This window comes from the organism of the source record quoted next, unplaced genomic scaffold, assembly GCF_019419815.1.
Source record: "Pyrus x bretschneideri cultivar Hongxiangsu unplaced genomic scaffold, Pyrus_bretschneideri_v1 Contig33, whole genome shotgun sequence".
Taxonomy (NCBI): Eukaryota; Viridiplantae; Streptophyta; class Magnoliopsida; order Rosales; family Rosaceae; genus Pyrus; species Pyrus x bretschneideri.
In genome coordinates, this window is record NW_025999646.1 from 1,997,082 (window position 1) to 2,550,665 (window position 553,584).

At 37.7% G+C, this 553,584-nt stretch overlaps 66 protein-coding genes, 4 long non-coding RNA genes, 2 other non-coding genes and 11 pseudogenes across 120 annotated transcripts; 39 read left to right on the top strand and 44 right to left on the bottom strand.

Annotated features, from left to right (window-relative positions):
* Window positions 1-3,354: 3,354 nt before the first annotated feature.
* LOC103944269 lies at window positions 3,355-4,232 on the bottom strand (annotated as a pseudogene).
* Window positions 4,233-7,520: 3,288 nt separating this feature from the next.
* On the bottom strand, window positions 7,521-9,525 carry LOC103944271 (late embryogenesis abundant protein 1-like). The gene is made up of 2 exons (XM_048591325.1): window positions 9,373-9,525; window positions 7,521-8,500 (listed from the first exon to the last, which is right to left on the bottom strand). The coding sequence occupies exons 1-2, from the start codon at window positions 9,523-9,525 to the stop codon at window positions 7,811-7,813; spliced, it is 843 nt and encodes a 280-aa protein (XP_048447282.1). The 3' UTR covers window positions 7,521-7,810.
* Window positions 9,526-14,714: 5,189 nt separating this feature from the next.
* LOC103944192 (B3 domain-containing transcription factor LEC2) lies at window positions 14,715-21,773 on the top strand. Of its 5 annotated transcripts, none has more exons than XM_048591069.1 (8): window positions 14,715-17,418; window positions 17,933-18,071; window positions 18,416-19,647; window positions 19,734-19,808; window positions 20,057-20,157; window positions 20,271-20,317; window positions 20,413-20,486; window positions 20,929-21,773. In XM_048591069.1, the coding sequence occupies exons 3-8, from the start codon at window positions 19,108-19,110 to the stop codon at window positions 21,553-21,555; spliced, it is 1,464 nt and encodes a 487-aa protein (XP_048447026.1). In that variant the 5' UTR covers window positions 14,715-17,418; window positions 17,933-18,071; window positions 18,416-19,107; the 3' UTR covers window positions 21,556-21,773. The 5 variants fall into 5 exon arrangements, with proteins under 5 accessions (XP_048447026.1, XP_048447022.1, XP_048447023.1 ...); XM_048591065.1 differs by having other exon boundaries at window positions 14,715-16,996; window positions 17,320-17,418; window positions 17,933-19,647; XM_048591066.1 differs by having other exon boundaries at window positions 14,715-14,914; window positions 15,596-17,418; window positions 17,933-19,647.
* Window positions 21,774-21,957: 184 nt separating this feature from the next.
* On the top strand, window positions 21,958-24,518 carry LOC103944191 (30S ribosomal protein S5, chloroplastic-like). Its single transcript, XM_048591070.1, has 2 exons — window positions 21,958-22,652; window positions 24,010-24,518. Exons 1-2 carry the CDS (start codon window positions 21,973-21,975, stop codon window positions 24,257-24,259), a joined length of 930 nt encoding a protein of 309 aa, XP_048447027.1. The 5' UTR covers window positions 21,958-21,972; the 3' UTR covers window positions 24,260-24,518.
* A 1,232-nt stretch (window positions 24,519-25,750) lies between these two features.
* LOC103944193 lies at window positions 25,751-28,056 on the bottom strand. Its single transcript, XM_009354618.3, has 3 exons — window positions 27,827-28,056; window positions 27,540-27,697; window positions 25,751-26,463 (listed from the first exon to the last, which is right to left on the bottom strand). The coding sequence occupies exons 1-3, from the start codon at window positions 27,905-27,907 to the stop codon at window positions 26,343-26,345; spliced, it is 360 nt and encodes a 119-aa protein (XP_009352893.1). The 5' UTR covers window positions 27,908-28,056; the 3' UTR covers window positions 25,751-26,342.
* Window positions 28,057-28,748: 692 nt separating this feature from the next.
* Window positions 28,749-34,045, bottom strand: LOC103944194 (nonsense-mediated mRNA decay factor SMG7-like). Of its 4 annotated transcripts, XM_009354623.3 has the most exons (7): window positions 33,446-34,045; window positions 33,273-33,313; window positions 32,533-32,671; window positions 31,835-32,419; window positions 31,598-31,720; window positions 31,330-31,490; window positions 28,749-30,908 (listed from the first exon to the last, which is right to left on the bottom strand). In XM_009354623.3, the coding sequence occupies exons 3-7, from the start codon at window positions 32,593-32,595 to the stop codon at window positions 28,901-28,903; spliced, it is 2,940 nt and encodes a 979-aa protein (XP_009352898.2). In that variant the 5' UTR covers window positions 32,596-32,671; window positions 33,273-33,313; window positions 33,446-34,045; the 3' UTR covers window positions 28,749-28,900. The 4 variants fall into 4 exon arrangements, with proteins under 4 accessions (XP_009352898.2, XP_009352897.2, XP_009352896.2 ...); XM_009354622.3 differs by lacking the exon at window positions 33,273-33,313; XM_009354621.3 differs by lacking the exon at window positions 33,273-33,313 and having other exon boundaries at window positions 33,378-34,045.
* A 10,310-nt stretch (window positions 34,046-44,355) lies between these two features.
* On the top strand, window positions 44,356-45,153 carry LOC103944195 (protein RALF-like 19). The gene has a single exon (XM_009354625.3). It carries the CDS (start codon window positions 44,438-44,440, stop codon window positions 44,801-44,803), a length of 366 nt encoding a protein of 121 aa, XP_009352900.1. The 5' UTR covers window positions 44,356-44,437; the 3' UTR covers window positions 44,804-45,153.
* Window positions 45,154-46,911: 1,758 nt separating this feature from the next.
* LOC103944196 (protein RALF-like 19) lies at window positions 46,912-49,139 on the top strand. Its single transcript, XM_009354626.3, has 2 exons — window positions 46,912-47,133; window positions 48,801-49,139. Exons 1-2 carry the CDS (start codon window positions 46,912-46,914, stop codon window positions 48,957-48,959), a joined length of 381 nt encoding a protein of 126 aa, XP_009352901.2. The 3' UTR covers window positions 48,960-49,139.
* Window positions 49,140-53,755: 4,616 nt separating this feature from the next.
* LOC103944197 (VQ motif-containing protein 4-like) lies at window positions 53,756-56,062 on the bottom strand. Of its 2 annotated transcripts, none has more exons than XM_048590926.1 (2): window positions 55,201-56,062; window positions 53,756-53,867 (listed from the first exon to the last, which is right to left on the bottom strand). In XM_048590926.1, the coding sequence occupies exons 1-2, from the start codon at window positions 55,934-55,936 to the stop codon at window positions 53,818-53,820; spliced, it is 786 nt and encodes a 261-aa protein (XP_048446883.1). In that variant the 5' UTR covers window positions 55,937-56,062; the 3' UTR covers window positions 53,756-53,817. The 2 variants fall into 2 exon arrangements, with proteins under 2 accessions (XP_048446883.1, XP_048446884.1); XM_048590927.1 differs by lacking the exon at window positions 53,756-53,867 and adding an exon at window positions 53,983-54,008 and having other exon boundaries at window positions 55,201-56,061.
* Window positions 56,063-65,373: 9,311 nt separating this feature from the next.
* LOC103944199 (non-classical arabinogalactan protein 30) lies at window positions 65,374-66,546 on the top strand. The gene is made up of 2 exons (XM_009354630.3): window positions 65,374-65,938; window positions 66,058-66,546. The coding sequence occupies exons 1-2, from the start codon at window positions 65,374-65,376 to the stop codon at window positions 66,354-66,356; spliced, it is 864 nt and encodes a 287-aa protein (XP_009352905.1). The 3' UTR covers window positions 66,357-66,546.
* A 4,666-nt stretch (window positions 66,547-71,212) lies between these two features.
* LOC103944200 (eukaryotic translation initiation factor 3 subunit D) lies at window positions 71,213-74,219 on the bottom strand. Its single transcript, XM_009354631.3, has 2 exons — window positions 72,314-74,219; window positions 71,213-71,660 (listed from the first exon to the last, which is right to left on the bottom strand). Exon 1 carries the CDS (start codon window positions 74,015-74,017, stop codon window positions 72,317-72,319), a length of 1,701 nt encoding a protein of 566 aa, XP_009352906.2. The 5' UTR covers window positions 74,018-74,219; the 3' UTR covers window positions 71,213-71,660; window positions 72,314-72,316.
* A 3,351-nt stretch (window positions 74,220-77,570) lies between these two features.
* LOC103944201 (transcription factor bHLH162-like) lies at window positions 77,571-80,353 on the bottom strand. 2 transcript variants are annotated; one of them, XM_009354634.3, is made up of 3 exons: window positions 79,971-80,353; window positions 79,402-79,755; window positions 77,571-79,311 (listed from the first exon to the last, which is right to left on the bottom strand). In XM_009354634.3, the coding sequence occupies exons 1-3, from the start codon at window positions 80,088-80,090 to the stop codon at window positions 79,222-79,224; spliced, it is 564 nt and encodes a 187-aa protein (XP_009352909.1). In that variant the 5' UTR covers window positions 80,091-80,353; the 3' UTR covers window positions 77,571-79,221. The 2 variants fall into 2 exon arrangements, with proteins under 2 accessions (XP_009352909.1, XP_009352908.1); XM_009354633.2 differs by having other exon boundaries at window positions 79,938-80,353.
* A 5,890-nt stretch (window positions 80,354-86,243) lies between these two features.
* On the bottom strand, window positions 86,244-89,750 carry LOC103944202 (serine/threonine/tyrosine-protein kinase HT1). Its single transcript, XM_009354635.3, has 4 exons — window positions 89,261-89,750; window positions 87,706-88,922; window positions 87,041-87,496; window positions 86,244-86,700 (listed from the first exon to the last, which is right to left on the bottom strand). Exons 2-4 carry the CDS (start codon window positions 88,459-88,461, stop codon window positions 86,425-86,427), a joined length of 1,488 nt encoding a protein of 495 aa, XP_009352910.2. The 5' UTR covers window positions 88,462-88,922; window positions 89,261-89,750; the 3' UTR covers window positions 86,244-86,424.
* Window positions 89,751-94,756: 5,006 nt separating this feature from the next.
* Window positions 94,757-97,251, bottom strand: LOC103944203. The gene is made up of 3 exons (XM_009354636.3): window positions 96,961-97,251; window positions 96,610-96,835; window positions 94,757-95,340 (listed from the first exon to the last, which is right to left on the bottom strand). Exons 1-3 carry the CDS (start codon window positions 97,180-97,182, stop codon window positions 94,910-94,912), a joined length of 879 nt encoding a protein of 292 aa, XP_009352911.2. The 5' UTR covers window positions 97,183-97,251; the 3' UTR covers window positions 94,757-94,909.
* A 16,201-nt stretch (window positions 97,252-113,452) lies between these two features.
* Window positions 113,453-115,963, bottom strand: LOC103944204 (L-type lectin-domain containing receptor kinase VII.1). Its single transcript, XM_009354637.3, has one exon. It carries the CDS (start codon window positions 115,740-115,742, stop codon window positions 113,646-113,648), a length of 2,097 nt encoding a protein of 698 aa, XP_009352912.2. The 5' UTR covers window positions 115,743-115,963; the 3' UTR covers window positions 113,453-113,645.
* Window positions 115,964-125,743: 9,780 nt separating this feature from the next.
* Window positions 125,744-130,780, top strand: LOC103944205 (probable hexosyltransferase MUCI70). 2 transcript variants are annotated; one of them, XM_009354638.3, is made up of 10 exons: window positions 125,744-125,885; window positions 126,184-126,798; window positions 127,199-127,438; window positions 127,602-127,815; window positions 127,986-128,095; window positions 128,178-128,377; window positions 128,720-128,823; window positions 129,551-129,738; window positions 129,818-130,017; window positions 130,157-130,780. In XM_009354638.3, exons 2-10 carry the CDS (start codon window positions 126,549-126,551, stop codon window positions 130,412-130,414), a joined length of 1,764 nt encoding a protein of 587 aa, XP_009352913.2. In that variant the 5' UTR covers window positions 125,744-125,885; window positions 126,184-126,548; the 3' UTR covers window positions 130,415-130,780. The 2 variants fall into 2 exon arrangements, with proteins under 2 accessions (XP_009352913.2, XP_048447143.1); XM_048591186.1 differs by lacking the exon at window positions 125,744-125,885 and having other exon boundaries at window positions 125,892-126,798.
* An 822-nt stretch (window positions 130,781-131,602) lies between these two features.
* On the top strand, window positions 131,603-132,297 carry LOC103944209. The gene has a single exon (XM_009354641.3). The coding sequence runs from the start codon at window positions 131,691-131,693 to the stop codon at window positions 132,135-132,137; it is 447 nt and encodes a 148-aa protein (XP_009352916.1). The 5' UTR covers window positions 131,603-131,690; the 3' UTR covers window positions 132,138-132,297.
* Window positions 132,298-132,681: 384 nt separating this feature from the next.
* Window positions 132,682-137,089, bottom strand: LOC103944208 (annotated as a pseudogene).
* Window positions 137,090-138,131: 1,042 nt separating this feature from the next.
* LOC103944206 (vesicle-fusing ATPase) lies at window positions 138,132-145,020 on the bottom strand. Of its 4 annotated transcripts, none has more exons than XR_007260849.1 (22): window positions 144,726-145,020; window positions 144,404-144,499; window positions 144,222-144,303; window positions 144,074-144,124; window positions 143,431-143,604; window positions 142,849-143,003; window positions 142,655-142,763; window positions 142,068-142,167; window positions 141,908-141,963; window positions 141,664-141,729; window positions 141,458-141,540; window positions 141,251-141,384; window positions 140,686-140,896; window positions 140,309-140,440; window positions 140,162-140,222; window positions 139,979-140,038; window positions 139,707-139,765; window positions 139,504-139,591; window positions 139,212-139,334; window positions 138,935-139,000; window positions 138,515-138,826; window positions 138,132-138,284 (listed from the first exon to the last, which is right to left on the bottom strand). XR_007260849.1 is itself a non-coding variant. In XM_048591425.1 (22 exons), the coding sequence occupies exons 1-22, from the start codon at window positions 144,911-144,913 to the stop codon at window positions 138,592-138,594; spliced, it is 2,235 nt and encodes a 744-aa protein (XP_048447382.1). In that variant the 5' UTR covers window positions 144,914-145,019; the 3' UTR covers window positions 138,371-138,591. The 4 variants fall into 4 exon arrangements, 3 of the variants coding, with proteins under 3 accessions (XP_048447382.1, XP_009352914.1, XP_048447383.1); XM_048591425.1 differs by lacking the exon at window positions 138,132-138,284 and having other exon boundaries at window positions 138,371-138,595; window positions 138,690-138,826; window positions 144,726-145,019; XM_009354639.3 differs by lacking the exon at window positions 138,132-138,284 and having other exon boundaries at window positions 138,371-138,826.
* A 923-nt stretch (window positions 145,021-145,943) lies between these two features.
* On the top strand, window positions 145,944-148,589 carry LOC103944210 (50S ribosomal protein L21, mitochondrial). Its single transcript, XM_009354642.3, is given in 6 exon segments — window positions 145,944-146,090; window positions 146,093-146,526; window positions 146,621-146,701; window positions 147,236-147,337; window positions 147,797-147,871; window positions 147,961-148,589. Coding segments are annotated over 6 exon segments (828 nt in total). The 5' UTR covers window positions 145,944-146,074; the 3' UTR covers window positions 148,081-148,589.
* Window positions 148,590-155,508: 6,919 nt separating this feature from the next.
* LOC103944211 (probable ubiquitin-conjugating enzyme E2 24) lies at window positions 155,509-185,281 on the top strand. Of its 3 annotated transcripts, XR_007260804.1 has the most exons (11): window positions 155,509-155,871; window positions 159,927-160,981; window positions 161,158-161,224; window positions 161,410-162,878; window positions 163,016-163,147; window positions 163,369-163,758; window positions 163,854-163,917; window positions 164,049-164,188; window positions 164,284-164,595; window positions 164,701-165,065; window positions 185,096-185,281. XR_007260804.1 is itself a non-coding variant. In XM_009354643.3 (10 exons), the coding sequence occupies exons 4-10, from the start codon at window positions 161,421-161,423 to the stop codon at window positions 164,968-164,970; spliced, it is 2,766 nt and encodes a 921-aa protein (XP_009352918.2). In that variant the 5' UTR covers window positions 155,509-155,871; window positions 159,927-160,981; window positions 161,158-161,224; window positions 161,410-161,420; the 3' UTR covers window positions 164,971-165,220. The 3 variants fall into 3 exon arrangements, 2 of the variants coding, with proteins under 2 accessions (XP_009352918.2, XP_048447138.1); XM_009354643.3 differs by lacking the exon at window positions 185,096-185,281 and having other exon boundaries at window positions 164,701-165,220; XM_048591181.1 differs by lacking the exons at window positions 155,509-155,871; window positions 185,096-185,281 and having other exon boundaries at window positions 159,846-160,981; window positions 164,701-165,220.
* On the bottom strand, window positions 173,825-175,517 carry LOC103944272 (acyltransferase Pun1). Its single transcript, XM_018646723.2, has one exon. It carries the CDS (start codon window positions 175,431-175,433, stop codon window positions 174,111-174,113), a length of 1,323 nt encoding a protein of 440 aa, XP_018502239.2. The 5' UTR covers window positions 175,434-175,517; the 3' UTR covers window positions 173,825-174,110.
* A 4,319-nt stretch (window positions 185,282-189,600) lies between the features above and the next one.
* LOC125480325 (acyltransferase Pun1-like) lies at window positions 189,601-191,267 on the bottom strand. The gene has a single exon (XM_048590998.1). The coding sequence runs from the start codon at window positions 191,202-191,204 to the stop codon at window positions 189,882-189,884; it is 1,323 nt and encodes a 440-aa protein (XP_048446955.1). The 5' UTR covers window positions 191,205-191,267; the 3' UTR covers window positions 189,601-189,881.
* A 3,313-nt stretch (window positions 191,268-194,580) lies between these two features.
* On the top strand, window positions 194,581-197,188 carry LOC103944273 (annotated as a pseudogene).
* A 4,875-nt stretch (window positions 197,189-202,063) lies between these two features.
* On the top strand, window positions 202,064-203,600 carry LOC103944212 (clavaminate synthase-like protein At3g21360). Its single transcript, XM_009354644.3, is given in 4 exon segments — window positions 202,064-202,464; window positions 202,709-202,962; window positions 203,041-203,221; window positions 203,223-203,600. Coding segments are annotated over 4 exon segments (978 nt in total). The 5' UTR covers window positions 202,064-202,110; the 3' UTR covers window positions 203,412-203,600.
* A 986-nt stretch (window positions 203,601-204,586) lies between these two features.
* LOC125480320 lies at window positions 204,587-206,063 on the bottom strand. The gene is made up of 2 exons (XR_007260706.1): window positions 205,050-206,063; window positions 204,587-204,901 (listed from the first exon to the last, which is right to left on the bottom strand). It is a non-coding gene; the product is annotated as an uncharacterized LOC125480320 (long non-coding RNA).
* A 739-nt stretch (window positions 206,064-206,802) lies between these two features.
* Window positions 206,803-209,981, top strand: LOC103944213. The gene has a single exon (XM_009354645.3). The coding sequence runs from the start codon at window positions 206,902-206,904 to the stop codon at window positions 209,770-209,772; it is 2,871 nt and encodes a 956-aa protein (XP_009352920.2). The 5' UTR covers window positions 206,803-206,901; the 3' UTR covers window positions 209,773-209,981.
* A 302-nt stretch (window positions 209,982-210,283) lies between these two features.
* Window positions 210,284-216,153, bottom strand: LOC103944274 (callose synthase 11). Its single transcript, XM_048591139.1, has 2 exons — window positions 210,651-216,153; window positions 210,284-210,546 (listed from the first exon to the last, which is right to left on the bottom strand). Exon 1 carries the CDS (start codon window positions 215,977-215,979, stop codon window positions 210,664-210,666), a length of 5,316 nt encoding a protein of 1,771 aa, XP_048447096.1. The 5' UTR covers window positions 215,980-216,153; the 3' UTR covers window positions 210,284-210,546; window positions 210,651-210,663.
* Window positions 212,928-213,008, bottom strand: LOC125480508. The gene has a single exon (XR_007260867.1). It is a non-coding gene; the product is annotated as a small nucleolar RNA J33 (small nucleolar RNA).
* Window positions 216,154-219,426: 3,273 nt separating the features above from the next.
* On the bottom strand, window positions 219,427-221,951 carry LOC103944275 (pentatricopeptide repeat-containing protein At2g33760). Its single transcript, XM_048590960.1, is given in 2 exon segments — window positions 219,427-221,393; window positions 221,395-221,951. Coding segments are annotated over 2 exon segments (1,776 nt in total). The 5' UTR covers window positions 221,722-221,951; the 3' UTR covers window positions 219,427-219,944.
* Window positions 221,952-223,408: 1,457 nt separating this feature from the next.
* On the bottom strand, window positions 223,409-224,790 carry LOC103944214 (CASP-like protein 1C2). The gene is made up of 3 exons (XM_048591420.1): window positions 224,457-224,790; window positions 224,129-224,231; window positions 223,409-223,785 (listed from the first exon to the last, which is right to left on the bottom strand). Exons 1-3 carry the CDS (start codon window positions 224,609-224,611, stop codon window positions 223,549-223,551), a joined length of 495 nt encoding a protein of 164 aa, XP_048447377.1. The 5' UTR covers window positions 224,612-224,790; the 3' UTR covers window positions 223,409-223,548.
* Window positions 224,791-227,161: 2,371 nt separating this feature from the next.
* Window positions 227,162-234,250, top strand: LOC103944215 (DNA-directed RNA polymerase II subunit RPB2). Its single transcript, XM_009354647.3, is given in 24 exon segments — window positions 227,162-227,589; window positions 228,129-228,350; window positions 228,441-228,731; window positions 228,827-229,024; window positions 229,111-229,262; window positions 229,340-229,460; window positions 229,544-229,588; window positions 229,667-229,877; window positions 230,309-230,385; window positions 230,486-230,593; window positions 230,677-230,793; window positions 231,070-231,225; window positions 231,304-231,408; window positions 231,516-231,641; window positions 231,729-231,806; window positions 231,906-232,001; window positions 232,100-232,215; window positions 232,298-232,367; window positions 232,451-232,504; window positions 232,597-232,743; window positions 232,832-233,038; window positions 233,040-233,132; window positions 233,226-233,648; window positions 233,769-234,250. Coding segments are annotated over 24 exon segments (3,582 nt in total). The 5' UTR covers window positions 227,162-227,340; the 3' UTR covers window positions 233,889-234,250.
* Window positions 234,251-234,795: 545 nt separating this feature from the next.
* LOC103944216 (protein LOL2) lies at window positions 234,796-237,200 on the top strand. Its single transcript, XM_009354648.3, is given in 5 exon segments — window positions 234,796-234,842; window positions 234,844-234,959; window positions 235,513-235,620; window positions 236,255-236,364; window positions 236,806-237,200. Coding segments are annotated over 5 exon segments (438 nt in total). The 5' UTR covers window positions 234,796-234,810; the 3' UTR covers window positions 236,878-237,200.
* Window positions 237,201-237,475: 275 nt separating this feature from the next.
* Window positions 237,476-239,130, bottom strand: LOC125480436 (annotated as a pseudogene).
* Window positions 239,131-250,335: 11,205 nt separating this feature from the next.
* On the top strand, window positions 250,336-252,846 carry LOC103944218 (E3 ubiquitin-protein ligase RMA1H1-like). Of its 4 annotated transcripts, none has more exons than XM_048591309.1 (3): window positions 250,346-250,552; window positions 251,877-251,909; window positions 252,005-252,846. In XM_048591309.1, the coding sequence occupies exons 2-3, from the start codon at window positions 251,907-251,909 to the stop codon at window positions 252,719-252,721; spliced, it is 720 nt and encodes a 239-aa protein (XP_048447266.1). In that variant the 5' UTR covers window positions 250,346-250,552; window positions 251,877-251,906; the 3' UTR covers window positions 252,722-252,846. The 4 variants fall into 4 exon arrangements, with proteins under 4 accessions (XP_048447265.1, XP_048447266.1, XP_048447267.1 ...); XM_048591310.1 differs by having other exon boundaries at window positions 251,885-251,909; XM_048591308.1 differs by having other exon boundaries at window positions 250,336-250,552; window positions 251,877-252,846.
* Window positions 252,847-262,363: 9,517 nt separating this feature from the next.
* On the top strand, window positions 262,364-264,710 carry LOC103944219 (heat stress transcription factor B-2a-like). The gene is made up of 2 exons (XM_009354651.3): window positions 262,364-262,748; window positions 264,163-264,710. The coding sequence occupies exons 1-2, from the start codon at window positions 262,515-262,517 to the stop codon at window positions 264,496-264,498; spliced, it is 570 nt and encodes a 189-aa protein (XP_009352926.2). The 5' UTR covers window positions 262,364-262,514; the 3' UTR covers window positions 264,499-264,710.
* A 257-nt stretch (window positions 264,711-264,967) lies between these two features.
* Window positions 264,968-266,393, top strand: LOC103944220 (annotated as a pseudogene).
* Window positions 266,394-266,915: 522 nt separating this feature from the next.
* On the bottom strand, window positions 266,916-269,731 carry LOC103944221 (monothiol glutaredoxin-S17). Its single transcript, XM_009354653.2, has 3 exons — window positions 269,320-269,731; window positions 269,135-269,209; window positions 266,916-268,354 (listed from the first exon to the last, which is right to left on the bottom strand). Exons 1-3 carry the CDS (start codon window positions 269,488-269,490, stop codon window positions 267,122-267,124), a joined length of 1,479 nt encoding a protein of 492 aa, XP_009352928.2. The 5' UTR covers window positions 269,491-269,731; the 3' UTR covers window positions 266,916-267,121.
* Window positions 269,732-270,869: 1,138 nt separating this feature from the next.
* Window positions 270,870-275,284, bottom strand: LOC103944222 (putative nuclear RNA export factor SDE5). Of its 2 annotated transcripts, none has more exons than XM_048590946.1 (12): window positions 275,184-275,284; window positions 274,189-274,782; window positions 273,578-273,603; window positions 273,358-273,435; window positions 272,873-272,937; window positions 272,521-272,783; window positions 272,211-272,293; window positions 272,029-272,085; window positions 271,679-271,746; window positions 271,467-271,573; window positions 271,312-271,385; window positions 270,870-271,230 (listed from the first exon to the last, which is right to left on the bottom strand). In XM_048590946.1, exons 2-12 carry the CDS (start codon window positions 274,745-274,747, stop codon window positions 271,111-271,113), a joined length of 1,500 nt encoding a protein of 499 aa, XP_048446903.1. In that variant the 5' UTR covers window positions 274,748-274,782; window positions 275,184-275,284; the 3' UTR covers window positions 270,870-271,110. The 2 variants fall into 2 exon arrangements, with proteins under 2 accessions (XP_048446903.1, XP_048446902.1); XM_048590945.1 differs by lacking the exon at window positions 275,184-275,284 and adding an exon at window positions 274,958-275,163.
* Window positions 275,285-277,044: 1,760 nt separating this feature from the next.
* On the top strand, window positions 277,045-278,052 carry LOC103944276 (glycine-rich cell wall structural protein-like). Its single transcript, XM_009354699.2, has one exon. The coding sequence runs from the start codon at window positions 277,045-277,047 to the stop codon at window positions 278,050-278,052; it is 1,008 nt and encodes a 335-aa protein (XP_009352974.1).
* A 1,639-nt stretch (window positions 278,053-279,691) lies between these two features.
* On the bottom strand, window positions 279,692-281,220 carry LOC103944223 (stem-specific protein TSJT1). Its single transcript, XM_009354655.3, has 4 exons — window positions 280,899-281,220; window positions 280,413-280,653; window positions 280,181-280,301; window positions 279,692-280,077 (listed from the first exon to the last, which is right to left on the bottom strand). Exons 1-4 carry the CDS (start codon window positions 281,099-281,101, stop codon window positions 279,863-279,865), a joined length of 780 nt encoding a protein of 259 aa, XP_009352930.1. The 5' UTR covers window positions 281,102-281,220; the 3' UTR covers window positions 279,692-279,862.
* Window positions 281,221-281,747: 527 nt separating this feature from the next.
* On the bottom strand, window positions 281,748-285,618 carry LOC103944224 (endonuclease MutS2). The gene is made up of 5 exons (XM_009354656.3): window positions 284,983-285,618; window positions 283,829-284,777; window positions 283,222-283,746; window positions 282,637-283,098; window positions 281,748-282,361 (listed from the first exon to the last, which is right to left on the bottom strand). Exons 1-5 carry the CDS (start codon window positions 285,516-285,518, stop codon window positions 282,065-282,067), a joined length of 2,769 nt encoding a protein of 922 aa, XP_009352931.2. The 5' UTR covers window positions 285,519-285,618; the 3' UTR covers window positions 281,748-282,064.
* Window positions 285,619-287,548: 1,930 nt separating this feature from the next.
* LOC103944277 lies at window positions 287,549-289,830 on the bottom strand. Its single transcript, XM_048591278.1, has one exon. The coding sequence runs from the start codon at window positions 289,679-289,681 to the stop codon at window positions 287,855-287,857; it is 1,827 nt and encodes a 608-aa protein (XP_048447235.1). The 5' UTR covers window positions 289,682-289,830; the 3' UTR covers window positions 287,549-287,854.
* A 354-nt stretch (window positions 289,831-290,184) lies between these two features.
* LOC103944278 (allantoinase-like) lies at window positions 290,185-296,393 on the bottom strand. 2 transcript variants are annotated; one of them, XM_048591083.1, is made up of 14 exons: window positions 296,179-296,392; window positions 293,434-293,527; window positions 293,195-293,315; window positions 293,012-293,085; window positions 292,824-292,937; window positions 292,654-292,739; window positions 292,345-292,404; window positions 291,996-292,144; window positions 291,762-291,888; window positions 291,520-291,675; window positions 291,283-291,393; window positions 291,091-291,201; window positions 290,814-290,912; window positions 290,185-290,673 (listed from the first exon to the last, which is right to left on the bottom strand). In XM_048591083.1, exons 1-14 carry the CDS (start codon window positions 296,263-296,265, stop codon window positions 290,545-290,547), a joined length of 1,518 nt encoding a protein of 505 aa, XP_048447040.1. In that variant the 5' UTR covers window positions 296,266-296,392; the 3' UTR covers window positions 290,185-290,544. The 2 variants fall into 2 exon arrangements, with proteins under 2 accessions (XP_048447040.1, XP_048447041.1); XM_048591084.1 differs by lacking the exon at window positions 291,520-291,675 and having other exon boundaries at window positions 296,179-296,393.
* Window positions 296,394-299,170: 2,777 nt separating this feature from the next.
* Window positions 299,171-301,587, top strand: LOC103944225. Its single transcript, XM_009354657.3, has 5 exons — window positions 299,171-299,327; window positions 299,928-299,981; window positions 300,350-300,453; window positions 300,889-300,927; window positions 301,016-301,587. The coding sequence occupies exons 1-5, from the start codon at window positions 299,252-299,254 to the stop codon at window positions 301,166-301,168; spliced, it is 426 nt and encodes a 141-aa protein (XP_009352932.2). The 5' UTR covers window positions 299,171-299,251; the 3' UTR covers window positions 301,169-301,587.
* A 143-nt stretch (window positions 301,588-301,730) lies between these two features.
* LOC125480363 (general transcription and DNA repair factor IIH subunit TFB2-like) lies at window positions 301,731-307,791 on the top strand. The gene is made up of 15 exons (XM_048591113.1): window positions 301,731-302,569; window positions 303,038-303,205; window positions 303,302-303,370; window positions 303,597-303,690; window positions 303,876-303,976; window positions 304,098-304,143; window positions 304,237-304,296; window positions 304,767-304,835; window positions 305,083-305,166; window positions 305,284-305,367; window positions 305,496-305,581; window positions 306,101-306,191; window positions 306,731-306,811; window positions 307,032-307,106; window positions 307,197-307,791. The coding sequence occupies exons 1-15, from the start codon at window positions 302,457-302,459 to the stop codon at window positions 307,338-307,340; spliced, it is 1,365 nt and encodes a 454-aa protein (XP_048447070.1). The 5' UTR covers window positions 301,731-302,456; the 3' UTR covers window positions 307,341-307,791.
* A 436-nt stretch (window positions 307,792-308,227) lies between these two features.
* On the bottom strand, window positions 308,228-308,300 carry TRNAV-UAC. The gene has a single exon. It is a non-coding gene; the product is annotated as a tRNA-Val (tRNA).
* Window positions 308,301-308,870: 570 nt separating this feature from the next.
* Window positions 308,871-310,805, top strand: LOC125480365 (tetraspanin-19-like). Of its 2 annotated transcripts, none has more exons than XM_048591116.1 (6): window positions 308,871-309,233; window positions 309,432-309,531; window positions 309,730-309,810; window positions 309,981-310,085; window positions 310,290-310,440; window positions 310,546-310,805. In XM_048591116.1, the coding sequence occupies exons 1-6, from the start codon at window positions 309,064-309,066 to the stop codon at window positions 310,560-310,562; spliced, it is 624 nt and encodes a 207-aa protein (XP_048447073.1). In that variant the 5' UTR covers window positions 308,871-309,063; the 3' UTR covers window positions 310,563-310,805. The 2 variants fall into 2 exon arrangements, with proteins under 2 accessions (XP_048447073.1, XP_048447072.1); XM_048591115.1 differs by having other exon boundaries at window positions 308,872-309,233; window positions 310,290-310,451.
* A 427-nt stretch (window positions 310,806-311,232) lies between these two features.
* LOC125480364 (sphingolipid delta(4)-desaturase DES1-like) lies at window positions 311,233-313,306 on the bottom strand. Its single transcript, XM_048591114.1, has 2 exons — window positions 313,034-313,306; window positions 311,233-312,245 (listed from the first exon to the last, which is right to left on the bottom strand). Exons 1-2 carry the CDS (start codon window positions 313,199-313,201, stop codon window positions 311,427-311,429), a joined length of 987 nt encoding a protein of 328 aa, XP_048447071.1. The 5' UTR covers window positions 313,202-313,306; the 3' UTR covers window positions 311,233-311,426.
* Window positions 313,307-314,737: 1,431 nt separating this feature from the next.
* LOC125480490 (E3 ubiquitin-protein ligase AIRP2-like) lies at window positions 314,738-318,662 on the bottom strand. Of its 2 annotated transcripts, none has more exons than XM_048591422.1 (5): window positions 318,283-318,662; window positions 316,833-316,983; window positions 316,674-316,740; window positions 316,348-316,549; window positions 314,738-315,624 (listed from the first exon to the last, which is right to left on the bottom strand). In XM_048591422.1, the coding sequence occupies exons 1-5, from the start codon at window positions 318,360-318,362 to the stop codon at window positions 315,414-315,416; spliced, it is 711 nt and encodes a 236-aa protein (XP_048447379.1). In that variant the 5' UTR covers window positions 318,363-318,662; the 3' UTR covers window positions 314,738-315,413. The 2 variants fall into 2 exon arrangements, with proteins under 2 accessions (XP_048447379.1, XP_048447378.1); XM_048591421.1 differs by having other exon boundaries at window positions 316,348-316,582; window positions 318,283-318,650.
* A 3,442-nt stretch (window positions 318,663-322,104) lies between these two features.
* Window positions 322,105-324,108, top strand: LOC125480437. The gene is made up of 3 exons (XM_048591327.1): window positions 322,105-322,532; window positions 322,725-324,058; window positions 324,103-324,108. Exons 1-3 carry the CDS (start codon window positions 322,307-322,309, stop codon window positions 324,106-324,108), a joined length of 1,566 nt encoding a protein of 521 aa, XP_048447284.1. The 5' UTR covers window positions 322,105-322,306.
* On the top strand, window positions 324,071-325,029 carry LOC125480324. The gene is made up of 3 exons (XM_048590995.1): window positions 324,071-324,205; window positions 324,359-324,449; window positions 324,548-325,029. The coding sequence occupies exons 1-3, from the start codon at window positions 324,110-324,112 to the stop codon at window positions 324,742-324,744; spliced, it is 384 nt and encodes a 127-aa protein (XP_048446952.1). The 5' UTR covers window positions 324,071-324,109; the 3' UTR covers window positions 324,745-325,029.
* Window positions 325,030-326,439: 1,410 nt separating this feature from the next.
* Window positions 326,440-328,085, bottom strand: LOC125480323 (CBS domain-containing protein CBSX5-like). The gene is made up of 2 exons (XM_048590994.1): window positions 327,551-328,085; window positions 326,440-327,394 (listed from the first exon to the last, which is right to left on the bottom strand). Exons 1-2 carry the CDS (start codon window positions 327,907-327,909, stop codon window positions 326,569-326,571), a joined length of 1,185 nt encoding a protein of 394 aa, XP_048446951.1. The 5' UTR covers window positions 327,910-328,085; the 3' UTR covers window positions 326,440-326,568.
* A 4,177-nt stretch (window positions 328,086-332,262) lies between these two features.
* LOC125480438 (splicing factor U2af large subunit B-like) lies at window positions 332,263-335,922 on the top strand. The gene is made up of 12 exons (XM_048591328.1): window positions 332,263-332,451; window positions 332,861-333,023; window positions 333,335-333,393; window positions 333,489-333,530; window positions 334,008-334,068; window positions 334,174-334,266; window positions 334,367-334,391; window positions 334,942-335,040; window positions 335,171-335,206; window positions 335,336-335,467; window positions 335,561-335,627; window positions 335,701-335,922. The coding sequence occupies exons 1-12, from the start codon at window positions 332,263-332,265 to the stop codon at window positions 335,920-335,922; spliced, it is 1,188 nt and encodes a 395-aa protein (XP_048447285.1).
* On the top strand, window positions 332,329-366,806 carry LOC125480337 (polyphenol oxidase, chloroplastic-like). Its single transcript, XM_048591029.1, has 17 exons — window positions 332,329-332,451; window positions 351,930-352,111; window positions 352,243-352,350; window positions 352,609-352,676; window positions 353,001-353,051; window positions 353,204-353,274; window positions 353,369-353,410; window positions 353,530-353,589; window positions 358,644-358,704; window positions 358,826-358,938; window positions 359,246-359,361; window positions 359,489-359,587; window positions 359,677-359,752; window positions 359,924-360,012; window positions 360,106-360,172; window positions 360,246-360,309; window positions 364,858-366,806. Exons 3-17 carry the CDS (start codon window positions 352,274-352,276, stop codon window positions 366,606-366,608), a joined length of 2,805 nt encoding a protein of 934 aa, XP_048446986.1. The 5' UTR covers window positions 332,329-332,451; window positions 351,930-352,111; window positions 352,243-352,273; the 3' UTR covers window positions 366,609-366,806.
* Window positions 335,222-338,914, top strand: LOC125480335 (polyphenol oxidase, chloroplastic-like). 2 transcript variants are annotated; one of them, XM_048591018.1, is made up of 4 exons: window positions 335,222-335,467; window positions 335,561-335,627; window positions 335,701-335,799; window positions 336,974-338,914. In XM_048591018.1, exon 4 carries the CDS (start codon window positions 337,150-337,152, stop codon window positions 338,722-338,724), a length of 1,575 nt encoding a protein of 524 aa, XP_048446975.1. In that variant the 5' UTR covers window positions 335,222-335,467; window positions 335,561-335,627; window positions 335,701-335,799; window positions 336,974-337,149; the 3' UTR covers window positions 338,725-338,914. The 2 variants fall into 2 exon arrangements, with proteins under 2 accessions (XP_048446975.1, XP_048446974.1); XM_048591017.1 differs by lacking the exons at window positions 335,222-335,467; window positions 335,561-335,627; window positions 335,701-335,799 and having other exon boundaries at window positions 336,768-338,914.
* On the bottom strand, window positions 360,619-363,822 carry LOC125480339. The gene is made up of 2 exons (XR_007260725.1): window positions 362,135-363,822; window positions 360,619-360,858 (listed from the first exon to the last, which is right to left on the bottom strand). It is a non-coding gene; the product is annotated as an uncharacterized LOC125480339 (long non-coding RNA).
* Window positions 366,807-367,770: 964 nt separating the features above from the next.
* LOC125480338 lies at window positions 367,771-371,898 on the top strand. Of its 12 annotated transcripts, XR_007260721.1 has the most exons (7): window positions 367,771-368,150; window positions 368,230-368,334; window positions 368,875-368,937; window positions 369,770-369,856; window positions 370,312-370,413; window positions 370,556-370,656; window positions 370,746-371,898. It is a non-coding gene; the product is annotated as an uncharacterized LOC125480338 (long non-coding RNA). The 12 variants fall into 12 exon arrangements; XR_007260715.1 differs by lacking the exon at window positions 369,770-369,856 and having other exon boundaries at window positions 367,772-368,150; XR_007260724.1 differs by lacking the exon at window positions 369,770-369,856 and having other exon boundaries at window positions 367,772-368,150; window positions 370,596-370,656.
* Window positions 371,899-380,470: 8,572 nt separating this feature from the next.
* LOC125480336 (splicing factor U2af large subunit B-like) lies at window positions 380,471-385,857 on the top strand. Of its 10 annotated transcripts, none has more exons than XM_048591019.1 (19): window positions 380,471-380,629; window positions 381,026-381,207; window positions 381,338-381,445; window positions 381,704-381,771; window positions 382,103-382,153; window positions 382,303-382,376; window positions 382,471-382,512; window positions 382,632-382,691; window positions 383,007-383,067; window positions 383,173-383,300; window positions 383,716-383,831; window positions 383,959-384,057; window positions 384,147-384,222; window positions 384,394-384,482; window positions 384,583-384,649; window positions 384,723-384,821; window positions 384,979-385,060; window positions 385,266-385,333; window positions 385,442-385,857. In XM_048591019.1, exons 1-19 carry the CDS (start codon window positions 380,603-380,605, stop codon window positions 385,577-385,579), a joined length of 1,635 nt encoding a protein of 544 aa, XP_048446976.1. In that variant the 5' UTR covers window positions 380,471-380,602; the 3' UTR covers window positions 385,580-385,857. The 10 variants fall into 10 exon arrangements, with proteins under 10 accessions (XP_048446976.1, XP_048446977.1, XP_048446978.1 ...); XM_048591020.1 differs by having other exon boundaries at window positions 383,188-383,300; XM_048591024.1 differs by having other exon boundaries at window positions 380,479-380,629; window positions 381,031-381,207.
* Window positions 385,858-387,731: 1,874 nt separating this feature from the next.
* On the top strand, window positions 387,732-389,320 carry LOC125480388 (stem-specific protein TSJT1-like). Its single transcript, XM_048591191.1, has 4 exons — window positions 387,732-387,943; window positions 388,266-388,506; window positions 388,717-388,837; window positions 388,956-389,320. Exons 1-4 carry the CDS (start codon window positions 387,732-387,734, stop codon window positions 389,147-389,149), a joined length of 768 nt encoding a protein of 255 aa, XP_048447148.1. The 3' UTR covers window positions 389,150-389,320.
* Window positions 389,321-389,494: 174 nt separating this feature from the next.
* Window positions 389,495-393,697, bottom strand: LOC125480389 (trafficking protein particle complex subunit 13-like). Its single transcript, XM_048591192.1, is given in 12 exon segments — window positions 389,495-389,904; window positions 390,046-390,144; window positions 390,422-390,466; window positions 390,843-390,959; window positions 391,184-391,258; window positions 391,766-391,951; window positions 392,080-392,226; window positions 392,563-392,577; window positions 392,701-392,803; window positions 392,886-393,016; window positions 393,125-393,209; window positions 393,286-393,697. Coding segments are annotated over 12 exon segments (1,323 nt in total). The 5' UTR covers window positions 393,585-393,697; the 3' UTR covers window positions 389,495-389,883.
* An 809-nt stretch (window positions 393,698-394,506) lies between these two features.
* LOC125468166 (mediator of RNA polymerase II transcription subunit 16-like) lies at window positions 394,507-403,825 on the bottom strand. Its single transcript, XM_048591074.1, is given in 21 exon segments — window positions 394,507-394,816; window positions 394,971-395,027; window positions 395,121-395,296; window positions 395,385-395,762; window positions 395,993-396,169; window positions 396,416-396,933; window positions 397,289-397,460; window positions 397,822-398,058; window positions 398,856-398,938; window positions 399,119-399,198; window positions 399,285-399,397; window positions 399,399-399,904; window positions 400,143-400,221; window positions 400,223-400,740; window positions 400,870-400,960; window positions 401,167-401,238; window positions 401,240-401,269; window positions 401,440-401,552; window positions 402,013-402,101; window positions 402,490-402,558; window positions 403,274-403,825. Coding segments are annotated over 19 exon segments (3,720 nt in total). The 5' UTR covers window positions 403,522-403,825; the 3' UTR covers window positions 394,507-394,816; window positions 394,971-395,027; window positions 395,121-395,149.
* A 4,218-nt stretch (window positions 403,826-408,043) lies between these two features.
* On the top strand, window positions 408,044-411,620 carry LOC125480334 (putative serine/threonine-protein kinase). The gene is made up of 7 exons (XM_048591016.1): window positions 408,044-408,474; window positions 408,598-408,802; window positions 408,939-409,051; window positions 409,972-410,182; window positions 410,279-410,516; window positions 410,703-410,853; window positions 411,083-411,620. The coding sequence occupies exons 2-7, from the start codon at window positions 408,721-408,723 to the stop codon at window positions 411,404-411,406; spliced, it is 1,119 nt and encodes a 372-aa protein (XP_048446973.1). The 5' UTR covers window positions 408,044-408,474; window positions 408,598-408,720; the 3' UTR covers window positions 411,407-411,620.
* A 397-nt stretch (window positions 411,621-412,017) lies between these two features.
* Window positions 412,018-414,288, bottom strand: LOC125480430 (clathrin light chain 1-like). The gene is made up of 3 exons (XM_048591317.1): window positions 413,874-414,288; window positions 412,749-412,902; window positions 412,018-412,652 (listed from the first exon to the last, which is right to left on the bottom strand). The coding sequence occupies exons 1-3, from the start codon at window positions 414,218-414,220 to the stop codon at window positions 412,197-412,199; spliced, it is 957 nt and encodes a 318-aa protein (XP_048447274.1). The 5' UTR covers window positions 414,221-414,288; the 3' UTR covers window positions 412,018-412,196.
* A 1,906-nt stretch (window positions 414,289-416,194) lies between these two features.
* On the bottom strand, window positions 416,195-424,120 carry LOC125480375 (RNA polymerase II C-terminal domain phosphatase-like 1). Of its 2 annotated transcripts, XM_048591145.1 has the most exons (17): window positions 423,452-424,120; window positions 422,277-422,753; window positions 421,956-422,166; window positions 421,700-421,857; window positions 421,499-421,569; window positions 421,286-421,388; window positions 421,090-421,173; window positions 420,336-420,920; window positions 420,159-420,222; window positions 419,636-419,766; window positions 419,460-419,513; window positions 418,667-418,763; window positions 417,634-417,863; window positions 417,433-417,522; window positions 416,784-416,849; window positions 416,620-416,687; window positions 416,195-416,378 (listed from the first exon to the last, which is right to left on the bottom strand). In XM_048591145.1, exons 1-17 carry the CDS (start codon window positions 423,719-423,721, stop codon window positions 416,270-416,272), a joined length of 2,868 nt encoding a protein of 955 aa, XP_048447102.1. In that variant the 5' UTR covers window positions 423,722-424,120; the 3' UTR covers window positions 416,195-416,269. The 2 variants fall into 2 exon arrangements, with proteins under 2 accessions (XP_048447102.1, XP_048447103.1); XM_048591146.1 differs by lacking the exons at window positions 416,195-416,378; window positions 416,620-416,687; window positions 416,784-416,849; window positions 417,433-417,522; window positions 417,634-417,863 and adding an exon at window positions 417,870-418,270.
* A 4,211-nt stretch (window positions 424,121-428,331) lies between these two features.
* Window positions 428,332-435,179, top strand: LOC103929154 (wings apart-like protein 2). The gene is made up of 12 exons (XM_048590923.1): window positions 428,332-429,156; window positions 429,702-429,801; window positions 429,993-430,332; window positions 430,732-430,844; window positions 431,570-431,695; window positions 431,866-431,959; window positions 432,037-432,758; window positions 433,162-433,427; window positions 433,995-434,142; window positions 434,357-434,454; window positions 434,535-434,616; window positions 434,800-435,179. Exons 1-12 carry the CDS (start codon window positions 428,627-428,629, stop codon window positions 434,881-434,883), a joined length of 2,703 nt encoding a protein of 900 aa, XP_048446880.1. The 5' UTR covers window positions 428,332-428,626; the 3' UTR covers window positions 434,884-435,179.
* A 345-nt stretch (window positions 435,180-435,524) lies between these two features.
* LOC125480297 (epoxide hydrolase A-like) lies at window positions 435,525-437,650 on the bottom strand. Its single transcript, XM_048590924.1, has 5 exons — window positions 437,544-437,650; window positions 437,219-437,433; window positions 436,719-436,886; window positions 436,396-436,631; window positions 435,525-436,248 (listed from the first exon to the last, which is right to left on the bottom strand). Exons 1-5 carry the CDS (start codon window positions 437,611-437,613, stop codon window positions 436,002-436,004), a joined length of 936 nt encoding a protein of 311 aa, XP_048446881.1. The 5' UTR covers window positions 437,614-437,650; the 3' UTR covers window positions 435,525-436,001.
* A 7,209-nt stretch (window positions 437,651-444,859) lies between these two features.
* Window positions 444,860-450,255, bottom strand: LOC103929066 (disease resistance protein RPV1-like). Its single transcript, XM_048590922.1, has 5 exons — window positions 449,241-450,255; window positions 447,155-448,241; window positions 446,744-447,025; window positions 445,769-446,611; window positions 444,860-445,690 (listed from the first exon to the last, which is right to left on the bottom strand). Exons 1-5 carry the CDS (start codon window positions 449,933-449,935, stop codon window positions 445,163-445,165), a joined length of 3,435 nt encoding a protein of 1,144 aa, XP_048446879.1. The 5' UTR covers window positions 449,936-450,255; the 3' UTR covers window positions 444,860-445,162.
* A 2,398-nt stretch (window positions 450,256-452,653) lies between these two features.
* Window positions 452,654-454,532, bottom strand: LOC125480480 (epoxide hydrolase A-like). Its single transcript, XM_048591376.1, has 5 exons — window positions 454,366-454,532; window positions 454,057-454,271; window positions 453,555-453,722; window positions 453,232-453,467; window positions 452,654-453,145 (listed from the first exon to the last, which is right to left on the bottom strand). Exons 1-5 carry the CDS (start codon window positions 454,433-454,435, stop codon window positions 453,118-453,120), a joined length of 717 nt encoding a protein of 238 aa, XP_048447333.1. The 5' UTR covers window positions 454,436-454,532; the 3' UTR covers window positions 452,654-453,117.
* A 7,766-nt stretch (window positions 454,533-462,298) lies between these two features.
* LOC103928191 lies at window positions 462,299-466,457 on the bottom strand (annotated as a pseudogene).
* Window positions 466,458-466,817: 360 nt separating this feature from the next.
* On the top strand, window positions 466,818-469,080 carry LOC125480439 (annotated as a pseudogene).
* A 1,185-nt stretch (window positions 469,081-470,265) lies between these two features.
* On the bottom strand, window positions 470,266-475,771 carry LOC125480377 (disease resistance protein RPV1-like). The gene is made up of 5 exons (XM_048591151.1): window positions 474,744-475,771; window positions 472,680-473,766; window positions 472,265-472,546; window positions 471,291-472,133; window positions 470,266-471,190 (listed from the first exon to the last, which is right to left on the bottom strand). Exons 1-5 carry the CDS (start codon window positions 475,250-475,252, stop codon window positions 470,633-470,635), a joined length of 3,279 nt encoding a protein of 1,092 aa, XP_048447108.1. The 5' UTR covers window positions 475,253-475,771; the 3' UTR covers window positions 470,266-470,632.
* A 568-nt stretch (window positions 475,772-476,339) lies between these two features.
* Window positions 476,340-478,553, top strand: LOC125480441 (annotated as a pseudogene).
* Window positions 478,554-479,643: 1,090 nt separating this feature from the next.
* On the bottom strand, window positions 479,644-487,314 carry LOC125480376 (disease resistance protein RUN1-like). The gene is made up of 6 exons (XM_048591150.1): window positions 486,273-487,314; window positions 483,896-484,606; window positions 482,073-483,165; window positions 481,660-481,941; window positions 480,684-481,526; window positions 479,644-480,603 (listed from the first exon to the last, which is right to left on the bottom strand). The coding sequence occupies exons 1-6, from the start codon at window positions 487,034-487,036 to the stop codon at window positions 480,094-480,096; spliced, it is 4,203 nt and encodes a 1,400-aa protein (XP_048447107.1). The 5' UTR covers window positions 487,037-487,314; the 3' UTR covers window positions 479,644-480,093.
* LOC125480442 (leucine-rich repeat protein 1-like) lies at window positions 487,086-489,003 on the bottom strand. Its single transcript, XM_048591329.1, has 2 exons — window positions 488,167-489,003; window positions 487,086-487,145 (listed from the first exon to the last, which is right to left on the bottom strand). The coding sequence occupies exons 1-2, from the start codon at window positions 489,001-489,003 to the stop codon at window positions 487,086-487,088; spliced, it is 897 nt and encodes a 298-aa protein (XP_048447286.1).
* A 454-nt stretch (window positions 489,004-489,457) lies between these two features.
* LOC125480378 (probable polyol transporter 4) lies at window positions 489,458-492,097 on the bottom strand. Its single transcript, XM_048591152.1, has 2 exons — window positions 491,881-492,097; window positions 489,458-491,107 (listed from the first exon to the last, which is right to left on the bottom strand). The coding sequence occupies exons 1-2, from the start codon at window positions 492,095-492,097 to the stop codon at window positions 489,705-489,707; spliced, it is 1,620 nt and encodes a 539-aa protein (XP_048447109.1). The 3' UTR covers window positions 489,458-489,704.
* A 5,344-nt stretch (window positions 492,098-497,441) lies between these two features.
* LOC103927916 (splicing factor 3B subunit 2) lies at window positions 497,442-502,591 on the top strand. The gene is made up of 18 exons (XM_048591302.1): window positions 497,442-497,663; window positions 498,300-498,419; window positions 498,513-498,629; window positions 498,740-498,802; window positions 498,913-499,020; window positions 499,517-499,594; window positions 499,855-499,947; window positions 500,063-500,149; window positions 500,277-500,378; window positions 500,483-500,602; window positions 500,757-500,819; window positions 501,010-501,152; window positions 501,325-501,406; window positions 501,497-501,555; window positions 501,650-501,692; window positions 501,847-501,938; window positions 502,028-502,097; window positions 502,188-502,591. The coding sequence occupies exons 1-18, from the start codon at window positions 497,442-497,444 to the stop codon at window positions 502,257-502,259; spliced, it is 1,734 nt and encodes a 577-aa protein (XP_048447259.1). The 3' UTR covers window positions 502,260-502,591.
* A 4,404-nt stretch (window positions 502,592-506,995) lies between these two features.
* Window positions 506,996-509,267, top strand: LOC125480354 (annotated as a pseudogene).
* Window positions 509,268-510,400: 1,133 nt separating this feature from the next.
* On the bottom strand, window positions 510,401-513,417 carry LOC125480340. 5 transcript variants are annotated; one of them, XR_007260729.1, is made up of 4 exons: window positions 513,266-513,417; window positions 511,725-513,108; window positions 511,001-511,156; window positions 510,401-510,810 (listed from the first exon to the last, which is right to left on the bottom strand). It is a non-coding gene; the product is annotated as an uncharacterized LOC125480340 (long non-coding RNA). The 5 variants fall into 5 exon arrangements; XR_007260728.1 differs by having other exon boundaries at window positions 510,401-510,832; XR_007260730.1 differs by having other exon boundaries at window positions 510,401-510,868.
* A 1,262-nt stretch (window positions 513,418-514,679) lies between these two features.
* Window positions 514,680-515,800, top strand: LOC125480420 (polyphenol oxidase latent form, chloroplastic-like). Its single transcript, XM_048591270.1, has 2 exons — window positions 514,680-514,979; window positions 515,125-515,800. The coding sequence occupies exons 1-2, from the start codon at window positions 514,695-514,697 to the stop codon at window positions 515,530-515,532; spliced, it is 693 nt and encodes a 230-aa protein (XP_048447227.1). The 5' UTR covers window positions 514,680-514,694; the 3' UTR covers window positions 515,533-515,800.
* A 16,766-nt stretch (window positions 515,801-532,566) lies between these two features.
* LOC125480443 lies at window positions 532,567-535,073 on the top strand (annotated as a pseudogene).
* A 5,387-nt stretch (window positions 535,074-540,460) lies between these two features.
* Window positions 540,461-541,312, top strand: LOC125480444 (polyphenol oxidase latent form, chloroplastic-like). The gene is made up of 2 exons (XM_048591331.1): window positions 540,461-540,715; window positions 541,160-541,312. The coding sequence occupies exons 1-2, from the start codon at window positions 540,461-540,463 to the stop codon at window positions 541,310-541,312; spliced, it is 408 nt and encodes a 135-aa protein (XP_048447288.1).
* Window positions 541,313-546,746: 5,434 nt separating this feature from the next.
* Window positions 546,747-549,010, top strand: LOC125480417 (annotated as a pseudogene).
* Window positions 549,011-553,584: the final 4,574 nt, after the last annotated feature.

The following is a 553,584-nucleotide window of genomic DNA, read 5'->3' on the forward strand; positions in this document are numbered from 1 at the left end:
ATACCATTTTAGCAATCTCCTTGACATTCTATTGATGTTGGAGACAAAATAACTCTAGTTAATGTAACAAAAATTTAACCGGGGACTTAACGGATGTGACATTTTCAATAGTTTGAGTACTTGTGGGGAATGTTTAAAAAAGTTGAGACCAATTTGGAATGACACTAAAAGGTTGAGAGGTTTTAGGAACTTAATCCTTTAATTAATTAAATAAAATAATTTTCTATTTATTGAAAAAAAATTAATCATTAAAGCGCGACATTGAAAATAAATTTCAGAATTATCATGAAACATTACAAACTGGGAAGTCAAGCCGAAAGAGATAACAAGAATGTTCAAATAAGAAGATCGCTGACATATTGTTGAAATCTAACTCATGCAGTTTACTAATTGTCGTAATTTTTGAACCCAACCCGAGTTGACTACGTCATTACGACAATTAAATTTGGGAGTTTTAATGAAACATTCCTAGTACTATTCACTTTTAACAAAAATGACATTTTTATTCTAAAAAGTCACTCTTGATACTATTCACTTACAATACTTTTTGTCATTTTGATTAAAACTCAAAGTTTTTAAATCATTTTCGTTAGTTTTCCTTTAAAATTTATGAACTAAATGAAGTAATCACCATGATCATGCTTTCACCTTCTACAGTTACATCAAAATGTTGAAATTAAACTTGACGACGTTAAATTAAGAACCTAAATTCAGTTGAGGAGGATTCAGCACAGCAGGATGTATAGTTTACCAACAGCATCATCCATCTCCTCAACTCAGCCAGTATCCTCCTATGTATCTCAAAGTGGGCCCAATTTTGAAGGTTGTGGGGGTTTACAAGGAAAGAACTTGGTCAGTAGCCGGTCCTGCTTACACCCAATCACGGGTGGACATGTGTTCAAGTTTTGATTTTTTTAATCAAAACTTGGACACATGTATATCCGTGATTGAGTGTAAGCAGGATTGGCTGCTGAATTTTCAGCAGCCAAGTAGTGTTCGATTTACAATATCATGGTGGGTCGTTGACCCGTTCACTGTTGGACTTGGTTCAATCTGGGCCTGGCTGTTAATTTCTCCTGGGTCGAGGACTGCACTAATTAATTCATCCCAAGCCCATTTGTTTGGCTCTACAACCTCTTATCAACCCTTCAAAAAAGAAGTTTGTTTCCGCTATCTAGAGGGGTGCTATGTTTACTTCTCACACACAAACTTAATTTATGTATTTTGATTTGACGGTCAAAAAGTTGGAAATCAAGAGGGAGACAAGTTATTCACCGATATTATGTTATCCGCACATTTCTTTTAACTTTCATACACCCATATTAATTTATATTATCTAATCTGAGGAGTTGATTTCTTCCCTTTGCTCCAAAGCCCGAAAATTTTAAAAAGTGTGTGAAAAGTAAAAAAGATGAGGAGAACACCACTTTATATGAAATTCATAGTTGTATACCACTAAATTTTTATGAAAATTTAAAACTATGCGGGTGCGGAGAACACCACTTTATATAAAATCCATAGTTATATATACAAAATATATTCTCAAAATACTATCTGATGAGTCCATATTATACCATATATTTTACCCTAATCTTAGTTTTAATTTATTGATTATTTTGGTAGAACTTTGATACTTTGTTATATATTTTCAATGTAGGACATTCGAGTTCCTGTGAGCAAAACGTGACCAAATGGATGAATTTTGGAGTGATTCCAATTGGAGGATGTTTGTGAATCTTTCCAGATGATTGTAGCAAAATTCCAGATTTTTCTACCAAGTTTGTTTACAGTGGCTAAGAAAAGAAGGCCGCGCAGTTTTCCCAGATTGACGTTTCTAGACGGTTTGGGTATTTTGGAGGTCAAGATGGCATATTTTGAGGAATATTCATTTTGAGGATTTGTAGGGGACATCTTCATCTTTCAAAAGAGACCTTTTGAGACCAAATTGGAGTTGGTCGGTCAAAAGTGTGATTTTCTGAGAAGTTCGAATTTTAGTTTAAATAGGAAACTTTTTATTTTCTGTTTTATTATTTTATTATGTTCACTAGTTTTATTCTAAGACCTTTTCTAAGAAGGATTTTATTTTGTAGTAGTATAAATAAGGTTTTTTAGCCATTAGGTTGAGGGGGACGCACGCATCAATTGGGAGGAAACGCACGCACTACTCTAGAGAGTTTTTGAAGTTTATTTTCCATCATTTTTATATTTCAATAAATTCCTTTTGTTTTATGGTTGTTCGTTACATTTGTTAGGACGATGTCTTGAGCCTTAGCATGAATATATAGTTTTTATTTAATTGCTTATGATATCATGCATGCCTACTTTGAATTATGAATCATTGTGCTTTAAATTGTCTCTATATCTTAATGCTTAGCTACCATTAAGATGTTTAGATAAGTAATTGGATGCAATTCGGTCGGAATATCACCGGAGAATTGAGTATCGTTTCTTGTGATTAATAGTTGTAATTTCACCTAGGATGAATACCACGTCTTAGGGGTTGCATGGTTTTTCAAATGGTTTTCACAAAGCATAATGAGTCATGCATGTTTATATTTGATTTGAATACCACAGACAGATTGCATGTTTGATATACGTTCTAGCTTTAATACCACGAGTAGAATATGCATTAGGAAAACCTAACATTTAAAGTTGCATGGGTAATTCATAAGTAATTAGTAAATCTACATAAGATTGTTAAGGGGATGGCGGAACCCTAGGCTTTTACAATTTGGTTTTCAAAACTATTTTCTTTTGTTTTCTTTACTTTGTCAATTTATTTAGTTGTTTTTAATTAAATTCGTTTTCAATATTTTAGGTCATTAAATCAACCTCTTCTAAACTTTGTTTTCAAATATTTAATTAAGAATTAGTTTAAATACAAATTATTCATTCAATCCCTGCGGAAAACGACCTTACTTGAGCCGTTTATACTACAACTACGTTGTTCCCTTGCAATTATTTTTAAGTGTTTTTATCCCTACTTTTGTAGGTGGTAAAAATCTTATCACTATCCTTCGACCCGTAGATGTTATCCATAAATACTGTAAATTGAATCATCGTTATTTTCTGATTGAATGCACCCAAATTTCTACATTCGTCCTCTTTGATATTAAGAAACTAAAGTAGAGTTGTAAAATATACATTTCAAAAGCCAAAGAAAAAAGAAAGATCAAAACCCTAATGCTACTTAAAATATGTCATCCCTGATTTATTAACTACAAGTAAACATTAACCTTCCAACTCCTTCCATCATATCCAGCAAAGTTCCATTCATCCAAATATCAATGTTTCTTCACGTCATCTTTAGTAGGCCTCCGAATCCGCTTCCTAACTTCCACAACATTCGCCTCCTCATCCACCACCTCCACAACAACCCCTATCCACCGCCACCTCATTTTCGGAATCCGATGAAGTCCCCACCACCGTCTCCTTGATCTTATGCCCTGTCTCCTTCACTGCCCCCACGCCCCCTTCACTGTGTCCTTCGCCGTCTCTGCCACCTTGGTCGTCCCTTCCTTCACCTTCTCTGCAATCGTTTCCACCACATCCTCTGTTTTCTCCTTCATACTCCAAACATTCTCTTTTGTCTTCTCCTTCGCATGCTCTGTTGTCTCTGCGGCCTTATGAGTCTCTTCTTTTGCCTTCTCGGCTGCAGTGCCCGCCATGTCTTTGGTTTTCTCCTTCATCTCCTGAACATTTTCTTTCGTCTTCTCCTTTGCATGCTCCGCCATCTTTGTCGCCTTACGAGTCTCATCTTTTGCCTTCTCAGCTACAGTGTCAGCCATGTCTCTGGTTTTCTCCTTTGTTTTGTAACCGTACTGTTTAGCTTTCTCCTTTGCACTTTTGGTCTTCTCTGTTTCATGTGCGTAATCCTCAAGTTTATCTGCTGGATCCTTTCCTCTATAATTCACGTCCTCATTCCTCCGCTTCTTGTCATAAAATTCCCAGTCAGACTTCGAATCTCTTTTCTTTTCCGATGCATTTAGACCCTAAATTTCAAAGACATAATGGATCAAATTAAATTTTCGATGTCGGATTCGTACATTCTTCACCAAGTATTACTGTTAATCACGTACTTAAGCAATTACCTCGGAGAATTTGGAGGCGGAGACGAAGCAGACTCTTGAGAATTTGTGAGATGAATTTGTGAGAGAGAGTGATGAAGGGGTTTGAGGAAAAGACTTGGAGAGGTTGAAGATGACAATTTTTTCCATGGAAATTACTACCATATTTGCTGCTCTGTTTGTTCTCTGTTTCTGTTCTTTTTCTTTTTTGATTTTGTTTTCTGTTTGTGAAATCATGTTATATCACCATTTTCTGGGGTTGCATGTTGTAAGGATTTTGGGGAGGTTAGGTGGCAACCTTGTTACTCGACACGTGTACTGGTCAATGGGTGGGGTTTTTCGAAAAAAAACTTCATGTACCAAATGTTGAAAACCACGAAACTTGAGAGTATTAACTAATATTTACCCTTGATTCATTAAAGAAGATTTTGATGCATATGCAAAAAGACTTCAACACGCTTATACTGCATAAATTATTATTGTATTGTCAACATAGCAAATTATGTTGGAGATTACTTTAAAACTATATTTAAACGTGATTTATAAAACTGATTTCCGTAATATTTTTCCTTCAATTTTCAACTTCACACAAGTAAATAGCCGATTTTTTTATCCTGTCAATGCCTAAAACAGTAATTTATGATATGCCTAATAATCCGCATATAGTATTATATATGGAGTAATGCTATTCATACTATGTTTTTGTACCGCATTTCTATACCACCTTAGGTGACATCTGATGTGGACAACTAAATCATTTGAAAATTTTGCAAAATCTAAGGAAATGAAGGAGAAAGACTCATCGTATACCACACTCATCATTTAATTAAATAGTTTATCTTAATTATTAGTTTATTAAATAATGAACTAAATTTAAAATTCTGATTACCACATCAAATGTCATCTAAGATGATATGAAAATGTGGTACAAAACATAGTATGAATAACATTACTCCAGATATAATACAGTATGCGGATTATTAGGCATATCATAAATTATTGTTTTAGGCATTGATAGGATAAAAAAATCGGCTATTTACTTGCCTGAAGTTGAAAATTGAAAGAAAAATATTACGGATATCAGTTTTATAAATCACGTTTAAATATAGTTTTAAAGTAATCTCCAACATAATTCGCTATGTTGATAATACAATAATAATTTATGCAGTATAAGCGTGTTGAAATCTTTTCGCATATGCATCAAAATCTCTTTTAATGAATCAAGGGTAAATATCAGTTTAATATCCTCAAGTTTCGTGGTTTTCAACATTTGGTACATGAAGTTTTTTTCGTCCTAGAGTCATACCTAAAGTGTTAATTTTGGGACAGTCTCATACATCGGTTAGTCTGCTTCCATTAACTGATAATGTGGCACCCATGTTGACAATGACTGGGCACCACATGTCATTAAAGAGTCCACATGGAAATTAAAAATTAAAAAAATAATTATTTAAAGAAAAGTTTTTTTTTTAAAAAAAGCAAAACCCAAATCCCCCCTCCCGTGCCCACCCTCCCACCCTCTTCACCTGCAACCACTTCCCTCCCCACTGCGCCTCTATCCTATCTTCTCCCATCCCCCATCATCCCTCCCAAAAATCCCACCGTCGTCTCCTAAGCCCACCCCCTTCTCCCATCCCAAAAATCATGTCGTCGCCCTCCTCCTCCAACTCCACCACCCCCTGTGATCCCCTCATCTCCTGAACTCCCACATCAGAACCCTCGGCCTTTTCTTGATCTGCCTAATCTCCGCTGTAACCCTTTGTTGTAGCCTTGCAGTCGATACTATGAACGATTCGATTGAGACCTTTTCGTCAAATTTGAGTGACAGCGATTGGATTCTCGTCTCCATCAGCCCCCTGTTTTGTTAAGTGGGGAGGGAAGTGGTTGCGAGTGATAGGGTTGGAAGGGTGGAGGGGGAGGGGGAGGGGGATTTGGGGAAGACGATCTGGTTTTGTTTTGTTTTGTTTTTTTTTTTTTATTAACTTTTCTTTAAATAATTATTTTTTTACGTTTTAATTTGCACGTGGACCCCTTAACACGTGGCGCCCAGTCATTGTCCACATGGACGCCACATCATCATTTAATGGAAGACTTAACAGGCAAACTAACGGATGTATGAGACTGTCCTAAAATTAACACTTTAAGTATGACTCTGGGACGAAAAAAATTTCATGTATCAAATGTTGAAAACCACAAAACTTGAGGTTAGTAAACTGATATTTACCCATGAATCAATTATGTTTTGTTTACATCTTTAAAAGCTCGACAACAACTTGAACTAAGAACTCTTAATTCATCAGAAGGATCTATTTTCGCAAGACATTCATGTGCACCATCACTCTCAACATTAACCCTTTTAGCTCTATAATAGCATAACTATTAATGCTTTCAGTAGAAGCGATCGAACATTTGAATCACATATTGGTATGTGCATGCTAAACGTTTGAATCACTAAGTGTTGGGTTTTATGTTGGAAATGTCATCGTGTTTTTCGAGAGTTAAGTTGAAAACTAAGTTGGTCAGACTGTCAACAATTGCAGACGTTGAAGAGAAGCCCAGTAGAGTTAGTATGGTAGACCCGACGAGCAAGCTGTGCGTTCCAAGTATCATTCAAGACCCTTTCCCCTTAAGCTTGTAGTGGATCGTAGGCTGGTGGAGATCTCGAGATCTCAGACAACAAGATGATGGGAGTAAGGCGTGCCATATCAAAGCTGGCGATTGTTGATGATTTAGAGGTTGTGGGTTTGGTGGAGTCAGATTTTGTGAGCAATCATCGAGTCATGCATGAAGGCTAAGAAGGAACTGACGATCTGAATACTGCTACACGCGCATAGGAAATCTAATCATAATCGGATTGAAGTATAGAAAGAGTATGAATTTCTCTATTGGCTATGGCAAGCTGACAATGTGAGGGAGTTCAACCTACACATGCGTTTATCCCGTTAACCTTGTAGGACAACAAGATTTAGTTCTCACCAATATCCCAAACTATTTCATAAATAACCTCTATATTTTTTGGGTCTTCGTGGAGGAATAAATTCTAGCAGCCCCATTCTCTGTCACCGAGGATCGATTCAAGCAAGAACAAGTCGTCAAGAACCAACCATTTCAAATAATCATTGTGTCAGTTGGTCTTCCACCACATCCACCAATTATCCCAGGAGAGTAGTGCATATTTTAGATATAGCTCATATAAATAGCATGATATTTGTCACCTCCTTTGGGTGACACTAGAAACATATTCATAACAATTGTGCCCATTCATCTACCCTTGCACTTATCATATTCTAATGAATTGGTATTGATCCTTTTGAATAATTTCACACCCGATCATCTATGTGGAGATCATGTCAACTCCTAGGCGCTTCTCCATTTATATTTCTTTTTTTCTCTACCATCAAAGAAAATTATAGGGCCTAATTAGATGACCCAAATGATAAAAACGCTCTGAAAAATGTTATTTCTTGTTACGTGCCATTATTTGACAAAAAAGTAGATTTAAGTTGCATAATTGTTAAATTATAAGGCAATACAAAGCTTTCGGTGACTAATTCGAACTGTGAATAGCAATATTATGTGACAGATGATTGTGGAAGTTAATTTGTTCATCATATTTCACCGATTTTTGATTTTTCTAAAATAACCACAAAAGTAAAGTATGTTTATTAGAATGGACATTTTGAAAAACAAGTAAAAATCAATCAAAAGAGCTGCAAATTAAACAAAAAAGTAAAAAAAAAATCTCAATATTTCTTCCCGTGTCCCTCGCCGGCAGGCGGCCTTAGTTCCCCAATATCCGCTTCCATCACCTTTCCTTCTGCCACGCCATCGCCGTCCACATCAACACCAACTTCCACATCACTCTGACTAGTAGCATCATCATCAATGACCGCCACTCCCACTTCCTCATCAGGAGCTCCAACCACCGTCTCCTTAATCTTCTGCCCCGTCTCCTTCACCGCCCCCCCCCACCTCCCCTTCACCGTGTCCTTCGCCGTCTCCGCCGCCTTGCTCGTCCCCTCCTTCACCTTCTCCGCCGCCGTCCCGGCGACATCCTCTGTTTTCTCCTTCAAACCCCACATACTCTCTTTCGCTTTGTCCTTCACGCTCTCCGCAGTCTCGGCTGCTTTAAAAGTCCCTTCCTTCGCCTTCCCGGCCGCAGCATCTGCCATTTCTTTGGTCTTCTCCTTCGTCTCGAAAGCGTATTCTTTTGCCTTTTCCTTGGCGCTCTCCGCCGTCTTCGCTGCTCTATTCGTTCCCTGTTTCGCTTTCTCCGCAATTGTCTGGGCTGCGCTCTTCGCCTTCTCCTTTGCTTCCTGCTCGTACTCCATGTTTTTTATAGCATGGCTGCTCACGTGCGCCGACCCGTACTCTCGGTCCTTGTCTATCCAGTTCTTGTTGTCATATCTGTTCTCTTCCGCCGCATGTTTACCCTGAAATTAATTCAGAACAAATTTGATCAATACATTTTTGACAATGAGAATTCGACTCGAGAGCACATTGGCTTGACTAACTAGCCTAATCCACATCTGTAAATGTTACCTCAGAGAATTTGGAGGCGAAGCAGACGCGGGAGACTTTCGGAGATAAATATCGAAGAGAGAGTGACTGAGAGGATGGAGGAAAAGATCTGGAGAGGTTGAACATAACATTTTTTTTATATGGAAAATACTGCCATGTTTGCTTCCTCTGTTTTTCTTTCGTTCTCCACAAAATTTGGTCCGGATATCCTATCACCACTTACTAGGGTTTGCATGTTATGACGAGATTAAGGAGAGTAGGTGGCAGCTTTATGGCTTGACACGTGTGACTGTCAATTGTGGCTTCACACGTGTGACTGTCAATTGGGGAGAGCTGCAATCCAATCCGTCGCGGAATGGTAAAACAAATGAAGAAAACAAATGGAGTGAACATAATCTTATAGGGGGTGTTTGTTTGGCCTCCTTAAGTTTCACTGGATTGGCTAGGATTAATAGTGAGTGAAATACCATGTTTGTTAGCAGCCGGGATTATCTTTAATGAGACTAAAGGGACTCGCCTAGACTAAATGCCTCACTAGGCGATCTTAGCGAGACCCCCCCGAAATTGGGCAGATTGCTAAGACCAGCTCTCCTTCGCCCCTTTCCGCTTCACTCTTCGTCAGTTCTCTACCTTTCCCATCCCGACTGCTATTTTTTTCCCGTAAGACTCCTCTTCCAGCGAAGCCACCATGGATCTGTGGTTAGAAACTCTTCTTTGAGAAACCCATTTCATGGAGTTTTTGTAAATTCATTTCGTGGATCTGCAGCCCTTCCCTTTTCAATACCAAATCCAACTCCCAAAATTTCAACCCAGAAAACCAAAAAATCCAAAAAGCCAAAAACCCAAAAAACTGAGAAACCGAAAGCAGATTCAACCCCATCTCCCCACCTTCGAGCCACTCACGCATGCATCCCGCCTCCAACTCCCAAATTTTCATTTTCGTTCTTGCTCTTGGGTTTGATTTTAAGATTTGCAAGGGATTTTGTGAGAGGAATAGAAGAGGCAGACAGAGATTTGCAGTGAAGAGGAAGAGAGAGATTTGTAAAATCTTCGAATAAAAGAGGCAGAGAAAGATTTGAAGTGCCACAGATAAAATGGCAGAGAAATGGGAGAGGGGAGGGATGCAGTGGGCGGACAAAAAAAATGAGAGAGGAACATGAATCAGAGCTTGATCAAAATAAAAAGAAGGAAGATAGTTCTAGAAAGGAAAATGATAATTTAATAATAAAATATTAGTATATATAGATTAAATTAATAATAAAATATTGTAAATATAAATTTAATAATATAATATATGAGTCCTGTTTTTAGTCCGATACAACATCAAACGCTTTACTAAATTAGTCCACCTTAGTCTATTCTAAGCCAATCTAGCTTAGTCCCTAAGAGCAACTCCACCCCTATCCACTTTGCGCCAGCACCCAGCCCATTTATCCACTTAATTGAACAGTAACAGACTCAATGAACAGTAATAGGCCAAAGCATCTCCACCCAAAAAAAAAATGTGCTGGCACCTAGTCTAAAAATGCGCTGGCACAAACGATCTCCACCCCTACAAAATGCGCTGGCACCCAGTCCATTTAAAATATTAAATAATTTTTTTATAAAATAATAAAAAAAAAATAGTTTTAATTTCGGATATGATTTTTAACCAATCTCGTCACGCCACGTGTCATTATCCGAACGTACTATTTTTTTAATAGATTTCCGCTAAGATTTTCAACCAATCCCGACAACCCACGTGTCACTTCCTGTTTACAATAATTTAGGCAAGATTTCGATAAGATTTTTAACCAATCTCGTCACGCCACGTGTCATTATCCGAACGTACTATTTTTTGAATAGATTTCCGCTAAGATTTTCAACCAATCACGTAGTGCCACGTGGCATTGTTCAGAACCTCATCTTCTTCTTTTTTGTCCATATAAACCCTACATCCCTACATCCATCCTCACACTAAACTCAATCCTTTTTTTTAGCTCAGAATTCTTCTTTATCGTTTTCAAATCTTGAGTTCTTACAATGTCTTCTTCAAGGAGAGCGTATAAACAGTTGCAAGAGCAGCAGAAAAGGTTGTTGGCACAACAGGAAGAATTGGTCAATCTTGACCAAGATGGAGGTGGAGATGAGGTCTTCGCAATGGAGGAGGATGAGGATGATCACCATAGAAGGCGGAGGGCCTCACATTCCCGCCGTATCATGCAAGCTATGGGTCAGATAGCCAAACCCGGACGTGCGGCAAACATCGATAGAAGAAGGGAAAGACGAGGTAAAGATCTCTTGGAATATTATTTTATTCCCAACAGCGTTTACCCTGATCATGTTTTTAGACGTCGTTTTAGAATGCAACGAAGTTTGTTCGCTAAAATCATGAGTGATGTTTGCAACCATGATCCATATTTTGTGCAAAAAGAGGATGCTTTTCATGTGCTAGGTCTTCTTCCTGAGCAAAAAATTACGGCTGCCTTGCGAATGCTTGCATATGGAGCATCTGCAGATCAAGTGGATGAGATCGCAAGGATGGGAAAAACAACAGTTCTGGAGTCCCTGATGCGGTTTTGCTCTGCAATTGAAGCCCTCTACACCAATGAGTACCTTCGGCAACCCACGCCAAGGGACATGCGAAGGCTTCTGAGGAAGGGTGAGATGCGAGGCTTCCCTGGCATGATTGGAAGCATCGACTGCATGCACTGGACATGGAAAAACTGTCCAAGTGCGTGGCAAGGAGCTTATGGCGACATAAAAGGAGCCAAAAGCATCATTTTGGAAGCGGTGGCTTCTTTTGATACATGGATTTGGCATGCTTTTTTTGGTGTTCCAGGAGTTCAGAATGACCTAAATGTCCTTACCCAATCTCCAGTGTTTGACGAACTGCTACAAGGGCGTGGGCCGAGATGCACATATTGGGTTAATGGTACTAAATACGAGGGACCATACTACCTTGCAGATGGTATTTACCCAAGGTGGTCAACATTTGTCAAAACAGTGTCACACCCGCAGAGTGAAAAAGATAAACACTTCGCAAAGTGTCAAGAAGGGTGTAGGAAGGATGTCGAGCGTTGTTTTGGTATCCTGCAAGCTCGTTGGGCCATTGTCAGGGGTGCAACTAGAATGTTTGATGTCGAGGCTCTTCGATCCATCATGATGACGTGTATTATTCTCCACAACATGATTGTTGAAGACGAGTATGATTATGATGCCGTCGATGAATACGAGCCAGATCCGATGAACAACTTAAGAATACAAATCTACTATGCTCATGACCGGACCGAAGATCCCGTGCAACACGAGCCGTTGGAACGGGATGGACGTTACAATGAATTGATCGTTCAACGATACACTTCATTGCAAGAGCCATACTGGCACATAGCCCGCCAGAATGACTTGATTGACCATCAGTGGAGATTGCACGAAGGCGAAGATAATTAAAATAAGGCTTGTGGTTGAAGAATAAAGTGTATTGTTTTTTAAGTAATCTTATTTAGTGTGTTTGCTTTTTTTTTTAAGTTTAAATGGTGAGGTTATGTAATTTTATTTGGTGTTTTAAGTTTAAATGGTGAGGTTATGTAATTTTAAGTTTAAATGGTGTTTTAAGTTTAAATGGTGTTTTATGTAATTTTATTTGGTGTTTTAAGTTTAAATGGTTTTTTTTTTTAAGTTTAAATGGTGAGGTTATGTAATTTTAAGTTTAAATTAAATAAAGTTCTAAAAGTAAATAAGAAATTACATAAGAAATCTTATAAAGTTCTAAAAATAAATAAGAAATTACATAAGAAATTAAATAAAGTTCTAAAAGTAAATAAGAAATTACATAAGAAATTAAATAAAGTTCTAAAAATAAATAAGAAATTACATAAGAAATTAAATAAAGTAGTACAAATAAATGCGAAATTATACAAAGTCTGTGGAGTTAGGATATGTGGTGCTAGGATCTTGGTTGCTAGGATTTCTGTAGCTGGAACCCCCTTGACTTGTTTCGGCATCTCTTGCACGCCTCATTCACACGACATCTCTTTTTTCTGATGTCCAAAAATATTTTGAATTCGGAGACAGTCCTACTAGAGACTTGTTCATAGTGTCACGATCTGTTTGAGCCATCCTTTCTTCTCTAAGCATCTCATTCTCTCGATGAAGTGCTTCTCTAATCATCTCGTTCTCTCGATTAACTATTTCTCTTTGTCTCTCAGACGCCGCATCACGAGCCTCAGTAGCTGCAATAATTGCTGCCACAGCAGCAGCTTTTTCCTCATCTCTAGCCTTTTCCCATGCCATGTTCATTTCACCTTGACGAGTAAGTTCCTCCATATATTTAGTGTAGTCATTTTTGGAAGAACTACCTTTTTTCTTTGATGCCTTTTTACCTTGAGGTCTGAGGGACTGACGAGTCGGTTGGGTCTCTGGCACTTGTTCAGGCATCCCTTCCGTGTCTTCAAATGTGTTGGCTTCTTGTTCGGCTGTGTCTGCTTCTGGCGAACTGTGTAGACCCATACCGTGCATGACAACTTCTGGACCGGTTGCCACAATTTTGTATCTAGGGCAATCTTTGACAATTTGCCAACATTCCCATTTGTTGAATGATTTGTTATGGTTCTTTGCATTGTAGAATGCTTGTGCTTGTAGTGTCTATAAAAATTACATAAAAATTACATAAGAATTGTGGAATGCATAAAAATTATATAAAAATTACATAAAAATTACATAAGTATTTGGAATGCATATTACATAAAAATTACATAAGAAATTAAATAAGAATTGTGGAATGCATAAAAATTACATAAAAATTACATAAGTATTTGGAATGCATATTACATAAAAATTACATAAGAAATTAAATAAATTAAAATATTGATGTGGGTGGAATGCATATAAATAAATAAAAATATTGTTACCTCATCCGCTAAACTTGTCCCACTACGCAAATTACCAGAAGCATGAGAGAGGGCGTTTTTCCAACAAGTAAAGGATGCGTTGAGTTTTTTCCAACGACCTTGAAGACCTTGACTAGATCTGGCATCTTTTCCATGTACATCTTTTCCATGTACATCGTTGAACGATTTCGTAATTTTACTCCACATTTCTCGCTTATCCATCTCATTACCCGTAATCGGGTCATGAGTAGTGCGAACCCAACATTCACACAACGTAACATCTTCACTGAGCTTCCACGAAGTCATTTTTTTCTCTCAAAGTGTACAAAATATTCAAATGTAGAAAGTGTAGAAAATATTGAAATGTGGTGTAAGGTGGAAGATGAGGGTTAGGTATTTATAGGAAAAAAAAATTAATTTTTTACAATTTTTTTGTATTTTTTAAATTTTTTTTGACATTTTTTAATTAATTTTTAATAAATTTTAATGTTGTAATTAATCTGGACCGTTGGATTTGAAAAATAATCAAATCCAACAGCCAACACGCTACCACGTGGCCAACGGTCAAATTTCTGACCGTTGGGCCTTTTTTTTTTTTTTTTTTTTAAATTTTTGGTCAAATAAACGTGGACCGTTGATCTTTGATCGGACGGTCCAATTTAAAATTTAAATTTAAATTTTTTTTACCGTTGGAAATCCAACGGCCTACAAAAACTAGCCGTTGGAAATCCAACGGCTTTGAGGAGGGCCACGTAGCCCTCACCCGGATGACTGCAAGTTGCCCTGCACGCGGGCCCCACCGCCTGCGACACTGTCGGCTACTCGCGCCCAGTCGCGAGTGTCGTGCACGCGCCAGCCATTTGGACCGGCTTCTGGGTCTGTCCGAAATGGGCTGGCCTGCTGCCTGGCTTGGGCTGGGTGCCGGGCTGTGTTGCGGGCTGGAGCAAATGGACTGGGTGCCTGGCTGTTATTTGGACTTGGTGCTGGGCAAAAAAAGCTCCGGTGGAGCTGCTCTAAAGCTAGTCCAGTTCGAGATAGTTCGGTGCAACAAACGCACCCATAATATACTAACAATAATATGATTCAAATTTATTTTTATTGAAAATCGAACATAAAATTTCTGTCACGAGACCATATTAAGTGGTAATGGAGTGAGCATTTTAGCGGATGATTAACTGAATGAAATACCATAATAACACGGTAAAATTGAAAACAGTAAAATAAAAACAGTTGAAAAAAGAATACAGCTTTGGAGTTGCAGATTAGAAGAGTTCGGAAATAGTCATAAATTCACAACCCAATTTTATTCACTGTATCAGAGCAAGAATGGTAATAAATGGTGGAGGGATTTTACTGCTCCGACGGTTCAGTCAGGCAAAAATGCCAATCGGGGCACATTCCTCCGGAGCTCCGGTACGACTGCCTTCGAGGCTAGTTCCGGAAGTCCACCGTTTTCAGGTACTGACAAAAGTTCTTCTCTTTGCTTACTTTTACTCACATATCCCTCTCAATTAACAAGTTCGTATTTAAATCCCTAGAATTTGATTGAATTGGGAATTGAGGGGTCCCGCTAAAGATTTGTTCTTTACGCTTTATGAGTTGATGGGTCTTTTTATTATTTAATCACATAAAAGTAGCTTCATTTGGTTGATTTGATTTTGGAAGCTTATACTCTTTTGAGGTTTGTTGTTAATTGGTGTCTCTCTTCCATGTTTAGCTTTGTATGTGCAAATCTATGCGGCTTTGAAGCTTCAATGCATTAGATTTCTTCAGATAAATAGTTGGCGGAAGCTGTTATTTGCACTTCAAAAAAGTCATTCTGCACTTTTCTTGGAAAAGTCATATTTTTGGTTGCTAGCAGCCAACGGTTTAAACTTTCTATTAGTTTTGGTAAACCATGGTTACATTATAAAGTAGAGCATTGTCATGTAATTTGACAAACAAGTATCTTTTGTTAATGTTGCATTACTGAAACAAAAGTATGAATACAGGCTGCTCGTGCGAGTGACTATAAATTCGAGTATTTTTAGGACACTTGAAGAGCAATAATGCTTAGTTCTAATTGTACTATCATTAAAAAGAACAATTGAAATTCTGTAAAACAAGTAAATGTGGCTGGAAGTTATGCATGCATTGCAGTTGCAGATACAAGCAATACAGATATCTAGGAGGAGAAGCTATCTTCCGCCATTCAAATTGTTCACATTGTTTGTGATAAGTTGGTTTGGTGCTTACCCCTGACTCATTTATATGTTCATTAGTTCCACATTGGTTTTGCTTAGCTTTCATGTAATCTCCTGCGAGTATCATATCTACGTATCTATCTGTACAAGGCATGACTACCTTAGTTTTGTAAAGGGAACTTATATTTGTGAAGGATTCCCTTGCCCATGTGTTTGAATTAAATTTTTTTAATTTGAAAGTTCAAACAAGAATATTTAATGTTTATGTTTTCAGTTTTCAGTTGCTCAAATTGGATTGACTGCTAATGATATATTTAGGTTCTCGTATAGTTGTGTGCGTAAACATTTCTAGCATTATACTTTTGGGACCGTCTTCTGAGAAAATTAACCAACAAAAGCTTCATTGCTCCAAAATTCTATAAATCACGTCATTTATGCACCTGCTCTTGGCCTTTATCATTTTCTTCAAATTTCATGAATATGTTCTACATATATTTCCAGACTTTCTATAGATTTGGTGATAGCTAATACTTTGTCGTGGTTGCGTTAACAGTATTTGTCCACTGAATGTGGTAGGACTACATAGTATCTATTTGCAGGAGGATCAGTTATAGGTAGTCTTGTAATGGGTTAGATCTCTCAATATGACCCCATTTGCTTCTTTGGCGTTTCCGATCCTATTGTCCCTGGAGCTTTTTACAAAATTGTCATGTTGGTCTAGATTTCTGTCTTTTGAAGATTTAATGTATTATTGTTGAATACTGTGTTATGCTTGAATTCAAGATCTAGAGCAAACAAAATATAGCATTGCACCGAATTAGCACACTCACCTATATTAGAATTTTGTCCAAAAATTACATCATGATTAGAAAAATATTGAATCCTTCTTTATTGCTCCTCCTCCCTAAAAGGAATTAAACCTCACTTCGTTCATACCTTATAAGAACTAATCTCTAACAGATAGTCTAAAACCTAATGATATCCTTCCTGTTAATTCACTTACTTGAAATAAATTAAGAGGAGCGGACATAAATGATAACGGAGCTGTTCACACCCTTTTTAGCATCTCTCACACCCTTCTTTATTACTGGCCATCAGATTAGATAAATCAAATGGAAACAATGGACAAGAATAAACAGGGGTTGTAGGAGGAGAAAAATTGTGTGTATTTATCATTTCCCATGATAAACTGATTTACTTACCAATCTGTCTTTTCGACCATCAGTTCTTTCCACGTTGAACAGGTTAAGCGTTTTTCTCCGTGATTGACATCTATATAACCGCCTGGGGCAGGTGTTGGCTTGCATGCAGCTTCTCAAATTACTTTCTCACCTTGATATGAATCCACGTTGAATAGGTTGAGCGTTTTTCTCCGTGATCAACATGATAACATCTATAAAACTGTCTAGGGCAGGTGTTGGTTTGCATGCACCTTGTTGAATCTCTATGCATCCACATTCCACAAGTCGAGCATTTTTCTGCATGATCAACATCTATACAACCATCTGGGGCAGGTGTAATCACCTAAGCATGTTTGGTTTGCATGCATTTTTGTCGAGCCTCTTTATTACTTCTATAAAAATCCTAGTTATCCTACGGTCTTATCACAATTCAGTGTTCAAGTTTTTTCTTCCTCGTTATTGATATAAATCTGCTAAAGCTTCTTTCTTGTGGAAGCAGTTGAAGTTTTCACTATCCTGGTGATGAATATACGAGCAAATTGTTGTCATGGAGTTTCCTAGTCGATGTGATTTCCACAGTTATTCTGTGGCCAACTCTGTAAGTACTAGGCAGCAATACAGCATTCATATGGCTTTTTTATGATACGGTTTCTAATTTTCCGCTTTGATATGATATATACATGAATTTCTTTTTTCAGCAGGTACCATGTGTGAATTTGTATAAATGGCTTAAGTTAGCAGGCCTCTGTTAGGATCTCCAGCATGCTTATGTGCTGTTTGGATTACCTTCTATGCTTAAATTTTGTCAGTGATCCTGTTCAAAGTTTCCTTTCTATTACCTTATGGAGGGAGTCGGAGGATATCAAAATCGTACTCTAAAAAGGAAGCTCATGAAATAGCAAAATCTTAAGTTTAATTCGCTTCTAATTTTGTTCAAAAGCAAAGATAGTAGCCTCGTTAGTGGATACAGATGGCAAACGCATGGGAATAGAGAAGAAAAATAATAATGCAAGGCACTATATAATTCAATAGTTTTCTGTTGTCAAACAGATTATGTTTATGCAACCACGAAATTGCTAAGGAGATTTTTTTTTTTTTTTTTTTGGATGTAGGATGGACTCAAAAGCAGCTTTGATTCTCGCCTTGTGATTGAAGAAATGACAAGCAAGCAAGACATGGAATCCAACCATGAAGTTGAAGTGGTTCAGTGGACGACGAAAATGAAAACACAAGTTCCATTGAGCTCATCAGGTTGTGCTACCCCTTTTACTCACATTCCCAACATTATGACAATCGTTTACTCACATCCCTAACATTACGACCTCTAACCCTCTAACTAAAAAAAATATTAATATAAAATTTTAAATACAACAACTTAAGAGGGGAAGTTCTGGGTTTGCTATTTCAGGGGAGGCCTTAATTTGCAATGTTGGGCTTCAGTCTGTCTCGTATGGCGTTTGTGGTACTTGTTGTACTACTCGCTGTGGGGTTCGGTTGCAAAGAGAGGAAATCATCTCTGGAGATAGCAGTCCCTTTACTTCTTCCTTTTATAACGTTTATAAGCTAACACTGACAGGCCAATCCACCTCCACCAGTTGCTCTTGGGATGCTGGCTTTAGAGAGAGAAAGGGTGTGAGTCTTGAGAGTGAGAGAGGCAAAGGAGCTAGAAAATGTGGTTTGGCAGAAGGCAATGACTGTATGTGGTAGCCCTGGTTTTCCATGGCGTTCTGTGCGAGAAAAGGATGGAGGAGTATGGCTCCACATATGTCCATACAGTCGTAGCCCTAGTCTGCCAGATTTGAACTAAAAGAGGCGCCAGAATATGTCACTCTCTTCTGCATCCTCTCTAACTCTCCCTTCTCTCTTCCTTTCTCTGATTCTGTTCTCTTTTTACACACTGGTCAGATGGCTATTCCAAAACCACCAGCCTCCGGCCACTTGTCATTCATTCCTCACCTCGTCAAACTTTCCACAACACTGCCAATGTACTCTCTCTTTCTTTCAACCCAATATCTTCACTCTCTGGCATTCCTCCTCAGCCTTTTCTTTAAATTCTTTTATCCTCTTTTTGTTCCCTCACGTTCTTTACCCCACTCCTCTGCACCCCCTTACGTGTTCTTCTCGCTTTGGCCACACCTGTGCTCTCTCCACTGGCAGCATCACAAGTTTACAAACTAGACCACGGCCTGCGGCTTATACAACCCCACCCTCACCAACACAAAGATTTAACCAGCCCCTACCTCTCTGAAGATCATCGCTATCAACAAACGCTCTGTGTTCATAGACAATGGAAAACTTCCATCCACCTTCTGTCCCCTCTACAACGACCGTAACCTCTACTCACCAGACAAATAATTCGCAGTCCTCCACTTGTGAACCAATGAGCTGTTTGCCTTCAACTACTTATAGTCCTTCAGCCACTCAGTACAGGTATTACCCGGCACTCCTGTACGCAAGAAATTATTACCCGAACCATCAGGCGGGTCTCCCCATGTATCCATTCCTGGGCGGCGCCCAACCGAATATGGTTCTATCCAGAGAACAGGCCAGCCTAGACCGATCCAGATGGATATTGGATGCCCTTATGTCTAAGTCTGCAAGAAACGAGAGAAAGATGGCAAGACAGAGGAGTCTCAGTTTGAGCAGAAACGCAGCCAATACTGCTGTTTCCTCTACTTGTTCTCCCCCAGTGAGCAGGCATCCTCCATTTCATGGGAATCATGATGATGATACTTGTGGAATCATTTCCACTTCATCATCTGGTAATGGTGCTGATTTGCAGAACCCCAAAGAACAGCTCTACCCGTTCTGCACGCCGGATAACAAGGTATGGATTGATCTTTTGTCTTCTCAAATCTGAATTTCAAATGAGTTTTTCTTTAAACTATTATTTCTGTGTATTCTTATTTACAGAAACTGAGACCGCTGTTTAACAAGGAGTTGAAGAATAGTGATGTTGGACCTTTGGGCAGGATTATAGTACCGAAGGTGAGGTCTTTGTTTGTTTTGGTACTTTCTGTTCCTTTTACGTCTTTTTGTTTTTCCTTTTCTGAGAAACGATGACGGAAGAGAAGAACTAAAAAGGCGGACCAACCAACTTCTTACTTTGATGTCTTTCACTTTTATTGACTACTGCAAAATGTTTCTGATTTAGACTGCCTAGTAAAAAATCCCTTCCTCCTTTCTAAGTTTTTGCACCAACATTTACTCTTTACATGTTTTCTCCTCATTCACAGAAAGAAGCCGAAAATAACCTTCCAATGCTCTCCGACAAAGAAGGCATCCAGCTGACTGTCAGAGATGTACATTCCGACCAGCATTGGGAGTTCAAATACAAGTAAGCGTATAGACAATACTATTAATTTTATATTTTAATGCCAAACCATCTGTGCAAGAGTTTTCTGCCAATTAATTAAAGCCATTTTTTTCTGCTTGGTTAATTTTACACAGGTACTGGTCAAATAACAGAAGCAGAATGTATGTGTTCGAATATACAGGTAAAAAGTAAAAATCGATGGCATTGCTCTTAATGTTCATTGACAAACACACGATATGTCATGTTTACTGAGTATCCTTATTTTCAATGTAACAGGCGCTTTTGTTAGGCAAAAAAGGCTGGAGGCGGGAGATTGCATTTATCTTTACGAGGATGAATGCAAGAACATTGTGAGTCCTCTTTTCGTCCTTAATTAATACAGAATCTGTTGCAAATTAAAGTAGGATTTCGAAAGTTGAATACAAATTGAAGGGTCTGAACTGCATGCCTTGTGACAATAACTTTTTACGTTATGATGACGATATCCTCTGGAGGATAGTGTGAAGGTACATAATATATGGATAGAATAGGATGACCATTGATCAGCGCCTAGTAGATTATGCGTTGTAAAGCACTGGTGTAGCACGAGTATGTTGCACATTGAACCAAGCGTTCAGAAACGGCTCTAATTAGTTGGCAGGAAGACTGAAACAGGAGTTTTAGGCTTGGATTATGTGTAGAATTCAGTTCAGTGGGCCATAATCCCCTGAAAATAATAATTAGACTGTTTTGCTTCTCTTAATATGATGTTATCTTAACTAAGCTGCTTTTTTCGTCCATGCGAGGAAACAGTACATCTACGTAGAAAAGGTGCCAAGGCCAGTGCGTGTAGCTGAGCCCTCCTCTTCTCAACAGCGTAATACTACGACTAACCATACAGACCAAGCCGCCAACATCAACACTAGCCTCGAGGCCAACGATACCGACAACAGAAAAACTAACACCAATCTCAAGGCCGACAACACCAATGACAAAACTCCCAACACCGATGCTAAAACCCATAGAAGTAACCCCTATGTGGCCTCAAACTTGTTTTCACCTTCACCTTCCCCTTCACCATTTACCTATGTAGCTGGCTACGAAGAAGACGAATTATCTCTAGAACTACTTATGGAACAACTTAAGCAAGAGCAAGAAGCTAACGTTTTCGCGGATGCTTTGTCTGTGATCTCTGCTTCTTCATCAGCCTATATGGAACATGAGGAAGCTACTACTTTGTCCAACAACATCGCTGATTGCCATATGGAGACATCTACCAAACCACCGTCCACATTGTCTGCAGGAATCGATCCTTCATCGTTATCATCTTCACAGAGTAGAGCAATGGTGAGGATGGTAAATGATGATCAGCCTGAGTTCGATGACTGCTACAAAGGCCTTGGGACGCTCCCAGAAGTCGACCACTACAAGTATATGTGACTATCGCCTCTTCGATCGCAACGGGGCCGCAGCTGACGACAAGAGAACTGAATGGTTGAGTTCTTTTTCTCTGGCACAGGATATTGTCAATTGTTTCATGTGCTTCAGAAGATATAGGAAAAAAAAAAATATTGATGTGATGTTAATTTTTATGTTCTGATGTCAATTTCATTCCCAATGAAATCAAATTTAGTTTTACTTGCTTAACACTTCAAAAATCTCATTTTAGCATTCAAAATTTTTTATATTTAGAAAGAAAAATTTACTTACGAAGTGATTTTTAGAATGCCGATAACAATTTCATTAAACTAATCTAAATTATTGAGACGAAAATTCAAGCTTCTACCTTTCGGGGGATAAGTCTCTCTGATCCAAAATCCCCACACTGTACTCCAACCCCTCACTTCTCCTCCCGCCATGGCCATTTCCACAACCTCCTCCTCTCTCTCCACTCTCTCTTCCCTCTCTCTCCACCCCTCTCCCCGCCTCTCCCTCCTCCCATTCACCGCCGCAGCCACCCCCGCAACCAAACCCAGGAAACCCATTTCCCTCTTCCTCTCCTCTTCCCGACCCACCACCGTTATCTTCAATGCCGCCGCTTCCGACGTCGAGACCTCCTTCTTTGACAACGAGGACCCCGAATTCGACGGCGTGTTCGAGCCCCCGGAGGTCCCCGAAGACTTCGTCCCCCCGCCTTCCTTCGATGAGGATTCGACCGAGACCGAGGACGAAATCGCCGCCGCGTACGAGGTGCTGTACGGCCCGGCGTACAGCGGCGTGACCATGCTGGGGAACGACATTTACGTGATGGACTCGAAGGTGAAAAAGCTTGGGGCTTTTGGGAAGCTGAAGAAGGAGAAGATTAGAGATGGGTTCGAGGAGAGGGTGGTGCAGGTGAGGAGGGTGACGAAGGTGGTGAAAGGAGGGAAGCAGCTGCATTTTCGGGCGATTGTGGTGGTTGGCGACAAGCAGGGCAATGTGGGTGTTGGCGTCGGGAAGGCCAAGGAGGTTATCGGGGCGGTGCAGAAGTCTGCGGTGAATGCTAGAAGGAACATTATCAGTGTGCCCATGACCAAGTACCTGACTTTTCCTCACAGGTATTGCCATTTCGATTTATTTTTGTTTGAATTGTTTGTGTTCGATCTTTTGGTTGTGTGGGAAATACTGCATTTTATGTGGAATTGAATGTCATTGCATTTCGGGCTATATTTGGCTATCTGCGTATTTGTGGTCAATTCTGTATTTCAGTTGGGTTTATTTCAATGACATTGTGTCAGAATTGTGTGAAAAATGATACTTTTGGTCATTTGATGGTGTGGAAAGTTCTACATATAGGAATTAATAGGAACTGAAATCGAATGTAACTGCAAATTCTTAGAATTGAGTATAGACTGCATATCAGTGTGAGAAATATTTGAGACAGGATGGTGATTGGTTAAACTTGGAGTCTGAGGTCTGAGACAATATGGGGAGTTGAAATTGGTTGTGTATGTGGTTTGATCACATTGCATGCACGCTAAACGTGAAGTAGTATGTATTCTCCGAGTCTTATGGTTGATATTTGGTGAGTCAGTTAAGTGTCATTTACACTTGAAGTCGTCTGTTCACCATACATTTTCTTGTGGAAGTGTCTTCTAATATTGACAAGCACAATTTGGGATGGATGAAGTACATATTTATCAATAACCAGTGAATCAGTAGGTTGTTGCAGTTATATGGGAAGGACCATACACGTACAGTGTCTCGTGCTTGAGAGCATTGACGTGTAGCCTAGGAAGTGAGTTGATAAATGACACCAGAAGGTGTAAACCATGAATGAAATTATGTGGATTCTCATTCGATCTGACAGATTGGTCTTCTGGTGCAAACAATACACGATTTTAAATGGGTTCATAAGAATTGAAAGTTTAGTTAAATATGACGTTGCACTATTGAACTTTTGAGTGTAATCTTTAATTATTCGGGAAGTGGAAATTCGTTTTCAGGAGTATCGAAGTAGGTGTCATTGTGAGGTTAATTTAGACTACTAGCAATATTGTCATTATACTGGGCGAGTCCGAATTAAATGTGCATAACTTTGTTCAATTCAAACAGAAGTTGATCCAGTGTTTTTGAGAGCAAGGATAATATATATTGTTTGGCTTGTGTGGTTCCGAGAAGAAGCATTATATGATTCAGCCCAAAAGGGTTTCACTCATCTTGTTTTTGGTCTTAACAATATAAGTAAGCTCTCTCCGATTGAGAGAAACAAACTATAATGAGCTTTGTGTGATTGTTGATGGAACACGTTAGGGAGCAAAAGGTTGTTTTCATTCTTTTCTTTGATAGGGACTGTTTATATTCTTATCATGGTCCCAAAATTGAATGCAGTTATTGATGATCGGACAGAAGCGATTGCCTTCCTATTCTTCAAATTTTTGCATCTCCTATTTTGTTGACTCTAATAAATCGCAGATCCGAGGGAGATTATGGAGCAGCAAAGGTGATGCTTAGGCCTGCTTCGCCTGGTACTGGAGTCATTGCCGGAGGGTCAGTGAGAATAGTTCTCGAAATGGCAGGTGTCGAAAATGCTCTTGGGAAGCAACTTGGAAGTAAGAATGCTCTCAACAATGCTAGAGCCACTGTGGTTGCAGTACAGAAAATGAGGCAGTTCCGTGATGTCGCTCGTGAGCGTGGTATCCCGATGGAAGAGCTTTGGAAGTGATTGAACAGAACTAAGCAAAAGCAGTTGTTCTGTCTTGTAGATTTTTTACATCAAAATTCTTGTAGTGCAGGCCTCGTGTCGTAAACTTATAAGAGCCAAGCCGCCGCCGCGCCCCCCCCCCCCCCCCCCTTTCCCCTATTTTTTTCGTTTTCAATGAAGCTTTTGATGTAGAAACTTGGTGTAGGCTTATCATGTTTCCGGAGAATCTCCTGAAATGAACGGGTGAGATTAAAGAAATTGATAATTATACCTTCATATAGAGATGCGACTAGAGAAAGATTCATACCCCAAGGCTTGCATATTATTAACGTGTTGTGGCGAATTGCTTAAAAATAAATTTTATGAAGGTTTTTGTAGAAATTTATAAAATTGATTGAATACCTTTGACTACTGTTTTTCAATAGAGGTGTTAGTGGGTTAAATAATTAGTTGTTAGGAGAAGGAGAACCAAGTGGGGGAGTCGATCCGGTAGTAGAATACGTAGGCATGATTTCTTTCCAATGAGGTAAGTCGTCATCTAAAAGAAAATTTAGCACGACATTAACATGCGCCACTTAGCAATCCGTTGCCTTGATTGCCCCTCCAAATTACTTGTTCGATGAGACCAAAAAGAGAAATTTTGGGGTCCAAACGTTAGACCCCGTCAGCAATACAACACCACACCCAAGAAACCAACTGTGCCCACCCAAACCACCACCACCCCCTCCCTGCCCAATTTCAAGGCCCACCAAACTCCTCTGGTCTCACTACTCTCCCTTTGGTCGCTGTCCAACCATTGGACAAAGAATTGCTCGACCAAGAGGGGCTGAGTGAGGCCAATATGCAAGAGGGATTAGCGAGATTGTTTGATGGTAGAGTAAGGTGGCACAACTAGCCGCACCCAGAATTTCCCCCTTTTTGCCGTACACTATTCGTTTAGTGCAAATATTGTGCTAGCCAATTGGATTGGTAAGTGTAAGTAAAAGCTCCATAGTTATTTGAGGTATGTCTTCCTCTTTTAGCAAGTTTACCTAACATGGAAAATTCAAAATTGTACGGATTCCGGGACAAACCTGCATCCTATTCAAAATCAAGTTTTGCCAACCTAAGCCAATCCGTTACTAAATGAATCATAAAATAAAAAACTAGGACACTATGCCAAAACTAAAGCAATAAAATGGACGTCTTCCACCACCAAACATTGTGAAGCGTTCAGTGGTGCTAAACCTAGTTATTCACAATTATGAGAATAGTCGTTTCCCTGTTGAGCCCACGGAATAGGCTTATTCAATGGGCTCAACACTAGGAAAAATAACTCGATAAACTTTTTTTTTTTTTTCCTAAAACAAAGGAAACAAAATCAATATCTTTTGGTAAAAGCTCGTAAAATTGTTTTCACAATTCTAAGAATGGTCGTTTCCCTGTTGAGCCCACGGAGTAGGCTTATTCAATGGGCTCAACACTAGGAAAAATAACTCGGTAAACTTTTGTTTTTTTTTTACTAAAACAAAGGAAAGAAAATCAATATCTTTTGGTAAAAGCTCGTAACATTGTAACACCACGTGGCAGTCTACATAAATTTCTCCAAGAAAGCCACCAGAAAGATCAACCTACTATGTTAAATCCCACTATATATTCGTTGCCTTTATGCCTCACATAGTCTATTCCTTTCCTTACATAAAGATAATGATGACACAAATGGAGAAGCAACGCTAGGCATCTCTTAATCTTAAAAGAATAAAAACAGAAAGTAAAGGGAAAGCATCCTTATCGGAATAAACGAAAGCCAATGCTGGAGGACGGTATATATACCGATCTCTAGACATTGTGATCCCAACACCATCAGAGAGATGAGGTTCTTGTTCCAGTTCCCGTGTTGCTCGTGTTTCTGCTTCGTCAAGCCCAAAACAAGCAAACACAAGGAGAAAGAGGCCAAGACTGACTGAAAGATGCAACTCCTCCCGTCGATATCTCTCGTGAAACAGTGCAGAACTCTTCAGCAACCTGCTTGCTGTTTTGACAACCTTGTCGTTGTCTTCTCATGCCTCTCGAAATGATTGTATCACAACTGTAATTGTCTTTGAATGAAGTATAAGATGCCCTTTTAAAGGGATTTCTCCTCGTTTTTCACAACGCCCTCTCTATTCTCCTTTTTATCATATGGCGCTAAGCCCATCTCACGGATTTGATGTTCAACAGAAACCAAACCAGTCTGCGCAAGAAACCTGCAGCATAAAATCAATCCACAATTCAAGAAGGATCCATGAAATAATAAATTCTAGCAAGTCATGCAAATTTTAACCTCCACACTAATGCATTTCAAATAAAATGACAAAATCAAACATGCCTCAAATGAGAAAAAGTGTACCAAACACCATCACCTCAGAAACATTGAAACACAACTTAATAAAATGTAAAGACTCATCAAATCTATCTTATATCGTAGAATATATAAAATAATGTCTGCAAAGTTTAGCCCTGTGCTGGCTTGTACAGAGTACCCTTAGTTTTGCCCCTAATTCCATCGGGATATGTATAACAAGTGCCCATAGTTCCAACCCATGCTCCAAAAATATGATTTAGCCCTCTCAAACCTCCCTCAAAACAATCTTTCTGTCGGTTGTATCAAAAACATTGAAAATTAAGGACCTGCCTCGAGTAGAAAAAAAGGTTGGACACGCTAACTGATACTACAAGTATAAACTATAAGGGCTAAAAAAGATGAGAGAGTAGCAGCTCATATATCAAGCAAGTTTTCCCCCTCCGTGTATTACAACAACTTACTATGCCTTAAAATCAAGGCACGCAATCTAATAACATGACAAAGTAACCACTATTGTTGACCGATTAGCAAGCACAAATCCATTTCTGGGGCATTCACAAAGTAACTTAATATGTTCAAACACCAGCACAACTCATCAAACAGGAAGTATAGGTTGCAATGAGAGCTATAGCATACACATAAGGTAGCAATTGGAGTTAAAAATACGCTGATGAAATTGGTAAGATTCGAAATCACGGTGACTAAATGTGATTTTGAGCCAAAACACAGCGACCAAAACCGTGTTGTACACTTACAAACAGTTATCAACAACACACACTAATTCCATTACATACCCAATAACACAAAGGCAAAAAATTACTCAAAAAATAAAGCACATTGATCCAAAAAAAGCATAAAAATTAAACAAAAGAGGAACCACATTCATTCACCCACATCCAGATTTACCAAACTGCTAAACTTAAAGGGAAAAAGTAAATTGTGGGTAATTTACTCGAGATACATATTCAATGAACTAACCAGCTAAGAAGCAGGAAGAGGGTCGCAGTGATAAGAACAAGGAACGCAACGTGAAAAACCAACCAAGAGTCACTGGAAGAGAATGCCAAACCCAGCATCACAGTAAGGCACACACCCAGCATCACAAACGCAAATCTCAGCGTCGTCCATGTCGGGCCCTGCAAAATTCAATCACCCCCGAAAAAAAGAAGCAAACTTTCGATTACCCCTTTTCATTTTTGGCAAGAACTGTTCGTAATCGTAGTAAATACGGAAGCGCACAGAAAGAAGGGGGAAAGTGCGCGTACGTTAACGCCGGGAGCTAGAGCGCCGAGAAAGACTGCGTTCGCCGACGATATTGGTTCGGGTTCTGGTTGCCTTTCGGCCATCGGGGTTTGGATCTGCGACTGCCGACTGGCGAGCTGAGAGGATCTGAGTGCAGGGTAGGTGTGGGAAAGCTGGAGCGGTGACTTTTAAATGGTGGGAGAAAAAGAAAACTTTTTATTATTTGTGCTTGGATTGAAGTGGAAGGATGCATCCGTGGTGTGACCGTCTTATGATTGAAGCTCAAGAAATTTTTTTGTAAGACTGCAATAAGGCCAATAATACTTTATGGCACGGAATGTTGAGTAATAAAGCATTAATATGTATATAAAATGGGTTTAGCAGAGATGAAAATGTTTCATTGGATGTGTGGGCACACGAAAAATGATAAGATTAGGAACAAGGATATCTGAGGTAAAGTAGAAGTAGCCGAAATTGAGGGGCAGATGAGAGAAAATCAGTTACGGTGGCTTGGACATGTGAAACGAATGCCTACTGACGCTCCAATTAGAAGATGCAATTACGGGACAGAGGTTCAGGGCCGAAGGGGTAGAGGAAGACGTATGAAGACTTTGAAAGAGACTAAGAAATGACTTAAGAGTACTTGAATCTAACGGAAGACGTGACACAAAACCGAGTGCAATGACATTTTAAGATTCATATAACCGACCCCACTTAATAAGAAAAGGCTTTATTGTTGTTGTTTGGATTGAACGGCATTTTCCTGGAAAGTTTTAAGAGACAAATGGTAGATATCCAAGTTCTTAGGTATAAAATTTTAAAAGACAAATGACGTTATACCGCACTGACAGAAAGTAATAATACTTATGCATAAGTTTGATCCCTTCTTATCCCCTTCCTCTTAGCATTTAACAATTTAATCCACTAACGCTATTTGTCAAAAAATAAAAAAGTGAGTTTTTAGATATACAGAAGTTAGTCTTCATCACATTGTGGACTGCAGGAGGATTTCACAATTTCATTTGCTTACGTATATACAAAAATGCAGACATGGATATTTCAAGACTATCGTATCAACTTTTACGTGTTAAAATCTCTCAATTGTCCATATAACTAGGACCTCTGGCAGCAGGATCATGCTGCAGTTTCCTTTCTTTCTCCTTAAGGTACTGCAGAAGCGGCTGCTGCTCGTTTCTTACATCCGTCACAGCGCCACACCCGTAGGGGATTGGTCTTTGGTAGCCAGGAAAAGGCGGATTCAATGGCAGGTTGTTCATCTGCATTGGCGGATTAGAAGCCGCGTGATGTCCCCATCGGTTGAAATGATTTAACCTGGAAGCATCATAATCATATAAGTTTCCGGGGTTACTGGGCGGATACAGAGAATTTGGCCATGCATGGTGGCCAAGGTTGAGACTCTCTCTGTACTGACGGAGCCATTCTGATGAAGTCATTCGATGCCAAGGTGGGTACTTATCCATGAAATTTAGAATGCCGGAACTGTAATCAGGTAGCGCTTGAGTTGCAGTCCAGTTTGCATAGCTGCCTGCCTGTGAATGTGACGCGTTAGCGTCACAGAGATTATCTGTCATGCTGATCCCCGCAGAGCTTTTGCAGTCGCTGAAACTAGATTCGGTTCCACCATCAAACCAAACAGCATCATCTGGCAATAGAGGAGCAGAAGGCACAGGAGTTGTATAAGTAGAGGAAGAGGAATGAGTGCTCGAAATTTCGTGACTACTGATAGAATATTCATTCTCATTGATGGACAGAACATCCAAATATTCCGAAGCTAATTCCTCAATGGGGCTCAAGCTCGAGCCACATTTACTCATTTTGCTTGTGCTTTTCTCAGTATTACTGTTCAAATTTCCTATATCCAGGACCCAAGCATTAAGAGAGGGAGGCCCGGCTGTGATTGGAGTTTCCAAAAATGGCTGTTCCTTCACAGAAGGCTCCTGCTGTTTAAATGGCATGTTGCGCCGAAAATTAGTGATATCAGCATGAAAAGACAAGGGATCAGTCTTGGCCTGGTTTTGCGCTATAAGAAGTGATGTGGCACGGCGCAAGCACTCATCAGAAGGTACACTTTGATCCGCCATATCTTTCGTAGGGTATGGATCCTTTAAAGTAGAGGAAATCTTGAGTGGTGCTGAGTTGTGTCTTGTAAGAGGCCTGAAGAGAATAACTTCTTCCTCTTCCGTGTCAACAGATTGTCCGTTAGAACTCAGATTTTCCCCAGCAATCATCTGTTTCCCGCATTCTTTCAGCGGTTCGTGGATATGAAGACTAGGCATTTTCAGTTTACCATCAGAGTTGCTGGACTCGAATCCTCCCGGTTCTTTCCCGTCTGCATACTCATTTGACTCTGCCATATAGACTTTGGAAAATTTTCTTCGAGATTTGTCATAGACAATCCACTTTTGAGAACCAGTTGATCTGTCTGCAATTTTAATTGCAGCCTTGATGATTCTCTGAGCACGACAATCATTTCCGCTGTCATAATTGTCAATATGTTCCAGATGATATGAGAAATCTAGTGATGCATGAACACAATCTACCGGTGCAAATCCCCTCAGCTCATAGTCTTCCCACAGAGGAGTACCTTCTGGATACTTGGCCTCATCCTCATTGAGGTTGAATTGCTTCAGAAGATCAATGAATGCACCAAAAAAGTAAGACATCGCACTTCTGCATTTTTCATCGACCCCATACATTTCTGCTCCATCAAGCATGACGACTAGCCACTCCACAAAAACAAGCACAGCTGGTAGAAGGGGGCAAGTCTCTACTGCACCAGCCTCTGAACATCTTTCAACGAACCGCCCCATGAAAATGAATGCTGCAGTCAGTGCCAATTGTGTCAGCTCCTTCTGCTGGATATCGATTTTGTCAGTTGATCCTTTAATTTCCGGGGTCTTGATTAGATTCTGTACAGTAAAGACTAGTACAGAAACAACTTGGAGTGCTCGAAAAGGGCCTCTTCTAACTGAATCCATACGGTGATATGGCTCCAATGCAACTTTTAGCTCTGTATCTTCTAGTGCCATCAGTGCATCAAACTCTCTCATAGTAGACGCAAAAGCACAGGGGAATTCATCCACACTGCCCACATACAAAATTCCATAGAGAACGTCAGAACATAAGCAACAAAGAATTTGATATGTAAATAAAGAATTGGAAACACAAGCATAAATCAAATGCAAGTAGTTCCAATGATCCAACATTAAATGGCCTTGATTACAATCTTCGTCGAAACATCACTTTGCTCAAGCAATGTGAAGCAAGTTAACAACCTAAGTAACAATGTAAGCTCAAGTTAAAGATCTATTCGGTTTTACAATCTTAGCTGCTATGGATTGTGAAACCGAATAGAATTAAATGAAGACGATCACAATGACAAGATAAGCGATTACACAATGACATTGTAACAACAAAATGAGGACGATCACAACTCTAACAAAAGATGCACCATCCAAATTCAACAGTTACATGTAGCAACACTCCATAGTGGTTAAGTGAGTACCTTGATTTAATGTGAAAGAAACTTAACATTCCAATAATAAGAGACCATAACTTTGTATCATCGCTCGACTGTGAAATAGTCTGAACACCGGTTCTTTCAGACGGGTTTAAGAAATTAAAGTGGGCCTCGCTTGAAAGAGAATATACATGAGATGACCTGCTCTGCAAGATCATAAAAAGAAAATGAGAACTGTGAAGTATGAATATCAGAAGGATATGACATTAGTGACTAAAAACAATAGATGTTTCTGTAATTTGTCAGATTTTACCCTTTCAAACAGTAGGATAAGGTTACCCCGGGCATCAGGGAAAGGTTCTTTAACAGCTAAACTTCTTATACAGTGGTACAAAGCGAGGAACTCGTCACCAATATACGTTGCCAATACAGCCAACTGCAAACAAACCCACATGTAACTTTTAACTGAGTATTGTTTAAATAACACATGCAGATATCATAAAGAAATTTAGGTCTTGTAACCAAAATCTTCAGGGAAATAATAATCTACCTGATTGTGGGGGTTTCCACTATCTGACCAAGTTGCTGCCGCTTCCAAGTAGTGAGTGGCCGCAACTGACCAATTTCGGGTTTGCACATCAGGCTTTTCATATTGTTCTCTGTATCTAGCCAGATCCCCGAGACACACCAAAAAGCGATGGCACAAAAATTGGCACTTCTGCATCTTTTTCTGCTCTGCGAAAGTAAGGTCGCCACCTCCCTTTCTATTTATCACAGACTCTTCTGGGAGCCTCTTACGTTTACTTATCTTCCCAATCATATTCTGGTAGAATTCAATTGCTTCTGATAGAAAGAGTTTAAACCCTTCTGTATGAATATCATTTCGTAGCACCACCATATTTTTGCTTTCTGCATTCACTGAGCTTCCTTTTATTCTTTTGCGAAACTCATCAATATGCTTGTAGTGAAGCTTCCACAAAGAATATTCAATGTCTTGAAATTCCAACTGCTCGTGATCACTCAATATGAGATTCTCATAACTAGATCGCACTTCGCAGTACAAGTCCTGGACCTCAGAGTTCAAGAGTCCTCTGGAATGGACCACACCCCACAACTGGTTTTCTTTGGTTGCAACCTGAAAGGTGAAAAGTTTCAACATTTTAGAGACTCACAGAGAAAAGTCGAACTACAATCATCTCTGAACTTTGAGTCAGTATTAAGTAGTACCAAATGTGGCTGCAGAATTACCTCAATCAAAAACTTGGGTCTATCTCTCTGATCTTTGAGGGGCAAAGGTGAAATCGCCTTCATGTTTAACGGGAAAAACTTCTTCAGCAGTTCTTTATCTCCTTTGTGCACGCTGCAATATGCTTATGGCATAACACATCTGTTGGTGAACATCACAAATTAGTGCCCTTTGCAGTTGCAAAACAATGGAAAATCACTTGATTCATGCAAAAGGCAAGAAAAAAAATCAAAGTATGAGGAGCATTTGCCACAGGAAGTACCAGATTACAAGAAAATCGTGTTTACAACTATATCTTGAGCATAATTGGACAACTAAAGGTGGGAACAAAAACCCTAAACTGAGCCGAAATCGAAAACCACTAACCAATTGCATGGAAATTTAGGGAGGGATAGATTCCTAATCTGGTAAGTAATCAAAAGTTGAAGTGAAATCCACTAAATTTCCAAAATATCAATTCCCAAAAGATTAAAAAAGGAAAGAAAGTAGACCTGCTATTGACTTTTAGGGTTTTAGCCACCCAGAAGATAATGATCATCATCATGCAACCAATGAACGTGGAAACTGGCCTCAAAGCAACAATTTGTCCAACCCTAACTCTATTCTAACTTCTTTAATCATGTTCAATTAACTGATAATTAAATATCAAATTCAGAGCAGAAAACAGCAAATGTAAAACAAAAACAGAAATTATGCAATAAATCCATGTAAAATTCAGCAAAACAAAGTTCAAGAAACAAACTCTTCAACTTAAAATGTTGAATAGGAAGAGAATTGCTCCTCCTGAGAAAACAAACAAACAAACTCTGCAGTTAATAAACCAGCAGCCAAAGTTTGAGTCTTTAACTGATGCTGCAGAACCCACCAAACAGAAAAGCTAACAAATGGAAGGGGAGAGAGTGAGAGAGAGAGAACCAAAGTTTGTCTTTAACTGATGCTGCAGAACCCACCAAGCAGAAAAGCTCACAAATGGAAGGAGAGAGAGAGGGAGGGAGAGAGCCAAAGTTTGAGTCTTTAACCGACGCTGCAAAACCCACCAAGCAGAAAAGCTCACAAATGGAAGGAGAGAGAGAGAGGGAGAGAGAGAGCCAAAGTTTGAGTCTTTAACCGACGCTGCAAAACCCACCAAGCAGAAAAGCTCACAAAAGGAAGGGGAGAGAGAGAGAGAGAGAGAGAGAGCCAAAGTTTGAGTCTTTAACCGACGCTGCAAAACCCACCAAGCAGAAAAGCTCACAAATGGAAGGGGGGAGAGAGGGAGAGAGAGAGAGAGAGAGAGAGAGAGAGAGGAGAGGAGAATTAGGGGCTTCCAACTGTAGAGACGAGAGGTTCAGTTTGGAAGAGAGAGGGGAATTGGGGGCTTCCAACTGTAGAGACTAGGCTCAGTTTGTAAGGGGGGGAAGAGAGAGAGAGAGAGAGAGGAGAATTGGGGGCTTCCAACTGTAGAGACTAGGTTCAGTTTGTAAGGGGGAAGAGAGAGAGAGAGAGAGAGAGAGAGGAGAATTTGGCTTCCAACTGTAGAGACTAGGTTTCAGTTTGTAAGGGGAGAGAGAGAGAGAGAGAGAGAGATAGAGAGAAGAGGAGAATTGGGGGCTTCCAACTGTAGAGACTAGGTTCAGTCTGGAAGGGGAGAGAGAGAGACAGAGAGGAGACTTGGGGGATTCCAATCCAATTGTAGAGACAAGAGGTTCAGTTGTGAAACAGACAAAGTAAAAGGTGGCTGATGATGATGAGACTCATCAGAACAAGTCTGCTGTCCGTTATCAGCTATCTTACCCAATTTTAACTTATTTTATTTTTCATTTTCCAAATTCTTTAGTCTTTAATTTGTAATAAAATAATTGATTATCCAATATTAGAATGTGGAAAATAAGATAAAGTGGCTTATCATCATGTGACTCATGTCCAAGCATCAACTTTCACCGGACTAAATTTAGAGAGGATGACTTGTAGTTCAAGCCAAGGTAGTAAAAGTCCAACTTGTTCATATGATTAATATGGTACATTGTTGTGAAACTGTTGACTCTAAAAATTACAAAACCTACGTGGCGCGCAGGCCGAGTAATTAATAAGCTAACTACGTCCTTCGGTTGAATGCAGGGCGTGCCAACTCGTCGGCCGAGCTCGGCCGAGGAGTAAAATTTGCTGATGTCGCGTTGAGCGCGCTGTTGACTTCTGTATCTTGCGATTGCGACCGAGGAAGGAACGCTCTCGGTCTCTGGGTTCTATAGCCTGAAGACAAGGCTACTAATTCTACGGAGTTCACAAATCGTCGGAGCCTGATTCGGTCACTGTGATTATATTCGTAAGAGTATAAGCACGCCGAATCGAGACCAAACTATATAGGCATAGGTACTCAAATGTGATATATGTCTTGATGGTAAACGTAGTTCGGCCGTCGGAATGCCGAACCCTGAAACTTACTTGCGAGTATCCAATCATAAAATCACTCGGCGTCCAATACGCCAAGCAATGCAATTCGTAACACCCAACTATGCCGAGAAGGCTAGTAAGATGACCCCTACCAACAAGGGTTTGAAAAACCCTTCTTCGACTGAGACTTAGATAGGTAATCGGTCGGCTTCGAGGCAGTGCTGTTTATCCAAACTGAAGGTGCTTCTCGGTCGGCTGATTCTACGGCGGCAGTGCTGTTTATCCAAACTGAAGATGCTCGCCGGGTGCCTCCACAGTGCTGTTTATCCAAACTGAAGGTATGTCGGCGGAAAAGAAAAGGAAAAATCTCAAGATGTTTGAGAGGTTTTACGCAGGGCAATTGTATGCTGGATTGAAGACCCTTTTCTGTTGCATGATTTCTTGTATTTATAGCACCCCATTCCTTGAGACCAATTCGCATTCTAACTCGGATTGGGAGTCCTTGTCCCATTTCAACTCTAACTCGAACAAACCTACTCTTACTGGGATTCTGAATTTTCCTTCCTTTCGAGGTTTTATTCTTAGCCGGTCGGGAATCCTGGTCGCACCAGGACTTCCTCGACCTTTTCTGTCTATCCGGACTACTTAGGATAGGATTTGGCCGACCCTGCCAACTGGCTCGGGATTTATTATTCGGCCCATAGTATTTGTCATCACCTTAGGCCAAGCACATCCCGCTGCTCGGCCTAACAATAATATTTTGGGCCCAAACATTGCCCCCTCGCTTCTGAGGTCGCCGACTGTTAACTCTTGGTCGGGCCTCGGCCTTGAAGAAGCGGAAACGCCTATTGCTTTTTGGACTTTGCTTCCTTAATGACCATTACTCCTGCACATTTATGAGACATGATTGCACTCTCCTCGTTGCCCCCAACGTACAGCCACGTGTCGATTCTCCGCCGCTCTTAAAAGCTTTCAATCATGGCCCTCGAGATCGTGCACTTACTGAAGCGTCTTATCATAATTAATGCATTAAAACCGTCGCCACACGCAATCGTGTGTCCTGGATTTTCGACCCCTCGTTCCTATCTTCGCAGGTTCCCAAAATATCCGAAATGATTGGAACCTTTCCCGGTTAAATTTCCCCCCAATTTAAACCAGTGCTTTTCGAATTCCAGACGTTTGATCTTCATTCTGAAAAGCCTATAAATACCCACATTTCTGTCATTCGCATCTCACGCCTTCATAAATTCCAAAATCTCAATTTTATCATTCCTGTTCGTTCAAACAAAGCCTTCCAGTTCTTCTTCCTGCAACCTCATTTTTTAACTCCAAATCATTTCTTCCATCAATGGCCTCCTTTATCTCAAAGCTTTCTAACGAGTGCAGCAAATGTAAGGATTTCATTGATCGGAGCGCCGTCAAGACGCTGCGATTTGAAAATGACATGGCCACTACCCACCAGATTCTGGGTCCCCTTTTCAGAGACGCAGTGCCGTCGTCTATCACTACTCTTCAAGGAGCAGTGTTTAATACCCCTGCTGCAGGGGTTCGACTGGTCGAAGTGGATTCTGGCGCGGCCTCAGGGAGCCTGGCCCTCGACCACCACGGCCTGGGCCGCCTGGGTTGACCGAATGAGCACATTCTTTGGCAAGGAGTAGAAGGCTCTTGGTATCTACGATGCCATTATTCTGTCAACCATGGAGATTGCCATGGATAAGGAGCTGCTCATAGCGGCCCTGAGTTTATGGTGTTCGGCCACCCACACCATGATCCTGCCTTTCGGCCCTCTCGGCCCCACAGTCCTCGACATTTCGGCCATCCTTGAGACTTCTCCAACTGGCCTTTCCATTGATGCCGCCCTTTCCGGATGCCCCTCTCATCTCGACCTGAAGGCATTATTCGACGATGGGCCGTCGAGACGCTAAGCCGTGGTGATCGAGAGCCCTCAAGGGAAGAAGTTCAGAAGCTCCACAAGAACTTCTTCAACTACAACACTTTCATCATTCACTTCACCGGCCGAGGCAAGGAAGGCTTTAGGAAGGGAGAACACGAGGCCTTCCTCTTCTACTTGTACAACAAATTCATCTGTTGTACCAGGTCAAACAAATGCCTGGTCGAGAACATGCCGGTGGCCCAAGCACTGGCTAGTGGTCGCTCCTTGGTGCTCAGCCCGGCTATACTCACCAACCTCTACCGTTGCTTGGCTGAGGTGACTATTAGCAAGATTGACCCGCACAAGAATGGACCCCTCTGGGTGTTCCAACTTTGGTTGCAGGTTTACTTTTCCACCCTTCGGCTGGAGGTTCCTGCCTTTCAACGATCGGCCGCCCTTGGCCTTCAACTGGCCTCTCGACCGGCACCACCTCACCGAGCCAATGAGGTCTTTAAACACTTCCTCGGCCTCGACGTTCTTTCGGATGACGAGTTCCTGGTATGCCGGCGCCAGGAGTACCCTGCCTCGATCAGGCTTCCTACGGTCGCGTGGGCCGAGTCCGAGGATGCTGACATCCGTCAATGCTGGGGGTCTTTCGTTTTGGCTCGCGATCTTCCTCTTGGTTGCGACGCCCGCCGAGCCAGCTGGGAGGTCTATCATTCCCATTTTGTCGCCCGACAGCTCAGCTACCTTCAAGGTTGCCCCATTCCCCTGCTTGCCTCTCGGTCTCTCCTGAGTCGAGGGCGTCTTTCCGGTTCCTCTGAAAGGGAATGCAAGACGTCGGAGCAGGAGTTTCAGGAGAAGTGCAAGAAATTCCGGCTCCGGCCGACGGTTCCTGAATCTTTGGGAACCGACACCTTCGGGGACTGGTGGGAGGAGTACACCAGTGACTTCTTTGGCGTCCCGGCCGAAGACATGGTGAACAAAATCTTCGGCGACCGTCCCAGACCAGCGCCCTCGGCCCAACCTAAGGAGTCGACCCAAGGTATAGTCTTTTCCGCTGTTTTTTTTTTTTTATATCACTTGTCCTTGTTATTAATTACTTTGCTATTTCAGGGGGTCGCGTGTCGAGGAAGGTTGAAGTGGTCGTCGCGGTGGCGAGAGCGAAGAAGTTGGTCTCCATGAAGAGGATCATCGCCACCGAGCGAACAGCCCCCGCCAAACGCCCTCATCGAGAGGCTGAGCCTGTCAGTGAAAAGTTAAACAGCCGTAATTTATAGAAGTCGCTATTGACGTCCCCACACTGCGCTGTGAACCGAGCCACATGTTCTAATGAGGATAAAGACGATTCCCCGGCGAAGAGGCTGAAATCAGGGATCTTAAAACCTCGTGGGTATTCAAACCTTTCTACATAAGCCGGGTATGGATAGATGAATTTTGGAAACTTCGGCCCCTTCTTCAGGGCCGAGTCAATCATTCTCTAGACTTCGGTCATGTTTACGGAAGCGGCTTCTTCTCCTTGGCTTGGTCCCTCGGATCTATTTCCCGGTCCACCTCTTTTTTCTAAGGTGATTGGTTGCGGTCGGGCGGACCTTCTCTCGGCTGGTATTGGCACGTTCATAGAAAGCTGCCGAGGTTGGCCGACCTGGCCATCTTCGAAGGCTTTACTAACCAATATTTCAAGCATTCTGGTCTATGTATCGTTGTTACTTCGTATTGCTTCTAGTAAATCATTCATCTTTTGACCAATCGACTACTCAACCTGACAATACTGTTCATCAAGTCGTCTCCGAAGAAACGACCTAGTTGGTGGATCAGAGCCTTCCCTACCATCGTCGTCGCAATCTTCCACTATCGCCTCTACAAACATGCCCGTCGTTTGATTCGGGACCGCTGGGTTGTGAGGTTGCCCGCCGAGACAGATTTCATTTTCTCGACGTGTCACACTTGTGGCCTCAGGCGGCGCAACAATGATCGGATTTTTTGCAGGGTGCAACTCCTACCCATGGTTGTTCTCTTCTTTGTAGACCGTGTCTCAACGGTCATGAACTCCGAAGGTTTAGCACAAAGGTCCCACTGGGCGTGCCAAAATGTTGACTCTAAAAATTACAAAACCCACATGGCGCGCAGGCCGAGTAATTAATAAGCTAACTACGTCCTTCGGTTGAATGCGGGGCGTGCCAACTCGTCGGCCAAGCTCGGCCGAGGAGTAAAATTTGCTGATGTCGCGTTGAGCGCGCTGTTGACTTCTGTATCTTGCGATTGCGACCGAGAAAGGAACGCTCTCGGTCTCTGGGTTCTATAGCCTGAAGATAAGGCTACTAATTCTACGGAGTTCAAAAATCGTCGAAGCCTGATTCGATCACTGTGATTATGTGACATCCCACATCGCCCAGGGGAGTGATCCTTATATGTATATTCTCATCCCTACTTAGCTCGAGGCCTTTTGGGAACTCACTGGCTTCGGGTTCCATGGGAACTCCGAAGTTAAGCGAGTGGCGCGCGAGAGCACTCCCAGATGGGTGACCCATCGGGAAGTTCTCGTGTGAGTTCCCAGAAACAAAACCGTGAGGGCGTGGTCGGGGCCCAAAGCGGACAATATCGTGCTATGGTGGTGGAGGGGGCCCGGGAAGTGGTCCCGCCCGGGCCGGGATGTGACAATTTGGCATCAGAGCCTAACCCTGGTCGTGGTGTGCCGACGAGGACGTCGGGCCCCTAAGGGGGGTGGATTGTGACATCCCACATCGCCCAGGGGAGTGATCCTTATATGTATATTCCCATCCCTACCTTGCACGAGGCCTTTTGGGAGCTCACTGGCTTCGGGTTTTGTAGGAACTCCGAAGTTAAGCGAGAGGGGGCTTGAGCAATCCCATGATGGGTGACCCACTGGGAAGTTGCTCGTGAGTTCCCAAAAACAAAACCGTGAGGGAATGGTAAGCCCAAAGCGGACAATATCGTGCTACGGTAGTGGAGCGGGCCCGAGAAGTGGTTCGTCCCGGGCCGGGATGTGACAGATTATATTCGTAAGAGTATAAGCACGCCGAATCGAGACCAAACTATATGGGCATAGGTACTCAAATGTGATATATGTCTTGATGGTAAACGTAGTTCGGCCGTCAGAATGCCGAACCCTGAAACTTACTTGCGAGTATCCAATCATAAAATCACTTGGCGTCCAATGCTCCGAGCAATGCAATTCGTAACACCCAACTATGCCGAGAAGGCTAGTAAGATGACCCCTACCAACAAGGGTTTGAAAAACCCTTCTTCGGCCGAGACTTAGATAGGTAATCGGTCGACTTCGAGGCAGTGCTGTTTATCCAAACTGAAGGTGCTTCTCAGTCAGCTGATTCTACGGCGGCAGTGTTGTTTATCCAAACTGAAGATGCTCGCCGGGTGCCTCCACAGTGCTGTTTATCCAAACTGAAGGTATGTCGGCGGAAAAGAAAAGGAAAACTCTCAAGGTATTTGAGAGGTTTTGCGCAGGGCAATTGTATGCTGGATTGAAGACCCTTTTCTGTTGCATGATTTCTTGTATTTATAGCACCCCATTCCTTGAGACCAATTCACATTCTGACTCGGATTGGGAGTCTTTGTCCCATTTCAACTCTAACTCGAACAAACCTACTCCTACTGGGATTCTGAATTTTCCTTCCTTTCGAGGCTTTATTCTTAGCCGATCGGGAATCCTGGTCGCACCAGGACTTCCTCGACCTTTTCTGTCTATCCGAACTACTTAGGATAGGATTTGGCCGACCCTGCCAACTGGCCCGGGATTTATTATTCGGCCCATAGTATTTGTCATCACCTTGGCCCGAGCACATCCCGCTGCTCGGCCTAACAATAATATTTTGGGCCCAAACAGAAACACCATCTTTTTTATATCAAGACATAATTGCATTTGCATTCATAATTTAGGGAGTACATCTAATATCAAGAAAGTAATGTATAATTTTTTTTAAGGAACCGTTTAATTAAGAAAAGTGCTTAAAAGATTGATATCGAATTTTTTGCGATGAATCCTTTGATGAATATTATTTTCTTTGGGAATGATAGTAACCTTCTCGTTTTATCTTCTCGATTCTCCTTCTCATCCTACAATGTGAAATGATAATTTGAACCGTCTACTATTTAGGTCATTTTTTAAAGATCACTCCTGCAAAAAATTAGCTAACTCTAAAATTGTTTAGTCATTTAATAGTTGTACACTTGATACACGAATCATATTTCTCACTTAAACACTAAAATTTTGTCGAGGCTAATTGAACGGTTAAACGATTTCTTTTCTTTTTTTTTTTTTTTTTTTTTAGCAAAGTTGATCTTTAAAGTGTGATCTAGAAATTAAACAATTCAGATCATAAAGTAACGTAGTAGAATGATAAGAAAAGCCAAGAAGGTAAAACGAAAAAGTTCAAGCAAGATGGTTCTTAGTATCTCCTAATTTTTTTCTTTAATCCATCAACATATTTAATGTTTTTTCATACACTAATCATTTGAGTTATGGGTTAGTGGCACACGTGTACGCAATGAAGTGGCTGTAGTGTCCCTGGTAGATAGGGTAGTTTGGGGCTAGTGTGTTTTTGTCTTGTGCCAATCACAAATGCTTGCATGAGCTTAGTCATAGATTCATAAATAGACCCCAACTCAAATTGAGACGAAAATACCTTTGTAAATTTTTTCGATTTCAAAAATGTGAACTGTCTTGACAAATTTACTATTATTTTATAAAAAATCTTTTCAATTGACGTTCATTCTCTATTTTGTTAGAGAAGATTTTAAGTTAGAACTCACGACAAACAACAATTGTTAAATAGATGCACTAGTTTCGCACATTCGTCATCGTTTAATTAAGTTTATGACTTGAGTTTTCACTTGTACAATAAGAAAAACCAGTGCACTCGTTCATCGTTATTTGTATGATTGCTTCAAACGTGATGAATGGGTGCACTTGCTTTGATGCTGTACAAATGGCACGTGATGCACACCAAGAGAAGCTTCCGTCCGCAAAGAGTCGTATACGCATGGAGAACACAGGGCAACATGACTAATGGCTCCCACAGGTAAGACCATTTTATGACGTTAAGATCATAGTGATAAGGCGATCTTAGCCGTCAATTTAATAAACATTATTCTGTTTGACTTTGGAAAATAAAAACAAGCAATATGATGAGTGTATATGGCCACGTCATCAACGTGGGTCTACGTGGTTGTTGTTAGGTTGCTGATTAGGACCCCCTTAAGCCAAATTTTCAACCTTGATCAATTAGCATTATATGAATTTTGTGAGCTGCAAAACCTGGAAGCAATGAATGTAGATCTTCATTCTCCGAGACATCGATGGAAACCTTGAGTGGCAGTTGCAAACAACAGTTTTTTTTCTTCTTTTCTATTTTTATATCAAATGTCGTCCACAAGACTTAGCCAAACGTAAATAATACTTACGCGAAAGTTGTACGCGTTATTGCATGACTATGCTTTTCAGCAATTGGGATACAAATATGGAAGACGAATGGGTTTGGGTTTCAACTGTTCAAACAACCCAAGTATAAATGTTAAAAAAGAGAATATTAATGGTTTCAAACGACACCAAAAGTTGTGTTTGTACTTTCATTAAAATCAACCTAAAATGTTTGATGAAATGTCTTTTCATTGCGAATAATGTTACAAAAAGGAAGTTAAGTTCGACCAAAAAAATAAGAGAAGGTTAAGAATTGTGAGGTATATAGTAGGTGGAGGTTATGGGGTTGTAACCTTCTTTAGTTATCGTGCACTATTTTAACAAGTGAAATGTTAATTAAGCGGACTCTCTGATAATTTATGTTTTTGTCATAATATTTTATAATGTTGGAATAGAAATTGACATTAAAATATGAGGTGACAGAGAGTTCATGAAGATTCTTACTTTATGAGAATCTACCTAACATTTCTTTTTACGAACTCATTTTGACAAAATTTTAACTGCACCATCTATCATATCCACGCTCTACCAATATTAAATCTCTGTAATGATTATTTATTTAATAGAAAATAATAGAAATTAAACTCATGGCTTAATTTTGGAGCTATTCTTGTGTAGATTTTTGGGTGACGGTACTCATTTGATGGAAAATAATGGAGAGCTCTTGCTTCAAGCTCAGGGCTTTGCTGATTTAATATATTTAGTTAGTGTCTACATCACTGGACCCTAAATATGAGCTTCTAAAGTTTTCTGATAAGTTCTGGTTTGTGCCACTTTGGTTTGCACTGTACTCCACGGGGTCCACACTCCACTCCCATGATATATCAAGATCTTCCTCTCTTGGCTTGAAATCCTTTGAAATCTTCAAGTCAGTAATTTGCAGTTTGTATGCATATCTTAATGAGGTACCATCATTTTATCCCTGTCTGACGATGGAGAGAAATTTACCTGTAACATGGCGTATATTTTTCTGTCACGAAAAAAATAAGTACAATTGAATAAACACTACGTTGCAACTAAGTTTTAATTCTCTTTATTGAGAATAGATCTGATAGAAGTGTATGACCAAGTCATCCTTCGACCACCTCTAACATCAGCATAAGGCTCTCGTATTTTAGTTTCTCTTGAACTTATGTTAATTCTACGTAGTGTGAGAATCATTATATTCATACGGTGTGAGAGCTGCTTTAATATATATGTGCCTATCTTGAGCCAATCCTAGCATATACAATAGGACTCGTGCAAAACGAAGTACAAACTCTGATATGGCTACGAATATGTAAGCCCATTCTTACATTAAAGCTCAAATCCAGTTTTGCCCTTTCGAAGGTGCAAACTTCAAAGACAGATTATGGGCCACCATAAACCCAATGTGCAATGTTTCATAAAAATATGTCAAAATGCTGCCAATGCAAAAAAACTTTCAGAAGAGATTAACCATATCAGTCAACCACAGAAAATAGTTCAGGTTCATATTTCACGTCTTGATTTCGATTTTTGGCACTAGTGAATTAAACGATGGTGACCATGAGGAGGTTAAAATGCATCTATGAATCTTCACAACTTAAGAAAAAAATGAAATGTCGTGGTGAAGTTACCAACTGATTATTTTTATTAATTAAAAAAAACCACAGAAAATAGCAATAAAATTCATAAAAACGTGACCTTAGAGAAAAGGTTGAATTTACATTCCAATTCAGCAATCGGCAGTTAGAGAAAAAGTTGTCCCATAGGTTCAAACAATATTCACATGCAACACAAAAACAACCACCATCTACAAAATGCTACTATCAAGCGTGCGTTAGTATTTAGAGCATTTTCAGCCGTTTGTGAATGTCACCACATTTATCAACGGTTGAAATTAAAGATCATTCACTCATCTGTGTGTGACTGATGGTTAGCATTCATTCCTCTACATTAACACGTGAAAGAAAAACGAGGAGAAAGCTGCGGGCAAAGGACGTTCAAAATTTGCGTTCTATCACCAAAAACACACCAACAAAATAAATTTTACCCTATTTTTTATCCCAACGAATCATCTGCACAATTTCCTCTAGACCCTTCATTCTCTCTCCTTTCTTTTACCACAAAGGGCAGAGACAGGGGCCAATAAAAGCCCTCTCTTTTCTTCTCCTCACAGAAACAAATTAAAAACACAATTTTTGTGTACGTACGTTCCCTAACCCTAATTCAACAAACACCAACGATGGGATTCAAGCTCTACCTGATCGCCTTCATGGTGGTATTGGCCATGGTGGCTAGGTCATCAGCCAAGGTCCACGATGCCTCGTGGGGTGTCAGCCACTTCGTGGCTCATGATGATGAATCCTTGATCGACAGCACCAACAGCAAAATTGGCGATGTCGGAGAGGAGAATGAGTTGTTGATGGATTCAAACAGCGGTCGTAGGACACTCCAAGGCACCACCAGGTATATTGGCTATGGTGCCCTGAGGCGCAATGCTGTTCCATGCGGACGCCGCGGCCAGTCCTACTACAACTGCCAAAGAAAGGAGGGAGCTAACCCTTACAAGCGCGGTTGTGAGTACATCACCCGCTGCTCCAGACGCTAAATCTGATCGAGGATCGATTCTATCCAGTTAATTAACATGGCAAATAAAAAGTACGTACTTAACAAGGATATATGGCGAAGAAAGAATGAAAGTGGGATCACTCAGCGATCACCATCAACATTCATGCTTGCACGAGTTATATAATTTCCTCGTTTTTGTGTTTTAATTTAAAAGAAAAAAATAATAGGATGAATGTGTTTGTTTAATATTGTGTTTTTTTGTATTCACATTTTTGTGTATGTGTCTATTATTATGTATTATTAAGGAGGAAATGAAAATAAGATATATGTACTTGGGTACGTATGAATTAAATAAAATGAGGAATCAGGAGTTTTCTTCTTCTTTTTGTCTTCAGCAGCTTAATAATTTTCTATATGCTTGCTTGTGAATATCATGCATGCAAATTACGACGAACCATTAAGGCCAATTGCCTTTGATAATTATGGGTGGTGTTATTCACAAACTCATTTTTACTTCCCTCATACTTTTTATTAATTTTTGTCCTTTGATTTTCTTCAATTCATTCTATCCAACGGCCAAAAATTGAGAATAATGTATAAGAGATAAAAAGAGGTGTGTGATAGCACATCCCATAATTAATTGTTTTGCATCCTTTTCCATATTGGCTTATTTCTCCTCTACTTGCATCTAGAAATAGCATTTGGTTGCAGTTGTACAAAGAAAATGAATTTAGCACTTCTTTTTTTTCTCTTCCTGCATTTTCTTTTTTCATTTTTTGTCTTTAGATTGAATAAATCGAATGAGAATCAAAGGACATAAAGGCGAGGAGATGAGTGGAGATAAAGAAAATGAAAGAGGGGAAATCAGTTTTGTATAATAGATATATCTCTAGAGAAATGACAAGGAGACTCTTTCAAAGTGTGGCTCTTTATGAACTTTCCACCACTTCATATTTTTAGCACAATATTTTAAGATGTTGGCACATAAATTGTGCCAAAAACATGAGGTAGCGGAGAGTACATGAAAAATCTCATTTTTCAGAGAGTCAAGCATTTCTCGTATCTCTATTACCCCATAGAAAACAATACAGTGGGATTAATTAATGAGACACACATACACCCAAAATTCTTATCTTTTCGTTTAGTAAAATAAAATTTGAAGTTGGTAAATTACGCAAAATCACACACAGAAATCTCTATATAGCTTTACTTGCAATTTGCTATGCAATAAGCTGTCAATTAGTTATGTTTATTTTTTAATAATGACACATCACGTGTTTTGTAAATGTGGTCCAAAAAATTGGTCTATATAGCATTACTAAAAAGTTACTGAAATCGAGTGCATGGTGATGTCATCATGCTACAAAGATTCGGCTAGGTGGCCTAAGGTTTTAGGGGTGCTTGGCTCGATCCCAATCCCAATATAACTAATTACTCTTGTAGTGGTAATGCTGGGAACTAAATGTGATGATTAAATTTTGTAAACTAAAATGCATAAAAGTTAATAATTAGATTATTACTTAAGTGTTAATTAACGTGCTATTTCTTAACGGTGACGTATTATTTAATTTGCAAATTTAATCTACAAATTTAGTCTACTTAGCATTACTCTTGTAGTATAATTTACAAGGAGGAGAAATAAACGGCTAGGTGGCTTAACATGAGAGATAAACGAGGAGAAAGAAACGGGCCGAGGGCATTCAAAATTTGCGTTCAATCACCAAAAACACACACCAACAAACTAAATCTAAGAGTGCATTTTTGCTCACCATCATTGAGTGTAGTGTATGTACATCATCCTATTTATCAATGTTAGATGAGTTTGAATTTTGAGATTTGTGCTTATCCACTACACGAATCTCGAAATTCAAACTCATTTAACGGTGATAAATAGGATGGTGAAGATACACCACACTAAATTGTAGGGAGCAAAAATGCTCCCTTAAATCTAGCCCTCTTTTTTTTATCCCAACGAATCATTTGCACAATTTCCTCTATATCCTTCATTCTCTCTCCTTCCTTTTACCACGAAGGACAGAGACAGAGGCCTATAAAGCCCTCTCTTTTCTTCTCCCCACACAAACAAATTTAAAACACAATTTATTTGTGTGCGTACGTACTCTAACCCTAATACAACAGACACCAACGATGGGATTCAAGCTGAACCTGATCGCCCTCATGTTGGTATTGGCCATGGTAGCTAGGACATCAGCCAAGGTCCACGATGCCTCGTGGGGGTTCAGCCGCTTCGGCGATCACGATGATGAGTCCTTGATCGATAACGCCAACTTTGTCGGAGACGAGAATGAGATGACGATGGAGTCAGAGAGCACTCGTAGGACACTCAGACCTCGTTTGACAGCTCGGACTGTACTGACTATTTCAGTCGGATATGATAAATAATCATTGGATAGTACAGACTAAATTAGTCGGGCGTTTGGTGAATGTCAGACTAATGAGACCGTATTGTTTTTTTTATGTTTGGTACTTGTTAATAATATTTTTAAATTGATAATTCAAAAAAAAAAATATTACAAATGCGTTTTTAAAAATAAAATTTCACAATCCAAAAAAATAAAAAAAAACGAAAAGCAAATAAAAAACCATCAATTCTTTCGTCACCATCATCGTCTTCCTTTTCTTTCATCCACCAACCAATCAAATTTGCAAAAGCAAATCTCCAAATTATTGATCGGAGATTGCTCACCCAACAAGCAGAAAGTCCATGTCCATGCTTTACAAGGGAGTCAGTGCAGCCAAAAACGCAGGTGAAAAAAAAAACCCAGTTTTGAGTTTTTAATCCATTGAAACCAAAACCCAGATGAAATCTTTTCTAGTTTTGAGTTTAATCACCGAACAACATCAAAATCAAATAACAATTAAACCAAAAACTCAGATAATGTCTCTCCACAACGGGAACGGCGTGACTTGGATTCGATCTGCCACCTCTGGTTTTCCGTTCAAAATCTGCTTGATGCTAATCAGAGGTGGGGATGGAGAAAGAGGGAGAGAAGGAATACCTTAGTTGAGGAGTTCCTGATGTGTAGAAGCAGATCGCAAGATGGTTGGAGCAGTTATTTTTGCTTTAGCGTGAAGTTCATGAACCCGACTAAATAATACCAAGGTATTGGACGGGATAAGCAAGCGAGCGTAAGGGGTATAAAAAAGGGGCTTTTGGATCTAGGTCCAAAAACATAGATAGTTTTTGGGACCGAGTCCAGTTATCCAATTACATATTTTGATATCAATTTTACCCTTTCAGATAAAAATATTTAAATTCTTTAATTTTTTTTATCATTTATTCAGTTTTTAAATTTTGAATATTTAAATACTCAAACTAAAATATTATCTAGTAACTACCTACTATTTATGAAGAAAACAAGACCGATATAATCTAGTAACTACCTACCTATTGTATAGGAAGAAAATGTTTTATACCTACAAAGCAGATATAATCTACCTGCAAAACAAAAATAAACTACCTATTGTATTGGAAGAAAAATGCTGGCAACCTACATGGCGGAACATAAAAATATAAATATGATATAATATACCTCCATTAAAGGAACGGATTTGGAGGGAATAACACAAAAATATCACCCATGAAAAGAAGAGACAAAAAAGAGGAGGATTGATAGAGGGAATTGTTTGGAAGAAGGAAAAAAGGAGGGATGAAACAGACTGGGGGTTGAGGTGATTATACGGCTATAACTAATCCTACAATTAAGGGATTAGTTAAACCACAAATTATCTCATAATTAAGAAATTTTGTGTATTTACTACAATTCGTAAGCCTAAGGGGTAAATATGGTACAAACCATAAATAAACATACATGGAATCTCAATTATTGGACCTATTTCAATGAAGTGGACTAATTCTACTAATAGCTCACAAAATTGGATCTATATCAAGTTATCCCTATAAAAAATGGTGGGGCTGGATTAATAATCCGGTGCTTATTTAGTCCAAAACTCACCAAACATCTATTTCATATTATATAGTACAATTCGGTGTCTTATACGATGTGCCAAACAAGGCCTTAGGCAACAGCAAGTTTATTGGTTATATTGCCCTAAGGGAAAATGCTGCTCCATGCGGACGCTGCGGCCAGTCCTACTACGACTGTCAAAAAAGAGAGCGGGCTAACCCTTACAAACGGAATTGCGAGTACATCACCCGCTGCACCAAACGCTGAATCTGATCGAGGGTCGATCTATCTTGTTAATTAACATGGCAAAAAAGAGAGAGTACGTACGTACAAGGATATATAGCGAAGAGGGAGAATGAAGGTGGGATCACTCATCGATCATCACCATCAACATTCATACTTGCAAGATTTATACAATTTCCTCATTTTTGTGTTTTGATATTAAGAAAAAAAAAAAAAAAAAAAAAAAAAAAAAGATGAATGTGTGTTGTTGAATCTTGTGTTTTGTTTTATTTTCTTTTTTGTGCATATGCCTATATTAAGGAGGAAATGAACGTACGAACATATGCCTTTTTTGTTTAATCAGGAGTTTTCTTTTTCTTTTTCTCTTCTGGAGCTTAATAATTTGCTGCATTCTTGGGAATATCATGCATGCAAATTACGAAGAACGAATTAGACCAATTGCCTTTGATAATTAAGTGTGGTATTCTTCACACAACATTTTTCACTTCTCACACATTACTTGTTAATTTATATTTTTTGATCTTCTTTAATTCATTCAATTTGCACAACATTACTTGTTAATTTATGTTATTTAATCTTCTTCAATTCATCCAATTACCTTTGATAATTAAGTGTGGTGTTATTCACACAACATTTTTCACTTCCCACACATTCACACAACATTTTTCACTTCCCATACATTACTTGTTAATTTATGTTCTTTCATATTCTTCAATTCATTCAATTCGACAACAAGAAATTGAGAGAGGTTTGTGAGAAATAAAAAACGGTAATTGATGAAAATGAATTATGCACTTCTTTTTTTTCTCTTCCTACATTTTCCTTTTTCGTTTCTTGCCTTTTTTGAATAAATAAAATGAGAATGAAAAGACAGAAAGATGAGAAGACGAGTGCAGAAAAAAGAAAATAAAAGAGCGGAAATCAATTCCCTACTATAAATATATCTCTATTAATTACCTCCTAGAAAACAGTACAGTGGGATTAATTGATGGAACACACATGCACCTACAAAATTCTTATCTTTTCGTTTAGTAAATAAAAATTTTAAGTTGGTAAATTAAGGGAAATCACACACATAATCTGTAGTTTTAATCTGCAATTTGTTGTGCAATAAGCTGTCAATTAACATGTTTATTTTCTATTACTAACATATTATATTTACAAATGTGGTTTAAAAAATTAGTTTACCTAGTGTTACTAAAAGAATAGTGAGATCGAGAGTGCATGGTGATATCATGATGCAACTAAGAGTCGGCTAGGTTGCCTAACGCTTTAGTAGTGCTTGACTCGACCCCAATCCCAATCTAACCAATTAATCTTGTAGTATATACAATACACGTCAATGTTACAACATATACGAGTGAGAGTTATGTTGTTAATTGCTTTAGAAGCTAATCATATATAAATTAGATCTAAAGACAGATTAGGTTGAATCTAATATGATGAATTGACCCAATGGATGAAGATGACCCTATCTTTAGATTGAACCACACTCTACTCGTTGACCATCCAATCTATTGATCCAAGCTTGATTCTAGGTCAAATATTGGACTAGGTAGACTCGTTTGGACATTTAGTGTACCGGATCGTATTTCCAACACATTAAAAAATTTCTCCCAAGCTTGATTCTAGGTCAAAGTATTGGACAAAGTTGAACCCTCCTAAGAACTCGTTTAGAAATGTTTTTATCATAATAAGTACTTATGGAACGTTATATACTATAAGTGCTTTTACATAAAACTATCAAACTTTTATTGGGCGTTATCCTAGAGAGACATTTGAAAGTGCTTCTTGAAAATGCACTTGAAATTCTTCCTAAAAACATCTAGATTCTAGTTGAAGCCATTTAATATTTAGTCAAACGTACGCAAAAAGCTCTTCTAGTTTAGAAAGCACTTTTAACCTTCTCATAACCATTTCCCGTGTTAAAAACATTGGTGGCATGACATAGTTGATGTTTGATAGACCTTAGGGTTGGTTTGGTATTGCTATGCTTTGAAAAAAAGCTGTTTCTAATGTGCTGTAAGAATAAGCAGCTGTGAAATAAAGCAACAGAGTGTTTGGTAAACTTTTTTGTAAAAGTGCTTTTGAAAAAAAAAAAAAAAAGCAGTATTATAGTGTTTGGTAAACTTTAATGTAAAACGGATGTGAAAAAAAAGCTGGGTTTTGCAGCTTCTTGTTTTTGGCTTTTTTTCATCCAAAACTATGAAAAAAAGCTGAAGCTAAATGTTTACCAAACACAAAAACAGCTCCCAGCTTTTTCTTATACCATTTTTTTTGAATCACCTCAGTACTAAACCAGATCTTAATACAGTATTAATGAATAAATACACGTATTTTTTACCAAAATTGATCCACAAGTAGGTGATGGATGTTGATTGGAGAGAGGAAAGGCCAAATGGGTGTCCAAACAGTGCACATGGAAAGTTTCAATTCGCAATCAATCCTCAACGGCCATGCTAGCATGGTGCAAAACAAGCAAAGCAAACAAAAAGCACAAGAAGCCAAGCAGTCTCTTGTTAACCTGCACTACACTTGCCATGTTTTCTGGCTTTCCCGTTTTGATTTTTCATCACTCTTTCTTTCACTCGGTCTCTTTTTCCTCTTCTTTCATCATCACAAGTCCCACATTCCTCCTCCTCCTCCTCCACTTTCACTATCTCATGTCCCCCATCACACGCTGTTTTTTTTGGTCTTTTTTTTTTTTTTTTTTTTTTAAAGTCAAAAAGTAGACTTGAAAATAATGTTAGATTTCAACTAAAGAGGCTTGGGAACCGCCTCGGTCGGAGGCGGAGAATGTCATTATCATCTCCACCCCGACAGAGTCATCACCCCTTTGGTAGGAGACTCTGTCAGAGATTCGGGGTCTAATAAGTTTTCTTATTAAATTTCTCACAATTAGAATTTTTTTTAAAAAAAAAAATTCATTATCTTTGTTTATATAATACAACATAGAATGAAACAATTACATGGTACAACAAAAACACAAATTAATGTTTTTTGAATTGTAAATCAAATAGAGAAATGTAACTTCTTTTTTTATGAAATTCGGGATTGTTTTGTGAGTAAAAAGAGAATGGATAGGGTAACTCATAAAATCTAAGTAGATGATGGCATGCTTTAAATCCAAGGTACACAGAATAAGATTGGACACAATTTTTCATTTTTAACTTCGACATACTTTGAATATGGTCGATTATCCAGTTCAATCAAATTTAAGAAACCAAATGTGATGAATTTGAACCACGTTATTATTAGCCTATTGTGAGGCTTAGTTCACTCTTTCACCCCTTAGTATACATAATATCGTCTGTTAGACAAAAAACATATGGCCTTAAAAAGAGACTCGGGGCGGAGACCGCGACCAGCTAGCAATCCCATTCCGGCTCAATACGGCGGGCACCGCGGAATAGCGGTGTTGGGGGAAAAATTGCCGTGTCCGTCTACTCTGGTTTGCATGATTGCTTATACACCAATTCAAACCTCCAACAAGAAAACTCAAACGAGTAGAAGATACCAGAATTCAATTGGGACCCGATAAATCGACATCTCGAGCCTCCTAACATAAACTAATCAGCAGCAGATCAGCTGAAGATTTTTGTACACTTGGGAAGTTTTCTGAGGCCGATCACCTCAAAAGCCAGATTGAAACTGAAGTCAAGATGATGCAACATAGGACAATTCAAATGGGTCCCGTGCCATATTCCATATCTATAGGTCACTTTCTCACCTATTATGATCTATAATATTATAGATCTACCATGCTTAGACTATGAATTAGTGCTTCCTTCCAAATTTCGAGAGAGGATTCTTACTGGATTCTTTTTGTGACAATTTCGGACAACAACTGCATGACGTGTAGTGCGTGTGGCCGTTTGGCTTTACACAAGGACAACCTGCTTTGATATAATGATGAAATTGAGGTTCCACCATAAAACTAATTGGCAATATGAGGAGTAGCCCAAGACCATATAAGCACATAACAAACCTTGTCCGTCACTAATGTAGGACAACTCTCAACAACGTGAGAAATATTTCCACACAATTTCTTGTTACGTACACTAATATTTATTTATGTTTCTTAATGTTCTTTTAATTTCTTCAATACGAAAAGCTAAAAATCAACGAGAAGAGATCCTCTCCAGATCTCTAATTGGGTTAAAGTTGAGAAATCATTTCTCAAGTTGGATTAAAGTGGAGAGACAATTGGTAATTGATTTTTAGTTGATGGACTATAGTTACACGTTTTGATGAGTTAAGGTACCAATGATAATAGATTTTTAGTTAAGGGATCATTGCTCCAATTGAATTAAAATTGAAGGACCATTGATACAATTTAAGGTTGATTTGATATTGTTGTACTTTGAAAAAAAAACTGCTTCTGCTGTACTGTGAGAATAAGCAGCTGTGAAATAAAACAGTAGAGTGTTTGATAAACTTTTTTGTAAAAGTGCTTTTGAAAAGAAAAAAAAAAAGCAATATTATAGTGTTTGGTAAACTTTTGTGTAAAACAAATATGAAAAAAGCTGGTTTTTCAAAGCTGGGTTTTGCAACTTCTTGTTTTTGGCTTTTTTTCACTCAAAATTATGAAAAAAAACAGAAGCTGAATGTTTATCAAACACAAAAAGAGTTCCCAACTTTTATTTATACCAGCTTTTTTCAGAATCACCTCAGTACCAAACCAGGTCTTACTCATTATCTCATTCGTTGATGACAAATCTTTTTATGCGAGCAATTTTCAATAAATATGATACAAGTAGCATTATTTTCTGAACAATCATGAAATATAAAATCATATCAACCCTAGGTGAAAAAAAAAATGAATGATTAATCTCATTTTATTTTATTTTATTGCGAAAAGACCCATGTAATAAATACAGCACTATCCACAAAGAATCCAGTCTGCTCTAGTTTGCTTGCCATCTTTACTCACTGAAAAATACAGCACAAGAGTCAAGATTCCTTGCCCATTCTTATACTCTTTCTTTGACAGCTATCCCTATGCTCTTTTTCCCCTTTCACTCAATCAATCCTCCTAAAGAAATGCTAAAGTGACTTGGACTTATGGATTCTCTATCATTTTACAATGTAATATTAATTTTCATATAAACGTCATAATACATTACATAAAAATTAAAGTGATAGAAAGTGGGCGAAGAGTTTTCTTAAGAGAGTCCCTTTTCTCATCGCCTATTCATCTCCACTACTCACACGGTCACAATTAATGTCAAAAAGTTTTGGAAGTAAAATTAGATATTGCTATTTACTTCCTCCATTTATTGAAAATAAAAAATAAAAAAATAGTTGGCAGAGACCATATGGAATTGGATCCCCTCCGAGATAATGTCTCAGGATTCTTCTGATTGGACAACACAGACCGTTAAATTTTGATCTAACGATCACAAACAGAAAATTCTTCTAAAATTATAATAATTGTAATCGTTAGATCAAAATCCAACGACTCGTGTTATCCGGTCAGGAGGATCCCGAGACATTGTCTCGGAGAGAATCCAATTTCAGACCATATCAGAATTCAGAACAGTAATTGACCCCCTCGTGCTGTGTATGGTGATTCATAATTACATTAAAATGAATTCACCCCCCACCACCACCCAAATTTGACTTATTAACTCCCAATTCAATTTATAGATTTATTTTCTTCCTCGTAAATAGTTAAACCAGTTGGTTAAGATATCCTTATCTATCGCTGCAATTTCAAATTCTCTTCACTTACTCATTTAAGAATGCAAAATTTCAATGCAACGATGTTTAAAAAAAATCATGCAATTAAAAGGTAAAACACATACGGGCACTTCATATGTTCGTTACACTACCACCTTCGCGTCTCCCTTTCATGTAAATCTTTATTGTATATTATAATATTTTAGAACATATATCACTTAAAATAATGTCTAGTTTTTTTTTTCACCCAATTGGCCTTTCCATATAAAATTAGTAACACAAAACTAAAAATTGAAATTTTATTCAATTTTCCACCTGTCCCTCCATTTTCTCATCAACCAAACAAGCATACGAAATAAGTTAAAATCAAAATAAAAAAATAAAAGAAAAAGGAGAGTCGTACATGAAATTTTAGAATTGCTTAAAGGCTCTCTCATTTCTCTGCAAATATTCCATTACAATTTACCCTCCCTCATCATCATAATAATCAATGTCAACATTAATAACACATTAAAATTACACAAAACTAAAAATTAAAAAAAAATAATCGAAAATTCATTTTTAATTCAAGAAGAAGATGAACCTGAAGCAGCTCTCGGCGACGTCGTCGGGAACAGAGGCAGCAACCGGGGCTCCGATTCCCGCGGCGTCGTGCTCGGGGACGGGTGCAAGTAAAAACCCTTTTCTTTAATCGCCTTCTCCTCCGCCTCCCTGTTCAAACTCGAGCACCCATTTGGATTCGGGCCGTAATTCGCCGTCCCGGACCGGTCAAACGGGTCGGATATCAGCGGGGTGACAGGGCTGAGAACCAAAGCAGGAAAGTCGAGAATGCTCGGAGATAAAATCTCGGGATTTCGCGGCGAGAATCCGGAAGCTGCGGAGCTAAAGACGGGGATTAGAGGGTTAATCCGGAGGTTCTTGAGGGAGTTCCGGCGCTCGTAGAGCTTGAACCCTGACCCGGATTGTTGTTTTGTGTGCGTGGATTTGATGGGCGGGATGTGTGTTTTCGCGTGCGGGTCGGATGTGGGTTTCGAAGAGGCTTGCTTAGCGGTTTCGGTGGAGCCGGTGAGCATTTGAACGACTTGTTTGAAGGAGGAGGTGTCAGCTTGGACGAAGGTGGTCGGGTACGGGTTGGTGGGTTCGGATCTGGTGTAGGGTTTAGGGGGCTGGGGAGTTGGGGTTGTTGGGGGAGCTCCGCCGTTGAGGTGGTGGTTGCTGTTGGAGCTGCTTGTGCTGCTGTTGGAGCTGTGGCTGTTTGGGGAGGGAAGCAAAGAAGGAGTTGGGTTATCCGGTTGGTGGTGCCTGGGTGAGGATTCCATTGATGGGTTCTCTGATTTATTTTCTGTTTGGTTGCTGAGAAAGTGCGAGAAAGTGAGAAAATTGAGAGAGAGGGAGCGGGAGGGAGGAAGAGAGCGAGTGAGTTTTTTATGAGATGAGACTTTCTTTTTGTTTGGTAAGAAATGTTTTGGTGAGTAGAGTTCGGGTTCTACTGTTGTGGGAGTCTCCTCACGCGCTTGGGAGGAGTGTGGTGCGTACATGTTCGATATCATGATGAGACAATGGAGGAGAGAGTTTTAATTTCTTAATTCATTTCACTAATTCTACTAATTAAACCAATAAATTGAGTTAATTGTAAAAATTAAAAGTAATAAACCAAATGTTACAGAATTATTATGAGTACTTCAAAATAATCATTTTCTTCAATTTTTTTTAAATCACATAATATATGTATCTACAACACTCATCACGTGATTGACGAATTAACAATTATCTTAAGCCCTGACACTTGATTGCAAACAAAGTTTTTGACCTTTGGAGTGAGAATTTACCTTGAGGGTACTATCCTTGGATCTACTTTGCAAATTGATCTTATGGTACAAATCATCCATCTCATAAGTTCGTTTTTAGGATTATAAAATTACAACGTACAAGCTCAAATATGATACTTTATTTTTCCCACTCACAACACTAGAATAAGGGAGAAAATAATTAAATCACCAATAAAAATCATTAGTATTATGTTTATGTGCAACAAAGTTGGCTTCGTGATGAACAAGCTTAGCTTTGTGATGAACATGATTTTTAACTTGCAACTAAGATAACATCGAAATAGAATACGAGACTACAATGTAGAGGAGCGCGTGGGCGTGAGTAAAAGGGAAGAAGACCAGCTGGTAAAATGGCATTGGTGGTCTTCGGAATTTTGGAAGACATGGGTGGAGAGGTGGGGCTTGTGAATCATTTTATAAAGAAAAAAAAAGAAAAAAAAGAAAAAAGCAAAAGAAAAAAACGTCAAAAGAGCTTCAAAGTTGTCATTGACTTTTAGAGAGAGTGGATTAAAGTCTTAACTACGCTACTTGACATTAAACAAATTATTTAATTAGTCAAATACCATGACCATGCATAGTGCACTTAATCTGCAGATTCCCCCACAGCACAAAACCAACTCATTTGTTATAAACAAGGATTAAACTCTAACTAAAATATCTTTAGATTTAGATGCAAACCAACTCCTATAGAATATCGCTATTTGCTTAATTAGTTAGAAGCATGTATTTTGGAGAATTTTAACGAAAAGTTTTCAGTACTGTTCACTTTAACGAAAAATCACATTTTTACACTAAAAAGTCAATCATAATACTATTCACTTTACTCTTTATTTCAAAATTTTCAAACCATTTTCATTCATTTTTCTTTTATTTTTCACCAGAAAATGGAGATACGTGTTCAACTTTGATAGGAACATTAAAATTTTAAATCATTAATAAGAAATAAACACGTTAATTGACACTTAGTTAATAATTCAATTATCTACAATCATATCATCTGCTTTAAAAAATTTGATCTCTCTAACATTCCCTTTTCAGTCTCACCAACTAAAAAATCTAGCACTTTTTTTGGTAAAATAAGAGAGTGGATCACCTAAAAAACTAGCTTAAAGAGTTATTACAGATAATCCAACGTAAATACAACTTTGATTGAGCAAGTCAACTATTTATGAGAGTTAACCGACCAACTAAGTATTTTTCTGGTTCGACTCTCCTTCCCCAATATCGTTTTATAAAAAAAAATAAAAAAAAATAAAAGTCGAACCGCTCAACCTTGTAAAATTACTAGTTTACCCACAACATTTACATTAAGCCAAGTTTAAACCTTGCAGGTTCATGACCTGTGGACAGCGTCAACATCTGCAGAATTTGCTGCATAATGCGTTTGTCATATGCCAATTATTCAGTGCAAGCATGATGGTACACGTAACAGTACCTCGACCACCCCTTCATTTTCTTGCGCGTATTTTTCGGGTTTTCCCCCATAAATCTCTTCTTTTTACTGGTTTCACAAGATTTTTTATGATATTCTTCTCGCGATGTGGTTAAATTTCTGAAAATTCAATTATGCTTCAATGTATAGAATGGATCAAATGAATGAAGCTTTGGATGTACGAATCCAACAATTAAAGATCATATGGTCACAAATGTTAAACATCAACAAGGCTTGACTTTCTTACAAGCTGGTTTGGTGATTCGAGACACAATTACGCAAATTAAACTTGCACTAGTGTCCTCGCTTGTATTTTCGAGCAACGTGCATCAATCACAACTATGGTTGTGGGTTGGTTTATGATGTCGGACTATATTTTGGCATAATTAGATTCACCTGTTTCTAGTTGAAAAGAGAAACTTCGATAGAGTTGTTTCTCAACACTGAGTAGATCAAATTAGAACAAAATATAAGGGGTCACGTGTTTTTATGAAATGGATATACAGACAACGTGGTCGGACATCCTACCCAAACTTTTTCTCGTAAGTCTCGTCCGAGTGAGGTCAATTTGACAATTGGTACATGTCCAATGTTGTCAATGCAAGACACCAAACAAAGCGCTAGTATTAGGCATATTATACAGTGATCAATAGACGGAAAGAACCATACTTCTAATCTAATTGAAGTTAGAAACTAATCAAGATTTGGAATCCGAATTTCGAAACTCCTATAATTCAGGCGGATGAGAATTTTCAAAATTTGGAGAAATGTATGTAGCCTTTGCCTTTACTACAAAGTCAGACAGAGTGATGGCCACATTGAAGTTGGCACTTAAATGCCGGATCCTAAAGTGAAAAGGAGAGGTGAATCCAATTCTCATTTATATTATGAACTAAAAGCGACGGGGAAATTTTATTTAAATTCATGCAACATTTTTTTACATTTAACTTAAAATTTTAAATGTTAAATGTCTATTTTATCATATTGTATAATTATTATTAAGTACAAAATGAAATTAATGATAAAACTCAAATTTATCAATATACCCAAACACTATAATTAAACCCTACGATCACTCTTTGTTTATCCTACGTTCATTCCGACTAAAACCCTAATAGCTGTCATAGAGAAAAATAAGTTTTTCTATTAATGGATGGTGATTTTGAAGTTTTGAATGCTCCAACCAAGGTATGACTCAATTTATGAATTTTTTGTTCGTTTGATTTCAATTTTTTAGAGTTTAGAAGATGAGTGTTCTGGTTTTAATTTTTTTTTTTCAATCAATCCTGCATAGTTTGATTATCTTTCTGTAACAGCAAATTACTGCAATCAATCTTTCACTGTCCATCTGCACCCCAAAAAATCAAAAAGACTTGCAGATAGTGCAAGGACCTTGGATTCCGTTTGCTTCTTGTATTTTTATATTATTATTATTTTCTTCTCTGTCGATGTAGTCTGACTACACCCCAATATCATGGCATCAATGTAGCTATTGGTGCAAATAGTATTGCTTAAAAGTTCTAATACAAAGTCTACACCCCAAAAAATCATAGCACCAATTTAGCTATTGGTGCAAATAGTATTGCCTAAAAGTCCTAGTACAAAGTCTACACCCCAAAAAAACAAGAAGACTTGCAAATATCTACCTAAGTTAGTTTCTTTAAAAAGAGTAAGTGTTATGGCTTTTTAGCGTAGTAAAAGCTTACTGGAATTTGGTAGAGATGGATGTGTTTATAGGGGAGTGGCCTGCCATGGTGTTAGGGTTTTACCTACAAATGGCGGCATCCTATTGGCCAAGATTTATGGTGAGAGTATTCTCAAAATATTAAATATGAAATAAAATCTTGAGATAATGTTGTAAATATCTCTAATTGATTTAAATAGGGATTACTTACTTGAATGAAGTCAATCTTCAATTGGGAATGTATTAAAGATGAGATTTGGGTAATTAATCATTATCTTTAATGCTTTGACTTTCCCTTGCCATGGGCAGGTGAGCTATGATCAATCGTATTCAGTTGCATGGACCTTTATGGGTGTTGAGCTATGCGTGAAAGTATCTGAGGAGCCTGCCCATTTAATGAGGGCAATCTTGTATTTCTTGAGCAAAAGTTCACGTTTCACCTCTAGAATTTTTGAGATCATTTTGGGCTCCACAGTAGTATCTCAAATTAATCTCGCACTTATTGATTTGAGATGTTGCATGAATAACATTGTTGGTTAATCGCACACTAATTGACTTAGGTATTGTTGTGATGGCATCCCAAGTGACACGAAAATTTTCCCTTCTAAAGGAGAAAAACTTACAAAAAAAACGTACATAAAATGGATTTGTCCACGTGACAATGTCTCAAACTTATCACACGCTGTCACGTATTTTAACTTTATCACATAAAATCATAATAATTGAGAAACTACTGCCACTTTTACATCCTCGTTTCATGTAAGTCTCTCTTTTTAAGAGCAGAGATGGATGAAGATTTCGATCTTTATCCTGAATTGGCCTATTAGACATGTCCATTTATGAGTGAAAATTGTAGACGCACTCATTGTGCACGTTAGGAATTGAATTAGTTGTGAAGACGACCTTTGTTTTTTGAAATCACAACATTTCTGCATATAGCACAACGTGGGGGAGCTTGATTTGAATGTCGTTACACTAAAGCCACACATTTAATTGGGACAGAAGAAAATCCAGGGCGTAATGCACATGCATGAAAAGGGCACTCGTTAAACTTGCTTTCCTTGCTCAATTTACATGAACTGGCGTTCGGGTGCATACGTGACTTCGACTTAGGCACACCACGGATGGCCCTTGATGAGTTGGGTTTTGGGCTTCATATAATTTGTTTGAGAAGCTTTGGTGTACCGCGGGCTTAACAGTTTCTGGTTTTTTAATTTAACTTCTTGGGCACGAGAGACTCTGCATGTTGCTTCCGCACGGGTAGAAGCTCGTGTTCAAGAATGTCTACGGGTCGGATTGAGTAGGATAACTCTAATGTTTAGTGGATCTTAAATCTGTATCCAAAATTGGGGAGATTTTGAACCTAAGCTCACCAAACACGTAGTAAGCATTTGAGTTCCGTAAAACTTATTAGCAAAATGGAGAGTAATACACTACTTATAAACACATGTAAGGTCTCTTCTCTCATTAATGTAGGATTCATTCTCAACATACCCTCTCATGTGTAGCGAATTTCAAGCCTAATATGTGGAGAACGCAACTCAGGTGATGTGGAGCACGTGTGACCGTTGGACTTTACATGTGGGACAACCTACTCTGATCCATTAAAGAAGGTTGAGGTTCCATTATAAAATCAATAGAATTCATTCTCAACATATATCACAACCCGCACAATTGTGCTAGCAGCATTGGAAAATATCAACAAAATTTGTTGATTATGTCCCCTAATGCTTCTACGAATATTATTCATGTTTATCTGTAAATGAGAGATCATAGATTCAACTTCGACTTCCATAAATAACGAGTTTGATCCCAAAATTATTATTGGCTCATTGAGTGATTTAGCTTTAACCTCACCCCAATATATATAAAATAATGGTTCAATCTCAAAACAAAATAACTTTTTTGGGTATCACCAACCACTCTTAAAGTCTATAGGTCAAAACTATTTGAGAGAACTATCAGTGTGAAATATATAGAATATGAGCAGGAGCAACGCAGTCACGAAATTAGTTTAGGATCCAAAGGACAAGCTTGGAATAATCAAGATCTATAGCGCTGGATTGTGGGGCACTAAGCAGAATTTTTAGAATCAAGAGCTCTGTCCGTATGAATCTATAAATCATTCATTACTCTTTAAACAAACGCATTGACATCGCCCAGGTAAACTATATATCGGACATGTTGGTTGATATATAATATCCGAACCAAAAATGCATACGGGTGTAGTAGGGTTTAGGGCATTTACATAGATTGGGAAGGAAGTTGAAGTTTTACCACACATTATTTATTAGAAGAACAATCGTTTACATATCTTTGCACGTTTTTGTATGTGACGTCCTCAAGACAAATACATGAACCACAAATATCGAGTAATATGAAGCATATGTACTTGTTTTCACAAGTGAGCCAACTATGCTCTAATATTATAAAGAAAGTTAAAGTTCTACTAACTAATTGGTAATGTAAAGAATAACTCTACTTCTTTATAATAACATGAGAAATGCTAAAGAAACTCCCGCTCTCCCGCTATCTCATGTTTTTTACATAATATTTTATAATATTGACACATAAATTGTGCCAAAAACATGACCCACTTTTGAAAGAGTTTCCTTAGCATTTCTAATCATATAAGGTTTTTAGCTTCCCATTGTAGGGCAACATTTCCTATCTTCACAAATTGAACATTTACGACAACTCTTACAATGCATTCATCGTGCCACAACGAAGCCAAAACAGAATTAACCACAACTAAAAGTATGAAAGGACTTTCACAACATACATGATCGTCATCCATATGAATCGAATTGTTTGTTTAAATTAAGACAGGAAGCAAGTTTAGTAAATGCCACATTGGACTCAACTAAAACTATTGGGCTATGGACAGGGATCATTTCCGGATCCCTTCCACCAAATCTACTCATCCGAATCCTTGAAATTTGATCAAATCGCTAAAAATAGAGAGCCTCTTTAAAAGTTGTAATAATTTTAACCGTTTTATCAAATTTCAAATGCCCGAATTGATAGATTTGATGGAAATGATCTAGAGAGAATACATTTCATTGGGCTATGGCCTATGAAGTCAGTGCATGATGCCCCAAAAGTCGAGAAAAATTATGGGGCACGATAATATCGAATATTACCATTAATTAATATTTATGATCGAGTAAATTATAAGTCTATGCCACTTGTTCACTTGCTTCATGTGCCATATTTAATTTGTGAAAAATCGGGTCAAATATGAAATAGAGGGATCCAAGGTCGGCCATTATACACTCTAACCAGTGGCCACCATAATCAAGAAGAACGGCATGGTGTTTTGTTAGATGTCACCCCAAACACCACCTCCCACAACGAGTTTGCCATTGAGACTGGGAATGTGAGTATTCTCACAATGGGGCAGTGGTTCCTTCTAGTCTCGCTCTTTTTCGTATTCACACGAATCGACTCGTTTGGTTAATTTAACATCATTCGTGTCAATGTGACAATGTCTATTAACTTGTTCTACATTTTTTACCATATGAAATCTATACTGAATAGTTTGTTCATCAAATTAATAATCGTTTGAGACTTAACTTTTCTTGTTGAACTTAAGATGAATACTCTAGTTCCCGCTCGGCATGCAAATTATAAAAGAGAGGGAATTAGACAATGTCAAGATATAATGGATCAAATTTTAACATTAGGAATCGTTTTTGCATGTCGCTATTATATAATCATTATGTAGTTATTATGTTATCGTTGTATCGTTGATATATAATCAATATATCGTTGTTACTAAAAATAATCAAATCTACAATTAAATATAAAAAAAAACTAATCATTCTAGTTAATTATCTTTAAATTTAACATAACGTTCGAATTAAGATAAATTCTAATAACGCAAAAAGTCAGACCTAAATACAAAAATCTCAATCTTTTTTCTCTTACCCAAAACTTTTTCCCTTGGTAGAAGCCAACTGACATCTTGTAACGTACAATATTCCCTCGTGGATCAAGGCTTTAGTCCTGTCATTGCCTCCACTTTTTCCTTTGCCCCATCCTGGTCTCAGTCTACTCATTTCTTCTTTAATGAATAATGTTAAAAAAATTAAATTTGTAAATTAAATGATGTATCATCAATAAGAATAAGCACGTTTATCAATATTTAAATAATAAACTAATTATCAACTTACGTATCCTTTAATTTTTAAAATTTTATCTTCAAATTTAATCTCGCTAGCATTAACTAAGTTCAGTATATTCTTTTGTTTTAAGTATTTAAACCAAGATTATCCGTGCAGCATCGCTAATTAACTCGAAAACCAAGACCGAAAGTGCCATTTAATTACCAAGATAATACAGGGTTTGATTCAACCCTCGGAGGCCTTGGAAACTTCTACATTTGTCTTGCTGCATGCAAAAGTATTCCAAATATATTGGCCACTCGTTGCTGGGCACGTGACCCTCTGTGCAGCTTGTCCACAATTTCTCCTACATTTGAATATTATAGTAATTAGAATGCATTTAAATTCAAACCCTACTTATTTAAATCTAAATAAAAACTTATATTTTGGCCAATAAAAACCCTAGTTGGCCTTGCCTGTTAAACATGAGATCTCGTTAAACATGAAGTGCGTGTTAACGTAATGTTTCCAATTAACTAGTCTTTGGAAAAGGCCTAGCAATTACATGTGGTACATTTACTGAGAAACGTGAGTTTGGATAGTAATTTAAATAGAAGCATTTAAAAACACTGTATATACACATCAAACAACAATTTTATATCTTTGACCTAAAGCCAATTCCAAACCATGACCTAAAACCTTTTTTTTTTTTTTTTTATTTCCTTCTGTTCCCCCTCCCCAATCCATTCTAACTCAAGTTCTAATTTGGACCTAAAATCTAAAACCTTAAAAAAAGCCAGAAACAGCTCAGGATTTAGCCCAAAAAATGGTGTGGGCCTCATCAGTGAGAGTGAAAAAAATTGATGTGAAGCACAAATGCCCAAACCCACTCTCTGGACGCGCCCAACGCACTAGGCCCAAAATTAGCAGGACCCCACCAACATGGGCATGTCCCCCGCATGTCAGTTTTCAAAGATAGCCTAATGGCTAGTTTTTGTGATCCAACGGTCCACATTCAAATTTTTTTTATATTTATATATTTATTAAATCTAATGACTGAAATAGAATATAATCAAATCTAATGGTAAAAAAAAAAAAAAAAGATCTAATGACCCAAATTTAAATCCAACAGCTAAAATAATTAAAATAATTATTTAACTCAAAATTCACCTAAATTTAGTAATTTTTTAATATTTATCGGAATGTAAATATTTTTAGGTTAAAATGTTAATAAAATTAAATTAGGATAGTGTACATAATTTTTTTTTTAAATTTACTTAAAAGAAAAAATTAGCCTAAATTTATTCTTTAATAATCTCGGGCTAAAATTTAGGCCATAAATGTTGAATCAGAAAAACTATTTCTGGATGAAAACCTAAATTTTCTAGGCTAAAAATTTTAGGTTTTAAGCTTAAAATTGAAGATGGTCTAAGAAGCTAAATATTTTCGTCCACAAATAACATTTTCATTCTTTTTCTTGTTGTTTTCCAGTTTTCACATTTCTAAGGTCCATCGTATCTCTTGCAAATACCAGCCCAGCCCAATCCATAATTTGAAATAAATTTACCAAGAAATTCCGCAGGGAATCCTGGCTTAAATTCCTATAAATCTCACTCTCTTGAGCTCCTCACTCCATATCTCTAGTCTCTCTCTCTCCTCTCTCTCTCTCTCTCTAGAAAAAAAAGAATAGAGAAAGAAACAAAATATGGGTTCTCCTGCAGTGTTTGTGCAGCTCTCAGTCCTCCTACTGAGCTGCTTCGCTGTCTTCGGTGACGTAATTACCACTTTACCCGCCATTCCTCCACACCACAGCATTCACTATTCTCACCCAGTAGCTTCCCCAACCCACCCACCGGCACACCCGCCTACTCACGGCCACCACCACCACCGCCCACGCCCACACGCTCCCACTGCCTCCCCGGTTCACCCACCAGCTCACTCTCCGGTTCACCCACCAGCCCACTCTCCGGTTCACCCACCAGCCCACTCTCCGGTTCACCCACCAAACCCCCACCACCACCACCACGGCCACCCACCGGCCCACGCTCCCACCCACGTTCCGGTTCAGCCTCCGAGCCACCCGCCAACCCACCATGCACCACCGCCTCACCCTCCGGCTCACAGCCCGGTCCACCCACCGGTTCACCCACCTATGTACCCACCTAAGAAACCTTTCCCAAGGAGCTTTGTAGCGGTTCAAGGCGTCGTTTACTGCAAGTCTTGCAACTACTCCGGCGTCGACACCCTTAACGGCGCCAAGCCAGTTCTTGGTAAGTCCATGAATGTGGTCATTTTATAAATATTATTACATACGTCACATGGTTTGAGTTTACCCATTTTTCTAACAATGTGTTTGAATTAATTTTTTTTCTTTCGTTTTTCTGGGCAGGTGCTACAGTAAAGCTCCAGTGTAACAACACAAAGTACCCATTGGTTGTGAAAAAAACCACGGATAAGAATGGCTACTTTTTTATCACGGCACCAAAGACCGTCACCACCTTTGGAGCTCACAAGTGCAAGGTGTCGCTCGTCTCAGCACCCTCCACCGCCTGCTCCAAGCCGTCCGATCTGCATGGTGGACTGAGCGGTGCACTCCTGAGGCCTGTGAAGCCATTTGTCTCCCAGAAGCTCCCATTCCTTCTCTACAATGTTGGTCCATTTGCCTTCGAGCCAAAATGTCCTCGTTAATTTAATTAAAAGTTCAGTAAAGCTTGTCTTAATTAATGGTGCTTTGTACTTAAATAGTAATCCTAGATTAATGTGCTATTGTTAGGGTTTCCGGTTTCCCCCTGCATGGTTTGAATGAATGCCTGTTTGGAAATAAGGCTTTGTTATATGGGTTACAATAATGAATGGTAATTGATCTGGATTTTGGTTTCGTCCATATAATCTTGAATTAATTATATGTTAAAGTGTTTTTAGTAAGACGATATTTTAATGTGAACTTGAATTTAAATACAAAAAGAAGACAACATCGTTAGGATTTTAACCCAAGGTGCATATACTGACACACTGTGTTAGTTTAACTTGTAGTGAAAAACGATAAATCTTCAACGGTCGGATACGTTCAGCTTGTCCTGTGGCAGACATGATCGTAGCTTTCGTTTCGGATAAATAAATAAACAAATTAAATAAAGAAAGAAAGCAATAAAGTTGAGCCTCGGCATGCATGCATGCAGTGTCTGCTGCACTGAGCTTGAGCCATTGGATTCTTTGAAAGGTCCGTAAAATCACGTCGAAGAACCCTGAAAAGGAGCCGCAGTGGGGGCCGTTTTGGTCTTTGAAAAATTGGCCTTTTTTACCAAACAGAGGTGTTTCAAATTTTGGATATGTAAAACGTTAAAAGTTACATCAGATCATGGGTGTAGTGGGGCCTGGTCAAGAAAAGTTGTGTGGAGTAGAAGACTTGGGGTTGAAAGCTGAGAAAATGTTACGTGGTTGGTTAACTTGGTTTCGTCCATTTTATTTATTACCGCTGGTAAATTTAAATTTTGAGATTATGTGATCATAAAGCATAATAAATAGTGTGATTGGAGATAAAAAAAATTTAAACTTCTCCTTATATTTTGTCTAAGCATTCATTTAGGGAGCCAATTAGATGCTCTAATTTCCTGGATTATACAGATAGAAGTTGGCGGATGTGTGGATTTAATTTGATGAAGGTCATTTTTTTTTGACAAGATAACTGCGGCTTCTGTGGTCGTCTATTGGCTGTGAACTATGTGCATGCATAATCAAGTAAGGGTTCGTGATGGGTCATGCATGCCTGGGGCAAAATCTTGTGTCAAACGCGTAATAGAGTGTTTGTAAGTTTACGTTTCTCTATCCGCATTCAAGTGCATGTTAAATTTGAGGAGACTCCCACGCATATATAAAATATATGTAAGTTGTAACAATATACATAGGGTTAACATTATGAAGGTTGATAGAGAACAATTAATTATTCTTCGATAATACATAGCATTAGGTGATACAAAAAATAAATGGTTGAGATTGAAAATAAAATATTTAATAGTTGTATAGATCAAATTTAACGGGTAAGACACCAGTAATCACTAAGTGCTATGTACTATTAAAGCTACACTTTTTTTTTTTTAAAAAAAGATGACAATTGGTGATTTTACCACGACGGTCCGTTCTTCTCTAAAGGCCAAAAAGACTCATAGAGGCATTTCCACGTCCTCGGCCTTTGTCATAATCGTATAATTCACCAACACTAGGGATCCTCTCCGGATCCCTTCCTCTTAATCCACCATGTCCGGAGATCTGGGCTGTTGAAATTTGATCAAATGGCTAAAGTTATTATAACTTTTAAAATGGGCCCTGGTTTGTAGCCGTAAAATCAAATTTCAACGGTCCAAATTTCTGAACTTGAAGAATTAGAAGGAAGAGATCCAGAGAGGATCCCTTTCCGCTAAGCTCCTAACATTTTAATTCCAAATGGCATGCGTGATGATTGGGTACGTTATCTATTGCCTTGTATTCATGTTGTTCAACATATACACTCGATAACTGCATCTACATAAGACTTATAGTGATGATTTGGTTCCTTTTTCAGGTAAAAGTAGTCTCTCGCAACCACGCTTTTCCTACATTTCCCCGATTGCATTAAACCGACATCAAAATCTAAAACAGTGTTTTTTCTTTTCATTAAAAACACCAAAAAAGCAGAGACTCGATTTTCCGCTTTACTCCTATCATCTCCTTATATATATGGGTCTCAATCACTAGTTTCGCCACGTATAGCTCAAACTCCATTATATGTTTACATGGCACTCGTTGTCGATGGGTCGAGCTTCCGAGAGCCTGTTGGGCGGCCTATTCTTAGACACATGCCACCTTTGATTTTTAGAATTTAAAATTGATAGAAGTAGTTCATGAGATTTGAAATCGATAGAAGTAATCTCTGAGTTTGTTTAACATCAATCATTTTGATCGTTTCGTGAAATTTTATGTTAAATAAGGATCCAAATGATAAAAATACACTCAATTTAATAAACAAAGGTCTAAAATGATTTGACAAAATTGAGGATATTTTATCATTTTATCCTTACTTAATGGAGATTTTTCACAAGAGGACCAAAATGAGTGATAGTGAACGAACTCAGGGACCACTTATATCGATTTCAAACCTCAGGGACCAAAATAAAGAATTATGTCAATCTCATGAACCATTTTAGGTAAAAAAACATATATTTTATAATGTAATTAGAACAAAATATGGTACATCTTCTGTCGTAATATAAAGACAGAGACTTCGAAAACTATATTATCATTTGATTTATATTTGAAACTTGGTGACCACCTTATAATGCAAGGACAAAAAGTGTTAAAAACTTTTGCATTTTGATCTTCTCATTTTATCAAATGCTATTTTAAACATAAAAACGAGACATTTTAATATTTTTGGCTTGAGATTGAAGATTAAAAACAAGAAGTCTAATTTCAAAAGCATTAAATGTATTTTTTTGAAAAAAAATAACACGTTCCTTTTGCTGAAAAAAGAAAAAGAAAAAAAGAAAAAAAAGGATCCAACACCGAAACTAGTGTTAATGTTGCTAACATTTCTTCCAATGACAATGAATATTTTCATAAGCTCAATTATGGAAAGAGGATCTGGTGTTATTGAAATTGTCATTTTTTCTTTCCGCATTCCTCTTTTTGTTCTCACTCGTTGGTTTTCTTTGATTTATTCAATCATATTGCTATAAAAAAGTGCATCAAAAAATAAAAATACAAAAATCATTTCACTAAATAATAAGTCCCACACACACAAGTAATTATATATCGAAATTTAAACAGAATGAACAAGAAATAGGATGAATGCTCGCATGGTACACGGTAGAGTTGCAGAACACAAATATATAGGATGAATGAATGCCCAGCAGCTCAGCATAAAATATTAATAATTGATCTCTTTTTTTTTCAATATATTTTGGCGGAAATTTGGAAGGATCTGTATTGTCTGCTCTCACCATTTTGTACTCTTCTCATCCCCTCTTATTGGTTAACTTACGTTAATATTTTTTATTCTCATTATTTTTTATCTTATTATTTCTATAAAAAAATCAATATAAAATATTGACGTGGTTTAACCGTGATCACAAAATATAAGAGAGCAGACAATCCAGGTCTAATTTGGAAATGTAAATTCCAAAATGACAGTCGCAGTCGCGGACCAATGATGGCTTCCGGACAGCCCTTTGCCGTTTCCCAAACGCCAAAGTTTAAAGAGAAAATTAAATAATATATAATGATGAACACAATCTGATCCGGACCTCCAATTATCAAACATTTTCATAATTAAAGTGCAATGAGATTATTTTTCGAGTGCCTACATGCCAAGTATTTCTGAATCGGGATTCTTTTTGCGAGAGGATTTCAAGAATTCGTGAATTTTATAAGTTTATCGTACATTGTACGGTAAAAAATTACTTAAATTTTTTTTATTTAAAATTAAATATAAACAGTACATAACATAAATTGACCGTACGATGTACGATAAACCGACAAGATTCACAGATCCCCGAATTCTCACAAAAAGAAACAGAAAAGAAACCTGTTGAAGTATTTTTACCTTTCTATCTCGTAACTTAAATAAAATGAATTTGTCGTTATTGTAAAATTCTATGTAATATGTAAGACATTATGCTGGGAGAACCGTCATGTTCGGTGAAATGTTCCATGAAAATCCGTTTCCTATGTAGCTCCCATTGATTCAGCAGCGACGCTAGTGGTCTTGTTTATAAATACATTATTATTAGTACTAATTCATGCCAATTATCTTGTGTCTTTCTCGATGGACATGTATAAGTGGAAGATTTTATCATAAAAAATTTTGGTGCGATTATTACATGTTATATTTTGTCTATCTTTCTGATGCATAGTTCTTGCATTATTTCAAATGAAAACTAACGAAAAATCCAAAAAACCTTTAGTTTTAATGAAAAATGACAAATAAAATTGTAGTGAATAGTACTATGAAAAGGTAAAAATGTGATTTTTCGTTAAAAGTGAACAATACCAAAAGTGTTTCGTTAAAACTACCTTCTTTCAATAGAAACGTGTGTTACGATTCAAATTAATCTGAAGTCAATTTGCTATTCTTTCCCTGCTATGTAACCAATGAGAAATGGTGAAAAAATGAGTTGTTTGGGTTCGAATCCCTCCAATGTAACCAGCATACATGATCATGTCGATCTTCGAGATTGGTAAACGATGGCCCAGGAAACAGTTGGGTTACAACCGTATCATAACGGGCTATGGTACTGTAATCATATGGTGTAACTACAAGCCATGCCCAAACTTTTTCAACCCAATCTGGTTGTTGCATGTTCTTCTTGTTGTCCATTTTTCGATAGCAACGAAGGATGAAGCGCAGAAACTCACTTTATCAACGTGGCATTGCATTATTCAATCAAAACGCCCAAGTAGCAGTGAACTCGCTTCATGTAAATTGCTATCGTTTGGCTGGGCTGACGAGTTGGAATTATTGAGAAACAAGAGCTACTCTACAGCTGGTAAAAACGAGCAATCTACTAACATGACAATCAACACGCAAATGTATTTACAGGAAACAAAACATCTGAAGTTCCAAATACAGTGGCCAAGAAACCAAACCAGACAGTCAAGTAAATATGCCACTTCGTCTTGTTCATTAGGCAGAGTGATATCGAAAAAATGAGGAAGGTAAACGACTTCAATACAAAATAGCAAGACAAAACTGAAGTACCATAAAATAGCATAACATATCACTAAACTCAAGGTTAAAAAAAGGGAAACAAAACCATTCCTATGATCTGATAGTTTCCTCTAGCCGGTTTAAAAAATGGCGCAGCTACAAAATGCTCGTAAGAACTTTATGCCAACGAAGCAATAAAAGTTAGCTTAACTTCAAATCTGAGTTGATAGCCTTATAATCTCTCGCATTGCAACCATTAGAGACGTAGCCAGGTCTTCCCGTTGTTAGCAATTGTGAAAATCGATTTCAATCTGCAGTCACCAATCAATGATGAATAAATCAGTAACATAAGGGTAAGAGATATCCGACGTTATTATGACCAAAAGTCAGACCGCATCATACAACAGGCAATACATGTGAAATATCAATTAGTGACCTCAAGAAGTAAACACATTCATCACAGAACCCACGATTTCAATTCAAGATCAGTAACGAGAAGAGTTCAGAGTGACTCAGGAAATACACGAGTATCCTAACAGAAAGATATATTCTAACATTGTCCAGCTTGAGTCTCTACTACAATAAAAACTCCTCTAACATAACACAAGAATGAGTCGAGACTGAATAAACAAAGTGCGGTTCTCATACATTGATCCCCTCTCTCTCAGTTTAATCCAATAATCCATGATAGAAAAACAATGGAATCTAAATCTGAAGAAGAAAGGACTAGAGTTACTCGCCAAGAATTTTTCCTGCAAACTTGCACTGTCTTGTTTGGGTTTAAGTTTAATGACTAAAGAAACCATTACGTTAATCATCAGGAACCTTCAACATATTAAAATGTAGACATGATTCGATGAGATTATTAAAATGCTTAAGCCCATAATTATTCAAAATAAGGAAAACTAAAATGATAAGGAACACAAATGAGACACTACAGTACACAATGCAGATAGAAAATTACCCTTCAAGCGGCAACAGCATCAGCCGGCTTATCCTCAACATCATTAGCAGCAACATTCGGCTCAGCACCTTGGCCTTCCTCCGTGGGTGGCTGAACTTGCTCATCCTCGGGCAGTGGTTCCTCCACATAATCATTCTCAAAAGCATCTGGAGGCACCTCATAGATTCTAACTTGGGGCTTCGACGGGTCCTTAACAAGCACATACTTGCCCTCATTTAACTTCATACACAAGTCCACAATCGACTTCACAATCCCCCACATACTGTTTTGGTTGAGATTAATCTGCGAGGCAAACTCCTTGGGCTTGTATCCTACCACAGCCAAAATCACATGGTTAAAGTGATCACGAGGATGAACCCTCGAAACGTAACCCAACTTCATCAAATCAGCACTGGCCAAGAGGGCTTGGGCAGTCCATTTAGCCAACTTGTTGGCATTGTTCTTAAGCTCAGTTGCCAATACAGCACCCCTCTGAGTCTCCAATTTCTGCCTCCAATCGACACCCGAATACTTGGGATCAAACTCATTAAGCGCATTCAGGGTCAAAAACGACCTCTGATTATTCACCTCCATAACACTTTGCACCTCACACCTCGCAACCAGATACATTCCCTCCTCAAGCTTCCACCTTCGGTAGCGATAAGCAACGGAAGCAACCTCCTCTCCTTCGTTTGCAAACGGGTTAGGCTCATCGAATGTGACCTTATTCCCATCCCTAACCAAAACCTGCTGTGAAAAGTTCTGATTGATATAAGCAGCCTCGACACTCAACGAATAAGCTGAATTGATATCATCCTTAGCTTCAGGCAATGGCTCCTGAGATGTCTCGTGAACCGAAAGCAAATCCAATTGCGACCCATCACGTTTATCAAAGAATAATTTGTTCCCAACTTTCTGAACAACAATATCCCAAGAGTAAACTGACCTGGGTGCGCACATAAGAGTCGAGAGAATGGTGTCTGTGGCAAAGACTGTGGCTTTATCCTCGTTTGCGAGGCGGCGGATGACGGGATCGTCAGTGGTGGTGACCTTGAAGAAGTTCCTGTTCTTGAACCGCTCGAGCCGCCTCTCGTTCTTGGGGGTGATTCGATCGACGGAGCGATCGTAGAACTCGAGTCCGCCGCAGAAGAGGAGATCCTCCGGCTCCGGAACCGAAAACGAGAGCTTCGAGAATGTGGAGAAGGGGATCTGTTCGAGCATGTTCCACTCAGGTTGGATATCGACGGAAGATTTGAAAACCGCAGCTTCTCGGCGCGGGGCATTGACGTTGGACCGGTTCATGTTGTACTGGCGGTCACGGCGGGCTCGCTCCTTCTCGGCCTCGCGCTTCTTGGCCTCGACCTCCTCGTCGCGGCGGTGGGGGAGCTGTCGCTGCTGCTGGAACCGCCACTTGGGACCGAATCTGGGGCGCGGCGGGGGCTTTCCATCGACGAGACGGAACGACGCGTCGTCATCGGCGGAGCCGGGGAACGACTCACCGTTGGAGAAGTCGAAGACGGCGTCGGATGGGTTCTTGGAGCGGGCAGGATTGTTGAAGGTGCGGGTCCAGTCGGCGATCCGGCCGAGCTTCTCGGAGCGGGAGAAGGGGGCGAAGGGGACGTTTTGGGGCAAATTGGAGGTGGTGGTTGGGGTGGTGGCGCTCTCAGGTGGGCCCCACCCGTCGGGGTTGAAAGGGACGCCGCCGACTTCGAAACCTTCGACCATAATTGCTGGATTTGTGAGATTCAGAGGAAGACAGTGGAAGTCGGAAGCTTTACTCCCGATTGGGTTTGGGCTTAAAACCCTAGTGTACGCACGGTTTTTATGCCATGTGAATTTACTGTTCTGCCACCGGCCGTTATGAATTGTTGGTGTTTCTGGGTCTTGAATCTCGACTAAGGTAGGGGTTTTTCCTAGTCCAATAATATTTTATTGGGCCTCGCAAAGTTTCCGAATATTAAGGGCAGTATGGAAGTGGCTAGGGTTTTCTCCTAAACCTAAAAGTACCATTTTTTTTTCTATTTTTTGAACAAACGATATCTACTAAGAGAAATGAGTAGACTAAACCTCATAACGGACTAATAATAATGTGGTTCAAATTTACCTTTTACGAGAATTAAACCTAAGACCTATCACTTACAAGCGAAAATGAATACCATTAAACCGAAGTACTAAAGCCATCTTCAACCAAAGAAGGGCCAGAGGGCTCGTTTTAGCCCTCTGGCTTTCCAAGAAATTAATATTTTAATGGACAGTGCAGGACCATATCGCTTAGGCTATCTCTAACCGAAGGCTGGCCAGATGGCTCGTTTTAGCCCTCTGGCCATCCAAGAAATTAATATTTTAATGAACAGTGCAGGATCATATTTCTTACCATCTCCAACCGAGGGCCATAGGGCTCGTTTTAGCCCTGTCACAAAAAACCATCTCCAACCAAGAGTCAAAGGGCCATAGGGCCAAACATAATTTAGAATTTAAAAACTACAACTTAAATTCAAATCCAACGGCTAAGTGATGTAAGCATAACGTTAGCTAGCTGATGGATTTGAAATTTTTTGGGCTATAAATAGGGTGGATATTGGGCTATAATTCACACACATTTGAATTCAATCTTTTTCAATTCAAGTTTGCAATGAATTCCAACTTTGGATCCTCTTCGAATTCCAACTGAGGGTCCTCATCCAATTCCAAATTGGAAGAAAAATGGGCGCAGATGAGACAAGAAGATGAGGAGTCTGGTGAAGAAGATGAAGCATGGCGCAACACACAATATGTGGCAACCATGATGTGTTAGCCAATTGAGGAACAACCTCAATGGGATGGCTCCGTTGCTGGTCATTCTTACAAACCATGAAACAGAGCAATGACGCATGCCAATCTGATGAACAACTAGTTCAACCCTAACTCGGTGTACACAGAAGATGATTTTAGATGTCGCTTCCGGATAAGGCGTCATGTCTTCGAGCGTTTACTTTGTGATGTTCAGCAGGTCAATCCATACTGTCAACAGAAGCGGGGCAGAGCATGCCACCTTGGTTTCTCACCTCATCAGAAGGTTACTATTACACTCCGAATGATGGCCTATGGTTCCCCAACTGATTCGATGGATCAAACCTATAGTATTTCTGAGTCTACATGCCTTGATACTCTTGCTGAATTCTGTGACACAATTGTTTAGCTTTACAAAGACAAGTACCTCCGTGAGCCAAATCAAGAAGATCTGGATCGGCTCATTCGCAAAGCTAAAGACCGTGGGTTTCCAGGCATGATAGGATCATCAGCGAACCGGCAAAAAGGTGGAGTCAAGAAAAGTTGGACTCCATCATGATGTCTTGCATCATATTACACAACATGATTGTGGAGGATGAGCAAGATGGGTAGATTGATGGAGAGTCCGATGATGACCAAGACGATCCAAATAGGTCAAGAAGAGCTCGTGCAAAAATATATGATGGGCCTAATTTGCCTGTCAATCGAAGAACTGGTATTATCTTTTTAAATAAGTACATGAGGCGCTATAGAATGATACGTTCCCGTGCCACAAACAAATACCTACAACAGAATCTTGTTGCACATCTTTGGGCCAAAAGAAGCATGGAGTAGGTGTTTAAGTTTTATGTTGGTAAATATTTTTAAAAATGTTGTTTAAGTTTCATGTTAAATGTTTTATTTTTATGTTGTTTAATGTTATTTAATGTTGTTTAATATTGTTTAATGTTGTTTCATGTCACTTAATGTTATGTAATGTTTAATGGTTTAGGAAGTTATAGGAAGAAAAAAAAGAATTTTTACAATTTTAAAAAAAAATTTGTAAAAAGAAAAAAGAAAAAAAAATTCAAAAATAACGGCTAGCTGACATCAGCTAGTTATTGTTGGTTTTCAAATTCTGGCCTGGCTGGCTCCTTTGGGCTGATCGGTTGGCCCTTTGGCCCTTTTTTGTCCAGTGGGGCCTATTAGCCATTTAGCCTAGCCCTCGATTAGAGTTGGTTTTTAGGATATTTTCGGCCATCTAGACCTTTCGGTTGGAGATGGCCTTACCATCTCCAACCGAGGGCCAAACATAGCCCTGTGGCAAAAAACCATCTCCAACCGAGGGCCATAAGGCCAAACATAATTTATTAATTAAATTTAAAAACTACAACTAGGTCAAGAAGGGCTGATGACGACCAAGAGGATCCAAATAGGTCAAGAAGGGCCCGTACAAAAATATATGATGGGCCTAATTTGCCTTTGAATCCAAGGACTGATAGTATCTCTTTAAATGAGTACATGAGGCGCTATATGATGATATGTTCTTGTGCCACAAACAAATACCTACAACATGATCTTGTTGCACATCTTTGGGCCAAAAGAAGCATGGAGCAGGCGTTTAAGTTTTATGTTGTTAAATGTTTTTAAAAATGTTTTTTAAGTTTCATGTTGTTAAATGTTTTTTTTATGTTGTTTAATGTTATTTAATGTTGTTTAATATTGTTTAATGTTGTTTCATGTTACTTAATGTTATTTAATGTTGTTTAAGGGCTTAGGAAGTTATAGGAAAAAAAATAGAATTTTAATTTTTTTTTTTTTTAATTTTGTAAAAAAAAGAATCAAATATAACTGACGTTAGTTAGCCGTTACATTCAAATTTGTGGCCCCACCAGGGGCTGGTTGGGTTGGGCTAGCTGGTTGGCCCTTTGACTCTTTTTTGTCCCATGGGACCCATGAGCCCATTAGCCTGGCCCTTGGTTGGAGACTGGTTTTCGGCCTATTTTCGGCCCTCTGGACCCTTCAGTTGGAGATGACCTAAGTGGCTCCTCGAAGTACTTTTAAAATAACTGAAATTGTTTTTGTTGAAAATATTTTTGGAACCAATTCTTAGTAAAATGCATCTGAATCCTGATAAAGCACTTCAAGTACTTTTGGAATTCAAAAATATTTTATCTAAAACACTTGTAGTCATTTTAAAAATACTTTCAAACGAGCCCTAAGTAATTACACAACGTTTGATGCCAAAAACAAAAATAGTGAAAAAACAATAATTGAGAAAACTCTCATGGTTTAATTGGCATCAAGTAAAGTACGAAAATAAAAATTAAATTCACAATTAAAATTATACTGGAAAATCTAATTAACAATTAAAATTCTATTAGAAATTGAAATTTAACAAACAATTAAACGTAAGTAAAATCCTAAACAACTAGGTAGATGTTGGTTACTAGACCAGTTGCCCAAGTTAGTGTTCCCACTTATTAACACGAGCTTCAATCATCTGCCATGTACATTTTCTCACAATACATTAGATGGTTGAGTGTTAATTTCATTAATTTTGTAGTTTCTTTCTTATTCTGAATCACATTAATCAACTTTAATTTTAATTGCGATATTGTAGTGTAGTCTTGTGGATATAAACATAGTCATCAACCTGAAGAGCAATTTTGGTGAGACGATGGGCAACTCCATTAGCTTGTAGATATAAACATAGTCATCAACCTGAAGAGCAATTGACGAGATGATGGGCAACTCCATTAGCTTGGCGGCGAATGTGGGAAAGTGTGACTCCAGTGCCCGACCTAAGCAAGGCCTTAGCATCTTCTACAATTGGACCAACCATTGTCGAATTAAGAGAAGGCTCCAGCAGCGCCGAAGTGATTTGGAGAGAATCATTCTCAAGAATAAATTTTGAGACCCCTTTCCGTCGTCCAAGCTAACCCCGCACGAACCGGCATAGCTTCAGCCTGCGTAGGGGAGAAAACATTGTCCGACTTTCTGACGAACGCAGCCACAAAGACACCGTATGAGTCTCTGACCACTATTCTTGCACCACAAACTTTAAGGATTCATTCCAGGCTCCATTAAGTTTACTCTGAGACGACCGCTCGGAGGACAGGACCATTTGGCAAGTAGATTAGATATGTTTTAATTTTTGTGAAGCTAGCTGCTGGATTGTTATAGTTTTGACGGCCATCAATCCATTTGAGTTATGTCTTCATAAGACAATACTAATTAAGCTAATTCTGAACCCTAAACCCTAGAATCAAAGACTTTTCATCACCACTGAATCTTAATTAATCAACATTGCTCTAGCTGCTCCATATCGTATCAGAACTATTAATCAAGAATACTAAGGGCTTTCCCACATACACCAGCTGCTCCATAACGTATTAGAATACTGTTTCTGCAAATTTCATTCCTGTACAGCCAAACGATGCTCATACTGTCCACACACACACACACATATAGCAAAATATATTCAGTCAAGAAATAATTAGATTCATGAGGTGTGACTTGCTACAGTACAACTGGGAGAGAGTTTTAACTCGGAACTCAAACACAATAAATATCTATGGTGCTTAATTCTTCAACCTTTTAATTGATGTTTTGATGTAGGAGAGAAATTAGTTCCTTCACATGCAATAAAATCAAAAGAACGGAGCGATGAGCAATCAGGAAATGTGATTGGAGAATTTGTAATTCAAATATCCCTTGTTTTGCAAGTAAGGAATCGATGGTCTAGCATTTTTCATTTTTTTTCCGATCCCAATAGCATTGTGATTTTCTTTGTTGTCTACCTGACTATATCTCCTATATATATTTCCACAGATTCAAATAATTTCTGTCATTAAACTGTACGTAGTAAAAATGGTAACTAAGAAGAAATTATATACATAGAATGCTAAAATATATATATATATATATATGTGTGTGTGTGTGTGTGTGTGTGTGTAGCTCTCATTTGGTGAGTACTCATGCTAACTGAACTTTAATATATGTAAACATATATATAGAGGCCATAGGATTTGAAAATAAAATCTTCAGATCAACAAACGACATTAGGACTTGTAATTTTGATAAGCTTCAGGCTCATAATTAATTAAGAAGGCCAAATTCAGATCAACAACCGACATTAGGACTTGTACTTCAATGAAACAGATCATATATTTATAGGTTCAAAATGCACCATCTTGATCGTTCACAAACTTTTTTAGTCTCTTCGATATCCTTGCAGCTACTGAGCCTGGTGCTGCAGACTCTCTAACCTACAGTATATGCGCAGACTATAAAAATGTGTATAATTACAGTACAGTCTAAAAAATTACGATTAATTGTGTGGTTGTTTGCTTAGTTACCTTGGAATGTATTGTGTGAAAAATAGTATCTTCGACAACTGAGAAACTGGCATTAACAATGTCGGCTCCCTCTTCTTGAAGCACTCGAATCGACTCATTGAACATGAACTGGTAATCCAGCCCGGTTATCATCAGAACCTCTAGAGCTGAACCCATTTCATGAATCTCAACCAATGGTGATGAATTTAATCCCTCGGTTATTGGTCCACCACTGCGGCCAAACCCTGCATTACAATGACTGCTCTTCTCGATTCCCATTAGCCTGTCTTTCTTCTCCCTCAACTTCTCCAAGTTTGTCCGTAATTTTTTAATGTAGTTTACAGCATCATCTAGTTGGTCCGGCAGCGACGCTTCCTGCAACAATAATCCCATGAACAAAAACACATTTCTTTTAGCACGCCTGTATTAGCATACAAATGTTGTGTCGTTAGATTGTGAGTCTGAATATCTAATCTTAACAATTACATAAACAGACACGCAGTCTGACAAGAAAACATGATCTTAACAATTACAGTCTAATCTTAACAATTACACACCCACAAAGAAGATTCAGAGAGTGAGAGAGAGACCCTTGATCGTCGGTGGGGAACAAGAGAATTGAGCTTGGAGAATAGTGCTTTCATTTGATTTCTTCTGTTTTTTTCTATAGTTTTCCTATCAGTTCTAGATGAACTAGGGCACTTCTCCATCAATTTATTCCAAACTAGAAAGATGTCAAACAATATCCACCTGCAAATTGAAATACTTGATGATGATGTACAAATAAAAACAAATATTGGTCTTCAATTTGTGGTATATTGCGCGCCTTTATAATTGAGACGCTCAGCAAGAGGAGAGAAAGAAAGCCAAAGGTGAAAAGCAGTACTCTATCACAAGATGCTACTGGAAAAAGTTTACAGATTTCAGAAGGCAGTAGGACCCTTCCCTCTCGTTTTGTTAGAAGAAAATCTGTCTTATAACCGATTGTTTATAATTTTAAATCTATTTCTCTCATTATATGACAGACATATAATTGTATATATAAATGACCGTATCTATCATTTAACAAGGTCCCACAAACCCACCATTGTTCTTGACCGGTCATTTGACAAAGGAAAACACATTTACTACTGTGCAATTTTCGGCTTTCACAGTAGTAGAGATGTTTACGAATCAATTAAAAGCTTGATGAAAACGAAATTTAGCAGATTAACTGTTCTTGTAAAAATTCCTTCGTGTTATTGGCAGATTTTACGTGAAACCTAGACCATTTATTTTAAGTTCAAATTGTGCCGATTTTAGTAGTGTGAAAATGATGAGCTGGCATGTCACATTGCACCCTACAACCTAAAGAAAGCGAAATTCCAACGAGTCAATTTCTGCCATACAAACCTTGAACACATGCAAGGGACCCATCTTAAATCATGTAACGTAATGTAGTACATAAATATATAATGCCTCATTCATTTTCTATTCAAAACCTAGTAATTTTAACACTTACTCTTTAACTGCCACCTCTCGTGAGTACAACAACAAAAAACAAGGGTAAAACATTCAATTTGGAGGATATATGATCAAACAAAGAAACCCGAAATCGCCAATCTTAAGAAACAACAAACAGCGAAAATAAATTAAACAAAACGAGATGAACTATATGAGCCAGAAACTTCTATTACAGTGTTAATTTTCTTTCAAGGGTTTTATTAATCTTATGAAGTAGCTAGTTAACTAAACTGAGCTTAATTGTTCCTTTTCGTTTTCTCATATTTGAGTTTGCATTCTAAAATTCATAGATAGTCCGTACTCCTCATCAACCTTATCGAACTCATATTTGGGTTGGCTATATTCCACTTATCTCTACACGTGCTCGAAGAGGGTCGATCAGGCCAAAGGGATACTATTTCCCTTTTCAATTAGGCATATAAATGTTATACATGTGATGAGGAAACCAATAATTAAAGATGATATCCTGCTGCAACTTTAATCTGCATTCACATATAAAAAATGGTGTTTTCCCTTTTTTTTTCCTTCTTTTCCGACAGAAAACTTCAGGAGCACTATATGATTATCAGGAAACAGTATAACAAAGAAATATTATTCAAAGCAGCTTTAGGTGTAACTACCACATCCACGTATAAGTGGTTGCTGTTTCTTGAGATTTATGAAACTAAAGTTACCGATATCTGTTTACTTTATATTAAATCTGAAAGGAACAAATGAGATGCATAGTCTCTCTAATTCCCATACCACCTGGCCATCGTTGCTTTCTCCATGCACAAAAGGTGAGACACATAGTCTCTCTTGATCATCTTGTTGTTCGATTTGATCCTTTGAGTGTTCAAATCTTTCTTGCTACGTCGTTTCATTTCTCACCACATATTCGTAACTAGCTATCATATTCTTAACTAAATTATCATAGGGATGATCTTTTTGAAATGCGAATGCCAAGAAGTATCTAGGCTTCACAGTTGATTTTCCTGTAGTAATCATTACAAAACCGAAATGATAGATAAATAACATAAGATTTCTTCACACAATTTACTCGATATGTACGTAATACAATTAAACACACTTTGTGATGTGAACAAGTTTCTTTTTTACACTTTCAGTGGTTAGATTTATGGTGCCAAAACTAGGAAAAGGAAACTCGTCGGATCATTTTTTAGGGATCCCGTGATCTTCTCTGTTCATTGTATACCATACGGTCAATTTTTATTATATACTATTCATATTTAATTTTAAATTTTAAAATTTGAAATGATTTCTAACTGCACGATGTACATTAAACGACTGAGATCACGAAATCCCAAGAATCCCTAGCAAAAAATCATTGCCGGATCCTTTTTTCCAAAACTATGTATCATCACTCAGCATTTTTTTTTTTCGCCCTGAACCCTAACCCTAGTTTTAGAACCAAAATTCCGACCTTTGTAGTCGATAATTTGATCGATTCCATGCATAGTAACCAGATTGTTCCACTATAACAAAACCTGTCAATTTCATTGCCAGTGCTTGTAGACATATTCATTACAATTAAGCATTATCTTATCTATCCCCACATCCAAATCAAAATGTTGGCGTAGAACGGCAGAAGATTACACAAAGAGCAAAGAAAAAGCGGTGAATAGTAATTTACCTTCAAAAATATATATTCACTTCCAATACTCAATTTCATTCCAATGTTCTTCATTAACCCATCTCATTAGCGCACTTCACAAAAATTCCCAAACTCGAACGGCTCTAGTCTCTTTTTCTTCAACAGCTCAGATCTCTTGATCCCCAAACTCCAGAGAGTTCTGAAGTGGATCTCATTCTGTTTTGGTAAGTTTGGAGTAGTGCAAAAGGAACAAAAAGGGTCCCCATCCTCGTGGCATCTGCCATGAACTAAAGTTGATTGAATTGGCCGGTCTGCCACTAAAAATAATGACCAAGACTCGTACATAAGCACTTCCACAAAAATATGAAATATAATTAAAACTTTCATATCGGATGTCTATTTTTGCATCACAATTAAGTATTATTCTTTTGATTGGTAGTGACTTTCCAACTTGCCACAAGACTTCATATATCATATGGTAAAAGTCGCTACTGCAGTTCTCCAACCAAGACAATTCATTGGATCAAATATTTGACCATAACTTGGAGGAGCCAATTAGCTGGGTGTTAATGGTCTAGATTCCTCTTTCTTTCCTATGGGTCCTTTCCTTTGGTACATGTTATGTGTTGGGATTAGGGTGGGAGAAATTTTAGGGTAGTGCTATCTACACATCTATTTTTACTTCATTCACACACCTATTTTTACTTCTTATACATCGTTTTTTTTTTTTTTTTTTTTTTTGCCGTGGATCGAATGAATTGACAAAGATTAATGATAAAAAAGAGTTAACAAGGGTGTGTGAAAAATGTTAACCATAGTACCGAAGCCTTTTAACACGTACAGAAGAACAGAGGCTTGAGAGAGAGGAAGGAGAGACTTAGAGAGGCAGTAATCACTATTTCATTTAACTTTCTTAATGAATCATTACACACAATCTTCAAACTAATATAAATGAATGTAAAAATGAATGTGTATCGAAAATCTGTTGTCACTAACAATCTATTATTTTGTATTTGCAACACATATTACGTGACTTAAGTTATAAAATATATTTTATCGTTCATGTTTGATTGAAGTATTCGTATATCAAATTTATTTTCATTTCATAAACGATGGAAGTTTTCCTCAATATTCTTCTCTCTCTTCTTTTGTTTCCAAGTTAATCAAGCGGAAATAATATTTGAACTTTATACCTCTTTTAAAAATATACTTAACCAATTTTGTAGTTTACTTTTGTCTTCTTATTGAACTTGAATTCATCAAACTAGTCTGCCATTTGCTAACGGGAATTTGCTTGCTTTCTCATTGGTTATTCTGGTCAAAAAGGAAAGAATCAAGCATTTAAATCACGTCAGTTGGTACTTTATTGGCAAATTACGTCACTTAGATTACGTCACTTAATTTATGGACCACAACTTTCACACTTGCGTTTAGGTAGTTCAAAACGCTAAAAAGATATTTCTCAAAGTAAAACTCTTCATGAATTTTTTATCACGTTTTTTAAATTATACGTTTTCTCATGTTTTTGTTACAATATTTTACTGTTGGCATGAAATTTATGTTGAATTGTGAGGTAGCATTCATAGAGAGGCATTTTGAAAGAGCATTGTACCTCCAAACATGCAGGACACGGCAGCAGGCCTTGTTAAATGTCACAATTGAAAAAAATTAATAAGTCAAGTTTAGGAGAAACACACATAAATGATTTACCGTCTTGTAATTTTCGGGTCTAATAATATATTACCAGGTATAAGTTTTATTTTAAATAATAATATATAATTAGTTAGAACATCACAAAAAAATATGTTCCATGCAAGTTACGTTAAAAAGACATTTTTAAGAGACAAATATGTTTCATGTAAGTTACTCTAAAATTTTAGACTTCGAGTGGTTAGATTTTTATTCAATTGACAAGTCCACTGCATGTGAAAAACTACAAATCATGGCAAGAGATGGGATATTTTTGCTGGTTTGTGCTAAAGTTGCTTGTAGCAATTGGCTTTTATGTTTTTGCAGAAGAGAAAACGTCGAAGGCATGAGAAATTTAAAGTATCACGGATTTAAGCTGAAAGTTATAGGTGGTAAAAATTATAAATAAGAAAGGCCATTCCATGCAATGCATCTAATAAATTTCTGCAATCGAATTTGGTAGCGAAATGTGATTGCTATAAGCGTTTTTGCTTTAAGCACTTTTATTAGAAGCATAACAAATTTTATTGATTAAAAGTGCTTTTAAGATAAGCACAAGAGAAACAATCTAACAATATATCACGTAGTATCATAAAGGGTCTAAGAAAATACTCATGCTCATAGTGTTTTGCTTAGATTCACTTTTGTTACAAGGGAAGTCATTTTTACACATTCCAGTGCTTCTTTTAAAAAATACTTAAATATGCTTTTTGAACCTAAAATTAATTTCACCAAAAGCGCTTTCAATCATTTCTAAAGCACTTTCAAATGAGTCCTTCAAATTTTCCAGCCAAACGTTGTTAGAAACACATATGGTTAACCTAAAGCACTACGAACATGCCCCAACAGTCTTGCTACACAAGGACAATGTGGTTCTCTCTTTAATTGTCCAAGTTGAGTCCTTGACAATAAAACACACAAGAACATTGTGAGAATTAATGTGAACATGTCCTCTACCGACCCATTTAAAGATCAAAGGGTTCTTTTGCACCAGCCTTTCCATACAAGTAACGAAACATAATGCAAAGATGGTAGGCCACGCATCCATGTCTGGTTCAGAAAGACTATCTATGTTCTGCATCAAGAGTTCCCAAAGCGTGTATGGCAGCAGGGAAGGAGACGATTAGACAAAGGGGTGGATGACTAGGTGGTTTAAACAACAAACCGGAGGAGTTGGGGGTTGGGGTTGTAAGGTAATTGCCTAATTGAAGGAGTCACTTTTTAACATTGATGGAGAATTATTTTAAGAAAACTTTAACGAAAAGTTCCCGATACTGTTCACTTTAATGAAAAACCACATTTTTACACTAAAAAATCAATCATGATACTATTCACTTTATCCTTTATTTTGTCCTTATCATTAAAACTCAAAGTTTCAAGCATTTTTCATTAGTTTTCCTTTTTAAATGCTTGAGAAGATGATGGGGAAAAAAAAATAAAGAGCACCAACCATTCTGGTTGTGAAAATGACCTGTGAAAAGGAAAATCCAATTCTTAATTGGGTGGTGTATCCATCTTCTTGAACATTCCTTTGAATTTTCGGTTGTCAGATAGAAAAAACTTAAAATGATCAATGAACAAAAATTAACAAGAGTGTAAAAGGTAAAAAGAGGTGTGTGAGTAGCACTACCCTTCTTGATTTCATAAAATGTGAATCTCTCACTTCTGAATTCTAAATGGCTTGAAGAATTCGGTAAGGCAGCATGATCACATAACCGGTAAAACCACCCTCACAAAAGCATTACACCCCCTATATTTTGGTCCTTGAAAAGTTTTTATAGGACATTATGATCAAGTGATTGGTAAGTATGATCACGGGACTAATAACATCACTCACAAAAGCATATACCTCCTCTGTTTTGGCACGACCCAAAACTACGCACGCTCTGTGTGAGAACTACTCTAATTAGAAACTCTACCCAAGTTCTTTTTCAATCAAATTAAACTTTGCAAAGAAAAAGGAGTTATAACTGTCACCATATAGCATTTTCCACCCCTCAAATTCTATAATTTATAGACAGTGAGTGAGAGATTAAAAAATGCAAAATTGATAAGCATTTGTGGTGTACGTGTACGCTATAGAAAATATATACTTGCCTATCAATCTACGAGTTCACTTCCACTTGTTCCACGTGAATGTAACATCACAGAAGATTACAAATCAAAAGGCTTAAAGAAAACGAACCCTTTTCTTTAATTACAATTTTGACCTGGTAACACTACAAAAGCCAGGAGGTCTCACAAGAAAGATGATGGATTCAAGAGAACTTGGGTTTAGGCGTTGGTGTACTGTGAGGATGCACAGGACCAAGCTTCTGAATCCGGTGAAGGAGCTTCCCTTTCTTGTGATCTTGGCAGATTGGACTTGTTACATGATTCAAGGTTCCGTCACGGGCGAGGGAAGCCTCGAATTGCTCCAATGCCTTTACAACCTGCGGAAACTCGGGCCTTTTCTCCGGATGCAAGGACCAGCATTGCTCGATCAACGCTCGCATTGCAGATGGGCAACACTTCGGGATAACAGGCCTCAAATTCTGAAAAAGCAACCCACAATTTGTTAGAATGTGGTTAACATGCAACCTTAACTAAGAGCTGTTCTTTTTGATAAGTAACTTTCATTCAGAGATCTGCACACAGAGCTTCGCGAGAAAGAGTAAATGGCGGAAATATTAGTTCAGCGCAACAATTTTCAAACAAAACACCCAAATCTTTTGCAAACTCGTTTCATTGTGATCGTCATTGGCTACTCCTCGAAGACTAGACTTTGTAGTGAAGACAAAAGCTAGAACTAAGGAACTAACAAAAGTTAGGATGAAGGAGCCTAACATGCACACTTCTAACCGTAGGCAAGGGAAACAAAAGTTATGAACGTACCTTGTTCACAACAGCAAAAGCAGCCTGAATGGGATTCATATCCTCGTAGGGGATTGCTCCGGCTACCATTTCCCACAGGACAAGTCCAAAGCCGTACACGTCAACCTTCCGTCCATAGGATTTACGCTTGATCATCTCTGGGGCCATCCAACGGTATGTCCCAGGGTCGTCGGCCAATGAATCACAGTACGCCTCCTCACAGGCTATGCCAAAATCAGCAATTTTCAGGTGGAATTCTTCATCAATAAGAACATTTTCGGGCTTAAGGTCCCGATGAGTGACTCCTTGCGAGTGGATGTATTCCATTCCCCGAGCAATGTCCAAGGCAATAGCAACCAGTTTCTCCAGAGGAAGAGATTTTTCCTCAAGTTTGTGCAGATATGCCCTCAAGGAACCCTCTGATAGATATTCCGTGACTACACAATAAACCGGTGGCTTTCTGCACGCTGCAATGAACTGTTTCAAGGAAACAAAATATCAGTAACAAAGGATACACCATTCTGCAACCTCAAGCTCACGATTTGCAATTACGAAAGTTCTAAACATGGTTAAATCATATCTGATGTTTAAAATCTTCAAACTAGGATACATAATTCGTTCACCAGCATAAGAAAATGTAACAATCCAAATGCATACAAGGTGGAAAAGAGGAAGAGATTACATACCTTTATGACATTCGAATGGTGGAGACGAGATAGAAGAGTGACTTCTCTGTTAAACTGTTTCTCCAATCGAGCTGCCAAGACCCCGCTTTCGTCATCCTCCGGCACCCTGATAATCTTAACAGCAACAGCTTCGTCATTGTAGATACCATGGTAAAGCCTGCTATGCGCCCCATGAGCAAATTTAAGCCCAAGAAACAGCTTCGACAAATCAACGCAAAATTCATCGGCAGCGTCCACGGCATTAACTCTCCCGCCGGCATGATCAAAGTACTTGGCCCAAGGTGACTCCTTCCCGCTCTTGGTCTTGTCATTGACTTTCATAGAAGCCAAGTGCCTGAGGGGACTCGTATTCATCGAATTCGATGACTTACTCTGCCAATCCTTACTGAACAACCTTCCCAACGCCTTTCTCTTAGGATGTGGTGTCGAAAACCTCTTTGTATCAGACTTGGCTTCTTTAAACGCATCGGAGATGCGGATCTGATGCACAGGGGACAAGGATCTCTGCTTGTTGGTAAGAAGATTACGCCTAGCTGACGTATGAACAGAATTCCTCTGAATCTTTGAATTACTGGGACTCGATTTCTGCTTCGAAGGAGCTGCTTCCGCTTCTGCCACCGCTGCTGGTGCAGGCCTTGACTTTAATCCGGCAATCCGGACGTCCTGCAGGGCTAACGGAAGGGCGGCCAATCTTGAAGAATCAAACCGATGAGCATATTTCGTTCTCCGAATCCAAGAATACGCCTCTTCCTCCATCCTCCCCAGTAATTCTACCAAATCCCAACCCAGCTTTACACCCACAAAACCACCCTAATCACCTCCTCCTCGTCCTGGAGCAGAGAAGAAGGCCTAAATCCAACTGGGAAATCCTCAAACAATCTGAATTCAGCTACAAACAAGCTCGAAAATCCGAAGTTCTTCAAGCCCATCAACAACGACCTCTAACTTTATCAAACTAGTTGAAGAAAAAGAATCAAACTTTTTGCATCACTGAATGTAAGGAAGTATTGAAACCCATACGGAAGAATGAGGCCGCATCAAATCCTCAAACCCACCAAATCTCATCAATCTGCACACCCTTCCAATCAAATAGTTTGGACACCCTCCTAAGCACCACCAAACCCTCTTAGGCTCTCTAAATAAATATAAAAATTAATAAATCAAACAAAAACAAACTTGTTTTTGTTTCAAAGTCAAACACCACCTTCCGTAAAAGCCTGGAAATTCATACAAAAACAACCCAATAAGCCAGTCAATAAAAAATAAAATTAAAGCCCCGAAAAACAAAAGTGTATTCAATTATATTGAAAGGGTATCGAAGAAACACCCATGATTACAAACCATCAAGCTCGGAAGAAAAAGCTAAAAAAATAATCATTGGGTCAAAACAATCATAACTCCACTAAAATAATGCAGAATAAAAAAATCCCCAGATACAAAAACCTAAATAATAATTAATAAATCACACGTAATATAACCAGAAAAAGTCAAAAAAAAAATCATATTTTCAAAAAAAGGTAGCCAAGTAAAATGCCTGAGCTGATGAGGAGCCTACCATAAAGGGCATGGCTTCTACATCATGGCGACAAACCACCATAAGCTTCAAGGGTATTTCACCATTTCACCAGTTGATATGGGCGACGAGGAGGTGAGGTCAGGGAGGCGAGAGGGAGAGGGCAGAGAGAGAGGGAGAGAAAGAGGAAGAGGAAGAAGGAAGAGATAGAGAGAGAGAGAGAGAGAGAGAGAGGAGGAACTGTTTGATTAAAATAATGAGTAATTTGGGATTCCATGTGTCGTTATCGGAGAGAATGAGGTACGGATACGACTTCTCAAAAAGCCAAACCAAACCAAACGCCAGCCCAAGAGACAACCAACGAGGCTATCGGCGGTTCCTGGTACGGTTCGCACGGACGCGCTCTCTCTGTACGTGTGAGCTGAGACATGTTTCTTGAATTTACTAATTACGCCTTTGTTTTTGGTGTGTGTGATACTTGTTGGGTTATGGAGGTTAGAGGCTAATCTTGGTATTATCGGATATCACATTCGAACTTTCATCCTGAATGCGAGGGACAAATAGGCTGTATGTTTGTCGGGAGGTTGTAGGATAACGCCATAGAGAGCTATACATGTATGTTAGTGTAGGAGAATTCGGTTAGTATTATGTTGGAGTTGGCCTTGTAAATTTTTTTTTTGGGTTTAGGTTTATTTGTACTTCAAGTTATAGATTAGCATATATTCGTACGTTGTGTTATCAATACAATTACAATTCTAAAATATATGACAGTGTATGCATTGTTTATACATGATTCATGCACAATTTTAAAAGAATAATAATATCCATGCTCACAGTTTTAAAAATTTCCGTCTATGCACTAGGGCACTAGTCATTGCCTAGAGTTTGAAAATTAAGAAAGGGCAGCTAGACCTGGTTAGGCGCATGCCTAGATCTACTTAAGCACTTCCTATGTCGCGACTATTACTTAGACAAAAAATATGTAACTTTCATTTTGCATTATGTTTTAGAGGTATTTATCAATTTCCCCCCTGAACTTGTGACCATTGGCCAATTTTCCCCCTCAACTTTAATTTTGGCCAATTTCCCCCCTCAACTCTCATAATTAGTCAATTTCCCCCTCAACTTTAATTTGGCCAATTTCCCTCCTCAACTCTCAAAATTAGTCAATTTGCACCCTATTGTTAATTTTTTTTATTTTTGATTTTCCATCTATTCTTTTCTTAATTTTCAATCTTTCTAATAACTTCCAACAAAGTACTAAAATTAATATAAACTCACCTGCATAATATAGGGTAAAATGTACAAAAACATAATACAATTAGTATGTGATATGGGTTGATTATAAGAAAAAGTTATGAATTGGGTTTAAAGCATGTAGAAGAAGAAATAATAATCCTAAACTCATGGATCAGACCTATTTCAATAAAATGGGTTATTCTTAATAAGGAGTCGAAAATTATGAATGGACTAGCCATTTTTTCACTAAAGCTCGATTCTCCGCAATTTACTTGAACTTAGCTTTCACTTTTATAAAGAAAATTGTATTCACATACAAAAATTTACACATCAATCATTTTCGTTATCAATTTTGTATAGTCAAAAATCAAATAAAATTACTCCATACTGATTTATCATGACTAATAATACTATCTATGATAAATTGTAAAATTCTAAATTTTAATCCATTTGTTATAGGATAAAGATATAGGAACATGATTAACATACATCTTATTTAGTTTCTTACACACACTTGTTTAATTATGATCAAATTAAAAAATTAACAGTAGGGTGCAAATTGACTAATTATAAGAGTTGAGGGGGGAAATTGGCTAATGGTCACAAGTTTAGGGGGAAATTGATGAATACCTCTATGTTTTAATACTTTATAATCTATTGGATTCTATTTTGCATTTTAGGTCCCCTCCTAGCATCCTAGGTGTTAGGCCCCAGCTCACTGTCAAACTAGCACCTAACGTCTTTTAGAATTTTGTATACTTCTCACACAACTCAATTTTTGAATGTTGGTTCTAATGGATTGAAGAAGATTAATAGTAAAAAAATAAACAAAGTTGCGTAAAAATAGATGTGAAATAGCGTTATTCTTTTTAAGGTAGTTGGAGTTGGAAAATAAATTGAAAGGGGAGACAAGAGTTTTTCTTGCTTTTACGAAAAGAAAAGAAAAGTCAAAATAAAGAACAAAAATATATAAGATAAAGAAAAAGGCCCAACTGCCCAAATAATCAAACCCAACCGGTTCAGCTGGATTTAGACCAACTCTTAGGAGCGGCCCAATTAGTTCCAACCCAATGGACATACCAAGCGTGAGCTGGACGGGGTCGATGGGCGTGTTAAAACAAACTTTATGGCGCGTGTTTTAGCTGGACTAATCAGAGACTAATGTAATTTACTGGTACGTGCTTTATATGGTAAATAAAAAATTAGGTAAAAAAGAAGGAAAAATAGAAGGAACAAAAGAAAAGGAAAGGTGAGAATCCACGATCTTATATAAAGCACTATGTGAGTGTGTAATTCTAAAGCAGAGTTGTTTCCTGTCTCTTTTAATCCCGAATTATTGATCTTTTAAGTGTGCGTTTTATTTCATCTTTAATTTGTTTTTGTGATTTGAATTTGTGCGCATTAGGGCAAGCAGACGATTTTATTCAATTTGTGTAATCTAGGTTTGCACCTCCTTAATGTATTTCAAATTTGTGCTTATTTTCATGTGAAGTTCTTAGATCATCTCCAATTGAGAGAGTTCAACAGCTATTTACACTCTAGAATTTATGATTTATACTTAAAAGTAGCTTTTTTTTTTCATCCATCCTCCAATATAAATTTAGGCTCCTAATTGGTCGAATAATGGTTTTTCCCCATTATACTTTTGTTTAAACAATACTTTTTGTGTTATCTTAATTTATTTTTATAAATGTTTTAACTTTAGAATATTCAAATTGTGACCAAGTATGAAAAATTACACAACCAATCATTCCGACACACACTAACCACACTTCAATATGTTGTTAAACACACTAAATATTTTTATTTGGGCGGAATATGAGTTAACTATTTTTAAAAATTATTTTAACTATTGGATTTAAATTTGAGTTGTTAGATTCAATACCAAAAAATTAACTCATAGGAAAAAGAAATTCAAACCATGACTAATCATCCAACACTCACTAAATTGAGCGAGTCCACATGCACTACCATGCCTCTGATTCTCACCGGATTTAGGTTGACCTAAATTCTTGTGTAAATTTGGTTTGGGTTTGGGTTTTAGGCTTGTGTTGGGGACATTTTTAGAATTTAAACCTCTACATTTAGGGTTTGGGTTAATAAAACTCTGGTGTTTCTTTGAGGTCAATCTTCAATTTGTAAAGAATTTTTTTTAAGTATCTGCGTTGTGTCCGAAATTATGTGTTTTTTTTTAGAAGCGAAATTGGATAGTGAATTCGAGCTCGTACTTTGGATGCAGAGTATACGTTAGTAATATTGGTATATGTTTTTGTTTCCAAACAGATATTGAGTATATGTAATGGAGGGTTCACCAGATATATTGTGGTGTGCGCATTGTAGAGATCTTATTCCTCCGACACAAGATAACTACTTTACGTAAGAAATTAAACACCTTATTATTATGCTAATTACATAATCAATTAGTTGAATCAGTTCAAAGAATTAGCAGAATATTGGATACTTCTTGTATTAATCACTTCTTAATTAACTGTGTTCTCTTGACCAGATCTTGTAGTGCTTGTGGAAAAGTTCTATATCAAAGTGTCATTACTACCGAGCCTGCCCTTGTCAAAAACCGCGGAACAAAGGTAACATGCATTGCATATTCCGCTTGTTGGCGTGAGATTCTTACATACAACTGAGAACACATTCTTGTAATCATACGATACTCATTATGTGACGAATGTATGACTCGTCATATAGGGCAATTGTAAAACTCTTAGCATTCCTGATTCTTTTACTGCTACTGAGATTTGTTTCTAAACAATCTGTTAAATTTGTAATTTGCAGAAGACGAGGGCAGGTTCTTCTGTAATTGTGAAATCCATCTCCAGTGACCATTCACAATCATCTAAAAGGACTTTAAATAAAGGTATGCGGTTGTTATTTCTTTTTACTTTTTATCTGATTTGTTGACTTGCCTTATCATACAAAATATAATTTAGATCTCTCCTTTTTCTATTTCTACAGTGTTGGTTTTAATCTATCAAAAACTATTCACAAATTTCTCTCTCTCTCTCTTGAAATTAGGGTTCATGTCAAAATCATCTGCAGAAGCAGCCCACAAAATACTCAAGAAGGTTAGTGTCTGACATAGCTGAAAGCTCGAAGTCTTATATATGTGACACTGGCATCTTGTTTTTCTCTCTTCTTGACAATAGTTGACATGCATAGTGGAGAAATTCTTAGGTGCGGTGCCCGTACAACGTGGTTGTCTGACCACACATACAAAGCACCACATCCTACCCTATATTTAGCCCGTCTAACCCCTTTGCGTCTTGTACCCTATACAAAGTTCAAGAAACAATAGTCTATTGTGTAGGAGTGGAAAAAAAAAAAACCAAGGAACTGAGAAAACCGATTCAACTAGCCTGATTAGTGGATTTGGTTAGAGCATAACCAAGCCAACTAGGTGAGAGTGATTCAACCGACAATCAAGGGGCAAACGTGGACCGAATTGAACCATGCCCACTCATTTTGTTATAGGCCGGGCCTCATGATTTTCAAATTGAGATTGCGTTAAACACTTTAATTTCCTATTTGTACATAATTATATTTTGCCTTGCACCAAACATATAAGGTAATGTGGCAAAACCGTACTCCTAATCCAAAGCAAAAGTCCAAGGGCACAATAATTCGTGACTTTGAAATGATGCAGGAGCATGGAAATGTTGGAGGAGCTGCAGATTGCAAACCCCACGTTGAAAATCAAGAGAATGTTTATGACTGTAGCTATGATGGTGATGATGAGGATGATCACAATTGATGTTTTGGGTGTTTAATGTGTCCTTGTTTGCATTTGTAGTAGCCTCATCCGTCTGATAACCATGTCCCATCTACCAATCAAGTTTTTGCGGTGGATCCCTTCATATCACGTCTTCTAACACACAAGATTTATACGAGTTTTAGAGTCCGAGTTTGTTTTTCGTTGTAAATGACAAACTCAATAATACGTTTAATTAGTATAGAAAATTAATGTCGCATAGACTTGTGTAGGTCTAACAAAATGCAGTTTGGGCTCGTTTAGAAATGTGTTTAAAATGACTGAAAGTGCTTTTGGTGAAATTATTTTTGAAACCAATCCTTAGCAAAAATCCAAGTGGATCTTGAAAATGCACTTGAAATGCTTCCTACAAGAAGTACATATTTGATACTTCTTCCAAAAGGTACTTAATCAATTTCACCAAAAATGTTTTTAGTCATTATAAAAGTACTTCCAAACGAGCCTTCATTGTCTACAAAGCACAATTTTGGAGCACGAATAGCAGGTAATTGGATGTTATTGTTGATTTATTACCGTTTCTCTTGAAACTTAATGGTTTGTTATTTCATAACCAATACTAATTAGATGATTTTTCTCGTTTACATATATACACATACCCTAACTTGCAAATTAAGTAGGAAATTATTCTTAGTATCAAAGCAAGAACACGAACAAAAACTTGCTTAAAATCACACAACTTGAACTGCTGTCATGCAATGCCTGTTATGCATCATCTCTAGCAAATCTACGGTCAGCATCGACTCCTTAGGCTTCGGTCGCAGCCTGGCGGAGTCTCCCACGGCCAGAAGTGGCGTCGATGTTGTTCTTTTGCAGGGGCCGAGCCACTTTGCTTGCATGTACTTCTGCTTCCTCCATGGCCCCATGTGCATTTTCTTTTCCTGCATGCATTTCTTGGCGGCAGAACATAAAATTTTTATCAGGCTTTGCAGTCTCTCAACTTTGCCGACAAAAACTTCAGGGAGTTTTTGAACCAGATCGTTGTATTCGTCGCTCGCTCGAGCCATCTCGAATTCGTCTCTGAAGTTCAGCTCTATGATCACCCTCACCTCCCCCTTCTTTAGACTTGAATTGTTCACCACATCCAAAAATGAGTGCTCTCCTGAAGAACATAGAAAATAATCAATGAGATGTTTGCTTACTTCATAATTTAAAAAAAAATTAGGTTCACATTCGTCTTTTTGTTACTCCATTGATTAAAATCCTATTCATTTTCAATTTTTGATCAAGGTCCTTGGGTATTAATAACATCATTAATTATTTGAATAATAAAATATTTTTATTTTTAAATATATTCCTTTAGTGTTAAAAATGTTACAATTAGTATATTTATATTTATGGCTAAATTTTTTATGATATATTTTTATTTTTAGTTTGTACCTATTTTTAATTTGCAAATATTTTTTAATTTGTACCCATATATTAGTTTCTTTTTGTGCCCATATTTTTTTAAAGTTTTATTTGTGTTTCTATCCATGTGTATACCGTCACGTGACATTATATATTTAATCAATGATAGAAAAATTACATATGGTATATTTATGCTTTATGCCTAAACTTTGTATCATATATTTATATTTTTAGTTTGTGCCCACTTTTAATTTGCAACATTTTTTTTTTTAAATTTGTAATATTTTCTTTTTAGTTTTATTTTGTACCCATGTATTAATTTCTTTTAGTGCCTATATTTTTTAAAAATTCATTTGTACTCATAAGTTTCTAATCTTTTATTTGTACCTTAATTTATTTATAATGTACTCATTCTTCTTTATTAATATACCACTTTGTTATATGTGAAATGTATCATTTTTTTCGTAAAATGTACCAATTTTTTTAACACTATAGATACATTCTTTTGCCATTTATTATTTCTTATTTTTACATAGTTTTTATCCATTTATTCAATTAAAATGTTTGAATTTTTTTATTGCAACCGTTTCTATTAGTATTATAATGAGGGATTTTAAATTTATAAGATTATAAATCTCATAAAATATCAAACAATTAATGTCAAAACTATAAAAATATAAATATAAATAGTAATATAATAAGGTGTACAAAGTCAAGAACTTTGATCAAACTTTGAATACTATTAAGGTTTTAATCAAAGAATGTTAAGGACTAAAGATCGCATCTAAAGTATCCTTTAAAATATCAATCATTTGACAAAAAAAAAAAAAATTACCCGACGACAACGATCGTCGCGCAAAACCACGAGTCTTTATCTTAATATATATATGGTAGGTCAAAAAAGAGGTATGTGATGGGAAATATATGAATTAATAATCTAATCCGATTCCATTTAACACAAAATTAATCTGATTCATTAATTATATATTTTCACAAATAATGATCCAGTATATGTTTTAACCTGAAGGAATGTCCGGTGAACTCCTCCACTTAGACTTGCACATGGCACTGTTGTAACCAGCATTGCTAAGTCTGCCGGAAACTTCTCTCATGAGGCAGCTCCGGCAACCGCTCGCCATCGGTTTCCGGCAACCACACTCCGTCTCTGACCGCTGTATCTCCTTCACCGCCTCCCTTGTCAAACTTCTAATCCTCGTCTCTAGAGAACTAGTCCTGTATAAGGTAGCCTGCAGAACATATTTGTGTAACCATTAATATCGTGCTCGTATAATAAACAAATGCTTATGTTGTTAGACTATAAATTAAAATTCATCGTCGGATACCATAACATACTATAAGTAAGATCAATTACTTGTAAAAGTTGGTGCTGTTTTTCCCAAAACCTCTTGTCCTCCTCCTCCTGATCTCCGGCTTCCTCTTCTTCATCTAACAAAAAGGCGTCATTTTCTTGGCTTCCGTCGCTGCTGCCGTAACTTTCCGGAAACTCGTGGCCGTCTTCGAGGAACCCGAAAACCATGCCGGAAAAACTCGCCGCTAATAACACTCGAGCGGTGGCCGGAGCTGCTCTTGCCATTCACGTTAATTGCTACTGAATATTTCTAGCTGCTCCACAAATGGTGTGACTCGATTGGCATGAACCATGTGAGAGATGAGATCGGATTTATATACAAAACCCAAAGTTTGGATCAAGGTGGGGCCCACCAAGCCAACGTGGACAAACGAGCCGCGGCGCACATGATGCGGGAGGTCTGGTATTCTTACGTGGATGGATATGATTCGGGGATGCAAATCGAACCGGTTTCTTAGTAATTTTTGTGAAGATTGGACCGGACAGCAAGATCCACGTCAGTTTTCTCCAATTATTGCAACAGGGTCTATCAGGATATCCTCGAATATTATCTACACTAATTAAGATAAGAGTGAACTTAATCTCATAATAGATTTGTAATAAGATTGTTCAAATTCGCATTTTGCGATGATCGAACTTAAAACCTTTCACTTACAAGTGAAGAAAAATACCGATATTCTAAATGTTTTATTTATAATTGCTAATTGTTTGATAAACATAAATAGCTAAATCGTTTTCAAATTCAGTAAATTTTCTAAAAATAATTATTATATAGCAATAAGGAAAATGAACTATTCTTACAAAAGAAGAGTGAATCGAAACTCTCTTTGTCAACTAAAAAAGGATGAAAAGATAACTTAGTATTCTATCACACACGAAAAATGATGGGGCAATAATATAATTTCACAGGTTTAAATTTTATTGTTTTTTTATTGCAACCTCACATGCAGATGATATTAAAATATCTCTAATATTTAAAAAAAAAATAAAATAAAAAAAAACCTGTCACTCCCACATTATCTCTCTCTCTCTCTCTCCCCCTTCTCATTTTCTAAAAAAATGTGTAAGCAAATGCAAGTTGTTGATAGATATTGTTATTCACATACCCATTTTTATATTTTACACGTCTTTGTTAATTTTAGCCTTTCAGCCACTTCAATTCATTAGATCAAAAAGCCAAAAATTAAAAATGTGTGAAAAATAAAAGAGTAATGTTAAAGATACTAAATTTGTAGACTAAATTTTGTAAATTAAATAGTATGAAAGTTGATGATTTAATTATTACTTAAATGTTGATAAGTGTGATCATTTTTTATTAATGATACATCATTTAGTTTACAAATTTATTCTCTCTAGCATTACCCAAAATAAAATAGAACTGTGACAGCAATATAGAGTCTATTAATAATATAACTTAAAAGTGATGCATCTCTATCATGACCACGTGGGTGGTGGGTGCACCAGGGATGAATGATTAAGATGACTTTTAGTTGAACGTCTCAGATTTTACAATGTGGATAGATCTAAGCCGTCGATGATCGAGCTTTATCCAAATAAGGGGTCCACATGTCACCCCACTAACCAACGCATTATTTCGCACATTGTTGTTAATAGCGAAAAAGAATAGGATTATGTTCAAAACTGTCACACATACGCGGCGTCGCGACGTCGCCAATCATCCGGTTTTCCGCATAAGGACAAGGAATTGTTTGGCGACGGTGGGGAGGAGAACTTAAGGGTGTTTTTGTCATTTTGATGGCCCAATAATCTTGTAGCATGCCTATAAACGCGTCTACGTGCGTTCAATTTGTCTCTTCAGAAAAGATTAGTTGGTGGATTGATTATGATAAATCATTTTTTTTGAGGCATGTCAGCATTCTTTGATCATCATCGTTTTATTTACCAGCTACAGAAACCGTAACTTAAAACATCTCATATAAAATACGAGTATGTGATTTGTGCCTAGTTATTAGACCATCTCATTACGATTCTGTCACATGTAGAAACAATGATAAAATAAATTATTTCACTGTTTGGCTATGTGACATTTGAGAATGGATGATGTGACTGAATTCTTATTTAAGTTTGGTGTTTTACATGGCTAGATTTTGAAATTTATCTTCTTGGAGTCAAGATGAAGCATGATTTCGACTTTTTGCCAACCGCATTTATTTTGTCAAACATTTTGTATGCGTTGCATATTTACAGTCATGTTCATGAATATAGGTTGCATTTTTTTGAGTACTCCTATACGAGTATAAAATTTAAAACACACCTAATATTTTAAACAATTTTTTTGGGTTTTTCTTTCTAGCATATACCTACTTATACTATGTATAAAAAATTAATTGTCCACATTGTATTAGCTAGGCATACGTATCTTTCTTTTTTTAAAAATGATCAGCTGGTGGTTTCGTTACGACAGTCTATCATTTTGAAGGTTGAAAAGATTCATAGAGACATTTCAGCCTCCTCAACCATCGTGCTGCTACTAGAAATCAAATCTAAGATATACCGTGTGAAATATGAATCTAAAATTCGTTATCAACTATTGAGCTACCTATTGGTGGTTGCAAGGCATAACCGCATAAGTATCTGCAGGTTGGTTAATTAGGTCTTTCACTATAATATTAACGGCGCGACACGTTTACGCCCAAATGTACAAATGATTATAATCCTTCCATAATTCAATTAAAATATCCTCCACGTAGTAGCTTTGTGTTTTGCCTTTTCATGTTCATATACACCCCGCTATATTATATTTATTATTTTCGTCTGGTCCCCCTAATTATTTTACTATCGGGGCTCAAATTAAATTTATCTTCTTTATTAGTTGTCTATTAATTTATGGTAATACCATCTTATAGTTAATTAATCAAACCTTGATTCCCATCACACTTACAGTTGGCTACCATTTTTTTTTTAACTTTTTAAAATGATTATTATTAAGAGAATCTGGAGAACCCAAAACTATGACAATAATTAGACGAAGGAAATGTTTCGAACCTGGAACACATAAGTACAAATCTAACATCTAAAATTTATTAAGATATTGGACCACATGCAAAGTTGGCTACCTCAAACTCACAACAAAAGAACAACATGAGAATCAAATTTCACTGAATGCAGATACCTAACCGACATTGTTTAATAATTTAGTCGACATTGAGATCTTGTAATGATCTCCCAAACCCATAGTTTTTTGTATACCTTGATAGTTACTGTTTTCCTAAATATATAGGTTGGTGCTTTGTTTTGAGTCAAATTTGAACAGATTTATTCTACCTTCGATGATAGCAAGTTTGACCAGTTCAAAATTGGATGACAAAATCAAGGTTGTTGGGCTGGTACATAGACAACAACATTCAACCACTTCGTATAGGAAAAGATATATTTACTGACGGAGTCAGGAATTTTATGTGTGAGGGGGTCCTTTACATACATACGTAATTTTGAACTTACGTGAAAGATTGGAGTAATTTGCATAAAAAAATTAAATGACCCTAAATTCAATAGAGAGAACTAAAAACATTTCACAAACCCAGAAACCCAAATATAAGGTAAAGAGTAAGCACAATTTAAAAAAAAAAAAGTTAAAGCCAATGAAAAGTTGAAACAATAAGGAGGGGAAGTGAAGACTGCATTGCAAAGAGATGGAAAGAAAAATGAGGCCTAGCTTGGAACAAAAAAACATTTGAATTTAGAACACACTTGAAATTTCAGGTTATTAGACTGATATGCAGCATCATCTATTATAGTGGCAAGAAGAAAAAAAAAGGCAGGATGGGCTAAGGACCATTCTGGTCCCATAGTGGTTTCACCATTGGATATATACACTAGAGTTGCATGAAGATGACGGCTCTCACATTGGATATGATCGCATTGGATTGAGTGAGACAAAAATACCGCGAGAGTTTCATATTATTGCAAGAGGTGTCACATTAATGATTGCTTAGTCGATACATGATACCTAAAATATGATTTGTTCTCAAACAAGTTACAATTTATTTATGAGTAAAATGTTGATTTTTCCCTGAACTTTTATTTAACTGTCGACAATTGGAAAATTGAGGACTTAAACTAATTTTTTTGGCCGATTTCCCCCTAATGTTAGTTTTCACTCATTCCATCAAAATTTTTGTTAAATAGAAGTACATGCACAACATGTGAGGGTAGTTCGGTCACTTTGTTCGTTAAAATAATTGAAAACCCTAGATTTTTAGAATGTCAAACTATGCAAATCTATGTGATTCTATAGCTTTTGTGTTTGAAGGTTTAGCGAAGTGACACTTTTGTCCTCAAAGTAGAGGTACGTGGTGTGCATGTGATAAGATTTAACATTAATTTGGATGGAATCTATGGAAAACTAACTATAGGGGGAAAATTGGCCAAAAAAATTAGTTTAAGTTCTTGATTTTCCATTTAAAAAGTTTAGGGAAAATCGAAAGTTAAGTTAAAGTTCAGGGAGAAAGTCTGCAATTTACTCTTTATTTATTATTTGAATCTTGATTATAATAATAAATTGAACACGCATATGGAAATGTCTGGATAAAAAGCTTGCTCTAAAAGGGATAAGAACAATATTAGAATATGACAGAAAGGGATTTTGGTAAGCTTGTATTGGAAATAATTATTATTGCTTTTACTTAGTAAATTAATAATTTGATCACATACACTACATGTGTTCAACATGCTTTTGTGAACATGCATGTATGTCCCATATCGATCTGTATTGACTATAAAAAACATTCAGGTGTGGTGTTTATCTGAATCCTTTACTGTCATGATTAGGGTTTATGATTTGACCAGATTTGATGATTAGCTTAGGTAGCTAGATAAGATCGTTATCTTCTCTTCCAGCCTTGTTCAAATCAGATACGTATACGATGGTGGGAAAGACCTATTCCGATTTGGTATACAACTGGATAGCAGCTTAATTAAGAGAGAAAAATAAGGATGGATTTGGTTTTCACTTAATTATATGTATGAGTCGTTACTGATACGGTATACTTGTATAAGTGACGTTATATCTGTATGCTGATTCTTTGTGGTTTTTGTTTGCCTACTTCTACATGATCTTTGTTGGCTGTCCGTTTGGACTTCCTTGAATGAATGAATCGCCAACTGACCAAATAAAAAAAACTATATTTTGAAACGTAATTAGTTACAATTTTATAACGTCGAAGTTTGATTAATTAAACGCAAAGCAAAACTTAGAAATATCCTAGATAATATGCTTTGATCAAAGGATCAGCACTACAAACGATGAAGGTTCTAGCGAGAAGTACGTAGCACCAATTATGTGTCTGCATCTTTGTTTTTCCTTTCCAGCAATATTTGAGTCATTTGACAGAGAATTATCAGCATTAGTTATCAGCAACATGCATGATGGCTTGCCAATAAATTCCAGACACTGAATTTACTTTTTATTTCTTCCTTTTACGTACGCCAGCAAAACCCTAGTGATGGAGGAGTTCGAAGTAATACGACAAATCATAGTTGCCGGATTCGGTGAAATGGTGTCCGAATCCCGTATCGGTACGTGTACCAGTACTTTTTGGATTCGGTGGTCAATTCGGTGGTTCATCCAATAATCTCTAATAATTTTTAATCAGAATACAGAAAAGAAAAAACACCTGTAATTTTTGGGAAGAGAGGATGGAAACAACTGGAATTTTGGGAAGCTCTGTGCTTCTAGTTTTCATCAGGTAGAGGGCAGCCGAAGAGGGAGAGGAAGAGAGATAAAATGTATAGTTTAATTGTAATTTTTAACTTTTTTATTGTGTTAGTTGGGAGAAATTTTTAGTTGTGACGGAAATACGGGTGGTACACCACGTATTTTTATGTAAGTGGTGAAAAATTTTCTTTTTTAAGTTACTAACATTTTAACACACATATCTCACCATTTATATAGCGACACATGATGTACCATCCCGTGTCACAGTCACATTGAAAGATCTCTCCTTAATTAGTTGGGAGTTGGGAGACCCATCTGGAGTGTTGATTTTTTTGAGAAGTAAGGACAAGGATTGTTTGCCCTCCCACTTTCGGTGCCCTCCCGTGTCCTCCTGTTTTGTGTAGTCACGGTTAAGCCACGTCAATATTTTATAATACTATTTATTTTTGTCTTATTATTTCTATAAAAAAAACAATATAAAATGTTGACGTGGCTTAACCGTGATCACATAAACAAGAGAGTACGGAAGGGCACTGGAATTGGGAAGGCAGACAATCCTTGTTCGAGAAGTAAAGAGTAGGAGGCTGATACCATTTCCCAAGTTCCATATTAATTTAATATTTATATTATTCTGATTAGACAATTAAGTGAATTAAGTGAATTAATTGTTTTTTATTTGTAAATAAATAGTTGCTTACAAAATAATCAACTTAAACAAAAACAATTGTTTACAATAACTATAAATATTAATGTACAATGTATATTATAAATATTTTTAATTTATATTTTTAACGAATTAAGAACGAATTGAACTGAATATCGTACTGTTTATGTGTACTCTCCAACGAATGATACTTTAAGTTACCACCGAATTCCTTACGTGAACCGAATCACGAACTCGAACAGTATTCATATCTGGCAACCATGCGACAAATTAAAGCAATTTTGTGGTGCACGTATAAGCTATCCAGAAATTATGAGAAGATGATACGACCAGCTGAGCTGCATGTCATATGTCTCATACTCCACGTTGATAAATAGTTAAATTTCCCGACCAAAACCTAATATAAAGGCAATACTTCATTGTCTGTTTGTAATAATTTGCAGATCGATAGCATTGTCACACTCAATCTCACAGGTCTCTTCCTTTGTCTGTTTTTCAATTAAATTATCCTTATGTCGTGGCCAGTGCTGAGACAGTGAAACTCAACTTGCATTGGAGAACAGTCAAACGTATCAATTGTCTGCCTTACAAGAGCGGGATTTTAGAGGAGTGAGACTCAAAGTCGCTTGTTAGTTAGTGAACATCAAGATAAATATTGAGATAATATATTAAATGCATATCAGTGAAACTGAAACAGCTAGCTAGAGATAGTAGAAATGCTTGTGAAAATGCAGAATCAGGAGCCTTGGGCAACGACAACACTACTTGTGGACGTAATGAGTGCCAATCCAATATCAATATTGTAAGTTTGTAACCAATCATATACTATCTTTAACTCCAAAATCCCCCCATCCCTCAGGAAAAAAGGAAGATTCAGAGTTTGTGCTGTCGCACATGTACTGTCCATTCTAAATATATAAGTGTAACTGAGATAAAATGCACACATGCATGTAAATTAAGATTAAATATAGCATATGATCATGCTAATGTCCATAGCATATGCCATACTGCCACCCAACCCAATGTTGTAGGCACATCAATGATCCTTGACTCGTTCTCGGATATCTCTGCCTTTGATTTAGGTGACTATGAAATTTGGTATGTGTGGAACCTGGACTTGCACTCACAGCAAGTCGAACAATATGGAGATTGATGCAGCCTACGATATGTCGTGAAAATTCTTCAGGTGATTGTCTCTCAAATTTTGATCTTCCTCTCGAGTTTAATTGTTATTCATATGGTACTTATCACGTCTGCTATTAAAGTTCTTGTGTGGTTCAACAAAATGTTGATATGGAATCTTGTCTAATTATTAAAAATGTTGATTACAAAGAATTTTTAGAGTTGAAGTTTCATGATTTAATGAGTTCATTGTAAACTTCTGGATATGTTGATTTAATTGGGGTTGATGTCTTCTACTTCAGAATTTCCAAAGTTTTGGCTGATATTATAAATCGAATGAAGAAAGAGAATGTCAAGGTTGCACGTTATGCTATTAAGGGTGCTTTTCATGCTTGAACAATTGCAAGGTATGCTATTAAGGGTGCTTTTCATGCTTCAACAATCAAATATGAAATGCTCCCAATATCTATTTGTTTGGACCAACAGAGTTCAATTTTATCGCTTCAAATCAGATGATGATCCAAATTCGATGATGAATTCTCTCCAACCCGGCGAGAATGATGCAGGCCAAGGACTAAAGGCATTTATTACATAAAAGGGTAAATATCAGTTTATTAAGTTTCATGGTTTTCAACATTTAGTACATGAAGTTTTTTCGTCCCAAAGTCATACCTAAAGTGTTAATTTTGGGACAGTCTCGTACATCCGTTAGTGTTGCTGTTAAGTCTTCCGTTAACTGATAATGTGATGCCCATATGGACAATGATTGAGCGCCACGTGTCATTAAGGGATCCACGTGAAAATTAATAATTGAAAAAAAGTTTTCCCGCCCAAATTTAAAATATTAAAATAATTAATTTAAAAAAAACAAAAACAACCCAGACCTTTCGTCTTCCTCACCCTCCATCCCTCCATCCCCTCCATGGCTCCACCCCTCCACCTCACCCAAGCTCTCCTCTCCTCTCTGGCCACGTATCCTTTCTCCCGACACTCTCGTATTCTCTCGAGCTCTCTTCCCCTCAGCTCCCTCTTTTCTCTCGGCTCTTTCTCACCTCTAACTCTCTCCCTCTCTGCTTCAGTACACTGTGAGCACCACCATCCCCTTCCGCCACCAATTTTCACGGCGAACAACCTCGGCCACCTCAAATTATGAAAACCCAGATAAAACCCATGCTTGAACCCAAGCCGAGGTTTCTTTTCCCTCTCTATCTACACCTTCAATGTCTGCTCTAGGAAAATTAGGTGAGGAGCACAAAGTGTCGAGATGAGAGAGTGAAGAAACTGGGTAGCAGCCATGGTGTTGGTGTCGGCGAGGTCGTGTGGCCGGCCCTGGAGAGACAATAGAATCTGGAAATCAGAAGGGGAAACAACTGCGAGGTTGTAGGGGGCGATCAGGAAACTAGCCTGGACCTGGCGCTCGAGCGGCTGGCCGGAGAGAGGCGAAGAGGGGTCACGAAGAAGGCTGAGGGCATAGCAGACCCAAGGGAAGTGGGAGGAGGAGAGAGCGGTGGAGAGGCAATTGGGGCCGCAGAAGACATGGTGTGAACACAGTGGACATACTTGGGGTTGGGGTTTTTGTAAGGTTTTGAATTGGCAGTAAGGTTGGGTAGAATGAGCAATCAGAGGAAGAGCGGACTAAAGGAGGATCTGGGTTGTTGTTGTGTGTGTGTGTGTGTGTGTTTTTTTTTTTTAAATATTTATTTTAATTAATTAATTATTTTAATATTTTAAATTTGGGTGGGAAATTTTTTTTTTTTTTAATTTTGAATTTTCACGTGGATCCCTTAATGACACGTAACATCCAGTCATTATCCACATAAGCACCACATCATCAGTTAACGGAAAACTTAACAGTAAGACTAACTGATGTATGAAACTCTCCCAAAATTAACATTTTAGGTATGACTCTGGGACGAAAAGAACTTCATAACTAAATGTTGAAAACCATGAAACTTGAGGGTGGTAAACTGATATTTACCCTGTATAAAATTACTGGCAGTTGAGGAGTATGTTTTATAATAATATATGCATTTTTGGAGTTAAAATGCATGTACCTAGCTTTAAATTTGTGGCTTATGGAATTCCTATGTTAATTGTTAAGGAAAGTATCTCCACAGATTAGTCAATATTATTAATTGATATTGTTGTTATTTACTTACTTGTTTAGTCCTTGACGTTCCTTGTGTCTAGGCTTTAGTTTAGGATCTTGTTTACTGTATTCTTGTATAAAAGGTGTAAACCTAGTTGGAGATACATATAATGAAAACTATATTCCATTATACGTTTTCTATGATGGTACCAGAGTGATTGATATCTGGGCAAACAAAAAGCAAACACACAAACAAACCCTAGCAAAACGCAGCCATGGGTGATAGCGAAAAGAAGTCAACCTCCTCAGGCATGACCTCGCATTCGAAGTGGGAGAATCCTAATCACCCACTTTATCTCCATCATTCGGACCAACCTGGTGCAGTGCTTGTGCCTCAGCCACTGGTGGAAGACAATTACAGTACATGGGTTCAATCCATGACCATGGCTTTAACAGTCAAAAATAAACTAGGGCTTGTCGATGGAACAGTCGAGAAGCCTACTGAAGACAAACATGAAGAATTGCAGCAGTGGAATAGGTGTAATAATCTGGTTAAGACGTGGCTCCTAGGATCTATGTCCAAAGAAATCTCAAGTAGTGTCATCCACTGTAAAGATGCAAGGCAGATGTGGCTTGATTTGCAAGAAAGGTTTTCCCATGTGAACATTGTTCAATTGTTTCACATAGAAAATGAGATCCATGGCTGTGTACAAGGCAACATGACGGTGAGTTCGTACTTCACTAAATTAAAAGGGCTTTGGGACGAACGTGATGTACTGTGTTCTATCCCTGCATGTAGTTGCGACACGAAGAAGGAGATTATTTCCTATGTTGAAACCCAGAAAACCATGAAGTTTCTCATGGGTTTAAACGATTCCTATTCCACCGTTCGAAGTAATACTCTCCTCCTTGAGCCTTTACCAACAGTGAACAAGGCCTATTCCCTTGTTCTTCGTCATGAGAGGCAGGCAGAAGTCTCAACTGGAAAGCATCCCTCTCAACCTGAAGCGGCAGTCTTTGCCGTGAAAACTGGTGGCCGAGAAAATGAACAAGAAGACGGAAATCTTCGTTGCGGGAAGTGTAACAAGACGAACCATACTACCAAGCACTGCCGAGCACACATCAAGTGTACTTTTTGTGGATGGAAAGGCCATTCATTCGAATATTGTCGCAAGCGCAAAGCGGCTGCTGAACCTGAACAAAATCGCCCACCTTCTGCTAAGGGTAATCACGTTGCAGTGCATGACAAGAAAGATGGGATGCCCAATTTTCCCTTTTCTCAGGAGGATTGCAAGCAGATACTTGCGATGTTAAACAAGAACAAGTCATCCTTTGCGAATCACGTTGGTAATTCATCAAACAATGAAGAACTCTCAGGTAAAGCTTTTTCATGCATGCATAATGGTATTACAACTGTTTGGATCTTGGATAGTGGTGCAACGGACCACATCGTTTGCAGCCCTAATTCTCTCACATCCTCGAGGCCTGTTTCTAACCATACTGTTGCACTACCCACTGGTTCTCTTGCCACGGTCACCCACATTGGACAAGTCGTTTTCTCACCCACATTGGTGCTTGATCATGTTTTGTGTGTACCATTTTTCACGTTAAACCTAATATCCATTAGTAAGCTCGCCCATGATTCTTTCTATATTACCATTTTTCTCAGAAAAATTTGTGTTATACAGGACCTACGCTCGGGGAAGATGATTGGGATGGGATTTGAGCGAGAGGGGCTATACTACCTCGATCCACCACAGAAAAGAACATGCAATGTCATTCAAGCTTCCAACCCTTCTCTTTGGCATCAACGTCTAGGCCATCCATCCCAAACTGTTTCCATGTTATTTCCCTTCTTGAATAATAAATCTTGTGATTCTAATAAGTGCTTTATTTGTCCATTAGCCAAACAAACCAGAGCACCATTTTCATTAAGTTCTATATCCACTAAATCCTGTTTTGAACTGATTCATATTGACATTTGGGGGGGGTATCACGTTCCTTCTCTTTCTGGTGCACGATACTTTCTCACCATTGTTGATGACTACACTCGAAGCACATGGATTTACTTGATGAAACATAAATCTGATACACGGGATCTCCTTGTGCAATTTATTCATTTGGTTGAAACACAATTCACCACCAAGGTCAAAATGATTAGAAGTGATAATGGGCCCGAATTTCGTCTTGACAATTTTTATGCTCAGAATGGCATCGTCCATCAAACGAGTTGCGTCAACACACCACAACAAAATGGTGTTGCTGAACGTAAGCATTGTCACTTATTAAATGTTGCCCGAGCCCTCCTTTTTCAAGCCAAAATGCCAAAACGTTTTTAGGGGGACGCCATCCTTGCCGCAGCCTACCTTATCAATCGCACCCCCACACCAGTTCTTAAAGGCAAGACACCTTATGAAAAACTATTTAACAAAATTCCCCACTATTCACACTTACGCGTCTTTGGTTGTTTGTGTTTTGCTTCCACTCATCCAAATAAACCTTCCAAATTTGATCCCCGTGCCCGTCGCTGTGTTTTTCTGGGATATCCCTATGGGCAAAAAGGCTATCGTTTACTTGATCTTCAACTTAATACAGTTTTTGTCTCCCGTGATGTCATTTTCTTTGAAGATCAGTTTCCCTTTCCCTTAAACACTTCCGATGCCCATGACAACTCACCCACCACATCCCACCCACTTTTTCATTTTGACATGGCTTCTTTTTCTGACGCATCACCCATGCCTTCCGCACCCTCTGACCCTACCTCACCTCCATTATCCTCATCTGACCCTACACCACTTGCCTTATCTTCACATGACTCTCCTACCAACCCTGCACCGTCCCCCACTACACTCCTCTCTTCCCCATCTTCAGATCCTCCATCTTCCTCACTTCCAGATACTTTACCTTCCCCCATTCAACCTGCTCCGCCCACCCCTCCACCCCGACGTGGAACTCGTCCTACTAAACCTTCCATTTTTTTGCAGGATTTTCATATCGAGGTTCCCCTCCCGTCTCGGCCTGATCCTACGTCTTCTCTGAACGTCATCCAGTCATCGTCAGGTACTTCTCATCCTCTCTCCCATTACTTAACATATGATCGTCTCTCACCTCACCATAAAGCTTACACTACCACACTCACCCTCATCAAAGAACCCACCAGCTTTTCCCAAGCTGTCCGAGATCCACACTGGCATGATGCCATGCAGCGTGAAATCGCTGCTCTTCAAGCAAACCATACTTGGACACTTGTGCCTTTGCCGTTGCATAAACGTCCCATTGGCTGTAAATGGGTTTACAAGATTAAGCTCAAACCTGATGGCACAATCGAACGGTACAAGGCGCGCCTCGTTGCCAAGGGCTACAGTCAAATTGAAGGTGTTGATTATCGAGAAACATTTGCTCCAGTTGCTAAATTAACCACAGTTCGCGTGCTTCTTAGTGTTGCGGCTGTGCAAGGTTGGCATCTCCATCAACTAGACGTGAACAATGCGTTCTTACATGGTGATCTCGACGAAGATGTTTACATGCATTTACCTCCTGGTTTCGGACGAAAGGGGGAGAATCGAGTATGTAAGTTGAATAAATCTTTATACGGTTTAAAGCAAGCTTCCAGGCAGTGGTTCATTAAGCTATCCAATGCCCTCAAGGCTGCTGGGTTCCATCAATCACGGTCTGATTATTCACTATTCGTCCGAAGTCGTCATGGTAACTTTGTTGCTTTATTAGTCTATGTTGACGATGTGATATTGGCAGGGAATAATCTGCATGAAATTGAAGAGACTAAGCAGTTCCTCTCTCGACAGTTCAAGCTGAAAGACTTGGGACAACTCAAGTATTTCTTGGGAATAGAAGTTGCACGCTCAAAACGTGGAATCACTCTATGCCAGCGCAAATACGCACTAGAGATATTGGATGATGCTGGTTTTCTAGGAGTTAAGCCTTCCAGGTTTCCTATGGATCAAAATTTGTCTCTCACACAAATGGAAGGAAAGGAGTTAAAAGATCCTTCATCATATAGGCGACTTGTGGGCAGGTTAATTTACTTGACCATAACAAGACCTGATTTAGCATATGTCGTCCACATACTAAGTCAATTCATGGAGAAACCACGGCAACCACATCTTGAGGCAGCACATAAAGTCCTCAAGTACATCAAACAAGCACCAGGACAAGGAATCTTTCTTCCTTCCACAGGCTCACTGGAATTACAAGCATTTTGTGATGCTGATTGGGCTAGATGTAGAGATACTCGAAGGTCGATAACTGGCTACTGTATTTTGCTTGGTCAAGCACCCATTTCCTGGAAGACTAAGAAACAAACAACTATATCTCGTTCTAGTGCAGAGGCTGAATACCGTTCCATGGCCACCACATGTTGTGAAATCATATGGTTGAAGAATATTTTGAAAGATCTGAAAGTGAGTGATTCGCAACCTGCCAAGTTGTTTTGTGACAATCAAGCAGCATTACACATTGCCTCCAATCCCGTTTTCCATGAGCGACGAAGCATATGAGATTGAGTCTAGTACGGGAAAATTAAAGGATATACACGGGTACGTGAGGACAGTGATAACCGGCCGATATATTCACCAGCCATGATTAACATTGAGTATTCTAGCAAGTTGGGGTATTAACTCCCTCCAACTGAGGGGGAGTGTTAAGGAAAGTATCTCCAAGATTAGTCATATTAAATGATATTGTTGTATTTCTACTGTTAGTCTGACTTCTTGTGTCTAGCTTAGTTTAGATCTTGTTACTGTATTCTTGTATAGGTGTAAACCTTTGAGTACTATAATGAAAACTTATTCCTTATACGTTTTCTTAATGGCATTTTATGAAATCATTTAGTTTTTTAGGAATTATATTGTAAGCCTTTATTTTTTGTCTTTTCATATTTTTCACATTAAGTTGTAAGCTTATAAATACTTGTATTTATAAAGAAGAGGAGGAGAAGTTGTTTGAATTATCATATTGATATTTGAGTTGCAAACTCGTTTTTACATGCCTTTCTCTTATTTAAGAGTCTGCATCTTTATTCTTCTAGTTGTCTACATTGTAGGCTGGTACTAGAACCAAACTTTATATGATTTTCGTGCCTCTCCTCGCACTAGAAGATAATGGACCTTACCTATCCATCATTTCTATCATTTTGTTCCGTTTCTATCCACTACGCCCTGCATCAGAGATCCACATGCTTTACAAATTCTTATAAATTATAGATACCTACATTAAAATTACCTCAAACATAAGTTCAAAGAACCTGCTCAATTCCTGTTAAAGATAGCAGTGAAAGCACTAACTACATAAATCCTTCTACTACGAGTCTTGCCGGATAACTTGATTTCAGGGAAAACATATCTGACAAGAAAAGGAAGCCTACAGATTCATATTCTGGACTCTCTATCTCTGCAATGCGGGTTTGTCTCCTCCAACAATCATGTATAGTACTGCAAATATGAAAACAAACTGAAGCTCAAGGTAGAAATAACGATCTATTCCATCGTAATGCAGCTTTTTGAAATGTAGAATAAATGTGTGATTAACTTGCAATGGAAAATCTGAAGTATGAACTGGCCTTTCAACTAGGAATTTTTACTTGCACTTTAGGTGAAAAGGTAGGGAAAGCTTGAATTTTTTGTTGAGGAAATTGGAAGATCGGTCCCTTGTTTTGGCCCACTGTAGCTTTGGTTTTTATTGGAATAAGACCGTTAGAACTTCTGTCCAAAATATAGATTTTTTAGCAAAAAATATGAGACAAAAATTGTAACTTAGTTACAAAGTTATCAAAAACATTATTGTTTCACATTGTAACAAGTACAGTGACCAATACTCATAGTACTATAATTCAATACTCCAATTTTCTACATTTGTTTGTGTAGTTTGTTCTTTAAGAAAAGAAGACATTTTTTCTTCAAGTCATGTTTTTACTATGATGGAGAAAGTTTAGCAAGGGAGCTATTGAGTATTGACAAGAAAATTATGCTCTGTCCGGCTTCGCAACTGCGAATTTCTCATATCTAGTTGTTAAGACAATAACAAAGAAAGAAATGAAACTGAAAGAGAATTGTTATTAGCACTCCAAAAATCTCATTCTACACTCCAAACTTTCTATATTAGGAAAGAAAAATACATTTGTGAGGAATGTAGAATGAGATTTTTGAAGTGTCAATAACAGTTTCCAACTAAAATTGTTGTCAATTTATCATAAAACTAACATTTCGTGTGCGAGAAGCCTTCTTTTTAATCAAATGCGACTTATAAGTCTTTCGGAATGATTGTAAATTGTTCCATTTCAGTGTTGGTATAATTTTATGTCACTTCACAGGTAGTTTGTTTTGGGTCTGCCTCCATGTTGCAGGTTTAAAGCTGTCGACAAATTTTGGTGATCACACTCTGAGATGGTAAGTAAGCGTACTTACATCGCCAAGATCTCTGACGGGGTTAAAGCAAGCAGCAGCCACTAGTATCCTTTCTAGGCGATGGAAGTGTGTGTGGGCGTCTACCATGACTCCCAACTTCGATGCAGTTACAGGGAAAACTATATGCAGTTTGTATGGCTTCGAGATTAAAGAAGAATTAGATTTGGAAATTCGTAGGTACCTCGATGGTGGAACAACATCGAAGCCCATCCCCTCGAGCAATATATTTTTAGGTATCAAAAGATGTTCTGGTTTTCCAAGTTTACACCCTTGTGTAAACATTGGCTTTAAGTCCCATAACTTTTACATTGGCTTTAAGTCCCATAAGTTTCTTAATTTCAAATCTGTTCGTGTGGCTGGAGAAGTTCTTGAGTACTTCTCGTACAATACCTCAAGAAAATGTAGACCGATAAGGTTCAAATGAAAACGTTGCAAGCATTCACCTTTTATAATAGGTCAAAAACTCGTCAAATTTAATGAGTTTAGTCTCGTCATTGATAAATTTAAGCACACGAAAGGAGGCCTTAGGTCGAAGATTGTAAATAGATTGCAATGGATCTTTATGCTACAACTCATACATACATATTATGTGGTAAAGTGAGCTATACTACATGTGTAATCAATCCAAAGAAAATGAATGGATATGTCAGAAAAAAAAAAAGCAATAGCAAAACCTCAAAGCTCAAACTCCCTTCCCATTTGGTGCACGATGGAGATTCATCTACCTTCCAGTATGCTAGTATTGGACCAAGAAAGAGACATTGAAGTGGATATGGTTTGCTTTATTTCTTCAAAAGTTGGGTGTGAATGTGATCCATACCCAAAAGTTTGTGAAAAATTCGACCACATATCCTTGGATTGCAACTTTCGGAGCAAATATGCATCCATGTCCTCAGTTTCTGACTCATCCTGCTGATCGTTGTTCTTCCCCTCCAACACTTCAACCACTCGTCTCATCGACAGTCTAGCATTTGGGTCAGGATATGCACACAACAATCCCAAATGCAAAAGCTTTTCCACTTCCTCCTCATCAAACTCTCCCCTAGCTCTTAGCCTCTCATCAAAGGCTTGTAACAAGTTTCCTTGCACCATAAGTTTCCACACCCATTCCACCAAAGGTGGCATCCCACCCTCTAGAGGCCTCCTCCCACACATCACTTCCAAAATCAAGATCCCGAATCCAAACACATCAGTTTTCTCTGATGCTCGCCCCATCCGAATCACTTCCGGGGCCAAGTAACCTACGGTTCCGACAACCTTAGTTGTGCCAGGCACTTCACCGTGTCCATGCATCCTTGCCAACCCAAAATCCCCAAGCCTTCCATTCATTTCCTTATCAAGTAACACATTGCTTGCCTTAATGTCCCTATGTAGGACTTTGGACTCCCAACCCTCATGTAAGTACAACAGCCCTGAAGCCACATCTTTCAAAACCCTAATTCTGTCTTCAAAATTCAACATCTTACTCTCATCACAATCAAAAACCCTTTTGTCCAAACTCCCATTTTCCATGTAATCATACACCAACATGAAGCTACCTTTCTCTCTCTTGCACCAACCTCTCAACCCTACCAAATTTCTGTGCTTCAACCTCCCAATGCTTGAAATCTCAGCCAAGAACTCCCTCATCCCATCATTTTCGTGCGAAATGCGCTTCACCGCGACCTCCCCCCCTCCTGCTAATACACCCTTGTAAACCTTCCCATTGCCTCCAACTCCAATCACATTCTCTTCATCGAAACCCTTCGTCGCGGCCTCAATTTCCTGATAGGTAATTCTATGTGGCCAGTACTCCAATTCCCAATCTTCCATTTCCTCTCTCTCCCTTGCCAGTCTCCTATGCCTCTTGACCAAAAACAGAGCAAACAGAGCAATCAGACCAATCACAAAAAATCCACCCACTGTGATCCCTGCAATGAAACCTTTCGACACGAAAATCGACCTCTTTGGAAGCACAAAAGAAGGCAAACCAGAAGTGATCAGGCTCTCACTCAACGAAAAGTTGGAATTGCTAAAACTCCATGCCAAAATCTTGTGGCTCTCAACTAACTGCCCTGTTGAACTTGTGAACCCAACAAACATTTCATCCCTAAAAACACCAGACAAATTGTAGCCAAAACTCAACAACGGGGTTTTCGGCCTTTTCTCGCCGGCCCGAACCATTGTAACGTTGATAAGCAGATCCTTGTAATCAATCCAAACCTGGTAATTTTCCCCACTATTAAGCTTCAATTTCTTGAAACTTTTTTCATCACTTCCATCACTATTTTCCGGCCAAAAACCTGCCTCGTGTGCCTCAACAGATTTAAGTGAATTCACATCAACGCCGACATGGTTGTCATTAATATCTCCAAATTCCTCATTCTTAAACACATCAAATTCGACACCGAAAACATGGTTGTCGGACTTACCGTCGTTGGTGCGATTGAAGAGTCCTAGATGCTGGCTGGAGCTCGTCCCCTTGATGCCGGTTTCCGGCACAAAAATGAAGACCAAGCCGTGGCCGGGAAGCGTGTTCTTGTAAGGGGCAATGGAGAAAATGAAAGAAGTTGAGAAAGGGTATACGTACGATGAGCTTGGTTCTTTGGTGGGGATCTTGGACTTGTAGAGCGCTCGGCCGATGGAGAAGTTGTTGTTGTTTGTTAGCGTTAGGGTTCGAGATTCGACGGTGGCGTTGCTGTAGAGGAGCAACATGTCGGAGGAGTTGAAGCCATTGAAGACAAAGTCGACGGCGAAAGCTGGTTGGAAGGATAGGATCGAAGGAAGTAGAATCAGGAGGATGAGAGGTTTGTGATTTGGGTTTGACTTGTTCATTGCAGAAAAAATCAGAAACCTCCGGACGTGAGTTAAGTCAGTTGGTGAAACAGTGCGGCGCTCGACTACAGCTGATGATGAATCTGTGAATATTAAAGTAGTTTAGAATATCGAAATGTAAAACGGAGGAAGCTGAAGATAGTGGAGGAGGTAAGGGGCCACTGATGGACATCGGGAAATGAATGAAACAGGAGAATTGTTGGTGATGCAGATAACGGTCTTTGTCTTTCTTCACTTAGGCTGATAAGGTGGGCGTGTACGGTCAATGACTCAGGGTCAGGTGATGTGTCATTTCTGCCCTTGGAGATGGGTTTAATTACAAAAATGGTAGGGTTTCGTGGTGGGATTTGCTGTCTGGCTGAAGGCAGACTACACGTGGATAGGACCACGAACAAGCAAAATGCAGCATTCTTTCTCGAAAGTTGAAATTTAAAAGTCCTCTAATCTTAACATTTTATGGCCAAATTTTAATTTTATTAAGTCAATTTGATGGTCTTATTTGTTCTGAGAATCTGAGAAATTAGTGGTTGGGATTTGGTCTTTTTGTTTATTCGAATTCTAATGACGTACTAGTGTTGCTTAATATTCTTGCATTCCTTTCACCTCTTGATTTGTTGAAGTGTTTCTTTTTCTTGCTCATAAGATTGTCAATGCTCAATTTAAATTGGTTGTTTTTCTTTTTTACTATCACTATTTAATTTAAAATTTAGTATGGTTAATATTAAACAAAGTTATGGGCGAAAGATGAGAATCTTCGGCTCGAAAATGATTTTCAATAGATAAATCAACATTTCATAATTAAATACGAAGAATTATAGCTAAATCAACGATCAAAAAGCAAAATTTTGCTCAGCAAGTGGACTATTGAGCATTTGTACTTGGAATTGAAGAATAAACCCTAATCATCAGGGACGTCACCACTTATCAGATGTCAGTATGATTCCATGTTATGCATTAGGTTTTTTATTTTTTTCGTGGTGTCAAAGACCCAAATCACCTTAGCCTTTCCACTTATGAGAAATTGATTAAAATGTTAATTATATTTTAGGGTCCCTTAGATATAAGTCCATGCAACACTTATTTCCTTGACAAAAACCCATATCATTTTAAACATCCAAAATAAAACCAAATTGAAGTAGACGCCCTGTAAACAATTAAATAACTTTATTTTCAAACTATTTACAATTGTGCCACAACACTCTAAATATATTAATGAATTTAATTATCACCATAATTGTGGGAAATAAGTGCCTTATTATTATAAAATTATCTACTTTATACTTCTCTTACCATCATATGTTTCATTTCTTTTATTTGTTTGACAATCATTGTAGGTAAATTATTTTGCATGTATGTATTAGGTACTTTGTTAAAATTATATATATGCGTGCAAATAATTTATCTATATTTTTATGTAAAATAATATGTAATTAATTAATTTTGAATCAATTGGCTAAAAACATTTATTTATTTTGTAGGTAAATTATTTTTCATGTGATAATACATATATACTAGCCACATTTTGTTATTATTATATAGAGTGTGCAATCAATCTACATTCTTTTATTTTGTAGGTAAATTATTTTGCATGTAGGTAAATTGTTATATATATATATATATTTGCAAAATATTGGTATTTAATTAATTTTGAATAAAAAATATTTATTTATTTTGTAGGTAAATTATTTTGCATGTATCATTACATAATTTACTAGGAACTTATATTGTTATTATATATATGTTGTGCAAAATAATTTACCTATTTTATATTTAAAATATTGATAATTTTGAATAAAATAACTTTTTGATATTTGTAGGATACTAATTTACTTGTTAGCATCATGTGAAAACAAATATATAAGGAACATTGGTATCATGTAAATTTTTGTTATTAAATGCATATGAATCATGACATTTAACTTTTTTTCCAAATCTCCATAAGGTATTTGAAGACATTTAATTGAATGAAATAATGTAAAATAAAATGTAGATAATAAGTGAGAGACCCAAAGTAAGTGTTATTAAGGGTAATTTAGACATCAACAAATACAAATTTTGCCAAGTCAAACTTAATTATGGATATTACTTAGTTGGAGCCTAGTCATTGGGTTTTTGTTAGAGAAACTTACCATGATGGGTTTTAGTTAAAGAAAATTGAATTCTAAGGGGTGTGCTCATATTTTCAGTATATTTTATATATTTGGTCAACCAGTGTGAACAATATGGCATGTTGGTTATTTTGATTGAAACGTTGGCCGATTTCCAATAGAAACCAGGTTAATATCCAAAACTGAGGTTGAAGAGTCAAATGCGATGGGTGCATCTTTCGTACGAACCACCACCAAAAAAATTAAAAATAAATAAAGTATAACGTACACAACGTCAACATATTCAAATGGCAGCTGCCGTTGGAATATCCCCATCAGGAAATGACTGCAAAAATTTTTAATTTTTATTTGACCGATCAGTATTGTTTACATTAACAGATAGAAAGTGAGTATAGTTTTACAATGAATTAGTAATAATATAGTTTAAATTTATTATTGGCGATAATTGAATTTAAAACTAAACGAAGAGAAATATCATTAAACTGTAGTACTCAGTAACAAGAGATGACTAAATAAAAAAATTTAAATGTTGACATAATTTATATGTAGAAAATGACTGCAATATAACCACTCTAGAAAAATCCATCTGCTACCGTACAGTGAGAATAGGTACGAGATGTTTTGACTTTGGGACAAATACTTTTAGTTGGTCAGATATTTGACTATTATTATAAATTATTACTTCTCAAGCAAACACGGATTCAAACTTTCAAATGTGGAGCATTCTACTGGTCTAAATTTTTTATATGTTTACAATATTTATATGTATTTAATATTTACTATTTAGATGATCAAAATAATAATTATATTAAATATATGTAATCACATAAATTATATCAAATTATCACACATTATATGGTGTCTCATTTCAAATATTAGTGAACGATAGGATTGATGTCGCATTTATAAGATATACAATATATTAATAAAAGAAATTGTTATTAGCACTTTAAAAATTTCATTCTACACTCCTCACAAGTGTATTTTTCTTTCTATTTATAGAAAGTTTGAAATGCCAAATGAGATTTTTGGAGTGTTAATAACAATTTCCTTAATAGAAACACACATATAATGTTTTGGGTGAAATAATAACATTACATAGTAGTGTCTCGAGTGCACCAAAAAATTGCTGGTTAACGTGGGCTATGTTTGAATGGCATGTTAAGTTGAGGAAGATTAAAAATTATGTACCGTTAAGATAATATGGTAACGCAACTTAGTTGCTAACCACTATTATCATAACGACTAAGCTTCATTCTATAAATTACTTATGCCAAATAATTACCTATTTTTTTCCAGGTAGATTATGAATAAGTATATAATTAGTGATATAAGCCATTAAGAGTTATAAGATGTGAATATAAATACATAAGAAAAATATTAAATATAAGAGAAATTGTAAAATTATGTAGGTAGAGTCTTAAGCCACCTTAAAAAGAAGAGAGACGGTGACTTTAACACGCTGGGTGGCCTAGGCCTATCATAATCATTAATCGGTGACCGATTAAATAATTAAATGGCCATGATTTAAGACTAATCTTTGTTAATTGATATTTATCATAAGTTCACATGGCACATGATTACAATTTGACAATCATGAGCAGAAGGCGTCATTTTGGGGAAATGTTGCTGCCGAGGTCAATGGGTTGGTTGAAGGGCAATGACAATCCCAACCGAATTAATTTCACACATGTTGTTCTCATTTCAAAAGTTCCAAACTCGGATGTTGTCTCTCAATTCCGACCTATTAGTCCTCTATAACTATTCTTACAAGATACTGTACTAAGGTCATGGCGAATCGTATAAGGCCATTGTTGCTAGAGCTAATTTCCCTTCGCATAACGCCTTCATAGCAGGAAGATAGATCTAGGATAATATTGGCATTGCACATAAGCTTTTCCATTTCCTCAAAACGCGAAGAACAAGGTGAAAATTTGAACTTGGTGTCAAATTACATATGCATAAGGCTTATGATAGGGTGGAATAGGATTTTCTAATAGTAGTCATGGAGAAGATGGGGTTTGATCAGAAATGACGTAATCTAGTCTTCAGATGCATATCTTCCGTAAAATTTACTATCATTCTAAACGGACAACCCGGACCGAAGTTTGCCCCCTCACGTGGCCTCCGTCAAGGTGATCCATTATTCCCATATCTATTTCTTTTCGTAAGTGAGGTCATTTCCCTGCTCATCATGCGGGCTAGTGAAAAAAGGATGATTACAGGGGTTCGAATTAATCCTCAGGGGCATGTTATTTCCCACATCTTCTTCGCAGATGATACCCTATTTTTCATGAAAGCTGAAAAGGAGAATTGCATCAGCCTAGTAAATTTAATCAATGAGTATTGTGCGGCTTCTGGGCAGCAGGTAAACCTCTAGAAGTCTAGTGTGTTCTTCGGTGCTAATATCTTTACAAAAGCCCTATCAGAGAAGCTTGGTGGTATTCTTAGGATGCCAATAGTTGACGACCTTGGGACTTACCTTGGGGTGTCATCTATGTAGAGGAGGTCCAAAAGAAAGGGGCTTGCATATGTTAAGGAAAGGATCTTGGGAAAAATTCAGGGGTGGAAACAATTAACCTTGTCGCAGGTGGGAATAGGGGTTTTGATCAAGGCTTATGGTTTGGGCTATTCCAGCCTATCCGATGAACCTATTCAAATTCTTCGCCACCATTTGCAAAGAAATGGGCTATCTTATTTCTAACTTATGGTGGGGTCATAATGGGGATGAACGACACATACATTGGGTCTCTAAGGATACTCTCGGGCTCCCAAAGGCTATGGGGGGCTTGGGTTCAAAAGCTTTATGGACTTAATGATGTATTTCTGGCGAAACAATGTTGGCGTTTAATCCAAGAACCTGACTCACTGTGGGCGATTGTTCTGCACAATACTTCTCACACTATTCTGTTCTTAATGCCAAGTGTGGAGGGCGAGCATCCCGGAAGGGACCTACTGCTTAAAGGGACCCATTGGCAGGTCATGAATGGAAAAGAGATTCAAGTGTAGAGTGATAGATGGATACCCTCCCTTCTGGTAGGACACCCCCTCCCAATCGAGACTATGCAGGTCAGTCGCAACACCACGGTAAAGTCCTTAATTAACCAAGCAAGTAGGGATTAGGATATTGATTTTTTAAAACCGTTCATTTCGACGGTAGAATATAACGCAATCCTGGAAACTCATATTGGTGACCCCATGCTCTGGGATAGGTTGGTGTGGCCACTAGATAAAAGAGGGCTCTACTCAGTTAAAACGGGATATCATTGGGGTCATTCTCCGGTAATTCCAAGGGTAAACCCCAGATTTTCATCATCAATGCTCATCATGGGTTCGATTTGGAAAGCGGTATGGAAGCTTAAAATCCCTTTAAAAAAATCAGGTGCTTCATGTGGAAGACGATGCATAATGCACTGGCTACAATGGTGGCTCTCACAAAGTCAGAGATATATTAATTCATAAAGTTTTTCATAAACATATTACAATATCTCTTGACACTTTTTTATGCTTTGAAAGCGTTACATGACAATCTCATTAACAATACAATCAAATATATATATATATATATATCTCTATAAAAATAATCATGTTATCATTTATATCCATTGATCTCTCATCCATCGATCTTAAAAAATTTCATGATAAAAAATGTTCTTTCAACGATAGCAGTAACACATAAAAGAATTAATATTAATGTAACGAACAACTGAAATTTTTTTTTGTTTCACCAAACAATTGAGTGGGGGCATCCGCTCCTGGCCCTAAGGTTGTTCTGTACATATGTAACTATCACTTGTATTACTGAATTAATTCAATTACACCTTACTTTAAATACTTGAATTTTCCTTGCCTTTATCTGGCGACAAGTCAACCATTCATGCACCTAGCAATATGTAGCATGCATGCAAGTAAACAGATTCGATCATGGAATGACCTTGAAGTGAAAGAGTAAAAGGTCAATAGTCAATCATACGTGCTGATTAGTCAGCAAGTAAGCGTTCCAGGTGTTCATGCAACATACGGTATAAGAGTGGTATGTAGGAAATGCATGGCAACCTACACATAAAAATGCGAAGGCACTATCGATTTGTACCATAAACAGTGTAGTGGAATCCCTGTTAAGAAGACGGAGGAGGTAATGTTACCAGCATGCACGTCTGATAACTTTTTTGTACCGCCCGTTGATCGACACGAAACGATATGAAAATAACAGTTTTTGAGTCAATCTATTAACGAGTCGAGCCGTTATCAGGTTATTCGTTAAAAACGTATTAACAAGTCGGGTCGTTATCAAGTCATTATTAGTTCACTTTTTAAAAACTGATACGATAACGTTTGTTAGATTTAGACGTTAGATATGACAGTTTATTGCATGATCCGTTAACTCAACACGATCCGTTAATTAATCAGATCGTTATCTAGTTACCTGTTAAAAAACCAGTTAAGATAATAAATTTGACGTGAGATGATCCATTAAAATAAAAAGTATAATACGAACACAATAAATACGATCCGTTTACCAGATTAGTAGTAAATTGGTTTAATGAACTTTTGAAAAGTAGTCCAATGGGGGAAGATGATTTCTCCCGGTAGATATGGAAGATGCAACCACCAAGTTATACAAGAAATTCAGGAAAAAGTTACAGAGAATTGTATCGTCATTGACTGTCAACATAAATCATGATAATTTAGTTTCATTACCTGCATAATTAAATATGATAAATACTTGGGCACATTTATTTCGTATATCGACAAATTGAAAAAATGAGCAATTTTGATTACAATACGTGCACAATAAAAAGGTTGGACAAGGCGGTGCACCCTAGTGTGAGTTTAAGTATTGTTCGTTTAATAGATTTTTGGTCACAACGTACGTAATCGCACATATTAATTTAGATTTATAGACACATAATCAGTTGATCTAATGATACTTAATCTCTACTTTATTTGAAGAATGTTTCAAATTTAACTCACAAGCATGCGACCACGTTACATAATAATAGTAAAGTCGATACTAAGTTGTTGTATTTTATAGTATGTTGTAAGCGTATACTTGGAAGTTGCAACTCCATTCTATTTTTTCAATGAAGGGAAAAAATTAAAAATCCATTTTGTCTGTCCCTCTCCTCCCAAAAAAAAAAAAAAAACACAGATAAAAACACACTTTAAGCCACTGTTGGGCCATAGGCCCATTTACACAATAATCGGGGCTTAATGTTGAGAAGAGTTTCTCAATTTTGGAGACTCAAATTGCACAAGTCAATCCATGTATGGGGCCAACGTTGATCGATCCAATCTGTTATATAATTTTTTTTTTTTTTATCAAACGATAGATTTTGTTAGAATAACCACCAATGGAATTCATACACACGTCGTTATGCAAGGCCACTTGAATTCTGCTATATAATTTCGATACTCTATATTTATTATTGTGTGTGTGTGTGTGTGTGTGTGTGTGTGTGTATTTTTTTTTTTTTTTTTTATAATCATAGGACTGAATAAATCACTGATAAATAAAAATAAATAAAAATAGATAAGGGAGCTCGGGAGAACAAAAAAATTATAAAAATCATTTTTTACTTGTAAGTAAGAGATCTTAGATTTGATTATTGCCAAAAATGAGTTTGAACCATATTATTGTTAGCACATTGTGAAGCTAAACCCACCTATTTTCCCTTAATGTAGATAATATCGTTTGTTTAAATCAAAAATAAAAAATTAAAAAAAATGAGCTCCAGATAAAACGAGACTCCATAGGGTTTCATGGGTCATAGCCATGCGTATGACAATATCTAGCACCACCAAGCAAGTGGTCCACTCCACTGCCACCGTTGGCGTGGTGGTTCAGCCGCACGGGGAGGAGTAGCATTGATTAAAGGTGGCGAAGTCGTGGTGTCTAGCCTGGTCCATAATTGCCTATTGGGAAGCACATTGGAAAGTTTTGGCACATGATTTTCAATTATTTAACAATACAAGCCACGTTTGAAATTTCTTCGTTGATATTTCTGTGGAAGTATCGGAAAAATCAAAGAAATATTAGAAAGGGGAGCGAAGTCTTCACAAGATATTGGAAAAACTCTTAAATTTTAACTAAAATTGACAAATTTCATCAATATTTCGACATATAGATTAAATATTGACAAATTGACGTATGACATTCCTAAACTTTCATTTTAAAAGTCCACATTTTTTAGCAAATTTCCATTGAAAGCAACCAATATCAACATAGCTATCGATATGTTCACACAATTGTACGTCGATATTTTCACAGATAGTTATATATTAAGCACTGCTTGTACGTAAAAGGTCTTAAATTTGAACGTCACCAAAGATGAACTTAAACCAAATTAATATAGTTATTGATTATGAGATTTAGCTCACTCTCTCACCTGTTAGTGTAGATAATATCGAATGTGTATAAAAAAACAATACAAAGCACTTACATGTGTCGTAAAGAGATTGAACGATTTAGATGTGTTTTAATTTTAAAACCAACCATTATTTATTGCATATTAATATAGATAATTAGTGATTAGTGGTGGCCCTTTTTCTAATTAATTCATGTCACTATTAACTTTCTATGATTGGAAGCAATGAATTTGACGAATGTTTTAAACCTTGACTACCGTGCTTATCCATGTTGCATCAAATTAATCAATTTGCAACTCGGACTTTTTCATTTGAATTGATTTTTTTTTTTTTTTGAAAAACTTATTTATGAGCATTGAAACTCCAAATCTAACGAAAATAAATAAGAGGAGAGATTGCATCAAATGAAAGTTATGCTCCTTTGAGTACTAGCATGACAAGTGGCTTGAAAAGCTGAACAAAAATCGAATCCGACTGTCCTTATTAGCTTATCCAGCTAGCCCATTTTAAATAAATCAAGAGTTCTGATTTTTCTTTGCACAAACTAAGGTCCTAGATTTCTTTGTCTTTAAGGTCTAGAGAGGTTCCAAATTCATGCATGGCGATCTTATTCATTTTTTTTTTTTAAACTAACAATACCGGAGAAAGGACGAACCAAACACAGTACTTTGAATGTAAAAGTAAACACTCTATGCTAACTAGAAGAGTCTTGCACTTTGTCCACTTTTCAAAAGAGTAATGGATCGAGAAACGTATTGCCTAGCACATATACTTCTATTATCGATAGATAGTTGTATGAGATAACGTATTAATTGAAAACATTACAGATATGAACGTTCATACACACAAAAACAGAAAAAGACGCATCTGATTTTGTATGTTGAATACTTTTTATCTTACGGTCAAGATTTCATCACCTATTACATAATTGAGGAAGGATTTTCCAACTTTCCCAGAAACGTCATAGTGCACTCTAGCCAAACCAAGTAGGAAGAAACAACCTTGTTAGAACAACCCCATGCCACCAAGAAGGACAGTTTTGACGTTCCGATTTCGACAAGTATTTTGCTGTTTTTCCGGTGGAAAAGTTTGTACTTGGTACTCAACCATTAAACTGCGCGCAAGTAAATAATTGTGCTGTTACTAACATGTCAATGTGATACATAATTACATAAACTTTGCAATATATTCAAGGACGCATGATCGTTAGGCGTTGTAGAAGTTTTCGGACCAGCTGGTGGTTTCACTACAACATTTTACTTTTTTGGTGGCAGCTCAGAAGACTCATAGAGGCATTGAAGCTTCATTTTGACTATCATCGAGTAATTCACTAACGTTAGGAATCGAACACAGAACATGTTACGTGAAATACGAGTCTAAAATCATCCTTCTAACCCAGTGGTGGTTAAGGTGTTGTAGAAGTTGGCATGTTGGCTTATTATCTTCTTCCTAACCCAATGGTGGTTGAGGTGTTGTAGTTGTATCAAATACATATATACATATAATTGTAGTTGATCATCGATAATAACGGTATTAAATACATATAAATATCATCCCAAATTGCAAAACGTCTCGATTTGAGCTTTAGGCCAGCCCGAAAGATAAATAGGGCATGAGTGAGACAAGGAGACCGCGTCTGGATGTTAACAGCGGGCACATGGCGCAGGTTAGGCAATCATAAATTCCCATGCTTTCATTTAAAATATTTCCACAAATGTGGACAATATACAAATAAATCCCAAGAATTTTTTTGAGAAAATCATCCCCTCAAAATTAGCATAATAAAAAGGAAGGGGAAAAGAACTTTGATTTGTATGTAAATTGTGATCCCAGATTCCTTTACACAAGAAAACTAGATTTCATAAAAACCTAGATTTATGCTATAAAGTATAAACCCTACAAACCGAATGCACCAATCCCTGATTTTCCACCCCTTCACAGAGTTCAAATTTCATTGATTTCAGTGATTGGAGCAAAATTTTGTTCGTTTCCTGCAATACTCGATTCCCAGAAGCATATTTTTTCTTGCTCGTCACTTCCCAACTTGGAATTTTGGTTTTTGGATTCGAGAAAAAAAAAAAAAACGGAGTTTTTGGAAACGCTGAGTTCTGAGTGTTGTTTGAGTGCAATTGGGCAGCAGGGGAGCTTGCGATTCAGTGAAATTTGGGAGTGGCCCTTGATTCTGGGGCCGATTTGGTGAGTTGAGTTGTTGAAGTTTTGGGTTTCCGATCGAGAAAAAAATCTGGGTTTTTGGGAGATTTTTGAAAGATTGGGTTGGGATTGGGAGGACGAGGGAGATGAGAGGGGCACGTGAAGGTTTGGATCAACAATGACTGGAGGGTCATTGGGGATTCGATCAGGGAGTTATGGTTCTTTGGATAAACAGCTACACAACAACATCAACAGCATCAACGGAGTGTTGCCAATCCAATCTGCGCGTAAGCCTTCGAAAATGCTCAAGGAGAAGGAGAGGTTGTTCCACTGGATCTGCAAGTTTGCCGGCCGGAAGAAGGTTGGAATGCTGCTGCTCTGCCTCATCTCCGCCGCGGTTTTTGTCTGGGTTTTGTACGTTGGAAAAGGTTCGGCATTCGGTTTCCTGTGCATGCTTGATTCTTTTTATAAGTTAATTTGGTTCTGTTTGAGTTGTATCTATTGATGAGGGTATTGGGTTGTTTGAGTTGATCCTAGTTGATTTGGATATAATTATTCTTCTGTGTTAGTTGATTGAGTTCGAATTTGAAGCTGGGGAAGTGATTGGGTCGAATGCTAGTTATCAATTGAGAGCAAAAGATTAGTCTTAGCAAATTGATTAAGCTAGTATGACAGTGTGGAATGAATTTTTATCTGCATTAGTATTGGCTTCCTTATCTGGTAGTAAAAAAATCTTCTTTTAGTTGAAATTCCTCATACTAAGTTCATTTCTTAGACTAAAAGATGTTTCCTTGAGTAAGTAATATACGCTTATCTGCTCATACATAGGTGAAGACGGACAAGATGTTGTCAATGTCGGAAACATTAGTGTTAACAACAGCATCACTTCAAGTTTTTCTGAATCCTCGCGAAAACATGGACCTCAAAGTAACAACATGACTTTTTTGCTGGCGTTGCCTCCTCCTCCTCCTGCTGTTTTTCTGGGTTACACTCTTCCTCCTGGACATCCATGTAATACATTCACTTTGCCTCCCCCACCAGCAGATAAAAAAAGAACTGGACCACGACGTAAGTTTCTACATTTTCTTTGTTTTTGGTTATGCTAGATTTTCCTCTTCTCTGGAGTAAACTATTTTGCATTACTTAAACTTAAGATGGCAGGAATATTTGGCACTGAGATAGGTTAACAACTCGTGATGTTGCTGAGTTTTATTCCTTCTTTACTTTTCAGCTTGTCCAGTATGTTACCTTCCTGTGGAAGAAGCCATAGCCTTGATGCCCAAGGTCCCTTCATATTCTCCAGTTCTGAAGAATTTAACATACATTTATGAAGAAAATTTATCTAGAAAAACAGAATTTGGAGGCTCAGAGTTTGGTGGATATCCTACATTGAAGCAAAGGAGTGATTCGTATGATATAAGAGAGTCAATGAGTGTGCACTGTGGGTATGTGTTTCTCCCTTTTTGCTTTACCTTGGTCAAGTTTTCTGTTTTTATTTTTCATACCTGATTTTTGTTTTTTGAATTAGTTAGTCTTATATTAATGAGCTTCCATTGGCCTTTCACTCATTTAAGTTTATTGTGCATTTTGCTTGACGGATTTGAGCATCAATCAGATTTGTTAGAGGAAGTAAACCTGGCCGGAATACTGGATATGATCTGGATGAGATTGACCTAAATGATATGGAGCAGTGTAATGGAGTGGTTGTTGCATCAGCTATATTTGGTAATATGCAGTATAATGTGAATTAAACTTTCTGTTACATATATATGGTGGATTCCTTATCAGTTGAATTTGTTTTCATCAGGAAATTTTGATGAGATAAACCAGCCAAGGAAGATTAGTGATTATTCCAAGGAGACCGTTTGCTTCTACATGTTTATAGATGATGTGACAGAAACTTACTTGAGAACATCTGGGAAAATGGGCAGCGATAGGAAAGTTGGTATATGGAGAACTGTGGTTGTGCATAACCCTCCTTACACGGATGGAAGGCGCACTGGGAAGGTAAGATTTCTAATTTTTTGCAAGCAAATTTTATCAACTCTAGAGCAGAGTTGTCTTGGGAATGGTTGCCTGAATTGGCTCTTTGGTTATGAATTATCTGTAGACAGGTGTTTATCATGTTGTGCAAGATTTTGATCTTAAGTGGACATTAAAATTATTTGGGAACATGTAAGATATCATTAAGCTTCTCTTAAAGGAACAAATGAGTACAGTGTGAATGGTTGTGTTTCTGTGCATTTAAATGTGTCACTAAGATAATGGGGCTTTCTTTGCAGAATGCTCTGTTTTGTGTACATTTATAGTACCTTGACATAACTTTGACGCAGATTACATCTTTTGCAGATTCCTAAGCTTTTAGTGCATAGGATGTTTCCTAATGCACGCTTTTCCTTATGGATCGATGGGAAACTTGAACTTGTCGTGGATCCATATCAAATTCTTGAAAGGTATATCTGATTGAAAGTTTCACAAATATCTAGCCTTCTTAATTTATTTATAGGTTATTTTTTTCACCCAAAAAAAAATATTACAGCTTAGTCTTTCACTTTCTATCATGATAAATAGGTCTTCGTAATTTTTGTTTTTCGAAAATTACCCTTGAGTATGGAATATCATCAGTGTAACATTTTGGCAAGTCTGCTTTGAAGAAACATCCAAATGCCCAGATGCAAAATACCACCATCATAGTAATGTTGTCAAACAAGTTCATTTGTAATATGATATCTTTTGTTCAATTTCCTGGTTACCTCTTTCAGATGCAATTTAGCAGCTTACAACCATGTCTAACTGTGGCACATTGATATATTATCATATGCTTTGCTTAACTTACAAAATCGCTTTCCAGTTAGTGCTTTGAGTCCTGAAAGCTGCTTTCCCCTATTTGACTGTCCCTTACGTTTGCCCCACCATTCACATTTGTGCGAATAAAATCAAAATGATTCTCCGGTATGGATGAAACCCGCTCAAACATGACAAGATATTTGAGTCTTACTAAACTTATGTTAGATCCTGTCCATTTATGTACTCCTATCATTTGGATACGAAACATCAGATTGAAAAGCAATTGTGTACCCAGTACACGGAAGGGGCTTTGCTCTTTTACGCAAGCCTTATTCAGCCTGCTTTTACAAGCATTCATGCTGATACATCCCTTAAATTTAACCTATATTTCAGGTTCTTGTGGAGAAAGAATGCAACTTTTGCAATTTCTAGACATTATAAACGCTTTGACGTGTTTACTGAAGCTGAGGCAAATAAAGCTGCTGGAAAATACGACAATGCCTCTATTGACTTTCAGGTTGAATTTTACAAAAAGGAAGGTTTGACCCCATATTCTGAGGAAAAGCTTCCCATTACAAGTGGTAGGTGGACCTTCACTCTGTTAAAACATTTCGTGTATGTTTCGCTTTACTAGGTTTTCTTGTTTTGGTCTTGCTGCAGACGTTCCTGAAGGATGTGTTATAATAAGGGAGCATGTCCCTATCAGCAACCTTGCCGCTTGTCTTTGGTTCCATGAAGTTGATCGTTTTACTTCCAGGGATCAGATTAGTTTTTCCACAGTGAGAGACCACATTCGGGAAAAGACAAACTGGACTATCAATATGTTCTACGACTGTGAAAGGCGCAATTTTGTTGTTCAGGTACGCATGTATATGTTTTGGAAGTACGGGTTTTTTTTCCTTGGGAGGGATGCATGGGGGTTTCTGGGTGCTATTGCATTTCGATTCTCTCTTTCTCATGTTCCTCGATGCATTTATGTGTGTTTTTCACTGTCTACAGAAATATCATAGAGATGTATTGGAACACATGGCTCCTCCTCTTCCTAAGGCTGTTCCTCCACCACCGCTATTACCACCACCACCGTCACCCCCAGCTTTAAGTAACGAACCACCAGTTAAACCATCAACCGAAACTTCACCCGAGAGCATTGTAAAAGCCCCAGGTAAGAGGCCTCCAAGGCGTGGGAGAGATAGAAGGTCGGGCTCTAGACGTCACCGCAAAATCGTTGCCGGTGCTAGAGACATTGATTCAAGTTAAAAGTTTTGTTCAAGAAAGTTACATCATTCTTTAGACCTCCCCCTTCCGGCGGCGGGGCGGCGGTTACGGAGGATTTGTGCAAGATGAGAGTGTCCTAGCTCTGCTTCAACATGGAGCGGCTTTCTCCTCATTCTTTCTACCTTTTGGAATATTGTCTCAGTTTTTTTACTCAATTTTTTGTTGTATATATAAAAGTATAATTTTTCCAAATAAATTATGAAAAATATGGGTTGCTACCAAAATCTCCCTCATATGTAGTGCCCCATTTTGTTCCTTAATTACCATTGTACCCCCAGCCAAAATTATATACTCGTCGATGTCTCTTAATTTGAAAAATCAATAAAGTTAAGAAAGTTACAGAATTAATCTACTTTCCTCCTCCCCTTTATTTTTTTGCCTTTAATTCTTAATCTGAAAAGGTAAAGATAAACAACATTTGTGTTTTTCTATTGTCAATCAAACATGTGGACACCAGTTAGTAAGTTAAGACGACGCACATCGTGTTCTTGAGCTCGTTTTACAATTTTATATTTGAAATTTTATTTCTATCAATGGTGGGGGTTTGGTTTCGAACAGTTAAAAAACAGAGATTCTTCAAGAAAACAAAAGCCCATATCAAATTATCAATGTTGCAGCTCCAATTGGCTGACAGTCTGTAACAGAATTATTCTCTCTGTAACTATGCTTGAGCTGAGAATATTCAAATTGGTTCAAAATCTCAAGAAAATTACGCAAAAGAGAAGCAAGAGGATGATTCTTCAAAAATATCTTCCGACCCGTTTTTACCTTTTACACTTTCCTCTCAATTTTATCGAAACAAAAGAATTGAAAAAAAATCAAAAACAAAAAGTTAGCGATAAAAATGAATGTAAGGATATACCACCCAATCTTCAAACCGAAAAGTGTTCTTATTTGTTATATGGTCAGTAAGTAGACAAGATGTTCTTATAATCTTTAGCTCAACCGAATTGAATCAGTAGGTCCCAGTTGGAATCTGTCGGCACCGCTAGGATCTCGCCACGTTTCCATCCCAAGACAAAATGGACCCCATCCGGGTCCCACCGGACCCTTATCCAACAACAAAAGCAAGAACACATTTCTTTTCTCTCCTGAATTAAAAATTAAACCCAAAAAAGAAAATAAAATTTGAAAAACGTTATCAATTAATTATTTTTCTCCTTCACCTTCTTCCCAATTTCTCAGAAACCAAGGGTTGATCAATGTCATCGCCGGCCCCGACACCTCGATAACTCGATCCCAGCCGTCCGATTGATCGATGTCATCGCCGGCGCCGTCGTCGGCCTTCTTCGTCATCTGCCTCCTCCACTCCCTAATCGCCATATCCTGCGGAGCCCTCATGATGTTCTACATGACGGAGGTCTACACCTTCGGGCACGGGACCGAGACCGCCCAGAAGCTGATGGGGTCCACCCCCCACGACCAGCTCCTGATTCGGACCTGCGACTCCTTCTCCGGCCTCCTCCTCTTCGCGATCGGCTTCCTGCTGCTCATGGTCTCCTTCGTGAAGGATCGCGAGTTCCAGAGCTTCTTCGCCAAGGGGTGCACGGTGCTCCACGTTTCCATGGCGCTGTGGCGGTGCTACTTCGAGCGGCGGGTGGAGGACCTTGCCTGGGACTGGCTGAGGCAGACGGTCGGAGACGTCTTGCTGGCTGCGTCTTGGGTTTTCTTCCTTGTTTTCTCCTGGAGAGAAAAGTACGACTAAGCCCCTCTTCTTCCTTGTTATTTACGGCTTCTTGTTTTGTTATATGTTGTTAATTTGCTTTTTGGTTCTGTTACATGTTAGTGGAATATTGGTCATCTTTGTTGTACATATTTACTTTTGTGGATAATCAAAGTTGAAACACATCATCCCTTGGTGGTCATTTTTGTTCATATGCCATGCAATTTTTGTTTATTCGAGCGATATTCTAATCTAAACGAAGCTGAAACTGCGGGAGGAAAATCAAGGAAAATCCGGACTCTTGTGTAGTGGGGTGAGTACATTGCTCTAGCTAACTTGGCTATGTCCAGGTGTGTCGTTTTTGTTTATATTAAAGCATATGACTTGGTGACTGATAAAACATTGCCTTGAAGGCTCGAACTTATCAGCTGATGATCGTAAGCGTGTGTGTCTTGAATCTTGAAGGCAGTTAAAATGTGTGGAATGGGAATTTGGATTTACAGGAAGTTAAAGGGGTTTTAAGTTTTTCGTCTCTGGCCGGTATCTCTAGCCGTGATTGTATCTGCATACTCCTGATGCATTATGGTTTTTGTTGGAATTGTGCTATTTGGGATTGCAAATCTGCTTCTTCTCATGAACTGGATTACTGAACTGCTAGAAATCTAGTTGAGGAAGTACTGTTTGTTTCATTAGCCTCAGATTGATATACTATTCGGCACTCCTCTGCACGTAATCCCTGGTTCTGAGCTTGGCATGAGCAGCTGGTATGGAGATACTCCAGCCCCACATCTGTTCCGAAGGTTTAAGTCGGCATTTCTTTGTTCAATCTCTTTCTCAATCTGCTTCATCTCCATTGAAAATCTGTAGAATGCCTCGGTGATCACCATGTCAGCTGACCAGGTTGACAAGTCTTTTCTCCCCCCGATATATACCTCATCCGGTGAGTGCGTTGAAAGGATATCTATTATAGCCATGTACTTCGTTGCTTCAAATAAACCTCGCAGGGATGATGGAAAGTATTTCTGTGGATCTCTAATGAAAGCAGCATACTCTGGATCATGCTCCTGCGGCAATAGTCTCCGCATGTGTGGTGGGCGGTTCGGGACATACCCACCATATGGATATTGCCCATAGTTTAGTGCTGCGTGCTGTGCTGATGAGACCCAAATCATGGTGGTGAGGATGGAGATAAGATCATCTGGAGTTGAGAGTTTCGGCCACCAGCTAGCATGGTGAAGATCGCCATGGCCTACATTGATTGACTCGTTGTACCACGCCTGGAGTTCTGTATCACAATGAACCACACTTGCATCAGGATAGTAGTAATCGACATATGTCCGAACCAATGTCTCCATTGCCGACCATATAAGGAGTCCATCTGTTGCATAAGGGTAATCTTCGACCAGTAGACGTATCCCGTGGACTTGGGTAGAGTCCGGTATTGCCATTCCTCTATGCAGAAATGATGATAAAGTTAGTAAGCTGTCCACTGCTGGAGATGAAGAATTTACAGTTCAGTGATGATAGATATATAAATTGAGAGAACTTCAATCAAACTTGAGAGAACTTCAATCAAACCTTCTGATGAGATCTGCAGGAAGGCCCTGAAGGTCAAAGTGCCATCAATCTCGATAAGCAGCACAACTAATCTCCATGCTATCCCTCCGGCATTGATGAGAAACTGACGGGCCATTGCATTTATCTTCAAGGTGTACCGCATGTGAGGACTGAGAAGCTTGTAAATTGGATGCATCACACTCAGCTGCCGGTGGGCTGCTATTATGAATGGCTCCATGCAGGCGTGAGTGCGTAACCTGGTTCAGTCATCAAGTTTCAGGTTGTGGCATGTTTGCATATTATCAAAAATTAAGGTAATCGGTGTGCATACCAGTGGTGAACCAGTTGATGAACGCAGGCGTCGTTGGAGCATACATGGACTTTACCGAGCTGCCAAAGCCAATTTGTTGTAGCATCAACTGGAGGAGTGAGAACCTGCTTAGATGGTGAAACTGAATTGGTTGCAGAAGAGCTGAGTTCTATAGCAATAGGCTTTAACGTTCCCATTGACGTCAAGAACAAAATTGTACGCGTTCCATAAGCTTTTTGATCATCGAAAGCGTTTATTTGGTCTAGAAATGGAAGGAAAATGTCATGATAGTCTAGTATGAACAGTTTGTTTTCTTCTAATGCCTGCGACACACAACCATGTATGCACTTTGGTGAACCTTTCCTGTGTTTTATATGAAGTAATCCATGTCTTTCAACTATTTTTTCCTTCGTCGTCGTACCTGTTGTACGGACATGCCGTTGAGATGGCCTGTTATATGTTCCTCCTTGAGTGCCGATTCTTGTGAACCATAAATGGAGGGGTTCAATTTGCTTACAGGTGGGGAAAACCGTAAGCCTTTCGATGCTCAGAGGGTTTATGCCGGCAATACTTGATGTCCAAATTCGTCGTCTTCCAACCAAGAAGATGTTGCTCCTGAAATTGGAGTGAGATTTTAGAAACATTCATGGCTTCATGATCATGTTCACTCAAATAAAATGATGCTTACGACATAACAATTTTGGACGTCCAAATCTGAGGAATTCTTGAACTTTGTTCAAAGGCTCTGGTGAAGACGTGTCTTTAAACAAACCAATTTTGTCTGAGGACCACTCGAAAACTTTGTTGTCGCCGGAAATGGTTGTAAGGGTAGGAATTATATGCCGGAGAATTCCCTTCAACTTCCCTAGCTCGAGAGCTTGCGTTTTGGACTCTTCAAACTCTCCGTCTTTCGGCACGTAAAATGCCGTCGATTCGTTTAACGAGGACTCTATTTTCTCATCTGTTGCATAGACATGTATATCAAAACTAATCGTATAAGGTTGAATACCCTTTTTCGGCCCAAAACAATTGAATTACCCTTTTATTGTTTCAATAGGGAAATCAGTCTATGGTACTTGTGACATTGTCGAGATTTCGTTTTGATGCTCTATCATGTAGGTCGATATTTGGTAATCATGATAAAATATTGACAATGTACCATATACGTGCATTGGTATCAAGTACCAGTCAATCACTCTCCGTACCTGTACTGGTTGGAGGGCGTCCAGTTCGACAACGTCTAGGATACGGATTCTTGTGGCCTCCAAGAATTGGTCGGGAGAATTCAACTCCCTCATCTGGATTTCCAATGTCATTGTAGATGTCAGTCGTATATTCTATCAAATGGCATTCTAAGTCCTTTCCCATCACCCCTCAGCTGTTCTAGCTCCATCTCTCTCGGCTCTTTTAGCCCTGCTGGTGTCTCACTTGGTAGGTAAGCCTGCAAAATTACATTTACATATATCATACAAAGTCACATGACCTTGAGTTATACATGAATTTTTTGTGAAGAACATCTGCTCTTTAAACAGACACATAATGTATCGATACTATATAGCATGTTGGCTATAATGATATTGACACATTACCGGTAACATATATTGACATAAAGAACGGGTGTAAGTCGGACTAATGAGTATATGATCTATATATAAATATAATATATATCTTGGTATTGTAATGTGTGTCTCTGTGTATATTTATGTATGTATGTGCCTTAGTAGAGAAGAAGATTCTTTTGGGGACCCATCAGCTTGTTGAACCTAAGAGTTGCAGTTGCAGGCAATATGCACACCACCTTCAATGTTGACGCTATACAAATAAAACTCCTCCTCATATCTGTTACTCACCGTGATGGCTCCTGGCATCCCAAATTTTGAATCCACCATAAATTTAACTTGATAAGTGCTTTTCTGATCAGCACTTCTCTCTCAGTTTTAGATCCTTGGACCAATCTAGTACAGCTTCGTAGCTCAGTTTTGGCTTCGTTGATTCTTTGTTTGAAACAAGTACGGGAAAAAGCCAAAATGATGTTTCAACAAAAACAAACACATAAGAGAAAGAAAAGAAAATCCAAAATCCAAAATCCAAAATCCGCATCCCCAACAGATGCAATAGTAATTATTAATATGTTAATCTCTGTTTGATCTCATATATCATCTTAAATAGCATTGCGTACGTTTGTTCTTAATTTAACCACTTGTATTCATTCAGGTGTGAGGCTTTATTTCAAAAGACGTATAAAACTAGTGAGGCTCACACATGAGATCAAGTAATAAGCTTCTTTACCTGGTTCAGTTTCAGTACTGACAAGCTGTAAAACAACACCCCGGTTGGAATGGTCATGGTTGCCGCCAAACCAGTGACGTATCATGTGTTGGATATTTGACTTCAGAGGTCTCCTTACAGTCACCAGCGCAGAGAGGTCCAAAGCCATCACGGGCTTTTCTGCTTCATCAGCAACAACAGATGAGGAGGACATTGACATTGTTACCATTTTATTGTCCCATTGCCGTGCAACACCACGACGACCAGCCGCCTTATCAACAGCAAGTCGGGCTGCGACAGCATCCTCCGTTTTGATTGTCTTCCTTTCTTGGAATCTCATTCTCTTTGTTGAAGGAAAGAGATTAATGGCAGAATAAGTATAATCCAGTGGACTTGAAATATTGTGAACATTGGGATTAAACATGCCCATGGTAATTGACATAACTATATATATAAATTTGGCCTGGTATATATAGGGTTTTGATTTTTAGGATTTCAAATATTTTCAGTTACTATAAATTTTGATCAGCCTACCACATCCAATAACTATATATAGACCTAGCTAGCTAGCTTGGAAGTTATGTTGGAGAATATGATTTCATATCGGGCATGACCTAATCTCAATTTATGTATATGTGTGGATATTACCTTGTCGACCTCAATTTTTCTTCGTTTATTAGTTGGAATTTGTTTTTTTGTTGAAGAAAAAGAAAACAATGGCGAAGAACAAAAGCTTGTTGTGTTCTCCTTAATTTGCCAAATTACATAGCACTATACATTGAGAACGGAGATGTTTAAGTTGGATCAATTTTATCTTTGTTTAAGCAAAAAAATGATAAGAGAGATTAGAGATGCGGGAAACAAAATAAGATGAAAAATACCTAACATTTATGTACGATTGGTCTAGGCACTAGTCTTCTCATGTGTGGTGGGCGAGTTGGGACGTAACCACCGTATACGGCCAAAGTTTAGGGCAGCATGTTGGGCGGATGTGATCCAAATTATGGTAGTGAGAATTGAGATTAGGTCATTTGGGGTTGAGAGTTTTGTCCATCAGCTTGCATGGGAAAGATCTGCATGCCCTAACTTGATCGACTCGTTGTACCATGCATGGGAAAGATCTGCATGCCCTAATTTGATCAACTCGTTGTACCATGCAAGAGAATGTGACATATTAAGTTATCAGATTGTCAGACTGAATAATTAATTTGATGAAATTTGTTCATGTAGTTAGAGTTTGGTCTGATAACGTAAAAGACGTACATGTTTGGCAATAAAAAGACATAGTTTCCGAACCTTCTAATGAGATCTACCGAAAGGCCTTCAAGGTCAAAGCGCAACAATCTCGATAAGCATCACAAACTCCATGCAACATATTTGCCAGGAAGTGAAATTAGACTCGAGTGTGGCTCCAGCGTTAATGAGCTCCTGACGCCAATGCATTTACCTTCAAGGTGTATCGCATGTGAGGTTTGAGAAGCTTGTAGATTGGGTACACTACACTCAAATGGTAATGAGCATAATTTTTTTTTTTTTTTGAACAAACGATATTATTTACATTAAAGGGATGAAGGGGAGCTTATTCTCACAATGAGTTAGCAATAATGTGGTTCAAATTCGTCTTTGACGAAAATCGAACGTAAAATCTCTCACTTATAAGTAAAGAGAAATACAATTAGACCGTAATACTAAGTGACATGAGCATAATTAGATGTAAAGATTATAACTAGATTTATGTTAAAACTATGAGCCTATATATAGAGTAGGATGGGCAAGGGGCATTGGTTAGATTCTTCCTTCTATCAGTATCGCTTGTGTCGAGAAAATAAATAGTAGTATGGTCTAGAATTAGAAGACAAGATAACCATGTAACACGTTTAGCATATTCTCAACAGTGGCCGTAGAGAACAGTACTCGATTTAAATCTTACCGTATATCATGCATGTTCTTAGTATAGTAACTTGTCTCCCTCTGTTTTCAGCAAAGAAACAAAGAATAACTTACATGAAACAGGTTCACCGCCATCTTGACATCCCAATCTAATAGCGCTGTATCTGTGGAGATAAATTTATGCACGGCAGTGTATTATTCTCCATGTAAGTTGTCATAGAACGAATAACAAAAATCAAGCACGACCAAATAATAATCATGGCGTTGTATAATCCTCCATGTTTTCTTCAAACTATAAAATACGACTACACTCATAATTATAAGGCCTGAAGACCTTTTTTCAGTATACAACTCAATGCAACCAAGAACTGATCCCAACAGGGAAGGCACTAACCTTGTGAAAAAAGAAAGCTCTTCATTCCTCAAGAACAAAAACCCGAAACAAAAACAAAAATTGAAATGTTGGAGGGATTATCTAAAACATAAGAATGAGAATGGTTAATCGAACTATCAAAGTATTAGAATTCTGTGGTTTTCATATCATAGAACAATGCAATATAAACTAATACCGAACAATGTCCTGAAGGCAATCGAAAAAGTGAGTGATGTTTATCTTCTCTTTTCCGGAATAGATAGCCTCGGCAGAGCCTCCTTGGTCACCCTGGGCTGCCATCTCAATTAACATGTAGAGCTTCTTGATGGGCATCTAGAGAGTGACATAGATGAAAGTCGGATATTAACAGCGGAAAACTAGAAAAAAAAAAAAAAAAAAAAAAATGAAGGGATGAAGAAAATTAAGGATGTCAAAGTTTACATCATTCAGGGCCTCTGCAGCCGCATCGATGTCTTCATCAGCAAAAACATTCAACTGGGCTAGCACCTACAATTAGAAAAATGCCAGGAAATTAGGATATACGTACGAAGTTCAAAGTTTAACAGTTTACAACATATTTGCTCTAACATCATGATAGGCATTCACTGAATCATATTTGGAAAGCGAGGACATTCACTTACCAACAACGTTAAAACAAAAAAAGCTGAAAATGTAAAGCTGAAAAAATAACCAAAATGGAAACAAAAAGTATCGTTACCTTCTTTGCATCCTCCGTCTTTAGTGTGGGTACATTGTAAGTGACTGAAAAGGTATCACAAAAGCCGATTGAATCTAAGAAACCCAATTCACTTGTTGTTCCAAATACCAGAAGTTTTTTCCCCTGAAGATGAGAGGTTAAAAACAAATATTATGGGCATCCAAACTCCATAATCTTCAGAGATGCAAAAAAAATGTAATCACGTTCCAAAAAGTATGGCATTGTATAGACTCAGCTAACAGATATCCTAACAGGTCTTTAATATTCAATAAGTCGAGGATTAATGATGAACCTTTGGAGGGAGGCGCTTAAGTAGGACCAACAGTGTTTGAGATATTAAATTGGAAAACCTTGGACCAATAGGAACATACTCCAGTAACCTGCAACGCAAATTAAAAATAACAATTTATTCAAGATAAATGGTTGTTAAAGATTTTCGGAGACAAGCCACGATGAGTCACAAAAGTCAATTAAACTTAAAGCAGCAGTAATTACCTTTCAATATCATCTAGGATAATGATGCTCAATGGTGACTTGTATGCATCCTCGAAAACCTATTCAGGAAATAACAGAAATTTAAAAAAAAAAAAAAAAGAGATAACTATATCGATAAGGCTACATTCATCCATAGGCGTGTGTATACACGAGGATTTTCAGTAAACAAACAGATCATCCCAGAATACTGAATAATTTACAATAGTTGGGAAGTTGAATATTTGAGACATGAAAGTGACATCTCTATAAGCGATCAAGAAGACAAAACAAACCTTTACAATTTGTGCGCATTTGGTGCTCTCATGAAGACCAATCATTGTCTCAGCCGAGACCTATCCAATTAAAAATTAAAAAAAATTGTAACAGGAATAAAAAGAATATTGATTATTTGAAGACTGCAAATTCTTCAAAAGCATATAAATATGTAAAGTGAAACAAATAATAAGAGAGCTTACAATCTTGACGTAGGGAAAATCACTGTCGATGCCAACAGTAGCCGCTAGTGCAGATTTACCACTGTCCAAGATGGGTAAAGTTCAGAATGCTCAAAGTAAACAAAAAGCAAATGAAAATAGGATAAAAACGCACACAACCATGTATACCTGCCACTCGGGCCTTCCAGAAGGCATGTAACAAGTGGGCTTCCTTTGCTCAATTTAACTTGCTCCACTAATAATATAGCTCTTTGATAAATGTGCTTATGTCGATCACCACAATCCACCATGCCATTAAGTCTAGAAATCAAGCGACAAAACCATGAGAAAATAAAATATAAATAAAAATTTTAATAGGTTCCAGATTGGCTGCAGACTTCCAAAAAACGCATGACTTCATTTTAAAACCTGAGTCAAGATTTCTGTACTTTTACCAGGGCCAGTGCTTGCTAGCTTGGTGTAATTTAATACAATGACGAAACTAGATAAATAGCCACCACATTTCCTATTACTCCATAGTTCTGAAGTATAATCTGAAGCCATACCTGCATCTTTGAAGGTCATCAGTGGAGGCTCCAAATGCAGGTACAATTTCTTGAAGTGCATGTAGAAAATCATCCATAGTAACCTTAATACTCTCTTCATCCACTGGTTTGGTAAGATCATCCAAACTTAGTTGTCTATTCAGAGCAAATGATACTGCACTTTTAACAACACCTTCAAGTTCTGCACCACTGTAGTTTTTCGTACGAGCAGCCGCAAACATGAAAGATATAAGAAAAGCCCTTCATCTCCTTCAAGGATACGTAGGTATGGTTCAAATTATTGTCAGGATTCTTAAAGTTTCATGCATTAACAATTTGGAACATTAAACTATCAAAGAAGATTCCAATCTCAAGGTCATTGATTTTTCAAAACATTATACCCCTACTCAGCCTAAGTAAAAAAGTCTTACTGATGTTACAACTTTTAAGAAACAGAGGAATTGAATAAAAGGTGAAAGAGTAGGAAACTTTTTATATGTAGTGATGTAATCTTATGCATATGCCAAGACTACATCCAAGTAACAGATTAATAAGGATCTGGCAACCATGTCAGTTATGCACATACCAAGCTCTTGGAGGTTTACATCCGGGGAAAGAAAAGAGCTCTCCTTCATCTTGTTTGTATGAATATGAAGAATCTGTACACGACCATTTTCATCAGGAAGGCTTATCTCAATTTGAACTTCCAGACGTCCTGGCCTACAAACAAGAAAAAGACAAAAATTAGATGTTTACTAAACATGTTGTGAAAAGGGTTTAGAGAGAGGAGCACCTCAAAAGGGCTTCATCAAGCAAATCCTTTCTGTTAGTCATCCCAATAAGCAAAACATTATTGAGAGACTCCACGCCATCAATCTGAAAAACAAGCAGTTTCAGACATATTGATGAGATCGCTTAGGAACACAAATACAATACTGGCCTAGAAAAGTTTGTTAGTTTTTGCACGACTTAATAATCACAATTGTAAATTTCACTAACCTTCGTGAGTAACTGGTTCACAATACTGTCATGAACCCCGGTACCATCTCTAGTTGATCCTCTTGACTGTATTGCAGAATAAAGCATGCGTTATTGTAAATAGCATAAAGTATGAAACCTTTTGATCCAACTGAAGCTATGCAACTGTGATAATGAAGGATTTGGAGGTTATACAATACAGAAGAAACAAAAGTAGGTGAACAAGGAATCTTAGTAAATAGCATATAGTAAGAAATCATTATACCTTACAAATAGCATCAATTTCATCAAAGATTATCACATGCAAATCACTCTGGTCTCCTGGGGAATTAAGGACATAATGACATTAGAAATTATTGAAAAACCAACCTAAGTGCACTTGACACACACACACACACACACACACACACACGCACATCCCTTACCGCGTGCCCTTTGATCATTCTCGGCATCAGCAAATAGATCCCTAACATTTTTCTCAGTTTCACCAACGAACTTGCTCAAAACTTCAGGGCCATTAACAATCTAGCACAGTTCACAAAAATATAAATATCATCAATTACCCTGCAGTAATATTAATAACTAACCTATATAAGGATAAGTTGCATATCCAAAATCATTCAGACATGCTCAAACAGCTTTGGAACTTTAAAATAATGTGCTAGCATCAAAATAATGTGTTAAATCATGATTCGGCATGGTTAAATGTTTACAGCTGGCAGAACTTAATCGATTCATTACCTAAGCCTGTTATGAAAAATGAGAATACACGATTGTTACAATAAGTACCTAGTTCTTAATTTCGTCTCAGTTTCAACTTTCACATGTCATCAATTGGTAATATTTATTTGAAATTACAGCTGAAACTTAGAAAAGTAATCATTCAAACATTCATAAATTCTCAACTGTCCAGACCAATGAACAGAACAAATTCTTAGTCCTAAGAGAATTGAGTCAATTGACAACTCTCAGAAATTTGATTATTGAAAAAAAGGTGTATCAAGCTCCAAACCTTTGGTTCTTTCCCGTTCAACATCTTTCCAATTTGACGAGCCATGAGAGTTTTTCCAGTGCCAGGTGGCCCATAAAGCAGCATACCCTTTACATGCTTGATCCCTAATCTGGAACATCAAAGTCCTTCCATTAAGGAGCGCGGTAGATATACCAAAAAGATATCAGTGCAGTTTGAAGAATTAGTTATCTTACTTATTTGTCACGTGAGGAGGGAATACACGGGATGCAAAAGCTCTTCGAAATATATCTGCAAACTCAGCACTTAAGCCACCAATTCCAAGTGTTTCAAGATTAAACTCCTTGTGCCTGAAAATGTTGCTACTTGCAGCTTCACGCTGATTTACGATCTGGAGAATACAATTTAGAATATCAAATTTCAATATTTACTATTTAAAATGTTCTCCTGAAAATGGCCATCATATTGTGACTCTGATATATGCGGCTAAAAAAAGTGATCAAAGGTACAAGCACAAAACTCATTCGTCATTGCAAGACCTTCTCGACCAAGTATGACGTGAGTCAACCAATTTAATATATGATTTTGTTTTTTCCTATTGTAAACACATGGTCATGAAAAACCTATAATGATAAGTTGATAACTATTACCAAATACATGAAGTTACTTTTTCTGAACATAAAATAAGGATCTATTTAGCCTGCCTAGACAGTGATACTAAAATATGTCAAACAGTCCTTTCCAACAGTTAAAACTAATTGGTCTGACATAATTTGACAATTTATAGGAATAAGTAAAGATTAATATCAAAATCTCACCTTTATTCCACTTGCATTTGATGTCTCGAAGATGAAATATGTATCATTGACAATCATCCCTCTTTCAATACCATTGTTGGACTTTTCTTGTCCCTCTACTGCTGCTCGATTGACAGTAAAAATGTAGTTAATCCCGTGAAACTCAAATGATACTCTTTGTCCAGCCGTCATGACCTGCACATAATAAGGCCCAATCTTTCAAAAACTCATGACCTTCAGTATAAGTAATATATACTGATAGGAAAGGGGGAGAGGGGGGGGGGGGGGTGGGGAGGAACTGAATGAGAGAGGATCAAACAAACAAATCAGGAAATAAGAACACAGCTGATTTTTCAAGCAAAATATAGCTGAAGTTTGCATCTATTTTAATTGAATTAGTACTTGACCACTACGGCCTAACCAAAACAATTTAGCATGAGTTGGTTTTATTCTTTCCTTAATTTAATACTAAAATTCATACACGCATTCAACCGATAAGCAATCTTCATTTAATAATATACGTAATCAATTCGGTAACCTGCCTTCAGAAGATCATGTTAGAAATTAGAACAACATTGGTTTCATTATTTGGTCAGTGGGTGTGCATATAAGCATATGCATACGATCCACAATAAAGCCATAACAAGCATGAAGAACAAGTTACCTGGTTGATAAATCTTTTTTTAAGTTGGTCCGACAGACGAACAGCATCAACCTACAACACAATGCGGAAGCTCTTCAGAATTCCAATGCTTTGAATGGCATTTGTATTTCTAAACAATAAAGTAAAATTCAAATCAATATGCAAATACCTGTTCACTCTTAGTGCCCTTTTTCACAAACTCCAAATCCAGCGTGAGCAGCGCCAGATTGAAATCCTCCGGCGGGACAAACCTAAATTAGGGATTTCAAAAACACAATTAGAAACCTGAAAAAAGATCGAAACCTCAGCTCCGAGCCAGTGATCCTTTAATTGATTGAGGGCCTGACTAACCTGCTAACGGAGACTGAATCGCCAGTAGAAACCCTAGCATGCCGCCGTTGGATTGCGTTTAGCGCAATGTGGCCGCTCTGTATGCTTGGATGACCAGTTTCTTTCAATTAAGGCCACCAAAAACACAATATAAAATTCACACCAACTCCAAGCAATTTAATTTTCAAAAATTCGAACAAAATTGTAACAATTTCACAATTAATTATAATCAAATTAAAGAAAAATCGAACAAAAACGGTGTGATCGAGTATTGACGGATTGCAGGGAAAAATTGTATGAAAACTGTAAAGATAATCAGAAATCGTGAAGATCAAAAGGATATGAGACGGTGAGGACGAAGGATTCGCCGACGGAGGCTAGGTTGAGCTTGGTGCCGGGGATGGCGAAGTTCTGGAGATCGGCGGGGGAGCAGTAGGCGAGATTGGTGAGAGCGAGTTCTGCAGCGGGGGTGTTGGTGACGGTCATCATCACCCCTGGAGGAGAGGAGGAGAAGCCGAACCGGCCGGCCATTTTTTGATCGGAGACGGAGAGAGATCTTGGTGGAGGTTTCTGGTTCCTTTGGTTGTAAGAAATGGAGAGGATGAAGTTTCTTTGAATTTTTTTTTGCTTAGATTGGAAGGAGACGATGAACTTTGAATTTGTGGACTTTTGTGTTTCTGGTGGCCCAAATAAAAGCCCAAAACGACAGCTGGATTTGATCGAACTTTGTCGGTCCGTTTAATAAGCCTGTAGACGAATCCCAAATATTAGGGACCAATTGTGTGCCATTAAAAATAGAATTTGAGATCCTCTCCACATTTCGCAATCCGAATCCGACATATTGAACAATTTAGATATCGGATTACTCATTTTAAATTTTACGATCCTTATTAGTTCATTTTTGGCCCACCTTACAAAATACAAGTGATTGTATCTCTCTCCCTCTCTCGAACTGTGTATGTCAGTTTCGGACTGCAAGATTCTGAGATGATCTGAATTTAAAAATGAGTAACAGAGGACTGATGACACATTTGAACCAATTATGTGCTTTTAAATGAGTAATGCTAGGTAAAGCATAACTTATAAAATTCGGTCTAAATAATTGATTTCTAAAATAATGTTAAAGAGATTAAAAATTTTAATCAAATTTTAATGCGTTTTTAATAACTCTTCTAATAAAACTGCTCCTTATAAAAGCAATGAAAAATGTTAAGGAAACTCTCTCAAAATGATACTCTTCTTGAATTTTTCGTTACTTTATTTTTTTAGCACAATATGTTATAACGATAGAATAAAAATCATGTAAAAAAATATGAGGTGACGGGGGATCTTCCGCTTTTGGAGAAATTTTCAATTGTGACGGGAATACAAATGGTACACCACGTGTTTTAATACCGATGGAGGGAAATTTTATTTTTTAGGTTATTAACTTTTTAGTATACATACTCCATCATTTATTTAGTGACATGTGACGATCAGACTGAAAAATCTCTCCCACTCTTGAGGGATTCTCTTACCAAATCCCTCGAAGCAATTCGCAAATTCCAAACAAAACCCCCAATGACCAACCTGAATATCGGCCACCTCAAAAACCCCAAACTGAAACGAAAGCTTAAACCCTAGCCCCGAAAGGCCGAAGCCAAGATAAAAAACGCCCAAAATTCAAAAACCAAGGCCAGCATAACGACGTTCATGGCGACCCGACGGCCCCCCAAGCTCTGACCCGCCACGCCTCCGCCCTCTTCTCCAAAAACCCTTCATTCCACTCCCTCCCAACCCCACCTCCCCTCCCCATCTACCAACCCCTCAAAACCCTTACCTCCAATTTCTCTCTCATTTTCTCCAACCCCGATCCCACTCGCTCGCTTACCCGCCATTTCTCTTCGAAACCCCGAATCGGCGACGTAAATGAAGACAATGAGCACAGTGACGATGATGAAGATGAAGATGAAGATGACGATGAAAGTGAAGGAGTTGGGGACAGTGAGGACGAGAGTGCGTACCGCTGCAGCGGTTCGAAAGGAGAGTATACTCCAGAGGAGAAAGAGGTGGAGGCTGCCGCCATTGGGTACCAAGTGATTGGGCCGCTTCAGAGGTCTGATCGGGTTTTCAAGCCCTATGAGCCGGTTTTTGCCGTCGTTCAGGTTCGTGTGTAGTGGATTATTATCTTTCGGCGTTGAATGAGACTGTTGGATTTGTAGAAGTGGGTTTTGATCAACGTGATTTTGTGTGTTGTAGGTGGGTTCACATCAGTTCAAGGTTAGCAATGGGGACTGCATTTTTACCGAAAAATTGAAATTCTGCGAAGTGAATGATAAGGTCGGTACAGATAAATTGTTGTGGGTGTGTATTTCGGTGTCACGATGACATTGTTTGTTGTAGACATGTGTGAACTTATGAATTGATCTGGTATGTTATGGGCTTACAAGTGGAAATGAATACTTTGGTGAGATCTTAGACTAGGAAGATGAAAACTTTGCACCGGTTTTGGTAAATATACTAGACTAGGAAGATGGTTTTGTGATCAGCATTGAGGGCTACCTTAGTTCGAAGTACTAAAATTTTGATGTTATTTCTTTTCCATTGGTGTTCGATTTATATCCATGCCCTCAAGAGGGCAAGTCAAACTAGCAAACTTACATTTGGTTTTTGTTATCTTTTGATTCTATCCTTTCCGGGTTGTTTTGTAATAGGTCTCGGGATGTCTATTTCAGAACTTAGCTAAGTATACGAAATGAGGGCCTTTTTGAAGATCAAAGTCTTGTATTATTTCATAAATTTTTGGTAGATGCAGTCTTTTAATTTCATATATGAACTCAATTGTTTGTTCTTTTGAATGGTTGTCTATTGCAGTTAGTATTGAACAAGGTTCTCATGCTGGGTTCAAGCAGTCAGACAATAATCGGTAGGCCCATATTACCAGACGCAGCAGTTCATGCCGTTGTTGAGGAGCATGTAAGTGTGACACCACAGCATTGTTTCTCTATTCTTACTCTGTGTATGTGAGTGTCGGTGCGTATGACCTGGGTTTCAATGGAAGATTTCCTTTTTCTTGAGAGGTTTTTCCCCATAGGCTGAGGGTGGGAAAAAACCTATGTTGTCTAAAGAAACTAAATTTTGAAAGAAAAAGGGTTTAGGGGTTTAGAAAGCAAACTATAACTTTTCAAATTTTTTTTTAGAAACTCTGCTTCTTAAACTTGTAATGCGGAAGAAGAAAAAGGTCATTGTTGTAATCAAGCTTCATAACTTGTATACCATGCGCTAATGTAGCATATCACATATTGTTAATTTCACCAAATTCTTTATAGCCGAAAATAGTGGGATAAGAATTTGACTCGCACTTTACAATATATATACTTTGTTTCTCTTCAAATTTGGAGTTTATATTTGTATTGTTCCTTTTTCTCATCTCAGGCATTAGATGCAAAGGTAATTATATTTAAGAAAAAAAGGAGGAAGAATTACCGTCGAACCAAAGGACATCGCCAGGTAGTTATTTTCAGAAATCCTTTGTCCGAACAGTCACAATTTCTTGTCTTAGTACAATGATTATCATTTTTCTTGGCGTCTCTTTTCAGGAATTGACTAAGTTGAGGATAGTTGATGTTCAAGGGATTGAGAAACCAGAGCCTGTAGTCACTGAAAAGCCTTCAAAGGCACCTGGAAAGAAAACGGAAAAGGTTGCAGTCGCTGCTTAGGATAGACGTTCACTATCGCTGAACATTAGCAATAATGGCACTCCGTTCATAATGCTGTGCTTTTACGGTGAGCACGATCAGATTCCTCTGTTCCTCCATGCACATTTTTGGATGTCATTCAAAATAGAAAATTTAGAACCGAACCCGGGGGTAGTTGTTGCAGGATTTGTGTCACAAATCTTTGCCATTCTGTATTTAGAAGTGCAAAGTATGAAAAACCCTGAGCTGATTGAATCAGTTTTGTTCCTCATGGTCTTAAGTAATCTTTCCTTTGTGCTCGATCTTGACTCTTGTAACACGTGAACGATGATGCAACTCGTGCATGAACCACGAGAGCGTTTCTTGCACAATTCCTTGTACGGAATGTCGCTGTTTTGTTCTCGTGTCATATATGGATGTTGGTCGAAACTTAGATTGAATCGAAAGTTGTAAGTTTTATTGGTGGAAATTAAGATTGAAGTTGTATCCTTTTTTCAGTTGAATGAAGAGTATGTGAAACACTAAGCTAACACCTTTTTGCAGCGTTCACTTTTGTTAATGTGTGATTTGTTTTTGGTCAACCTGCGAACCTTGATAGTGGTTTCTAATTTGGACTAGTACATCCATGATCCACCAACATTAAAATAAAAAATAAATAAAAAAATAAAAAAATCACTAAGGTTAAACTAACTTAGACCACTAATTTTCGAGCTACGTGGCACTTTCGGACCTTTTCGGACTAATAGATATGTACATCATTTTTTTACTTTTCACACATTTTTAATTTCCGACCATCAGATTAAATAAATTGAAAAATATTGAATGACAAAAATTAATAAGCGGTGTGTGAGAAGTAAAAAAGAGGTATGTGGATATCATACCCTAATAGGTTTTATGTTACATCAATTCAAACTTTGTCGATCTCTTCAGTTGTGACCTTATGATGTAATCAGATTCTTCAGTCTAATTGTTGTATATTTCTATGTTGAAGCTAAATATATGGCAACCAAATTGGGAAAGGATTGTCTTTTGATTTCTGTTTTAAATTAATCTAGACCGCGGGAAATGAATTTGAATTCAGGTATATAGGGTGAGTTCATCCGTTGTAGCCAATGTAGTTAAACCAACATCTGAAGAGGAAGGATTGGCTTTAAATTCATTTTACATAAGCTTATATAATCCATGGATGGAGAGAGAAGGCCGAGACTCCAATCCTTCTCATTACTCAAATAATGGTGTAAAATTTCGTTGCGAATAATGGTGTAAATGGACTAAGCAAACTGCAGCACATGTTGTCTACTACTTTCTTTACCTAATTTTTTACAGATGTTTTTATAGGGTTTACTTCAACGATTCAAACCGTTTATTTTTTAGGTATTTCCTCAAAAATCATATCTACCAAAAATCTCAAAATCTAAAACCATATGATTATTGGGTTAAGTGTTTAGGGTTTCTTTGTAGAACCATATTCGTCTATTTTCTTCACTACAAATGAATGTCTTAATGGTTTTAGATTTCTCTAATTTTTTTCCAATGATGATATATGAATCATGTTCTAAAAAACAGACAGTTCAGATCGTTAAAATATATTATAGGGCAAGTCTCACAAAAACACACACACATACACATACCAAATCGTTAAAATACATTATAAGACGAGTCTCACAAAAACACACGCACATTTACACACACACACATAAACATATACATATCTGTTTCGTTGACCCAAAACTTGATCAGGATGAAACCTATTCACTTTTGGTCATTATACCACTTCTTTGTCTAGGGTCCCACGATTCTTTTCATTTCAAGAAATGCATTCCTGTGCATGCCAGTTACGTTAATCCCCACCACCATATTAGTTTGTAGCCTGTAAGAATTTGGTTTTCTTTCGCTTTTCCGGTTTTCCCTTCTGTTTATGAGATGTAAACTTGTGATCTGTCGTTATCAATGAAATATGATCTCATAATTTGTCGTAATTTATGAGATTGTAACTCATAATTTGTCATCTACGAAATTTCTCATATTATTTTGCACGTTTACTTAAATTTAAATCTTATCTATACGAGAGAACATCTCAATTTATAACCCATGATTCGAATTGATAATTGAGATCTAATTTTAAGTAAGCACTTAGCAATTGTAAACGTGTTCAGTAAGAGGGAGTGGAAGAAGCAATAGCGCCTAAGGGGGACAGCTGGAGATTGTTTGTAATAGGTCATTTGGGTAACTAACCCCGCATTGAGATTCTTTTTTGATCTCGAGTCCGAAGCTGATGAACCAAGTAAATTCGACCACTTATTTTAAGTATCATTGGCTTCATTAATCAATCTAACTGGCCCATCTTACAAAAATCAAAGGTCTAGATTTCACTTTTGAACGATCTAAGGTACGCAGTTATTCAGTCTCAGACTGTGAGATCCTGAGAGTCCCAACTAAATCTACTTCTATGATTTATTTTTCTGTGAAGTCTAATCTTTTGTATTGCTGTTGGTCCGGATGGTAGAAGAACCAGCTAAAGAGGTATACAGTAATATGAGAATATCCCCCTTCCATGAATAAAAGTGCTTTTTTAAGTGGATTAATCACTTTCTGTTTGCCACCTATAAATCCTCTTTCAACTACGTACTATATTTGTATACAGAGTTGGCCATTTTCCCTAAAGCACTTTTGTAACCCACTTTTTAATTTAATATGATTATGTTAATGGAAATCTTTGTCACTTTAATAGTTTCCCCACTTCATCTCATTCATAAGAGATTCTCCAAATAAATCTCCACTAATACCATCTTAAATTAACGTACACATGTCATTAGTTAATTAATTCTCTCTGTCTTTGTACTATAACAGAATATGATCCGAGAGCCGACGATGATTAGCTTAATATATTTCCTAAACTTTAATTTCTTAATGATTGTCTTGGACTAATAATGACCACTAATTATAATATCAAGTTTCTGTTCATGATAAACTAAGTTAATTTATCTCCTCGATCGCTTCTCATCCATGTTAGTCGAATCAAAATGTTCAAGATTAAACACCATTAGATATAAAATTCACGATGAATATCATCAGATTATAGACTAGATAAATACTTGCTAATTGCATGTTGACCCCCAAGAGGTTGCTTTATGCAAGTCCTACTGCTTTGTTCATGTGGAGCTGTGAGTTTCGATTTGGATAATATCAATTGTAGCGCTAGGGGACGGTATAATATATAGAGGGGGTATGTGTTTGCATATCTATAACCAAAATGAAGAAATCATGCATGGTGTCATAATATGAGTATACGTAATTGCTCTCTATATGGTCAATTAGTTTTACAATGAATTTTAACCTTCTTTATAAGGTCAGAGAAAGGTTGCTCACATGTGAAGCTAAACACCTACATGTGCTTTACGTCACTCAATTCGTGTTGTCTACATGTGTGGTTTGAAAATTCGACACACGTGTAGAGTATGTGAGAATGTGAAAGTAAAAGAATCTCAAATCGGTGAAAGAAACAATCTTATAACAGCTTATAAGAAGTTGAATTACTCCTATATAATTAATTAATTTTATGATAAAACTTCAGCTCATTTTATGTAGTTTGATTATTATTTGTGTTTCCTATATATATATATATATATATATATATATTTTTTTTTTATAATGAAACGCACATTCAGTGAATGGAAGAACGTGATCCTTGCACCACCGCTTTTGTCTCTGAAGGCTTAAAATATTTAAAAGATGGAAATTATGTTGTATGCACCTTCAACGGTATAGATACAGTACTGCTGGACCAACTTTATTCCAAAACCATCACCCTCGAATAATCAAGGTTTGAAAACTAAAATCGTCTCCTAGATCCGTCTTCTCCTCGTGTAAACTTGTATTGTTTTGCTATAACAATATATTTTATATTAAGAATGAATTATTTGAGCTAAATCATAGTCCGTCGTCTCCTCTTCTTTAAGTACTATAAGAAGAACTTGTATGACATAAGTACATCATTATGGTGACGATCTGTGCTAGCAAAATAAAAACTTGTAATGATATAATTTTGTATTATTTACTTGAGACGCTACTGAGACGGTGTAACTTATTATACAAGTTAGCTCTTTAGAGTTGTTGATCTCTTGGGGTACTACTACACTTCCTGCGCATATACTACTAGGGTTTTTAAACTATCAAAGCTTTGAGATGCGCAACATACAAATTAAAACCATCAATGCATTTCCAGATGATCCACCATATATGTCTATATTATAAGATGATTACGTACTAACTGGATTTTTTCACATCATTTTGCTAAAAAATATGAACTCTTGTAAATTTTGAATTTTTGGATTGAATAAAATAAATGAAAATTAAATGATAGAATTAAGAGTGTACAAAAATTATTTTCATATATATACTAGTCAGTAAGTTAATATGGGGCTTATAATTGCTCGTTTGGGTCTACTTTCCAACAAAATATCATGATATGAGATTTTAAAGACCATTATTTGAAAACAATTACTGCAAAAGATTACTCAAGTCGTCAATTTGTTTGATTTGACTAACTTTTTGCACTTTAAAATAAACATCAGTTCGGATTATAAAATTTTGTTATGAAGTGGGCCCGACGAGCTATTAACGTTATATTAACTTACTAACCCATTATTGCTTGAGCATTCATGTATGTATGTATATATATATTAACTTGCTAATCCAACAAGCTATTAACGTCATATTAACTTACTAACCCATTATTGCTTGAGCGTTCATGTATGTGTGTATGTATGTGTATGTATACTTTAAATGGTTACCTACGATAAAGGGACCAATGAATGCAAATCTTTATACCTCGAAAGAACATGGATGGTCCCTTACGAGCCGCCGAGGACACCAGGATGAATCGGAAGTAATATCTAGGGCAGATACATAACAACCAAAAGACAAATTCCATGCAAGTATGCAACTATAATTTCTCCATAAAAAACAAAAAAAAAAAAAACAAAAAAACAAAAAGCACAAGAAGGATTTGACAGTTTGAAATAATTCACCCAAAAAGATTAGAGAAAGTAGCAGCAGAGAAAGCAAATATATAAAAAATTATATGTGGTTATCTATGTAGAGGACGTAAAGGTCTGGTAGTTAGGAATTAGTCATTTTCCATTGCCTATATTCTTTTAGCATTCTGAATGTCTAATTTCAAGTGCTGTTAGGGCAAGGCATTAAAAGTTTACTCATCTTTTCGAGACTTTGCCTAAAAGAGGACCGAACCATGTTCGTAGCCTTTTTGTTTTGTACTCTCATCTTTCTTAAATGCTTCATCTTTGGTTATTACGTGAATTGACGAATTCACGTGATATGCTATGAGTGAACGACTACGTTAGAGTATAATATTAACAATCGTGAATCAGTTACACGTACCATGCATGATGCATGCACGTGAGGTATTTTGATACTACACATTTCTCAGCAAACAATAAAACATCACACTTGATATTAATCATGCAACAAAAGTTCGACTCTCACCCCCTTTTTTCATTCTTCAAGCCCTTATTAGCCCTAATATATCGAATATCATCTTCTTTTTTCTCTACAAAATATTCCAAAAACATGGGCTGCTGCCACAGTATATTATATTCTCTTAAAAAATAAACCAAAAACAAGTGCTTTGCATCATCTAAAAGTACTTCTGATGTTTATTACATTTGTGTATCTCCCTTTATAAAATCAACAATAAAATTTATTTTAGAGAAGGATTTTTCTCTATAATTTAATTCTCTAAGTGTTTTAACTAATGTTTGTAACTATTATGTGAACCGCACTACTTATTTATAATCTAAACTATAGAAGTAGAGGGATTGAACTTGGGCATATGGGGGGAGCCTAGCCAATCTGGCTGCACCCTCGTCTGCAATGAATGTAGGGCTTACATGAGAACAAAGCTTGGTTGCTGAACAATTACCATAAGTTCCTGCTTAAAGCCAATGTCGCTCCTTAACTTGACACCTGTTGTTGACCTTAAAAACTACCAAACTTACGTGGCGTGCATGCCGAGTAATTAATAAGCTAATTACGTCATTCGGTTGATGCAAGGTGTGCCAACTCGTCGGCCGAAGAGTAAAATGTGTTGATGTTGCATTGAGCGTTACTGACTTCTTGATCTTGCAACTGCGGCCGAGGAAGGAACACGTCTCGACCTTCGGGTTCTAGAGCCTGAAGACAAGGCTACTAGTCTTGTGAAGTTCACGGATTGTCGGTGCCGAGTTCGGTTACGGTGATTATATTCGTAAGAGTATAAGCACGCCGAACTGGTACCAAACTATATGGACACAAGTACTCAAAAGAGATGTATATCTTAATGGTAAACGTGGTTCGGCCGTTAGAATGCCGAACTCTAAAACTTACTTGTGAGTATCTAATCATAAAACAACTCGGCATTCAATGTGCCGAGTTTAGTAATCTGTAACACCTCACTTCGCCAAGAAGGCTAATGAGACGACCTCTGCCAACAAGGCTAATGAGACGACCTCTGCCAACAAGAACTTGAAGGTCCTTCTTGGCCGAGACTTGGGTAGATAACCAGTCGACCTCGACACAGTGCTGTTTATCCAAACTAAAGGTGCTCCGGGGTAGGCTGATTCTACGGCAACAATGCTGTTTATCCAAACTGAAGATGTCACTGGTTGCCTTCACAGTGTTGTTTATCTAAACTGAAGATGTGTTGGTAGAAAAAGAAAATAAAAATCTCAAGGTTGTTGAGAGGTTTCGTGTAAAGCAAGAGTTTGCGCGGGCCAGTTTGTGTGTTGAATTGGAGGAGCTTAGAATGATGCACCCCCTTCTTATTTATAGCAGCCAATCTCATCATGGCCGAACCAAAACTACACTCGGATTAGGATTCTTTAACCTAATCTAACTAAGTCTCGGTCAATCCTACCTCCATTAGGACTTCGAACCAACCTCTTTATCCGGCCACATTCACTTCTCGAATCTTAGCATCCTCATTCCATTGAGACTCCTTGTTATACTAGGATTCGACTTACCCCATCAATCCGCCTCATGCTAGGACTCAGCCCAAGCGACCCATAATAACTAGAATTCGCAATGGTTCTAGAAACATACTGCTGAGTCGAGAACAACTCCTAACTCGGTCCACAACAATATTTTTGGCCCAAACACCTGTCCAATTAGCTTTTCAAGCTCGATAATTCTGTACCAAAAAAAAAAAACAAAAAAAAAAGAATTAAACATGTGTCAAAGAAAGGAGAAGCCACATTGGCTTTCAACAGCCAAGCTTTGTTCCATTAATCATTCTTAGCAAATAAAAAAGGGCAAAATGGTTATTTGATAGAAAAAGGTTCCATGAGTTAGTTGTACTGTCAACACTATTTGTGTCCGATACTGTTGGTATATTCTTTCGCCGTATGTCTTATAATCCAACTGGCTGCCACCCGCACTCCAACCTCCAAATTAGTGAGCCATCACCAAAATCCAAATTTCAGAAGAAAAAAAAGCTCTCTGTCTCTGCATGCGCGCCAATCCACCGTGCCCATCAATGGTTTCGAGGTTCGGCGACGCCGCGAGGGATGTGTCCGAACCGGGCAGCAGCAGCATCTCCGTATCTGGAATCCCATCTCTTCCTAGCTAAAACGTGGGAAAGATAGTGCTAGAAAGTGACGGAAAATGAGACGGCTGATATTCTTCCGAGGGATTGTGTCCTGGGTCGACTTTCTCTTGTCAGCTTTTGATGGCTTTCTGATGTTTTCTCAGTATTACTGGCTGTATTCGTAACTTTTTCTTGCCATGGTTTCCCCTGCTTTTCAGAGGCTCCTAATGGTACGTGCACCGCACACACTTGTTTTTGTTGATTATATGATTGTTTTTTTGGTATATTTAGAAAGTTTTAGACTTTTAAGTTCATTGGGTATTGAAAATTTCTGGGTTGGAAGTTCTTGAAGTGATTAGTGTACCAATTTAGTTTTTTTCATGATTTCTTTTGGTGATTTTTTTTGGAAGAAATGGTTAATGGGATGGAAGGAATTTAATATGTGAACAGTTGTATACAGAAATTAATGGGTTCCTCTGGAAATTTAATACTTTTTGGGTTGCATGTGGAATTGTGGATACGTGAGGTTTGGAAGAAATAGTATGGATGTCAATTTGAAGTCCCACTTATAGAAAGTATGGTTTTTTTTTTTGGTAGTTACTATAATTTATAAATGGCTTGCATCCTCTTTTTATTTCGTACTAGAATTTGAAATTATTGGTTGGAAGATGTTTATCGATGAAACGTTGGAAGATGTTTGATTCTTGTCACAAATGATTTAGTTGGAGTAAGAGCTTCTTTCTGGTTTTAATTTTTACTCTCCCTTAGGCCTTCCACAGTAATTTGAGTGTGATACCTATATGTAGGAATCAAACAACTTGCTTGATACCTATAACACTACTGTTACACTAGTGTGAGTTCAATATATTGATTGCAGTATCACACTCTAAATTTTCCCGTGCACTGTAGGAGTGTGATTCCTATATGAGTACAATATATTGGTATCACACTCATTTTTTTCAGCCTTAACCTGCTTGTGTTTCCAAAATTCTCCTCAAATGTATTTTGGATACTGAAAATCCAACTCTTTTTTCAAATCCTCAATTGGTATGCAAATCTCAAGCAGCTACTCTCTCAATTATTGTTTCTAAAGTTTGCTGGTTTTTGTTAATTGAAAATATGACTTTAGTCTCTAAAACTTATTTTTTTCCACATAAAACCCGACATAAGTTTTTTACTGGAATAAAACTCATTGACTAGATTCCACATCAGCAAATTCATTAATTATATTTGAATTTACACATTTAAAAAATTTCGATGCCCAAAACACCCCTATTTGAATGTTTGATTTACACAATTAATTCCATACAAATTATAAGGGAGAATTAATGATTTTACCAAAATAAAAAAATAATACATTCATTGCATAATATATAATAACCATAAAACATGCCTAATAAATGTAGTAATACATGCTTAGTTAAGTCAATAAAATTATATTTTACATATAAATGTAGGTAAATTATTTCACACACACACATAACAACAAAAAAAACATGCATGATATACATAAAAATTCATGCAAAATAATTTACCTACATAATAAAGCAAACCCAAATATATGCAAATTAATATACCTACATAAAAAAAATGTTATTATTGACACCCCCGATCCAAATATTGGGGCGTGCTGGCCGTCACGTGAAGGTGACGTAGCCAAGTGCGCAGTGCGGAAGTACTAGAGTGAAAATACGAGGAAATAAAGCCAAACAAGATAATTTACAATAAAAATATCAGTGAATGATAGTGATGAAAACGGAAGGAAAAAAAAACGCAAAGTAGAAGTTCAAGTATCCTAGGTGCAGTCCAGAATAAACAAGTACTACATAAGCGATAACCAGAAAATCCTACATGGAGGGTGCTCTGTCAGAACTGCCCCGATGCCTTGTTCGCCACCAACATTACCGCAACCTAAAATCTGGAGGGGCGCAAAACAGAAAACGTGAGTGGGCAAAAACAAAGTTTTTGTTTTTCAAACCATTTCAATATCAAGTAATAACCCCTCTTTGTAAAACCCGTATACTTTCCCAGAAAATACTATACGTACTCATATATCAAATCATGCAAAAAAAAATGATAAAGCTCAAATATGCCATGCCAAAATATGCCATGTTAAAATATCCAATCAAACAGTATAAGCATCAAGCAGGTGAGATAAAACAAATCATAATATGCCGGTAATATCAATACGTCAGCCGGAGTCACCTAAAGTGATCTGTACGGTTGAATCTATAGCTCATCAACCACTATCCGGCACACGAGTCGGAACCACCTATAGTGGTCTGTACGACAGGCTGGTGTATATAAATACGCTTAGTGCTACGATCACGTGAAGATTGTGCGATGTATCGCAAGTCACTTACGAGTCAGAACCACCTATAGTGGTCTGTACGACAGGCTAACACCTGCCTTGGATCCAAGGTGAGTGTACGGTGCAGGAGGTGAACGATCACGTGAAAGCTAGGCCCTACTCTGGCGGAGCACAAACACCGAGGTGCAGGAATATGAGCTATAACTCAATCTCATCATCATCACAATTATCACTAACAAACATACTCACCTGACTTACCTGAGCGTCCGCGGTACCAAAGCATAACCAACACAATCACAATAATAATATCAACGATATTCGACATGGCATTTCAATTATAAAACCATTAAAACGTAATTTTTGGAAAAATACCAGTCATAATATATATATTGAAAACAAAAACCCACTCACTAATACGTAGAAGGGTCATAGCCCTCGAACCTCGCATGGCTGCGCTCATCCTCAGGATAGTCCTCACCACTTTGAAGCACCAAAAATGCCGGAATCTTGCCGAACTTTAGAACTTGCTATCCCGACGTTCGAAATCCTTCAAACTTGCTCTTCGAGCTTCGTGAGAAAGTTCTAAGACTCCCTGTGATCTTAAAACTCGATAAAACCTCCACGATCACGAGCATGTGAATAGTACCATCGACGGAGTCCACGGATTCATAGGGTTTTCGAGGGTTCCAAGCCAAACCAAGGGTATGAGCGTGTTGGTTAGGTCACAAGGAACACGAAGAGGGTATTTGGAACCTCGATCCATGCCAAAATTGTGAGGTGTGATGTTGTCCATACAAATATGGTGAAAATGGAAGAAGTGTCGAGAAGGATAAAAGAGACATAACCAGGAAAGGAAAAAAAGAGTACACGTGTGCATGTGTGGATGTGTGTGTGTATGTTTTAACCAATCACCAAAGCCAAAGCCAAACTCTCATTGGGTCCAAATATGTGGGAAGAAACCCAATTGATCCAAAACGTAGCCCAATCACACACACACACAATCACTAATGAGTAAGGGCAAAAACGTCATTCCCACGCTATCGGTAAATTATTTCGGAACGGGCTATCACAATTATTTTATTCAATACTAGTTTACCTATTATTTGTACATGTAATAATAAAATGTGCCCAATATATATGATGATACATACAAAATAAAATACCTACACAATGAAAAAATGTTATTTGATTCAAAATTAATGTACTTGCAAAATAAAGCATTGTATTTTATTCAAGATTAATTTACCTATTATTTGTACATATATCTTATAATAATAAAATGTGCCAAATATATGTAATAATACATGGAAAATAAATTACCTACAAAATAAAAGAATGTTATTTGATTCAATATTAATTTACCTACAGAATATATGTTATTTGCTCACCATAAATTTAAATATAGGTATATGTTATTTGAGCTTATGGTAGTAATATATACATTTGAAGTATATATGTGTGCGTTAGGGGTGATAATATGTGCAATAATTATATTTTTTTATTGTAATTAAGGGGAGTAATAACATTTATTGATTTTATTTTGAATGTCATGTGGCACAAATTGTAAATATTTTGTAATAATAAGTCAATTACTTCTATACTTAAAATTTAGGTTTTGTTTGGATGTTTATAATTAGGTGGGTTTTTGTTTAGGAAATAAAAGTTGCAATGGTCTATATCTAGAGAACCGTTTTGTTAATGGTTACAGAAGATAGCAAAAAACAAAATAGTAACAATACGCATCCAGAAAAAGAGCACATGCTAAAGATGCAAAATTTCCATAAGATACTAAAGTACTTTGGTTTGGTTGTTTCACAAAGATGCTAAATCTTTAACAATTTGAGGCATCCTTTCACGCACGGGGAACTAAAGCGATTAGTAAAAAGTAACATATTCTGTTTTCTGCATCTACTCGTATTCTCGAACCTTTTCCCCTCTAACTTTCACACTAAAAAAGAAAGGTGACTCTTGCAGGTTCACAGAAGCTCTTATCACTGTTGGCCTTGAAAAGTGGCTATTTTGTATATTTCTTAGAGTTTTTGCAGATATTAAGGTAGTGTTGTTGCTGAAGTATCATACTGTTTATAGAAGCTCTCAAGATCTTATACTGTTTATAGAAGCTCTCAAGATCTTTCTCGGTGAAGGTTGTTCTACCTGTCTGAGAGATGATGCAGTCTTTGGCTGAACTGCAGTAAACCAAGCGTAAAGACATACTTCTGTTAGGTGGATTGAACTTTGTTGGTCTCATTTCTGCATTCTATTGGTTAGTTCAGCTCGGCTAACCTCCTTTGGCAGTAGATAATTCCTGACAGAAACTTCGGCTTCCTTTTGGGGCACATCTCCTGTGTGCATGTCTCTATATATATTATATCAACTAGTTCAGCTCTCTTGAGCAGATCTCCTTTGGCAAAAGTTACTGAAGTTCCCTTTCGTTGGCTGACTTCCTATCGTAGTGGATTAGAAGAGTGCTTCTTTTGTTGACTTGTCATCAATTTATCTCAAACTCCAGTGTTTCTTTAGGGCCGATCTCCTTTGGCATTCTCCTCGCTATTTCGGCAAGCTTCACCTCAACCTCTGAGAAAGATCTCATCTGCCAGTTGCAATCCATTGATAATTCTGCAGTTGGGAAAATCTCCCTTTTGAAGTTCTTCTGGGTAATTGGTTGTAGTCAAAAGTTCACCCCTCCGATCGGGCAAATCTTCTTTGGTACTCGGAGTCCTTTGTTGACTCATGCTACCCTTGTAGGGCAAATCTCCTTTGGCATTTGGAGTCCTCGTAGCGTCCTGTTATCCCTCCCTCTATAGGGCAAATCTCCTTTGGCATTAGATCTCCAGTTTTAGTGGTCAAAGTACCCTACTGGAGATATCCCTATCAAATATCAACTGGAAAAGTGTACGGCAAATCTGTTTATCACAGAGGATGTTGTGGCAATAATCATCATTTCATCCTTTGGAGACTACACACATCCCTGTCGGAGTTCAAGATAAGCTCAGATTGTCACGGTGTTAAGATTCATTCTGCCCCAGAAGGTATGTAGTCGACATTACTACTGTACTATCTATTTACATTTATTGTTTGTTTCCAACATATTTCTAATTTGTGTTAGACTTCAAATAAATCCTAAGTTGCAGAAATAAAATGTACTTAGTTCTGATTTGTGTGCTTTCTATGGCAATTGATTTTAAAAAGATCCTTTGTTTTGCAGTTCAGTGAAGATTAACCAAGTTTCTCAGACGGCTTGTAATTTAATCTGTTCCCATTTTGCAGTTGAGGTGAGAAATCCTGCACCGCGGACTCTTTACTCTTTTCATTCATTTGATTTTGGATTTATTTTGTGTTATCTTGTAATCATGTTTTATATGTACATGTATACATGCATCAACGTAAATAGATTTGCAAACATACTTCTATTCATATTTTTGACATCGAACTGAGATGTATGGTTATCTTCCCATAGGCATCTGAACGATGAATGCAATCCTCAGTGACTCGGATTGGGAGAGTTTTAGTGAGAGTGGTAGTAGTATGGATCAATATGAAAATGAATCTTTCTATGGCGGGCATGCGAGCAGCATCTTGTCCAGCCTGGAGGCTTCCATTGGGAAAATTGATGATTTTCTCTCGTTTGAGAGGGGATTCATATATGGAGACATGGTATGCTCCGTAAGAGATCCATCTGGGCAGATGGGCAGAGTAGTTGGGATTAATATGTTCGTTGATTTGGAGAGTGTTAAGGGACACATAATAAAAGATGTCAACTCCAATAACCTATCAAAGATCCGCTCCATTTCGGTGGGGGATTATGTTGTTTGTGGTCCATGGCTTGGAAGGGTGCATAGAGTGGTTGACCATGTTATGGTTGTATTTGATGATGGAACAGAGTATGAGGTCACTGCTGTGGATCAAGAGAAGCTCTTGCCCATTTCTCCAAACCTACTTGAAGATCCACAGTACCCATATTATCCAGGACAGAAAGTGCAGGTCAGACTCTCAACCGCTTCCAAATCAACTAGATGGTTATGCAGTAACTGGAGGGAAAATCAAGTCGAGGGAACCGTTTGTTCTGTGGAAGGAGGTTTGGTGTATGTTGATTGGCTTGCCTCTGTTCTCATGGGTTGTGATTTGAAATTGCCTGCTCCTCCACGTGTGCTGGATCCGAAAAAGTTGAATGTGTTGTCATGTTTCTCTCATGTAAACTGGCAGCTTGGTGACTGGTGTATGCTTCAAGTTGCTGACGATAAAGCTGTCATGGAGCAGGATTTTCATAATGCATCTACTTGTGAGATGAATAACAAGCCCAAGATATCAGGAAGAGGATTTAGGAGAAGAACCACAGATTCAAAATTCGAAGAAATCTTTGTCATCATAAAGACAAGGACCAAGGTTGACGTGGCGTGGCAAGATGGAAGCCACTCTTTGGGATTAGATTCACAGACACTAGTTCCAGTCAGCGTTGTAAATGATCATGAATTTTGGCCTGAACAGTTTGTCCTGGAAAAGGGCACTGGCGATGATCCACACATGTCTAGCAGCCAAAAATGGGGTGTCGTGAAGGGTGTGGATGCAAACGAGCATACAGTAAAGGTGCAATGGAAAACTATCCCTGCACCTAAAGAAAATTACTCTGAGGGAAAACAGATGGAGGAAATTGTGAGCGCTTATGAACTAGTTGAGCACCCAGATTACTCCTACTCTTTTGGAGATTATGTGTTCAGGTTGGTCCAGAATCAGTTTGATGAACAAGCGAATAAAAACTATCTGCTCACAAAGATTGACATGAGCGAGGAAGCTGCTTCTGAAAAAAAGGACTGCGGTGGGGATCAAGAGGATTACACTGATAAATGTTACCTATCTCACATTGGAAATGTTATGGGCTTCAAGGATGGAGCTGTGGAAGTGAGATGGGCTACTGGTATTACAGGCAAGGTATAAATTAAGCCGTCCTTACTGGTTTTTTGTTTATTCATCATTCTGTGTGTAAGATGATTTCCTGCTGACTCTGGTTTCCCCTTAAATTTTGATAGTCATGTCATGTTTAAGTTTTCTGTTGGTCATTGTTACAGGTGGCCCCTAATGAAATTTTCCGGTTTGACAAACATGAAGGTTCAGCTGCAATTCCTACAGAAGATGACATCGAAGACTTGTACCGAGAGATGATTCAAAATGCAAAGCAACCTTCTAACCAGAAGGGAAAGGTAGAGCTCTCTCTCTCTTTTTTCTTTTTTCGGTTTTCAATTCATTGGGTGCCAAGTGTTTTTGAAACATTAGGTGTATATGAAGTTTATGGAATGTTTGATTTTTTGGGTTTTCAATAAACTAGACATTATTGCTTCCCATAAACTCTGAAATTCCATGGAGGAAGCCTGTATTTTCTGCATTTTCCTTGCAACAAGCTAAACGACATTTTTATGTTCAGGATTCATTGAATTTGGATGATGGTGGCAAAGATTACACAAGGGAGTCTAGTTCCTCTTTCCTTCCTCAAGCTGCCATTGGAGTTTTCAAAAGCATAGCTGCGAGTCTTTTTGGATCCCATGAGTCTGCACCACTTTCAGGTCCTTCGTCATCAGCCTGTATTTCTGAAATTGGAAATCAATCTGAGATTTCCCATGAGAAAGGAATAGCGGAAACTTGTGACCTCTTTGCTGAGCAACAGTCAACGACTGAGCTGGAGAGGTTTGAGGAGAAGAGCTTTCCACATTCAAAAGCTAATGAGAGTGCTGATCAGTTTAGGCAGTTTGACATAGTTGCTGATTGCACCGACCACCATTTTCATGGTGCTAACAAGGAGTTGGCATTATCTCAGGTTAGAAACATGATAATATTTCCCATAAACATACCATTTCATATATTCGTATAGCAGAGTTAGTCGTGATTTTTATCTGTTCGGTTCCGTAATAGGTGAAAAGAGGCTGGATGAAAAAGGTTCAACAAGAGTGGAGCATCTTCGAGAAAGATCTGCCTGGTTAGCACTTCATCTGTTTTTAAAGTTTAATTTGTAATAGTTTTCATTGGTAACACAAGAGATATTCTTATGCAAAGTGCTTTTGAACATCTTTAGAAGAACAACACTAACTTAACTTCACCCATCAACAGAACAAATCTATGTCCGCGCCTTCGAGGAAAGGATGGATCTACTGCGATCAGCCATTGTTGGTGCACCTGGAACTCCATATCATGATGGGCTTTTCTTCTTTGATATTTATCTTCCACCCGAGTATCCTCATGAACCGCCTGTAAGTACTTGCATGTGTTTGTGCAGTTCTAAAATTTTACATTGATGCTTATCATCGTGAGTGCTAATGCATGTCAATCTTGAAATTTTATGTAGATGGTACACTATAGTTCTGGTGGGCTACGTGTCAACCCTAACTTGTACGAGTCCGGAAAGGTCTGTCTCAGTCTCCTTAATACATGGATGGGCACAGGCACTGAAGTTTGGAATCCAGGGAGCTCCACCATTCTTCAAGTTCTTCTCTCCCTTCAAGCCCTCGTGCTTAACGACAAGCCATATTTCAATGAAGCTGGGTATGATCAACAGATGGGAAGAACCCAAGGAGAGAAAAACTCCGTAAGCTACAACGAAAATGCATTCCTGATGACATGCAAGTCCATGCTGTATACACTCCAAAAGCCACCTAAGGTACAGTGCTTGATTCTGGATTCTCATTAGGTTTTCCTTTCTGTTTTAATTAGTAGTGCAATATGTTTGTTTGGTATACATGGTAACTTAGTAATGTTGATGCAGCATTTTGAGGAGCTTGTTATCGAACACTTCACTCGGCGCTCCCAAAATATTCTAACGGCGTGTAAGGAGTATATGGACGGGGCTCCAGTAGGGTGTGCTATTGATTTCCAGAAAACTGAAGATAAACACAGTAAGGGAAGCTCTACCGGGTTCAAAATCATGCTCTCTAAGCTATTTCCAAAATTGGTTGAGGCACTTTCCAGCAAGGGAATTGACTGCAACCGGTTCATGGGGCCGGAGAAATGCACATGGTGCAAAATTGTAATTTAAAGGTACCCAGCGAAGGTATTCCTGTCATGTGTGTAAATAAGTCCATATGCTTTCAATGTGTGCTTGCTGTAAGATTGCTCATGTAAATTAGTCTGGTTGTTTACCCAAAAAGAAAATTGGGGTGGGGAGAGAGAGAGAGAGAATCCATGGTGGTTTGCATGTGTATAAAAAATGGGTTTCTGATGAATCAGTAATATAGTATGCCGTGCTTACAGAATTTGTGAAATAAAAAGCAAGAGTTGTGTTGGAAGTTAGTTGCCAAGAAAAAGAAGTACCATTTTTCTCTCCGCATTTTACAGGTTTGAGGTGATTTTTAAAGGGTGGTGTTAACCAGACATCCATTTTTACTTCTCACATATTCCATTTAATCTGGCAACAGATCGAATGAAAGATTAATGGGTAAAAATTAATAAGTGTATGTGAGAAGTAAAAAGGGGTGTGTGAACAACACTACCCTTTTTTTTTTAAATGGACCATGAGGTTTCAATTTTCTCAAGTTGTACCAAGACGTTTGAGATTGTATCAATTTACACATTTTGTTTATTTGAACATCAATCCTCCATTAAATTGATAAGCTATTGAGTCAATGTATTACAAATGTGGCTTACAAGTCAACTCAATTACAAGTTTTATACTCATCAAGTCATCAATTTAATGAATATTAAAATAATTGATTAAACAAAAATGCATAAATCATTATAATTTCAAAACTTTTTAAGTTGCAATATAAGAAAATTAAAATCTCATGGCTCTGTGGGATTAGATTCACATGCATTAGTTTAGTAAACGTTGTAGATGATCATGAATTTTGGCCCCAACAGTTTGTCCTGGAAAAGGGTACTTGTGATGAAAAAAATCACATGGGAAATTCTTGCACTAGGAAGAAAAGGCCACACATGCTAAAAGAAACACTACAATTCTACAATTATAGACTTATCGTAAATAATATACAATTCATTAGTCACAGAGAACTCACATTGAACCAATACGAAAGATAAAAATAACACTCATGAAGACTAAACCTTGCAAGCCAAAGAACTATCGTAAAGTTACCACAAGGAAGGCACCAATCACCTTCTGGTGATCTTACCATCCTCAACAAAGAAGTCTTGCTATGAGCCACCTAACAAACATTGACAGATGCCAACAAATGTTGCTCTCGTCGTCTACAGAGCAAGATAGCGATCACTATACCAAATAGGATCTCTTCGAGAGAGTGAAAGAACCACAACCAGTCGATGAAGGATTGTCGAAGATAAGGTAGGGGACAAAGGATGTTTCTCTCTTGGCCTCCAGACAAACCAATGATTATATGTCCTCGTTCGTAAGACACTGTAATGTGCAAAACCAATCAACCATTAGGAGTTGATGATGGAATTAAGGTCTAACTAATTGGTTGTTACCTTCTTTGTCTCAGCCAATGCCTTGAAATGTCTAAGCACCTCGCCAAATTTGTTTTCGTCCAGATCATGACCAAGCTGAATAATAATACCAAAAAACCAATTAATTAGTATTACTAATGAGAAAAAGATTTACCAATAATTTTAGACAACAAAAATAAAAATAAAAACCTGCAAGAGGCGAGACTTCAAACCATGACGATCACTGTAACAAAAAGGAGAGAGAAAAAAAATATTTTTTAAGTTTCCAATCAATTGTTTTATTCAACTTGGTGTACCAGATCATGTTCTCATCAAAATCTGATGGACGCAAGTATTGTATTGGATATATATGCCAGGTGTATTGAATGTATGCTAGGTCAATTAAAGATTGCCACATAAGCAGCAGCTTAAGACATAGACCATTGGTTGGTGAACTGTATATATAGAGTAATAGTTACTTGTATTAGATAAGTTTTTCAGTTGTAATAACAGTTTTTGAGATATCAGAAATATATCTTTCTTCTTCTCTAAGTTTCTTCGTGCTCTTCAATTCTACAATCCTTTCATGAAGGTTAAGATGGTATCAGAGCTTGAATCGCTTGCTCGCTCTTGGTGCTGGGTTAATTTTCCGCTGCTCACTTGAAGTTTGATGGTGATTTCGTTCCCTTTTCCTCTGTTATTTGGTGCGATATAGCTGTACAGTCTTGCAGTTCTTGATGTTTGTAAATTTTTTTTTTCTGAAATTGATGAATGTTTGCAAGGTGTTGCACAAGGCTTGCAATCATCCATCCCAGCCTTATGTATAAGATCCGTGACATACTTGGCTTGGTTAACAAAAATATCACCATTAGGCTTGTATTCCACTTGAAGTCCCAAAAAATAGGCCAATTTTCCCATGTCTTTGAGATCAAAGACTGCACCTAAAGTGTCTATCACAGATTGAACCAGGATAGAGCTAGATCCTGTGATGATTATATCATCATTGTACAACAACAGAATGACCACATCATCACGACTCTGCTTCACAAACAAACTGGAATCTGAGAGTGATGCTTGAAACCCCACTGCTTGCAAGTAACTGGTGAATTTATCATTCCAAGCCCTAGGGGCTTGTTTAAGCCCATGTAAAGACTTGACTAACTTACAAACATGTGTAGGGTAATCAGGATGCACAAAACCTCTAGGCTGTGTCATATAAACCTCCTCTTGCAAATCACCATGAAGGAATGCATTTTTGACATCCAGCTGCCTAAGCTCCCATTTATGTGTTGCAGCTAAAGCTAAGACCAAACGCACAGTGGTATGCCTAACCACTGGACTAAAAGTCTCTTTGTAGTCCAAACCTTTCTGTTGACTAAAACCTTGAGCAACAAGCCTAGCCTTGTATCTAGATATTGTACCATCAGAGTTCCTTTTAATTTTATAGACCCACTTACTGCCTATAACATTTTTTTCAGACGAAGAAAGGACAAGAACCCAAGTACCTTGAGTTTGGAGTGCGTCAAATTCTTCCTGCATGGCAACCTGCCATTGAGGAATCTGAGAAGCTTGTTTAAATGTAGTAGGTTCTGAAGCATCAACAATATCAGCAACAAATGTAAACCCTCCAGAAAAGGGACTATCTTCACTTAAAATTAAGGACTGCACTTCAGGAAAATTGGCAGTGAGAGCGGAATAATCCTGTCTTGAAATAGTACCAGTTTTCAATCTAGTTTGAATGCCCTGTGGTAGAGAATCAGATTGTGAAGAAATAGCAATTGGAGAAGCAAGACTTGGTAAAACAACCTGAAGCTGACTGGATTGGAGGACAGGCAACATTGGGGTAGAATTGGAAAGAGTAGCATTTGAACTATTTGTAGCACTGGAGGCAAAGTCCTGAGATGATGATGATAACCTGTGAGAACTATCAGTAGCTGAAGTTGATGTAGATGAGTGATTGAACTGATGGGAAGACTCAGTGTGAGGTATAGATGCTGGAGAAGGCAGTGTAACAATTATAGGCCTTGAACTCTGTAGGGCAGGAGATTGAGATTGAATAGAACTCTGGATAGGCTCTAAATCCTTATAAGGAAAACAATTTTCATCATATAATACATGCCTTGAAATAATCACCTTGCCAGTCACTATATTATAGCAAAGAGCACCCTTATATCCAGAAGAATAACCTAGAAATACACATTGTGTGGACCTAGGTTGTAACTTATGAATATTATAGGGCCTCAAGTAAGGATAAATGGCAGATCCGAATACTCTCAATGATCCCAACTCAGGTTGCTGACCAAACAACTTACTAAACGGAGAGTCCATCTTGAGTATCTTACATGGCATTCGATTGATGAGAAAGACAGCATGTGCAACCTCATAAAACCAAAACGTGTGTGGAAGCTTAGCAACAGATAAAAGAGTAATTGCTGTTTCAATGAGATGCCTGTGTTTCCTTTCGCCAATCCATTCTGCTGAGGTGTGTAGGGACAAGATATATGATGCAATATTCCATTATTATCCAGATAAGTCTTAAAGACAGTGCTCATAAACTCACCACCACCATCAGTTTGTAAGATCTTAATTCTAGCATGAAACTGATTGTCAACATACGCACAAAATTTGAGAAACGTACCAAAAACTTCAGCTTTATTCATTAACGGGAATATCCATACAAACCTAGTGGCTTCATCTATAAAGGACACATAGTATCGATAGCCTTCCAGAGAAATAGTAGGAGATGGTCCCCAAACATCACTATGAATTTTGTAAAATGGGATATCAACTTTATCTATCCTGTCTAAGAAAGGTAATCTGCTCATTTTCCCACTTATACAATGTGAACAGATACTAGCATTATCATCAGTAGTACAAGAAACATTAGACTGCTTAAGCATAGTAGCTAAAATGTCATTGGATGGATGACCCAATCTCTGATGCCACACACTATAGGAGTTTGGTTGGAGCATTGCAATATCTAACCTTCACTAGGCCAGATATTGCTTTTGCTGTTAATACTGTCTGTCAATACATGAACTCACCAACAGATGTTCATTTTGGTATGGTTAAACGTATTTTACGATTTCTGCAAGGGACTCTCCGTTGTGGTCTTACATATACATCAGGGACTTCCATGGCATTGTCTGCATTCAGTGATTTAGACTGGGCTGCCGATCTCAACACTCGACGGTCTATCACAGGTTATGTTGTTTATTTGGGGGAAAATCCAATATCTTGGCAATCAAAGAAGCAAGCTTCTGTGTCAAGGAGTTCTACAGAGGCAGAGTATAGGGCTCTTGCACATACAGCTGCTGATATAGCATGGATCAGGCTTATTCTTCGAGATGTCCACCAGTTCCTGTCCTCACCTCCCTTAATTCATTGTGATAATCAGTCGGCCATAGCACTTAGCTTGAATCCAGTTCAGCATTCTCGGATCAAACATTTGGAAACTGACTTTCATTTTGTTCGTGAGAGGGTACAGAAGGGTGACTTGGTGATTCAGTATGTTTCAACAAAAGATCAGGTGGCTGATGTTCTCACGAAAGGTCTTCATGGTCCTGATTTCCTTCACCACTGTTTCAATCTTAAGCTTGCTTATCCCAGCTAAGATTGAGGGGGGGTATTGGATATATATGCCAGGTGTATTGAATGTATGCTAGGTCAATTAAAGATTGCCACATAAGCAACAGCTTAAGACATAGACCATTGGTTGGTGAACTGTATATATAGAGTAATAGTTACTTGTATTAGATAAGTTTTTCAGTTGTAATAACAGTTTTTGAGATATCAGAAATATATCTTTCTTCTTCTCTAAGTTTCTTCGTGCTCTTCAATTCTACAATCCTTTCATGAAGGTTAAGATATTGAACGATGGCAGTTTCATTAGAATGGACAAAGCCAATATCTTCTGCCGAAATAATCTCGTAGGTACTCTTATTTTTAAGAACTCCATCCTAAAAACACACACAAACACACACGAGATTTCTCTTTATATATACGTATATTTATGAAATAATTCATTGTATATAACTGTTATATCTTTTACTACAAATTAAAATTAACCTGGTGAACTCTACTAGCATGCGAGAAGACGTTGGCTCTCCAACTATAGCCTTATGTAGTTGTATAGAAAGTTCACTGTACTCTTCCACCTAATTATTATTGCTTGTAAAAAGTTTTACCTTACGGAAATTGAATTAGTGAGGAGAATGCCATGGTGTATTCAGAACCAAAGCCAGCTCTCTGTGTGTGTTACACAGCTTGAACTTTGCCCATTTTAAAGGAATAATGTGATCATATCATAATTATACCTGGCAAATATTCAGTAAATTAACAAAAAATAATGCAGAGACTATAGACAGTAGTTATTTTCTGATGTAAAAGTAAAACCGTCAACCATATTTTACCCTAAAGATGGTGGACCTGCTCCAAAAAGCTACCGGAGATCCATAGCGGATCCTGAGGACCTGATTCATCCCTCCCCAGTCGCCTGTCCTACCAGTGAATGATACTTTGCATGGATAGATACAAGGGTGCTTAATGATTTTACTGCCAACAAGTGAAAGAGGAGCCGGAGAGCCTATGTAATTGTAGTTTTCAACTTTATATATCATACTATTCAATTGAAGATGTTCTAAAATTCTATCCAATGATGACCGTTTATGACTTTTTTCATCTATAACTTTCGTTGTATCAGTTGACATGGGAGTCGGAGAGCCTAGTTTCCTGGAAACCAACGGCAAAGTTAATTTTTCAATCCCCTCGTAAGTTTTACTTATGCAAGCGAGAAATTTGTGGCCATGGAAGAACACATCAACAGTACGGTGCATATTTCCGTTGAAGAACTTCATTTCATAATCACTTATTTTAATGGTCTTGCATCCATTGGAGCACTACTCTTTATTGTCATAGCATGGATTAGGAGTGCAAGCTTTGACTGTGATTGTTCTTGCCACATCACACGATATTAAAATGTAATCTCACTAACATTATTTCACATTACGCTTTTCATTATAGAGGTTATAAAAAATACAAAATGGTGGTTTCAAATAATTTAACATTTGCTTGTTAGGACTCTATGCTGAAGACATAGTATAAACTCCAACATATCATACATTTATTATATGCATACATTTTTTTTAAGACAACCTCAACCTCGATGGTAAGTATTATATACATACATACTTTTCACTTTTTTCATTTAAATAAACGATAGGATAATCTAATTTAAACAATGGGAAGGAGATTCGAACATGAACCTCGTGTGCAGATATGAACGCTCTTAACCAGCTGAATTACAATTTGCAAGTGCGTTTGTAAGTTGACGGAGGTCTAACATAGGTGTGGGCCCCACCTCTCCCCCGTATGCTTCTTTGGAGAGCATTTCTTGCCTAGCTCTGTGCTATGCTGTGTCATTCCATAGTTTTCGAGGGTCGTCCTACCAGAATGAGGATCCTCTTCGTGAGGACTCTATGGATCCTTGAGAACGGGCACGATATACGATGAATGGACACGATTAGAATATCCCCGGGATCCTCACAAAGAGAATCCGAAGAAGATCCTCATTCGTCCTACCAATCTTTGGACCAGATTTTGAGTCATCTTTTGCAGATGTGTTCATGTTTTAGTTAAATAAAAAATATATATTAAAATTCGATATTTTACCCTAAAGGAATAAAGTGATCATATCATAATTATACCTGGCAAATATTCAGTAAATTAACAAAAAATAATGCAGAGACTATAGACAGTAGTTATTTTCTGATGTAAAAGTAAAACCGTCAACCATATTTTACCCTAAAGATGGTGGACCTGATCCAAAAAGCTACCGGAGATCCAGAGCGGATCCTGAGGACCTGATCCATCCCTCCCCAGTCGCCTGTCCTACCAGTGAATGATACTTTGCATGGACAGATACAAGGGTACTTAATGATTTTACCGCCAACAAGTGAAGAGGACTCGGAGAGCACTACTCTTTATTGTCATAGCATGGATTTGGGGTGCAAGCTTTGACTGTGATTGTTCTTGCCACATCACACGATATTAAAATGTAATCTCACCAGCATTGTTTCACATTACGCTTTTCATTATAGAGGTTACAAAAAATACAAAATGGTGGTTTCAAATAATTTAACATTTGCTTGTTAGGATTCTATGCTGAAAACATAGTATAAACTCCAACATACCATACATTTATTATATACATACATTTTTTTTAAAGAAAACCTCGACCTCGATGGTAAGTATTATATACATACATACATACTTTTCACTTTTTTCATTTAAATAAATGATAGGATAATCTAATTTAAACAATGGGGAGGAGATTCGAACATGAACCTCGGGTGCAGAGATGAATGCTCTTAACCAACTAAGTTACAATTTGCAAGTGCGTTTGTAAGTTGACGGAGGTCTAACATAGGTGTGGGCCCCACCTCTCCCCCGTATGCTTCTTTGGAGAGCATTTCTTGCCTAGCTCTTGTTGGAGAACAATTTAGAAACAATAAAATAACAAAAATACAGAACCGAAATACTTATACTTTATTATTCAAAAATACTTGCAATACAGAATGCAATAACACAATAATTACAAAAAATTAAAATGGTACTAACTTGAATGAATTGAAGGTAGAAGCTAGCGCAAACGCTATGTCCTTCGAACAGTATTTCCGTCTCACTCGTGTGCTTGTGGTTCTACAACGTCTGCTTGACCAGGATACAACTACCTAATTCTACAACCCGCACTGGATTATAGAACTCTAGCGAATTGCTTTGTGTGTTTACTCTCTGGAAATTTTGTACGGAAGACAAGGGGGAAGAAAAAAGATGATGTCTGATGGAACTAAGGACTCCAGTTATATAGGCTTTTTCATACCTTTTCAAACACCTTTTGGATGTATCTGAAGCTATACAACTCTTTCCAAAGAGATACACCTCTTTCCAAAAAATTGTGTCTATTAATCAAAACGTTTTTAATTAATTTAATTAAAAACTTTATTCGAAATTAAAACTAATTGATCAGATTAATTTTAATTCCTTGGCCCCAAGTGCCCTAAGGGCCCAGCCCTTGTCTTGATTAATTAATATTAATATTATAGTACAATCATCAAGCCTGATCCACACAACCATAAGGCACAAGTCTTCAATCCATTTCCAAATGGTCCAAGTTCTAATTACTAAGAAAAAGGAATAAGCCTATATAAAGGCTAGTGAAAAAATATTGTTTAACCAATGTGGGACAAAAGGGTCTCAAACTCCTACAGCTCTGTGCTAGGCTGTGTCGTTCCATAGTTTTCTAGGGTCGTCCTATCGGAATGAGGATCCTCTTTGTAAGGATTATGTGGATCCTTGAGAACGGACACGATATACGATGAACGGATACAAGTAGAAGATCCCCGAGATCCTTACAAAGAGAAGCCGAAGAGGATCCTCATTCGTCCTACCAGTCTTTGGACCAGATTTTGAGTCATCTTCTGCAGATGTGTTCATGTTTTAATTAAATAAAAATATATATATTAAAATTCAATAATTACACATAAATTATTGTTCACTGTTCACATAGGGGTCGAAATTATGGAATCAAAAGCAACGAAAGAAACCAACAAAAGGTTACAACATCTCATCTAAACGAATTCTAAATACTCAACAAATACAAAACTAGCTCTTAGTCTAGTTGCAATTTTCTTCCTAACATTCGGAAGATGTTTATTTATTTTTATTTTTTAAATAAACCTAGAGAAGGATAAGGCGTCGTTGCGTTACCTCTATGGCCGTCTATTGCAGAGAAGCATATGTAAGCAGGTCCTGGTTGGTTTCAAACATGACCATATCTTCTTCTTTCATTGACAAGTATGCTTCGATGCCATTGCCATCGGTTGCATCGCTCAATAAGAACATATTTTTGAAAACTTCAGTGCGAGGGAAACGTGTGCATGATGGCTTTCCCCATCCAAAATTGGCTGAGCAGAAAGGAAACCTACAAAGACTGGAGCAAGTATAGTTGTCCATATCATCCTTTTCAATGAGCTCGCCATACTCTTTGAAGAATTGAACTACATCCTCCGCTCTAATTTCATTAGTATGCTTTACCTTAAGTTCCTCAACGCTCTTCCTCAATTTTGCAACCAAGATTTGAAGATCATTTGCTTCGTTTTCTTCAACCTTTGATATAGCATAGAACGAAAAATTTCCCAGTAAGTTTTCTGCGAAGGGCTGAGCCAATATTTTCCTCATGTTCACAGCATGACGCCACGTGGATGACCTTACAAAACCCAAGTTCGATCTTGATGCTTCCATTGCGCATTTCCAAATGAGCGCGGATGCTGCTTCAACTCGCGTAGGACTTGGCACTGTGGCACTGGCAGCTTTGACCTTGAGAGCAGCAATCTTTGAGGCATCAAACACAAATCTCCTCCTCCTTACCATATAATTTTCAGTCAAAGGTAGCATGAGTTTCTTCGGTGAGTTAAAATATTCTTGAGGTGGGAACAAAGTAGCTGCAACACAGAATTCTGTAGGAAGTACTACATGGTGATCAGTAGTGCTGGCAGAGCAGCGGGCAATTTCAGCCCAGCTTTCCATGAATTTGCTGATGGATAAGGCATCGACGACCTTATGAAAAAAGCTGGCAGCAATTGCCAATCCACCACATTCAAATACGTTGGCCTGGACTAGTAGAAGATGCCCCCCTTGTGCGTGTTTGGAACGAACAGGAGTTGGAATCAATTTTCCCATGTTCTCTAAACCGTGTTTGTCGTCCAAGATCTTGGACATGGGACAGTTGACTTGGGCTTCAAGAAATACAGCTCCACGATCATCGCAATTGATGGAATCATTATATTTGAATTCCCCTGCAAACGGGTAGAATTGAGTGAGGGCCTCAGATAATGATTTCTTTAGAAGCTCGGATTTTTCAGCAACCAGAGAATGCTCCTCACTGCTGCTGGGATAGAAGACAACATGTGGCAAATAAATTTCATATTTAAACTGGTCAAAAACGGAGAGGGACAAATATCTAAGGTGGTGAGGAGTTGGAGAGGATGGTTTAATTATTTCCTTGTGAATTACTTCAACATTGATCATCTCTGAACCCCCCATCTTCTAATTTGCTCCAATCTCCAGACTTTGATCGAGTTTGATCATAACAAAGACCAGCTGGCCTCCTATATATAATAACACGCAGGGGTTGGGCTTTTATATTGCCTACTGTAATTATTATTATTATTAATATGCTATATAAATGTGAAATTCCAAGGGAAACTACTTTATTTTTTATTTTTTATCTGAATGGAAAGTGACACTTGATTCATTTAAATAAATATTAGATATGTGGGAGCTAATTCGTCTATAATTCAATTAACTGTTTCTATAGATAAGGCAAAAAGTATACAACCATGATCAGTTAAAAGAAGAATTTTTAGTTATGATAGAAACACAAGTGGTACACTACGTGTTTTAATAGGAATAGAGGGAAATTTTATTTTTTAAGTTATTAAATTTTTAACACACATATCTCATCATTTGTTTAGGGACACGTGATGTACCATCCTGTGTACCGATCACACTGAAAACAATCATCACATCAAATTATTCGAACTGTCGGCAGGCAGAGAAATAAAATCATGACTCTCACGTACGTCCCTTGGAGTTCTTGGACCACGTAGTCACACAAGAAAAGTAAAAGGAATCTTGAAGCAGTAGGGTTCATCTCTAACCTATAGCTAAATGGTCATATGACTCGTTTTAGTTCTACCACAAAAACTTGTTTTCAACCGAGAGCCAAACATAATTTATTATTTAAATTTAATGTTGTATAATGGCTTAGGAAATTATAGGAAAAAAAATAGAATTTAAAAAAAAAATTAAAAAAATTAAAAATTTTGTAAATAAAAAAATTAAAAAAAAGCCTACCATTCCTGTTGGATATAATTGACAAGAATAATGAAAATTCTGGCCAGCCCGATGGCTGATTTGGGCCAGCCGGTTGGCCCTTTGGCCTTTTTTTGTCCAATATGGCCCTATTGACCCTAAAAACTATCAAGCCTACGTGGTGCGCAGGCCGAGTAATTAATAAGCTAACTACATCTTTCGATTGTGTGCGGGGCGTGCCAACTCGTCCGCCGAGTTCGGTCGAGGATTAAAATGTGTTGACGTCGCGTTAAGCTCGATGCTGACTTCTTGATCTTGCGACTGCGGTCAAGGAAGGAACACATCTTGGCCTTCGGGTTCTAGAGCTTGAAGACAAGGCTGCTAGTTCTACGAAGTTCAATATTAAATTCGGCTTTCAATGTGCCAAATGTGGTAACCTGTACCACCTCACTTCACCGAGAAGGCTAATGAGATGACATTTGCCAATAAGGATTCGAAAATCCCTCTCGACCGAGACTTGGATAGATAATCAATCGGCCTCGATGCTGTGCTGTTTATCCCAACTGAAAGTGCTCCGTGGACGGCTAATTCTACGGCAACAGTGCTGTTTATCCAAACTTAAGATGTCACATGTTGCCTCCACAGTGTTGTTTATCCAAACTGAAGATGTGTTGGCGGAAAAAATCTCAAGGTTGTTGAGAGGTTTCGCGTAAAGCGAGAGTTTGAGCAGGGCAGTTTTGTGTGTTGAATTGGAGGGAGTCTTCTCGTTACCACTGCCTCTGTATTTATAGGGACGCGCCGACTTAGTCCTTGAATATTGCACGAGATTTTTGGCGTGGATCAGACTCAACCAAATGCATGGAGTTATCATGCAATTATCCAACCAATTTAAAATCTCCATCATTATCTCCTTTTCTCCTTATTTTGTCCATCATTATCCAAGTATTTGATGATCTCCACATGCTGGAACTAAGGCATGCAAATAATTAACATGCAAGTTTATCTCTGAGCCATGCATTTCAAACTGAAGCATCACGGCAATCCATTCATCTTTCCACCAAATTTGACCAGGTGCAATCATGCACTAACAAAAAGTTCAAACTTGATCCCATCTTTCCCATCCTTTCAAAGTCCACGAGTTCCAATCTAATGCAATTTGTCCGACTAGATTCTTGGCATCCTACAAAGGATATTCGGAGGTGCTCTTTATTGCACCATCACTTTATAATTTTATCCATGCATGCATAATAACCTTCAACCGTCTCAGTGAACTCCAAATTCATTTGCTTATTAATTATCACCATACTTTAAATGGATAATAATCAATTTGCAGCATACCACTTGAATCTGTTAGTCAACCAAACTGATCACACCCACACATTCACACGCCAAACATCCAAAATCAACTTGAATTGTGCTACCGTGTTTCCAGCTTGGAAATACATATCCCATCTTAATTATCATTAAAAGATAATTATGATAAAAATCATAATATTATCCTTCAATAATAACAAAACTATCTTTACTCTTCGATCCAACGGTTGGGAGCTATGCTTACTCAACGGCCTTCATTGCACAGGCCGATGATGTAATTTTGGGTCCACATAGACCCACGAGTCATTTGGCCTAGCCTTCCGTTAGAGACGGTTTTCGGACTATTTTCGGCCTTCTGGCGCTCTTTGGTTGAAGATGGTCTAAATAGTCAAATTCAAAGCCTTAAGTATCATTATTCATTGTCAATTAGAGTACAACAACGTAAAGCAATGTTTTTATCATTGAACTAGTAGGGTTGGAGCCGTTTTGCCAATTTGATTAAAAAAAGCAACGATCATTTCTAGATCTGAATTTTAACCTTCTTTATAAGGTCAGAGAAAGGTTGCTCACATGTGAAGCTAAACGGCTACATGTGCTTTACGTCACTCAATTCGTGTTGTCTACGTGTGTGATTTGAAAATTCGACACACGTGTAGAGCATGTGAGAATGTGAAAGTAAAAGAATCTCAAATCGGTGAAAGAAACAATCTTATAACGGCTTATAAGAAGTTGAATTACTCCTATATAATTAATTAATTTTATGATAAAACTTCAGCTCATTTTATGTAGTTTGATTATTATTTGTGTTTCCTTTTTTTTTTTTTTTTTTTTTTAATTTTATTTATAATGAAACGCACATTCAGTGAATGGAAGAACGTGATCCTTGCACCACCGCTTTTGTCTCTGAAGGCTTAAAATATTTAAAAGATGGAAATTATGTTGTATGCACCTTCAACGGTATAGATACACTACTGCTGGACCAACTTTATTCCAAAACCATCACCCTCGAATAATCAAGGTTTGAAAACTAAAATCGTCTCCTAGATCCCTCTTCTCCTCGTCTAAACTTGTATTGTTTTGCTATAACAATATATTTTATATTAAGAATGAATTATTTGAGCTAAATCATAGTCCGTCGTCTCCTCTTCTTTAAGTACTATAAGAAGAACTTGTATGACATAAGTACATCATTATGGTGACGATATGTGCTAGTAATATAAAAACTTGTAATGATATGATTTTGTATTATTTGCTTGAGACGCTACTGAGACGGTGTAACTTATTATACAAGTTAGGTCTTTAGAGTTGTTGATCTCGTGGGGTACTACTACACTTCCTGCGCATACACTACTAGGGTTTTTAAACTATCAAAGCTTTGAGATGCGCAACATACAAATTAAAACCATCAATGCATTTCCAGATGATCCACCATATATGTCTATATTATAAGATGATTACGTACTAACTGGATTTTTTCACATCATTTTGCTAAAAAATATGAACTCTTGTAAATTTTGAATTTTTGAATTGAATAAAATAAATGAAAATTAAATGATAGAATTAAGAGTGTACAAAAATTATTTTCATATATATACTAGTCAGTAAGTTAATATGGGGCTTATAATTGCTCGTTTGGGTCTACTTTCCAACAAAATATCATGATATGAGATTTTAAAGACCATTATTTGAAAACAATTACTGCAAAAGATTACTCAAGTCGTCAATTTGTTTGATTTGACTAACTTTTTGCACTTTAAAATAAACAGTTCGGATTATAAAATTTTGTTATGAAGTGGGCCCGACGAGCTATTAACGTTATATTAACTTACTCACCCATTATTGCTTGAGCATTCATACATGTATGTATATATATATTAACTTGCTAATCCAACAAGCTATTAACGTCATATTAACTTACTAACCCATTATTGCTTGAGCGTTCATGTATGTGTGTATGTATGTGTATGTATACTTTAAATGGTTACCTACGATAAAGGGACCAATGAATGCAAATCTTTATACCTCGAAAGAACATGGATGGTCCCTTACGAGCCGCCGAGGACACCAGGATGAATCGGAAGTAATATCTAGGGCAGATACATAACAACCAAAAGACAAATTCCATGCAAGTATGCAACTATAATTTCTCCAAAAAAATCAAAAAAAAAAAACAAAAAAACAAAAAGCACAAGAAGGATTTGACAGTTTGAAATAATTCACCCAAAAAGATTAGAGAAAGTAGCAGCAGAGAAAGCAAATATATAAAAAATTATATGTGGTTATCTATGTAGAGGACGTAAAGGTCTGGTAGTTAGGAATTAGTCATTTTCCATTGCCTATATTCTTTTAGCATTCTGAATGTCTAATTTCTAGTGCTGTTAGGGCAAGGCATTAAAAGTTTACTCATCTTTTCGAGACTTTGCCTAAAAGAGGACCGAACCATGTTCGTAGCCTTTTTGTTTTGTACTCTCATCTTTCTTAAATGCTTCATCTTTGGTTATTATGTGAATTGATGAATTCACGTGATATGTTATGAGTGAACGACTACGTTAGAGTATAATATTAACAATCGTGAATCAGTTATACGTACCATGCATGATGCATGCACGTGAGGTATTCTGATACTACACATTTCTCAGCAAACAATAAAACATCACACTTGATATTAATCATGCAACAAAAATTCGATTCTCACCCCCTTTTTCATTCTTCAAGCCCTTATTAGCCCTAATATATCGAATATCATCTTCTTTTTTCTCTACAAAATATTCCAAAAACATGGGCTGCTGCCACAGTATATTATCTTCTCTTAAAAAATAAACCAAAAACAAGTGCTTTGCATCATCTAAAAGTACTTCTGATGTTTATTACATTTGTGTATCTCCCTTTATAAAATCAACAATAAAATTTATTTTAGAGAAGGATTTTTCTCTATAATTTAATTCTCTAAGGGGGCGTTTGTTGCGCCGGACTATCTCGGACTGGATTAGCTTCAAGGACTAAGCTGGACTGGCTTAGACTAGACTAAACTGGACTAACTTAGTGAAGCGTTTGGTGCAATATTGGACTAAGAAGCTGGTTAATAACAAATTATAATATTATATTATTTAATATATAAATTATTAATATTTTATTATGATCTTATCTTTTTCTTCATTTTTTCCTACCATTTCCTCGTTAAATTGGATGAAGTTAGCACCGCCGAAAAATTCATCACCATCCCTAGACCGAGATCTTAGCTTTGAATGCTCAAATCTGCCATGGATTTGAAGAAGCCCAAACAGGCCGAGACTTCCAGGCCATTTTCCAGCCACATTCGACCACATTTTGGCCTCGATTCAGGTAAAATCGTAATCTTGTCACTCCCAGCTTCAATTTGGTATATTTTGTATGAAAGTTGGTTGTGAAATGGATCTGAAAGAGAGTCGGAAAGTTAATAATTGATTTAGGTGACCGGAGATGACGAGAAGTCTATCGAGAGTGGTCGTTGAGCATGACAAAGACGAGAAAGAGAAGATAGTCTTAGCTAGTCCCATGGTTATTGGGGGGTCTCGCTAAGACCTCTTAATGAAGGGTTTTGTCCATGCTAGTCCCCTTTAGTCTCATTAATGTTAGTCCCAGCATGGAACAAACACAGTATTGGACTAATAGCTAGTCCAGTCCAGTCCAGTCCAACTTATGGAAATTTTGCATCTTTAGCATGTGCTCTTTTTCTGGATGCGTATTGTTACTATTTTGTTTTTTGCTATCTTCTATAACCATTAACAAAAGGGTTCTTTAGATATAGACCATTGCAACTTTTATTTCCTAGACAAAAACCCACCTAGTTATAAACATCCAAACAAAACCCAAATTTAAGTATAGAAGTAATTGACTTATTATTACAAAATATTTACAATTTGTACTACATGACATTCAAAATAAAATAAATAAATGTTATTACTCCCCTTAATTACAATAAAAAATATATATTGGTATCACACTCACTTTTTTCAGCCTTAACCTGCTTGTGTTTCCAAAATTCTCCTCAAATGTATTTTGGATACTGAAAATCCAACTCTTTTTTCAAATCCTCAATTGGTATGCAAATCTCAAGCAGCTACTCTCTCAATTATTGTTTCTAAAGTTTGCTGGTTTTTGTTAACTGAAAATATGACTTTAGTCTCTAAAACTTATTTTTTTCCACATAAAACCCGACATAAGTTTTTTACTGGAATAAAACTCATTGACTAGATTCCACATCAGCAAATTCATTAATTATATTTGAATTTACACATTTAAAAAATTTCGATGCCCAAAACACCCCTATTTGAATGTTTGATTTACACAATTAATTCCATACAAATTATAAGGGAGAATTAATGATTTTACCAAAATAAAAAAATAATACATTCATTGCATAATATATAATAACCATAAAACATGCCTAATAAATGTAGTAATACATGCTTAGTTAAGTTAATAAAATTATATTTTACATATAAATGTAGGTAAATTATTTCACACACACATAACAACAACAAAAAACATGCATGATATACATAAAAATTCATACAAAATAATTTACCTACATAATAAAGCAAACCCAAATATATGCAAATTAATATACCTACATAAAAAAAATGTTATTATTGACACCCCCGATCCAAATATTGGGGCGTGCTGGCCGTCACGTGAAGGTGACGTAGCCAAGTGCGCAGTGCGGAAGTACTAGAGTGAAAATACGAGGAAATAAAGCCAAACAAGATAATTTACAATAAAAAGATCAGTGAATGATAGTGATGAAAACGGAAGGAAAAAAAAACGCAAAGTAGAAGTTCAAGTATCCTAGGTGCAGTCCAGAATAAACAAGTACTACATAAGCGATAACCAGAAAATCCTACATGGAGGGTGCTCTGTCAGAACTGCCCCAATGCCTCGTTCGCCACCAACGTCACCGCAACCTAAAATCTGGAGGGGCGCAAAACAGAAAACGTGAGTGGGCAAAAACAAAGTTTTTGTTTTTCAAACCATTTCAATATCAAGTAATAACCCCTCTTTGTAAAACCCGTATACTTTTCCAGAAAATACTATACGTACTCGTATATTAAATCATGCAAAAAAAACGATAAAGCTCAAATATGCCATGCCAGAATATTCCATGTTAAAATATCCAATCAAACAGTATAAGCATCAAGCAAGTGAGATAAAACAAATCATAATATGCCGGTAATATCAATACGTCAGCCAGAGTCACCTAAAGTGACCTGTACGGTTGAATATATAACTCATCAACCACTATCCGGCACACGAGTTGGAACCACCTATAGTGGTCTGTACGACAGGCTGGTGTATATAAATACGCTTAGTGCTACGATCACGTGAAGACTGTGCGATTTATCGCAAGTCACTTACAAGTCAGAACCACCTATAGTGGTCTGTACGACAGGCTAACACCTGCCTTAGATCCAAGGTGAGCGTACGGTGCAGGAGGTGAACGATCACGTGAAGGCTAGGCCCTACTCTGGTGGAGCACAAACACCGAGGTGCAGAAATATGAGCTATAACTCAATCTCATCATCATCACAACTATCACTAACAAACATACTCACATGACTTACCTGAGCGTCTGCGGTACCAAAGCATAACCAACACAATCACAATAATAATATCAAAGATATTCGACATGGCATTTCAATTATAAAACCATTAAAACGTAATTTCTGGAAAAATACCAGTCATAATATATATATTGAAAACAAAAACCCACTCACTGATACGTAGAAGGGTCATAGCCCTCGAACCTCGCATGGCTGCGCTCATCCTCAGGATAGTCCTCACCACTTTGAAGCTCCAAAAATGCCAGAATCTTGCCGAACTTTAGAACTTGCTATCTCGACGTCCGAAATCCTTCAAACTTGCTTTTCGAGCTTCGTGAGAAAGTTTTAAGACTCCCGGTGATCTTAAAACTCGATAAAACCTCCACGATCACGAGCATGTGAATAGTACCATTGACGGAGTCCACGGATTCATAGGGTTTTCAAGGGTTCCAAGCCAAACCAAGGGTATGAGCGTGTTGGTTAGGTCACAAGGAACACGAAGAGGGTATTTGGAACCTCGATCCATGCCAAAATTGTGAGGTGTGATGTTGTCCGTACAAATATGGTGAAAATGGAAGAAGTGTCGAGAAGGATAAGAGAGACATAACCAGGAAAGGAAAAAAAGGGTACACGTGTGCATGTGTGGATGTGTGTGTGTATGTTTTAACCAATCACCAAAGCCAAAGCCAAACTCTCATTGGGTCCAAATATGTGGGAAGAAACCCAATTGATCCAAAACGTAGCCCAATCACACACACACGCAATCACTAATGAGTAAAGGCAAAAACGTCATTCCCACGCTATCGGTAAATTATTTCGGAACGGGCTATCACAATTATTTTATTCAATACTAGTTTACCTATTATTTGTACATGTAATAATAAAATGTGCCCAATATATATGATGATACATACAAAATAAAATACCTACACAATGAAAAAATGTTATTTGATTCAAAATTAATGTACTTGCAAAATAAAGCAATTGTATTTTATTCAAGATTAATTTACCTATTATTTGTACATATATCTTATAATAATAAAATGTGCCAAATATATGTAATAATACATGGAAAATAAATTACCTACAAAATAAAAGAATGTTATTTGATTCAATATTAATTTACCTACAGAATAAATGTTATTTGCTCACCATAAATTTAAATATAGGTATATGTTATTTGAGCTTATGGTAGTAATATATACATTTGAAGAATATATATGTGTGTGTTAGGGGTGATAATATGTGCAATAATTATATTTTTTTATTGTAATTAAGGGGAGTAATAACATTTATTGATTTTATTTTGAATGTCATGTAGTACAAATTGTAAATATTTTGTAATAATAAGTCAATTACTTCTATACTTAAATTTGGGTTTTGTTTAGATGTTTATAACTAGGTGGGTTTTTGTCTAGGAAATAAAAGTTGCAATGGTCTATATCTAAATAACCCTTTTGTTAATGGTTATAGAAGATAGCAAAAAACAAAATAGTAACAATACGCATCCAGAAAAAGAGCACATGCTAAAGATGCAAAATTTCCATAAGATACTATTAAAGTGCTTTGGTTTGGTTGTTTCACAAAGATGCTAAATCTTTAACAATTCGAGGCATCCTTTCACGCACGGGGAACTAAAGCGATTAGTAAAAAGTAACATATTCTGTTTTCTGCATCTACTCGTATTCTCGAACCTTTTCCCCTCTAACTTTCACACTAAAAAAGAAAGGTGACTCTTGCAGGTTCACAGAAGCTCTTATCACTGTTGGCCTTGAAAAGTGGCTATTTTGTATATTTCTTAGAGTTTTTGCAGATATTAAGGTAGTGTTGTTGCTGAAGTATCATACTGTTTATAGAAGCTCTCAAGATCTTATACTGTTTATAGAAGCTCTCAAGATCTTTCTCGGTGAAGGTTGTTCTACCTGTCTGAGAGATGAAAATAAGTCCATATGCTTTCAATGTGTGCTTGCTGTAAGATTGCTCATGTAAATTAGTCTGGTTGTTTACCCAAAAAGAAAATTGGGGTGGGGAGAGAGAGAGAGAGAGAGAGAGAGAGAGAGAGAGAGAGAGAGAATCCATGGTGGTTTGCATGTGTATAAAAAATGGGTTTCTGATGAATCAGTAATATAGTATGCCGTGCTTACAGAATTTGTGAAATAAAAAGCAGTTGCCAAGAAAAAGAAGTACCATTTCTCTCTGCATTTTACAGGTTTGAGGTGATTTTTAAAGGGTGGCGTTAGCCAGACATCCATTTTTTACTTTTCACATACCCTTTTAATTTGGCAACGGATCAAATGAAAGATCAATGGGTAAAAATTAATAGGTGTATGTGAGAAGTAAAAAGGGGTGTGTGAACAACACTACCCTTTTTTTTTTAAATGGACCATGAGGTTTCAATTTTCTCAAGTTCTACCATGACGTTTGAGATTGTATCAATTTACGCATTTTGTTTATTTGAACATCAATCCTCCATTAAATTGATAAGCAATTGAGTCAATGTATTGCAAATGTGGCTTACAAGTCAACTCAATTACAGGTCTTATACTCATCAAGTCATCAATTTAATGAATATTAAAATAATTGATTAAACAAAAATGCATAAATCGTTATAATTTCAAAACTTTTAAGTTGCAATATAAGAAAATTATAATCTCATGGCTCTGTGGGATTAGATTCACACGCATTAGTTTAGTAAACGTTGTAGATGATCATGAATTTTGGCCCCAACAGTTTGTCCTGGAAAAGGGTACTTGTGATGAAAAAAACCACATGGGAAATTCTAGCACTAGGAAGAAAAGGCCACACATGCTAAAAGAAACACTACAATTCTACAATTATAGACTTATCATAAACAATATACAATTCATTAGTCACAGAGAACTCACATTGAACTAATACGAAAGATAAAAATAACACTCATGAAGACTAAACCCTGCAAACCAAAGAACTATCGTAAAGTTACCACAAGGAAAGCACCAATGACCTTCTGGTGATCTTACCATCCTCAATAAAAAAGTCTTGCTATAAGCCACCTAACAAACATTGACAGATGCCAACAAATGTTGCTCTCGTGGTCCACAGAGCAAGATAGCGATCACTATACCAAATAGGATCTCTTCGAGAAAGTGAAAGAACCACAACCAGTCGATGAAGGATTGTCGAAGATAAGGTAGGGAACAAAGGATTTTTCTCTCTAGCAGCTAGGCATTTAGATGGCCTCCAGACAAACCAATGATTCTATGTCCTCGTTCGTAAGACACTGTAATGTGCAAAACCAATCAACCATTAGGAGTTGATGATGGAATTAAGGTCTAACTAATTGGTTGTTACCTTCTTTGTCTCAGCCAATGCCTTGAAATGTCTAAGCACCTCGCCAAATTTGTTTTCGTCCATCATGACCAGGCTGAATAATAATACCAAAAAACCAATTAATTAGTATTACTAATGAGAAAAAGATTTACCAATAATTTTAGACAACAAAAATAAAAATAAAAACATGCAAGAGGCGAGACTTCAAAGCATGACGATCACTGTAACAAAAAGGAGAGAAAAAAAATATTTTTTAAGTTTCCAATCAATTGTTTTATTCAACTTGGTGTACCAGATCATGTTCTCGTTAAAATCTGATGGACGCAAGTATTGAACGATGCCGGTTTCATTAGAATGGACAAAGCCAATATCTTCTGCCGAAATAATATCGTAGGTACTCTTATTTTTAAGAACTCCATCCTAAAAACACACACAAACACACACGTGATTTCTCTTTATATATACGTATATTTATGAAATAATTCATTGTATATAACTGTTATATCTTTTACTACAAATTAAAATTAACCTGGTGAACTCTACTAGCATGCGAGAAGACGTTGGCTCTCCAATTATAGCCTTATGTAGTTGTATAGAAAGTTCACTGTACTCTTCCACCTAATTATTATTGCTTGTAAAAAGTTTTACCTTACGGAAATTGAATTAGTGAGGAGAATGCCATGGTGTATTCAGAACCAAAGCCAGCTCTTCGTGTGTGTTACACAGCTTGCACTTTGCCCATTTTAAAGGAATAATGTGATCATATCATAATTATACCTGGCAAATATTCAGTAAATTAACAAAAAATAATGCAGAGACTATAGACAGTAGTTATTTTCTGATGTAAAAGTAAAACCGTCAACCATATTTTACCCTAAAGATGGTGGACCTGCTCCAAAAAGCTACCGGAGATCCATAGCGGATCCTGAGGACCTGATTCATCCGTCCCCAGTCGCCTGTCATACCAGTGAATGATACTTTGCATGGATAGATACAAGGGTGCTTAATGATTTTACTGCCAACAAGTGAAAGAGGAGCCGGAGAGCCTATGTAATTGTAGTTTTCAACTTTATATATCATACTATTCAATTGAAGATGTTCTAAAATTCTATCCAATGATGACCGTTTATGACTTTTTTCATCTATAACTTTCGTTGTATCAGTTGACATGGGAGTCGGAGAGCCTAGTTTCCTGGAAACCAACGGCAAAGTTAATTTTTCAATCCCCTCGTAAGTTTTACTTATGCAAGCGAGAAATTTGTGGCCATGGAAGAACACATCAACAGTACGGTGCATATTTCCGTTGAAGAACTTCATTTCATAATCACTTATTTTAATGGTCTTGCATCCATTGGAGCACTACTCTTTATTGTCATAGCATGGATTAGGAGTGCAAGCTTTGACTGTGATTGTTCTTGCCACATCACACGATATTAAAATGTAATCTCACTAACATTATTTCACATTACGCTTTTCATTATAGAGGTTATAAAAAATACAAAATGGTGGTTTCAAATAATTTAACATTTGCTTGTTAGGACTCTATGCTGAAGACATAGTATAAACTCCAACATATCATACATTTATTATATGCATACATTTTTTTTAAGACAACCTCAACCTCGATGGTAAGTATTATATACATACATACTTTTCACTTTTTTCATTTAAATAAACGATAGGATAATCTAATTTAAACAATGGGAAGGAGATTCGAACATGAACCTCGGGTGCAGAGATGAATGCTCTTAACCAGCTGAATTACAATTTGCAAGTGCGTTTGTAAGTTGACGGAGGTCTAACATAGGTGTGGGCCCCACCTCTCCCCCGTATGCTTCTTTGGAGAGCATTTCTTGCCTAGCTCTGTGCTATGCTGTGTCATTCCATAGTTTTCTAGGGTCGTCCTACCAGAATGAGGATCCTCTTCGTGAGGATTTTGTGGATCCTTGAGAATGGGCACGATATACGATGAACGGACGATTAGAAGATCTCCGGGATCCTCACAAAGAGAATCCGAAGAGGATCCTCGTTCTTCCTACCAGTCTTTGAACCAGATTTTGAGTCATCTTTTGCAGATGTGTTCATGTTTTAATTAAATAAAAAAATATATATTAAAATTCGATATTTTACCCTAAAGGAATAAAGTGATCATATCATAATTATACCTGGCAAATATTCAGTAAATTAACAAAAAATAATGCAGAGACTATAGACAGTAGTTATTTGCTGATGTAAAAGTAAAACCGTCAACCATATTTTACCCTAAAGATGGTGGACCTGCTCCAAAAAGCTACCGGAGATCCAGAGCGGATCCTGATGACCTGATCCATCCGTCCCCAGTCGCCTGTCCTACCAGTGAATGATACTTTGCATGGACAGATACAAGGGTACTTAATGATTTTACCGCCAACAAGTGAAAGAGGAGTCGGAGAGCACTACTCTTTATTGTCATAGCATGGATTTGGAGTGCAAGCTTTGACTGTGATTGTTCTTGCCACATCACACGATATTAAAATGTAATCTCACCAGCATTGTTTCACATTACGCTTTTCATTATAGAGGTTACAAAAAATACAAAATGGTGGTTTCAAATAATTTAACATTTGCTTGTTAGGATTCTATGCTGAAAACATAGTATAAACTCCAACATACCATACATTTATTATATACATAGATTTTTTTTAAAGAAAACCTCGACCTCGATGGTAAGTATTATATACATACATATGTACATACATACATATTTTTCACTTTTTTCATTTAAATAAATGATAGGATAATCTAATTTAAACAATGGGGAGGAGATTCGAACATGAACCTCAGGTCAGAGATGAATGCTCTTAATCAGTTGAATTATAATTTGCAAGTGCGTTTGTAAGTTGACGGAGGTCTAATATAGGTGTGGGCCCCACCTCTCCCTATATGCTTCTTTGGAGAGCATTTCTTGCCTAGCTCTGTGCTAGGCTGTGTCGTTCCATAGTTTTCTAGGGTCGTCCTATCGGAATGAGGATTCTCTTTGTGAGGATTCTGTGGATCCTTGAGAACGGACACGACATACGATGAACGGATACAAGTAGAATATCCCCGAGATCCTTACAAAGAGAAGCCGAAGAGGATCCTCATTCGTCCTACCAGTCTTTGGACCAGATTTTGAGTCATCTTTTGCAGATGTGTTCATGTTTTAATTAAATAATAATATATATATATATATATATATTAAAATTCGATAATTACACATAAATTATTGTTCACTGTTCACATAGGGGTCGAAATTATGGAATCAAAAGCAACGAAAGAAACCAACAAAAGGTTACAACATCTCATCTAAACGAATTCTAAATACTCAACAAATACAAAACTAGCTCTTTGTCTAGTTGCAATTTTCTTCCTAACATTCGGAAGATGTTTATTTATTTTTATTTTTTAAATAAACCTAGAGAAGGATAAGGCGTCGTTGCGTTACCTCTATGGCCGTCTATTGCAGAGAAGCATATGTAAGCAGGTCCTGGTTGGTTTCAAACATGACCATATCTTCTTCTTTCATTGACAAGTATGCTTCGATGCCATTGCCATCGGTTGCATCGCTCAATAAGAACATATTTTTGAAAACTTCAGTGAGAGGGAAACGTGTGCATGATGGCTTTCTCCATCCAAAATTGGCTGAGCAGAAAGGAAACCTACAAAGACTGGAGCAAGTATAGTTGTCCATATCATCCTTTTCAATGAGCTCGCCATACTCCTTGAAGAATTGAACTACATCCTCCGCTCTAATTTCATTAGTATGCTTTACCTTAAGTTCCTCAACGCTCTTCCTCAATTTTGCAACCAAGATTTGAAGATCATTTGCTTCGTTTTCTTCAACCTTTGATATAGCATAGAACGAAAAATTTCCCAGTAAGTTTTCTGCGAAGGGCTGAGCCAATATTTTCCTCATGTTCACAGCATGACGCCACGTGGATGACCTTACAAAACCCAAGTTCGATCTTGATGCTTCCATTGCGCATTTCCAAATGAGCACGGATACTGCTTCAACTCGCGTAGGACTTGGCACTGTGGCACTGGCAGCTTTGACCTTGAGAGCAGCAATCTTTGAGGCATCAAACACAAATCTCCTCCTCCTTACCATATAATTTTCAGTCAAAGGTAGCATGAGTTTCTTCGGTGAGTTAAAATATTCTTGAGGTGGGAACAAAGTAGCTGCAACACAGAATTCTGTAGGAAGTACTACATGGTGATCAGTAGTGCTGGCAGAGCAGCGGGCAATTTCAGCCCAGCTTTCCATGAATTTGCTGATGGATAAGGCATCGACGACCTTATGAAAAAAGCTGGCAGCAATTGCCAATCCACCACATTCAAATACGTTGGCCTGGACTAGTAGAAGATGCCCCCCTTGTGCGTGTTTGGAACGAACAGGAGTTGGAATCAATTTTCCCATGTTCTCTAAACCGTGTTTGTCGTCCAAGATCTTGGACATGGGACAGTTGACTTGGGCTTCAAGAAATACAGCTCCACGATCATCGCAATTGATGGAATCATTATATTTGAATTCCCCTGCAAACGGGTAGAATTGAGTGAGGGCCTCAGATAATGATTTCTTTAGAAGCTCGGATTTTTCAGCAACCAGAGAATGCTCCTCACTGCTGCTGGGATAGAAGACAACATGTGGCAAATAAATTTCATATTTAAACTGGTCAAAAACGGAGAGGGGCAAATATCTAAGGTGGTGAGGAGTTGGAGAGGATGGTTTAATTATTTCCTTGTGAATTACTTCAACATTGATCATCTCTGAACCCCCCATCTTCTAATTTGCTCCAAGCTCCAGACTTTGATCGAGTTTGATCATAACAAAGACCAGCTGGCCTCCTATATATAATAACACGCAGGGGTTGGGCTTTTATATTGCCTACTGTAATTATTATTATTAATATGCTATATAAATGTGAAATTCCAAGGGAAACTACTTTCTTTCTTTTTTTTATCTGAATGGAAAGTGACACTTGATTCATTTAAATAAATATTAGATATGTGGGAGTTAATTCGTTCATAATTCAATTAACTGTTTCCATAGATAAGGCAAAAAGTATACCACCATGATCAATTAAACAAGGAATTTTTAGTTGTAACGGGAACACAAGTAGTACATCACGTGTTTTAATAGGAATAGAGGGAAATTTTATTTTTTAAGTTATTAACTTTTTAACACAAATATCGCACTATTTGTTTAGAGACACGTGGTGTACCATCCCGTGTACCGGTCACACTGAAAAATCATTTCAATCAAACAAGGATGGCTGACTACAATTATTGGGAATTGGATCCCATTCGGATTCATTTTAACCATTGATCATGTATCGTGTATCATTCATCTTAATCATTCATCGTGTATCATACGGTCAGAAATCATTTGATTTTTTTTATTTAAAATTAAATACAAATAGTATCTGACGAAAACTGACCGTACGATATACGAAAAATAGTTAGAATGTAGGATTCCTAAGAATTCCCATAAAATGTATCCAGAAATGATCTTTTTCCCAACTATTGGTCAGTAGTAATTGTGTATGGTTTTTCACTTTAATTTGGCTGTCCCTTGCAGTCCCTGCAAACCCAACCTCTCAGTACATTATTGAAATCCGTCGGCTCGTAGGGCAGATTAAAACAATCATCAGATCAAATTATTGAGAACTGTCAGCTGGCAGAGAAATAAAATCATGACTCTCACGTACGTCCCTTGGAGTTCTTGGACCATGTAGTCACACAAGAAAAGTAAAAGGAATCTTGAAGCAGCAGGGTTCATCTCTAACCTATGGCTAAATGGTCATATGAATCGTTTTAGTCCTATTATAAAAAATTGTTTTCAACCGAGGGTCAAACATAATTTATTATTTAAATTTAATGTTGTTTCATATTGTTTAATGTTGTTTCATGTTACTTAATTTAATTTAATGTTGTATAATGGCTTAGGAAGTTATAGGGAAAAAATAGAATTTAAAAAAAAATTAAAAATTTTGTAAATAAAAAAATAAAAAAAAAGTCTACCATTCCTGTTGGATATAATTGACAGGAATAATGAAAATTTTGGCCAGCCCGATGGCTGAGTTGGGCCAGCCGGTTGGCCCTTTAGCCCTTTTTTGTCCAGTGTGGCCTTATTGACCCTAAAAACTACCAAGCCTACGTGGCGCGCAGGCCGAGTAATTAATAAGCTAACTACATCTTTCGATTGTGTGCGGGGCGTGCCAACTCGTCCGCCGAGGAGTAAAATGTGTTGACGTCGCGTTAAGCACGCTGCTGACTTCTTGATCTTGCGACTGCGGTCGAGGAAGGAACACATCTCGGCCTTCGGGTTCAAGAGCTTGAAGACAAGGATGCTAGTTCTACGAAGTTCAATATTAAATTCGGCTTTCAAGGTGCCAAATGTGGTAACCTGTAACACCTCACTTCGCCGAGAAGGCTAATGAGATGACCTTTGCCAATAAGGATTCGAAAATCCCTCTCGACCGAGACTTGGATAGATAATCAGTCGGGCTCGACGCTGTGCTGTTTATCCAAACTGAAGGTGCTCCGTGGACGGCTGATTCTACGGCAACAGTGTTATTTATCCAAATTGAAGATGTCACCGGTTGCCTCCACAGTGCTGTTTATCCAAACTGAAGATGTGTTGGCAGAAAAAATCTCAAGGTTGTTGAGAGGTTTCGCGTAAAGCGAGAGTTTGTGCAGGGCAGTTTTGTGTGTTAAATTGGAGGGAGTCTTCTCGTTGCCACTGCCTTTGTATTTATAGGGACACACCAACTTAGTCCTTGAATATTGCACGAGATTTTTGGCGTGGATCAGACTCAACCAAATGCATGGAGTTATCAGGCAATTATCCAAACAATTTAAAATCTCCATCATTATCTCCTTTTCTCCTTATTTTGTCCATCATTATCCAAGTATTTGATGATCTCCACGTGCTGGAACTAAGGCATGCAAATAATTAGCATGCAAGTTTATCTCTTAGCCATGCATTTCAAACTGAAGCATCACGGCAATCCATTCATCTTTCCACCAAATTTGACCAGGTGCAATCATGCGCTATCAAAAAGTTCAAACTTGATCCCATCCTTTCAAAGCCCATGAGTTCCAATCTTTATCCGACTAGATTCTTGGCATCCTGCAAAGGATATTCGGAGGTGCTCTTTATTGCACCATCACTTTATAATTTTATCCATGCATGCATAATAACCTTCAACCGTCTAAGTGAACTCCAAATTCATTTGTTTATTAATTATCACCATACTGTAAATGGATAATAATCAATTTGCAGCATACCACTTGAATATGTTAGTCAACCAAACTGATTACACCCACACATTCACACGCCAAACATCCAAAATCAACTTGAATTGTGCTACCATGTTTCCAGCTTGGAAATACATATCCCATCTTAATTATCATTAAAAGATAATTATGATAAAAATCATAATATTATCCTTCAATAATAACAAAACTATCTTTACTCTTCAATCCTACGGTTGGGAGCTATACTTACTCAACGGCCTTGATTGCACGGGCCAATGATGTAATTTTTGGTCCAAATAGACCCACGAGCCATTTGGCCTAGCCTTCCGTTAGAGACGGTTTTCGGACTATTTTCAGCCCTCTGACCCTCTTTAGTTGGAGATGGTCTAAATAGTCAAATTCGAAGCCTTACGTATCATTATTCATTGTCAATTAGAGTACAACAACGTAAAGCAATGTTTTTATCATTGAACTAGTAGGGTTGGAGCCGTTGTGCCAATTTGATTCAAAAAAGCTACGGTCATTTATAGATCTGAATCTTAAGCCGAGTGAGAGATGAGGCTTCGGCTGTGGGCCGGCGACAAGTAAAGCAGGGGTTGCTGGCTTTTAGGGCTGAGTAGTGGGGAATGAGGAGTTTTTTTCTGCTGGTTTTTTTTTTTTTTTTTTAATTTTTATTATTTATTATTTATTTTTTCAATTATAATTAAATGGTGTGACACATGTCAAAAAAATGAAGGAGACATTTAGGAGACACTATTATAGGGACAGCAGACCAGCAGCCTGTTGTGTCACCTTTTAAAAGATGCAATTGTTATCTAAATTACATTAATAAAAAAAAATTTGTCAATAAAAAAAGGGTAAAAAATTAATTTTATCTTCTACCATAAAACAAAATCATGGATAGTAAGGTAAATTTACACAAATTAAATTTTACAGTTTTTTTTTTCAAAACCTCACTCAAGGGTGATCCTAACATCCTCTAATTTTGAAAAATAAAATATAAAAAAGAAAACTTCTCTCTCTAATCCACATTCCTTTTTTCTCTCTTTCTCCTTCCCATTTTAAAATAAAAATAAAAATTATTTTCACACACAAAGTGTGGGACATATGCTAGTACCTATAAAAATATGCAACTATTGTATTACTATAGAAAGCGACTGCAGCTCCCCAATAAACAAAAAATGTGAGAGGTTCCGGGTTCGATGCTCCAAGTTAATGAGTTTGATTGACTGTGGACACGGACAGGATGAAATTCTCTATTTATAAATGGATTGGATTGTCCTAGGATACTCGGTGACAATTTTGTTAATTAAAACAAGGAATACAAGTCCAACCTTGCATTTTATTAATGAGAATAAAATGCCCAACAAAACTTATGGACTTAGAAAATGATACAAAACTAACAATTATTTATTGTTTATTTTATACCATATAATGAATTTAATTATTTTATATGATATATAATAAAATTATATAAATCCGCCTAGCTAGTCCGCCTAGGCACCCGTCTAGGCGTTTAGGTGCTAGGCCTCAACTTGCCGCACGACTAGCATCTATCATCTTTTAGAACCTTGGGCGCTACTAAATCTCCAAAATCTCAACTATATTCGTAAACCCGCAAGGAAATATCATTATACGCTATCTGCACTAAAATATCAATAACGTTTTCTAGAAAAATTGGAATCACGAACCGTAAAATTTTTCCAGAACTAAGGAGCCAAACCTTTCCAAGCATATAAGGCTCAATATCTGGTTCACCTAAGGAAGCACAATTTAATCTTCGAACTTGATTGATCTGCACATCAAATCTTTGATTTTTGAAATTTTATTTTCTAAATGAGTGTAAAGATAGATTTATATATTGAATTGGGTTTGTGAGGGTAGTTTAAGTAGTAAATTTGAGTTTGAATAGATACTGATTCTTTAATTAAAAATAATATGGATGTAGAGAGTAAAATGAGTGTAGAAAGATGTTATATATTTTTTTTTTCGGACAAAAAAAATGTTATATAGGTTCAAATAAAAATTTTCAAAAATTATTGTAGTTTCCCTGTGTGCATATTTCCAACAAAAAAAAATGTTATATAGGTTCAAATAAAAATTTTCAAAAATTATTGTAATTTCCCTGTGTGCATATTGTTGCATCGCCCTTGAAATAGTGTTCGAATCTCAACTAAACATATATATTTGTTGACAATGAACTATATCTGATTTTTTCCAGCTATATAGACATAATAATTGAGTTCGTTCTTCCTCACCCTCCAACTCTATTATGGTATTAACCCTTCTCCAGAACCATAGTTCGACTATATGCATTTAATTAAATTTTATGAAAAGAAAATTAATTAAATAACATTTACTCTTTTCTTAGTATGCTATCATTATATCCGCAAAAAACTTGTAGCTTAGTTGATTAGTCTCTCATATTATTGGTGCTTTTGAAGTATTCCATATGCTAAAATTCAAGCCACCCACGATCAAAAAGAAAATTTGTTCTACGCTCATGATGGATTTCACATGATTCTCACAAGATCAAACTCTAATGTTGTTAGATTATTGATTACTATGTGGAAGTAGCAAGGGAGAAATAGCACACCAAAGAGAAGAAGAGAATGTGTTTCACGTTGAATGATTTGTCTAGAGGAATGAATCCTCCTTTTATAGACTTCCTTGTACTTTTTCCATCGTGTTATGAGACTTTTCTGAATAGTCTTATTCTTTCATGATAAGACACATCACTTATAAAAGTTCAAATAAAACTCCCCTTGTTTTTATTTGTTTTTCTAGTGTGATGCTTACAACGTGTCGTTTCAGTATCCAAACTACCCATCCAAAATGTTATTCTCTACATTATAGCCTGTAAGCCGGGGAGGAACTCCCATTGTTCTGAGCCACATTGTGTACGAGAGGACGAAAAACAATCACCCACAATTTGTTCAAAAATTGGAGGACCATGGATTGATATAAACCAAGATTATAGACGAAGACTCCAATAGGCCGTGGCTGGAAGGCCACATTTGCACCGAAGATAAGAACATAGCTGAACAAAGGTATTTATTTGTACTACTACAAACAAAACTAAATGCTGAAAAGATGACTATGCTAAGACGGTTACATAGGACTATACATTGGCAGGGTTGCTAAGGAGGGGTTTAGGTTGGAATAGTTGGAGGGTGGAGGTGTTAAATCAATCAAGGGACCAATCCTGGGCATCAAATGTGACAGCAGCACAGGGAAGCCCAAGACTTGGTTTAACAGCATCGTGATGGCACATCCAGGGTGGAAAGAAGATGCAAGAAATGACCCTGAGAATGTTGTCACATTCGGGGATGGCAGCCCGTTGGCAGCGGATATCATCTACGAGTGCCAGAAAATTCTTGACAACGAAAGTGTGGCCATCCCTTGGCGCAAAGGTGATGTTTTACTGCTGGATAATTTGGCCGTTCTTCACTCCCGGAATCCATGTGCCAACCTCGCAGAGTCCTAGCCGCCCTCTGCAAGTAGACTAGTTAAATTAGCTGTATCAAACAACTTATCATATGTATCTGTATTATAGTATGTCGTGCTTACAAAATTTATAAAATAAAAAGCAAGACTGTTTTTGGAGGAAAAAAAAAAAGTAAGACTGTTTTTGGAGGAAAAAAAAAGAAGCAAGAGTGTTAGAACTTGGACTTGTTTGGTTGCCAAGAAAAAGACAGAAGTAAAGAAGAATCCTATATGCTTGCTTTGTGTATCTTTCTTTTTTGCCCTTTTTAATTGCAAATCGTTTTTTTTTTTATATCAAAGTTTGATTTTTTTTTTTTTTTTCAAACGATAAATTTGTTAGGTTAAATGTTAGATTAGGGAGCTGACATGTTGAGGAAAGATTAGAGTTCACAACTCTTAACACAAGTGTTGGAGAGACAACACAAGTAAATAAATTATTTGTATTACACACACAAAATATTACAACACTCACAAGGACACAACTTTAGAAGCTACAGACACTCACTCACTTTTAGAGACACACTCTAGACCACTCACACTCTTCACAAGACTACTCCTACTTCTCACTCTCACTTCGTTGCCTACTTGCTTCCTACTTGGCTACTTTCTTCTTGATTGGTTGATACAAATGGTGTGGTTGCCTTCTCCTTTTATAGGCATGGATGGAACCTTGGAGAAGCATGTAAACATCATGCTAGAGATATCTAGATAATTTCACTAACTTCCTAAGCTAGAATTATCTACACTGATCTTGCATGTTGATGGAAACCTCACCATTCTTCTAAACTCTTCCACCAACTTAAGAAACAACCTTCTAGTCCTTTCTTCAAAGGACTACTTTAACTTGGATAATTTAACTAACCAACTTTAGTGAATGTTCTAGAATTCTTTATTCTAGATTTGTGTAGGTCTTTCAATGAGATGGGGTTGATTTCTTTAACATGACATGATTCGAACCCATGCCGTAGTGCAAGGGCAAAGTTTGATTTGTATGCATAGAGAAATGAATGAGAAAAGTCTGTATTTTTTTTTATTATGTTTTTCCAAGTGAAGGGAAAACTTGAGTGGATGTGCCAAATGTATATGTATCAGATAAACTGAGGTGTCCTGAACCTGAGGAATAAAAAAATACTTGTAAGATGTTGCAATAGACCGGCAGAGTAGAATCTTGTTGCTACTTGTTTTTGGAGGCCTTGCCTTCGATCTTCTTGGATTTATTGCAATCTTATACATAGCCAGATGCATGGGTTGGCGGAGGATGTGGCAACGCTTTTGACACTAGGATTCTGATGGTTGTAGAACCTCATAAACTTGGAAACTAAGGGATGGTTTGGTATTACTGTGCTTTGAAAAAAAATTGCTTCTGCTGTGCTGGGAGAATAAACTCATTTTTGCTGCTTCACGTTTTCAATTTTTTTTTCACCAAAAACTATGAAAATAAGTTGTTTTTAAGTGTTTACCAAACACTTTTTTGAGCTCAATTTTTTTTATACCCACTTTTTATAAAAGCACATCAGTACCAAACCAGTATACTAAGAGTTGTGGGAGAGCGAGAGCATTCTGGGATCCTCAGAAACTTGCACGACTCTAACTCTGAAGTTTTCGTCTTCACTTTCGCCGGTATTACTTTTGCCCCTGAGAAACCGCCACCCACCATCAGCGATCGGCTTGCCCTAGGCTCCTAGCGGCTTCTCTACCACCATCGAAACTCACTCTACGTAAACTGCTGCGCTGCTGCTTTATCAAACCCTATAGATCGATCTATGCTGCTTCTCTCTCTCTCTCTCTCTCTTTTTTTATGCGATGCGTATTTCATTGGATAGGGGAAAGGTGGAAAAATATGACAGTGAGGTAAATTTAGCAGCACTTTTTTTTTTTTTTTGGTCCTTAAATTTCATTTTTCAAGAGGATAGAATTGGTATCAAAATTCTAATTGAGAAATGGGTGTGAAGATAGGACACTGGGATGAGTTTATCAGTCCTCTAAATGAATGTCTTACTTTACCTCAAAAAAAAATTTGCTTGTAATGCATATTTTTAATAGGCTTAATTGTTGTTATAATCCCAGTTCTATACACCTGAATACATTTTTGACCCTTGAAATTTAAAATTAGAACTGTGATCTTCCAATTAAGTTATGTATCGTTTCACTCTTGGTTCTTTCTATTTTTAAGTTAAATTTAAGGGTGAGCTCGGGATCACATAATACTACGGTCTATGAGTATTCTTCTTCATTGGTAAGTAAGAAGTCTTAGGTTTGATTCTCACCAAATGCAAATTAGAACAACATTATTGCAGCTTATTGTAAGGCTTAGCCCACTCTCACACCCTATTATTGTAGATAATATCATTTGTTCAAAATACAAATAAAAAAGATAGCTCAGGAATTCAATCCAAATCATTATAAAATAAATAAAACTAAGAAACTATAGTAAAATACAAATGAAAAAGGCTTTTTTTTATTAGCACCCCACATAATATTGAATATACCCCACATTAAAAATTAATAAATGATTTATATACCCTATTATGCAATGACAATTTCAACCTTATAAGGTTTAAAAAAAAATTAAAAATACTAAATACACCCCAAATCACTTTTAACATGTATATCACAAGATTATTTATCTTCTTCAACTCTCTAGACCACTCTCACTCTCCATTGTAGAACAAAAGCCTAACCGATAAAACTACAAACACATTGATTGAGAAAAATTATTTTTGACGAACTGAACATAAAATTGACGTTTCGGAAGCTTCACCTTGTTCAAAATGTACTGTTACAGGTGGATTAAGTTTAAACTTCATTGGTGTCAAATTACTGTCTTCCCCTTCTTTCGCAAAGAAGATAATGGTGATGCTGTTTCACAAAAGCCATGTTCTAAAAATAATCTAATGATCAGATAATACTAAATTGCATTTGTGCCTTCAAGAGAGACATTTTTGTATTTACAGCATGGTGTTCGCGTATGATATGTGATGCATAAAATATCATTTAGTGTGCATCTCAACCAACGCCAATACTTTACATTGCCGAATTTAACTACCAAATGGACATAGAGAGCCTAAGCTCCTCACATCATCATCTTATTTCCTAAATTATCATTTTTGAGATGCACCCCCTTCGTAGATCAATGGTGATTAGATGGAAAAAGGTTAAGGAAAAAAATTCAAATAGATTGCTCTCACCATTTATGCTCTTAACCCTCTTTATCGTGTCGAAACTTTTGCCCTTTCACTTTTGTAAGGTTCCCCAAAGTAGCTTCTACTTTCCTCTATTTGAATCCTCTGTAGTAGCAAGAAAATACTTGTATGACATGAATGATTTTGTATCAAATGGTACATGGCACAAAAAAAAAAAAAAAAAAAAAAAGAACGAAATCATTGTGAAGAGTGTGGGGTGTATGAAGAAAAGTGGGGTGAACGGAGAAAATGTAAGGTTTATGTTGAGTGTGGAGTGTGAGGGTATTTATGGAAAAGTATGTGGGGTGTATTAAGAAAAATTTTAATTGAAAAAGCAAATGTGCGGTTTATTAAGTATGTGAGGTGTATTCAGCAACGTGTGAGGTGTTAATATAATAAGCCATGAAAAATGAAATAGAATTCAGCGTTGTTGTTGCCTTCAATCTATCGCACCTGAAATTTATTTTCAGTTTTATTTCTTCCATTATTAGTTTATTTTATCAGTTGTGATTTGAAATGAATTTATGAGTTTACCCTGAATTTAACGGAGAAATTGACGTAATTAAGAAACGACCAAAATTGTAATACAACACTTAATTGAAGGACTATAGCTGCTAATTTTGAAGTTTAGGACTAAAATGTGATTAGGAGTATAATTCAGGGGTCATAACAATAGATAAACATCTTTTAAATAATATGGCTTAAATCCGTAGTTACTTTGAAATTCTTTATCCAAACACATCCTATATGAATACAATGTTCTTTCAAGTTGCAAAACATGTCATTTTTAATTGCTTTATTGTCATGGTGTCTTACAACGGGTTGTTTCAGTATCCAGAGTACCCATCCAAGATGTTTTTCTTATGTGAAATAGAGCGTGTACGTGGGGGAAAAATTCCCATTGTTCTAAACCACATTGTGTACGAGAGGATGAAAGACAAGCACCCCAAAAATTGGAGGACCATGGCTTGATGTTGATGTATACCAAGGTTATGGGCCAAGATTACGACCCTTCTTTTACCATAGGCCGTGGCTGGAAGTTCACATTTGGGACCGAAAACACTAATTACTCTTTCTTACTCGCCACTTTCCTTTTCAAAAGAGTAATGTTAGAAAAATTAAATTGGCAAACTAAATAATGAGTCATCACTAAAAAATGAGCACGGTTTACAATGTATAAGTAATAATCCATATCATATATTTTCAAAATTTAGTCAACAAATTTAATCTTCCTAATATTACTCTTTTCAAAAATACCCAAATCAAATTTCATCGAAATGATATTATTTCCATAGTTGACCATCATTAGAAAGACGATGCACCAAGTAGTCAAGAAGAACAAGAGAAACATCGCAGCGGAGGGAGAGTAAGGGCTGTGGATGAGATCATGAAAAGCACGGCTACTATTTTTTTTAGGGTTTTAACTCAAGGGTAGCCTTGAACTTTCACACAGACTTTCGGTTAAGATTTATGAGAATTGAAAATTGTTGGCTAAGAAGAAGGGAAATTTTAACGAAAAGCTTCCGGTACAGTTTATTTTAATAAAAAATCATATTTTTACATTAAAAAATCAATCATAATACTATTCATTTTACCTTTTATTTTATCCTTATCGTTAAAATTCAAAATTTTCAAATTTTTTTCATTAGTTTTCCTTAAGAATAGATTATATTGGTGGAAAAAGTGGCTATTTATCTAAATATCTCAGGGGATAATTATAATTTGAATCGAATCTGTCGGCAGAGTGAAGCGCACAGCATGGCATTGACAATGGTGGAGATCCCAGAGCAAAAGCTTTACGACGGAAATCGATTCCCGGCAGTTATATCTCCGACTCCGACTCCAGCAGCAGCTGCTACTCCTGGTCTCACAGAAACCATCCAAGCGAACAAACAGTATATACAGGATCAGCTCCGAAAATCCGGGGCCGTATTCTTCAGGGGGTTTCCTGTAAATACAGCCTCAGACTTCAACGACGCCGTGGAGGCCTTCGGCTACGAAGAGAATCCTTATGTTGGAACTGCTCCTCGGACCAAGATCGTGGGTCGGGTTTTTACCGCCAACGAGGCCCCACCCGATGTCAAAATTCCGTTTCACCACGAAATGGCTCTGGTAAGTGACAACTATATAGTGCATTTCAATACTTTTCTATTGCTAACCAGGGAGCGAAGAGTCCTAAATTATTAAAATAATTTAAGGATGGGAGAGCTTCGAGCCGGAATAATAGTTGGAAACTCAAAACCCTATTCACTAGGATATTGAATCACATATAAGATATGTATAATGTTCTTTCAAGTTGCGGAACGTGTCGTTTTCATTTGTTTTCCTTGTGTGATGCTTATGACGCGTCGTTCAGTATCCAGAGTACCCATCCAAACTGTTATTCTTTTGTGAAGTAGAGCCTGTAAGTGGGGGTGAAACTCCCATTGTTCTAAGCCACATTGTGTACGAGAGGATGAAAAACAAACACCCGCAATTTGTTCAAAAATTGGAGGACCATGGATTGATATATACCAAGATTATAGGCCAAGACGACGACCCTTCTTCTGCGATAGGCCGTGGCTGGAAGACCACATTTGCGACCGAAGATAAGAACATGGTTGAACAAAGGTATTTATTTGTACTACTACATACTGAAAAATGACTATGAAAAGACGGTTACATAACGATAGGACTACATATTGGCAGGGTTTCTAAGGAGGGGTTTAGGTTGGAATGGTTGGAGGATGGAGGAGTGAAAACAATCAAGGGACCGATCCTGGGCATCAAATGTGACAGCAGCACAGGGCAGCGCAAGACTTGGTTTAACAGCATCGTGATAGCATATACAGAGTGGAAAGGAGATGCAAGAAATGAACCTGAGAAGGCTTGTCACATTCGGGGATGGCAGCCCGTTGGCAGCAGATATCATCTACGACTGTCAGAAAATTCTTGAAGTTGAAAGTGTGGCCATCCCTTGGCGCAAAGGTGATGTTTTGCTGCTGGATAATTTGGCCGTTCTTCACTCCCGGAATCCATGTGCTACACCTCGCAGAGTCCTTGCCGCCCTCTGCAAGTAGACTAGCTAACCAGCTGTATCAAACAACTTATCATATGTGTCTTCGTATGTATCTGTATAATAGTATGTCATGCTTACAAAATTTGTGAAATAAAAAGCAAGAGTTGAGTTGTTGTGTTAGAACTTGGACTTGTTTGGTTGCCAAGAAAAAGACAGAAGTAAGAAGAATCCTATATGCTTGCTTTGTGTATCTTTCTTTTCTGCCCCATTTAACCTTTTTTCTGGTGGTGTAAGATAATCCCACAAGTTGAACCCCTCATTCCTCTTTTAATTGCAAATCGTTTTTCTATCAAAGTTTGATTTGTATGAGAGATTTATTTCGAATAAGGGTAATATGGAAGTATGAGGACATGAACGGAATTTCCAAAAAAGGGGTTGTCTTCTCCAAGGTAACTAGGGTTGCTATTTACGGAAATGGATCATCTCCGATGCTTTCCATCAAGTTCATCAAGGTTACAAATTCAGGTTTTTGAAATTTGATCCAATAGCTACAAATAAAAACTTATTTTAAAAGTTATAATAACTTTAGCCGTTAAATCAAATTTTAAAAATCTAAATTTATGACTTTGATGAACTTGATAGAAGGGATCTGGGGAGAATCCTTTCCACTGTTTACATAATATTTTATCTGATAACTTGGGAGAATATGAAGAATTAATCCAAAAAAGATTGCAAACGAAGCCAAGAGAGAAATTTAAGGTACATCAGAGAAAGCAAATAAGCTTGCAATCAATTAAAATTGCATGGCATGTATAATTAGTATATTCAATGTCTGATCAAGACTAACAAACATGTTCAAAGAACCGGGGCGAGGAAAGGGGGAGAGTGGTAGAATAGCATTTGATTTGGTTTCAGAAGAGAGAGAGAGATAGAAACAGAGACGAAAAAAGAGAAAATTCAAACGAGTTGGATACAAATTTGACATTCGCAAGGACACACTCTCTCTCCCCCTTCTATTTGGTTGTCTACAACTCTCTAATCTCCCTCTGTAAACTGAAAATCAGTTTGGAGAAAGAGGAATCCGTACCAGTTTGAGATGATTTTGGACGACAGGAGCAATTTGACAGAAATTCGGAAAAAACTACGAAAAAACACATGGAGGAGATTGGTCAGTGTAGGAGAAGAAAGTGAGTTCGTGTCCCTTTTTTGTATGCGTTGCGGGGGAGGAGTGATCCGTTGCTCACTTTAAACGTGCGGTATGAATAAAACACAGACATTAATAACTGAGAAATTAGAATTATGGAGGAGGAATAAAACTCAATTAACCACAACAGAAATTGTGTTACCGACTTTGTCAAGGGACCAGTTCTTGTTGGTTTTTTGCCAATTTCATCTTCTCCCCAAGGCTCCAGCAAAACAATTCAATTTGTTCTCTTCAGATTCTTTTATTTTGTGTTTTATTCACATCTCCTCCCGCAAAACTGCTTCATATCCCACGTTTGCTTTTATTTTCATGCACGTCTGCTCTCATTACACGGTTCAAGCCTTCAACTGCAGAATAGCAATTTTAAATGTAAACATATTAGGTTTCTTTTTTATTTTTTACTCAATTACTGAAAGCAGTTTGAAAACTGCAGCGGAAGCAAAATTGAGAAAGTAAACGAAATAATTTAAACTGAAACGATAAAGAAGAACTTACAAACCAAAATGTATGGACGATTTCTTGCCGCTAGATATCCAAGGAAGCAAAATCTTCAGCTGATGCAAAACCTATGTCATTTGGCTGGTTTTAATGAAACTGTCCTTGAATATAAATAAATAAATAAATAAAAACTGAAGTGGAGCGGTTGTAGTGAGGAAAACATGGGAGCAATTGTGTATGTAGAGAGACGAAGAGGGAGAAGAAGGGGGTCATGGGCTTTTATCTTCTCTTTTCTTTTTCTTTTTTTCTAATTTTTAATTATCTTTTTGTTTAACATATTTTTCTTTTTTGTTTTTGACAAAAGTATTCATGCTATTTTGTTTCTATTATTTTCAGCTAGTTGTGGATTTTGTTGTTTGAGGGGCTTTATAGTTCAATTTTTTTTTTTTTTGTAAAGTTATGAGACACTAAACTCTTATTCTAACTTTCTAATATTAAAAATTAAAGATATTATTAATACAAATGTGAGTACTTTCTTTAAAAAAAATACTTGAAATGTTGTTTGATGGAAGCACATGGAAATGATTTTTTATTACTTAACAACACTTTTAACTTTTTTTATTATCAAACAATGTCAAAAATAATTTGTCTTAATGATCTAACAATGCTTTTAGTTATTTCCAAACATGTCTAGTTAATTATCGGTAAGTGAATGTGAACCCGAGTGTTAAAGAGCAAATACACTCTTTCGACCACAATTAAACCGTAGCTTTTAAAAATCATTATTAAAATTAGATAGTAAAAACAGAAGTGTCGATAACACCACTCTTATTATAAAAAATATAAAATAAAAAAAATTCATAATCCGACAAGGAAGAAAAGAACTATGAAATTTAAAAATTAAAAAAAAAAATCTTTTGATATGGGCGTCTCAGTTTTAAATTTTCTCAATCAAACATGATTTGATTAAACTTTTTTTTTTGTCATAATTTTGGTGTTATATGCATATTATATTGTAACAAATTTTCTATAATCTAGCCTTTTGATTACTCTCCTCCATTAGAGATAATTGTAAAAAAAAAAAAAGTTGGTTAGATTCAATTTATTTTCACAATAATGCTACAATTTAGCAATAATTATCTACAATTTAAGATATTTTCTTTCCAAAATAGTTTAAAATATTTGTAAATCCCCCAAAATCAAACGTACTGAAATAAAATTTTCTTTCAGTACGTTAAGAGAAAATAAGATTGAGAATAATATAAATGTACCAATACACAATGCGTACAAAATAAAACGTACCAAAATAAAAATAATGTACCAATATTAATAATATGTGTCAAATCAAACGTATCAAGATTGCAAATAAACGTACCAATTAATGATTTTTGTAAATTCAAACATACCTGCAGATAATATATACGTATTATACCTAATAATAATTTGTCAACAAATATACTTAAAAAACAATAAAAAAAATATAATTTCATAAAAAAAATTGAAAAAAATTATACAGAACTTTTATGTTGATCACCAACTATTTGAAAAAGAAAAAAAAAACCATTTGGAAAAAGAAATAATATTAAATGTTTGCCTAACCTAAAAAAAAAAACTTTGATCGAAAAAAAACATATTTGAAAGAAAAGAAAATATAGTTGAATTACTAATATCTCCCCTAAATAAGAAAGTGCATTATGCTGATAAACGAATAAATTCAAAAATTATTTTTATTTTAAAAAATAAAAAAAATTATTAATCAAAGCATTTTAATCAAATTTTATAAAAGTACCCGATAAATAGAAAAACTATAGGAATCTAATTTCCCTAAAAAAGAAATAAAGTGAGAACGAAAAGTACATAAATTGCAACTTTCTTCTCAGCTGCTTCTTCTTCTTCAGCTCTCTCAGCGATGGAGTCCAATTTCTCACCACAATCTTCGGCTCCGTTGCCCAAATCTAGGGTTAGGGTTCTTCCAATTATGCCATTCTCCTTGTTCTTCCTATTCTTTCTCAATTTCGCCGCCACAGCTTCCTCCTCTGTACCCCAAATCCCAAAATTCGATGCCCTATACTCCAAGCACTGCAATTCCATTGTCCCCAAATCGGACACCGATCCCTCCACATGGTTCGTCACCAACCTCTCCATCGCCGACATTGGCTTCGGGAACGGCTACTTCTCCGGCGGCGATCAGCTTTTCGGTAACCTGAACGGCTTCAATTACCTGAGGACTCTCTCCTTTTTTGCCAACGAGGTGCGTAAAACCCTAACCGAAGGGATTTTCGAAGTCCGGGCAGTCCTGCGGCTTCGCGACTTCTACAGGGTAGGCGACGGCAACTCTACGCGCCGTAATCTGCGGTTGGTTTATCATCCGAGAAACGCGTATCGGAAGGGAATGATGAGCTTTAGGCTCAGTGGGTACTACTCAGAATCTTCAAGGAAGCTTTGTATGGTTGGAGAAGGTATGCCACAATTTTTTGGGAATCGTTTTGTTGCTGTTCTTAAGCTTAATTATCCAAAAAGTTCGAGTATTTATGATAGTTTAATCACTGGGATTTTAGAGAGTTTGGATGAGAAGAAGGATCCGAATTATTTCGAAGCTCTTAACATGTTGGCTTTATATCAGAGAACTAGCTATGAATATAAGTTAGCTGGGAAAGATAGTGAGAATGGTTGTTTGCAGGGTGGTGATGATGGCGGAGAGAATTTGAGTCTGAGAAATCCGAAGCGGGGTGTGTGTATGTTGATTGGTAATTTTCGCGAAACGTTTGAATTGGAATATGGGAGTGAATGTGGGGGTGTGAATTGTGATCCTGTTGGTGGGGATGCTGGAATTGCATCTTCCTTGGTTTATCATGTAACTCGGTGTACAGATGAGAGGAATATGCAGATGTTGTTGGGTTTTTCGAACACTAGCGGTCATAATATCAAATTTCCCTTTGATCCCAAAACAACTTTCATTGCTGAAGGGGCATGGAATGAAAAGGAGAATCGTCTTTGTGTTGTTGCGTGCCGGATATTGAATTTTACAGAGTCTTTGACTAATGCATTTGTTGGAGATTGCTCGACTAAATTGACTTTGAGATTCCCAGCAAGATTGTCTTTAAGAAATAGGTCTACTGTTGTGGGGCAAATTTGGAGCAACAAAGAAGTGAATGACTCGGGCTACTTTGGTAAAATTGGGTTTCGCAGTTTGTCGGGATATTTGATGAAACTGTTGGATTACAAATATGACTATTCTGAGAACAAGTCTGTCAGAAAAACATGTGCAGAAAAGAAGGCTGGGAGAGGCAAGGGAAAGAAATACCCTGCAGAGTTTTCATTGGACATGAAATTTGGCATGACAGTGAGAAACAGTGATGGACGCCAAGCATATGGTTATTCATCCCCTTTATTTGTGGACGATGAGCGAACTTTTGGACGCCGGTTTTGGGATAACTTGCCACAAACAGACTCACCATTGCAGCAGAAGAAAAAACATACCCATAGCAGTCCAATGAACGTCAGCTATAGGTTGTGGTTCGCTGATTTTGATTTTCGTCATGATGTTTTCCCATCTAAAGCAGAACTATCTGCTGAAGGAATATATGATAGGGATTATGGTAACCTATGCATGATAGGATGCAGGCGCGTACCATTGAAAAATCAGACATCGATTCAAAAGGACATGTTAGACTGTGATATTAGAATTAATGTACAGTTTTCTCCGTTGGATACAAAGAATCGTGAAAATGTCAAGGGAAGTATTGAAAGCACAAGGGGAAAGTTAGACCCTCTTTTTTTTGAACCTATTCAATTTTCATCGAACTCAATGTACTACAACCAAGCTGCAGCATCCATTTCAAGAATCGACTTGGAAATCATTATGGTTCTCATTTCCAACACCCTCGCATGTGTCCTTATCGGATTGCAGCTCCTGCACGTGAAGAAGCACCCAGATGTTCTCCCATTCATCTCAATTGTGATGCTTATTGTTCTTACTCTGGGATATGTGATTCCGCTTCTGGTCAACTTTGAAGCAATGTTTGTGCCAAGCCACGGCATCATCCAGCGGGATACTTTTCTTGGCACTGGTGGATGGCTTCAAGTGAATGAAGTAATAGTCAGGATGTTAATGATGGTAGCTCTTCTTTTGCTGCTACGTCTTCTCCAACTGACGTGGTCCGCAAGACAAGGCGATGGAAACCAGAAGAGCTTGAGAGATTCTGAGAGGAAAGTTCTTTATGCAACTCTACCATTGTATATAGCTGGTGGACTGATAGTTTGGTTTGTGTACACCTACCTGAAATCACACAGGCCTTTTCTAAGAGTCCACAATCCCCGGCACCACCACAGGATGGCTTACCGAGTGTCTAGTCTCCACCATCTTGCTTACGACAACCACTCTCTCAGGGAGGACCTCAGCTCTTACGCCGGCTTTGTCCTGGATGGTTTTCTGCTCCCTCAGATATTGTTCAACTTATTCTTCAATTCAAGAGAAAAGACTCTGGCCTCCGCCTTTTACTTCGGAACCACCATAATCCGTCTGCTGCCTCATGCATATGATCTTTACAGGGCTCGGACCGGTGCATGGTTCCTTGAACTTCCGAATATTTATGCAAATCACAGAATGGACTTTTACTCCACTGCCTGGAACATCATCATCCCCTGCGGCTGTATGCTGTTCGCCACCAATGTTTTTCTGCAGCAGAGATTCGGCGGGCGTTGCATTCTTCCTAAAAGATTTAGAGAGAGTTCTGCTGTATATGAGAAAGTTCCTGTCATCAGCAATGAGCAACTGTGAAGGACATAAATTTACCGAAGAAAAAAAATTTTTTTTTTTTTTTTTAATGATAGAAATATAGTCGAAATTTTTTTTTAAAATGCAATCTCTTTTATGGTGATAATTTCAAATTTTCGGTGATGTGATGACATCTAAGGGGCATGTAGGACCATCAATTGATAATAGTACCATGTACTTTCAAAAATACCATGAATAGCTGACTTTGTCCATGAACAGTACCATCTAAGTATAACTAATGTTTTCTCAAAGGCCGTTCGCTTTCTCGACCAAAGAATGAGGAGAGCAACTTATACGAAACAAGTTTACCGTCACATGACATCCAGATCCAATAATACATCATATGGATAAAAATCTTGCACAAGGCAACAAAATATTTAACAAAGGCCACCATGTGATGGTAAACCCGGTCCATGAAAGTGTTTATCAAGAATGAGACTTTTAGTTGAATTTGGGGTACTTTTCTGTGACTAAAAGCATATAAATTCTGTTCTTGAGACTAGAGAGAGAGGAATAGAAAAAGTGATAGGTGGGAAATAGCAAATAAGCTACCTAGCATAGAACAGAAGCTACGCTAGATATGAACAAATATTTACAAAACCAGATCCTTAACAACTAATCACTCGAATTACTCGAATTACCCTGCTTCATTACAAAATCTCTAGCCCGAAAAAATTCGGTGACTCGCAAATTGAACACAGGAGCATCAGAAGAGGAGGAAAGATGTGCTGATTAGTGCAGATCAGCAGCTGAATTCACCAATGGAAGAATCGTGACCTGAAACATAATGCAATCCGGTTAGATACTGTATGGTTTACGGCGGTCATGGACTCCGGAGAAGGAGCACACAAGCACGAGTGAAAATGGAATCGAAATACTACCTCTGAATGCATCTCATTGGAACTTTTTGCCGGTAAGAATACGAGATATCTGAAGACCCCGGCTGAACGCTTCATTGAACAAGATCCTAGTCTGCATTGACTGAAATCCAGGTAACCATGACAGCAATGCCACAGGAGCCATAACAATCACTCCGAAAATCAAATCATACAGTCGGGCCAACGAAACAACAGTATCCCACACCACCGTAGACTGCAGAAAAGGTCTGAGTACTTGAGCTATTAAGATTATACCGTAGCCAGTAGGGATGAATGCCAAGAGACTTGAGATGAAATCAAGAAAGTTGAACTTAGTGAACTCAATCAGCAACACGGCTACGAGTACCAAGGCAATTATGACAATAAGCTGAACTAGCCGGTAGTAAATGTGGTCCTTTGCTGCATATTTGTCCTGAGCATATGCTAGGACTATATAGATTCCAACAGCCACCACCATGTATATCCAAGATAGCAAGTAAACAGCTATACTTGTATTTCCGCCAGTAATGTTCAGTTGATACACAACACCATACTGGAAGAAGAAGAAACGAAGATCCAGAATAATTTCCAACAGCTTTCCCCAAAGACCAGTTGTTCTCAGATGGTCTTGTTCCTCATACCACCATGTTTCCCAGCTCTGTTCAGCTTTCGTAAACACACCCCCGGAATACCATAACCAGTTCATAAAATCATCAAAGTCATATACAGTTTTCAGCCAGTCAAATCCTGAAGGGTTGAACACGAATGGTGCCATTATCCACGACAATACGAGACACCAGCTTGAGATTGACATGGCAATGTAAACAAAAGTATCCGCAACAGAGCTATGAGCAGCATACACTATTAAAATGATCCCAAGCTCAATTGCCTTCACAAAATGGCTTCGAGAGTAGAGTCGATAGTTCTCGGCAAAGCTCTTGTGTTCGACCACAAAACCACGTCCAGTTGCTCGGTATTTTGCACCCCCATGAAGAATAGTACGGCCAAAGAAGTGGGTACGAGTTCCCATTGAGAATGTGTAGAAAGCTGAAGCAAGCTGCAACTGCATTGTTAAGAAATCCCAAACTGCTCGAAGGAAACCCTGTTCAAGAGAGTTTTCGACAATCATTGGGAGGGCAGTGAAGAGACCTAGCTGGATAATAAATTGCTGGTTCAAGACCACACCAAGCGATTTGTTGTTGCTTGTCTTGTCCTCGATGCCACTGAGAGAAAGAAAAAGGCGGCCCCACAAGAATGAATAAACAGTCAGTATCACCATCATCGTGTTAAAGTAGAACCCAACAGTTGAGTAGAAGAATGAAAGCATTCGAAAGAAGTCCAATCTATGACCCAGCCGGTACACATCTCTGCTTAAAACCTGCTCACCGTTGCCACTAGCAACCTTAGCCTCAAACATCGAGATCTGATTCAACCCGACATCCCTCCCCTTGCCCACCTGTATATATTCATGGTGAGTCACATTGCCACCTCGCAATGTACAATTGAAGCCAGCAAATATGTCCTCGCTGATATTGATCACTTTAGAAGCCTTGCTAATACCACCCCGAGGCAAGAACCAGAATCTGTCAAACACATCTGGGTGACCGTAGTGCATTCGCACCTTCAAAGGGTTTGCAAGAACGCGCTGGTTCAGGGTCACAAAACTCATCTCCTGAGCAGACATGAACCAAGCAAGAGACGACACAGAACCAGTGAAGATATTCTCACGGACACCCAAGATAGTCGGCTTCCTTATACCATAGAAGTGCTTAAATTCCTCCAACAAATTCCGCATTTTGAGTGCCTCCTCAAAATAATTGTCTTGGTTCATGTCAATGGTCTGAATTGCATCACCCCTAGTGAAGATTATGGCATGGTTCTGATTTTCTGGTTTGCCTTCCCCAAGCTTCAGTGGACCAGGCAACCTAATCCGATAGATCTCAACCTCCCTTTGCATCTCCTGATCATATTTAACAAGGACAGAGTAATACTCAACCTCGTCCCTCCCCAAGTGAACCTCATCAACATAGGCAACTCGAAGGGCCTCATTGTTTTTCATAAGATATAAGATCTCCTCAGCACGGTAGTCTCCCTTCGCCTTGTGTTGCCCGTATACTTGGCAGGCAACCACGTATGTGAACTTCAACATAGCAATCCCATGTTCATTCCCCTTGAATAAATAACTGACGCTGCTACTTGTTCTTCCAAGTTTCCGAGAAGAATGATACATGCCTGACTGTATACCATCCAAACCACTACTTTGGCTTCCCAAAACATGAGAACCAACTTGCTGCGATCCATCCCTTATGTCCATCTCAGATGCAGTATCAAGAAATGCAAGCATCTTAAGGGCCCTATAGTAGTACATCATTCCTCTAACAGTGCGAGATAAAGTCTGGCCTCTGAACGATGCCCAAACACGGAGATCCCTTGCCTTCGTTTGAAAGATTTCGTCGTCATTCTCCATGCCCTGTCTGTGCATCCGTTCCATAAAGTTCGTCCACTCATCTGCATAAATCTTCTGCAGATAAAAGAGGGTGGAGATGCCATCTTCATTCTCACTTCGAAGAGCTTCTTTTCCATACAACACTTCCTCATCGTAGTATGGAGTCAGCACGCTGAAAGCCATCATTTTTTCAACATAGGGAGCACGGGGCATATTCATAAAAAGAGAATTGCTAAAGAAAGCGATACGTCGCCTCGCCTCAAGATTCATTGGGACATTGTGCATTGAGTCTCTAGAAGTGAGAATTGTATGCAGTCGACGCAGATGCCTAAAGAAGACCGCATCCTCATCATCAGGAAAGTTGACTGCCTTTTCAAAAAGAAAGTCTGCATCAGCGGCTGAACTACGAGGTGCCAGGCCTTCCATCCTCAAGGTGTCCATGGTCTTCTTCACCCTCGGGAACTCACGAACAGAAAGTTCGTACAAGGCCTGCAGAACATCCACAACCTTGCTTACATCTTTCTTTTGTTGCATTAGAAGCTCAATAAGAGAAATCAACTTAGCATGAATTTGCGGAAGCAGAGACATCTTGTATGTAACCGTGACCTTCTCGGTCAGAATACATTGATCTATCTCCATGAAAAAAATTTTAACAATGGAATTTTCTTCCGTGCCATCTTTAACAACCATGTGAAGCAGAAGATACTTGATGCTGTCATAAGCTTCAATGACAGCACACCGCCGATACTCATTCTTGCATATCTTCAACCAAAGCAACTGGTCATGTTCCTCTCCCATCTCTTTTGCCTGACTCAGAGCAAGCAATAGTTCATTGCAGAGGAGGCAACATGGCCAGCGAATAACCCTAATGTTCCAACAATTAGGTGGCAGTTCCAAGAGCTCAAGTTCTCGATCACTAATGAGATCTTCCTCCCTGAAAGTTGTCATGATTTCATTCCATATCAAGGCAAACCTGGTAGCTTCAACTTGGCTGGATTCAGTTTTCTTGTAAGCTTGACCAAGTCCATAACGCAGTTTCAGTCTGTGGATGGCCTCACGGAGCTTCCTCACCGCCGTGACCTCAGGACGTAAGGACTCCTCCTCTGGCATAAGATTAAATTGCAATGCACTGGCAAAGAACTGAAATCTAAGCCTTAGCTGTTTTATATTTCGGATCTCGCCCAAATGCGAAAACAGCCCAATTGCTGCACCAATTAAGGATTGGTAAATGGCAAACCATATTTGCAAATCCATAAAGTACATCAACACAACAGGGATCCACAAAAACACAATTGCTATTCTATTCCCGCTGCCAAAAAACAAATGTATTTTGTAATCGAAATTCTTTATGTCCAAGAGAGCCTTCGTCGGGGAAACAAGAGGCTTGATCTGAAGGAAATAACTGAAAGAGAATTTCGAACCCAATACTGCAATCCAAAACAATGTATACTTGATATTACTGACAAGCCCTTCCCTCAGTCCACGACCCACGAAAATCCGCGTATGAAACCACCATGTGAACACATATAGTATACTAAAATCCAACCCCTCAAGGAAGTTTCTCACCCAAGGAACTATAAAGAAAACCAATGCCAACACCTCTGGGACAATGAAAACAAGTGCAGCCTCAAGAAAAACAACAATCCTCCGATTGGCCTCAGCGGACCACCTCCCATCTTCATTCCTTTGAGCCCAAATCTGTGCATAAAACACAGAAAACACAATAGTCCACGTCGCAGCAGCCAGACCCTTCAGCACCATCCTCACCCCAAGCAACATTGTCTCCTTGGACACCAAACTATACTGAGTCCCAGCATCAAGCACGGCCTGAAGAAGGCGAAGACCGCCCCAAGTAATAAACACGGTCAGCACCTGCACCTGATCATCCCTCCGATCCAACGCCTGCCACGGATACTCTGTCTCCTTCCATGCAACAATAATAGCGGCCTGTAAAAACAAAATCAACATAACCCAGATCTTATCAAAGCTCCTAAACAGATTCCAAAACGACCTCTGCTCCACAAACCCCGTCTTCCCAACCCTCCGATCCTTCGGAGTAGTAGCGAAAAAGTTACTATCGAACTTAATCGGCCATTTGAGCTTCTTAAAACACCTCCTAGACCAAAAATACTCGTTTATATCATCATAATTTCGCCACGCCGAGTGGGGAGCGGTGCCATTTCTGCTGCTCTCCACCTCGGCTTTAATCGTCTGGTAAATTGGCATCACCACACTCTTCAGATACCCGCAGTCCCCGGAAACAAATGGCAGAAATGGGCTACCCGTATCCGGGTCCGTATACTCATCAAGCACTTTGTTCAGTTCCATAGCCATATGATGATAAATATAACATACACATTCGGGTACGAATCGAACGTTACCGGACTCACCCCAAATCAGCAGGAACAGCGCCACGTACAGCAGCTCGCGCCGGAGGTCGTCGCCGCCGCGGCGCCTGGCGAAGATGACGCTCGACTTCCGGCCGAGGTACGAGCACCAGGAGGTGTAGTTGTAGAGCAATTTGCGGCGGAACCGCCTGAGGACGGCGGGCTCGAGCGAGTCAACTATGTTCGGCGGAGGCTGGAGGCGCATTTGGGAGTTGGCGAGGTGGAGGACCAAATGCTCCCGCTGGTTCCGAACGTTGTCGATTTGGAACCCGAAGAATAGTCCCAGCCAGTCCATCAGGTCGTAGGACGGATTCCAGGGGATGAAAGGCGGCTTACGGAGGTCCCCAACGGCGCGTAGGGCTGCGGCGGCGGCGCGTACCTCGGGATAGCGGAGGGAGGGGTGGTCTGCGAGGAGGTCGTGGATGGGGATTATGTTGTAGGCCTGTTGCATCGGCGGCAGCGGCGCGCGTATCGGTCCGCGTCCGCCGCGGGCTGGCTGCGGACGCTGTCGGAGATCCATATAACCTCTTCTTTCAGATTTCACGGCGTTTGGAATTTCGGTTTCGGTTTCATTTGTTGCTTGTGGAAGTGAGAAATGAAGAGACTGGGAAGCTGCTGGGTTTTTAGAGGGGTGCTGCTGGGTGTACCGGACGGGTTGCTGGGTTTTTAGAGGGGTGCTGCTGGGTGTACCAGACGGGTTGCTGGGTTTTTTTTAGGGTTTTAAGTAATGCACACGCAGGCTGTCGCTATTCGCTCGGATGTTTTGATTTGATTCAATCGGAAGGGGATTGATGTGACGTGGAGACACGCGCTAGAAGGCGAGTTGTGGAGGACGATGGAAATATCGGCGAAAGTGGGGGGATTGTGGGTCCGAAGTCAGCCAAACGTTCCGGGTAGGACCCGCCACTGAATATCTCCATTATCAGATATCCCATTCGTCTCGAGAACCGAGGGAAACACGCAACAACCCCAGCAGCAGCCACGTTCGGTGTTCTTTTAAACGATGCCGTATGGTGATTTTGAAGTTTTCAACTTTTTAGCATATAGGATGAATCCAACGGTTATATGTCACACATGCAATGGAAAATAAAATAAAAAGGGAATTTTCCTTTAATAATTCATTTTTTTCTTTAAAAAAAAAAAAAGATAACCAATGGCGAGTCACGATTATTCATCATTTTTAAGGTTAAAAAGACTTACAAAAGCATTTTAGCATCTCTTGAATTTTTCTTTAATAATATATTTTGAAGAACAAGAGATTTATGTAAAAGTACATGTATATCCTTCCTAACATTAAACATAAAGAAAAACTTTTCTATCTTTCAAAAAAAAAAAAAAAAAAAAAAAAAAAACTTTTCTATTAAAAAAATAAGAAAAGTAAACAAAAAGAAGAGTAAGGTTATTCATATCATGTTTTCGTACCACATTTTCATACCATCTTAGGTGGCATTTGATGTGGACAGCCACATTATTTGAATTAATCAGATTTTTAAATTTAGTTCATTATTTAATAAACTAATAATTAAAAAAACTAGTTAATTAAATAATGATTGTGGTATACAAGGAAGTTTTCTCCTTTATTTTCTTGGGTTTTGCGAACTTTTCAAATGATGTAGTTGTCATATGAATAACATTCCTTTAAAAAGAAAGATTTTATCATAAATGATAGTTGAAATTGATATAATTTATTATTTTAGTCTTTTATGATACGATCCTAAAAAGAAAGATGAAAATTCTTAAGTTTTTTTTTCATATATACAGTCAAAAGAGTTGTTTATGCATGATGAAAATGTCCCTACAAATGTTGTATCTCTTAGACCCATCTTTCGTTCTTAAAAGACACTTTATGATATGAGAGAATCTCAAATATTCAAGTTGAACTTTTACTCTTTAAGAAATTATACTAATTAAAGTTGGACTTTAAACAGTCCCTATTATTACAGTATTATGATTTTTTTTTTCTTGTAAATAAATTCATTACTTGTCATTTTTCAATGACGAGATATATACGTCAAAGAGTGATGGGAGAACAACTGATATCAAACTTGTTATGCACAAAATTCAAATCAATACTTATAAATACAAAAAAATATTACAAAACCATAAATCGACTATAATTAAACTAAACTCTTCACGTTTTATTCTTTTGCGGTTAAATTTTGCCGTGTATCAAAAGTTGAACTTGAAATTTAGTTGTAACTTCTTTTCTCATTAAATGAAGATTGTATAATAATTCATTAAAAAGAATAATCAATGACTTTTCAAGTCTTGAAACCGATCACTTGATGTTACGTTGAGAAAAAGGTGGGGTTTTCTTTTTCTCTTTTCTTATTCTCTTTTTATGCTGACATTAACAGCTGAAGAACAAAAACGTGGGTTTGCATTATCCTTTTGTTCTGCCGTGTCGTTAGCGGATATGCGTCCTGTGATCCCTTTATTTTTTACATGCTGTTTGAATGTATTTTTAAAATAATTGAATGTATTTTTAGTAAAAATATTTTTAGCATAAATTTTTAGTGAAAATACAAGTAAATCATGAAAAACTACTTAAAGTGTTTTCTGGAAGATAAACATAACTATTGTTTCTTGCATAAAACACTTTAAATGCTTTTAAAACCTAAAAATATTTTTTTCTAAAAAAACTTTCAATCATTTTAAAAGCATATACAAACAAGTTATGTATTATTAATTATTCTTTGCCTGGTTGGTAAAGTTTTAAAGGCAGAGAATCTATTACACCATTTTATTATAATATTAACTAATTTTATTTATTTGTCTAAAAATCATATACTAGTGTGCATATACGCACTGCTCACAGAGGTAGCGTCATCGAAATTTTATTTATTTGTCTAAAAATCATATACTTGTCGGATCAAAATTAATTTTGATACGTTATCGTCGTTGTTTATGTAAAAATGCGATTATAAAGTAAAGATTTTAAGCCAAAAAATAGAAAAAGATTTTGAAAGACTTAGAAAGAGATTTTACGAAAATATATGAAGGATTTGAAGATGTTAAAAGACATGATGTAAAAACGAGTACAGTGATATTTTAAAATTCATACAGTTGATCCCACTTAGTAAAATAGAGATTAATAATTCTCCTTGTTGTCATTTTCAAAGTAAATCAAATCTAAAAATCTTTCATAATTAAATATCATTAAAGTTTGAAATTACACGTGACAGATGTGTATGACTTGACTGAACTACTGGAACTCAAATTAATGTTTTACGAAAACCAAAGTATTAAACCCCGATTCCTAAACGTATTAGCCAATAAAATTAATGGTTTTATAAGACGTGAAGTTATGAATTTGTAACATTCCAAGTTCCAACGGCTACATCACATTCTTTATTGAATTTATTTCTATACTATTGAATATCATTTCTTTAACCCCACTAAACATGTGCCATGAATTTAATAACATAGGAATTTCGTAAACCCATAAGACATTATCATGCGGATATACTTATGAATGATTATGTTCTTTTAAAGGGACTCTTCTATGAGCCAGGAAAATACACAGAGATATTTCAGCAATTAGTTATCATTGTGTGATTTATCAATGACAACAATCGAACAAAGAGTGTGTCATATGAAATAATTATATTCATCCCCAATTACTGAGCCACACCGTGCTAGTTGTTATAGTGACATTTTTATCTTTATGCACTAAATTCTAATTTCTTTTCGTCTAAATGAGGCTTGTTTGGAAGTGTTTTCAATATGACTAAAAACAACTTTTGGTGAAAATGTTTTTGAAATTAATATTTAGTAAAAATCTAAGCATATCCTTGAAAAAACACTTTAAATCTTCCTGCAAGAAGCACATATCTAACGGAGGATTCGAGTTTGAGACGTACTCTAACGTTTAAAAGAAATATATCACCAGACAAACAGTAGTTGGTAACGCAAAAATGTTGGGTGTCCAACCAGAACGCAACCAGGCGGACTATGAAGCATAGGAAAGACCCAAAGCCCACCTTCATGGGCCACTAGAGCAGTGGCATATTTTTTCATCATTAGAGTTCTCATTTCAAACATTCACCACATTTTCATGCACAAAGTTAGACTCATAACATATTTTGAGATCAAAAAATGGTACAATAGAGCTACAGAAACAGTTTATCTATATCATTTTCGCTTCATTTTTCATCGAACCTCGAAATTTTGAGCTCGACTAATGCTCCGCAACATCCCTGATCTGGTTCTTCGATTCAGCATTTCAGCTTTGGTCCGATACACCATATTTGGTGTCCCGTGTCCCATAAGAAGCAATTGTTAATAGCCTTTCCATAGATTGGCCAGAAAGTCATAACATTGCATTTGATCCTGGTTACCAGTGATCTGCCAGTTGTCTCTGCTTGCAATCCAAGCAATGTGATAGAACCCTATTTCGAATCATGTCTTTGTTGTAGAGGACAGCTTAAATCCCCCCAATGCTAACTAGACGATTAGTTGGAGCCTTGGAGGTGATCTCATTCATCACCAGTAATCCATACACGAACATGAGCCATCTTTGAAGTGGTGAAACCGAAGCTTATCCCGAACAATAATTTCTCGTTTGGTAACTATAGAAATAAACTTAATTGCCTCATGGCAGTCCTCGCACATTCGGAGGTTCTTTACAATCCGAATGGACACACCATCCTTGGTTTTCAACAGCCCAAATGTGATTGCAAGCTTCTCACTATGATATCTAAGGGCATATTCCCTCTCTTCTTCTTCCACTTCATGCATCACTGACTCAGGCGCCGGTGCATACCCTGCTTCCCTGCACCGGGACATTAGTTCATCTAAATGCTGATAAACTTCACTAGTCTCAGGGTGGGACTTGTCTCCCATGCTAAACAGGTAGGTTCTGTGATTCAAGTCAATCGTGCTATAGCCAACTCGCTTTCTCAAGCTTCTTCCCATCATCATGTTTCTAATCATTTCCACCCGATCCATCCGGCCTGCCAGTGCATATATATTCGAAAGCATTACATAATGCCCAGGATTTTCAGGCTCAACCTCCAACAGATGCTCAGCAACTATTACTCCAAGATCGAAATTCTTGTGCATCTTGCAAGCACCAAGCATAGCAGTCCAAACAGCCGGGGCTGCCTCCTCAGCACCAAGCTCTTTAATCAACTGATATGCTTCATTGAGAAGTCCGGCACGCCCAAGCATATCAACTAGGCAAACATGATGCTCCACACTTGGCACTAAGCCGTAATCTTGCCTCATGCTTGCATAAGCCGCCCGGCCTTCTGGAACTAACCCTGCATGAGCACACGCTGCCAAGACTGCCACAAAAGTGACGGTGTTAGGAACAGGACCGTGAGCTTTCATTTCACGGAAGAGCTCCACAGCTTGAGTACCATAACCATTCGTTGCATACCCAGAAATCATAGCCGTCCAAGCAATCACATTCCGTTCCTTCATCGAATCAAAAACTTCTCTTGCTTTACTCACATTCCCACACCTAGCATACATGTTAATCAGTGAAGAGCCTAGAGCCACATTCACATGAAGGCCACTGTTAATAACATCACGATGCACCGAACAGCCTAAGCCAAGAGCTCCCAACTGAGAACAAGCCGCCAATACACTCACGAAAGTCGTCGAATCAGGTTCAACACCCAATTCCCGCATTTGATCAAACACCTCAATCGCTTCTTTCGATAACCCGTTTTGCTCATAACCCGAAATCATCGAATTCCAAGCCACAACACTTCGGTCCGGCATTTTATCAAACATCTTCCAGGCGGCACCCAAATCTCCAGATTTGCAATACAAGCTAACGAGAGCGGCTTGAACAAACGAATCCGCGCCGTACCCACATACCAAAGCATGCGAATGAACGCCTCTTCCGAGTCTCAGATCAGAAAGATCGGCACACGATTTAATCACCGACGTAAAAGTGTAGCTCGACGGCGGAATGCAGAACGAAGAGCATGCTGTGGTAGAAGAAAACGGTGTATTGCGGGAAGCTGAACTTCGAAGAGGCTTTGATGAGGGAGTTGAAGAGGAAGGCGTCCGGGCTCGGAACAGAGAGGAAGAGGCGGTGCGTGTAGAAAATCGAACCGGCTTCGCAGGCCAGAGTGAGGAGCTTGGTGAGGAGGGCGCGGCTGCGGTGCGAACCGGACACGACGAGGTGGGCGTGGACTTGTTGCAGCGGTTTGATCCGCGGACCGGCTCGGAGAAGAGCTAGGTAGGCCGGAGACTTCGGGGCTGAACCGGCGACTCCGAGATCGTGCCGGAGCTGTTTGGCTTCCATGAAAAGAGAAGGGAATTGTATGAGTTGTTCCAAACGCAGCGTTTTAAGTTTTAACACTCATTACAAATTAATTTGCAGTTCGCGCGAGCAAACTCTCAGTGCAAAGCGCAGCGTTTTAACTTCCATGAGGGGTTTCCTTTTCCTCCTCATCACCCCGTCTCCGACAGCAGTGGCCGTTCATGACTAGGCCAGGGACTGCTCGTGTACGACTGTCGGACCAACATTACATAGTCTGTCTACGGTTCGGACAGACTGACCGTCTCACAAAAATATGAGATCCTCGGTGTTTGTGTATGCTGCTTTATACCGCTGCCATACAAAAAACTCAAGCCTTGGTTCGAGGCTTGAGGAGGTTTTGAGTGGCTATATTTCGAACGTAAGGTAAAAATAATTAAAAGGTAGATGCGGATTAGATTAGTTAGGTAGAGCATCGTGTTTGCTGCCTTACATCTGAATTCAAAGTTTTCTCCTTATAAATTAGAGTAGTTTATGACATCGTCTCATCAAAAACTGTTTTCGTTGTTCCTTGGAGAGGACTTGGGAAAGAGCAAACCTTGCTACAACGTTGGACCAACTCGGTAAGTCCAGCAGTCAAAGGCCCAAAGCATGTTCATGTTGTTCTTTGTTAACTTTTTCATTGCCAAAATGAAGTGTTGCTCGCTAATATTAACAGATGTCAAGAGGTTACCCTAAATAAGTAGATGAAGCAATCAACTGAAGATAGCTAATAACTAACCTGAACTCTACTTTCATCATTCCATGAGCTAAGGCCATGTGGCCATGTACGTTGTGTTTGTTGATTCCAGAATCCAGAATTTCAGTGGCATTTGGAGAAATTTTACTTTTGTGTTCAATCACATACATCTTCTGGCTATCCTGACCGTTGGATCGTAGTGTACAATGTTATCTTGGATGTGCTTGAGATTCCTTTATCTACTGGATATATTAGCCTGAATTGATCTTTGAAGTAGACAAAATCTGCTGGTTTACTATTGAATTAGTGTAGTTTTCCTTACCTATGTTGCTATTAACGAGAAACTTGTGACATCTGTTAATGTTAAGAAGAAACATTTAGAAGAATCAAATTATCGAACAAAAACATCACCTATATCAACTCTATGTCATATTAACATTTGAGTACATGATTTTTTTTCTAAATGTTATTTTTAACTTTTAATTATTTTCTTTTTAATATGAAATAGAACTTTGAGAAATAACCCTAAAACAATAAGGATAAAAAAAAGACGATGAAACACCACCAAAATGGTAATATTTGTCCAAAATTGTAGCTAATGGTTTTGTAACCAAGTTATGCAATCAAATCACGTTATTGCTAACCTATTATGAGATTAAGTCCACTCATTCTCATTAGTATAAATAAAATCTTTTGTTAAAAAAAAAAGAAGAGATATATCCCGATGATGCTGTTAATTAACATCAATACATGTCTTATTAAAAGGCAATAGGACATTGCCAACTATTAGGGAAAATGTTAATTTTCACACGTCAAAATCACACTTAACCCTGGGACAAGTCACCTAACAATTAAAAATTCTAGAATCTCAAAGAAACAGATATAAGCCTGTGGTAGTTGATCATGTTCATATTTTTCTAAAATCATTCGTCATACTCATATATAGTATGAAAGAGAAGAAAAAAAATTTCACAAGGACATTTCCGAAAAAAATAATATAAAAAGGACTTTTTCATAAATTCCAAATTAACAGCCATTCAAGTACAATATTACATTAAATTTTTTACGGTGGAAAAAGCAGAAATGCTGGGAAATATCGAAAGGAAAATTAACCCAACAGAATTTCATGGTAATTAACTAGGTTTTACCACGAAGAGAGGATTAAGAGCATTGTAAAGAGTAAATAGATTAAGCACATAGTAAAATATTGCTGCAAGGATGCCAGCAACAAGAGCCCCATTGACATGGTTGCAAAACTTGGACACTTGTCCACAAATTGGCAGCCAACCAGCGTGAGTGTTCCCTTTCTTCGCCACTTGACCTATCGCCAGGGCTGCTGACATGCTTGAAGTAAGAAGAAGAGCTGCAACCTGCAACAGTTTCAATCCCTCAGTTCCCATTAAGTTGGAAATTAGAATGACGGTTCTCGAGCTGGAAAAGAGACTTACATGAAACAAGAACACTAAAGTGGTGGTTTACGGCCCGTGCATGTCTATCACGTGTCGCCATGTGTTTTAACTTTTTTACATGACATTGCATGATTGGTTCGGAACACAATCACTTTAGCGTTTCTGTTTCATGCAAGTCGTTATCCTCAGTCTGACTTCTTCTTACACCGATTTCATGTTGGTAAACAAGTCATTATTTCAGATAAAAAAGGAAGAATTCACTTAAACTATGAAATTAAATAAAGGAATAACATGGTGTTTTTACCACATCTAGGATGATAACAATGCGCCACAGTGAGCCCTTCGAAGAAAGAAGCAGGATTATAAGGTTGTATCCACTTACAATTGCCTCCACAATCACAAAGTACCTTTTTACATGTTTTAAAACAAAGAAAAAGTTATACAAAATGACAAGAAAAAGTTATATAAAAGCATTAAGAAGATGATTAATTGCGAGGAAAATGGACTATCTAGAGAGAGAGAGAGAGATCGACGGTCTACCGAACTCGGATGCATATTGCGTTTAACAAACTGACCTAATTCACGTTTGCGAATTTGTCACAAACTTGGAGAAACTTGAAGAGTAAACTTACATGAAAGTCGGGGAATCGCTGAATTTGGCCTTGAAGGTCAAGTTCAAGACCCTGGTAGAGTCGTGGCTGGTGACCATAACTATGGTGGCAGAAACAGTAGCAGCCAAGGCCAGCAGCCTCAGCACAAAGGTGAAGATCCTCCTGGTCTGAGTCATGGAGAAGTTAACCTAAACGACACAGTTTTACGACGAAACGAAGAACTAAGCTAGGGAAGATCGAAATGCTGAGGGGTATATTTAGAGCAGAAGAGGGTAGATGTAGAGAGTTTGTTAGGAGGACAGATAGGAGGTGGGAGGGAGGGCACTTGTCTTCTTTGTATTTCTTCACACCAACAAGGGTTTGGTTACCTGCAAATTGTACAAGACAGTGAAGATTGCTGCAACACCAGCCAATTAAACTTTTACACAGCAACACGGGCCCCGGCCAGACTAAACCCGTTTTGGGTCCGTTCAGATTTTGACATGTGGTTTCTTTCTACAAGCAAAGTTTTGATGAAGAATTTGTGTGTAAATTAAGGGATCATAGCATGATCCATTTATATTATGTGATTGCATGCCTGCACTCCACATGATCGATTGTACTCGTTTTGGATATGAATCGGCCACAAGGTCAAATAGCATTTGGCTTTTTAATGAAAATTTGTACGTGGTTCTAGTAAAACGGTTGAGGAAAAATATGTACGAGCACAAGCACTTCTTATATAAATTGTATCAAATGGGCCCATGATCAGAAGTGACGTTTACCATTAAACGTGATTAACCAAAGTCTAGCTACATCTAGTGTTGGTTTTACATTTATTTTAATTTACACCAACTATCTAGTGGGTTATCATACGGCACATACACACACCAAAGATATGATGTCTATGGCCATAGGACACAGTGGAGGAGTAGTGAAATATTTATGATATACCCCCAGCTTCACTGCCGAAAGCAGTGTCGGACAACTTCACTAGCCACGGCTAATGCCGGTGTGTATGTATGCTATTTTATTCAACTTTATCTTCGGGTGATGGACAGGTTATTCAGCTTCACCTTTAGGTGATGGACATGTATTGCCTTCAGGTGATTATGATACCCCTAAAGAGTAAAATATGGATGAGATTTACAGATTTGCTTTCGGATGGTTTTTACTACCATTTATGAGCATTGTTTTATGCATACATGTTTTACAAATGTTTTCACAGCATGCTAGAGTTTTTAGAAAACTTATTATGTAGTACTATATATATGTTTTCAAAACAAGGGGTTAGTATGTTCATGAAGAAAATGATTCTCTTATTATTAGTATTATTATAAACTTTGGTCCACTCATATTTTCTGTTTTTGCACCCCCTCATGAGTTATAATCGTGGCACACAGTCCCGGAGTTAGGGCAATTCCACGTAGGGATCTTCGAGTCTTCTCTGTGTGGTACTGATTTCTTGGTTCGTACCTTTTTATAATTATCCTTTCCTATTATTCTTAATTAGTTGTATGCTCTGAACACGTCTCTGCATTAGCATATCCCTTTCTAATCACATAATTTAATTCTCATGCATGTTTTAAATGACTTCGTCATCCTCGGATGTCGGCCAACATGTACCATCCTGATATTAAAGAGATATTAGGATTGAGGCGTGCCAGAAGTGATGTTTACAATTGAACGTGATTGACCAATGTCTAGTTTACTAGGGTTGGTTTTACTTTTGTCCTAATCTACACGAGTCTTCAAAGCCTAAAGAATTGAAATAGTAAAAGTGAAGGAAATTTGTCAAGGAACCTATAACTTGGTTAAGTAAGAATATTTATCTTTACTTTGATGCTTATATCAAAAGACAAGTGAACAAAATGAGAGTATAATGAGAAGGAAATTCTAGATATGCTAAAAGCCAATAAAAATACGAGTCATTCAATAGTGTTTTGACTGTTTTGCTCTCATTTTACTGCTTTTTCCTCTTATTTTTTTAAGTGCTGATGTTTCTATCCCATTGTCTTATCCCTCTATTTACTTTGATATAATATCTTTTTTACCAAATTGCAATAAAATTCATCAAAAACTAGAATTTAGATCAATAGACGAAGTAAGATTCAAGTTTGGTAATGAACGGGGGTGAAAGCTAGCTCAAAAATATATTATTACAGACAAGGCGAGTCCTAGTGACTCTTAACATATCATCAAATAAACAAATCTTAATTCATTTAGACGGATTTTCAAAATATTAATATCCAAGATTCATAATATAGCTCCAATTAACAAAGCCATCCGCAATCATGTTTTTCTCCTAATACACATGAATCAATTCACAACCTCCAATCCGTCTCATAAACTGTCTGTAGTAATCAATATGTTGCCAAGAGGGTGAAAACCGGTATTAGTCATATCAGTGACTAGATGAACCATCAAGGCCACATCCATCTCAAAACACTAAGTTTGAAATTAGTATCACACATCAAATATCAGAATACTTCCCCCATGAGGAGTAGTTAGTGTATTTTATTTTCAATCGTCGAATCAGATGAATTGAGAAAGAATAATGAAAAATTAACAAAAATATGTGAAAAGTAAAAATAAGTGTTTCTTTTAGGTTTCGTGTGCGTGCGTTTATTCCACTACGAGAGTCAACGTCGTTTTTCTGTCTTACGACCGAAACCGCCTCAATCTTTATGTCGTTTTTTATCCAACCGAACCACCTCTCTACCTCCTTGTCCAAAACGCATAAACCAAATAAAATCTCACTTCACTCGACGTTTCCAACTCTGCAATCCACCCCGTAAAGTCTCCTCCGAACGCCAACGGCGAAGAAGCTCCGCTAGCACTATCAAACGACCCCGTTCAATCGGACGCAGGGAACCAAACCAGACCTAGACCTAGGGTTTCGAATCCCAATCCGCCACCGTAGATCATGGAGGAGGAGCACGAGTACGACGATCAGCAGTACATGGAGGACGACGACGAAGACGAAATCACGCAGGAGGACGCGTGGGCCGTCATCTCCGCTTACTTCGAGGAGAAGGGCTTGGTGCGCCAGCAGCTCGACTCGTTCGACGAGTTCATTCAGAACACAATGCAGGAGATTGTCGACGAGTCTGCCGATATTGAGATTCGGCCTGAGTCGCAGCACAACCCTGGGCACCAGCCCGATTTCGCCGAGGTAGGGTTTCCTCCCGGGAAATTATGGGTGTGAAATTGCCTGCGTTTTCTCTAGTGAAACAAACAGGGGTTTTAGGGCTGGTTTTGCCAATGGGTTTTAGGGCTGGTTTTGCCAATGGTAGAACTTCTATTAAATGGTATTGTTGTTAACGAATTCAAGCTTCCTAATTTTTGTAGTTTTAGGGGTTATACTTGGTGCACAAAACCACAAACTTATAAGCAATTGGGAGCTAGGGTTTTATTCTCACAGAGTCACAGTTGATTTCTTCGTTATGAAACGAAAGGAGAATTTGAAGCATTCTTTGGAGCTTTAATACTGTTGTATTCAAGCAAATGGTATCGTCATTAAATAATCCGAGCTTTGTAGTTTCGATGAATTTAAGGGTAATAGTTGGTGCAAAAAACTAAAATTGGATAAGCAATTGGGAGCTAGGATATCTTTATGCCAGTTAATTATTTAGTACAAAATGAAAGTAGAATTTGGAGCATTTGTCATGGTTATGTTGTTTGGAGCTTTAACACTGTTGGGTTGGATTACAGACTGTATGCAAGATTAGCTTTGGTCAGATTTATTTGAGTAAGCCCATGATGACCGAATCTGATGGAGAAACTGCAACCTTATTTCCCAAAGCTGCAAGGCTGAGAAATCTGACGTACTCAGCACCCTTGTATGTGGATGTCTCAAAGAGGATGATAAAGAAAGGACACGATGGCGAAGAACTCACCGAGACCCAGGATTTCACCAAAGTATTCATTGGGAAGGTGTGTAATGTGATTATTTCAATAACGATGGATGAGTTTAACACTGCCAGTCAACAACTTGGTTGAATTTGTTTTGTTGCGTATTATCAGGTTCCTATAATGCTTCGGTCTAGTTATTGCACACTGTACCAGAATTCAGAGAAAGATTTAACTGAGCTGGGAGAGTGTCCATACGATCAAGGTGGATATTTTATTATAAATGGGAGTGAAAAGGTTCTTATTGCTCAAGAGAAGATGAGTACCAATCATGTCTATGTGTTCAAGAAGAGGCAGCCGAACAAGTATGCCTATGTGGCTGAAGTTCGGTCTATGGCGGAGTCTCAAAACAGGCCGCCCAGTACCATGTTTGTTCGGATGCTTGCCCGGACTAGTTCTAAAGGGGTAATGAAACTGATTGTGGCAGTATTGTTTATTTTTGTCCATGTAGTGTCTGCTTTTTGTTTTCATTTTGTTTGTTTGCATTTGTATTATTGCAGGGTTCTTCGGGACAGTATATCAAAGCTACACTTCCTTATATTAAAGGGGAAATTCCTATTATTATCGTTTTCCGGGCTCTTGGGTTTGTTGCCGATAAAGACATCCTCGAGCACATATGTTATGACTTTTCTGATACTCAAATGATGGAGTTGCTCAGACCTTCTTTGGAAGAAGCATTTGTGATTCAGAATCAACAGGTGTTTTATCTATTTCATGGTTTGATATCTACAAGTTTCTCAAATTCTTTTTAGCATGTGGCTTATTATTCTATTTTCTGCTACAGGTTGCACTAGATTATATTGGAAAGAGAGGTGCAAATGTTGGTGTAAGTAGAGACAAGAGAATCAAGTATGCGAAAGAGATTCTACAAAAGGAAATGCTTCCACACGTTGGTGTTGGAGAATTTTGTGAGACAAAGAAAGCTTACTATTTTGGGTAGGTTTTTAGGATATGCATTAGCATCCAGTTGGATTTTGAATTGTTAACTAAATATGCATTTGCGCTTGTTCCAGATATATCGTTCACAGGCTTCTACTCTGTGCACTTGGTCGGAGGCCAGAGGATGACAGGGATCATTATGGTAACAAGCGGCTTGATCTTGCTGGTCCCTTACTTGGAGGCTTGTTTAGAAATGTATGTGTTTTTAGTGGAAGTTAGAGGTTGTATGAATTTTTACCATTATGTTGTTGACCATGGAACTGTTTATGTAATCGCAGCTATTCAGGAAGTTGACTAAGGATGTGAGAGCTTATGCACAGAAGGTTATTTACATGAACCCTGAATTTATTAGATTTCTATTTTATTTGGGTTTTTACTTACATATTTAATGCATGTTGCAGTGTGTTGACAATGGAAAGGATCTTAATCTGCAATTTGCCATCAAAGCTAAAACCATCACGAGTGGCCTCAAATATTCACTTGCCACTGGAAACTGGGGACAAGCAAATGCAGCTGGTACAAGGGCTGGAGTGTCGCAGGTGTTAAATCGTTTGACATACGCATCCACCCTCTCACACTTGAGAAGACTGAATTCTCCAATAGGGCGTGAAGGTAAAACCACTTTCTGCTTTCTGGCTTCTGCTGTGTTTTGCACTGTTATGTTTCAAATGTAAGGGCTTTGGATCAACCCTCTCTTCACCAATCCTCTCCCACTCAAATGACTGAATCAACCTTCCTAATGCCAGTCCAGTCAACCTGTTTGCTAGCCCAGCGCTAGGGCATCCTCGTCTTCCAGCCCCATATGCAATTAGCTTACATCCTCCTCCTTCATCACTCCATCCCTCACACCACTCCGACCTAAACTTTGTAGCGTCCTCTCACATCTCAGGGTCCTTATGGTTATAAGGTCTTTGGATTGCAGTTATAAGCCTCATCTGTGGTGTAAGGTCAAAACCTGTAGCGTCTATTTTTTCCCAATCATCTTATTGCTACTGCTATCTGTGGTCCCGTCCTTCCCTTGAACTAAAGGTTTCTTTTTTCAGGGAAATTGGCTAAACCACGTCAGCTGCATAATTCGCAATGGGGAATGATGTGCCCAGCTGAAACACCTGAAGGCCAAGTGAGTATCACATTTTAAAAGTTCTAAGTCTGCAAGTTACCTTGAGAAACCCTTTCATTCTGTACATGGCACTTAAATCTTAGTTTGTCTGTTAAACCAGGCGTGCGGGCTTGTCAAGAATCTTGCATTGATGGTATACATAACGGTAGGATCAGCTGCATATCCAATCTTGGAATTTTTGGAAGAATGGGGTACAGAAAACTTTGAGGTTTGTTCTATTAGTTGTAATGGATTCTGATCTGTGCTTTCTTTATTTCTTTAGTTTAACAAGCATCTTTATCTTGGCTGTAGGAAATTTCTCCTGCGGTTATACCCCAAGCTACAAAAATTTTTGTGAACGGCTGTTGGGTTGGAATCCATCGTGATCCTGAAATGTTGGTGAGAACATTAAGAAAGCTAAGGCGACGGGTGAGTATCTCTTTTATTTATTTCTTTAAAATTGTAAATTTGGGTAGATATGTGCCAAAAGAACAATGCTCAATCTGCAACATTCAAAACATTGGCTTTTTAATCAGAGTCTATATTTTTTCCCCATTCTTTTCTTCCTCTTTTCCTTTTCACCTTGTGCTTTGGTCTTACTGCCCAATCTTATAGCATGTGCTTATAACCATTCTGACTAGTAACTTTCCACGTTCAAATGTCACAATAAATGTTACAGATGCTGATTACTCTGTACTTGTGCAGGTTGATGTCAACACTGAAGTTGGGGTTGTGAGGGATATCCGTCTGAAAGAATTGCGGATATATACTGACTATGGCCGTTGCAGTCGTCCATTATTCATTGTGGACAAACAGAGGCTTCTCATAAAGAAGGGAGATATTCATGCATTGCAGCAGAGGGTGAGCTAGCAGAAATCTTCTATTTAATTTCTTTTGAACTTCCAATGTTTACATCAATCTACCCTTATATTCTTTCAGGAAAGCCCTGAAGATGCTGGTTGGCATGACCTTGTAGCGAAGGGATATATTGAATATATTGACACTGAAGAAGAGGAGACTACAATGATTTCCATGACAATTAATGTTAGTAGTTCTTTCTGGAAAAATTCATCTGGGTTTTATTTGGATTATAAAGAGACGTGTAGAAGCTGTAGGGATTCATGATTCAATTTGGAAAAACTTGTGCGCAGGATCTTGTCCAGGCAAGACTCAATCCTGAGGAGGCATATTCGGACACTTATACACATTGTGAAATCCACCCATCACTTATTTTGGGTGTTTGTGCTTCTATTATACCATTTCCTGATCATAATCAGGTGATTTTGTTGTACAGGTGAATTTAATGTGTTTGATATGTTATTAAGTTATTATTTCATATATTTATTAGCTATTGTTGTGATCAGTCTCCACGTAATACGTATCAATCTGCTATGGGGAAGCAAGCTATGGGGATTTATGTCACCAATTATCAGTTCCGGATGGTATAATTTGGTTCCCACGTGTAACTAATTATTTTTTCTTCTATTGTATTGTTGAGCGTTACAGTTGATTAATGAGAAACTTCTTGTTGCTTCACTCAGGATACATTGGCGTATGTTTTATACTACCCTCAGAAACCGCTTGTCACCACACGAGCCATGGAGCATCTCCACTTCCGGCAGCTTCCCGCTGGCATCGTAAGTATTTAACTTTTGTTTTACTATTCCTCTCTCTTTTTGCTTTTCTAACTAAAGTCTGATGATGAATGTTTTCTTTGTCTTCCATTCCACATCAGAATGCTATTGTTGCCATTTCTTGTTATTCCGGTTATAACCAGGAAGATTCTGTCATTATGAATCAATCCTCTGTGGACCGTGGATTCTTCCGGTCACTATTCTTCCGATCTTATAGGTCAGTTTATCTGTAACAGCTATTTTGAATACAATCATTTATTTTCCTATAATGTTGCATCAATAACTTTTTCCCATCACAGGGACGAGGAGAAAAAGATGGGGACCCTTGTCAAAGAGGATTTTGGGCGTCCTGACAGAGCAAATACTATGGTGAGAATTTCAATTTTTAGCTTATGTTTCCAATGGTGCTGCTCATGTAGTATTGGACGCTATGCTAAGGTTTGAGTTTACAGGGTATGCGACATGGTTCTTATGACAAATTGGATGATGATGGTCTTGCTCCTCCTGTAAGTATATGTATATTTCTATTACTACGATTTTTTGTCAGACTATACCCTGAAATAAAGATGAACTAATTAAGTTCTCTTTGATACTTTAGGGAACTAGAGTTTCAGGTGAGGATGTCATCATAGGAAAGACCACACCCATGGCTCAGGACGAGGCTCCAGGGCAAGCGAGTTCGCGTTACACACGGCGTGACCACAGCATAAGCTTGCGCCACAGTGAAACCGGCATAGTTGATCAGGTTAGTTTTCATTTCAGTTCCCTCTCCCCTCTGCTTGCAGCTCTACTGCCTTCTTATCACAAGACTGGCATTTACTTTGTGTTTGTAGGTTCTACTGACGACCAATGCCGATGGGTTGCGGTTTGTCAAAGTAAGGGTGAGGTCTGTCAGAATACCACAGATTGGTGACAAATTCAGTAGCAGACATGGACAGAAAGGGACAGTGGGCATGACTTATACGCAGGAAGACATGCCATGGACTGTGGAAGGGGTCACACCCGATATAATCGTGAACCCACACGCTATTCCGTCTCGCTATGACAATTGGTCAGCTGATCGAGTGTATCATGGGGAAGGTTGCAGCTCACATGGGAAAGGAAGGAGATGCTACTCCTTTTACAGATGTGACGGTGAGTTGCACTTTCTCGTGAATTGAAACGTTTCTTTAGTTGCTTCTTTTGTTTTCCCTGGAAATTCTCACGTCTTATTATTTTCTTTGTTAGGTGGACAATATCAGTAAAGCTCTTCACAGTTGTGGTTATCAAATGCGTGGATTCGAGACCATGTATAATGGTCACACGGGCAGGCGGCTCAGTGCTATGATATTCCTTGGCCCCACATATTACCAAAGACTGAAGCACATGGTCGACGACAAGATCCATTCACGTGGACGGGGCCCAGTGCAGATCCTCACAAGGCAGCCTGCTGAGGGACGGTCTCGTGATGGTGGTCTACGATTTGGAGAAATGGAACGAGATTGCATGATTGCCCATGGTGCTGCTCACTTTCTGAAAGAAAGATTGTTCGACCAGAGTGATGCATATAGGGTTCATGTCTGCGAGCGTTGTGGGTTAATAGCTATTGCAAATCTCAAGAAGAATTCGTTTGAGTGCAGGGGTTGCAAGAACAAAACTGACATTGTTCAGGTACATCAATCTCTCTCTCATACGATACATGAATTCATGCCTACAGTTATAATATTGCTCTGATCCCGTTCTTACGGTAAGAGGTTAATGCTATCTGCTGCTTGTCTTATGTTCATGTAGGTTTACATTCCTTATGCCTGCAAGCTGCTATTCCAAGAGCTCATGTCGATGGCCATAGCGCCAAGAATGCTCACAAAGGACATAAAGCCGGCCAAAAACCAAAAGAAGAAAGGAGGCTGATATAGTTGAAGTTGATTGCGAAAACAGATACGTCCTTTGTTTTCCGATTCTTCGTCTAAACAAGCATGGAGTTGATGAATAGAGGCTTTACCACCATAATAATAGATACACGCCAGAGTTTCAAGAGGTCGAAGGCGACTCAGAAGTTCATCGGTTTCTGCCTCGGGCGGATTGGAAGACATTCATCAGAATCAGTAGATGTATTTTCATCGGATTCGAATGGCTTTGTGTTTGGAATCGGTTCAAACCTATTGTTTTCGTGTCGTTTTAAGTGGAGAGTTGGAACCTCCTAATTGTAATTTTTCTGTAGTTCCATCACATGAAATCATATAAATAAATACATAACATTTTGTGCGAGTAAATGTGTATTTTCCCAAGGTGTGCGACATGATCATTAAGCTAGGACTGGAAAAAAATACCCGAAAGAACTGAACTCGATCCAAACCTAGCCCTGTAATTTTTCTTGATAATCTTTTCTCAATCATTTTCAACGATTTTTACTCTCTATGGTCGGAATTCCTCTATCATTAAGATGTTTTAGGTGAATAAGGATGATAGGCTTGTATGTTTCCTTGAATGTGATATATATGTTTTGATACAAGCGAGATTTTACTATAAATTTTCATCTAAAATTGGTAAAGGAAATAAAATTTTGAATTTGAGCAGCAAATCTTAACGTTAGCGAAACTAATGTCCCTTTCAGTCTAGTTAACGGAGTGAGGTAATATGAGATATAACGGATGAGTTTAAGATAGATTGAAACAAAATAGACGTGTAGAAAGTAAAATAATTTATCAGGGAAAAAATAACAGTGAGAAAAATAATGTATCAATCCAGTACGATCAAAATACGGCAACAAATCTACCTCTTAATTCAAGGTCAGCATTTAAGTTAATGTTGGCCGCCAGAACGACATCGTATCATGACACGTCGTTTTCTGCAACCCGCCGTTTGTGCCAAGCAACAGCAAGAGAGAGGCACATAGGAGAAGGATGGATAGCAAAGTGGAGGTAGACGAAGCGCCGCAGCCGGAGCTCCAATCCACCGCCGCACAGCCATCACCGCCTTCGGGTGAGTCAGTCAGCCTCTTTCCGTTTTAGATTCGTATCAATTGGGTTTTTCTTCTTCTTGGAAAAGCGAAAAGGTTTTTGGATTCTTCATTGTATTGTATGTGATTATGATTAGCATTTAGCAACTGCAACTGGGTTGGGTTCACATTTAATTTTAAAGGTTACCCAATAGGGCGCATATATGCGTAGCCAGGTTGGCTACAGCGGATGTGCTTTCTTTATGCAACCGAATTCGAATCCTTCCCCAGTAGTTTAGATTTAAGGTAGAATATCGCTTGTATCGACCAAAAAAAAAGTTACCCACTTGGCCTTGTCGCAAAAGTCTCTTATCTTTCTATTGTAGGAATGGAAAGTGAATAATTCAATGGAATTGGATTCCTTCCCTCCAAATCCCCTCCTGTCCGGACGTTGACGTGGTTTGATTGTGACCGTTCAAATAAGAAGGGATTGGAGGGGAGGGGGATTTGGAAGAATGTTCTTTAGAGCCTTTCATTTCATTGTGGGGTTAATAAATAGTGCAAGGTTTTCTCACATGGTGTGTGATTGTGATGTAGAAATAGCTCAAATGGTTTGTGGCTCTTGCCGCCGCCTGCTTAAGTATCCACGAGGAGCCAGACATGTCGAATGCTCGTGCTGTCAGACAGTCAACTTTGTTTTAGAAGGTTCTTCTCTCTTCCTTCACTTTGATACTTAGAGTAGCTAATAAGTTAAGCTTCTATATGTCTTGTTCTCACCTTTTTTCTTAGTTTTCGATAATTTATGATGATTTTCTATATCTTGCGCTAAAAGATATGGCGGCAATGCAAAAAGGGAAAGAGAGGTTGCAGTGGCATTGAAATTCCTACAAATAAGCCATACGTGAAGCTAAAGCACGACCTAAACTAACCTCAAAAAGGAAAATTTCGCAATAACACTCTAACAGATATGATCGGATGATCGGATCTTTTGAGTTGATTGAGCCCTCCAGTGCCTCACTCAATGTGATTTCCGCAGTCCATACGCAATGTGCAATACTTGGGTTCTACGCCAAAACTTCCGATGGACTTAAAATTGAGTCATGGACTTAGGTTGTTGAAGTTGGCTTCAAGTGCAATATGCTTATGAGAACAAAATTTGTCTTTCGCCCCGTACGCTCCTCATCACTGAATTGCGAGTAATTTATAATTCTATTGCTTCTCTTGTAGATTGATAGATTTCAGTTACCAGAGCCTTCGAGCCTATTCTCTGTGTAGTAACGTGTCATTTTCTCTTCTGCAAATGTATGTTCTAGTTTCTAATGGATTCTTTTTTTATCAGCTCATCAGGTTGGACAAGTTAAATGTGGTAGTTGTGCAGTGTTGCTGATGTACCCATATGGAGCGGCGTCCGTCAGGTGTTCCTCTTGCAATTTTGTGACAGAAGTTGGAGTAAGTAAACAATTTACTTGAAAAAGTAAAATAGTTACGTATGTGCTCTAGACATATCGGAGCCATTCATTTATGTATGTTGCGATTGTAATCCATTTGTAAGAGGTAGCATTCGGAACAATATTCCGGGATAATCACTAAGTTATGTCGTTATACTTCTCGCATGTTTCCCTAAGTATAAGTTTTGGATTTGTAGACTTCACAATTGGTATGATGCGATGAGGAAAGTTATATTTTTAGTCAGTGAGCATATAGTGGTGGTTGTACTTTCATGGAGTTGTTTCGTTGGTAGTAGTCAATATAGTATCATTACGAGGGAGAATAAGAAGAAAAGCACTTTTGAGATAAGTTGTCTGTCATTTGTATAGTTATTGCAAGTAGATTAGAATGCAATTGCTTTTGTTTCATTTGTGTGATTGTATGTGAAATGTTTCTTTGTAGGAACACAACAAGCGCCCGCCATGGTCCGTCCAACAGGGGCAATCACCAGCTCCTCCTAATCCTGCTCACTAAACTGCTCATGCGAGTGAGGCAGTCCGGAAATTGTTACTAGCATCCGAAGCTTGGCAGTACTCTGCCTTATATTGCCGTTGCATGGATTGGGGAAGAACGAAGGGCTTACACCAGAACTGGTTGATTTGATCTTCGCAGGAAAGGATCTTCTTGGTACGATCGACAATGAACAACTCTTCTCCAAATTTAATTTGCGACTGTATATGAAGTTAAACTGCTGAGCCATAATGAGCTGTTTCGGACGAAAATGTAACGAGACGGATTTGACATTATGTTCGCTAAACTATTTGAGAGAAATGATATGTTGTGTGACAACCAACAAAGATCACTGATCTCTAAAATTTTACTATGCTTAGGGTGCAAGCAATTCCCATGACGAAGAGAGAAGCATTCTCGAAAGTCATGGGAAATTATAGTACAACGGTACTAACGGACATTAACATCAATTTCGGTTCACTACCATAGCGAAACTGAGAAAACTACGCAGAACCATGTACTATATCATATTGAAAGTAATAACAAACGTAACACCTCGGGTTAACGGAGATTTAACGGCTGAATATTTGTAGCACTGCCCTTTTGAACTCTGAAGTGATCTTCAATCATCAGCCGGGATGTCCTCGTCGGAACCATTGTCCAAAAACGAACCAAGAGTCTTTCTCAGAACGCTGAAAGTTCTGTCGTCCTGTGATTGCAAACAGAAGAACAAATCTTGTTTTGATACATGTTTGCACAGAGAGAGAGAGAGAGAGAGAGAGAGAGGTACCTGCTTCTTCTTTTTCAGTGACTCTTCCGGTTTGGCAATTTTATCAGCGCAACCTTTCTCATGCTCAGAAATCAAACTCATTTCTCTCTTCCCTGACATCAACCCGCCGGAACATTAGCAATATCCGATTCCTACTTCACGGTAAGGAGAGAGAGTTTTCTTTTGCTTACTCAATTGTTCATATCGTGCGCAGAGCCTTTCCTTCTCTTCTTCGTACTTCGAAATAATTCCTGTCTAACAACTTCCACAGTTAGTAATCAACAAAGACCAACAGCGGTCATTTGCATTGTTCTCTCTCCCTACGTTTTGGATATAGCTCAACAGAAGCATTTCCTTTGCCAAAACCGAACAATAATGCCCAACAACATCGAGGGTCTACACATAGATTCATGATTATATGATTGCAAGACCTATACTGCGGTTCGGGTATGATCTTTAATTTCACTTTTATAGGAAAAAGGAGATGAGAATGCTTCGTTGAATGTATGTCCATATGAGATATGACAAGATTAAGAATGAGAATTTCCGAGGTAGAGTAGGAGTGGATGTTGAAGATAAGATAAGAGAAAATCGGATAAGATGGTTTGGACATATGAACTGAAGACCTACCAATGCTCCGGTTAAAAGATGCGATTATAAGACCGAGACTCAAGGCAAAGGGGGTAGAGAAAGACTTAGGAAGACTTGGAAAGAGACTAAGAAAAAACATGGAGTACTTGGAGCTTACGGAAGACTTGGCGCAAAACCGAGCGTAATGGTGTTCTAGAATTCATATAGCCGGCCCCAATTAGTGAGATAAGGCGTTTTGTTGTACAGGAAAACGGAGAGAGACCACAGAACTACATATAAAGTAAACCTCCTATCCACGAACCAAAAAGTATGTAGAAACATAAGTCAGTTTCTGATAGTTAACCTAGTCGCACTACCTTTCTCTCAGATACTGTGACCAGATTATATCGACTTGAATTTTTATACTACGAACTACGAAGACAAAACCGATGCAAGGAGTGATGCTGATTGGATCATATACTGTATGCCAAGAACTGACCTAGGCCTACAGATGGTTTGCTTGATCCTTTCAAAACTTTTCATAAACTGCTTGGAACTTGATAGCTTCAGTCTTCAAGCAGTTCTCACACTGCATACATAAAATCAAATTAATCAGAACAATAAATTAGGGCATTACACAATGCCTTCCAACATAACAACTACATATTCAAAAATTTCGTGCCGGATCACCAGTCGTTTTTTCCACAGCTCTTCGAAAGGGATTTAGCGAAACTTTGCCTTAAAAGTAACGAAAACAAAATGTACCCGATTAGTTCACTTGTTGCGAAGAAACCATTGATGTGAAAAATTTGAAAGAAGAAGAATCGATGAATCGGGAAATCGTACTTGGAGAGGTCGAGGTCGAGATCGAAGTGATCGGAATTCGCTATCCACGGCTCGGTCCTGCGCTTTTTGTTGCTCGCTTTGGCGGTCAACATTGTTGTCAGCGTTTGGAGCTTGAGGATTTTGGTTCGAAGGTTGATGAAGGTCGTTTGAGTCACTGGGTGAGATTCTCCCGCGCATTCAAATTTGGTGCTCTTTACACTAGCGAGTTGCGACTGATAAGTGGGCCAGGCCTTAACTCACTTTTGGGCTATAATAAGTGGGCCAAATAATAAGAAAACAAATTTTTTTAAGAACTTTAACGAAAAACTTCCGGTACTATTTATTTTAACGAAAAACCGTATTTTTACACTAAAAAGTCAATCCTGGTACTATTCACTTTATCCTTTATTTTGTCCTTATCGTTAAAACTCAAAGTTTTTAAATTATTTTCATTAATTTTCCTTTTTTTTTTTCCCTTTGAAAATGACTGTATAGTAGCATTTAAGCATTAAACATTTAGTGAGTTAATATTGTCCTAACTACCAATTACATGAAGCAACCTCGTAATATGAATCGATTCTATGTTTTTATTTTCGAGTCATTCTTACAGAATTTCACTTAAATCATAATCGTTCAGTCATTTGTTAATAACCGAAAGATTTATTTAAGATCTAGTTCAAGGACGATCGAGCCATTGAAAATAAGTTCTTCCAATTCCATATTTTACTTACAAAAATGATGTGAGTCGGCCTACAAGCAAGCACGAACCCATGAGGGAAATGACGCTTGCTACAATCATTGGTTTTGAAAAAATTTACGCACGTCATAAATTGTAAGTTGATTTATTCAATTATCGTGAATACTCTTCTCAATTTGAATGCATGTATAATACTTCATTGAGTACCTAAAACATGAAATATCCAAAAGAATGATTATTGTTGTATTAACTTACTAATTGATTTTTACCAAAAAAATAACTTACTAATTGATTAATTCTTGAGTGTCGATTAATTATTTATGTTAAATATTAAACGTTGTGAATATGAGGACTTGGAATGGTCGATATCGGCAAGTCAATAACTCACTCTTAGAGTCATGGGTCCCGATGTCCAAGCGAATTAGCATCCGAGTCCCTATATATAAACCATCGGTAGTCAATTTAGCTAAAAATATGGAAAGCAAAAAGGAATCCGATTTCAAATTGTAGATTTGGTATCTAGTCTGGTCCACCTTTGATCTAAAGTCTATAGACTCTCGTAAATCCCTCCTCCCACCCCCCAGCCCCCACCACCCCCCTACTTGTGTACTTAAAGAGGATTGTCGGTACTTGAAATAACATTGTAACAGTACTTCAATCAATAACATATTGTAGAAAACTTAATTAAGAATCATAATGTTGGATAATGCATCAACCTATAATGTATTATTTGGTCCCAAGTTGATTAGATTCTAAAGGTTTTTTTTAACTAAAATGGTCCTGAGATTGTCACAACTTTTTATTTTGGTAATTGAGATTTAAAACTGATAGAAGTGGTTTCTAGGATTGTCCACAATCAATCACTTCGGTCATTAAGTGAAAATTTTCCATTGAATTGAAGAAACCACTAGTTCAAGTGGAGGGGTTGATTTGACAAAAATACTCTCAGTTTAACGGAGATTTTTTACTGAATAACCAAAATGATTGACGGTGAATAATATTAGGATCACTTATATTAATTTTAAATCTGAAAGACCCAAATGAGGAGTTATGCTAATTTTAGAGACTAGTTTGGCTAAAAAGCTTATTCTAAAACTTCTTCAAGGACTAAATCGAAAGTTATTAGTTCGTTGCTGATTTTCAATTTAGTCTAAACCCTAAAAGTTCATCATGCATTCCTATTAAAGACAATCGAGAGAGAACTTGTTGTTCAAGGGCTTTTTTAGATAGATTTTTAAGCGTGATCGTTACAGATGACTATACCAACAAAATATTATTACTTTATTTTTTACCGTATTCCGTATAGACGTGGATGATAAGATTGATAAAACATGAACAGTAAATTCATACATTTTTTATAATAATAAATGAATAATATTATATGACAGAATGACATTCATGATAAAAAGCTCATCGACTCGTTAACATCATCTCTAGAATAATTCCATAAAATGACAGTTGTGGTTGTTCAATTTCCGTCGCATTGCGCAAATAGTGGGACATCTATGAAGCTCTCTGCTGACCTTTGCCTTGGGGCAGGCAGTCATTTCGTATAAACATACTGTGGCTAATTTTCTTTCAATATTTCTTTGGCCGTATGTGCTGTGTGGTGACTTGAGAAATTATTTATTTGTACCCCCGGTGTAATAATTTATCTTTCTCTCGTTTTTACAAAGATCGTCACAAAACTCTTTTTTTTTTTTAATAAATCAGTTGGTGATTTCGTCACGACAATTTATTCTTTTAGAGTCAAAAAGAGTCATAGAGGCATTTCAGCCTTTCTCAGGCCACCATCGTGTGATTCACCAGTACCAAGAATCGAATGCATGACGTGTCTTGTGAAATATGACTGAGAATTCGTCACCAACCATTGAGTCATCATGCGGTGGTTAGATAGTAACAAAAGTTGGCTACAAATATTTTAACAAAAAGAATGTGCTTTTCCAATGTGAGAATGTGATGACAAAGTCTCAATTATTGAGGGGCCAAACCATGCAAGAACTTATAAGAAGTTTAGGTATTTCTTATATTGTCAATTAGTTTTATGATGAAACCTTAAATTTCTTCATGTTATCAGAGCAGATTAGCATATGTGTGAACCCCAAAAGACCACATGTAAGAAGTTGGATTACTTTCCATATTGTTAATTGGTATTGCGAATTAGTTTTATGATGGGAGATATTGAGTGTTTGATTACAACAATAGTGAGAGTTTGAAAGAATATTTAATTTATAGGTGTTACATTGGGCCACATCAGTGGTCAATAAAAATTAGGTACTCAAAGTGAGTATCAAAGTATTATTCTTTATTTCAACTCAATGCGTTCTATGTGAAACTCTCATCGCTCTTTTTAAAATTTAGTATAAATTTCCGTTGTATTTAAAAAGAAAATAAAAAATCAATTCTAAAACTTCACAAGCATCGTCCATTAAAGGCCGGTATAGCTACGGAACTTGCGGCGGGATTTCATACACAATAAAATAATTATAGAGGCACTGAATAATTAAGAAATTATACTATTATTCAGTCACTGTAATTCTCACCTACAATTGTTAGAGTTTCCCAACTAAGAAACCCTGATTGAGATTTCTTTGATACGATTTTTGATGTGTATATGCATCAATTCATTTGGCTGGTTGTCAGCCATGGATTTGGATCCTCTCCTGAACCTAAGGTGAGAATCCTCCTGATCAAGAAGTATGGGCCGTTGGATGAATATTCAATGACTACAAACAGGGGATCCTTTTAAAGTTATAATAAATTTAGCAGTTGAATTTTCATCCAACGGCCCACACTCATTAATCAGAAGAATCCTCACCTTAAGCTCAGGAGAGGATCCAAATCCGTCAGCCATCACCTTGTTGGTTACTAACCTTCTCCAACAATTTAACCATTCTGACCTTTTAAAGCTCTAGATTTTCTAACCTTTTCTAATCAAGAGTTCATTATAAAACTAATTCTTCATCACCAAATCCCTCTTATTAAATTCATCAATTCTAAGCAAAAATTCAGAAGGGATCCTTTCCGGATCCCTTTCCACCTAATCCACTAACTTTGGAATCTGAGCCATTGAAATTTGATCTAACGGCTACAAACAAGAGCCCCTTTAAAAGTTATAATAACTATAGCTATTAAATCAAATTTCAACAGCTCGAATCCTGAACTTGGTGGATTAGATGGAAAGGGATCCGGAGATGATCCCTTTCCCAAAAATTCATACAACTTATACTACGACACATAATATATGTAGTAGGTAGGTACTGCAGATGGTTTATTCAGACTAGATACATTTTTTGATCAAGTTTTAGTAGTTTCAGTCTCGTGAAAGGGAGAGGAGAGAAACCCATTAAAAAAGAAAAATTAATTCATCACCGTAGGATATACATCTAATGGCCAGAATCAGTTGATCCGTCGAATTTGGACAGAAAAGTCTAGAGAGGATCCGAGTCTGAATTTTCAGACATTATTCTGCCAAACTTACATGCACTCTTAATGGCTAGATAGGCAGTCGGGGAGTGTTTACAAGTCCTCCAAACCACGAGGTGAGAAAACTGGGTATATACCATCTTTTAGTAATTACTTGAATTGCGATTTTTTAACTTTCAATTCCACTTTTGGTTCTAAAAGCACTTTAAGCATTTTTTTTTCAGGATTCATTTGCATTTTTATTAAAGATTGGTTCAAAAAACGCTGTTATCAAAAATGTTTTCAATCATTTTGAAAACACTTCCACACGAGACTTAAGAACATAGTTGAATTTATATAAGTGTTGCAAGTTGGCATGTGCATGCATGCGTTAGAAAAAAACAAAGACTCGCGACAAACGCACACATTGTTTGCAGATGTGTACAAGATAGAAGAAGTGCACTTGACTTTTAATGCTTCAAACTTTTGCTAGCTTGGGAACTCTGCGTGTGTGACTCAAGTACTTCACCTTTCTCGTGGATTTCTGTCCACCACGAGGAAAAAAAAGGGGATGAGAGACCAAGAACAAAATAAGCTATGATTCATGTGGAAGGACAATTCTCCACCACCAGGTGAGGCATGTGCATGAGAATTCTATGTGTGCATACACCAAAAGAACAAAAAGATCAACTTTCCTGTATTTGACTTGACTCAGCAACCTTCCTATTAGGTTAGGCTCGAGAGAGAACCTTTTAGAGACGAAAGATATGGAAAAGACGAGTACTAGTCTAAAAATTAATCAAGTATTTCAGTTATAAGTTCTTTTTTTTAATAACATTTGTATTTGTTGTCACCATCCAATGATGTTTCAAGTGCGACTTGTGTGAATATCGGGAGCCGTTCTACTTATAAGGAGCTTGATGCCTAACCGTTATCGTTAGATTATCATGAATGCGATAAATTTATTGTAGCACTTTGTAAATATTTTTTCGTTTGTTGAGAATGAATCTAATATTGATAGAAGGAGCGACTTTGAATGAACTTATAAGTAAGGTAGACTACTCTTCATATGACCAATTGGTTTTACAGTGAAACTTCAACTCTCTTCATGGTATTAGAGTAGGTTATCCCACGTGTGAAGTCAAACAACCACACACGCTCCACATCATCCCACTGTGTTGTCCACGTGTTAGACTTGAAAATTCACCACACACTAAAGAGTGTAGAGAATGAATCTTATATTGATGGAATGACAATTCTCCACCATCTGTTGAGGCGTGGGCATGAGAATTGTATGTGTGCCTATACCAAAAGAACAAAAATCAACAAGTACTAGTCTAAAAATTAATCAAGTATTTTTTTTTAAATAAATTGTCTTCATTCTCGGATGATGTTTCAAATGTTGAAGACATTCTACTTGTAAGGAGCTTGATGTCTAATCGTTGTTGTGCATTAGATAACTTTGTTTCTGCTCTGTGGTCTTAATTGAATTTTATAAATATTCTATAGTTTGCCATTTTCTTTTTTTAATAAGTATTTAAATTATAGTAGATACTAGTTTAGATAAATTGGTTAGATCAGTATATTTTGTTCTTTGCACTCGAATTTAAATATCTCTTTATTTATTTAAAAAGAAAATATTTTGATTATGAATGTGTTCGGGTGATGATGCATGCAACAGGCATTATCTGCAAAATAGTACTTAGGTACTACTCGTACACTTACTTCTTGATTTGGCCAAATCAAAATATGTTATATGTTTCTTATTTTTTAAGGTTTAAGAAAATTAAATAATATGTCTATTATTCTTTAAAGCGATTAACAATTGTTAAAAATTCATTAGGCCATAATCAAAAAGTGAGTATATAAGATAGGGTGCATTTTAGATCACCACCTTCAAGTGATGGTAATGCTTAATATCCTATTTATTACTGTTATATGAGTTTAAATTTCGATATATGTGTAATGTATGAACACAAATCTCAAAATTTAAATTCATCTAACGGTAATAAATCGGATAATGAGTATTACCACCACTTAAAGGTGATGAGCAAAAATATTCCCATAGGGGATACTAATTTTTTTTTTTTTTATCAAAGATACTCACTAATGAGTATCTAGAGTAATGTTAGGTAGATTAAATTCGTAGACTAAATTTGGAAACAAAATAATTCTCACAAATAAAAAATAAATATGTTAATTAACACTTACAATCATTAAATTTCATGTCATTCGAATTACAAAATTTGGTCTATAAATTTAATATTCCTAACATTACCGAGTACCGAAGTATTATACTTGCCGTTATAGGCATGAGTTTAACAACACAAAAATGTCTGGTTGCGCCATGTGCACCACTTTGCTTTACAATTACTCTCCTTATCACAAAGTCGGGATGTCTTCTAGAAGGAGGGCCAGGGGAGCTTTCATCCAGTGCAATTCATCGGCTAAGTCTTCTAGAAGGAGGGCCGGGTAGGGAGCTTTCATCCCATGCAATTCATGCTTTCTCTGCAGTCTCATATATATATATATATGCCCTTTATGCAAAGGAAAATTTTTTTTTTTTTTTTTTTGGGAAAATTGGGGATTAGGTGTGGGACCTACTTCACATCGAACTTCAACGATCCGAACCGTTTATTTTGTAAGTCCCGTTTCATGGATCATCCTTACAAAAATTCAATTCAATCCGAAATCATTTGCCTATTTAATTATTAAGATAAAATTTCATTGTTTTTTATATAACAAAATTATTCGTTAATTTTTTTTAACTCAATTAGTACAAAAATTCAATTTAATCCGAAATCATTTGCCTATTTAATTATTAAGATAAAATTTCATTGTTTTTTATATAACAAAATTATTAGTTAATTTCTTTGAACTCAATTAGATATTTTTTACATTTCCGATTTGGCTAATACTTTGCAAAGGTGATCTATAAGATGCAACTTGAAAAATAGATAATTTTGATCGTTAAAGTTTGATGTGGTGTGAACTCTATAACTAATCTCTATTTAAAAAAAAAATGAAAATTCATTCACTTAAAGGTTTCTTATTTATATATGTATGTATGTATGTATGTATGTATGTATGTATGTTCCCGTTGCGTACTTTAATCTCACCAATACAATTTAATGTCCACTTCCCTTTCTCACATCACTGGTTTTTTCAAGGGGGCATGGGCTAACTAACATGACTCCACTACTTTATTGTGCTCCTTCGTGCCAGCCACATGTACAGTGATTCATAAATTATTTTTTATGAACCAATCATTTTGCATTTGGCACGTAAGGGCGGATTCAGGAAAATTTCCTCTCGAGAGCAAGATGAACCAGACAATTGCCCTTGGGCACCTACGTACACTGCCTCTACTTCTTTGAGGCATTTTTTATCTTCCTGCTATATGATAACCGTGCTCAAGGAAAATCTCATAGGAAGATTTGGACACCTTGTGTAACAAGGGGGCGGAGTCAACTACATTATACACCAGCTCCTACGTAGATTTTTCTACTGGGGGCAAATGTCCCTCTCGACAGGGGTGGATCTACCTTGAGGCAAGGTGGGTCAACTGACCCGTCATAACTTAAAAAGTTTATACGGAAGAGTTGGGTGTTACTCCTTGAAAAACTGAGATGTCCTTGAAAGTTGTCCGTTAATTGCTCGACAAATTGCCCCTATGGACACTAAGCAGACTAGCTGCTAGCCTCATGCCTTATGCGTTGCTATGGGCGTCTTTCGATATACTCACTCGGCATATGTTAACATTTGTCAGCATGCTCGCCCAACACCTATTGACATCAGTCAATATGTTCGCTCAAAGGCTGTTGGCATATGTCGACAGACATGTAATATGACTTGACAAATGACATCAGACCTACCAAAACTCTATGAAATGCCAATTTGCATAATCTTCCGTCCAAAAATTTTTGTGCACAACGCTATTCTCATTGACCCCACCCCGCAAAAAAGAAAATTTTGATACATCTGCCACTGCCTCTCGAGCTTAATCTGGTAGTTTCGTCATCCTATCTACACGTGTTAGTTATTCACATGAACGATTGTCATAAGCATTTACTATGGTATTCATAATGCATTATTAAAATAAACCACTCATGTTTCTTCAACGTCAGAGCTTCATTGTCTTCGCAAATGATGTTATGTATAGTTGTAGGCTGTCTATAAATATGTGAACCCAAAGAAAGAAAAAAAAACAATTTCATACGTGAGAGATAGATCTTTCACAAGCTGCGGCTCCCTTCCGGCTTCTAGAAGGGGACGGTGACGATGGGGAAAGCAGATGACAAAAGTAACGCAGTGAGGAAATTGTTCGACTTAGTTTAATTATTAAATATTATTTATCTTTGTTGTTATTTAATTTTTTATTCGCTAATCAGACAATAATTTATTGAACAAAGAATTTAAAAGGGACAATTATTTATCACTTCAACGGCATTACTTTAGTAAACTCTGTTGTGAATCATGTGAATTTGTGACTTTAGTGCCGTCATCGGACAGTAATTTCGTTTAATAATCCATTCGGTCATGTTACTTACTTGTCCTCCTGTGATTGGCTAAATTACAAAGCAAATATGTTTACGGTTCAATTTTGCTTATCACCATATTTATTCTGGTGAGATAAGTTTAAATTCTTTCAAATTTGTGTATATTTATTACACAAATTTTGAAATTTAAACTCAAAATAAAATGGTGATTATTACTGTCACTTGAGGATGGTAAGCAAAAATGCATCATAATGCAACAAAGGGTGGGTCCCTATAACGTTTATTGAATCAGGGTGAATTTTTGCTCTCCGTCCTCAAGTGAAGGTAATACTCACCACCTCACTTATTTGTGTATGTCCACTTCATAGATTTTGAAATGAATTGATACTATAATGATCTTCTAAGGCTTAAGTCGGAGTACAACATCGAACAACCGTGTTATGATACAACGATTATTTTATAGCATTTAAAATCAGAGTGACGAACATTACCATCACTTTATTTGTGGGATAGCAAAAATATTACCATGTGACTTGTTTGTAAAGGAGTAGGATTATCTCTCTTCCTAGTCTCCATCCCCTTCCCTCCCCTCCTAGTCTCCATCCCCTTCCCTTCCCTCCTATTTGAATGATTACAGTTAAATCACGTTAACATTTTGTGTTAATTTTTTAATAGCCAGAAGAAAACAAAAAATATTTTGTAAGAGAAAAGGAGAAAAGGGAATGAAAATAAGAGGACTCTGTTTATAAAACTCTAAAAGAAAAGTTAGAAACATGGGGACCGGCACCTTTGATTGTATTTGTTTTCACTTAAAGCCGCCTTTATTGTATGTGTACATTACTATTTTCTTTTTACTTTATGTCAATTTCATCATTATTATTGAATAAATTGGGCAGAGGTGTGGGATCCGGTTATATGGTCAAGGAGTAGGACAAAGGGCCTTCGTACACTACTTCCCAGATACTCGATGTGCTAATTAGGGCAATTGCAATCATTTAGTATTATGATTTGGTGATAATTTTTTTTTTAATTTATAAGTAAGAGATTTTAAATTCAATTTTCGTTAAAGATGAATTTAAATTACATTATTGATAGCCCATTGCGAGGCTATCTTCTCCTCTTCTCTTTAGTGTAGCTATATGGCAATTGAAAAATTCTTCGGTGTGTTCAATCATATCAACCAACTATATATTCTTACTCTAGAGTAATAATTTTTTTTTGTTATCTGTGAGTATAGTTATTTTGTTGAAAACAAATTTCTAAATCCGCCATTAATTAGTGTAAGCTAGCATAGAGCTTTTGTCACATCCCGCCCCGGGGGGACCACTTCCCGGCCCACTCTACCACCGTAGCACGATATTGTCCGCTTTGGGCCCCGACCATGCCCTCACGGTTTTGTTTCTGGGAACTCACACGAGAACTTCCCGATGGGTCACCCATCCTGGGAGTGCTCTCGCACGCTACTCGCTTAACTTCGAAGTTCCTATGGAACCCGAAACCAGTGAGCTCCCAAGAGGCCTTGTGCTAGGTAGGGATGGAATATACATATAAGGATCACTCCCCTGGACGATGTGGGATGTCACAATCCACCCCCCTTAGGGGCCCGACGTCCTCGTCGGCACACACGCGGCCAGGGTTAGGCTCTGATACCAAATTGTCACATCCCAGCCCGGGGGGGACCACTTCCCGGGCCCGCTCCACCACCGTAGCACGATATTGTCCGCTTTGGGCTTACCATTCCCTCACGGTTTTGTTTCTGGGAACTCACGAGCAACTTCCCAGTGGGTCACCCATCTTGGGAGTGCTCTCGCACGCTACTCGCTTAACTTCGAAGTTCCTATGGAACCCGAAGCCAGTGAGCTCCCAAAAGGCCTCGTGCTAGGTAGGGATGGGAATATACATATAAGGATCACTCCCCTGGGCGATGTGGGATGTCACAGCTTTCTTAAGCACTTATTGTCATTAAGTTGGCAAAAATGGAGAAACTTGAGGTACCATAGACAATTACCAAGCCACAAGCAACCCTCGGCCGGGGGGACCGTTTGATACGCCCTGCAATTTGTACTTGAATTTATTTTGTACCTGCTTGTATTAGTCTCCCACAACCCTTTCATAGATTGAACTGCTCTCATTTCGCTCGCCTTCGTTTTTTTTTTTTTTTCCTTTCTATTTTATATTATTTTCATTTAGTTTGTTTTCATGTCTCCTTTGTTGTACTTTAGTTTTCTCTAATAAATTTTGGGTGTCATTGGTGTTTAAATGGATAGGAGTTGTCTATTTAGGACTAGGTTCTTTCATTTTGATTATGCGAAATTGCAAATGAAGTGTAGGCAACTATAATTGTACAATGACTTGACCTCGAAATTTCTCTCCTACCTAATTCATCGTTACCTTAGGTATTGTCTTTGAGAAAAAACCTATATCCGTTTAGTAAAAACTATATATATAAAATCTTTTAATTTAGTTTTATTTTTATAACACACACATGGTTGCACTACATACAACACAAGAATATCTACCTGTCTATATTTTGCCAACTTCTTATTAAAAAAAAAAAAAAAAAAGAGTCCAACTTTTGACCAGTTTACATTTACCGAATCCTGACCCCGAAAATACGGCATTTACCAAATTATTATCCGAAGACAAAATCCGTATATACCTACAAAAATCTAAACTCACGCGCGCACCAAGCAGTGGAAGGCGGAACTTGAGAATTGAGATGCACAGTAATTACTGGATTTGTCTATAAAAGCAGGACGAACGAAACGGCTACCCCCTCCTCCTGATCAAAGCTCTCTCTGCTAAAAATCGCCATTAAAGCTCGAATTGCAAATTCTCGAAGATACCCAGAAAGAAAGATTGAAGCTTTGGTGGAAGGAAGCTCTCAAGGATTGAAAACGATTGCTGTGCCGATCTTCTGAGTTTCTATTCACTGTACGTTTGTCAAGAAATTTTTCCTTTTTTAGCTGCATTTGTTCCTGAACTGCACCTTGATTTTTTTCTGTTAAGATGAAAAAACTTGAAGGGGACGTTGAAATCCGTGTGAAATTTGTGGGTTTTGGGTTTTGTGGGGATGGTGGTGTGTTTTGGTTTGTTGAGCCGCAGATCTAGCCTTGTTTCTGCTTTCGGTTTCATCACTGTTTGGATTTTTGGGTTTGTTTGGTTGCTGGGAAACTGGTTTGGGGGAAGACAAAATGGAAATGCTTGGGAAGTTTGTTTCTTTGGGAAACAATTCTCAAGCATTTGCCTTTATCCAACACAACAAAGGGGTGGTTTTTTTTTTATTTTTTTTATGGGGGTGTGGATATGGTGCCAGAAGATTGAATGCTTGGTTTACATTAATCTGACACTATGTTGTAAGCCAAGAGATATGTGAGGTTTATGGGGTTTTCTGTGAGTCAATCCTGTTCAATTTTATGATAGTTTTGTGAGAAGTGGTTTCTAAGTGCATGTTGAGCTTGATGAAACTTGGTTTTACCTGTTTAGGGGCATGTAAGTGTGCATCTTCGTGTTTTCGAAGTTTATAGTGTGTGGTTCTACCCGTATTCTATTATGATTTTCTCTGATTGTTGTAGCTGGAGGGTTTCCCCACAATTTGAGGGTGTAGTGAGATGTATACCCTCAAACAAGGCTGATCAGCTAAGTGTTATATCAAAATGAGGTCGGTTTAATCCCTCATTTCATACCTGTGTCTGCTATAGAGCCGGGTTGGTAGAATATCCCGAAAGCGTTGTTGTTTAATTTTGTGTTGTGCTTGATGGAGGGTTCGGGATCGGTTCAGTTTCCTTGTCAGTAGGCATTTTTTCCTTCACTGTTCTACAGCAATTTAGATTCCTCTATGTCCTTCATTAAGCTGAGGAATTCTTGCAGCTAATCAATTTGGTTGGATGTCAACTCAAACATAACTGTCTGTGTTAGGTAGAATGGTGAGTGTGAACTTGGTTGAGAGATGTGCGGGTATAACAGTTTCCGGTGACAAAAGCGGGTAGCATTCTTGATCCGGTGCAGATTTTTGGATCACTCGGATTTATTAAGTGAAACTTTTTTTCCATGTTTCCTTTAATCTGCAGCCATATATGTTATGTGAACCTATATGAATGGATTGAAACTCCCAGGTGCTATGACCATTGTATCTAATTGGTTTCATTTGTCTCTCACAACGTGGTGGTGCACTGCTATATTATTTTAACTTTTTCCTCTCTCGCAAGCATTTGTCTTGTCTTCCATTTGTTAATTTTCAGTCTGATTGTTTTGCAAGGTCATCAGATGAGGGACCTTCAAAATACTCATGGTACTGAACTGGTTTCATTTATCTTATCTTTTGCAGTACTGGTGAAAAAAAAAAAACAAACAAAAATTAAAAGAACCGAAAAAATGGCCTTGCAGCAATACTTTGCACACGAATGCAGATCCGTATCGGGGGCAGCAACAGATTCAGAAAGTTCCAAAGGTGGCTATGACTGCAACATCTGCTTAGAATTTGCGCACGAGCCAGTGGTCACCTTCTGCGGCCATCTGTTTTGCTGGCCTTGCATCTACAAATGGCTTCACGTTCAGAGTGCCTCCCTTGCCTCCGATGAGTGCCCTCAGTGTCCTGTTTGCAAGGCTGATATATCGCACACCACCGTGGTCCCACTTTACGGCCGGGGCCAAACAACTTCTGAACCTGAGCTTGAAGGAAAGATGACACTCTACAGGGGAATGGTAATACCGCCCAGACCATCAGCATGTGATGTGCAAGCTCTCATATCTAGCAGCTCTCAGACCGTCCAGCAACTTCCATATCGTAACCCTTATCAGAACCAACAATATAACCCTCAATCATACGGCAGTTTTGGGGAACATCCTTCCTCGCCACTCCTTGACCTCGGAGGCACTGCAATGGCGGGTATCCACCATCCGGCGGCTGGTGTATTTGGAGAAATGGTTTATGCAAGGGTGTTCGGAAACTCAGAGAGCTTATATGCGTACCCGAATTCGTATCACCGAACGGGAAGTAGTAGTCCAAGGCTCAGGAGGCAGGAGATGCAGGCAGACAAGTCACTAAACAGAATATCTATTTTCCTCTTCTGTTGCTTACTTTTGTGCCTTCTTGTCTTCTGAAGTTCAGAGATTAGGTCATTCTCCTTCTCTGCCATTTTGTTACTGTATAATTAACGCTTGTGAACTTAGATAGATGAAATTAGATGTGAAATATAAGAGGTATTAATGATGCTAGAAATTTCTAACGGCTGGATGTGCGTTGAAATTTTTTAGAAAGTTCCATGATCAAATCATATTATGTTGTATGGATTTTAGTTTAAACCAAAGTATAAGTTATTATAGATGATCATAACAGATATAGAGCTCGTTTGGAAATGTTTTTAAAATGATTGAAAACGTTTTAGGTGAAAATATTTTTAAAACTAATATTTAGTAAAAATTCAAGTGGCCACTTAAGCTCATCATAATTTCCCAAATTGTTAGCATAACAAACAAAACTTAGGCCACTGGGCTCCAAGGGGGAGCCCGATTTGGCAGGAATCCACGGCACAGACCAGAGCTATATAACGCAAAGTTGACGTCAATCATAATTTAAATTATTATTAATAATTTTATACAAAAACCTTAAAAAACATTAAAAAAAATTTCCTATAAATACCTAACCATGCTTAAAATCATATTCGAAAATAAAAATAAAAATATTTTTCATTATTTTATTAAAAAATAATGATAATATTTTAGTCCCAATAACTCGGGCTATCCACTTTATAAATGAAAATGCACTTAGGCTATTCACTTGAGGCTATTGAGCTGCCTATGACCCAAGGAGGCTTTTAGGGATGGAAGTGCTGTAATAAGTGCTTTTGGGAAGGAGGGCGTCCATCCTGTATGGCCGACAATTATTTCACGGCGGGTCTGTTTTAAGCCAACTTGGTCACACAAATCTGAGCTTTTACCATAAGTGCTTTTACCAGTCCAAACAGCCAGTCAAGCTCTATTTATTGCGTTTGCTGAAGTGCTGATACATTTGAATGAACATAACAGTATACATTTGAAGCCAGTCAAGCGTAATCCATACACTCTTTTTTCATTTTTCACACATTATTTGTTAATTTATATCATTTGATTTTCTTCAATTCATTCGATCCGATGGCCGAAAATTAAAAAAATGTGTGAAAAGTAAAAAATAGTGTGTGGATAGCACACCCTAAATCAATGATTTCAACAATAAGAAGATAGAGGGAACAAGAAACGAAACATTGCTTAACTCATTATCGAGAAATCGCAGTTTGACACATATAGACAAATATCTCGGTAAAATTACAAAATGAAAAATTTACTTGTCTATACTATTATTAAGAGAACCCTCCTTATCAAAATTTCCCACTTTTTTTCCTCTTTTGCCCTCACTTTTGATTCAAACTATTGACAAAAGGGAGGGCAAAATAGTAATTTTGTACCTTTTGACAAAATGACAATCATATCCTTATTTTTCCTATTTTACCCTCACTTTTGATATACAATATTTACATAAGGAGGACAAAACAGTAATTATGTAATATCAAGATAAAATATGTACTTATTAAGAGAAATTGTCACACCATCATTTTTTCATACTCTTTTTAAAATTTTTATATAATATTAAGATAAAATATGCACTTATTAAGATAAATTGTCTCACCATCATTTTTTCATATTCTTTTTAAAATTTTAAAAACTAATCACATTCCTTAATAAAAAAATAAAAAATGAAATGAAATTGTCATCGACTAGTGTTAAATTACGATAAGAAGAAATACTTTTTTCTCGTACTATGTCCACTTACCTGTCCTATTTTTCTGCCAATCTACGTATGTTTCACCCCAGAAGTTATCGTCCCACCAACCTCAATTCACCAAAGTCCTGTCAAATGGTTCACCTATACCCATCCAATTTCCCATTGAAATGCACAAGTGACAACATTGGTTTGATTATTTTCAATCATGAAACATCATCTTCAACGTTAATTGTCATTACCAATCTCTAATCAAAAGCTGTTGCCAAACCAATAAACTTCTTGCATCACTAACCACAATGTCCAAATCAAATTGATTCTTATTTTGGTACAACAAAATAGTTGTTCTACCTTTAAGATCAAGATGTCGGGAACACGGTTTGATGCACCAATTGTACTATTATACTTGGTATACCGAATCGTGTTCTCGACACACTAATTTATATATAACACGTGACGAGAAAGATCGTAACAAAAAATATATAATTGATTATATGTCAGATCTCTATTAACTTTAGATCCAAGAATCTTATATAATCCTCAACCGAAAGGGTTTGTAACTTTGTAATAATGAAATTAGATTGTGGTGGACACAAAGATCTGTGGGTGAATGTGCATCCCAAAATGTGTTAGTGTGGTGATAATGTTGGTATGGAGGTCTCGGTCACCATTTGGCCACCCAACCCAACTGTCGTGGGCAGATTTTTCAGTGTGACCATCACACGAGATGGTACACCACATATCGTTATACAAATTGTGAGATATGTGTGTTAAAAAGTTAATAACTTAAAAAATAAAATTTCCCACCATTTGCATAAAAACACGTGATATACCATCCGTATTCCAATCACAACTAAAAATTTCTCGCCAATGTGGGGCAGTAATGCATCCATTAGGTTTGTCGATTTGAATTGCTTGCTAACTGCCATCTGTTTTAGGTCCACTTAGTTTTGTCGTTTTTACATTACATTTGCGTCCAATATTTGAAAATAATAGAGGTGGCAGCCTGTCGTGTTTTAATGTGTTTCAATAACGTTATTTTATGTCCTGTGAGATCATGCTCAACTTAAATTCCTATTACCAATACATGCGATTTAGGACCGCTTATTTGTGTTGTTTAACATTCGGCTGCATCAAATACTAGTCCTGGCAACTTGTCATGTTTCAACTTGTTCGTATTGTATCATTTTTATTTGGTGTGAGATTATGCCCAAAATGTACCAATCTAAACTAATACGTAAATCTTGCATGTCGGGTCATATATCACCCATTTACAGAACGTTTTTTTTAGACAAAAATTCACAACTACGAGGAGGAGGAGCTTCAAGCCCAAGACGCATGGATAGAAACCCATCACCCTATCTATTAGAATATTGGACCACATACTCATCTGTTAATCGGAAATGCGTTTAGCCACAATATATCTATTAGTCGCAATATCAAGATATGCGTTTAGGTCCATTTATTCGGGTCAATAGCATTTGATTGCATCAAATAGTAAATTTGTGAAGTGTCCTTATGTCGTATGAGATTATGCTAAACTCATTCACAAATTTTTCGTATCATGTCTAATTCTATCCATTTACTTATACTATTCAGCTATAATAAATTTAGAATAGTGCTATTCGCACACTGTCTTTTTTACAGTGAATTGCTTCTATGGATATCAAATTTCAAAGTGGGCCGCCTATAATTATGCCAGGGGTATGAAATTCTTCAAATCATATTCAAACTAGGCCACTAAACCACATTGAGATTATGGCTTTTACCGCTTTTCACACCTTTTTTTATTTTTTTTAATTTTTTTACACATGTTTGTTAATTCTTTTTCCACTGATTTTCTTCAATTCAACGGTTGGAAATTAAAATGGGTTGTGAGAGGTAAATATAGATGTGTGGATAATATCATCCTTTTTTATTTTTTGTCAATGAGATTTATAGACTTAAATCTGAATTTTCTTCCCATTTCATTGAATGATTAAATAAATTGTTGTTACTTAACCGTAGTTTATATCGAGAAAGATGTTTTAATTATACTTGCCTATAAGGTATTAATCATTTGTACGGCCAAGCGATCATCAAAATTCAAAATTTCCCACCACTTGTATAAAAACACGTGATGTACCATCCGTGTTCCCGTCACAATTAAAAATTTCTCACCAACGTGGGGCAGTGATGCATCCATTAGGTTTGTCAATTTGAATTGCTTGCTAACTGCCATCTGTTTTAGGTCCACTTAGTTTTGTCGTTTTTACATTCCATATGCGTCCAATATTTGAAAATAATAGAGGTGGCAGCCTGTCGTGTTTTAATGTGTTTCAATAGCGTTATTTTATGTCCTGTGAGATAATGCTCAACTTAAATTCATATTACCAATACATGCGATTTCGGACCACTTATTTGTGTTGTTTAACATTCGACTGCATCAAATACTAGTCCTGGTAACTTGTCATGTTTCAACTTGTTCGTATTGTATCATTTTTATTTGGTGTGAGATTATGCCCAAAATGTACCAATCTAAACTAATTCGTAAATCTTGCATGTCGGGCCATATATCACCCATTTACAGGACATTTTTTTAGACAAAAATTTACTACTACTAGGAGGAGGAGCTTCAAACCCAAGACGCATGGATAGAAACCCATCACCCTCTCTATTAGGATATTGGACCACATGCTCATATGTTTATCAGAAATGTGTTTAGCCACAATATATCTATTAGTCACAATATCAAGATATGCGTTTAGGTCCACTTATTTGGGTCGATAGCATTTGCTTGCATCAAATAGTAAATTTGCGAAGTGTCCTTATGTCTTATGAGATTATGCTAAACTCATTCACAAATTTATCATATCATGTCTAATTCTATTCATTTACTAATACTATTCAACCAAAATAAATTTAGAATAATGCTATTCGCACACTGTCTTTTTTACTGTGGACTACTTCTATGGATATCAAATTTCAAAGTGGGCCGCCTATAATTATGCCAGGGGTATGAAATTCTTTAAATCATATTCAAACTAGGCCACTAAACCACATTGAGATTATGGTTTTTACCGCTTTTGCACACTTTTTTTTTTTTTTTTTTTGGTTTTACACATGTTTGTTAATTTTTTTTTTCACTGATTTTTTTCAATTCATTCTATTCAACGGTCTGAAATTAAAATGGTTTGTGAGAGGTAAATATAGATGTGTGGATAACATCATCTTTTTTTTTTATTTTTTTATTTTTTATTTTTTATCAATGAGATTTATAGACTTAAATCTGAATTTTCTTCCCATTTCATTGAATGATTAAATAAATTGCTGTTACTTAAACGTAGTTTATATCGAGAAAGATGTTTTAATTATACTTGCCTATAAGGTATTAATCATTTGTACGGCCAAGCGATCATCAAAATTCAAAATTTCTATTAGAATAATTTCGCGAAAGGATTGATATTGACACTCCACAGTGGTTATTTTGGAAGAAATTAAGTAATATTGAATAATTCACCGACAGTTCGTTAAATGAGGCACGGAAGTTTGTTAGGGATAATGAATGAGTGGGCCTAACAAACTAGAAAGGGGGAGTGTGAGAGATTAGGCCTTAGTATGCTCATCCCAGTGGACATTAAAAGGAGGGTAAGACCTATATGCGCTTGCCATTAGGCCTCGTTTGGCAACGCAGTTTTGAACGAAATAGGGACTAAGTTCAGCTACATCTCGTAGATATGATCACGAAACAAAAATCACTTCTGGAATCTTCAGTGAGTTTTTGAGCAAGATTCCACACATAATTGCTCGCTCAAATTATAAGGAAATGCTGATTAGTTAAAACAATCATAATATTTGTTACAAAAAAAAAAAAAAAAAAAAAACCAAATCAAGGGTTTGGACCAACAAATATTTAACTAAAAGCCATCCCAAAATATTATTTAACCAAAAGGGCTCAAAGTTTAATAAAAAACCATCCAAAACTATTGTCCACGGTCCAAACTTACAAGCCCAACCCACTACAAATCTATATTTCCGTAAATACCCCTAAGTGATTCGATATTGTCCTGACTCTTCACCAATCTCAAACCAACAAGAAACCACCATAATAACTCTTTGTCTTCCTATCAAATTGAATTCCCCCATTTCAAAAACCACCAAATCAAAGTTCAAATCAAAGTTGAAAAATGAAGCATTCATCGGAACAAAGCCACCGAAACAAGTTCAATGGCAGAAACTTCGTCGAAACAAACCGGCAAAAAAGCGGTGCAAAATGTACTAGAACCTCCATCGGAACAAACCAGCGAAAAAGATGTGGAAAACGTACTAGAACCTCCATGTGAACAAACTAGAGAAAAAGAAGTGCAAAACACACCAGAACCATCGTCGAAACAAATCAAAGAAAAACTAACACTGTTTTTGGAAAAAAAAACTAACACTGTCTCTGGAAAAAAAAAAAAACCAAAACATAAAACTGTTTTTTAAAAAACATAACACTGTTTATGGAAATAAAAAAATAACATTGTTTCTGGAAAAAAATCAGATACAATGTTTGTGTAAAGACTAACACTGTTTCTGAAAAACTAAAACTGTTTATGGAAAAAAAATTAGAACCACCGTCGCAATAAACAGACGAAAAACTAACATTGTTTCTGAAAAAAAAAAAAACCAACACTATCTCTGGAAAAAAAAAAAACCAAAATATAAAACTTTTTCTAGAAAAAACTAACACTGTCTCTAGAAAAAAAAAAAAAACCAAAACATAAAACTGTTTCTGGAAAAACAAAAAAATAACATTGTTTTTTCAAAAAACTAACATTGTCTCTGGATAAAAAAGAACCAAAACATAAAACAATTTTTGGAAAAACAAAAACATAACACTGTTTTAGGAAAAATAATCTGATACAGTGTTTGTTTTGTTTGTGTACAAACAAACATTGTATCTGAAAAAACCCAAAATATAACATTGTTTTTGGAAAACAAAAAAAATAACACTGTTTCTGGAAAAAAAAAATACATTGCATCTAAAAAAAAAACCTGAACAAAAAGCTAACAAATCTCAAATTTATTTTCTGAAGAAATAAACGATGAACTCCATTGAAGAAGAAAAATTGAAAAACAGAATACACTATGAAAAATTGAAAAACAATATCTCGAATTCTTCTTTTCTTCTTCATCAAATTGAAAGGTTAATAATCAGATGAATGAGAAGGGAAGGGCAGAAATTCACCTTTGGCTTTTTTGCCGATGTTGGTGAAAGTGCAAATCCCTTGCTCATCTTTACAGCGAAGAGAAAGAGTGAGAAATTTTGGGAGGGAGGGAGAGAGAGAGTGACAAAATCATACCATTTTGCTTGTAAGAGATCATTTCCGATTTTCACAAAGATGGAGACGGCTCAAAATTAGGTTTGGGGTTGAAGCTGTGGTTTTTACATAGTGATAGAAATGGAGTTGCTATGCGAGATTAGAAAGAAAAATGGAAGGTTTTGAATGTTAGGAAAAAATGGGGGAGAGAATATGGGAGAGATCCATAATGAAGAGAGATTAACGGACAAAAGCTTGCCTTTAGGGATAAAATTGTAACCTCAATATCTGGGCCATTTTAATTAGACTGATTTAGTATTGGGCTTTGTCCTAACCATTAAATAAAGTTATTACATGATTTTTGGTTAAAACTTAAAGTTTTCAAGCCATTTTCATTAGTTTTCCTTAATAAGAAAGGTGGATCCAAATATGGAACTCGAATGTGGAGATAAATGCTCTTCAATCGTCAACTTTTAGCTCAATTTGGAATCAGTATGTACTCCCTTTGGTATTAATGGTTTTTGACACTAACCTTAACCTTAATTCATGAAAGCCTCCTATTGGTCCTTGGTCTTATATTGTACTGTTAAATTTATTAGTCTCAGTGCATATGTGTGTTAGGTAAGTTGATTAAAGTAATGTATCTGATCTGTTGAGTCCAAATATGAATCCACTTTAACATAATAGAGTAGCTCAAAATATCATATCATATTACAAATAATTTTTTTTTATCATCAGTATTTAGGATATGAAAAGGGTTAAGGACGTACTCGCAAACTTCTATTCCATGGCCAACTTCTCCAGTGATCTTTCAACTAGAGCTTAATCTAGAAACCTCGATCGTGGGATTATTGGCCCGAAGACGGGGAGAACTACTGTTGCAGGAAAAAGCTTCTTGATAGCGCAACCCAATTAAAGAGGTCAGTCAAGAAAGTTATGATCGACCTAGCTTACCTAGAAACGATGAAAGATGTCAAGGTGCGACCAAAGGCTCAAAGGAGTTCATCCAACTACAACTCTCTTACTTCCACTCACGGACAAGGATCTGTTGTTCAAACAAATTCATTAAAAACAAATAAGTTCTGGCACCAAAGGACTTTCTTTGGATGGGGGTGGTGCTCTCTGTCATGATGATCACTTATGTATCTTCTGGACACAGTCGTGGTTAATTTGTGCATGTGGCACCATTAGGGGTTTATAGATATGGTGAATATCTGCAGATATACCATTAGAAACCACATATGGTTCTTGTGGGTTTGGTAGGCTCATCAGGACGACGCCTTAGTAACCAACTAAGTGCGCCATTGTAAGATCTCACATGATGAAGTGCCATGTGGACGTGTCTGTAGTGTCCTTAGTCTTGTACCTTCGGATAACACATTGTTATCTACAACACATGGGGCATGAATTAAACAAACTCCACGCCAAGTAACACGAGATGAGTTTGGTAACTCACTTATAGTGGGAACTTTGTAAAGCAAAGAACAAGGCTTTCATTCTTGCATGTTTACAAAACTCTGCAAAGTAGTCGTTGTATCATGACACGGTTATTTGATGTTGTACTCCGACTATAGCTCAACATTCTGGTTTTCCGGGACTGAATGTAGTTCAAGGTAGCCCGGTTTGGTACCTTTAGTCTAAGATTAGACAAAGAGCAAGGAGATATATATGAAGCTCTGCCGGGTAAACCATGGCTCCCACCGGGGTTATTCATGACTCGGCTAATAAAAAGCAGTCTCAAGCAAGGAAACGCAGGATGGAAGGTGGGAAAAGGTTGGCTTTGTTTCACAGAAAAAGGACTAAGGAAATTGAGTCGCTTAACGGCGGGGTCTAAACACGAAGAGTTGCACTCGTCGCGGAACTTAACTCTACACTGACGACGGCCCGCACCACTTGTGTCCGTGTTCCCCGAATGCAACCCTCTCTTTCATGCATGCAAGCAGCAATACTGGAATACCACACTCACATGGAAAGAAAGAAAGAAATATATAATTCATGAGAGCATTGCTATCTTGTGGACATAATAAGAAACTCTGCCAGATTGTTCCAAAATTGGTCAGACTTCCCGGCCCCTTTGATTATCTTTTCAATGTTTGAATTTCTTGAGGGGTACCTTTGGGATGACCGATGAGTAAACAATCATTCAATGCACCCAAACCCTAAATTTCACATCATTATTTGTACCTAGGATTTTCGCACGACTACTTGAGTTTTTGTTACAGAAGAGTCTTATGGTCGTTATATAGTGGGATATTTTGTTTAGTCAAGTCAAATAGTAGAACTTTTGTTTGACCATATATTTCATTATTCATCTAAAATAAAGATAAATAAGTTTCAACACTAATAGATTCACGAAAGTATCAGTATATGCAATTGCTCTTGCTTTTATTATTGTCATTTGTTAAACATAAAATTGTCCAACATTCCTTTAGTATTCTCATCGATCACGAGTACTATAAAGAAAAAATGCCTCCAAAATACTGAGGCGTGTAGTTAAGGACAACTACTAATTAAGTGTAGCCTTGGCTTACACTCAACGAGTACTCCTTATAGATCCTCCACGTGCCATTGTCCAAGGAGAGAATAATGAAAGTTCTATGCCTCCATCTACTCACAACACCATGCAGTTTTCCAAAAATGATATAATATCCATGCTATAAATTAGGCTTTTGGGAAAGTTGCATGAACTAAGAAACTTAAAGAAAGGGCAAAGAAAAAGAAAGCCAAAAGGAAGCAGTCCACCTTCTACGCCATTGGCTAATAGTTTCCAAAAGCTAGAGGGTGAAGAGCATGGTATGAAGAAGAGGCCGTACTAGGAAACAAAGGATTCAAAAGCTAGCTAGCTAGCCAGCCATCCATGGCTACAAAATCTTCCCGGACAAGAAGCACCGCTCCGTTTCTGTCGAAGACGTTCGATTTGCTAGAAGAAAATGACGGAGGAGATGGTGGTGGGAAGAGAAATATTGTGTCATGGAATGTAGAGGGCACTGGATTTATAGTATGGTCTCCTGATGAGTTCTCAGAGCTCTTGTTGCCTAAATATTTCAAGCACAACAATTTCTCCAGCTTCATTCGCCAGCTTAATACCTATGTGAGTCGCCTTTTCTTTCTATCTCAACAATTTCGGTCTATTAGATTTGAACTCAAAGTTTCATCGGCTAGATTTAGCATTCTATCTTTATACAAATAATACATTTATGGAAAATATATGTATCTTATCGAAGGTTTAGAAAGTTAAGAATGTTATCTTTGGTTATTTCTTATCACTTGATTAAGAACCCAGTATTTCATGGATTAGAGAATAAAATCAGGGTTTGAACCATTTACTGGTCTACTCATTAAAAGATTGCTTGGATTGAGGACGATGGTTTTCTGTTTGGTTAGAGTAGGTTGTCCTTCGTGTGAAGTCCAACAAACACATGTGCTTCGCATCATCGATTTGTATTGTTTTAAGCTTGAAAATTCGCCACACATGAGAATGAGTATTGAGAGGGACCTTGCTGGTGGTTATAAGAAATTGAACTATTTCTTATATTGCCAATTAGTTTTATAATTGTAACCCTAACTTTTCTCCAACTTATACCTCTCCCGGTACAACAGTAGTCAAACAACAAGAAAATATAATTATTTGATAATAAACCATAAACTTATACCCACTATGAGAAATACCTGCTGTAACTGCAGATTTATCTCATCTTAACATGTTTTCTATAATTCTCATGTTACTTAATTTGACGTAACGTGAGAGAGAAAAAAAAGAAGAGAATTTCTCAGTTTCACACTAGAATTTCCAAAATAAATCCATTTTTACCTATTTTCCTTTTGATCACAGTATTTCCCTGGACCCTTCAACTATTTTAGCTAAGGTAAAATCTTATTGTCCCTTATCTTAATTATTTTCAATCAATTATTTTCAAATCCATGCGCATCCGTGTGTTTGTAATCTAATTAGCAATCATTAGCAGTTCAATGACTAAATTTGGTTTTGGAATAAACAAGTCTAATCGTAGTAGGTACCCTTTTATCCTTTTGCAGGAATATGGCCTCTTCAATTTTGTCTAATACCATCCTCCCAAAACAAAATTGTTTTCTTAGTCCAACGACAAGAATTTTAGGTAAAAGATGTGTATGCTTGGTTTGTGAGCGCTTTTAAAATAGTTAAAAACGTCTTTATTTTTTTTTACAATATTTGGTAAAAATAATTAAGCTTTTTCAATTACAATACTATTTTTTAGTACTTTTTGAAGTCTTAAAGAAGCACTTGCGTTCTTGGTGAAAATTTGGTTGTGCTTCTAGTAAAAGAGCTTATGATCATGAACGATGAGCTACATATATCCTAGGTTATTTTTTTATCCCATAATTCGATTGGGTTACAACACACTCAAACCATAGGCTTGGTTTGTGCTTGCTTATGAGCAAAAGTGCTTCCTATAAAAGCAGCCCCAACATTAGTCAGAAGTTTAGCTATTTTAACTTGTGATCCTAACCCTAAAACCCTAAAGCAGGGATTCAAAAAAACATCACGAAAAGAGTGGGAATTTAAGCATGAGAAATTCCAGAAGGGCTGCAGGGAGATGCTAGTGGAGATCACCAGGAAGAAATGCGAACCAAGTGCTTTTCCAGTGTATCTAAGGGCTTCAGAAGAGAGTGGGAGCACAAGCACTGCAGTGGCAGCAGCAGAAGAAAACAACTGCCTGCTATTAATGGAGGAGAATAAGAACCTGAGAAAGCAGAAGTTGGAGCTGCAGGTGCAAATAGCTCAGTTCAAAACACTTGAAAGTAAGCTGTTGGACTGCGTTGCTCAGTGCATGGACGACCATCAGAAAAAAGTTCGATGCTGATGGCACACTACAAATTAGTTTGGCTTTATGGAATCTATGCTGCCCTTCTGCAGGGTCTTCTTGGTTTTGGTATCAAGGTTTTGTCAAATTATGAAATAACCATCGAGCTAAACCGAATTCAAGAGAAACTTTTGGGTGTGACCGTGACAATGTTATGTAAAATTACCAATCTAGTCATACAACTGTTATTGGACTAATGTGACATTAATTCACTGGGCATGCGTCATAATTAAAACAATATCTCTAAACAATTTCATTCAAGTGGACGACCTGTTTTAGCCATTTGTATGAATAAAAGAAATTGGCAATTCATCACAAGAATACTAATTGTTGACCATAATTGTTGGTGGACAAGTTAAATAACTAAATGGACTTTAAATCAACTTGAGTTTTTTCTAAAAATGATCTTTAATTAATGATAAAAAAAAAAAAAAAAAAACAAATGGTTCTGATTATTTTTGTTGTTCGATTAAATAAAGAAAGTTTATCATATTGGGAATTAGGATTTTGGTTAGATAATGTGTTTGTTTGTATCAAAAGTAATTGGAAAGTCCTCTGCTTTTGTAGTAATGTGTTATAGGTTGCAGATTTCGGAGTGGATGAATCAGAAGGGGATATGCACATTTTCGCCGGTTGAGCATGCCGTGCAGCTGGATTTAATTGGGAAGGTGCGCGCGTTTGTTCCCACAAAGAATATTTCGATAATTTGAGGGAGGAAGATAAGAACTTCAAGACTTATGGTGCTCTTTTGAATTGCTATGTCCGGCAGCGCCAAGTGGATAAGTCCCTCGCTCATTTGCGCAAAATGAAGGAGATGGGATTTGTTTCTTCACCTCGAACCTACAACGACATCATGTGTTTGTATACAAATGTTGGCCAGCATGAGAAGGTCGCGGGCGTTCTAGCTGAGATGAAGGAGAACAATGTCCCTCCCGACAACTTCAGCTATAGAATCGGCATCAATTCATATGGTGTGAGGTCTGATCTTGAAGGAATGGAGAAGGTTTTTAAAGAGATGGAAAGCCAGCCTCGCATCGTTGTGGACTGGAACACATATGCTGTCGTTGCCAATTTCTATATAAAAGAAGGCCAAACCGACAAGGCAATGGATGCTTTAAAGAAGTCGGAAGAGAGGCTGGAAAGCAAAGACGGACTTGGCTACAATCATCTGATTTCGCTCGCGAGTATGGGTAATAAGGGTGAAGTTTTGAGATTATGGGGTGTTGAGAATAGTGCTTGTAGGAGAAGGTGATGGAGGAGTGGGAATTGTCCGGAAACTGTTACGATTTTCGGCTGCCACAAACTCTCATTATAGGCTACACGGTAAAGGGATTGTATGGGAGAGAAGAAGCTCTGCTTGAAGACTTGATGGAGAAGGGAAAAGCAACCACCGCGAGAAGTTGGGAAATAGTGGCTGCCGGGTATGCAAATAGGGGTGAGACGGAGAAGGCTTTCAAGTGCATGAAGGCGGCTCTCTGTCTGTCTTCCGAGAAACGGTGGAAACCTAACCTTCGAGTTGTGACAACCGTATTGAGTTGGCTTGGTGATGAAGGCAGTGCCGAAGATACGGAAGCTTCTGTTGGAGCGTTGAGTAATGTCATCCCAGTGAACAAGCACATGTATCATGCAGGCATGTGTCAGAGAGGGTAAAGAAGTAAGTAGTGTTACGGATCGTATGGAAGCTGATGAAATTGATGTTGATGACGAAGAAACAGAGAACTTCTTTGCCACTAGAGAAAACGAATAACACATCTCCGCAGATTAGAACATCTGTGGAATCTTAGGGCGTGGCGAAAGTTCTGCGAAAACAGATTTTAAGACGGTTTTTGTGGAGTGTCGCGATTAAAAACCCTAACAATTTATGTGAAAAATGCGATTGTTGAGATTTCGTAAGATTTTGCCGAGTGCTGTGAGAAAAATGTTATATGCCATAAAAGCATTCTTACCATTCGTCGGACCCTATCCGTTGTTGTTTTAGAATTTTCAAGCTGAGAAACAGAAATTCTATCACACAAGACAACTATTTAGAGCTCCTTCAAAAAATGTTATTAAAATAATTGAAAAGCGCGTTTACTTATAGAAAAAAATGTTTCTTGATTTCAAAGTATTTTCTGCACGAAGCACCAGTTTATGCTTCTTGCAAGAAGTATTTAAGTGTTTTTTCAAAATTTCCTTGCATGTTTACTAAAAATTGATTCCAAAAGTGTTTCACAAAAGCCTTTCTAGCGATTTAAAAAGCAATTCCAAACGAGCTCTGAATCATTTAAGAAATCTCATTTCCTCCACTGCCTTTTAGTTTTAGCAATTAGATGAACAAATCAACATAAAATTATGGGACAAAATTCAGCCGAAGCATGCAAAACGTCCAAAGGTACCATATGGCAACAACTAAAATTTGAGCAAAAAGCAAAAGCAGCAACCGATAAACTTGATGATCTTGCTTAGAACTATGCCAAATAACCCCAAATTTGCAATCGTCGATTACACAGGAAAACATATGAAAGCGTTTAATAAGACAGCATCTCAAGCAAACTTTTGGAATGTGTATAATGTCAGCAGACACTGCATAACATCAGAATAAAAATTGCTTTGCCGGGATTATTTGACAAAACGAGACAGCGCTTCACTCTGTCAGAGTAGCTTTAAGCTCTCCGTTGCTTTTCAGCTCCATCACGATATCACAACCTCCGATCAGCTCACCTTTGTAATATAGCTGAGGATACGTTGGCCAGTTGGAGAAGACTTTGAGCCCCTGCCTCACATCCTCGTCGGATAAAATATCAAAGGACCCAAAACTCACACCCTCTTCTCTAAGGGCATTCACGACCTTGGAACTAAAACCGCATCTGGGTGCATCGGGTGTGCCCTTGATGAAGACCATCACTGGTGAAGAAGTAATCAATTTCTTTAAACGATCTTCAAGTGTATCTTTCGGAACAATCCCTTTCTCTGCCAAAACCTTCTTGAGCTCACCACTCTTTTGCATCTCCAATACAATATCTGATCCACCAATTAGTTCACCTTTGATGTACAGTTGAGGATAACTAGACCAGTTTGAATAAACCTTAAGCCCTTGACGGACTTCTTCATCAGAGAGAATATCAAAACTCTCAAAGTCCACCTTTTCTTGCACAAGGATATCGACCACCTTTCGGCTGAAACCACACTTGGGTTCATCTGGTTTTCCCTTCATAAACAGCACAACAGGGCTTTTATTAATCAGGCTTTCGAGTCGAGAGTTAAGAGTTTCACTCACACCAGTAGATGCTGAGATTCCACCCTTTCCGCTTCCAGCTTCAGTTACTTTTGCCCCAGCAGAATCAGTAGTATCAATTCCATGGTCTCTGAAAACTTCCTTTAATTCACCACTCTCATGCATTGAAATTGCTATGTCACACCCACCAAGAAGCTCCCCTTTGCAGTAAAGCTGCGGAAATGTTGGCCAGTTAGAATACTTCTTCAACCCCTCCCTGACTTCACTGTCCAAAAGAATATCGAAACTTCCATATTTGACATTCTCTTCCTTCAAAATGTCAACAACTTTTTGGCTGAATCCACATTGGGGCGCCTCAGGGCTACCTTTCATGAAAAGCATGACTGGATTGGAGTCAATCAGCTGCTGCAACCGCCTTTTCAAGGCATCAGCACGGCCATTTTGCACTTGAGTTTTCACCTGGGAAGAACCATTTTCTCTTGCTAACTCTTGGACTGTTTCGAGTATGGTCGGTCCAGCAGCCATCCCAAGGCTTGCAGGAGCAGCAGGTTCTCCAGGGTTAATTGATCCCGCAATCCTAGCAACCTTATTGGCCAAACTGGATGGATCTGCACCTTCTAATGTATCGGCAACCTTTCCATCCTGACAAATGAAAACACAAACAATGACCAAGAGAAGAAAAATACAACAGAATTAATTACAAAAGTTCATTAACAGCATTCATATGGGATTATCTCAGTAAATTCAAACTTTACACGCTTTATCACTTATCCGATTAGAATGAGTATCACTATATTGCATGTGACAACTAAGTTTGCACTACTTCATCTTCCAAACTCATGAGTCATAAATAATCCTGAAATAAATAACTTGAAAGTAGCAGGCCTGGTTATCTTGACAGAGCACGTCTCAAGTCGAAGTATAACAAACCAAATCACCATCCAAAATTCTCTCACATCTAGTAATTCTTCGGGGCGGATAGGCATTCAAATTGATAAGGTGTAACATAAGGCTTCTTTTAATATCTGATATTCACATCGCAATCCATGTTACCATACTCAGATCCTAGTCCTTCTCCAGTCACACACACTAACAAAGTGTTCCAATTGAACTTCTACCACCCTCTCTCAAATTTTGAGTTTGGCATCATAAACGGAGCGTATTAATACTTAATTCTCTTTAGATACAATCATACCGCCGCTATTATCCTATAATTAGCAATAACAATAAACCCCTAAATCAATTGTAAACCACCTGCCACCAGATGCAAATTAAATACCCCACCACATTCACACAACCTGATTAACCAAATGTAAAACCTGTTTTCGCATTCGAAATTGAACAACCTAATCATGCTTATTCAAAAATCACACAGGCAGCATCACAATCACCAAGAAAACACGTATAAACCAATAAGCATACCTTCACAAAGGCGAAAAACGGCACAGCAGATACCGAATAGGCCTCGGATATCTCCGGCTGTTCCTCAGCTTCAACCTACAAGTTTACAACCAAAAGTAGATTAAAATTTAAATTAAGAAATATATACACACACACACACAAAGCAGAAAAAGCAAAAACCTTTAGAGCAGAGGATGAAACGTTACCCTTAAGAAATGAGCGTGAGGGAAATCGGTGGAGAGATGGGCGAAAACCTCGTCCATGTGCTTGGAAGCTTCACACCACGACGCCCAGAAGTGCAGAACCACCGGCGCGCCGCCGTGAACGAAGCTATCGAGCTCCTTCTTCGACTGCACATCCTTCACTGAGCCACCCATCGAGAATGGAGTCTGCTGAATTCGGAAACCCCAAAACCAAAAGCGCGAGAGAGAGAGAGTGTGTGAGGGTTTTGAAGCTGCTTATTATATCAGAGCAGAATGACCATGGAAAGGCCTAGAAGACGCACTGGGCTTTTGCGAGCGTATTCTTTCAGCTGACGAATCGTGGAGGTATGCGATGGATCATCTATCGCCGTTGATTTCTCTTGGGATTGATTCCTCTATCGTGTAGGTGTGAGTCCTATCCTCACGATATTGCTCGGTGAGTTTGGAAAGGGGAATTGGATCCTCTTCTCAGGAGATCAGGATCCTTCTGACTCACTAACACAGGTCGTTAGATTTTAATCCAACGGTTACAAACAGATGGTCCTTTTAAAAGTTATAATAATTGTAACCGTTGGATTTTGATCCAACAGCCCATATTAGTGAGTCAGGAGGATCTTGATCTCCTGCTCAGGAGAGGATTCAATTCCTGGAAAAAGATCTTCTCCGGATCTTCTTTGTGGGGATTCGGATGATCAATTAATCGCGTTCGTTTATCGTATATCGTGCGGTTAAAGATTCTTTTGAATTTTGAATTTAAAATTAAATATAAATATTACTTAACGAAAACTGATCGCAAGGTGTACGATAAACGGACACGGTTGATTGATCTCCGGATTCCACAAAGAGGATCCAGAGAGTATCCTCGTCCAGTGAGTTTTAGTTGGGCATGTGCCTCCGCTAACTCCACTGTAGGGGTGCAACTTAAGTTGGATCAACTTGAATTCAATTGTGTCTAACTCAATTTAATAACCCTCTTAAACTCAACCCGACCTCAATTAAATCTTTTATTAGGTTGAGTTGCGTTGATTTAATGTTTTGCCCGTCCTATGTCAATCTAAATCTAACTCAATTTTGAGCAAAATTTGCCCATGCACATACTACCAATCTCACTTCATATTATTATATCATATATATATTTTGGAATAACTATAAAGCTTGTTATCGGGTTTTTATGGATAAAGAATGATAGTGCTATTTTTACTTTTTTTTATTTTTGCTGTTGTTGAAGTTTTGGTATACATCTTGTAATTTAATTTCAACTTTGCGAGTTTGAACATTAGAAATAATCTCTAAGTTGTTTGCTTTAACTTTTGTATGGATGGATGTATAAATGAAATTTTAATTAATTTTAAATTATTTTTAGAGCATCCGACAGGTGACGATAGAAAACATTTTCTTGCAATGCTTGAATCTTGATACGTTATATTGTCGGACTGTAAATATAAACAATGCATTTGGTTAATTATTACTTTAATGCATGGCGTAAATTCACAATCTAACAAGATAAAAGAACATTACCGTGTGGGTAAATCTGAAACATTCAATCCAAGATCTCAAACAAAAGATAAAATAAAAGTTTAGTCCCAAGCCAATACATTGCAAATGCCTCTTCTTTTTTCTTTGGTAATTGGAGATTTTCACTACTCAAAAGAAAGTATACATCATCAGTTCCAGCTCCTTTCAAAATCTTAATCACATTTCGCAAAATTTTGTTACTTTCTCCTCCAACGATTTGGTCGTCGATCATCCCTAAATCTCAATCTCATAAGCACCTTTTCGAGAAAGCACTTGAATTCATTTCTTTGTGAGAAATGTTAATTGCTTTCGATTAACACTGTCTAATTGGATTAGTATTGTTCCAGCATTTTCTCCTTCGGTCCACTTAATCGATTCTTCCTCCAGTAGCTTCAGAACCTGTGTCAATTCGAAATACAAAATTCAAATAATGAAGCATTTGCTAAACAGATGCAGCAAATAATTATGAATCAGTCTTACCAATGATCGTCTTCGAGATCCTTTTGAGATATCTTCCTCTTTTGTATCGCATATGACCTTAAGATACTTGATTGCTGACTCGAAGATTAGAGACGATTTCAATAAACATGAAAAGAAGCTAAAAGAAAAATAGGAACACAAGAACAATTACTTACATGAGATACCAGAAAACGAGGAAATTTGACACTTCAAAAGACGTATTGCCTCCTTGGCACCGCGTTCTTGCAAGTCAAGAACTATTTCACCTTGAGTCTCAACATTTCTGACAAGTAACAAAATAAACGAAAAAAAGAAGATAATAATTAGCATTTCTGACAAGGAATACAAAGCAACAGATGACAGAACTTATGAGAAAATGGATTCTAACCTAGTTTTCAGAATCACTTCATTCGACTCATCCTCTGCTTCACGCGCCTTTTTGAGGAAAAAATGTCCCTGCGGTAGCACAATAGAAGTCATAAATTAATTTTCTCGACGCAAAAAAAATTACTAATGAGGGGGTTGTTCTACACTTGAAAATTTGATATCTTATACTTCTAGCTTAGATGCATGAGCAGGTCAGGTTCTGTATCAAACTACGCCTCGTTCAATTTTTGAAGCACAGTCACAAGATGCTGTCATTCTTTGTTACAGAATCTAGTTCTTTTTCTTTTATTTGTATGAAAAAAAATACAAATCATATCCAATCACTTCATAACATAAAGATGGAAACCTTACTTGTTCTAGAAGTTTGTAAGCTCGATCATGATCCTCCTTAGCAAATGCGGCCACAGCCTAACAAATGAAATGATATCCTTACTCAATAGTGTATAAAAATTTAAGGCTACTAAGAGACACTACCCTCCATGTTTTATATATCAAACAATTGCACATAAGATAAGCCATAAAAAGATACATACAGCCTGGTAATAGTCCTTCATTGTACTCCGATACTCCTTCACAGATCTACGGAGAACCTGGTAGCTATCTTCGTCATCTGCATCTGTAGTTCTAGCACACTTTAATTATAAAGGAAAATACAAGCATAAACATGAATTTGACAGACAAATTGACACGAGCAACACACATGGAAATTAGCTACGGCCTCAATATGTCTTTTGGATTAATCTGGATTTCATAGGAATTGAATAAATTCTTAAGGGTACCATTCCCTCCACAAAGGATATTAGGGAAATGAAGTTTCTCCCATATACAGAAAAGGGTGCATACCATCCTCGCCATGATGATGTTGATACACAACAGCTGACTTGTACTCTGAAATGAAATCGTTCGGAGGTTCAGCAACTAGTTGTCCATATGCTCCATATCCACTCCCTGACTTTATTGTTCTTCTTGGTCTCTCCACTGGTCTCTCCTCGGTTCTCTCGGAAGCACAAAACAGAGAAGCCAGAATATCCTTCTCGAGATCATTTCTCTCCTTTTGCTGTCCAGTAAATTCTGCTCCGTTTGTATTTGAAGCACTATCTCTGTTACTGCATGAGACGAGTACAGACAAATCAGAGTGTTTGTTATAATAAACTAGGAACTAATGAACTATAACTAAAGTATTGAAAATGCATACACTTCGGTGGAGTTTTTGGAATTTCTGTCGGATGATACTTCATATTTCAGTGACAAATCTGCAGACTGGACAATAATCTCAAATAAGACGGAAAGGGAGATAAATACCAAAGTACAATTTACTAAGCATGCTGAACCGATTTCATGGACTAGATCTTACAGTACCTAAAACCTAAATGCTACACAAAATGAGCCGCCCTGTGCATCAAAACTATGACAAAGCAATGAAGACATTTTTACTTTCAAATATTGATTACAACAGCTGCACAAAACTGCATGAGTACATCCACTTAAATGAAGTGTGAACTCTCTTCGTCTTTACCTCCTTATATGAAGTTAAGAAATCCAAAAGCTTAAACAAATTATATTATAAGTGAATTAACTTTTCTGAAGAACTGATTGGAATGTACATTAGTGATGCAGCTTGACATGTTATTGTTTAGAAATCAGAAGGCACACAAATCCCGTTTTGGAAGTGTTACTAACCTTCTCACTGGATTTTCTGACAAGTTCGTTCCCTTTCTCGGAAGTTGATGCTGGCAGATTGATCAGTTTTTCCATGCTCTGAATGGTATTAAAAGGAATTGTATAACATCAGCAAATGGGAAAATTATTTTACACATACATCATATAGTAACGAAAAGGCTACAACAGTTGTAAAGAAACTGCCCTTCAGGTTTCGAGAAGTAAAAAGCGTTTAGTGTACCTTTTCCATATCATATCTACAACTATCTGCATATTCCAAATAAACCAGGATTAGCGTTCATACATTAAGGTCATTGAACAAACAACGCTTAAATACAACACTAACATCCATCAATTGGATCCAAAGTAGTCATCTTAAATCTACAACCATCAAACAGATTGCAATCAAAACTTTCAACACTCAGTTCATGCACTAAGTCTTTCTTTTAATTACGGTATAAGGATCATACATTGCCCCAACTTAATCATTTTCTTACTTTTACTCTCGTCTTCCTTCTCTAAACCAACTCACTCTTGCCCTCTACACTTCAATGTTCTTTCTTCCCACTCTTCACTCCCAACTCCGATAACCATGAGTGTGTACGATACTTCAAGTGAGTGAGTGAGAACGTCTAACTGTAAAAGCATTATATCATCTCCATTCGAGAAATCCAACACGAGTGAAGTCATCAAAACTAATAAACCACATTATGCTAGAGAAAATTCAAATCATCCTTAACAATTTCAACAACCATTTCATACTCGTAAAGACTAACCTTCATGTAAATTTATAAACCAAAGAACAAGACAAACTGAAAATCTCAAAACAGAACAATAAGGATCGAACTTTACCAAGAACTTGCCGAATCTGATCCCTCTCTAGCTTGAACCCAACTCCAAGCATACTGAACAGAAAATCCTCGATGCCCTGGTGGAGCCGTTCATCCCTTGAGGAACTAGACTCATCGTTTTCGACCCAAATTCCCGACATCGGCAACACACTGGAGTCCAGCTTCAAGGGCTTGGTTGCTTCATTAGACCCATTTGCCGGCGCCGGAGCCGTTTCCTTCACATACTGCTTCCCAATAATGCTCGAAACGCTACCAACCGAAACCGGCCGATATTTCGGCTTTGAAGCTCTGGGATTCCCATTCCCGTTCCTATTCCCATTCCCATTTTCTTGATACGGCGGCTTCTTATAGAAACTATTGACAGGTAATCCGGAAGTTTCTCCGCCATTGGATGCAGAGGTAGCAAGAGCTTCGGCGGCATCGTCAGCATTCTTCCCCGCCTTGCAATACGCAGAAGTGATTTGATCGAGAGAAAACGCAGCCCCAAACACCTCCAGCAAACCCCTCAGCGCCATATCGTCAGCGAGACTCGACGCGCCGTTCGAACCAGAGGCCTCCATTTTCCCAGAAACTCGACGTAACACAAAAATGGATTCTGGGGAAGACGAAGAGACTGATTAGAACAACAGAGGTGGATTCTTCCCTAAACAAAATTCTGGGTTTGAATCAGGAATGCAAAACAATCAACCCCATCTGAACAAAAATTTAAAATTCATAAGAATTAATCGGAATTTCGGACTCGTAGACTCAAAGTTTGAAGCTTTTCGTACTCCAAGACGCTGTTGTTTTCTTCTTTTTTCAAAAATCCAACAGCAGTGATAATATTGAATTGAATGGTTTGAACAGAATCTGAATGCGAGCGAAGTTATGAGAGTGAGTGGATTGAAGAATATTTTGTATAAAAAAAAAAAAATAGAGAATAAAGTAAACTAGAAAAACAAAAACAAATAAACAGAAGAAAGCAGCATGCTTTTGGCGCCTTCGCTGTTTGCTTACTCGCTTTCTCCCTTCCAAAGCACGTTCCTTCCGATGGAAGTTGTTGAGAAACTCCCAAAGACACTGAATTTTTAGGCCCACTGAGTGATTGAGATTGAGTGGTCAAGTCTCAGAGTTTAAGTACTGATTGGTGATTGCCGACCCGGTTAATTACCAACCAAATATACATGGATTTGGTCGACTAAATTGTGTAATGTTAGGAAGAGTTGTTTACGCGCGTAAGTGATATGTGATCGTTGGTACATATGGGTTTACATTCATCAATGGATGAAAGTGACTTAACAGAGACTATACCAAACCGTTTTGATAGATTAGTTTCTTGTTTGATATTAAATTGAGAGAATGTTTGGTATGTTTATTAATTTTTCATATCTAAGTTGATACACGATACTAAATCAGGAAATATAAGAAGATTTATATGTATGTTATGTCATTTGGTTGACGAGAGATTTTTTAATATTTCTGAAACACAACGTAGTACACCACGTATCATAATATTATAACACGTGATATACCGTATTATGTTTTAAGTACACATATAAGTTTATGCAACGAAATTTCTTTGAAGACTATATTAGTTATGACTCATTCTAGTATCTAATGCAGCAATAGTATTAGTATTATAGAAATAAAACATGTATTAAAATATCATTAGACTAGAATCAAAAAGTGAGTACCTAGAGTACTCATTAGTAAGTACCTAAATATTATCTGTATAATGGGCCCCACACAAGGGTAGCTGCCCTAAGAAAATCAACTATGCATTGTATTCGACGAAGGCATTGCAACACAAAAATTTCAAACCCGCAACAAGAGAACAACTTCAACTAGATTTCTTCAATGAAAACACCGAATCAGAAGAGAATCACCAGATCCAAACCACAATCACAAACCTGAGCAAAAAAAAAAAAAAATTAAAAAATAAAAACCAAACTCACAAATAATGAAGAAGAGATGGGGCTAAGGGGCATCTAAAACACCCTCCTAATTTGCTAAAAAACTGTCGACGCGACCAAATTTTCTTTTCTTTTGATTTCAATTCTTCTTTAACGGTCATTAAATGGATGGCTCATATCGATTCATTCATGCAATCGGTTTGAATTAGTGCAAAGATAGGTGAAACAGTGTGAATTACTCCGTTAATTCTTCTACTCATTAGATAATTTAACTACCTACTGAATTATTTGATTGGTAATTATCAATGTAAGCAGCTCGTTAATTTCAATTAGGTTTTAATTAGGCCATTTCTAGGCTTTCTTACTTCCACTGTTACGCATAAACCCTACTTGCATGCAGAAATTATCAATTAAATTCGGTTTTTTTTCTTTATTCCAACATATTCTAATTTACTCCAAACAATAAAAAAGTAAATTTGAACTTGAGTATAGAGCAAAATAACACCACTCTAGCCAACTTAATCGTCGTACTCAGGTTTACAGTATTTATTTTATTTTTATTGTTAAATATTGTGGGTAATGCTAGGGAGATTAAATTTGTAGATAAAGTTTTAAAAATTAAAGGACATGGAGGTTGATAATTGGTTTATTACTTAAAAGTTGATAAACGTACTTATTTCTATTGGTGACACATCATTTAGTTTGCAAATTTAGTCTCCAAACTTAGTCTCCCTAGCATTACCCAAATATTATTAGTTCAAAACAGTTACAAATTCTCTGATCTGCCCCGGTTTCCCTAACCAAATACATCTTCATTTGCTTGCTTCCCGTAGCTTTGCTCAACAAACTGCTTTTTTATGCCATTTTCACTGAGACCGACTGATCTGCATGCAGACTTGACTATATATAAACCCTAAACAAGAAGAACTAGAAGATCATAGGCAAAAGAAAATAAGTTGCTAAAGATGACAACACCAAAAAAATGGGCATCCGTAGCTTATTTGCTGTTACTTAGCTGGGGAGTGAGCTCTGCTCACAGGGCAATTAATATTGGCAAGGATAAAGCCTTACTAGTTGATAAACCAGATTCCCTTGGCCTCCGACAAATTGGAGGAGGGCTTGGCGGACAAATGGGAGGGGGGCTTGATGGGCAGATGGGAGGGGGGCTCGGCGGACAGATGGGAGGAGGGCTTGGAGGGCAAATAGGAGGAGAGCTTGGCGGACTAATGAGGGGAGGGCTTGGAGGACAAATTGGAGGAGGCATTGGTGGAGGACAGATGGGAGGAGGGGTTGGCGGACAAATGGGGGGAGGGCTGGGTGGACAAATCGGGGGAGGGCTTGGAGGAATAATTGGAGGAGGACTTGGTGGACAGATACGAGGTGGGATTATTGGAGGTGGTATTAGTTTCAATCCAGGTTTTGGTGGCGGAGGTGAGGGGAATTGTGGTGGCCGTGGATATAGTGGTGGTGAAGGCGGTGGTAGTTGCGGTGGCCAAGATGGTGTATATGGATGCGGAGAAGGTGGTGGTAGTTGTGTTGACCAGGGCGGTGGTGGTAGCTGTGGTTACCAAGGCAGTGGATGTGTCGGAAGCTATGGAGGTGGCAATTGTGGCGGCGAAGGTGGTGAAAGTGACGGTGGGGAAGGCGGCGGTCATTATGGCGGCCAAGGCAGTGATGCTAATTCTACTGTTCACCATAACAATCTCAAAACGGCCTATGTATCCAGGGAGGCAACCAAAAGCCATGAACAAAATGGCAACCATATGAAATTGAAGACGGACATGAACAATGGAAGACGCCAACAGATGAAAGTAAACGCAATTCTGAATCGCGTCAAGCGCATGCTATCGATGCCATACCTCCACAAGTTCTGGACGCCATTGCCATGGCCCCACAATCAGGCTAGGCAGACCAGGATCTTCTATAAATATATTATCTCTGGTGTAATACTGTGTTTCACAGAAGTTCAATAAAAACCCCCCAAAACTTGCGACTAAAAATGTGTTTTGCCCTAAGGCCTCTTAGAAATTGGACTGAGATTGCACACGGAGTTCAAAAGTGACTAAAAACGCATATACATGAATTTTGAAATCTATATATTCTCATTTACATTCATTAATTAGGAGAACAACTTACATGACACGAGTACATCGTGACGGTATACTCATGTTATATAAGTCTTTCTCATCGGTTAGAGCAACATCAACATTTACATTTCCTATTATGTAAGTGTTTGCATAACATTTATATCTCAAAACGCTCTAAGAACGGGACTACTCCTTGTGCAAGGGCGGAACTGTATACAAAGCTACCATGGACTATTGGGATAGACAAAATTAAAGGTGGCATAAACAATTTTGGTTATTTTTCAAGTGTTTGAACTTGGTGGCTCAAATTAAACCATGTAGCCACGAGAAGAAACCTAGCAACACTAGATTCAAATGTATGAAGTCCAGTCTATAGAAGTAGTGAAAGGCATTCAGATCAACTATCCCCCTAATTTCAAGCATTGGTTTATGGATTTTAAGGTGGAAATCGCACCTTCTTCAATTTCATTTGTATTAGTAAATGCATAAAAATAAAGAATCCAAATGATTCCAATTCTCGTTCTTGTTGTTGGTACGTACTACGTAGGAGGAGGAGGAGGAGAAGGAGGTACGTACTACATAGGCAAAAGAAAGTAGTAGGCGGCAAAAACACAAAAAAATGGGGATGTATATGCATAGCCTATTTGTATTTGCTATTACTTGGCTTGGGCTGGGGAGTAAGTTCTGCCCATACTCATAGGGTCATGATTGGCAAGGACAGAGCACTAGTTGAAAAGCGAGATACCCTTGCCGGCTTCGGACAAACAGGAGGAGAACGCCTTGGCGGACCAATCTGAAGGACTAGAAGGTTGGGTGGTGAACAGGAACAGGATCGCCGAGGAGCTAGTTGCCTTCGTATAAAGGCTGGAGGAAGGGATGCAGGAAGGGATGCTGGAAGGGGTGATGGTTTTCCATTTGTTGATTTCGTTTTAGGTGGTGATAATGGAGGTCAATTATGCCCACAAGTTCATCGCCCTACATGCCGCCACCTTCAAAAAGGAGTTGGCTGATTCTTAGATCCCGTCCACTCCTGATTCCAATGTCCACAGTTACAGCCTCAAATATGTACATGGAGGCAAGCAAAAGCCATGAACAAAATGACAACCATGAAATTGAGGACAAGCACAAACAATGGAAGACGCTAACTGATAAAAGCAACCGCAATTCCAAATCTTCTCAAGTGCAAGTTCTGGACGCCATGGCCATGGCGCCACAAGTTATGGATGCCATTGCCATGGCTCCACAATCAGGCTAGGCAGACCAGGATCTTCAACTATGTGTATAATAATATGCTGTGTGTGTATATATACATATATATATATATATATCTGGTGTATATAAGCATCATTGTGTACTATGTTTCACAAAAGCTCAATAAAACAACCCCCAGAACTTGTGACGAAACATGTGTTTTGCCCACAGGTGTAAGGCCTGGAACCACGAATTCTATTGACGGAACTTAGAAATTGGACTGAAATTTCAGAGTGAAACAAAGTGATCAAATGTGATCTGCGTCTACGCATAGTGACGAACAATGCATTTGACCTTAAAAATAGAAGCATTCAAGACCTCTAAAGGGCAATAGGACCACATAATGGCACAGCCACTAAACTTGTTCTATATTTATTATACAGTCTAGTTTAAAACTCACCGGTTAATTAGAAAATACAACTTATTGTAGCTAGCAGGCAGAGTCTCAGGGATGAATGTTATTCTCCTCCTCGACAAGAGTTATGTCGGCCCAATTTGAAGCACTACCAGTGCGAGGAATGCTGGGAATTCGCGTGTACAGATCCACCTGAAACGTTACTCCACGAACTTGTCCATTGTCGTCTTCGAGCCTAATTGCCCTTACCTTGTGCATTGGATGAACAAAGCTCATCAACCCACTTCCACTTGTGAATATGCAACCTGTTAGACCATTTAAAACCATTACTTAGCTTCAGGTCAAGTTACCGCAAATTTAGGGAGGGATCGGTAAACGAGGGTCCCCAATTCGGATTTTGGGACTAACCTGGAGGGAAAGGTGAACAAAATTTTCCACAAGCCTCGATGATGATGTCAAGATTGTGTGAGCAGACTAGGGATCCATCACCTGCCATTCCCCAGTGAAGCTCCACGCTTCCATCTCGGTCCTAACATTTGCAAAAGTTGCATTGTGGAAGAAACAACGTTAAAGTTTTCCTTAGCATGTCAAACGATCGAATCATACGTTTCAATACTACGTAATTTCGGAAACAACTCACCCTGGCAGCAAAAAGCGTATCGGTTCTAGCATCGAAGAGAACAAATGCGAATTTTCCTTGTAGATCTTTGATGACTTGATCCGGAGGGTAGGGTGCGCGATCTCTTAGGACTTTATAGGCTTCAACAACGACCATAGCTTCTGTTGCTTGTCTTGGAAGGCCGTAGTGTCGTCTCAGGTCAGAAGTGTTTTCCAAAGTGCCTATAAAAATGCAGAAGACATCGTCTAGGACAACAATGCACCTGCAAATACAGAAAAAAGTAACACAAACTGATCAAGTAGCGAAATTCGAGCTTCAATATTGCGTGCAGACCTTGGTGCAAGAAAAGATCTAGACGACTGGATCATATGATGTGAGAACTCGGACATTTCCTGCAGATCTTGATCAAAATCCATATGGAAGCTAAACAAGTGCAAAAAATGACACCATAAATGCTTTTAGTTGTCAAAAACGCGCTTTTAATCATACCAAACAAGCCCTTAATACCTTGGGTGTGGCTGAACACTCTCATTGTCCTGTGACAAAGCCATGAAACTTCCATTAGAAAGGTGGTAAACAGTGGACTCGGGACACGACGACTGGAAAATCTCCAAAATCTCCTCTCTGGTCTTTGCCTTCTCCACCACATTCGAAGGAACCCTCAGCTCCTCGGGCGGTTTTCCGACCGCTTTCTCAAAAACCGTCAACATTTTTCCGGCTAAACCTCCAACGACATAGAGCTATATATGAATCTTGGTTTATTTTTCCCAAATGCTTATCTGAGATTCTGAAGAAAGCAAGTTTGCTAGCTTCCAAGATTGGTGCGTGTGTTGTGTGGGAGTATGTATGTGGCAGCTTTAAGGGTTTAGACGTGGCGGATGCTGCAGAAGGCAAGTCATATTATTGCCAAAAATATTTTGGCATCTACTTAAAGGTGGTGGACGACGTTACAATCTTTCATGGTTAAATTGCAAATTCCTATAAAAATTAATAGAAAATAATTTATGCTTTCAGGCTTCAGCATCTTCTGCATGGAGTTTGAGATTTGCGTCAAATTAAAATTTTAATTTTTTTTTCTCTTTTTCACCAAAGCAGTGACTCTTGCGATCGACCGTCAGACTATGTGAATTGTTGGATCTCTTTGCAAAAAAAAAAAAAAAAAAAAAAAAAAAAAAAAAAAAAAGAGTTTTCTGTGTGGAAATGCTAAAGAGAATTTTTAAAATGAGACTCTGACACCTAACAGTTTAACGTTAATTTTCTACCAACATTATAAAATATTATGTTAAAAATATAATATGACATATAATTCATGAAAAGTCTTACTCTTTTGTGAGTGGATCAGAAACATAGTCCAACTGTCAAACACAAAAATTCTTCGTACTAAATAAACGACTTGGTTAAGGTCCATAATGTTTTGCAATCATAAAGATGGATCGATTTAAAATGAGAACTTAAACCGAAAGAAATCAAAATGGTTATTAAACGTCCCTTAACTTGCGTGCTTTTTGTGTTTTATGGTTGAAGATTGTGGGAAAGAGTCGACCAACAGAAATGAATCAAATCCCCCACGAACCGACCGGAGTCTCATGTTCAAGATGATGCTTCTGCAATCATCTTGATCTTACAAAATTGTGAGAGCACTTCAACCCGGTATGAAACATTGACCGTCATTTTTACTTGATGTAAGCAACTGTACAACCGTAATTCGTTGAGCTCTCCGGTTCGTACTTGGCTACTCGGGGATGTTTTTTCAAAATCTCAAGTGCTCTCTCTTTAACAACCCCTGTGCCCATTCCATGTATGACAAAGATAACTGATTGGGACTCTCTAGCAGAGAGGACCATGTCCAGGAGGTGAGAAGCTTCCTCCGCCCTCATGCCACGGAGATCCACTGTGTTCTTTGACGTTTGTACCACTGGACCATAGGATAGCTCCCCACTTCCGGTTTCCCCATTACGACTCCGCCCAACCTACAACGTCAAATCAAAATGATCAGATTCTATCAGTGGGTTTGATGGTATCCCTCAGAAGCGCAGTTATAGACATTCGTCTGCGCTAAAATAGCATCTCGCATCTGTTAAGTCCAAGTACAGTTTTGTACAGGAGTATACATTTGTGTATGCACAAGCAAATATTACCAATTCATAACAAATAATTTGTCGAGAACTTGTGTGAGGAGTCAAAACAGATACAGGCAGGGACGAGTTGTAATCATGCATGTGGAACAATTAGAAGGGATATATACCTGCTGCTTCAAACGTGGGACAGAACTAGGCGTGGCATTCTTATCAGCGCTAGGGATAGCTCTAATGTCGCTCTTCTTCAGGCGAACCTTTATTTTACCATATTGTACAAGGACTGTCCCATCATCTCCAGGTGCTTCAACTACAGTAGCTATCTTATCTCCCAGTCGCTTCAAATAAACTTGCTCTCCAAATTGGGGTGTGTATGAAGTAGCAGATGTCTCACTAACCAACAGATCATCCTCAGGGGAGTGAGCTTCAACGACTGATGCAATTGCAGCTTCTGATTTCCTAATCAGCAAATTCAATTGATCAGCAGCAGCAATTTTGAGTCGGTTATCAAACTCCTTCAGTACAGTCTCCATTTGGGATTTTGCAGCCTGCACTTCTTGCTGAACCTGTAGCGTTTCCTTTGCTATAAGAGCTCTCTTGCGCAACTCAAGATCTTCTGCCTCATCGTGGATCTTCAATTTAACAAAAGCAATTAAGGACATAAAGAGCCATGCAGAAACAAGAAAACAAAAAAAAAGGTAGCAGCAGGAAAATTGCAAGAAAATAAGGAGCCTCATCATGGATCTTTAATTTACCTCACGATAAATATCCATGATATCTGAATGAAGAGATGCAGCCATTTTGGCCTGAGCTTCCAGTCTGTTCCTTTCCTCTACTAATGACCGATATAGCAAACCTTTTCGCTCTTGTTGCTTTTCAGGCATTAACCTCTCCACCCATTTCTGTGCATGTTCAATTACGTGTTGATTGAAACCAATGGATTTAGCAATACTCAATGCATTTGAATCACCGGTACTTCCCCACAGGATCCGGTAAGTAGGTTGTAAGGTTTCTGGAGAAAATTCCATGGCTGCATTTTCAAATTGATTATCCTTTTCTTTCAGGCAACTTAAATCCGCATAATGAGTAGTCACAACGGCTAAGTCAACACGATCTTTGAGATAAAGCAAGATGCTGGCGGAAAGAGCCACACCTTCTGAAGGATCGGTTCCACTGCCAATTTCGTCAATGAGGACAAGTGATTCTTTTGAGGCCACTTCCAATATATTACGAATCCGCGAAATGTGCCCACTAAAAGTTGAGAGATTTTGCTCCAGAGACTTCAATCGAAAAAACCATAGTCAGACAAATGAAAACTTAAAGAACCTAGGAGTTTCTGCCATAATTAAGGTAAACAACTACCTGATGATCTCCAATATCAGCCAGAACAAGATCAAACCACGGAAGCTTTGGGTGGTTTTTAGCAGGCAGATACATGCCAGCCTTCGACATGAGAGATGCCAAGCCCAAAGTTTTCATGGAAGCTGTTTTCCCCCCAGTATTAGGTCCTGAGATTACAACCACTCTGGTTCCACATCCAATTTTGATATCTATTGGCACTGGAAAATCAGATGCACGACCAGATAAACTTCCAGAATTCATTTTTACACCATTTCCGTTGCTGGAGGAAAGTGGATTTCTCGATGCAAAAGCATCAGACAAATTTTTTAAGGATGACTCGAGGAGCAATGGATGTTGCAGCCCTTCTATATCTACAGCTGCCACAAAACTGGTTCCACCAGAATACAAGTCGTTGGAACTAAATATTGGACACACCCCATTCATCCGCAGAGCATAAGCAGCTCTAGCAAAAGCAAGATCCACTTCCAAAACTTTATCTAACAAATACATTATCGGTACTTCTGATTTCGCAATTTCAGATGTAAGGAAGCTCAAAATGCCGATTTCCTCAGCTCTCTCAGCATTCGAAAGCCTCACTTCCATGTTGTTCAACTCCACCGCCTCTTTAGGTTCCACAAAGTATGTTGCACCGGAACTACTAGCATCCAAAACTATGCAACCCGGAAGCAAATGTTTGTGCATGGCCCTAACACCGACGCACATCCTAGCCCTCCGCATAGTCACCAAAGGGCTATCAATGCCGCCCGATTTAAAAATCTGGGTTGACACTTCCTTCAGCAAAGAATCCAGATTTTCCATGTTCCTCTTCCTCTCTGACCTAATGATCTCTAAGTCTTCGCTAGCTGTGTCAAGTATTATCGAAAGCTTGCAATCTATACATACTCCTATCGTTTTCTCTAACTCTACTAGGAAATCACAATCCTTGAGTATTTCAATCAGGGGCAAGTACCTGTTCAAGTACAACTTAACAAAAAATAAATCATAAAAATTTGAGTTGTCTTAACATTTTTATCAATTTATCACTAAAATTAAGTACTTCACTAAACCCAATGTAATCAGTGTTCAAAATTCAACCCAAATATATTCATAAAAACGAATATAAAATAATTAATTACTTTAAATAATAAACAAGGAAAGCTCAATAGAACCGATACCTGTCCGTACAATCTGCACCCAAATCCAAGCCCTTCACTTTTTCGAACAATCCCTTCGCGGCAGTCAGCGTCCTGCGCACAGCGCAGAGCTCGTTAATGGTAAGCAATTTGCCTGAGACGGCGGAGCTCACGATATCCGAGACGTTCTCGACGGCCGAGAAATCCGAGGGTGGAGAACCGATGGCCGCGATGGCATCCACCGCGGCAGCCGTCTGATCGAGAAGCTTCTGGCTCTCCTCCTTGGACCGGCCAAGTGGAACCCGGGCCTTCTGCGCGGTCGAGAACCCCATGGCTGTGGACGCCAGCGCCGAGAGCTGCTTGCAGACCGAGGCCCATTCTAGGGTTTCTAGGGTTTCGGATTGGAGGGAATGCGCGAGGCTGAGTCGGCTGGAGTGCGACTCGGCCGAGTTGGAGAGCGAGAAGGAGGTAGTGGCGGCAGCGGCGGTGGGTTTGAGGGCTCGGGCCAGGAAGAGGTTGGCGGTGAGTTGCAGTGGAGAAGCGAGCGAGGGAACGAGTTGACTCAGTGAGTTGAACATGGCGGAATTGGTGGGTTTGAGGCGATGGGTTTTTGCATTTTATCCGCTCAGAATAAAACTGTGGAGGGAAAGAAACGGTATCATTCAGACTCTTCTGGCAGCGGCGTGGCGCCAGTTTTTAAGCACGTCGCTTGGTCGTTCCGCCTTTCCCAACTACATGTCGTTTTTCCCTCTTCATTTTTGGCATTCAACTTGGGGCAAATTTGATTTTCAAAATGAGTTGTAAGTTTTAATTTTTTCACATTGCATTTTGAGATGAGCAACGGTTATGGTTGATTTATTCATAACCGGTTAAGTTTTTATTCACATCACCATTTACATGTTTGGTAATTAAATAAATAATATACTCATACTCATAACCGATTAACTCATATTCATTAGACTCTTTTTCTTTGTCTTCAATACAGGACATGTTCTGACATGTGAACATAAAGATGAAGTACCAAGATTGGAGCCCGATGCTAGCCTAGTTTTATAATGTCACACACAGCTTTCACCTCCCCCACGAAACTTTTTTTCATCTAATCGGTGCCAAACAATTGAGGTTCTTTTTCTCTTCCTACTAGAGTCTGTTGGAACTTATGAGGGATTATTGTCCCACATTGCCCATACACTTTATCTAATTCTCCTTTATAAGTGAGTTCACTCACTTATTATATAATAGATATTTGATTGGTTCTAACAAAGTTATGTGTGATTTTCTGGCACCTTCAAGAATTTGAATCATTTTTGTACATTTTTCTTTTATTTCTCATACCACTACAACAAACAATCATATTCATGTTATTTCAAAATATATTTTTCCATACATGGAGCCCGACTCGTTTTCTAAGCACTCGGAGCACGTTCTTTTTGCTTTCATGAAACTCGCATCGTTTTTGCGTGCCCCGAGCCAACCTCGTTTTATGTGCCTAGAGCTCGCCTTGTTTTCTGTGCCAGAAGGCTGCCCTTTTTGCGTCCACGGAATCCGCGTCGTTTTGGCGTGCCTAGAGCTAGCCTCGTTTTTCATGCGCAGGGTTGACCTCTATTTGTGCGACGTATTCTGTCTCGTTTTCTATTCACGGAGCTTGCCCCATTTTGCGTGCCTGAAGCCCTTTCCGTTTTTTCATAAGCAAAACTTCCCTTGTTTTGTGTGCCACGGTTCACCTCGTTCTGCGTGAACTGAGTCTGCCTCGTTTCGCATGCGTCGAGCCTGCCTAACACTCATGTTTTCTAACAAAAATGCAAATTTTTTATTTTTGCAAAATATTTTTTTCTAAGCATTAAGTTAAACTTTATAAGTAATTTGGAAGCAGTTTTATGGTTTATTGAGCAACAAATGTATATTAGTAGAATATTTGAGCCATAAACTAAAGAAATAAAGGGAAATTGAAAAACTATAGTAGTGAGTCCTAGAACATTATCAAATGGGGTTTTACAGCCAAGAATCTCAACGAAAAGTCTCATCTTAATTTTCAAAACTTCACAATAAGGTAAAGGTGAAAATAAGTAGATTGAACAGTGATTTATGTACAAATTTACAAAACCGATTGAAACCTGTGAGGGTGTATATATAGATTTAGCTCATGTTTGTTTATTGTAATCCAAGTCACGAACATATAATAATTAACTACTACAAAACAATTAATTTATTGCTGTTCTGAGAAAAAACATGTTGCAGGAAGGATTTGTTTAATGAAGAGACTGCTGATAAAAAATTAAAAGTCAAGTCAAACCTCGCTTCAGCAGTGTTGTCGTTGGGCGAGGAAAGAGATCCTTTCCGGATCGTCCAGATCAAGTGATTAAAATTTTTAAAATTTGATTTAAAGGTAAAAAATTATTCAAAATTTTAAAAGTTTTTATTAATTTTTTTATTTTTAGCTGTTGAATTAAATTTTAAAGATTCCGAACTTTGAAGAGAGAGATTCGAAGATGATCTCTTTTCATTGGTTGATTCGAAGAGAATCTCATTTCATTGGTCGACAGAAGAGCACGCAAAAGCAAAAGAGAGTGAAATAGGTACCTGTTTGCAAACAAAAAGAAGGATTAAATTGTACCCGCGGGTAATAGTGCCCGTTTATAAACTGCAAATGCCACGAAAACAATGCCGGTTGTATTCCGAAACAAAACACATTGTTCATTTGAAGGGAAGAACATGATACAGAAGATTTCCGATCGCGGTTGGCCACCGGCAAACAGAATTCAGTTTCTTGAGACAGGAATTCGAATCGTTTGTTAGTCTGATGTTGTTAGAAAATCCATAAACATATGATTTGACTACAGCAATGGATCAAAAAGGGTATAACTTGAGTTTCATTTCACTTGTTTTCTTTTTTAATCTCTAGCATTGCAAGCAATCAGTCCACCAGAACCAATCTCTGATACTCTTCACCGGAGATGGCTGCTTCCATGATGCGATCCGGGCGGATTTCCCCATCATTATCCATGAACATCTTGATCAAGTTCTTCGAGAATCCGCTCAAGAATGCCACCCCAGGTTGGTTCGAAGGCGCAGGAGTAGCCTCCGAGTGCCTCAGATTCCAAAACACTATCTGTGGCACCGCGTTCCCATACCCTTTCTCTTCAAACTTCCTTTTAATTGCCTCGTAATCGGTCTCCCAATCGTTCCCTGTAGCCGAGGATTCATCAAACTCCATGTCGCTGAACACAAACACCCTTTTTATCATGTCCTCCGGCTTCAAGTTCCCCTTCACGGCCACCTCGAGAAGCAAATCAAACACCTTTTGGAAATTGGTGTTGTCCCCCCAATCCATGTCTCTCATGAACGCACACTTGGCCCGGAGATCATCGCCTTCGATCAAATGCAGCTTAGGCGACGCGCTGAAAGTGATAACCTTTCCTTTCCATGGATCTGCACTCAATTCCGACAACAGAAGCCCCAACGCCACAGACACGTCCATCGGGTCTCCGTTCATGCTTCCGGAGACATCACAAACCGCCAAGGAATTCCTCAACTTCCCCTGCTTCAACAAGTCATCCACCATCCTCTTCCACTGAAGCTCAGCCACTTGACACCCCCCATCGTCTTGAACCCGATCCTCATCATCGCTATCCATGTATCTATACACCATGTAACTGTCAATATTCAGAGAGGCTATGATCTCGTGCGGAAGCAGAGCACCCGCCGCAATGGTGGACTTACCAGCTTTCACATCGGCAAAATACTTTCTGAACCGCTCGTGATCATGCTTCAAGAACTTGTCTTTGTAAAGCTTCATGGCCACGGAAGCCACCCGATTGTAGGGAATCAACCCCCATTGAGTGGCGGACATATAAACCTCCGGCAACTCCAACGCCTTCCTCAAGGGCACCAACACCTCCTTTCTCAGCCTATCACGAACCCTGTACGCGTAATGCTCCTCCTCCAATTCCTGATACTCAATGTAAGATTCTCGCGGGAAAACCTTCTTCGCGATGCATTCGCAGATAAGAGTTGCCCGATCGAACGAGGAGTCAATTGAAGGGCACCACTTCGCGGCAAGGCTGATCTTCTTGGGCTGTTTATCCGAATTCAAGTGCTCAATGTCGGATTTCAAGCACTCCGCGAAGAGATCCGAAACCCTTTCGTGCAAGAATTGGTAATCCGGGTCGCGCTGGTACCTCTCAACAGCATTCTTCGCCATGGCCAGAAACTTCTTCTTCCTCGAAGCCCTCACATTCTCCTTTTCCAATTGTGCCCTCTCCGCTCCGGTCAATTTTTTAACTTTCGGTACCCGAGGCTCCTTGGGCTTCTCGGTCTTTGTGCGCTTAAACCTCCCCCTGCTCAGTACACCCACCACGCTGCTCTTCCTCTCCAACCACTGGCTCTTCTGGATCGCCCTCACGTTAGGACCTTCTAGAAGCCGGTAAAGAATCTCTGGGAGGTCCTTAAAGTACCCAAACTCCGCGAAAGAGAAGAGATTGCAAGCTAGGGTTCTGGGGTGGTGGTTGTGGAGCCAAATCGCAGCAGTGTAGAAGTTCTGCTTGTCGGACTTTCCGGTGCCGCGCACGCCGCGGAGGTTGCAGATTAGTTTGAGGGTGGTTAGGGCGTCGTGGGACCAAGCCAGCGGGAGCTGTTGATTGAGGTAGGATGCCGGGGTGTCGGGCACGACGTGGAAGAAGAGATCGAGGCAGGGGTTGCCTGAGGAGACTAAGGTGGGTGCGCCGTTCTCGGTGAAGCCCATCGGGGGTCTGCCGGTGGTGGCTTTGCCGCCGTAGTAATTGGCGTCCACTGGATAGCTGGAATCGGATTTGGGGGAATTTTTGAGCTCCGAGGACCAAGAAGAAGACTTGGAGGAGCCATTGACTTGGTGATCGGGAAGTTGTTACTTAGGCACGAAGTAGGGTTTTTTTATGCTTTTTTTTATAGGGAACTTGTTACTTAGGCACCAAGTAATTTCTTAGGTGTTTGGGATACAGTTAAGCCATCTTTTTATAGGGAAATTGTTACTTATGCACCAAGTAATTTCTTAGGTGTTTGGGATACGGTTAATGTTGCCAACTGGGTTTTAGAAAGAATTGCAAAAACAATCATTTGAGATTAGCAAAAAAGATCATTTGAGATTTTGTTTCGTTTTCAGAAAGTTGTTTTTTATACTACTTTAATCTATGAAAATAAAATTATTGATTGATGTCACATTTGGAAAGTGTGTAGTTCGTTGAAGACTAAAGTCTATTATCCACGACATGCGGCAAATTGATTTGTATTTGCATCACTTGGAATCATGTCTCTATTTGGATGAAGAAACCAAACTAGAAATTACTCAGACAATGAGCCGAAAAATTTGAGCCGTATATACAATCGAACTCGCATAAACTATTGTGGAAATCCTCAGTAGTTACATTAGTTACATTGACATGTCTTGCAAATTGTAATATTACAGATCTGGGAAGCAACTGGCTATGTACACTTAAACCCTAGAGATGAATGCCATGAACAGTGCTTAACTGTGGCAGAGCCATACGTGAATGAGATTTGATCATACAAGCATATATACACGAGAGAGTGTGCGATTTTGCTCGTCAATCGGCAGTTCTTTTTCCGTTCTCAGTTCGCCAGAATTGGAATGCCGCAGAGCGCAGGAGCATGCTTCCCATCTTTGAAGACAAGGTTTCCTCTTACAAATGTGGCTGCAACTCTTCCAGATAACTTGGTCCCCAAGTATGCTGAAATGCCCTATACATGGAAAAGGTAACACGAGAGAGTAAAATACTTGCTCAACGCAATGAACTCCGATAACAGACATAACTGGTTTGATAGATTAAGTTGAATGCATCGAGGTTCTTAAAAATGTGATCAAGGAAAATTGTATGTACCGGATGTTTAACATGGGTGGGAAATTCATCATCGAGGTCAAACTCCACATCCGGATCCCATACTGCGATATCTGCATGGTTCCCGACTGCAATTGCCCCCTGAAAATTGGAATTCAATTGGTGACGAGACATAAATCGGCTTTGAAATTCTAGTTTTTCTTGATGCATATATGAAAATACACGCGTCTGCATGAAAGTTGGCTAAAACAAAGCAATTTTTCCTATGCTGTAAAACCAAACTTCAGATTTGAGCAGGAAAAACTGATGGTAATTTCACCTTCAATTTTTGTCCAGCAAGCCTGGCCGGCCTTTCGCTCCACCATAAAGCTAACTGTTGTAATGTCACTCCATATTTCTTGCCGTATGACCATGTCACAGGAAGAACAAACTCCAGGTGTCCCCCCAAAAACAATGTCAGTTAGTTCTGAAACAATGCAACTTGTTACATTTAAGGCAAAAATATGCTAACCTGCAAAGATGATATGCCACCCCAAGCCCTCAAAAAGTCTCCGTCGTTGAGAAGCTTAAGTTCTGGCACAGTTGGTGAGTGATCAGAGCTTAGCATGTCAACGTGTCCGTCCTGAAACAAAACATTGAAAACCAAATCAAATCAATTTGACGGTAGATAGCAATCTGCTTGCTTAAATTAGAGTAGTTTGGAAAATCGCTTTGTAAGGAGGCAGGGAAACAGAACATGATTACACACCAACAAAGCCTCCCACAGTTTTTCCTTGTTGGCTGCATCGCGGATGGGTGGAGAACACTTGAAACGTGTATCTCCATCGCGAATCTCTTCTGCTGAGAAAGCTAAGTAGTGGGGGCACGTCTCAATAGTTAGACTATCGCCACCACTTTTCGCTTCCTGTGATAATGCAGAAAAAGGCAGTTGCATTGCTTAACCTAGAGAGGATTAAGACACTAGATAACCACACTTGGAAAAGACTATACCTTAATAAGATCTAACGAAGAGCGTGAGTCTGACAAGTGAACAATGTGAAGATGAGCTCCTTCTGCCGGGCCACCAATTCTCGTGTCCTTTGTCAAGGTCAAGAGATCCCTAATTGCTGCCTCTTCCCTGATTCCGAAACAGAGGAAAAAGAACAATTTTAGTGAGGGAAACTGCAATATAAAAAAGGAATTGGAATTTGAAAATTCAAGCCATTGGAGCGACCGATATCTTACCAAGAAGGTGGCCTGGTCTTGAGATATGTCAAATAAGAACGAGGATCGTTACTACCACCTTCAACTCCCAAGTCGCTTTCAAGATCTTGTACTTTCTCTGCATGTACAAGTAAAGGCCTTCTGTATTTTGCTAGTACAGATAGTCCCTCCTAAGGAACAAGTAATTGAAAAGAACGCAGATTTTTTAAAAAGACATTAGAACTGCACAAACAACGTTTCATCTCATGAAGCCAACAGATGCAGCGACACAAGAAACAAATAACATGACAATTATTTGATTTTAATTTAACTGCAAGGTAAATTAGATGTTTTATGTGATAGTGGAAGGGATGAATCTCATGGAACAAACCTTAATGTGACTGGCATTTGTCATAGGAAAGTCATTAATCCCGGATGGACACATGAAAGACTACAAGAACAGACATCGAAAAATTCATCAGACGAGACAATTTATGGATAGAACACTGTTTTCTAATGCAGGAAAACAGAAAAACTGGTCCACATTCGATCGACAGAAACCAATTATCAAACTCAGAAATTTCTTAACACCTAAAGACACAAGAGTCTGAATTAGTTGCTAAGACCCTTACTTGCAACACAAGAAATATAATGGAACAGATATCTCTCTACGCACAGATTTCACTACTTGAACAGTTACCTTTAGACCGAGAACACCGGCATCTAAGAGATCCTCGAGAGCAGATGCGTTGAAAGCATTTTCAGGAACAAGACCTCCCCAAAAACCTGTTCACAATGTATGTAAATTTATACCAGTTCTAAAAAAATTTAGTATAATTGTATCCCCAACATATAGCTTCAAGTTCTTACCAACATCAACGTAAATTCTGCCCTTTGCTGCCTTAATCTTGAGTTCCAAAGTCTCTCTAGAGACGGTTGATGGCTCACTATTTAGAGGCATGTCAACCAATGTTGTTATCCCGCCTGCAAGAAAAGTAATCTATTATCGATTTCAAACAATCCACGAAAACACAACGGAGCAGGTTATAAAGGCATACCAGCAGCAGCAGCTTTTGTTCCTGATGGAAATCCTTCCCATTCAGCTCTTCCAGGATCGTCGAGATGTGCGTGCCTGAATCAATGCAATCGACGCGTTTAAGCTCCAATCAAAAACCCTAATTAACCTTTGCGACGATGAAGAAATAGATCGAGAAGACAAAATTAATTGTATCATAACTTACACATCAATCAAGCCAGGCATGACAACAGCCTCTCCATAATCCATCACATTCTCCAGCTTGATTTTCCCATGATTTTCGTCTTCTTTAACAATGGAGGCAATCTTCCCATCCTTTATCTCAACTGTTCATTCACACATTTCATAAACGAAAACTAAATTATAATTTGGTGTCATATTGCGTGCTCGCCTCCTTCCACACGAGTTGAATTCCCTTCCGTAAATTAGTATAATTTAGATTACCTGCTCCAAAAATGACCCCTTGAGGTGTCACAATGCGCTTGCTGGCGATCCAATAATGTTGGAAAGGAAGCAGGCTGCAACTTTTCTGATATTGCTGTAAAATAGAAAGAACGATCGAACTCCATAGGCATGGCATTTAACTTCTCACTCGATTACGGCACTAAAAGTTCAATGCATAACCAAAGATGAAATATTTTGTGTCACGCGACTCAAAAACGAGATCGTTTATAAGTGCTTTTAAAATGGTTGAAAAAACCGTTTCAGTGAAAATGTTTTTGAACAAATCCTTACTAGAAGTGCAAGTAAACTCTTAAAAATAAACCCTTAAAAGTGTTTTTGGAATCCAAAAACATGTTATTTAAAAGCTCTTTCAATCATTTTAAAAACAATTAAAAACGAGTCCGTATACATACTTGACACTGTTCAACTAATTTTACATCACGAACATGATAATTTTTCTCATTTATACGATGAACAGTATGACACGAACATAACATAAATATAAGAGCTCGTTTGGTGCTTTTGAAATAACTGAAAACGTTTTTGGTTAAAATATTTTTAGAACCAATCATTAGTAAAAATGCAAGTAAATCCTGAAAAAACCCTTAAAATGTTTCCTGGAAGAAGCACATAACTGGTGCTTCTTGCAGAAAGCACTTTTAAGTGTTTTTGAAATCCAAAAATATTTTTTCTAAAAACACTTTCAATCATATTAAAAATACATCTAAACGAACCTAAATAAATAAACCCAAACACCACCATCGCCACCCATAGCTTTCAATGTCATATATCACGTCTATATTTCTACCTAACGACTGTGATGGACGGCTGTGAAAATTCGTATTGTCTATATCGTTTTCATGTCAAAAAAAGAAAGTGATGTCAGCAAAATTTCTTAGTGGAATATTCTAAGTGGTTATAATGTGGGAGAGCATAACGTCCCTTCATCTATTATTTGATAAATTAAAACGGGTTAATTTCAGTTTACTATACTAAAATTTTATAATTTTTAACATTTAGTGCATAAAACTTTTTTCATCTCAGTTCGGTACCTAAAGTAGTCATAATCTTAAACACTTTCATACATCCGTTAAGGTTGGTATTAAATCAATCGTTAACTGATGACGTGGTATTTACGTAGACAATCATTGAGATATTAAAAAAATATTTATATAAAAAAATAAAAATAAAAAAAAACCCTAAAAATACACCCCAATCCGCAGCCACCCTTTCAATCCCCATTCACACATCCTGCAATCCACCCTCACCGCCAGCCACCCTCCAATCCAACCCCATCGCGATCCCATATTTACTTGAACCAAACTCCACGTCGTCATCGGGTCCTGAGAATCACTCAACCTTTCTCCTCTACAACCTCTCAGTCCTCAAAGAAGGAACCATAGTAGCAATGGGTTTTGCTCAGCGCCGAACCCTCCCTCCCTTCGACTCTGACTTCTTCTGTATGTGAGTTCGAAGCCGATTTCCTCCCTTCTCTCTTCTGAAAAGGACTTCGACTTCGATTTCCTCAGCGGCACCACGACCTGCTTCTGCTGCTTTACGAATTCTTTTTGTGCTTTCATTCTGTGTTTGACGAAATCGAAGTCGAATTCAAACGGGTCCGAAAGATTTTGGGGATTAGGGATTTCATGCTGGGTTTGCTCAATTTTTTTGAAAACTCAAAATATTTTGGGAGTTAGGGTTTTTGCAAAGGGTGGAGGAGAGAGAGTGGAGGGGTCGTGAAGAGGGAGATAGGACGGCCTGGATGGGAGTTAGGGTTTGGCGGGCGTAGAGGAGAGAAGGGAGGAAGGGGTTGGATGGGAGCGGGGGGTGGCGATGGGGTTGGATTGGAGGGTGGCTGGCGATAAGGGTTGATTGCAGAGATAATGGTTTTTTGCTTTTTCACTTTTAACTGTTCCATTCTAAATTTTGAATTTTGAAATTTTGGTTTTTTTTTTTTATCAAAATTTTAATTACCACGTAAATATGTGGTATTCAGTTATTATTCACATGAACGTCACGTCGTCAGTTAACGGAAAACTTAATAAACAAACTAACAGATGTATAATTGTCTTAAAATTAATAGTTTAGGTATGACTTTGGGACGTAAACTAAGATTTACCCAATTAAAACAATTTCATATCACCCAGTATTTATCAATTATTGGTTAATATTTCATATCAACTTGTCCGCTACCAAAATGAAAGTAAACAACAAACGCAAATTGGAATTATATACCAAACAAGCATAACTCTGAATCAAAACGGATTTCCCTACCGAAAATAGTGTTTGGTTGGTGAGAAAATCCAGAGAAAACGAGCAAGGAAAAACGGAAAATTCAAGTCCCTAGCTTGGATTTTTCCCGGTTCCGAAGAAAGCAAATGATGTAAGATATATATACCATCTTATTCGATGCCACGAAGGTTGCAAAAACCATATAAATCATAAATTAAAAAATTAGTCTATACAGATAAATAATATAAACCCAAGAAAATAATAAACAATAAAACAAAGTATCTACATAAAAATAGTGTTTGGTTGGCGAGAAAATGCAGAGAAAAGGAAGAAAAATTAATCTGATTCGAACTTTTCCAGTATTAACAGAAAACCAATAACTTAATAAGATTTTTACACCATTAGAATCGGCAAAAAATACATAAATACAACCCAACGAAATAAACAAATGAAAAATGGGAAAAAAAATCGAAATAAACTACATGAAAAAGGAGGTTAATTTTGTCATCAGACCTGGGAGGGATACTGGAAATGGAAAAATAGTAGGAAAGAAGCGATTAATGTCAGCAGCGGCAGAATCCTCCATTGCACCGCCTCCATTTTTATCTCTCACTCCACTGACTCTGACTGCAAAACTCTCTCTCTCCTTTCACTGTTCTTTCTCTCTGTCTCTCTTCTTTCTCTCTCTCTCTCTCTCTCTCTCTAGTGGGATTTGTCCGCGTGGAGAGTTGGAATACAAAAAGAGCGAGTGCACTTTAGGGCTGTCCGTGTGATGGGTGATGTTATCGATTCCCTGTAAGGTTCAAGAACCCGGGAAAGATTCCTGAATCTTTGATTCCTTTCCAGCAAGTGGGCTTTGTCGTAGCACGCGTGGGGTACCCGTATCCTTTTCATTGCTCTGATTTTTTAATTCGGGCTGCGTTTTTTTTATATTTTTAAATGAAAATAATTCATGGTAAACCGTGATTATCCATCATTTTTAAATGTTTTTAATTAATTCGGTCAATTTTCTATCCAACCGTGGAGATTCTTTTGAAAACAAAATTAATTTGGTCAATTTAGTTAGATGTATTTTTATTCATTATCGTTTAAGTTAAATATTAATAAGAGAAATGCTTAGTAGGCTTTTTAAAAAATAAATGTTTTTACAAACTCTATATCACTTTATGTTTTTTTACATAATATTTTATAATTTTAACCTCCCCCAAGTGGCATGGAGTTTAGCCACACTTTTAACGAATTTTCTTACTATTTGTCTATTAATAATGTTTGTTGACGGCATATACAAAGTATTATACATTATGGTTAACATCAAATTAGTCTAATCAGACAAATAAGATAAAAGTTGTTAATTAACCGATTAATAAAAATGTATTATATCTTTATCTGCATTTTCGTCCACATAAATATACACTATATTAACTAAGGTAAGAGATGTCAAAAATTACAATGAAAGCCCATCACGAGGCAAACAACCAACAAACAAACAGGAAGTACAAGGGATAGAAGACCCGACACTGGAAGCAAAGCTCTGAGCATCCCCCCTTGCACAACCATCTCAAAATTAAGGCGGGCAAGGTAAACCATCTTTGTTCAGTACATGCACAAGTGAAGATGGGAGTCGATCAACCCAAGACAAATCACACATCTCCACACATCTACGCGACGTCAAGAGGTCAGCCGCCATATTGGCTGATCTTGGAATCCAAGACCAGCGACAATCCTAAAAGGCTACCCCAAGCTTTAAACACCTCGCTAAAATTGGAAAAGCCTCCCATTTGCCATTCTCTATGTTTCCCTTCATACAAGAAATGGATTCCTTAGAATTAGATTCGATAACAACATGGGTCAGACCCAACGATAAACCCAACTCACATCCACACCACAAAGCCATCGCTTCAGCACCGGCAACGCAAGGCGCACTGATCCTGGTTCTTCTAGCAGCAATGAAATTGCCAAAAGAATCCCGAACCACTGCCCCTGCAAAACCTTCTCCCGTGGCAGCATCCCAACTCGCATCAACGTTAATTTTTACAAAGGAAAGAACCGACGGCATCCAACTAACCTGCCCAGCACCACCAAGTCCATGCTGCACCATGTGCACAGAGGCACTATATTTCTCTCTCTTTCTCACTTCATGATAATTTGCGTTTTCACATTACATTATGCATGGCATGCGTGAGGATTTGTATTTTGTAATATGTGACATTTCACTGAAATAGAAATAAGTTAAGTTTTGTTTGGAAGTACTTTAAAATTACTAAAAACGTTTTTAAAAAATATGCTTTTGGGTTCCACAAGCACTTGAACTGTTTTCTCTGCAAGAAGAACCAGTGAAATGCTTCTTATAGGAAGCACTTTAAGTGTTTTTCCAGAATTTACTTATATTTTTACTAAAAATTATTTTAAAAGTATTTACACCAAAAACGTTTTCAGCCATTTTAAAAGTATTTTTAGACAAACTCTTAGTATTCGTGAGGCATTGTTAGTTAACTTTGTGTTAAAATAGAATGGAATCATCTTTTAAGATTAGTAGTAAAATGTGGCTTTCGATCTAATTGTGGCATTTTTGGTTCTTACACAAGTTCAATTTGGATTGCGATTACTTGAGCTTTTTGTCTGCAATGGCATTTGCCATATTGACTAATATATGAACATTTTCACATTTACAGAATGTACATATTGGCACGCACAAACCAAATACAGCTAAGATTTCATTATGTATTGGAAGAAATCCTAAAGAGAAATGATACAGTGCTGAATAAGTTAAAAGGAAATGTTATTGATATGCTAAGAAAACATCATTTGAAACAACGAATGTCATCTACGTTGGATGACTTGATTCAATTATGGTTCATGACGATATACATTGGTTGCTCAAACAATTCTGCTAGTAGGGGTCAAATTTTCTACGCTCCATTCGTTGTCTTTTGATTCGCAACTTTCAATAGAAAAAACTCTCGTACAATTGAGTTATATAAAGAAAGCCTTCATACACTTCTCCCGTACAAAAATATAAGAGAAAAATTATATCTTAAAAAACGCGTGATGATTTCATTGAAATGTCAATAACTATCTTTTTAAAAACTTTATTTCATTAATCGAGGATTTTAGGTTTAACAACCAACTATTAACAAAAGATCAATTATGTTTGAATTTGACATCACCTTTTCTCATATGTTAAATTTGACATATGAAAACTTATATGTCAATCGACATAAGATTGACATATCGGTTGGATCTTACTTTTACCTTCAAATTTAATTACATAACATTCCACTTAAGATTTGACATCTCATTTGAAGATGATTTTACACATCTTTTATTCGTTTTAGTTTATTCACTTGGCATCGCTCCATAAGCGTTGTGTGTAAGTTCTTATCCATTTAGACACCGTACCTGAGCCCTAGCCACTTTTTGAGCCGGTTCAGCGGTTCACGCCCTTTCAGTCTAAGTCAAACAACAATATCACCCTCGAATACCTTTCAAATTACAAAATCGCCCTCGATTACCTTTCCCCATTTTCCCACCGCTCCATTTCCACTGAGCAAGGTTCTGATCAGAGACCGAGAGAAAAAATAAGAAGATGATACCGCATCAATGGGGGTCTCCGTGCGGCAACCAATGCACGCACAAGTACGCAGCTCTTATGCAGATTCCATGTAAACCCATTTTCCGCCTCACTCTCTCTGACATTTTGCTTCCTCCTGGATCTTTGATTTTAGTTTCTTTTGATTTTCGTTTTCGTTTACTAATTTTATTTTTTTGCTCTAATTTTGGACATTTCGCTTGTTTTCACGCTCGAAATGATACTGATACCAAAATTATCGCGCTGTTTATGTTAAATCTGGTGTTGGGTAATTCACGTCGTTGATGGATTGCAGAAATTTTCGACCCCTACTTTTGATTTCTGTATTTTGTACGATCAATTTTGACGAATGTTTCGTTTTTTATTACGGAAATTAACCGGTAAATTAGGGTTTGATTAATGATTGCTTTAGGTACACGCAAGCACCGGAATTCCAGTTTGAATAGTGATCAAATATTGATTCTTTAAAATCAAAACTAATGAAAAGAACTTGAAAACTTTGAATTTAATAAAATGATAAAAATAGGTTGTAAGTGAATAGTACCATGAATGATTTTTTTAGAGTAAAAATATCATTTTTGTTAAAAGTGAATAGTACCATGAGTGTTTAATTACAACTCAATTCTTTAAAACCTTGATTTATTACCCTGATCATTGTATGGTTTTCTTGTAGGGAGAGTATTTTGCAAAAAAGGGTGCGAAGCGGATAGAGAAACTCGGGAAGAATGTGAGTATTGACTTGTTCTTCACTTCAGTTTTCGTATGAACATACATCGATGAGAATTTATGTTCGGTTTTGTTCTTTCTCCATTATGAATTTCCCTTTTGTCACCTTGATGTTTACGGACACATTACGAAAATGGTGTTTCTAAGAACCCTTTGGCTACCTATTGAGTACTGACTTCGATTATGCTGTGGGAAGTTTCCCATCTGCATTAACTTTTGGTTGGTGCGTTAACTTCGCTCTTCTGATATCTGTATCTGAAACTTGACATGGAAGTAGACTATTGGTTTAAAGAGTTAGTACGCTACTAGATACGAATATGGTTTCGTACATAAGTAATTCAAGTGATATAGCGAGTAGATATAATACAGGCTTGGAGGAGTGCAATGAGATATGCTATAAGGATCCTGTCTTAAGGGACCAACAATGGAGAGCTTGCATTGACCGTTCTCCCGGAGTTGACAGGTACTCAGAGGTATGTATCCCTCTACAGCTTCTTCTTAGCATGCTAATGCGTACGTTGAGCAGCAAGTAACATTTTGTGAAAATATAAACACATGATCATGTTTGTTAAATCTATATGGCCTCTTGCATCAAATCAAGTCCAAAGGTTGCAGGTGGTAGTGTCAGTGTCATTCACTATAGTAGCCTCTGGACTCTCAAAATTTTAACTTAATCTGTTATAACTGACATTTTTAATAATTCCGATTGATCGAGTATTATAGTTGTATTTAAGGTGAAAAGTAGGAGAGTGTAAACTTGACTTATGTTTATATTTACACCCTTCATTGAACAGTCTCTGTATGTCGAAAGATTCATATGGTTGCATATCATCCTCGTCCTAGAGCATGGTTCTGATCCGGTGCACATTTTTTCAGATGAGTTATTGCTGATCCGATTCTATGTGCAGGAGTGTTTTCATGCTTGTGTATCTGGTTGCGGTTTCAAGGTTAGTCCGTTCTCAACCCGGTAAAGTTCTGGTTACATTTTATCTAGGATGAATATTTAGAAAGTTATAACGTTCCTCGATCTTGCAGTTTGATAAAAATCCAGACATAGCTGATAAAGTTCGTCCAAACAGGCGGGCTAAGCCTCCCCCTGTTGAAAAGCCCGCCGCACCACCTGCTGAATCCACGGCAACAGCCGAAGACATATCAACAGCCGAAGACATTCTTGGCACTTCTGCATAGTGAGAGAAAAAGAATGAGGATCCTCTAGGATCCTGGGATCCTCGAATCGTATTCGTTCATCGTACATCATGCGGTTAGAAATTATTTTAAATACTTTTATTTAAAATTAAATATAAATAGTATTTGTCAAAAACTGACCGTACAATATACGATGAATAGTCTCGATTTGAGGATCCGTAGAGGATCCTCCTGGAGAGAAAAACCTAACTATACTACAAAATGGATAACTTTAGTTAGTTGCAGGATTTCTTGTTCTTTTTCCTATTTATAGTCCTTACGCGTCGACTAACATCCGGGCTTCCCGATTCTTTGACAGTAAAAACACGTTGGAAATGTTATTTGTAGACTGGATTCTTATTCTGTTGAACTGGAGTTGGAGACGATTTAATTGTTATCGATACATTTGCAAGTTCAGTGCTCGGAAAAATGTTTGAGAAAATAAATTAGTCATGAAGGAAATTTCTCCCTTCTATAACGTTCTACTTCTAAATTGGATCTCTATTTCTTGCTTCAAATTAGATGTAGCAAGTTATTCACTCTAATTCAATCCTAGGCTAGTAGCAACCAACGAGGCGTTAAGGCATATTAATAATGTGGTGTGGTTAGCGGTGTCACATTGAAAAAAAAAACGAAGCATTGGGTTTGCATATAAAGTAGCGTTCTCTTTTGGTTGAGCATAATTGTATTAGTTAAAACGGGCTCTCATTTGACCCGTCACTACACTTTAAAACTAAACTAACTTTGTTCCACACGCATACAAGTGTAGCAATTGACCTTTTTAGTTTTTTTTTTTTTTTGTAGTTTTAAAATATTTTTATTTTATTTAAATTTGATTTACAATTTTTTAATAAATATTTTTTAAAATAATAATATTTTGGTATTATGAAAGCTTCGCCATTTTCTTTTATTAATATTTTCACTAAATTTTGGTGAAAAAAAAAAAGAAAAAGAAAAATGAGTTTAGCCTCTCTCCATAAAAAAAAGGTACCAGACTCACGAACACGTCGGAAAAACTAGACTAAACGTACCAGAAAGTGATCCAAGACGGTCTCCGGCGCTCTTCAATCATCAGAGAAAATCACAAATACGACGTCACTTTGTCGACTTCCAGTCACACTCACACTGAACACACAGAAGAGTCCAAGAAACGCAATCTGCAAATTTGTACCCTTGAATTTAATTTCAACATTTTCAAAACTCCGATTTATTTGAATTTTGTGTATTTGGGAGGGGATTGATTCTTGAAGCTCAGAGAAACCCTAGCATCTCAGAGCGGAGAAGAACAAAGATGCCTCAGGTGAGGATCATAGCGAAGAATTTCATGGACATGGTGGCCGCCTTGCCCTCCATGAAGCTCGACAAGCTCTACGAAAATGCTTTCATCTGCGAGGCAATTCTCAGGTCTCCACCTTTTCCGCTTTTCTTACTTCAATCTTTCTTCGCTTTCGCAATGTCGAGTATTAGCTTTATTTGCTCACCGATTTTCGGGTTGATTTTTTGTTTTTGTTTGTTGATTGAGTGCATATGGAACCAGCCTGTAGTCTTTGATGAGTGAGCGAGTGAGTGAATAATCATCTAGCTGCAATTTTTGGGTTTCGGTTTTTTTTTTTTTTTCGCATTGTGGCACAATAGCTTTGATTACTGATTTGGTTTTGGGTTATTTTGCGTTTGTGTTATGTGATTAGTGCATATGAACGAGCCGAGCCTGTAATATTTAGTGATAATCATACAGGTTGAATTTTCAGGTTTCGGGTTGCTTTCGCAATGTCACGTATTAGCCTTGTTTACTTGGGTTGTTTTTGAGTTTATGTTTGTCGATTAAGTGCATATGAACCAGCTTAGTGCTAATCATAAAGCTGCAACCTACAGGTCACTGCCACCGCTAGCCAAGAAATATGTCTTGCAAATGCTATCCATTGAAGTTCCGGTGACTGCCAAGTCAATGGAGGAGTGGGTGCTTCCTGATGGGGTCTCAAAGCATAGAGTTGCAATTGATCGCCTGATTCAATTGAGAATATTTACAGAAACCGTGGGCAGGTGATCCGAGCTTTCTTTTATGGTTTTCCAGAACACGTTTTGATGCTGGGTGATGTCATCTTTTTTAAATTGTTTTCATTTTTGACTTTATGACAGGAAGAGGGAAGCAACTTACACCTTCAATCCTATATTTCAGACTAATCTCAAGAAGCTTTTGGTACATGGGTGAGTATTATGTCCTCTACTTGCTACTATTTGTGTGTATATGAGGTTTGGGGATCAAAATAATTACAAGATAGTGGGTTATGCATTATGTATAGGGTTCAGTCATGCAAAGTTTCAGGGTCTCCATTCATTAGTTCACTTTAGCTACAATTTCTTATTCTCTAAGCTGTGATCGAAACAGAGAGTGAGTTTTAGGATTATAACTCCATACTTTTGGATACTGCAGTGTGGTTTTGCCAAGAGAACCAATGCCTTCAAATATCACAGTGAGGCTCCCTAGCTTGGAGGATCTTGAGGCTTTTGCCCTAGAACAATGGGAGGTGCAGGATTCATCCTTGCATCTATTACCTTTTTGAATTTTATGATTGTGTTTTCAGATCTTTTGTCTGCCTTTTGTGTACTGCGGTGACTATGATATAGTTGCATATATTATCATTTATTTCGTATCGTGAAGTTTATAATTTAGGTTTGCCCTTCTTTATGACTTGCTGTCATGTAATGCCAGTGTTTCTTGCTGCAACTTATCAACTCATCTCAAATTGAGAGGCCATCGAACATCAGTTCGTCTATGATGAAAACATTCCAGCGAGGTCTTTTGAGTCAAAGGTCCTTACTTTTGTTATTACTTTTTCCTGCTACACAAGCATGTCTTTCTTTTGCACATATGAAAAGTTTAACATTGTATCTCATATCTGATGTCAGGGTTTTCCATTATCTGTTTGTACAGGGATAGAGAAGCTCCGAGATTAACTGAAAGTGGTTTCCAGTTCTTGGTATACAACAAACCGCTTCAACTGCTTGCACACAATATGTTTGATTTTTCTTAATTCTTACTGGATTTTATTTCTACTATGTGAACACCACAGTTGATGGATACAAATGCGCAACTATGGTACATCATTAGAGAGTATATCTCTAACTCGGAGGTATGGATTCATGAAATTGTTGGTTGTTGGTTCCTTTCAAGACCATTAACCTGATATTTTTTGCTTGTAACTCTGTACACTGACCTTCTATCAAGGTTCCAAGTAGTTTATCAAGTACTAGAAAAGCTAAATTTAGAACTGATTTGTGATCGAATGTTGCAGAATTCGTTTGCAGGTTTATCTTTCCAGGGCTTAGATTCATATTGAAAACCAAATTTCTTTAGTATTTTTATTTTATTCTGTTTGTATTCCTATGATGAAATAAGGAAAATTTTACCTAACGTGTTTCATTGCACACTTGAGTTAGAAGTTGAACGTACATTGTCACTGTTGTCTGTGATGTTGACAGTTATCCTACACTAATTTATTGAGATGAAATGAAAGTGCAACTTAAGTTTTTCTTCACACTAGCTGTGTTGTTGAGTTTCATCTTATATCTGGTCTCTCCCCACCTTTTTTCTTTGGTGCAGGAGCGTGGGTTAGATTCTGCAGATTTGATTTCATTCCTGCTGGAACTTAGTTTTCATGTTACAGGCGAGGTATTAGTTATATGCTCTTTATACATGACTATTCTCTTGCAGTAACATATGCTAAATTTCCACATTTTTTTTTTCTGGCTACTAGTTTTTTTCCGACTGGAATATAAATAGTGCTGCAGTAAGGAAGAACTTTTCATAGTTTTCAATTCATTATTTCTTTGTAGAAAAGTGTTTTCTTCCACATGGGAAGTTTCTACCTGGAATTTATCTCTCACCTCTTGATTCTATTCTCTTTTTTGTGTGTTAGGCATATAACATAAATACGTTGAATGAGAGGCAGAAGAATATAGTCAAGGATCTTGCAGATTTGGGGCTGATCAAACTTCAGCAGGTTATACTTATGTTATTTATTTTTGGTATTACATTTTGCTAATAATTTCCCAGATGATAGTTTAACCATGTCCTGACCTCAAGTTTTACATTGCTGTCCTTTTGTGTACTTATCCAGGGCAGGAAAGACAGTTGGTTTATACCTACTAAATTAGCTACTAATCTTTCAGTTAGCTTGACAGACTCATCATCGAGGAAACAGGTAGGTTATTTGTACTCATTCTAGCTTTGTCTCTAATTGGTTATTCTGCAACTGATTCCTAATCACCAAGAAAACCGATGTGCATTTCGTGTGCTACTTACGAATTTTTTACTCACTTTTTTGTTCAGGGATTTGTTGTTGTAGAAACAAACTTCAGACTCTATGCCTACTCAACATCTAAATTACATTGTGAAATTTTACGTCTTTTCTCAAGGTATGCTGACCAATTTGTCGATCAACTGTCTTGTACAGTTTGCAGTTTCTGTTTTCTTTTACTCATGAGACATGTGAAAGAATCATTGCATGCTGTTCAGATATTATTTTCTATCCGTTTAATTATGGCCTAGACATTGCTGAAAGCACAAAGAGATGTATATTTTATTTTCTGATAGATATAAGAAAGATGGTAGAAGAAAATCAAGACAAGCTTGTGTGTATGTATATAAGGTTTTAATAATAGGCATCTATAAAACACTTCCATGGTTGCATTTTTTGCAAAGAACAAAGACTTATAAATTCAGTTTTGGATCTCCTGCCTCTGAATTTTCTCATCCTAGGGTCAGGCTGGACCTTTCCGTTATTAAGGGGGAGAGGTAGCATTTGGCTACAATGGGTGGTGTCGTTGTTTTGGTTGTGTTGGTATCTGAGTACTTCTTGTTCTTGTTAATTGCTGACTTCTGAGTTAAGTTTTTATTTATTTTCTTACTAGAATTTCTTCTTCTACCCTGTGCAGGGTAGAATATCAACTTCCAAACCTTATTGTTGGAGCAATAACAAAAGAAAGTTTGTATAGTGCTTTTGAAAATGGCATTACTGCAGATCAGGCAAATATTGGCTTTTCGTTACTCTACTTTTAGTTTTCAGTACAAGTCTAAGTACTTTTGGCTATGCTTTGTCCTTCTCCTCAAGTTGTCTGAGAGCCGTGGAAAAACAATTGTGTACTTAGTTGAGATATCTGCCCAGGTGATAACTGCCTCAATTCTTGTATGACAAATGAGTAAAACGATGGAGCCTTTCTAGGGATGTTCTGCTTCACAAGCTTAAGAATTAAGATGTTCTTAAATAGTCTTTCATGGTTTTTTTCTCCGTTTTATCTCTTATTCTTCCTTACGCGGAAAGATTTTAGATGACCTTCATTTTAGTTGCTAAGTTATCTTTGCTGTTTAGGGTTTTTCAAGCTTTCAATGTTCTTGGTTTAATTAGCGTATATTCCCCATGTGCTTATGGAAAAGGCTTCAATTGCTAGCACCTTTCTTTCTGTATGCACACACATGCACATCCTCCCAAGTCACATGGGAGAAAAGGGTTGCTGAAGTTGTTTCTGGAGTGCTGGAAGTCTAATGGTTTTTTAATTTTTTGGCAGATAATTTCTTTTCTTCAGCAAAATGCACATCCACGTGTTGCGGAGAGAGTACCATCTGTACCTGAGAATGTCACAGATCAGGTTCGATCCTTCTCTAACTTCATGTTTGAATTCAGCAAGATATTCGAGAGTTCAATTTGCTTGACTTCGATCAAGAAAAATGTCCAATATCAAGCTCAGCTATGCTCTTATATAAACATAATGAGCTCTTTGAATTGGATAGTTATTATTATGTTATGTTGTAAGGGACTTCCATGCATGTTGGTATTCTGACATTTTCAAATTCACTTGCATCTGACAGATTAGGCTGTGGGAAACAGATCTGAATAGGGTTGAGATGACTCTAGCTTATTATTACGATGAATTTCCAACCAGGGTGACAATCCACTTACCAAAATCGACGTCTGTATTTATTTATTTTTATGTGTTTATGATTTTTCTAAGATTTCTCTGTTAAAACTGCCAGGATCTTCTTGAGGGTACTTCTGACTTTGCGCGAGGCTATAATGCTCTGCTATGGGAGGAGCCAGATTCGAAAAAGATGCGTTTAGTGGTCAAGGCAGAAAACCACACGCACATGAAAGAATATCTTAGCCGTCAAAGGCAGTAGGTCCGTTATCAGTTCTGCACAGCTCAATACGATCATATCCTGGAGAACCTTGCTTGCAGTCATACCTTCGGAAGTATTAACATTATCAGAAAACGAGGCAGAGATCGATTCTGTTGAAATCGGATGGTTGGCATGTTGCAGCGAACAATCGCAAGATGAATGCGGAATTCTGGTAATTTTGGCTGAATATATCTAAACACTAGGAGATGGAATATGCCGTGGGCAAAACGGATGAGGAAATTTGAAAAATTGGAAGAGAAAAGTAGTAATTTCCCTGCTTGTATTAACAGACAGATTATGATCATTCAATTTTGCTTTCCAGTCATTTCCAAATCATGTGTTATTTATTGGGAAGGTTTTAACGTTGTGTATTGAATTTCGCCGGTAAATATTTTGTTGATATTGCAATGTACATGGTTCGGCTGAATATACAGTCGACGTGGTTTACGAACCATTTTGTGGGAAGTCCGAGGCTCGATTCTTCTCAACACGAGGTCTTCCAATATCCTTGTATTAATGACATGATTTGTAGCCAGGTTTAGTTGCCGAATGAATGCAATGTCTCGTCCTGCGCACCTAAACATTAAATTCATCTATAATGTGATTGTTTATTTAATAAGGCGATACTCAAAACTACTTTAATATACAGGAGGAGGTTTCGATTTGTGTGCAAGCCTGCCAGGGACATACATTGTCTTGATTGAATGAGGATCCTCTTCGGATCCTCTAATCACATATGTTCATCATATATCATGCGGTCAGTTTTCGTCAGGTACTGTTTATAAATAATTTTAAATAAAAAGTGGATCCGGAGAGAATCCTCATTTGTCTTGACCAATCATCTTAAAAAATTAAAAAGAAGGAAAATTAAAAAAAAAGTGGATATTTGTTGCTGCCCAGGATCGAACTGGAGACCTTTAGTGTGTAAGACTAACGTGATAACCACTACACCACAGCAACTTATTAATTGTATATCCGAAGTCTATAATATAACGTAAATTATTCTAGTCCTACTAGTGTGTGAAATTTCTTCGATGATCGGTGTTCCCATTGAAATTTTGAAAAAATCAGAAAAAGATATGGAAAAAGGGTTTGAAGTCTAAGCATCGTCCCGTATCGTAAAAACTCTTAAATTTCAGCTAAAATTAACAAATTCCGTTGATATTTTTGACATATCTGTTAAATATCGACAAACTGCCGTATGATATTCCTTAAAGTTTCATTTTAAATTTCCACACTTAAGGAGCAAATTTCCATCATTCATATCGAAGGCAACTGATATCAATATCGATATATTTATCGATAATCCATCAATTTGTACATCAATATTTTTACCGATACCGACTGATTCCTGCCACCTCACGATAGACATTATAACATGCAGCGTAGGATTGGAACAGACCAACATATCAGATCACATGACAAAATCTACACACACAAAATCATAATAAAAGGACACATTACTCACTTTCTTAGAAATTTCCTACTCGGCACTTCTCACCAAGTTTCTTCAACATAATTAAAGTTGTACCTCTACCTCTTAATCATTAACATAAATTCGGGAGCCAAAAACATCGAACTTAAACGTTGCATGCTTGCAAGTATTCTTACTTTGAAGCGCTTTTATTTGTCGGAAAACATTTTCAGAAGCCGAGATTTGATTGGTGGGATTAATCTTGCTGTGTCCAAGTTGAAGAAGCTTTGGTAGTCACTAGCTACTACGATGGCGGCAACAGTTGCAAGAATCTGCCTGCAGTCAGTGCTGAAAGCAGTGAACTCACTTTTGGGAATGGTTGGAATTGCAATGCTTTTGTATGGTCTTTGGATGGTTAGGGTTTGGCTGAGGGACTTTGACGGTTCACCCTTTGATCATCATAATGTTTTTCCTCCATGGTAAGAACCCTGCCAATTGTTAATATGGTGTCGCAGCTGCGACTGTGCCAAATCCCCCTTACGAAGGGTTATGCATAAATATTTTCGAAAAAGCAAATTTCATAGTTTTTCACACGTTGCTGACATATTTTCGTGTACTATTAATGGTAGTAATCCTTTTTGTTGGCGACCATGATATCGACGCATTGTTGATGGCAGGTTTATATGCACTTCTCTTGGCGCTGGATTTACCTTATGCATGGTAACATGCATAGGTCTTGTTGCTGCAAAGTATGCAAATGGTTGTTGCCTCTCTTTTGTATCCTTCTCTCATTTTGTACAAAGATTGTTGCAAACTTGATTTTATCTTATGTTCGATAGATTCTAACGTGTGACAGGGTGTAAATCGTCCTATTAGTATTTATGCATCACGTGATACGGGAGATAATAATGGAGCCGTGTAGACACCCGGTTGTCCCCAAAAACGTTATTTATGTTGACCTTGAACGAGTTTTAGTACATGTTGATCATCTTTTTGGTGATTCTATTGGAGTTTGCAGTGGCTGCAGATATACTTTTAAATTCAGAATGGGAGAAGGTAAACATCTTGGGAACCACACTTTGCATTATTCGAGGTGGGTTAAGCTAGCAGGTTAAAGCACTGTGATCGCCTTTTTACGCCCAATTTTGGATCTTTTTTAATATATTATAGCAATTTAGAATATCGTCTTGTTTTTGCTCTAGCTTAATTTGTTCTTCAATTTTCAGGATTTACCATATGACCCGACGGGAAAGTTCAATGATTTCAAAGATTTTGTCGAGTCAAACTTAGACATATTTCAGTGGATAGGTTTGTTCATCGTTTTAGCACAGGTAACTTCCAAAGTGTTTTTTATGACGACTTCGATATCAAATTAGGTTGTTCGTTATGCAATTTAGCCGAACTCCTCCTCTCATTAGTGTAAAAATATTGATGTATTAAAAAAAAAACTTCCAAGTGTTTTTCACAAGTGAGCCCTTTGAGTGTTGCTTGCTAATATTATCAGTTGTCATCGAGACTAAATAGATAATCTGCAGGGGTTGTCAATCGTACTAGCCACAGCTCTAAGGTCTGCAGGGCCAAACCGAAGATCCAGCTACGACGGCGATGAAGAGTGTCCCTCGGAAAGACTCCCGCTCATAAACCCTAATGGTCACCGGCCGGAATACATTATCGCTGCCAAAAACGGTAATTGGAATGTAAGAATTCACTCCTAAACTTGCAATCTCACTGCCTCGATTTCTTTTATTTTATGAGACCCTTGATGCATCAGTTTCTGAAAATCTTTCTTAGTCAAGCAAGTAATGTAGAACAAAAGGCTGGGTGGATTGAGAGGAGAATGGACTGACGGAAGTCTAAAAGACGCAGCGAGAATTTGCATATTTGGCATTCGAGTCCCGATGTAGACCCATGATACCTTTGTGGAAAGAGATTGACGTCCATTTCAAACTCATAGCTTTGTTATGACGTATGATGTATTTTGGTCATCCGAGGCTGTTTAGACTTCCAAAATTGCATTTCGAATTATGTAATAAAAATCAAACTTTTCTTTTGTTGTCTGATTAATGTCGTTTTGCTTTTATTTAATTTCTTAAGGCCTTTGAGTTATCCCAGGGTGTTGTAATCAAGTTACTTAAACAATTCACTGTCTCCTATTGTAATCATCTTTCTTCCAATCACTAATAAATCAAACCCTTTGGAATTTCTCTCCAAACTTGGTGGACTCCAAAACTCGTTCTTCAAGGGCTTACGTTGGTATCCCTGTTAGTTTCGTCCTTAGTTCCGCATTAGGGTTCCTAGAATCATATTTCAAGTAGTCGTGTTGTTTTTCCACCTGGGTTTACTTCTTTTGGTTCAACAATTTCTTGACCTTTGCTAGCGTAAGTGGCCCACGCAAGGGTGGATGGCCAAACGACTATAGCATCCCTCGAATCTCTTTCCATCTTTCAAATAAATACTAAAATAAAATAAAAATAAAAATAAAAAAGACGAACTCAGTTTACGTATATATAATTAGGGTTCATAGCTTAAACAAAATGTCTTTTCCAATTGCTCTAATTAATGAATAAATAACTTCCTTTTCGTCAGTCTATGCTACAGCGTAAACAAATAACCCTTTTAAGAACCAGGAAAGAATACAAAAAAATGGAACAAATTGATGCAGAAGAGAGAATCTATTCAGATTTTGTTGCCTTTCTCTTCATTCGACTGAACGGTCCAACTGTTCGATCCGCTATGTACATGTAGATCACTTGGCTCCAAGATTTATACGACTCCAAACCCTCGTAGTATTCCGGTGCAATGTCCTTCACCTTATGAAGCTTGCTCCCGGGAATTCTGGGGAAATCATGGTGCTCGTTGTGGTAGCCTACGTGCCAAGCTAGAAGATTGAGAGGGCCATAGTAAGAATACGTCTCTTGATCAGGGTTGAAGACATAGTGCTCTGAAATGAAGTGACCCGCCATTGGGTGCATCCCACCGCCGACAAATGTAGAGAGGATCAAGTAAGCAAAAGATTTCCAGCCGCAAAAGTAGACCATTGCAACATCGAGGGCTATCTGAATGAAGAGGTTGAGGAACTCCCAGTAACCAGGGGGTTTCGGTTTGAGAAACACAGGACGAAGGGCATAGAAGAAGAGTTGAAGGAGAACCCAAATGGATTTCGTGACCACATTTGTCACCACATGAGCCTCAACCTTGCTCGGGATGTCCATATCAATGCCGTCTACTCCCTGGAAGCGGTGGTGCTCAAGGTGATATTTTTGAAAGGTGACAGACATGGGAACACCAATCGGGAGGTTAGCAAAAATACCAAGCCAACGGTTGTAGACTGGGGTCGAGAAGGCGAGATTGTGACTGAGCTCATGGATGGCCAAGAAGAGGTTGTGGTTGAGAAATGAGCCAAAAAAGTAGGCTATCGCTAGTATCTTCAGCCAGCCTGCATTGTGGAGGGCTGTAGCAGTCCCGAGCTGAAGTAACACAACCACCGTAATCTGCAGCACCATGATTCAATACAAGGTCATCACGCGAAAATATAATACAGCTGATCAAAACATGTAAGTTTCAGTTCATCTCAAACCAGACAACTAACAATACTCAAGACAAAATCCGCAAATTGACAAGTTGAATTAGGTTCTAGAAACTGAATTTGAAAGACCAAACTAGAACTAGTACATTAGCAATAGCAACACGTTACACAAGTCATCAACACTAATTGCAGAGCTCCACAAACTAATAGGTTAAACTATGTTCTCAAAGATCGAATTGCAATGTCTTTGATTAAGGTTGTTCTTTCATTCTAAGATTCGATTCACACGAAAAATTATGAATGATATATCAAGTGAGGAAGCACATTCACAACAATATAAATCCCCAATAGCATATGACCAATTGTTCAAAACATCTTAAATCACGATATTTCGCTGCGAAAACTAACATCTGAGAAAGCAGTGCAGTTCTACATACTTGAAATAAACAATAACAGCTGAAAAATGGATCCGGGGATTCAAAAGTCGAAACTCAACTCTTATATGAAGGTTTTGGACAACACAAAGATGCTTCGCATCCAAATTTCGCAACAAAATTCCGAAAAGCGGAAAGCTTTCGATACCCAATTGCAGAAACGAATCAAAATCACATTCAAACCATGTTCTTGGAATCACCCGCATTGTCACAGATCTAAAAACCAATGAAAAAAACAAGCAGAAACAGGCAAACCACAGAAAACCCAACAAAACTGGCGGACTGAATTTCTGGAAAGACAAAGTGTGGAGGGAAATACCTTGAGGAAAGCCCAGGGGTCGGGACCGAAGAGCTCCTTAATCTGAGGGTACTGAGAGAGGATCTGACGGCGCCTAGAAGCGTGAGGCTCATCCGTGTAGGACCAGAAGAAGTCTGTAGCCATCACTCCCTCCTCTTCTGCTGCCTCTCTCTCACCCCCTCCTCCCATCTCTCTCTCCTCCTCCTCTCTCTCTCGAAAGACCCTTTCTTTCCTTCTCTCTTGTTTTCCTGGCTCTCTCTCTCTCTCTCTCTCTCTCTCTCTCTGATTCTCCTTGAATGTGAGCTGTTTTCAATTTGTTTAAAATTATTAGAATTAATTGGGTAAATCGCTGGATTTTGTTCAAATTTGGCAAAGCCGTGCAAGGGGAGTGGCTAAAATTATGGGGCCCCAGATATTCTGTGGTATGTGGACTTGTTTGCCAACCGGAAAGTAATTGTGTCCTTTTCACCTTTTGAAGCTTTTAGTTATGTGTTTTTCCCTTGTATATATGACAAGGACACCAAAAGCCACATACGTTAACAGCTCTTCTTGTATTAAAATTGTTGTATAACTAAGAAGCTGACCATGTCGCATGTCTGACCATTTAACGTTGAATTATTCATCCGCATGGCATTATGTTAACAGTTATCAGCTTGTCGTTTGATTTATTACTTCAATTACGTAGCTGTTGATATGCTCGCTAGTGAAAGTCTACGCGGAAACCAACTAATGTGATATTGTGTTATTGGCTGCTTACAGTTTGTAAGGTGGCCTCGTCCAAATTTTTTTGGCGGTATACATGGGATTGCGATCCTCTTCGGATCTTATACTCCGAAGTTCACATTGGATCGTACAAGAAAGAGAGATATGGGTATTACTTCAAAGGGCTATATGACTCGTTTTAACCTTGTCACAAAAAACCTTCTTCAACCGAAAGCTAAAAAACTATAGTATGGAATGTAAAGAATTGAAATAAAATAATGTAAAATAGTATAGAATGGTAAAAAATACGTGAGAAATAGTGTAGGAAAGAAAAATTAGAAATTAAAAAAAAAAACGTCCAAAAAAAAAAAAAAAAGTGGCCTGGGCATAAAAACAAAAAAACAAAAAATGGGCTGGGATTACAAAAAAAATAAAACCTAAGCCCTAAATCTTAAAATGGGTTGGGCAAATGGGAAAGAACAAAAAAACAAAATGAAATTGGGCTAGCTGGATGACCAGCCAGTTGGCCCCTTTGGCCATTTTTTATCCAATAGGGCCATAGGCCCTTTAGCCTTTTTCTTGTCCAATAGGACCCACAAACCCTTTGGCCTGACCTTTAGTTGGAGACGATTTTCAGGTTAATTTCAAACCTCTGGACCCTTCAGTTGAAGATGACCTCGTATAACCTCATACATGGTCAAGAGATAGGATACTCGCCGGATCCTCTGTGTGAGGATTCAAAGAATCCTTTAATCATGTATGTGCATCGTACATCTTACGGTCAGTTTTCATCAGGTACTGTTTATGTTCAATTTTAAATAATATAATTAAAATGATTTACAACCACATGATGTACGACGAAATTACATAATTAAAAGATCCCCGGAATCCTCACAAAAAAGATCATATCTCCATGGTCAATCACTCATACTAGCCAGGTTGGCAGAAGGGTCCCACCCATGTGTACATTAGCAATGCTTTTATAGATAGTACTCGTCTATAAAACCTTCAATTCATAAACGCTTATCGAAGCACAACAAGATTCTTATTTGAAATCGAAATGCCCCTTGAAAATAGACGCTTTTCCAAAAGAGCGACAAACACGGCTAAAACTGCTTCTAGTTATCTGAAAGCACTTTTAGTTGTTTCAAAGCATGCACTAATGAATATATGCTAACAAACAAAATGATGAGAACAATAGGCCAATACGCGCCCATGAAAACAGCAGTCTACTTACCAGTTCAGTTGTCCATTATTTCAGGAACAATAAACACAGTTGAAGCCCATCCATCTTCAAAGCGTTAGGTATATCAGTCGCAACTTGGGACGAAGAAACATGAACTCAGTATTCTCATCAACTCGAAATTCTCACCACATTATGTTCTTCCATCTCTGCCTGCTTCCGAACAGTTCCTCCATCCGTTCCTCCGTCCATACCACTCAATTCAAAACAAGGAGAGGACTTGTATGTAAAAAACTAAGCCAACTTCAAAGCTGTACAAGCATGTACAAATTTACCCCACACAATTTATAAACTCCTCAACTTCACCCGCCAGCCTACAATAACTCAGGCTGGGTCTTGCAAACAGAAGTGGGAAGATCTTACACCCGCCGAATGAATTTTCGGTCCTTATGTAATCAAAAGAAAGGAAACTAGTCCATTAAATTGCCACGGGGGACTGGTTTTGGACCGCATTGATCACCTTAGGTGGGAATCATACGAGTCAAAAGGGTTATCCGGTGTAATAAGGGGCAACTTATCTATATACGTGAAAAGCCTCCTGAGATTCTCCCTCATCACTGTTTCCATGTCAATTATGTCCCTGCTGTCGGTGTAGACCCAGAGATCGCCCGAGTTCACTCTTTTAAGATTGTCACGACAGAAAGGGCACGACTGAGATCTTGTACGCCTGCAAATATGTCAACTGAGCGTTAGTCTCGCTCATATTCATGTATACAGAGAAATGAACCAGAAAAAAGAAATACTCATCTGGTCAGCGAACAAATCAATTTAAGAGTACAAGCTAGAACCATAGAAAATACACCATATGAAGTTAGGACTTGGGCGACGACAACTGGCTCAACTTTTAATGGCAAACCCGTGGTACAAGGTTTCTCATTCTTTCTCGATTCAATTGCCAACAAAACAACCATGATGGGTGTAAGTGAGTCTTAACAAACGACGAAGTATAGAGCAACAGTGAGAGGTCTAGAAAAGTTCTTATCCCACACCCACAGGAAAATAGTTGGGGAGATGCTTCTGCAACCTATCTACTGAACCAAGTAGCCGCAAGTTGACATTACAATCATTCCTACATTCAATTTCCAATTACCATAACTTAATACCACTAAGCTCATGATGCCGTAGCTCAAAGTGCAATTCAAATTTGGGCAAAGTTACCCATGCATTGCATCGCATACATTTTAAGATTGGGAACACTTAGTTTCATTAGTCTTAGCACATTCACACCCCATTTTAATCTAAATGCAGGGCTCAGAGTCTTATCAACTTTTGATACTCAAAGCAACATAATTTATGAGCAAGATTCAAAACATTCCGAAAAAAATTACCAGAAATATAGAGGAGCAGGCAAACTTTAATGTTTAAATAAGGTCAGAGAGAGAGAGAGTACCAATCACGGTAACATTTCAGGCACAAAACATGGTTGCACTTGGGCAATACAATTTTACTATTTGTCTCCATGCATATACCGCATTCCTCTTCTCTTTCAATGTCTATATCTGAACACTGTCGACTTTCCTCATCATCTCTTTTGCGATACCTTTCCAGGCACACTGCCTTCTGCCTTTTATCTTCACTATCGGTGACACCTCCTTGAAGTTGCAATAAAGATGGATAAATAACAGCTGCCCACAAAATGAGCCATCAGTAGGAAAATAAACCCTTTACCCGCTCAACAAGAACCAAAAAGTAAAAGTTGTGAAATCAGAAATTTACCATAGAACTCTCTGATGCTTGCTTTCCTTTCCTTGGTAGACATGGTGGTCGAGCCATCCACATAAACCTGTGGCATAAGCAAAAATGAGGCGGTCGCCCACATCCATGATTGGAATCTAACTCAAAGAAACAGAAGCTAATCAAGCTACAAGCTTCAACCTTGTAAATTAGAATTCTTAACAGCCCAAGGGCTCCTGCGAGGTTGCAGTCAGTCCATTGCACCAGAAAAAGGAAGAGATGAGCGGCTGGACTGTATGACATTCTCATCTGAACACAGGCACCATCATACTCCCTCGGAAAATCTGAGGCCCTGCATCTCACATTTCCACATAAGGAATTCAAATAGAAACAGAAAACTAATTATTGGATTAAACTACCAAGATCACAGAATTTATCATCAAGTCATAAAAGATAGGCTTAATTGGATTAATAGTCTCTGTGGTGATAGGCTAGTTGGAAAATAGCTCATGTGGTAAAAAAACTAGGATTTAAGCCCCTGTGGTAAAGTTTGTTAGGATTTATGCCCAATATTGAAAATTCCGTCTACTTTTTGTTAATTATTAGCACGTGGGGTAGGCTCACGCGCTACTCATTATCAAAAAAATTGACGAAATTTTCAATTTTGGGCATAAATCCTTACAGACTTCACCACTGGGGCTTAAATCCTAGTCTTTTTGGCACAGGGACTATCTTCCAATTATCCAATCACCACAGGACTAATAATCCAATTAGGCCTAAAAGATACCAATCCAACTAGTCTCTATCGATAAAACCATCTTTTGAATCGAGCTTATCATTGCAGCATTCTATTAAGAACTATGATTAAGCACGTTTTTCACAAATCATCCATTTGCCAGTGTAACCACCCAAGTTCTCAAAACAACGTAAAACACGAAAAATTGCACAGATTAAAACGATCATACAGTACCAAGCATATATAGCATTCAAAACAATGACACTAAACATTACATTCCAATAATAATGCACAAATAATTAAATGCAGCAGCCAGCAGGTGGAACCCATTGGCCACGTGAACTTATTTAATCGCTGACAATTTTGGTTTGGTTGCTAATGCTCACTCACAATTCATCAAGATAAGGATAATGCACCAATAAATATCTACTTAAACAATTGCTTTCCCAGAATCATATTGTCAGTGCAAACTAATTGTCAACTATTTATTTATTTATTTATTTTTATGTATGAAAAAGACCCAGAAATTACAAATGAAAGCTAAGAAACTTAATTTTTTTATAAAAATATAAAAAAATTAAAGCTTTGTGATTCTGCCATTGTTTCCAGAAAAAAAAAATAATAACTAAACAGAGCAAAAATTTGATCTTTAAGCAGTTTAGTAACTAAAACATAAATAAATTGACGATCAAAAAGTAAATAAATCAAAATAAACAAACTGAAAGGTAAAAAATCTTACATTTCCAACATGAAATAAGAATAAAAATGGAGTTAAAGTTTAAACCTTTTAACATTCGAATTCAAGAACAATATTACCCAAAAATAATAATAATAATTAAATAAAAGCAATTTTTCAGAAGAAAACATCAAAACTAGAAAAACCCGTTAAAAAAAAACAGAGAGACGATTACTTACAGAGTATTTGCATGCTGAATATCAGCTTCAAGAACTTTCAGAGAGTCCTTGAACGACTTTCGCATTGAGGCTATGTACATCTCCAAATTTTCCAAATTTCTTTTAAAAATTTGAAATAATTACAAACCCAAAGAGATAGAGAAATGTTCAATCAGCCCCTCCAAGAAGAACCCTAATTTTTTTCCCTTCCCACTCCCAAAAACCCTCGCTTTCTCTCTCCACTCTCTCTCTCTCTCCCCCTCGCTCTCTCTCCCTTTTCTTTTGCAGTCGCCTCAGCCTTCGTGTTGCTTCTATGGTGTTCTTGAAAACGAAGACGAGAGCGCCTGGACACGTGTCCGCCCAACTCAAAATATTTATTTAAAAGTAATCGTAATAAAAGAATTATATATAATTTATTTTTTATGAAAAAAAAAGGGAATAGCGTCGAAAATTTCACGGGTGTTATATCCACTCCCTTTGGCCTTTGTCTGCCACTTTTCCCCTTCCCTTTCTACTCGTTAGCTTTTCCTCCACGCACCGATGTGATGATCGTTACACCCGCCATCTCCTCTACTGTTGCCCCTCCCACTTCCATCTATTTTCAAAATTACCCTTTCTTAATTTTATCTTTTATCTTTCTTTTTTTTTAACCTCTTGGGGTTGGTAAAATTAGGTGAAGTTTTTGATACAGTTGTCACATTATCACGTATTGTTAGTGACGTGTGATTCAAGTGATATTGTTTAGAGAAACAAAATCGAAACACATGCTAACAATCTGTAATACAAAGGTCTCACATACGAGAAATTTTTTAATGTATTGGAAACACGGCCCGATACAACAGATGTAGTTCAATTTTGTTTTTAATGAGAATCGAACCTAAGACCTTTCACTTACAAGTGAAGAGGAATATCCCTAAACCGTAGTATTAAATAACAAAAATATATGATTGTTAATAATAAAGAAATGTGTTATTATAGAATTATAACATCACGTGATACAGTTATAATGTGATAGTCAAGTTAAAACTCTCTCGTTATGTAAAACATACTAACAATTTTTCCGTTCATAAATATCTAAACTTCAAAGGATTTGAGACTTTATACATTAAATTAATCTAACCTACATAAAAATGGTTCAATTCAAGTGGATAAATGGAGTCCACCAATGTAGTTACACTTATGTATTTCTCAAACTATATCTTTATATATAAAGCCAACAATTTTTTTTTTGGGATTACAAGCTTCACTAAAAAGTTTTGGACAAAAATTACCCCAAAACAAAAAATTTAAGAAGTAACCCAAAATAATGCACCAAATAATGTAGGGGTATTTTTGTCATTTTAATAGTGTTTTTTAATAATTCTTTTTGTACATTTTTTTTAATTAGTATCTCATAATAGACTAGCAATAATGTGATTCAATCAATTGTTCATTAAATATTATTTTCTCTATTTTTAAACACGTTCAATACATTAAGAGACGTGTAATGCCGGTTATAAAAAAGGTATTTCGCACGCGCATAATAATGTAATTAAATTAGTTATCAAATGTTTTTTTTTAATAAACAATATTATCTACACTAAGGAGGATGAGGGTGGGCTTAGCCTCACAATGAGCTAGTAATAATATAATTCAATCAGTTATTTATTAAATATTATTTTCTCTATTCTTAACGTAAATTCAATAGAATGTAGATGAAAATTGAAAGGTCGATTTTATTATGCGAATTCAGCTGCTTTGATTGGTTTGTGTGGGGTTTTTTTTTCTAGCATGATCTAAGATTATTTATTTACTTCAAATATTTGACTTTCCTTTTATTAATTCACGCATATAAATACATTTAAAATGTGTAAGTCGCACGTAGCACGTGGTGATTCAAAAAATGTCTTATGCACGTGCGTGAGTGCGTGCATGAAGGTTAGTGAGTTTTAAACCTAACAATATTTAAGGTTAGACTTTAGTCGTATTTCTCTACTCATTCATTGTGATTGAGTCTTTGCTCTATCAACTCAAGTTTTAGGACGTGCTTAATGCAATCTCATTAACAAATACGGGGTAATCAATACCGATTACAAATATAATCCACCTAACCTAGTCTCTTTTATACCTTTTTTTTTCATGAAAATTTTGTTATTATTAAAAAGAGATAAGAGAGTTCGAAACTATAATTGAGGAGAGAGAATTTTGATCCACAAGAATATCAGACCACATTCAGCCTCTCTCGTACTTGATTTGATGTATTTACTAATACTATTACTTGAATTGTATTGAAAAGATTTGCCATATTATGATGGGTGCATGTGTGTTTTCCACATCATGTTCCAAATTTGTGGTTTGGGAGAAGATTGAGATTGAGCGTAATTAGACACCAAACTAAAAAAGTTTGGCGACGGATAATAAATATATATACACACACATGAATAAAGTAAGTTTATGTTTGGTGATCATCTTCTATATCATATCCCTCATATTACCCATTTGTGTGCTAACAGTTGAGTTTGTCGTTACATCAGATTTCTTATGATTTTTTGTCTTTGTGTCTTTTCGGAGCAAGATTCTCTTCCATTTAAAGTTTTATTTTATTCAGTCTTCTCCTATTTGAATTATCACGATTAAATTATGTTAACATTTTATATTGATTTCTTTATAAAAAAAAAAAAAAGATAAAGAGGAAAGTGAGAAAGGAGATGAGAGAAGAAAATTTAAAAAGGAGAGAATCCGATTTTTTTTTTTCTCGTGCAATATCTTTATGTTAGTCAAATTAGTATTCCCTTTGCAAGTATTGTATTTTGATTCTTAATATATAAGCTCCATTTACAATTTGATGAGCCTCAGTTTGTCAATTAATGGGTTTATTATATGTTTATAGTCTCTTTTTATTGAAGGTTTGTTTGGTAGGCTGCATAGGATTGAGGGATAAAATTGGATTGACAATAACATATAAAACATGATTTATAACCTGTGTATAAAGATGAATTAGATAACTCATTTTATTGTAAATTCAAAACTCATACTGTCCAGTCATGTCAATCGAACATTTTGATACAACAAACAACGAACAGGACTCAAATTCATTTCAATTACTCGGCAGTTGCAAAAACTTTAATACTAGATATAACTCGTTGCAATGATCTATATGTTCCAAGTTCCAACAAAGCGAAAATGGATCAATTTGGATGTTAATAGATGATAACATAATTAGCATCATTGCTGCCAATTCAAGTTTTAATTTGGTGGTTGGGAAATCATTCCCCGTTAACTTCGGCTTATGAAATCCATGGAAAGACTATCATTGCTTTTAGATTTGGAACATCACTTTTGTTAAAAATCATTCACATATCTGAAAAGAGAAACGCTAAGAAAATTATTTTAAAGTGTGATTCTCTATAAATTCTCTGTTATCTCATAATTTAATGTTAATTATAAAATATTGTGCAAAAAATATGAAGTGACAGAAAGTCGGAGAGTCCCACTTTTGAGAGAGTCTCCTTAGTATTTCTCGAGGTGACAGACAATCTATAAAGAATCTCCTTAGCATTTCTCTTTTGAAAAAAAAAAATTACCTCCATTCAAGTTTAAGGCACGATACTAACTAAAATTTGGTCTCATGAGAATGGTAAAGAGATTCTGTTAAAGTGGGACTTTTTATGAACTTTTTGTCATTTCACACTTTAACGTTAATTATCGTGCAAACATTATCAAATATTATATCAAAAATATGAAATTACAAATTAATACTTCTTCGTGTCTGGTTTCGTTGTCCCCTAAAAAAGAAAGCGACTTAGTTACAAATCGGAAAAGCCAAAAGCCAAATGCCAATGAAATGAACCAAGTCGTGAGAAACTAAAACTAAGAGTACCGAACTGACAAAAGTGCCCACCACCATATGTGTATTCACAAAATGCCCATATAATTTCAAGTGCATCAATTTACTGTGCACTCACTCAGCTCAGGACTGCGAGAGCTGAAGAAGCTCAGCCGTTGTTGCCGTGCAAGATAGCAGCGCGGTCGTCCGTACAGTCCGTACCCCTCCTCGGGATTCCCAATGAAAACCCTGATTTCCCACTTCACCATCAATTTTTTGAATCCTCAATCCTCGCCGTCGGCCTTCATCTTCCATTTTCCGTCACCTTCTCGGGAAAACCAGAACTTTCTTCACGTTTCTCGCAGAAAATGGTCTTGCAATCCCGGAACGGTCAGAGCTCGGTGTGCTTCTGACTCTTACGGCGGGTGGGATGACTTCACACTCGCCGGCGACCCGGGTCCCTCTGGTGAGTCCGATCAGTTTCGTCAATTTCTGAACTCTATAGGAATCGACGATCAAAAGCATGTTTTCGTGTTTCTGTTAGGCCTTGTGTGTGCTTTCGCCATTTCTAGGGTTAGGGTTTCTTCTATTGTTGTGTTTCCCGCTTTGATTTTAGTTTTCGCAGTTGGGTTTTCATTTGGATTTGTTCGTAGTGAAGGTGTTGGTGAAGTGAGCTTAATTGGAGATAAGAGAAGGGGAAAGGAAGAAAATTTAATTGCTAATTCTGATAAATTGAGGAAATTGGTGGAAATTTTCGACGATTTCCATGTTGAAGTTGGTAATTTGAAGTATGATATACAGAAAGCTATTGATTCGAGAGAAATTACAGTTACTGATTTGGGAAGATATGTAAAGGTCATTGAAAGTATTAGTTTGTCGGTGTCGAATGCTAGGAATGTTACTGATGAGTCTGTTAAAAATTTGGGCAAGTTCAGTGCTGAGTTAGCTGAGAGCAAAAAGGCGAGTAAAAGAAAGAAAGAGCCCGTTGGGATTGGATACGAGTTGTTCCAGTACATCGGAGGTTTATTCAAAGACAAATTGGCTGATTCGAAGTCTGGTAGAGTGAAAAACAATGTTAAGCGAGAGACTACGGAGAAAGTGATGGATGATCAAGCTCGAGGGAATGATCCAGTGCCTTCTGTTAAAGGAGTGGTTCTCGGTTCTGTTCATTCTCAAGAAGTGTTTAATAAGTCTGGTTTTGATGAGGCTGGATATGGAAGAATCAACGTTGCTTTTGAAAATAATACGTTGAGTTCAGAGGAGGTGGATGGGGGTCCTAACAGATCTACATCTGGAAAAGAGTTTAATTACCAGAATAATGGATTGCAATTCACGAGCAACAGTCACGTGTCTTTGAAGATGGATCGTAATAATCACACTGAAACGTGGGAATCCCCTGAAAGTCTACTTGATTCTGTAGATTTCGGTGTCAGAACGAAACAGATGGACAATAAAGCTTCCTTTGTACAAGAACAAATGCTGAAGCAATCTAATGGGGTTTACAGACCACCTAATATCAGGGAAAAAAATGTGAATGGAACTTATGAGTCTCATAGTAGAGAAGAGCATGTAAATCGCAATGATCATTCTCATTTGGCTGATCACCTGTCTGGACATGAGAGTGAACTACCTTCCCTTTCATCTTCGTTGGTTTCGGATGATATATTGTTTGATAGGTATGTTACGGAAGCTAATGATCTTCTAAAACAAGCCAAGGAATTTGTAAGGGTCGGACACAATGAAGAGCGTGCAGAGATAGTATTGTACAGGTCAGCCAAGTTGCTGTCCAAAGCCATATCTATGAAGCCCATGAGTTTGCTGGCAGTGGGCCAGCTGGGCAACACTTGCCTTCTTCATGGAGAATTAAAATTAAGGATTAGTCGCGAGTTGAGAATGCACCTTTCGAGAAGTGACCCCTTATCTGTTGAGAAATGGATTAGAATTCAGGATAAAGTCACCAGTAAAGATGAAATTGCATCACTCCTCATTATTGTGTGTGAAGAGTGTGAGGAACTTCTTGTGGAAGCAGGCAGAAGGTATAGAATGGCGTTATCAATTGACGGGAATGATATGAGAGCCCTATATAATTGGGGTCTTGCTCTCACCTTCCGTGCGCAGTTGATTGCAGATATTGGGCCGGTAAGAACTTGTTAACAATTTTTTTTTTCAGTTATCTTGAAAAAGAATTGTTCTTCAATGAGGGTTGAGGAACTGTTTAAAATTGCTCAGTTGAGTAAGCCAGATTATCGTCAGTTGAATTAGGCTTTAAACCCCTTCTTCTGTGGATTTCAGGAAGCAGCTTTTGATGCTGACGAACTGTTCTTGGCTGCAATCGATAAGTTCAATGCCATGATGTCAAAGGGAAATGTTTATGCACCAAATGGTATGTTTCTGGTCTCCCTTTCCTCATTCTCATAATTTTTTGGAAGATAGTCATAAGATATTTGATTCTATTTGGATTTCGAAAACCTGTAATTGCAGCTCTGCTTCGATGGGGTGTGGCACTACAGCAAAGATCCCGCCTACGGCCTAGCAATGGTAAAGAGAAGGTGAAGTTACTACAGCAGGCAAAGAGGCTGTATGAAGATGCACTCAAGATGGATTCGAACAATGTCCACGTGAGAGAAGCCTTATCATCGTGTGCGTCGGAGCTTGGCAGTAGGCGACTTTACTCTTAACTAAACCTGAAACAATACGTTGTTGCATCGGTTTCTCCATTTCGTTTTCCAAATTGTTTCCCTGTAGGCTCTCCATGCGCGAAATTATGCAGACGGTGCTTCTTTGATGTATGTGTATAGATAATAAGAAAAAAAGGTGATGGACAAGTGAAGATGGAAGAAAGTTTATCACATTGGAGAATTACATATGTAATAGGTTGATCGTGAGGATGTTACTTTTTTTTATGTAAAATAGTTTGAAGGAGAATGGTAAATTTACAATGATTAATCAGGTGGTCGGATCAACATCTGGGTCACACGAAGAAAAACATCGTCATCCTTATTTTCTTTATCGATTGCATACATCAAGGCATCTATGACAACATTGGAAGAATTATTACAACCACAACTTTAGGAGTGTGAGTCAAGGAAATTATCACCACCACCAATTGCAGGATCGGCATCGCGATCACCATGAATTTGAGGGCCACCATGAACATCACCGCCACCAAATGCAGGATGAGCAACACGAACGCCAGCACCACCAATTGCAGGATCAGCACCATGATCACCATGAAAGTCACCACCACCAATTTGAGGGCCACCATGAACATCTTCGCCACCAAATGGAGGAGGGGGAGGAGGAGGAGGGCCACCATCGCCATGAACGGCTACATCTATACATTCTATTTTTCTACAACTCATAATAAGAGTTCGCCATGGGTTGATGGCGAACTCTAATTACGAGGATTCCCATGCTGAAAGCAAATGTACGCATACGCCACTGTCAGAGGAGGCAACTCCAAATTATCGACAGCATAGACCTGCGGAAGCAAATCTTGCTCAAATGCCGGACACTATTATACAGTCTAAGATCAATCCATCCTCTCTATCGTACCGATCCCTTCAACAGTGATCCGCCAAACTTTCACAATCCGTGGGTTATTAAAATCACGAAGTATTGCCATTGCATCCCCGCGCGCTGTCAGCTGAAGGTTGATCACAGCATCCATTTCATTTGTAGTGTATTGAAATATGAAATCATCAGGAAGCATAAGACCCTGCTGGTTCTAATTCGGCATACTTCCATGCAACCGAAGATCCACAGCCATTGCATCCCCGCCTTCAGCTAATTCAGCCCGTATCAAATGTGTTTTCCTTCCTCAGCCATTCATTCAAACAAGAACCAACTATCTTGCATTCAATTAGCCGGATATATTAGCTATGTTCGAATCTGAACTTGTGCGTAGGTGATTGCCGAGAAGGATGCAAGGAGTAAACATTCCTGATATTGATGCGAAGAAGTTCGTTTCCATTCCATTTTCCTTTACTTATCTTGATTTGGATTGCTATAGTGGAATAAGATAGTTCCCCTTCACGTATTTTTGTTGTCTATAATGTTTTAATTTCCACATGTCGTTCTCAATATGTTGTAGCGATATTTTAACTTTTCACTAATAAGCGAGATGTTCGAATATTGTGAAGAGAAATATCATTCTCTTGAGTTGGTCCATGTGTTCTTGAAAATTGTTTGGACACAAGAACTCCAGGCCCGCAGTCTTGCACGTCTTGAAAATTGTTTGGACACAAGAACTCCAGGTCCACAAGAACTCTAGGTCCACAGTCTTGCACGTATTATTGTTATTTTCTATGGATCCTTGTGAACATTCTTAGCATTTTATCATCCAAATATACAATATTTTTTAATCCCAAGCGTACTAATTTAAGTTTTATAGAGATTTTTTTACCGCCACTTAATTATTATTATAATATTAGGTTCGAATTTTATGAATGATGAATGCACATACCGCAAAAAATGTGCAAAAAGAAAAACTTGATCCAGGGTTATGCCAAAGACCTCAAACTTTCCCGGAAGACTTTGAACATGCTTGCAAAGGTAACAGTGCCGAACAAAGTTGCATCCTCTTCTACAACCCACACGTAACTCACGCGATGCGAAAGCGCCTGAACCATCACCGCCACCAAGGAGCTCCACGGATAGCACACAATCGCCTCCGACCTCCTTACTAGCCGTGCCGAATAACCTCCCCCGGATCTCCTTCCCCACCCAAACTCTTCATCCGAAGACGTTGAACAGAAAGAAGAAGACGATGACATTGACTCTTCTTCCATTAGCTCCAAAAACGCCCCGTACTTCTTCTCCTCCAATCTCTCTTTCACCAACTGCACCAGCTCATCTGGCGGGCCACCGCAGTCAATGTACGCCATCAGGTCACCCGCGGAAAGCGTGGCAATGGCAGCGGCCACGGACTCGTGGCAGGTGTTGAGGGTGTACGGGGAGATCTCTCCGATCACCCTGCCGTCCACGTCAAGAATGGCAACGGAAGTTTGCTGGACGAGGGATTGAGAAATGAGGGGCAATACAGCAGAGGCAGGGTCGTCGTAATGGACGGCTAGGAAGTTTTCGCTGTCGATGACTTGGAGGGCGTTGATGGGGGTGTTTGAGGTGGGGCTGAAGACTCCTATGTAGTTGAGGAGGTAGCGGATGATGTCTTCTTGTGTGAGCCAGCAGTATTCACGGTGGTTGTGGAGGGTGTTGAAGGAGCGGTTGGGGAGGAGCTTTTTTCTTGCCGATGTGGTCCGGCGGCTTTGAATCGGAATCACTAGGTTTTGTGCACCTTCTAGAATTAGATCAATGGCATCCACCAAGCTGAAAATTACAAAAACAATCCAAATTAAACCAAATATAAAACATAAAATCCTAAAAGAACAATTTTCAAAGCCTTTTTCTTGCATTAAAAAAAAAATCAAAAGCCTTACGAATTAACACAAAGCAATAAAAATAGCACAGGATCAAGAAACAAACCTATCGTGTGGTTCCAAATGCCTAACAAGGCCAGACCCTTTTGGAATCAAAACCTCCAGCGGTGCCTCGAGCGCCGTCGCCGGAGACGACAAGTTCTCTTCTTTCCCCAAGAAGCATATAACGTCCACCATGCAAACCTTTCCTACGCATCGGCAGTCCTCCGCGGAGTCAGAGCTGCAGATGATATCGACGTTGCTCTTTTCCGAGTGGTCACAGCTCCAGACGCTGAGGCTGCTCTCGCCGAACCGCTTTAGGGCCGACAATGCCTCTCCGACCGTGGCGGAGATCGACACGGACTTTAGCGGAGGCTTCCCGAGGCAAAGATCGGACACTTCTTGCAAAAGCAGACGCGGTGCCATGCACGAACAAAGTCGAAAACCGAAGATCAAAAACCGAAATCCAATCAACCGATCAAACGTGAGAAGATTGAGAGCTTGAGGTTTTGGGGGTTGAAGGTTCAGAAAATGTTAAGGAAAATGAGCATTAAATTTGAGAATTAAAAGAGATTTAATTGTTTGTGAATTTGTGAGGTTGAAACTTGGAAGGCTATTTAAGGGCGGCCGTTACGTGGTAGACACGGATTCGGACTCTCGCTTAGAATATGCCAACTCATCTCCGTACTCTTATTTGTCACGGATTCTTCTGTTTTGTTGCGATCAGCCACAGAAGTCTGGATCCTCACCGGATTCTTGTGAGGATCTCAGGAATCCATAAATCGTGTTCATTCATCGTATATCATACGGTCAGAAATCATTTTAAATATTTTTATTTAAAAATAAATATAAACAGTACTTGACAAAAACTAACCGTACGATGTATAATGAACAGACACGATTAACGAATTCTTAACAAAAAGATCTGGACTGGATCCTGCTGGCAGCCGCTGAATTACAGATCACAAAAAACTAACAAAATAAAAAAAACTAGAAGTGTCTAGAAAAGATATTATCTTAGAAATAATATTTGGCTTTTCTTGACTAAGTAAACGTGTGAAACTATTTGACAAATGTGGTATTATATAAACAAGGGATGTTTTATTCACATCTCATATTTTGTTGATTACACCACACATATTTAATAAACACTACTTTTACTTTTTGAATTAAAATTTATATTAATGTACCCCACATTTTTTCCAATACTACCCTCATACCCACACTCTCAATATACACCTAACATTCAAACTCTTTATCAACATCTATTTTTATGTCAATTGAGTGTTTAATTTTCTATCAATTAGGGAGTTTAAATTTCATATTTGAAGAAATTGGATCAAAAGCATCAAATGCAAACCAAGTTTTGCAAAAAATAGAATAGAGCCCTTGCAATCTTAGCAAGTGAATTCAAAAGATTGTTCTAGAGAATTTTGGAAGTGTCCATCATCATCAAGCCATCACATTGAAGACTATTACTTCTATTTGCTCGAGTAAGGAGCAATAATGTGAGGATTATGACAAGTTGCCCTAAGTTGCATCATGAGGTTTTCAATATTTCTTTTCTGTATATGCCCAACAAGCAATAGCAAACTCCACCATATAAAAAACAAACCCGTTCAATTTTCTCTGTAGAAATTTTAGCCAATCGAATGAAATATTATAAACACAAATTGATATGTGATAAATGACATTGCATTAAATTGTGTCGTTGAATTCAATAGCGGGTGAGAGTGGCTTCAAGAGCATGAAGAAAATAATACACACTAAAAATGATTTGGAGGTGTATTCATAATCTTATGGGGCCTAAATAGTCTTTTTGTATTAGAGTATATAAGTAATATTTTATGTGGGGTGCATTCAATAATATGTGGGGTGCTAATAGAAAAACTCTAAAAACAAAGGAAAACTAATGTTAAGAGCTTTGAAAACTTTGAGTTTTAATCAAAATAACAAAAAATTGTAAGTAAATAGTATCATAAGTGACTTTTTAGAGTAAAAATATCATTTTCGTTAAAAGTGAACAATATCGAGTAAACAATTAAATATCGTTTAATAATATTTTTTCACATTTTTAGATTTTATCATCACGCTGGAGTGTAGTATTATTGATCAGTGTGATACAATATCGGAGAATTATAACATTGATAATGTCACTGAAGAACTAAGCAAGCAAACTATCACAAGGTGACTCAGTGGTTGGAGATGAATTCAAGGCTTGTATTCCATACATCATGTTCAAGGTTCGATTTCTCGCATCGTTGAATGATTAGAAGAAGTTAAAATACCTATATGAGTCTTTTCAACCCTTAAAAATGTGAACTAAGGTGACAAAATCATCGACCAGTCCGCTTTTAAAGAAAAAAAAATATCAAAGCAAGCATGTTCTCTATTGATGTGGCAAGGCCACTCCAAAGTTTATGGCTACAAATTCTACATACCTTAACCACATATATAGAATCTTTGTATGGTCCACGTTCTAATTATTTTTCAGCCAAATATCTTTAGTGTGTAGGTGCAATTAATATGAAATATGACACGACGAGAGAGACGTCAATAAAAAAGATATACTTTGATCATACGTTATAATTTGACGAGAGTACAAGTTAGACGTGAGTATTGATATTATTACAGTAATAGTTTAAATACTATGTGAATCTAGCTCCTAAACTGTTACCAAAATTTAAGAATTAATGAAAAAAGATAAACAATTGTATAAATCTTTTATCAAGTCTTTAAGTCAATACGAGTACGCGGCTATTCTGCGCCAAAGAAAATCACATAAAACCCTTCAAATTCATGGTCAATTCAAGGCCGGCATTCATGCACGTTAGCACCAAAATATGTAATTCACAAGTTGACAAAAAAAAAAAAAATTTGCAAATAAAACCTTTATTAATCAAAATATCCCCCTTCCATTCCTTGACTATTTATTTTCAATAAATGTAACTCATTAGAAGTGTTTTTAAAATGGCTGAAAACATTTTTAGTGAAAATACTTTCGAAATCAATTCTTAATAAATGACAAGTGAATATGCTAAGCACTTTATTGCTTCATGCAAAAAGCACATAATTGGTGCGGATAACGTTGGGATACCAAATTTTTAAACCAAATTTGCAAACTGAATGATGCGTCATCAATATAAAATAAGCACGTCAATCGATACTTAATTAATAATCTAATTATCAACAATCATATCATTTGTTTTACACAAGTTGGTTTAAAATTTTAGTCTCTTAGCATTACCTTAATTGATGCTTCTTGTAGTACTTTAGTGCTTTTGAAACCCAAAAACGTATATTTTAAAAGCATTTTTAGTTATTTTAAAAACAATTCTAAAACTTGAATTTCAAAAACACAGTTCCAAATAAGATCATAACTACATTAACTAAAGAGAATGTATCACATTGTGGATACGAGTTTAAATTAATTTACAATAAAATATCACCTGTATTAAAAAAAACATTTGTAAACATGAACCTTCCAATATCCAAATCGTTTTCCCTCAACCGCCGAAATAGAAACAACCCCAGAAAAAGAGGGTGAATTTTCGAAGGATCTTTCCAAATTCGCGGCAAGATTTTTTATGTTTTGTTTGTTATCAACATGGGGACATGAATTTCCATGGCTCACACATCGCACACGTGGTCGTGAATATACCTTGATGATTGAGACACATTCAAAACCATAAAATATCGATATAATAGCAGATTATTGGCTTGAAAGTTTGATCTAATCCTCTCGAACGAGAGATTAAGCTCGTTTAAAAATACTTTTAAAATAGTTAAAAGCGTTTTTTATGAAAATATTTTAGAACTCATCTTTAGAAAAATGGTAAGTGAATTATGAAAAAAAGTTTATTATTTCATGCAAGAAGCACATAATTCGTGTTTTTTTTTTTGCACAAAGCACTTTAAGTGTTTTCAGTCATTTTAAAACAGTTCTAAACACGTACGTATTGACATCACGCACACTTACTACATTTTTAGCGCTCACTAGTATTTTTACGCACTTTTTATTTTTGTTTGCTAATGAAGAAATCTCATCAGGCACAAAGCTCTAGAATAAACTTGCACAACACGTTATTTTGTTAAATCATACTTCTTTTGTTCATGTTCATGTCTTTTTATCACTCTCTTGTTGTCACTTAATTCAACTTGGTCCAAAATTAGAGGTTAAATCATCAAAATGATTGTCGGCCTCACATCAAATTACCTGGGACGACGGTCCAAAATCAGACCATGATTTTCGGAGGCCATTTTCAGTCTTTTAATTTAGCCCCAGCCAATCCTGATAATGTTCATGTGTTGGTGCGTCAGCGCTCACGTACGTGGTTGTACGACATCCTCTGAACCTGGTTAAGGGGAATAGATCCCTCCAAATCGCTTTCATCCAGATTATGGAGATCTTTCAATCTTGGACTTGAAAAGATCATATTCTAATTAAGGGTTGCATTACCTTAGTTTGGTACTAAAATGACATTATTTTATATGCTAGTCCGAGCAATTCCACTCGTTAAGTTGTAATTACTCTAATAGAAATTGTTTTTGTGCAACTGCACTCGTTGAACGAGGGCAATAGTAATTATTTTTGCTCAAGAAATTAAATTTATAACGAAAAATCTCGAACGCAACTAAGTCCAGTACAATCAAAGAAGAGAGCATAACAAGCATTCATCGAATGGGCTTTTTTGTTAATGTGGCAACTGGTGGGAGTTCACTGTCTGATTTAGGCCCGTTTAATATAGCGGGATTATCTGAACAAACACTGTTTTTTACATGGGGCCTGGCTTTAAAATCAGCCGTTCAATCAGGCCCAATAGCGATCGCGTCCAATGGTACTCACATCGCCAGATCGGAAGAGCCTGCAAACCGCGAGCTTCTGGTTTCAGCGAATTTCCAAAATTAGGGTTCTTCTCGTTTGAAATTCGGACTGCTACGATGTCAGATTACGAAGGCGTCAGCAAGGTTCTTTTCTAATTTCCGTTCTGTTAATTTGTTAAGCCAATTTCTGAAACTATGCTTTCTCGTTTCATTTGTCAATTTGTTCATTATCGATATGTTAATTTGTCGAATCGGATTAGATTTGGGTAAAGTTGTAATTTATGGTTTTCCAAAGTAAGATGTTATTGTTTCTGTTTGTTAAACACTTAGGGCATGAAATTAGGCAGTAATTTGGTATATTTGAGTTTGAACCCCTTTTCCCTAGAGGAAGCGATGAATTTGAAATGAATTACTTGATTTGAATGCGAAGTATTTGTAAAGAGTGATGCATACATAGTTTCGGATCGCGATTTTCTGTTGTGTATGTTTGTGTGACGATTATCGAATGGCTGAGTGATGTTTTAATTGCCTCAGTACAATTCTCGTGGATCAGAACGTGAGAGCTCGCGAACAGATCGAGAGCGAGACCGAGGTCAAGATAGAGAAAAAGATGGTGACCGTTATACACGAGAGTATAAGGATAGAAGTGGAAGATTTGACAGAGGGAGGAACTCGTATGATGGCTATCTCCGCGGTAGAAACCAAGATTTCGACAGGTTAGACATGTGCTTCTTAATGAAATAAACTTATCCAAGATTAGCTGGACATTCTTCTCCTTCGACTGATACAGTTGACATTTGGTAGACTTACAGATATTTCCCTACCATCCGCAATGATGGAATTTGTTTCTTTATTATTTCATGGTATATCTTTGGTATGAAATATTAGCTTTTTCAATGTAAAAGATACTTCTGGGCTTTCAGATGGATTTCCTTACTAGTGTAGTTGTGACATATTTTTTCCATAAAGCTATACTACTTATCCTTCTGTTATCACTTCAATAATAATAATGCAGGACAACTGTCAGGTATTCCCCAGACGATGCCTGGAGTGGTACAAAATTCATTACCTTTTGGGGCATTGCATGTACGTTTCACCAGTATAAGCTTCTATGGGATCTTGAGTTCGATTTTTCTTTTGTGTTCTTTGTGAATAACTTCATATGCTTTTGCTTGTTACAGATGGCTCTTCCATTGATGCCAGCTCAAGCCAAGACTCAGCAGGTAAATTTATTATATTTATGTTCATATATATAAATTTGCACAATTTATTTTTCTCATAAATACATGAACGGCATCTTTTTCATTGGCTGATGAGCAGTATATATATATTTCTCTCTTGCAGGCTACAAGGCATGCATGTCGGGTATACGTTGGTCGGCTTCCTCCCTTGGCTAATGAGCAGGTTATAGTTCTGGATTTTGTTTTGGATTCTTTCCCAAGTAATAGCAAGTGTTTTGACTCTATACTGGAGTGGAGATGAACGGGGAATCTAGGCTAAAGTTTGATGCCATTTGTGTCATCACTCTAGAATCTAGGGATTTACTTTGTATATAAGGTAGCTTTCTGTAGGTTGTTACCGGGCCAACTGCAATGGGTTACAAATAAGCCAAAATTTTGATTAAATGTATTTCAATTTTTGAAATTCTATTTTTCTTGTATTCTTTAAAAGACTTTGATGGAATGTTATATTTTTGTCAGACAATTGCCACATTCTTTAGCCAAGTCATGGCTGCCATTGGAGGAAATTCTGTTGGTTCAAGTATGTGTAATCCTAGTCTCACTTTAACTAGGTTCAACATGCGCCTTAATGTATTACATGATTCAGGATCCTATGGGTTTTATCTGAGAGCAATGTGTTTTCCAGTATCTGAAATTGCAGGTGATGCGGTTGTAAATGTCTATATTAATCATGAGAAGAAGTTTGCATTTGTGGAGATGAGAACGGTTGAAGAAGCAAGTAATGCAATGGCATTAGACGGGATTATATTTGAGGCATGTCAATTACAAGTTATCATTACAGTTTTGTTTTTTGTTTGATCTGTTTATAATCATCATAGGGGAAGGTGTCAATGGTAAAGTACCGTAAAAAGAAGAATGTGAGGGTAAAATAAGAAGCATAACTAGTGTAGAACTGAAATGTTATCATGTCTATTGGATTAAAGCTTTTCTAATTTCAGTATTATCAAATTCATTAAGTTGGTTAACTCTCTTGGGTAAGGAACCCTATCAATTTTATAGAGAATTATCATAAATATGCCAAAAAAAAGATAACATATTGAGATTTGTATTTGTTGGTTATGATGGGGCTTATGTCTGAATCTTTGGATAATGTTTTAATCATTCTTTCTGTGTGCTCTGTGGGGTATGGAGGAAATATTTCTTTGTTGACATGCTCCTTTTGATTATCAGGGGGATGCTGTGAGGGTAAGAAGGCCTAGCTGCAACACTTGGTCCTAGCCAACCAAGTCCTCACCTTAACTTGGCTGCCGTTGGTCTCACACAAGGGTAGGTCGATTTCGGTTTTTCAATTTGAAGACTACTTTAGTTTCATACTCTCTATAATTACTTTTGAAGTTTTTGGATTTGAGTTGTAAAAGTCTTCTGTTGTACTAATTTTGCATTTGTTTGGCAGGGCCGTTGGTGGAGCCGAGGGACCTGACCGTATCTTTGTGGGTGGGTTACCTTACTACTTCACTGAAGCTCGGATTAGAGAATTGCTTCAATCCTTTGGGTATGGGCATAAATTTTCGGCAATCTTGACATTCCTCATTTATGATAAAACCGTAGTTGCATATTCTAACTTCATATTGATCACTGCAGACCTCTCCGTGGTTCTGACCTCGTGAAGGATAAATGTACAGGAAACTCTTAAAGGATATGGATTCTGTGTTTATCAGGTACATACTCAAAAGCCCGGCTTTGATTTTGATTGTTACTTTTTCAATTGTTTGTTTTCTTCTCAGTGATTGATTTTAGGCCGTCTCCTTTCTCTTTTATACCTATATACTGTTTTATGATTCTTGGAGGTCACTCCTAAAAATCTGGTCGACTGATGTTCTAGAACTTGAGGATCCAACTGTGACAGACATTGCCTGCGGTGCTCTCAACGGCTTAAAAATGGGTGATAAAACTTTAACTGTCCGGCGTGCTACTGCCAGGTTGTTATTCTTTCAAACTGAAGGGCAAGCCTGATCTTTTTATTATTCAAGCCAAGTTAGATAATTTGGAACCTTTTTGGAATGATTTTACAGCAACGGGCAGTCTAAAACAGAGCAAGAAAACATCTTGGTACAGGCACAACAGCATATAGCCATGCAGGTAAGGAATACACATCATTGGTTCGTTGTATATGTTTTTCGAATGCACTGTTGACTTATGTCTTTCGTTGTAGAAAATGGCCGTGCAGGTTGTTGACTTGAATCTTCTAGGAGCTGGAATGGCAACTATGGCGAGTGGTGAGACACCCACTATAGTCCTATGCTTGACTGAGGTAGTTGACATTTATTCAATACTATGGTCAATCGTATTCAAGCTAAAAATTAACAAAACGAGGTTAAGAAGATCAACAACTTCAGGTCGTGAAGATCGAAAATCACACTCGGTTTTATCCTAATCTCACACAATTCACAAGCTTTGCTACACATAAAATAGCCGTACCTACAAGTGGATTGAAGACCAGCCCATATGAAAAATTTAGGACCCATCTTAGTACTATGATCTAATGGTATTCTTCTTTACTTGTAAATGTGAGGTCGTAAGTTCGAATCTGGCCAAAGACGAATTTGAACCATAGTATTGTGAACTTATTGTGAGGCTAAAGTTACCCACTCCACTTTAGTGGAGATGATATTGGTTTTTTTTTTTTTTTTAAAAGAAAAAGAAAAAAACAGACCCATAGCATCTCTGTAAAACTTGACTTGTACATTTTTGTATTCTTGCATCTTTTGTCTTGAGCTGTGTCTGGGCTCACTCTCTGGTCCTGAAAAAACAAAATCCAAATGCAAATGTGTTTTGTGTTTTGAATCATAAAATTGAAAGGAAGAAGACGATAGAAATATGTAAGTGTTACGAAATTCAAACTTTAAACATGAAAATTAAAATTTCACGATCCTTGAGAGTAATATAGTAAAAATTATATAGTATTATTATTAAGAATACATTCGTTGTCAATCATGACGTGGAAATTACCATTTCATACTTTTTCTCTCGCAAACTTCCATCTCTTGGAGTAGATGTTTTTTAATTTCTTTTATTTTTCAATTTATATGTATGATATTTCTTTTCTTTCTTTTTTCAAGTGACCACAATTAAATAAAACAGAAGCCTGTGGTCCTTTTGCCAGAAAATATTGTTTGTTTGAGGCTTGTCGGTACTAATTGATAAATTTTTAGTTGTGATGGGAACACGGGTGGTATACCACGTGTTTTTAAGCAAGTGGTGAAAAATTTTATTTTTTAAGTTATTAACTTTTTAACACACATATCTCACAATTTATATGGAGACACGTGGTGTACCACATCATGTGACGGTCACACTGAAAAATTTCTCGTGCTAATTGGTACCTCTATATAAAGAGGGCATGCATGTTCATTGTTGCAAGCAACCTACCATACCATTTATGCAAGCCATGAACACTCATCTGCTTCTTTCACCCACTACTACAGTTATTGACCGCCGACCTAATAATTTGTTCCCAAAGAAGCTGTCCTCCCAAAGTAGCTGTGTAAATCGGAAGGGAAGGCGGAGCTGCTCTGTAGGCCACAAAGGAGCAAATGGTGCTCACAATATTAACCCTACCTGCAGGATCAAGCCGGAGGCCGACGAGGACAGGAGAAATAAAATGGACAGGAGAAATGTGTTAATTGGTCTTGGAGGAGCAGGTCTTGGTCTTGGTCTTGACACCAATCCATTGGCCTCTGGTGCACCAATTCCCCCTCCGGACTTTAGCACGTGCGGCAAGACTACGGACGAAGTAACAGGACTTAATTGTTGTCCGCCAACAAGTGAAGTCAAAACTCCCACTCGCTTCAAGCCAGTAGCGCCCCCAAAAAGCTCAGTCCGCACTCGGCTAGCAGCTCAGAATGCTGTCAAGGATCCTGACTACATAAAGAAGTACAGAAGAGCCACTGAGCTCATGAAGGGCCTTGACGTTGACGACCCGCGTAATTTCTGGAACCAAGCTAATGTTCATTGCAGCTATTGCGATGGTGCGTTTAATCAAAACTTAGCTGGGTACAAATGTCTGGAGATACAAGTTCATAATTCGTGGCTCTTCTTTCCCTTCCACCGCTGGTACCTCTTCTTCTACGAGAGAATCCTCGGTAGCCTTATTGACGACCCGACTTTTGCTCTGCCATTTTGGAATTGGGACAGTCCTGATGGCATGTACTTGCCTGAATTGTTTGAGCTCGACAACGGCGCCTCCCCTCTGTACGACCACTACCGCAACACCAAGCACCGGCAGAAGGATTTCTTGCTGGACCTCAACTACAGTGGTACAGACGTCCACCAAGACCCAAAAACGCTAATAGATAATAACCTCAAAACCATGAACCGGCAGATGAATACCAAGGACCGGTGCGTATTCTTTGGGCAACCTTATAGGGCTGGCGACTGTCCAAACCCCGGTGGAGGAAACATTGAGCTTATACCCCACAATACGGTCCACAACTGGACCGGTGACCCCAAGTGGCTTGCGGAGGACATGGGAAAGTTCTACTCTTCCGCTCGAGATCCAATCTTTTTTGCACACCACTCCAACGTGGACCGCATGTGGCACCTGTGGCTCGAGAAAATAGGAGGCAAGAATTTGGAACAAGATGACTGGCTTAACGCCGAGTTTTATTTCTATAACGAGAAGAAGGAACTGGTGAGTGTTACCGTCCAGGACTCGATCGACATTGGAATACTCGGCTATGCTTACGAAAATGTTGACATTCCGTGGCTCCAGACCAAGCCAACTGCACGTAAACCAGCGAATAAGGCGAAACCTGATGGTTTAGGACTCCAAGATCAGTCCTCTGCAGCTAAAGGTGGATTCTCTTTGGACTCCAAGATCAGCATTGCGGTGCCGAGACCAAAGCAGGGCGTGGAGAAGGCGGAACGAGAGGAGATATTGATCTTGCGAGACATTAAATTTCCGAGCGACCAGGGTTTGAAGTTCGATGTATACGTGAATGATGATGCCAACACGCCAAGTCAGCCCAGCCAGAGTGAGTTTGCGGGGAGCTTTGTGCATGTCCCGCACAAGCACGGCATGACTTTTAAGACCAACCTGTATTTGGGAATCACGACGTTGTTGAAGGACGTGGGAGCCGATAAGGCCGCTAGTGTGGTGGTCACTTTGGTGCCAAGGTACCGGAATGGGCCGGTCAGCATTGGGGGCATCAGCATCGAGCAATCTTCTTGTGACTGATTTCCGTAATGATTCTTAACGACAGAATCCTGGGAGTTAACTATTAAAACCCACGCTATAGTATATACGTATGAATAAACCATGATCTGTCGTCTCGGTCAATGCATGCATCCCTGTTTATCTATGTATCCTGCTGCTATTCCATCTCCCATCTCTGCTGGCTTTAATAAATTCTCTAAACTTTTTATTACTCTGCTTTTATCTTGGTTAGTGATTTTTTCGAGTTTCTTCTCCGTCAATTTCAAAGCCCGAGTCTCTACACGTACCATCTATTCGCCCTATCAAACATATCAAACCCACGACCAGATTGCAGAAAGGAAAATAATTGTAAGTTTGATTGATGGGAAATTTGGATTAGAGGTTATGAATCGTATGATGCTGGCTAAGAAAGTTAATATTAATAATTTTGTTTTCTCATTGTATTTGGTTTAGAAAACAACAGGTAGGTGGCTACTGGCTAGGAAGGGGAGCCTGCCATGGAAGACAGGAAGAGTGGCAACGATAAGATGCAAAGTAGTCTAATACAATATTCTCACGTGGCCTTATTAAATTTGTCAGATTAGTCTAGCGGTCCTGATTGTTTTAAATGCGTGTTATTATATCGCATCCAAATGAGAGGTTTTTTTGTGCATAATTTGTCACCTGATGTTATTATTCAATATATTAATTGTGTATGTTATAGACTTAGGGTAGATAATAAATAATAAATACAAGTTTTTTTTTTTTTTTTAATTTTTTTTAACAAACAGTATTATCTACAGGAGGGGGTGGGCTTAGCCTCACAATGAGTCAGCAATAATGTAGTTCAAATTCGCCTTTAATGAAAATCAAACATGTAACGACCCGTCCCCAAATTTAACGGGTTTATGAATCCAAAAGATGTTTTTTTTAATCACTATTTTGTATTATTTTTATTATTATTATATTTTATTTTAAATGTTTAATCAGATATTTTAAATATAATATTAATATTTATGGTTTGCGGGGCCCACACCTTATCCAAAGTCTCCACACTCACTGCTCCACGTGTCCCCTTCCTAAGCTCTATGGAATCTCTCCCAAGCTCTCTCTGGAACTCATCTCTCTCGGCTCACTCCCTCTCTCTCGAAGACTCTCGAACTCTCTCTTCGTGCCTCCCTCAACTCTCTCAGCTATCTCTTCACTCTGTTTCTCCTGCATCTCCCCCTCACACTCTCTCTTTTTTCTCTCAGTCTTCTCCCGCATCTCTCTCTCTAACTCTCTCCTCCCCCTACAACACCGACGTCGAGGACCACCACCATTCATCGTCTACTCCAGCGAGCACTGCCACCACAACCCAACCTTCCACCTTGTCCTATCTCTATCCCTGAACCCATAACTAAGGACAAAATTGTGGAAAATCCTCGTATCGAATAGCTCCGACATCGAACGGGATGTTTGACGAATTCACAATGTTACTCCAACTTGGGTAAGGATTGAGAACGCTCAAAACCCCTTTTTTAATGACTTTTTGGTGCGAGTTATGAGTTCCCTGTGTGTTTTGACAATGAAATGGTACAGAGATAACTTGGGGAAGTTATTTCCCAAATTCCGGCAAAGCCCGAGATGTTTGGAAGCTATTTTTGACCGACTCCGGGTACATCAGGGGACCATAATGGTATATTCTTGTTCCTGGCATTCTTAATATCATTTTTGCCTTTTTGACTCATAGAAAATGGTTAAGTTTTGAAGCTAATCAGAGCTCGGGAATTTTTCGACCAAAATTCGACCTTCTTATTCGTTGGGTCCGGCAACCAGCGAACCCAACATTTGGTCCAACCCAGCAAATCCGGCCCAAACCAGATGCAATCCTACCTGGCCTAACCCAGATGCAATCTAACCCGAAACCTAGTGACTCGACTCGATGGACTTCGAAATATTCCATTAGGAAATATTCTCTGGAATATTCTGAGTTGACTGCTCAGCGTCTCGGTTGACTTTTTAGGATCAATTGTTGACTTCTTATGAAATTTACCTAGACCCCTCTTAGGGTAATTCGACGCCCTGATTCTAAATTCGTGCTTCGTTATCCCAAAATTGATCGTTATAGAAGGGTTTTACTAATTGGTCCCTCACTTATGCTTAGGTACGATTACCATCAAAGATTCCTATTTTCTTAACTCGGACGGTTGCGACCTCGCAAGTATCTGTGAGCGGACCCCTTCTTAAATTGCATGATTTTTATTAAATGCTAGGCTTGCATTCACAAAAAGCATGATTTCATGATTTTACGTTTTATGCATTATTTATGATTTATCGAATTTACGTTTTACGAAACGTCTAGAATTATTGGATTTTCGTTTATGAAATACTATGAATTTGTGAATATGATTTATTATGGATTTATGGGATGAGGCTTTGAGCTTTTGAGCTCCAGTGATTTGATATGAGTTTTTGAGATACGTTTTCTATGCTTATCTAGTGGGTAATCATACAACACATACACTCAACCTGAGTATGTATACGTTTATGGCCATATGACACAACTGAGGATATTTATGACATACTCCCAGCTTCACTGGCAAAACCAGTGTCCGACAGCTTCGCTAGCCACGGCTAATACGGTGTGTTATGTAGATATATTTCTTCTCTAGCACATAACTAAGGACAAAATTGTGGAAAATCCATAACTAAGGACAAAATTGTGGAAAATCCTCGTATCGAATAGCTCCGACATCGAACGGGATGTTTGACGAATTCACAATGTTACTCCAACTTGGGTAAGGATTGAGAACGCTCAAAACCCCTTTTTTAATGACTTTTTGGTGCGAGTGATGAGTTCCCTGTGTGTTTTGACAATGAAATGGTATAGAGATAACTTGGGGAAGTTATTTCCCAAATTCCGGCAAAGCCTGAGATGTTTGGAAGCTATTTTTGACCGACTCCGGCCACATCAGGGGACCATAATCGTATATTCTTGTTTCTGGCATTCTTAATATCATTTTTGCCTTTTTGACTCATAGAAAATGGTTAAGTTTTGAAGCTAATCAGAGCTCGGGAATTTTTCGACCAAAATCTGACCTTCTTATTCGTTGGGTCCGGCAACCAGTGAGCCCAATCGGGTTAACACTGTTAGACCAAGTCCGAGTCTGGTGGTGGTTTCCTCAAATTCAGGAGGTTGTGATCAACCTAAACTCTTATCCAAGAAGAGTTAGATTAGTTCAAACTTCTTTTCGAATGTTAGTTGTTTCGAACCCATATGAGAAATAGAGAGGCCAATATCATTACCTACACCACCCACATTCTGATTACCATTATACTCTAGTGGGTTTACCAGATTCTGAATGTCTGGAGTCACATGAGCATTAGCACCGGTGTCCAAAAGCCACTGTCCATTATTCTGCCGATTGAGAGGAACCGAAGATGTTGCCATGGCAGTAAGCTGTTTTGCTGGAATTCTCCCTTCATAGGCTGCATTCATTCTTTGATAGCAATCTAGGGCAGGATGCCCTTGTTTTCCACATATCTGGCATGTGAGTCGTTCTCCTGTGTTAGTAATTTTCTCACCATTGCAGGCCGAGTTTGGCCTTTGATTATTATTGTGAGGAAAGAACCCCCGCGGGTTGACCGCACCACCACCACGTGCGGACTGAAAAGCACCACGTCCATTTCCATGAAGTCGCCCACCACGACCTCTGGTAGTGACAAAAGCATTCACCGGAGCAGCCTCCACAGGCTGAGCATTCTGTGCAGCCATGCGTCTCTCGGTAGTCAGTAGGAGGGCCTCAAGTGTAGGGTACGCGATTGGAGTATCACGTGCTTGAGCAGCACTCACTGTCATTTCATAGGCAAGGCCCAAATTGTTCAAGATAATCTGGACAAGTTCATCATCATTCACGGCCCAAACTAGATGCAATCCTACCTGGCCTAACCCAGATGCAATCTAACCCGAAACCTAGTGACTCGACTCGATGGACTTCGAAATATTCCATTAGGAAATATTCTCTGGAATATTCTGAGTTGACCGGCTCAGCGTCTCGGTTGACTTTTTAGGATTAATTGTTGACTTCTTATGAAATTTACCTAGACCCCTCTTAGGGTAATTCAACACCCTGATTCTAAATTCGTGCTTCGTTATCCCAAAATTGATCGTTATAGAAGGGTTTTACTAATTGGTCCCTCACTTATGCTTAGGTACGATTACCATCGAAGATTCCGATTTTCTTAACTCGGACGGTTGCGACCTCGCAAGTATCTGTGAGCGGACCCCTTCTTAAATTGCATGATTTTTATTAAATGCTAGGCTTGCATTCACAAAAAGCATGATTTCATGATTTTACGTTTTATGCATTATTTATGATTTATCGAATTTACGTTTTACGAAACGTCTAGAATTATTGGATTTTCGTTTATGAAATACTATGAATTTGTGAATATGATTTATTATGGATTTATGGGATGAGGCTTTGAGCTTTTGAGCTCCAGTGATTTGATATGAGTTTTTGAGATACGTTTTCTATGCTTATCTAGTGGGTAATCATACAACACATACACTCAACCTGAGTATGTATACGTCTATGGCCATATGATACAACTGAGGATATTTATGACATACTCCCAGCTTCACTGGCAAAACCAGTGTCCGACAGCTTCGCTAGCCACGGCTAATACGGTGTGTTATGTAGATATATTTCTTCTCTAGCATAACCCAGAGTTGAACAACTTGACCTTCGGGTGATGGGGCCTACCATATTTCTTCACCAGCGTAACCCAGTGTCGTACAGCTTCACCTTCAGGTGATGGATATGCCTTCAGGCAATTATGATATCCCTAGTTGAGTATATCGCTGAGTTGTTTTATGAGATTCTTTATATTTGCCCTTGGGCGTTTCGATAAGACTTTGAAGAGATGGTTTTATTGCTACGAATAATTCTTTTGGGCATGTTAGAGTTTTCAGAAAAACCTACTATGTAGTATTATATGAGTTTTCAAAACAAGAGGTTAGTATGTTCAAAAAGAAAATGGTTTTCCTATTATTATTATTATAAACTATGGTCCACTCACCTTTTGTTTTTGCGCCTCCTCTAGGATTTAGAATCGAGGTGTACGATCCCGGCGTCAGGGCACTTCCACATAGGTATCTTCAAGTCTTCTCAGTGTAGTACCCATTCCTTGGTTCGTACCTTCTTATAATAATTCTTCCACATTATTCTTGATTAATTGTATACTCTGAACATGTTTCCACATTTGCGTATTTCTTTTTATTTACATATTTTATTTACTTTTGTTTACTGATACCACTTGCATGCATGTTAAAATGGCTTCGTCACCCTCGGATGTCGGCCAACACATGCCTATCCTGGTATCTGAGGATATTGAGGTCGAGGCGTGTCAGAACCTATATAATAAATACAATGTTATAAGTGTATCGACAACATCGTTTTTATTTCAATTGCAGTGTATTGGTAACATGACGTTATAGTGGTCACAAAAAATTATTCCCATCCCTGCGTATGAATTATGTTTGGTGGCTGTAATAATATGCTTTTGGACTGCTATTTCACATGACGACTGCACTTCATGTGCTTATTTTTGGGATTTAGCTTGCTCCTTCTATTGATATGGTTGTTGACGTTCAAAATTGGAAGGTTAATTCTTCATGGGTGTGGATGCTCATCAATACTATATTGGGAGATCAATTTTTTGAAGCTTCTACCTCTCCATGGCCTTGCGGGTAACAGGGAGTGGAGGTAAGTTGACAAATGCCAAGCTCCTTGTACCAGTCTGCAACTTCGGAACTAGTGAATTGTAGCCTGTTATTTGTAAGTATTTCATGGAGAATACCAAAACGGCATATAATGTTTTGGCAGTTTTCTTTAAAAAAAAATAAAAAATAAAAAATAAAAAACTGAAGGTTTATTAGGTTTGAAAGTCTGTTGAGGAGGAGAATTCTTGGCCGAATCCTTTTTTGGCGACATCTGCGTTCGAGGGTTTGGAATTGTTAATGCAACTCTGAGAAAAGTTAACAGACTCAACTTTCTCTTTTTCATCCCCACTTCCTCACTCACACAGGCAGCAATCAATTCATTGACATCTCATTTTTCACGCAGTGCATTATAAGAAAATATTTTTCACGCAGTACATAGTGAGACCACAATTTTGTACCGTATAAATAAAATAAAAAATATTAGGGAAGCTACTTTTTTGAACCACGTCTACCATTTGAAGTGGCATCCTTAGCATTACTCTAATAAACCATTTGATGTGGCAACCCACTAGATGTATGAAGTGCCTTGGCATAAATGACCCACGTAATTTCTGGAGCCAAGCTAATGTTCACTGTGCCTATTGCTAGGCCTCATATCATCGTTTAGAATAATAGATCCGCGGGCCGATTGATTTAACATATAGATACGGAGATAAAAAGTTCCTCTATCAAAAAAAAGGTAAGGAGAGAGTTGAATATCAGAGGGCGAGACAATTAAGATTACAAAATAATAAGAATATTATTAAATAAACAAGAATGTCAAAATGGCTACAAAATTTCAAGAGACTATATCGTGACTAACTTAATTTCAATTGAATAGCAAGCATGCTATTTATAATAAACACCTAACTCTAATAGGTAAGAAACCAAAATCCTAATATTAACGGGCTAAGCCTAAAAATCGAACATTAAAGTAAATACTAATATTTTCCAACACCCACTGTCAAACTCATAGCAGTATACAACATGAGTTTGCAAACAAGCAGATGCAGACTGGCTTCGATAGGCGGACAGGCAGGCAGGCGAACTTGACTAGTGAATTGTCGAACTTGACTTGACTTGACTTGACTGGCGAACTAGCAAACTTAACTTGACTTAACTTGATTGGCAAACTAATTCTTGCTGGCAGGCTGATTCTGACTAGCAAACTGATTCTGATTGGCTAGTATTGAGAGTAAGGAAGAACTTGTGACTCGTCACTGAACAGATAAGATTTCCATATCTCAATTGTAGCAATGAATGAACAAAAACAAAGTATTATCACTCGAGTGGTCACATATTTAAGCACTTGAGTGGTTACATAACAATCCTACATGCCAACAACTAGTGGGCCTCCTATTTTAAACCAAAAATGCCAAAACATCCCATTCCCATGTGGGCCTCAAAACCACCAACTTTTTCTCTTTCCTTTTTCTTGTTCTTCCTTTTTTTTTTTTTTTCCTTTTTTTTTTCTTTTTTTTTTCCTCCTCTTTTCTCCTTCTTCCTCTTTTTCCTTACGGTTTGTTCTTTTTTTATTGTTTTCTCCGAACAAGTGCAACCATGGGCAGATTCATATAGGGACCCTCCGAAAACCTGAAGAAACACTTGTGATTGACCTTTGGAACCTCTAACAATTTGGGTAGGTGCATCGGAGAGACTTGTTGCCTTCATGGATGTGCATGCAGCAGTGCTTATAACGAAGAAGAAGAGGTTTCTAATTTTTGTTTTAATCCTCCAAATCGTCGCAACCTCCCAACTTTAAACTCAAGTTACCCTATCCCCTAGCACCATTTGCCGTTGCACCACCTCTAGCTGCCTAATTTTATTTCTTCCAAATTCATTTAAGTTTTTTAATCCTAGATTTTAGTCTCAACTCTCAATTGTAATATATATGTTACATTAACAAATTTCATCTTTGTAGATTCATTAATTGATGCGTTATGTTGCTAAGGAGAATTTGTTGGTTTTATTACCTTTGAGATTAATCTTGATTATTATTACTTTTTTAAAAGCGGGATAACTAGTGGCAAGTCACGGTTATCCACCTCTTATAAGGGTCTAGAAGACTCACAAAGACATTTCAACTTTCTCCTGGCCACGGTCAAGCAGACTCACCAGCTTGGAGCCTCGAATCGGGGACCTCCCTATCTTTTGTATTTTGAGAGCCGAAATCCGCGGCCTTACCATTGGATCACTTTATGCGGTTGATTAATTTTCATTATTCAATGAACCAAATTCAATAAAAAATAGTGATATGGAACCAAACTAGTCTAATTTTTTTTTTTTTTAATTTTTATCTTGGGACCCCTCGATCTTGAAATACTGAATCCGCCACCGAGTGCAACAATCCTGAGACTGCATTGGAATTCTATTACAATCGTCAGATCAATAACAAAAACAGCAAGGACAATAATTACCAACAGTAGTTGCAAACAGTTCGATTGGCGTGACTTTTGGTTGCAGGCGGCAGGGTGACAACATCGTGCAATGGCGATGAGATTCTGGTGTAGCGGTGGTTCAAACTGACGCAGATGCAGCAAGTGCAAGTTGAGGGGTTTCTGGGTAGGATCTGGTGTGTGCGGTGGCTTCGGTTACAGGCTTTAGGTTCCGGCTTGGCTCCAATGCGGCGGGGCTCTGGTGGCTTAGCGCGATGACATTTTTTTTTTCTTTTTCAAACTAAACTGACGACAATTTAAACAACGAACAAGGCAGAGAAACAAAATGATACGAAATAAGGGCAGATTAAATTTCAAATGATCAAATCTGCTCTGATGCCAAGTTGAATATCAAATGTGTGACAATCAAGAATACAAAAATAATAAGAATATTATTAAGTAAACGTGTGGAAACTATTTGACAAATGTAATATTATAAATAATTAAATATCATTTATTAATATTTTTTTCACATTTTAAAATTTTATCTTCACGCTGGAGTGTAGTATTGTTGATCAGTGTGATACAATATCGGAGAATCGTAACATTAATAATGTCACTAAAGAACTAAGCAAGCAAGCCATCACGAGGCGATTCGGTGGTTGAAGATCAATTCAAGACTTGTATTCCACACATCATGTTCGAGGTTCGATTCATCGCACCGTTAAATGGTTAGGAAGAAGTTAAAATACCTATGTGAGTCTTTTTAATCCTTAAAAATATGGACTAACGTGATAAAATCACCTCTTTTAAAGAATATATATATATATATATATATATATATATATATATATAAACAAGCATGTGCTGTATTGATGTGGCAAGCCAATCCAAAGTTTATGGCTACAAATTCTACATACCCTAACCACATGTATACTCTTTGCATGGTCCACGTTCTAAATATTTTTCAGCCGAATATCTTCGTGTAGGTGCAATTAATATGAAATATGATGTGACGAGAGATACGTCAATAAGAAAGGGCCGTTTTACTAATACCTCACCTTTTATTGACTACGCCCTATAGATTTAATATATCTCATATTTATTTTTTAGATTAAAATTTATCTTAACATACTCCATTTATTTTTCAATACTACCTTCATACCTCACATCTCATACACCCCACAATCATCAACTAACCACACATCAAACTCTTCATCTTTTTCAAACAAAAATAATCCACATTTTAAAGATATCCAAGTACTCTTTCAAATTTTCTTAAACAATCATGTTAGATTCTAAAAAACCTGATGGACAAATGATAGGAACTGTTCTTATAAGGTCATATCTATTTGTGTAAATGGCTTTTCCCGTTTGTGTTTTCAGATTCTAAAAAGGAACACATTTGTTTGTTTAAAAACTGCCAACCGCTATACATTATTTTATGAAAGATTATAACCCAATTCCAAATTCCTTTGAAAGGTTATATGTCTAATGGCACTGCTCCAGTTCCCACCAGCCAAGAAACATTGAATTTCCTCATCATCAAACAACAACAAGAATATTACATTTAGTTACATCCTAAAATTTTACAACATTCTCCACTTTTCTTCCTATTTCTTGGATTTCAATTAGAGCAGGGCTTTGCAAAATGTCAATTTTATATTCCATTGTTTAAATATTTCTTAAATGTGAAAACCAACGAATGAACGAGGAGCAAAACTTGATTTTATGTTCCGTTCATCAAAAGTAATTTTCATCAACGTATTTGTCTTTTTAGAGTTTTGTTCTACAATAGAGAGTAAGAGTGTTGTAAGGGCTTGAACAATCATTTCATATTAAAGTTATAAGTTGTTTAGTATTAAAGTTTTTATGTAGAGTGTATTTAACAACATGTGGGATGTTAATAAAAAAAACTGTAAAAAAAGATACTTTGATCGTACGTTATAATTTGGCGAGAGTACAAATTAGATGTGAGTATTGATATTATTACAGTAATAGTTTAAATACTATGTGAAGCTCCTAAACTGTTACCAAAATTTAAGAATAAATGAAAAAAGATAGACAATTGTATAAATCTTTTATCAAGTCTTAAGTCAATACAAGTACGCGGTCATTATGCGCCAAAGAAAATCACCACAGCCCTACAAATTCATGGTAAATTCAAGGCCGGCATTCATGTACGTTAGCACCAAAATATGTAATTTACAAGTTGATAACAAAAAAATTGCAAATAAAACATTTTCTTAATCAAAATATCCCCCTCCCCATTCCTTGACTATTTATTTTCGATAAATGTAACGTGTTTAGAAGTGTTCTTAAAATGGTTAAATGTGCTGCAAGAAACACCAGCTATGTACTTTTTAGAACCCAAAAACATATTTTTAAAAAACGTTTTCAATTATTTTAAAAACAATTTCAAATAAGCCCATAACTACACTAATTAAAGAGTGTTCATATCTATTGGCTCTTTTCCAGTTTAGCGGTTTTGGTTGGGGCTTTTTCCTTGTTGCATGTCGATTTGTTTTGTGCTACGACACCTTCATCAAATTCAAGACGAAGTTAGTTTTCTTCGAGCGACTACTTATGTGGTCGTTGGCGAGGTGATGGCAGCGGTGGTGTCGAGCTATGCGGGATGAGGATTATAATTTTTTTTCTTCTGCATTTTTTGTTGATTGGGCTTTTGATATCCCCACCTTATTCGGCTAATTTGATGTACTTGTACTGGGCCTTTTCCTTTCAATGAAATTGCTTGCTTTGTTTTCGACAAAATTTTTTTTAAAAAAGAATGTATCACGTTAGTATGAGTTTAAATTTTTACTTTTACAATGTTAATTTACAATAAAATATCACTTGTATTTAAAAAGCCTTGTATACATAACCTCCCAATATCTAAATCGTTTTCGCTCAACCACCGAAAAAGAAACAACCCCAGAAAAAAGAGTAAATTTTCCAAATACGCGGCAAGATTTTTGATGTTTTGTTTTTATCAACATGGGGACATGAATTTCCATGGCTCACACATCGCACATGTGGTCGTGAATATACACATGGCTCGTAGAATGGATAAGTTGATTTTAGATTTTTTATCTACCTTTCAGTGGTTTCAGAATCCTCCAAATTTAATCTAGAATTTTCTATTGGATAATTGTATGTCGATTTCCTAATAAAATAAAATCGTTATCGTTCCATTTCCAAGAAAAAACAAAAAAATATCGATATAGTAGCAGATTATTGGGGATGGTCCAACTTTGTCCAAAAAGTAGAGGTTAAAGCATCAAAAGTATTGTCAGACTTGCATCAAGTTAGCTGACCTTGACTTTCGGAGGCCATTTTTCAGGCTTTAATTTAATCACAGTCATTCCTGAAATGTTTCATGCGTTGGTGCGTCAGCGCTCACGTACGTGGTTTGTACGGTATCCTGAACCTAGTTAAGGGGAATAGATCTTAAGTGTGGGCACTTGAATTCGAAAACCGAAACACGAATCAAATCGAACCGCATTAAACGGTTTGATTTTGTGGTTTTGAAACGGTTGCAGTTTTGAAACCAAACCGTAAAGTAGGAAACGGTTTGGTTTTGATTTTGGCTTTTGAAAACCGCACCGAAACCGAAACTGCACATCAAATTAAATGTCATCTTTTATGTGGTTGTTTGTTAGAGTCCATACATTTAGTATTGGACTCAACTACACTAGTATGTCATTCTTTTCCACCCCTAAACTATTCGACAATTATCACTTATCAATGCAGTCTTTTGAAGAGGAAGAGCTATCTTGCATTTCTTTAGGAAACTAAATAATAGATTAACAAAATCATCCCGAGCTTCTCCATAACAAACCATGTTCTTGGATTTGATAACCATAAGCTTATCAGTAGATGGTGCAAATTAACACTTGCATTAGGATTAACATGTCATTTTATTGGTGCAAATTTACAAAAAACGTTTTTGGTATTTTACCATGTTAGTACTAACATTTAAAGGTGCAAAAACAGGTGTGTGTGTGTGTGTATTTGTCAATTGTTACAATTAAATATGGTGTGTTGACTTATAAACAATTCTCCTATCCTCCTCATTTACATGTTCAATGTAGGCTTTATCATGCTAATCAGCCTCTACTGCAAAATACAAATCTCCTTCGTGGCCAAGTGAAAACATGCAGACGATCTTATTTTATTAATTTTCAGCATAAATTAACACTTGCATTAGATAGGTGTAAACATGTATTGTTTGAAAAATGAGACCGTCTTATGCAAATGACAAAACAAAGGTGTAAGTGAATAGTACCAGGTGTGATTTTTCAAGGTAAAAAATATTTTTAACGTTAAAAGTGAATAGTAAGGAGATTGTTTAATAAGATTCCTTATTTTATATGCTAGTCAAAGCAATTCCACTCGTTAAAGGGGCAAGGGCAGCTGAATGACAATGTACTATTACTCTTTTACTCGTTGAACAAGGGCAATGGTGATTATTTCGGCTTAAAAAATTAAATTTATGATGAAAATCTCGGACACAAATAAATCCAGTACAATAAAAGAAGAAAGCATAACAAGCATTCATCGAATGGGCTTTTTTTGTTAATGAGGCAGCTTGTGGGAGTTCACTGTCTGAGTTAGGCCCGTTTAATATAGCGGGCTAATCTGAAGAAAAGCTGTTTTTTACATGTGGGCCTGGATTAAAATTACGGAGTCGGCGCAGTCCAATCAGGCCCAATAGCGATAGCGTCCAATGGTTCTTTTCTAAATTCCCTTCTGTTAATTTGTTAAGCCAATTTCTGAAACCATGCTTTCTCTTTTAATTTGTCAATTTGTTCATTTTCGATATGTTAATTTGTCCAATCGGATTAGATTTGGGTAAATAATTTATTTATGGTTTTCCAGAGTAAGATGTTATTGTTTCTGTTTGTTAAATCACTTAGGACATGAAATTAGGCAGTAATTTGGTATATTTGAGTATGAATCCCTTTTCCTTAGAGGAAACGCTGAATTTGAAATGAATTACTTGATTTGAATGCTAAGTAGTTGTAAAGAGTGATGCATACGTAGTTTCGGATCGCGATTTTCTGTTGTGTATGTTTGTGTGACGATTATCGAATTGCTGAGTGATGTTTTAATTGCCTCTGCCTCAGCACAATTCTCGTGGATCAGAACGTGAGAGCTTGTGGAGAGACTGAGAGCGAGACCAAGGTCAAGATAGAGCAAAAGATGGTGACCGTTATACACGGGAGTATAAGGATAAAAGTGGAAGATTTGACAGAGGGAGAAACTCGTACGATGGCCATCGCCGCGGTAGAAACCAAGATTTCGACAGGTTAAACATGTGCTTCTTAATGAAATAAACTTATCCAAGTTGTTCGCATAATCTCAATTGCATTGTGGAGTTATCAAGTGAAGTTGTTTTTTCAACTTTAGGTTTGCTTACGTTGTATGTTTATCTTGTAGGCATCGTCATTATGATCAAGATAGAGAAAGGATGCATAGACATAGATCACGGTCACGTTCTCCTTCTCGCTCAATGGACAGATCTCCTTCTTGTTCCCGTTCAAAGAGGTTCGGGAAACTTTTACATAAACATTCACTTTCATATTGTTATCTTGATCATGACACATCTGATTGTCTTTTTAGTTGATGAGAAATATATCTTTCTTGCTCCTTTAGGTTATGCATTTCGTGTTGAGTAATGTTGTTCAAACATTATTTCCTATTTCAAAAGCTTTAGCTGGTTAAAACATAATATGGATGCTGTTAGTATTTTGTCATGAAAGCCGCATTGCTCCATTGTAATCTTGCTGAAATCCTTGTCTATAGCAAGCGTACAAGTGGTTTTGACATGGCACCACCTGCTGGGTCAGTGCTGCCTAATGCTTCCGTTTCAGGTTTGGATCTGACTACTCGATCACCAAATTCTTGTCAAAGTATATTTAGCACTTTCCATTCGAGAATAGCTTCCTGACCTCCTGTTATTTATATGAGCATGCTAGAAGTTATCTTTCTTATTGTTTTACTCTGGAAACTGAGAGCCATTGTTGTGTTGTTTGGTTGTTGTTGTGTTGTTGTTTGTATGTGTTTGCTTTTATGGTTTGGGTAAGAAGGCGATTGGCATGACTACATCAATTGATGTTCAAGGGAGAACCAATGGAATGATTAGCTGGACATTCTTCTCCTTCGACTGATACAGTTGACATTTGGTTGACCTACAGATATTTCCCTACCATCCGCAATGATGGAATTTGTTTCTTTATTATTTCATGGTATATCTTAGGTATGAAATTTTAGCTTTTTCAATGTAAAAGATACTTCTGGGCTTTCAGATGGCTTTCATTACTAGTGTAGTTGTGACATATTTTTTCTGTATAGCTATACTACTGATCCTTCTGTTATTGCTTCAATAATAATAATGCAGGACAACTGTCAGGTATTCCACAAACAATGCCTGGAGTGGTACAAAATTCATTACCTTTTGGGGCATTGCATGTACGTTTCACCAGTATAAGCTTCTATGGGATCTTGAGTTCTATTTTTCTTTTGTGTTCTTTGTGAATAACTCATATGCTTTTGCTTGTTACAGATGGCTCTTCCATTGATGCCAGCTCAAGCCATGACTCAGCAGGTAAATTTATTGTATTTATGTTCATATATATAAATTTGCAATTTATTTTTCTCATAAATACATGAATGGTGTCTTTGTCATTGGCCGATGAGCAGTATATATATATTTCTCTCTAGCAGGCTACAAGGCATGCACGTCGGGTATACGTTGGTGGGCTTCCTCCCTTGGCTAATGAGCAGGTTATAGTTCTGGATTCTTTCCCAAGTCATAGCAAGTGTTTTGACTCTATACTGGAGTGGAGATGAACAGGCAATATTGTAGAAAAAGGTATGTAGGCTAAAAATTATATTTGTTATTGATACATGAATGTGGAAAAATGGAAGAGAATGCAAATGGAAGAGAATGCTTATGGAAGAGAATGTAAATGGAAGAAAATGCTTATGTTTTCATTATCTTTCTCTACAAGATTACAATGATATATATACATGATACAAATGTGTAGGTAGGACAAGGTAGGACGGCTAGTAGACAAGCTAGGACGGCTAGGAGACAAGCTAGGACGGCTAGTGACAAGCTAGGACGGCTAGTGACAAGCTAGAATGGCTAGTGACAAGCTAGGACGGCTAGTGACAAGCTAGGACGGTTAGTGACAAGCTAGGACGGCTAGGAGACAAGCTAGGACGGCTTGACGGCTGTAGGACGGCTTATTCTTCCAATAATAATATTATATACAATTACACAAGGATTCCAACCATATTCCTTATTTGTCTAACACTCCCCCTCAAGTTGGAGAGTGGATGTCAAGAACTCCCAACTTGCGTAACATACCCGAAAATTTTTCTTTCCCAAGAGGTTTGGTAAACAAGTCTGCCAACTGTTGTGCCGTACCCACATGCTTGGTCTCTATTATGCCATCTACAATCTTATCTCGTATAAAGTGACAATCCATCTCAATGTGACGAGTTCGTTCATGAAAAACAGGATTGGCAGCTATATGTAACGCTGCTTGATTATCACAAAATAAAATGGAAGGACCATCCAAAGGAATGTTCAAATCCTTCAACAAAAAACGAAGCCAAACTATCTCGCAACAAGCACCTGCCATGGCCCTATATTCCGCCTCTGCTGAAGAGAGCGAAACGGTTTTCTGTCTTTTCGTCCGCCAAGAAATCAAAGAACCGCCCAAGAATACACAATACCCAGTAGTCGAACGGCGAGTGATAGGGCAACCTGCCCAATCAGAATCACAAAACGCAGTTAACTTGGTCTGGTTGTCAGAACGAAATAATAAACCTTGACCTGGAGTAGCCTTCAAATAACGAACAATACGAAGCGCAGCATCCATATGAGATATCCTTGGCTCGTGCATAAAACGGCTTAGAACATGCACAGAATAGGTGATATCCGGCCGAGTGATAGTGAGATATATTAACCGACCTACTAATCGTCGATACTTTTCAGGATCCTTGAGAAGTTCTCCTTTATCAGATAATTTTGTGTCATCCATAGGAAAAGCAATGGGTCGTGCTCCCAAAAAACCATAGTCCTTGAGAATCTCTAATGCATACTTGCGTTGAGAAATATAAATCCCTTGTTTGGAACGAGAAACCTCAATACCCAAAAAATATTTTAAATCACCAAGGTCTTTTATCCGAAAATGATCACGGAGAAAAGACTTCAGAGAATTAATGGCACTAGCATCATTGCCTGTAATTACAATATCATCCACATAAATGAGCAAAGCTGTGAAAGAAATACCAGACTTTTTAGTGAACAATGAATAGTCAGCTTTGGATTGTTGAAAACCGGCAGAAATGATGGCACTAGTGAATTTGGCAAACCATTGGCGAGAAGCCTGCTTAAGACCATAAAGTGACTTGTGAAGGCGACACACAAGATTCTCCCCCTGTCGCCGAAGACCAGGAGGAGGAGACATATAGATTTCTTCATGTAAGTCACCATGTAAGAAAGCATTATTAACATCAAGCTGATGAAGAGACCAAGACTGACTAGCAGCAAGAGCAAGAAGACAACGCACCGTAATCATCTTAGCAGTAGGAGAAAAAGTGTCATGATAATCAATACCTTCAGCCTGAGTGAAGCCTTTAGCAACCAAACGAGCTTTGTAGCGGTCAATAGAGCCGTCGGAATTGTGCTTGAGTTTGTACACCCACTTACAACCAATGGGAATTTTGCCAGGGGGCAAGGAAGTTAAAGTCCAAGTACCATTAGCATGTAAAGCTTGAAGCTCCTCAGTCATAGCACGTTGCCAATTGGGGTCAGTGGCAGCCTCGGCAAAGGAGGAAGGCTCCACAGTCCGACTGACAGAGTTAATGTAAGAAAAATGCCGGGGAGAGTAACGGTGATAAGAGAGAAAATTACAAAGTGGATATCGCGTACCTTGTGTAGAACCGGGTTGCGAAGTCGAAGATGGGTGGGATGGCAGAATCACCTGCGAGCAAACGTAGTCTTTTAAATAGGATGGAGGTTTATGGGCACGGGAAGAGGTGCGGGGAAGGGGAGGATTGGTAGGTAGTGGGGGGGTAGGGATGTCTGTGGGTAAAAGGGTGAAAGGTAAGGAAGTAGCGGGAGGGGGAAGGAGGGGATGCCGAGAGGGCAGGGGCATGGGGAGGAACGGGTAATGGGGCAGCAAGGGAATCTGTGGGAGGCGTGGAAGGGGAGGAAGGTGGAGGAGGGTGAGGCGTCGGGGCAGGAAGGGGTGGGTTATATGTAAAGTCCAGAGGGGGTGGGATGGGTAGGGTAGGCGAAGAGGATGAGATAGGAGGGTGAGAAACGGCATAAGGGAAAGTACTTTCGTGAAAGATGACGTCTCGACTAGTGAAAATGCGGTGATTGTCGAGATCGTAAAGGGTATAGGCCTTTCGTCCATGAGGATAACCGAGAAAAATGCAACGATGAGCCCTAGGGGAAAATTTGGTGGTGGGAGTGACAGAGGTGGCATATGCCAGACAACCAAAGACGCGGAAGTGGTCATAAGATGGGGTTTTCGAAAAGAGAACTTCAAATGGGGATTTATGATGGAGAAGACGGGTAGGGAGACGATTGATGAGATAAGTAGCGGTAAGAACACATTCCCCCCAAAACTTGATAGGAAGATGGGATTGAAAACGAAGGGCGCGAGCGGTTTCAAGAAGATGATGATGTTTTCTTTCAACAACGCCATTTTGTTGGGGGGTATAAACACAAGAAGTTTGTAAAAGCACCCCATGATCAGAGAAAAAACTACGAAGAGATAAAAATTCACCACCATTGTCAGTACGAATGCATTGGATGGTAGTGCGGAATTGGGTAGTGACATAAGCAAAAAAATCCTTAATTAATTGTTGAGTGTCGGATTTATGTTTCATGAGGAAGACCCACGTAAAGCGAGAAAAATCATCCACAATGGATAAGAAATAATTAGCACCAGAAAGAGAAGATTGACGATTCGGGCCCCAAATATCACAATGAATTAAAGCAAAAGGGAAAGTTGATGAAATTGAACTCAAAGGAAAAGGTTGACGAGTTTGTTTTGCCAACGGACAAACATCACAAATATGACTAGAATCAAAAGTGCAATTAAGAGAGCTAGATGCTAAAGCTTGCAAACGAGTGGAGGAGGGGTGACCAAGACGCCTATGCCAGAGGGAGGAGGGGATGGTAATGATGTTGCAGAGAGGTTGATGGGTGGGGAGAGAAGAGGTAAGGGCCACAAGGTAATACAGATCGCCACGTCGCTTACCCACACCAATCATCGCCTTCGAAACCAAGTCCTGCAAAACACACCAAGAAGGAAAGAAGGTTATGGAACACGATAATCCATCTGTAAGTTTACCAACCGATAAAAGGTCCACTCGGAAATTAGGGACACATAAAACATCCTTCAAAGTAACTGAGGAATTTAAAGGAAGAGTGCCGGTAAAAGTAATGGGAACGGAAGCACCACTAGGCAAAGAAACAGGCGGCAAATGTGAAGGAGAACGATTAACCAAACATGAAGCGGAAGAAGTAATATGATCCGTAGCACCACTGTCAAGAATCCATTGACCATGACGAGAGGTGACAGGTAACAAACCTTGGGCAAAATCAGTAGTGAGCACGGCATTGGCCTGAGGATGGGTGGTGGTGTCACGTAGAGCAGCTAGAACACGGGAGTACTGCTCGGCAGAGAGGTCAGGCATGGCAAGCTGCAAGTCATGCAAAGTGGGCTGGGTCCCGTGCACTTGGTGGGTCGCTGGAGTAGAAGAGGAGGCGGGGGCCTGGGTGCCTTGCACGTGATGGGCCTGGGTGAAATTATGGGGCCGGGAAGCAGAAAACTGTGGCTGCTGGGGAGGACTGGAAGGTGCATGGCTGCGGGAAGAACTGGAAGCAGTGGCACGGCGCGGTGGTCGCCACGGTTGGCCATGGAGGGGATGGCCAACGGGATAGCCATGAAGTTTATGGCAGGTGTCTCGGGTATGATAATCAAAATTGCAGTAGGTGCAGTGGAGGGGAGGACGAGCAGAGGAGGGACGGGACGGGCCACGAACAGCCATGGGAACGGCAGAGAAAGCTGCTGAAAAAAAAAATTAGGGCTAGGGTTATAAACCTGCTCTGTATACCATGTAGAAAAAGGTATGTAGGCTAAAAATTATATTTGTTATTGATACATGAATGTGGAAAAATGGAAGAGAATGCAAATGGAAGAGAATGCTTATGGAAGAGAATGTAAATGGAAGAAAATGCTTATGTTTTCATTATCTTTCTCTACAAGATTACAAGGATATGTATACATGATACAAATGTGTAGGTAGGACAAGGTAGGACGGCTAGTAGACAAGCTAGGACGGCTAGGAGACAAGCTAGGACGGCTAGTGACAAGCTAGGACGGCTAGTGACAAGCTAGAACGGCTAGTGACAAGCTAGGACGGCTAGTGACAAGCTATGACGGTTAGTGACAAGCTAGGACGGCTAGGAGACAAGCTAGGACGGCTTAACGGCTGTAGGACGGCTTATTCTTCCAATAATAATATTATATACAATTACACAAGGATTCCAACCATATTCCTTATTTGTCTAACAAATATAGGCTAAAGTTTGATGCCATTTGTGTCATCACTCTAGAATCTAGGGATTTACTTTGTATATAAGGAAGCTTATAAGGTAGCTTTCTGTAGTTTGTTACAGGGCCATCTGCAATGGGTTACAAATAAGCCAAAATTTTGATTAACCTGTTTTTCAATTTTTGAAATTCTTGTTTGCCTCTTTCTTGTATTCTTTAAAAGACTTTGATGGAATGTTATCTTTTTGTCAGACAATTGCCACATTCTTTAGCCAAGTCATGGCTGCCATTGGAAGAAATTCTGTTGGTTCAAGTATGTGTAATCATAGTCTCACTTTTAACTAGGTTCAACATGTGCCTTAATGTATTACATGATTCAGGATCTCATGGGTTTTATCTGAGAGCAATGTGTTTTCTAGTATCTGAACTTGCAGGTGATGCGGTTGTAAATGTCTATATTAATCATGAGAAGAAGTTTGCATTTGTGGAGATGAGAACAGTTGAAGAAGCAAGTAATGCAATGGCATTAGACGGGATTGTATTTGAGGCATGTCAATTAAAAGTTATCATTACAGTTTTGTTTTTTGTTTGATCTGTTTATAATCATCATAGGGGAAGGTGTCAATGGTAAAGTACCGTAAAAGAAGAATGTGAGGGCAAAATAAGAAGCATAACTAGTGTAGAACTGAAATGTTATCATGTCTATGGGATCAAAGCTTTTCTAATTTCAGTATTATCAAACTCATTAAGTTGGTTAACTCTCTTGGGTAAGGAACCCTATCAACCATTCTTCTGTGTGCTCTGTGGGTATGGAGGAAATATTTCTTTGTTGACATGCTCCTTTTGATTATCAGGGGGTTGCTGTGAGGGTAAGAAGGCCAACAGACTACAATCCTACTTTAGCTGCAACACTTGGTCCCAGCCAACCAAGTCCTCACCTTAACTTGGCTGCCGTTGGTTTCACACAAGGGTAGGTCAATTTCGGTTTTTCAATTTGAAGACTACTTTAGTTTCGTACTCTCTATAATTACTTTTGAAGTTTTTGGATTTGAGTTGTAAAAGTCTTCTGTTGTACTAATTTTGCACTTGTTTGGCAGTGCTTTTGGTGGAGCTGAGGGACCTGACCGTATCTTTGTGGGTGGGTTACCTTACTACTTCACTGAAGCTCAGATTAGAGAATTGCTTCAATCCTTTGGGCATGGGCTTAAATTTCCAGCTATCTTGACATTCCTCATTTGTGATAAAACCATAGTTGTATATTCTAACTTCGTATTGATCACTGCAGGCCTCTCCATGGTTTTGACCTCGTGAAGGATAAAGATACAGGAAACTCTAAAGGATATGGATTCTGTGTTTATCAGGTACATACTCAAAAGCCTGGCTTTGATTTTGATTGTTACTTTTTCAATTGTTTGTTTCTTCTCAGTGATTGATTTTAGGCCGTCTCCTTTCTCTTTTATACCTATATACTGTTTTATGATTCTTGGAGGTCACTCCTAAAAATCTGGTCGACTGATGTTCTAGAACTTGAGGATCCAACTGTGACAGACATTGCCTGCGGTGCTCTCAACGGCTTAAAAATGGGTGATAAAACTTTAACTGTCCGGCGTGCTACTGCCAGGTTGTTATTCTTTCAAACTGAAGGGCAAGCCTGATTTTTTTATTATTCAAGCCAAGTTAGATAATTTGGAACCATTTTGCAACGATTTTACAGCAACGGGCAGTCTAAAACAGAGCAAGAAAACATCTTGGTACAGGCACAACAGCATATAGCCATGCAGGTAAGGAATACACATCATTGGTTCGTTGTATATGTTTTTCGAATGCACTGTTGACTTATGTCTTTCGTTGTAGAAAATGGCCGTGCAGGTTGTTGACTTGAATCTTCTAGGAGCTGGAATGGCAACTATGGCGAGTGGTGAGACACCCACTAAAGTCCTATGCTTGACTGAGGTAGTTGACATTTATTCAATACTATGGTCAATCGTATTCAAGCTAAAAATTAACAAAACGAGGTTAAGAAGATTAACAACTTCAGGTCGTGAAGATCGAAAATCACACTCGGTTTTATCCTAATCTCACACAATTCACAAGCTTTGCTACACATAAAATAGCCGTACCTACAAGTGGATTGAAGACCAGCCCATATGAAAAATTTAGGATCCATCTTAGTATTATGGTCTAATGTTATTCTTCTTTACTTGTAAATGTGAGGTTATAAGTTCGATTCTAGCCAAAGACGAATTTAAACCATATTATTGTGAACTTATTGGGAGGCTAAAGTTACCCTCTCCACTTTAGTGGAGATGATATTGTTTTTTTTTTTTTTTTTTTTTTTTTTTTCAAGAAAAAGAAAAAAACAGACCCATCTGGGATTGGCTACCATAGCATCTCTGTAAAACTTGACTTATACATTTCTGTATTCTTGCATCTTTTGTCTTGAGCTGTCTGGGCTCACTCACTAGTCCTGAAAAAACAAAATCCAAATGCAAATGTGTTTTGTGTTTTGAATTCATAAAATTGAAAGGAAGAAGACGATAGAAATATGTAGGGTAAAGTACAAAAAACTACCTTAACTATTGGGGTCACGACTCATCTTTTAAAATTGACAATGTCATACCGTATCTTACGAATTTGTGACAATGTCATATCTTCGTCAAATTTTCTGTTAGTTTTTTTGTTAAGTGCTAACGTGACTTGATTCGGGATCTACTTTCTATTAAAAAATTATTAAAAACTAAAAAACAATTATTTAATTTTTTTTAAATATTAAAATAATAATAAAAAGCAAAAAAAAAAAACCCTCATTTCGTCCCTCCCCTCCTCCCTCCTCCCTCCTCTCTCCTCTCCCCATCTTCATCTTCTTCCCCCACCTGCAAATCCCAACAAAAAAAAAAAAAAAAAAAATCCAATTTGTCTTCCCCCTACACCCACACTCAATTTCCCCACACTCACACTCTTCTCCCTCCTGCAACCCAGAAAAAAAAAAAAAAAAAAAATCCAGATCCCGTCGGTGGGAAGATGGGTGAGCAGGGAAGGTGGAGGATGGGTGCGGAAGAGGATGTGAAGAATGGATGAAAGTGGTGGATTTGAGATTTGATGGGTTTTCAAAATATTTTTATTTTTTCTTCTTCCTTCTTTTTTTCCTCTTCTTCCTTCTCCTCCTTCTTCTTCTTCTGCAGGGGAGTTGATGGTTAAAAAAAATTTTCCTTCCTCCTTTTTTTCCTCTTCTTCTTCTTCTTCCTCCTTCTCCTTCTCCTTCTCCTTCTTCTTCCTCCTTTTCCTTCTCCCTTCTTCTTCTTCTTCTGCGCTGACAGGGGGGGGGAATTTTTTTTTTTTTTCCTTCCTCCTTTTTTTCCTCTTCTTCTTCTTCCTCCTCCTCCTCCTCCTTCTCCTTCTTGTTCTTCCTCTAATCCGAAGCATTCAAAACACAATGAACGGTTAAGATCAATTCGAAAAAAAAAAATTTGTTGTCATAGTGTATTTAAAGCTTAGAATTAGAACATTTCGAGGATCCCAGTCCATCAAACTATACAAAAACAAATAGACGAATTTGATAAATACATTATAAATCGTCTATCTATTATTACAATTGATTGATTTAACGACTTTTGTTTTAATTAAATTTTTATAAAAATAATTTTTACATATTAATTTATAATATAAACAGTTCTGATTATAAACCGGAAAACCAGCTGCAGCGTGAAGTACCTAATTATAACCAAAAAAGTAAATGCACCGACCTAAATCTGCAGTCACGGCATTGAATCCATTGGAGAGGCTGTAGCCTGTATGGACCATGGTGGAAAATGGATTTGGATTTTGCTCACGGGATGGAACAACTCGGAATTAACTGGTACCAAATTTGTTCACGCATTTGGGTGGGTCATTAATTTAGCCTTTTATAGCTCACTGTTGCAGCAGCGTACAGGCCCTGACCACCTTTCCTCTTCGGCTTCCATTTGCATACGATTCCCCTCTCACCCAGAGCTTGTTTCGATTCAGCAATTTTTCCAAAGTTCTAACTAAATTTCCTCTGCTGGACAATCAATCCCACCAAACAGGCAACCACCCTCTCTCTCTCTCTCTCTCTCTCTCTCTCTCTCTGTGATGTTGTCCTTGCTGGTCATTTTCCATAGGAGGCAGCTCAAACAAGGGTCACTTTTCACTCAGTTGGCAATGGACCCCAGTGAGGTCCAATCCTTACCTGTCTTATTTATGGAAGATGAGCTTACTTGCACATGGGATTGTCACTCTTATTTTAAACGTGTTTATCTAATCAAGTATTGTTTCGATATTTTAAGTTAATCACGCACTATCATGCATAACTAAATCCCGCACTGTACCAACATTCAAGCTAATCACGCATTGTCATTACGTTTGTTATGCGCTGTACTTTACAATGCATAAATACCGCTCCTGTGACGTTCCAAGTGCAGAGTGAAGTTCTCTCAATAGGGTTCTTCTAAGGGGGTAAAAACCTCTGTATAAAGCTCACAACAACATTAAAACCTGGAACAGGTATAATTGCAGAATATTGTCTTAGCAATTCCCGTTTCATATAGATCACCTGACTGATTTCACACGAAGAATCACAATCACTAAACAGTGTTTACATCACTTTCACCGAGGAAGGAGGGCAAGTTACTGCGTAAGCTTACTTTTACAGTACGGAATAATTTAACCCCCTCGTAACTTTTACTCTTCTCTAATATACTTCCTCTTCAACTTCTTCCCCTCCCCTGATCTCTGGGACCAAAACCCTAGAGGAGGGTGAGATATTTGGGAAGTTGGATTTTAGAAAGCTTCAAAAACTGGAAATATAAAGCTTACATAAAAAACTTCCCCCACACTCGTTTTGTTTGCAAGAAAACTATACGAACTTCATACGTCTCAAGCTACGCTTCCATGATCCGAGGCATCTTCGTAATAATAGGGTGACAATTTCCCCTCCTTTTTAGCAGTCTGGGGATGTTTCTCTGTGCCAACTTCTTGCAACAATTTCACTACTCGTCTCATAGATGGACGATTAATCGGGAGAGGGCTGGTGCAGAGGAGGCCAATGTTGAGGGCCTTGCCCACTTCTTCCTTGTAACAAGATTCAAGTTTTGGGTCAACTACACTGTCTACTCCTTTCTGGTCCAATGTGGTGCAGACCCATTTCACAAGTCCTTTTCTCCGAACTCTGGGTCGACTGGGAGTCTCCCGGTCACCAGCTCTAGAATAACCACGCCGAAACTGTATATATCGCTCTTCTCATTCACTCTGAGAGTGTATGCATATTCTGCAACAAGATTACATTTACATTATTAGAATGGCGGGGTAAAAATTTAACTAGGGTAAAGTACAAAAAACTACCTCAATTATTGGTGTCACGACACTTTCGTACCTTATTTTTTAAAATTGACAATGCCATACCTCATCTTTAGAAATTGTGTCAATGTTATACATTCCGTTAATTTGGCCATTTATTTTTTAGTTAAATGCTGACGTGGCTTGATCCGGAACCCATTTTTTATTAAAAAACTAATAAAATATTATTAAAAACAAAAAAATCATTTAATATTATTTAAATATTAAAATAATAAAAAAATACATAAAAAAATAAAAAATGAACCTCTTCTTTTCGTCCCTCCCTCCTCTCTCTCTCTCTTCACCATCTTCCTGCAATCCAGGAAGAAGAGGAGGAAGAAGGAAAAAAAAAAAAAAAAAAACCAACCCCAACCCAACCCGAAGGAGGAAGAAGAAGAAGAAGAAGAAAGAAGAAGGAGAGAGAGAAGGGGGGAAGGGCACGACTGATGTTGTGATGTTTGTTTTTTTTTATTTTTTTAAATAATTTTTTTTATTATTTTAATATGTAAGTGTTACGAAGTTCAAATTTTAAACATGAAAATTAAAATTTCACAATATTTGAGAGTAATATAGTAAAAATTATATGGTATTATTATTAAGAATACATTCGTTGTCAAACATGACGTGGAAATTACCATTTCATACCTTTTTCTGTCGCAAACTTCCATCTCTTGGAACAGATGTTTTTTAATTTCTTTTATTTTTCAATTTAAATGTATGATATTTCTTTTCTTTCTTATTTCAAGTGACTACAATTAAATAAAACAGAAGCCTGTGGTCCTTTTGCCAGAAAATATTGTTGTTTGTTTGAGGCTTGTCGGTACTAAATGATAAATTTTAGTTGTGACGGAAGCACGGGTGTTACACTACGTGTTTTTATGCAAGTGGTGAAAAATTTTATTTTTTAAGTTATTAACTTTTTAACGCACATATCTCACCATTTATATGGAAACACGTGATGTACCGCATCATGTGACGGTCACACTGAAAAATCTCTCGTGCTAATTGGTACCTCTATATAAAGAGGGCATGCATGTTCATTGTTGCAAGCAACCTACCATACCATTTATGCAAGCCATGAACACTCATCTGCTTCTTTCACCCACTACCACAGTTATTGACCGTCGACCTAATAATTTGTTCCCAAAGAAGCTGTCCTTCCAAAGTAGCTGTGTAAATCGGAAGGGAAGGCGGAGCTGCTCTGTAGGCCACAAAGGAGCAAATGGTGCTTACAATATTAACCCTAGCTGCAGTATCAAGCCGGAGGCCGACGAGGACAGGAGAAATAAAATGGACAGGAGAAATGTGTTAATTGGTCTTGGAGGAGCAGGTCTTGGTCTTGGTCTTGACACCAATCTATTGGCCTCTGGTGCACCAATTCCCCCTCCGGACTTTAGCACGTGCGGCAAGACTACGGACGAAGTAACAGGACTTGATTGTTGTCCGCCAACAAGTGAAGTCAAAACTCCCACTCGCTTCAAGCCAGTAGCGCCCCCAAAAAGCTCAGTCCGCACTCGGCTAGCAGCTCAGAATGCTGTCAAGGATCCTGACTACATAAAGAAGTACAGAAGAGCCACTGAGCTCATGAAGGGCCTTGACGTTGACGACCCGCGTAATTTCTGGAACCAAGCTAATGTTCATTGCAGCTATTGCGATGGTGCGTTTAATCAAAACTTAGCTGGGTACAAATGTCTGGAGATACAAGTTCATAATTCGTGGCTCTTCTTTCCCTTCCACCGCTGGTTCCTCTTCTTCTACGAGAGAATCCTCGGTAGCCTTATTGACGACCCGACTTTCGCTCTGCCATTTTGGAATTGGGACAGTCCTGATGGCATGTACTTGCCTGAATTGTTTGAGCTCGACAACGGCGCCTCCCCTCTGTACGACCATTACCGCAACACCAAGCACCGGCAGAAGGATTTCTTGCTGGACCTCAACTACAGTGGTACAGACGTCTCCCAAGACCCACAAACGCTAATAGATAATAACCTCAAAACCATGAACCGGCAGATGAATACCAAGGACCGGTGCCTATTCTTTGGGCAACCTTATAGGGCTGGCGACTGTCCAAACCCCGGTGGAGGAAACATTGAGCTTATACCCCACAATACGGTCCACAACTGGACCGGTGATCCCAAGTGGCGTGCGGAGGACATGGGAAAGTTCTACTCTTCCGCTCGAGATCCAATCTTTTTTGCACACCACTCCAACGTGGACCGCATGTGGCACCTGTGGCTCGAGAAAATAGGAGGCAAGAATTTGGAACAAGATGACTGGCTTAACGCCGAGTTTTATTTCTATAACGAGAAGAAGGAACTGGTGAGTGTTAACGTCCAGGACTCGATCGACATTGGAATACTCGGCTATGCTTACGAAGATGTTGACATTCCGTGGCTCCAGACCAAGCCAACTGCACGTAAACCAGCGAATAAGGCGAAACCTGATGGTTTAGGACTCCAAGATCAGTCCTCTGCAGCTAAAGGTGGATTCTCTTTGGACTCCAAGATCAGCATTGCGGTGCCGAGACCAAAGCAGGGCGTGGAGAAGGCGGAACGAGAGGAGATATTGATCTTGCGAGACATTAAATTTCCGAGCGACCAGGGTTTGAAGTTCGATGTATACGTGAACGATGATGCCGACACGCCAAGTCAGCCCAGCCAGAGTGAGTTTGCGGGGAGCTTTGTGCATGTCCCGCACAAGCACGGCATGACTTTTAAGACCAACCTGTATTTGGGAATCACGAGGTTGTTGAAGGACGTGGGAGCCGATAAGGCCGCTAGTGTGGTGGTCACTTTGGTGCCAAGGTACCGGAATGGGCCGGTCACCATTGGGGCCATCAGCATTGAGCAATCTTCTTGTGACTGATTTCCGTAATGATTCTTAACGACAGAATCCTGGGAGTTAACTATTAAAACCCACGCTATAGTATATATGCATGAATAAACCATGATCTGTCGTCTCGGTCAATGCATGCATGCATGCATCCCTGTTTACCTATGTATCCTGCTGCTATTCCATCTCCCATCTCTGCTGGCTTTAATAAATTATCTGAACTTTTTATTACTCTGCTTTTATATCTTGGTTAGTGATTTTTTCGAGTTTCTTCTCCGTCAATTTCAAATCCCGAGTCTCTACATGTACCATCTCTTCGCCCTACCAGATACCTTTATAATTCCTCTTCTTTCGAGACTTTGTTTGATATCAAACATATCAAACCCACGATCAGATTGCAGAAAGCAAAGTAAAAATTAACCCAAACCCACAATTAAAACATTATAAAATCGAGAACAAGAAAATTGATTATGCAAATGGCTCCAGAGGAAAATAATTGTAAGTTTGATTGATGGGAAATTTGGATTAGAGGGTATGAATCGTATGGCTAAGAAAGTTAATAATTTTGTTTTCTCATTGTATTTGGTTTAGAAAACAACAGGTAGGTGGCTAGGAAGGGGAGCCTGCCATGGAAGACAGAGTTGCAACGATAAGATGCAAAGTAGTCTAATACAATATTCTCGCGTGGCCTTATTAAATTTGTCAGATTAGTCTAGCGGTCCAGATTGTTTTAAATGCGTGTAATATATCGCATCCAAATGAGAGGTTTTTTTGTGCATAATTTGTCACCTGATGTTATTATTCAATATATTAATTGTGTATGTTATAGACTTAGGGTAGATAATAAATAATAAATACAATGTTTTTTTTTTTAACAAACAGTATTATCTACAGGAGAGGGTGGGCTTAGCCTCACAATGGACCAGCAATAATGTAGTTCAAATTCGTCTTTAACGAGAATTGAACCTGTAACGACCCGTCCCCAAATTTAACGGGTTTACGAATCCAAAAGATGTTTTTTTTTTAAATTACTATTTTAAATTATTTTTATTATTTATTATTTTAAATATTTAATTAGATATTTTAAATATAATATTAATATTTATGGTCCGTTGGGCCCACACCTCATCCAAAGTCTCCACGCTCACTGCTCCACGTGTCCCCTTCCTAAGCTCTATGGAATCTCTCCCGAGCTCTCTCTGGAGCTCATCTCTCTCGGCTCACTCCCTCCCTCTCGAAGACTCTCGAACTCTCTCTTCGTGCCTCCCTCAATTATCTCAGGTATCTCTTCACACTGTCTCTCCCGCATCTTCCCCTCACACTTTTTTTTTTCTCTCAGTCTTTTCCCGCGTCTCTCTCTCTAACTCTCTCCTCCTCATACAACATCGACGTCGAGGACCACCACGACTCATCGTCTACTTCGACGAGCACTGCCCCCACAACCCAACCTTCCACCTTGTCCTATCTCTATCCCTGGACCCATAACTAAGGACAAAACTGTGGAAAATCCTCGTATTGAATAGCTCCAGCATCGAACGGGATGTTTGACGAATTCACAATGTTACTCCAACTTGGGTAAGGATTGAGAATGCTCAAAACCCCTCTTTTAATGACTTTTTGGTGCGAGTTATAAGTTCCCTGTGTGTTTTGACAGTGAAATGGTACAGAGATAACTTGGGGAAGTTATTAATTCCGGCGAAGCCCGAGATGTTTGGAAGCTATTTTCGACCAACTCCGGCCACATCGGGGGACCATAATGGTATATTCTTGTTCCTGGCATTCTTAATATCATTTTTTCCTTTTTGACTCATAGAAAATGGTTAGGTTTTGAAGCTAATCGAAGCTCGGGAAATTTCGACCACAATCCGGCCTTCTCATTCGTTGGGTCCGGCGACCTGCGAGCCCAATTGGGTTAACTCGACCCACAACCCAAAACAGAACCGAACCCAACATTTGGTCTAACCCGGCCCAACCCAGCACCCAGTCCAACACAGCAAACTCGGCCCAAACCAGATGCAATCCAACCTGGCCTAACCCAGATGCAATCTGACCAGAAACCTAGTGACCCGACTCGATCCAGACCCGATGGAATATTCTTCGAAATATTCTCTGGAGTATTTTGAGTTGATTGGCTCGGCGTCTCGGTTGACTTTTTAGGGTCAATTGTTGACTTTTTATGAAATTTACCTAGACCCCTCTTAGGGTAATTCGACTGCCATGATTCTAAATTCGTGCTCTATTATCGCAAAATCGATCGTTATAGAAGGGTTTCACTAATTGGTCCCTCACTTATGCTTAGGTACGATTACTATCAGAGACTCCAGTTTTCCTAACTTGGACGGTTGCGACCTTGCAAGTATCTGTGAGCAGACCCATTCTTAAATTGCATGACTTTTATTAAATGCTAGGCTTGCATTCACAAAAAGCATGATTTCATGTTTTATGCATTATTTATGATTTATCGAATTTACGTTTTACGAAACGTCTAGAGTTATTGGATTTTCGTTTATGAAATACTACGAATTTGTGAATATGATTTATTATGGATTTATGGGATGAGGCTTTGAGCTTTTGAGCTCCAGTGATTTGATATGAGTTTTTGAGATACGTTCTCTATGCTTATCTAGTGGGTAATCATACATCACATACACACAACCTGAGTATGTATACGTCTATGGCCATATGACACAGCTGAGGATATTTATGACATACTCCCAGCTTCACTGGCGAAACCAGTGTCGAACAGCTTCATTAGCCATAGCTAGTACGATGTGTTATGTAGATATATTTCTTCTTTAGCATAACCCAGAGTCGGACAGCTTCACCTTTGAGTGATGGGACCTACGATATTTCTTCACTGGCGTAACCCAGTGTCGTACAGCTTCACCTTCAGGTGATGGATATGTTTTTGGGCGATTATGATATCCCTAGTTGAGTATATCGCTGAGTTGTTTTATGAGATTCTTTATAGTTGCCTTTGGGCGTTTCGATAAGACTTTGAAGAGATGGTTTTATTGCTACGAAGAATTCTTTTTGGCATGTTAGAGTTTTCAGAAAAACCTACTATGTGGTATTATATGAGTTTTCAAAACAGGAGGTTAGTATGTTAAGAAAGAAAATGGTTTTCTTATTATTATTATTATTATTATTATAAACTATGGTCCACTCACCTTTCGTTTTTGCGCCTCCTTTAGGATTTAGAATCGAGGTGTACGATCCCAGCGTCAGGGTACTTCCACATAGTTATCTTCGAGTCTTCTCAGTGTAGTACCTATTCCTTGGTTCGTACCTTCTTATAATAATTCTTCCACATTATTCTTGATTAGTTGTATACTCTGAACATGTTTCCACATTTGTGTATTTCTTTTTATTTACATATTTTATTTACTTTTGTTTACTGATACCACTTGCATGCATGTTAAAATGGCTTCGTCACCCTCAGATGTCAGCCAATACGTGCCTATCCTGGTATCTAAGGATATCGAGGTCGGGACGTGTCAGAACCTATATAATAAATACAATGTTATAAGTGTATTTCAATTGCAGTGTATTGCTAACATGACGTTATAGTGGTCACAAAAAATTATTCCCATCCCTGCGTGTGAATTATGTTTGGTGGCTGTAATAATATGCTTTTGGACTGCTATTTCACATGACAATTGCACTTTATGTGCTTATTTTTGGGATTTAGCTTGCTCCTTCTATTGATATGGTTGTTGACGTTCAAAATTGGAAGGTTAATTCTTCATGGGTGTGGATGCTCATCAATACTATATTGGGAGATCAATTTTTTGAAGCTTCTGCCTGTCCATGGCCTTGCGGGTAACAGGGAGTGGAGGTAAGTTACCAGTCTGCAACTTCGGAACTAGTGAATTGTAGCCTGTTATCTGTAAGTATGGCATGGAGAATACCAAAACGGCATATAATGTTTTGGCAGCTTTCTTTAAAAAAAAAAAAATTAAAAACTGATGGTTTATTAGGTTTGAAAGTCTGTTGAGAAGGAGAAGTAATTATTGGCAGAATCCTTTTTGGCGACATCTGCGTTCGAGGGTTTGGAATTGTTAATGCAACTCTGAATAAAGTTAACAGACTCAACTTTCTCTTTTTCATCCCCACTTCCTCACTCACACAGGTAGCAATCAATTCATTGACATCTCATTTTTCACGCAGTGCATTATAAGAAAATAACTTCGAGTTGAGTGTAGCTATCGGACAAGAGGGCACCTCTAATGCTTTAAGCTTTCCAGTAATATCAATCATTTTGAGAGCATATCCACGGACACGGACACTCTGAACACCATCATATCTCATGGTTGTCAAGGAGTTCATCAAGGTACTAGTTTCAGTCTTCTCCGACTCCTTGTAATCTTCCTTGATTGACTTCATTGCATCAGGAAAACCTCGACGCACAACATCAGTCATGGTCCTCTTGATGGTCATCAGAGAGATCCTTTTTAACTTTTGCCATTTCTCATACTTCGATCTCTGACTTGTACGTGGTACTTCCGTCAGCAGGCAGGCACTGGTGGTTCATCAACTCTCTGCGCCAAGTCTATATCCATGACGCACAACACTATTTTCAGATCCTGCTTCATTTCTTGTAGTTGATCCAGTGAGAGGTTGGCCGTGTTGAGATTCATGGAGCTAGGGTTCACAACTGAACACATAATATGTAAAGAATTAATCTTTAGTCCCCAAAACCATATGTTATAGATTCACCATCTTTAGGTCGAAGAAGAGTGAATAATTTCTCTTGATTTTAATACCGTCATAACCATGTTTGAATTTTCTATAACCATGTAGCACACCTTTGTGGTTAGAAAACATGGTTGAGTTATTATGCCACTTAAAATTCGAAACATGAATAACAAACCTTCTTCAGATGATTAGTATTCATGTTTTAAATTTTAGTGCAAGTACTGATGTTCAGATCGTTGTAAAAAAATACATGCATGAACAAGAAAAGTTAATACATGTCCATACATGATTTCCCTGATGATCTGAAGTCAGTCCGTAATCTGCATACAAAGGAAATTGTTCTTGATGCTTTCGACATTAGGTTAAAAGTTATGTGAAAGCTCTAATACCAAATGTTAGAGTTTGTGATGCTGAAACCAAATCACGATACAACGCTCACTGTATGCACTACTCAATCGATAGGGCTTGAGACTTCCTGTACTGCGCAAAGAATATGAGAGCAGGGACCCTGCTTTATACTGGAGATGGTGGTGTTCAGCAGGATACTTCCCATTATGTAATCCTTATCAAACTGATCCTTACTACTGTAAAACTACAGTATCCATATCACAGTAGACAAACTATTCACATTAGGACTCCTCTAGCTACATTATATGCCTACGTACATTCCTTAATAGCTTACAAGTATAGCTAACCCTAACTCTCTTATCCCAAGACTTTAAGCACATGCAAAACAAGTGTGCAGCTCTAATAAGACTTACATACTCAAGCATGCCATTTAAAATAGAGTAATGCTAAGTTTCCAAAAAAAAAAAAAAAAAAATAGAGTAATGCTAGAGAGTAGTGAGACCACAATTTTGTACCGTATAAATAAAATGAAAAATATTAGGGAGGCTACTTTTTTTGAACCACATTGCTCTACCATTTGAAGTGGCACCCTTAGCATTCCTCTAATAAACCATTTGATGTGGCAACCCACTAGATGTATGAATTGCCTTGACAATGACCCATGTAATTTCTGGAGCCAAGCTAATGTTCACTGTGCCTATTGCTACGCCTCATATCATCGTTTAGAATTATAGATCCGCGGGCCGATTGATTTAACATATAGATACGAACCGCTATCTAAGAGAAGATAAATAGTTCCTCTATCAAAAAGAGGTAAGGGAAGAGTTGAATATCAGAGTGCGAGACAATTAAGATTACAAAATAATAAGAATATTATTCAATAAACAAGAATGTCAAAATGACTACAAAATTTCGAGAGACTATATCGTGACTAACTTACTCTCAATTGAATAGCAAACATGCTATTTATAATAAACACCTAACCCTAATAGGTAAGAAACCAAAATCCTAATATTAACGGGCTAAGCCCAAAAATCGAACATTAAAGTAAATACTAATATTTTCCAACATCCCCTGTCAAACTCATAGCAATATACAACATGGGTTTGCAAACAAGTAGATGCGGACTGGCTTCGATAGGTAGACAGGCAGGCAGGCGAACTTGACTTGACTGACGAACTAGCAAACTTAACTTGACTTGATTGGCAAACTAATTCTTGCTGGCAGGCTGATTCTGGCTAGCAAACTGATTCTGATTCTGATTGGCTAGTATTGAGAGTATGGAAGAATTTGTGACTCGTCACTGAACAGATAAGATTTCCATATCTCAATTGTAGCAATGAATGAACAAAAACAAAGTACTATCACTCGAGTGGTCACATATTTAAGCACTTGAGTGGTTACAGAACAATCCTAAACAGGCCGACAACTAGTGGGCCTCCTACTTTAAAGCAAAAATGGCCAAACATCCCATTCCCATGTGGGCCTCAAAACCACCAACTTTTTCTCTTCCTTTATCAAGTTACCCCATCCGCTAGCACCATTTACATTAACAAATTTCATCTTTGTAGATTCATTATTGACTTGACTGGCGAACTAGCAAACTTAACTTGACTTGATTGGCAAACTAATTCTTGCTGGCAGGCTGATTCTGGCTAGCAAACTGATTTTGATTCTGATTGGCTAGTATTGAAAGTATGGAAGAACCCGTGACTCGTCACTGAACAGATAAGATTTCCACATCTCAATTATAGCAATGAATGAACAAAAACAAAGTACTATCACTCGAGTGGTCACATATTTAAGCACTTGAGTGGTTACAGAACAATCCTAAACAGGCTAACAACTAGTGGGCCTCCTACTTTAAAGCAAAAATGGCCAAACATCCCATTCCCATGTGGGCCTCAAAACAACCAACTTTTTCTCTTCCTTTATCAAGTTACCCCATCCGCTAGCACCATTTACATTAACAAATTTCATCTTTGTAGATTCATTATTTTTTTTTAAAAGCGGGACAACTAGTGACAAGCCACAGTTATCCACCCCTTCTAGGGGCCTGGAAGACTCACAAAGACATTTCAGCTTTCTCCTGGCCATAGTTAAGCAGACTCACCAGCTGGGAGCCTCGAACTTGAGACCTCCCTGTTTTTTGTATTTTGAGAGCCAAAATCCGCATCCTTACCACTGGGCCACTTGATGTGGTTGATTAATTTTGATTATTCAATGAACCAAATTCAATAAAAAATAGTGATATGGAACCAAACTAGTCTAATTTTAAAAATAAAAAATAAAAATAAAAAAAAAACTTTTATCTTCGAATCCCCCAATCTTGAAATCCTGGATTCGTCACTAGGTGCAACAATCCTCAAGACTGCATTGGAACTCTATTACAATCGTCAGATCAATGACAAAAACAGCAAGGACAAGAATTACCAACAGCAGTTGCAAACAGTTCGATTGGCGTGACTTTTGGTTGCAGGCAGCAAGATGACAACATCGTGCGATGGCGATGAGATTCTTGTGTAGCGGTGGTTCAAACTGAAGCGGATGCAGCAAGTGCAAGTTGAGGGGTTTTTGGGTAGGATCTCGTGTGTGCGGCGGCTTCGATTACAGGCTTTAGGTTCCGGCTTGGCTCCAATGCGGCGCGGCTCTGGTGGCTTAGCGCGATGACATATTTTTTCTTTTTCAAATTAAACTGACGACAATTTAAACAACGAACAAGGCAGAGAAACAAACTGATATGAAATAAGGGCAGATTAAATTTCAAATGATCAAACCTGTTCTAATACCAAGTTGAATATCAAATATGCGACAATCAAGAATACAAAAATAATAAGAATATTATTAAGTAAACGTGTGAAAACTATTTGACAAATGTAATATTATAAATAATTAAATATCGTTTATTAATATTTTATCACATTTTTAGATTTTATCGTCACGCTAGAGTGTAGTATTGTTGATCAGTGTGATACAATATCAGAGAATCGTAACATTAATAATGTCACTGAAGAACTAAACAAGCAAACCATCACGAGGCGATTCAATGGTTGAAGATGAATTCAAGACTTGTATTCCACATATCATGTTCGAGGTTCGATTCCTCGCACCGTTGAATGGTTAAGAAGAAGTTAAAATACCTATGTGAATCTTTTTAATCCCTAAAAATATGGACTAACGTGATAAAATCACCTCTTTTAAAGAAAAAAAATATATATAAACAAGCATGTGCTCTATTGATGTGGCAAGCCAATCCAAAGTTTATGGCTACAAATTCTACATACCTTAACCACATGTATACTCTTTGCATGGTCCACGTTCTAAATATTTTTCAGCCGATCTTCGTGTAGGTGCAATTAATATGAAATATGATGTGACGAGAGAGACAGCAATAAGAAAGGGCCGTTTTACTAACCCTTTACATTTTATTGACTACGCCCTACAGACTTAATATATCTTATATTTATTTTTTAGATTAAAATTTATCTTAACACACCCCACTTATTTTCCAATACTACCTTCACACCTCACATCTCATACACCCCACAATCATCAACTAACCACACATCAAACTCTTCATCTTTTTCAAACAAAAGAATAATCCACATTTTAAAGATATCCAAGTACTCTTTCAAATTTTCTTAAACAATCATGTTAGATTCTAAAAAACCTGATGGACAAATAGTAGGAACTGTTCTTATAAGGTCATGTGTATTTGTGTAAATGGATTTTCTCGTTTGTGTTATCAGATTTAAAAAAGGAACACATTTGTTTGTTTAAAAACTGCCAACCGCCATACATTATTTTATGATAGATTATAACCCAATTCCAAATTCCTTTGAAAGGTTATATGTCTAATGGCACTGCTCCAGTTCCTACCAGCCAAGAAACATTAAATTTCCTCATCATCAAACAACGACAAGAATATTACATTTAATTACATCCTAAAATTTTACAACATTCTCCACTAAAATTTACACATTCACATTCTTAATCTAATAGGACTGCAACAATAAGAATATTATTAAGTAAACGTGTGAAAAATATTTGACAAATGTAATATTATAAATAATTAAATATTGTTTATTAATATTTTGGGTTAATCTCTATTTACTATCCTTAAGTTTCGTGGTTTTCAACATTTAGTACATAAAGTTTTTTTCGTCTCAGAGTCATACCTAAAGTGTTAATTTTGAGACATTCTCATACATCTGTTAAGTTTTATGTTAGAACTTTTGTTAATTGATAACGTGGCGCCCACTTGGACAATTATTGGGCGTCAGGTGTCAATATGGACCCACTTCAATATTAAAAAATTATAAAAAAAATTAAAAAAATACAAAAATAAAAATAAATAAAATAAAAAAATAAAAAATAAAACGTCCGTACCCATCTTCTTCCATGCACCCTCTCGCTCCCTTCCCTCTTATGCAACCCCAATCCTTCCCTCCCTTCTCTCTTCTGCACCTGCACCACCACCCTCCATTCTCTCCTCTGCAACCCGTACTCACCCTTCCTGCACACCCAACCTAACAAAACCCAGTTGACCCAAATCCCTAATTTGGATAAATTCCCAAATCCCTAATGAGGACCTCCACCATCTCACTCCTGGCGAAGCAGTTCTTAACGATTTTCATCTTCATTAGACGGTCCTGAATCGACAACTTCAGCCGCAACACCCTAACTATACCCTTCATCTTCATTTTTAGATTTTATCGCACGCTGGAGTGTAGTATTGTTGATCAGTGTGATACAATATCAGAGAATCCTAACATTGATAATGTCACTGAAGAACTAAGCAAACAAACCATCACGAGGCGATTCAGTTGTTGAAGATGAATTTAAGGCTTGTATTCCATACATCATGTTCGAGGTTCAATTCCTTGCACTGTTGAATGGTTAGGGAGATATTAAAATACTTATGTGAGCCTTTTTAATCCCTGAAAATATGGACTAACGTGATAAAATTACCACTTTTAAAGAAAAAAAAAATATCTAAGCAATCATATGCTCTATTGATGTGGCAGGCCAATCCAAAGTTTAGGGCTACAAATTCTACATGCCTTAACCACATATATAGAATCTTTGCATGATCCACGTTCTAAATATTTTTCAGCCGAATATCTTGGTGTAGGTGCAATTAATATGAAATATGACGTGATGAGAGAGACATCAATAAGAAAGGGTTGTTTTACTAACATTCCACATTTTATTGACTACATCCTACATATTTAATACATCTCATGTTTACTTTTTAGATTAAAATTTATCTTAATACACTCCACTTATTTTCCGATGCTCTTCACACCTCACATCTTATACACCCCACAATCATCAACTAACCACACATCAAACTCTTCATGTTTTTCAAACATAAGAATAATCCACATTTTAAAGATATCCAAGTACTCTTTCAAATTTTCTTAAACAATCATGTTAGATTCTAAAAACCCTGATGGACAAATGATAGGAACTGTTCTTATAAGGTCATATCTATTTGTGTAAATGGCTTTTCCCGTTTGTGTTTTCAGATTCTAAAAAGGAACACATTTGTTTGTTTAAAAACTGCCAACCGCCATACATTATTTTATGAAAGATTATAACCCAATTCCAAATTCCTTTGAAAGGTTATATGTCTAATGGCACTGCTCCAATTCCCACCAGCCAAGAAATATTGAATTTCCTCATCATCAAACAACGACAAGAATATTACATTTAGTTACATCCTAAAATTTTACAACATTCTCCACTTTTCTTCCTATTTCTTGGATTTCAATTAGAGCAGGGCTTTGCAAAATGTCAATTTTATATTCCATTGTTTAAATATTTCTTAAATGTGAAAACCAACGAATGAACGAGGAGCAAAACTTGATTTTATGTTCCGTTCATCAAAAGTAATTTTCATCAACGTATTTGTGTTTTTAGGGTTTTGTTCTACAATAGAGAGTAAGAGTGCTATAAGGGCTTGAACAATCATTTCATATTAGAATTATAAGTTGTTTAGTATTAAAGTTTTTATGTAGAGTGTATTTAACAACATGTGGGATGTTAATAAAAAAAACCATAAAAAAATTTACTTTGATCGTACGTTATAATTTGGCGAGAGTACAAATTAGACGTGAGTATTGATATTATTACAGTAATAGTTTAAATACTATGTGAAGCTCCTAAACTGTTACCAAAATTTAAGAATAAATGAAAAAAAGATAAACAATTGTATAAATCTTTCATCAAGTCTTAAGTCAATACGAGTACGCGTTCATTATGCGCCAAAGAAAATCACAAACAACCCTACAAATTCATGGTAAATTCAAGGCCGGCATTCATGTACGTTAGTACCAAAATATGTAATTTACAAGTTGATAACAAAAAAATTGCAAATAAAACATTTTCTTAATCAAAATATCCCCCTCCCCATTCCTTGACTATTTATTTTCGACAAATGTAACGCGTTTAGAAGTGTTCTTAAAATGGTTAAATATGTTGAAAGAAACACCAGCTACGTACTTTTTAGAACCCAAAAACATATTTTTTAAAAACGTTTTCAATTATTTTAACAACAATTTCAAATAAGCCCATAACTACACTAATTAAAGAGTGTTCAAATCTATTGGCTCTTTTCCAGTTTAGCGGTTTTGGTTGGGGCTTTTTCCTTATTGCATGTTGATTTGTTTTGCGCTACAACACCTTCGTCAAATTCAAGACGAATTTAATTTTCTTCGGGCGACTACTTATGTGGTTGCTGGCGAGGTGATGGCAGCGGTGATGTCGAGCTATGCGGGATGAGGATTAGGTTTTTTTTATTTTCTGCATTTTTTGTTGATTGGGCTTTTGATATCCCCGCCTTATTCGGCTAATTTGATGTACTTGTACTGGGCCTTTCCCTTTCAATGAAATTGCTTGCTTTGTTTTTGACAAAATTTTTTTTTAAAAAGAATGTATCACGTTACAGTATGAATTTAAATTTTTACTTTTACAATGTTAATTTACAATAAAATATCACTTGTATTTAAAAAGCTTTGTGTACATAACCTCCCAATATCTAAATCGTTTTCCCTCAACCACCGAAAAAGAAACAACCCCAGAAAAAGGAGTGAAATTTCCAAGGATCTTTCCAATTACGTGGCAAGATTTTTTATGTTTTGTTTTTATCAACATGGGGACATGAATCACGTGGTCGTGAATATACACATAGCTCATAGAATGATCCAGTTGATTTTAGATTTTTCATCTACTTTCATTGGTTTGAGAATTTTCCAGATTTAATTTAAAATTTTCTATTAGATAATTGTACGTCGATTTCCTCATAAAATAAAGTAGTTATCGGTCCAACTCCAAGAAAAAACAAAAAAAATATCGATATAGTAGCAGATTATTGGGGAGGGTCCAACTTTCCAAAAAGTAGAGGTTAAAGCATCAAAAGTATTGTCAGAGTCACATCAAGTTAGCTGACCATGACTTTCGGAGGCCATTTTTCAGGCTTTAATTTAATCACAGTCAATCCTGAAATGTTTCATGCGTTGGTGCGTCAGCGCTCACGTACGTGGTTTGTACGGTATCCTGAACCTAGTTAAGGGGAATAGATCTTAAGGGTGGACACTTGAAATCGAAAACCGAAACACGAATCAAATCGAACTATACTGAATGATTTGGTTTTGTAGTTTTGAAATGGTTGCAGTTTTGAAACCAAACCGCAAAGTAGGAAACTGTTTGGTTTCGATTTTGGTTTTTGAAAACCGCATCGAAATCGAAACCGCACATCAAATTAAATGTCATCTTTTATATGGTTGTTTGTTAAAGTCTATACATTTAGTATTGGACTCAACTACACTAGTATGTCATTCTTTTCCACTCCTATTCTATTCGACAATATCACTTATCAATGCAGTCTTTCGAAGAGGAAGAGCTATCTTGCATTTCTTTAGTAAACTAAATAATAGATTAACAAAATCATCCCCATCTTCTCCATAACAAACCATGTTCTTGGATTTGATAACCATAAGCTTATCAGTAGATGGTGCAAATTAACACTTAGCATTAGGATTAACATGTCATTTTATTGGTGCAAATTTACAAAAAACGTTTTTGGTATTTTACCATTTTAGTATTAACATTTAAAGGTGGAAAAACAGGTGTGTGTGTGTGTGTGTGTGTGGAGTTTGAATATTTGTCAATTGTTACAAGCAAATATGGTGTGAAAAACAGTTCTCCTATCCTCCTCATTTACATGTTCAATGTAGGCTTTATTATGCTAATCAGCCTCTACTGCAAAATACAAATCTCCTTCGTGGCCAAGTGAAAACATGCAGACGATCCTATTTTATTAATTTTCAGCATAAATTAACACTTGCATTAGATAGGTGTAAACATGTATTGTTTGAAAAATGAGACCGTCTTATGCAAATGACAAAACAAAGGTGTAACTGAATAGTACCAAGTGTGATTTTTCAAGGTAAAAAATATCCTAAACGTTAAAAGTGAATAATAAGGAGATTGTTTAAATATGATTCCTTATTTTATATGCTAGTCAAAGCAATTCCACTCGTTAAAGGGGCAAGGGCAGCTGAATGACAATGTACTATTACTCTTTTACTCGTTGAACAAGGGCAATGGTGATTATTTTTGCTTAAAAAATTAAATTTATAACGAAAATCTCGGACACAACTAAATCCAGTACAATAAAAGAAGAAAGCATAACAAGCATTCATCGAATGGGCTTTTTTGTTAATGTGGCAGCTGGTGGGAGTTCACTGGCTGAGTTAGGCCCGTTTAATATAGCGGGTTAATCTGAAGAAACGCTGTTCTTTATATGTGGGCCTGGATTAAAATTACCGAGTCGGCGCCGTCCAATCAGGCCCAATAGCGATAGCGTCCAATGGTACTCGCATCGCCAGATCGAAAGAGCGTGCAAATCGCGAGCTTCTGGTTTCAGCGAATTTCCAAAATTAGGGTTCTTCTCGTTTGAAATTCGGACTGCTACGATGTCAGATTACGAAGGCGTCAGCAAGGTTCTTTTCTAAATTCCCTTCTGTTAATTTGTTAAGCCAATTTCTGAAACTATGCTTTCTCGTTTAATTTGTCAATTTGTTCATTTTCGATATGTTAATTTGTCGAATCGGATTAGATTTGGGTAAATAATTTATTTATGGTTTTCCAGAGTAAAATGTTATTGTTTCTGTTTGTTAAATCACTTAGTGCATGAATTAGGCAGTAATTTGGTATATTTGAGTATGAATCCCTTTTCCTTAGAGGAAACGATGAATTTGAAATGAATTACTTGATTTGAATGCGAAGTAGTTGTAAAGAGTGATGCATACGTAGTTTCGGATCGCTATTTTCTGTCGTGTATGTTTGTGTGACGATTATCGAATTGCTGAGTGATGTTTTAATTGCCTCTGCCTCAGCACAGTTCTCGTGGATCAGAACGTGAGAGCTCGTGGAGAGATCGACAGCGAGACCGAGGTCAAGATAGAGCAAAAGATGGTGACCGTTATACACCGGAGTATAAGGATAAAAGTGGAAGATTTGACAGAGGGAGGAACTCGTATGATGGCCATCTCTGCGGTAGAAACCAAGATTTCGACAGGTTAAACACGTGCTTCTTAATGAAATAAACTTATCCAAGTTGTTCGCATAATCTCAATTGCATTGTGGAGTTATCAAGTGAAATTGTTTTTCGACTTTAGGTTTGCTTACGTTGTATGTTTATCTTGTAGGCATCGTCATTATGATCAAGATAGAGAAAGGATGCATAGACATAGATCACGGTCACGTTCTCGTTCTCGCTCAATGGACAGATCTCCTTCTCGTTCCTGTTCAAAGAGGTTCGGGAAACTTTTACATAAACATTCACTTTCATATTGTTATCTTGATCATGACACATCTGATTGTCTTTTTAGTTGATGAGAAATATATCTTTCTTGCTCCTTTAGGTTATGCATTTCGTGTTGAGTAATGTTGTTCAAACATTATTTCCTATTTCAAAAGCTTTAGCTGGTTAAAACATAATATGGATGCTGTTAGTATTTTGTCATGAAAGCCGCATTGCTCCATTGTAATCTTGCTGAAATCCTTGTCTATAGCAAGCGTACAAGTGGTTTTGACATGGCACCGCCTGCTGGGTCAGTGCTGTATAATGCTTCCGTTTCAGGTTTGGATCTGACTACTCGATCACCAAATTCTTGTCAAAGCATTTGTAACACTTTCCATTCAAGAATAGCTTCCTGACCTCCTGTTATTTATATGAGCATGCTAGAAGTTATCTTTCTTATTGTTTTACTCTGGAAACTGAGAGCCATTGTTGTGTTGTTTGGTTGTTGTTGTGTTGTTGTTTGTATGTGTTTGCTTTTATGGTTTGGGTAAGAAGGCGATGTTGAGTTGGCATGACTACATCAATTGATGTTCAAGGGAGAACCAATGGAACGATTAGCTGGACATTCTTCTCCTTCGACTGATACAGTTGACATTTGGTTGACCTACAGATATTTCCCTACCATTCGCAATGATGGAATTTGTTTCTTTATTATTTCATGGTATATCTTAGGTATGAAATATTAGCTTTTTCAATGTAAAAGATACTTCTGAGCTTTCAGATGGATTTCATTACTAGTGTAGTTGTGACATATTTTTTCCGTAAAGCTATACTACTTATCTTTCTGTTATTGCTTCAATAATAATGCAGCAGGACAACTGTCAGGTATTCCACAAACAATGCCTGGAGTGGTACAAAATTCATTTCCTTTTGGGGCATTGCATGTACGTTTCACCAGTATAAGCTTCTATGGGATCTTGAGTTCTATTTTTCTTTTGTGTTCTTTGTGAATAACTCATATGCTTTTGCTTGTTACAGATGGCTCTTCCATTGATGCCAGCTCAAGCCATGACTCAGCAGGTAAATTTATTGTATTTATGTTCATATATATAAATTTGCAATTTATTTTTCTCATAAATACATGAACGGTGTCTTTGTCATTGGCCGATGAGCAGTATATATATATTTCTCTCTTGCAGGCTACAAGGCATGCACGTTGGGTATACGTTGGTGGGCTTCCTCCCTTGGCTAATGAGCAGGTTACAGTTCTGGATTTTGTTTTGGATTCTTTCCCAAGTAATAGCAAGTGTTTTGACTGTATACTGGAGTGGAGATGAACAGGGAATCTAGGCTAAAGTTCGATGCCATTTGTGTCATCACTCTAGAATCTAGGGATTTACTTTGTATATAAGGAAGCTTATAAGGTAGCTTTCTGTAGGTTGTTACAGGGCCAACTGCAATGGGTTACAAGTAAGCCAAAATTTTGATTAACCTGTTTTCAATTTTTGAAATTCTTGTTTGCCTCTTTCTTGTATTCTTTAAAAGACTTTGATGGAATGTTATCTTTTTGTCAGACAATTGCCACATTCTTTAGCCAAGTCATGGCTGCCATTGGAAGAAATTCTGTTGGTTCAAGTATGTGTAATAATAGTCTCACTTTAACTAGGTTCAACATGTGCCTTGATGTATTACATGATTCAGGATCTCATGGGTTTTATCTGAGAGCAATGTGTTTTCTAGTATCTGAACTTGCAGGTGATGCGGTTGTAAATGTCTATATTAATCATGAGAAGAAGTTTGCATTTGTGGAGATGAGAACGGTTGAAGAAGCAAGTAATGCAATGGCATTAGACGGGATTATATTTGAGGCATGTCAATTACAAGTTATCATTACAGTTTTGTTTTTTGTTTGATCTGTTTATAATCGTCATAGGGGAAGGTGTCAATGGTAAAGTCCCGTAAAAGAAGAATGTGAGGGTAAAATAAGAAGCATAACTAGTGTAGAACTGAAATGTTATCATGTCTATCGGATCAAAGCTTTTCTAATTTCAGTATTATCAAACTCATTAAGTAGGTTAACTCTCTTGGGTAAGGAACCCAATCAATTTTATAGAGAATTATCATAAATATGCCAAAAAAAAAAAAAACATATTGGGATTTGTATTTGTTGGTTATGATGGGGCTTAGGTCAGAATCTTTGGATAATGTTTTAATCATTCTTCTGTGTGCTCTGTGGATATGGAGGAAATATTTCTTTGTTAACATGCTCCTTTTGATTATCAGGGGGTTGCTGTGAGGGTAAGAAGGCCAACAGACTACAATCCTACTTTAGCTGCAACACTTGGTCCTAGCCAACCAAGTCCTCACCTTAACTTGGCTGCCATTCGTCTCACACAAGGGTAGGTCAATTTCGGTTTTTCAATTTGAAGACTACTTTAGTTTCATACTCTCTATAATTACTTTTGAAGTTTTTGGATTTGAGTTGTAAAAGTCTTCTGTTGTACTAATTTTGCATTTGTTTGGCAGTGCCGTTGGTGGAGTTGAGGGACCTGACCGTATCTTTGTGGGTGGGTTACCTTACTACTTCACTGAAGCTCAGATTAGAGAATTGCTTCAATCCTTTGGGTATGGGCTTAAATTTCCAGCAATCTTGACATTCCTCATTTGTGATAAAACCATAGTTGCATATTCTAACTTCGTATTGATCACTGCAGACCTCTCCGTGGTTTTGACCTCGTGAAGGATAATGATACAGGAAACTCTAAAGGATATGGATTCTGTGTTTATCAGGTACATACTCGAAGCCCGGCTTTGATTTTGATTGTTACTTCTTCAATTGTTTGTTTTCTTCTCAGTGATTGATTTTAGGCCGTCTCCTTTCTCTTTGATACCTATATACTGTTTTATGATTCTTAAAGGTCACTCCTAGAAATCTGGTCAACTAATGTTCTAGAACTTTAGGATCCAACTGTGACAGACGTTGCCTGCGGTGCTCTCAACGGCTTAAAAATGGGTGATAAAACTTTAACCGTCCGGCGTGCTAGTGCCAGGTTGGTATTCTTTCAAACTAAAGGGAAAGCCTAAAGCCTGATGTTTTATTTATTCAAGCCAAGTTAGACAATTTGAAACCATTTTGCAACGATTTTACAGCAACGGGCAGTCTAAAACAGAGCAAGAAAACATCTTGGTACAGGCACAACAGCATTTAGCCATGCAGGTAAGGAATACATATCATTGGTTCCCTGTATGTGTTTTTCAAATGCATTGTTGACTTATGTCTTTCGTTGTAGAAAATGGCCATGCGGGTTGTTGACTTGAATCTTCTAGGAGCTGGAATGGCAACCATGGCGAGTGGTGAGACACCCACTAAAGTCCTGTGCTTGACTGAGGTAGTATCACAGTTGAAAATGAAGTTATATAGAATTCATGCTTTTTGTTTGTATATTTAGTTTTGGCACCCTACTTTTAAAAAATTTAGACTTGTGGATTATGGGTTAATATTTGATTGTTCCTACTGGCTGGTTCTTGTATTTTCTCGTGATAAAGGCGATTACTGCTGATCAACTGGGAGACGATGAAGAGTATGTCGAAATATTAGAAGACATGAGGGATGAATGCAGCAAATTTGGTAGTTTATTCCCAACCTGTTTGCCTGAATATTTTTTATTTAAAACCTTTGGTGTGTCTGGAAGATGTTTGATGTTTTTTCAAGTGAATTGTTGATTGTAGGGTATTTAAATTTGAGTGCCCGGAACTTTAACAGGTTCCCACTGCTTGACTTTTGCTATGGTTTTGATTGGAACTGGGAAATTTCTCGTGTCTTGAATGATTAGGAACTCTTGTGAATGTTGTTATTCCTCGTGCGGATCAAGGCGGAGAACAGATTCCAGGTGTTGGGAAGGTAAAACTCTTGTGCTGCATCCACTTACCGTGCTCTTATTGACGTTCTTTTTTCTCGGAGTATTGTATATGTAGCTTGTTTCTCATTATAATTATATGACGCTTTTAGGTGTTCTTGGAATATACGGATATTGGGGGTTGCGCCAATGCGAAGAATGTACTCGGTGGGAGAAAATTCGGAGGTAACACAGTCAATGCCGTTTACTATCCAGAAGAGAAATACTATATCAGGGACTACAGTGCATAAGAGTACTAAGCCCCCGGCCTAGGTTTTTATCGTTTTTGTTGCAATGTAAAATAGCTGTACGTTCCAAAGCGAACTTTCGGATGTCGGTAATGGTTGCTCAGGGAACCGATGGCGTGCTAGTATAATCGACGACTGCCTTTCCCGGCCTTCGTTCTCTTGATGTTTTGATGATGGCTTGGTTTTTTGGCCATTTAGGTTGGTTTGTATTAGTATGGAAGTGTACATACCGTTTAATATACTTCTCAGAGATTAATAGTGGTCTTCTCATTTGCATAGCAGCTCTGTTTATTTAGTGTTCTATTTATCGGGTCGACCCGTTAACAGTTTGCTCGTCATCTGTTGAGGGCACGATAAACTCACTCAAATGACCCGAACATGATACAAACACAACCTGTTCGATAGGTCTGGACATTAGGCGCTGCAATTTCTTGCATGTCATGTTAATCCGATACGTAACTACATGATCTGTTAACCAATCGAATTATTATCGAGTCATCTTTTAAAAATTCGTAAGATAATAGGTTTGATATGATACGATTTGTTAAGATAACGAGTATGTTACAAAAATAACATGGATACAATAAAGACGAGCCGTTTGTCAAGTGTACCTAATTGAATGATAATGCTACTTTTAACAGAGTTTCATTGGGAAAGGGGTTTTCTTCAGATCCTTTCTTTCTAATCCATCAAATCAAGAAATCCGTGTTATTGAAATTTAATCTAATGATTACAAATAGGAGTTTATTTTAAAAATTATAATAATTTTAACCATTAAATTAATTTTTAATTACACGAATTCTTAAATTTGATAGATTAAGAAAAAGGGATCCTCGAGAATCCCCTTCCGTTTCATCGGTCTCCTCCATTCCGGTATATGTCTTTGGGCCGTTGATTATGGTCCACGTGTGTGCGTCAGAAGCGTGGGGGACAGTCAAAAAGAGTAATCAGATAAAAGGTCGGATTGGACGGTGGATGACTCAGATCACCGTCACTAACAACACACGGTTTAAACCTCCACTTGTACTTTGTTTATAACTGTTTAGTTTTGGATAAGAGTGTTCGTACAACTCAACACGTTTTTGACTGTTTCCAATACACCTACTCAGTTTTTATCTTAATTTTCTAATCTTCTGGGTGATCGGGAGAACAAATTACGTAATAATATCCTAAACTAGCGGCGAGCATTACTATTATTTTAAAAGCCGTTATATAACTTATATCACACGAATTTAATCTCTTAGTTTTATACAACGGATAAATTAAAGTTAGGTCAAACAAATGACAAGAAACTATTGCGCCGTTTATTTAACATAAATTTTTAACTAGGTTATAATCTAATGGATATAAAATTATATACTTTTTTCCATTATAACATTGTTGTTATCCTCAATTCACGCCCTTCATTTTGGTTTGGCAAAAAATTACTATCTTACTCACCTTAGTAAATAAAAAGGATATTGCTCGTCTCCTTTCTTACAACAAAAAAAAATTACAAACCGTAACGTATAAGCTAAGTCTTATCTTAATACGCAAGGTCGATTGTATGAATTGTAAAATGTCACTGCATTTGATTTGACTTTAAGTCTTTAGTTAGTTTCAAGTACTTTATATTTTTTTATAATCTCTTTCAAATATTTTTGTATAGTCTCTTTTAAAGTTTTCCTAAGTCTTTCTCTACGTCTTTTGCACGGAGCCTCTATCTGATAGTCGCATATTTTAATTAAAACGTCTATATGTTTTTGATTCACGTGTTCAAACTATCTTAACTGATTTTCTCTCATCACTTGTCCAAACCGATACATATACAAACATGATAAAAGAATATTGTATAAGATTAATTTTGTACAAGTGTCAATCTATAATTTGTACGGTGTAGCGAGTCAAGTATTATCCAAATAAAAATAGATTAAAAGTTGGATCGAATCTCCCTTAAGTGATAGAGGAGAGAGAGTTTTGGATAACGTCGCCACGCACACTTTCCTACTATCTCTCTCTGAAATATTTAGTATTTAGCTATATATACCCCAACAATTACGCATTAATCTCCACCAGTTCCCTTTGCCTGCGTTAAACTATTTAGTACCATCTTTTGTGTTCGAGAAATTTGATCCAAAAACTTTTTTTGAGATTTGTTTTTGTTGGAAATTTGAAAATGCTTGCAATATTCAACAAGGAAGTGGTGCAGCCACCGCAGGAGCTCCACAGCCCCGCCGCTGCCTCCGCCAATCGGGCCAAGAAGCCTCAAGAAATTGCCAAAGATTTCATGTCCTGCCATGATACGAACAATGCAGTTTCAGTCTGTTTTGGAAACACAGCTTTGCTTGCATATGTTCCTCCAGCCAACCCGTACACATCCCCAAAAAGGTATAACCCCAATATCTTTTCTTTATATTTATTAATATTTACTACCATAGTCCGGTTACGCAACGAATATATGTGGATATGTCATCGTTAATGTGTCCATGTCATGATATCACCGTGACAAAATATATCGATATCAAAATTAATCAATACAGCTTTTACTAGGAGGACGAAAATAGAGGAGTGCAGAAGGGTTCAACCGAAAATTCTCGAGTATAAGAACACACGTCATGCACAAAAAATTTCTATATAACTGGCATTTGGGCGTTCTCAAATCTCAATCCATCTATTATTTATAATTAACTAATTGATTAATTCATTGCAGGGTGTTCTGTTCGTTGGACAACATATACTGCATTTTTCTGGGGGACCTGAACAACCTCTGCAGCCTGATCAAGCAGTACGGGCTGTCGAAGGGCACCAATGAGGCCATGTTCGTGGTGCAGGCCTATCGGACCCTCCGCGACCGTGGCCCGTACCCCGCTGATCAGGTCCTCAAGGATCTTGATGGAAGCTTTGGATTTGTGCTCTATGACACCAAGGCTGGAACCGTCTTTGCTGCATTGGTAAGTTCCAAAATTAATCAGATGTTAGAAAGCAAAGGCTCTTTGCAAAACAAGAGTAAAGATGCGTATAATAGATGTTCTTCTGACCTCGCAAAGCGTAAAGCTTTGTTGGCTTGGGATCGCCCTTTTACAAAGCGTAAAGCTGGGTGTCCTTATCAAATATATTTTCAGGGTTCTTAGCATTTTTGGGTGTGGTTTATTTTTATGCAGGGTGCCAATGAAGGGGTTAGCATGTTTTGGGGCATTGCAGCAGATGGTTCGGTGGTGATTTCTGACAACTTGGGGGTCATAAAACAAAGCTGTGCTAAATCTTTTGCCCCATTTCCAACTGGTATGTAAAACGCTACACTGACACGACTCGAAATTTGTACGAATACAGAATTCGATGTGTACACAATTATTACTTTTACTAGCCTCTAATGTTTTGGTGGGTGGAATTTTGGATGCAGGGTGCATGTTCCACAGTGAGCAAGGGTTGATGAGCTTCGAGCATCCAACCAAGAAGATGAAGGCAATGCCTCGGATTGACAGTGAGGGGGTCATGTGTGGGGCCACCTTCAAGGTTGATGCTCACTCGAGGATTCCGAACATGCCACGTGTCGGCAGTGAAGCCAATTGGGCAGTATGGGGCCAACAAGCCTAAATCAAAGAGATAAACTTACTTACGTTAACGGCTGATAATAATTATTTGCAAGTTTCATATTTATTTGGTTTAATCTCAATTCATGTACATATTTCCCTGTAATTTCCTTTCCCTTTCTAATGAGTACCTACATACTATGAATGAAGAACTATGTGTAGTTGTTTCTCTGGAGTACGCTTCCCGTGACATTTTACCAAAAAAATGAAACTACCGAATCTCCCCCAACGCCATGTTTTACCGCATTTCGCATTTATAATAGTTCAGGGAGAAAATTGATCAAAATAATAATTCAAGGAATTTCAGGACCAAACAAGTGTTAGAAAAGAAATGGAGGGAGAGAAAAAGTAGTAAAGTGCGAATTACCCTTCATCTTATGTAACAATAGTTTCCAAGCAATTGTATCAGAAATCTGTAGTTTCATTAGCTACTCCGTTTAGACTACTTACGGTTCATCGCAAGTCATCTAATCTTACAAATATACAATTGTTCCCCAATGTAATCAAACCGTCGAGTACTTGGACAACCCTTTAGGGAAGGAAGAGATTACTGAAGCAAGTCATCAAGGGCCGGAGGAAGGTAAACATCACCAGTAATCGGACTAGAACTTGATGCCTTCCATTCAGATCTGTTTGGCTTGATTAAAGCTCATTGAGGAGACAGATCATGGCATCCGCTCGATGTTTGATAACCCCGCACAGGATGGGAAGCAAAACCGGTAAAACCTAGCCAACGATTTAGTCGAGATCCACAAAAATCTGCAACAAGTCCAGAGCTTGATCAGAAGTGAATAATAGCAAAAGCATTAGGGGTTCTAGTTTAGACGGCAATGACTATTTTACCACAATTCGCAATTGTTAAATATGTTTATTCAAAACTGAAAAAACAGAAAAACTAACCTCCAAATCTGGCAAAGGGTCATATGACTTTTTCTCTCTTGTGTTAAACACGGTAATGCCCGTGATCTTCTGAACTCCAAGCTTAGTAGCAATGAGGTTCTGCATTAGGAAAAGGCTACTCTAAGAAACTACTCAAACAGTTGAAATATGAAAAGCAAATTGTTTTAAAGGTAATAATCTCAATGTTATATTGTTAAAAGATGACTGGTTACTTTTAGGTTGCGGGGTTTAGAGAGCTACTCTCAGGACAACAATACATTCACTGACATCCCTATAAAGAAATTATCACTATCAATCATCATCACCATTGTGATTATCATTTACCAAAGATGTTTAAACTGAATCTATAAGGTGCTGGTGAAATTATTCTCCGTACCAGATTGATATTTGTGGAACCAAACGCCTCAACCCTTGGCAAAACCTGTGTGTGGATTTCAAATTCATCAATCAGTTATATAACAAGTGAGATGCTAAATATTTGGAATTTAAAAGTATGAGTTCAAATATGCAACTCATGGTTCCTAATATATCTTTCATCACGTAAACTTATCTAATCTAACTGAGACAACCTAAAAGTTCAGAGAGTATACAGGGTCTGTTAAAATATCGAGGTCAACATAAGCAATTGAAAATAAAAAAAGGCACTAACGAAGGCCTAAAAGAAAGGCTTGGATAGGACATTCCTATGATACCATCTAAAATCGTATATTGAAACAGACTTTGGAACAGCATAAATTGTTATAAACTTGGGGAATACTCATCAAGAACAATATTTGAAATCTGATTTAAAGCATTACCACTGTTTGAAGACCATTGATCACAACAACCTTCTCCTCAGGTGAATCATCTTGTGATAACCAAACTTCAAAGGGGCCGAGTTCCTTATCTGTCTCATTTTCTAATTTCAAATGTAGCTGCACAAAATTTTTACTTGCTTAGGTCCAAATCATTGCATTAGTCAGTGTCTAATTCTATTAACTGAAGAACGACAAGTACAAGAGGTAAATAGAGGGTGAACTGTGAAGTATGAAGTCCAATAGCCATTAGAAACCTCTGTTGGTGACTTTACATAGACAATCAAGCTGCAGTAATCTAATTAACAAGAGACATATAAGAAACCAAAAGGAACGAAAATTACTGAAAAGGGTCTTTCCAACTTGATGGCAGACGGCACCTCCACCACATGCAACTCAATATCCTTTCGTGTTATGGGCTGCAAAAGTGTATATCAAGAACATAAGTGTAATACCACTTAAGCTCTAGCATGTCCTACTTACACATCTCATGATATATCCAAAAAACTATTCGTACAGCATTCTAAAGTCCATAAATGCCCTGCCTAGTTGAAATTAAACTAACAATATTTTAAAAGTTAAATAGTAAAATCAAACCATATTTTGAACTTCCCATTTTCTGTAGAAGTTTTCATGAGTTTGAATTTAAAGAATTTTAAAAATTAACTATACTCTCTATGGAAGTTACCGGATAAGTGCTAATAACCACATAAACTTTAAATTGGGCTTGCAAGCTGTGTATGTGACGTGTACTAAGCTTGTACATGTGTGTGTATGTGTGCCTTAAACTATTGCATGGACTTCTAATTAGACAGAATTTTCAGACAAAAAGCCAGAAAAATAAACACCCTGCAGATCTAAAGTGAAACAAAAAGTAGTGGACAGTATTCTTCTTCTAATATTAGTGTTAAAAAATGAACACTCACAGTTCCCATAATTTGCTGTGTCTGTAGGCGACCAGGTTCGCCCAGATTAGTTCGCCATGTTATCTGAAGTTTACCAAGAATATTGCTTCCCTCAACCTTCACTTGGGCAGAACCATGTGATATTAACTGATAAAGATAGTTATGAATTCCCCCGCCAGATTTGATAAGAATTGGTGGCTTAAATATCTCTCTGCCATCAACAAAAGCAGAAGAATATGAAGAAAAGAAGGGAAAGAGGAATATGAAGAAAAGAAAGAAAGAGGAATATGAAGAAAAGAACAAAATTCAACAGAAGAAAATAAACCATATTGTACCTTGTTTGAGAATTCTTTTCAGAATGATGTTCGTCAGCTTTTAGGATTTTTGCACTCCAATGCTGATGCGGGCTCAAACTCAACTTGGTCCATAAGAAGATTTGACTTGGTATGATTTTCGATGCAAGCTTCTAAAAGCGTGATTTCCTGTGATAGAATGCATTTATCATAGGGACACTAATTCGTTACAGGTTATCAACAAGATTACAGCAGTTACTTAGGCTGCAACGAATAGAAGTAAACAATAGATAACTGAATGCTGTTTAAAGAGGCACATGCTTTGGCATCGGTATAACACATACGAGACACTATGTCTAAGTTTGATCCAGTGTGGCGTATACATACACGATCATGTTTCTACTGAAAATCATCAATATATATTTAAACACCATAGCAATGCTAAAAAGCAATGTAACTTGTATATGTATCGAAAAGGCAGAACTTATAAACTTACAATCAATAATTAAATGAACCTCAACGTACCTTTACAACACGGACCTGAAAAATCAAAATCAAATTGTTAGTTTCACTAGGATTTATGAAATGCAGTTATTTCACATGTATGTAAATTGAAATTCAGAACTGCACATGAAAATTCGACGGCATGTGCAAGGACAATACCTTAGTCCTGACAGAAAGCGGATTGGCCACAATGAACTTGAAGAACTGCGGTAGATATTTACGCTCTCCCTCCCCGTCATAGTACAATGCAGTGCATACCAACCTATAGAGATTACAAAACCTTACCACAATCAAACAACAAAATCATAATACATGAGTTTCGAGGACTGAGAAGGAGAGCTTACGTGTGAGCGCCGAGTTCCTTGACATCATGTTCAACAATGAAATCATAACGGCCGCCTGCACGTATGGATTCAACCGGAGATTTCGACGTGTCCAGCAGCAAAAGCCTCTGCCTTTCTGTTTGCATTTCCGCCTGCAATTCTCAAAGTTAACAAAAGATTAAAAATTGAACTGAATTAATTTAACATGAAATAATTACGGAATAAATGGAAAATAAATTTCAAGAACTTGAGATTGAAACCTTGATTATAATGTCCCTGACTTCGAAATTGGAGCTGTTATTGATGCTAATATAGCTACAAAATGTCTCCCCTAAATAAATTGCTCTGCAAAATCACAACTTTATTAACAAATCAAGGAATTAAAATGCGGGTAAGGAGAGGGAGAGAAAGAGAGAGAGACCCGAAGGCTTGGGGGAGGACGAGGAGGCCCGAGAGGCCGATGGAGTCGGAGGGGTGGTGGAGGAGGAAACGGGTGCGGTAGGTGAGATCGGAGGAGTCGGAGGAGGAGTTCGAGGCGGCGGAGGAGTCGAGGAGGCGGGGGAGTTGAGCGGCGGCGATCGGGTCGTCGAAGATGTCCTCGCCGACGACGAGATCGGCGGGGTCGAGAAGGAGGGGAATGGGGTCCACCTGGAACGAGGGCTTGCACAGCCTCATCACCCGGAAGGCTAGGGAGTGGGGTCCAGCTTGACCGCTGCTCATCGCTGCTTCCTCGTCGTCGATTCGCCGGCGTCCGTCGAGATCAACCGAACTTTCGCGCTTCCGAAATTAGAGCCAGTGTGACGAAGTTTGACAAGACTCCTTTTTCAACTGCGTTTGTTGGTGTGTTAACAGCAACTCCTCATCGTTTTAACTTTTAACCACTTGGGAAACTCTGGTAAATAAATTTGACGGCGGTAAAATGCACTTTAACGAGACACGTGGTGGTGTTTAAGTAGCAGTTCTCACGTGGTGTCATAAGGATTTGGACAGAGGGTTCAAAACCAAATAATACAGGACAGTTGAATTTTGATCCAACGTTACAATTATTATAAAATGATATAAGTTATTGCGTCAAAAGGATTCAGATCCTCTGCTCAGGAAAATATCCAAATTCGTGTCATAAATGATTTAAGTTAATTAGAAGTGTCAATAGTATGATAGAGAAATAATCATAGCGTTACATAATGTTATTAATTTATGTGTTTAGAAGAAAATTATTATTAATGTAAAAGCTAGTTGATAAATGCGTACAACATAATCCGAAATTCAACCCAACATTGATAAAGAACTATCATTAGAATAAGAGCTAAATGCTATTTGATAGGCGAGCATAACATGCACAGAATTTAAACTTCAAATTGTTCCAAAACTAGAAAGAGAACTACCACTACACTGAAAATTACTTAACAAACGGAGATACAAAAGAGATGATTACAGATGCATTTTTGCTCAGCACTCTCGAGCGGTGGAAATGCTCGTCACTATTAGATTTGTTTAAATTTTGAAATTTTGTATCTATTCACCGTACAAATGTCAAAATGTAAACTAATCTCGGTAGTGAATAGGGCAATGAGCATTGCCATTGTGGTCAGCAAAAATATTTCTCCTATCGACTATACTAATTAGGATTAGGAAAACGAAAGGAGTGAATATGTTTGTATTGATTTGCTTCAAAAATGTTTACAACATAGAATACAGGAACCCTACCAACCACCTGCCTTCACAACCCCACGCCCAGAAGAACGGCAAAGTTCGTGCAACTCCAGTGTTAAAACTACAAATCTAGCAACCTGATAAAGCAAGTGGATCCACGAGAGACATTTGCCGAGGCTACCATCTCAACGGCGTTCTCCGGCGGCAGCTATTAACGTTTATATATGCGTATCAAATGTAATGTTCTCACTCCAGGTCAAATGGATCCACGGAGGTGGCCGGTGAAGACGATTTACAACCTGCAAAACGGAAACCCTAAAAGAATCATAACTCGGCAGCATGTTGCAGATGTGAAGGAGAGTTTTCCGTAGCAAGTAAGAATTTATCATTAGACAGGAATCCGAAAATAATGAGCAGGGTGCCCCTGATTTCTTTTAACCAACAACCACTCACCAAGGTAATCTTCTAAACTGACTGCCTTAACGAACGCTTGTACTGTATATGTCCAATCTGCACCATATGACTCAGTCGTCAACGATCAGCAACGGTTTATGCATGTCCACCTTGGAATTCGTTCCATATGTAAAAGGATTAGGAACTCACCTAATAAATAATACAGTCAGTTCAGTCACCTATACAACTCGAACCCATGTTCCGCCACACATAGGACAGCAATAAGCCCAGCGGCTGATCCACCAAGTCTCCCGCCCAGTTTGATTCGCTGCAGTAGCAGCATCTGGGGAAGCAAAAGCTGACGTCTGCCGCAAACATCTTATGCACTGCATGCACACAAGTACAAAATAAGATTCATAGGATCACTACCTGTTAAGATGGGGAGACAAACAGCATTGACTTTTCATATCAAACCTTGTACCAAACCCCTTCAAGACCAGTCTTCCATACGGCAGTAACAACATCTCTCCGTGAACCCATTATACCAAGATATGCCCCTAGACCCACAGAAGTATTTAGGCCAAAAGCTGCATCTCTTTCAGACATCCTGCGCTTCCTTGGCCACAGGCCATGGGCTCCATAATATACATCACAACTTTCCAAAGATCCAGAATCAGGTAGGTCTGAAGAATTACATAGCTTGGGGGTATCATCTTGAGGGCCCATGTCATGTGGATCAGACCAAGGCCCACCATACATGTTGCGCCTATGCCACTCTTCGGCTGGAGGGTGGAGTTCTAACTCTCGGAGTAACAGACCAGCGGCATCTGCACCTCTAGGCCGGGGCATATTCTGTATAGCCCATCAGAAAAAAGATTGTTGCTATAAGATTTCAGATTGTGATTGACACTAAAAAATTAAGTAAGTTAAGATTTTAGAGAACTTTAAGCAACCAGTTAACAAGAAAGTTAATCCTCTTTTACAGATTAAAGTTGCAGGCATTGAGTTTAGCAGCATTATTGATAAGTAGAGCAGAAACCATGCCACTCCATGATCATGAGTGGTAAGGAATACAACTATACCTGCATATGCGGGCCAAGGGATGCTTCAACAACCTCCGGAAGAACTGTATAATTACCATCAATATAATGCAGCCGCACCTGAATGTTGCTGCTTCCCACCTGAGAAACTGGCAATGGATGTGCCAGGCTGGCTGTTCGCCGACAAAGATCCATAAGGATGAGGAAAAGGACTTTCACCTGCAGCACAGCAACAGAGTGCATTACATCATTCTAGCTTTTGCTTATCAATTTTCTATGATGAACGGAATTATCCAATTAATTCAGAATACCCTATAGGTGTGTCAAATGTCCAAAAATGAGACATAAAGATTGAAAATCCCATTCACAGTTCACAAATCAAATAATATAAACCAGATATAAACAACTTAAGGCAACATGTAATTTTTTGTAGAGATCTTGGATGAAGAGAGCATCAGTTTCTACCTCCTCAAAAGTGTAACCCTGACCAGCATTTCCAGCACCCAATCTTGACCTTCCAGCAGGTCCTTCTTCAACTCCTTTTGCTCCAGGTATCTGACTGGGCCGAGCTACCTGACCCTCCTCCGGCCTGACCATGGTTGTAGATGATTTTGCAGAAACAGAACTGACCTCCTCCACCTTCCCAGGAGCACCAGGTTGTGGCTTTTGCATATTTGCATCAGCATTTCTCTGTGCTCCCCCAGAGAAACGGGGTAGCTGAGTTCGCCGAAAGAAAAAACAGAAAAGCAAAAGCTGGCATAACCTATGAAGGAAATGGCAATCCCCAATTAGCCTAACGGCAGGTGTACCAGGAAAGGTTCCTGTGTTGATACTTATTGGCATGAAGGAAGATGGCCCACTAATGGGGTTTGGAGTCGAATTGGAAACTCCATCAGAGGTGCTACTAATCTTTGCAATGGCACCTTGAACCCAAGCTTGCATCTGGGTGTTTCCTGTAGAATTTGTAGTTCCACTTTGACCCCCTGAAAAACATAGCACGACATTGTCAAAGAAATGTTGCATTGCAGATAATGCAAAACAAGAAGTAAATAAACAAGTATAAAATTCAAATGCTGCCTGTTTCTCCTAACATAAATAACGGCAAACACCTCCTGAGTAAGAAAAATCATGATACTTAAGCCCTAAGATGCCTCCGAAGCGAGTCTAATTTCCAAATGGTTTGGGATTTTTTTAAGGAACCATATCTGGTCAATCCTGATGTAAAAGATTATTTACGCGATTTTCAATGAAAAAAATTTCAAACTTCTTTTGCACCTGAATCAAACTATAGAAATAATATCTTCAGTTTCCATAATGAGAAAAAGAATGCACACTGACCTTGACTGGTTGCAGGAGAAGCCGAACTTTGGGTAGGACTAGCCACCATATTGCGGTTGCTGCCAGCTCCAGCAGTAACAGCATGGCTTGCCAGTGTGCGACAAAAACTTGCATAGCGCCGCAAGCGAGTGATGAAATGTGAAGCTAAATCAAGAACTGCATCGACGTAAGCCTGTATTACGTGGAAAGATTAGGTAAGCGAGATTTGAAGAAAATCTTACAACGATCCTGAGACTTGTGAACTGACTGGAGGAAGGTTCAACCATCTTCATAACCATACATGGGTTTTGGAAGCCCAAACTAGCTCACGCATTACTAGTCTTTCTACTATTTATTTCATAGAAATGAGGACCAGGGCAAAACCATAATCATGCACCTACATGACTGGATTCCACATTGTTGACAATAAAATATACATTTCAATAAACCAATTATTTGTCAAACTTTTAGCGACAGCATGACCATTTTTCAGTGTATAACTTTCAACAGACGAAAACAATAAGTTTTAAGATTAAGAACAGTCAACAGAAAACCTGAATATGTGGAACTAGTGCTGGTTCAATAGCCATTGCTTCAGGATCAATGCCTGATAACATTTCCCCAGATGCCTGCCATGGCTCTGGTACCAAAGCAGATGGATTTATTAACGCTGATTCTATTCCTTTCCCCAGCATGTCAAGCAACAACCTGGCTTGCATGTCTAAAACCATCGCCCTAACTTCTTGTGCATTTGTACCTTCCAGTAGCCTGCACTTTATCCTGTCGAGACTCTGCATCAAAACAGAATAATTTTCTTAGTCAAACAACAAAAGGTAGTCAACAAAGACGTGAAACTGAGGATGGAATGGTATGGATGTGTGACTGTGAACTACTAAACCCTGTCCTGAACCTAAAAACAGGGATAGAAAAGGATAATAAAAAGGCAGGATGTAGCCATGCAACAGCATGAAAGGTTGATTGAAAACCCGAGTCTTTAGGCCAAAAGTCATGCGCAAAGCCTCAACTTCAAATTACAGTCTAGCCATGTTCCCATTTAGTCAGTTTCCGATGCAATCTGTCTTAAAATATCCCAAAACAACTTTTTCCTTAAAAGACACGCCAAGATACTTTTACAATCTACAGCATGGGAAACAGGGAGGCCATCTAGGTGATACTTTGCTTGAGCAAATAAGAAGCAAGTAGAATTGTCAACACCTCTTGCATGTAATGCCAATAGCCTTTAACAGCAAGAGAGTCAACAATACCAGGCCATTCAGATAAGAAAAGATTATGGGATCTTGAACTCATTTAAAACTCAGCATATATAACTACTTGCACGAAACAAATTATATTACATCATATCTGAAAGTTTTTATCAAAAAATTAGGGCCATCCACTAGAATAATTATGGACAAAATATCTCTGACATACGAGTAATAAAATGTTAGTGCATCAAGATTATAAAATTAAAAAATGCAGCAACTAATTTCACTAAAATGACACATGGTCCTAATTGTCATGAAAAAGTTAGCATGGACAAGAAAAAATCTATAAGCATGAAACAACCTGCGTCAGAGCAAAAACTTACAGGACCATACTGTTGCCTGTGCTGAGTAGAAGGAAGAGAATGAAAATCTGCATCCAGTACCGCAATGACACTATTCAGAGAAACTGCAACAAACAAACAAAAAATCACGGTCAGAAGGTTGTGCACATAATTTACGAAAGAAATTTTCAATGAAATGCAAATAAAATGGATTGGAGACCTATAATTTGTTTCCTAAATCTCAAGTACTTTGCAATTTATCAGTGACACAAGAATACCACCAATAGGAATCGAAGGTTTATTACCAATGCCATCCTCAGCAGCACTCTGTGTACAGCCAACAGCATCCCACCAATCAACCCCAACTAAAAGACTCCACCAAAACCTGCCATGATGACCATCACTCTATCGTACCTTAAACATCCATAAGAACTAAATTCAGGGATTCAAGTTTTATCAGGGTGGAAGTACCTTTCCGCAATGGCACGTTCCCAGGTTGACGAGTTTGCCTTCACTTGGCTGCTTGGAACAGCAGGAGGAAGAACACGTATTATTTTTAAAACTGTACGGTCCTTAGCACTATCAGTGCCAAACAGAAGCTGAGCAGCAGCTTGTCGATGAGAAGGCTGGGGTAGCAATTGCAGATCCGACGTTAATCTGGTAATTATCAACAGGTGCAAAGTTCGGACCAGAGAAGATGTGAACCCCACCCCGGAGAAAAGCAACAGCAATCTCACCACCATGAGCAGAATAGACTATTCGAGCAAGTGTTCTAACATCACTTGGCAGGTCAAAAGGATCAAAACTGACTCTTTTTACTTTCTCTATGCTAGAATCAGGAGTCTTCCTTGCATCAATGGTTGCTGCCATCGCGGCTGCTTGGTAACTTTTAAAATCATTAGTTGGTTGTATGCTTGTGTCCACTTTGGATAGCCAAACAGTTTGCATTGGTGCCTGCCCACCAAAACTGGAAGTAGGATTTCCAAATATTTGGTGAAGGACAACGGGCTGAAGAGATGATTCCCACCGTTGCACTCTCCATCCTGTAATCGATGGACCCTCATCTGGATCATAAGGAGACATGTATTGTCCTGCACACATGAAATATAGGAATCATGATTTAATTAATGCAACTACTATAGTTCAGACGTATTTCTAAGAAAACTTAGTTTAGGAGAAATTAAGACTCTAACAACCAACTTTAGGAGAATTTTTTTGGGAAAATGTACATCTGGATTAGAAAAGATTAACAAATAAATGCATGCATTTGAATTCCAAATGTAAAAGATAGGGAAACAAAAGGCTTTCAAGGAAGAAGACAGTTAGTACCCTCAACTATGACAACAGCAATGACAGAACCACCACGAGTTGGATCAAAGGCAACTGCTGTAACTCCAGATCCCCATGTAGGTAGTAGTTGCAGACTGAGATGCAGCCTCAGGACTCACATACGCTGAAAAATTAGAAACTGGAGAGCAATGGAGTGGTAAAGTATCACTGAAATCTGGATCGGTCTGCTTTTGCCCTTGCTTTGCTTCGGATATAAGATAATCCTGCCAGCTAAACAGATATGCAGCCAAAGGGGAAAAACCTGCCCAATTGGGTGGATTTATTGAAGGTGGGACCCCATTAGTTGTGCTGATCTTTGGACTTGCGTGAAATCCATTTCCAATGCCAGGAGTGACCTCCCAAACAACAACAGTAGATGGGTTTACAATTGGAACGCCTGCGACATGCATGGCACCACTATCTGTTATGATAGCATCAGCTGCCATGATCCCACTAGGCCCAGCACCCAAGAGTCCCTTGCTTGTTTGAAACCACTTTGGTGCAGCACTAGTCTGATTAGGAGGATACTGGGACCAATGAAGCTGAACAGAGCCTGAAGAGAAAACAGAACAGATGCACAGAAAACTGGGCCACCTAGCTGCAACAAATAACCAAATATTGCATCAGATACCAACCGTACACACATTGTACAATGAAAAAACGAAAATATAAGAAAACTTGAAAATAAGAGAGGTTGCAACGAAAATAAAAAAATTAAAAAAAAAACCTGAATTCTGAGACTGCTGGGAAAGAAATTTTTCTTCAAAAGTTGACTTTGCATTGGAGGATGTACTAGATTTTGAGGAAAGCCACCTATACTGGTTCATCAACAAAAAGATTAAAAAAATATTAACCGTCAACACCATCTGAAAAAGAGTACCGTAGACACACCAGTAGACGTAAAATTAGATATTCATATAAACAATCAGCAAGCTAAAATGTTACATTTCAAAGAACCAAAAACATTCAGATGGGCAAAATATCTTCTAAAACCAGATGAGTAGCAGACAACAAAATTGCTTACTGGGGACACTCCTGACAGCCACTTTGTAACAACTGCAATATCCTGCCGCCATTCATGATCTTGTTGCCAGCAGGCTGGCATCACGCACGAGATTAGCTGGCCCCTAAACAGATAGATCAAATATAAACATTTAATAATAGTTTTGTAAAAAAAATGTGGGAAAATTGGCCAAGATTATTGCAATTTAGCTGTTACTGGAAAAGCCACGTCAAAAGCTTGCAAAGGGAAAAAGTTATATACATAAGAGAAATCAGTCCAGCAAGTGTAACTTACTTGAGAAGGCTGAGTCCAGATCGTTACTCTCCCATGGAAATTGGCAATTAGTAAGGCACGAGGGCAAGAAGTAGGGGACCATTCAATAAACTGAACAGAATCACGAGGAGAATCTGCAAAATGTATTCAATGTGACTATCGTGGTTAACAGAATTAGAGCCAGTATTTAGGAAAGTAAAAGCAAAATATCAAAGGTCTTCCTAACCTAGCAACGAATGAAAAAGACATGCAAAGACACATGCCAACTGTCAGGAAACTTCTTCCAATATTTAGGGAATTGTCATCCAAATGAGATAGGATCTGAACACTTAAATGAACTAGCAGGTAATAACTATTTTACTGTGGATGCTAGAAAACAACTTTGTATGCAAGAGTTGCTTGGAAAGAAAAAGAAATTTGACATATGTAGATGTTCAGAGAAAAATCATACTGTGCATCAAGCAAGGCCAAATAGGATTATTAAGCCTTTATAGTTATCAAGCTATTCACTGAATAAGTTGCAGTGAAGAAAACTTGGGCAAAGAATCTAAAGAACCAAAGGTTCTTATAAAATCAAATAGCTCATCTAAGTACCTGCATTCACATTGAACACTGCACACTCAGTTGGTCGCTCTGGGATCACGATATGTATGGGAATCCAAAAAGGTGCATTTGCATTAGAACTACAGAAAAGTCGATAACAAGAAGAATTGTCATAACTGTATGCCGATGTAACTAATAACAAGGGAGAAAACAAAATAAAATATAGGGCAAACTTAAGCAAGGTTAATCCCCACCAACCAGGCTGCCTAGGTTTTTAAACTCAAGTCATTCCTTGATTCTCCAATTGGACCTTATATGAAAGAAGGAAAGACATTCTATTTTTAAAAGCCAGGCTACAATTCTTAGACATTCTTGAGAGATTCGTCCTTTTCTTTTCATAGTGCTTTTTGAGGTCCAACTAAGCAAAAATAAATGGTAGGTTCCATAATCAAGCACATTGTCATAACAGAATAAATCCCACATTTCATGAGACTAAGAAAAAAGTGAGCATAAACAAGGAAAACCAACCTTGGAATTCTTGCACAAGTTTCGGATGCACAAGCGATGGCATTCAGCTTCCCGCACCATGCAACAGCACTGGCAAACAAACAATAAAGCCAAATCTTCTGTATGTAACTTAAAACATAAATGTAAGATGTCCAGGGCAATTTAGCAGAGTCATGGTAATAAGGAAGTAATATATTTTCCAACTAGCTTTCCATTATGCTTCTCATTTTCAGATTTCTAGTTACCTTGGCCATTATGAAGCTGATAACCCCTACGCCTCTCACACTAAGGCGAGTAATTGTTAATAAAACTAACAACCGAATTACGCAGTGTAGAGAGGTGGTAAGTTCTCCAGTGTTGTCAAAATGAAGTAGCCACTATCCAGTACTCAAAATTCTTATGTCCACCTTTATTCACATCATGGAAAGTTATCAACTGGCAAAGGTTCATAGGGCAATGGCGTAACTAAATCAATAAAGACCTAAAATTTCGGTAATGACCAGCCATAGAATCCCCAATATCAATACTTCTCTCTCCACATTTCAAATTCAACTTCTTCTCTCTCCTTCCCACCTCAGTATACACTATATAACAACAATTTCTTGTCTCATTTCAGTAAATTCAGAATTTTTCTCCATGAACACACAACTACAGAGTTCAAACATACAATTCTATTCACTTTATTTGTAAACCGCTTCGAAACCAAAATTGTAAACACAATTCAATCAAATGCCCACCACCCCCACACAAAAAAAAGCTGCATAATTCAATGAAAACAAACTGGAGCTGGAATTTCAAAAAATACCTGAAATTGCGACAAAGCTCGGGGACGCTCATCTTGTGCTGCAAATTGGACCTGGGCTGCTTGAGCCTGATACAGAAGACGGCGGCGGGGCTGGCGGCGTCTTCGTCCATGGGGTCGTCGGGCTTGTCCACCGGGTCTTCCTCTTCGATTTCTCCTCCTCCGATGCTCTCAACACTCCCAGTTTCGGGCTTATCGATCTCAAGGGAGTGAGCTACAGGCTCGTCGTCAGAGTCCTTCACTTGACTCATTACCCCAAAACCCTAAAAAACTATATATACAAGGAATCACAAAGCAGAGAGAGAGAGAGAGAGAGAGAAGAATGTGAGTGGCGGAAAGTCGTAATTGAAGGCGACAGAAATCACTGTGGAAAGCGAGAGAGAGAGAGTAGTGGGGTTAGTGTGTGTATGTTTGAATATGTTGATTGTTGTGAGAGAGAGAGAGAGAGAGAGAGGAGAGAGAGAGGGAGACTGGATTGGGGGATTGGAATTGGATTTTGTTTTCTTTTTTGGATTTTGAGGGCAGGCCTGAGGCGATTTTGATTGATATTTTTTTAGGGTTTTTGGGTGGCTGATAAAGGCATATGATTCCAAAACCCAATTTCCAGGTGTTGGTGGTGTTGGAATTTTTTTTTTTTTTATGGGTGTTGTCAACATCTTGTCTTCGTAGCTTTTTTTAACAGAAAAATTAATGAAAATAATTTGAAATTTTTTAGTTTTAATTATAAAGGTAAAATAAAGGGTCAAATAAATGGTACTATAATTAATTTTTTAGTGTAAAAATATAATTTTTTAAAATGAATAATACCGAGAATTTTTCGTTAAAGTTTTCTTTGTAGGCCTAAGGTTTTGGGAATTCTTTTGGCACAAGGGTTTTTGGGGATTGGGCAAAAATTCCTGTAGTCAAATTCTTGAGTTTGCATAATCAATTACGTCACTTATCAAATCATACAACGTACCAACACACAAATTCTTTAGAGGGCATCCGCACGATATAACGTTCAGACCTACGACTTTCTCCAATACAAGAGTCCTGCTTGTTGAATCTGTGGTCACATGAGTGACGTTTTTTATAAGAAAAGAAAATGATCCCAAATGCACAAACCAACAAAGGGAAAAATCACCAGATGCATCAAATTATTCTCCAAGCTGACCGTTGAAAAATCGAACCCCAACAAGCGGCAGCAGACAAATTAATCAAATGCAGGCATATACGTTGACAAATCACATGTGCATATATACACACACGCGCATATACACACTCATATAATTATGTACATATACAGATTTTTTAAGGGAATGAATTCAAAAAATAGAGATTGAGTCCAATTCACATTGAAATTCATCGATCTGAATTATGTATTTTTCAAGTTGCATCTTATAAACTATCTTAACAAAATATTAGTCAAATCGGAGTTCAAAACATTAACGAACAGTATATTCTAAAAAAAAATTATAATTAACGATATAATATTCAGACCTATTTCTCCAATGCAAGAGTCCTGCTTGTTGAATCTGTGGTCATATGAGTGACGTTTTTTGTAAGAAAAGAAAATGATCCCAAATACACAAACTAACAAAGGGAAAATATGTTAATGGATAGTACTAAGCACAATTTTAAAATCGTTATTTAATGAAAATTAAATACCGAAGGTTAGAAGGGCACATCCTACCCACCATGCGTAGCTAGCAAAATCGTGTATAACTTGGACAAAAATATTTTCTTTAAAAAATGGGGAGGGAGGTGTCGACAGCAAATGGTATCTGTCATTTATCTTTCTTGGCCCGATTGGGAAAGGAGGAGACATTGTTGTGCTGCTGATGTGCTTCTTTGTCTAACACTACTATTTTTATAAGGAAAACTAATGAAAATAGTTTGAAATTTTGAGTTTTAATCAAAATGACGGAAATGTATTGTAACTGAATGGTACAAAAAATAACTTTTTAGAGTAGAAATGTCATTTTCGTTAAAAATGAACAATACCAGAAGTGTTTCGTTAAAACTCTCATTTTTATATGCTTTAACGTGTTTCTATCCACTAGGCACTCAATTGGAAATATTTTTAAAATAACTGAAAAACGCTTTTAAAGAAAAATATTTGTTTGTTTCAAAAGCATTTAAAATGTTTCATACATGAAGCACGTGATTGACATTTTTACTAGCGATGGTTCCAAAATCATTTTAACCAAAAGTGTTTTTAGTCATTTTAAAAATACTTTCAAACGAGTCATATCTTTTTATCATAAAATCTTACCCTTCCTAAAATAACGGAATTGGATCCTCTCATGAGCACAAACTCAGGATCCTCTAACCATCACAGGTGAGCATAGAGGATCTTTCTAAAAATTATAATAATTGTAGTCGTTTGATCAAAATCCAACGATTCACGTGAACTGATCAGCAGGATTTTAGGCTTGTGCTCAAGAGAGGATTCAATTCCTAAAATAACATCGTTCAGAACAATGAATTTTATCAGTTACAGCATGTTAAACGTCTACGGCTATGTCATTTGACAACACTGACGGCCTGAAGCCAAAAATCCATCAAGTCAAAGCAACTTTTGAATATAATGCAGACATATAGGTAATGGGGAAGCATGAGCTTGGACGTGGAAATTGGGTTAACTCACTAAGACCATCACCAACATTCTCACTAAATGTCGTTGTTTCGATATTTTAATGAAAAAAATGCATAAAACGTCATTCCAACAGCTTCGCTAAAAGGTTCGCTATTTTACTTTGATGAACAGTCACGCTAAATTTAGCAAGAAAGAGAAATTTACAAGCTAACTAGCTAACATAAACTAATATTATTTCGCTACTTTTCCTTACTTAGATGCTGGATTGGTGGATACGACGACACGAAGACATGGAGGTAAATATGAAAAGGCCTAGGATGGTAGACTCGAGGATAACCACCAATGGAGTCACGATCGATAGCTGCGACGATGAAGACCGAGCCAATGAGATCTTAAATGAACAAATTAAATTTGAGACGATTGATCAAAGAAAGAAGAGTTATGGACAAAAAAAAAAAAAGGAAGAGAGAGAGGGGTTAAGTGATTGTTAAAACAGAAAGCGTTGTCGAAGGTGATAAATTAATTTTCTTACACTATTCACTTAATAGCATAAATTTAACACTATTATTGGAGATGTTCTTAAACTGTAAAGCGATGGATGTGCATATACATGCAATTATACTTTGATGTACGGATTATCAACTCGCTCATAATTTCATGACATCACCGATTAAAAAATTTATGATAAATATTTTTTAACAATTCAGTGTCTATGTTTTATATTGTAGTACAACGTGTTACAGTATGAGCGTCAACAAAGATTATGCATTCATATACAAAAATACAGCAGAAAAAACACGTTAAATTGTATGGCATATATAACATCTCATTTTTTATGTCTATATTTTGTGGTGGAAGACGCATCAAATTATTCTCCAAGCCGGCCGTTGAAAAATCGAACCCCAACAAGCGGCAGCAGATCTTTTTAAGTGGAAACATACTTCACAAAAAATACGACATACATATTTTTCAAATGCATGGAGCCATTGAGTCCTTGACTTTGAAGTCGAGCACCCTTTGCGTTCACATTGCATTCGGGCTTAGATTATCTCTAGGACAGCGAATCTGAGATTGTCCTGCAAAATATGAGAACTCGTTGTGAAATATGTAGATGAAAATATTGTGATCAATATAAGGAATTTCTTTTACACGCCTTAATAGTGATCAAATCTTGATTAACTCCACCATTAAATACTAAAATAAAAAAGCCGTGCATTTACATTTGAATTCCTTGGTTTCATACGAAAAAGTATAGACTAGTTTCATGTAGTGGCAGATTTAAGATTCAAACTTTGTAGGGACTTGATGTTAAGGTTCAAATTTTCTAGATAGAAACAAAGCGCGAAGCGCACAAAAAAAAAACAATTTATTCACTGAGTCATTTTTTTCGAATATTTGGTGGTTTTGTTGTCGTTAGCCAAATCATATTGCCACATGTCAACATATATCAACATATATCGCAGCAACCTGATGAATGATAGTGAGAGAGTTTGTCGATTGCTGTTGATGCAACTTGTCGAGATATGCTTAACAGACATTAAATCAAACACACCAGGACACCAAAAAACTATTACCAAACATTCAGAGGGTCCTCAAAAAACCTTCACGTGTATATTTTCTAAAATCGAAATGATCCTGAGACTACCTTGATCTCAATGCACATTCGCCTGTTGTTGCCTGTATTTGAATGGGATAAAAATGCACGAGGTTAGAAAGAGAGAAAAAGGATTAATAATGGCACTGCTGCTGCATGCTGTAAAGTGCCTTAATTAGTCTAGTTTCATCTACTTTGTTTGGTTGCTATATATTTATGAGCCGTTTAATTATTCAAAACTATGATTCAAAGAAAGAATTATTATTTTCGTGGACCAAAAAAAAAATTGTTCAAAACTTGTGTAGCAAAAAGAAACAATGAACTTATTCAACATTACTTAAAGGAAAATCATTTTCTAAGTCATAAAAAAAATACTCTTCAAAAGAATGAAAATAAATAAGAATCAATTTAATTTTTCATAATCATTTGCTCGCAAGAGAAGAGAAAACTCGCCACTGTATATATCAAGTGAAAAAAATCTAGCAGAAATAGACTACTTTTATACTTATCTGAAATTTTAAATAATACGTAATCGAGACAAATAACCAAAATCGATGTTCCAATAGAAGAGAAAAAAAAATGAATAATGATGTCATTGTGAGCAGAGAAAAAAAGAAAAATGATGCCATCTAGTTGACAACAGAGGCATGATTAATGATGCAATTTATGACTATATGAGTAGTCAAATAAACACACAGATAGAGGGAAAGAAATTAGAGCCAAAAAAACAAAGAAAAAAAAAACGAGGGAAGGAAGAAAAATGGTCGCTTTCAAGTTTTGAGCACCGGCAGCGACTCCACCCGCCCAATTAAGAAACACAGAAAACAGAGCACCTCGTGCGCCTCTACGACTCGTGATTTTTAAAACCAAGAGAGACGGGCACTAAAGCTTTCTCATTTTCCATTTCCTTTCCTTTTTTATATTACAAAGATTGAATCTTTCTCTCTCTCGCTCTCCATAGCTGCTGCCAGAAACAGATGCTAAAAGGATTCGGGACATCGAAACTTGATCAGTAGTCTGCAAATCCACCAGGTGGGGTTTTTTTTTTCTTTCTTTTTTTGTTGATTTTCTTGGTTGCAACTTTTGGAAGCTTAATAAGTTTCATTTTTTTGGTGTTTTGATGAAGTTTTTGTGATTTTTTATTGTGAAATTTAGGATTTTGGCAACATGGGTCGGTCCAAATCTGATTAGGAAGGCTCTATGATCGAAGGGAGCTAGTTTTTCTGAAAATTTGTGAGGACCCAGAAGGCAGAATTTGATTATTGTGGACAAATTAATATGAGTTGCAGCTGCTTCGGTGCTTCAGCTGCTCACAGGAAAAAGGGTTCTGGTTCTGGTCGATTTGGCCGTGATCAGGATGGTACGGACATGAATAAATTGTTCCACGCTCTTTGGCTTTGTTACATCTTTTACCTCCATATTTGGTCTTTGTTCGTGCTAATCGGCTGGATCATCGTTGTTATTGTGATTGATTGTTTGTTTTGTGTGTTGCATAGAGAATTTGCTGGAGAATACCAAGGCTTTCTCCTACAACGAATTAAGATTGGCGACGGATAATTTCCATTCGAGTAATAAGATAGGGAGAGGAGGTTTTGGAACTGTATACAAGGTACTCAGATTCTGCAGATGTCTTGTAATTGGTTCCATTGGGAAGTTTGCACCATTTTTTGAGAATTCATGATATCTGTGGTTTGAATTATGTTGTTTTGTTTCCAATCTGTCGCAATGATCAATGAGTTGGCTCAAAACATCAAGCATTTAAAACCTGATAGCTGACACTGGGAATTGGGTTTACGTTTTAAGAACGCTTCAAGTTCTATCCTTCTGTTTTTCTAACACATAGATGCATTGTTTCGTATGGTGAAAACTCTCACCTGTAGTTCAAGATTTGAGGAAAAAAAGGAAAAAAGAAAAAGGATTTTGTATCTTCCTTGTATTTTGTTTTTGCTTTAGATCATGTGGTGATTAAGAATGCTAGCTACCAATTTGGATTGAATTCTGTGACTTTTAAACACAGTTTCCAAGCTTTCCTTGCTGGTCTTAATTGACTTTTTAACCAAAATGGTTCATGAGATTTGCCTAGCACCTCACTTTGATCCCTGAGATTTGAAATCAATAGAAGTGGTCCCTAAGATTGTCCATCATCAACCATTTTGGTCCCTTAGTGAAAAGTTATGTTAAATAAGGATCAAAATGATAAAATTACCATCAATACAATAAACAATAGGCCAAAATGATTTGACAAAAATTGAGGGTATTTTTGTCATTTTATCCTTATTTTATGGAGATTTTTCATGGAAGGGCCAAAATGATTGATTGTGAACAAACTAAGGGACCAATTCTATCGATTTCAAATCTTAAGGATCAAAATGAGGAGTTATACAAATCGTAGAGACCATTTTGGCTAAAAAGCCGTCTTAATTTTCAAAGGACAAACTATAATAATGATTTTGCATTAATCAGAATACGTAGATGGTTTTCGTCTGTGGCACTTCATATTATCTTAGTTGTTTTGCTACGTTTTGCTAGGGGATCCTGAAAAGTGGAAAGCATGTTGCTGTCAAGACACTTTCTGCTCGGTCGAAGCAGGGAGTCCGTGAATTCTTAAATGAGATCAACGCTATCTCAAATGTCCGGCATCCAAACCTTGTTGAGTTGATTGGGTGCTGTGTTCAGGGAGCCGATCGAGTTTTGGTCTATGAATATGTTGAAAATAAAAGCCTTGATCATGCGCTATTAGGTAATTGGAGAAATTCTTTAGCATGTAAAGAAAACTGAAGGTACGTATACACAAGGATGGATTTACAAGTCTAATTTGTTTTCGTTTTGTTTGTAGGTCCAACGAGTAGAACCATCCAACTGGATTGGGAAAAAAGATCAGCCATTTGCCTGGGTACTGCCAGGGGTCTTACGTATCTTCACGAAGAACTGGTGCCACATATTGTACATAGAGATATCAAGGCTAGTAACATACTTTTAGACGGAGATTTTAACCCGAAAATTGGAGACTTTGGGTTGGCTAAACTCTTCCCTGACAACATCACTCATATCAGCACAAGGATTGCGGGAACAACGTACGTTATTTCATATTTCTTGTTGATTGCTATTCATTATTTGACCTTCTATTTTCCATGATTGAACCAGTTAGGAGATTCTGTTACATCGTAACTGTTTTCCTCGCTTAATTCAATCGTTATAGAGAGAGATTATGTGATAAGTGTGAGAATTTAGCTGCTTATGATTTGGTTTTGGTTTTGCAGTGGTTATTTGGCACCAGAATATGCATTGGGAGGTCAGTTAACCTTCAAGGCCGACGTTTACAGTTTTGGCGTTCTTATTCTTGAAATAGTATGCGGCGGAAGCAGTGCCAAGGGAAACTGGGGTGGGACAGAAAAGTTTCTGCTCGAATGGGTGCGTTGTTTATTTCTATTTTTCGACAAAACTCTTGGCATCATCAGATTCATTCCATTTTTTCCATGATCATATGCGCAGTTATATACTGCGATTTTTGTATGCCTTTATAGCAGCTGAGTTCTTATTATTTTTTGTACCTGTTTCAGTTTCTATTTACGTTCTTTTCCATGATCATACTCGCAGTCTTATTCCGCTTTCTTTTACAACTCTTTCGTTTCTTCACTAGGCATGGCAGCTCCATGAAGAAGGGAGACTGTTGGAGCTAGCTGACCGGGAAATGGGAGAGTTTCCCGAGGAAGAACTCCTTAGGTACATGAAGGTGGCATTTTTCTGCACCCAAGCAGCAGCAAGCCGAAGGCCAAAGATGAGCCAGGTTGTTGACATGCTCTCGAGAAACATCAGAATCAACGAGAACCAACTTACAGCCCCGGGTTTCTTCAACAGCGCGGAGAGCCTAAGCGGGCCTTCGAGTAAAAAATCAGGTTCCGAAACCACTACCTATCAGATGACTTCCGTCCCCGACACCATAACCCAAGTAACACCTCGCTGAAGAACAAATGTAATTGCAATTCATAGGAGGAAGGTGAAATTATCTGCATATCCACAACAAATCATTCAACGGTTTATACCGTTGTTTTCGTTAACTTTTTTAGACGATTTTTTATTTTTTATTAGCCGTGTTGAGTAGGGCTTGTTTGAGATACCGAAAAGTACTTGATTTGTGTAGCCAGGATGACGGTTAATATTAACGGGAAACACTTCAAGAATCAAACAAGAAGGAAAAAAAACATATAACAAAGTTTTGAGCGTTTTTGACCAAAGCAAGAATGTCGGATGCCGTAATAGTTGGGTTTGAGGGTTTTCATTTTTATTTTTCGACATGGAACTTCATATTTTTTGGTCTAAGAAAGTTTTAAGAAGCGTATTTGTAAAAGAGCCATGGAAATTTTCGGACAATACAATATTTGTAAACTCAAGAATGGGGTTCCAAACTTAAATGCAGAAATGAAAACACAATTTTCTAACTAACTTGACTAAATCCGTAAATATTTAAACAAGATGATCAAATGTATCATGGTTGAGGGAATCTACAAATTTAAATTCAAACTTTATACCCAAAGACTTCTTTTTTCCTAATTCTGACCCAAAAAGACGCTGCTCTGGTCCAAAAAAGTAATATTCATAAAATGTGTGTAAACAATGAAAATTCCAAATCTCAAAAGCCAAATATTACAATATTCTGATAAGCGGTAGCAAATGAATCCGGCGATACGTAGCCGATAGTTAATTAGAATCTCAAAAATAATAAAATCGATCAATAAAATACGGAAGGAATCAAATCAAGCAGTGAGTTCCTCAGTAGGTGCCGGAGCGGCTTGTTCGGGTGCATCTGAAGAACTATTGGAGGTGGCATCCTTGGCTTCTGAAGCAGGCACCTCAGCTTCTGCAGACCCATTAGCTTTTGGTGCTGCATCCTTTACATTTTTGGTATCTTTGGCAGGAGCCTTCCCATCTTTGGCGTCTTTGGCGTCTTTGGCTGGAGCGGGTGGGGGTGGAATCATGTGAGGTGGAGTTTTATGCTTCAGCTTCACGAGTATTTGCCGCAGACGCGAAAGATCAGTGGGTTTTCCAGGCTTTGGGCCCTGAATGACTTGGATCCCTGGTTTCTTTTCCTGGTCCTTCTTGCCTCTCCTCTTCTCAATGTTGGGAACCTCGTGAGGAATGAGCTCCGCGATTGCTTTCCAACTTTGCTTGTCAGCATTTTTATGGAAATTCTCTTGATTAACCAAGAATAACTGCTCAACGCACAAACCAACCTGTTAGTGTTAGGAACAAAAAACCAAAGCTGGTGTCATGAAAAGAGTAGTTAATAAAGGCATTCCAATATTTACCTTCTCCTTTTCTCTGTTCTCGACCTTGTTGGTCTCAACGTTAAGCTTCCTTTTCTCGTAGAATGCATGCTTGAACTCCTCAGCCTCTTCAATAATTTGGTTCCTCAGTTCTTTCTCCCTCTTCTCCTTCTCCTCAAGTAGGATTGCATTTTGACTATACCACAAAAGTCAAGTTAGGGCATTAATTTTCTAGTACCACTAGTTAACTTGTAGTTTTCTGTGCAGATCGACCAATGCGTGCACATATCACTGAAGGAAAAAACTACTATCAACTTGTCATTATCTTTGTGTTTTTTTTCTTTTCGGAAGTATGATCAAATGACTACGATCAACTTACCGTAAAGTCTCAAGTAACACAGTGCTGCCACATTATCATGCTATTTAAAAAGTTGTCGAATCTACGTGATGTTAATGACATAGATTCCGCTAATAAATGATACTGAGTCCCGTCAACAACGATAACATGTTATTTCATTATTGGTTTCTTGTAGTTCAACTGTTATACCCAAGACTTTTTTCCTAACGACCATCCCATTGGATTCGTTGGAAAAACTGAACCACCCTTGTTTGTCAACGAGTTGATTAAAACTCAGATGAAGTTTGATTACCCTCAAATCAAACTAAATCACATAACTCACTAACTCTAGCAACGAAATAAAGAACTTATTCTTATATGATTATCTAAACAGATATTTTCCTTCTGACAATCAGATTCAGATCCAAGAAAATCAATAGCAACCCTCATTCCCACACACTAAATTTGACTTGAAAAGCACTACAATTTGGTTTACAAGCAGCTCCAAACTACACAAACACACTATCAACAGCTGATCTATATGTTTAAATACAGCACGAATTTAACAATCACAAAGCTTTACTTTGATCAATGACTTACCGAAAATCGCAACTAAAGAACTAACATTTCCATACCTTCTAGTGATCATAACTACAATAAATCACAGATCCAACAGTATTTCCATACAAACACCTACAATTAGCTCAAAATCTAAGATCAAACGGATGCAATTTCCCTAAAGATGCAGAATTTCACAGATCTGAAGCAGCAGCTCACAAAGCAAGCAACTAAATTTACCAAAAAAAAAGCGAATCGGATCCGAATCTTACCGGCGCCACTCACGAAGAGCTGCACCTTCCTCGACAAACTCGCTAGGTTCCGGGAGCACGGGACCGTCCGATGTGAAGACGCCATCGTCGATTCCGTTCTCGCCGACGCCGTAGCCATTGCCGTTGCCGTTCTCAACGGGAACGGAATCGAAAGGAGTGGAGTGGGAGTAGTTGGGGCTGGGATCTTCGAATCCGAAAACATCCGGGGAGGCAGGGGCGGCGGCAGCGGGGTCAGTGTAGGAGCCGTAGTCAGCGTAGCTCTCGACGACGACATCGTCCTGGTCAAAGTGGCTGTTGGGGGCGTGGAGATCGTCGCCGTCCATGCTGAACGCGTCGAAGGAAGCCATTTTTCGCGGTGGTGATTTCTCCCTCTCTGTCTTTCTGTCCGAAGAGGATTTCAGTGGAAATGTATCGAATGGGAGGAAACTTGATGGAAGGAGCTCTATTTTTTTTGACCCTTTTCCCCCTTTTTATATAGTTAACGGAGAAGGTGGGCGACTGAAATATAGAAGAGAGTAAATTGCCGTTGGATCCCTGGCTAGTAGCCAATTGAAATTGACTCCTTAAACTATTTTTTCGGTAAATTAATCTTCTAATAGCATCTCCAAAAGAGATATTAAATTTTAAATATCAAAATGATAGTTGATAACTTATGTGGCAATTTGACAGTTTGTACAACATCTTGCTCCACCCGATATGTTAAATAATAATATCATTTAATAATTTTTTTTATCTTTTTGGGAAGTTCAATAAATAAGGCAACCAATCAAATATTTCAAAAACATAACAACATTTATTATATATTATATTAATCTATTAAAGAATTATTAATAAATTTGACAGCAAAAGCTTTGCCTTCAAATGACTCAGCGCCACGTAAGAAATTGAAGGTTCGTGAGTCCATTTTTTACTGTTGTATGCCTACGTGGCAATTTTGACATCTCCTTTGGAGATGCTCTAAACTATTTGAAATTAGCAAATTAATCTCTCACTGTCATATTTGATGAAATTTTATCCACTTTGCTGGTAAATTCTGTTACGTGCACATGATTCACTCTAAAGAGTAAAGTTGTGCCAGTTTTGATGGCAAAATGGATGATTATCAACTCTGACCATGAGGGTTAATTGGTTGATTTCAAATAATTTAGGGGTTAATTTACTAAAAAATTGTTTGGGGTCAATTTTCATCTTCAGTACTAGCATTTTTACACTACATAATTGGGTAATTGATGTACATAATCAACTTACACTATTGTAGATGGTTATATTAACTTGAGCGGATGTGCTCCACTATATACACCAAATTCAAATTCTTGCATACAAATTTTTTTTTTTTCAATTGAGCAATAACTTTCTTAAGTTCAATAGTTAGTTGTTAGGGACGGGGAATTAGTAGGAATCGAACCCGCACCAAGATCCATATGCATACAACTAACAAACGAATATCAATTGTAGAAGAAAAATAGAATGACGAAATAAATTTGTTAATTGGCAAGACATGTACATCAAATTTGCATTATGTTATGATGGATGTTTGGTAACCACTTGAGTCAATTTCAAAGCAAAAGCACCAACTAGCAACAAACCGATTTGCACACTCTACTCAACATGTCGCATGCGTATACCCCTTTCTGTTTATCTCTCTCCTCGCGTGACGGTATGTCCCGACGTTTCTATTTTGTGCTCGTGCCGCACCCTGCGCTTATGCGAGGTTGCTACCAGATTCATCAAAGTACCAACAAACGGAATACCGGTACAAAAATTTCCATTCCGTCGGCGGTGGGTGAACCATTTTACATTAGCTTGATTTACATCAGTAAGCCGTTCCACCTCAGGTAACATATCCGGAAATGGACATTTTCTAGGACCTAATCTTTTCAGAGATGGACACTGAAAGAAAACTGGCAATTGGACTGAAATAACTGTCAATGGTTAGAGTGTACCGTGACTACATATCCGCGACTTTGAGCATAGCCAAAAGCTGCCCTCGAAGCCTCTTTGTCCCGTTTACTTCCGGTAAATAAACATCAATACACTGTCAATCCGACCTAAATAGGCTCTTTCAAAGGTCAGGGAAGAAATGCATCAACCACACAAAAAAGGAGTTACACGGCATTGCCTTCGGTAAATGTGCGAGGAGGCTTATAAGCATTTGGTTGGGGGGGAGGAAATCGTTACAACAATGACTGGAAACCCCAAGAATGTTAGGACTGTAGTCGCCTCACAAGCACCTCCCCGTTCTTTCAGAAGAATCTGGAACGAAGCTGCAAGCTCAATCTCGTCTGCATTGTAAGAGGTTTGGGCTCTCCATGGTCCTCGCCCTTCTCTATAATATGTACGGCAGACATGTTGCCTCAGTAGCTATACCAAAATGGGATGAAATGGTGGTATGACTTTCAGGGAACTGGCGGAGCATTTTTCGGATATCTAGAAGAAGAGGGCATCCGTTGCACAACTTGTGGAAACTCCTGCTTCATACGTTTATTTGGCATCCCTTGGAAAGACCTTTTTTGCCAGAAACACCAAGTTAGAAGGGAAGAATACACATAAGTTCTAGTTTGTTGGCCACAGCTGTACAACTAATCAAAGCTGCAAGAGCTTTCATGTCATGTGCACCAAGAGCGATGAAATAGAGACAACTGAAATATTGGCTAGCTTTCGGGGATGGTTGATCCAGCCATAGTTCAAACTTCAATAAAAAACTGGCTAAAATAATTAAACGCTTGCAGCTGATGAATTCACACACCTTGGAGAACCCTGACGTTTCTGAGCAAATAGAGTTGATCTTAGACTTCTGAGCGCTTTTTCAGCAGCCTAAGGAAAAGGTTGTTTAGGTGCTCAGATATTAAATTTCGAAAAGAATTAAGACCCCACGAAGGGTACTCGGAATTGGAAGAGTAGAAAAATTACCTGCATCTTAGCCTCATCCCACGTCAACCCAATCCCCTTCCCCAGAACCTCTCCATCTATTTCAACCTGTAACATGATAACAACACGGAATTATAAAGATAAGAAAGAGAAAAGAAACATGCATCAAGGTTACTGAAAGATTGTCCACAAAAAATCATACAGCTCCAAATTCAGTCAGTACCGACACTTCTGGAAAGCATGAACAAGAAATGATTCGTACTCACTACAGCCATCGTCTGGAAGTTGATGGCCCAAACAAAAACTCTCAGAGCTCATGAATTATTTTTCTTGAACCCCGAAAACAACTTTCAAACCCCCAGTTCTAACTTTTCCCTCACACCACCTTTTAATTTCTTTATTGATTAACCAAGTGGAGGATGCATTATTCTATATCCAGTACATGAAAAAAACACCCAATCTCAAAGGGAGTCTGCTTTCAGATTCAAATTAAGAAGAATAGATATTGTGATCTGAATCTGAAGTTCTTAAATTATTTTTGTGTATTTCTTTCAGCATTTAACTGAGTTTCCTCAGGAATTCTGTGAAGGGCAGTGTTCTACAATTCTATACGATGAAATGTAGAAACTTCCAACACAAAATTCAAATGTCATTCAGAATAATGAAGCATGTAATCATGGCAAATACAAACCTGTACATGCACTTCATCTTTCTCGACTGAATTAGCTGAGGGTGGAGGTCGCGGTTGAAAAACTACACCACCAAGGCCCTCCATCATACACTAAAATAGTACAAAATTATGGAAAGTCAATAATCATAACATCATTCAGCACCTGCAAATAAGGAAGAAAAAAAGAGAGAGACTAGCAAACTATTATGTTTTGAGTCTTACAAGTTCTTTGAGGGCAGATACTGAACTCATAGATTTTTTAGAGCCTTCAAGCCTAGGGTCTAGTGGCCTAGAAGACTCTGATGAAGATGAAAGGGACTCATCTTTGGGAAATGACTGGATCCCAAAAGAATTCGCATTACCCACAAAACCATTGTTGTTAACATTAGGAAACTTGCTCATTTCCCCTTGAACAGGCACAGAATCATGCTTGACGCGGGAAAGGTATATATCTGCAAAAACGTCGTCCAGGTTTCTCATATACACACAATAAAAAAGGGAAACTAGAGATATGTCAAGAATACTTTCCGATCTATGAACAGAACCAAGCCAACCCAATATTCCCTAGTACAGATCCTGTTTTGTGCAATAATTTCATAAGCAAGTTGACTTTGTTTTGGCTCAGTAGTTCCTCGGCCAGTAGGTTCATATTGTTCTAACAGTTAATTGTACACTTCAAAACTTTCAAAATTGATTGACTGGCATCTTTAACCCCTGATGGAAAGCTGACAAGTTCAAAATAACCCCTCAATCCTTCATCCATGACTTTTGCTAAAAAAGCACTTTGTTGAGCAGAATAATCATCTAAGATCAGCTCCAGTATGATTATATCAGCGACTCGAGAGTTCACAATATTTAGCTGATATCAGAAACATGTGATCAAAGCAAAGTAGAAGATAGATCTTAAAAATATGTCATATATTGACTTAGTATTCTACAATATCCTTTTCCATCGTAAGTTAAGAGATTGTAGCGTTTGTGGCTGAACAGTCAAGGACAGAACTTCTTAGAACTCTTTGCCCTCATTTAATTCATTCGGAAAGAAAATAAGCAAATAGAATATTAGCCTTGAGGTGGGCTTCACATGTCAAAATCAATTAGTTGTCAACTTGTTTTATCACTGCTCTAGTATCAAGTTCAGGTTGTTGAGCACTAATTTCCCAGTATAAGAACTACTAAAAGAGGCACGACAAGAATTATTGAGACATATCGCCCCCTAGCTAGTGGCAATAAATACAGCAATAAGGAATCTTACTGGCTAAGTTTTTTAGAGAACCCTCAGCAGCCTGGAAATGAGCTTCCCTTCTTGTTTTACCAGTTCCTTCACCAATTTTCTCTCCTGCAAACCAAGCCTATAAAAGGCAAAATGGATAAGCTAATTAACGTGTAACAAAGGAATAGGCAACATTGTGAAGTCAGAAAGTAATAAAAACAATTTCTGGGAAAAGCTACATGGTATCAGTTTGACCTACATGGCATATGAAATTCATTGATTCAGATAATCAGGCCCATTTACTACTGATTACCAACACTAATTACACCCATTACCATCAATTAGATCTGTCCATTCAATTGTACTGTATAGCTATGAAATAGGGAGTGCAAATATTTACTATTTCAGATCTAAAAAATTAATATGATCACCAAACTTAGTAAGATGTGGTCTTTAGAAGCAAACCATCATTTCAATACGAAATAAAATACAAACAGAATGTAATTTACTGTATAGCTCCTTCTTCACTTGAAGCCAAAATTACAACTCATGGACATAAAGTCCCTAAAATATCAAAAATTGAAATGTACATCAAAAGTCACATACTCATACGACTTACTACTGAATTGCTTAACTTTTCATAAGACAAGATAAATTATTTAAGTAGTCTTGCATTTATGCATTTACGCATCACTAACTCTCCCCAACTTCAAAAAATAAAAATAAAAAAACTCTCCCCAAGAAAACATTAAACCATGGTTAGATAAGTTCAAAACTTGATATCCCAAAAACTAATGTGCAATTATAAGGTAGCAAGTCAAAGAAATGAAAGTACCTCAACATAAAACTGCAGTTCTGTGCTAGCAACCAAAGCTGGCCTTAACTCCACCTGTAAATTTCCATTTAGAAAAGGGGGTAAAAGGGGAAAAGAAATAAGATGGAGCATGAGGGTTTGACATATGCAAACATGAAGACTAAATTTTCTATTGCAACACAAACAGCTCAAAATACCTTGGCTCCACACTTCATTGCGATTTCCTGTAAGGCTCCAGTAGGAGTTTCTGCATTTGATATAGCTCGTCCAGATTCAAAGTCCACATCTCTATTCATGGAAGAGGAACGACTCAAGGGAATCTCCTCACCTTCAAAATTCATATCCCCATTATATAACACCACTCTCATGATAATATAACATAAATAATTACATATAAATTAGAAGACTGTTATTGACAGTTACACATTTTAAGAAAGACAAGAACCATTAATGTTCCATTTGGATAAAAATTCAAAATGAAGATCAGATAAACCAATTGGGTAATAATACTCAATTAATAACCTTCCAAAAAGGAAATAATCATCGCCACAGTATAATTTCAATCATGTGAAACTCTAGGCAAATTATGATAGTAGACTGCTATAGTACTTTTTTAAAATGTTAAGCATTGAAAACAGCATCTATCAGATATGTACTAAAATAAAAAAAATAAAAGCATGAAAATCATCGTAGTACTCAATTGTGCATGTCATAGCTCACCTGGCATTGAATGATAGCCAGCCAATTCATGGTTGAATCTCAGTCGATCATCTCTATGAAATGCCTGGAAAACAATAATCTTTTAGGACTGATCTTGTCCAAATCCAATCACATGCAACATCCACCACTCAACATAAAGAATTAGGATTTAAAGCCAAAACAACAAAGTGTAAATACCTCTTTGGGCAATCTTTGATTTTCTTGAAGAATCCGATCAGATGCAATAGAATTATCAACCTTAGAGAAAAAAGATGAATGATGAGGTCGATGCTTCTCAATCTGCATTGGATCTGGATCTAACGGAAGTTCTTTGGGTACCATCCGGCTCAGTTGCCGTGGGCTCATTTCTTCTTCCACTGGAAACCAGCCTGGACGCGGTTGCACCCGTGGAACAGAGGCCTGTACTGGAGGTCTGACAGGAAATGGAGGCTCACTCGGTGGTGGTTCTCTTGTATCTTGGCCATGCTGCAAAATCAGTAGCCTCCGTCTTGTATCAGGGTCTAACTCTGATTCAGGTACCTCTCCCTCCTCTCTAGCAGGAGAACTATGCAAGCTTGGTTCTGCAGCGCCAAGATGACCCAACGGTTTAACTACTGAAGCTGCCTGAGGGAACTGTATACTAGGAAAAGGCATCGCTGATGGCTGACTTGATGGCAGTGAAATTGTGCTAGAGGAAGGAGCCATTGAGTACTGAAGAGGAGCAAGCCTTGGATCTACGTTAGTGACTACTGAAGAAGCCGTTAAAGCAGCTGAGGTTGCTTCCTATGTACCAGCAATAGGTCAACAAGCAAATCAACATTCACAAAATCACATATGCGGATGCAAAAATACGTTCATCCAGAGTGTAAAAATTGCATGTCAATAAAAATACTTCTGTCGGTCGGGCTTACAAGCCAAATGGTACATGTATCAAAATTGAATCTTTAAATACCTTCAGTCTTCTTTCAACCTCAACGTCTGCCATGCCATCAAAAGTAAGTGGGTCCCTGTTTCCATTTATAGCAGAACCGTCATCCTGAACAACAAAAAACTATTAGTGAAACTATTATGGCAATCGTGGAGTGGGTAGAGTTTTCAGGAAGAATGTTATAAAAAATTTAAAGAGTCATAAAACTGTTCCAACTGACCTCTGAAACTAGATAATTGCTCACATCAGGCGAAGGGACATCTTTAATATCATCTTCATAAAAAATTTCAGGAATCTTTTGTAGAAGACTGTCATCAAATTCTCTGTTATCACATCCAAAGGTGATGTCATGCTAACAGAACACCATTATGCTCATAAACAGAGCATGGCTTTACATGAAAACAGTTTAGAGTCATTAATTTAATTCCTTTACCTAAAAAATCCACCTCTAACATTGCAGGCAACATTCCTTGCAACACACAGGACAGGGACAGTATTATTTGCCTGTAATATTAAGAGTTACAATGCGTTCAAGTTAAAGAGGAAAAAAAACAATCATGCAAAACTGGGCATTTTTGACAATAGAACAGTTTTAGAAAGTTAATAGCCATATAAAACAAAGCAAATATTTTACTTCAGCTTGAGGAGCATAATACGGGGCAAATGCAGGAACAACATGCACCCGAGGTTGATCTCTGTCATCCCACACTTTCAAGCGATCATCAATTACCAATGCCATCTTAGGATGACATAAGCTTTCTTGGAAGACACTGAACAACGACTTTCTTGAACCTATCATAATATATGGAAGACATCAGTTAAAAGGAGAAATGTATGAGGCTTTCAGTGCAATTGCAAAACAAAATTTATAAATGAAGTATAACAGTTACCAGACTTCACACAGACAATGCGATCCAGTAGTTTAGTTGGGTTTATCAAATTTGAATCAGGATCAAGAAGCCTCCACATTTCTAATGCATAATCCCTTTCAGCCATTGTGCAAACATAAACCTCAAACCGCTTGCGCCCCCTTGCAGTCAGGTAGCTCCGAAGATCCTCCCATGCAGGTCTCAACCTCACGAGAACACTTGTATCACGAATCTAAGACAGAAATTCTATGTTACTTACCCGATCAAGCAGATGTTGAAAAAAATGACCAAATGGGGATAAATAAATGAATGACGAAGATAATAAACAAGGTAATTACATACCTGCGGATTAATGCGAGTCAGTATAATATTTTTCTCGTGTAATCGTATAAGGGGCCGAATAATAGGTTGATGATTGTCAGACAAGGCTGGAACAACCTCAGCTTGAGTTTTGATGACCCTCCCATTATCAACAACTTGATCATTTTCAGCATATTGTTTCAATATAAACTTGTCATCTTGATACCGCTTGATCTCTGCAAGCATACCAGAAATGCGTTGTGGGTCCACCTCAGTGCTTATCTTCCTCTGCAAGGCCTCAATTCGATCTTCAAAGGAGCGCATTGTATTTGCAACAATGAGTGTTTCATCAAGATCAAATACAATGCCCAGACATCTAAGATTCAGCATGACAAGGCAAGAATTGTAAAGTCCTGATGCAACATAGAATCCCCAGAAGCATGGACACTGTTCATCACCATTCCTGGATTGCATGGCAACCAAATGAAGCTCCTCCCCTCCTAGTGGCATTACTGCAGTCTGAAGATAAGCATGACGGGAACCATTCATTCCGGATAACATAGGAAAAGACAAACTTACATTCCAATCAACATTAACACATAAAGATCAAACCATAATAAGAAGTGGGCAACTGCAGGTTTCCATTTTATAAAGGACTCTATGCTGCATTCCAACAGATAACAAAACTGAAAACTTGTAATCCAGAATTCTAGAGTTCTTCATTAAACACTCTAACATCCGATTGCAGCAACAACAAAAATAAAATCATCCAATTTTCATAAATGAAATATTCACGCTATCATCATCTCTACATGGACAGTAAGAACAATCACAAAAAACCATATGGTATATTCTTAGCATCAAAACATTCTGTCATTGTACAATACTCAGTAAGTTAAGAAATAAAGCTCATCTTACAGTTCTAGGAAGTAAGTCCACAGCTTCAGTTCAAAACAGATAGTTCCCAAAACAGTTAAAAGTTCAAACAGCTCATGTAATTTGGGGCAACAATTTTACTGGGTTCATTCAAAGTTTCAAACTTTACAGTGAAATTCAAAAATGGGTCCCTGTAACATTGTTCAGAGTCCTCAGTAATAACATTATAAAGTTAAAAAGGGTTTTTTAGAATCTGGGTTTTCAATTTTTATCTTATATTTTTTTCAGAGTTGATATTTTCTTGGAGGTGGGAGTTTAATTCAATGGTTGTGCTGCTATACCTTGTTCTCCTGAGTCATGGAGGAGTGCAAAAGAAAGAGCGGCGTGTCCGGAGACGTCGACGTCTTTGACTCCATCATTTTGAAGCAAACTCCATTGGAGGAGCTTATGGTATGAAGCACTGCCACTGGTGGACATCTTTCACTTGGTTGAGAAAAATAGCTTATTCTGATTTCCTTCAACTCATCCTGAACATTCTTGTTCTCGTTCTCTGTTGGATATATCTCTACTTCCCCAAGTAAATCTTCACCTTTATACACCGACTTATACATTTTCTCACTTGCCAAACACCAATTTTCTCACTGCCCAAACACCATCCAAGAAGAACCCAGAAATTTTATTCCCTCCTTTGATCTCTCATCAAAGTTTCATTCAATAAAAACATCGATTTCGTTGATTTCTTTCAAAATCGTCGTCATCTCCAAAAGAATCCCAATTTTGGTTTTAAATCACTGAAATTCATAGAAAAAAAAAAGTAAAAAGAATAAAAATTAGGGTTTTATTTTCGAGTGAAGATCTTAGATCCTTGATTGATTTACGAAATGGAATTGGATTTTTGTTCTGAATTGTGGTTCTAAAAGCTAGGGTTTGGTGGTGACGATGAAGAACGAAGGAGTCTTCGAGAGGAGAAACCCTAGATCCAGATAGCAAAAGGTCAAATTAGCACTGCAACTCACAACGCAGATAATAATAATATTTATAAAACAAGACTTTAGTATCAATATAATACTAAAACGACACCTCGACTCTTGGGCCATTTTCCTAATTTATACTTCTTTCATGCTATTTTTATAAATTTCCAATTCTGCTATAATTTGTAATTTCTCAAGCTTTTGTAGTACGATGTTTAAACTACTTTTAATCTACAAAAATAGATATCAAATTGGATTCAAGTGAAATTTTATAGTATAATTATTAACACGCTTGCCTACTTTGAAAGAAAATATTCATGAATCAAGAAAGTCATAAACAGAAAAAAGAGAATGAACGAGATAGATTCACTTTTTCCGTGATCAATCTAATTTCAAGTTGTTTAAGTTTTAAATTCTTAATATAATTGTGACAGCGGCGCAATTTTAATCAATGTAAGTTAGTAAACACATAGGAACTAGAATTAAAAAAAAATTATGATAATCGTGCCTTAATAAAAACAGAACAAGTCGTAGATCAAAATAATGTCGATAGTCGTTTTAAGTAAAATGTCATAAATTTTCTCATACGCGTACACTATGTTTGGATGAGGGAAATAAACTTAGAATTTTGACAAAAGTTAGAATTTATAAATTGATATGCACCAATCTCCTTGTTTGGATTCATAAACATAAGAATTAGAATCCAGCAAAAAAAAAAAAAAAAGGCTTTTGGAATTTGGAACCTCCAATTTCCAAATTTAAATTTCATGTAAATATGTGTCATTTCTCCCAAACAAGAAAATTCAGAAATTCTAGAAAATAAAATTCCCTATTTCAATTTCCGTTATTTTAGAATTTCATAAGAATCTTAAATTTCCTCGTTCAAATAGAATGTTAAACTATTACACAAAGTTAAAGTAAGTGTGACGGTATTTAAAAGCAGGGGCTCAGGTGAAACGTGAGTTCATAAAGCTGGGGCGAATAAGCAATATGGAAAGTTATGGGTGACAGGTTAGAGTTTGAGTCGTAATTTGTGGCAGATGGATGTTGGTTGACATTATGTATGACTGTGGTTTTAAGATTCTCAAATTTTGACTTGTCGGGTGAAATATTACACTTTGCCCTTGTTCTGTCTGCCAACTTTCATGAAATATATTGTTTGATTTCTTATTACAACTTTCATTTCTATATATACCACTTGACATATTTGACGTTAAATGGTAATGTAACTGAAAGTTCATAAAGAATTTTAATTTTGAGATAATCCTGTTATAATTTCTTTTTCTATATGTGCGTATTTACTACACTCGAAACATTTCATAAAGTTACTGCACACAAAACGTTTAATAGAGTTGCAAGTTTACTAATTTTGGTTTTGTTGGGCATCCAATTGGAATACTTTGAGCCTTGAAATTTACTAATTTTGGTTGAAAAAAATACGTATACATACTGATATTTTGCAATCAAAGCAAACATGAACGTATTATGGCCCACCTAATCTCAACCCACCCCCACCTACTAGAAAGATAAAATTTTTACTCTACCAGAAACACGACATATTACATAAAGTGTTATAATACAATTGGTTAGAGTTTTTTTTAAAGTTTTCAACCAACTGTATTATTACATTTGGTATACCGGACTGTGTTTCTGACACACTGAATAATTTCTCATAGATGGTTTCCCTCACTATTTATAGATGATTGTTTAATTATTTTGTTGAACTACAATTCATTCCATTTCTTGAAACCTTGATTTCATACATATGTTATGTACAAAGAGCTTTCAAAATACGTTATGACTACCACAATACAAATTGAGAAACAATAAGTCTACAAAAGTAGTCCGATGATCAAGACTTTATATGTCATTTACCTCATTTAACTCTTCAATCTGATCTGAATCCCTAAGGAAATCCTGATATGATTGTACCTTCTAATGTAGTATATTCGTGAGTAACGAACCTAGTTTTTTACTCTACCTTTTTTTTTTTTTTTTCATATACTCTATCCTCTTATACGAATTCGTTGAAATTAATGAATATTGTATTTCTTTTAAAAAATGATAAAATGTTAAATTAGTTAGGCAACATTACCCAAACCTTATAGTAATCATCAACAAGCAATTCCCCCGCACTTCCCACTAAAATAAAGAATAAAATAAAACAAAACAAAAAAAAATTAGGGAGTGGGTTAATATGGGCTGGGCCTGATTTCCTTGCACATAGGCCCAGGTCTATCTGAAAGGACTTCGGCTCCGAAAATATATGCCCTGCAACCAAAAGGAACTTAATTAGCTTCTGGTAATGTCCTCAAAAGCTTTAGCTTTTGTAATTTAAGAAAAAAAAAGTTTAAGCTTTTGCAACTTTCAGCTGGAGATGTCGTCTCTAAGACATGACATGACTACATTGGTTATGTCCAGAAAAGGGGAATTAAGATTTTTTCCGGCTCTTTTGTGTCCAGAGACAGTAAGACTCGAAAATTCGAGCCGTTAAAGAGAGAGAAAGAGAGATTTGAACCGTTTAAGAGTTTAATTTATGTAAAGTGGGCTAGTAAAATGAGTTAATCAGAACCACATAATTTAAATTGAGTGGTTCATATTTCAAGTTCGGTGACTCCAGACATAAAGATCCGAAAAGGATCTCGAGTCTTGAAAAGGTTTAAGCTTTGCAACTAGGAAAGTATTTGTCGGTTGATTATCTATCACGTCTTGTATATTTGGATTAAAGACTAATTACTTGGTTATTTTGAATAATTAGAAGCAAAGTGCTATAACAAGTAGCAACTCCGTAATTTTTGAATTTTACAAGGAAATTAGAGTTTCCAATGCTTCCCTAATTTATCCGCTAAGACAAAAAAAAAAAAAAAAAAAAAAAAGCTTCGAAAAAAGAAATTAGAGTTTCCAATGCTTTCCATTCCCAATCCCAATTATGGAAGAAGAAGGGGATTGAGGCAAATTAGGGAATTTTGAATTATATCCTCCCTTGAAAAACAAGTAGCAAACTAAGCAATTAGAAAGTGAAAAGCACAATTAAGCACTTTCTTGTGACGTGGTTGGACATTTATAATTATAGTAATTACGAATTTTTTTCTCCATATAAAACATAATCATACTGTCAAAGTAAGTAGCAAATTGTTATGGTGATTAAAACATTTATCTTTGATCCACTACATATCGAATCCAAACTTTTTTTTAATATAAAATAACGTTCATACCAAAAAAAAGAAAATCTTAAATTATATTTTCAATAAGAGCACTTCCAGTGTAGAAAGGCCCCCCATGGCAATTGACAATTGTATCCTCTCCACTGAATAGTAACTGCTTTTAATGAATAATAATTGTCTTTTAAATCTCCACTCTTAAACTGAATAGCATTGGCAATATGCAATAAAATATTAGCAATTTTTATTTTATAAAATAATAAAAAATAATTTTTAATTTCAAATAGGATTTTTAACCAATATCGTCAAGCCATGTGTCATTATCCGAAAGTAAAATTTTTGTAGATAGATTATAATAAGATTTTTAACCAATTCCGTCTGGCAACATGCTCTTAATTGTTTAAAATCGTTGAAAATATTGAAAGGTGTAAAGTGGGAGAAAATGATTTTTTTTGAAAATTTTCGGATCTTTAATATTTAAAAAAAAAGTTTATTAACTTAATTAATATGGACAATTGGATTACAAAAAAAAAAAAAATTAAAATCCAACAATCCATAATGTGACATGTGGCCCACCATAACATTTCTGGTTTTTTCCCATTTTTTTTCTTTTTAATTATTAAAGACTAAAAACTTGGACCGTTGATTCAAAGGTAACTGAGTGGGGCTGACATGCAGGTCCCAACATCTTAAAATGTGCCCTCACGAGGGCATGTTATGCACGCACCTGATGCAAAATTTTTTATAACGTGGCTGAGGTCATTCTAACGTCAGCTTTACATCAATCCCCCTCAGACGCTTGGGCCTTGAACTCCTGTCTGCCCTCTCCCACATGCTTCCCCTTGGCCCAATCGTCTGAATGAGCTGGAGCTAGTTTAGGAGGGAATTGGGTTGGTTTAGTTGTCCATAGGGCTAAACCCAACGCTGGATTTGCTCTTTAGCCATCATCACTTCTATCCCATTGTTATGATTTGATTTAAATCCTAAATGACGAAAGTACCCTTAGTTAGATATAATCAAGAAAAATGTGATTGGACATAGGAGAGGAAAAGGGCACAGAATTTCACAAGGGCAGCCCAAGCATTTGAAGACCAAACCAAACCAAATCGAAAGCCAAACCTAAAACCCCGATCTCTCTCTCTCTCTCTCTCTCTCTCCCCTCCGCGACCCAGTTTCTCTCTCCTCAATTTTGGCACAAGACCTCCTTCTTCTTCTTCAGCTGAAGTACCAGTCTTCCAGACCTCCAATTTTCCAATTTTGCCCTTCAATTTCAAATCTTGAATCCCCCAGAACAAAAGCCCTTGTCCATTTCTGTTCAGAAATGCCCATCCCATAACACAGAGGAAGGAACCCAGCCAAACCCAAAACGCCGCCGTTTACCAAGATGATCGTGAGAACGTACGGCCGTCGCAAGGGAGGTGGCATTCCCAGAACTTATTCCGACACAGAGCTAAACGACGCCGTTCACGACGACGACGATGTCGGCAGCGACCCCTTCGGATTTTCCCTGTCGCAGCCGCAAGAAAGCAGCGACCCTTTCAATTTCTCGTCTCAGGAGGACTCGTCTTCCGGGTGGGCCCATTTCGATTCGGATCCCTACGTCACCAAGGTCGACTCCTTGAAGCGCTTTCCCCTGGACGGCGTCGTCGCGGGGGGTTCCAAGAAAGCCAAGACTCGGAAGGAGGTGGTGGGAAAGAACTCCTACAGGCAGCCACCGCCGCCGTCAATTCTTGCGACTTCGACTTTGATGGAGGCCCAGGAGTTTGGGGAGATGATGGAGCATGTGGACGAGGTCAACTTCGCTTTGGATGGGCTCCGGAAAGGTCAGCCGGTTCGGATCAGAAGGGCTAGCTTGCTCTCATTGCTGTCTATTTGTGGGACGGCGCAGCAGAGGCGGCTTCTCAGGACTCAGGGGTAAGTTAGGCTGACTTTAAACTACTTCTTCATTGGTTCTTGGATGTAAAAATCCGATTTTTGAAATGGGGTTTATTGAAATGTCAAGAATTTCTTGGTGCGGAATTGGAAATGTTAGTTTGAATTCGTTTTTTTCTTATGGATTTTTGGGTGTGTGAGGTTTTCGAATTATAAGTAGTTCTTGGTGGGGAATTGCATTTTGAGTTTACAACTTTGCTTTGAGGTTTTGGAGATCTGTGGTTAGAGATGCATGGTTTTTATTCGAATTTTGTTTACTGGTATGTGGATGCCTAGCTGTGTTGAATGTATCCGAGGTTACATGATAGTGCAATAGAAAACTTGATTTGACTGCCAATTTTTCATTTCAAATTATCAAGTGTATTTGCATCTTCTTTGGGGCCCATTTATTCCCAATATTGTGACACTGTGTAATGATTGCCTATGATATTGTTGTTTATCAAGTTTTTGCTTACTCCTTGTTTCTATCAAAATTATTATGGGTTGTTTTATGAGTTATAAATTGATCGGTAGTCCCTTCGTTTCAGGATGGCTAAAACAATAATAGAGGCTATAATGGGTCTCAGCTTTGATGATTCACCTAGCAATCTGGCTGCTGCCACTATTTTCTATGTTTTGACAAGTGATGTAAGTCATTTAGTATTTGAAAAGTGATGATTCTAACTTGAAGTTTTTATCATTATAAGTACCTTTCATGAAGTTTTCTTGTGCACGGCTCATGTCTGCTGTGAGTCTCTGATTTTTCAAGAGTACATACAATGAAGTTTATTTTTTTCTTACTAGTAAACCTAAGGGATTGTCATCTTTTACTGGTGCAGGGTCAGGATGATCATCTTCTGGAATCACCGACCTGTATTAATTTTTTGATTAGGTTTTGCAAACCAATTGTCTCAAACACCACTGAAGATAAAGTACCAAAAATTGGACGTAAGCTTCTAGCATTGCGTATCGGTGCTGACATCTCGCAGTGTACGACAAAAAGATTGGACTCCAGCTCTGCCGCTATCTTTTCCAAAGTTCAAGAAATTCTTGTAGGTTGCAAGGACTTGAAGCCGAGTTGTGTGGATGATGGAGGAATGGAAAAGCCGGAGTTATGCCCAAAATGGATAGCTTTGCTGACTATTGAGAAAGCTTGCTTATCTACTATTTCTCTTGAAGGTCTGTTTCTGTGTTGAAGCTGATGGTTTTCTGGTTATGATACACATTGTTATGTTTGATTTAGTCAGGATCTCAAGCATTCATAAGATTGTATTTTAATGTTTAATTTAGGCATGAGATTATGCACCATGTAGAACATCACATGGTTGCTTGAACTGTTTCATTTGTGTTAAAACATCCACTGTGCATTATAATTTACAATGTAGAGGGAACAGTTATAACGTTCAAATAGTTCTGATGACTATGCAATAGATTTTCAAATAATTCTTCCTTAATCCTGGGTTGGGATGAGTAGGTAACCATCATGTTTGTTTTTGTTTTACATCCTTATTTTTTTTTTTTTCATTTTCCTCTTATTTATTCCTGATCGTTTTGTTTCCAATTGGCCTGCACTTTCAGAAACCACCGGGGCTGTAAGGAAGTCGGGGGGCAACTTTAAGGAAAAATTACGAGAGCTTGGAGGTCTTGATGCTGTATTTGAGGTGACCATGGGTTGCCATTCCAATTTGGAGGTGTGAACCTGTATGTTTGTTTGATCTCATTGTCTGTTTCATCATATCAGAACTTACATTCTGTGAAAAATAATGCATGCCCATGGTAAAGAACCAAAATGATAGTGGGCAGCCTTACTTGTATCTAGATTCACAAGTTTCTTCTGTTTCTTCACCCATATGCTTCTTTAGTTTATGAGCAACACTGACTACACATTATAGTAAGAAATGGGCAGTTATCTATTTGATAGCATCATCTTCTTTATTGTTCATTGTAGTTCCTGATTTTCTTCTTGGAGTAACATGAGTGGTTTTGCATGCTAACAGTATCACTTCTCAATCATGAATTTATTGAATTTATATCACTTCTCAATCATGAATTTATTGAATTTATTTCTGCTTTTGAACAATTTGTTTATGGTGGTGCTATCCACACACCCCAACCCTGTTAAATTCTGTCCTTTGATCTTCTTCAATTCATTCCATCCAATGGCCGGAAATTGAGAGGAGTGTTTGGGACATAAAAAGAGGTATGTGGATAGCACCACACTTTGTTTTATTTCTTTATTACATGCACATCATACATGTTCAGTTGTGATAAGTTGGTAATGAATCATAGTCACGACTCACAATGTAACTATTTCCTTATATACTTTCTTGGTTTTTCATTTGGAACCTGGGGTCTATATGGTACTCAATTGTTATTGGTGAAATTGCCCTTTTAAGCACAAGAAACTAATATGCAGGGTTGGCTAAAAGATAGCTCGCATTCTATTTGGGAAAAGGAAATCGACATGGTGCGGAGCCTGGTTCTTCTTTTGAAATGTTTGAAGATCATGGAAAATGCGACGTTCCTAAGTAAAGAGAATCAGGTATTTTTAATGTGATTTACTCCCGCTCTGTCCGTTGGTCTGTCTGTCTATCTCTCTCACGCTTTTCTTCTCCTTTTTAGTTTGTAAAAATCATACTGCATTATGAATTTAGGATTATTGTTAACTATTGAAAGGGGTAATAAATCTCCACATCCATGTTTTCTAAACAGAGCCATTTGCTAGGAATGAAAAGGAAGTTGGATCCCATGGCAATTCCTATGTCTTTTACAGAACTTGTTATAAGTGCCATCAATATTCTATCAGGTAACTATTAGTTTTTGGAGTTACGTTTGATTCTTAATCTTTTTGGCTTTCTGATAATTAATGCCATTGTTTTCTAGGTCTTTATCTGCAGGAAAGTTCCTCATCTGCCTCTAATGAAGAAAAATCTTATAGTCTCTCTAATGGGGTTGAACATGTTCCTGAGAAGAGATCCGATATATGTCAGAGCAATCAGTTAATGTCAACGCCTCGCTCGGGGTATACTATAATCAGTTCGGAAACTACCAGCACCTCCATGACTGATGCTTATTCATTGAAGACAAGACTCAATTCTTCTAGAAATGGTTCTTCCAATGGTGTATCAAGCCATGTAAGCAGTGGAATCGGTAAATTTAGTAATCTTTCCACGAGGAATGCTGGTCTCAGACGGCGATCCTCTAACTTTGACGACTCCAAAATTGATCTTTCAGAAGAGAGTCAAGATCCTTTCACATTTAGCGATGATTCCAGGATGGATGCTGATCTCAGTCAGAGATCCTATATTTCCCAAGACTCGAAAACTGATCTTTCACAGGGGAGTCAAGATCCTTTTGCATTTGATGAAGATGATTATAAACCTTCTAAGTGGGACAAGTTATCTGGCAAGAAAAAGTTCTCTCTTTCGCAAGAGAATGCGACAGCATACAGAGAAATTGATGACATTTGTCAATTGCAGCTTATTATGAGCCAAGAAGCATCGAGTAATGGAGAAAACCATCAGAAACAAGAGACCACCTGTTCAGGTGCTGTTAGCAGAGAAGGTTCCAGTCTTGTAGCAGACTGCCTTCTTACTGCTGTCAAGGTAATTCTGCAGTCCACTATATTAAACCTTTTTCACATCGCATTGAACTTTTGTTGCTCTCCCTGTCAACTTCTATGCCGTTGAGGGTGGGGTGGTGGTGTTACTGGTGTACAATGTAGTTGTTTTTTGGTCTCTTGATCAGATGCAGGTTTTATTTTTAGATTCATTAGTTACTGTTTACTTCTCTCTTGGTCTACTAACAGCTCTCAACTATGACTTATTCAGTTATTTTCCAGTGTAAGTTTTATGTTTATAATACTCATAAGCTGTTTGATTATTTTGGTTACTCATATTAATGGAAGATCGCTTTTTCAATTAATCGAAATCCCATCGTCCATGCAGTGTGTTGGAACACAGAAAAAGCCATTAAACCGTGCAAACTCATAAACGTCTTTCTTGGCAGGTTCTGATGAACTTAGCAAATGATAATCCTGTTGGGTGTCACCAAATTGCTGCCTATGGAGGACTGGAAACCTTGTCTTCCTTGATTGCCAACCACTTTCCATCTTTCAACTCATTATCTTCTCCCTTCAGCGAGAGAAGTGAGAATACTTCCAACATGGAACTTGACCATCAGAATGATAAACGTCTCACTGATCAAGAGCTGGACTTTCTTGTTGCTATTTTAGGCCTGCTTGTGAACTTAGTGGAGAAAGATGGCCAAAACAGGTTAATTTCCATCTCATTTTTTGTCCATCTGTTTATACATTCTCATTTTAACAACCGACCTCCATTTTTTAGCTCAATTTATAGTTCAACTAAGAGAACACGTTACCACAGTTGGTTCCAATGAAGTGGTATCGTTGAGAGAGTGGAAATGTCTTCCACATCCTATTCTTGTAGAGTCCAAATTGCTTCTTAAGGTGTAACAGAGATGCTCCTTTCAAAGTATCTCGAATAATATGCATGAATACGTTACTGTTAGGCCAGTTTTGAATAATTGTATAGATAGGATGAGGGGTCTGTACAAGAATTTGTCCAATATTCTTGTATACATGTATGTGGAGATAATGGCAGGGTTATAGAGGTGACTACTTCCATTAAACAACTTGTAGATACAAAAAAAATTAAGTCAGTGAAAGTTGCTATATTGTAATCGTAGTGCTTGTGCTGCAGATTAACTAGTCTTAGTTTCTAATTCAGATTAACTAGTCTTAGTTTCTAATTCTTTATAAATTATTCTGCCGCATTAGGACTGTCATGCTCTTAAATTTAACAAACTTGCTTTTCATCCAGATCGCGTCTTGCAGCAGCTAGTGTTCACTTACCTAGTTCAGAAGGGCTTAAAGAGGAGAGTCGCAAGGATCTAATTCTGCTAATCTGCTCTATCTTTCTAGCCAACCAAGGTGCAGGCGAGGGAGGTGGAGAAGAAACGATTTTACCAGTATGTTCCTGTTGACTATGGAAATTTCAGTTTTGTTGTTTAAGTTGTGATTTCTTGAAAACACAAGTGCCTGCCTCCTACTGTCTTGCAAAACAAAGACAAGAAATTGAAATTTTATTTACCATATAATTGGTTGTGCTCTGGTTAACTGTTTTCATCTCATATCTTGTATTAGTTGATGTTTTCTAACTTTGATTTTGTTGTATTGGTACAGACTGATGAGGCAGCTGTCTTACAAGGAGAACAGGAAGCGGAGAAAATGATAGTAGAAGCTTATTCTGCCTTGCTTCTAGCATTTCTTTCAACTGAGAGGTAGGGTTGTTTGCTCTCTTTCCTGTTTATTAAGCACATCGTTGTGCATATTCTCATCAGAATTTGTTTGCTGCCCTCAGTAAGAGCATACGTGATGCAATTTCTGACTGTCTCCCAGACCGCAACCTGGCTATCCTAGTACCTGTGTTGGACAGATTTGTGGTATGTGTATTAAGTTCTAAACCATGATATATATGATGTTAGAGCTTAACAGAACGAAATTTGTCGATGCCAAGTTATGCTAGATTTGAAACATCAAAAAATTGGTGCACGTAGTTTGTTAACTGACGGAAAGTTATAATTGCTCTTATGTGATTATATATATATCTATGATTTCTTCCTCAGGCATTCCATTTGACGCTAAACATGATATCGCCCGAGACTCATAAAGCTGTGAGCGAAGTAATTGAATCATGTAGGATACGGTGAGAGCTTCAGAGATGGACGAGAATCCTGTACAGATTTGGCTTTCCTTTTAGAAAAATGGTTGTTTACCCATCTCCACGACGCTCATCAAGCCTGGATTCAGGTGCACGCCGTGTTGAGCTGACTGCAGGCAGGCCTGTTTGCTTTGTTATTTTTTTTAGGTTTTCGTTTTCCTTCCCCCTGTCACGCTATTCTTTTGTATCTCTCTTTTTTCTTGTCCCACCATTTTTAATAGGTCAGAGACCATACTTGTATACGAAGAATAGTAGCTTAATGAAAATGTCTTGCTTTCGTTGTAATTAGCATTTCTTCCTTTTGTTTTCCACTATTTTTTGTTTTTGTTGTTCGTAATAATGAGTAATGCTCTATCCGTGGTCTAAGAAAATTGTGGTCAATCACCGTTTGGTTTCAATCTAATTATGGTGGCCATTAATATTTGCTTTGTACTTTCTCTGTTACAGTTGGATTATGATCGACTCCACTCTGCATCGCAAGTGTTAATTTCGAAACGCCAGGGTTTATAAGCAGGACTTCTCAAATTTGAATCACCTTTCTCTGTTATAGTTCTATGCTTCACGCCTTGCACCCAAGTTTGAATCACTTTTCTCGTAATTTAGATGAATTTAGCGTAATTATCTTAGCAGTTGGACGAACTGGAGCCCCAAAATATTATTACAAAACATGATTGGATGAAGATGCATTATCCGTGTACAATGAAATAGTTTTATGCCTTATCCATGTACAATGACATAGTTTTATGCCTCTGAACGACGTTGAACGCTCGAAATCCATCTTATGTCACAGCAAAGCGGGGGTGAGCTTTATTTTGTCCCGTCATTCTGCTTCCGAAAAGGCTAAAATTGGACTCCGAGATCAAAAGTTGTGCTAAACCGTTGGGACGAAGATGTTCATATTTGGGAGATGAATGTTGAGGATGGCTGTTGTTACAGTATTTGACACAAGGTTTGCTTATTGCCCGGGATGGAACGAGAGAACTACAAATTTTGCCTTCTGCACAAGATTCCTCACCACTACATTATTGGCAGTTTCACATCACATGCATCTTTTTCCCAAGGACAAATCTCACTTCCATCTCTGGCAATCTTCAAGCAAAAGCCGTTTCAAATGTGCTTTCTGAGGAAGGTGAGGATCAGCTGATTGACCTCGTCAGGTGACTGTTCTTGAACAAAATGCGTTCCTTCGGGAAGAAATACAATCTCCAAATAGGGGGCAAACTCTTTGAACTTTCCACTGCTTATGTAATCCTCTATCCCTGGAAATTTGTTCGAATAATCCTTGCCACCCCTTATAAGAAGTGCCGGAGCTTTAACTACTGGATTTGATACAGCAGGCTCGTCTCTAATTGCCCTATCAATGTGCAAAAAAGAGTTCAACACTCCTTAAAATGTGGTTACAACTTGGTCGAATGCTAGGTGTGATCGTTCCACATTAGTTAGTTTCCATCTACAGTTAGGAGTATATGACAGCATAAACCACTTTCATCAACTGCATTACCTGTACGGAACTTGCAGCGCAGTTCGGAAACCTGATTTCTCATACAAAGCTCCATATGCTGCAAGATCTTCCTCACTGAACCAAGGGGGAAGAGGCGTAGATGGATCCACGAGGTCCATAATCTCCTGGTCTTCTGCAGCTATTGGTATTTCGCTTCTGGAGAAAAGGATGTAAACATTACGAACAACTGTTTTCGCATCAAGGCGCCCAAAATCAGCCTCTGCCCGTCCAGGTTCCTGCAACAGAGGTAACAGTTAGTTGCAAAACTCGCAAGCAAATCCTGCTTGCAAAAGTATAGAACATGTAACAAGGTAAATGCACACCTGCCATCTTGAAATATAGAGACCTTCTTGGAGAGATTTATCGATTCTACGAGGGCCTGGTGGCATGATTGGCGCTCCCATTGTTACAACGCCGAAGACCCTCTCCGCGTGCAGAAGGGAAAATAATGTCGCCACCCCAACTCCAAAATCTTTTGCAATTAGGAAAACCTATGCAGATTTGAATACAATTTTTAGAGCCTTAAATCGTGAATACAATTACCAATTAGCTCTTATGTGTAGTGATACTTTGAATTCTACTTCGATTACAACAACAAAGTCTTATTCCACTAGTTATTCGCTGCAATTTTGGAGATGCCACTGAATCACATCCCAAACTAATTATTCGCCGACATGCATAACAATGACATCTCGTCGTATGTAAGTTTCTCTCAACTTCTACCAAAACAAAAGGGAGAAAGACTTGTGTAATTAAAAAAAATTAATCGGAATTAATAATTAAGGAGAAGAATCCGGAGACAAGGATTCTTTCTAACAAGTACCTTGGGAATAGCAAGGGAATCAAGAATTCCAAGGATGTCACTGGCGAGGTCATGGTACGAGGTCTTCTCGGATTGGGGAGGCGGGTCGGATAGTCCGTATCCACGGTAGTCGGGAGCGATGGCCCGGAAGCCGGCGTTGGCTACCGCAATCATCTGGTGCCGCCACGAGTACCAAATTTCCGGGAAGCCGTGCAGGAACACGACCACATTGGAACCTACGACAAACAAAAAAAAGACGGCGATCGATCGATTGTGTTTGTGTTCGATTTTATTAAAAATAGTAAATGGTGTGCGCGAGAGGAAGTGGGGAGGAGGATAATCTGACCTGTTCCGATGTCGGCGACGTGGAGCTTGAGGCCCTGTACGGTTATGTACTTGTGCTGGATTTGCTCCATTTCAGGTGGTTTTTCAGACTAGACAATGCTTGGACTTGCAAATTAATGAAAGATAAAATACCAGTCAGTTGACATTAACTGTTAATCCAAAACGACATGTCGCTTTCACGCAGTTTCTGAAAAACTACAAAATAAAACAGCTGCTTTTCGCGCACAAGACACCCTGACGAGTTGACTCAGCGAGTTTATGATCACCCGAAAAAGGCCGGATCTTTTCAAATTTACAAGCCCTTTAAATCCCTCGTCTCTCTTGCTTTTGTCTGGCGAGTTGGATAATCCGAATATATCTGATCAGCGAAACCCTCAGATTTTTGAATATATTGTCCTTTTTTTGTTCGAATACCAGATATTAAAGGATTAAAACGGGTGAATACTAAATACCCTTTGGGGTTTTGTGCAGGTTTTGCTGTAATTTGCAGAGATTAAAACATACAGGAAGGTACAGCAGATAATGGCAGAGTTAGAAAATTTGCTATTGGAGGCTGCATGAAGAACGAGTTCATCAGGGAAAACGAACTCATTTGTCTACTCAGCCGCAACTGTGAAGCAGATGATACCATGTGTCAAAGCCCTGTTGATTTTGGAAGCTACAGCTGGTGCGGGGAAGCTGATTGATACGAGTGCTCCTGTTGATTTTGGAACAGAGTTAAATCTGAAGCACAATTTTGAGCTGCCAATCTCATTGGCTGCTCCTCAAAAGTATGGCGGGCCACAAGGAGCTCAGGAAGGGTTCCTGGCAAGAAAACAGCGAATAGAAGCAACGATTGGATGTCGAGTCCCAGAGAATGACGGGAGGAGGCATCCACTGACACTGAAAGTTAACGACTACAAGAGAAGAAGAGGGCTTCTCTGAAATGTGTTGGAGCCCAAATAACAACCACAGAGGCAATATAGGCATCATCTTCACCAATAAACTGAACTGGTGGTGCTGGTTTTCAAGGGTAAAAAGTTAAATTACCCGGAAGTTAAAGCTATAATTACACTTGCTTCGAGCGGTAAGTGTGCTGGTGTTGAGGTATTTTTGCGTCGTCGGGATATCTATATAACGAGTATTGATTCCTAATTTGGAATAAAACATGGCGTGATTGATTTGTTTGAAGAGAAATCACGAAAGGCATGTTGTGGGACTTGAATGACAACAATGAAAAAGTGAAAACTAAAAACAGAGTGGTTAAACAACACTCCCAGTCCCTGAATGACAACAATGATACTTATGGATGATCTGGTAACAGTTGGAAATAAAAAAGGAGAGGGAGTTCCAACATGTACTTATGGATGAATGTTGAGGATGGCTGTTGTTTCAGTATTAGACACAAAGTTTTGCTTATTGCCAAGGATGGAACGAGAAACATTACATGCCACAACAGAATTACAAAGTATGCCTTCTGCATAAGATTCATCACAAGGACAAATCTCACTTCATCTCTGGCAATCTTCAAGCAAAGCATCAGCGTTTCAAATGCGCTTTCGGAGGAAGGTGAGGATCAGCTGATTGATTTTTGATCGTGGGCTTAATCAATAATAATTTCAAATTTTTAGTATAATTTCTGTTACTCAAAGTATATGCGTAGAATATTTCTTCTTATATATGATTTGTATAATCATGTTTCAACGTCTCTCAATCTGAGTATGAGCTCATTATTGTGCATGGTTATTCGGTTATACCAAACTAATGCACTTTCTTTCTGTGTTTTTTATGAACAGGGAGTTGGGTGCAAGTTTTTATGAACTAGTATACTGTATTTTGTTTTTATTTTGCATATGGATCTTATCATGTTCATGCCAATATTAAATGAAATTTCTACCCTTGCCAAGCATGGTGTTCACAGATTGCCATACTCGATGGTTTTTTTTGTTGTTTCCAGGTATAATTCCCACTTCTCTCTGCCTCCTTCCCCACTCCTTGCTCCAGTTGTGACTGATTTTCCTTTTTGGTTCTATCTTAGGAGTTTGTCAAGGAGAAAGTTCATGAGCGAAAGAAATCTAATCGAGAGGTTTCTTCTTTTTTTGGAAGATATAAATTATATTTGGGTGTTTGAACATATTGTCTAAAACTAAAAGTATAATCTAGTTTTTTAGTGGTTGTAACTTTTATATTTCACGTTCCTATTCTGTATTTTATAGGCCAGGGAGGCCCGAAGAAAATCCATTGAAAAATGAGTGATGAAGCTAAAGCAACATTTGAAAGTTTGAGGTATTACTGAAGTGCAATAAGAATTATAGTTTAAGATACAATACGCAGTTTCTAATGCTTTTGTAACTCTTAAGTATCAGATGCAGGCCAAAAAGGATAAGATGGGTATGTTTCACAATCTAAAGACACATCGAGAATACGAAATATGATAGGCTATCGATAAAGCATGGCTTGAAAAACGAAAAAAAATTCATGCAGACGATTCTGGGGTAAGCATCCACAAAGAGTTTTTGGTAGGCCGAAGTATGGAGTCCATGTTTTTGTGTTTGCACATTCCATATCCAATCAGGTTGTTTCAACATTTCTTGTCACAAAAATGCTTGTTACACCAAAGATCTTGTCCCCACACCCTAGAATAAAATGGGTTGGCAGAAAGGAAACATAGACATGTTGTAGAAACTGCAATCACATTGCTTCAAATTGCAAGTTTACCTGCTAAATTCTCGTTCCATGCTTGTGCTGCAGCTACATATTTGATCAATAGAATGACATGTGCTACTTTACAAATGAAATCCCCTTACCAATTGTTATTTAAATAGGTTCCATACATTAATCATTTGAAATTTTTTGGTTGTGCATGCTTTCCACTATACTTAAACCATACAACAGCTCTAAGCTACAACCAAAAATAAAAACCTGTGTTTTCCTTGGTTATGTAGGTCATTATAAAGGTTTTATTTGTCTAGATATTTCAACACAAAGAATATATATACTTAGGCTTGTTTTGTTTGATGAAACAACTTTTCCATATTCTAGGGCTACACAATTACCCAACTTCACACAGTCATCATCTGCAAGTATACATGAGCATTCTCAAAGCCCTCCAACAACATCTGTTTCATTAAATAATCAAGTAGTATCACTTGCATCTCATAATCGTTCATCAACATCTCAAACCATAGAGTTCTTGACCTTGCATTCATCTTGTGCCTCATATTCCTTGACAACATCTAGAGCTTCATATTCCTTGAATACACTTGCATCTAGTGCCTTAGAGTTTATTCACTCACCTTCACAGAGTTCCAATATAGTACAACAGCCTCACTCTCCTACACAGTATCTCATCCCTGTGGATCCCGACCTTCAACATGAGCAGTTACATGTTGTATTGCTAATACCTATGAATCTTCATCCTATGCAAACAAGGTCCAAAAATGGAATCTTCAAAAAAAAAAAAAAAAAAAAAAAAAGCTTTCTCAACTTTTGTGAACTATTCTCAGCCATCTGTCACAAAACCAAAAACCTTCAAAGCAGCTTCAAAAGTTTCAAAGTGGCAAGATGCCATGACAGAAGAAACTAATGCCTTACATACATAGAAGACTTGGTTTTTGGTTCCATTACTACCTGACAAGAACCTAGTTAGTTGTAAATGGGTATACAAAATTAAGAGAGATGCAAATGGATCCGTTGCAAGGTACAAAGCAAGATTGGTGGCAAAGGGGAATAGTCAGGAAGAATGAATTGATTATGGAGAGACTTTTAGCCCTGTGGGAAAGCCTACAACTATCAGGTTTATTCTGGCATTGGTTGCACATTTCAACTAGCCTCTTAGATAAATAAATGTGAAAAATGCATTTTTGCATGAAGTTCTTCAAGATGAGGTGTATATGGAACAACCTCTAGGATTTCAAAGTTCAACACATCATTCCAACTATGTTTGCAAATTACACAAGTCTTTATATAGCCTTAAACAGGCTCCTAGAGCCTGAAATGACAGGTTTACAAGTTTTTTTAATAGCTTTGGGGTTGAAAGCTTCACAAGCTGATCCTTCTCTGTTTGTTCAACATTCATTCAAAGGCATTGTGATTTTGTTGCTCTATGTTGATGATGTGATACTTACTGGTAGTAGTTCTAAGTTAATTTTAGATGTAATTACAGATCTAACAGCTGAGTTTGATATGAAAGATTTGAGGAAACTGCATTATTTCTTAGGGTTGCAGATTAGTTACACCATGACTCTTACAAAGTACATCAATGAATTGATTGAAAGGGTTGATTTACAAGATTGTAAGTCTTGTGCTACTCTATGACTCCTATATCACAGATTTCTTAAGAATGATGGAAAGTCATATCATAGTCCTGATCAATATAGAAGCATTGTTGAAGCTCTTCAGTATCTCACATTTACAAGACCAGATATAGCATTCTCAGTGAATCAAACATGTCAATTTATGCACAACCTTATGGAATCACAAGTTATTGCAGTTAAAAGGGTCATCAGATGTTGCAAAGGCACTTCAAATCTTGGTATTAAATTTAGACCAGGACCAATACATTTCTAATTCTACGGTGATGCAGATTGCGCAGGTGACCCAAATGACAAAAGATCCACTTCAGGCTTTGTTATTTATCTCAGTTCAAATTCAATTTCTTGGGCATCAAAGAAGCAACACATAGTTTCAAGGTCTTCCACAGAAGCTGAGTACATAGCTTTAACAATCACAGCTGCAGAACTAGCTTGGATTAGACAGTTGTTTTGTGATTTACATGTTGATATTCATCGACCTCCAGTCCTATATTGTGACAATATCTCAGCAATAGCTCTTTCAACAAATCCAGTGTTTCATGCCAAGTCAAAACACATTGAGATAGATTATCACTTTGTGAGAGAAAGGGTCAATCAGGGAGATCTTCATGTACACCATGTTTCCTCTGTTGAGCAATCTGCAGATATACTTACAAAAGGCTTGCCAGCACCCTTGTTTCAACAACCTTGTGACAATCTTATGCTCAGTTCACTTGAGCATACGATTGAGGGGGATGTAAGGATCCAAGTGAAGAGAAGATCAAAGATCAAACTAGATGACACTTGTCAATAGATTAATGAGTAAGCTAATATAGGTTGTTACAAGTTTGTTGAGATAAGGAGGAGAGTTAGTTATTTAGCTAAATATCAACTAAGTAAGGAAGAACTATATAACAACTATTGTAATCATAACTTGGCTATCAATAAATCAAATACAATTTCACTTTCTCTTTCTTCTCTCTCTCTCTCTCTCTCTCTCTCTCTCTCTCTCTCTCTCTCTATTTTTTTGCATTCTGTGAACCTTTCAAAGAACAAACTCATCAATATTAACATACTGATTCCTTTATGGTAATAGAGCTTCGTCTCTAATTGTTTATTGTTATATTCCTATTACTTTTTGTCTTATTATCTTTATAAAAAAATCAATATAAAATGTTGACGTGACTTAACCGTGATCGTACAAAATAAGAGAGGATGAGAAGAGCATCCAAACAAGAGGGCAGACAATCTGCCTCCCCCTAAATTACCCATGCTTTTAGTTTTATGAAATATGACAAGTTGACGTGTGTGTGTGTGTGTGTGTGTGTGTGTATAGAGAGAGAGAGAGAGAGAGAGAACTTACATCTCTTGACAGATTGTGTTGCTAGATAGTTTTTCACGTCCCTAATCAAAATAAAGTTTGTCATGTTATTTCGTCTAACCATTGATTTGTAACAACCTTATGTAAATACTTTTTACACACCATTTTTATAATACGTGTAGTCTTGTATTTGAAGACTTAAATACAATTCTTATAATTCGTTTGACATTCTGCGATAAGTCGGCAACGCGTGGGCTAAATTGGTATTACACTAAGGGGATGGAGGATTTCAGGTAAGTCATACAATGAGCAACCTAATTTGATATCGAGTTCATCATCCACGAGATTAGAACCTAAGACTTCGTTAAGAGAAATACCATTAGATTGTAGTACTAGGTGGCAATGATTCTCATTGACTTGGAAAGTTCAATAGATAATGGTCTTAGTGTTGGGTTTTTCCAGCCCATGATAAGTTGTCATAAGTCTATAAGGAATTAGTCTTAGAGGATTAAATTGTTTACCCAATCGAAGTTGTTTTCTCAATTGGAGAAAGATTCATAACTAGATTCCAATTAGGATTAATAATCCTTATTGAAGAAGACCTTTATTATGTCTATATATAGGGGTTATTGTACTAGTTTTGAATAAGGGAGCAAAACAATATTTTGTATACCAAGGAATTAGGGTGAGAGAATATTGTAAAGTATGTGCGAGAGAAAAGAAAAAGAGTGTATTTATTGTTCTTCTTTTTTCAGGTTTTTTGTCAAGTCTTCAATTCTGGAGACTTGGTAAGACTATTGGTTGTACTCATTATTGATATGGTGAAAGATTGTTGTTGCTATCCCGTGAACGTAGACACATATTGCTGAACCACATAAATTCTTGGTGTTATTTATCTTGGTTATTTGTTTTCGATTTCTGGAATTTGTTCTATTTTTCCCATTCTTAAACGCGATATTCACAACACTTAGATCCCTAATAGTGAGTATAATAGAAAAGGTAATATAAATAACAATTTCAATTGTTTCCTATACAATCCCAAACAATCCGGGATATGTTTTCTTAACCGTTACACAATATCTTGTTATGTTTTTTTGTTCGTCCTTTATATATTGGTTGATGAAAGAACTCGTTGGTAACAAACTGGCTTATGGTGGCATTCGAGCAAAGGTATTGTTTATGCCTCTGAGGAGTAAGGAATAATAAAATTTAGATTTGTGTACTCTTCTTTTAATATGTATTATAATATCATGCACCGTTTAATAATAAAATTCTTTCTCCTCTTACGAGCATCATTGAACAAACATTTGGGGTATGAAAGAAAAGATGGAGAATCTTAAGGGATATGCCTAATAACTGTTGAATAAGAGATTGTCATTGTTACAATGACTCTTCATAACTACATACAGAGACATTCTGAACGTATTACCATCAAGTGAAGGATTACATAAAATAGAAGTATTAAGAAATAGCATAGCTACAAGTTCAATGAATACATCTAATTAGACTACTTTTATATTGAATAAAAGTTGTTTGTTATTCTACTTGAAGTATGTACCAGTTGGTTGTTGGTATTTCAAGTCCATGGAACAATTTTAATAAATCCTAGCTATTTAATTTGAAATATTTCAAATCTTCAATATTTTGAGGCAATTTGTCACATTATTTAGTATTTGAGAAAGATTTAAATTAAAATATAAATATATTCTTTAAAACAAAACAAGGTACATTTAATAACTGATCTTTATTTGTTAATAGCACATCCAATATTATGTCTCTTTTTGATCATTTTACACAATCACCATGGTTTTATGTAAAATTTTACCAGACAATTTTTTTTTCCCGAAAAGTACTTTTACAAATAGTATACCAAACACATTACTATTTTATTTCATAGTTACTAATTCTCACGGCACAACATCAGATTTTTTTTTTTTTTTCCATAGCACAACAATAGCAAACTAGACCTTAGTCAAGTATTGGATCAAACCTCCGTCTTTTGGAAGGTCTATGATAGATGATTTGTCGTCATGCACCACCACCATCATCATCATCATCATCATCATCATCACTGATCGAAAATTTGTTGAAGGCCTCATCATAACGGATGGAACCGTAATGAATAGACGAAAAGTTGAAATCAATACGTTTGTCGGATACTAGACGTACCCCTGTTTTCTCCACCCTGATGACCCCAGTCTCAGTTTCTCGGGCTTGTACAATAACATGGACGGAGTCGCCGCCCTCCAATTTGAAGTCGTCGTTTGAGAAATGTCCCATCCAAAGGTATTCTTCCAAGCGAGCAGGCGGATAGAAATCGGATACATCGGCATGAATGCAAGTGCACTTGGTATGATTGATAACAGAAATGGAATATGTCAAAGGAGAGCTCAACTTATAGGGACGACAAGAGAAGCACACAGCCAACGCTTTTAACTTATAACCGATTTCATGAGGCACTTGAAAATAGACTCGGTCACCCTTCTTGTTGACAATATTGAACCAAGTCGGAATATGATTTGCTCGAAGATAAATATATCCAGTACCAGTCCATCCCTATAGCATGTTCAACAAGATTTGTATAAGGTATATGACGTTAAGAGAGAGAGAGAGAGAGAGAGAGAGAGAGAGAACCTGTAGTGTGCTATCCTTGAATAGGAATTCAGAGATTCTGTTGTGCGCTCGCATGCCAAGTATCATACCCGTGTTTAACGCCCTGTCCAAGCCCTGAAACTCAATGAGATTGGAGGAACCATCTAGAGCCACAACTCTCGGCCATCCTGATAAATTTGCCATTCTTTCTAGTGCTGTGCAGTCATTCATACTCAAAAGACTCAAATTTGGTGGTAAATCATCAGTGATTTGAACCAGGTCTTTGCAACCATTCAGGCTTAGTCTTTGAAGCCTGGAGAGGTCACTGAAGCTTGGAAGGCTCTGGAAACCATTGCGGTCCAGAAGTAATGATACCAAAGAAGATAGACTCCTGATATCGTTAGGAATTTCCTTTAAATTGCCGCCACTAAGATCTAATTCTCTTAATGCGTGCATGCCCATTAATGAAGGAGGTAACTTCAGGGACGACCTCATGTTACGCAGAGATAAGGACTGAAGGTTCCCCAGTCGTGCGATGGAAGATGGTACTTCTGTTATGGCCATCTCATCTGCAACAAGAGTTGTCAAGGATGACATTTTTCCCAAGTCCTCAGACAAGTTTTTGAATTCTGAACAACCTTTAAGAACAAGACATTTAACAGATTCCAACTTATAAAAAGTATTGGGGAGATTCTTAAGCATTTTGCAGCCTTCCAAATTTACCAAAAATAGACTCTTCAGATCTCCAATCGATTCGTGAACATCAGACAATCTTTTACAACCTTTGAGTATCAATTTCTCAAGATTTGGGAGTTTTGAAAAATCCGGTGATCGTGTTAGGTCATGGGAATGGCTGAGATTTAGAATCTTCAACTTGTCAAGCAACTGTTAGACACAACCAAATTAAAAATCAAAATCAAAAACCAAAAAGAAGATAAAGAGAGAATGATGTTTTGCACAGTACCAGAAGGAAAAAAAATATATATATTAATTTGGTTGAGGTTACTTGGTACTTACCCCGGATTCCTCACAAAGAACTTGTCTGAGGCTGCTATATCTCATGTCAATAGCAACTATATTTGGTTGACACAAGTCTTTTGGTATGAACTTTAGAGGGAATCCACGCCAGCACAACCATTTTAATTTTTTGGAAAGACATTGATATCCTCCTGTGAGCTGAATGTACTTGAGTTGGAGCAATCTGAGTCTCTTCATATTTGTAAATGCCTCAGTGCTGAAACTAGTCTCTTCATCAAGACTCGACAAATTCAAAGACAGTCCTTCAATTTCTTCAGTTCCCTGCTAACCAAAAACAGGCTCTAAATACGAGAAGGTTTTGCATACAAAAAAGTTCGATTGCTTACATATATATGCTTCTGTTCTATTCCTTACGCATTTAAAATAAAGTTCGATTGGTAAAGTACTTACAGAATTGTCTATCAATAAAGCTTTTACATCTTCAGAACGCCACAACCTACTCCGTTTTTCAGGATACTTGGGATTTTCTGTACGCACGATTTCTCTGCCCATGTCCCGAAGCAAATCATGCATCATTAGCTTGTTTTTTCTATTAACAGTTACAAGGCACCGTCCATGGAGGACCTCGATTCCTGCCGTTGCAGAAAAGCCACAACCATCCAAGATTTGCATGACATCATTCTTGTCCATCCCAATAAAGAAACAAGATATATCGCGGAATATCTCCCTCTCGTAATCATCTAGCCCGTCGTAGCTTATTTTCAGCTGTTCATGAATTCTTCCAGGAGGAATTTTTTCCAGTTTATCCAATGTACTTTTCCACTCTCCTATGCTTCTTTTGAACAGGGTCGAACCTAAAACTTGAAGAGCCAATGGCAGTCCTCCACAGTAATCGACAACTTTTCTTGCGAGCTTGAGATATCCACTCGGACAATACTTACTTCCGAAAGCATGCAAACTTAGGAGCTCAAGAGCTTCTTCTTGTTCCATTCCTTTCGCCGGATATATCTTATCAACTTCAAATTCTTGTAGCATATGTTTGTTTCTTGTTGTGATGATAATTCTGCTCCCTAGGCCAAAAGAGCGGCAATTTCCAGCTAATTCGCGTAGCTGCTTCACATCGTCTACATCATCAAATATGACAAGTACCTTTAAGTGTCGAAATCTTTCCCTTACCAAGGCGGTCCCTGCAGCGACACTGCTTACCTTTATCTTGGTCATTTGCAAGATATCTGAAAGAAGTTGTTTTTGCAATTTTTCTACTGCCTTTTCCCTCACTTTTTCAAGGAAACTTTTACATTCAAACTTGTCATAAAATTCGTTATAAACAGCTTTGGCAATCGTTGTTTTTCCTATTCCACCCATGCCTGAAATTCCAATCACGCGAACACCATCTGAATCTCCAACACCTAAATATTTACTAATATCTAACACTCGAGAATCTATTCCGACTTGGTAGGGCGCTACATCTAAATATGTGTTGTTCAGTATGACAAGGACTTCACTAGTAATCTTTCCGATCAAATCTGTGTCATTCCTGGCATTAGTCGAGTTGAGACGCAAAACGAAGATTGTTATACAACTACAAGACTAAAATGAACTAATACACAAAATTATTTATCATGACTAGAGATTTTTATTTAAGACAATTTTTCTTTTGAGATGTTTTGTTTAAACTTAGCAAACATCAAGTAAAATTTAAATTTAAATAAGAAACACAAACAAACAGAACCCAACATCCCCTTCCTACCGCAGCCATTCGCCGGCGGCTTCCCTGCTGTGATTAGTGTAGCCCCTTAACAGTTTAGCTCTAGCTTTATTGTATGATTTTATTAAGAGAGGTTTAAGAATTCACAGTTGTATGTATAAACATGGTCCGAAGAAGGGAAAGGTTTTCCTTTATTTTATTTTATGTTCCACAGATTCAGAGGGGCTTTTTAACTTTAATCCTTGAAAAAAATTGAAATTTTATAAAAACCTAGTGTTAAACTACATATTGATTATAGTCCATTGATATGTTCTTAATTCAAATTAATTATTGTGTATTTTATTCAACGTATCCCATTAAATATTTGATTTTATTAATATACACATTTTAATTTATTTTTTTATCGAAAAAAGTTTTTTAATTTATTAATTTTATTTAGCATTTTTTAAACTTAAAAGACTCAGTTAATGTACCTAAAATATATGTACTGAAATGTATAAACCGAATTGTATACACTAAAATGTATTATATTAAATTAATGCACTTAAATGTGTGTACCGAAATGTATGCACAAAAATGTATTATATTAAATTAACATACCGACATGTTTGTACCGAAATATATATACTAAAATGCATGCACCGAGATGTATTATATTAAATTTAATATACCTGATCAAGATATATTGCATAACAAAAATTAGTTTATTTAAATTTTTACAACAAAATATATTATGATGAAGGAAATGAAAATAATAATTAAAACTTTAAATATAATTAATAAATGAGGTGATTAATATCAAGGACTAAAATTAAATTTTAACCGTACCAATGATTCCCGGCAACCCAGCCAGCCAAATTTCCAGCATGAGTAAGAGCAGCTCTCCACCTCGCTACATTCTTTTTATCTGTATGTTTCAGAAACGATATATGAAAACTATTTTTCTGGTGCCTGACATCCGAAGGATCAATGTCATAGAATATCGGTATAACTTTTTGCCCCAGCGTTGTTCTACACTCCATGATATGAAGCAGCTCATCGAGGCACCAGCTGGAGTCCGCGTACCGGCTTGAGAAGACGATGAGAGAGATCTTAGAACCTTGGATTGCCCGCACTAGGTCGGTAGTTATATTTTCTCCTCTTGTTAGTTCTTCGTCGTCAATAAAGGCGTGGACTCCGGCATTTGTCAATGCTTTATAGAGGTGGCTTGTGAAGCTTTTACGTGTGTCTTCGCCTCTGAAGCTTATGAACACATCGTAGAGCGAACCCTTCGATGAGGAGGACAAGGAGGTGGAGGATGATGAAGAGGAGGCTTCATCGGGGACCGAGATGGAAGACGAGGAGGACGAGGTGGTGGAGTATGATGAAGAGGAGGCTTCATCGGGGACCGAGATGTTCATTTGGCGAAAGACAAGGCCGATAGAGAAGAGGAGGAAGACGAGGACAGCAAAGTGGTAGGACTCTAAGCAACCACATACCAGCACCATGATTGACAGCGTCACTAATTTCAGCCAGTTATCCATTTCTTTGATTTTTTTTCAACTCCAATTGACCACGTGAGGGAAGGAAATCTCAGAATTAGCGCCGCCGCAACCCCAATTGAACCTACGATCACATGCTCTCTAGCATTTCGTTGGAATGCAAACCGATCGTCTCTCTGCTGCAGAGGGCCGGCATTTCCAACTTGATTGGGGTTCAGGGTGCAGTTAATATCCAAGGAGAGGACCAGAAGAAACTTGATGTTGTCTCCAATGGATGTTCTCTCTCTCTCGGTGGTCTCTGTGGCTCCAAGTAGCAGCGGCTGCGAAAAGTTCAAACGAAAAAGAGGAGGAAGGGGGCACGGTTAGAGGGCTAGGGTTTTGGAAACAGAGGAAAATATGCAAAAGTAAAGGAGGAAACCCTTGGGCCTTGGGCTGCTGCAAACATGCCGCTGGGCCCAAATGTGTCTGGTTGTTGAAATTAAAAATCAAAGGGTGGGTCACAGCCACAACGTAACAAGGAGAGCAATTTAGAATGAAGCAATAACCCTATGTTTGGATAAAAAAAAATGAACTTGAAATTTTGACAAAAGTTATAATTTATAAATTGATATGCACTAATTTCTTATTTAAATTTATAAACATAGAAATTTAGAATTTTCGCGTTGAAAAAAACTTGGAATTTGGGATCTCAATTTCCAAGTTTAAATTCTATGTAAATATGTGCCATTTCTAAATTTTCATGAGCGAAAGTTTATAAATAATAAATTCCGTATTTAAATTTCATTGTTCTTTTAAGTTAACCAAACAATAAAACTCACAAATCTTGAGATGACCAAATAACTCTCGAGAGACGACCATATAATTTTTAACACTATTCCGTTGCCATGCGTAACCCATTATCCAAATGACAAAGCCATTGTATCTTTGAGAATCCATTTTCTTATCCCCTAAAAAACGTTTTCTTCAATTTTTATTTTTTATTTTTATTTATTTTTATGCATACGGGTCCATTGATCCATGTCTCCATCACCATATTATATGGTGGAAGTTTCCTTGTTGATACATTTGTGGAAGTTTCACGGGAAGACTTGTTGATGGATGACCCATTGACCCATGACCCCGTCACCATTGAATTGCTCATTAAAATTTTGAAGGAAACAAAACAATGTTTGTTAGATAAAATTGAAATGAAAAGGCAATCCAACCAATTTTTGGCATGAAATAACCTTAGTTAAAAAGAATCTAACACTTTGATGGAGTCAAAAAATTTCTTTAACGGAGTAACCTTAATCTGGAGTTATATTTGAGGTAAAAAAATTCATCATAACCATAACTTCGTTGCCGTTTCTTTTTTCTCAGACTTCATTAAACCACAACTTGTAGTTATTACAATGACGGGGATATAAAATGGTTGTTTTCCCGACTCCACGACGCTCATGGAACCGGGATTAGGCACGCCATGTTGGGCTTACTGCAGGTCTGTTTGCTTTGTATTTTTTTTTACTTCCCTCTGTTACTCTATTCTTTTGTATCTTTCATTTTTCTTTTCCCACCATTTTTAAGCAGGTCAGAGACCATACACTTGTATACGAAGAATAATAGCTTACTGAAAACGTCTTGCTTTCGTTGTAATTAACATTTGTTCTTTTTGTTTTCCCCATTATTTTTCTTTGGCTTAAATGTCAAAATGGTCACTGTGTTTTACTTCATTAGCTAAGTTAATAATGTGTTTTCAATTTGGCCAAATTGGTCATGTGTTTATATCTGTTAGCTAATTCAACACATTCCATTAAAGGACCTGTAAAATTGACATGTGTCAAGCACGTGAGAGGACAAAACATAATTTTATGCACACCCACTAAGCAAATACGGTGCCTATCTTTAGAAATTAATGTTTCGTTCGATTCACCTGAGTACTATGTGATTTAGGACATGTCAGTTTTAACAGATTGTCTTGAATTGACTACTAGATGTAAACTAACTGTTTGTGGTCTCAAACTAACTGTAGGTGGCCATTTAATTTTTATTATTGTATTTTCTCTTTCGCACCTGGATTAAGATCAGTCTCCACTTTGCATCATTAACATTAATTCCGAAACGCTTGGGTTTATAAGCAGGACTTCTTAAATTGTACAAGAAACTTAAATTCAGTGACTTTATGTGGACCTTGATTCAACCAAATTGGCTAGAGTTGTGTGCTTCAATGCTTTGCACCTAATTTTGAATCATTTTTTCGTAATTCAGATAAATTTAGTGTAATTATCCTCATTGTTGGATGAATTGGAGCCCCCAATATTGATCCAAAACATGATTGATGAAGGATGTATTAACCTTGTACAATGACTAGTTTTATACCGCTGGGGATTTCCGCCTTGTGATGAACAAGCATTGAGAGATTACTACATCATTTGCAATCCATACACCAGGCAATCGGTTGCTCTAGCTCCCAGCCAGAATTCGACGTCTACTGCAATGACACCTTTCGTCGTCCAGGTTTTCCTTACAAAGGAACGTTGTACCGGGCAGGCGTATTGGTGGCATTATGGCGTTGGATCTGTTGGCGTACAACGGCAATAATCTAGTAGTGCTTGTGATGGTTGTGAAGTTTTTGAGAAATGTTTCATAGAAATTGATGAGGTTAAGCTGCCTGTACACCTTGACAAGTTTGTATGTGAGAGTCGAGGCATGTTATGCCTCGTAGTGTTTTGCCAAGGGGACGAAGATATTCATATCTGGGAGATGAATGTTGAGGATGGCTGCTGTTTCAGTATTAGACACAAGGTTAGCTTATTGCCAAGAATGGAACGAGAAACGTTACATGCCACAACAGAATTACAAAGTTTGCCTTCTGCATAAGATTCGTTGCCGCTACATTACCGGCAGTTTCACATCACATGCATCTTTTTCCCAAGACAAATCTCAGTTCATCTCTGGCAATCTTCACGCAAAGCATTAGCGTTTCAAATGTGCCTTCCGAGGAAGGTGAGGATCAGCTGATTGACCTCGTCAGGCGACTGTTCTTGAACAAAATGCGTTCCTTTGGGAAGAAATACAATCTCTGAATTAGGGGCAAACTCTTTGACCTTTCCACTGTTTATGTAATCCTCTATCCCTGGAAATTTGTTCGAATAATCCTTGCCTCCCCTTATAAGAAGTGCCGAAGCTTTAACTACCGGATCTGATACAGCGAACTCGTCTCTAATTGCCCCATCAATGTGTAATCCTTAAATGTGGTTACAACTTGGTCGAATGCTAGGTGCGATCGTTCCACATTAGTTAGTTTCCATCAACAGTTAGGAGTATATGACAGCATAAACCACTTTCATCAACTGCATTACCTGTATGGAACTTGCAGTGCAGTTCGGAAACCTGATTTCTCATACAAAGCTCCATATGCTGCAAGATCTTCCTCACTGAACCAAGGGGGAAGAGGCGTAGATGGATCCACGAGGTCCATAATCTCCTGGTCTTCTGCAGCTAGTGGTATTTCGCTTCTGGAGAAAAGGATGTAAACATTACGAACAACTGTTTTCGCATCAAGGCGCCCAAAATCAGCCTCTGCCCGTCCAGGTTCCTGCAACAGAGGTAATAGTTAGTTGCAAAACTCGCAAGCAAATCATGCTTACAAAAGTATAGAACATGTAATAAGGTAAATGTACACCTGCCATCTTGAAATGTAGAGACCTTCTTGGAGAGATTTATCGATTCTACGAGGGCCTGGTGGCATGATTGGCGCTCCCATTGTTACAACGCCTAAGACCCTCTCCGCGTGCAGAAGGGAAAATAATGTCGCCACCCCAACTCCAAAATCTTTTGCAATTAGGAAAACCTATGCAGATTTGAATACAATTTTTAGAGCCTTAAATCTTGAATACAATTACCAATTAGCTCTTATGTGTAGTGATACCATGAATCCTACTCCGATTACAACAACAACAAAGCCTTATTCCACTAGTTATTCGCTGCGATTTTGGAGATGCCACTGAATCACATCCCAAACTAATTATTCGCCGACATGCATAACAACGACATCTCGTCCTAAGTAAGTTTCTCTCAACTTCTACCAAAACAAAAGGGAGAAAGACTTGTGTAATTAAAAAAATGAATCGGAATTAATAATTAAGGAGAAGAATCCGGAGACAAGGATTCTTTCTAACAAGTACCTTGGGAATAGCAAGGGAATCAAGAATTCCAAGGATGTCACTGGCGAGGTCACGGTACGAGGTTTTCTCGGATTGGGGAGGCGGGTCGGATAGTCCGTCTCCGCGGTACTCGGGAGCGATGGCCCGGAAGCCGGCGTTGGCTACCGCAATCATCTGGTGCCGCCACGAGTACCAAATCTCCGGGAAACCGTGCAGGAACACGACCACATTGGAGCCTGTGATAAACGAAAAAAAAAAAAGACGGGATCGATTATATTAAGAATAATAAATGGTGTGCGGACGAGGAAGTGGGGAGGAAGATAATCTGACCTGTTCCGATGTCGGCGACGTGGAGCTTCAGGCCTTGTACGGTTACGTACTTGTGCTGGATTTGCTCCATTTCAGGTCGTTTATCAGGCAAGACAATGTGTGCGAACAAGAGAGAGAGAGTTCAGTTTTTGTTCCGACAAGACAATGTTTGGACTTGCAAATTAATGAAATTTCCTGTCTTAATGACACGTAGACAATGATTGGACTTGCAAATATTAATACCAAAACGCCATGTCGTTCAATGCAGTTTCTGTAAAACTATAGATCGCTGCCTTTCTCACACAGGACATACTCTGATCTCGGGGCAGACCGAGTTTGACTCAGCGTGTTTATTGTCTTTTCCTAAAAAAGGCAGGGTCTTTTCAGATTTTGCCCTTAAATCCCTCAACTCTATTGCTCTTATCTGGCACTGTTGGATTATCTTTGACTAGTATAATAACAGTGACAGAGTCGCCGCCCTTCAAATTGAAGACGACGTCTGATATCTGTGTCATCCAAAGGTAATCGTGGTAACTTTGTGATTTGGATGTATTTTGTCTCCTGTTTGATTGGATTTATTGGTTTCGAGAATGAACAAAAAGGAATAAGGAATGTTTCAGTATGTAACGGCTACACAGTTATGCAAATGCATCAACCATTACTTGATTTATATATGAGAGGGATTGCCAACTTACATTCTTGTCTCTAATTGAGCTTGACAAAATATGTACTATGAATCTACCTAACCATGTATTTGATCATAGTCCTTCATTTGAGTTTTAAATGATCTAATCTAAAGTGTATATATACTTGACACTTAATTACACAACTAAGGGGGCGTTTGTTACACCTCCTTAGGAGGGACTAGCTTGGACTAACTTAAATATGACTATAATCCTATGTTTGGTAAGGTTCTGGACTAGAATAAGTGGGACTCGCCTCGACTACGAGGCACTCCGCCTTTCGCCAAACCTTTTTAGCTAGTCCCATGCTTTCGCTTGGTATTAAGCGGACTACAGAAACGAGGCGGACATCTAGTTCCAGTTCACAGGCTCCACTTCTTTTTCTGCATCGGTGTCATCGTGGGCATGCCGTCGGTGGTGCTTGGAATCGGGAAGTTGGCTTTTTGAAAATTGGAGGAGTTCTCGGGAGGGTTGGGTCCCGGAATTGAGAGGGCTGAGATTTTTTTTATTTGATTTGGGGATTTTGAAAATCGGAGGGCTGAGACCTCCAAACCACGAACTCACCCCATCTTCTATATATGCTCACGGATTTCAAGTGCAAAGTAGAGGGATGGAAGATTTGGATGTTGATTGTGAAAAGCTTCTAGTATGCAAACCAGATTTTGATTGTATAAAGGCTCTGCATTTTGACAGCGAGGTAATTTGGATTCCAATACCCCAATACAAATTCTGTTAATCGATGAAGAAAATTAAGAGATTGATGCAGGATTTGACAGAGAGAAAATGATGGGGAAGAGATAAACGATGAAGGATATAGGAAGGAAAGGAAAGAAAATGTTCTTGGTTCCATTCATCTCCAGACTTCACCCCTTTTATTATTAATTTTTGTTTAATTTTAAATTGCCAAAAAATTATAGTATGTGGCTTAATTTTTGTTTAATTTTCAGTGATTCTTTTGAACTCGCATGCGCAATACCAAGACAGTGTTTAACTATCCAAGCGCCGAAACTCAATGAGCTTGGTGGAGCCATCTAAACTCACCACTACCGGCCATCCTGATAAATTTGGCATTCTTTCTAGTGCAGTGCAGTCATTCATACTCAGGAAATCCAACCTTGGTGGTAAATCATCAGGGATTTTAACCAGGTTGCTGACCATTCAAGGTTAGTCTTTTGAGCCTGGAGAGGCCACTGAAGCTTGGAAGGCTATGGAAACCATTGTAGTCCAGATGTAGCACTTCTAAACTGTAACAACCCGTCCCGATTTTGGCAAGTCAAAAGGGTAAAATAGTAATCTCACACTCAAGAGTTATTTTTTTCTTATTTTATCTTTTTTTTTTGGGATTGGTTGGTGAGCCATGTGGGGCCCACCTTGTTTTTGTGTTCCCCAGTCTCTTTCCTCTCTCATCTCTTGCAGTTCTCTCTTTCTCCCTGCAACCTCACCACCCTCGAGGTCTCTCTATCATGAACCCAGACCTGGCAAAGGCTCATCATTCTTCTCTTTCCCTGCACAGTGGCACCACCACGGTCGGTGCCATGTTTTCCGACGACCTTTAAGCCTTAGAACTCCCCAAATTCTCTTCTAATGATAATATGAAACCGTTTATAACCTGGTTGGAGGAAAATTATTTCAGATGGGTGACTTCCTTATTTTTCCAGCAAAAACCCGTGTTTTCTAGGCTGTTTTTCCGGTGGGAATGGACCATGGCTGAGGAAACCAATGGTACTACTTGAATCCTTGTTCTTCAACCTTTATTTCGATATATAGAGCGGTTAGTTTTAATTAAGTTTTAACGATGATCGGAGCTTGGGAATTCCGGCCAAAATCTGGCCTTCTTCTTCCCTTAGGTCCGGTGACCATAAACCCAGCCCAAAGAGTTGGGCCATAGAAGCTGGCCCAACTACCTACCTAAAAACCCAACTGAGCACCGGGCTACTAAGCCCACTGAGCCTAACCCAAAACCGAAACCCAGGCCTTTGGACTATGGAACCTTAGGCCTAGACCCGGTTATCCTAGGCTTAATCTTCGGCCAACAAAACCCTTTAACCTTTCAAGCCCAAACCCAGTTTGGAACCGGCCCAGCCCAATTGAGGAATATTCTTTGGAATATTCCCATGTTGACTTTTTGTTGACTTTTCAAAATTTACCCATGACCTTTCTTAGGATAATTCGACGTTATGAATCTGTTTTGACGTCTGTTTTCCAAATTCAATCTTTTGAGTATAGTGTTGTTAATTGTACCCTTTTATGTGCTTAGGTGCAATTATTAGCGGCGATTCCGTCATTCCTATTTTGTACAACTTTACGACGACGGAGTATCTGTGAGTGGACCCCTTCTAAAATGCATGTTTTAATAGTAGAAATGCATATATGAAAAGCATGATTTAATGATTACGTTTTATGAAATGTTTTATGAGATATTATGCTTACTGTGAATATTTTGAAATATCATATTTTATCAAACTAATGTTCTTTGCAGTATATATAATGGATGACTATATGCTATTTAGAACATGCTTTTACACACTTCTTTATAGTATAGATGATGGATGACTTTATACTATGAAGATGTTTTGAGATATATGTACCTATGTTTGGAAATACTATGTTTAATGGTTTTGTGCCTATTTAGTGGTCACTGTTCTGCCAACGGGCAAGGGATATGGTTGTTGGCTACGGGCCGAGAGAAATAATCTCTGGCTTCAGACCAAGAAACATGGAGCTGGCATTGGGCCGGGATATATTATTATTGGATACCACTATTTAGCCCATTATATTATAGATATGTTTTATGAAAGGTTTTATGGCATGTTAGGGTTTTGGAAACCTATTACATATTATGCTATTAATGTTTTCATAAAACTTTGAGGGTTAGTATGTTGATAAATGTTTCAGTATTATATATATATATATATATATATATATATCGACTTGGTCCACTCATTTTTGTTTTGCGCCCCCTCAGGACTTAGAATTGAGGCGCACAATCCTGGCATTAAGGTATTTCCGTTTCGGCATCTTCGAGTCCTCTCGGTGTAGGACCCAGTCTCTTATTCATTAAATTTTATATTATTTTCCTTTTAGTGTTCTAGATTAGTTGTATGCTCTGAACACGTTCCTCATTTGCATAATCATTGTATTTTAATTCATAACTTTTATTTATATTTGTTGTTCTCATGCATCCTAATATGACTTCGTCACCTTCGGGTGTCGGCCATCACATGCTTACCGTGGTGTTCGGGGAATATCAGGGTCGGGCGTGTCATAAACAATATAGACTCCTGATATTGTTAGGAATTTCCTTTAAATTGCAGCCACCAAGACGTAATTTTCTTAATGCGTGCATGCCCATTAATGAATGAGGTAACTTCAAAGACCTGCTGTAAATATAGAAACTGAATATTCCTCTTTCATTCAATACAATGAATAAGTACAACAATGTTTATTATATATACTTGTGGGCTTTCTTACTTATTACAGTAATGCCCTTAACCAAACTAATAATATACAAAACTCTCTAACAAACTATAACTAACTCTTAACAACAATTTTGATAACTAAACTTTAGCTTCTTTACACCCCCTCAAGCTGAACTTGGAAGCATCAAAGGGACCAAGAGAAAGCTTGGATTGTAGATATAATAATTTGTTCTTAGACAAAGACTTGGTATAGATGTTTGCTGACTGATCTTAACTACAAACATATTGAATCTTGATAAGGTGAGCAAGAACAAGCTCACCGATGTAATGATAATCAATTTCAACATGTTTAGTCCAGGCATGAAAAACAATGTTAGAAGCTAAAGAGATGGCAGAGATATTATCACACCAAAGATGAGAAATATGAGGTAATGGAAAACCAATGTCTCTGAACACTTTACATATCCATGTTATTTATGCTGATGTATGAGCTAAAGACTAATACTTGGCCTCAGTAGAGGATCGTGCACTCATGGACTATTTCTTAGCACTCTAACTAATCAAGTTAGAGCCAAGAAATATAAAATAGCCACCGGTGGACCTTCTGTTAAAGGTACACCCTGCCTAATTGGCATCGGAATATGCAGTAAGATTCAAAGTGCCTGGTTTAAACCGAAGACCATGTGTGAAAGTACCTTTTAAGAATCGAAGAATCCTTTTGGCAGCTTGAAGATGAGAATCCGTGGAGCATGCATAAATTGACATACTTGATTGACCGCAAATGATATGTCCTGCCTTATTCATATGAGGTATTGCAGGGCATCAACAAAAGATCTGTACTCTATAGGATTAGACAAAAAGGCACCAGTATGATCAAGCTTTGCTGTGCGTAAAGGAGTTGAACATGGTTTAGCTCCATCCATCTTGGTTTTCTGAAGAAGATCAAGTAAATACTTGCCTTGATGTAGAAATATACCTTCAGAAGACCTGTGCACCTCAAGACCCAAAAAATAGTGCAAATGACCTAGATCTTTGACTGGAAAGACAATGCTCAGTTTCTGGATGTAATGTTGACACAGAGTAGCATTAGGACCCGTGACTAGAATGTCATCAACATATACAAGGATTATAACCAAGGTTGGAGTTTTTAAGACAAAGAAAGAAGTATATGCAGAGGATTGCTGAAAACCAAAGGAATGCAACATTTGGAATAATTTGTCAAACCAAGCCCGTGGAGCCTGTTTAAGGCCATAGAGGGACTTTTTAAGTTTGCATACATGGTTTGGAAAGGAATGATCACTAAACCCAGGAGGCTGCTGCATAAAGACATCTTCTTGTAAGTCCCCATGCAAGAAAGCATTACTTATGCATAATTGGTTTAAAAACCAGTGAAACTGAGCTGTAAGAGACAATAGAATGTGAACGGTTACATGCTTGGCTACATGGCTGAATGTCTCCTTATAGTCGATGTCTTCTTGTTGGTGAAAGCCTTTGGCGACAAACCGAGCCTTGTACTGGTCGATTGAACCATCATGATGTGTTTTGATTTGGAACACCCACTTACAACCAACAACATTTTTATTAGGAGAAGAGGGTACAAGCACCCAAGTTCCTGTACATTGTAGAACATTAAACTCTTCTTGCATGGTTGTTCTCCAGTGAACATGCTTTGAAGCTTGCAAATAAGTGGATGGAACAAAATTTAGAGAAGAAAGAATATGATGCTTGGTTGTTGAAAAGGCTTTTGGCTTGAATAACCCTGCTTTAGATCGTGTGATCATAGGGTGAATGTTTGGTGCATGAGAAGTGACACTAAGGGTAGCATGTGAAGGAACATGTGCATCAATAGTGGAGTCAACAATGGCTGCATGTGAATCCATATGAGCAGCAACAAAAGGAGCATATGTATCAACATAAGCATAATGTGAAGTTGGATTTGTGACACTGTGAATAGGAGACAGTGAGGAAGAACCAACACAAGAATCCATAGTTTAAGTAGCATTTGGAATATTAGGTGATCTACATGGTCTGGAAGCATGAGGAATAGTGAACTGGAAATCAATCAAAGAAGCAGTTGAACTTGTGGCATTTGACAAAGAGATAACACTAGTGGGAGATAACTAAGAATGATGAAATGGAAATGTGGATTCATCAAAAACCATATGGCAAGATATATATACCCTCTGAGTCAATGGATCCAAACATCTATACCCCTTGTGTTGAATACTATATCCCAAGAACACACATTACTTACCCTTGCTGTCGAATAGCTTAAACCAAGGGAAACAACTGCAACCAAATACCTTCAGTCTACTATAATCAGGTAGAGTATGAAACAATAATTCCCATGGAGACTGCAATTTTCCAGAGATAGGGAGTCTATTGATCAAGTACACTGTAGTGGAAAATGCCTCTACCCAGAAAACATGATGGACATTAGATGCAACCAAGAGTGTTCAAGCAGTTTTTACAAGATGACGATGTTTCCTTTCTGCACAACCATTCTGCTCAGGTGTGTGCAGACAACTATATTGATGAACAATGCCATGTGTTTTGAGAAAAGACTGTAAAGCAGTGCTAGTAAACTACATCGATGAACAATTTTGAATGATGAAGAATTACAACAAGATTGATGAAGAAAAATCAAAGATTGGGAGCGAGAGCAAAGATGATCGAGAGGGAGAGAGCCGTGAGGCGAGAAGGGCGTGATACCATATGGAAACTGAATATTCCTCTTTCATTCAATGTAATGAATAATTACAATAGTGTTTATTATATATACTTGTGGGCTTTCTAGCATATTACACTAATGCCTTAACCAAACTAACAATATAGAAAACTCTCTAACAAACTATAACTAACTCTTAACAACAATTTTGATAACTAAACTTTAGCTTCTTTAGGAAATACCTTAACTGGAAACTCTAATCACATCATGAAGAAGAATCGAAGTGAATTACCTGAAGAAGACATTGTCAATGTTTCATGAAACTTTTCTACTCACGTGAGACCTTATATTCTTATGATGGTAGAACCCTTTATCGTAGAATGGTATCTCTTAGTGAGCAGGGAGTTCCTCCATATATAGTGCCAATGACAGCCAACTTCCATCTATCGTGGAAAGGTGGTTTATGTCCCATTGCACTAAATCCCGATAAACATGAAGTAGTGGAGTTGTGCTATTGTGGGAGAGGTGGTTATATCCAATATTCAGAATGTGTTACCACAATAATAGGACATTAGCTTATTCACGTATTCAAACTTTTATAAAATTGTATTATCGACATATATATTTACAACGTCTCCATTATCACAATTAGTTAAGTCCAAATAGGTTTTTTACAAGACCACCTCAAGTTACACAAAGATAAGTACTCGAGCTTCTCCAGTTGTAAGGTGGAAGATGGTACTTTTGTTATGGCCGTCTCATCTGCAAGAAGTGTTCTCAAGGATGCCATTTCTCCCAAGTCCGCAGACAAGATTTGGAATCTTGAACATCCTATAAGAACAAGAATTTCAGTAGTTTTCAACTTATAGAAACTTCTCGGGAGATCGTTAAGCATTTTGCAGCCTTCCAAATTTACCAAAGCAAGACTCTTCAGATCTCCAATCGATTTGTGAACATTACACAATCTCTTACAATCATTGAGTATCAATTTAACAGGCTAGGAGCCTGAGAGTTGCTGCTCAAGTCTTTTTTGCTCTTCTCCTTTTGGAACTCCATTCTTGTTCGCCTGTGTTACTGAGTTAAACGTCAATCTTTTGGAAGGTCTATGAATTGTATCATCATCATAATCATCATCATCATCATAATCACCATAACCATCATCATCAGAATCAGAATCATCATCGTCATATATAATCACCATAATAATAATCATCATCAGAAGCAGAATCATCATCATCATAATTGAAAGATAATTTGTAGATGGCCTCATCATAAGGGATTGAACCTTTAAGAAAAAACGAAGATTCGAAGCTAATAAGTTTGTCAGATACTAGACGTACCCTGTTTTTGTCACCCTGATGAGCTCAGTCTCACTGTCTTGTACTTGGATTTGTACAATAACATGGACATAGTCGCCGCCCTCCAAATTGAAGATGACGTTTGGTACATGTCCCATCCAAAGGTAATCTTTAAAGCGAACAGGTGTGTAAAAATCGATTATAGAGGAAAAAATGCAAGTGCACTTGGTATGGTTAATAACAAAAATGTAATTTCTCAAAAAAGGGTTCAACTCATAATGACGAGAACCGATGCACACAGCCAACGCTTTTAAATTACAACCGATTTCCTGAGGCACTTGAAAATAGACTTGGTCACCATTGTTGTTGACATGATTGAACCAAGTCGGAATATGCTTTCCTAGAAGAGAAATATATCCACAACCAGTCCATCCCTGTAGATGTTCAACAGGATTTGTATAAGTAATCTGTGAGAGAGAGAGAGAGAGAGAGAGAGAGAGAACGAGCCTGTAGTGTGCTATCCTTGAGTAGGAATTTAGTGATTCTGTTGTGCGCTCTCATGCCAAGTATCATGCCCGTGTTTAACATGCTATCCAAGCCCCGAAACTCAATGAGCTTGGGGCAACCATCTAGAGACACCACTTCTGGCCTTCCCGGTAAGTTTGGCATTCTTTCTAGTGCAGTGCAGATATTCATTGATAGGTAACCCAAATTTGGTGGTAAATTATCAGTGATTTCAACCAGGTTGCTGCAAAAATCCAAGCTTAGTGTTTGAAGCTTGGAGAGGCCACTGAAGCTTGGAAGGCTATGGAAACCATTGCGGTCCAGATTTACCTCTTCTAAAGAAGATAGATTCCTGATATCGCTAGGAATTTCCTTTAAATTGCAGCCACCAAGATGTAATTTTCTTAATGCGTACATGCCCATTAACAAAGGAGGTAACTTCAAAGACCACCTCAAGTTACACAGAGATAAGTACTCGAGCTTCTCCAGTCGTACGATGGAAGATGGTATTTTTAGTATGGCCGTCTCATCTGCAAGAAGTGTTCTCAAGGATGCCATTTCTCCCAAATCCTCAGACAAGATTTGGAATCTTGAACATCCTATAAGAACAAGAATTTCAATAGTTTTTAACTTATAGAAACTTCTTGGGAGGTCATTAAGCATTTCGCAGCCTTCCAAATTTACCAAAGCAAGACTCTTCAGATCTCCAATCGATTCGTGAACATTACACAATCTCTTACAACCTTTAAGTATCAATTTCTCAAGATTTGGGAGTTTTAAGAAGTCCGGCGATCGTGTTAGGTCATGGGAATGGCTGAGATTTAGAATCTTCAACTTGTCAAGCAACTATTAGACAAAACCAAATTGAAAATCAAAATCAAAATCCAAAAACAATATAAAGAGAGCATGATGTTATGCAAAATACCAGAAGGAAAAAAATTATTAATTTGGTTGAGGTTACATAGTACTTACCCCGGAATCCTCACAAAGAACTTGTTTGAGGTTGCTATATCGCATGTCGATAGCAACTATATTTGGTTGACACAAGTCTTTTGGTATGAACTCTAGAGAGAATCCACGCCAGCACAGCCATTTTAATTTTTTGGAAAGATATTGATATCCTCCTGTGAGCTGAACGTACTTGAGTTGGAGCAATCTGAGTCTCTTCATATTTGTAAATGCCTCAGTACTGAAAGTAGCCTCTTCATCAAGACTCGGCAAATTCAAAGCTAGTCCTTCAATTTCTTCAGTTCCCTGCTAAATAAGTGAAGGTTTTGCATGCAAAAAAGTTCGATTACTTACGTATATATGCTTCTCTTCTATATTTCTATTACTTGCACATTTGACATAAAGTTCGATTGGTAAAGTACTTACAGATTTGTCTATCAATAAATCTTTTACGTCTTCATGATACCAGAGTCTACTCCGTTTTCCAGGATACTTAGGATTTTCTACACGCACGATTTCTCTTCCCATGTCCCGAAGCAAATCATGCATCATCAGCTTGTTTTTTCTATTAACAGTTACAAGGCATCGTTCAAGGAGGACCTTGATTCCTGCTGTTGCGGAAAAGCCACAACCATCCAAGATATACATGACATCATTCTTGTCCATTCCAATGAAGAAACAAGATATATCGCATAATATCTCCCTCTCGTAATCATCATTTAGTCCATCGTAGCTTATTTTTAGCTGTTCCTGAATTTTACCAAGAGGAATTTTTTTCAATTTATCCAATGTACTTTTCCATTCTCCTATGCTTCCTTTGAACAAGGTAGAGCCTAAAACTTGAAGAGCTAATGGCAGTCCTCCACAGTAATCGACAACTTCTCTTGTGAGGTTCAGATATTTTCTAGGACAACAACTACTTCTGAAAGCATGCCAACTAAAAAGCTCAAGAGCTTCTTCTCGTTCCATTCCTTGTGACTGATATATCAAATCAACTGCAAATTCATTTAACACATGTTCATTTCTAGTTGTTATGATAATTCTGCTCCCCAGACCAAAAGAGTGGCGATTTACAACTAATTCGTCTAGTTGCTTCACATCATCTACATCATCCAAGATGACAAGTACTCTTAAGCATCGAAATCTTTTCCCTACCAAGGCGGTCATTTGGCAATACTGCTTACTTTTGTCTTAGTTTGCAAGATATCAGAAAGAAGTTGGTTTTGCAAGTTAACTAGGTTCTTTCCCCTCATGTTTTCAAGGAAACTCTTACCTTCAAACTTTCACAAAATTGGTTATAAATGGCTTTAGCAATCGTTGTTTTACCTATTCCACCCATACCTGAAATTCCAATCATGCGAACATCATCCGAATCTCCGACACCTAAATAATTACTGATATCTTTAACTCGAGATTCTATTCCTACTTGGTATTTCACTACATTTAAGTATGTGTTGTTCAGCTTCGTACTGACTTCATTAGTAATCATCCGGATAAACTTTGCTTCATTCCTGGCATTAGTCAAGTTGAGAAGGAAAACTAAGATTGTTATACAACTACAAGACTAAATAATAAAACTAAAGCATATTATTAATCACAAGTACTATGGATTTTCAAGGCAAAATATATGTTAACTAATTTAAGCTGCGCTCACGAAGTTTGGCTGAATCAAATCTTTCATTGCCCTTAATTTTGTTGAACTTCTCAAACATTCATAATTAAAGAGGCCTAATATTGAAAAACAGTACATAATAGTACAGGATGGTGAATAAATTATGTAAAATAAAATGAAAGAGAAATTAGTAAGTACCCGTCCAAAGTGTTATTGAGATCCCAGCCAGACAAATTCGAAGCTTCAGTAAGAGCAGTCCTCCACCTTCCTGCCTTCTTTTCATCTGTATGTTTCAGAAACGATTGTGCAAAACTACCAGTCTGTTTCCTGACATGCGAAGGATCAACGTCATAGAATATCGGCAAAACTAATTGCCCCAGCGTTGTTTTACACTCCATGATCTTAACCAGCTCCTCGAGGCACCAGCTGGAGTCTGCGTACCGTCTTGAGAAGACAATGATAGAGATCCTAGAACCCTGAATTGCCCGCACAAGTTCTATAGTTATATCTTCTCCTCTTCTCAATTCTTCGTTGTCAATAAAGGCGTTGATTCCAGCCTTTGTTAATGCTTCATGGAGGTGGCCCGTGAAGTTTTTACGTGTGTCTTCACCTCTGAAGCTTATGAACACTTCGTAGAGTGAACCTTTCAAGAAGGAGAAAGATGAGGAGGAGGACAAGGAGGCGGAGGATGATGAAGAGGAGGCTTCATCGGGGACTGAGATGTTCATTTGGCGAAAGACAAGGCCGATGGAGAAGAGGAGGAAGATGAGGACAGCAAAGTGGTAGGACTCTAAGCAACCACATACCAGCACCATGATTGACAGCGCCACTAATTTCCGCCAGTTATCCATTTCTTTGATTTTCTTTAGGATAATTGAAATGGATATATAACACACAGCTAGCTCGTCCGAAGGTTGTTTGGTGAATGGCGATTTTAACAATAAAGTTCGATTTTAACAATATGGATTTTAACATTTACAAACTGACATTTGTGGAAGTTTTCCTTCTACATTTGATCTCACGGCAAGACTTGTTGATGGATGACCCGTTGACCCATGCTCTTTATTAATTTTAAAAAAGAATTGTAGAAAAAAAAAAACTAAATATAAACAAAAGCAAAAATACCCAACTGATAATGTTTTATAAATTTAGTATTTTGTATGATGATTTTGGAAGGATTGAAGGCACCAAGGATGGTAATGTTTGCACAGAAATATAGAAGGGAATATCGGTTAAAAGAGCTGCTGTGAGCTGCTCCTAGACAGATATATAGGTGTGTGTGTAAATTAAGAAGAAAGAAAAAGTGAAAAATTAACTAATATTGTAGCTAACAGAATAGACATGATCACCCGGTGTCGTATACCCGATTGTCACGAGGGTCTTGGTTCGTGCTGTAGATGCCCCTACGCCCAAGATTTTGGAAATGCCAAAATCAGATACATGCGCAACCATATCTTCATCAAGAAGAACATTGCTTGGCTTTATGTCACAATGAACGATCGGCATTGAATAACCATGATGCAGATACTCCAACGCTAATGCAACATCCACAGTTACGTTGAGTCTTAGCAGCATGTCCAAAAAACAGTTGTGAGAGTGCAACCATTTCTCGAGGCTTCCGTTAGGCATGTATTCGAGTATCAAAGCTTTGAAATCAAAACTGGAACAACTTGTGCTGATTTTGATGAGATTTCTGTGGCAGACATTTCGCAGTGTTTTACATTCAGTATCAAAAGTCTTGGAAGCTGTTTCTGCTCTGTGTCCATGTTGAATACCTTGATAGCCACGTTATCATTGAAAAGTATTGCTTTGTACACATAACTGAAGCCTCCTCCGCCTAGCAAGTTGCTCTCATCGAAAAAATTCCTGGCAAGAAGAAGTTTGTGGTAGGAAAACGGATGATGCATCCTCTGGATTTAGTACTTTGCTTTGCCTTCCTATGATATTTTTTTCCTTGCAAGTACACAAACTAGTAGCAGCATTATTGACACAGTTGTTGGCAGTACAATCTTCAATACACGCAACTGACCTCTCCTTGCTTTGCAGGTTTTCTAGTGCAGGCTGGGACATTCAATCTAGCAGTGCCATATAGTGCTTTGTTAATCATAAAGGCTTCAGCTGCAAAGTTGGACCCCTTTTTGGAATTTCTCCTTCCATACTCTCAGTTTCGTTCATCAGCTAGATTTGCTAACAGGGCAGCTGCCAAGGGTGATGCATTGAATGAGTTACGAGCAAGACGTTTGAAGAAGCAATACCCTGAGGCTCACCGCAAGTTGAAAGATGCTTCTGGAGGAGAAAGTTCAAGCTATCGAAATTTCTCACACCTGAATACAGTGGGTCGGAGTAGCTCTAGTCAGAGTGACAGTGATAGTAGGTCTCGCAGTGAAGATGAAGGATCATCAGGGGATGACGCAATGATTGACAGTGACGATGAAAGGTCAGAGGGACTAACTTTTGATGATATAATGGAGATTACCATTCGAAGGTCAAACTTGCAAAGTGGTTTATGAATCCGTTCTTTGAAGAGTTAATTGTGTGTTGCTTTGTGAGGGTTGGAATTGGGAGCTCAAAATCTGGGCCTATCTACAGGCTCTGCATGGTCTGGAATGTTGATGCTTCAGATCCTGATCGACAGTACGAACTAGAGAACAAAACCACACATAAGTACCTAAATGTTGTTTGGGGCAATGAGAACTCTGCTGCAGGTGGCAGATGGCTATGATTTCCGACTACGCGCCGCTGGAGGAGGAATTTAAACAGTGGGTTATAGAGGTGGAGAGAAGTGGTGGCCAGTTGCCAAGCAAAGAGGATGTGTTGGAAAAGGATGATGCTATAAAAAAAAAAAAGAACTCATTTGTGAACTCAGCCGTAACCGTGAAGCAGATGATACAGGAGAAAAAGTCTGTTTCGTCAAGGCCATTAAACATTGCGCTTGAGAAGAACCGGTTGAGGAGGGAGTTAGAAGTTGCAAAAAGTAAGCAAGATGATGCAGAGGTGGAGAGGATTCAGGCAAGATTGCAGCAATTAGCAAGCCGACAATCACAGGGGAAAGATAGCATGGCTATTAGGCTTGCTGAGATGAACAGAAAAAACAGGGTTGCAAAAAGAATTAAAACCTAAGAATATAGGTTTGAAAGCGGAGGGAGGCCAATTATGATCCTTTTTCAAGAAGATTGACTAGGTCAAGGAATTACTGTGTCAAAGACCGGTGAACAAAAAGGAGAGGCAGATGCAATTGCTGAGGCTGATGAAGCCTTGGCAGATATAGAAAGTAACGGAACAGCAGTGGTGGGAGCAGTATGGGCATGTATGGCAGCTACTGCGGCGGCTCTGGAAGCTACAGCTGGTGCGGGGAAGTTGATTGATATGAGTGTTCCTCTTGATTTTGGAATAGAGTCAAATCTAAGGCACAATTTTGAGCTGCCAATGTCAATGGCCGCTCTTCAAAAGTTTGGCGTGCCACAAGGAGCTCAGGAAGGGTTCCTGACAAGAAAACAGCGAATAGAAGCAACAGTTGGGTGTCGAGTCCCAAAGAATGACGGGCAGAGGCATGCACTGACACTTAACAGTGAGCGGCTACAAGAGAATAAGAGGCCTTCTCTGAAATGCGCTAGAGCCCGAATAACAGCCACAGAGGCAATGACAAAGTCAGCATGGCGTCATTGGTTGTCCTTGATCCCAACAACTTCAAAATCTCCATGTATATTTGCTTGTATATTGTATTTGACTCCTATAAACAGTTAAGACAAACTAAATTACAACTTCCTCCTCCTACTTCTATTTTCTTCCATTATATTTGTCATCCTATTCTCTCTTGTATGAATACTTTAGTTAAAAAAGTCTCGGTAGTCGCCAACATTACTTCACAATATTCTGCATCCACCCTCGACAAACCTCTACAAATAATAATAGATGTCGACATATGTTGGCATAACTTATGTTAATAAGGATTGGCAAATGCCTACTAGGTACTAGACAAAATGGCCCTATAAAGGTTTTTTGATTAATATTATGACCCCATTGTGTAAAAATCCTGGTTACGCCACTACACAGAGGCGATATAGACATTATCTTCACCAACAAACTGAAAAGGTGGTGCTGGTCTTCAAAAGTAAAAGCTTTAGGGCTTGTTTAGATGTTCTTTTAAAATGGCTGAAAGCGCTTTTAGAGAAAATATTTTTGGGTTCCAAAACACTTTATGTGCTTTCTGCAAGAAGCACCAATTATGTGGTTTTTCAGGAAGCACTTTAAGTGCTTTTCCAGGATTTACTTGCATCAAAAGCGCTTTCAGTTATTTTAAAAGGACATCTAAAGCGCTTCCAGGATTTACTTGCATAAAAAACGCTTTCAGTTATTTTAAAAACACATCCAAATGAGTCCTTATATTACTTGGAAGTTAAAGCTATAATTACACTTGCTTCGAGCTGTAAGTGTGATGGCAAATTGAGGTCTTTATAACGAGCATTGATTCCTAATTTTGAATAAAACATGGCGTGTTTTATTTGTTTAAAGAGAAATCACAAAATGCAGCTTGTGGGACTTGATATGTAGAACCTTAATAAGATCACTGTTGTTTCAATAATAAGTCATAAGTTTATACAATTTCTTTTCGTCATTTTCTGGATGGATGAATTCGGTATGTTTTATCGAGCGCTGCCGAGCAAAATTGAAACTCAGCATTGTTTTTGTTGATACAAGCGATATTCGGGGTGGCACAGGATCTTGGGTGAAACAATAAATGCTCGTTGGAATATTTCAAGTACAAAAAGTATAAATTAAAAATAAAATGTTAAACGACCACTCATGATCCCTAAATGACAACAATGAGACATATGAAAGTCATATCTCAAGTGTTAAACGACCACTTCCAGCCCCCATATGCTCGCTCATTGAAGACATGTCTCAAGTATTTCTTTTTTAAATTGCTTTTCCAAAACTTAAAAATGCATTGATGATAGAAATTAACCACCACCACAACAGTTGAAAATAAAAAGGTATTAACCACACTAAGTGAATGCATTTTTAAAGAAATTATATAACCACACTAGGTGAAAGCTGAGCCGTCTCTGTAGTCAAATACAGGTATCAAACCTCAATCTCTAATGGTCTATGATAAATGATCGTCAGCGTCGTCCTTGTCGTCATCATCATCATGATCAATCATCATCATCGTCATCGTCATGATCGGCATGATCGTCGTCATTGTCATGATCGGCATGATCATGATCATCATCATAAAATTTGTTGATGGCCTCATCATAAGAGATGGAACCGTAATGAATAGACGAAAAGCTGAAGTTGATACGTTTGTCAGATACTAGACGTACCCCTGTTTTCTCCACCCTGATGAACCCAGTCTCAGTGTCTCGGGCTTGTACAATAACATGGACGGAGTCGCCGCCCTCCAATTTGAAGTCGTCGTTTGAGAAATGTCCCATCCAAAGGTATTCTTCCAAGCGAGCAGGCGGATAGAAATCGGATACATCGGCATGAATGCAAGTGCACTTGGTATGATTGATAACAGAAATGGAATATGTCAAAGGAGAGTTCAACTTATGAGGACGACAAGAGAAGCACACGGCCAACGCTTTTAACTTATAACCGATTTCATGAGGCACTTGAAAATAGACTCGGTCACCCTTCTTGTTGACGATATTGAACCAAGTCGGAATATGATTTGCTCGAAGATAAATATATCCAGTACCAGTCCATCCCTATAGCATGTTCAACAAGATTTGTATAAGGTATATGACGTTAAGAGAGAGAGAGAGAGAGAGAGAGAGAGAGAGAGAGAGAGAGAGAGAGAGAGAGAACCTGTAGTGTGCTATCCTTGAATAGGAATTCAGAGATTCTGTTGTGCGCTCGCATGCCAAGTATCATACCCGTGTTTAACGCCCTGTCCAAGCCCTGAAACTCAATGAGATTGGAGGAACCATCTAGAGCCACAACTCTCGGCCATCCTGATAAATTTGGCATTCTTTCTAGTGCAGTGCAGTCATTCATACTCAAGAGACTCAAATTTGGTGGTAAATCATCAGTGATTTCAACCAGGTCTTCGCAACCATTCAGGCTTAGTCTTAGAAGCCTGGAGAGGCTACTGAAGCTTGGAAGGCTATGGAAACCATTGCGGTCCAGAAGTAATGATACCAAAGAAGATAGACTCCTGATATCGTTAGGAATTTCCTTTAAATTGCCGCCACTAAGATCTAATTCTCTTAATGCGTGCATGCCCATTAACGAAGGAGGTAACTTCAAAGACGACCTCATGTTACGCAGAGATAAGGACTGAAGGTTCCCCAGTCGTGCGATGGACGATGGTACTTCTGTTATGGCCGTCTCATCTGCAACAAGAGTTGTCAAGGATGACATTTTTCCTAAGTCCTCAGACAAGTTTTTGAATTCTGAACAACCTTTAAGAACAACAAATTTAGCAGATTCCAGCTTATAAAAAGTATTAGGGAGATTCTTAAGCATTTTGCAGCCTTCCAAATTTACCAAAAATAGACTCTTCAGATCTCCAATCGATTCGTGAACATTAGACAATCTCTTACAACCTTTGAGTATCAATTTCTCAAGATTTGGGAGTTTTGAAAAGTCCGGTGATCGTGTTAGGTCATGAGAATGGCTGAGATTTAGAATCTTCAACTTTTCAAGCAACTGTTAGACAAAACCAAATTAAAAATCAAAATCAAAAACCAAAAAGAAGATAAAGAGAGCATGATGTTTTGCACGGTACCAGAAGGAAAAAAAAATATATATTAATTTGGTTGAGGTTACTTAGTACTTACCCCGGATGCCTCACAAAGAACTTGTCTGAGGCTACTATATCTTATGTCAATAGCAACTATATTTGGTTGACACAAGTCTTTTGGTATGAACTTTAGAGGGAATCCACGCCAGCACAACCATTTTAATTTTTTGGAGAGACAATGATATTCTCCTGTGAGCTGAATGTACTTGAGTTGGAGCAATCTCAGTCTCTTCATATTTGTAAATGCCTCAGTGCTGAAACTAGTCTCTTCATCATGACTCGGCAAATTCAAAGACAGTCCTTCAATTTCTTCAGTTCCCTGCTAACCAAAAACAGGCTCTAATAATGAGAAGGTTTTGCATGCAAAAAAGTTCGATTGCTTACGTACACATATATGCTTCTCTTCTATTCCTTACGCATTTAACATAAAGTTCAATTGGTAAAGTACTTACAGAATTGTCTATCAATAAAGCTTTTACATCTTCAGGACGCCACAACCTACTCCGTTTTTCAGGATACTTGGGATTTTCTGCACGCACGATTTCTCTGCCCATGTCCCGAAGCAAATCATGCATCATTAGCTTGTTTTTTCTACTAACAGTTACAAGGCACCGTCCATGGAGGACCTCGATTCCTGCCGTTGCAGAAAAGCCACAACCATCCAAGATTTGCATGACATCATTCTTGTCCATCCCAATAAAGAAACACGATATATCGCGGAATATCTCCCTCTCGTAATCATCTAGCCCGTCGTAGCTTATTTTCAGCTGTTCATGAATTCTTCGAGGAGGAATTTTTTCCAGTTTATCCAATGTACTTTTCCACTCTCCTATGCTTCTTTTGAACAGGGTCGAACCTAAAACTTGAAGAGCCAATGGCAGTCCTCCACAGTAATCGACAACTTCTCTTGCAAGCTTGAGATATCCACTCGGACAATACTTACTTCCGAAAGCATGCCAACTTAGGAGCTCAAGAGCTTCTTCTTGTTCCATTCCTTTCGCCGGATATATCTTATCAACTTCAAATTCTTGTAGCATATGTTTGTTTCTTGTTGTGATGATAATTCTGCTCCCTGGGCCAAAAGAGCGGCGATTTCCAGCTAATTCGCGTAGCTGCTTCACATCGTCTACATCATCAAATATGACAAGTACCTTTAAGCGTCGAAATCTTTCCCCTACCAAGGCGGTACCTGCAGCGACACTGCTTACCTTTGTCTTGGTCATTTGCAAGATATCTGAAAGAAGTTGTTTTTGCAATTTTTCTACTGCCTTTTCCCTCACTTTTTCAAGGAAACTTTTATGTTCAAACTTGTCATAAAATTCGTTATAAACAGCTCTGGCAATTGTTGTTTTTCCTATTCCACCCATGCCTGAAATTCCAATCACGCGAACACCATCTGAATCTCCAACGCCTAAATATTTACTAATATCTAACACTCGGGAATCTATTCCGACTTGGTAGGGCGCTACGTCTAAATATGTCTTGTTCAGTTCGAAACAGACGCCAATAGTAATCATACTGATCAACTTTGCGTCATCCCTGGCATTAGTCGAGTTGAGAAGCAAAACGAAGATTGTTATACAACTACAAGACTAAAATGAACTAATACACAAAATTATTTATCATGACTAGAGATTTTTATTTAAGACAATTTTTCTTTTGAGATGTTTTGTTTAAACTCAGCAAACATCAAGTAAAATTTAAATTTAAATAAGAAACACAAACAAACAGAACCCAGCATCCCCTTCCTACCGCAGCCATTCGCCGGCGGCTTCCCTGCTGTGATTAGTGTAGCCTTAACAGTATAGCTTTATTGTATGATTTTATTAAGAGAGGTTTAAGAATTCACAGTTGTATGTATAAACATGGTCCGAAGAAGGGAAAGGTTTTCCTTTATTTTATTTTATGTTCCACAGATTCGGAGGGGCTTTTTAACTTTAATCCTTGAAAAAAATTGAAATTTTATAAAAACCTAGTGTTAAACTACATATTGATTATAGTCCATTGATATGTCCTTAATTCAAATTAATTATTGTGTATTTTATTCAACGTATCCCATTAAATATTTGATTTTATTAATATACACATTTTAATTTATTTTTTTATCGAAAAAAGTTTTTTAATTTATTAATTTTATTTAGCATTTTTTAAACTTGAAAGGCTCAGTTAATGTACCTAAAATATATGTACTGAAATGTATGAACTGAATTGTATACACTAAAATGTATTATATTAAATTAATGCACTTAAATGTGTGTACCGAAATGTATGCACAGAAATGCATTATATTAAACTAACATACCGAAATATATATACTAAAATGCATGCACCGAGATGTATTATATTAAATTTAATATACCTGATCAAGATATATTGCATAACAAAAATTAGTTCATTTAAACTTTTACAACAAAATATATTATGATGAAGGAAATAAAAATAATAATTAAAACTTTAAATATAATTAATAAATGAGATGATTAATATCAAGCACTAAAATTAAATTTTGACCGTACTCAAATTTCCGGGAATCCCAGCCAGACAAATTTGCAGCTTGAGTAAGTGCAGCTCTCCATCTCGCTACATTCTTTTTATCTGTATGTTTCAGAAACGATATATGAAAACTATTTTTCTGGTGCCTGACATCCGAAGGATCAATGTCATAGAATATCGGTATAACTTTTTGCCCCAGCGTTGTTCTACACTCCATGATATGAAGCAGCTCATCGAGGCACCAGCTGGAGTCCGCGTACCGGCTTGAGAAGACGATGAGAGAGATCTTAGAACCTTGGATTGCCCGCACTAGGTCGGTATTTATATTTTCTCCTCTTGTTAGTTCTTCGTCGTCAATAAAGGCGTGGGCTCCGGCATTTGTTAATGCTTTATAGAGGTGGCTTATGAAGCTTTTACGTGTGTCTTCGCCTCTGAAGCTTATGAACACATCGTAGAGCGAACCCTTCGACGTAGAGCGAACCCTTCGAGGAGCAGGACGAGGAGGTGGGGGATGATGAAGAGGAGGCTTCATCGGGGACCGAGATGTTCATTTGGCGAAAGACAAGGCCGATAGAGAAGAGGAGGAAGACGAGGACAGCAAAGTGGTAGGACTCTAAGCAACCACAAAACCCACGCCTATAGCTTCCTGCAGCAACCCACTTCGCTGAAGCCTCGCCCACTCCTCAAGTTTTCCTCTAATTGATCCACAGACCCGAGCTTCAGCTACCACTACAACTCTCCCATTTTTTCAACTCCAATTGACCACGTGAGGGAAGGAAATCTCAGAATTAGCGCCGCTGCAACCCCAATTGAACCTAAGATCACATGCTCTCTAGCATTTCGTTGGAATGCAAACGGATCGTCTCTCTGCTGCAGAGGGCCGGCATTTCCAACTTGATTGGGGTTCAGGGTGCAGTTAATATCCAAGGAGAGGACCAGAAGAAACTTGATGTTGTCTCCAATGGATGTTCTCTCTCTCGGTGGTCTCTGTGGCTCCAAGTAGCAGCGGCTGCAAAAAGTTCAAACGAAAAAGAGGAGGAAGGGGGCACGGTTGGAGGGCTAGGGTTTTGGAAACAGATGAAAATATGCAAAAGTAAAGGAGGAAACCCTTGGGCCTTGGGCTGCTGCAAACATGCCGCTGGGCCCAAATGTGTGGTTGAAATGGATGTATAACACACAGCTAGCTCGTCCGAAGGTTGTTTGGTGAATGGCGATTTTAACAATAAAGTTCGATTTTAACAATATGGATTTTAACATTTACAAACCGACATTTGTGGAAGTTTCCTTCTACATTTGATCTCACGGCAAGACTTGTTGATGGATGACCCGTTGACCCATGCTCTTTATTAATTTTAAAAAAGAATTATAGAAAAAAAACTAAATATAAACAAAAGCAAATATACCCAACTGATAATGTTTTATAAATTTAGTATTTTGTATGATGATTTTGGAAGGATTGAAGGCACCAAGGATGGTGATGTTTGCACAGAAATATAGAAGGGAATATCGGTTAAAAGAGCTGCTGTGAGCTGCTCTTAGACAGATATATAAGTGTGTGTGTAAATTAAGAAGAAAGAAAAAGTGAAAAATTAACTAATATTGTAGCTAACAGAATAGACATGATCACCTGGTGCCGTATACCCGATTGTCGCGAGGGTCTTGGTTCGTGCTGTAGATGCCCCTACGCCCAACATTTTGGAAATGCCAAAATCAGATACATGCACAACCATATCTTCATCAAGAAGAACATTGCTTGGCTTTATGTCACAATGAATGATCGGCATTGAATAACCATGATGCAGATACTCCAATGCTAATGCAACATCCACAGTTACGTTGAGTCTTTGCAGCATGTCCAAAAAACAGTTGTGAGAGTGCAACCATTTCTCGAGGCTTCCGTTAGGCATGTATTCGAGTATCAAAGCTTTGAAATCAAAACTGGAACAACTTGTGCTGATTTTGATGAGATTTCTGTGGCGGACATTTCGCAGTGTTTTACATTCAGTATCAAAAGTCTTGGAAGCTGCTTCTAGTCTGTGTCCCTGTTGAATACCTTGATAGCCACGTTATCATTGAAAAGCATTGCTTTGTACACATAACTGAAGCCTCCTCCGCCTAGCAAGTTGCTCTCATCGAAAAAATTCCTGGCAAGCAGAAATTTGTGGTAGGAATCCCTTTTGGCGCTGGTAAAGGGGATGATGCTTCCTCTGGATTTAGTACTTTGCTTTGCCTTCCTATGATATTTTTTTTCCTTGCAAGTACACAAACTAGTAGCAGCACTATTGACACAGTTGTTGGCAGTACAATCTTCAATACACGCAACTGACCTCTCCTTGCTTTCGCAGGTTTTCTAGTGCGGGCTGGGACATTCAATCTAGCATTGCCATATAGTGCTTTGTTAATCATAAAAGATTCAGCTGTAAAGTTGGACCCCTTTTTGGAATTTCTCCTTCCATACTCTCAGGTTCGTTCATCAGCTCGATTTGCTGACAGGGCAGCTGCCAAGGATGATGCATTGAATGAGTTACGAGCAAAACGTTTGAAGAAGCAATACCCTGAGGCTCACCGCAAGTTGAAAGATGCTTCTGGAGGAGGAAGTTCAAGCTATCGAAATTTCTCACACCTGAATACAGTGGGTCGGAGTAGCTCTAGTCGGAGTGATAGGGATAGTAGGTCTCGCAGTGAAGATGAAGGATCATCAGGGGATGACGCAATGATTGACAGTGACGATGAAAGGTCAGAGGGACTAACTTTTGATGATATAATGGAGATTACCATTCGAAGGTCAAACTTGCAAAGTGGTTTATGAATCCGTTCTTTGAAGAGTTAATTGTGCGTTGCTTTGTAAGGGTTGGAATTGGGAGGTCAAAATCTCTGCCTATCTACAGGCTCTGCATGGTCTGGAATGTTGATGCTTCAGATCCTGATCGACAGTACGAACTAGAGAACAAAACCACACATAAGTATCTAAATGTTGTTTGGGGTAATGAGAACTCTGCTGCAGGTGGCAGATGGCTATGATTTCCGACTGCGCGCCGCTGGAGGAGGAGTTTAAACAGTGGGTTAGAGAGTTGGAGAGAAGTGGTGGCCAGTTGCCAAGCAAAGAGGATGTGTTGGAAAAGGATGATGCCATAAAAAAAAGAACTCATTTGTGAACTCAGCCGTAACCGTGAAGCAGATGATACAGGAGAAAAAGTCTGTTTCGTCAAGGCCATTAAACATTGCGCTTGAGAAGAACCGGTTGAGGAGGGAGTTAGAAGTTGCAAAAAGTAAGCAAGATGATGCAGAGGTGGAGAGGATTCAGGCAAGATTGCAGCAATTAGCAAGCCGACAATCACAGGGGAAAGATAGCATGGCTATTAGGCTTGCTGAGATGAACAGAAAAAACAGGGTTGCAAAAAGAATTAAAACCTAAGAATATAGGTTTGAAAGCGGGGGGAGGCCAATTATGATCCTTTTTCAAGAAGATGGACTAGGTCAAGGAATTACTGTGTCAAAGAACGGTGAACAAAGAGGAGAGGCAAACACAATTGCCGAGGTTGATGAAGCCTTGGCAGTTATAGAAAGTAACGGAACAGCAGTGGTGGGAGCAGTATGGGCATGTATGGCAGCTACTGCGGCGGCTCTGGAAGCTGCAGAGAATAGAGTCAAATCTAAGGCACAATTTTGAGCTGCCAATGTCAATGGCCGCTCTTCAAAAGTTTGGCGTGCCACTGGCAAGAAAACAGCGAACAGAAGCAACAGTTGGGTGTCGAGTCCCAAAGAATGACGGGCAGAGGCATGCACTGACACTTACAGTTAGCAGCTACAAGAGAATAAGAGGGCTTCTCTGAAATGCGCTGGAGCCCGAATAACAGCCACAGAGGCAATGACAGGGTCAGTATGGCGTCATTGGTTGTCCTTGATCCCAACAACTTCAAAATCCCCCATGTATATTTGCTTGTATATTGTATTTGATTCCTATAAACAGTTAAGACAAACTAAATTACAACTTCCTCCTCCTACTTCTATTTTCTTCCATTATATTTGTCATCCTATTCTCTCTTGTATGAATACTTTAGTTGAAAGAGTCTCGGTAGTCGTCAACATTACTTCACAATATTCTGCATCCACCCTCGACAAACCTCTACAAATAATAATAGAAGTCGACATATGTTGGCATAACTTTAGGCATATGTTAATAAGGATTGACAATGCCTCCTAGGTACTAGACAAAATGGCCCTATAAAGGTTTTTTGATTGATATTATGACCCCATTGTGTAAAAATCCTGGTTACGCCATTGCACATAGGTGATATAGACATTATCTTCACCAACAAACTGAAAAGGTGGTGCTGGTCTTCAAAAGTAAAAGCTTTATAGCTTGTTTAGATGTGCTTTTAAAATGGCTGAAAGCGCTTTTAGAGAAAATATTTTTGGGTTCCAAAACACTTTATGTGCTTTTTGCAAGAAGCACCAGTTATGTGTTTTTTTCCAGAAAGCACTTTAAGTGCTTTTCCAATATTTACTTGCATCAAAAGCGCTTTCAGTTATTTTAAAAGGACATCTAAAGCACTTCCAGGATTTACTTGCATCAAAAGCGTTTTCAGTTATTTTAAAAACACATCCAAATGAGTCTTTATATTACTCGGAAGTTAAAGCTATAATTACACTTGCTTCGAGCAGTAAGTGTGATGGCATATTGAGGTCTTTATAACGAGCATTGATTCCTAATTTTGAATAAAACATGGCATGTTTTATTTGTTTAAAGAGAAATCACAAAGTGCAGCTTGTGGGACTTGATATGTAGAACCTTAATAAGATCACTGTTGTTTCAATAATAAGTCATAAGTTTATACAATTTCTTCGTCATTTTCTGGATGGATGAATTCGGTATGTTTTCTCGAGCGCTGCCGTACACAGGATCTTGGGTGAAACAATAAATGCTCGTTCACTGTTGGCATACTCAAGTACAAAAAGTATAAATTAAAAACAAAATGTTAAACGACCACTCACAGTCCCTAAATAACAACAATGAGAGACTTAAGAAGACATATCTCAAGCGTTAAACGACCACTCCCAGTCCCCAAATGCTCGCTCATTGAAGACATATCTCAAGTATTTCTTTTTTAAATTGCTTTTCCAAAACTTAAAAATGCATTGATGATAGAAATTAACCACCACCGCAACAGTTCAAAATAAAAAGGTATTAACCACACTAAGTGAAATAATATGTGAAAGCTGAGCCGTCTCTGTACTCAGTCAAATACAGGTATCAAACCTCAATCTCTAATGGTCTATGATAAATGATCGTCAGCGTCGTCCTTGTCGTCATCATCATCATGATCGGCATGATCATCATCATCGTCATTGTCATGATCAGCATGATCGTCGTCATTGATCGGCATGATCATGATCATCATCATAAAATTTGTTGATGGCCTCACCATAAGGGATGGAACCGTAATGAATAGACGAAAAACTGAAGTTAATACGTTTGTCAGATACTAGACGTACCCCTGTTTTCTCCACCCTGATGAACGCAGTCTCAGTGTCTCGGGCTTGTACAATAACATGGACGGAGTCGCCGCCCTCCAATTTGAAGTCGTCGTTTGAGAAATGTCCCATCCAAAGGTATTCTTCCAAGCGAGCAGGCGGATAGAAATCGGATACATCGGCATGAATGCAAGTGCACTTGGTATGATTGATAACAGAAATGGAATATGTCAAAGGAGAGTTCAACTTATGAGGACGACAAGAGAAGCACACGGCCAACGCTTTTAACTTATAACCGATTTCATGAGGCACTTGAAAATAGACTCGGTCACCCTTCTTGTTGACAATATTGAACCAAGTCGGAATATGATTTGCTCGAAGATAAATATATCCAGTACCAGTCCATCCCTATAGCATGTTCAACAAGATTTGTATAAGGTATATGACGTTAAGAGAGAGAGAGAGAGAGAGAGAGAGAGAGAGAGAACCTGTAGTGTGCTATCCTTGAATAGGAATTCAGTGATTCTGTTGTGCGCTCGCATGCCAAGTGTCATACCCGTGTTTAAAGCCCTGTCCAAGCCCTGAAACTCAATGAGATTGGAGGAACCATCTAGAGCCACAACTCTCGGCCATCCTGATAAATTTGGCATTCTTTCTAGTGCAGTGCAGTCATTCATACTCAAGAGACTCAAATTTGGTGGTAAATCATCAGTGATTTCAACCAGGTCTTCGCAACCATTCAGGCTTAGTCTTTGAAGCCTGGAGAGGCTACTGAAGCTTGGAAGGCTATGGAAACCAATGCGGTCCAGAAGTAATGATACCAAAGAAGATAGACTCCTGATATCGTTAGGAATTTCCTTTAAATTGCCGCCACTAAGATCTAATTCTCTTAATGCGTGCATGCCCATTAACGAAGGAGGTAACTTCAAAGATGACCTCATGTTACGCAGAGATAAGGACTGAAGGTTCCCCAGTCGTGCGATGGAAGATGGTACTTCTGTTATGGCCGTCTCATCTGCAACAAGAGTTGTCAAGGATGACATTTTTCCCAAGTCCTCAGACAAGTTTTTGAATTCTGAACAACCTTTAAGAACAACAAATTTAGCAGATTCCAACTTATAAAAAGTATTAGGGAGATTCTTAAGCATTTTGCAGCCTTCCAAATTTACCAAAAATAGACTCTTCAGATCTCCAATCGATTCGTGAACATTAGACAATCTCTTACAACCTTTGAGTATCAATTTCTCAAGATTTGGGAGTTTTGAAAAGTCCGGTGATTGTGTTAGGTCATGGGAATGGCTGAGATTTAGAATCTTCAACTTGTCAAGCAACTGTTAGACAAAACCAAATTAAAAATCAAAATCAAAAACCAAAAAGAAGATAAAGAGAGCATGATGTTTTGCACGGTACCAGAAGGAAAAAAAAAAAAAAAAATTAATTTGGTTGAGGTTACTTAGTACTTACCCCGGATTCCTCACAAAGAACTTGTCTGAGGCTACTATATCTTATGTCAATAGCAACTATATTTGGTTGACACAAGTCTTTTGGTATGAACTTTAGAGGGAATCCACGCCAGCACAACCATTTTAATTTTTTTGAAAGACAATGATATTCTCCTGTGAGCTGAATGTACTTGAGTTGGAGCAATCTGAGTCTCTTCATATTTGTAAATGCCTCAGTGCTGAAACTAGTCTCTTCATCATGACTCGGCAAATTCAAAGACAGTCCTTCAATTTCTTCAGTTCCCTGCTAACCAAAAACAGGCTTTAATAATGAGAAGGTTTTGAATGCAAAAAAGTTTGATTGCTTACGTACACATATATGCTTCTCTTCTATTCCTTACGCATTTAACATAAAGTTCAATTGGAAGTACTTACAGAATTGTCTATCAATAAAGCTTTTACATCTTCAGGACGCCACAACCTACTCCGTTTTTCAGGATACTTGGGATTTTCTGCACGCACGATTTCTCTGCCCATGTCCCGAAGCAAATCGTGCATCATTAGCTTGTTTTTTCTATTAACAGTTACAAGGCACCGTCCATGGAGGACCTCGATTCCTGCCATTGCAGAAAAGCCACAACCATCCAAGATCTGCATGACATCATTCTTGTCCATCCCAATAAAGAAACAAGATATATCGCAGAATATCTCCCTCTCATAATCATCATTTAGCCCGTCGTAGCTTATTTTCAGCTGTTCATGAATTTTTCCAGCAGGAATTTTTTCCAGTTTATCCAATGTACTCTTCCACTCTCCTATGCTTCTTTTGAACAGGGTAGAACCTAAAACTTGAAGAGCCAATGGCAGTCCTCCACAGTAATCGACAACTTCTCTTGCGAGCTCAAGATAATCACTAGGACAACACTTACTTCCGAAAGCATACCAACTGAGGAGCTCAAGAGCTTCTTCTCGCTCCATTCCTTTTGCCGGATATATCTTATCAACTGCAAATTCTTGTAGCATATGTTTGTTTCTTGTTGTAATGATAATTATGATCCCCGGGCCAAAAGACTGGCGATTTGCAGCTAATTCGCGTAGCTGCTTCACATCCTCTACATCATCAAATATGACAAGTACTTTTAAGCGTCGAAATCTTTCCCCTACCAAGGCGGTCCCTGCAGCAACACTGCTTACCTTTGTCTTGGTCGTTTGTAAGATATCTGAAAGAAGTTGTGTTTGCAATTTTTCTACTTCCTTTTCCCTCACTTTTTCAAGGAAACTTTTATGCTCAAACTTGTCATAAAATTTGTTATAAACAGCTTTGGCAATCGTTGTTTTTCCTATTCCACCCATGCCCGAAATTCCAATCACACGAACATCATTTGAGTCTCTGACGTCTAAATATTCACTGATATCTAGCATTCGAGAATCTATTCCGACTTGGTAGGGTGCTACGTCTAAGTATGTGTTGTTCAGCTTCATAGTGACTTCACTAGTAATCATACTGATCAACTTTGCGTCATCCCACCTGCCATTAGTCGAGTTGAGAGCAAAACGAAGATTATTATACAACTATAAGACTAAATTGAACTAATACACAAAATTATTCATCATGACTAGAGATTTTTATTTAAGACAATTTTCTTTGAGATGTTTTGTTTAAACTCAGAAAATATCAAGTAAAATTTAAGTTAAAATTTAAATAAGAAACACAAACAAACAAAACCCAGCATCCCCTTTCATCCGCAGCCATTCGCCGGCGGGGCTTCCCTGTTGTGATTAGTGTAGCCTTAACAGTTTAAGCTTTATTGTATGATTTTATTAAGAGAAGACTAAGAATTCACAGTTGTATGTATAAACATGATCCGAAGAAGGGAAAGGTTTTCCTTTATTTTATTTTATGTTGCAAAGATACGCACACGGATACGACGAAATGCATTACACCGACACAAAAAATCTCAAAAGGTACGAACACAAACATAGTTAGGACATGACAATTAAAGTCTAATAAATTTAAAATAAATATTACATAAGTTTTTATATTTATGAAACCGCCCAAAATGTTAGGTGTTATAAGTTAATATGTGCCCCAAAATATCTTTAGATTAAAGGTTTTTTTTTTTTTTTAATTAATTAATTTATTTATTATACTTAAATCCTTGAAAAAGATTGAAATTTGATAAAAATGTGGTGTCAAACTAGATATTGATAGAGTTACGTTAATGCCTGAATTCATAAAAGAAGGAATTAGTAGATACCCGTCGAAAGTGTTTCTGTGATCCCAGCCAAACAAATATGAAGCTTTAGTAAGAGCAGCTCTCCACCTTTCGACCTTCTTTTTATCTGTATATTTCAGAAACGAATGTGCAAAACTACCAGTCTGTCTCCTGACATGCGAAGGATCAACGTGATAGAATATCGGCAAAACTATTTGCCCCAGCGTGTGTCTACACGTCATGATATGATCCAGCTCTTCGAGACACGATATGGAGTCCGCGTACCGGCTTGAGAAGACGAGAAGAGAGATCTTAGAACCTTGGATTGCCCGCACTAGTTCATTGGTTATATCTTCTCCTCTTTTTAGTTCTACGTCGTCAATAAAGGCGTTGACTCCGGCATTTGTTAATGCTTTATAGAGGTGGCTTGTGAAGCTTTTACGTGTGTCGTCGCCTCTGAAGCTTATGAACACATCATAGAGCGAACCTTTCGAGAAGGAGAAAGACAACGAGGAGGACAAGGAGGTGGAGGATGATGAAGATGAGGCTTTAGCAATCGTTGTTTTTCTTATTCCACCCATGCCCGAAATTCCATTCACGCGAACATCATTTGAATCTCCTACACCTAAATATTTACTGATATCTAGCACTTGAGAATCTATTCCAACTTGGTAGGGCACTACGTTCAAGTATGTGTTGTTCAGCCTCAAGGTGACGTCACTAGTAATCTTACTGATAAGCGCTGCTTCATTCCTGGCATTAGTCGAGTTGAGAAGCAAAATGAAGATTGTTATACAACTACAAGACTAAAATGAACTGATACACAAAATTATTTATCATGACTGGAGATTTTTAAATAAGACAATTTTCGTGAGATGTTTGGTTTAATCTTAGTAAACGTCAATTAAATTTGAATTTAAATAAGAAACACAAACAAACAAAACCCAGCATCCGCAGCCATTCGCCGGCGACTTCCCTGCTGTGATTAATATAGCCTTAACAGCTTAAGCTTTATTGTACGATTTTATTAAGAGAGGTCTAAGAGTTCACAGTTGTATGCATAAACATGGTCCGAAGAAGGGAAAGGTTTTCCTTTATTTTATTTTATGTTGCACAGATAGGGACAACTGATATGTTGAAATTAACGGGACACTACTACACGAAAAATCTCAAAAGATAAGAACACGAACACAACTAGGACATGACAATTAAATTCTAATAAAATTATAAGAAATATTACATAAGTTTTTATATTTACATAACTGCCCGAAATGTTAGGTGTTTTAAGTTTTTGATATTTACAAATATGCCCCAAAATATTTTAGATTAAAGGATTTTTTAACTTTAATCCTTGAAAAATATTGAAATTTAATAAAAACTTGGTGTTATACAACATACTAATTATAGTCCATTGATATGTCCTTAATTCAAATTAATTAATGTGTATTTTATTTAATGTTTCCCATTAAATATTTGATTTTATTAATGTACACACTTCAACTTTTTTACTTATTTTTTTTATCAAAAAAAGTTTTTTTTTTTTTTAATTTATTCATTTTATTTAACATTCTTTAAACTTGAAAGACTCAATTAGTGTACCTAAAATGTTAGTACCGAGTATGTACCGAAGTGTTCGTATCAAAATGTATGTATCAAATTGTATGCACTGAAATGTATTATATTAAATTAATACACCCAAATGTATTGAAATGTATGCACCAAAATGTTATGACCAAATTGTATTATACTAAATTAATGTATTAAACGTGTGTACCAAAATGTATGTACATAAATGTTAGTACCAAAATGTATTATATTGAATTAATGTACCGACGTGTTTGTACCAAAATGTATGGACTGAAATGTGTGTACGGTATACTAGAATGTATGCACTAAAATGTATTATATTGAAATATATATACCTAAATGAAGACAAAGTATATCTCGATATATTGTATAATAAAAATTAGTTTATCTAAATATTTAATATAAAATATATTGAATAAAATGAAAATGAAAATTATAATATAACATAATTAATAGATCAAAACTTGGAATAAAAAGAGAGATAATTAAAACTTCTAAATATAAATTATAATTAATAATGAGGTGATTAATGTCAAGAAACTGAAATTAGATTTTGATATTTCTTATGGTTTTAGTAAAAAAGTCATCTTTGTTAAGGATTAGAACGAAGTTTCCTATAAATTGAATTGTCCCAAAATGTTTTTATATTTACAAAAAGTCCCTACCGTGTCTTGACCGTATCTGAAACCGTTTAGTCGGCGTATTGTCCAACACTCGGACACTTTGGGGTTTCCCAGTGTTCGTGCAACATAGGTTTTATTGAATCTATAAACCGAAAGTAAATAAAGATACGTTAAAGCCTGAATTCATAAAAGAAGAAATTAGTAGATACCTGTTTTCGACATGCCATCCAGCCAAATTTGCAGCATGAGTAAGAGCAGCTCTCCACCTCGCTACCTTCTTTTTATCTGTATGTTTCAGTAACGATTGCGCAACACGACCAGTCTGTTTCCTGACATCCGAAGGATCAACGTCATAGAATATCGGGTAAACCATTTGCCCCAGCGTTGTTCTACACTCAATGATATGAACCAGCTCATCGAGGCACCAGCTGGAGTCCGCGAACCCGCTTGAGAAGACGACGATAGACATCTTAGAACCTTGGATTGCCCGCACTAGTTCGTTAGTTATTTCTTCTCCTTTTTTTAGTTCTTCGTCGTCAAAAAAGACGTTGACTCCGGCATTTGTTAATGCTTTACGGAGGTGGCTTGTGAAGCTTTTACGTGTGTCTTTGCCTCTGAAGTTTATGAAAACATCGTACAGCGAACCTTTCGAGAAGGAGAAAGACGACGAGGAGGACAAGGAGGTGGAGGATGATGAAGAGGAGGAGGCTTCATCGGGGACCAAGAAGGACGACGAGGAGGACAAGGAGGTGGAGGATGATGAAGAGGAGGCTTCATCGGGGACCGAGATGGAGGACGAGGAGGACGAGGATGATGAAGAGGAGGCTTCATCGGGGACCAAGATGTTCATTTGGCGAAAGACAAGGCCGATAGAGAAGAGGAGGAAGACGAGGACAGCAAAGTGGTAGGACTCTAAGCAACCACATACCAGCACCATGATTGACAGCGTCACTAATTTCAGCCAGTTATCCATTTCTTTGATTTTTTTTTTACCAGCTCAGCTGCTAGCCAACCCGCTCCAGCTACAAAACAGAGAGGATGAGCAGCTGCAGACCCACGCCAGCAAATTTGTGAATAGCTTCCTGCAGCAACCCACTTGTTCGAGTAAATATGTTTTTATTTAAATATTTTAATTGTTATGTTTTTTACCGTTGTGCCTTTTATTCTATTAAGAGAATTCTAAAAATTAACACGTGCAAAAAATGAGTGTAGCGAAACTGAGAATGCTTCGTGAAATGTGTGAGCACACGAGAAAGAATAAAATTAAGAACGGAATATCTGAAGTAAAGTAGAAGTAACCCTAATTGAAGATAAGATAAGAAAAAGTCGGCTAAGGTGTTTGGACATGTGAATCAAAAACCTACAAATGCTTTAGTTAGAAGATATGACTATGAGATGGAGGCGTAGAGCGAAATGGGTAGAGGAAAACTTAGGAAGCTTGGAAGCTGATCTTGAGAAAAGACATTGAGTAATTGGAGTTAACGGAAGACATGACGCAAATCAAGTCCAGTAATATTCCAAGATTCATACAGCTGACCTCACTTAGTGAAATAAGGCTTGGCTGTTGTTGCAAGTTTGGAGGGCTGTTCTTGCAAGAAATGCTTTTGACTCTGGAAACATGCAATTTGCTGTGAATTCATATTATCTGATGAATTCCACTTCCAAGTGAATTATCAAATAAAATGACGATTATGAATTTTATGTACCTCTGTTCGACAATTAGACTAGAATAAAGATATCAATTCTTAGTTTATGGGACCCACGATTGACTTTAAGCGTCACTAACTGGGTTTAATAGTTTTGTACTCTAATGTCAAGTTTGTGGAAGTAAACCAAACAACTCATCCTCATGTCGCGCAAGATGTCTATTGGCAATAGATAATGATGATGACGGATACAAGATCAAGAAATATCTTCTTCTTTGTACAATTATGTTTTGAATTAAAGCTAAAGCCGAAGTTAATTCATGAACAAAAAAGTTAATTCGTCATTCTTTAAGACGTCGGGTTTGGTCAGTTGGTTAAGGTAACATGTGCATCCTTATAGATTAGAGTAATTTAAAATATAGTTATGCAGAGAAAAGAAAAAGAAAAAAAATCGTACCTTTGAAACTGTTGTAGCCCAAATATAACCCGGCAAGCACGGTGAGATTCGAAATGCCGGCAGGTATGCTTCCGGTGAAGGTATTGTAAGACAGATATAGAAAGTGGAGTTTGGAGCAACTGAAAAATGGTTAAGTGACAAATAAATCCCTTGCAAATTAGGAAGCTGACTAAAAATGTTCCCTGGAAGTTCATCAGATAGGCTACAGTTGGGGAGATCAATGCCCTGCAATGAGGACATGTTGAAAATGGTAGAGGGCATAGAACCCGAAAGGGCGTTGTCAGAAAGAACAAGCTTTTGCAGTGATGAGGAGGATGCATTGAAGAGGCTTGCAGGTATAGAACCCGAAAGTTCATTGCCACCCAAATGCAAGTACCCGAGTTTTGGCAGTGACCCGAAAAATGATGGGATCTCCCCGCTTAAGCGGTTGTATGCAAAGGTGATGAACTTCAATCTTCGCAGACGAACCATCTGATAGGGCAGAGAACCGTGAAAGCTGTTGTTTTGGAGATGGAGCTGTGCGAGGAACGAGAGGTTTCCTAGGTATGGAGGGATGGTGCCCTCCAGCCCCATGTAAGAAAGGTTCAAGGCATGGACTCTGTTGTGGGGAGCATTACATGTGACACCAATCCATGCACAAACAGAAGCAGTTGCAGACCAGTTTTTTGCCAGGATACTGTGAGGGTCATAAGTGATGTGGGATTTGGGAGCAAGCAGGGCAGATTGGTCTTTGGTGATGTTGGTTGCTGCTGCCGCCACAACGAAGCTACGAAGAAAGCAGTGCAGCAGCAACAGATTTGTACACCGAAATGGCGAGGACTGAGCTCTTCCCTCCATGAGGTACGCGCTGCTGTTGACTTTGTCTCATACAAGAAGCTGCAAGTGAAGAAATTTTATGAAGTAATTTTCTCTGTTTCAGTTGTATGTCACCTTCATGCTTGAAATATTTCTTGATCTATGAAAAGAAACTTATGTGCTCTCCACGTTTATACCATGAAAAGACATCTCGCACGATCAATGCTAGTGACACTTTCATTTCTTCTTTTTTAGTAGTATGTCGCTTTTAATCCTCTGTTTGAAGAGCGCCTACTAGAGAGACTAGTAAGAACCTTATAGAAGTCAATGTGCCCTTTGAGGAATTGAGGGGACAGAAGGCCTCTTAAAAACCTTAATAAGATAACTATAAACAAAAGAAGATGGGATAACTTCGATAGGAAAATTAAGTAGAACAAAGCCTTTGCCTAATCCTCGATTCAAATTGCAAACGAGCATAATGGTTAGAATTGCAGAAGACCGGAAATTAATCCTTATTGTTTCAATTAAATCAATAAAATCTGATTTCCAACTCCATCAGCCTTCAAAGTGAAGTTCATGGAAGATCTAAATAAGTTTACATGGGAGCCAAGAACAAGATGGCCGGAAAAATATTTCTCTTTTGGTTCTGCTGTAATATATGCAATCGGGTACATTTTGCAGTCAAACAAATTGAGGAAACGTAAGTATACTAAAACTAATATATGTAACGCGCAACCTGCCTATTATGGCTCCAGATTTGTTGCAGGCTCTACCATTGGAAGTTTATTCTGCACTAGACGTTCTGCATCTCCCATTTCAACCTCACTACCGCCTTGCCATTCTCCTTCGTCTTGGAAAAGCTTTTCAATTTCTTCCAAAGTCCTTCCTTTTGTTTCTGGAACACATGTGTGGACAAAAGCAACAGAGAGAGCTGAAATCAATGAAAAAATAAAGAAGGTTCCTGCCACTGTTATTGCTCCAGACACGGAGAGGAATGACATGGTAATCACACCGCTACTAACCCTACTGCCAACAGCCCCAAGGGCGGATGCTTGAGCTCGAAGCTTTAGAGGGAAGACTTCCGATGACAATACCCAACAAATTGGGCCAATTCCTACTGAGAAGAAAGCTACATTCCCACAAACAGCTAATATTGCCGTTCCAATCCCCAGTTTCCCCTGTCCTGGCAATGCTAGAGCAACGCTCAGAACAAATAAACAAGAGGTCATTCCTATAGTGCCCACATAAAGCAAAGGCTTTCTCCCCACTCTGTCAATTAGAAAGATAGCTACCAAAATGAACACAGTTTTGGTAAACCCGACAACAACAGTTGCAGCAAGAACTTCAGTGTTGCCTTTAATCCCAGCATCTTTGAAAATCGTAGGACTATAATACACAAGTGCATCAATACCAGTAATCTGTTGGAAACATTGGATTCCACAACCAGTAATCAGCATTCGTCGAACTGCAGGATTAGGATTAAAAATTTCACGCCATATAGCTTTTGCTTCGTAGTTTTCAGCATTGGCCATCCCTGCGGCTTGCTGTATTTCTGCCAATCTATCCTCAACATCTTTTTCACTCTCATTAGTCTTGGTCAATACCATCCTTGCTTCTTCCATCCTATTCTGCGTCACCAACCACCTCGGGGACTCCGGGATCACAAAAAGAGCAAATCCAAGAAAGACCGAAGGTATGATCCCCACACCAAGCATGACCCTCCAGCTTATATGTACTGGAAGTCCAGAAAAAACATAATTTGATATATATCCAAGCAGAATCCCAAAATTTATAAATATCTCAGGAAAAGATGTAAGAGAGCCTCGTGCTGTTGCAGAAGAAATCTCAGCAATGTAAACAGGCGCAACCATGACCCCGAACCCTATCCCCACCCCAGCAAAGAGTCTACCAATCATCAGTACTGTGAAACTAGGAGCAAGTGCCATTATAAGAGCACCAGTCTGAAAGACAATTGATGCCAATGCAATTGTCCACCTTCTACCAATGACATCGGATGTTTTTCCACCGGCTAAGCTTCCCAATAGGGAGACGATACTCAAAATTCCAACAAGAAGTTCTAGTTGTACGTTGCTGATTTTCAGATCCTCTTGGATGAATATAATTGCTCCACTCATAACACCCACATCTGCATTGTGATAAAACACACATCATAAACCAGGCAGTTGTACTGCATAAAAGTTACCATCTAAGTAAAGGGACATAAACAAACACCGGTGAAGAAGTATTAAAGTTTCCGCTTACACAAGACCAAAATCACAATGAACCAAGCCAATGTTACGGCATTTTTTTCGAAGGGGAGCCCTTTTCTTCTGGTGCATTTAGCATTGAACACATCAAAGGAGAATCAACGGATAAAAACAAAGGGAGGAACGCAGAAGTAAAAAACGGGAGTATGAAAACCTTGCCCTTTTTCGAAAAAGCCATAACTTTAAGAATCAAAACAGATTCTTTACTTCGCTAAGCCATTCAACTGCTCAAAGCATTGAAAAAGGATCTTGCAACATGACACATTAACTTCACATTGGCAAAATTTGTCACTCAAAATTTCTGGAACTTAAATCCAAATTGGATACACTTACTCGGATTATCTTACTGAAATTTAGACAACTAGACAAGTGGTTTTTTAACAATTAAGTCGGAAAAACATGCTTAAAAATTCTACATCTAAATATAGTTGTCTAGTTAATTTCAATAATTAAATATATTTCCAACCATTAAATCCGGATAGGAGTTTGCCAAACAAGCAGATCAAACAGAATTACAGAAAGATATAATTATACCAATAAAATAAAATAAAACAAGCAAAATGCAAAAAAAAAAAAAAACAGAAGCAAAATGGTCGGGCAGATCAAGCGAAAAAAACACAAACATAGATCAAGGAAAGAGAATGAAACAAACCGTATCCAAGAAGCACGGAATTGAGGGAGGCAAAGATTGCGCAGGCGAAGACATATCTCCCGGTATTTTTGTCGGTCAATGAAGCATCTTCCTCTGTCTCTCCGACCTCGGACTCCATTCTCTTGTACTTGTTCTTGCTCCCTCCGAGTTGAAATTCGCACCCAGCAACCCCATTCTCAGCTGCATTCCCGTTTTGCTGCCCACTCAGCAACCCCATCACCCTCTTTCTCTCTCTCTCTCTCTCTCTCTCTCTCTCTCTCTCTCTCTCTCCTCTGTTATGACGAGGTGGGAAAGAAAGGAAGGACCTTTTTACGTGGACAGCTGTTTTTTCGAGTTCTCAATCCGATCGAACTCAGATTTCCGAAAAACACAAAAGAATTTATGTGGGTTTTGTCTCAGATCTGGAACAGAGGAGGAGGGATTTTTGGTTATGTTTTCTGTCTGTACGGACGAGCCCGCGTTTATCGGGTATTTTTTCTTCCTTTATTGCCGTCTGTGTCGGCTGTTCCCTTTTTTCTGAAGCAAAACGGAGGGTTCTTTTACCTTCTACTTGAAGAAATTGGGTGTTTTGTGATTTACCGAAGAAATTACTATTTATAAACCAAATTAGGATCTAATTAGTACAGTGTTTGACGTACAGTACATGTCAGAATTAATGTATAAATCGAGTGTATTTTGACTCTCACCACCTATTTATCATTATTTAATGGATTTAAATTTTGAGATTTGTATCTATCCACTAAATAGATCTCGAAATTTAAATTTATATAACGATAATAAATAAAGTGATGAACAAAAATATTCCTGTATAAATTACTACGATTAAAGTTACGAATGACACATTAGTTGTACAATTACGGTGCCTTAATTTTTTTTAATAAAATGGAAAATTATTTAGACACATTTTCTAGCACAATCTCTAATATAATTGAGATTCATATAGAGTAGAGTTTTATCTTTTGAGAGTGATTTTTTATTGACATATGTGTTAGTTTAGACGTACAAATAAAAGTATCATTCAACCGTCACGTAAAGTCATTTTATATAACACTTTGGATGAATCAATGTTGAAACTTACTTCTTCTTTCAAAAAAAAAATAAACGTTGAAACTTATTTTTTTGGAAAATTAAGGCAAAATATTCCTTCAAATCAAGGATCAAAATGATAAGACTAGTAATTCCATTTAAATTGGAAGACAATCTTCTTCGGATTATATACTTTTAAAAAATCCACCATAATTGCTACTTAAAAAAAAAAAATGAAACTAGTTGGTAACTTCGTTACAACATTCTACTATTTTCGTGGTGGGAGAGAGATCAAAGTGAAATAGCAATCACTCTCTCTATTTATTAAGCACAGAAAAGGTTTGTACAGCCTGAAAGTCATGTCAAGTAATATATAATATAATTATAAAAGAATGCACAGCATGAAAGTGACGTCAATAAATATTATATATATAAGTACAAAAATATATAAAAACACAGAGAATACCATTCCAAAACTTACGTTGCCAGCAAGCAAAGTGGGGCCAGATGTCGCTTTGTAGTTGAGCTAAATTTTCATATATTTTGGGCTTAGCCCTCTCAAACTGTTGTATGGGCCTGAAATTTCATGCCCAATTATTATTATAGTAGCTTCTCTCACGTTGAATAATTAGGGTTTTGTAGATGCATTTTCAGATAATTAAAAGCATTTTTTAGTCTTTTGTACAATATAGCTTGTGTAAAAGTGCCTTTATAATGAATAAAAGTACTTGTGATGAAATTACTTACGGAACCAATCTCAAGTAAAAAAACTATTTTTTTATTGATTTTTCAAGTTGAAAATATGAGAGTATCTTTAAATTTGGGTTTTAAATCATTAATTTCAAGTGTTTAAATATTAATTATAATAGATTTAGCATCGGAAAATATATTTTGAAGAACATTAAGATGATAGTTTATAGTTATGGTAAGAGAAATAAAATAAATAAAAAGAAAAAAATTGAAAAGAGAGGGATCGGTATGAACATAGCGACTTGGGTTCAAGAAGTTTGCTATATTACTAGCGATTGTAACTGAACACAATCGCTAGCATGCTAGCAAATCAATCGCTAGCATGCTAGCAACTTCATTCAAAGAGGATCAGGAACAAAGTACCGATCGTAACATTTTTCCCCCTCCTCTTTCTTTTTCTTTTTCCCTTGAATTTTTTTTTTCTTAGTGCGTTACTTTATTCAAATACCTTTTATATTTATATCCTTATTTTTCAAATTTTTTGACATGGATTATAACAAAATTTTCACCAAAAATACATTTTGTAGGACATCAAGATGATAGTTTCGTGTTGTGGTATAGGCAAGACGAAAATTTAACAAAAATAAAAAAATAAAATAAAACTTTAAATAAATAAAATTAATGGTTTAGACACAGTCCAAACTCAAGCCTAAGCCCAAACTTATGCCTGCTAGAAAGTTCAAGTGTTTAGGGGCATGTTAATTTTATAGACGTTTTAATCTAAAAATATTTAGAATCTGATAAATATTGAAAAATCACTAAACCTGACACTTATTAACTACATAAAATTAATTAGTAAATCATAATTACTAATTACTAAGCCATAACCTTTAGCTCTAGAAAATATTTTATGTGGGAATTAATGAAAATGTTCACTTTGTAACATCCCACATCGCCCAGGGGAGTGGATCATGTAAGCCTTATATGTATATTCCTATCTCTACCTAGCACGTGGCCTTTTGAGAGCTCACTGGCTTCGGAGTTCATCGAAACTCCGAAGTTTAGCGAGTAGCGCGAAAGAGCATTCCTAGGATGGGTGACCCACTGGGAAGTTCTCGTGTAAGTTCCCATAAACAAAACCGTGAGTGTGTGGTCGTAGCCCAAAGCAGACAATATCGTGCTACGGTGGAGTCGAGCCCGATATGTGGTGGGGTCCCGGGCCAGGATGTGACAATTTGGTATCAGAGCCAAACCCAGGCCGCGTGTGCGCCGATGAGGACGTCGGGCTCTTAAGAGGGGTGGATTGTAACATCCCACATCGCCCAGGGGAGTAGATCTCTACCTAGCACGAGGACTTTTGGAAGCTCATTGGCTTTGGATTTCATCGAAACTCCAAAGTTAAGCGAGTAGCGCGCGAGAGCATTCCTAAGATGGGTGACCCATTGAGAAGTTCTCGTGTGAGTTCCCAGAAACAAAACCGTGAGGGCATGGTCGGGGCCCAAAACGAATAATATCGTGGTATGGTGGAGTCGAACCTGGGATGTAGTGGGGGCCCGAGCTGGGATGTGACACACTTGATGTGATTTTATCCTTTATTAAGCCCCCAAACTATTTCTTGTTAATTTTTTGAAGTTCAAAAATAGAAAGAAAAAAAAGAAAAGAAAGAAAACTAACAGTGGGGTTTCCCAAAGAGATTTCTAGGTGTCCAAAATCTTGGGAATGTGCCAAATTAATTTTAGGAAACATGTGGTGCGAGTAAAATGACTATAACTTTGGCTTATAAGTTTATAACGAATATTGTAAAGTTCTCAACATTGATTAGAGAACTATGGGTTATAAATCACAGTTTTTGTGAAATTTTGAAATTTTTAGCTTTAGGAAATATTTGCGTCAGAGTTAAGGAAAATATTGGAAGACCTTTGGAGGTGATACCGTTTATTAGGTCTTGAAACTATTTTTTATTGATTTTTCAAGTTGAAAATATGAGAGTATCTTTAAATTTAGGTTTTAAATCATTAATTTCAAGTGTTTAAATATTAATTATAATAGATTTAGCATGGAAAAATATATTTTGAAGAACATGAAGATGATAGTTTGTAGTTATGGTAAGAGAAATAAAATAAAATAAATAAAAAGAAAAAAATTGAAAAGAGGGGGATCGGTATGAAGATAGCGACTTTAATTCAGTACAACTGCTAGCACACTAGTGATTGTATATGGAAAGAATCGCTAGTTAGCTAGCAACTCTCTTGAATAAGGATCGAGATGAAAATACCGATCGCAACATTTTCCCCCTCCTTTTTCTTTTTCTTTTTCCATTGAATTTCTCTTTCTTTGTGCTTTACTTTATTTAGATTCAAATACCTTTTATATATCCTTATTTTTTGAAATTTTTGACATGGATTATAACAAAATTTTCACCAAAAATACATTTTGTAGAACATCAAGATGATAGTTTCATGTTGTGGTATGGGCAAGACGAAAATTTAACAAAAATAAAAAATAAAACTTTAAATAAATAAAATTAATGGTTTAGACGTAGTCCAAATTCACGCCTAAGCCCAAACTTGTGCCCACTAGAAAGCTCAAGGCGCAGTAGAAGCAGTGGAGGGCTTGGAGGCCCATGAGGTTTAATGTTTATGGGCACATGAATAGTAACACCATGAGTTCAAGTGTTTTGGGGTGTGTTAATAATAACACCCCGAGTTCAGCACGTTTATTTGGCCGACGCATTCGAATTTTTTTCCCTTGCCGCAGCACAACGAAGAAATGTATTTTTTCCCTTAAACAGGGGTTACTCTGTTACAACTTATGACTTTAGTGCAAATCCTATCATGGTCGATATGGACTTATAATATGCCTACCCCAAGCAGCAATGCTTTATCTAGCCAACTATGGTTGACCCTTGAGATTAAAATGAAACCATACCCCTATTGATAACGGCCTATAAATGCCCTATTCCGACACCAATGCTTCATGCAGGCAACAACGGTCAACCCCTGGAATTAAAACTAAACACACCCCCTATAAATGCCTTACCTCTGGCACCTATGTTTCATACGACAAACCATGACTAACGCGTGAGATTAAAATTAAACCATACCCCCTATAAACGCCTTACCCTTGACACAATTCATTTGGACATGCAACAATAGTTGACTCATGAGATTAAAACTAAACCTTATCCCATATGGACAGTGGCTTATATATGCTCCACCCTAACACCATTCTTCGTGCGGGCAACAATGTGCTTGGGCTCGCATCGTTTTGTGTAAGTCAATTCGCCTCGTTTTGCATGCACCAACCTGTCTCATTAATGCAAGTGAATCCATAAAAAAACACTTATAGAGCATTCATACAAAAACGCTTCTAATCATTTTAAAAGCATGATTTCTAAATTAAACAATTGAAGTGTTTTTTCAAAAAGTATTTTCTAGTGTGTTTTATCAAGAACTTGAATTTTTATAATACAATGTCCAAGAGTCAAAACGCTTCATACGAAAAAACCTTCAGCAGAACCATGAACACCCCTACTAATAAACTTATTGGAAGACTCTGAAAGTCCGACCGCGTGACACCCCTACTGAAGAGATTCTGTCACTTAATTGGGCTTGATTTGGATCCCCAGCCCACTTAAAACCCGACACATTCACAAACTTTGATATGGGCTATCAGGCCCAACTACAGTAGCCTCTCACGTGATGAGTCACGTGCCAATTCTTGCACGCTATAAATGCCATTCCCCCAATAAATTTTCCCAAATTGTTTAACCACACAGCCACTCGGAGAGAGCCTCTTCTTTCCTCTCGATTTGGTTTTCCGCTGTGCGCTTCCGGTCCCGAACCATGACTGCGGAGGTTCTCTCGCAGCCAAACGGCGTCGTCGCGAACGGCGACCTGAACGGAATCCCTAACAACAACGCCTCCGCTGCCGCCAAGAAGTCGAGGGAGAGCGAGCGACGCCGTCGCAGGAGAAAGCAGAAGAAGAACAACAAAGCCTCTCAGGCGCCGGAGTCCAGCGCCGGCGAGACTGACGATGACGTCAAGGAGAATAATGATACCCAGCAGGTTCTTCGCCTCCCTCTCCCTCTGATTCTTTTGTGAAGTGTCTGTTTAGTTATTGTTCGTCGCAGATTGATTTCTAGGGTTTTAACGAAGTCTTGTGTTCTGATTTGGACGCTGTTCTGTTGGGTAGATTTTCCGGTTTTATCGAAGGGTTATATTCTGATTTGGATGCCATCCTTTCTGGGAGTTTATTTTTGTTTTAGATTGGAGGTTTAGGATTTGCATTCAACTCCTTTGGCTAATTAGATTAGGGTTTTGGCTCCGCGGTTGCTTAGAATATATTAGCTATGTAACGAAAACAAAGAACAATGTGTAGGGTTGCCAAGCCATTAATTGAACTATACCGCTTGAGTAAATCTGAGAAAAGAAATGGTTACCCTGTAACTTCTATTCATGCAGTGAAGATTTAGGCGGGGAAAGTGGAACCCGGAACTCTATTTTAATTCGCTTGTGTACACACTGGTGTTAATCTTTGAAAACCCATTGTGAAAGTTGTTAACTGTAATTTTCAATATCATTTGAACAGCCAAACAAGAGTTTGTAATAGTGTTGATTTTTTGTTTTTTCATTGTTTCTAGTCTGCTAATTCTGGTCTCTTATCTTTTCATGTGTATTAATGATACTTTTTGAACTGTGTAGATTATTGAGCAAGTTCAAATTGAATATGTTCCAGAGAAACCTGAGTTAATTGATGGCATGGATGAGGAATTCAGAAAAATTTTCGAGAAATTCTCCTTCCAGGACTCTGAGGGTGTTGAGGTAAAAGGGCATCTTGTGTAACATCTGAATTTCAGTGCACCTTTTTTATTATTTGCTAGAATGTTCCATGATGCATTTCTCTGAGCTATCCAGGTGGATAAGAAGGATGAGTCTGAAGGAGTCCCCAAAAAGAAGGCTGACTCAGATTCTGAAGAGGAAGAGCAGGATAATGAACAAAAAGAGAAAGGAATATCAAACAAGAAGAAAAAGGTTTGTTAGTATTTTCTTTTTGTCAACGTTATGTTAAATTTTTTATTTATTGTTATTGTTATATCAACAACATTTTGTCGAGGCTAAATAAATGTGTTGTTATCTTTCAGCTTCAACGGAGAATGAAGATTGCAGAATTGAAACAGATTTGCCAAAGGCCTGATGTTGTTGAGGTCTGGACAACTTGATCTTTTTATATGTTTGAATTTGTTTTATATGTTGTTCCTGTTGTTTTCCATTTTTGTATGTTTGGAATTAAGCTTGTCTGTCTACATATTCTCAGGTGTGGGATGCAACTGCAGCTGATCCTAAGCTGCTGGTGTTTCTAAAATCATATCGCAATACTGTACCCGTGCCAAGACATTGGTGTCAGAAAAGGAAATTTCTGCAGGTTAGTGATTACCCTGATATTAAAACTATCTATTAAAATATGGATGCATGATTAATGGGTATGATTAACATGATGGGATTAGGGATAGGATGTGGTAAGATCACGTCGATGAGGTTTCTCTTATATGTATACATGTGGTTCTTGCAGGGGAGCGGCTGTGACAACCATGGAGCCTGGACTTGTAGGTGTTTGGAAAATTAAACCTTGAATGTTTATCTTTATATATCTACTAGTGCCTAGTGGGGTGGGGATCTGGGCATAATTTAGTGCTATTATTGGGGGATATTTTTAGTACCTGTGCATGATGGATTTTGGGATTTTATTCATGTGCTGATTTATCTATTTTGAATTTTCAGATGCCTTCCCATAATGCTTAGTCATTGGGCCCAATTCTGCTATAATTTTAATATTTAAGACTGCTCATTTGATGTTGAAATCTATGCTGATGATTGTAAAATATTACATGTATCTCATCGAGACTGGATTGATTTTGCAGGGTAAACGTGGTATTGAGAAACAACCGTTTCAGCTTCCAGACTTCATTGCTGCTACAGGAATTGAGAAAATTAGACAGGTAAATTGGTAATGAGATTTTAAAAAATCTCAATTCTTGTTCAAGCATGGCTTGTTTGTTAAGTTTTGCTCATAACATATAACTTTAACCTCATAAGTAAAATATTTCTTTTGTTCCTGAATCTTAATTAAGTTTTAACAAAGAAACATGCATCAAATACTTGTTGCCTTTGCATAATTATATTTATGGTTTTATCTGCCTTGTCTTTCCAATTTTCTAATTATGTTGCGTGTTGATTGTGGTTTGGTTATCTTGTGCAGGCATATATTGAAAAAGAAGATAGCAAGAAGTTGAAGCAAAAACAACGGGAGCGTATGCAACCAAAGATGGGGAAAATGGATATCGATTATCAGGTGTTCATTTATTATAATTCAGACTTTTTAATCTTGTTTTTTAATGTAATTCATGAGGACATGCATCTGTAGTCATTATCTTGATTTACTGATGAGATTGGTTTCTGTTTGTTAGGTTCTCCATGATGCATTTTTCAAGTACCAGACTAAGCCAAAGTTGACAACTCTCGGTGATCTGTACCATGAAGGGAAGGAATTTGAGGTATATTATTCCAGCATCTATTCATAAACACCTCTATGCTATTGGTCGTGTGAATATTCTATCTGTGTATCTTGTGTGATGGTGTAACGTAATTTTTATTTGTGTTGTTTTCTGGTTTTGTGTTCAGGTGAAATTGAGGGAGATGAAACCAGGCATGCTTTCACATGAACTAAAAGAAGCTCTGGGTATGCCAGATGGTGCTCCTCCCCCATGGCTCATCAATATGCAGGTGAGTGTGCTAATATATTGTGTTTGGTGTTCAACTCTATGTTGTATCTATATAACTTTGTTAATGTTGGGTATTGCCTTTATTTGCCTTTTTCGTTCTTGTAGAGATATGGTCCTCCACCATCATATCCACATCTGAAAATTCCCGGGTTGAATGCTCCTATCCCTCCTGGAGCCAGCTTTGGGTACCATCCTGGTGGCTGGGGAAAGCCTCCCGTTGATGAAGTAAGTTTTAAATTCTTGGTATTGTTTCCTTTGTTTTATTCCAATTTCAAACTACTTTATATATATATATATATACACACACACACACACATATACATACATATATATATATATATATTCGTTTTTTAACCATTTAACTTTGGTCGTTTAACAGTATGGCCAACCGTTGTATGGAGATGTATTTGGCGTTCAGCAACAAGATCAGCCCAATTATGAGGTACAGCTTTTGTTCATTAGATTAACTTTGTACGTAATTTCTATTTGTCTGATGGGCTTATAGAGTACTACTTTAATTACTAGGAGATATATTTATGATTGACTTGTATTATTGTTTCTAGTTCATTGAATTGTCATTGGACCATGGCCTTTACTTATTATATTGCAATAACATTTTCATTTAAATTCAGGAGGAGCCTGTTGACAAGACAAAGCATTGGGGTGATTTGGAGGAAGAGGAAGAGGAGGAAGAAGAAGAAGAAGAGGAAGAGGAAGAACAGCCTGAGGACGAAGATTTAGAGGATGGCATTCAATCTGTAGACAGCATGTCAAGGTATCTTATTTCCGGTGTTTTCCATATTTATTTGTGTTAACATGCTTTTTCGGTGGTACATTTCTTAGTTTTTCTTTCCATTTTTTCCAGATTGGTTGTTATATCTTTTCGGTCCACTGAAGATTGCAACGTAAACTCTTTTCTTTTTACTAATTTTTCACCTTTTCCTCAGTACTCCCACTGGCGTTGAGACACCTGCTCAAATTGAACTTCGCAAGGATCAGAAAAAAGAACCTGAAAAGCCTTTATACCAAGTAAGCTCAGTGATTAGAGACTTTTGTCATTTGTGTAGTATGTTTGATTAACAACATTTTGTAATTCTTCGTCTGACTTGTTTTGCAAAGGTACTTGAACAAAAAGAGGAAAGAATTGCTCCCGGGACACTTCTTGCAACGGGTCACACGTACACAATCTGCTTCATCTCTTTAAACATTGTGTGTCTACCTTGTTGTTTTTCAATTTGATTAGTTTCTAAACTTGTCCTTCTCCACGTGTAGGTATAATTTGAGTGGCACCCAAGACAAAGCAGGGGCCAAAAAGGTAAGGACTGCATGAATTGTTCCTTTCTAAGCTCTAAAAGAAATTCTGATGTATCCATACCTTCTTACTTTAAATCTCTGTCTGGCAACTATTTGTTATTTTGTTTATTATTCTCGATTGTGTATTGTTGATTGATTTGTCATTGTTGTCTTAGGTTGAGCTGCTTAGAGGTCAGAAAGCAGATAAGGTGGAGGTCACTATACAACCCGAAGAATTGGATGATATGGAGACCGTTTTGCCTGCAAAGTAAGTCCGAAACATGAAGATATGGAACTTTACTTCTACCGTTTACCTTAGCAGCAGATAGCGTATAACTAATATATGGCCTTTAACAGGTATGAAGAAGCGAGGGAGGAGGAGAAGCTGCGAAGTCAGAAGGAAGATTTCAGCGACATGGTCGCAGAGGTGTGCGCCTCTACCATCTTTGGCAAATTCTAACAATTAGTTTTTTCATTTACGCGTCTAACAAATTCTAATGAGTTGGTTTTGGTGCAGAACGAGAAGAAGAGGAAACGTAAAATGCAAGAGAAAGAAGGGAAAAACAAGAAGAGGGACTTCAAGTTTTAGGCTCTACCGGTGTTGTTATTACGAATTTTTTTTTTCTGAAGGCCACCCTGATGTTGAGATTTTGGTGCCGGTGTTTGAAACTTACCGAGAAATATGATACGTTTGCTCCGTTGGTAGCACTTTGATACACATCTAGTGATCTGTATCGTAATATAGTCGATCACCTTTTGTCATGTTAATCCGTATTTGTTAGAGACTCAAGAGTAAATCAAATCGAAAATAAATTTAGTGGTCTATGTGAATCCCACAATTGAGATTAAGATTTGCATTTTTTATTGAGTAAATTGTAGCAATAGTCTCTCAACTTTAATAAAAGGACTAGGATTCTCTTCCCTCGTCTTTCCATCCCCTTCCATCCTCTCCTTTCACATTCTCAATTTTGTCTTTTTCTTTCTATAAAAAATTAATATAAGATGTTGACGTGACGTAATTGTGATCGTTCAAATAGTAGGATGGGGAATGGGAGGGAAAAAAAGAGGAGAGATAATCCTACTCCTTAATCAAATTGGAGTAATGGTCTTTCAACTAAAAATTTATTACCATTGGTTTCTCAACTCATCAAAATGTATAGTTATGGGTTTTTTCAAACTTCGTCAGGATTTTGTCAAAGTAAGTTATGTTGGAGGGACTATTGCTACAATTGGGGTCTCTCAATTCATCAAAACGTGCAGTTATAGTTATTTTCGTCAACTTTGTCAGAATTTTGACAAAATGAGTTATGTTGGAAGGACCATTGCTACAATTGAGTTAAAGTTGAGGGACCATTTCTCCAATTGAGGTTTTAGTTGAGGAACCATAGTCGCACGTTTTGATGAGTTAAGAGACAAATGGTAATGGATTTTTAATTGAAAGAGCATTGCTCCAATTGAGTTAAAGTTAAGAAACCATTGCTACAATGTATTCTTTTTCATTTCTAATATACGATTAGGATCCCATGCCAAAAAGACTAAAAAAAGCAAAGGGAGATTCAAAAGGAAAACGTAGTCTTGTTTCTTCGCCACTAAGAAATGAGGTTGTGTTCCCCTTTTCACTCTCTTTTTTTTTTTTCCCGGCACTTCTCTTATTTTCATCCCTTAAATTTATTGTGCTTTCTTCAACTCGAAGGCTATCAAAAGGGAAGTGAGCACTAGGGGAGAAAAGAGGATTGCGAAAATCGCTCATCAAATTTTATGACCCATTTGGAACTTGCACGTTAAACTCTTCCAATTGTTTTACTTTAGTGATACTATCTTTTTTTCTTTCTTTTTTATTGAAAAAAAATCTAACTTCAAATCTTATGACTAAAAAACGTGACGTTTGGTATTGCATGGCGATATTGCAGCAGAAGTGGCATGGGACGGGACCTACGGTATTTGTACTTTTCCATGGAGTTGAGTTCTCGTTTAGTTTCTTGGGAACTGATGTTGGTTATTATGGTGAGGTTTGAATAAGAGCATTAGGGCAAAGTTGTGGGCGTTGTGAAAGTTAGGGAGCTGTCAAAGTTCAAACCCTAATTTGAGACTCTAGGGTGTTTAGTCGGCTCAATTATTGCCGTAAGCAACCAAATGATGCTTCCTCTTCACACTTAATTTCCATGCATGTTATAAACCAAGAGTGGACCCAAGACTGCCTCCCTCTACCACTATAGAGTTTTAGGGCATAGGCCCATCCATTGGAGAGATTTTTCAAGTGTTGGGAACATGATTTTGTACATCAAGTATTTTAAAAATATTTATTCACTTGTATTATGAAATTTAGTATTCCGCGTAGTGTTTTCGACATAATGAAAATTTTATCCAGCATTGTCCCTCTTAATACTCTACACCCATTTCTTCAGTGTCACAATTACTTTATTCACCCTTCATGTCATTTGACTAGTAGATGTATGGTTACCCATGAATTTGCCTCCAACCCTTTCGTCGATGGGGACGTGCTTGGTAATCACATTGTTTCATTCACAAAACTTCCTATCATTTTAGCAAAGTTCACGATTTCATTACAAAATTTGTAACACTACCGTGCAACCCGAATCTTAACATGATTGGAAAAATAGCAACTTAAAAAAGAAGAATTAAAACGAACAAAGCCGCACAAACAAATAACAAACGTATCAACAAAATCTAGAACAATTCCCATCCCAAGTCATGCAATTCAAAACAATCAAAACCCTAACTTATTTCGTAATCCATGTGTATATAACAGCGAATAACAATTCTGATTTGACAAGGTAATTTGCTTGATTTCCAAACAAATTAATCAAAGTGACCATAATTAGTGTTGCATGCACAAACCTAAACACCTAAAGTTACCATCATCAATTACACACATGGTCCAACCCCAGCCCCCTTTACTGTACCAATGACATCGCGACAGGTGAAACAATCATATTTGCACCCTTCCTAGAACTTCATCCCTCCCACATGGAAAATATAATAATCCATCTTAATAATTTAATTAGTCTGACAACGATTGTAAACCATAAAAACAAATAAAAGTGTTGGCATGCGTTTTAAGCTTATGGAATTCTTCATTTGGTCACTGAGATTGAATTGTTAAATATTATATTATTAAAGTATGAATTAATGTGGTACGATGGCTTCGTTTCTTTGGTTAATAAGACTATTCTTTTGCTTAATTAATTTTAAACTTTGGTATTATTTTTTTAAGTTTAATTCGTTTACGACATATGTTCTGTCGTATACTTTTTAATTAATTAATTAAAATGTGTGGGAGATGACCATATAAACAAGCACCTTTACCTAACAAAACCACTCGATCGAACAAGTTTGATTTCAACATCTAACAAAGATTGGAATTTGCTTCAAATTATTTAATAAGTTTGGTGCCTTCATCATATTCATACGTATGTGGATCTCGTGCTCTTATATGTTCGACGGCCAAACCTCCATCCATTGATGATGATAATATAAACTCATCATAAATAATTAATTCACTCTTTGCTCATAATTAGTAAGTTAAGAACCATGTTAATGAGAAATTTTTCAAAATGCTGGGAGTAAGCTCGTTACACCAAGTGTTATAATACAAGTGGTTGAATTTTTTTTGTTACAACTATCCAACCACTTATATTATGACGCTTCATATGAGATATGTATGCTAAGGAAACTCTCAAAAGTAGGACTCTGCTCGACCCTCTGTCATCTCACAGTTTAACTTTAACATTTCTCAATATATTGGTACTCAGTCTCCACTTTATTACAAATTAAAGATATGCTAAATTTTAAAAAATATTAATATTGACATGAGAATTAACGTTAAATTATGATGTGTTGGAGGGTTCATGGAGAATCCCACTTTGAGAGAGCAATATTTCTCAATATAGTGGTACTTAGTCTCCACTTTATTACAAATTAAGGGCATGATAAATTTTTTAAAATATTAATGTTGACATGAGAATTAATGTTAAATTGTGAGGTGTCAGATGATCCATGAAGAGTCCCACTTTGAGAAAGCAACATTTCTCAATATAGTGGTACTCAATCTCCTCTTTGTTACAAATTAAGACATGTAAATTTTTTTAAAATATTATCTATGTAAAGAGATAGGGAGATGTTTAAACCTCACAATAGGCTAGCTATAATAATTTGGTTCGAAATTGCCTTTGACAATAATTAAATCTAAAGCCTCTTATTTACAAGGAAGAAGAATGTACACCACTACTAAGTGATAAAGACACATCGAGTTTAAATATATCATAGACGACAACTGTTCTTGAACACAATTTGCATAAAAAATTATTATTACACACTCATTTTCTTCTCTGCATATGCATATTTATGTATGACCATATAATAAAATAAATAAAGAATAAATAAAAAACAGAGATGCACAGAAATTAGAATCTAGGTTTATAGATTAACTATTTCCCTTTGCAAAGACCACATACCCTTCATTGTAGCTACATTGCACATATTTGCATGGTGCATGGATGTGATTAGAACACATAAGGCCAACCTGTAACATGTAATCACATGTATATAGGGCCACAGGGTCATCAAAACCCTCCAAATATTGTAATACAAATGCCCCACTTGTGACCACGTGATGCTCGACTGTGCAATTTGTCCCAGCAAAATTGGGTCTACCCGCCACCCCTCTACAAAATTTGATCCCCCAACAAGTCGAGCTAGCTAGTCCATGGATCCTAGTGTACTTTTTTCCTTTTTATGTCCATATATATATTTTTTCATTGCCAAATTTTCCCAAATTATATTATTGTATATGGTATTGTCGCACATAATGTCATCTAGGACTAGTGAGCTTAATTTTGGGAACGATAGTAGTTGACGATGCGACATGATAATAATAAGAGCAATACATCGATTGATGTGACAATATTTTGTATTTCATGTTTAGCTTGAGTCTAAACCTTTTATGTAGTTACTCAATGTGATAAATTAAACTTATACACAAGCATAATTGTTAACACCAAAATGTTATAACCGTTTTAGTTGTTAGCTGAATTTATTTGATTTAATCCAAACATTCTAATCTAGTTTTTTGTAAAACGATGCATCACACACACCGCTGTATCTTATGATAGACTCTTGTTAAACTATTCAATATGGCATTGCATGCACAAACGCCGTTGTATATGTTCTGTTTACATAGCCAACGTATAAAGCACTATCAATGGTGCTGAAGGTAGCCAGATGTTAACAACCCACTTTCACCTTCGAGGTTAAGTAATTTTCTCTCTCTTTCTCTTTGTCTCCTGCACGTTGTTTCTTCTCTTATATTACTTTAGTCCTTGAATATTTGTTTCTATAAAATTGTGGGGGTGATGAGTAAGGAATATATAAGAGCATGGTAGTATGGTACTATTGATTGTTACCTAAGTTTGCATAATTTTATAGGGTTGCCACCACCCACCAGTACCAAACCCCACACATCTATCAATCACAACTATCCTCGACCATACAAAAACCTTTCCTCTTCCATCATCATATCTTAATATTCTTCTCACACTTATATCATTAATAGTTATATACACATATACACACACACTTACATATACATATATATTAAAATTATTGAGATAAGGAGACTCAACTTAGACATGCTCACTTCTCAGGAGCTTCCTAGGCATTTCATTGCACCTGAAACCAGAATCACTCATTTCCTCCGATCAACGCGCTACCCTTTTGCTTATAAACAACCCTAGCTAGTCTCATACTCGTTAACTTCTTCAGACTGCTTTCTCTTTTCGCCGTCTGCGTTTCAAGGGCTAGATATAAGTATACCAGAAGAAGAAAAAGAAAAATCAAACACTTGTTCCTTGATCTTCATCTTCATTCGGGTTACTCGTAATCGATTCGTTGTTTCGGGTTTTGAGAGGGTTTGAGGAGATGGGATTGAGTACTAAGCAGGTCAACAGTGACGGGATGGATTGGAGTCAGACAAGCTTGCTGCAAGTTCAGACGTTTCAGCTGCCAAAACCACCAACCGCCGTCAGGAGGCAGCAGCAACAAAATCAGCAGCAGCAATCTGAGCCGTTGAAGTGTCCGAGATGTGAATCAATTAACACAAAGTTTTGCTACTACAATAACTACAACAAGTCACAGCCAAGACACTTCTGCAGAGCTTGCAAGAGGCACTGGACAAAAGGTGGGACTCTGCGAAACGTCCCCGTTGGCGGCGTCCGCAAAAACAAGCGCCACAAAAAGTCATCAAACAATTCTCCCTCGGAAGCAGCTGCCACAACCGCCGCAAACAGTGCGATGATCGAGGATCATCACGAGCAAAAACCCACGGCGCAAGCTCTCTATCGTGCGCTTATCGGTCCCCAATCTTCGCTTCCGCAACAGAATTTGGACAACACAATCATATTTTCATCAGCAGGTTTAAGTAGTGCTACTACTTTGCCTTTTCTTCATCAAAGTAGACACCTAATAAACTTTGATCCCTTCTCAAGCTCAATTAGTACTACTACTTCAAGTTCCTTTGACACAAACTTCTCTTCAATCTCAACATCTTTGCAATCCTTAAACGTTTATAACTACGCTGGCAACGAAGATCAGTTCAAAGTCACCGTAGAGGAGCCAACCATTACAAGCATCATGCCAAATATTCTTCCTCAGCAGCCCAATTGGAAAGCCCTTCCACAAGTAACGCCGCCACGGATGTGTACTCGAACGACTGGAATTGGGAAGACATCGAAACCCTCGTTTCTACTGATCTCAACTTGCCTCATTGGGATGATACTTCTGATCACATGAAACCATAAAATTAAAGAATTAGCCATCTTCATTAGCGGTATATTAAGTTGAATTGCGTGTGTGTGAGAAATCTACGACACAGAAACAGTCTCCCCGTTCTCTTGATGTGTCACTTTCAGTTTGTCACATTTTGCGATCTTCAGGTGATATAATTTCTGGTAGTTTGCTCTCTCAATCTTGTAATTTCTAAAGAGTGATGTAGACTGTTTGAAGCTGTCCTTGTCCTTAGGTTTCAGCTTCGAGATATTTAGTTTGAAAAAATTCTATATATGTATTAATTTGTAAGTTTGTAACTCTTATCTTGATTGCTCTTTGATTTTCTTTAAACTGATGGAAGAAGCACATAAATGCATGTAAAGGTTTATATTAGGGTTTTTTTTTTTGGTTCAATGATATAGAACTAATTGGTTTATTGATTTTATTTTATTTATTTTTATTGAAATTTTGGTGAGTGGTTTGTGATAGGAATGGAAATAGGGAACTACTACACAGCAGGGCGAAGGACAGAATATGATGGAAGATTCTTGTAAGATATGTATGTATATTTGGACAACTGAATAAGCTTGCACAGATTTGTTTCCCCATATTTTATGGCCACTGGTTCTAGTCCCTACAGAATTTGGGTTGTAAAGTAATTTTATAACACAATTTTTATGTTTTTTTTAATTATATTTAATGATTTTTGTGCACTTCTTCATTTTTTGAGCACATGGCTTGAATGAATGAAAAGAGAATAAAAAAACAGAATAAGAATTGCACGAGAAGAAAACGAGAGTGAAAATTCACGACCTGTTCCTTATTTAATTGTTTTATTATTCCCTTCCTGGTGTTGTGTATTTGATCATTCATAAAGCACTATTCTAAAAATCCCCGCCTAGCGCCGCCTAGGTGCTAGGTAGCTAGCCACTGCCCCGATTAATGCCTAGGCATTTGAAAATTAAGAAAGGGTGTCTAGACCTGATGAGGCACCTGCCTACCCCGCCCAGACCCGCTTAGGTTGCGACTCACTTAGATAGAAAATATATAACTTTCATTTTGTATTTTTTTTTTTTTTTGCAATAAATTATAAGAGACTTGCTGAATAGTTAAACGAACGCACATTATATGCTTATTCCCCATGTTTTCATTGTGTTCCAATACTTCATAATAAATATGCATTCTATTTTGTAGTTTATGATGAAAATATATAATTTTTAAGTATGAACAACACTTATTTACATGAAATATAATTGATTTACTTAAGTCTGCCTAGTCCATCTAGGCGCCTAGGCGCTAAGCCCCAGGCCGCTGCTCGACTAGCGCCTAGCCAGCTGCTCGGCTAGCGCCTAGCGTCTTTTAGAACCTTGTCATAAAGTTGTAAGATTGAGCCCTAAAATCCAGATCGTTTCGAAGTGGTCCTATTCTCATACTCACCCCAGTTCTAAAGACTACGGATTTAGCATGTGCATTTGGGGCCACAGTTCTGAGACATTTTTCTTTTTGTTAAAAATAGATCATGTTTTGATGCTTCAAACCTACGTTTCCTCGGATCCATCTGTAAAATAATTAGGATTATGAAGCAAATTGCCATCGATGGATGGCTCCAAAAGCACCAGTCCAATGCTTGTGCTGTAAAGTGAGGGAGCAAAATTGATCTAGGAATGGACTGAGGCACCGGACAAATGCCAGATACTAGTTTGGCGGCTCGGTTTGGAACGGACCATCCATTTTCGAATGTCTGATGAGGGCTAGTGGACTATTGTCTTGGCCGTTGTTTGACGCTGGAACTGGAACTGGACAACAATCCAATGTACTGTGTCTTAGTTACAGGAGGAGTGAGACTATAACACTGACTTGGACTCAATTCCAATCTCATCCAGTTCCATCCGTCGATCGAGACTAGTGGTAATTGGACACTGAACTCCAAATTAGTAAATTTTAAGAGACATAAAACTCCAAATATCATACATAAATCACAAGCATTTCAAATATTCAATCATATGGCCTGTTAATTAACTAACTTAGTCCATACTCATATATAAGATAGGCATGCAGCTATTAGTCAACCAACTACAAGTGATAATACAAGATCACTCTCACTTCCCTCCAATTGTTTCTGTTCTAGAGGTTCTGCATCCTCACGCCGGTGTCTCTGCTATAGGCAGCCGGGGATTTGTTAGCCCTGGAATAACTAACATAGTAAATCTCTGAGGATATGCCTGTGAGGACGACAAATGCAGCCCCAGCTCCGAAGATTCATTTCTTCATTGTCTCACATGAAAGTTTATCGTTCATAAACACAGTCCGGAACTTCGTGCGGTATGCATTTCTCACTGAACCGGCGAGAGGCATCCCTCAGCAATAAGAAAAAACACCCTGAAGTTTTCAATTCGACACCAGTAAATCTGAAGTCTGAAATTGAAATTTAAGAAAAGTATATGTCTTTCGACAACAAGCGATATTAAGATGTTGATCTTGAAAGTGTAAAGATTATAAACCAAGCATGATCTCAGAGAATGAGGGGATTATATGAGGAGTACTTACCAGCTGGTAATGAATAGCATGATTGCCCATGACCGAGATCCGCTGGGTCTCGATGCCTTTCCACAGCACAAGCATCGACTTGCCACCATTATCAGAGCTTGACTTGCCAATAAGAACAGAAAGATAGCTCGAATTGGCTTGAGTGTGTGGCTTGGCCTGCAAGGGAGAGATAATACATGAAGCAACATGTGCATCAGTTCGACTGAAATTGCTCGAGTCAACTAACAACGTAGCTTAACTGTAAAAGAAACTGATGGTTCTAATAACTTAAGCTGTCGGTGTGTGTTTCCTCCTCGTTCCAGTTAACGCCAAATTTGAAATTTGGAAATGAAACATGTTCCTGCGATTCGAGTAGAACGTTGATGACATACACATCTCATGAGACTTTTCGTCCTTCCTTCGGCTTTTGAGATTTTGAATTTCAATAACGTGAGGGTGAATCTCAAGTCTCAACTCAAGTTCCTAGTTGACATTTGGCTTAATCTCCACAGAAAAATCTTGTCCTTACCATTAACTTAACAAAATTTCCACACTAATTGTAAATTTTCTAAACCCTATTATAAACCTAAACCTGTAATAATATTATAATGGATTTCAAGGTTTTGCGCTAATTGGGCACATGTGAGATTCTCATTGCTAAGTTGTGGAAACTTTATTTGGACTTTCATTTAGCATGAAGATTACGAATTGATAAATTATTAGTAAAATCAAATTCTGCACTCACAATTTATTTTGGTGTTGCAATCGGGCACAAGTTTGGGCACCAATTGCCTGATTGGGCAGTCCGGCACTGCTGGGCCCACAGATTGCCCTGCTTTTTGTCATGGGCTGGAGCTGGGTTTTCCATCTTTTGGGGAATACTTGCCCATTTGCCCGACTTTTTGTCATGGGCTGGAAACGTTGAAGACATCCCCCAAAACCCCTCTTTTTCTCCCGAGCTCGAATTTCGTCTAAAACCCCGACACAAATCACACAGACAGAGACAGAGAAACGAAATGAAGATAAAAGCGTTTGATATTACAATCGTTGTTGCAAATCAAGAGTCCACAAAACGCCCACTTTTTTTACTTTTTTTTCTTTTTTAAGTGCGACTTTTTCTTCTCTTTTTATTTACAGTTATTTACTTCTTGGTGAAGAACATGAATACAAGTGAAAGGGAGTCCAAATAATTATTGAATAAAAAGAAAAAGAAATAAACCCTTGCCGCCCCAAATAAACGAAATCTAAATTCTCTTACCACTGAGAAAATTTTGAATCCAACTGTTGAAATCAGAACGTGTCGCTTATATTGTGTCAATATCAATATGTTTAGATAACAGAGAATCGATATGATGTTAGGATAATCTAATTCGAATTGCACATGTCATGTTCCTTATGGTTGATGGTTGAAGCTATTTTGACATTCACTTTTACCATAAAGTAAAGTCAATTGTAATTGAATCTATCTATGAACATTATTGATACCACAAAATCAACAAGTTATGAGAGAATGAGTAGATAGAATCAAATAATTGCATGTTTATTTCATTTCTCAAGTTTCACCCTCAGTCAAACAATACCATATTCTCACATCAGTATACATTGATTTCTATCACTAAATTTACTAATGCATACCAAGAATAAAAAAATTAAGGTGACCATCTTGTTTTCCTTGGCACCAAAGATACCACCAGACTGCTATCATCTTCAACTCATCCCACAGCAAGTCATTTATTTCTATACGCAAACTTTTTTCTATTTATATGATTTTTATGTTAATTGTATCGAAAATTAAGAGGTTGCGCATAGAGATAACCAACTTGTTGGAGGATGAGTTGAATGCAATAACAGTCGGGTGGTAACTTTGGTGCCAAGATATAAAAAATGGCGTCCCAGGTTTTGTTTGTGCATAGCTTGCATGTGCTTAACAAAATATATGAGATCGGAATGGTAACATGAATTCAAGGACAAGGGACTTGTTGGAGGACTTGGAAGCTGAAGGTGATGAAAGTAGCACTCCGGTGATGAATTTGGTGCCGATTGTGGATGCCATAAATTCAGGCAGGCTCATTCGATCGACGGGAACGATGAACTCAAACCATAATACTGCATTGGATCGTCTCCAATTCCTGACAAAAAATGTTCAGATTAACTAATGACAAAAACAACAGAAGCGCGTAAGGAGAAAACGAGAGTATGAAAATTTCCTCCTATGCACTCTGCTCTTTGTTTCTAGCATTTGAATTGAATAAATCAAACGGAACAAAGATGAAATGAAAAACTTACTTGAAGTTAAAGTGGTAAAGTTGCTGAGCTGATTTCTGCTGCGATGGTAATAGAGAGATGATGTATTTATAGGTGTTGATGCAATATAATCAAAGTTGGAGTACTAGAATTTAGTACTCACTGGTACTTTTACTTCTAATATGTAGTACAATTTGGTTTGCAGTGCAAATGTAGTACGAATAGGGCAACAAATGAAATCGCGTTTGCATCGAGATTCAACAACTCATTACTTTAAGAAAAAAAAAGTTGGGCTATCATAGTCAACTTTGGTGTAACATAATCATGTTAATGATTGGGCCGGCCTAAGCTTTTGATGTCTGCCCAATTTGCTTGTACGATCCAGTGTCGGTTTGGTGATGTTAGAAGTGCTTATTGAAGAAGCACTTATAGAAAATGCTAAATGTTCTTAAAATTTAGGATCACTTTAAGATTTCGCCTTAAACATGACATGGCTTTAATTTTCTTTTGATTACAAGAAAAGTAGTGCAAAATGAGAGATTTAGCACTTTAAAGTATGCAGATTTTGACAAACTATAGCCGAAAAAAGTAGAAATCCTTAAGCATAGTTGTTTGTGTAACGTTACTTGTCCAATGGGTTGAGGATAGTGATAGTGATCCAATGGTCAATAAGATACCATTTGTCATTAGATAAGAAAGGTTGTTAGATTAGGTAGTTATAAGGTAGCTTAAGAGATCAGCTTTAGTAATAAAAAAGAATATAAGTATGTAAGTATCTCTAACAGAAAGTGTAATGAAATTCTTGAGTATTAATCATTGAAATCTCTCTCTCTCTCTTTCTTCTCCAAGCTATCTTTGGTATCTTCTTCATTACTTCTTCTTCTTCATCATATTACAGTAAGGTTTACTCAATGAAGCTAAAGATGACGAGAATCAATGCATCATGATCCAACCAAGTGGCTTGGTGTAGGACACGAATGCAAAAAGCTATCGTTACGTATGTTTTAAGTGAACAAATTAACATGACATGGGTGCCGTATTTAAAAAAAAAAAAAAAAAAAAAGTAAATGAATTTTTTAAGTGGGTGTGATTTTGACCCAGTATGATCCTCTTTGGATTTTTTTGGTGACGATCTTTGAATTAGTGAATCGTGTCCGTTTATCGTACATCGTGCGGTCAGTTTTTGTCAAGTATTATTTATGTTTAATTTTAAATAAAAATATTTAAAATAAATTTTAATCACACAATATACAATAAACGGACATAATTTACAAATTTCAAAGATTTTCATAAAGATATCCAGCAAGATCTGGATTCGATTTTGTCAAAAGTAGGCCCTGAAAACAAAAAGTCTCGTCCTTATCTAGACTAATGGCTACGTAGAACGTGTGGCTGTAAATGTGATTAGACACTGCAAATGACATAAATTGTTCATCCATACATAGCTCTTGACAAAAAGGAAACAAAAACCATGGCTTCTTCTCTTCCACTATCATCCAACACCAAGATTACCACTTGCGCCATCGCCCCTTCACTCCCTCACATATTCCCAAACAAATCCCAGATCTCCTTAGTCAGAAATCTTAGAGGTTCATGTAAAGCAACAACAATCAACAGTGACCAAAACCTTAATCAAGATCCGCAAACTTGTCTGGTAAAATTGGATAGGAGAAATCTTCTCCTTGGTCTTGGAGGACTTGCCTTGGGGACTCATAACCTAACAAGGCCAGCAAACGCGGCAGAGGCATCAAAAAAGGTAGTGAACTGTCTTCAGAATAGAGTGTTAAACATTTGCCTCGAACAATTTTCATGTTTCTATGCATAAATTAAATTGCATAGTTAATTTGTTGAATCATGAGTGATTAAAATTTAGCAATTATATTCTGTATTTTTTTCAATAGGTAGTTTTGGTGGAGAGTAGTGAGTTGCCAATAGTTTTGGACTCTGTGGTGAGCGTGATCGTGCCGCGGCCGAGGAGGTCGAGGAGCAAGAAGGACAAGGAGGAGGAAGAGGAGGTGTTGGCGATTGAAGGGATTGAGTTTGTGGCAGACAAGGTGCTCAAGTTCGACGTGCATGTGAACGATGATGAGGACTCGCTGAGTCGACCTAACAACTCCGAGTTTGCAGGGAGCTTGGTGTTTTTGCCACAGTCCAAGAAAAAGGTTAAAACCAGCCTACATCTTGGGATTTCGGACTTGCTGGAGGACTTGGGAGCTGACGATGATGGCAGTATCAAGGTAACTTTGGTGCCAAGGAATGTCCAGCGACCTGTCACCATTGGTCGGATCAGGATCGAATATTTTGCCTAGATAATTAGAAAAGAAGCTTGCACATAACATTGTGTAAGGTGATCAAGATTCAAAAGACAATGGTATACCTATAAATCAATCATCAGATTCAGAATTGCAGACCAAGTAACCATGCCGGCTGCCGACTAAACTACCTGCTCTCCTCCACTTGATCTTGTACTAGTACTAGTAGTACTGCCAAAGATTCCACTCTTAAATCATTTGTCCGCATGAAAGTCGTACCTTTTTCTCTTCAACATATCTTCTGCTGCGCTTTGATTGTTGTTCACTTTCGTGTCTTCGTCATTGGCTTTCCTCTTCTTACCTGCTTCAGTCACATGATTCGAAGTACTAGAGCCCGATTTATGTCTAATAACTGGTGTCAGCCACCATGGGAGCGCAAATGGGAAGACAGCCATCGCGGAGTTATTACTGGAGCATAATCAACCGGAGTGACCTACTAGTCTTACTTACCTTTCTTGCACGAATGTTGCACATGACATTGTGTTCATTGAGTTCTAGATATAAGATATCTTCACTATTTAGGTCGAAAGCAAGCACCCCTACTGTGTTGGTCAAAGCATTTCGCATAACCATTCTGGATACGAAACCGCTGCCTACCAAACATCATTTGCCTGCAGAGTTGTCAACCTGATCATCATCTATCAACTCCCGAACACTCAGATCATTCGCTCGATTATTAGCTAACTGGCACTTTCGCAGACACGTACCTCCTCTAGCTCTGTTACACACACCTAGAGATTCAAATCTTGTAGTGAGAGTGACCAGATCATCTTTAGGCATACCAATGAAGCAACAATTAATATTTGTATCACCAGTGCTATTACTTGTAGAGCTTGTTGTGTTATTACTAATTGAGCTGGGATCCATCCCAATAACAAATCCGTCGTACATGCTCCCCCAGTACAACATGCCGTTGTAAGCAACCCTTGCTCGAGAGTCGAGCTATTGAAACAAAAGCTTCGTGGGCTTAAGACAACAGTAGTTGTCCATTTACGAGTCTCAGCAGAGAAGATCTCCGCTTCGAACTGGAAGGATGAGTCTTTGGGAAATTCAAAAAAAATCTGCACAACCTTGTACTCCCACTTGAATTAAGTTTTCTTATGTTTATGATGTCGTTGCTTGCTTGTATTGTTGTTTTTGGAGAAGTTTTGCAGTGTCTGAAATACGGTTCGATGCATCAAGTGTTATAATACAAGTGATTAAATTTTTTTTTTCTTCAAGTATCCAATTACTTGTATTATGATAGTTGGTGTACCTGTGTGTTATTGGCACACTGAAAAATGTCACTTGTTTGTGTTGTATTTTCTCTTATTAATGAATTCTGTAATTCTGTTATCTTTTGCTGACTAACAAGAACTATCAGAAATGATTTACCTGATTGGTATTAAAAAAATAAAATTATTATTGCTCACCCTCCAAAACAAAATCATTTACTAGGGCAAATTTCACTCTTGCGCAGGCCCAACCCAACATGGATATCATAGCAGATTGGGCTAGCCCGATAATTTGGAACAAACGGGCCTGACCCACCAATTTTTTTTTTTTTTTGTTTAATTAATAGAGATCACCAATTTGATCATTGTATGGTGCGGTGATGTACAATTTGGATAGCTTCGACCTAAACCCAGTTTTCTGTGGTCTGGTTAGTGGGTTTGGAGGGTGAGTCATGCTTTGATTGTTAATAATTGACCCATTTTAAAAGGATGGGGTGTAATGTGCAAAAACTAAAAGTTTGTGACCCATTTTAAAAATGACTTCTAACGTTGATGGTGTAAAATATATCTAGCCCAACAAAAAATCAATGTTAAATGGCTCGTTAAATTAAGAGAAATAGGGGGAGGGTTTGAATTCAGGCACATCAAATTAAAGAGAAGACTTTAACCACTAAGATAATCAATCACTTGGTTACTTTCGCATGATTGAAGGCATTGCAAAATATTAACAATTCGTACATAGTTAACACAAATATATTTTCTTTAAAAATGACTAGTTGGTGGCTTTGTTACGTTAGTCCACATTTTTTTAGGCCAAGAAGATTCACTAAGGCATTTCAGCTTCTCCCTGACCACCACTGCTATGATTCGAACCCATGATGTGTCATATAAAACACAGGTCTGAAATTCGTCACCAATAACTAGACCACCGCATAGTAATATTTTAACACAAATAATTAGCTACCATAAGATGTACTGTACATGGTTAAACAAGGTAGTTGTATTTGTAAATGATAAATCTAGATACATTTTTTTTAAAGAAAAGAGAGAAAAATGGGGCTCTCTTCTTCTCTTCTCATCCAGATCTATATGTGAAAATGGAACGGTCTTAAATTTTGTCAATGTAACAAATTTCTATCGCCATTGTCCCACTTTAAATGCTAGAGATTTCTACCTTCCACAACCACAACTTATTGTGATGACGAATGAGGCCTCTGGCGTTGTTACGGGGTTGCGAGTTGGGTGTCTCATTGGGTGTTAGTTCTGTTATTTTTGAATCTAATTCTCTTGAAGCGATATCTTATCTCAGCGGTCCTATTGATAATGGCAGTTGGGAGGCTTTCCCCATCTTGGCAAGGGTCCGATGGTTGAGTGGGGCTTTCCAGGTCTGTTGTTGGTCTTGGGTGCCAAGATCAGCCAATTGTGCAGCAGATGTTCTTGCATCGGCTGGTCTTACGGATATGTGCGATTTTGTTTGGGTCGATAGACCCTCATCTTCGTTAGTTCATGTCTTGTGTAATGATAGTCTTCCGTGTCCTCATTAGCTTTGTTGTGGTGGTGTTTGGGGTGACACTTTTACTTGGTGGAAGCGTATGATGCTTGTATCCCTGCTCGCTGCCTTGGTCTTGTTTGGTCTTTCTTGGTGTTTGCCTCTTGGTAAGCTTTCTTGTCCCTGTTTGGCTTCTTTGCCCTGGAATGTGGATTCCTAGTTTTCAAACAAACAAAAAAAAAAAAAAAAGGAGGAAGAAAAGAAATCAAAGTTGTTGCAAAATATTGATGAATAAGGACAATGACATTTTGTATTACAGGCTTATGAATCATGTGATAGTGAAATGACAACTGCTCAGATGTGCATTTAATTCAAGTGGGAAGATCACACCAACAAGAAATTTTTTAGTGTATCGAGCACGATTCGATACATTAAATATCATACTACAAATGATTTGATACTTAAGAAAATTTCGACCACTTTTATTATGACACTTTATATATCAATGCGTGTTCCAAATTATAATTTAAAAGATGAAATGAAATAACGTAACACGTGAGAAATCAAATCATACATACTAAAACATTTATAATTATTACGTTTTATTTTATGCAACGTAAAATAAACAAATAAAATTGAAAGAAACACTTTTATCATCTTCATTTATTTTATTAATATTTTGGTACACTTAACGTCAGGGAGAAGTACAATCAACCGTTCACTTGAGAACCATTGCGGACAATGTTTTGTATCCTAAAAAAAAAACAAAATAATATATATGTGTGACTCGTTGTCTTACCTAGTCCACCTACCCTGCATTCGAAAAAAACAATGAAATAAAATTGTACGGAAGTAAAATAAAAGATCAATAACAGCGGTGAGCCCCACAATACTTATGACCTTATCTAATAGCCTAATCCAGTCCAGCAGAGATTGTTCAACCTATCAGAAGTATTTTGTTAACCCTCCATAGGCTCCATTAAATGCTGCACGGTTAGTGGGCCTAATTGGCGAACCCAGCACTTATGACTTACACTGCTTCTACACCAGATTATCACCGCATGTGCGGTTATTGTTTCATGGAGCCGTGTTTCCGACAAATAATATTATTAAATTTAAATATCGGACCGTATTTTTGAATACTAAAAATCTCTCATCCATCTTGCGCATATGAATTGCAAAATCGTATATGGCATATGCCTAAACTTCCATTACATTAATGACCGAATTAATGTCTCTAACAATATTAAAAATTAATTTGAATTGGATTCAATATTTATTTTGTAACAATCAATAATATTTACACTAAAAAGGAGATGATGAGCTTAGTCTAGTAATAGGCCAGCAATAATGTTGTTCAAATTCACCTTTGGCAAAAATTGAACCTCAGAACTCTCACTTACAAGTGAAAAGAAATACTACTGCACCGTAATATTAAGTGGTTGGATAACTCAATATATTGGACGAGCATTAGGGATAAAGGGAGCGTAGGGCCACGAAGCACTCACCCCCTCTCAAACTTTTTATTTGAAACTTTTAGTATTAATCTCTTACAAAATGTTATTGAATTTTGAAGTGTCCCTCCTCTTATTTTTGCTTGTCTAAAACCATGTTGAGTTGCATATCTTTGTTAGTATGAATGTGTGTTCAGATTATTAATATAACAAGAAAAGAAAATATTAGAGAAAAGAGCGACAAAATTCGGGTTTTTGTAGCAAGTTTAACAAATTAGCTTGATTTGTACTCGCTCTTAAATTTCTATCTTCTACCTTCATTTAGACATAAAAATATGCAAGGGGGTACCAATCTCTTCATTCAGCATTTCTTCAATACTATGGTTTATCGTATTCAAGCTAAATCCAAGACAACAAAACCAGTTTAAGAAGATTAAAACTACTTTAGGTCGTGAAGATGTATTTAAATATTATTATTAACTTGTAGAAACGGTTTTTTGTTACCTAATAACTCTAGGTCTAGCACAGCTGCAAAGGTTTGATGCAAATGCACAAACTTTCTTAAGTTTGTTACGTGTAGGGTTACACTGACCACACCCAAAATTGTGTATAAATTTTCCCTAGTCCTTACAATCTAAGTTGCCATATTTATTTGTCAACAAGAGTTGGTTGAGTTGATAAAGATATACTTGCAGCTAACCTTCAATTCAAGTTTGATTCTTGTTGCCAGTACTTCTCGTTGGTGTTCAATATGTAAACTCATACGTAAATTAAATACTTGTAGCAACTAGCAATTAGGTGTCATGTGTAAGTCCTTCCGGCTTAAGGTTGTGAGTATGCCATGGCGTTGACAGCGAGAGTATCCAATTCACCCCCCCCCCCCCCCAAAAAAACCGCATGTGTGTGGACGTCCAAAAAAAAAAAAACTTTTCTTCACAAAAAAAAAAAGGTTGCCATATTTATTTGTTACTTTAATACTTGGGTCCTCATTTTCTGATTTTGTCCAATTATATTTAACACATGTCTTATTACTTATTATTTTATTTACTTTAAAAAACAAAGAACACGTTTATTATCCTTAAACAAGAGTAACAATGGCGAAGTTTTAATACGAGTAAACATAATTGTGCAAAGAATAGATAAATGGAAAATATGACGTCTTTTATGATAGACGTTGGCGCATCAAAGCTTTTTTCTTTTGTTGAGATAACCGAAAAAAAGTTGGATTCTCTCTTCTCGTAATCCCTTTCTTTTTAACATTCACTTTTATCTCTCTACAAAGAATTAATACAAGATATTAACGTGACTTAATCGTAAATAAGAGGAGACAAACGAAGAGGAGGATTTGAAGGGGAGAGACTACTCCAACCCAATAAAAATTACATATTGTACATAGTTATAGTGATCAAGGTGCTTGGAGGAGGAGGAGGAGGAGGAGGAAAAAAAAGAGAAAATTTTATTTGAACCTACAGAGAAGAAGAAGAAGAAGAAGAAGAAGAAGAAATGAGAAAATTTTATTTGAACCTACAGAGACTACTCCAACCCAATAAAAATTACATATTGTACATAGTTATATTGATCCAGGTGCTTGGAAGAAGAAGAAGAAGAAGGAAAAAAAAATAATGTTCAGTTATATTGATCCATAATACCGTTCAGTTTCATATATAGTGTTTAGTTTCATAAATAGTGTTCAGTTTCATAAATAATGTTCAGTTTCATAAACAGTGTACAGATTCTGCGCGTCAGATTTTTATTTTTATTTTTTTAAATTGTGTCATTTTTTTTAATTTAAGTTCTTTTGCCATTTTTATTAAAATTTAACAATTTTTCATTAAAATTTAACTCTTTTTTATTAAATAAAATTAAAGCATAATTTTTTGTTAAAATAAACTTAAACCAAATTTTTTTCATGAAAGTTCCCATAAATAAATGCTGCATAGTCGGCGGTCCTAAATTGGCTAGCCCAGTACTTATGACGTCATGGAGATGACGTTGATGACTCCATGTAATAGTATTTTATCTTCCATTAAATAACCTCTGCCACAAGTTTATTTAGACTCATTTATTCTTTTGCTACACTCAATTTTTTATTACAATTTGAAAATTAAGAGAACCTTATCCCTTAACTAACCTTATCCCTTAACAACCCACCGTTAAAAAGACCCTAAAGAATTCATGACAATATTTATTTTTATGAAAAAAATTCATGATAAGATTAAAAAATTGTGATTCTATACATATATGTACACAATAATCATTCAACTGACCGACCGTTTCAGAGGAATTCAGACATGGGTGGTAGGGATTGGGAGAATTTAGGGATGGTGAGGGTTTGAAAAGGGGCCAGGGATCTGCAGTCCCCAAATTTGTGTCTCCTCTTTAATTTTTGAACACGTGTCCTTTGCCTTAACTCAAAGTTAACAGTGTTAACTTTTCTAATTCATCAAAGAAAATTAAAATAATAAACACAACAAAACTCAACACTGGAAGTATTGAGTCGAAGCCGACGACAATTCTCACCGTCCTTGAAGCTTCTTTCCAATCTCTCTGTCTATCTCTCACCGGAGAAGCAGCGTAGGAGGATTGAGTCGAAGCCGCGTTCCCGTCGATTAAGATCTCGCATTTTTTTGTTATCGAGTCGATTCAAATCGAGTTTATATCGATCGATCAGCTCTCTTCCTTGCTTCCTCAAACCAAAATTTACATGAAATTTGTTGTTTGATGGGCTGGGAAATTGAACAGACAAAAAGTCGAGGAGAGAGAAAATGAGGCTTCGGAAGTTGAAGGGTTATCCAGGCGAAGGATTGGTGTTGATGTTGAATACTAGATGGGTAGTGGGAGTGATGATTGGTTTTACTTTTTAACTTTTAATTATTTACATATTTAATATTATTTAACATTGACACTGTTAAACCACGAGTTAAAAATAAAACACGCGTCGAAATATTAGAAATGAGACATAAATTTGGGAACAGCAGATTTCTGGCTTTGGTAAGGTGGGGTGATCGGAGTTTCCAAATGCTGGAATTTTATTTTTTTATTTATTTCCATTACGAGTGTAGGAAGAGAATTGTACATTCAGAATTTTAAGATAATAAAGTATGAATTGGATGTAGAAAGAAGATAAAAGGTTTGAATAAAATTTCCCCGTTGCGGAATCGTACATGGCATATGCCTAAACATCCATTCCATATTACTGTTTGTATTTTTCGTTATTGGGCCTGTTTAGCTTTCGCAATTTTTTAAGATTTTTTGCTTATCTGTTAATCTGACTGGTTGCCTTTACCCAAATATAATAATTTATTTTGCTTAATCAATATTTGCTCTTTCAACCAAAAAAAAATTCAGCATTAATTACAGAGTAAAATCTCCAAAACCACCTCAAAAAGAGATGTCAAATCTTAAGTGAAATATTATGTAATCAAATTTGAAAATAGGAATAAACTCCAACCGTCAATCCTATATGGATTGACATATGAATTTTCATATGTCAAATTTGACATATGAGAAAATGTGATGTCAAATATTTTTCAACACCAATTATAGATCTTAAAATTTTATTTTAATTTATTTCTTTTTTAAAATGGATCCTACAAATATTATTTATAATAAAAAAAATATATGGGTACGAAGAAGAGAAAATCTAATATTGCCACGTAAGCTATAAAATTAACATTTTTTTTTGTCAAATGATAAATTTGTTAGATTAGGAAGCCAGCGAGGTTCAAACCTACGTCGTGGTATAAAGACAACACTCATATTTATCATTGTAATAAAGGGCTACTTGTAAGCTATCAAATTAACATTTAACATCTCCGCATTGTTAAAAATTAACTTGGATTGGATAGCACCTTGGACGAGCATTGTTGATGCAGGGACAGGATAGGCTCATGGAGCACGTACTCTCAACCATTTTATTTAAAATTTTTAGTATTAATCATTGTTGGGGAAACTTGATATAAGTTCAATTTTTTTAGCCAATACTAGGAATAGTCTAGTTTATTAAAATTAGTCCAATTTCTTAAATTTAATTATTTAATTATCAGTAATTATCTCTTCAAAGATAAGATTTATTATAAAAATCAAATTTCTTCCTAATTATCTCTTTGATTATTTCTTTTTATTTTTATTTTTTGTTTTTTCTTGTTTTTCCTCCTGCTTTAAACCCCATTTATAGATTTTATTTTTAATTTTTATAATCAACCTATAACAGGTTAATTGTATTTATTACCTATATAACATATTCTTTTTTATAATCAACATGTCTTACTTGTAGGTATGTTATGTTTTTTCTACCTTTTAGTTAGGTTTCATCTTTCACGTATAAGTATAATATATATTCATATATTTGTTACTTGAGTTAGGGTAGAATGTTTTGCAGATAGATTTATGTTAGTATATTTTTTTGTTATAAGATATTAATTAGACTTTTTGGAGTTGGAAAATGCATAATATTAAAAGATTTTAATTGATTTTTAATATTTTTAGAAAACATAAAATGAGTATAAAAGAAATAAAAACATATAATTAGATAATTTGACTCTCTCCTAAAAACACTTTATGTTTTTGGACATGTATCTAAAAGCCCCATCTTTGTTTATGTATTTACAAAATTCTTGTTAAATTCTTAAGTGTGACAACCCGTTCCAAATTTTACGTTTTTATTTTATTTTAAAAGCGTGAATTTATGAAATTGCCCTAGAGGCAAGGACTTTGACTTCCGTTGACCATCGACTTGAGAGATGTGGGACTTATTCTTTTAGCATATCTTCGTAGTACTCGTTGGTACGAACGTATAGGCAAAAGCCGTTTGCGAGTCCGGATTATAACGGTATAATTACAGACGTTCGAAATTGGTTATTCAAGGTTTAGTTTTAATTAAATTAAATCCCCACTTTGTGGGGTGAAGCAAAATCAGAAATGAGGAAAGAAAGAACAAAAAAAAATAAAAAATAAAAAAAAATGGAAATAGCCTTCCTATCCACCCACACCCACCGCAAACTCCCATTTTAGTGAACCAATTTCACACGCTATGTCAAAGCATAAATAAGGTACAGTAGTGTGGGTAAGAATCATACCCTTAAATGTAGCCACCAAAACTAAGATTAGCCATATATCCTTGTTGATACGAACTCAGCAGTTAAAACTTGAAGGGGTACAAAACAGAAAATGTGAGTAAGTAGTAAAACCAAGCTTCCCAAAACTATTACCTTTCTAACAGTAATAACCCCTCATTGTAAATCCCTTATCGTTTTCTATAGAACAGTACTACATATATACATATATATATATATATATATATATATATCAACATATCCACCCACGCTAATAAAAAAAAAGGCCAAAACCAAGGGTATGCAATGTCCATAGACTCTACAATGCATTAACAAGTAGGCCAATTGAACTTAATCAATATAAAATGATACATTAGTTGGAATCACCTAACGTGACATGTACAACTGTACTCATATCTCATCAATCAATGCTAGCATATAAGTCGGGAGTTATCTCTAATGACTTGTACGACTTATCCATATCTTATCAAACATCCTTGCACAGGAGTCAGAACCACCTCTAGTGATTTGTACAACAGGACTCGGTGTAAATAAGTACGCTCAAGTGCTACGATCGCGCGAAGACTGGGCGAATAATCACGGGTCACCTACAAGTCGGAACCACCTATAGTGGTCTGTACGACAGGCCTGTGCACCTACCTTGAGTCCAAGGTGAGCGTAAGGTGCGGGAGGTGAACATCACGTGAAAGACTGTGCTCTGACCACGGGCGGGAGCACTAACACCGGGGTGCAGGTATTCATATCTCATCAATCAATGCTAGTATACAAGTCGGGAGTTACCCATAATGACCTATACGACCTAATCTATAACTCATCAAACATCCCTGCACACGAGTCGGAACCACCTCTAGTGGTCTGTACGACAGGACTGGGTGTAATAAGTACGCTCAAGTGCTACGATCATGTGAAGACTGGGCGAATAATCGTGGGTCACCTACGAGTCGGAACCACTTATAGTGGTCTGTACGACAAACCTGTACACCTACCTTGAGTCCAAGGTGAGCGTAAGGTGCGGGAGGTGAACATCACGTGAAAGACTGTGCCCAACTCTGGGCGAGAACACTAACACCGGGGGTGCAGGTTATGAGCTCTCTATGCATCTCAATATAACATGTACAACTCATGACAACCAGTACGACAGTATCAGAGTTGCCTAACACATAAATGTAGTTATGCTATAACTCCATCGATTCAACTAATACCACAAACTCACCTGAACTTACCTGGGTGTCCTGCATTCACCTTTGCACTTGAAAGCATTCCCAATAATGATGTGCATGTAATATACATATGGATATACCATGATGCAATCTAATACTTAACCATGTCGTAGCATTTTCAATTATATACAATACGGTGTGAAATGTACAATCAATAACACCCTACTCCCCAACTACTTATTTTCAGGGATAATTATCCATGACAACCCAATTAACACTAATTTAACTAACTACTTCACAAAACTAAAACTTTCCTTTACCAATTTCCCTCACATTACTCAATTTCCCAAATAAGGCTTTTGTCTCAAATATATTATGGTTGCATCTAACATCTCGTTAGATTGCCTACGTACCCTAAACAGGGATCAAGCCATTCATAGTTCATATTAGTACTTCAAGCATTCACAATAATTATATGAAGGTAATATACCTAATCAATTTAAACGTGTTGATAGAACTCTCAATAATATGTATGATAAAAAGGAAAAGATCCACTCACCTGAAGTCCACGCTATGATTTTCTAGCGCACGCATCGAGACGTCCTGAATGATTGGTGCTTGTGACCAATTATCGAATCACATCTCAGAACTCTTATCAATAGAATACATAATTCATATAAAACATAACCTCAAGGGCATTCTAAAATAGTTTGAGACCCATTGACCACAAGTCAACAGTCGATCAAAGATCGACGGTAGGGTCTACAACCCTGTATAACTCGACCCGAAAGATCCACATATCAGATTTCCAATCTGCAACTCCCAACGATCCAAAATATGTTTCTAGAATAACATATTAAAATTTCATTACGATCCAACGGTTGGATCTCCGCCATTTGCCCAAAACCAAGTGGACGTGAACATTTATTTTACTAACTTACAAATCCAATTCGGGAAGATCCATAAGTCGGATTCTCGATCCATAAATTCCTATGATATTTAAATATTACGTATTATAATGTATCCAAGATTGGTGACGATCCAACAGTCGGATCGTTGATTCACATTTTCATCAAGTAACGTATCGTAACGAATTTAGGTTCCAACGATCAACCTATGTCATTCAAATAACAAAACTGAATTCAAGACATTCGACATAGCCTAAAAATAGCATTGGCGGCCCACTGGCCATGCGTTGCTGCTGTTGGCGGTCGGCCGCCCCAACTCGCCGGAAAAATCCAACTATTTTCAAAAATTCTCAAACTTCATAGAAATGAAGATCTCAGTGAGTGGAGAAACTTTCATACCTGCCACGAAGTCCAAAAGTGGACGGAAGATGGTCAATTTTACCCACAAAGCCGGCGGGTGCCTAAAACTTCCCGATGTCGATTCGTCTTCTACAGTGGCCTAACGGGGTCAAGGTTGGTTGAGTTTTTCTCCTGGGATGATGGGCCACAAAGCCCAAGTGGTGGCATCGGCCATCACTTTGCCAATTTTCCAAAAAATCAAAAAGAGTGGCCGGAGCACCGTTGATTTTCGTCGACTTTCGTGGCCTCAAACCGCCACATACCGTGGTTAATCAAGGTGGTTCTTGGGTGGGTTTTGTAGAGGGGAATGAGAGCTTCAAGATGGTGGTAGTGGCATCGAAAAACTCCACCGGAGTTGGTTGGAATCGGCCTTGGAAAATGGAAGCTTGCGGTGGGTGTGGGTGGACAGGAAGGCTACTTCCCTTCTTTTTTTTTTTTTTTTTTTTTTCTTTCTTTCCTCATTTGTGATTTTGCTTCACCCCACAAAGTGGGGATTTAATTTAATTAAAACTAAACCTTGAATAACCAATTTCGAACGTCTGTAACTATACCGTTAGAATCCAGACTCGCAAACGGCTTTCGCCTATACGTTCGTACCAACGAGTAATACGAGGATATGCTAAAAGAATAAGTCCCACATCTCTGAAGTCGATGGTCAACGGAAGTCAAAGTCCTTGCCTCTAGGGCAATTTCGTAAATTCAAGCTTTTAAAATAAAATAAAAATGTAAAATTTGGAACGGGTTGTCACATTAAGTGTCCCTTCTTTATTTTTGTTTTGTCTAAAACCATGTTGAGTTGCATATCTTTTTTAGTATGAATGAGTGGTTAGACTATTAATACTAGTAGTAATTGGATACATGTTATGCGTGTGCTTATTAAAAAAAATTTAAATAAAATTTACAAAAATATAATATGGTCGTTAAAGATTTTTGGTGACGATGATTTTTCGTCACTAAAGGGGCTATTCATATTTGTAGAGACTGTTTCTAGATAACTATTTCGTTACAAAAAAAATTATTTTATTTGAGAGAAAGCCACCGACGGTGTTCGAACTCACACTGTCATGTAAAGACTCAACTCATTTTCATCAATGTGGTAAAGGGCCACTTGCATATGGTTACATGGTTGTGAGGCTTTAAAAAAAGAAGTAAATTCATTTACTATATTGCCCAGAACTTTTATTTTGGTTATTTTTCTTTATTTTTTTTGTTAGAGTTAATTTGATATTTTCACCCTAATTTGATTGACAAAGAAGATTTTTTTGTAGATAGTTTAGAAAACAAATAAATAAAGTATAAAAAAAAAGCGACAAAATTGGGGTTTCCGTAACAAGTTTAACACATCAGCTTGATTTGTCACTAAACAAAGGCTTAAATTGTTAGAAGTGCCCCTTTTAGATAAATTTCTATCTTCTACTTCCACTTAGACCAAAAAAAAAAAAAAAAAAACAGTAATTCGACATTTATTCAATGCCATGGTTTATCGTATTCAAGCTAAATGCAAGACAAAACAATGTTAAGATGATTAATTAAAACCACTTTAGGTCGTGAAGATGATTTAATTATTATAATTAACTTGTAGAAAACGCTTTTTTGTGACCTAATAACTCTAGGTCTAGCACACAGTAGGGTTCTCTCCCCTTCTAATCTCCTTCTCTCACACTTTTTTTGTTGTCTTTCTCTCTATAAAAAAATCAATACAAAATGTTGACGTAGTTTAATCGTAACAGTTTAAATATGAGGGAAGGAAAGGAGAGAGATATTAAAAGAGGATAAAATCCTACTCTGTCAACCACAGCTGCAGAGGGGTATGATGCAAAAGCACAAACTTTCCTAAGTTTGTTAATTTGCTTATGACATGGTTACACTGACCTGACCCAAAATCGTGAATAAATTTTCCTAAGTTTGTAACCTAATAACATCATTAATGCCCTTTTTCCTCATTTTCTTTTTGCAAATCATTAATTTTATTTTTTTACAATTCGCATAGAATTAAGGAAGTTTTAACGAAAAGCCTACGGTACTGTTTACTTTAACGAAAAACCATATTTTTACACTAAAAAATCAATCCTGGTACTATTCACTTTACCCTTTATTTTATCCTTATCATTAAAACTCAAAATTTTCAAGTCATTTTCATTAATTTTTCTTAGAATTAATTGTATACATCAAACATGCAATAGAGGTGTTTTTGGTTTCTAAAAAATGTGAAAGGTAAAATGTGTAAAGTAAAACATAATTAATGAATTTATTTATATGAATTCTAATTACTAGGTCTTCTTTGAGACTTTGAGTAGCGTTAAGTTTTATGTGAAAAAAATTAAGTTTTGAGAGCTAAAGTAACATTTTCAGGTTTTATTATTATTATTATTATTATTATTATTATTATTATAATATTGGTCCAATTTGTTTTTAGTCCTGTGCCATCTGGTCGACGACATATTTATAGATGGGCGGTGTTACTTAGCGCCAAGAATATCTTCAATGGTATTCTTTGGTTTTTAATGTTCAGTATGCGAGTTATGTATTTAATGTTGGCACACTTACTCAAACTCGTCAAGTTGAATACTTAACGGTTGATGGGGTGAGTTTTAAACAAGAGATTAGAAAACTCAAGCATGAGAATATAGAGTTGCACCTAACGCCTCCCCCCCTCTGAAGTTTTGCCAAGCAATGGGGAATCACATAATCAACCATCGTGAAAGCTCCCTCTTTTTCCTTATTTTTTTTGTTGTTATTGTAGCTGTAACTTACATGTATGCATGTGTATGTACACGCTCATCATAACAAAATATTAGTACAATAATAAAAGAGTAGGATTCTCTCCCCTTTTATTCTTATTCCCTTCATTCCTCTCTTTTCACACTTTACTTTTTGTCTTATTATCTCTAAAACAAAAATCAATATAAAATATTGACGTGGTTTAGCTGTAACTGTTCAAGTAAGATGAGAGGAAAGAAGAGAGATTAAGAGAGGAGAGAATTATCCTCCTTGAATATAAGTTGTTTGTTAATTCATTTAAATATATAAGAACTAACAGGAAATCAAGTCATTTGATATAAAATTAAAAATAAAAAACTCACCAACCAAACCTCAACCCAACCATTCCTCTCCATCTGTGCCTCTGTCGTCTTTCAACAATTTGAAATTGATGGTGAGTTTGTGACGTATGGTCTATTTCTTTGAAGATTTAGTTTACAGGGTTATGATTTTGTGTTGATTTGAGCGTGGGGAGTTTGATTTTTGACATTTTGTTGAAAAAATAACTAAAACTGCGGAAGGGTTCTTCTTCAACTTTCGCTTGATCTTGTTTTCTGGTTGTTGTGGAAGATGATGGTGGGTCTGTGGCCTTGGGAAAGCAGGAAGGGGGCGGTAGTGAAGGGGAAGGAGACAGACTAGTGCTGGGCACAAGTTTTTTTTTTTTTTTTTTTTTTTTTTTTTTTTTTTTTTTGGGAATTTCAGTGACCATGTGATGGTCTTATGGGTATGAAAAATGGATTTCTTCAATTACTCATTTTTCGGAATTCAAATACCACTTATTATCAAGAGATCCAATTTCTTCAAAATAAAGAATTGAATTTTTAAATTTGTGTAGGTCCCACAGTCATTACGATTCTTTAATATTTAACAAATACATGAGTAGTTCGTAATTGAATTTCAATTTTTTAGTTAGATTCCCATTATATGTACGTAAACACGATCATGGTCTTACACGATGCATACACATCACCATTTAAAAAATATATCTATTTTTTCATTTTGCAAATTACATAATTTAAAAGAGGGGGAGATCCGCTCAAAATAAATTCAGGAATGGAATCCAATCTTATTAGGGCAAGGGCTGTGAAATCATTTCCCATTGAATGAAATTTATTGGTTTTTGTCAATTTTCATACCAGTGTTTTTCTATTATATCATATGTTTTGTTTGGTCTTTTTTTATTTATAAATATGGTCCTTTTAAAATATCGTTTATGGTCTATCATATGTTTTGTTTGGTCTTTTTTATTTATAAATATGGTCCTTTTAAAATATCATTTATGGTCTATCATATGTTTTGTTTGGTCTTTTTTTATTTATAAATATGGTCCTTCTAAAATATCATTTATGGTCTTTCTTTTTTATTATGGATAATATTTACATTCCTCTATGCTCTATTGGATGAAAATATCATACTTTTTTAGAATAACATATATTTATCGTATAAAATTTTATGTTCGGAACCATTCATTTTTTTATCTTCATTTGAAGATCATTTCTACAAAAATATCATTGGAATCGGATATCGTTTAGTCATCTATATGTATGAAACAAATCGACGGTATGAGTACCAACATATTAATAATGAACCGTCTATTTATTTAATATATTTAGATGATTAAATGATTTCTGATTCGAATAATTTTTCATAAAAATAATCTTCAAATGAAGATTATCAAATTGAATGGTTCTGATTATAGAGTTTACATGACATCCGTTATTTGTAATGTAATGTGGAATATGTGAGTTTTCCCATTAGGTAATGCAAATATTATTCTTTCATTATTAGTTCTTTTGTTTTTTATCCATGTTTCTCTGTCATTTAAGAAGAAACAAGGACCCAGTGTTGAACAGCGCTCTGCATGCAACTACCATTAGATATCCAAAATGTTTAACTAAATATATAGTTCATTCAATAACACAAGTATGGTACCGCTGTAATTCATACGACGGGGAAGGGATCATCTCCGGATCCCTTCCTCATAATCCACCAAATCAGGGGGATCCGTGCGTTGAAATTTGATCCAATGGTTACAAACAAGAACTCACTTTAAAAATTATAATAACTTCAGCTGTTGGATTAAATTTTAACGCACGCATCCTCTTGATTTGGTAGATCAGAAAGAATGGATCCGGAGAGGTTCCGTTTCCCATACGACGTTTTTCAATTTACATGTTGTATATATGACTTTGGATGCAACCGTCAGGATGCCTACGTACGTGTAGCGTGCATTTGTTTTCAAATTTTTTATTTTTTTATTAGAGAGATTATAATAGAAAAAAATTAAAAAAATAAAAAGATGTGAGAGAAGTAATTTGTGGTGTGTGAATATAATCTCTCTTTTTACTATTATTAGGAGGAAAGAGTTCGAAACTATTATAATAATTTAGAAGGGAGGAAGTTTCAAACCCGGAACGCATAGGTAGACACCCAACACCCTATCTATTAGGATATTGAAGCCGGGATTTATATATAGTGTGGCCATGATTACTTAATCTGACCAAAATACTATGTAAATAGGGCACTTATCGTTCATTGATGCAGAGGTAGAAACTGCAAAACCAATTAAGCCATGTCTTCTCCTTTGCGAACATCTGCATTATCCTCCATCTCTTCCTTCCGTCGTCCTCAGCCTTTTCCAAAGAAGTGCCAAAACACTTGTTCAGTTGGAAAACCAAGGGTTTGCTTTGTGGGTAGGTTACCGCCATGCAAAGCAACAATTAATAGTGATCAGAACCCCAGTAACCTAGACCCTGGGGCACCTCATGTGGGAAAAATATTAGACAGGAGAAATGTACTGATTGGTCTAGGAGCTGGAGGGCTATATGGCGCGGCCGGTCTCGACCCCAGCCCATTCGCATTTGCTGATCCAATTCCACCGCCCGACATAAACACGTGCACTGAGACGACCGACCCCAAAATACCAACACAAGAGTGTTGTCCGCCAAAACCTGATAAAATCAGAATCATCGATTTTCAGCTACCGGCCTCACAACCCGCAATACTACGCAAGAGGCGTGCAGCTCAGGATGCCGCGAAGGACCGGGTGTATGTAGCAAACTACAAAGAGGCCATTAGGCGCATGAAGTCCCTTGACATAAACGATCCACGTAGTTTCTGGAGCCAAGCTAATGTTCACTGTGCCTATTGTGAGGGCTCATATCATTACGGTGAAAAGAAATTAGAAATACAAGTGCACTCCTCGTGGCTTTTCTATCCCTTCCACCGCATTGTACTTGTACTTCTACGAGCGAATCCTGGCGTCGTTGATTAAGGAACGCGACCCTAATTTTGCTTTGCCCTTTTGGAACTGGGATGCTCCAGAAGGCATGTACATGCCAACCATATTTGAGGAGGATGGTGTAATTAACCCTCTCTATGATCCCTACCGAAATGACAAGCACCGGCGTCCAGGGACAATCGTGGACCTCAACTACGGGCTAGGCATGGACAACAACAGCCGAGACACTGACACAATAGAGAATATAATCTCTTCACCATGCACAACAAAATGTTGAGTGGTGCTCGCTGGGACTGGTGCTTATTCTTTGGCCATCCTTACAGGGCAGGGGACAACCCAAATCCAGGAGCCGGCAACATCGAGCTTGTTCCCCATAACACCGTCCACGATTGGACTGGTACTACTCAAGACTCAACCCAGGGTGGGGTGGACATGGGGATATTCTACTCTGCAGGTAGAGATCCAGTGTTTTACGCTCACCATGCCAACGTGGACCGCATGTGGTACCTGTGGAAAAACAGATTCGGAGGCAAGGATATCAAGGACCTTGATTGGCTCGACACCGAGTTTCTATTCTACGACGAGAACAAGCAGCTAATGCGTGTTAAGGTCCGAGATTCTCTTGACACCGCTCTCCTTGGGTACGAATACCAAAGCGTTGAAATTCCATGGATTGATGACAACTTCAAGCCCACCGCTCGCTTTCCAACCAACAAGACAAAACCACAAGTTTTATTTACTGAGCATCACACCAAGTTCCCGTTTACCTTGGACTCCACGATCAGTGTCGAGGTGGCGAGGCCAGTGCCGAGAAGGCGAAGCGACTCTGAGAAGGCTAAACAGCAGGAGGTGTTGGTGGTCGGTGGGATTGGGTTCCCAGCTAACGAGAGTGTGAAGTTTGATGTGTACGTGAATGATGACGCGGACTCGCCCAGTGGGCTGGACAAGTCTGAGTTTGCCGGGAGCTTTGTGCATATCCCGCACAGGCACAAAGAAAAGATTCAAACCAAGCTGACGTTAGGGATCACACAGCTGTTGGAGGATTTGCGTGGGGAAGAGGACAGCAGTGTGGTGGTGACTTTGGTCCCTAGGGTTGGGATAGGAAAGGTCAACCTTTCTTGCATAACCATCGAGCTCTCTGCTTGTCCGAATCAGGTTCTCTGATTTGATTTGCAAACTTTTCTGTCTACTTATTTGTGATTTAATTTCGTGTTTCTTCTATCAATCAATGTGTCGATCGCGATCAATGTAATAAAACCCCGCTAAATGCTTACGGGGTGGGATATCATGTTACTACTATTGTAAAAATGGGTCGTCGAACTCAGTGAGTTTCCGATCACTTTGGACTCGCTGATCAGTTTGATCGTGCCGCGGCCAAAGAAGTCGGGGACCAAGGTGGAAAAGGAAGAGGAGGTGCTGGCGATTCAGGGGATCAAGTTCGTAGCGGACGACGCCGTGAAGTTCGCCGTTCTTGTGAACGACGGCGCGGACGCGCTGAGTCGACCCGAGAAGTCCGAGTTCGCTTGGAGCTTCATGTATTTGTCGCATAAGCGGAACACGGTGACGACGAGCCTCCGACTTGGGATAACGAACTTGCTGGAGGGCTTGAGTGCTGACGGTGACGACGGTATCAAGGTTGCCCTGGTCCCTAACTATGTCAAACGGCCCGTTACTATCCGTCAGATCAAGTTTGAGTTTCAGGAGTGCGTTGAGAGATATTTCGGGTGTGTTGAGATGATTTCACGTGCAAATAATGCAGAGTTACTAAAAAAAAAAAAAAAAACACTTAAATTAAGTTTTCCTACGTTAATCATGTATTTAATTAGTTGCTTGCATTGTTGTTTTTGAAGAAATTTTGTAGTGTCAGAAATAAGGTCTGGTATACCAAACGTCATATATAAGTGGTTTAATTTCTTTTTTCAAGTATCCAACTATTTTTATTATAACACTTAATATACCGGGTCAGATTCCCGTCACACTAAAAAATTACGCTTGTTTTTGTTATATTGTCTCTTATTAATCAATTATGTAATTCTGTTCTCATTTTCTGTTTAACAACAAATATCAGAAATGATTAACCTGATGGGTGTTAAAAAAATAAAATTATTATTTCTCACCCTCCAAAACAACATCATTTACTACAGCAAATTTCATTCTTGCGCAGGTTCAACCCAACATGGTTATCATAGCAAATTGGGCTAGCCCTGTATTGAACAAACGGGCCTGACCCAGATCACCATTTTGTTTCTTTTATCAATAGAGCACCAATTTTGATCATTGTATGGAATGATGGTGTACAATTTGGATACGTTCGACCCCAACTCAGCTTCAAATTTGGATCCGTACAGTAGCAGGGAAAAGGCCGAAACACTTTACACCAAGAGGAAGTTGGTTTGGAGTCAATTTTAAGATGAATTAGGAGGTTCTAATTTTTAATTTTTAATTTACACCCGAATGTTTTGACCTTCAATAACCGCTATTAACTAATGACTTGAAAGTGCGTGTTTATAGAAAAAAGGATTTTGTGATAGACAGTTTAGCAACTTATAGTCTTGGCTTAGATTTAGTTAATTTTTATTTTGATACTCGTTATTCTTGTTCAGTTAGCTTTATTTGTAAGGATCTACTATGAATGTCCTGGTCTAGATTTATTATTGACTAGGTTTGTTTGGGATCTTGCTCTTTTTTCTTTTTAGGACATTGATATTTTTACATTAAGGGGATGAGGAGTTTTGCTAAGCCACACAATGGGCAACCTAATTTGGTATCGAATTCGCCATTCACGAGATTCGAACCTAAAACCTTTCATTTTCCAAATGAAGATGAGCACCATGGTTTATCACCCACCTTAGGTCGTGAAGAGTTATTAGGTCTAGCACAACTGTAGAGAGGTTTGACGCGCAAATGCCCAAATGCACAACTGCAGGGTCGATTCTTCATCACCATAACCATCTTCAATTTCCTTCAAAATTCCAATTCAAAACCTCTAAATTTTCCGAGAGCAACCTCCAATTACATACTAGGTCTCGCTCACTTAACAAGCAGAAACTTGTTTTTACAGGTGAGTTACTGCATATCTCTTTCTAAGTTTGGTTAAATTCGAAATCTGAAACGTATAGATGAGGGTTAATTTTTGGAATTCAACCTCCTCGTAACCACTGCCACCATCAGGACAAAAAGCCAACATCTCTCCGATTCTAGTTTGATCTGCCACCATGGACGTCTGAATGGGGACACCATGGTCTGTGTTTATTGCCATCTCTGATTTTCTATTTGTATGTGCATGATGTTGATCAGACGTGGAGAGGGAGAAAGAGAGAGAAGGAATACTTGGATTGGATGAGGATTTCACAATGCGCAGGAGTAAAGAGAAACTGAGCATGAATTGTGACCCAACTAATTATACGAAGGTTTTGGAGGGAATAGATAAACGGGTGTGAGGGGCACTAAATGGTGGGACCAGTTTAGTGTATCTAGTGCTTCATTAGGAGATAGGATCCTTGCCGGATCATCTTTATGAGGATCTTAGGAATTCTTTAATCGTATTCGTTTATCGTACATCGTGCGATCAATTTTCGTCAGGTACTGTTTGTGTTCAATTTTAAATAATATAATTTAAAATGATTTTTGACCGCACAATGTACGATGAAATGACAAGATTAAAGGATCCCAGGATCCTCACAAAGAGGATCTAGTGAGGATCCTATCTCCTTCATTAGTACAAACTAGCAATCGGCACACACGCTCGACTTGTGTAACTAAATTTGTTTTTTATTTTACGACTTATCATTAATAAGCAAGGATGACAACTCAAAAAAAAAAAAGAAAAATAAAGAAAGGGAAGAGAAAAGGTAGGAGAACGTGGGGAATGTAGAGAAGGAATAGGAGAAAAGTGGAGTTTATTTATTTATTTATTTTTTAATTTTTTAATAGGATATGCTATATTTACATGCTTGTGATGTTAGTATAAAAAATAGTAAAATTTGGGTTAGGCGTAATTACTAAATTGTTCACGTTTTTTATTTTTGTTCAGCTCTAGTGAGCGGGTTAAAGTGGTAATTTGCTGAAGTTTTGGTTGACAAACAAGTTTTATTAATATGTAGTTTAGATAAGCACCAAACAATTGTTACCTACCGTATTATTAATACTATCTGATCCTTTATATGGTGACACGTCCCCGATCCAGATATTCCACGAACACCAAGATAGGCACTGTCATGGCCGACACCCGAGGGTGATGAAAGCCATTTATTGAATGCAAATGCTGAGAATAAAGGAATAAATAAGACTTATAAATTTAAATATAATAAATATGCATTGAAGGAACATGTTCAAAGCATACAACTAACTAGAATACTAAAAGAAATAATATAAAATTGGATGAATAAAAGAATGGGTCCTACACCTAGAGGACTTGAAGATGCCGATGCGGAAGTGCCTTGACGCCAGGATTGTATACCTCGATTCTAAGTCCTGAATGAGGCGCAAAACAAATATGAGTGGACATATAACATGATAAAAATAGGTTTTCCGAAACCTAGCATGCCACACAATGTTTCAAAACATAACTCATATACATCGTAATCACTAGTGAATGTCCAATATCCCTCCAGGCCCCCATGCCAGCTCTCCGTCTCTGTGCCAAATGCCAGTGGAAAATCACCTTCAGGCCCCGTGCCAGTTCCCCGTCCCTGTACTAATAGCCAGAGGAAAATCATCTTCAGGCTCTATGCCAACATTGTACCCTCACCGTGACAAAATCTATCCCTGGTCCTGTAGCGGAATAGGGACCAATAGGTAAGTACAAAACCATTGAACATATATATAATTGAAAAACATCTTCATAGTATAAAGTCATCCATTATGTATACTCTAAAGAAGTGTTCGAAACATGTTCTAAATATTATATCGTCATCCATTAGATATCCTATAAAGAACATGGGTATAGGAAAAATAGTAATAATTCAAACTAACCTTAATAAGCATGTAATCTCGTAAAAGGTTTCATAAAACATAATCATTAAATCATGTTTTTCATGTATGCATTTCTACTATTAAAACATGCATTTTTTGAAGGGATTCATTCACAGATACTTAGCCGCCGATGAGCTACGCAAACTAGCGAACACAGAATCGTCACAAATAATTGTCCCTAAGCACATAAAGATTCCAATTAATAAAACTATATTATAACAATTGAATTTGAGAAAATGGACGTCGGAAATGAATTCAGGACGTCGAATTACTTTAAGAAAGATCTCGATTAAATTTCTAAAAAGTCAACAAAAGTCACAAGAAAATATTGCAAGAATATTCTAAAATACTCTGTCTGATAGGCTGGAGGGTTTGGGCCAAAGGGCCCTAGGGTTTTTGAGCTTGGGTCCATACTTCACACGGCTCAAGGGCCTTAGTTCACTTAGGGTTTTGGGTTGGGTTATAGAATTAGGAAATTGGGTTGGGTTTAGGTAAATGGGCTAGGGGGTTTAGGCCTAAAGGGTTTTAGGTTTCTAGGTTAATGGGTTGATAAAAGGGCCTGGGGTAATTAATTGGGTTTAGGCTTAAAAGGGTCATGGGTTGGGCTGGTTTCAAAGAACTTGGGTCGGGTTGACCCGTTTTCAGGTCAATGAATTGGCCAGTTTTTGGGCACTACTTCGAACGCCCATAAATTATTTGTTAGTGAAATAAAAATGAAAGTTGTAGTACTTGACGAGATGAAGAGATTGATACCCTACACGCCGGCCAAATCGCCGTGGTTTGGTCGGAAAACGCCTCGAAAAAGGCGGTGCTCATCGGAAAACTGGGTTTTTGGCCAAAGGTTTGGTGAATTTTCAAAGTTTTGTAACTTCTTCATTACTTAACCAAATTGAGTGATTCAAAAGCCAAAATGTAGTTAGGAATGTGGAGAAGAGATTCATACCAAGTGGGGACTGAGTGGTGGCCGAAGTTGGCCGAAAAAGGCCCTGAAAGATGGCCAAATGACCACGGCCTGGAATTTCCAGATTTTTGGAAAATGCATTGTTTTTCATGCTAAAACCTTCACCAAAGCCATTTTAATCACTAACCAAGTAATAAAGACTACAAGGAAGGAAGATCAAAGGAGTCTCGAAGCTTCCTTACCTCGGAAAATCCTCGATAGTCACCAAAGTTTGTCGGGGGATTAAGCGCCGTGACTGCCACGGTGGAGCACTCCCTTGGCTTAGGGATTTCGAGATCAGTCCAGGGGTGATGGTGATGGTTGCTCTGTGTGTGTGTGTTTTCGGGGAAGAGAGAAGGAAAGAGTTGCAGGGAGTCGAGAGGGAGCGATAAGGGAGAGTGAGGGAGAATAGGAAAAGGCCGGGGGACACAAATCAGGAGATGGGCCCCTTGGGTTCACCAATTAAGATTCAAAAACCATTTTCAAAAGAAAAAGATCTAGCCAACGTGAAATTTCACGAAAATACCTCCTTCTTTCCGATAAAATCGGAACGAATTGTTACATACGACCAGCCGCATGAGGCCTTATTTCCTTCTTTCAAAATCCCAATCCTCCTTTAGGGGCCTTCGAGCTCATTGTTCCTTATCCTCGAAGCTTGCTAGTGGGTGTATAAAAATTGGAATCCTCCCTTTTGCATTTAAAGGGTCATAAAATTTAACGAATATTAGCGTACAACGACTCATAAGAGACATGAGTACAAAAGAGATTGGTCGTTTGATAACTACTTTGTTTTTTAATTTTCAATCTTTAGTTTTTTGAAAGCTAAAAATTTTGTTTGATAGCTGATTTTAGTTTTCAGTTTTTTTTTTTTTTTTTTTAATTGAAAAGTGAAAACTCAAGGTCATATTCCAAAAACTCAAGTAAATAGTTTTCATCTTTCATTTGTTTACACTGAAAATTGAAAGTAATTATCAAACAAGATTTCAATATTCAATTTAAAAAAAAAACGAAAAACAAAATGGTTATCAAATAACCTCAAAAAGATAATATTTGCACAAGTTTATCAAATAGTATTATATATTTTAACTTATTGACATGCATTACTAACATGTATGGCATTGTTAACTTGAGATACAAACACAAATTAAAGAGTCAAAAGTAACCTAAACTTCCTTCGTATCCAAAGCATCATTATACAAGCCACTACATATGCAAAGGGAGACCTCCTCATCAGAGGCCTAGGAATATACGAAGGATCAAAGATGAGCGAAATCATAGGGGATTCCGGGCACTGCCCAGATTTCTCCAAGCATGGTCGTTGAACTCAGCAAGTTCCCGATCACTCTAGACTCTGTAATCAACGTGATTGTACCGCAGCCAAAAATCGAGGACCAAGGTGGAAGAGGAAGAGGAGGTGCTGGCGTTCAGGGGATCAAGTTCATAGCGGACGACGTCGTGAAGTTCGACGTTCACGTGAACGACGAGGAGGAAGCCCTAAGTCGACCCAATAAGGCCGAGTACGCTGGGAGCTTGGTGTATTTGCTGCATAAGATCATCTTCAAAAGAGTATTAAATTTCAAACCTAAAATTTACATTTGAAGGCTTATGAGGCACTTTGATATCTAATATATATATATATAATTTTTTTTTTGTGATATGCCAAATTTTCAACCTAATACAAAAATTTATATTTATTTTCTTTCCATTGGAAATGAAATAATATGAATAAAAATGTATAAAAATAATGAAATATTGCATATGAAAATAAACAAAAAGGCAATGCTTTAAATCAATACAAAATATTTAATAATAATAATTATTATTATTATTTTTTATTTATTTATTTTTTATGAATGCATTGTCAAATTTGGCAGCAAGGGAAAGAGATGTATTTCCATGTTATGCCATATCAGATTTGACTTCTCGATTTGAAAACATTACTGCTGTCTTTTAATATTGTTATTGCTGATTTGTACATTTTGACATTTCTTTTGGTAATGCTCTAAGCAGAAGACGGTGACAACGAGCCTCCAACTTGGGATAATAGACTTGAAGGATGACTTGGGTGCTGATGGTGACGACGATATTAAGGTTACCTTGGTCCCAAAGTATGTCAAACGACCCATTACTATCCGTCAGATAAAGATCGAGTTTCTGAAGTAGGAGTGCGTAGAGAGATATTTCGGGTGTGCTCAAATGATTTCATGTGCAAATAATGCAGAGTTGAAAAAAAAACACCTAAATTAAGTTTTCTTATGTTAATCAAGTATTTAATTTGTTGCTTGCATTGTTGTTTTTGGAGAAATTTTGTACTGTCGGAAACCGGTTTGGTATACCAAATGTCATAAGACAAGTGGTTGGATTTTTTTTTCCGAGTATCCAACTACTTGTATTTTGACACATAGTATACCAGACAGTATTCCCGTCACATTGAAAAATTACACTTGTTTTTGTTATATTGTCTCCCATTAATGAATTATGTAATTCTGTTCTCTTTTGCTGATTAACAACAAATATCAGAAATGATTAACCTGATTGGTATTAAAAAAAGAAGATTATTATTTCTCACCATCCAAAACAGAATCATTTACTACAGCAAATTCATTCTTGCGCAGGCCCAACCCAACATGGCTATCATAGCAGATTGGGCTAGCCCGGTAATTTGGAACAAACGGCCCTGATCCAGATCACCATTTCTTTTGTTTAATTAATAGGGATCACCAATTTGATCATTGTATGGTGCGGTGATGTACAGTTTGGATAGGTTCGACCTACACCCAGCTTCAAATTTGAATCCGGGCAGGAGCAGTTTTGTGTGGTCTGGTTAGTGGGTTTGGAGGGTGGGGCATGCTTTGATTGTTAATAATTGACCATACAATCATCCTAATAAGGGGTCTAAATTTGAAAACTTTCAAAAGGATGGGGTGTATTGTACAAAAATTAAAACTTTGTGACTCATTTTAAAAATGACTTCTAACATTGATGGTGTCAAATATATTTAGCCCAACAAAAAATAATGTTAAACGGCTCGTTGAATTAAGAGAAAAGGGAAGGGTTTGAATTCGGGCACAGTAAATTAAAGAGAAGACTTTAACCACTAAGACAATTAATCACTTGGTTACCTTCACTTGATTGAAGGCATTGCAAAATATAAGGGGAGTATAACAAAAAAAAAAAAAAAATAGTATAATCAAGGAAAGAGTTTACGGTAAATGGTTTAATTACTATTTGTCCATTCAATTATGGATTTATTGCTCAAATTATTGAATGTTTAAAGAACAATATTGACAATTCATACATGGTTAACACAAATATATTTTCTTTAAAAATGACTAGTTGGTGGCTTTATCACGATAGTTCATATTTTTGGGGCTCAAGAAGACTCACTATAGCATTTCAACCTCTTCTTGATGTGCCATATAAAATACGGGTCTGAAATTTGTCACCAATAATTAGACCACCGCATAGTAATTGTTTAACACAAATAATTAGCTACGACAAGATATTCTATACTTGGTTAAACAAGTTGTATTTGTAAATGATAAATTTGGATACATTTTCATGAAAGAATAGAGCGAAAAATGGGGCTCTCTTCTCCTCTTCTCATCCAGATCTATATGTGAAAATGAAACGGTCTTAAATTTTGTCAATGTGACAGATTTCTAACCCCATTGTCCCACTTTAAATGCTATAATAGAGACTTCTACCTTTCACAACCACAAGTTATTGTGAAGAAATTTTTTATTGTGCTGAGAACACGCATCAGCATATTAAGTGTCATAATAAAAGTGTTAAATTGTTTTTTTTCAAGTATCCAACCACTTGTATTTGATACTTGATGTACCAAATCGTGTTCTCAACACATTGAAAAATCTCTTGTTAGTGTGATCTTCCCACTTGAATGCAGATCTAAGCAATTGTCATTACATTATCACGTGATTCATAAGCCTTTAAAACAAAATATCATTGTCCTTGCTCATCTATATTTTGCAACAACTTTTATTTCAGTTGTTATAATGAATCATTTTTGCACGTGTTTCAAATTATAATTTAAAAGATGAAATGAAATGACGTAACATGTGAGAAGTCAAATCATACATACTGAAAATTTTATAATTATTATGTTTTATTTTATACAACGTAAAATAAACAAATGAAATTTAAGAAAAACACTTCTATCATCTTTGTTTATCTTATTAATATTTTGATACACTTAACATCACGGAGAATTACAATCACCCGTACACTTGAGAACCATTGCGGACAACGTTTTGTATCCTCAAAAAAAATTATTATATGTGACTCGTTGTCTTACTTAGTCCAAGTCCCTCCCTTGTATTCGAAAAAAAAACAATGAAATAAAATTGTACGGAAGTAAAATAAAAGGACAATAAAAGCGGGAGGCCCACAATACTTATGACTTTACCTAATACCTAATACCTAATCCAGTCCAGCAGGGATAAATAAATTCTGCACAGTTAGTGGGCCTAATTGGAGAGCCCAGCACTTATGACTTCCACTGCTTCTACACCAGATTATCACCGCATGTGCGTTCATTGTTTCATGGAGCCGTGTTTCCGACAAATAATATTATTAAATTTAAATATCGGACCGTGTTTCTGACATACTAAAAATCTCTTATCCGTCCTGCGCATGTGAATTGCAAAATCGTATATGGCATATGCCTAAACTTCCATTGCATTAATGACCAGATTAATGTCTCTAACAATGTTAAAAATTAATTTCAATTGGATAACTAAATATATATATATATATGTATAAATGTATATGTATATATAAAAATCAATAATATTTACACTAAAGGGGAGGTAGGCTAGCCTTACAATGGGCTAACAATAATGTGGTTCAAATTCGCTTTTGGTGAGAATTGAACCTAAGAACTTTCACTTACATGTGAAGAAGAATATCACTAGATCGTAGTATTAAGTGGTCGGATAACTTAATATATTGGACAAACATTAGGGATAAAAGGGAGCGTAAGGCCACGGAGCACTTACCCCCTCTCAAACTTTTTACTTGAAACTTTTAGTATTATTCTTTATTAACGTATTACAAAATGTTTATTGAATTTTTAAGTGTCCCTTCTCTTATTTTTGCTTGTCTAAAACCATGTTGAGTTGCAAATCTTTGTTAGTATAAATGTGTGTTCAAATTATTAATATGACAAGTAAAGAAAGTATTAGAGAAAAGAGCAACAAAATTCGGGTTTTTGTAGCAAGTTTAACAAATCAACTTGATTTGTGCTCGCTCTTAGTTAAATTTGTATCTTCTACCTTCATTTAGACACAAAAATATCCAGGTGGGTACCAATCTCTTCATTCAACATTTCTTCAATACTATGGTTTATAGTATTCAAGCTAAATCCAAGACAACAAAACGAGTTTAAGAAGATTAAAACCACTTGAGGTCGTGAAGATGTATTTAAATATTGTTATTAACTTGTACAAACGTTTTTTTGTACCCTAATAACTCTAGGTCTAGCACAGCTGCAAAGGTTTGATGCAAATGCACAAACTTTCTTAAGTTTGTTACGTGTAGGGTTACACTGACCTCACCCGAAATCTTGTATAAATTTTCCCTAGCCCTTATAATCTAATCAAGTTGCCATATTTATTTGTTAACGATAGTTAGTTTAGTTGGTAAGGGCGTACTTGTGGCTAACCTTCAATTCAAGTTTGATCTTCGTTGCCAGCAGTTTTCGTTGATGCGCAATATGTAAATTCATACGTAAATTTATATCGATAGTAGCTAGTAGTTAGGTGTCATGCGTAAATCCTTTATTTGTTTATGAACATGTTATTAATTTTTCTTGAACTTTATATAAAAACAAAGAACACATTTATTATCCTTAAACAAGAGTAACGGTGGCAAAGTTTTAATACGAGTAAACATAATTGTGTAAAAAATAGATAAATGGAAAACATGACGTCTTTTGTGATAGACATTGACGCATCAAATATTTTTTTTATTTTTTTGGATAACCGAAAAGGAGTAGGATTCTCTCTTCTCGCATTCTTTTTCTTTTTCACTTTCACTTTTGTCTCTCTCTTCAAAGAAGTATGTTAATGTGATTATTAATCGTAAATAGAACGGGACAAACGAAGAGGAGGATTTGAAGGAGAGAGACTACTCCAACCCAATAAAAATTACATATTGTACATAGTTATAGTGATCAAGGTGCTTGGAAGAAGAAAAAAAAAAAGAGAATTTTATTTGAACCTATAATTTGTCTCTTTACATCTAATTTCTCTTACATCTATATTTTATTTTATTTCTTTTTACATCCAACGATTATGGCTGAATACCCTCATCATAATATAATTACGGTCCTCTAATTTCTTTGGGTAATGCTAGAGAAATTTAATTTGTAGACTAAATTTTGTAAACTAAATGACATGAAAGTAGACGATTGAATTATTATTTAAGTTTTGATTAATGTACTTATTTTTTTATTGGTGACACACCATTTAGTTTGCAAACTTAGTTTACAAATTTAGTTTACTTGGCATTACTCTAGTTTCATCATACATCCACCATTTTTTTCCGAACAGGGTAAAAGTTAAAAAAACTTATTGCCACTACTTCCCTGATTCTGCCGAACTCCCTGCGGCGTCCCTCTCTTTCTATCTCTTCAGTCTGATTGCCAACAATGATGGAAAAACAATAACAAAAAATTAAAATAAAAAATAATAATAATAACCCACACATATTTTTCCAACACCAATAGTCCCACACGATCTGCACACTTATGTTCAATTTTTAAAAGAAAAGATGAAGAAACCGAAAAGAGGGAAATGTGAGACACAAGAAATTCTTTATTGTGATCAGAACACGGATGGTACACTACATGTTTTTATATAAGTGATGAGAAATTGTATTTTTTAAGTTATTAACTTTTTAACACACATATCCTACCATTTGTATAGTGATACATGGTGTATCACCCCATGTTTCGGTCACATTGAAAAATCTCTTGTGAGAGACAAGGGTAATCGGGGAAGAGAGAAAGGATGAGAATGGGATTGGTTTAGACTAGAGGTTTTTTACTATTGAAATGCATTTTTCTCCTTATAGGTAACTTCATACAGAAGTATATTAGACTCTTTATATTTAATTTTTAAGTTGGGTGTAGACAGACAAACTTTGAGTTTGATCAAAAAAAAAAAAAAAAAAAAACTTAATTGGCATTACAATAAACAATACAGAAAATGAACTCGTCAATGTTAATTGGCATGTAAAGAGTCATTTCATATATTCCTCCTAAACCATATTTGTACCACTTCATAAGCTCAATCTGTTTGAGTAATGCTACTCTTACCACCATTTTCATATCACATTTGTACCACTTCTTTAACTAGAGGTAAAACCCACCAAGACACGGAGGTTTCATCTCTATTTGAAAGGTGGTATAAATGTTATAAGTATAAAAAATGTGATGAAAATAACTTTTTTGTATTTGTTTTAACGAGGTTATGAATCATGATACTATAATCTCCCAAAATCTGATATCCCAAACATGACTCATTTAAAAAAATGAAAACAATCTAATTTTGCAGACTTCGGACTCACGGTTACACATTATAAAAGAGGAGCTAACAGTCAGCTCTACACACAAGCAAAGCCATGGCTACTGCACCCTCTCCCACTGGTTCTACCACCACCATGGGCACTTACTCTTCTCTGATTATCTCCAACAATTCCTACTCCGCCTTCCTCCCAAACAAATCCCAACTTTCCTTCTCTGGAGAAAGCAAGCGCTACATTGCACGTAGATCATCGATCTCATGCAAAGCCACAAACCCTAATAATAATAATAACAACAATGAGAAACAGAACCAACAAGAGCAATCAAATAATTTGTTGGGAAAGTTGGACAGGAGAAATGTCCTAATTGGCCTCGGCGGCCTCTACGGCGCCACCACCCTTGCCCCGAAACCAGTTGGCCTTCGCCGACCCACTGGCCGCACCCGACCTAACCACATGCAAGCTGGCCGAAATCACCACCGGAGGTGAAACTGTGGAGTGTTGCCCACCGGTCTCCACAAAGATCAAAATCTTCACCCCTGACACGTCCATCCAATTGCGGACCAGGCCCGCTGCCCATCTGGTCACGGACGAGTACTTGGCCAAGTTCAAGAAAGCTCAAGCGCTCATGCGTGCCCTACCCGAAGACGACCCACGTAGCATGGTTCAACAAGCCAAGGTTCATTGTGCCTATTGCAATGATGCTTATCCACAAGTAGGGTTTCCTGACATTGACATCCAAGTCCACTTTTCCTGGCTTTTCTTTCCCTTCCACCGCATGTACTTGTATTTCTACGAGAGAATCCTTGGCAAGCTCATTGATGACCCAACTTTTGCTCTCCCATACTGGAATTGGGACTCTCCTGACGGTATGTTTATATTGTCTGGATGTGAATTTAAAATTCTAACGTTGTTACTTTATTATTGTCTGTACAATTTATCACAATATACTTGACTGTGCAGGCTTTCCAATTCCCGACATTTATACCGACACCACCTCCCCACTTTACGATCAGTACCGTAACGCCGCACACCAGCCCCCTGTGCTGGCGGACCTCGGCTACGGTGGAACCGATGATGACGTGGACGACCAGACAAGAACAGATGAAAATTTAGCCATCATGTACCGGCAAATGGTTTCCGGTGCCAAAACTCCTGCTCTATTTTTCGGCCACGAATATAGGGCCGGAGACACAACGACATCGAGTTACGCTGGCACTATTGAGAACAGTCCTCACAATAACCTCCATCTCTGGTGCGGTGACCCGAACCAGACCAACAGCGAGGACATGGGCAACTTCTACTCCGCTGGTCGGGATCCCCTCTTTTACGCCCACCATTGTAACGTGGACCGGATGTGGAACATTTGGAAAACCCTCGGAGGCAAGCGCAAGGACCCAACCGACACCGATTGGCTCGACGCTGAGTTTCTTTTCTACGACGAAAACTGCGGAGCTTGTGAGCTGTAAGGTTCGGGACAGCATCCATCCTGAGAAAGATCTTCGTTATACTTACGAGCCTGTTAATGTTCCATGGCTGTTCACGAAGCCAACCGCTCGTAAGCCGAAGACCAAGACCAAAGCCAAGGTGGCGGCTACTGAGCTGACAACCAAGTTCCCAGCAACGTTTGACTCAAAGACGACGGTGGAGGTAGCGCGGCCAAAGCCGAAGAAGAGGACCAAGAAGGAGAAGAGCAACGAGGAGGAGGTGCTGATCATCAAGGACATCGAGTTTGTGAGCAACGAGGCGGTGAAGTTCGATGTGTTTATTAATGACGATGCTGATTCGCTGAGTCGAAAGGACAAGTCTGAGTTTGCCGGGAGTTTTGTGCACGTGCCGCATCAACAGAAGACTGGGACCAAGAAGACAAACCTGAAACTGGGAATCACGGACTTGTTGGAGGATTTGGGAGCGGAGGATGCAAGCTCTGTGCTGGTGACGTTGGTCCCTAGGGTTGCGAAATCTACTGTCACCGTTGGTGGGTTTGAGATCGAGTTTTCTTCTTGATCGCCTAATTAAGTATACCGGCACCTGCAGATTAATAAGTTAAATAATGTCGGTGTATTAATGTGTTTCGGGACTTAATGGCCTGCGTTCTTGCATGCATGGAATGCATGCATCCGTTGCCCTAGTGTTATTTAATGTGATATGTACCAGTGATTTGGATCAGAAGCCATGCAGTTGTATATGCTGGCTTTTCCAGACTTTCTTAGTACGAGTTTGTGTAATTAATATTCCACTGTTTACTTGCATGTGGAAAGTGTCCGGTTCATCAATAAAATGCGTATGGTCGATGTGTTTGAATGCGTTTCTTTATATATTGACTTCCATGAGTGAATTTCTTTTATTCACTACCCTAAAAACAAGTCAGTGTACTATTAATTCTTTATTTGTTGTTTGCTAAAAGATGATTTGATAACCATTTCATTTTCAGTTTTTATTTTTTCAAAAACTGAAATATTGTTTAATAACTATTTTCATTTCAAAAAAAAAAATGATAACATAAAACCAAAAAGTGAAAACTCAAGGCCAAATTTAAAAAATAGGTAATGTTAAGAAGACTATATTTGTAAACAAAAGTTACAAATTAAATGGTGTTACTAATAGGAACGATTACGTTTATCAATACTTAAGTAATAAACCTATCATCAACTTCTAGTCCTTTAGTTTTTAAAATTTTGTCTACAAATTTAGTCTATCTAGCATTACCCTTTAAAAACTCATTAAAGTAGTTTTCAATTTTTTTTAACTGAAAAGTGAAAGTAGTTACTAAATAAGATTTCAGTTTTCAACTTTCAAAAAAGTAAAAACGAAATGGTTATCAAACATCCCCTAAAGAAATTCATTCTTACTGATAATAAGGAGAGACTAGAGATAGAGAGATTCCTATACTTAGCTGTAAGAGTTTCCTATATATGATTTTTATTAACAATTAAGATTGAAATGATTACAGAGAGAAGAAGATCAAGTATGGTTATTTTTATTTTGAAGAGTGTCACTACTACAGAACCATTTATTAGTGTCACTATGATAATTAACAAGATACGTACATTACTGTTGGATTTTAAGCAAAATTCGATAGAAAATGGATGCAAGTGGCGGATATAATAAGCAATAGAATTGCCAGCATCAGGAAATAAAGTTTCCAACATAAAATACTCTAAAACAGACAGAAATTGTGTCGGATATAACCGACATGATATATATTTATAATAAATAAATAAGAGAATTTTTGTCGAATAAAATTGACAGAAAGTACTAAAACCGCGACCACTTCTATCGGATATAACCCACAGAGAATTTATTAATAGAAATAAATAAAATCATTCTTGTCGATTAAAACCGACAGAAAATATATTAATAATTAAAAAAATATAAACCATTATGCATTTTCCATATCCCCTGCACCTTCTGCATTCACTATCTGAAACCTCGCCGGAGATCGATCTCAAAAACCTCAGTGCCCTTAAAGTCTTAGGCAAGGGAGCAATGGGCACCATTTTCTTAGTCCATGACCCGTTATCCAACCCCTCTGCCTGTCACCCATTCGCTCTTAAAGTCGTCGACAAGTCCGCCCTCAACTCAAGCTAGAAGCCGAGAGCCGCGCCCGTTGGAAATCCAAGTCCTGACTAAACTATCCAGCCCGAACCCTTACCTATTTCTACCCTCCATCATGGGGTCATTCGAGTCTGACGAGTTCATGGGATGGGTTGTCCCTTACTGCCCCGTATTTGAGGTGTCTCGAGCAGCATCAGCACCATAATGTTATGCTAACTATTCTAAGCGACAACATCTGCTCGTTGCACCACCACCAACAGCATCCAACCCACTGAAACAAACAACACAAAATTATTCTAGTTTTTCAATCACCTATCGGCCGGATAACTACTAACTACTAACAAATTTTAGCAAGTTTATTCGTACCCACAGTTCCCTATATAAGAGACACAGAGAGAGAGAGAGGGAGAGGGAGAAAGAGAAAGAGAAAGAGAGAGAAAGCGAGAGTGTTACCTTCTTCTTGTCCAACAATGGTAAGAATTGGCTCCAGAATCTTCATTTTGAGCTCCGGTGGAAGATGCATAAGGCTTGGTGGTGCAGGCAAACCAACCTTTGCGCAAAGATCAATCAGCAATGGGAATGTGATCTCATCTTTCACAATCTTCCATAACTCTAAAACGACCCTATCTCTATCATTGACATTTTGGGTTTAATAAACGAATTCAATCGTTAGGGCAAATCTGATTTTGTCCAAACATACTTGATAGGGCGAAGAACCGTCATTTGCCAAAGACCTATAGACATTCACAAAATGCCCCAAATTCTGAAACTTCAACACAACCCTTTCAACCTCTCTACCAGTATTGCCCCGATTTCGCAATATCTCAAGCAGAGTATACGAAAGCGAAATCATTGAACTCGTCCTTTGATTGGCCAGCATACCTGAAAACGAATCGAAGCCAATGAAACCAGACTCTAAGAGCACAACTTGTACATCAATCACCAATAGCTTGTGATTGCTACGGTCGTCTCCCAACTCCTCCCTCAGTACCCTTTTCAAGAATTAGGATTATGAACTTTCGTTGCAGGTGTTCGTATTGGAAGTAAATGAGGAGAGAAGAGAAAGAGAAGGAAATAAAGAGAGAAAATGGGGAAGGGAGAAGTACCGACGCAAGGAAGATATGAAGGCGTTTTATTTTGGACTTAGAGTCTTTTCTATTACTGTCAGTTAAAACCGACAGAAACATTTTTTAAAATAAAAACTACAGACAATTATCATTAATGTCAGTTATAACCGACAGAAAAAAATAGTGGCAAAAATTCCCCCCCCCCCCCCAAAAAAAAATTTTGCTACGATTTAAAAAAGATAAAATAATAATTGTTTGGTTTAATAAATAAATAAATAATATGTATTTAAATAGAATACGTTTTAAAAAATTAAATAAATAATTGTTTAGTTTAATAGATCATTTTTACACTTTTGGTATAATAGATAATAATCCATGTAAAATATGGGGAAAAAAAAACAAAAAGAGAATTGTACGATGAAAATGTCATCACACAAACTAAATATTTTCTAATCAATACTTGAAAACATAAATAAAAATTTAGTACAAATTACTTTTCCCACTTCAAAATTTAGGCAAATTTAACAGAAATATGTATTCTACAAAACTAGTTTCCATGATCTAACCATCAAACTTGTTTGTAGATACTACAAGTTCGCATACGTAAAAAATCATGAAAAAAAACATTCAAAAATTACGTAATGGAACAAAAGTTTTAGACTGTTATAAACGAAAATTCACAATTTAATAGTTATTTTAGCTTCGATTTTAATGATTTTTTACAGCTCCACTCCTCGACCCTATAAGAATGTAATGAATAAATTTGATCTTCAATTTAAAATATTTAGACTAGTGGATATCACAAAATCTTATTTTATACTTAATGGAAGTATAACATTAACTATGAGTGTTTGTTTAATCTATCGTTTTGATACGATACGCATTCTATGAAGCGTTTTTCAACAATCCAACCGTCAGACTTGTTTGTACACACTCCGAGATCACATACATAAAAAATCACAAAAAACAAACATTAAGAGATTAGGTAACCAAAAAAAAAGTTTTCGACGGTTATAAACAAAAAATCATAATTTAACGGTTACTTTAGCTTGGATTTTGATGATTTTTTATAGCTACACTCCTCGACCCTATAAGAATGCATTGAACGAATTTGATCTTCAATTTAAAATATTTACACTAGTGGATACCACAAAATCTTATTTTATACTTGCTGGGGAAGTATATCATTAAGTCTAAGTGTTTGTTTAATCTACCGTTTTGACTCGATATGCATTCTACGAAAAATTTTCAACGATCTAACCATCAAACTTATTTGTATACACTTTGAGATTGCAAACGTAAAAAATCGTAAAAAACAAACATTCAAATATTGCGTAACGAAACAAAAGTTTTTTATGGTTATAAACGAAAAATCACAATTTAACGGTTATTTTAGCTCAGATTTTAATGATTTTTTACAGCTATATTCCTTGACCCTATAAGAATGCAATGAATAAATTTGATCTTCAATTTGAAATATTTACATTAGTGGATACTACAAAATCTTATTTTATACTTAATGGAAGTATAACATTAACTCTTAAGTGTTTATTTAATTTACCGTTTTGACGCGCTACACATTCTATGAAAACTTTTTTCAATGATCTAACCGTCAAACTTGTTTGTACACACTCCGAGATCACATACGTAAAAAATTTTTAAAAACAAACGTTCAGAAATTAGATAACAAAATAGAAGTTTTCGACGGTTATAAACGAAAAATCATAATTTAACGGTTATTTTAGCTTCGATTTTGATGATTTTTTACAGCTACACTCCTCGACCTTATAAGAAAGCATTAAACGAATTTGATCTTCAAGTTCAAATATTTACACTAGTGAATACAACAAAATCTTTATTTTATACTTGATGGGGAAGTATAACATCAACTTTAAGTGTTGGTTTAATCTACCGTTTTGATGCGATACGCATTCTACGAAATGTTTTTCAACGATCCAACTGTCAAACTTGTTTGTACACACTCTAAGATCACATAAAAAATCACAAAAAAACAAATATTCAGAGATTAGGTGTCACATCCCGGCCCGGGCGGGACCACTTCCTGGGCCCGCTCCACCACCGTAGCACGATATTGTCCGCTTTGGGCTTACCATTCCCTCACAGTTTTGTTTTTGGGAACTCACGAGCAACTTCCCAGTGGGTCACCCATCATGGGATTGCTCTAGCCCCCTTCTCGCTGAACTTCAAAGTTCCTATGGAACCCGAAGCCAGTGAGCTCCCAAAAGGCCTCGTGCTAGGTAGAGA

Excerpts from the sequence above, each read along its gene's own strand:
- LOC103944271 (XM_048591325.1), bottom strand. The coding sequence starts at position 9,525 with ATGAAAATTTGGGAGTTGGAGGCGGGATGCATGCGTGAGTGGCTCGAA. Across the intron at positions 8,501-9,372 it reads AATTTTGGGAGTTGGATTTG|GGTAAACATGCGGCGGAAGA; the intron begins GTATTGAAAAGG and ends AATTAATTTCAG.
- LOC103944192 (XM_048591069.1), top strand. The coding sequence starts at position 19,108 with ATGGAAAACTTCCATCCACCTTCTGTCCCCTCTACAACGACCGTAACC. Across the intron at positions 19,648-19,733 it reads TCTGCACGCCGGATAACAAG|AAACTGAGACCGCTGTTTAA; the intron begins GTATGGATTGAT and ends TCTTATTTACAG. Across the intron at positions 20,318-20,412 it reads GTATGTGTTCGAATATACAG|GCGCTTTTGTTAGGCAAAAA; the intron begins GTAAAAAGTAAA and ends TCAATGTAACAG.
- LOC103944191 (XM_048591070.1), top strand. The coding sequence starts at position 21,973 with ATGGCCATTTCCACAACCTCCTCCTCTCTCTCCACTCTCTCTTCCCTC. Across the intron at positions 22,653-24,009 it reads TACCTGACTTTTCCTCACAG|ATCCGAGGGAGATTATGGAG; the intron begins GTATTGCCATTT and ends AATAAATCGCAG.
- LOC103944193 (XM_009354618.3), bottom strand. The coding sequence starts at position 27,907 with ATGGCCGAAAGGCAACCAGAACCCGAACCAATATCGTCGGCGAACGCA. Across the intron at positions 27,698-27,826 it reads CTCTAGCTCCCGGCGTTAAC|GGCCCGACATGGACGACGCT; the intron begins GTACGCGCACTT and ends TGAATTTTGCAG. Across the intron at positions 26,464-27,539 it reads CTCTTCCTGCTTCTTAGCTG|GTTTCTTGCGCAGACTGGTT; the intron begins GTTAGTTCATTG and ends TTTATGCTGCAG.
- LOC103944194 (XM_009354622.3), bottom strand. The coding sequence starts at position 32,595 with ATGAAGGCGATTTCACCTTTGCCCCTCAAAGATCAGAGAGATAGACCC. Across the intron at positions 32,420-32,532 it reads GACCCAAGTTTTTGATTGAG|GTTGCAACCAAAGAAAACCA; the intron begins GTAATTCTGCAG and ends TTCACCTTTCAG. Across the intron at positions 30,909-31,329 it reads TTCTTTCACATTAAATCAAG|TGTGGATGAATTCCCCTGTG; the intron begins GTACTCACTTAA and ends GTATGTGGGCAG.
- LOC103944195 (XM_009354625.3), top strand. The coding sequence starts at position 44,438 with ATGGGATTCAAGCTCTACCTGATCGCCTTCATGGTGGTATTGGCCATG.
- LOC103944196 (XM_009354626.3), top strand. The coding sequence starts at position 46,912 with ATGGGATTCAAGCTGAACCTGATCGCCCTCATGTTGGTATTGGCCATG. Across the intron at positions 47,134-48,800 it reads CTCGTTTGACAGCTCGGACT|GCCTTAGGCAACAGCAAGTT; the intron begins GTACTGACTATT and ends GTGCCAAACAAG.
- LOC103944197 (XM_048590926.1), bottom strand. The coding sequence starts at position 55,936 with ATGGAATCCTCACCCAGGCACCACCAACCGGATAACCCAACTCCTTCT. Across the intron at positions 53,868-55,200 it reads GTCGCCGAGAGCTGCTTCAG|TGAGTAAAGATGGCAAGCAA; the intron begins GTTCATCTTCTT and ends TGTATTTTTCAG.
- LOC103944199 (XM_009354630.3), top strand. The coding sequence starts at position 65,374 with ATGGGTTCTCCTGCAGTGTTTGTGCAGCTCTCAGTCCTCCTACTGAGC. Across the intron at positions 65,939-66,057 it reads CGGCGCCAAGCCAGTTCTTG|GTGCTACAGTAAAGCTCCAG; the intron begins GTAAGTCCATGA and ends TTTTCTGGGCAG.
- LOC103944200 (XM_009354631.3), bottom strand. The coding sequence starts at position 74,017 with ATGGTCGAAGGTTTCGAAGTCGGCGGCGTCCCTTTCAACCCCGACGGG.
- LOC103944201 (XM_009354633.2), bottom strand. The coding sequence starts at position 80,090 with ATGGAGAAGTGCCCTAGTTCATCTAGAACTGATAGGAAAACTATAGAA. Across the intron at positions 79,756-79,937 it reads TCTCTGAATCTTCTTTGTGG|GAAGCGTCGCTGCCGGACCA; the intron begins GTGTGTAATTGT and ends TTATTGTTGCAG. Across the intron at positions 79,312-79,401 it reads TTCACACAATACATTCCAAG|GTTAGAGAGTCTGCAGCACC; the intron begins GTAACTAAGCAA and ends CATATACTGTAG.
- LOC103944202 (XM_009354635.3), bottom strand. The coding sequence starts at position 88,461 with ATGGAGGAAGAGGCGTATTCTTGGATTCGGAGAACGAAATATGCTCAT. Across the intron at positions 87,497-87,705 it reads ACCATTCGAATGTCATAAAG|TTCATTGCAGCGTGCAGAAA; the intron begins GTATGTAATCTC and ends TCCTTGAAACAG. Across the intron at positions 86,701-87,040 it reads CTTTTGCTGTTGTGAACAAG|AATTTGAGGCCTGTTATCCC; the intron begins GTACGTTCATAA and ends TTGCTTTTTCAG.
- LOC103944203 (XM_009354636.3), bottom strand. The coding sequence starts at position 97,182 with ATGGCAAGAGCAGCTCCGGCCACCGCTCGAGTGTTATTAGCGGCGAGT. Across the intron at positions 96,836-96,960 it reads AACAGCACCAACTTTTACAA|GCTACCTTATACAGGACTAG; the intron begins GTAATTGATCTT and ends TATGTTCTGCAG. Across the intron at positions 95,341-96,609 it reads TTCACCGGACATTCCTTCAG|GAGAGCACTCATTTTTGGAT; the intron begins GTTAAAACATAT and ends TATGTTCTTCAG.
- LOC103944204 (XM_009354637.3), bottom strand. The coding sequence starts at position 115,742 with ATGAACAAGTCAAACCCAAATCACAAACCTCTCATCCTCCTGATTCTA.
- LOC103944205 (XM_009354638.3), top strand. The coding sequence starts at position 126,549 with ATGACTGGAGGGTCATTGGGGATTCGATCAGGGAGTTATGGTTCTTTG. Across the intron at positions 126,799-127,198 it reads GGTTTTGTACGTTGGAAAAG|GTGAAGACGGACAAGATGTT; the intron begins GTTCGGCATTCG and ends GCTCATACATAG. Across the intron at positions 129,739-129,817 it reads AAAGCTTCCCATTACAAGTG|ACGTTCCTGAAGGATGTGTT; the intron begins GTAGGTGGACCT and ends GTCTTGCTGCAG.
- LOC103944209 (XM_009354641.3), top strand. The coding sequence starts at position 131,691 with ATGTCATCGCCGGCGCCGTCGTCGGCCTTCTTCGTCATCTGCCTCCTC.
- LOC103944206 (XM_009354639.3), bottom strand. The coding sequence starts at position 144,913 with ATGGCCGGCCGGTTCGGCTTCTCCTCCTCTCCTCCAGGGGTGATGATG. Across the intron at positions 143,004-143,430 it reads CAAATGCAAGTGGAATAAAG|ATCGTAAATCAGCGTGAAGC; the intron begins GTGAGATTTTGA and ends TGTATTCTCCAG. Across the intron at positions 141,964-142,067 it reads GAATGATCAAAGGGCACGCG|GAGACCAGAGTGATTTGCAT; the intron begins GTAAGGGATGTG and ends TTAATTCCCCAG.
- LOC103944211 (XM_009354643.3), top strand. The coding sequence starts at position 161,421 with ATGAATGCAATCCTCAGTGACTCGGATTGGGAGAGTTTTAGTGAGAGT. Across the intron at positions 163,148-163,368 it reads CTTCTAACCAGAAGGGAAAG|GATTCATTGAATTTGGATGA; the intron begins GTAGAGCTCTCT and ends TTTTATGTTCAG. Across the intron at positions 164,596-164,700 it reads CACTCCAAAAGCCACCTAAG|CATTTTGAGGAGCTTGTTAT; the intron begins GTACAGTGCTTG and ends ATGTTGATGCAG.
- LOC103944272 (XM_018646723.2), bottom strand. The coding sequence starts at position 175,433 with ATGGGGGGTTCAGAGATGATCAATGTTGAAGTAATTCACAAGGAAATA.
- LOC125480325 (XM_048590998.1), bottom strand. The coding sequence starts at position 191,204 with ATGGGGGGTTCAGAGATGATCAATGTTGAAGTAATTCACAAGGAAATA.
- LOC103944213 (XM_009354645.3), top strand. The coding sequence starts at position 206,902 with ATGGAGTCCAATTTCTCACCACAATCTTCGGCTCCGTTGCCCAAATCT.
- LOC103944274 (XM_048591139.1), bottom strand. The coding sequence starts at position 215,979 with ATGGATCTCCGACAGCGTCCGCAGCCAGCCCGCGGCGGACGCGGACCG.
- LOC103944214 (XM_048591420.1), bottom strand. The coding sequence starts at position 224,611 with ATGACTCAGACCAGGAGGATCTTCACCTTTGTGCTGAGGCTGCTGGCC. Across the intron at positions 224,232-224,456 it reads AGCGATTCCCCGACTTTCAT|GTACTTTGTGATTGTGGAGG; the intron begins GTAAGTTTACTC and ends ACATGTAAAAAG. Across the intron at positions 223,786-224,128 it reads TTGTTATCATCCTAGATGTG|GTTGCAGCTCTTCTTCTTAC; the intron begins GTAAAAACACCA and ends AAACTGTTGCAG.
- LOC103944218 (XM_048591308.1), top strand. The coding sequence starts at position 251,885 with ATGAGGGACCTTCAAAATACTCATGGTACTGAACTGGTTTCATTTATC.
- LOC103944219 (XM_009354651.3), top strand. The coding sequence starts at position 262,515 with ATGGCTACAAAATCTTCCCGGACAAGAAGCACCGCTCCGTTTCTGTCG. Across the intron at positions 262,749-264,162 it reads TTCGCCAGCTTAATACCTAT|GGATTCAAAAAAACATCACG; the intron begins GTGAGTCGCCTT and ends ACCCTAAAGCAG.
- LOC103944221 (XM_009354653.2), bottom strand. The coding sequence starts at position 269,490 with ATGGGTGGCTCAGTGAAGGATGTGCAGTCGAAGAAGGAGCTCGATAGC. Across the intron at positions 269,210-269,319 it reads CTCACGCTCATTTCTTAAGG|GTTGAAGCTGAGGAACAGCC; the intron begins GTAACGTTTCAT and ends GTAAACTTGTAG. Across the intron at positions 268,355-269,134 it reads CGTTTTTCGCCTTTGTGAAG|GATGGAAAGGTTGCCGATAC; the intron begins GTATGCTTATTG and ends TTCATTTGTCAG.
- LOC103944222 (XM_048590946.1), bottom strand. The coding sequence starts at position 274,747 with ATGGAGGCCTCTGGTTCGAACGGCGCGTCGAGTCTCGCTGACGATATG. Across the intron at positions 271,574-271,678 it reads GAAGTGATTCTGAAAACTAG|AAATGTTGAGACTCAAGGTG; the intron begins GTTAGAATCCAT and ends GTTACTTGTCAG. Across the intron at positions 271,231-271,311 it reads GATCTCGAAGACGATCATTG|GTTCTGAAGCTACTGGAGGA; the intron begins GTAAGACTGATT and ends GAATTGACACAG.
- LOC103944276 (XM_009354699.2), top strand. The coding sequence starts at position 277,045 with ATGACAACACCAAAAAAATGGGCATCCGTAGCTTATTTGCTGTTACTT.
- LOC103944223 (XM_009354655.3), bottom strand. The coding sequence starts at position 281,101 with ATGTTGACGGTTTTTGAGAAAGCGGTCGGAAAACCGCCCGAGGAGCTG. Across the intron at positions 280,654-280,898 it reads AGTGTTCAGCCACACCCAAG|GTGCATTGTTGTCCTAGACG; the intron begins GTATTAAGGGCT and ends CTGTATTTGCAG. Across the intron at positions 280,302-280,412 it reads ATACGCTTTTTGCTGCCAGG|GACCGAGATGGAAGCGTGGA; the intron begins GTGAGTTGTTTC and ends TGCAAATGTTAG.
- LOC103944224 (XM_009354656.3), bottom strand. The coding sequence starts at position 285,518 with ATGTTCAACTCACTGAGTCAACTCGTTCCCTCGCTCGCTTCTCCACTG. Across the intron at positions 284,778-284,982 it reads GGTGCAGATTGTACGGACAG|GTACTTGCCCCTGATTGAAA; the intron begins GTATCGGTTCTA and ends GTACTTGAACAG. Across the intron at positions 282,362-282,636 it reads TCCCACGTTTGAAGCAGCAG|GTTGGGCGGAGTCGTAATGG; the intron begins GTATATATCCCT and ends TTGACGTTGTAG.
- LOC103944277 (XM_048591278.1), bottom strand. The coding sequence starts at position 289,681 with ATGGGCTTCACCGAGAACGGCGCACCCACCTTAGTCTCCTCAGGCAAC.
- LOC103944278 (XM_048591083.1), bottom strand. The coding sequence starts at position 296,265 with ATGGAGGCGGTGCAATGGAGGATTCTGCCGCTGCTGACATTAATCGCT. Across the intron at positions 292,740-292,823 it reads CAGAATTTACGTTGATGTTG|GTTTTTGGGGAGGTCTTGTT; the intron begins GTAAGAACTTGA and ends CATTGTGAACAG. Across the intron at positions 292,145-292,344 it reads CAAATGCCAGTCACATTAAG|GAGGGACTATCTGTACTAGC; the intron begins GTTTGTTCCATG and ends CTTGTTCCTTAG.
- LOC103944225 (XM_009354657.3), top strand. The coding sequence starts at position 299,252 with ATGATACCGCATCAATGGGGGTCTCCGTGCGGCAACCAATGCACGCAC. Across the intron at positions 299,328-299,927 it reads AGCTCTTATGCAGATTCCAT|GGAGAGTATTTTGCAAAAAA; the intron begins GTAAACCCATTT and ends GTTTTCTTGTAG. Across the intron at positions 299,982-300,349 it reads TAGAGAAACTCGGGAAGAAT|GCTTGGAGGAGTGCAATGAG; the intron begins GTGAGTATTGAC and ends GATATAATACAG.
- LOC125480363 (XM_048591113.1), top strand. The coding sequence starts at position 302,457 with ATGCCTCAGGTGAGGATCATAGCGAAGAATTTCATGGACATGGTGGCC. Across the intron at positions 305,368-305,495 it reads ACTCATCATCGAGGAAACAG|GGATTTGTTGTTGTAGAAAC; the intron begins GTAGGTTATTTG and ends TTTTTTGTTCAG. Across the intron at positions 307,107-307,196 it reads ACGATGAATTTCCAACCAGG|GATCTTCTTGAGGGTACTTC; the intron begins GTGACAATCCAC and ends TAAAACTGCCAG.
- LOC125480365 (XM_048591115.1), top strand. The coding sequence starts at position 309,064 with ATGGCGGCAACAGTTGCAAGAATCTGCCTGCAGTCAGTGCTGAAAGCA. Across the intron at positions 309,811-309,980 it reads TAAATTCAGAATGGGAGAAG|GATTTACCATATGACCCGAC; the intron begins GTAAACATCTTG and ends TTCAATTTTCAG. Across the intron at positions 310,086-310,289 it reads TGTTCATCGTTTTAGCACAG|GGGTTGTCAATCGTACTAGC; the intron begins GTAACTTCCAAA and ends GATAATCTGCAG.
- LOC125480364 (XM_048591114.1), bottom strand. The coding sequence starts at position 313,201 with ATGGGAGGAGGGGGTGAGAGAGAGGCAGCAGAAGAGGAGGGAGTGATG. Across the intron at positions 312,246-313,033 it reads ACCCCTGGGCTTTCCTCAAG|ATTACGGTGGTTGTGTTACT; the intron begins GTATTTCCCTCC and ends ATGGTGCTGCAG.
- LOC125480490 (XM_048591421.1), bottom strand. The coding sequence starts at position 318,362 with ATGTACATAGCCTCAATGCGAAAGTCGTTCAAGGACTCTCTGAAAGTT. Across the intron at positions 316,984-318,282 it reads ATTCAGCATGCAAATACTCT|GGCCTCAGATTTTCCGAGGG; the intron begins GTAAGTAATCGT and ends TGTGAGATGCAG. Across the intron at positions 316,583-316,673 it reads AAGCATCAGAGAGTTCTATG|CTGTTATTTATCCATCTTTA; the intron begins GTAAATTTCTGA and ends TTTTGTGGGCAG.
- LOC125480437 (XM_048591327.1), top strand. The coding sequence starts at position 322,307 with ATGAAAACCCTGATTTCCCACTTCACCATCAATTTTTTGAATCCTCAA. Across the intron at positions 322,533-322,724 it reads CGGCGACCCGGGTCCCTCTG|GTGTTGGTGAAGTGAGCTTA; the intron begins GTGAGTCCGATC and ends TTCGTAGTGAAG.
- LOC125480324 (XM_048590995.1), top strand. The coding sequence starts at position 324,110 with ATGGCGTTATCAATTGACGGGAATGATATGAGAGCCCTATATAATTGG. Across the intron at positions 324,206-324,358 it reads TGATTGCAGATATTGGGCCG|GAAGCAGCTTTTGATGCTGA; the intron begins GTAAGAACTTGT and ends TGTGGATTTCAG. Across the intron at positions 324,450-324,547 it reads AAATGTTTATGCACCAAATG|CTCTGCTTCGATGGGGTGTG; the intron begins GTATGTTTCTGG and ends CTGTAATTGCAG.
- LOC125480323 (XM_048590994.1), bottom strand. The coding sequence starts at position 327,909 with ATGGCACCGCGTCTGCTTTTGCAAGAAGTGTCCGATCTTTGCCTCGGG. Across the intron at positions 327,395-327,550 it reads CATTTGGAACCACACGATAG|CTTGGTGGATGCCATTGATC; the intron begins GTTTGTTTCTTG and ends TGTAATTTTCAG.
- LOC125480438 (XM_048591328.1), top strand. The coding sequence starts at position 332,263 with ATGGGGCCTGGCTTTAAAATCAGCCGTTCAATCAGGCCCAATAGCGAT. Across the intron at positions 334,069-334,173 it reads AGGAAATTCTGTTGGTTCAA|TATCTGAAATTGCAGGTGAT; the intron begins GTATGTGTAATC and ends TGTGTTTTCCAG. Across the intron at positions 334,267-334,366 it reads GAGAACGGTTGAAGAAGCAA|GGGAAGGTGTCAATGGTAAA; the intron begins GTAATGCAATGG and ends TAATCATCATAG.
- LOC125480335 (XM_048591017.1), top strand. The coding sequence starts at position 336,889 with ATGCATGTTCATTGTTGCAAGCAACCTACCATACCATTTATGCAAGCC.
- LOC125480337 (XM_048591029.1), top strand. The coding sequence starts at position 352,274 with ATGCATAGACATAGATCACGGTCACGTTCTCCTTCTCGCTCAATGGAC. Across the intron at positions 353,411-353,529 it reads CTCAAGCCATGACTCAGCAG|GCTACAAGGCATGCACGTCG; the intron begins GTAAATTTATTG and ends TCTCTCTAGCAG. Across the intron at positions 358,939-359,245 it reads TAGACGGGATTGTATTTGAG|GGGGTTGCTGTGAGGGTAAG; the intron begins GCATGTCAATTA and ends TTTGATTATCAG.
- LOC125480336 (XM_048591019.1), top strand. The coding sequence starts at position 380,603 with ATGTCAGATTACGAAGGCGTCAGCAAG. Across the intron at positions 382,154-382,302 it reads TGTTTCTTTATTATTTCATG|CAGGACAACTGTCAGGTATT; the intron begins GTATATCTTAGG and ends ATAATAATGCAG. Across the intron at positions 383,832-383,958 it reads GCCATTCGTCTCACACAAGG|TGCCGTTGGTGGAGTTGAGG; the intron begins GTAGGTCAATTT and ends TTTGTTTGGCAG.
- LOC125480388 (XM_048591191.1), top strand. The coding sequence starts at position 387,732 with ATGCTTGCAATATTCAACAAGGAAGTGGTGCAGCCACCGCAGGAGCTC. Across the intron at positions 388,507-388,716 it reads GAACCGTCTTTGCTGCATTG|GGTGCCAATGAAGGGGTTAG; the intron begins GTAAGTTCCAAA and ends ATTTTTATGCAG. Across the intron at positions 388,838-388,955 it reads TTTTGCCCCATTTCCAACTG|GGTGCATGTTCCACAGTGAG; the intron begins GTATGTAAAACG and ends TTTTGGATGCAG.
- LOC125480334 (XM_048591016.1), top strand. The coding sequence starts at position 408,721 with ATGAGTTGCAGCTGCTTCGGTGCTTCAGCTGCTCACAGGAAAAAGGGT. Across the intron at positions 410,183-410,278 it reads CCTTGATCATGCGCTATTAG|GTCCAACGAGTAGAACCATC; the intron begins GTAATTGGAGAA and ends TTTTGTTTGTAG. Across the intron at positions 410,517-410,702 it reads ACAAGGATTGCGGGAACAAC|TGGTTATTTGGCACCAGAAT; the intron begins GTACGTTATTTC and ends TTGGTTTTGCAG.
- LOC125480430 (XM_048591317.1), bottom strand. The coding sequence starts at position 414,220 with ATGGCTTCCTTCGACGCGTTCAGCATGGACGGCGACGATCTCCACGCC. Across the intron at positions 412,903-413,873 it reads GCTCTTCGTGAGTGGCGCCG|TCAAAATGCAATCCTACTTG; the intron begins GTAAGATTCGGA and ends TTTGTGGTATAG. Across the intron at positions 412,653-412,748 it reads AGAACAGAGAAAAGGAGAAG|TTATTCTTGGTTAATCAAGA; the intron begins GTAAATATTGGA and ends TGCGTTGAGCAG.
- LOC125480375 (XM_048591145.1), bottom strand. The coding sequence starts at position 423,721 with ATGTATAAGTCGGTGTATAAAGGTGAAGATTTACTTGGGGAAGTAGAG. Across the intron at positions 419,767-420,158 it reads TGGCTATCATTCAATGCCAG|GTGAGGAGATTCCCTTGAGT; the intron begins GTGAGCTATGAC and ends TGAATTTTGAAG. Across the intron at positions 417,864-418,666 it reads TTCTCTAAAAAACTTAGCCA|ATATATACCTTTCCCGCGTC; the intron begins GTAAGATTCCTT and ends ACGTTTTTGCAG.
- LOC103929154 (XM_048590923.1), top strand. The coding sequence starts at position 428,627 with ATGATCGTGAGAACGTACGGCCGTCGCAAGGGAGGTGGCATTCCCAGA. Across the intron at positions 432,759-433,161 it reads GCCTTCTTACTGCTGTCAAG|GTTCTGATGAACTTAGCAAA; the intron begins GTAATTCTGCAG and ends CTTTCTTGGCAG. Across the intron at positions 434,617-434,799 it reads CTGTGTTGGACAGATTTGTG|GCATTCCATTTGACGCTAAA; the intron begins GTATGTGTATTA and ends TTTCTTCCTCAG.
- LOC125480297 (XM_048590924.1), bottom strand. The coding sequence starts at position 437,613 with ATGGAGCAAATCCAGCACAAGTACATAACCGTACAGGGCCTCAAGCTC. Across the intron at positions 437,434-437,543 it reads CGTCGCCGACATCGGAACAG|GTTCCAATGTGGTCGTGTTC; the intron begins GTCAGATTATCC and ends TGTTTGTCGTAG. Across the intron at positions 436,632-436,718 it reads TCTATATTTCAAGATGGCAG|GAACCTGGACGGGCAGAGGC; the intron begins GTGTGCATTTAC and ends CCTCTGTTGCAG.
- LOC103929066 (XM_048590922.1), bottom strand. The coding sequence starts at position 449,935 with ATGGATAACTGGCTGAAATTAGTGACGCTGTCAATCATGGTGCTGGTA. Across the intron at positions 448,242-449,240 it reads TGGGTTGCCGGGAATCATTG|GAATGACACAGATTTGATCG; the intron begins GTACGGTTAAAA and ends GACTAATGCCAG. Across the intron at positions 446,612-446,743 it reads TTCTTTGTGAGGAATCCGGG|TTGCTTGACAAGTTGAAGAT; the intron begins GTAAGTACCAAG and ends TGTGTCTAACAG.
- LOC125480480 (XM_048591376.1), bottom strand. The coding sequence starts at position 454,435 with ATGGAGCAAATCCAGCACAAGTACGTAACCGTACAAGGCCTGAAGCTC. Across the intron at positions 454,272-454,365 it reads CGTCGCCGACATCGGAACAG|GCTCCAATGTGGTCGTGTTC; the intron begins GTCAGATTATCT and ends CGTTTATCACAG. Across the intron at positions 453,146-453,231 it reads GCACTGCAAGTTCCATACAG|CATTCGACCAAGTTGTAACC; the intron begins GTAATGCAGTTG and ends GATCGCACCTAG.
- LOC125480377 (XM_048591151.1), bottom strand. The coding sequence starts at position 475,252 with ATGAAGCCTCCTCTTCATCATCCCCCACCTCCTCGTCCTGCTCCTCGA. Across the intron at positions 472,134-472,264 it reads TTCTTTGTGAGGCATCCGGG|TTGCTTGAAAAGTTGAAGAT; the intron begins GTAAGTACTAAG and ends TTTGTCTAACAG. Across the intron at positions 471,191-471,290 it reads TCAAGGATAGCACACTACAG|GGATGGACTGGTACTGGATA; the intron begins GTTCTCTCTCTC and ends AACATGCTATAG.
- LOC125480376 (XM_048591150.1), bottom strand. The coding sequence starts at position 487,036 with ATGGATAACTGGCTGAAATTAGTGACGCTGTCAATCATGGTGCTGGTA. Across the intron at positions 484,607-486,272 it reads GGATGGCATGTCGAAAACAG|GAATGAAGCAGCGCTTATCA; the intron begins GTATCTACTAAT and ends GACTAATGCCAG. Across the intron at positions 481,942-482,072 it reads CTTTATTGATAGACAATTCT|GGAACTGAAGAAATTGAAGG; the intron begins GTAAGTACTTCC and ends TTTGGTTAGCAG.
- LOC125480442 (XM_048591329.1), bottom strand. The coding sequence starts at position 489,003 with ATGGAGGGAAGAGCTCAGTCCTCGCCATTTCGGTGTACAAATCTGTTG. Across the intron at positions 487,146-488,166 it reads GGGCTACAACAGTTTCAAAG|GAAGCTATTCACAAATTTGC; the intron begins GTACGATTTTTT and ends GGGTTGCTGCAG.
- LOC125480378 (XM_048591152.1), bottom strand. The coding sequence starts at position 492,097 with ATGGGGTTGCTGAGTGGGCAGCAAAACGGGAATGCAGCTGAGAATGGG. Across the intron at positions 491,108-491,880 it reads TTCCGTGCTTCTTGGATACG|ATGTGGGTGTTATGAGTGGA; the intron begins GTTTGTTTCATT and ends ATCACAATGCAG.
- LOC103927916 (XM_048591302.1), top strand. The coding sequence starts at position 497,442 with ATGACTGCGGAGGTTCTCTCGCAGCCAAACGGCGTCGTCGCGAACGGC. Across the intron at positions 500,820-501,009 it reads AAGATCAGCCCAATTATGAG|GAGGAGCCTGTTGACAAGAC; the intron begins GTACAGCTTTTG and ends ATTTAAATTCAG. Across the intron at positions 502,098-502,187 it reads TCAGCGACATGGTCGCAGAG|AACGAGAAGAAGAGGAAACG; the intron begins GTGTGCGCCTCT and ends GTTTTGGTGCAG.
- LOC125480420 (XM_048591270.1), top strand. The coding sequence starts at position 514,695 with ATGGCTTCTTCTCTTCCACTATCATCCAACACCAAGATTACCACTTGC. Across the intron at positions 514,980-515,124 it reads CGGCAGAGGCATCAAAAAAG|GTAGTTTTGGTGGAGAGTAG; the intron begins GTAGTGAACTGT and ends TTTTTTCAATAG.
- LOC125480444 (XM_048591331.1), top strand. The coding sequence starts at position 540,461 with ATGGTCGTTGAACTCAGCAAGTTCCCGATCACTCTAGACTCTGTAATC. Across the intron at positions 540,716-541,159 it reads ATAAGATCATCTTCAAAAGA|AAGACGGTGACAACGAGCCT; the intron begins GTATTAAATTTC and ends TGCTCTAAGCAG.